The sequence below is a fragment of the Canis lupus genome, chromosome 5 (assembly GCF_003254725.2).
Source record: "Canis lupus dingo isolate Sandy chromosome 5, ASM325472v2, whole genome shotgun sequence".
In the NCBI taxonomy this organism is placed as follows: Eukaryota; Metazoa; Chordata; class Mammalia; order Carnivora; family Canidae; genus Canis; species Canis lupus.
In genome coordinates, this window is record NC_064247.1 from 79,587,246 (window position 1) to 80,163,961 (window position 576,716).

At 40.0% G+C, this 576,716-nt stretch overlaps 5 protein-coding genes, 2 long non-coding RNA genes and 2 pseudogenes across 22 annotated transcripts; 5 read left to right on the forward strand and 4 right to left on the reverse strand.

Annotated features, from left to right (window-relative positions):
- Positions 1-23,083: 23,083 nt before the first annotated feature.
- On the forward strand, positions 23,084-23,612 carry LOC112646445 (60S ribosomal protein L18a-like; annotated as a pseudogene).
- Positions 23,613-53,110: 29,498 nt separating this feature from the next.
- On the reverse strand, positions 53,111-190,172 carry LOC112646564 (uncharacterized). Of its 3 annotated transcripts, XR_007410990.1 has the most exons (8): positions 190,047-190,172; positions 189,389-189,549; positions 165,751-167,387; positions 130,479-130,673; positions 129,305-129,336; positions 109,198-109,459; positions 70,353-70,510; positions 53,111-53,348 (listed from the first exon to the last, which is right to left on the reverse strand). It is a non-coding gene; the product is annotated as an uncharacterized LOC112646564 (long non-coding RNA). The 3 variants fall into 3 exon arrangements; XR_007410989.1 differs by having other exon boundaries at positions 189,389-190,168; XR_003127687.3 differs by lacking the exons at positions 189,389-189,549; positions 190,047-190,172 and adding an exon at positions 167,417-167,788 and having other exon boundaries at positions 165,751-166,516.
- A 33-nt stretch (positions 190,173-190,205) lies between these two features.
- Positions 190,206-198,886, forward strand: PSMD7 (proteasome 26S subunit, non-ATPase 7). Its single transcript, XM_025426694.3, has 7 exons — positions 190,206-190,408; positions 192,704-192,795; positions 193,615-193,707; positions 194,410-194,507; positions 195,275-195,355; positions 197,200-197,291; positions 197,935-198,886. The coding sequence occupies exons 1-7, from the start codon at positions 190,335-190,337 to the stop codon at positions 198,377-198,379; spliced, it is 975 nt and encodes a 324-aa protein (XP_025282479.1). The 5' UTR covers positions 190,206-190,334; the 3' UTR covers positions 198,380-198,886.
- An 11,151-nt stretch (positions 198,887-210,037) lies between these two features.
- LOC112647647 (U4 spliceosomal RNA) lies at positions 210,038-210,188 on the reverse strand (annotated as a pseudogene).
- Positions 210,189-211,060: 872 nt separating this feature from the next.
- WWP2 (WW domain containing E3 ubiquitin protein ligase 2) lies at positions 211,061-356,806 on the reverse strand. Of its 5 annotated transcripts, XM_035717040.2 has the most exons (26): positions 356,687-356,755; positions 355,788-355,846; positions 331,341-331,425; positions 322,974-323,121; positions 322,506-322,627; positions 291,235-291,372; positions 289,317-289,413; positions 265,721-265,848; positions 252,865-253,075; positions 240,409-240,498; positions 232,031-232,205; positions 225,153-225,207; positions 221,547-221,628; positions 220,846-220,974; positions 220,410-220,485; positions 220,033-220,104; positions 219,719-219,807; positions 217,769-217,928; positions 216,366-216,499; positions 215,904-216,044; positions 215,164-215,284; positions 214,713-214,817; positions 213,705-213,801; positions 213,473-213,545; positions 212,966-213,025; positions 211,061-212,434 (listed from the first exon to the last, which is right to left on the reverse strand). In XM_035717040.2, the coding sequence occupies exons 3-26, from the start codon at positions 331,408-331,410 to the stop codon at positions 212,155-212,157; spliced, it is 2,853 nt and encodes a 950-aa protein (XP_035572933.1). In that variant the 5' UTR covers positions 331,411-331,425; positions 355,788-355,846; positions 356,687-356,755; the 3' UTR covers positions 211,061-212,154. The 5 variants fall into 5 exon arrangements, with proteins under 5 accessions (XP_035572933.1, XP_025282474.1, XP_048966705.1 ...); XM_025426689.3 differs by lacking the exon at positions 355,788-355,846 and having other exon boundaries at positions 356,687-356,806; XM_049110748.1 differs by lacking the exons at positions 355,788-355,846; positions 356,687-356,755 and adding an exon at positions 352,728-352,839.
- Positions 356,807-363,329: 6,523 nt separating this feature from the next.
- Positions 363,330-371,379, forward strand: NOB1 (NIN1 (RPN12) binding protein 1 homolog). Of its 3 annotated transcripts, none has more exons than XM_025426693.3 (9): positions 363,358-363,516; positions 363,638-363,770; positions 364,929-365,059; positions 366,378-366,449; positions 366,643-366,771; positions 366,866-367,069; positions 367,815-367,912; positions 369,960-370,104; positions 370,775-371,379. In XM_025426693.3, the coding sequence occupies exons 1-9, from the start codon at positions 363,454-363,456 to the stop codon at positions 371,042-371,044; spliced, it is 1,245 nt and encodes a 414-aa protein (XP_025282478.1). In that variant the 5' UTR covers positions 363,358-363,453; the 3' UTR covers positions 371,045-371,379. The 3 variants fall into 3 exon arrangements, with proteins under 3 accessions (XP_048966706.1, XP_025282478.1, XP_048966707.1); XM_049110750.1 differs by having other exon boundaries at positions 364,980-365,059; XM_049110749.1 differs by lacking the exon at positions 363,638-363,770 and having other exon boundaries at positions 363,330-363,516.
- A 13,386-nt stretch (positions 371,380-384,765) lies between these two features.
- NQO1 (NAD(P)H quinone dehydrogenase 1) lies at positions 384,766-395,580 on the forward strand. 2 transcript variants are annotated; one of them, XM_049110753.1, is made up of 7 exons: positions 384,766-384,915; positions 389,440-389,559; positions 390,702-390,866; positions 391,572-391,750; positions 392,855-392,968; positions 393,624-393,725; positions 394,651-395,580. In XM_049110753.1, exons 2-7 carry the CDS (start codon positions 389,556-389,558, stop codon positions 394,954-394,956), a joined length of 870 nt encoding a protein of 289 aa, XP_048966710.1. In that variant the 5' UTR covers positions 384,766-384,915; positions 389,440-389,555; the 3' UTR covers positions 394,957-395,580. The 2 variants fall into 2 exon arrangements, with proteins under 2 accessions (XP_048966710.1, XP_025282472.1); XM_025426687.3 differs by having other exon boundaries at positions 384,767-384,915; positions 391,620-391,750.
- A 5,016-nt stretch (positions 395,581-400,596) lies between these two features.
- On the reverse strand, positions 400,597-522,312 carry NFAT5 (nuclear factor of activated T cells 5). 6 transcript variants are annotated; one of them, XM_025426680.3, is made up of 15 exons: positions 521,938-522,312; positions 520,104-520,157; positions 472,343-472,468; positions 458,224-458,782; positions 451,073-451,265; positions 448,067-448,257; positions 446,078-446,250; positions 433,477-433,611; positions 433,299-433,351; positions 425,995-426,127; positions 420,558-420,638; positions 413,003-413,151; positions 409,793-412,292; positions 408,887-409,130; positions 400,597-408,451 (listed from the first exon to the last, which is right to left on the reverse strand). In XM_025426680.3, exons 1-14 carry the CDS (start codon positions 522,008-522,010, stop codon positions 408,895-408,897), a joined length of 4,656 nt encoding a protein of 1,551 aa, XP_025282465.1. In that variant the 5' UTR covers positions 522,011-522,312; the 3' UTR covers positions 400,597-408,451; positions 408,887-408,894. The 6 variants fall into 6 exon arrangements, with proteins under 6 accessions (XP_025282465.1, XP_025282463.1, XP_025282467.1 ...); XM_025426678.3 differs by having other exon boundaries at positions 420,558-420,641; positions 521,938-522,311; XM_025426682.3 differs by lacking the exon at positions 520,104-520,157 and having other exon boundaries at positions 521,938-522,309.
- LOC112646560 (uncharacterized) lies at positions 459,490-476,590 on the forward strand. Of its 2 annotated transcripts, none has more exons than XR_003127686.3 (3): positions 459,490-465,853; positions 467,790-468,074; positions 476,339-476,590. It is a non-coding gene; the product is annotated as an uncharacterized LOC112646560 (long non-coding RNA). The 2 variants fall into 2 exon arrangements; XR_003127685.3 differs by having other exon boundaries at positions 476,342-476,588.
- Positions 522,313-576,716: the final 54,404 nt, after the last annotated feature.

Here is a 576,716-nt window from a genome sequence, read left to right on the forward strand (position 1 = left end):
CAACCAACCATTGGTATCCAGAATTTTTATTGGAATTCAGTCACCTACATATGGTTGGCTATCCACATGGCTGATCTTTAGTCTCCAGTCCCTCTGGAAGTTGATATGCTACCACATGGTCCAAAACAATCACCATGAATCACAATGTCAAACTATCCAGTGTGGCTCAGGACTTCCAGGTAGACAAAGAATCTTATCAGCCAAGGCTCCCAGGAGCCAAGGGCAAAAGCCAGATCTCTTCTTTCAGTTCCTAAGATAAAGATTGCTCCCAAGTCAGGACTGTTGCTCCTGATGTTCCCTCTACCTAGAATGCCCTTTCCCAGATCTTCACATGGTTGACTGTTCATCAAATTAATTGCCATTCCTTAGAGAGGCCTTCCTTAACACCCTAGCAAAAGCAGTTGCAACCTGCCTCTTGATACACACACACACACACACACACACACACACACCACTATAAATGTGTACATGCACTGATTCCATGCACTACACAAGCACACACTATATATCTATATATATGTACATACTACATATACCCATGTATGTCACACAACTACATACCCACTATATACACATAAATATTCCATTACACTACATGTTTTCTTTTCTTTTTTTAAAGATTTTTATTTATTAATTCATGAAAGACACACAGAGAGAGGCAGAGACATAGGCAGAGGGAGAATCAGGCTCCCTGTGAGGAGTCTCATGCAGGAATCAATCCAAGGACCCTGGGATCACAACCTGAGCCAAAGACAGACACTCAACCACTGAGCCACACCCAGTAGATGCCCCTACTCTGTTTACTTCACAGAACTCTTTAGGACCTAAATAGTTCATTATTTGTTCATTGCCTCTCTAGTCTTTACCATAAAAAAGTTGTAAGCTTATTCACTAATCTCATTGACCAATCTTTCCCCAGTATACAAACTGGTATTTAATACCCAGTATGTGTTGAAAAAAATTGTGGATTGCCTTTGCCTGATATGAGACAAGTATAGACACACAGAATTATAACTTCCCTGAACTGGTTTCAGATCAAATGTATATCTGCATCATTAAAAATAGGTCTATTTTTCTTAGTGAGCAAGAGACTAGACATTGTATGTCTTTTATAATTAACCAAGGGAAAATGCTAATATGAATATATGAAATGTAATTAAATTAATGAGTCTTATTTTCCCATGTGGATTGTTAAATCAGTCTCATTATCTGGTATCCATAAATTAGGCTGGTGACTTAAATCTACCAGGTTATCAGTGTTAGAAAAAAAATGCCAGGCTGGACCCCGGAGAGCAAAAGGTAAGTCTCTTTTTCCTTTTCTCCCATATCAGAAAACTTGAGTTCCCTACTCAATGCTAACCAATTAAAAGCATAAGCTGATTACTCACCAATTAAAAAGAAATGAACTATCAAGCTACAAAAAAGACATGGATGAATCATAAATGCATACTGCTAAGCCAATCTGAAAAGGCTACCTACTGTATGACTCCAACTGGATGACATTCTGGAAAAGGCAAAACTATGGAAAGAGTTGTTGGGAAGGAAAATTTTTTCTCTGCACTTCAATGGTTCTTGGAGCTGGTCTAAGAATTAAAAGGACATGAGAAAGGTTATCAAAAGAAAATGAAATTTCATTCAGTACATTTAGGAATCTCACATACAGGAGAAATTCAAAGATAGAAAAGTAAAATAAAGTATATATGCCATCCTGAGCTAAGGAATGGGATAGAGGCCTGGGGCTTCAAAGGGGAAGAGGGTAAATCACAGGGCAATAAGAAGAACAGATGTTTGGTAGTTAGATGTTTATCCTGCCATACATATGGGTCATTCGGATAAAATTTATCTCTGGTAATAACTCTCATTCTGGGAAAGACTCCCAATTTAGATTCTTCCAGGTAGTTAAAAGCGAGACAAAGATTTCTCTTTGAGCCCACAGGGTTTTGATTATCTTCAATTCAGAATACCCCACAAGCCAAAGTGGCACATTTTGGAGAGACTTGTCCTGAACCCCTTCATAATAAAAAGAACAAGGATTGCCAAGGGTTTGGGGGTAGGGATGAATAGACAAAACGCAGGGCAGTGAAATTGTTCGATATAATACCATAATAGCGGACACATGTCATTCATTATACATGTGTCAAAATCCATAGAATACACAACACCAAGAGTAAAAACCCTAATGTAAATGATGAATGTTAGTTAATAATGATGTCTCAACAACTGGCTCCTCAGTTGCAATAAATTTACACACTAAGGCAAGACTTAACAGGGGAAATTGGACAGGGGAGGAAGGAGAATATGAGAGCTCTCTGTACTTTCCCTTCAATTTTTTGTAAATCCAAAGCTGCTCCCAAAAAATCCTATTAATTTTTTTAAAAAGTGCAAGCTACATTTCTTTTCATGAAAATTTGAGAGGCTATTTCCTCAACTCTAAATGCATTAAGACACACAGAGTCTTACCCATTTTTTACTTAATTATAACCTGTTTTCCCATCACACTTCCAGATTCTATGTAACAGATGGTGAAAATGTCTATTCTGAAGGCCTATAAAGTATTCCTGTTCAAGAATAGTGGCTATTATCCAACATCCCCCACACAAGAGTTGGAATATCCAGAGTAGGGTGTAAGGAAAGGGTGGGGGCGCACATGGGCAACAGGGTGGAAAACAGAAAGCAAATCCTCAGGGTGCTAACAGGAATAGAGGGTAGTCCTAGAGGAATTAAAAGTAACCCCCACCAAGAACCTAGGGAAATCATCTATGCAGAGAAAGAAATGACTTGTTTGAAATTCATTCACACTGGCAGGGTCAATAGAAAAATTTCAATGTAAATAACAGGAGACCTTAAATGTGTGTTTGCTGAATGCTGAAGCACTGGGGGTAGAAACTAAGCAGAGGTTTCTGCGGTGGCCAAATGTTTCCTCTTATCACAGCAGAACGACCATTAAAAGAGAAGCCCTGAGAATGTCTTGAATGTAGATGAAGGCCAATCAGATACCCCTTTGAGAGATTTTTAAAGATTTTTTTTTCTATCCTCCATTGTATTCCATCTGGATTGGATAAGATTTGGGGGAGTGACAATTTGCTATTATCTTAACCTCGGAATTGAAGCAAAATTTAAAGGAATTAATGTGGCTTTTTCCCTTCCCAGGAGCATCTTCACCTTTACACCCCCAACTCTTCATTCGTCATCAGTAAGCGGGGGACAGTTATTCAGAAAACAATGGCAGGGAGCTACACAGCACTGGGGGTTTAATGCTATTTCTGTCTCCATAAAATCTTCAATAATTTGTTTACGACTTCTAAAATTCAACAATAGTGTGCAAATGCAATTCCACTTATGTTAATGTGTGCCTCCTTCTCGCATATCAGATTCTGAATAAAAATTAGGCAAGTGCTCTGTTTTGAAAATATGTAAGATGTGAACTTGCAGGGAGGAAAAAAACCCTCCAAATGCACTATCCTATCAACCACATTTTTTTTAACTTAATAACTTAAGTGAACTGTTAGTGAAATTACAACCTGCTTGTGACACAATAAATTTACAACAAAATTCATTCCATAAATTATTCAATTCCGTGACTGCAGTCAAGGAGAGAAATATCACCAGGAGCAGGTGATTAGCATGTGAAAAGAAAACCCATCTCCCCACCAAAACAATCACTGTCAAAGCCTCCTATTGGAGTTTTGTAAAAATTACCATTAAGAACACACATTTAAGTCTTTGTAGTTATTTTAAAAGGGCTAAGTATTTGATTTACATTATATTCATTTGTTCTTTCTTCAACTGTCTCTTTCTCCCACAAACCATAACCGCCTCAATAAATGCTTGCTCAATCAAGTGTGCATTAAAACAAAAGAATTTAACCTCAATAAAAGTGATGAATCAGGGCCAGAAGTTAACTTTTCCTTTCTCTGTATATCTCTGGCTATCAGGTAGGCAAAGCAGAAATTTACATTTGATATTCCACAGGGCGATACTACAGGTTTCTATTGTGTCGTTGGTTATAGTAGTAGATTTTTACAGAAATCATTTGAGGCCAGGGTTGCGGGGCAAAGGAGCTTCCAATGGAACTACATTTGTGAACATCTTCTGTGGGCAATAATAGATCTATGTAAATGGGACCGTCAACTTTCCACTAACTCAATACATAAAAGATGGTGCCAGTGGACTAAAGAGTTTCAGGATCAAGACAGTTTTCCAAAATCTACGGTGCAAATACCTAGCTGTTGGTATTTCTAGCAAGCTATCGGAACATTACTTACCCTACATGGTAGCTGTTCTTCAACAAACTAGAAAGAGTAGATGCAATCATCTTTTCTTTTAAATACATCAAGAATGCGGCCATCCTCCCGTATTAATGCATACATTGCTTTCATTTCAGCACATGCTTTGGAATTTGGAATTTCTTTAGGGGTTGCTCTTTTTCTCCTAAACAGTGTGTGGCAGCGGAATAATGGCCACCCAAAGATACCTGTGTCCTATTTACCAGGACCTGTGAATATGTTACATTGTCCAGCAAAAGGAAATAATGGTTACAGATGGGATTAATGCACTCATCAGCTAATCTTAAAATAGGGAGATTAGAGATCCCTGGGTGGCACAGCGGTTTGGCGCCTGCCTTTGGCCCAGGGCGCGATCCTGGAGACCCGGGATCGAATCCCACATCGGGCCCCCGGTGCATGGAGCCTGCTTCTCTCTCTGCCTGTGTCTCTGCCTCTCTCTCTCTCTCTGTGTGACTATCATTAAAAAAAAAAAAAAAAAAAAGTAAGACCTCTTCTATGGTCAATTAAAAAAAAAAAATAGGGAGATTATACTGGGTAGTCCACAATGTAATCAATGGGGTGTTCAAATGTGGAAAAAGGCCAAAGAGTGAGTTCCAAAAGCGATATCAGAAGGACTTAACTAGATATAGCTGGCTTTGCAGAGGGAAGAAGGGATCATAAAACAAGTAATGGAGGCAGATGCTAAAAGATGAATGATCCAAGAAAACAAATTCTCCCCTTGAGCTTCCAGAAGGAATGCAGTCTCACTGACACCCTCAATCTCAGTCCAACAAGATCAATTAGAGAATTCTGACTTCCTGAATTATAAGATAATAAATCTGTGCTACTTTAAACTCTCAAGTTTGTGGTAATTAAAGCAGCAATAGGAAACTAATAGAGTATTTAAATAATACTCTTTATTCTGAAAGGCAAATGGTGTGAGAATGGAAAATAATTCTGCAAATTGTTAGCATTTGTTCATAAAGGAAATCACAAAATGAAAGGTCTCTTTTTTAAAATTACATAAGAAAGAATAATTTGGATGCTTAAATATGTTTTAATTGCTTATTACATTTTTTCCATTTATCAGAAAGATCCTTTAGTATTTATGGATTTATATTCCACTAGCATTAGAATACTTATCCCTATATAAAGCTATTCTTTTTTTCCTTGGGTAATACTTCTTTCTTACTTAACATCTGAACATCAGCTACTACCTGGAATGTAGTTTGTATTTTAATACACAAAAGCCATTTAAAAGATCACCTGGACTTGTAAGAGTAAATTATTACTAGATTGTATAAGGAAAGAAAAACTTTTCCTCAATCATCTTAGGGTACACACCTAGCTGGGCCTGAAAATTAAACTGACAAAGACAAATAAATTAATAGGATAAAAGCAGAGATACTTATTTAATGTAAGTTTCACATTATACCAGAGCCTTTGTAAGGAAATGAAAGACCAGAAGAAGCAGTTGTGCCTGACTGTTTTTATACTACGTTTGATAAAAAGTGGGAAATCATGAGAATACATGATAGGGCAAAAGCTTATAAGATAGTAACTGGTGGAAACATAGCAAAACCTGTTGGTCTGGACTCCTCTCAGTACTGTTCCATCTTAGAAGATAAGGGTGCTGGTGAGAAGGGCACCTCTCACAAGAGGGTTTTAGCTCAGGGAAGAAAGGAGAGGTCAAAGTTCCTTCACTTGCTATTTCCCAAAGTACTTCAGCTTAAAATGTGGTGCCATATTTTGGGGCAGCATGTCCTGAACCCTGTCAGTTGTCCAGTATGGAAAAAAAATAGACACAGAATCACAGAATGGAAGAGCTGAAAGAAACCTTATGTGATCTAGTTTAACCCTCCTTATTTTATGAGAAAAACAATCAAGATTCAAGCGGAATTCTCTCCAAAGATCACATAGTCTGGAGTAAAAGCAGCTTAGAATATTGGCCCAGATCTCTTTTCATAATGCACAATGCTGCCTATATGGGTCGTTCGAAATCACTCCTCGGTAATCCAACAAATATTTAAGCATCTGCCTATGTGGGGGGCATTTGCCCTGATTATGAAGTAAGGAACAAGAGAGATGACTACATAGTTACTATGTAGTTATTCATATAACAGAGTTAACTATGGTAACTATGTGCTCACTGGGTTGTTAATAATCTAAAGGGAGGAAACATAACATCAATAATAAGCAAACAATGTTGTATTGATAACTTAACAGACTTATGTAATACAAAGGACTAGGGGCCATCTCAGAGAGCTGATCAGCAAAGAACTCTTAAAATATCTGAGTGACAACGAAGAGCCAACCAGAATGGAGAAAGAATGTTCCAGACAGAGGGCACATCTTGACACTTAAACATCGGTGTCAGGTTGTGGAATAGAAACTTAATTTCGGAGGAAGGTCCTAAAAGCTAGTGAGCCAAGAACCTGGTAACGAGGGTGACAGGGTAGATGGGAGTTAGAAAGGTAGGCAAGGACCAGGTCAAGCTCTGAAATCACTTTTCATTACATGTAGCTATATTTATCTGTATTTATATTTGTGTTGATTTCCATGTTGGAATGTGAAATGTTCACAGAGACAGGTGTATTTAATACACAAACCACCTAATATTATCAAGTAAATATGAACTGAGGTCTGTCCTCTTGCTTCATGTAAAAGGGCTGGGTTCAAAAAATCAAATCAACAAATATGAGTGGATTATTGGCACTCATCAGTGACAGTGTGGAAGGTTTTATAAAGTGAAGGCTTACAAGGGCACTTCCAGATAGCGATGGCATATTCAACCAAAGTAAGTCAGATATTTCCTAGCATGAGACAAGCCAATTGGTATTTCTTGAGCACACTCTGTGTGCCAGGCAATCTAATAGGTGCTTTACCTATAATACCACAATGGCCCACTAAACAACTGAATGTCAAAAGCACTTGAATGTTAAGGAACTGGCTCAAGACTGCACTCTTAGCAGAAGAATGGCAACTATACACTGGTCTGTCTGCCTCCAAAGGCCACACAATCCCCCATTTTGCCATGTATCACTCACAGTGATCAAAAACTAGCCTGTATGAATCATATCACTTGTAAACAACTCCTTCTCTTCCTGTATGAAATGACATGTGGGACAAGATGATCTCAAAAATCGTTCTTACCTCTAACATTCTGTGATTTTGTGATTCTATTATATTGGCAGGGACTGATCACTTCCATTCTTGCAAACCTCTGCACTTAGAAATTTCCTCCTCCATAAACAGCAGTTGCCACCCATCAATGAGAAATGCTTCCTTCCACCAAGAAATAAGATTCTTGCCTATACTTTCTGAACACCAGAGAAAGCAAATCAATTTCCCCCTGCTGGTAAAGGGAGCACAATAATGGGGATTAGATCATGCTCCCTTGCTCAGCAAGGAGTCTACTTCTCCCTCTCCTTCTGCTCCTCCCTCCCCACCCCCCGCTCAGTGCTCTCTCTCTCTCTCTCTTTATCCCCCCCTTAAATAAATAAATAAATAAATAAATAAATAAATAAATAAATCTTTTTAAAAAAATAAGTAATGGGGGTCAGTATTAGTTGATAATGTTTCACTCCCATTTATTTCCTATTCACTAAATGACTATGAACCATGCGAGAGTCATTCTCAACAGTATTTGTACATTGAGACACTATGATGTGGAAATTTATAGATGAACTCTAAGTACTGCTCTCAGTGGCTCAATCTGCAAATGTCAGGATTTCCCACCCCTCTATGTCAGGCTCCTCTTCTTCAGTTCCAAGTCAAACAGCAGCAAACACAAAATTTGCTTCCAAGAGCAAAACTGTTTCTGGGGAGTAATGTTCTCTGCCTTATAGACTTCTCTACTGAAAAATAAAAGAATCAATGGCATATCTTAATTAAGTCAGTAAGTCAAGCTTCCAGATTTGGTGTGTAGCTAGCTAATCATGTCTCCTTGAATATTAAACAAGTTAGACTTATTTTAATATTCTGGAACAAAAATTAAATATTTGAGTATTAGGAATCATTATTTGTAATGTATTAAATTATCAAGAATAGCATACATCATAAAGAAAGAATCAGTTCTGGCTATTCCATAAGGCAATACTATGACTAAAAAATCCAGCATTCCTTTTGGGTACTGCTTTCCTTTATGTGTAGAGCAGATTTTCTATGCTCTGGGAAAATACTCTGAGTCTTCCAAGTCACCATTTGTGGTAAATAGTTGCTATTTTTGGCTGCTCAGCATCCTGCATGTAGGTTTTCCTTCATAAATCACTCTAGTTCAATCCTATAGGCCAGTGGTTCACATGGTTCGAGCAGATTCTACTCTCAGATTCAGAAGCAGGCATTGATACCTTGCCAATCAGCATATTCTATCCTTCTAATAACAGTGATGGGCACATAACCCAAGTCTAATCAAACTTAATACCCATTTTGTTCCTGGAGAGTTCAAGATAAAGATGCTCTCTTTCCCTGAAAATATAAGTCTGCCTGGAACTGTTGGGAACCAACCTGCCAACACAAGTTAGAGTTTACTGGAGTACAAACCAACATAGGAGAGCAGAGTAAAGGCAGAGAAAGTTTGCTAAGTGTTGGTGACCAAACCTGAACTTCTGGATCCACCTGTACCTAAGCCTACTTGAACTTTTCAGGTAGTTGAGCCATACATTTCTTTTTCACTTATGTAAGTTTGTGTTTTACAGTGTTTGCAACCAAAAAAAAAATTTTTAATATCCCGAATTATACTACAATGTTAATTTAATATCCTTCCATTGTAAAAATTTCACAATAATCACCAAGTTTGTCTATAAAACAGATAGACAAGTAAGATCATGGCAAATAGTAATCTTTTTCTATCCAAAGAAAATTTGTTTTATAGAATTACTCTAGAAGGAACTGCATAGGAGTATTTACATTCCTATCTCTAGCAGCAGAAGAAAATTATATGGTTATCTGTTCTTTAAAAAAGAAGTTCCTCTATCTCAACTGCATTTTCACTTTTAAGGTCACCAACACAGTTTCTAAGAAAGTTCCAAATTATGTATACATCATCCGATGTAAGAACAGAAAATCTTCTGACTAGACCACATATGCTTTGTCTCTAAGTAATTGTACAATGTGGCACAATCTGTTTTTCAGTCTTCTAGGAACCAGAATACTACAGACCATTGATCACCAGTAAGTTTAATGGTAAAAACAACCTGAATCTGGTGGCCTTAACAAGTGGTGAGATCACAGTTCATTTGGAGAAAGAAGGGCTGATAGAGAAATATAAAGTTAATACATAGTGCTATGAAGGCAAATCCCATGTAGCCCAACCAAAGAAATGTTTTAGGAGATAATGTAGAGAAAAGGTGGGAAAAGCAGTGGATATAAACTAATTAACATTAAAAAGGTCAAGAGATGACAATAATGACATCATGCATTTATTAAGAATGACTCATTCTCCAAAAGCCACAAAGCACGTTGCCAACTCTTAGATCAAATAATGATAGCCACCAGTAACAATGAAAGGCACAGTTGTTATTTCTCCCGTATTACACTCAGTTTTTCAAGGTTAGCCCAGTAGAGGCATGTGTTGTGGAATATCTCTGCTGAAACATTAAAAGACAACCACTGGGGATCCCTGGGTGGCACAGCGGTTTAGCGCCTGCCTTTGGCCCGGGCGCGATCCTGGAGACCCGGGATCGAATCCCACATCAGGCTCCCGGTGCATGGAGCCTGCTTCTCCCTCTGCCTGTGTCTCTGCCTCTCTCTCTCTCTCTCTCACTGTGTGACTATCATAAATAAATAAAAATTAAAAAAAAAAGACAACCACTGGAACAAAACATGACATAAAAGAAAATATCAATCCACACGAGAGGAATCTATTTTGTGCAACAATTATTATGGTGTATAAATGATGTAAAATGTTTTAATGTATTGCAATTGTATATTCTATAGTGAAGAGAAGGAACTGCCACCATTTAAGAAGTACTATTTTTATAAAGTAATATTAAAAGTTTTGGGACATTAACTTAATTAAGATCATAGTTTACTGACCTAAAAGGAAGTGCTTACTCTGGGGGAGAAAAGTAACATACAAATTAATGCAGAAAACCTCATAATGGGAAATGTAGTTAGCATAAAGGTACATATGATCAAGCTTCCATGAAACAAAGGTGAGCTACTGTGTCTACCCTGTAGTTCAGAGCAGAATAAGAATACACATAGGGCTCCTGAGAAGGAAATTGTTTACTTGAACACCAATTTTCCAGAACCATCTTGGTACCACCTTACATAGAGTAAAATGGAAAAGCTGTGTGACAAGATTGAAATGATGAAATCCTGACGTTCGTGCTATGAGATAAAATTGGAAGCAATGATCACTGAAGAAAGATGGTTTGAAATAGATATAAATGAGGTTATTAGGATGCCCAAGACGATAGCCAATGGAGAGCTGTTACCAAGAAGGATCATTAAAGGTGATTTGTGGGAACAGCCCAAGTTTGAAATAGCATGACTGTCAAATTCAGTGGGCCCAAATAGTTCAACAAAGCTTAGATTTTATTTGTTTGTCAACCAACTTATTTTTATGAAATATTTAAAAACACTACCTTAAGCATCACCTAGTAACATTTTTAAACTAATATTTTAAAATTAATTAAAAGCACTAGTCCCCATGTACTTTAGAAACCACATCACTATTTGACTACTATCTATTGTAACTTTTTAGTGACCATTTGATTAAATTTTGAAACACCAAGAAAATGTTTATCCCATTCTCACAGCCTAAACATATCCTCAAATTCTATCCTGGCTGGCTCAGTCAGTGGAGCATGTGACTCTTGATCTTAGGGTTGCAACCTTGAGCTCTACATTGGGATAGAGATTACCTAAAAATAAAATCTTTAAAAAAAATAAGGTACATAGAAAGCTACTATCTATAACTTAACTTAAAAACACATTTACAAGGGCAATGTAAACTCAGAGGAGGTACCATTGATCTCACAAAGTGAATTCTCAATTATTGGAGGATTTTAATATCATTGTTAAGGAACAGTCTAAATACTGTTGAAGAAAGAACAAGTTTACATTCTATTTTCTGGTGGCCTTGGTAGGGCATTGTTATCCCTGCAGGCCCTGAAGGGCATCATCTTCATCTTATGTACAAAGAACACAAATCCAATGTATCAGCTATGGCCCATTCAGGATTCACAGCTTAGATCCAGATCCATAGCCTCTCGTATTTGTAATTCATTTTGCTTCCCTAATTTTGAGGCCCCGGGACCAGGTATCATTCTCAGACCCAGGCACTACTCCAGTCTACAACCTTCACCCCTAAGTAATCCTGAGTTTGTCCAGGTAGTTGGACCAGCCTTCTGTCCACACTTTAAGCACTACCGTGTCTCTAGAATGCCTGTCTGAGATCCAGACATCATGACTGGTTCTCAACAGCACCTCTCCCTGATGTCTAAAACTTCCTTCCATAGTCCTAGTACTGATTCTGGTTCTTCATCAAACGAGGCAGCCTGGAATCAAAACATAAAAAGTGGCCAGGAGCATTTGAGGCAAAGAGATCAGCATGGAAGATGCTCCAACATGAAAGAGACTCAACATGCTTGAGGAACTGCAGGGAGATCACACAGTCCATTTAACAAGGTAACTTCTAAAATAATAATAGTAATAATATCCGACCTGAACCACCTATACTCATGGACCTGACATTAAGATGTTTGAAATCCCCAAGAATCCAGTGTTATTTTATGGTACAAAACACTTCCCAAAGCAAAAAATCATGAACTTATATATTTTTGTAAATGTTTTTTAAAGAACTTTCACCACAAGAATTTAAGCAAAGTGGGTTTGGCTTTTTGTTTGTTTGTTTTTTAATCAGGAAGATTCAACTCCATTTTCAAAGCATTCTAGTTAATTGTAGTTTAAAAGTATGTATGTATTGTAGTTATCTCTCACTGAATTATAATGTATCCAAAACTTAATTGCATACAACAACAATCAGAGAATTTCCAATATAAGGGAATCACTAAACATTTTAGGAAAATCAACACCACAAAATAAAAGTATCAAACAGAAGAAGAATTGATACATGAAGAAGTTGAAATCCTCTATATTGCTTGACATAGTAAAATTGTATGGCTACTCTGTAAACCTTTTTCACAAGTTGCTCAAAATGTTAAACCTAGAGTTAACATATGGTAATATGACCCAGAAACTTTTTAAAAAATATTTTTTTTATTTATTCATAGAGACACAGAGAGAGATAAAGGCAGAGACACAGGCAGAGGGAGAAGCAAGAAGCAGGCTCTATGCAGGGAGCCTGATGTGGGACTCGATCCCGGGTCTCCAGGATCACACTCCAGGTTGCAGGCAGCACTAAACCGCTGCACCACTGGGGCTGCCCTGACCCAGAAATTTTATTCCTAGATATATTCCCATGAAAACTGAAAACATGAGTCAACACAAAAACTTATAAATGTTCACAGCAATATTATTCATAATAGCCAAATGGATAAATAAAATGTAGTAAAGTCATACAATGGAACACTATTAAGCAATAAAAAGGAATGAAGTTTTACTTCATACTACAACATGGATGGAACTTGAAAATATTAACATAAAAAGTCAGTCTTTAAGATTAAATATTATACATATATACACACATATAAATATACATATATATATGACAGAACATTGCACTCACAAAATAAGAGCAGGAAACAAAGAATAAAAACAAATTGGAAAGAAAACAAATTGGAGATGAAATAAAGAAAAATTTGTGACTGAGACAAAAAGATCAATGGACTAGAATAGAGATCCTTGAAATAGACCTACATAAATATAGTCAATTGATCTTTGACAAAACAGAAAAGCCAATATCATGGAGAAAACATAGTTTCTTCAACAAAATGTGCTGAAACAAATGAATATCTACATGCAAATACATAAATCTATAACTTTCACAAAAATTAACTCAAAATAGATCACAGACCTAAATGTGCAATGCAAACTATAAAACTCCTAGAAGATAATCTAGGATAAAAATCAAGATAACCTAAGGAATGAAGGTACCTTTTTATTTTTTTTTTTTAATTTTTATTTATTTATGATAGTCACAGAGAGAGAGAGAGGCAGAGACACAGGCAGAGGGGGAAGCAGGCTCCATGCACCGGGAGCCCAACGTGGGATTTGATCCCGGGTCTCCAGGATCACGCCCTGGGCCAAAGGCAGGCGCCAAACCGCTGTGCCATCCAGGGATCCCAAGGTACATTTTTAGATACAACATGAAAGGCACAATCCATGAAAGAAATAATGGATAAGCTGAACTTTATTAAAATTTAGATCTCATGATCTGAGAAAGATGTATCAATAAAATGAGAAGACAGGCCACAGACTAGGAAAAAAATGTTTGTAAGAGAAACATTTGGGCTCCAAGCCCCTGCATTGCTCAGTCAGTTGAGCATCTGATTCTTGATTTTGACTTAAGTCATGATCTCAGGGTCGTGAGGGAGAGCCCTCCCTGCTCAGCAGGGATTCTGCTTCTCTCTCTGCTCTCTTTGTCTCTCTTTCTCTCTCTCTTTCTCCTTCTTCTTTACTTCCTCCTCCTCTCCCTCTGCCCTTTCCACTCATATTCTCTCTAAAAGACATAAATAAATCTTTAAGAAAAAAAGACACATCTTAAAAAGGACTATTATCCAAAATAAAGAACTTAAAAGCCAAAAACAGGAAGACAACCCAATTAAAAATGAGTGACCTTGACACCTCACCAAAAAAAGATATATAGATGGCATTAAGCATATGAAAAGATGCTTGTATAATATTCCATACCAATGTAAGTTATAATAAAATATCACTACACACCTGTGTAGTGGTGGCCAAAATTTAGAACACTGACAACAGTAAATGCTGGCAAGGATGCAGACCAACAAGAGCTTTCATTCATTCCTGATGAGAACACAAAATGGTATAGTCACATTGGAAGACAATTTAGAAATTTCTTATAACACTAAACATACTCTTATCACATAACCAAGCAGCCTCACTCTTTGTTATTTACCCACATAAAAATTATCTGCACACATATGTTTTAGTATCTTTATTCTTAAGTGCCAAAACTTGGAAGCAATCATGATGTCCTTCCATGGGTGTATGGATAAATAAACTGAGATACATCCATACAATACAATATTATTTAGTACTAAAAAGAAATGAGCTTTCAAGCTATGACAAGACATTAAAAAATTTAAATGCATATTACTAAGTGAAAGAAGGCAATCTGAAAAGGCTACATACTCTGATTCTAATTATATGACATTCTAGAAAAGGCAAAACTATGGAGACTATGAAAAGATCAGTGGTTGCCAGGGGTTGGAAGGTAAGGGAAAGAAAAGTAGAGAGAGTGTTAGGGTAGTGAATGTACTTTGGGTAATATCATATTACTTTACTTTAATATATTCCATATTTTGTATATTAATATAATTATATATAATTATATATAATACATACAGAATTTATTATTAAAATTACATTTATACAGTATATACTACTATAATAACATAGTAATGGATATATGTCACTATACATTTGTCCAAATCCATAAAATGTACAATACCAAGAGTGAACCTCAAAGTAAACTATGGACTTTGAGTGAGGAGGATGTGTCACTGTAGTTTCATCATTTGTAAGATGTACCTCTCTGGTGGGGGATTTGATAATAGCAGAGGCTATGCACATGATGAGGGCAGGAGTTATATGGGAAATCTCTATACCTTCCCCTCAATTTTATTGTGAACCAAAAACTGCTCTTACAAAAATAAAGTCTATTAAAAACCAGTGAAATTAAATCCTCATTATGTGATCTAATATCAAAGTAGACAAAGCTAAAAATTAAAATTGTCAACTGGAAAGTATAGCCAAACACAGCATACCACACCATAAAAGCTTCAGAAATTAAGGAAGAAACAAGAAGATTTGAAAGATCCAGAAATTCTAAATTTGTCTGACAGGAGTGAAGGAAGAACAGAAAAGAGTCACATGGGTGGGGGACAAAACACACACACACACACACACACACACACACACATAAATACATGCACACAAGTCTGGCAATTTTTCATAATGTCAAAGTTAAAATACAAATCCTAGGGGCACCTGGATGGCTCAGTCAGTCTGCCTTCGGGATCAGGTTATGATTTTGGGGTCCTGGGATCCAGGCTTCCTGCTCAGTGAGGAGTCTGCTTCTCCCTCTTCCTCTGCCCCTCCTCCCCACTCATGCTCTCTCTCTCAAACAAATATTTTATTAAGATACAAATTCTTTTTTTTTTTAAGATTTTATTTATTTATTCATGAGAGACACAGAGAGAGAGAGAGAGAGAGAGAGGCAGGGACACAGGCAGAGGGAGAAGCAGGCTCCATGCAGGGAGCCTGACGTGGGACTCGATCCTGGGTCTCCAGGATCAGGCCTTGGGCTGAAGGCGGTGCTATACCGCTGGGCCCCCCAGCCTGCCCTAAGATACAAATTCTAAAAGATTCCAGAGAAAATTCTGCTACCATACGAACATTATCTATACATGTGCCACAAAAGATGCCTTGATTTAAGAGCAGCTCTAGCAGTTCCACTCCATTTGTCCTTAGACCAACTATTCCAGAGAAGACTCTCCAAGACTCAACACACCTGGGTACCCAGAGCCATTTGGGTAAGGTTAGCACCCTGTGTTCCTTTAGCCCTAATATGCCTCTCCACATAGAGAATATGAAGAGTGCCTATCATATGCCAGGTGCTAGGCAACAATGATAGCTCTCTTCTCTATCTTCTCCTTTTCCTAAACCTCCTGGAATATAGTATACAAAGACTACATGGATCACACCTCTGGGTTGTTCCCCAGAGAGACGAAGAACCTTGAGTATTTATCTATTGACTTCCAAACCTTATTGATTGAGGGGTTCATTTTGGAAGTAACAACTATATAGAATACCCAGTCTGGTCTGCACAAAGGCTAAGAATACCATCGCACAGCTAGAGAATGTGCTTAAGCACAGAGAGGCAGGAAGCTTGCCCTATGGATAGTAACTGTCCACAAGTGACCTCTGGGACAGCTGGAGGGATTTGGGTAGATGAATGCATCATATAAAATCAGCCCAGAGGTCACACTTCTGATATAATGTAGAAACACAGGGAGCATTCTTGCTAAAATTAAGCACAAAGAAGCTCAGAGGCATCACCATATTTAACACTATCTTGGACCAGCACAAACTAGAGAGAGAAATTAGAGGCATAAGACTGAAAAGAGGCAAACCTATCTCTATTTTGAGATGATATGATTTTGTATCTGTAAACTCAATAAATCAACTAAAATACCACAACAAAATATGATATAATTCAGTAAGGTGGCAGGATGTAGAATTAGTTAAAAAGAAATCAATACATTCTATATAATAAAACACAGTTAAAAGATACAATGGAGGAAAGAACCTATTCACAGTTAGGAACAAGCTTAATAAGAAATGTGCAAACCAAATGACAGGAGGAAAAGAGACATACTACCAAAGGATAAACAATAGTATGAAAAAGAAATGCTATATTCTTGGAAAGGAAGACTTAAAGTCAATTCTCCTTTAATTAATTTAATGCAATCTAATAAAATACCAGTGGGGTTTTGTTTTTTTACCCTATAGAACTAGACAAATTGATCCTAAATTCATATAGAAAAATAAATTTTACAAGAGCCAAGAAAACTCTGATAAAAGGAAATTATGTAAGAATTGACCTACTAGCTATCAAAACACACTAATTAAAAGTGTATAATTGGTGACTGAAGAGACAGGCCAGTGAACAAAATAGAATGTTTATAGACAGGCCAAAATGAACAGGAGATTATATTATAAAGATGACATTTCGAATTACTGAGATGAAGAAGGACATTTTAATAAATGTCAGGATGGCTGAGTAGCAGTCTGGGAAAAGATAAAGTTGGTTCCCTACTTCACACTGCATGCAAAAACTGCAAAGGATTAAAGCTAAAAAATGAAATACTAAAATAAAGTGAGGAAATCCAGAAGTTAGACTGTAAAATTCAAAGACAATATAAGAATTTGATTGAATAAGAATCCAAACCTTATACATGCCCCCAAAACCACCAAGTAACCACAATACCAAAAGCAGTATAAGCAAAATTAAAAGTCCAGTGACTAATCCTGGAGGGGAAGAATTAACATTTTTATTATAAAAACTGATCTCCCTTTATGATTTATAAAGATTGTTTTTCATAAAGATCATAATTTATAAAGATTACCTAGAATTCAAGAAGAAACGATCAACAACCCAAAATAAAAATGGACAAAGGACATGCACATACTCAGTAAAAAAAAAAAAAAAACAAAAAAACATACAAATAGCCATTAAGCTTACGAAAAAGTCTCAATCTGCTCATGGTAAGATAATCAAAACTACAAGGAGATACCATTTATTACTTAACACATTGGCAAAAATTACAATTTTGACAACTCTTAATGCTGGAGTACAGAGGGTACATTGCTAATGGGCAAGTGAAATTGTATAACCCTCATGGAGAAGAATCCAGCTATCTCTACCAAAAATATAGATCCATTTATCCTTTGACCTAGAAATCCTACTTCCTGGAATCTATCCTGCAGACACATCTATACACATAAAAAATGGCATATGTATTTTGCTTAACATTATCCTCTCTAGTTCCATCCATGTTGTTGCAAATGGCAAGATTTTATTCTTTTTCATGGCTGAATAATGTTTATATATATATATATATATTATCTTCTATATTGTACACCTGAAATAATTTAACACTATAAGTCAACTATAATGGAATTTAAAATTAAAATTTATAATTATAAATTTATAATTATAAAATTAAATGTATAAAATTCACATTCAGAAACCAAAAAAATGGCATAGGTAGATTATTCATTATAGTATTATTTGAAATAGCAAAAAAGTGGAAGTGAACCAACTGTCCATTAACAGAGTATTGGTTGAAGAAACCCTATGAATATATCCATACCACTGAATAAAAGTTTGATGACTATCTCAACCTACTGATGTAGAAAGCTCTTGAAAAAAAAGCAAGATACAAAGCAAGTTACATAATTTCGTACTTTTTCTATAACAAAGAAGGGGAAACAGAAATACATGTTTGCATTTGTTTTCCTTTGAATAAAGATAGAAGGGATAACCAGGAATCTAAGAGAAATTATTATCTATACAGAGAACAGACAAGAGGGAACAGGGATAAAAGCAAGAATTCTGAGTGCAACACTATATGATTCTTGTGTGTGTGAATTAAGTAAACATATTACCCATAGTAAGAAAATTTTTTGTTAAATAAAATATTTTTTTAAAAAAGAAATTTTTAGAAAATATTCCAGAGAGAAAAAACCACATATGAACATAAAGGCCTAAAAGGAAATAAGAATCAGGGAGCCTAGGTGGCTCATGGGTTAAGCGTCTGTCTTTAGCTCAGGACACGATCCCAGTCATGCATCAGGCTCCCTGTTCAGCAAGGAATCTTCTTCTCCCTCTCCCTCTACCCCTCCCTCTTGCTAGTACTCTCTCGCATGCACGCATGCTCTTTTTTCTCTCTCAAATAAATAAATAAAATCATTTTTTAAAAGATTTTATTTATTTTTTCATGAAAGACACAGAGAGAGAAAGGCAGAGACATAGGCAGAGGGAGAAGCAGGCTCCATGCAAGGAGCCCAATGTGGGACTCGATCTCAGGACTCTGGGATATTTGCCAAGAAGATATAACATATGAACTTTTGATTATGCCTAAAAATATAGCTATCCAGAATGAGTAGATACAATAGATGGACAAAAATTAAGAATATAGAATATTTGAATAATCTAATTAACAAGTTTGATGTAATAGATATAAAATAGAACATTGAACACATTAAAGAACATTCTTCTCAAAAAGTCAGGGACACTCACAAAAGAAAATTGATCACATATTAGGTAATGAAGAAAAAAATCTCATCAACTCCCATAAAGCAGAAATCATATAAGCCATATTGATTGGACCCATGAAATAAAATTAGGTTAATCATCAAAATGATAGCCAAAAAAAAAAGCGTGGACTTAAAAACTGTAAAACTCCCTTGACAATAACTCTTATGTTTAAGAGAAAATCAATATAGAACCTATAAACTATTTAAAAATGAATGACAAGACCATTATAAAACCTGTAGGATTTAGGTAAAATGATACTTAGAAAAACTAAAATGCATCCATCAACCTTGCTCTATTTCTTGTTATTTTCCCCCAAGGAAACATTTCTACTGTGCACAGAGATATGCACAAGGTTTTTATTGCATCATAGTTAGTCATGGTTAACACTGATGGACACTTAGTTCTTTCCAGATCTTTTTAGCTCCATATTATGGAATATTATGCAACAGTTTAACAGAATAAATAGAGTTTAAGTATTGAAACAGAAAAATTTTCAAGACGTAATATTAAGTAATATTCTTTAAATCTAGACAAAAATTATAATAGTAATATACCTTTTATGTTAGAAAATCTCACAAAAATTAAAGCTAATGTATTTCTACTGGTATATATCTGTTCTACAGAGAAGAATGTCAGGAAGGATAGTGGCTGGCCAGAGGGCTACTATTAGGGAAGAGGGTAGATAAGAGGAATGATCAAGGGAACACTCAATTAACTGTACTGTTCAATTTTTTTTTTACAACATGAGAGTATTTATATAAAATTTGTATAGTAGAGAAAGAAAAGTTATCTAAGTGAATTATTCTAGAATGATCACATAGGATTCTTCTCTTACAGACAAATTTGGCAGGCACCATTTATTCAGCTTACATAATTTTTGCTCAGGCAAGTTTTGCCTACGCAAATTTTTATTGATAAAGATAGCCCTTTTTTTTTCTTTTACCATATAGAATCTGGCAAAGCATTACATGATTTTCATTGATGTGTTTAGTTAGTTATATCATATCAGACTTCTAAATTATCAGACTAAAAAACAGCTAAGCTGGGAAGGGGCAGAAGCCTTAAGTAAAGCCCAATTTTACACACCCTATTTATTAAGAATCATGAGGATATCGTCTGCAGAATAAATCGTCAAACCCTTACATTCATCAATGTTAATATATTTTAAAGTCTGCATCCCATGATCATGTTAAAATACAAGGGTTTCTTTTAAGAGAAAATTCATCATTATCATTAACAGCACAAGACAGGAACCAAAATGTAGACTACAAACATAAGAACAAAGGAAGATGTTACATAATAAAGTAAAAAGTATGTACCTTATTTCTCTAACTGTACAACAAAATATTAAAATAACTCTTAGATATACTGGTTGTTAAATAGGGTGGTGGAAGGGTGAATAAGAAAGATACTCTAATTTAAACAAAATTAATAAAGAAATGTTCTGCATGGGTTTTTTTTCCCTGTTTCTACTTCTAATCATTTATCATGCAAATGAAAGCAGTAATGGAAAATGTAAAGAAAACAAATTCTGCAATATACTGAAACCCATATCCAGCAAGAGATAAGATTGAATATCAGAAGGAAGGGGTCTGAAAATTAGCTGTCTGTACAATAACTGGGAGGGAAAACTGTTTTATTTAGCCTGGAGGGATTTTTTTGTAGCAAACTGACTAAATTAAAATCCAGTCTATTAAATCCAGTATCATACTAGAAAATGCCTTTTCCTTGCACTTTTAGATAAATTTTCATTGATCTCATTTTACGCATGATTACATTTTTAATGAGTTGTGCAATATTTCCAGGCTAATTTTAAATCCCTTCTCTCCTCTTCTCCCCCCACCCCCACTTACTGCTTGCTGGATTAACATTTCTGATAAATTGTTGGACCAGAAAGAAGGAGCATTACCAAGATGAAATAAATTACTTCCATTTTTTTGCAGCTCTAAAGCGATAATAGGAGAATACAAATGCCCACTGTCTAATTATGCCACATCTTCCAATTCATTTTACAAAAACAATTATTTTATTTTTATGTAATAGGCATGTTACCTTGTATTCATCATAAATGACCCTGAACAGTGTATGGTCTATTACAATAAAAAAATTTTCACCCTAACACTGATCAGGTAAATTCATGACCATCTTAAAAGGAGCAACTTCATGAACTAAATAATATGGAGACAATTAGAAAATCTAAACACTAAGAAATAAGTTTTTTTTTTTTAAGAATGACATTATTTAAAATCAACTTTCAAGCAGAATACAAAATAATACCATACATAAATGCTTTAAGAGACCATGAGAGTACCTTGAGTATAGTCTCACACTTTAGGAAAGTAAGGTCATTTTTCTCTATCAATATCTTCAGGCCTATCTGCAGGAAGAAAGATGATTTCATAGAAGCTACTGTAATTCCAGCCTCTACTTGAGAAAGAAAGTCAGAAAAACCACTGAAATTGGGGCCCATGACCAAGACCTTAGTAAGAGAGTTCCTAAATATCTGTGCTTCCCCCCATATTAGTTATTTTATGACTCTTTGATGCCTTGTGATGATTAGGAGCAAACTCTGTAAATAGATTAAAACTTTTAATTCAAAGAATGCAGTAACAAACAAGATAAAATTTAGTTCTAAAGTGCTTACAGAAGGGATGTCTGAGTGGCTCAGTAGTTAAGCGTCTGCCTTCAGCTCAGGGCATGATTCTGGAGCCCCAAGATCGAGTCCCACACCGGGCTCCCTGCATGGAGCCTGCTTCTCCCTCTGCCTACATCTCTGCCTCTCTTTCTCTGTGCCTCTCATGAACAAATAAAAACATCTTTAAAAAATACGTAAAAAATAAAGTGCTTACAGGAGATACACCTAAAAAAATATGAACCTTGAAATACTGAAAATAAAAATGTAGGAACAGATTTGTTATACAAATACTAACTAGAAGAAAGCTGGTAATGTAGTAATTTTAGTGATTTTTATTAATTTTGGTATCAATGTAGAAAATAAAGCAAAAAGACTTAAATGGAAAAATCATATATATGATTTACATATATATTAAAATAAGTACATTGAATATTTATAGAAAAAATATATATACTTTTGATATATATACACACAATACATGTATGCACACGTGAATACACACACACACACACACGCATAGTAAATAGCTTGTATTCTTCTAACACAATATGGCTTCAAAACATAAAAATCAAAACTGACAGAATTATAAAGGGAAAATAATAGAGAAAGATTGAACATGCTAAATGGAGACACGGAAGATATTTTAAAAAGACACAATTGGGAGCACCTGGGTGGCTCAGTTGCATCTTGATTTCAGCTCAGGTCATGATCTCAGAGTCATGAGATTGAGTCCCACATCAGGCTCCACACTCACTGGGGAGTCCGCATGAGATTCTCTCTTTCCCTTTTGTTCTGCCCTCCTCCCCACATGCACACACACTCTCTCTCTCAAAAATAAATATTTTTTAAAAATAAATAAAAAGACACAAATGAATGTATAAAGATGAAAACTACAATATGTGATGAAATTAACTGTATGAAATTAACAAGTGAATAAACAAAACAGAAAAAAAGATTAGTAAACTACAAGACAGCAATAGAAGCCATCCAAAATGAAACACAGACAGAAATAAAGACAGGAAAAAGAATTGACAAAGCATCAGTGAACGATGGGGCAAACTCATATGGCCAAATATGATGTATTTGGCATCCCTGAAAGGATGGGAAGGCAATACATATTTGAAGAAATAGTGACTGAAAATTGTCCTAGTTGGTTGAAAACCATAAATTTGTTTTGTGGGTGGCAGCAAGCATAAGGAGAGCATCATGAAGCTCTTAAGCATATTGCAAGAATATAAGATGGTGGGGTACTTCCTACCACTCCCAAATGCTACTCACTGCACTTTACCACATGCCAATCTTTGTACCTAATCGTGTCATTGCCAAGTCCTGCTTCTGGTACTTTCTGTCTCAACTGAAGGAGTCTTCAGAAAAAATGCTCTACTGTCAGCAGGTATTTAAGCAATCTCCCCTGCAGGTAAAGAACTTTGGCATCTAACTGTGCTACAACAGTAGGATCCACACATACTGGGTATATAGAGACTTGGCCACTGTGGGCACTGTCACTCAGGGTTATCATGATGTGGGGGCCCAGTACAGCACCCAGGCCCATTCAATCCAGATCATAAACCTGGAAGAGATCATGGCCAGTCAGTGGTCAAGCAGTTCCACAACTCCAAGATCAAGTTCCTACCACCCACATGGGGTCTTGAGTTGACAGCACAGACCAAGCTTCGCCACCAAAAGCCCCAGCACCTTCTTTTGGATGCACGGCCCTCCCCATCCACACATCTGACCAAGTAAACTCATAGGGACAAAAAAATCCAAGAATTCCTATGAATCCCAAGGACAAAAAGCATGAAGAAAATTAAGGCACATCATAATCAAAAAGCTTAGAGTCAGTGATAAAGAAAAAATGTGAAAAACAACCATAGGGGCAAAATAGAGACATATTACATGCAGAGGAATAAACATAAAGAGAACAACAGATTTCTAATTAAAGACAACATAAGCTACAAAATATTGTACTGAGATCTTTAAAATACTAACTGGGATAAAAAAAGGGAAAATAGACTTTTAAAAAATGAAGGTGAATAAAGACTTTCTGTAGACCTACAAAAACTGAAAAAAAATCAACTGCTAATAGACCTGCAGTACAATAAATAAAGCAAGTTCCCCAAACAGAATGAAAATTACCAGACAAAAAGTTACCAGATGGAAATTTCAATGTACACAAAGGGAGAGCACTGGAAATAGAAACTACAAAGGTAAATATAAACACTTGCTTTTTAATTTAAATCTCTTTAAAAGATTATCAGCTGGGGGATCCCTGGGTGGCTCAGCAGTTTAGCACCTGCCTTCGACCCAGGGCATAATCCTGGAGTCCTGGGATTGAGTCCCACATCAGGCTCCCTGCATGGAGCCTGCTTCTCCCTCTGCCTGTGTCTGCTTCTCTCTCTGTGTGTGTCTCTCATGAATAAATAAATAAAATCTTTAAAAGAAACAAAGATTATCAGCTGTTTGAAACAAAAATAATAGCAATGTACTGTAGGGATTTGAGCATATCTAAATATGAAATATGTTGACAATAGTTTAAAGGCCAGGAGAAAAAGAAGAAATAAAAATATATACCATTATAAAGTTCTTATACTCTAAGTGTACAGTATCACTTGAAGGTTGACTATGATATGTTAAAGCTGAACAATATACTCCCCAAAGCAACAAATAAAATAACATAACAGTTTTAACTGATAAGACAACAAAGGAGACAAAACAGAATCATAAAAATAATAAACTAATCCAAAAGAAAGCAGAAAAAGAGGATAAAGGGAACACAAAACAGAAGGAACATATAGAACACAAATAACAAGATGGTAGATTCCAATACAATCATATCAACAACCACATTAAATGTAAATGGTCTAAAAATCCAATTAAAATCTAGAGATTATCAGATTAGGAGAAAAAAGCAACATCAAACACTATGCTGCTGCAACTTTTTCTTAAAAAAGTAAAAAGGGACACCTGGGTGGGTCAATGGTTGAGTATCTGCCTTTGGCTCGGGGTGTGTTGCCAGAGTCCTGGGATTGAGTCCTGTGTCAGGTTCCCCACAGGGAGCCTGCTTCTCCTTCTGCCTATGTCTCTGCCTCTCTCTGTGTGTCTCTCATGAATAAATAAATAAAATCTTTTAAAAAAGAAGTAAAAAAGGTTGAAAATTATATTCTGTGTAACAAATTGAGAAAAAAGTAGAAGTGGCTATGTTAATATGAGACAAAGTAAATTTCAGAACAAAGACTGTCAGGATAAAAGAAAAGTTCTATCAGGGGGCCTGAGTGGCTTAGACCACTATGCAGCCAACTCTTAATTGGTCATGAACTTAATTGGTCCCTCCTCCAAGCCACACTCAAATTTTCTCTCCCTCTCTCTCTCTTTTCCTAAAATAAATAAATAAATAATAATAAATTAATTAATTAATTAAATCTTCTTTTAAAAAAAGAAAAGTCATATCATAATGATTAAGGGGTTGCTTCATCAAGAGGACATAAAAGCCATAAATATTTATGCACCTAATAATAGTGCTTCAAAAACACATGAAACAAAGTACTGCAAAGAGAATCAGACAAAGCTATGATTATACTCTACGATTTCCACCCATCTCAATAATTGATAGAACAAGTAGAAAATCAGTAAAGACATAGAAGATATGAAAAATATTATTAACCAACTTAATTTAATTAGCATTCATATAATACTCCACCCAGAGACAGCAAAATATACATTCATTTCACATGCCTATAGTCTACATAAGATAGACTATATTGGGGGTCATAAAAGAAGTCTCTAAAAAGTTAAAAAGTATTCAAGTCACAAAAAGTATATTCTCTAATCACACTGAAAATAAACTAGAAATCCACAGCAGAAAAATCTCCAGAAAAATCCCAAATATTTTGGAACTAAATAATATACCTCCATGGTATACACCATAGGCAAAGGAAAAATCAAACAGCACAAAGTATTTTGAGTTAAAAATGAAAACACAACATATCAAAATTTATTATTTTATTTCTGGACTGTACTTCTTAGAATAAAAAACTTCTAAGATAATGCAGGTAACTAGGATTCCATTTAGGAAGTCATTCAGTATTTTAGGTCTTAAATGAAGTACCAACTTCCACCTTGAATGAAAATCTTTACCTTGGCATTAAAATAAGAAGTTGGCATCATCATGACACACACCTCCCATCAACTCTTGTACTCATAGTTCAAAAAGGTGGAAGTCAGTTTTTATGGCCATTTCTAGTTCTATCTCTGTCCTCTCTGAAAAATAACAGAAAAAAAAATAAAATTATTGTATTTTTAAGCCAACACCCAAATCTGACTAATTTCTGGATATATTTGTCATTTTTTTACCCACAAAAACAGGTTTCAGGGAATTCAAGAGTTAGACTAAAAATCCATGCCTGAGACTGAACAATTTAACTATTTTTAAAGATGGTGAACAGTAAATACATGACCAGAAAGACAAAATATTAACATCAAAGTGAAATACAAAAAGGCTCAGAAAGTACTAACGGCCTAAAGGGATGTGCTAGAAAATTTAACAGACTGTAAAGTTCACAAGAGAACATGACAAGAATCTAACACTTAAAATAGTAAAAGCCAGTCTTATATTTGTTTAACCTACTGAAAAATTCTCTGCAGTCTGGACAGCCACAGTCTAAGACTTCAGCAATGAAAATGTAATTAAGATATGCTAATATTAGACAAGAAAATAGTAAGACTTAGGGATGTTAGAATTATCTTCCATGCTGGTCAGGTGGGTAGTATGTGAACATGAAAAAGAGATTTCGAGGGGTGATATGGAAAAACTGCCAAAGTCCCAAAAAATATTTCTGCTGTTAGAGAAGCCATAAATCAGAAAGGTTTGTGGGGGAGGCGGGGGAGATTTGTTAATGGATTCATCTCATAGACCTTTGTCTATCTGCATGCCGAGAACAGAAGCAACTATTTCAGGGAAATTCTGTGCACCAGATTCAGGGAAGTCAACAAGTCTAGTGCAGATGGATTTGACAGCAGTTTTAAATAGAATCATAATGGACCTAAAAAAGAACTATCATATTTCAGTACAAAAGCACAACTTTGAAATCAGAAACCTCTAAGTTTTCAAAGCTGGCTCTCCTACATTATAACCTCTGAGAACTTGGGCAAGTATCTTACTTGCTGAAAGTCTCAGTTTTTTAAACTCAAGAAAAGAGAGATAATACCTTCCTCACAGGATTGCTTTAAGGACTTGCTCATATACATAAGTAACTAAACTCAGGGCTGAGCACACAGTAAGGCCTGCCTCAACAGTACCAATTACTAAGAATAACTAGGACCACTTTTCCCAAAGGACCAGAAAATGCTGGTTGGAACTGGCAAGTAAACATAAGATGGCTCTTATTAAGAGAGCTGAAGATACATGAAAATAATCTGATTTACAAAATTAATAGTGCTAATTTATAGTGACTAATGAGGCCATGGCAGTATTCTCCCAAGACAGCTGCCATCAATTATTTCCCTCCCTGTGTGAACCAGCCACCGTCTCCATCAAGAAATGGAGTCTAGGGATCCCTGGGTGGCGCAGCGGTTTAGCGCCTGCCTTTGGCCCAGGGCGCGATCCTGGAGACCCAGGATCTAATCCCACATCAGTCTCCCGGTGCATGGAGCCTGCTTCTCCCTCTGCCTGTGTCTCTGCCTCTCTCTCTCTCTCTCTCTGTGTGACTATCATAAATAAATAAAAATTAAAAAAAAAAAAAAAGAAATGGAGTCTACTTCCCTTTCCTTGAATTTGGGTCGTAATTCAGGTGGAAGTGACACTATATTAGGCTGCAGCTGCCCCTCTTGAAGTGAGCTACAGTGTAAAAATTCTGACTAACCTAAGACCACTGTGCCATAAAGGAGGCCCAAGTCAGCCACATGAAAAGAACATGCAGAGAAGCAGCAAAGCATGAGACATCTGAGTGAAGCTTTCTTGGAACTTCTACCCCTAGACCAGATGCCAGCTAAATGCATCGAACTGAGCAATCCTAGTTGTTGACACCATATAAGGCAGAAGAACTACCCAACTAAGTAAGCCTAGTCGACCCATAGAAACATGAGGAAAAAAATATTTGTTGAAAGTTTCAGGCAATAGATACTGAAAGAGTCTAAAACTGCTATTAACTGCATTTATCTGTAGCCTCTGTCTGTTAGAGCTGCTCATCAAATTGTCTTTTCTCTCTTAACACATTTTCATCAGGGTGTCTCTATTAGGAGTTTCAGAGAATGTTAGAGATGAGCATTACCCCCCAAATTAGAAGGAGAGCTCCATTTTCAGAAAGTTTCTTTACAGGACAATGACAAATTCACTGGGCAGGGGCCACAAAAAAGGGACCCAGACAGTAAAAGCAGCAAGAGCACCTCTAGTAGAGGGATGATTCTTTCCTACCTACAGGGAAAAGAAAGTTTGAAAAAAAAAAAAAGAAAGAAAGAAAGAAGAAAGAAAGAAAGAAAGAAAGAAAGAAAGAAAGAAAGAAAGAAAGAAAGAAAGAAGAGAAAGAGAAAGAAAGAAAGAAGAGAAAGAAAGAAAGAAAGAAAGAAAGAAAGAAAGAAAGAAAGAAAGAAAGAAAGAGAAAGAAAAAGAAAGAAAGGAAGGAAGGAAGGAAGGAAGGAAGGAAGGAAGGAAGGAAGGAAGGAAGGCTCTCTAGCAAAGACCAAACATGAACAACTTGCAATTTGCATTCACTTTCAGGCAATTTTAATTTATTACCAAGAGCACGTGGCTAATATTTTTTTTCTTTCCCTACATAGAACTGATATTTAAGAACACAACCACAATCAGCCTTTTCAAATTCATAACCTCACTGGGATTTGATTTATGCCTTAAGAACCTGATAGAATCAGGTTATTTCTACCCTTTTATCCACAACAGATTACCCTAACTGGTGGTCAATGCTGCCATGCCAGAAAATAGTTCTAAAAACACACAAGAATTCAACAGACATAGAATCCTTGAAATACTTGGTCTCTCCTTTATAATTCTATTTCTGTCCTTAAAGGACAACTCTTTCTATGTCCTTCAATGACTTAACTGTCTTATCATCCTCAACTGATTAGAGAATTAAAAAAAAGTTCTCTACCTCTTCCCACAAGTTTTCTCCCTAACCTATTTCCCACACACTGTGGTAGATGGCATGACGAATAATTCTGGGCATAAAAGCTTTTCAGGCCTTTTATACTATGAACTCACCTCAATTAATTAGATGGAAATATTTCTCTGATTTGCTGACAGTGACCTTACTCTTAATGGCCTTCAATGAAGTCACCGAAGCTTTCATTCTCTGGAATTTTAAGACAGTTATTTACTCGTTTATTCCTTTTATTCTACCATTTATCTTCATAAAATAAGTTCTAAATTAAGCAAATTTTAAATAGTTTCTACCAGCAAGGGCAAGAAGATTTAACTTTTGATCTCACCATGGCCTGTTTTGACAGCCAAAGTAACATTCATTTTTACACAGATCTTCTAAAGAGAATGAAAAAAAAAAAACGTGGGATCCCTGGGTGGTGCAGCGGTTTAGCGCCTGCCTTTGGCCCAGGGCATGATCCTGGAGACCTGGGATCGAATCCCACGTCGGGCTCCCTGCATGGAGCCTGCTTCTCCCTCTGCCTATGTCTCTGCCTCTTCTCTCTCTGTGTGACTATCATAAATAAATAAAAATTAAAAAAAAAAAAAAACGTTACAAACAATTTTAAAAGACAGAAACAAAAAAGAGAAATTTTCATTAATTAAATGTTTAACATAAATCAGTTATGTGCCCATCACATCCCAAGGTACAGGAACATAAAAACAGGCCAACACCCAGGAAGTTCAGGGATGAACTGAGATGCAGACACTGGACAACAAACTATACATCATATCTTGGGAAGAGAAAATACAACAATGTGAGACAAATGAATGGCTGAGTGTGTATAGATGAAGTGGGAGGGCAAAGAGGAAAAGATTCTGAGGCAGTAAATTAGAGCAGAGCCTACACACAATTCACCAGACAGTGGGAGAGAAGCAGGACAGCATAAGGTACATTCCAGACAAAGGAAAAGGTACAGAACAGAAGTCTGGAAGCACCATGCATCTTCAAGAAATATTAAGAATGAACAGGACTGGGAAGGGAGGCTGCATTAGTTTCCTACAAGCTGCTACAACAAACTACCTGAAACTGAGCGCCTTCAAATAATAGAAATTAATCTTTTTAATTTCTGGAGGTCGGCAGTCAGTGTCAGTAGTAAGGTTTTTTGTTTTTTTTTTCCTTCTGGAGGTTCTGAAGGAAAATCTCTTTTGTCCCTCTTCTAACTTTGGGTGGCCACTGACAATCCAGCATTCCTTGGCTTATAGTAGCATACTCCAGTATCTGCCTATATTATCACATGGCTTTCTGAGAAAAATGTCATTGGACTTACGGCCTACGCTAATTCAATATAACTTCATCCTAAGTAATTACACTTGCAAAGACCCTATTTCTCTCACATTCTGAGATCCCAGGCAGTGTGAGGCAAACCTTTCAACTCAGTGCAGAAGCCATGCTGAGGAGTTTAGATGCAACAAGGCCCATGTTCCCAAACTTCAGTTGTCATATACCACAATTCACAATTTTTGTCGTACCTGTAAGCCAACCACTCTTCTATTTTTCTTTTTAAGCTTTTCATTTTAAGCTTTATTATTTTAAACTTTCCTTTTTAATTTATATATATTTATTTCAAAAGGAATCATATCACTATTATAATTGAAAATCTTGCTTGCCTTAACTGTAAGGTATCCATAAAATTTTTTAATGAAAAATCTTAACAATGAAATATCCAAAACAAATCTGATTGATTTATTAAAACCCGAAAATAGGTTCCTTGGTGATGAGAAAGGAACTCTCGATGGCAACTTATAATAAAGGATATTTGGCTCATCTTCAGTGGGTTTAGAAAGATGAAGTTCCATCAACAAGATAATTCTCTCTTCACAGCCACAAAAGATCTTTGGTATGCCCATAATTGTAGAGCCAAAGAAACTTAGCCCCCTTCACCAATATAGTTGTATACTGAGAATCAATTCCTCACCAAAATGTTAATAATCCCTTCTGCTCAACAATCTTTTGTCACCAGAAGCCATCTGTCCACAGCACCACCTCTTCCGCTTCAGCTGTTATTTCAAATATACACATTTATTTGGTAATACCAGAGAAATAATGGAAGAAAAATCCTCTTTTCATTCAGCCCTGTGTCACAACTTGAGAAAATTCCTATGAGGACTTTCTAGCAAGTCTTTCAAGTTTCACTTCAGAACATTCAAGATACTGGTGGTAAGTTCTTAAGATGGGTTCTTTAGGTGGGTTCAAAACCAGGTTTTTCAGACAAGGCTTTCAGTACCGCTAAAGGGATGAATGCAGCTGAACAAAACGATGTAAGCCCAACTGCTACCAATTGCTGAGCACTAGGGTTCTAAGCCATTGCAGGAAGCTATCAGCACTCAAGTGTTCTCCTTTTGTACTCCCAGCAACTCTGAAGGAGCTACTGCTATTATCTGCACTTGACAGCTGGGGAGAGTCGGGTTCCAAGAGGTGATGAGATTGGTTTAAGCTTACACCGAGCATGAAAAAACAGGTGAGATTATGGGGAAAGGAGTTGAAGGCATTAAATAGAAGGTGTAGGATGCTACTGGCAAAGTATACATTGCTGTCACTTTCAAAATGAGGAGACAAACTATGCCAGATATGACTAAATACCATTTCCTGCTTGAGAATGTAGGAATCAAGGCAGGGATAGTGAAGTTTCTGTAATTAAATTATATAATGGTGCTTGCCAAGGCCTGCTTGGAGAGGCAGGAATAACTGAAAAGTCTTTAAAATGGTTTAGATGTGGCCAGTCCTGCCCTAAGGGAGCCTCAGGCTAAATTCAAAAATGGGAGAGAAGTTCCCATATGCCAGTGGCTTTAACCCATTTACATGTCATTTCTCAATAACTCTTAGCACTCTCCTCTTTCCTATCACTTTGCTTTCAACCTAATGAAAACACAGCTTTAATCTAAGGGAGGAGAATTGATTGCATCTAAATTTATTCTGCTGGCTAGGAGATCCACAGGAAACTACTCATTTCCATTTTTATCACTGCTTTTTTATTGAAACATGCTCTGTCTATTGGTCCATTGTTTTAAGAAACTCCTACAGCTTGCTGGTTTTTAATCAATCTTTTCTTTTTTAATACCTGTCACTGCTCTTGAACTTCTGAAGCATTCAGCTTTGTATCTATGAAAACTTTGGGGGTAAGATTTTAATTTCCCTTCTTAGGTTTTATTTTCCCTTCTTGGCAGCTAAAGGCATCAAGGAAATTTTCACTTTGTATTTCTATGGGGCTTCTTTCAAGGTGTGCTGACAGTGAAGCTGATGGTCTGTTTGCAAATTGAAGATTTATGATTCTTTCTAAACATGTATAACTTTGACATGAACCAATACCTGAAAGTAGAGTTCTAATGTAAACATGGGTGACAGTTCCCACCTAAGATTCAGGAAGCTTCTTTCTCTTGGCAGTTTCTTTCATGAATGCATAAAATCAACTAGTTATTATTCACAAGTAAAATTTAAACATACAAATGCAAGGTCTCTACCTTCAAGGAGTTTATAGACTCTCTCCCCCAGCCCCTGCCAAGATGCCTATGGAAGCTATAGTACACATGCACACACACACACACACACACACACACACACAGCTCCTCTTACTACAAGTACCTGGGTCACTGCCTGTGGGCTTTCTCTAGTCACAGTACCATACCTACAGGGCTTAGAGAATTAATTCTCTGAGGAGCAGCCCTCAACAGATGATAAATTAAATACAGTGAAGAGATACCCCAGCCTCCATGACCCCCAGATGGAATAATTCTAGGATGTGCTCTGTACAATTTCTCAAAGATCCTTAGCAGGACTGTGTTCCAATTGCTCTCAAGAGTCACCTACTCATCAATCCACCTTGTACTGGCTTCTTCTCTCCCCTGTCTCACTTCCCTCTTCCTCTCTTAGAGTGTGCTGGGATCTCTTTCCAAATAAACTACTTACATACAGAGATGGGGACTGTTGGGGAATCGAAACAGGCTCAAAAGAACTATCACCAGATTAGAGATGGCACAGATTGCTCAAGTTGCAGAACCTAAATAACCAGACACTCTGTTCCCTGACAATGCTAATAACTTTGTGGTTTATCTTTTATGCAAAAGAGAAGAAATATAGCTTTGACTTTCATGTATAATATAAAGAAAACCATTACAGTCAGGATTCAGTCAAGGAAATACTTCATGCCAGGTGTTTCAAAAAAGGATATTTTATACCAAGAACTAGTTCTAAAGGAGATGGAAAAGCCAAAAGCCCAAAGTGAAGACAATGAGATAAGACAAATTTACAACAGAAAGAAGCCACTGCCCATTTCTTCAAAAGGCTCAATGCAGAGTTATGATACAACCTAGGCCTTCTACTACTAGGAAAATCCTGTTTTGCTCAAGAGAATTGGGAATTGCAAACCGAGAACTGATAAAAATCAACCAGTGATATATGCTACAACATGGATGAACCTCGAAGACATTATGCTAAGTGAAAGAAGCCAGTGACAAAAGGCCATATGTTGTAGAATTCCATTTGTATGAAGCTTGAATAGGTAGATCCAGAGAGACAGAAAGATTAGTAGTTGCCAGAGGCTGTGATGAGAGGAAAATGGACAGTGACCACTAACGGGTACAGAGTTTCTTCCTGGGGTGATAAAAATGTTCTAGAATTAGACAGTGGTGATGGCTGGACAAGTTTGTGAATACAGTAAAAACCAATGAATTGTACACTTTAAAAGAGTAAATTGTATGATATTTGTGTTATATTTCAATTAGAAGTAAATAAAGGAAAAAAAGAAAAGGAAAAAGAAGAAAAGGAAAGAAGAAAAAAAGGAAAGAGAAAAAGGGCAAGAGGGACAAGAGGAGAAGTTACTTTGCCAAATATCAGGAGCCAAGACCCTCCCAGAAACTGGGGCCAGTGTGGAAGGGGCTACGATGTGGAAGCTGGAACAAAGGGGAGACACAACCACTGCTAGGCACTCATCCTGAAGAAGAAGGTAACAGGAAGATATGCCCTGGGGTTTCTCCCTTCCTCCTACCCACCATTCTTTTCACATTGGCCAAACCTATATGGAAACTAGTTAGCAAGGAAACCTGAGAAACAATCTGCAGGTGCTGGCCCTAGAATAAGACAAGTGAAAGGTAAGAGCACAGAAGGAGTCCGAAAACAAATAGGCAAATACCTAACATAGAACCCTATTGCTTCAAACATGAAACTCTTCCCAGCTGAGATTATTAAATACAACCTAGCCAACCTCATGGGTAGAATTATTTGTGAAAATTTAACACAAATCTTCAATGCTTTTTTTTTTTTTTGAGATAATGGAAGAGGAAGGGGACAACTATTTCAGTAGTAGTTACATTAAAATGGAAAAACAAGTGTTAACCCTAAGCCAAACGGGCATTATCTCTTGACCTGACATTTGGTAAATAACATCGAGTACTCTAGGGACACATAATGAAACTGACTATCCTTACCCTGAAGGAGATCATTAAGGAACTCTCAGTTTACACAAGGGAAAAAATATTAACCAGGCCTAATTAATATGAATCAAACATTCAGGACCCATAACAGAATTGAAAGTGCTTATTTAATAAGTAAATTTTAATAGGACCTCCCTATCAAATACCTCTAGGAACTGAAAACCAGAAGGGCAACCTTTGGAAGGGTGCCAAAAAACCCTCCATTCTAACTGAATTTCAATCTATCCAAACATCATTACCTTGGGGCTGCAGTCTTCCTAAACTAATTCCCACACACCTATATCCAACATAATCGCTACTCACTTTGGTACACTCCAAGGAATACCTATCTAAACACACAACAGAACTTGTAGTTTAAATTTCCCAATGAGAACAATGGCAGGGGTGGGCTGGGGAGAGAGGAGAGTAAATTTAGACTGATCCAAGTTTCCATAAATACTTCAGAATATTTAAAAATCCCCAAAAAGACATGGCTCCAACCAACTCTTGACACTCAGATGGCCAGTTATTCTGACATTCGTGAGCTGTTGCAACTTGCTGTTAATTTCATCCCTAGGAATAGTATTGGCAGAGAATCGACTCTTAGAGGCATTAATATGAACTGAGGCTAGATTCCTGCTGACTATTCGAATGCCTTTAATCTAGGGTATATGTCATACCTTGAAGAAATCCTAAAAGAGAATTACTAAAGATGTCTTTCTTTTTAAAAAAAAAAAAAAAAAAGAAGCCAAGCGGTTCTTTTTTTCCCTATATATAAGCAAGTGAATCACAAAAACAAATTTCCTCTTTTTGCTTAAGGCCAAAACAATGTCAAATAAAATAAAGCAAAAGATAAACACATACCTCTGAGGCCATACTTTCCTCATTTTCACTTTATCTCCTGGATAATTCTCAGTATTAATACAGTTTGGGAGGATCAGGTCACCAGAATTGGAAAGGGACCATGGTTACAATTTAACAACAAAAAAAGCCTATGGGACTACTAACCTGTTTGGAAGCACATGCAAATGTTCCCAAGGATATAATATCTCAAAACTCCACATATAACAAAATACTGAATCACAATTATAGTAAAATCAGACTTTTCAATAGTTCACTGAAATACACCACTTATTTTGGGCGATAGCCATACATCAAAGCATAGAACAAAGACAAAATTTTTTGTTTTTCTGTATGTATTTATGTAAAGTAGAGCTGTATCAGGCAGTCAATACAGCCAATTTTGTTTTTAGATCTTGTCAGCTGTGGACACCTAAAATGAGAGTGCACTTGGCTAAAAAAGTTTAAAACTTTTTCCTTCCCAGAGCTCCAAAGGAAAATTATCAACACTAAAAGACAGATATATGCGCACGAATCAGCAAATATATTAACTTTATCGCTATATTTTAAAGAGAATATGTTGTGTTAATATATTTCATCAATATCTCCAAACCTAGCAAAGCACTACTAAACAGTTTCCCCAAAAGTGACTTTAAATACTTCCTTTAATTTGCTTAAGAAAACTGCCAATGACCAGTTTTTTTAAGTTCTTACTGAAATCATTAACAAGAAATTAAAAACTCCTTAAGTTATAGTATTCATTATCTCCTGATTATTTATACTGTGTACAGCCCAGCAGGGGGTGTTCCAAGCTAAAATAACCTCATTGACACCAAAGACTATATGAAATGCCAACGCAGAAAGAATGGTCCACTTTTCAAAGGCTTTTGTACCTATCTAATATGGAAAGAGAAACATGGGGATATTCTGGGCAGATAAGAATCATAAAGGGAAAGCTGAATGTGTTGGCTTAAGTGTTTGTGAAATTATTAAATATCAAAGATATCAGATATTCAGGGGATCCTGGGTGGCTCAGTCAATTGAGCATTCAACTCTTGATCTTGGCTCAGGTCTTCATCTCAGGATCATGAGTTCAAGACCCACTTCTAAAAAGAAGTGAACCATATCTGTGCACAACATCTGGAATTCACAGATATGTACTGTCAGTGCTTTTTATCTAGTGCCACATAACGTAGCATTTAATATGATGTCTTAGGTAATTGACTGGTATATTGATCTCATCTTGCTAACTAGATTAAATATTCCACTGGACTCCCAAACTTCTTTGCACATGTAACGAATATTCAAAAATATTTCCTGATTGATAAGCATGTTTATCTAAGTTAAAGATTTTGGACCTACAAACGCACTGGCAGACTTGCAATTCTCTGTCTTATTGTATTATTTTAATAGCCAAAAGTTGATTTTTACCTATCAGGAGAAACTTACACCCAAATATAATAATTTTCTTTCTTTAATTTCTCAGATATTTAAGCACAGCTGGAATTTTTGTCTTAACCTAGAAAACAAACTGTTGTGTACATCAATAGTGAAAGTGTAGTCTATTACTGAGAGAAAGGTTTTTTCCTTTTCTCTTTTCATTTTTATTATGGTGTATGAAATATGTGTCTAGAACATATGCTTAAAAGTAAAAGTAATAATCAAGCGACTGCCAGTAAAAATCTCTCAGGGAAAGAAACACATGGCCACTCAGAGCTCCTGTGTGCCCCACACACATCATATTACATGTTCTTCCCTGCAGGTAACCTCCACCCTAACTCTTGATTGGCTTTTTCCCTTGCTTTCTTTATAGTTTAACCACCTGTCTGTGTCTATCCAAACAGGATATTGCTTAGTTTAGCACTTTGTCCATTTATATAAATAAACACATACTGTATGCATTCTCTCAGTGGTGTGCTTCTTTTGCTCACTATGGTCCATTCTCCACGTCCATTCAAATGTGGCAGCCAAAACAATCTTATTAAACTATGCCATTGCTCAAAACCCTAAAGTGGTTGCTCAATTCATTCAATAAAAGTAATAATGCCAGTAAGATTCTCCATGATCTGAATCAATAGCTACCTTCCTAACCTAATCCCACACTCCTCTTGCCATACTACCTCCTTGCCCAGAATGTCCCTACCTATGCTTTTGCACTGGCTGTTTTTTCTGCCCCAGTGGTTGTCACCATGACTCATACCTTATCACCTTCAAGTCTTTCTCATGATGTCACATTCTTAATGAACCTTCCTATTCACTATTGTTATTTAACATAGTACTGGATGTCATGGGCTCAGCAATCAGACAACAAAAGAAATAAAAGCCATGCAAATCAGCAAGGAAGAAGTCAAACTCTCACTATTCACAGTTGACATGACACTTTATGTGGAAAACCCGAAAGACTCCACCAAAAAATTGCTAGAACTGAAACACAAATTCAGCAGAGTTACAGGATACAAAATCAATGTACAGAAATCTATTGCATTTCAATACACCAATAATGATGCAGCAGAAAGAGAAACCAATGAATCAATTCCATTTACAATTGCACCAAAAACCATAAGATACCTAGGAATAAACCTAACCAAAGAGGTAAAACATCTGTACTCTGAAAACTAGAGAACACTGATGAAAGAAATTGAAAATGACACAAAGAAATGGAAAACCAGCCCATGCCCATGGACTGGAAGAACAGATATTGTTAAAATGTCTGCACCACCCAAAGCAATCTACACATTTAATGCAATCCCTGTCAAAAAAGCACCAGCATTTTTCACAGAGCTAGAACAAACAATCCTCAAATGTGTGTGGAACCACAAAAGACCCCGAATAGCCAAAGCAACCTTGAGAAAGAAAAGCAGAGCTGGAGGCGTCACAATTCTGAACTTCAAGCTATATTACAAAGCTGTAGTCATCAAGACAGTATGGTGCTGGCGCAAAAACAGACTTCTAGGTCAACGGAACAGAAGAGAAAACCCAGAAATGGACCCACAACTATATATGGTCAGCTCATCTTCAACAAAGCAGGAAAGAATACACAATGGGAAAAAGTCTCTTCAACAAATGGTATTGGGGAAACTGGACAGCTACATGAAAAAGAACGAAACTGGAATTTAAATTAAAACTTGAAAAAAGAAAAAAGTTTATATTTGGATAAGAACTAGAAAAAAAGAAAAAGAAAAAACATCAAGGGTCTATTGGCCAAAGCCAAGAGGCCAAATAGGTCACTGAATCAATGAAGAAGTCAGTCAGGTACCAAATTCTAAAGCATGGGACCAAGATATCGAAATGGGTAGCAAAACGGCCAAGTCTAGGCAGCTGGTTCTGGGTCACCTGGGTGTTTCTAGCGCAGACACAAGTTCATGTGGCCTAAATTGTCTTTCACTGGCTTGTCCAATGCCAGGTAGAACCTGGTAGGTTTAATGAGTGAGAGACAAAGTGAAGAATACTAACTTCTCTAATAGTAGGAACTACTGAAGCACTGAACCAGTAATGGAAAATTTGACATCTCGTCCCTTGAAAAAATGCTGAACAACTGACTTTAGATGAATCCTACCCATAGGTTGGAATTCAAATAACTTATTAAAATTTATTTTGGCTTTGAGAATTACATAATTTTGTCTTTTCATATTATTAGGATATAAAAGATCAACTTCTTAGGAAGCATATATCACAAACACCCTTTTCAGTAGAAAGAGCTCTTAAACATCTGTAGAGATAACAAATGTTCCTGATCTAGAATGGATAATCTGGAGTATAGGCAGGCTCAAATTGCAATGTCTCAATTAGCACAGCAAAGAAAATATTCATTAAAGTGACAAATAGGACTTTCTTTCCCTTTTGCCTATAAGATGATGTTTGTCTAGCTACATTTAAACAGTGTGGTATACATGTGGATGTGAGAGATTCACTTCAGAGGTGACAAGTGGCAGTACCAAAGTCTGCTTTCAGTTCTGCCCAGCTTTTGATAACTCACATTTGGATGTGGTACATATGCCCACCTGCCACAGGATAGCCTTGATAAAATCACAATCCCCTTTTCTCTTGAGATACATGACCTAGCAGACATGTAGGCATCTATACTGGTCAGTGGCCAGGACAGACTTTGTAATCATGGTAGCATCCTATGAACTAAACTTTCATAAGTGGCCAAATTCCACAGGATTTTGTAAGAAGGCAACAGAAAACCAGTAAAGGATTTCAAGCAAGGGGCTCTGTTTGTTCAACAAATATTTATCAAGGGAGTAATAGTGCCAAGTATTGTGCTAAGAACTGAGGATTCGAAAGTGAAAGAGCAGACATAGTTTCTCTTGTTAAGGAACTTACAGTCTATGAAAAATGCAGAAAGAAAAACAATACAAAACAAAGTGATAGGTGCTATGATGGGAAGAATTATAAGATGGGAATATCCATGCAAGGAAAATAACATGGAATTGTACAGAAATGGTGAAGGAAGGCAACTCAGATTGTGTTAAAAATACAAGAAATCTACAGATAATTCATTAGAATTAATGAGTTTAGAAAGATAGCTGAATATAAAATCAATATACAAAAATCAATTGCATTTCTACATGCCAGTAACAAACATTCAGAAAATGAATAAAAAAGATGCTTATTTTAGCACAAAGATATGAAGCACTGAGGAATAAATCTAACAAAGATGCAAGAGCTTTATGGAAAAAATTACAAAATTTTATTGAAGGATATTAAAGAGGACCTAACCAAATAGAGAGATAAGCCATGCTTATGGATCAGAAGATTTAATATTGTAAAGATGTCACATTTCCTCTAATTGATTTTGAGTCAATGTAATTCTGTTTAGAATATATGAAGGGTTTATTTTTCTTAGAAAAATTTAATAAGCTACTTATATGGCCATGCAAGGGACCAAGAATAACCACAATATTCTTAAAGACAAAGAACAAAGTTCAGGAAATTGCTTATCAAGATCGTGACTTATGAAACTACAGTAACTGAAATAGTTTAGTGTTATTATAGGAACAGGACTATGGAAGAGTACACAGGAGCCCAGATAGAGATCCACGTTTGATGCATGATAGACGTGACACACTCAGACAGAGGAGGAGAGGATGGATTCTATGGACAATTGTGCAAGGACATCTGGGTATGGATATGGGGGGAAAAAATGAAATTGTACCCCTACCTCACACTATACACAAAAGTCATCATGAGATTTAAGACTGAATGAGTTTTTAAGCTATAGTTTTTAAAATAATAAAGCTTTTAGAAACTAATACAGGAGATTGTTTTCATGACCTTGAAGCGGGGAAGTATTTTTAAAACATGACACAAAAACCCTAAGCATAAGGGAGAAGATTGATGAATTTGTCTGTTAAAACTGAGAACTTATCAAAAATTGACCACGTTAAACATGAGAATTCATCAGAAGCTGACACAAAGAGAGTAAAATAACAACAAAATGTGACAGAGGACTGATACCCAGAAAGAGAACATCTCCCTGGCTGGAGCTGAAACATCACAAACTATGTTTCCCAGACTTCTCATCAGCTGGTTCCTGGTTAGGTTTTGGAAGTGAGAGCTCAGGATAGGAAGCTTAGGAGGAAGAGATGCAATATTTGCTTTCCTTTTTCTTGTTCCTGTCACCCTGTCTCTAGCTGTAGCACCACTACGTTCCATCTTCTTTTATCACATACAGTCATTACTGCCCTTCAAAGACTAGGTGAGAGGGTCTCTACATGGAGCCTTATGCTTTAGACAGCCCCACTCTAACTACAGTTAGACTACACTTGGACTAACTGGACTACAGTTGGACTACACTTCTGCCTATGGGGCAAGGAGTCTCTGTGGCCAAAGGGGTATGATTAATTGGAGCCTCTTCCCTACTTTTCCCTAGCTGGGTAACAGAATGCTGATGCTCCATGTGCAGAGTGCTCTGAGTCCCTCCTTCCAAGGGTGAGCCAGACCTCCAGTGTGCACATCTTGGCTTAAAAGGTGGCCATTTAGGGGCACCTGTGTGGCTCAGTTGGTTAAGCCTCTGCCTTCAGCTTAGTTCATGATCCCAGGGTCCTGGGATTGAGGGCTCCCTGCTCAGTGGGGATGCTGCTTCTCTTCTCCTTCTTCCCCTCTCCCCCACTTGTGCTCACTCACTCTCTTTCAAATAAATACATAAAATCTTTTTTAAAAAATTTTTAAGGTGACTATTCATATAAATTTTTATATATAATTGTGCACATGAGGGTGAATGGAACTTTGATGTCTCTGCTTGGGAGATCACATATATACACAAGGCCACTAATAAAGCAGGATGGAGCTGCATATAGAAAGGGCTGGCTTAGGGGTACCTAGGTGGTTCAGTTGGTTTAAGTGTCCAATTCTTGATTTCAGCTCAGGTCCTGATCTCTGGGTCATGAGATCCAGCCCTGCATTGGGCTCCACAATGAGGGTGAATCCTGCTTAATAATCTCTCTCTCCCTCTTCCTCTGCACCCCACCCCTCTACATAGTGTGCTTGCTCACACTCTCTCTCTAAAAAATAAAAAAATAAAAAAATAAAAAGAAGAAGGGCTGGCTCATGGGCCAGGGATCTGAGGCGAGAGTATGACTCTCCCCAGGGGCTGCTGCCAGCTACATTCTGGCCAGAAATTTTGAGAGATTAAGAAGTCTAAAGTATTGCTTTTCAAACTTTGGTGAAATCCTTTTTTTCTTTTTTAAATTTCAAATTCATTACAGACTAATACTTTTGTTAAATACAATAAAAAGAAATTGCAAGAGGGACACCTGGGTGGCTCAGCAGTTGAGCATCTGCCTTAAGCTCAGGGCATGATCGCAGGGTCCAAGGATCAAGTCCCGCATCAGGCTCCCCGCAGAGAGCTGGCTTCTCCCTCTGCCTATGTCTCTGCCTCTCCTTCTCTCTCTGTGTCTCTCATGAATAAATAAATAAAATCTTTTTTAAAAAATCAAATTGCAAGAAAAAATTTTTAAATTATATAGCCAATATAACATTACTGTCAAATTGCTATAAAAATTTTTAAATACTTAAATTTTTAAATACTTAATCTCGATTTATATTTTTACTATGCACGGAGCAAATGATTTGCAGACTTGTTTTGCAGGCCATATCTAGACTAACATTCACCTAAATTCACACCTGGTCTTCTAGAACATTATGAGTATATATTTGTTAAAATGTGGTAACGGTACATAATTTAACAGATTAAATGTAGACAGGATTTGGGCCTCCATCTGTACTTGCAACCCCAGTAGTATATTTGGGAGGACTTAAACTGCATTTAACATCAGTATTCCTACACTCACCTCTGAGTTGTCCAAGCAGCCACTGGGTCCAAGTATTGACCTATCTCCCCAGAACTCCAAACTTCTCTCTTCCTATGGCCATAAGCTGCTTCCTGATATTATTAATATCTAGGTTACATTGAGGAGCCCGGGTGGCCCAGTCAGTTAAACGTCCGACTCTTGGTTTTGACTCAGATTGTGATCTCAGGGTTCTAAGATTGAACCCTGCATTGCCGTTGCACTCCACACTCAGCACAGATTCTGCTGAAAATTCTCCCTCTCTCACTGCCCCTCCTTCCCATTCTCTTTCTCTCTCTCTCTCTCAAATAAATCTTTTTTAAAAAAATAGGTTACCTCAAGATTCCCTCCCCCTCCTTTTTCTGCTCAGCCTTCCAATACCTGTGTAACCATTCCCTGTATTAAATCCCATCCACTTAAAATACCTTGTGTAGTTTTGGTTTTCTTGACTGGACTTTGACTTATAAAACTTAGAAATCAATAAGGAAAAGACAACCCAATAGAAATCTCTACAAAAGTCTTAAATAGGCCCTTCAGAAAGAAGTAAAAGCCAAGAAGTGTAGCGAAAATTGTTCATCTCATTGATATTCAGGGAAATACAAAGCAAGAGCGCAGTGGGATAGCATACACACTCACCAACTTGGCAAGAATGAGCAACCTGACAATGAGTGTTGTGAAGGATGTGGAGAAATGTGAGTTCTCCTACATTCTGGTGGGTCTAGATTGACACAACCACTTTGGCAGAGAAATAGGCACTGCTAGGGGAGTTGAAATTTGCATACTTAGTATTACTACAAGTCCCCACTGAGGTGTCCACCCTTGAGAAACTCTTGAATTATCTGCACCGGGACTCATATATAAAACCATGTGTAGTAGTATTGTTTATAAGAGTCAAAAACAAAAGAACAGAAAAGGAAATAACCCAAAAGTCTTTCAACAACAGACTGGGTAACTGAGTTGTGATATTCATGCAATGGAAATGTGAAGCAAAATATAGCTCTGTGCCATCACATGCATAATCTCAGAAGCATAACGTTCATTTATTCAACAACTACTTAATGACTTCATCCTGTGTGCCAGGCACTATTCTCAATACTGGGGATACCGAATGGAGCTTTTACTCTAGTGCAGAAAGAAGATAGAGAACAATAGACATATTAAAGAGAGTGTCAAAATGATGAGTATTGTGGCAAAAGGAAAGCAGGGAATGGGAATCAGGAATTTGTGGGAGTGGGGTAGAGTGTGTTTGTGATTTTATTAATTTTCATTTTATTTTTCTTTTTATTTAAATTCTAGTTAACAGATAATGCAATACTGGTTTCAGGTGTAGGCTTTAGTGATTCAACACATACATATAACAGTCAGGGCTCATCCCAAGGTCCCTCCTTTATACCCATCATCCATTTAGCCCATTCTGCACTCACCTCCCTCCAGCAACCCTCAGTTTGTTCTCTATAGTTAAGAGTCTCTAATGCTTTGCCTTCCTCTTTGCCCTTACCCCACCATGTTCATCTGGTTGTTTTTTTTTTCTTAAATTCTACATATGAGTGAAATCATATGGTATTCGTCTTTCTCTAACTGATTAAATATGCTTAGCATAATTCTCTCTAGCTCCATCCATGCCATTGCAAATGGCAAGATGACATTCTTTTTTTAAAAAGGTTTATTTATTTGAGAGCGAGAAAACACATGAATCGGGGGAAGAATGGAGGAAGAGGGAGAGAGAATCTCAACCAGACTCCCCGCTAAGCACAGAGCCTGACTTGAGGCTTGATCTCATGACCCTGAGACCATGATCTGTGCCGAAATCAAGAGTCAGATGCCCAACCAACTGAGCCATGCAGGCACCCCAAGATTTCATTCTTTTTAATGGCCAAGTAATACTCCATTGTATGTGTGTACTGTATCTTCTTTATAATATCTTCTTCATATATATCATATATATATGTATATATACATACACACACACACACACATATATCTTCTTTATCCATTCATCTGTCGATGGACATTTGGGCTGTTTCCATAATTTGGCTGTTGTTAATAATGCTGTTAAAAACCTCAGGATGGGGAGCCCCCGTGGCACAGCGGTTTAGCGCTGCCTGCAGCCTGGGGTGTGATCCTGGAGACCCGGGATGAAGTCCCACGTCGGGCTCCCTACATGGAGCCTGCTTCTCCCTCTCCCTGTGTCTCTGCCTCTCTCTCTCTCTCTCTCTCTCTCTTTCTGTCTCCATAAATAAATAAATAAATCTTAAGAAAAAAAACCTCAGGGTGCATGTGCCCCTTCAAATCAGTATTTCTGTATCCTTTAGGAAAATATCTAGTAGCAGAATTGCTGGGTGGTAGGGTAGCTCTATTTTTAACTTTTTGAGAAACCTCCATACTGTTTTCCAGAGGGGATGCACCAGTTTGCATTCCCACCAGTAGTGTAAGAGGGTTCCCCTTTCTCTGCATCTTTAACATCTGTTGTTTCCTGGGTTGTTAATTTTTAACCATAGAGACAGGTCTGAGGTGGTATCTCATTGTGGTTTTGATTTGTTTTTGCCTGATGATGAGTGATGTTAAGCATCTTTTCAAGTGTCTGTTAGCCATCTGGATGTCTTCTTTGGAAAAATGTCTATGCATGTGTTCATTTCTTAACTGCCTTATGTGTTTTTTGGGTGTTGAGTTTGATAAGTTCATTCTAGATTGTGGATACTAGCCTTTTATCAGATAGGTCATTTCCAACTATCTTCTCCCGTTCTCTAAGTTGCCTTTTAGTTTTGTTAATTGTTTCCTTCTATATGCAGAAGCTTTTAATGTTGATGTAATCCCAATAGTTCATTTTTGCTTTTGTTTCCCTTGTCTCCAGAGATGTGTCTAGTAAGAAGTTCCTGCAGCCAATGTCAAAGAGCTTGCTGTGTTCTTCTCTAGGATTCTGATGGTTTCCTATCACGTTTAGGTCTTCATCCACTTTGAATTTACCTTTGTGTATGGTTTAAGAAAGTGATCCAGTTTCATTCCTTTTATGCAGCTGTCCAGTTTCTCCAATACCATTTGTTGAAGAGACTGTCTTTTTCCCATTGTGTATTCTTTCCTGCTTTGTTGAAGATGAGCTGACCATATATAGTTGTGGGTCCATTTCTGGGTTTTCTCTTCTGTTCCGTTGACCTAGAAGTCTGTTTTTGCGCCAGCACCATACTGTCTTGATGACTACAGCTTTGTAATATAGCTTGAAGTTCAGAATTGTGACGCCTCCAGCTCTGCTTTTCTTTCTCAAGGTTGCTTTGGCTATTCGGGGTCTTTTGTGGTTCCACACACATTTGAGGATTGTTTGTTCTAGCTCTGTGAAAAATGCTGGTGCTTTTTTGACAGGGATTGCATTAAATGTGTAGATTGCTTTGGGTGGTGCAGACATTTTAACAATATCTGTTCTTCCAGTCCATGGGCATGGGCTGGTTTTCCATTTCTTTGTGTCATTTTCAATTTCTTTCATCAGTGTTCTCTAGTTTTCAGAGTACAGATGTTTTACCTCTTTGGTTAGGTTTATTCCTAGGTATCATATGGTTTTTGGTGCAATTGTAAAATGAATTGATTCATTGGTTTCTCTTTCTGCTGCATCATTATTGGTGTATAGAAATGCAATAGATTTTGGAACACCTGGGTGGCTCAGCAGTTGAGTATCTGCCTTCGACTTGGGTCGTGATCCCAGTGTCCTAAAATCGAGTCCCACATCAGACTCCCCACAGCAAGCCTGCTTCTCCCTTTGCCTATGTCTCTATCACTCTCTATGTGTCCCTTATGAATAAATTTTTAAAACCTTATTTTATTTATTTCAGGCACCCTCTTGTTGAGGGTTTTTATCACAAATGGATGTTGTACTTTGTCATATGCCCTTTCTGCATCTATTGAAAGGATCATACAGTTCTTTTTTTTTTTTTTTTTTTTTTGGATCATACAGTTCTTATCCTTTCTTTTACTAATGTGGTATATCACACTGATTGATTTGTGAATACCAAACCACCCTTCCAGCCCAGGAGTAAATCCTACTGGTCATGGTGAATGATTCTTTAATGTACTGTTGGATTCAATTTGCTAGTATTTTGCTGAGGATTTTTGCATCCATATTCATTGGGGATATTGTCCTGTAGTTCTCTTTTCTAATGGAGTCTTCGTCTGGTTTTGGAATCAGGGTAATGCTGGCCTCATAGAATGAATTTGGAAGTTTTCCTTCCATTTCATTTTTAGGGGAATAGTTTGAGAAGAATAGGTATTAACTCTTCTTTAAATATTTGGTAGAATTCCCCCGTGAAGCCATCTGGCCCTGGACTTTTGTTGGGAGATTTCTGATTACTGATTAAATTTCTTTGTTGGTTATGGTCTGCTCAAGTTTTCTATTTCTTCCTCTTTCAGTTTTGGTAGTTTATATGTTTCTTAGAACTCATCCATTTCTTCCATGTTGCCCAATTTCTTGGTATATTTGTTTTTCTTAATATTCTCTTATAATCGCTTGCATTTCTGTGGTGTTGGTTGTTGTTCCTCCCCTCTCATTTGTGATTTTATTGATTTGGGTTCTTTCTCTTTTCTTTTTGATGTGTCTGGCAATGAGTTTATTGTTTTTTTAATTTAAACTTTGTTAGTTGGGGATCCCTGGGTGGCGCAGCGGTTTGGCGCCTGCCTTTGGCCCAGGGCGCGATCCTGGAGACCCGGGATCGAATCCCACATCGGGCTCCCGGTGCATGGAGCCTGCTTCTCCCTCTGCCTGTGTCTCTGCCTCTCTCTCTCTCACTGTGTGCCTATCATAAATAAATAAAAAATAAATAAATAAAAAATGTTAAACTTTGTTAGTTGGCATTTAGTGCAATATTGGTTTCAGGGCTTATCAATTTTATTATTATTTTTTTAAAGAACCAGCTCCTGGTTTCACTGATCTGTTCTATTGGGGTTTTTTAGTTATTGTTTCATTTACTTCCGTTCCAATCTTTATTATTTCCTTTCTTCTGCTTGCTTTACCTTTGTTTGTTGTTCTTTTTCTAGCTCCTTTAGGTGTAAGGTTAGGTTGTTTATTTGATATTTTTCTTGCACTTGAGGTGGGGCTGCATTGCTATATACTTACCTCTTAGGACTGCTTTTGCTAAAGGTTTTGGACCATCATGTTTTCATTTTCATATGTTTCTATGTATTTTTCTTTAATTTCCTGGTTGACCTATTTATTCTTTAGTAATATGTTGTTTAACCTCCGTATATTTGTGATCTGTCCACATTTTTCCTTGTGGTTGATTTCAAATGTCATAGCATTGTGGTCAGAAAATATGCATGGTACAATCTCCATCTTTTTGTACTGGTTAAGGCCCGATTTGTGACCTAGTATGTGTTCTATTCTGGAGAATGTCCCATGTGCACTTGAAAAGAATATATAAACTGCTGCTTTAGGATGAAATGTTCTGAATATATGCTAGGTCCATCTGGTCCAGTGTGTCATTCAAAGCCATCATTTCTTTATCAATTCTCTGTTTAGATGATCCATTTATTGCTGCAAGTGAGGTGTTAAAATCTCTTAATATTATTGTATAATTATGTGTATGTTCCTTTATGCTTGTTATTGTTTTATATATTTGGGTGCTCCCAAGTTGGGGGCATATTTACTATGGTTCAATCTTCTTATTCAGGAGTCCTCTTTATTACGATGTGATGCCTTTCTTCATCTCTTGTTACAGTCTTTGATTTAAAACCTACTTTGTCTCCTATAAGTATTGCTTATACTGGCTTTCTCTTGATATCCAGTTGTATAATAAATGTTTCTCCATCCCTCCCTTGCAATCTGTAGGTGTCTTTAGGTTTAAAACGAATCTCTTGTAATCAGCACATAGATGAGTCTTGTTTTTTCTTTATCCATTCTCACACCCTATGTCTTTTGATTGGAGCACTTAGTCCATCATTCAGAACAATTATTAATAGATATGAATTTAGTGCAGTTATTACTTGTTTTGTCATTTCTGGATATTTTTCTCTGTTCCTTTCTAGTCTTTGTCACTTTTGGTCTTTCCTTCAAAAGCAGACTCCCCTTTAATAAATATTTCTTGCAGGGCTGCATTAGTGGTCACAAATTCATTTAGTTTTTTGATCTGGGAAACTCTTTAGCCCTCCTTCTATTCTGAATGATAGCCTTGTTCGATAGAATATTCTTGGCTGAAAATTTTTCCCATTCAGTACGTTGAATATATCATACCACTCTTCTGGCTTGCCAGTTTCTCTGTAAAGATTGCTATGAGTCTTATGAGTCTTTCCTTGCAAGTTAGGGACTTCTTTTGTCCTGATGTTTTTAGGATTTTTTTCTTTATTACTATATTTTGCCAATTTAATTACAATATGTTTTGGTGTTGACCTGTTTTTGTTGATTTTCATGGGAGTTCTCTGTGTCTCCTGGATTAGGAAGTCTTTTTCCTTTCCCAGATTAGGGAAGTTTTCAGCCATAATTTCCTCAAATAAACTTTCTGCCCCCTTCCTCTCTCTTCTTCTAGGACTCCTATGATAGAAATGTCATTACGTTTGATGGAATCATTGAGTTCCTTAAGTCTACTCTAATGATCCAAAATTTTTCTTTTGTTCAGCCTCATTATTTTCCATAATTCCATTTTTTAAATTTTAAATTCAATTAACATATAGTGTATTATTAGTTTTAGAGGTATAGTTTAGTGATCCATCAGTTGCCTATAACAACACTCAGTGCTCATTATATCACATACCCTCCTTAATGCCCATCACCCAGGTACCCCATCCCCCTACCCATCTCCCCTCCAGTAATCCTGTTTGTTTCCTATAGGTAAGAGTCTTTAATAGTTTGTCTTCCTCTCTGATTTCATCTTATTTTCCCCTTTTTTCTCCTATGATCCTCTGTTTTGTTTCTTAAATTCCACATAAGTGAGATCATATGGTAATTGTGTTTCTCTGATTGACTTACATAACTCCATCTTCTATATCACTTACTCATTCCTCTGCTTCTTCCATCCTTGTGCTCATTACTGCCAATTGGTTTTGAACCTCAGTTACTGCATTTTTTGTTTTGGCCCGATTGTGTTTTAGCTCTTTTATCTTTTCACTAAGGGTCTCTCTCATATTTTCTATGCTTTTCTTAATCCCAGCTAGTACCTTTACAATTGTTGCTACAAATTCTGTACCAAGCATGTATCTATTTCAATTAGATCCCTAGCCATAACCTTTCCTTGTTATTTCTTTTGGGACAAATTCTTCCATCTTGGTATTCTGTCTAGGTCTGCTCTTCTCTGTGTTAGAAAAGCCTGTTATGTTTTCTGCTTCTGAGAGTAATGGCTTTATGAAGAAGGGTCATCTAATGTCCAGGGCCTGGCACTTCAGGAAGTCTCTCTGGTGTGTGCTGCATTTATTCTGCTGTTATGCTTTGGCTACTCTATCCCTCCAGTCAGTCATCTGCAGAGGCTCCGTTGCCTGCAGTAGGCAGTGTTTGGGACTTGACAGAGTGTGGCTCTGGTATGCTTGTTAAAATTGGTCTGATTTTGACAAACCATGAGAGACTCCTAACTCTGAGAAATGAACAAGGGGTAGTGGAAGGGGAGGTGGGTGGGAGGATGGGGTGACTGGGTGATGGGCACTGAGGGGGGCACTTGACAAGATGAGCATTGGGTATTCTACTATATGTTAGCAAATTGAACTCCAATAAAAAATATACAAAAAAAATAGATCTGATTTCCACTAGAACTGAAGTCTTGCAGAACTCCACGGTCAGTAGATGTGGTGCATGCAGGGTTTTGTGCTCTCCTTCTGGGGAAGGGGCCTGCTCCACCAGTAGTGGCACACTTGCCTAAGAAAAGCAGTACCAGCAGAGTGCAGTAGGGTGGAGTTGGTGTAAGCAGTTTAGTCAGACAGTGTTGGCACTGTGTTGTTTATTGAAGTTGGTTTATGCTGAGTGGTGAGGGAGGGAAATGGCACCAGTCAGCTTCTTTTTTCCTGGAGTGGAGAGTCATGGCTTACTGCTCTGAAAAGTGGAGCAAATAATTTCCCCTTGTGCATCCCAGGTGTTTTTCAGATTCCTGTTTTCACACTGTCTCCAGATTGCTTGCCTGCCTAGAGAAGGGCAAGGCACTTTGGGCTCTATCCCAGCCCAGCCTGCTGACTTCTAAAATTCCAAACTTCAGGGACCTAGTGTGGCAGGGACCTGCACTGGTCCTCTGGGAAAGGGTCTTACCACACCAGGACTGATGCAGGTTTGACCCAGAAGGCAGTTTTCCCAGAGCACAGGAGCATGGGATTTGGAGCAAACCAGGATGAACAGCCAGTGTCTGGGTTAGCTACCCTCATCAGGTGTCTCTGCACCTATGCTAAGGGGTGGGGGAGGGAAATGGCACCCACTGGTTCTTTCATCCTCAGAGAGGCAATGTCACCTCTAACAGACATAATCAAAAAAGTATATGTTTCTCCCCTTGTGCTTTAGATGATCTTCAGATCACGTAGTCTGCCCCAGGGCTGCTTGCCTGTCTTCTCGCCAGGAGGAGGGTAGAATCCTCAGGTCTTTATCCCCAGTCAAGTCTGGGAACCTCTATACTCCAGTCTTTGAGTGCCACTGGTTGCAAAACTCATGAAAACCAGCCTTTCTCAGGTTCACTGCCAATGGCTTTGGGAAAATGTTCTCCTTGTGTATATCCTGTGCACTCCACTCTCCCTCACCTTTCTCTTTCAACAGGGTTCCCTCCCTTCCGCAGCACCTGTGATCTGTTTCTCCTCCGAACCACATCTCTGCACTTCCTACCTTCCTTGACATGGCCTCTTCTCAGCCTCTAGTTGTGAAGTTTAACCTTTCAATCCTCAGATTGGTTTCTTGGGCATTCAGAATTATTTGATAGTTATAGCTGTGTTTGAGGGATGAGGAAAGCCTACAGTCCTACTATGCCACCATCTTAACTCCTCCCTCCCTTGGATTTCTGATCTACTCTTACTTTGTACATCCCTAATTTCAGCAACCCCTACACATTAGGAGTAATAGAGAATCCATCCACCAGCCATGCTCCTATGCCATCCTGCTTAGCTTTCTTTAAAACCATTATTTTCATCTTTGCCTGCTCACCCACTGCCCACCCACACAAATGACTTTACCCCACCAACCAAAGAAAGGAACTTCAATTTGTCAGATAAATCTCATTATACCATATGACTTCCACATTCTCTGATTTTTATATTAGGATAGAGTATTTGGTCATCCTTCATATACTCACATTTCTTCAAAACTGTTCTCTATAAAATGAGATAGATTATGTTGGAAACACCATTGACATTAATATATTTCTGTGGATTTTAACCATTCAAGTTGACTTAACTCAATGACAACATGTGGAGCAGCAGATCATGAACACAATAGAAACAGAAAAAATAAACTAACCTTTCTACTGATGTAAAGGGAAAGCTAGACAAATGCTTTTCTTTCAATTAAGGACAAGTCTACCTACCACAGAATAAAGTAAAAGGCTATGCAACTGCCTAGGTAAAACATATACAAACAGAGAAAAAGAAAATAAGCAACTACCAAGACCTCATTCCCTTGCCCTCACTCACAAAATTTGGAAAAATAGGAATCCAGAGAATTAACCTAAAAACAGAAACTAATTAACAAACAATTATATAGGATCCTGGAGGAAACTGTCATTTCAGACAATTTCTAGACAATTAGAGGACAGAAAAAATAACAAGTCACAAAAATCAACAGAAGGTATAAAGAAATACTTGAACTCATTAGGAAATGATTCTAAACAATAAGCAGGACTGAATGACAAGAACCAAAAAAATAGGGATCCCTGGGTGGCGCAGCGGTTTGGCACCTGCCTTTGGCCCAGGGCGTGATCCTGGAAACCCCGGATCGAATGGAGTCTGCTTCTCCCTCTGCCTATGTCTCTGCCTCTCTCTCTCTCTCTCTCTCTCTATGTGACTATCATAAATAAATAAAATTAAAAAAAATTAAAAAAAAAAAAGAACCAAAAAAATATATAAAGCATAATATAAATGTTCCGTGTCTTTTTCAATAAATGGATTTCTGTCCTTTTATTCTTTTAATGGCTTCTGTTTTCTAATCACTTGAAATTACTCATTCAAAATCCTCTTCATATGGGGTTAATAATGTTGTCCATCTGTAAGCAAAAAATTCCATACACAAATTTATTTTGGCTTTTCCTCCTGCTTTTAGTTGGATGGGTTATAGATAGATGTCATAATGCCATACTGCTGGGATCTAACACCAAGGGATATCTTTGTTCATGGACATTTTTCTTTTACATCCTTTTTAAGAAAATTGTAAAACATGTCAGATAATATGTCATTTAAGTTTGTTTGAAAAGATATGCAAAAGACAGAAATGCAAAGTTTAAAACAGGAGTTAATAAACACATCAATTGGTTTTTTTTTTATGATAAATTTATTTTTATTGGTGTTCAATTTACCAACATACAGAATAACACCCAGTGCTCATCCCGTCAAGTGCCCCCCTCAGTGCCCGTCACCCATTCACCCCCACCCCCCGCCCTCCTCCCCTTCCACCACCCCTAGTTCGTTTCCCAGAGTTAGGAGTCTTTATGTTCTGTCTCCCTTTCTGATATTTCCCACACATTTCCTCTCCTTTCCTTTATATTCCCTTTCACTATTATTTATATTCCCCAAATGAATGAGAACATATAATGTTTGTCCTTCTCCGATTGACTTACTTCACTCAGCATAATACCCTACAGTTCCATCCACGTTGAAGCAAATGGTGGGTATTTGTCGTCACATCAATTGGTTTTATAACCTACCAAGACACAAAGGTTATGCCATTTATCACTTTGTTGAAACTTGTGTTTTTAGTGTGTTGGCATTTTTAAAAATTATTGATCAAAGGCTAGTACTTGTCCTCCTTTGGTATTAATAACTCAACTTTCTCCACAGAAAACCATTGTTGGGGACACCTGGGTGGCTCAGTGGTTAAGCGTCTGCCTTTGGCTCAGGGCATGATCCTGGAGTCCTGGGATCGAGCCCCACGTCGGGCTCCCTGCATGGGTCCTGCTTCTCCCTCTGCCTGTGTCTCTGTCTCTCTCTCATGAATAAATAAATAAAATCTTTAAAAAAAAAAAAAAAACTATTGTTGAACACATGGCTCCCTGTACCCTTGCAGCATTCTGGGACTGAGATTTAGTGATACATTTGTTAAGCTGAACATGCAAGTTGCCCATCAGAGATTCAGCACTTGTTTAAACTATGCATAGCCTTCTTCCTGCAACGGCTAGCCTAAGAATCTCTAGGTTTTTGAAGTTTTTTTTTTTTTTTTTTTTTTTTTTTATTCATGATAGTCACACACAGAGAGAGAGAGAGGCAGAGACACAGGCAGAGGGAGAAGCAGGCTCCATGCAGGGAGCCCGATGTGGGACTCGATCCCGGGTCTCCAGGATCGCGCCCTGGGCCTAAAGGCAGACGCCAAACCGCTGCGCCACCCAGGGATCCCCGGTTTTTGAAGTTTTTTGTGGGTTAGGCTTTTCTTCACTTTTATTGGCTTTCTTTCTGTCAGGAAGAATTCTAGGTTCTCTTTTTTGCCTGGGTCCTACAGTAGATTCTCAAGAAGGTAAGGGAAAGGAAAGACATACCACTAATTAACTAGTAAAATGAAATCCTGCTCAAGTTCTCTCAGGAGACACTTCTTGCCCATGTCCCCAAAGGCTCCAGACATACCCTTTATCTATCCAATCTGATCATCCTTCTCCATTTATTGGGGATTTTAGTTCACTTATATATATATATGATTAGCAACATAAATGGTCTTATTTATACCATCTTACTTGTACTTTAACCTTATTTTTCTCTTTTCTAAGTTTTTTAAAAGTATAATATAGAAAAATACACAAATCCTAAGTATACACACAAACTGAACAAACCCATGTAAATAGCACCCAGACCAAGAAACACTACATTACTACTATGCCCAATCCCCTCCCCTTTATTTCCCCTTCCAACCCTTATCTTGTCTTCACAAAGGTACCAAACATCCTGACTTCTAATACCATGAACTCATTTTCCTATTTTTCAACTTTTGTTAATGGAATTGAATTACCCAATATATCACAGAATATATATTGTGCCTGACTTCTTTTGCTCAATGTTATGTTAGTAAATTTTATCCATATCCTTGCAAACAGCTGTAGATTATCCTCGCTGCCATGTTCAGGATGTGAATCTATCCATTCTATCATTGAATGTCCTTGGGTATTTTCCAGTTTAAGGCCTTAGAAATAATGCTACTAAGAGCATTCTTATACATATATTTTGATTAATGTAGGCATGCATTTCTGTTGAGAATATACTTCTACACGGACCACTAGGTTTAAGCCATGGATATATTTAATTTTAGTAAATATTGCCAATGTTCCAAAGTGGCTGGATCAATTCACATACCCACCAGCAATGTATCAGAGTTTCAAGTGCTCCATATCCTCACCAACACTTGGTGTTTTCCATCTTTTAAATTTTAGCTATTCTACCGGGTATAACGTCATATCTCAACGTGGTTTTAATGTTCATTTCCCCAATGATTGTTAAGTTTATCATCTTTTCAACTAATTACTGACCATTTGTAAACTTGTTTTGCAAAATGTCTGTTCAAGCCTTTTGCCTATTTTTTTTTTTGCCTATTTATTACTGAATTGTCTTTTACTTCCTTATTTGCAGTTCTTTATATATTGTAAATATTGGCACTTTGTCATATATGTTTTGCAAATATTGTCTGCCACTCTGTTCTTGCTCTTAATGTTGTCTTTGATGAACAGAGTTCTTGATTTTAATGGAGTTCAATGTATCATTTTTTATGGTGAATGCTTTTTCATCCTGAATCAGGAATATTTCTCTACTACAGTCACAAGATATTCTCATATGTTTCCCTTTAAAGGCTTTATCATTTCACCTTTCACATTTAAAAATTCAATAAATTGGGATGTATAAATTCAATAAATTGGAATGCATACATTGTAGAGTTCCAGATGTATTTCTCCCAATCCAGATATCCAAGTAGGCCAACAATATTAATTTAAAAGACCATATTTTCTTTGCTGCAGTATACTTCTCAAAAATCAACTTTATATGTATTGATCTATTTTTGGATTCTCTATTAGTCAGTTCTATGAATAATCAGTATAAACTCTGAATGCCTATAAGCCACAATATCTGAATTTAGCTGTAACATATTTTCATACCTAGACTATATGACCTTCAGATTTGTCATTCTTGAAGATGGCTTTGGCTATTTCTAACACTTTATATATCCATATGAATTTTAGAACCAGCTCTCATTTCCACACTCAAAAAAAACTTCTAGAAATTTTATTAGAATTATGTCAAATCTACATATATGAAGAATTAATGTTGTTTCTTTTGGGTTTTTCTATGAGGATGATTTTTTTCCAATTTCAGTTTTTTTTTAAGATTTTATTTATTCATAAGAGACAGAAAGAGAGAGAGGCGGAGACACAGGCAGAGGGAGAAGCAGACTCCACGCAGGAAGCCCGACATGGGACTCGATCCCAGGACTCCAGGATCACGCCCTGGGCCAAAGGCAGACACTCAACCGCTGAGCCACCCAGGCATCCCTCCAATTTCAGTTTTAAATTGAGATATAATTCACATACCATAAAACTCCTCTTTTAAAACATAGTATAGTTTTCAGCATATTCATAAAGTCATACAATTATCACTAACTACATAACATTTTCATCACCTCCCAAAGAAAGACTTCATATCCATTAGCAGACATCCCCATTCCCCCCAAGCCCCTGCATACACCACTTACTTTTCTGTCTCTGTGAATTTGCCTATCCTGGACAATTCATATAAAAGGAATAATAAAATATGTGGCCTTTTGTGATTGGTTTCTTTCACCTAGCATGTTTTCAAGGTTCATTCATGTTCTACTATGTATCAGTACTTCACTCCTTTTTATGGCTGAAAATTCTATTTTATTGACATATCACATTTTGTTTTATCTATTCACTGATGTACATGCAGGTTGTTTCCACCTTTTCAGCTATTATGAATCATGCTCCTATGAGCATACATGTACAAGCTTTTGTACCTATGTGTAACATATGTGTAAACATAGGTTTTCAGTTTTTCTTGGATAGATGTTTAGGAGTGGAACTGCTGAGTCACATGGTAACCCTATGTTTAACTTTTTCAGGAACTGCCAAGCTATATTCCAAAGCAGTGGCATTATTCTATATTCTATATTCTATATTCCAGCAATGTATAAGAAATTCAATTTCTCCATATACTCATCAACACTTGTTATTGTCCTTTTTTTAATTATATCCATGATAATGAAGATTAACTAGCATATCACTCTCATTATAATTTCATTTCCCTAATAACTAAAGATGTTAAACATTTTTCATGTAATTAGTGGCCATCTGTATGTCTTCTTTAGAGAAACGTCTAATCAATTTTTTTTACCCATTTTAGGTGGGTTATTTGTCTCTTTATTGTTGAGTCATAGGAACTCTTTATCTCAATATTCTAGTATATAGAATATATAATTTACCATTATTTTCATTGTGTGAGTTTTCATTTTCTTGATAGTGTCCTTTGAAGTACAAAAGTATTAAATTTTGATAAAATTCAATTCATCTGTTTTTCTTTACATATGTTTCAAAAAACATCACCCAATTCAACACTATGAAGATTTACATCTGTGTTTTTACTTAAGTGTTGCTCTCAAACTCTAACTGCTTTGGCTAGAACCTCCAAGTATAATGTTGAATGGAAGTGGTGAAAACAGCATCCTTATCTTATTCCTGAACTTTGGAAGAAAAGCTTTCAAGTCTTTCTCCATTAAGTATGATGTTGGCTGTGGGTTTGCCCTTTAACATATTTATTTAATGGACTGTTTTCTTTTTTTTTTTTTTTTTTTTAATGGACTGTTTTCTAACCAAGTCTAAAGTATGTTATAGATTTCTTTACTACTTAAGACTTCTAGGCTTACAATAGTTTGGGCAGTTGCTACAGACTAAGAAGGTGGAACTTGAATGTTGTTAAACTACTAAGAGATTTATTTATTAGTCCTTATGCATTAAGATGCAGAATTTCCCAAAATATATTATATGGAAAGATATTAGTTAGTGGCATATAACCACCACTGCCTTTTCTGTTGGGCAAGCCAGAAATCTAGGTTTTCTTCTAACATTTTCTTCTCCTTTTCCACTCATAGCCAATCCATGTACAGGTCTTGTTTACTTTAATCTTCTGAATCGGCTAACTTTTCTCAACCTACACCATCACTACTACAACCCAACTTGCTATTGTGTCTTACTTAGACACTGCCAGTCATACCTCAAAATCTTTCCCATGTTCCTTCTTGATCCCCTTCAGTCAGTGCTCTAACACGTAGCTAGAGTGGTCTTTCTGACGCACAACCTTCAATACACGTGATCTTTTTGTTCAAATCTTTTCCATGCTGTCTTGTCTGCTATGAGGATAAAGATCAAAATCCTAGGCAAACCCACAAACTCTCTCAAGTTTAACCCTGCCTGTCTTATTAATCTCCTTTAATTCTCCATACTCTAGCCTTACTGACCCCTTTTACTTCCTCAAGCTAAACAGGCTCATTCCCATCACAGAGCTTTTATATATCATGTTCTATCTGCTAGGAAAGTTCAATATACCAAGTGAAGTATACAGAAGTTCTACCAGCAACAAAATATGTATACAGAGACCTGAAACTCAATTGTTAGCTTTACTTCTTTTACTTCAATCATTCATATGAGAATGAAAATGGTATAAAGGATGACTTTCATAGATGATGTGTGTTTAACTTGGTACAGAAAAAGCTGGGGTCCATGAATTCCTAAAGCCTAAAATACTGCCATTATAGTTCCATTCCTTCAGTATAGGAATCTGAGATAAACTTTTTAAAATTCAAAAAGTATTATCTTAAGTAGTCTTCAAAAATTTTATTATACTTTTTAACAGCTGTTAAAAAGTTATCTAAAAAGACATAGAAAGATAAACATAGGACAGAAAACTTTGGATGATGGGTAGAGGAAATAAATAATCCTAGTGGGGGAGCTAAAGAAAAATATCAACTGTTTCACTATTCCATCTAAAGACTCAGTTTGGGTTGCTGTTTTTTTTTAAGATTTTATTTATTAAAATAATAAGATAGAGCACACACAGGGAGGAGAGGAAGAGGGAGAAGCAGACTCTCCACTGAGCAGGGAGCCTGATGCAGGTTCACTCTCAAGACCCCAGAATCATGACCTAAGTCATAAGCATAAGCTTAACTACTTAACTGACTAAGCCACCCAGGCATCCCTAAACACTGTCAATTTTAAAATATCTCGCAATTAGTGATTTTAAAGTATTCTATAGGATTGTCTTTTATTATTAAAAAAAAAGTGTTTTAGGTAGAATACACATTCTTTTCAAGTGCACATGGAAAAGTCACTGAGATAAACATGCTGGCTCATAAAATCAGTTTCAACGAATACCCAAAAACTGAAATAATACAGAGTATATTCTCTGAACAATTTAACAAAACACTCTAAAGAAATAAGTATCTAGAATATCCCCCAAATATCTGCAATTTGAACCACACACTTTTGAATAACCAGGAGCAAAAGAAGAAATCATACAATTAAAAAATAATAGAAGCACAACATACAAAAAAATCTAGGGATGTAGCCTAACCAGGGACTAAAGGGAAATTTTTAGCTTTAAATTCTTATATTTAAAAGAAGATGTAGGGACATCTAGGTATCTCAGTTAAGCACCCCACTCTTGGCTTTGGCTCAGGTCATGATCTCACAGCTATGAGATGGAGACCCAGGTCATGCCTCCACTCTTAGCAAAGAGTCTGCTTGGCATTGTTTCTCTTCCTCTCCCTCTGCCCCTCCCCACTACATGTGCATGCACATTCTCTTTCTAAAAAATAAAATAAAATAAAATAAATAAAATAAAATAAAATAAAATAATAAAATAAAATAATGGGGCACTTGGGTGGCTCAGCCAGTTAAGCATCTGCCTTTGGCACAGGTCATGATTTCAGGGTCATAGGATCACTTCGCTCCCACCCCCCTTCCATCAGACTCTGCTCAGTATGGAGTATGCTTCTCCTTCTCCCTCTGCCTCTCCCATCTGCTCTCTTGCTCTCCCAAATAAATAAAAATCTTTTTTAAAAAATTAAAAATAAATAAAAAATCTCCCAACAACCCAAAACTCCAGAGCCAGATGGCTTCACTGGCAAATTTTGCCAAATGTATAAAGAAGATATAACACCAACCCTATACAATCTGTTTCAGAAAATGAAAGGAACACTTCCCACTTGTCTTATAAAGCCAACACAGAAGCCTAACAAAGATACATAAGAAAATTACAGATGGGTATCCCTCATGAATATAACAACAAAAATCTTTAAGAATATATTAGCAAAAGTGAATCAAGCAATATATTAAAATATATTTCATAACAAAGTAGAGTTTAACCCTAAAATGTGAGGTTGATTTAACATTTGAAAATCAATATACTACATTTACAGAATAAGGGGAAAAAAACAAATGATCATCTTAACAGATGAAAAAAATCATTTGACAATACCCTCCTTATGATAAATTCTCAACAAATTAAAAATTTTTTAAAAACTTTCTCAAGGGCAGCCCTGGTGGCTCAGCAGTTTAGCACCGCCTTCAGCCCAGGGCCTGACCCTGGAGACCCAGGATCAAGTCCTACGTCAGGCTCCCTGCATGAAGCCTGCTTCTCCCTCTGCCTGTGCCTCTGCCTCGCTCTCTCTCTGTATCTCTCATTAATAAATTTAAAAATTTTTTAAAAATAAACTTTCTCAAACTGCTGAAAGACATCTATAAAATCCATACCTATGATCATAACTAATGGTTAAATACTAATGCTTTTTCTCTAAGAACAGGAATAATGCAAGGATGTTCACTCTTATCAATTCTTTTCAAAACCATCCTGGAGGTTCTAGCCAGTGTCCTAAGAAAAAGAAAGCATAAAGATCAGAAAGTAAGGAATTAAAATAATAAATAGTTTAAGAAATTTATAAAAATACAAATATGCAAATAACTATTTCTACCACCCAACTCCTAATGATAACCACTGTTAATATTTTGGTATTCTTTTCCTATGAATATATATGCTTTTTTCTCCAAAAGAGATGTGTTGTTGATTGCCTTCTCCACTTAATGATAGTGATCTCTTTTCCATGTCATTTAATATGCTTAATAGCATCGTTTTTCATTTTAAGTAGTATTCCACTGTATGAATGTTGAATGTTCTACTCACACTTTAATCAAATCCATGTGGTTAGACATTTATTTTTTTAATGATTTTTCCAGCTTTATTGAAGTATAATTGATAAATTACATATACTTTAAGTGTACAATGTAGCAAATTTCGATTATGTAGTACAATATTAACTATAGTCATCATGCCATACATTAGATATCCAGAGTTTATTCTTCTTATTATAACTGAAGGCTTGTATACTTTGTGTTTTTTTTAATGTAAATTCAATTGGCCAACATATAGTACATCCTTATAGTTTCAAATGTTTAGTTAGTCGAAATGCTTTCACTCTTAGTACACAATAACTAGATATTTATATATATATCCATGACTCTTTGAGCTAAATCCCTAGGAATAGAGTTTCTGGGTAATATTATAAGCACATTTTAAGATTTTGATTCTCATTGCCAGTTTCATGACCAAAAGTATATACCACTTTTTATGTCCAGAGAAATGCATGGACAGTTGATGTTTTATATGCTTTCTCCAAACCTTTTATCTGCCCCTTGATATCATCTCCAACTTCTATGCAGCATTCTCATCTCTCTTTCATTCAACCTACATGGCTTTGGTTGAAGGTAGCCCCACTACAGATCTATGAATGAAACATATAGCTCCAGCCTAAACTAAGCAATATAACTACCTGAATCCAGCTACTGGCTTAGAGATAGGCTCGTATCTCAAGTTGGGCCAATGAGATCTATAGAAAACTGAAGATTTCTATGAAACCAATGTCCTCTCCCTTCTCTCATTCACCCTGCAAGTAGATAAGGAAACAATCTCAGGAACTATTTATAATCTTAAATTGGCCTTAGGATGAAGCTGAAACTGTAGAAAGCAGAGAGTAGAGATGTAAAGAAACCAGGTTCTAAAAAAAAAAAAAAAGAAAAAAAGAAAGAAAGAAAGAAACCAGGTTCTAGATAATACTGTTGATTGCCTGAAATAAGCCAATCTTCTGAATTTCAAGCAATGAGAGCCAATAAATATCATTTATTAAGTTATTTGAATTAGGTTTTCTGTTACTTGCCACCAAATATAACCTAATAGAGGACAGTATCTGTATTATTCTTCATAATCCATGAAAATAATCTTTTAAATATATTGCTGGGGCACCTGGGTGGCTCAGTGGGATAAGCATCCAACTCCTGATTTCAGCTGAGGTCATGGTCTCAGGGTCGTGGGATCAAGCCCTGTGGGGAGGCTTGCTTAAGGTTCTCTCTCTCCCTCTCCTTTTGCCTCTCCCTATCCCTCAACCTGCTCACACTTGTGTGCATGAGCTATCTAAAAGAAAAAATACACACACACACACACACACATATATAAATATATATACATATACACATATTGATAGATTATTTTTTATTTGCACTTCTTTGACTACTAGTGAGGTTAAAATGTTTTCACAACTGTACTGGATATGTTTCTTTCTTTGGTAAATCTTTTGTTAATATCTCTTTTTTTCTATTATTGTGCTTAAATTCTTGATTGTAAGAATTTAATATATAAAATATTAGCACTTTGGCACATGTATTAAAGTTGTTTTATGAGTTCATTGCTTGGCTTTGTTTTTACATGGACAAAGCTATCAATAATTTCCTTTAGAGTTTTATCCATTAGTAACAAGTTTAGAAAGTCTATTAACATTTTAATACTACATAAATAGTAAGTACATTTATTGGAAAGACAAATAATCACTGCTGAGCCTTGAAATAATAATAATATGGAAGTTAAAATGGAAGAAACATTTCCAATCTAGAAAAAAATACAAAGAGATTAAAGTCAAGAAAGAAAAGATCAAGATTTGAGGGAATAGGTATAAATCCAAGAGTTGAGAAATATGAACTCCAGAAGGAGAAAAGTAAAGCTATGGGAAAAGACAGTAACTGAGTAATATGAGAAAATATCCCTGAGCTAAAAGCCTACAGAGGGAAAAGACTCAAATAGTTCCAGGTAAAACTGATAAGAAATATATATTCAGGCATATCCTAAAGAATTTCTGAACTCAAAGGAATAAAAGGCAATATCCATTTTCAAGGTAGAAAACGCAAACAACAGATGAAAAGAATTTAGGCTGATATCAAACATTCATCTCCAACACTAGAACATAGATGATAATGGAGTAACATTTTTAAGATTACTGAGAAGGAAAGAAATGAGCCCTAAAAATTCTGGAATCCAGCTAAAATAATCGAGAAAGACATTTGTAAAAATGCAGTGAGTAAGGGAAGATATCACTCCGTATGCCGCAAGATAAATTCTGATAATAAACTAGAATTAAGCACTAAGTTACCTTAACAAAATTTAAGAGTTGGGGCAGTGAGAATGGAAGAAGAATGAGAAGGAAGAAAACATCCTTTGTTATTCTCTGAGAATTAGGAACAAGGAGAAAGTAGAAGTGAAAGTGTTCCTAAGAATAAAATTCAATGGGAGAATAGTCTCTCTTCCAGACATGTTGTTCTAATATGAAAAGAATGATGATACTTGACATTTATGTTTAACATATACCACACACTGTTCTATGTGTATTAAATATGTTAAGTCACTAATCCTCACAAAAACTTGATGAATAAAATTAGAAGTAAATAACAAATGAAAAACTTTATATAATCATGGTGATTATGTCTTTTATCTTAAGAGATGGAAACTGTCAGTTATACATTAGAAAACAAATCTAGTCACACCATATTTAATATAAAGTTTTAAGAAAACAAACAGATGTGGACATATATTAAAGATTTGTGTTTACCTCTTTTCCATACTGCAATCTACAAAAAGCAATTTTTAAAAATTTAAAAATACACAAAAACCCTAACAAAGAGAATAGAAAGTAATGACTAACAATCGGAGGACAAACATTATATGGTCTCACTCATATGGGGAATATAAAAAATAGTGAATGGGAATAAAGGGAAAAGGAGAGAAAATGAGTGGGAAACATCAGAGAGGGTGACAGAACATGAGAGACTCCTAACTCTGGGAAACAAACAAGGGGTAGTAGAAGGGGAGATGGGCAGGGGGATGGGGTGACAGGGTGACAGGCACTGAGGGGGGCACTTGACGGGATGAGCACTGGGTGTCATACTATATGCCAACATATAGTTGGCAAATTGAACTCCAATTAAAAAAAAATACAGAAAAAAAAAAGAAAGAAAGTAGTGACTAAGAAACAGTACGAAGTATTTGAGCCTTGAAATCTGTCAGACTGCTAAACTCAGTTGATCAGAAAATATTAAACATAGGCCAGCAGCCAAATAAGGTAATTTTTAGCTCCAGAACTCCAGTAGAGCACAGCAGAGGCATCAAGTAATTCTATAGACTGCAGTTCAAGTAACTTGAAACTATGTAGAAAGAAGAATTAGGATCCATACCCTAACTCGGCAGTCATGATTTAAAGCCCAATTCTACTATTTATCACCTGTGTAATCCTGGACAAATTCCTTAACCTCTCTGAGCTGTTTCTTCACCTGGAAAATGAATATGCTAGCAAAATCTACTTCAAATTAGCCCTTCTAATGGGAAGCCATTAGAACACAGCCTGCCACATCATAAATTCTAAAAGAAGATCAAGTATTAATAAGGGCTCCAGAAAGAGAAAATGGAGAGACATAAATAGTCAAAGTAATCTTTTTAAAAGTATCTGTAACTAAAGAAGTTGAGTTTCCAGATTAAATAGGTCTACCTGTCCCCAATACAATGAATGCAAGGACAATTCCTCCAAGGTACCTCATCTGTTTTAAAAAAGAAAAGAACTCAAAACTTTTGAAATGAAAAAGGGGGAAAAAAAGAGCATTCTAAAGATTAGAAGAAAAAAAATAAATAAAGATTAGAAGTCAGAACTGCATTTGATTTCTCAACAGCAACTCTGAAAGCCAATGTTTTTCCCTCAAAAAAAAACCCAAGGAAAAATGAAATTCCAACTTAGAATTTTAGATCCAGCCAAGTAGTAGTAAAATGAGAGAGTAAAGGCATTTACATATATGCAGTATCTCAAAAAAAAAAAAAAAACCCTACCTCCTATGCATTATTTCTCAGGAAGCTAGTAGAGTACGTGATAAACAAAACAGAGGGTTTAACACAATAAAGAGGAAGACTTAGAATACAGAAAATAGAAGATCCAACACAAAGAACTGGTGACAGGATCTCACAGAATGAAGCTGAGTTAAGTCCCAGGGCAATGGCTGTGCAACAGGTTTGAAAGGCAAGCAATGCACACTGGAACACAATGTTGGGCAGTTCCAGAAGGAATACCTAATCAAGAGAATAGCACTGAGAGATCACCAGTTTTTAATCACAGCAACTTGACAAATAATGTAGGGCTGAATTAGTGATAGATATAGTTATAGAAAAATAAAATAAAAAGAAATACAAAGCAATTACAAATCCAGGAAAACAAAAGGTTAATAAACAAGCAATAATACAAACAGCATACACACAAACACAAAGATTCAGCTATTCGTGATGTTTATGTAGTCATGATGATGAAGATTCTGATTATTTAATCAAATATGACATATCTATAATGACAGGACAGAAGGAAGAAAACTGTGTTTGCCTCGGAGGAGAGATGGTATAAATAATACTAAATCTCATCAATATTATCAGGAAGTCCATTGATATCTGAAACTGGGAAAAAAATCAGTTATAGTATTTTTAATTTTAAAATATGCAAGGAGAGGTGCTTGGTGGCTCAGTTAAACATCTGACTTCATTTCAGCTCGGGTCATGATCTCAGTTCATGAGATCAAGTACCACAATGGGCTCCACACTGGGCATGGAGTCTGCTTAAGATTCTCTCTCTCCCTCCTCCGCTCCCTACTTGCACTCTCTCAATATATATATATATATATATATATATATATATATATATATATATAACATACATATACACACACACACACATATATATATGAGGAAACAACAAAAAAATATACAATTTTTTAAGTAGTTGCCACTAAGGAAAAGGCCTCAAGACTGAAGATATCTATAATAATATGTATTATAGGCTTTGCAACATTATGTAATATTGTATAATAAATATTGTGTATTAAATACAACATTGTATGTAAATATTGTGTATTAAAATAAACTGCAAATTTAAAACAATAAACCAAATGAAAGGATAGTTAAAAATATTTCAGGCAGACAGAAAAGAGTAGCAACATTAATAGCAAAAATGATGAAAAAAATTAGATATAAAATTAAAAATCCAGAATTATATGATAAAAGGTAGAATTTTCAAGATGAATTTCCAAGATGAAATTCATAAACCTGTTTGCACCAAACATACCAGAGCTAAATATATGAAGAAAATGAAAATGTGATTTTAAAATGCAAAAGTGATTATAATCCAATTATAGGGATTTCCCAAGCAAGACAGATAGCAGGAACCAGACTGTGCTGCCAGCAACAAGTAGGTAACAGTCAAAAATATATGAAAAATAGTTTTTAAGACACTGGATATTAGGCAGTGGAAAACACTGATCCCTTAAAGATGCAAAACAAGTAAGATGAACCCAAAGATTGTCCCGGCTTACTCCTTTGAGACAGTTTCTAGGTCATTGTGCAAGTAGAGGGAAAAAACACTGAGGCAGAACTCAGCGAACTTTCAGATTTGAGGAAATATGAAATCCCAAATGCAGTGAAAATATATTTGAAAACAAAGGCAAATAAAGAGTTTTTCAGATATACAAAAGCTGGAAATATTCATCACCAGCAGACCTGCTGAAATGTTAAAAGAAGCCCTTCAAACAAAAGGAAAATGACACCAGATAGAAATATGGATTTGTATAAAGGAATTAAGATAACCAGAAATAGGGGCACCTGGGTGATTCAGTTGGTTAAGTGTCTGACTCTCAATTTCAGCTCAGGTCATGACCTCAAGGTTGTGAGATCAAGCCCTACATCAGGCTCCACACTGGGGGTAAAGCCTGCTTAGGATTCTCTCCCTCTGCCCTTCCCCCTACTGCATTCTCTCAAAAATAGGCAAATCTTTAAAAAAAAAAAAAAAAAAAAAGATAACCAGAAATAAAAACAACACAAATAATACATAGCTTTTTTATTATTTAAATCTGTTTTAAAAATACTTGACTGTTTTGGGATGTGTGGGTGGCTCAATTAGTTAAGCATCTGCCTTCAGCTCAAGTCATGATCCAGAGTCCTGGGATGGTGCCCTACATTAAGCTCCCTGCTCAGCAGGGAGCCTGCTTCTCCCTCTCCCTCTGCCATTCCCCCTCTTCTCGCTCTGTCAAATAAATAAATAAAATATTTTAAAAGTTAATTAATTAATTAATTTAAAAAAATAAAAGATATTTGACTGTTTCACCAAAACGAATACAATGTAATGTGGTATTTGTAACTTATGTAAAATATGTGACAATAGTAATATAAATGTCAGGAAGGAAGGAATATAAGTGTGTTATTCTAAGGTTTTGTTTTTACTAATGATAAAATGGTATATCACTTAAAAGTAAGCTGTGATAAGTTAAATATGCATACTGTATACCTGAACAAAACTAAAAAAAATAAATAAATGAAGAGTTACAACTAGTGAACTAAAAAATGAGATAAATTAAAATCATAGGGGTGCCTGGATGGCACTGTCAGTTGGGCAACTGACTCTTGGTTTCAGCTCAGGTTGTGGTCTTAGAGTCTTGAGACTGCCCAGCGCAGTCGGCTTGGAGTTTCTCTCTCCTTCTGCCCCTCTCCACAGTGCTCTCCCTCTCTCTCTTTCTCAAATAAATAAGTAAATGTTGTTTTCTTTTTAAAACAAAATCATAAAAAGATCCAGTTGGTCCAAAAGGAAAAAAGGGGAAAAAGGTGACAATCGGACAAATATATTAAATATAAATGGTCTAAATATCCTAACTAAAAGGCAAAGATTGTCAGATTGTATATAAAAGCAAGATTTAACTATATTTTGCCTACAGAAAATATAAATTTTAAATATAAATCACAGGGCAGCCCCAGTGGCTCAGTGATTTAGCGCCACCTTCAGCCCAGGGCCTGAATCTGGAGACCTGGGATTGAGTCCCATGTCAGGTTTCCTGCATGGAGCCTGCTTCTCCCTCTGCCTGTGTCTCTGCCTCTGTGTGTGTATGTCTCCTTGAATGAATAAATAAATAAATAAATAAATAAATAAATAAATAAATAAATAAAAATCACATATGGGCTAAAAATAAAAGGATGGGAAAAGATAACCATGCTAACACTAATCAAAAGAAACCTAGAGTGGTGATACTATTCACGTTTATTAGATTTCAGAGTAAACCTATCACAGCTACATGGGGATCAATTTATTAAGACATAAGTCATCTTAAGAATACATTCACCAAATCATACACCCTGAAAGTACATAAAGCAATATGATAGAACTCCAAGAAGTAATAGGGAAATCCACAACTATAGTTAGAAATCTCAATACCCACCTCTTAATAAATAATAAAACTTATAAACAGAAAATCAGTAAGGATACATAAGATTTAAACCACATAATCAAACAATATGTACTAGTTGATTCTTTCAACAACAGAATACACATTCTTTTCAGGTGCACATAAAACATTTACCAACATACATTATATTTTGCAGCATTAATCAAATACCAAATTTAAAAGGACTCAAGTCAAACAAAATACATTCTATGATGACAATGAAAAGATATTAAAAGGAACATAGGGAAAAAAGGATGGTAGGAGTTAGCTGTAACATCAAGTTCTATGGGGATCCCTGGGTGGCTGAGCAGTTTAGCGCCTGCCTTTGGCCCGGGGCGCGATCCTCGAGTCCCGGGATCGAGTCCCACGTCAGACTCCCTGTGTGGAGCCTGCTTCTCCCTCTGCCTGTATCTCTGCCTCTCTCTCTCTCTATGTCTATCATAAATGGATAAATAAAATCTTAAAAAAAAAAATCAAGTTCTATGTAACCTAACCTGACATATGCCTCAATGTAAGTTAGAAATGAGTGCTGTGTAGTGCTCTATCTGGTACATGCACTATATCTTTATGTTTCCCTCCCTCATTCATAAAGACCGTTCTTGTCCACAGTACCCTGACACTTCAAGGTTATCACTGGGTTCTCCTCAGGGTCTACTCCTCTTAGGAAAGGAAAACATTTCTTTTACATGCTGGTTGGTTCTCCTCATAATTCTACCTTGTCTGAATATTTTGCAAGTATCTCTCCTAGTTTCTGAATGTTGTTAACACTGTATCTTATTTTTTAACACTGGCATACCTTTTTCTCTCATTTTACATTCCTTTTGGTCATTTAAATGGGAATTTAGATGGTATAGTGACATGCATATGCTCAAATCACTTCCTTTAATCATAATCCACATGTCTCTTCTAATTTATCTTTTTTTATTTCAAAGCATCCCATAAAACTTCATAGGATGCCTGGCTGGCTCAGTCACTGGAGCATGTGAATCTTGATCTTGGAGTTGTGAGTTCGAGTCTCATGTTGGGTGTAGAGATTAAAAATAAAATCTTTTAGAAAAATTTAAAAAATATAAAATATCACAAAATTTCCTTAGTCAATGAAACTGTACAATTTTTCCTCTGGATACTTACTTTCAAACATCTAAAGTAAAAGGTCTTCCCAAATATGTAAATCAGGAAAAAATATAGCCATAGAGTTAATAAACATATTCTTCCTGCATTGCCTTAATAAAAATGCAAGTGAAGCATTTTCAGAAGCTCAAGTTAAACAGTGAGACTTGAGGAAAAGGAGGGAGAAGGATGAAATTAGTGACAGACCAAATAGCTGAAGTCCTTGTTCAATCACAGCCTTAAATGTGTGCAAGCATACACACACACACACACACACACACACACATCCCACTTCTTTATTAAAATGCATAAAGCAGCCAGAAGCAGGAGCACCAATAAATTCTTCTGTATAAGCAGAATTTTTTAATGGCTCCCTGAACACTAATAACCACTGCTCTCTTATGTGTACTTGACTCTGTTTAACCTTTTTCTGGTGCTTTTTAACTTCTCCAAGTCAGGTACTAATATGGAACTAATGTGGGCTTTATTTTCCCTATAGGAATAGCAAAAAGAGCAGTGCACATTATCGTAATCACACAAGTCCTTCTAGTAACGGTAGGACTTTAGATCAAAGCTTATGCATTATAGCCCAGGAAAAGAATTTAATAACAACTGCAAGGCTAAGCAATCTTGTTTTTAAACATCAGATATTTCATTGACTCTCAGTCATGGAAAAAAACACTCCTGACTAGCCAGTGACCCAGTAGGAGGGATAATGGACATCTTTTCTGTCTTGGTTAAGTTGCTGTTGACCTCAGCAGCAAAGATATCCATGCAATGGCTGACCATCACAGCCTGACATTGATGAAGGATGGCTAGAAATATGAACCCTTTTTATCTTGGAAAGATGAATTTTTGAGATAGTTCTCACTGCTGGAAATAACAATTTAAGTGAGAGGGATAGGGACAATGTCGTGTTTCTGTTCATATCAATCACATACCTCAATATTCCAGGTTCCTTATGAGTTGCTAACTTGAAATGTATTAAAACATATCCCAGACTCAGCATTTCTGCCTGATTCATCTTCATTTAAGTTTTTTTTCTCCAGTTTTTTGGATTTTTTTAATGATTTTTGTCTCACAGGATACCTTGGAGATGCTTAAGAAAAAAGAAACATGTTCATTGTAGAAATGAACAAGATGCATCAAGATTCTTTTGCCTCCTGACTTTTAGCTGCTGGATACTTTTCAATTCTTTTATTTTTCTAATACAGAGGTCACTCCAGTATCCTGACACTATAGTAGTTGTTTTCCAGCTGCATTAATCCATTTCCTGCTGAGCTTCTGCAAAAAGAGGAATTCATTTGACACCAGCAGGGAAAGACAAGGGAAAAATTAAGGGAGAATGAGTAAATAAATAATTTAAGCAAAAAAGAATAGCAAGAAGAAAGTAAGTGACTATCTGCTGGTGTGCATGTATATATAAACAAAACATGAGTAAAAGTGGGTAGGAAGAGGGGGCCTAGAAACCAAAACATACTCCTTTAAAACACAAAAACAAAAACAAAATGAGGATCTGTTGGTGTCTAATAAAATGTAGTCCCCTTAAGGTTTTTATCTGGGTCCAATTTAAATACCATCTTGAAATAAGAACCGAGTTCATCACTTGTCTCAGCTGAATAAAAACATGACTACCAAAGAGTTCATAGAAATAAAATTAGTTGCTTCCAGGGTTAGCCCAGTATTTTCATCAAAGCTGTAGTCAGATATGTAGCTAAGCCAACATAGTTGCAAATCATTGCTCTGACACCATATATATATATGTTTGCCATACTTGGCAATGCATTATGTTTGCATTCGTAATTATTTTCAGACACAGGATCACATATGCACATAAACCTGGATAATAGCTACCTCTTATCCAAAGTCAACTGGGAACACTGAAATACCCTCAAAAATACCTATCTATAGAAAGAAGAAATTGAGACACATTTCCTACTGTTTTATTAATTACAGGAGAATTAAAATGACTAGAATAATCAAATACACCTGGTAAATAAATTCTGAAATACTCCTACAGCACTTTTGAAAATATAGTCCTAAAGAGATCATTTACATGATACCCAAGAAAACGTGTAACCACAACACTGATAAGAAGCTAATTAAAAAGATGCAAATTTCTAGCTAATTGGCCAAATGATTTTAACTTATATATCATATTTCCTTTCATTATATTTATATAATAAAAGTTTGTATCAAACCAACATATTTTATAATTTCCCTCTCATCTCCAAATATAATAACTAGTAACTATCAAAATTGGTGAATCACTTTCTATGAGCTTTCCTTTTATCCCCTCTCTAAAAGTTAATTAAGAAATATCAGTTATGCAAAAAGTATATAAATTGGTTGCTTATAACTGAATTGAGAGTGACCATTATAGTTCCAGGTCAACTTTAATTAGGAAAATTATAACATTTAGCTAGGATGATGGCCACATTTCTGAGATCATATCTATGTGCAATGCACTGGTTTCACTATGATTTTATTACCCCCAATTTATAGACAAAGAAACTGAGGCTTAGAGAGATTAATTGCTTTAAGTTACATTGCCAATAGCCAAACTTAAATGGAAGCCAGTCTTATTTCAGAGATAATCCTTTCCTCCACTATACTTATTGCCTTCCTACTACTGACACGTCCTAAGCCAAAATACAGAAGTATAGGATTCCTATTCACATATGTTCTGATATTTATATAAAACTGCATATCTTGGGCAGCCTGGGTGTCTCAGCGGTTTAGCGCTGCCTTCATCCCAGGGCATGATCCTGAAGATCCAGGATCGAGTCCCACGTCAGGCTCCTGCATGGAGCCTGCTTCTCTCTCTGCCTGTGTCTCTGCCTCTCTTTCTCTCTGTGTCTCTCATGAATAAATAAATAAATAATTTTTTAAAAACCAGCATATCTTTCTGTGTATCTTGAAGTCAGCTTCTGCTCAATCTCAACAGTCAATGCTTTACAAGTTCTAAAGAACCCTGTTTCTGGTTTGACCACAAATACCACCAAGAATTGGAATTTTTACTAACATGTTGTACCTGCAACATAAGCATGGCTAATATCATCTTCAACAACAAAGAACAGTAGCAAGAAATCTAAGTCATTTTATTTAAAATTTTTAAAAAATGTTTCTACGATAGCTGTGTAAATTTTTCAAAATATAAAACTCTCTCAACTCCTGCTATGGCAATTCCGCATTCCTTCTTAAGTGGCCAGCTTTCACAAAGGGCAGACGGGGTTTCCAGCTCCACAATGTAATAACAGTGACAATAATACCTTGCATTTCTATAGTGCCTTTTCTCCAAGGAGCTCCAAGTTATTGGATTAGCTTCACCAGTTTCCCTTGCCAACACACTTCCAAGTATAATATTACCTTTTATTACTGTGCATTGTAAGGAGAGAAAAAAGTATTTCAAGTGCAAATAGTATGCTAAAGAAACAACAAATATAGATTATCCCTTAAAGCAAACACATTTTGAGAAAAATGTACATATGTTAACACATTATTCAAGCACATTATTAGGAGAGTTCTTGATTTCTTTTCACCTTTAGCTCAATTATATTTCCATAGCTAATGGTTACCAGTAAAGTTTTAACTATTTGAATGTTTGGTTAATGCATAAGGAGATAATCAAGTTGGCATTTTTGTACCTACTTTATTGTGGAACAGAGTATCGTAAAATATTTCTGAATGTGGACAAGCTTTTTTCTCTTAATTAGATGCATCTTAAAAAATATTCTGGGGGCACCTGGGTGGCTCAGTCTGTTGAGTAGCCAACTCTTGATCTCAGTTCTGGTCATGATCTCAGTGTCCTGAGATCAACATCCATGTCATGGTCTGTGCCCAGCAGGGAGTCTGCTTCAGAATTCTTTCTCTCCCTCACCCTCTGCCCCCTCCCCTGCCCACACTCTCACTCTCTAAAATAAATAAATCTTAAAGTAAAAATAGTTTGTGAAAAGAGAAAAAACAAGTATCTATAAATCCTGAGGCAGCTGTTTTCCTGCAGAAATCCAAGAATATAACCTGTGAACTTAATTTTAAGCAAACTTATAATTAAGTTACATATCATTAAGTTTGCTTCCACCACAAGCATTCCCTTGTCATACTGAAATACTTAAATGCCTTAAGTTGCCTGCACAGAGCTGATTGAAACACAATAACTAAAAAAAAGAAACACAATAACTAAATAACTTTCACTCTCATAAGCAAAGAATCAACCAAAACACATTTTTTTTTACTTCTTAGAAAATATTGCAATTATGTGAACAATATGATGCTGACTGATCCACATGAGTTCTTTCTTTCCTTCCAGAAATATTCATGCAAGTAAGGATCTAGACAGCCAGATGTGGAGTATTTACTTTTGTGATCTCATTGTTTATGACAGTCAAGTCAAACAGAAACTTTTCTGTGAATCAACCTCAGTTTCCCAGTCACTGTATGAATGCTCCTGTGGACATTTGTTGTAAATAGTTTGACCACATTTGTCACGTGTCTGGAACTCACTTCAGAGGCAAAATGGGGATATGCAGCATATGGGCTTAGAATTCACAAAAAGTTCTCTCGTGAGGGGAAAGATTAGAATTACATGATCACAGCAGAGGAAGTTGTTAACTCAGCAATTCCAGACAGAGTGTCCTGCCAAGCACCAGACGGTGAATTGGGAGAGATGGAACAGAGTAAGAAATTAAAACATGACACCAGAAAGTCACAAATAAAAATGACAGTGACAAAGTGAATGAAAGTTAAAACAATGACTAGATAAATTATATACACATAGTTTGGTATGTCTATAAAAAAAGGTAGTACCTGGTAAGAACCTATAGTTAGAGTTAATCACAGTATTTCATTTCTTTCCCATAAAAAGAAATTTCAAAGACAAACTGATTTTATAGATATTTTTAAAACCCAAATATTTGCAATTTTTTAGGGTCCTACTATGTGCCTACTAGTGTACTGGTATCTAAATAAATATTAAGGAGAAATAATTAATTTAAAATCACCTCAAATTTCATCCTACTAATAGAAGTAAATAACAATGACTGTTCTATATTGCTAAACTTCCTTGTGACAACCAGTAGAATGTCAGCTTCATTAAATCCTACTGCAAAGTACAAATACTAGCTACATATATAAAATATGGGAAACTTAGCACAATGCCACAATACAGCTTTTCTTCTTTCTTTTGAAAACGTTATTAATGCTTACCAAGAGGAACAATAGATCTCCTGGATGTAATGGCATAACCAGTGAGTAGAGTACTAGCCAGAGGGAAGTTTTTCTTCAGTACCCAGCACACCAAAGAAAACCCATTTCTCAAAAGGGTGATTATTATCATCATCTTAAAAAGCTCTCTATTCTCTACCTGACAATAACATTATGACCAGTTGGAGGGTGATTTTTGGAGGTAGGTTGTTTCCAAAGGTGCTTGCAACCCACCTTTCGCAGTAAGACCTTGCTACTTTCTCCTGAAGAGGTAGAGTTTATTTCCCTCATTCGAAATCTGGACTGGCCCTGTGACCTACTTTGATCATGGAATCAATCCAGATGTAGTTGAAGTGACAATGTACAACATTATAAGTGGGGCCTTGAGAGACCTATAGCTATTGTCTGACATTCGGATGCCATGTGGAACCAGCTGTCATGCTGTGAGTCAAGTGCACAAAGTTCAACCCATTCTTGGAATGTGCTCTCCCTACATTATTTTTTGCTAGAGATAGTGTTAAGTAACTAGGGCCACTTGAAATCTTGAAGCAATAAACTTTAATGCCTAAAGTAATTCTTCTTAAATAAGAAATACACCAATACTCTTAAACTCCCCAAAGGATATCCATACCAAGAACCCTAACATCTTTCTATTGGGGATGGAGGCAGGAAAAAGTCCTCTGAGCTTATAAAATCTGGGTTTGAATCCCAACTCCCCCACATTATTTGGATTTCTATTTTCTTACCTCTAATTTTTCTAGTTTGTTCTAAATTTTCATTAGAACACTGATTATGAGAATTCAAGGAGGTAATATGTGGGAAAAGGCTTATCAATGGTTAAGAATTATGCAAAAGTTTTGAAAGCCATTCTTTACATAGTAACATTTTAATCCCATACACAATAGCTCTGGGTTGCTGCATGAATTTGGGTTCTGACTTTCCCAGTCCAAGTACAGGAGACTTAGCAGGCACTTGCCCTTGTGAGTTCATTCAACAAATTCGGCATTGATGATTTAGGTGGGCACTGCCTTGGCACAGAAATGCAGTATGAACAAAATGAAATCTAGGCTCTTTTAGAACTTCCATTTGCATGAACAGAGACATATTACACTAGTAAATGCTAAGAAAAGAATAAACAAATCTAGGTTAAAAGACAGACAGGAACCAAGAGGGGAAGGAACTCTTTTAGGGAAGGCCTGTCTGATAAGGTAAATTTGTGTGGAGACTTGAATGAAGAGAGTAAATCAAGCACATATGTGCAAAAAAGATATTCCAAATTGTGGGAACTGCCAGGGCAAAAGCCCTGAGGAGGTATCAAGCTCACTGTGTGTCTATGACCAGCGAGGGCCAGTGTAGCTGGGGTAGAGGCAGTGAGAAGAGTAGTAAGAGATTACAGCAAAGAGCCACAGAAGTCCAGATCAGGTGAGGTCTAGTACGTGGTGACAACAACTTTACATTTATTCCAAGGGAGAAGAGACAGCAAAAGAGGTTTTGAACAGAGGAAAAGCATGGCCTAACCTACCTTTTTAAGAGATAATTTTGCCTGAGTAGAGAATACATTGTGGAAGGCAAGCAGTAGCCTATATAGAAAGCTTTTGCACAGTCCTGCAGCTTGGACTTAGGCTATAGCTGTCATAGGGCTAGAAGGGGCTGGATCCTGCATCCATTTAAAAATCAGAACCAGTGGATTTAGAGCGGAGATAGTGGGGGGCGGGGGGAATAGGAGTCAAGAAAGACATGGATTATACTGTTTCAAAAAAAGGGGGGGAGTGAATAATTTTATGGTTAGTTTTGCTGAAAGATAACCAAAAAATTAGTCACTTTTAGTACCATGTTTTCCCTGTCCTGGCAAAAAAAAAAAAAAAGAAAAAAGTAAATGTCAGTAATTTCTTTACAAATTATTTAATTGTCATATAAATGTATTGATTTGGGGAAATATTATAAGATGCATAAAAGCAACTCAAATTCTATTTTCTTTAGTTAAAACTTTATAACCAGGCACAGCTGCAGACTGCCCAGGCATAATTATAGCTCCACCTGGCAGGCAGGCCCCTTGGTTTGAAGCATAGCATTTCATTAATAAAATGAAAGAATGTGTGAAATTGTATTTTAAACAGTTGAAATGGAAGGAGACTCATATAATGCAGGCTCTCTAGGCTAGTCCACAACCTAGTATGTTGAAATGTCATGTGAACATCACCCATCGCACTTACCATCTTAACAGGAGTGAAGCTGGCCCTACCATGGGGTGTTCAGGTAATACACTAAGTCTTCTTAATACAGACACTCATAAGTTCATAGCATTCCAGAAAAGGAAAAGGTACAACCCACAGGCATCCTTATTGCACCCACATTCTACACAAATGTCTTTGTTTTCTTGAGACTACCAGGCCACCAAGAAAGTATTAAAAGAAAATGTATACACACTTTAGGACAGGGCCCTGGGGTATGAGCATTCCCTCCAAGGGCCAAGGCTTTATCCAGCCAGGCCATGGCTAGTGCAGCCCAGACACCCTGGTTCCCAATGTAGACAATGATGCTGCACCTTGCCATGTCCACAGAGGTCAAACTTCTCCCACTGGCTCGCCAGAGCAAACCATGCCTCTTTAAAGAGAAAAGCAGCAAAAAGAATTAAAAAAAAAAAAATCCCTGACTACAGCAGAGATCTTAGCTTAGGTCTGAGAGTCTAACCTTCTGGCGTAGGATTTTTGGCAAGCTGTTTTCAGTGCATGGGAGAAATGTCCTGGGGGTTCTGTGACAGCATGTAGGCTGATTAGGAGGCTGTAGCATGCTTTCCCAAATCACACCTACTCAGTGTTAAAGAGCATCCTGTAGTCAGGTAGCCAGAGTAAGTAGTATTGGGCAAGGCCCTTGACCAGGGCAGAGTGATCTGTGTGCAAAAGGTACTAGGTCTGTGTCACTCCCCTCCACCCACAGTTGCCTGTCCTCCCACTCAGGCCATCGCAGTCTTTCCCTAGAGCTGCTCTAGTCTCCCAAAAATCTGCTTGTTACTTTTACTGTGTAAATAAAGCTTCCCAATTCAGTATCCCCTTACCCCAAAACAAAACAATGTACAACTGAAGATAATTATACTGATCACTATCCAATTTCTTATTTGCTCAACTGTTTATATTTCACCATATTATTAATTTCTTGCATATACTAACTAGCACTACAATTCCCAAAGCATGACATTTTCAACTTCTCCCGGAGCTACAAACAAAATCCAAATACTTTTTTATGAAAGTAAAAATCTGTTTGCTCTTTGTACCATCTAATCTTTGATAAAAAGAAAATTAAATCTTATATTGTTTCAACTTAACTATCTTACAAATGAGAATCAGATTTTCTACCTAGACTCCATTATTACATACTAAATAACAATGCTTCAAAAAAACTAAAGTATGTTTTCAGAAATGAAATAATTGAGGTGCCTGGTGGCTCAGTCAATTAAGTGTCTGTCTCCCACTCAGGCCCTGATCCCAGGATCTTGGGATCAAGTCCCACATAGGGCTCCCTGCTCAGTAGGGAACCTGCTTCTCCCTCTCCCTCTACCTGCCACTCCCCTTGCTGTGCTCTCACTCTAGCTCTCTGTCAAATAAAAATTTTTTAAAATTTAAATAATTATCAAACCACCATAATAGTACTTGTTTTTTAACATAGCCCCCTTAAAAACGTACAGATAAGTAAATGAAAGTAAGGTTTTAAGTAACAATTTAAGAAGTTATTATCTCCATAGAATTCTTTTCAAATGCTCATATAACATTTTTAATTAATCCAATGGTAAAATATTCTAAAAAATTATACAGCTACATTTTGTGGTTGCAAAGAAATGAAAAAAATTAACAAAAACAAAGCCAAAAACTAACCACTTAGTAATTCTTAAAATACTTTCTAAATAACTCAACATCTAAGAATAAAATCATAGACCACTAAGAAATTAACAATGATTCCCACTAGAAAGAACCTGAACTTCCTAGATGACAGATTCCAAATCTAAGACAGGAATTGTACAAGGTAAGCCTGGAATCTTGAGGAACATCTTGTTCCTCAAAACAAGAAAGATATCAAAAACTACAAGTATCACATGAACAGGACCTAGGAACCAACACAAATTCCCAGTGGCCTAGGATGGTGAGATAGTATGAACACTGAAAACTAATGACTACAGTGGATTAAAACATATCAAATATAATAAGATCTATGCACTTGTAGTAATACTTTAGAAGTTGTCATTCCAGAGGTTGTACAGCATCAATCCATTCTGAAAAATGGTAAGTAAAAGACTCAATTTATCCTACCCTTCTCTATAAAATCTATGTCAGGATAAACATTCAGTTGACATTAACAAATATTAGAATTGAAACCACTTTGTAACCCTTAATGAAATAATGTATCAGGAGAATGATCATGGATGGCTGTTGGAACCATTAGGTACAACAGAAAAGGAACCTTATAATGGATGGATCAGACTTGAAAACACTTGTGCTCAGTCATCAACCTTAATATCACAAGACAAACGATCAGACATTATGGGTCTCTTGACATTGTGTAATAGGAAGTGCACAGCTCCACCTATGAGAAATTCTTGCCAAAATCATTAAACCCAAACCTAAATCTGGTCAAGCCTTTAGTTGTAACCATTAGTTTATAGGAAATAGATGAACATGTGAAATGACACCATGAGAATAAAAATTAGCCAATTTTGGGAACATGGGTAGCTCAGATGGTTGAACATTTGACTCTTGGTTTTGGCTCAGGTCATGATCTCAGGGTTGTGGGACTGAGAGCCCCATGTCAGGCTTCACACACAGTGGGGAGTCTGCCAGAAGATTCTCTCTCTCCGCTCCCCCCCCTACCAAATCTTTCTCTCTAAAATAAATAAATCCTTTTTAAAAAATCAGCCAATTCTAAAGAACAAATGCCCATTTCTTTATCAAAAAGTAAAAACAGAACAGGAGAAGGAGAAAGGACTCATACAGACTGAGACACATATCAACCAAATGCCATGTATGGGTCTTACTTGGCTGCTGATTCAAACAAATCAAGTGTTAAAAGATATTCACAAGTGCAGAAAATTTAAACACTATCAAATTATATAAAGAATGTGTTACTCTTTTATTTAGAGATAATGTCATTTATTTAAGAGTCTAAATGGGAAAAAAAAAAAAAGTCCAAATGGGAAGCTTAGTCAGGTAAGCATCCAACTCTTGATGTTGGCTGAGGTCATGATCTTGGTGTTATGAGACTGAGCCCATATCAAGCTCCATGCTGGGCATGGAGCCCACCTGAGATTCTCTCTCCTTCTGCCTCTCCCCTCCTTTAAAAAAAAAAGAGAGAGAGAGAGAGAGAGAGACAGAGACAGAGAGTCCTAATCTGTTACAAACACAAAAGAAATGTGTATAGTATTATGTCTGGCTTTGCTTTAAAATAAATCAGAAGGTTGGGGATATATAGTATGGATAAATAAAATTAGCCATATTTGCTGAAACTGGTGGTATAAAACTAAGGACTTTATTATTTTAGTCTATTTTTGTGCATGATTAAAATTTTTCATAATAAGAAGTTCTTTAAAGGAAATGAATGACAGTAAGAAAGCACATACCAAATGTAAAATGAGGAGGGGTAACTGGGTGGTACAGTTGGTTGAGCATGGGAAGCTTGGTTTTGGCTCTGGTCATGATCTCAGCATCATGAGATCAAGCCCCATCTTGGACTCCATGCTCAGCACAGACTCTGCTTAGGACTCCCTCTCCCCTTCCCCCACTCAAATCATAAAAATAAATCTTTAAAAAATGCGAAATGAAGAGTGACATCAGTATCATAACATAAAACTTCCCTTGTTTTGTATCCCCTCCCCAATAATGTGATTCAGCATCTATCCATGGATAAAAGTGCTTTGTGGGAGCTACAGGATCCAGCACCATATAGCCAGGTACTCAAGGGAAGTCTCATCCACCCATGCACCAGGTAATAGGCATATAGACCTCAGTCCTGGCTATGGGTCTGCATGGTCTGTGAACCAGCTACAGCCCCTCTTGGCCATGATCTGGAGCCCCTGGAAAACATTGTCTTAGACAATCACCCATGGACAAGAGAGCCTTTGTATAAGTTCAGGTTCCCAAAGAAGAAGTCTAGTACACCATTGGAAACAAAAAAAATATATTAGTTTGGATGCATTAGAGAAGGTAAGAACAGTTGACTTTACCTGTACTACCCCTCTCACAAGGCAGCACAGCAATAAGAGATCTTCTTGGCCTCTGAATTCTCTCACTGTAGAAAGTGAAAGTATGCAAGTGAGCACCCAGCTTCCCCAGCTGTGTGGAACCCTGCCAAAAAGACTCATTTCTCTTTCTCCATCCAAAATACTAAATTATGAGCTGCATGACTAGGAGGCAAAATAAGGCTGGAAGAGCATGACAGGATGCTCATAAAGCAATAAAGGGACATGAATCCCATTAACTGCACTGTGAATTCCCTCAAGAAGCCTACCCATGATCCCCTGGGAAAGCATTACCTGTGGATCCCCTCTAAGTGGCCCATAGGCACTGCCAGCACTCAGTGTACCTCACCTACACACACCCCAAATATGTGGCCAGCTCCCTGTGCATTCTCTCAGTTGCAGTAGTAAGAATGAGCTTTGGAAGATGGCTAGTGAACACACAGAAAGCTGACCCAAACATGTCAGGCAGGGAGAGACCACAAACTTAAGCTTTAGCACTATCTTTTAGAAAACAAAAGGGAGGCTTGTCAGCAAACAGACTACTGCCTTTCAGAATCAAGAGAAGCTTAAGTATTTTTCCAAAAGAAAGCCAGAAGTGTGGAGCACATATATCCACAGATGATCTGAGAAAGCCTCAAAATCACTAACAGAGTTGAGAGAAGGTATTTCTCTCATAAAGGCAATTAGAAAAACTGGAAGAGGTGACTGCTACCTCAATGAGAAGAAAGTAATGCACCCTTCAAGGGACATAAGAAACAAAGGAAATATAACATCAGAAATCTTCTAGTAGCTGATCTCAAAGTTATGAAGACTTGTAATCTACCCAATAAAGAATTCAAAATGTCTATTTTAAGGAAACTCAATTAGCTGCAAGAAAACACAAAAATATAATCAGTGAAATCAGGAAAATAATATATGAGCAAATTGAGAACTTCATCAAAAATCAAAGAAGAGCCAAATAGAAATTCTAAAACTGAAAAATATAATGAATTAAGTGAAAAATACAATAGAGAGCATCAACAGTAGAATGCATCAAGCAAAACAAAGAATTTGTGAGAGAGAACATAGGAAGGGTGAAATTATGTATAATTATATCAGAAGAGAACAAAGAAAAAAATGACAGAGACCTACATGGTCTATGGGATACCATCTAAATCAGTATATGAATTTCTAAAACTCAAGAAGAGAGGGAAAAGAAAGAAGAAAGATTATTTAAAGAAATAATGAATGAGAACTTCCCAAATCAGGGGGGGGGTGGGTAATTTTGAGCTTCAATTTCATGGAGCTCATTGGTCTCCAAACATAATCAATTTAAAGAGACCCAAGGCCTCCTGGGTGGTTCAGTGCGTTAAGTGTCCAATTCTTGATTTCAGCTCAGGTCATGGACATGGGTCATTAGACAGAGTCCAGCATCATGCTCCATGCTCAGCAGAGAATCTTCTTGATTCTCTCTCTATCTCCTTCTGCCCTTCCCCCTTCTCCCACTAAAATCAATAAATAAAAACGTTTAAAACAAATACATAGGGGAGACTGGATGGCTCAGTCCATTAAGCATCTGACTTCAGCTCAGGTCATGATCTCAGGATTCTGGGACTGAGACCTGCATCAGACTCCCCACTGAGAGACATGAGTTTTTATGTGATCAAAATTTAATTGTTATCAGTATGAAATAATAAAAATATCTGAGGGATGGGGTGCCTGGTGGCTTAGTTGGTTAAGCATCCAACTGTTGGTTTTGGCCCAGGTTATGATCTCAGGGTGGTGAGATTGAGCCCCACATCTGGCTCAGCAGGAAGTCTGCTTCAGGATTCTCTCTCTCTCTCTCTGTCAAATAAAAAAATAAATCTTTAAAAAAACTTCTAGGGATATAACAATCTAATTCCCATGGTAACCACAAACCAAAAACCTACAGCAGATTCACAAAAGGTGAACAGAAAGGCATAAAAGCACACCACTTTAGGAAATCATCAATTCACAAAGGAAGGCAGCAAGAGAGGAAGAAAAGAAAAAGATAACTACAAAACAGTCAAAAAACAGTAATATGGCATCAGTAAGTCCTTAACAATCAATAATTATTTTAAGTGTAAATGGCCTAATTCTCCAATCAAAAGGCTAGATTGTGGCTGGCTAGATTAAAACAACAACAACAACAACAACAACAAAAACCACACCCAATCATAAACTGACTACAAGATACTCACTTCACAGTTTTAAGGACATACATAGGCTCAAGTAAAGTGATGGGAAAAGATATTTAATGAAAGGGAAAACCAAAAAAGAGAAAGAATAGCTATGCTTATTTAAGACATAATAGATTTTAAGCCAAAAATGATAAAAAAGAGATAAAGAAAGTCATTACATGATGATACGGGGATCAACTCACCAACAATACATAAATATTTATGAAACCAACATCAGGCTACTTGAAAATATTAAGCAAATACTCATTTCTCCATTAAAAAGGAGAAATAGTACAATAATAATAGGGACTTCAATGTCCTACTTTCAATAACAGATAGATCATCCAGAAAAAAAGTCAACATGGAAGGTTGGACATAAACAATACTTTAAACCAAATGGGATAACAAAATAAAAAGCATGCCATCCAATAGAAGCAGAAAACACATTCTTCTCACATGCACAGTAGAACATTCTCCAGGATAAATCATATGTTAAGTGACAAACAAGCCTTAGCAAATTTAAAATTGTTATCATACCAACTACCTTGTCCAACCAAAATGGTTTAACACCAGAAATAAGTAACAAAAGGAAAGCTGGCAAATTCACAAATATATGGAGATTAAGAAACATACTTCTGAACTACCAATAGGTAAAAGAAGAAATTGAAAGGGAAATTCTTTTAAAAAATGGAAATATACCAAGAGCTATGGAATACAGCAAAGCAGTTTTAAGATTAAATATTACAGCAGTAAACACCTACTTTAAAGAAAAAAGAAAAAAATCACCAACTCGATCTAACTTTACACCTCAAGAAACTAGAAAAAGAACAAACTAAGCCTAGAGTTACCAGAAGGAAGGAAAAAAACAAAGATGTGAGCCGAAATAAATGAAACAGAGATCAGAACAACAGAAAAGATCAATTCAACTAAGAGTCGTATTTTTAAAAAGATAAACTAAATTGACAGGGTATGGCTTCAAAATGGCAACATAGGAAGTTCCTGAACTCACCTCCTTCCAGACACACCAAATCTGTAGCTGCATATGGAGCAATTCTCTCTGAGAAACTAGCTGAATGACTCCTAACCTGAATGAGAAAATCTACATCAAAACAGTTAAGAGATGCTGAGATGCAATCTTGCAATAAAACCCCACCCCCAGCATAGGGACATACAACTGGGGACGAATTCATAAGTCCCAGCTTCTCTGTGAGGAGCAAAGGATTTGGACCCTACATCTTATGCCCCAACCTTTAACACTTCCATTTGAGAGATGGGCCCTCACAATATATGGCTTTGAAAGCCAATAGAGTTTGTATTCACAAGATCCACAATTCTATATTACATTAAGAAACAGCTATTAAAGGACTAATTCATGCACTCACCAGGGCTGGTGGGTTACCACCCAGGGCCCAGAGTGGAGTTAGCAGACAGAAACACCCAATCTTTCCACAACAGAGACCTATTTGCTTATCTCAAAAGCAGCTTGAGGGGCAGGTTTCTAATTTAAAAGGCATCTAGGTGCCAACTGCAATAATCTCCAAGATCATAGAAACAATCTCTGGCAACTCTATCTATGAAAATAAGAAAGCAAACCCAAATAAATACTTTAGGAATGAGAAAGAGGCCATACTCACAATATGGGAGTAATTTTAAACATAAAGTAAGTTTAAAAAAACAAAAATCTAAATTAAATATATGATTTCTAATGAAAATGACCCAAACTAATGCAAAAAAATAGATAAAACATAAACATTCTAATAACCATAAAATAAAGGGAAATGATATCTTAAGATCTAACCCTAAATAAATCATTACTTTTATTCATTTATTATTATTTTATCCATTCAAAAGTATCAGCTGAACACCTAATGTAGAAGGCATTATTCTTAATGATAGGGATTCAGCAATAAACCAAATCCAAAAAAAAAAAAAAAAACACTCCATGCCCTCATGGAGTTTACATTCTAGTGGTGGGATTGGGTGGGGGGAAGGAGGACACAGGCAAAATAGAGTAATTAAAAAATATATCACCCACCAGACAGCATGTAAGGTGAATAATGAATGCCTTCTCCCTCACCTCAAAATGTCCCAGTCCTAATCCCCTGGAACTGTGAATATCTTCATATCACAAAAGGGACTTCACAGATGTAATCAAGAATCTTAAACAGGAAAGATTATCCTCAATTATCTAGGTCGACCCAATGTAGTCCCAGAAGTCTTCATAAGAGGGAGGCAGGAGGGTTAGTAAACTTAGAGAAAGTGTTAGATTTGAATATGCTATACTGCTGAATTTTAAGATGAAGGGACCAAGAGCCAAGGAATTCAGGCAGCTCCTTGAAGTTGGAAAAGGCATGGAAACATTCCTCCTGAGACCTCTTAGAAGAAACCAGCCCTACTAACTCCTTGATTTTAGAACTGATCTCTAGAATTGTATGAAAAAAAATATATATATATATATAGTTTAATCCACTACATTTTTGCTAATTTGTTACAGCAGCAAAAGGAAACTAACACAGCTGTGGGAAAATAAAGCTGAGTAAAGACATGGATTTGCCAGAGGATGCAAATGACACAAACTGGTTAGGATGAGTCTCAATTCTAAATAAGCCTTGTTAGGTAAACTATTTCAGGACATGGAGTGGGTGGTTGGGGGCAGGGGTGGTGGTGTAATAAACTACTTCATGAATAAAATTCTAAAGAAAATATCTGGAAACTAGGAAAAATAATACCAATGGCAAATAAGCATATGAAAAGTAAAAGAAATGGAAATTAAAACAGTGAAATGATACTTGTAACAGATTGGCAAAATTGTACATCCAGCACAGATGGATGTATGGATAAAAGGCAACTTCTTATATGCTTGAAAGAACTTTAAACTTGTACAATCTTTTTAGAGGGAAATCTGGTGATTTCTTCTTTTTTTTAAAGATTTTATTTATTTATTCATGACAGACAGAGAGAGAGAGAGGCAGAGAGACACAGGCAGAGGGAAAAGCAGGCTCCATGCAGGGAACCCGACGTGGGACTGGATCCTGGGTTCCCAGGATCACACCCCAAGCTGAAGGTGGCGCTAAACCGCTGAGCCACCAGGGCTGCCCAAATCTGATGATTTCTATCAAATTTTCAAATATGTATATCTTTTACCTAGTAATACATTTCTATGAATCATCCCACAAAATGTTTGCATTCAAAAGCAAAGAACTAAATATATGGAAAGATGTTCCATGTTAAGAGATAGGAAGAAAGACTCAAAACTGTCAAGATGTCAGTTTTTCCTAACTTGATCTATAGAGTCAAGGCAAACCCAATGCATATTACTAAGCAAAAGAACAAGTTATTTTATGGATATAAACAAATTGATTCTAAAGTTTATATGGAGAGGCAAAACAAACAAACAAACAAAAGCAGAATGGACAACTGAATACTGAAAGGAAAGAACAAATTTGAAGAACTGATGTTACCTGATTTAAGGACTTACTATAAAGTAAGACATTGGTATAAGCAAAAGAAAAGGAAAATAGATCATGCAACAAAGTAAAGAGTTCCAAAATAAACTCACATAAATACAGTCAATTGATCTTTGACTTTAAAGCAGCAAAGGCAATATAAAAGATAGTATCTTCATCAAGCAGTGCTGAAACAACTGGACATCCACATGTAAAAAATGAATAAAGACAAAGACCTTAAAACCCTTTACAAAAATAAACTCAAGATGGATCATAAACTTAAATGTAAAATGCAAAACCATAAAACTCCTAGAAAATAACATTGGAGAAAACCTAGAAGACCATTGGTATGGTGATGCCTTTTTAGATACAACACCAAAAATACAATCCCTGAAAGAAATAATGAATATGCTTCATTAAAAACACCTCTATTCTGTGAAAGAGGATATCAAAAAATTAGAAGACAAGCCACAGACTGGGAAGAAATAATTGCAGACTACACATCTGATGAAGGACAATTATCCAAACATTTTCTATATACTCCTAAAAACTCAACTATAAGAAAACAAACAACCTGATTAAAAAATGGACCTAAGACCTTGACCTTCACCAAAGAAGATATACAGATGTCAAATAAACATATGCAAAGATGTTATACATCACCAGTCATCAGGGAACACAAATGAAAAATGAGATAACCACTACATGCCTCTTAGAGTAGCCAAAATCCTGAACATTGACACCACCAAATGCTGGTGAGGGCATAGAAGGGGAACTTTCATCCACTGCTGGTGAAAATGTAAAATGGCCTGGCCACTTTGGAATACAACTTAACAATTTCTTATAAAGCTAAACATACTCTTCTTACTTTACAATCTAGAAATTGTGTTCCTTGGTGTTTACCCAAAGGAGTTGAAACCTTATATCCACACAAAGATCTACACACAAATATTTATAGCAGCTTTATTCATAATTGAAAACTTGGAAATAACCAACATGTCCTTCAGTAAGTGAATGGATAAACTGTGGTACATCTAGACAAAGCAATATTATTCAGAGCCTTAAAAACAAAAGCACTACTAAGCCATGAAAAGACACAGAAGAAACTTGTGTGCATATTACTAAGTAAAATAAGCGTATCTGGAAAGGCTATATACTGTATGATTCCAATTATATGACATTCTGGAAAAGAAAAAACTATGGAGACAAAAAAAGATTAGCAGTTGCCAGAGTTAGGGAATGGTTGATGAAGAGGTGATCAGCCAGAGAATTTTTAGGGCAGTTAATATATTTTACATGATATGATAATCATGGACTTAGGTCATTATACTTTTGTCTAAACCCACAGAATGTACCAAGAGTGATCCTAAGATAAACTATGGACTCTGGGTAATTATGATGTGTCAGCTGTAGGTCCACCCTTGGTTTAACAAAAAATCACCATTCTGGAGAGTGATGTTGATAATATAGGAAGGCACAGAGAAGGGGAAGGGTAGAGGATACACAGAAAGTCTCTATATCTTCATCTCAATTTTATTATAAACATAAAACCAAAAAAATAAGTTCTTTAAAAAGTGTTTACACTAATGACAATGTGTGGTGTTCACTGCAAAAATCACAAAACCATTTAAATTTTAATCAATGAGGAACTGTTAATTATGATCTGTCTATACAAAGGACTACCATACAAAAATTAAAAAGAACATAAGATAGATCTATGGATATTAACATGGAAAGATTCACAGCACATAAGTGAAAAACGTAAGTTATGTAACTATAGGTACATGATGGTAGGCACCCTCTTATCTAGCCCCAATGATTACCATATTCACACCGTTGTATGATCCCCTTCTCCTGAATGTGGGCTGAACCTAGTGATTTACTTCTAATGAAAAGAATAGGACCAAAGTGACAAGTATCACTTCTGAGGCTATATTACACACAGTGGCTTCTCCTTACTTACTGTAATGAAAGCCAAATGCCATGTTGTGAGTGCCCTGTGGAGAAGCCCATATGGCAAAAAATGAAGAGAGGTCAACTGAGTAACTTTGGTCCTCTGGCTCAGAAAATTGAATAACCATACCCAAGAAACCTAAGGCCATATGCTGTTCCTTTCTTTTCTTTACTAACCATATATACCAATGAGCAAGTTCAATCAACAATACATATCTTGAGTCTATTTTCCTCTACTTTATTGTTACTGCTTCAACTCCAGCCACTATCATTGCTTTCCTAGACCACTGCAATACTCATCTTACTGGTAGCCCTACTCCCACATTTGCTCACCTATAAATCATTCCTCACACAGGCCAGTATGATTTTTTTCCTTTTTATTTTGCAATCATTTCTGTCTTACAAAAAAGTTGCATGACTAGAATAAGAACAGAACAAAGAGTATCTGTGTGCCTTTCCCCCAAATTCCTAAGAAGTAACATTTATCACATTTGTTCATCATTCTCTTCCCTCTTTCCAACACATCTTTTTCTGGAGCATTTGAGACATCTCACCATTTTACCCCTAAATACTTCCAGGTGTATTTCCTAAAAACAAGAACTTTCTCTTACATGAACAGAACACAAGTAGCAAAGTCAGAAAATTAGCACTGATACAATTTTATTTTCTGATCTACAGACTTTACAGACTTCAAATTTTGCCAGTTGTTCCAATAACAAAGCAACCTTTTAAAGAATAAATCAAACCATGTCATTCTCTAGCTTAAAATGCACCAACAGTTGTCTCATGCATTCTAATATCCAAATTCCTTACTTTGACCTACAAGGCCTTTCATGTTCATACTCCTGCCAACTTCTCCCTCATTTCCTTAGATTCTCCCAATTCTTCACTTTGATCAAGCCCCACAGGTCCTCTTTCTGTTCTTGAGCACACAATCTCATTTCTACTCCAGAGCCTTTGCAACTACCATTGTTTCTGTGTGGAATGTTTTTCCACACAGATCCTCAGTGGTTGACTCCTTCACATCACCCGGTCCACTGTCCCCTTCTTCTTCACTATGTTATGCTTCTTTCTCCTTGTATGATTTTTAGGAAGGGAGGTAGGGATACTTAATTCTAAGTTGTTAGCATGTTCCTACAAGAACCCTGAAAGATTGAGCTTTCTACACATTTTTGTATACTTTATTTTATTCAAATTATTGATGAATTGTCAATCAGTGTATAGTACATAGAGGATATTCAAATTAAACAATAACCCTTTTCTTAAATCTCTCCGGATTAACAACAATTTGTACCACTACAGTGTTCTTGAATATTTACCATTAAGTTGGTATCATTAAGGTAGTAATGATTTCTATCTTCAACATATTAACAGTGTAAAAGAATATGCATTAAAAACCAAATGCAAGCTTACTTATAAGTAATTCAACAATAAAATTTCTTCTTTTTTTAAGATTTTACTTATTTATTCCTGAGAGACACACAGAGAGAGAGGCAGGCTCTCTGCGGGGAGCCCACTGCAGGGCTCTATCCCAGGACCCCAGAATCACGCCCTGAGCCAAAGGCAGACGCTCAACCATTGAGCCACCAGGCGAACCCAACAATGACATTTCTCTGATTACAAGATATAATTCTAAGGACATAAATCAAATACTTTGTTTCAATAACCATATATAATCAATGTTAATGCATTCTTAAGGCATTTATGTAATAAGATGTGCCCTAAACATTGCTCAGAATCACTGCAGCCACTTAAAATCATGAAGAAAGTACCACAGGATATCATCTAAATTCTAAAAATGACATGACAGGAAGTAAAAAATGATTATTGCTATTACTTTTGGCTTTATGTCATTTCTCTATAGTGCTATCGTGTGTTATCCCTATCCAGATAGCAATCTCTCCCTTTCTCACATTCAATGACAAGGATTACATGTTTGAATAAAATGTCAACACCCCATATTATGCAGGGTAATGGGAATCCATCATCTAAATATCATTACAACTAAGGACTGTCATGTTCAAATTTTCCCTTACTATTCATAACCAAGAGAAACAACATCTTTAAGACCTTGCCTGAGTTTTCAGTTAAAATCCACTTGATTTCAAGGTGACAGAGTATATTCTTAAGAACTATTACCACCTTGGATAATTATAAAGCTAGAGAAAGGCTGCTAGAGGGAACAAAAGAAGATTAACACCTCTGTGTGTTGATGCAACATAAGTGAAGCAGAATCGCCAGTGACCCAGAACTAAGAAAGCTGCTGCAACCACTGCCAACTGGGGGGGGGGGGGGGGGGGGGGGGGGCTAGGGAATACTGAAATAAGGTGGAAGTGAGGAAACCTTCATCAACAATTAAAAACAAAGAGCTTACTTCATCTTTTTGAAAACTACAGAAATCTGTAGCTAAGAACAGAGAACTGTTAATACTGTCAAGGTCACAACTGCGAAAGTGAGTTGGCTGGCAATATTAAAAAGCACAAAGAACAAAGAGATAAAAGTAAACAAAAATATTGTTGAAATGTGAAACATAGGGCACTGGGAACAGGATTTCATATTTGGCCTTGGCACACACATAAGAACAGAGACGGCGATTACCAAAGCTCTGGGGGTATGCTATTGTTGTTTGTTGTGGTGGTCTGTAGACTCTGACTAGTTGAATTCAGTACTACTCTTTCAGGTTAGTTAAAATCAACCAATACATTCTAATTCTGTCTGAATCCTAAACTACTGATATATGGAAAAAGATGTTCAAACCGTTTATACTTATTTTTTATCTCACTCTTTTAGAAAATATAACTTGTGAGCGTCTTAACATGTATATACTATATGAGAACAACAGTACCTATAAATTACTAACTGCATAAACAAGCCTATAGTGAAGATGAGTGATAATAATTGTTTACTGATAGGTGTCCATAATTTTTTTAAAAAGATAGTGATTCTGAATCAATAGGTCTTAGCATGAGGTCCAAGTGACATTGGCATACAGTTTTTACATGTATTAGTTCATGCTAATCCATATAACAATTATACCATTAGGTTAAATAATGTACCAATGCAGGTATTATAATTATTCTCTTGTACAGATGAGAAAAACAGGCATAGAAAGGTTAAGTAATTCCCCAAGCTGACAAAGCTAGTGAGTGGAGGAAACAATTCAAATCAGGACAATCATGCCAAAGCCAGGATTCTTTAGTACTACAAAAACACAGTCTCAAGGAGTTAGGAAACTATGACTATCCTAAAGTACAGTTAAGCAGGAAAGACTGAAAAATTAAAAATCCCACATGGAAGAGATGAGTGGGCATCTAGTGGGGAGTTTCCACTAGATGTGGATTATCCACAGTATGGACAACCCCCAACACAGGGTTTCTCACTCATGAACACCAATGTGTACTCTCAAAACAAAATTTCTCACATATGTTAGTCACGTTCAATCGGTTTCATGAGATGGGACTATTCTAAAAAGACAAAGATAGGAAATAGACACAAAAATTGCTTCAATAAAATATCACCCAACCAGAGCAGCTCACTGTCATTTTTTTTTAATAGAAGCCTTTCACCGTATGGAACTAATTATCGCCATATGCCATTCCATACTTCTATTTCCTCTCTAACAGCTCATTCTTCAAAAACTCAGTAGCTTCCTCCCTTTACATTTGTAAATGCTGTTGACTATGGATAAAATCCATGTTTACTTTCTATTCAAAACCTCATAGGAAAGCTTGTTTTAATCATCCACAGATGTTTCATTCAGTTCTGCTTAGCTTGGCACGGAACTTCTGAAGGAAATAAAAGAAAAATCTTTATTTTATATTTCAATTGTAGATTGTTACAGACTAAATAAAATGCCAAATTGTTATTGGAAACAACACAGCCACTGTAATAACGATAGTCGACATCTCATTTTTACAATTATAATTTCTTCTGGCATTTGTTTAACTCAAGATGGTTTCCATATTTTACAAAGGGCTTTCTTTTCCTTCTGTGAATGAACCTACATTGAAGCCATAGAACTCTGTAATTTATTTTTAATGCAGTCTTAAACATTTAAGAAATACTAAAATTATTGCATAATATATAGTGATTAGGCTTTTAAATATCTTCCTACCCTTCTGGTGTCATGTTTTGATACATGTTATCCTTTTGAATTTCTTTAAAAACATACCTTAGCCTCCAGGACCACTTCATACACATCTAATATCTCTATAGGTCAATTCTTCCTGGCTTCCATTTTTTTTATTTCTTAACTACAAAACAATTGAATATATATAAACATTCACTATGAATTACAGTTATAATTCACAATTATGAAATGTCAGAGGGAAAGGCAGTTTTTCTGGTGGAAAGTTTATTTCTATGAATTTATGGTAGATTCTCTAACCTATCTCTAAAATCTGACACATGAGCTTAACATACATTTCTTTAAAATTCTACCTTCTTCCATCCAACCCAAAGCTTATCTGACTCACTGATATCCTTAAGTTTTCTAATGAGGTTTATTTATTTATTTATTTATTTATTTATTCATTCATTCATTCATTCATTCATTCATTCATTCATTCATGAGAGACACAGAAAGAGAGAGAGAGAGAGGGAGAAGCAAGCTCCATGCAGGGAGCCTGACGTGGGACTGATCCCAGGTCCCCAGAATCAGGCCCTGGACTGGAGGTGGCACTAAACCGCTGAGCCACTCGGGCTGCCCAAGGTATTTTCTAATTTCTTTTCACTCCACTAATGCCAAGAATCAAACTACACTCCCCAAGACCCAAGTCCAAATTTTACCAAACGTTTATCTCTTCCTGAGTCCAGCCAATCACATTGCTCATTCAGAAGCATTTTATTTATATTTACATAGCAGAATTCATCTTGAACTTTCTTTGCACTCCAATGTTCTAAAATATCATGGTATTAAGTTTTTTTGGTTTTTATTCAGCAGATGGAGTTCTAAAGATACTTCCTTAAAGCACTAGAAGGAAACACTGTACACATTTAAAAATATATATATGTATACACACACAAATAAAGATGACCCCAGTACTAGCCCAAGTGATACTTAGGAGGGCTGGTTACGGCTCTTTATAATTGTTGCAGTACAGATGTCAGAACTCTGGTTTGATCACGCTTATTCTGCTTTCTAAGAATTATATCCTATTGCTCTCCTTCGTATATCTACTTCATGTCAAAGAACTTGTGCATTATGGAGAGAAAAGTGAATATATCCGGGGTATGATCGAGACTGTATCTAAGAGATGCCACCAAAACAAATGAAGTGTTTTAAGTCAAAGTAGGGAAAGAAACAGTTATCTACATTGCCATAACTTCTTATGTATAAGTGACAGACCTTCAGAGAATAGTTCTGAAATCTGTGTTGATGGTGAAAAAGAACACTTACTTTACAAATTATCTCATCTATATACATTTATGACCTAACACCAAAGAAAAACAACAAATCTATTAAAGACCTGAGTACTTTTTGATGCCAAGGTCATACATAATATTTAGTGTAAGATTTTCTGTCTTTAATTAATGGAAGCTATTAGTGGCTATGAATAACTTAAGGTCTTTTTAAATGATTATTTCACAAATTTTTCATTTCAGAAAAGGGAGTAAGGCCAGTCATCCTTTGATATCCCAACACTATAATCAGGACAGTGGTATTCCAATGAGGCAAAGACAACAAATTATAATCTACCCCATCATAGGAATAAACAAACTTAAATTCATAAGTAACTATAGAATTTTTCCTGGTATAGATTTATGCCACAATTTACCTGGTAATGACACTCAAATCTTGTCCTCTCAACTGTGTCCCCTTTAAAGAAAAGGGCGAACTGCAAGACCAATTGTTCATGTGAGCACAATTTCTCTATGTGTATATCATGTGGGAGAATCCTTTTATTAACATAAATGCAGCTAATTGCTATGAAAATAACAGGAAGAATGAAAACAAAGTGAATGAATGGCTTTCTAAAGAGATCACGATTGGGCAGCCTGGGTGGCTCAGCGGTTTAGCGCCACCTTCAGCCCAGGGCCTGATCCTGGAGACCCGGGATTGAGTCCCACGTTGGGCTTCCTGCAAGGAGCCTGCTTCTCCCTCTGCCTGTGTCTCTGCCTCTCCCCCCACGCCCCCCGCCCCGTGTCTCTACAAATAAATAAAATCTTAAAAAAATAAAATAAAAATAAAGATATAATGATTAAAATGAAAGCAGAAAGGAAAATAAAAATACTATAAATCTACAGGAAGAGAGACATTATATTTTATACCATAGTTGAAAGTATAATTTAGTTCATTTTTTAAATTCAAATATAAGGTATTTAAACATCTTAACACAGACAAGTATCACCCTGTGGGTGGAACAATCTAGATGAGGTCAAGAAATCTCCACATACTTCTATTTAAAAACTTAGATGGTTATTAGTTTCTTAACCTGTGAAATTGCCTGTGTAATATATCTCAAGTCTAAGACACCATCAATTGTTAGACACTACTATTTTATTTACTTAGAAAATAAATCATGCCAATTAAGTTATGATAGTCTATCAACTGTAAAACACATCACAATTTTAGACATATTAAGTTGTGAAACTACCTTACAGATGTAAAGAGAAAAAGGATGGTTATGTTTCTCAAGTGTTTTTAGTGCTTTCTAGTTGATCACAAGATTTTGTTTTAATTAGCATGGTAATACATGTGCACATAGATCAAGTAAAAAACTCAGAGTCCCATTTCCACTTAGATGTTAAATGCCGTAAAAGAATATTGCTCCCATTCTAACAACAACAAAAGTCAAAGAATCTACAAAATTCTCACTGTGCTTGAGCCCATCAGAAAGTTAAAATCATAATCCAACAAATAACCTGAATTCCAAAGAGGGACAAGCACTTCCAAAGAGACATTGGACACGTAAACTGTTTAGCCTTTGGCTGAAGCAAGACAGAAATAAGTGGTCATCTTCCAAGCAAGTAAGAAAAACAAGTCAAATTTTTAATCCATTCATAAAGGGCAAGGATGGGCTAGTATACCCATTTGGAATAGTGTAGGAGGCCCAAATACAAGGAAGGTTTCCACTCAAAATTCCTGTTCTGTGCCTCTGTTGGGTACTCACACTCATGAAAAAGACTGGGTACAAGAACAGCCTCCTTCAGGGATACATTTGCTGCTGCTGCAGAAAGGTAATCCAATGGACTCTTCTCTTATAAAGCAATAGCCTTAAGACACCAAAGGAGGGACAACAAACCCTGCCACACCCAGAGTCCAGGCAAAGATCCATCACTTATAATGAAGCAACAAAAGCAAAAACCCTGTCTCTGAAGCAAGGCAGAGAATCTTTTTGTTGGGCCCAGGATTCTGGACTGTTACCAGGTAGATGTCAGCTCCTCCAAGGACAGAGACAAGAAATATTCTCCTATGTAAAACCAACCACAGACACAAGGTAGAGTTTAGCTGCCATAGGGAGCAGAGGAAGGAATGCTGAGGAAACCATCCCAAAGCCCAGGCACACAGGGCCTGCCTAAGTCTGAGGCTGGACCAACACAATAAAAAAAAAAACAAAAAAAAACTCCTGCCCCAACCAGGCGCCTAACATCATCTAATAAGCAACAGCAACCTTTCACTGGGAAAAGCAAAAACATAATGAGAGATCCCTACTGTGGCTCAAGCAGGCAGGGTAGAACAAGAACATTGAGAAAAGCCTTCCAGCACCCCAGATCTGACTCTAAGCATGAAATAACAGCAGCCACTGCTGAAGTAATTTGAAGTCTGTGGTAATAACCACAAAAACAACTAAATCCAAATCCAGGTCAACTCCTGAACAGATAGATTCAAAATCCACACTAACGGCATGAAAGAAGAAAAGGTATGCCCATTACAAGGCAAATTTACTATTTAACACAATGTCTTTGGATCTTCTACACATAATACACAGCATTTGATAAAAAGTACAAGACATACACAAAAGCAAAATAAAGCAAGCCATTGTCAAATGATTAAACCAACCAACAGGAGCAATGATTAGATGTTAAACTATCAAACAGGGATTTAAACATAACTAGGACTGGGACACGTGGGTGGCTTAGTGATTGAGCGTCTGACTTCGGCTCAGGTGTGATCTCAGGGTCCGGGATCAAGTCCCACATCGGGCTCCTTGCAGGGAGCCTGCTTCTCCCTCTGCCTGTGTCTCTGCCTCTGTGTGTGTGTGTGTGTCTCTCATGAATGAATAAATAAAATCTTTTTAAAAAAATAAAAATAAACTTAACTAGGACTAATATATCAAAGGATCTACAGGAAAAGATGGACAACACGCATGAACAGACGGGAAGGTCAGTGAAGCAATGGAAACTATAAAAAAGAGTCAAATGAAAAAACATATTAGAAATGAAGAGTTTCCTTGTTGAGCTCATTAGCAGATGGGAGCCAATGAATGTAAAGATGGATTGACAGAAGTATCCAAACAGAAACACACAGCAAAACTGAATGAAAACTAGAAATTTTAAAATTAAAAAACCAAACAGCTGTAGGAGGATACCAAATGGCTAATATATGTGTAAATGGAGTCCAAGAATGGAGAGACAGAAATATTTGAAAGTATAAATGATTAAGAATTTTCTGAGACTAGTGAAAACAACAAACCATAGATCAAAAAACCCCAGAGAATCATATGCAAAATTATTTTGAAAAAGAAAAAACCCCAAAAAGAAAAAAAAACCCCACCTAGACACAGCACCCTGGAACTGTTGAAAAAAGTTCATCCTTTTTCTCAGCTACTTGCTCCTTGCTGCTTTCAGCTTCACCTCTCTAGTCTCCAATCTGCCCTAGTCAATAGTCAGATATGAGGTTCCCTGATCCATTTCTTTGGCTCTCTGGTTCCTCCACCATCACTTTATCCCCCAGTCTATAACCTATCCTCTTTCAAGCACTACTGTATTTGTTCAGACAGGCTTCCTAGAACCTTCCTCTTAAGCTATATACTACATTCTAATTCCAGCCCCAAGAGTCAGGCTCTAGATAAGGAGTAAACTTGAAAGGTCTGAGAACAAATGTTGACATAAAGCCAAAGTAAGAAGGTGTTATAATTCTTATACTAGAATTATAATTTAAGGAAAATGAAGCAAATTTTCACATAAAAAATGTCTATGACATCAAAGAACATAATTCCAAACTTATTAGTTTAGCAGAATGTTTAAGTAAATGGAATGTTCAGCCTGCCAATTTCCCATATGAGAAGAATAATTATTTCACAAAAACTAGTACCACACTAAAGGTTAGGATTTGCCAGCATGCTCTTGAAAATAAGTGCTTCTGAGAAAACTCCAAGGATTTGAGCTTAAAAAATGAGAAACATTAAAATATCCAATCTATTTCTTTGACTGACCCAAAATATTATAATTGATTCTCATTATTCATGGTAGTTATATTCTATAAAGTTGCTGCAAATACTGAATTAGCAAACCACTGACCATAAGGGAAATATAGAGTGGGGTCTTGAGAACTTCTGGTCACATTTTCATCAACACTGTAGAACCTTGTTTTATGTCTTTCTGTTTAAGGACACCTTATTTAATATATATTCTTGAGTCATTAACATTGAACTCATGGCCAACAGCACTGTAACTCATGCCTGAATGGAGTTTATCTAACACACTTGTTTTCTCTGTAAAGCACATCATAGCCTTCTTGTGCATAAGATCACTAGACAGCACATCAGCATTATTTTGGGGGGCATTTTAAAGAGCACAGTCACCAACGAAAAGCAAAAATGTGGGAAATGTGGCCCTAAACAGACCACACACACACACACACACACACTCACACAATGACTACACTATATGCACTAAAAGACAAAGGTAGAGTATCAGCCTAATCTACCTCAGCTGAGAATGTGCATGTAGGGTAACTCAAATTCTTCATTGATCTCTGTGTGTCCACAAAAAGCTGCACAAGAACTACAAGTACTGATTTGGGAGTTTGAAATAAATTTTAGCAAATAGGCAAATTATTCACAGATTACAAATTTGTGAATGAGGATCAACTGTGTCTCCATCTCAAAAATCCCCCTTAGTGGCCCAACTTGATATATACTTTGAACCTCATCTCACCTCTCAATTTTCTTACTGTTCATCAACCTCACCTGTTTGTTTCTATGCATATTTTCATCCTCCATAATCAACACTCCAGGGTCCTTATTCTAGCATTCACAAGGACGAACGAAACTGCCTCACATACAGATACTATCAAGGGCAATATTTCCACACAGTTCATGATTTCTGCTATTTCAACAGCATTCATACAAAACTTATATTCACAGTATGTTATCAGTTTCTTCTTTGATCTGCTAGTATTTTCAGAATCTAAACCTTCCATTGAAAAAGCTTAAAGTAGAAGTTTCTGAGATAAGAATGACTAACTGGATCATTTGCTTCTAAATTACTTAGCTCATCTATAATTTTTTAAGTTTAGGAAATTCTCGATAAGTATTCCAACTCTACTTCACTTTGCTAAGAGAAATCTGATCAAATATGCCCACCCCTTGTTCTCCATAGATAAACATGAGGTCTATAGGCCTCTGTTTTTTGGTTTTTTTTTTGGTCATGGAGAAGCTGTCCATAAAAACAGATATAGATAGGAGTGCCTGGGTGGCTGAGTCCATTAAGTGTCTGCCTTCAGCTCAGGTCATGATCCCAGGGTCCTGAGATGAGCCCTGCATCCGGCTCCCTGCTGAGGGAGGGAACAACAAAAAGCACACTTCTCCCTCTCCTCTCTGCTTGTGCTCTCTCGATCACTATCTCCGTCTCTGTCTCTCAAATAAATAAGATATTTTTAAAAACTAAAAATAAATTTATTTTTAAATTTTTTAATATTTTATTTATTTATTCATGAGAGACACCCAGAGGGAGGCAGAGACAGAGGGAGAAGCAGGCTCCTCACAGGGAGCCCAATGTGGGACTCGATCCCCAGACCGGGGGTCACACCCTGAGCCAAAGGCAGATGCTCAACCACTGAACTACTCAGGCATCCCTAAAAATAAGTTTAAAAATAGATGCAGATAGAACTATGATTATTCACTGGTAAGCCAGTTTATTTTTAACTATTTGATTTAGTTCCCTCTGTAATTGAGAAGGAATAGGAAATCGGGAAAACTAAAGCACTCAAGTCTAAATACCTTGAGCTGCTTGAACAGAAGCTTACCCAAAGGTTCACAGGATATCTGCCCAACGTGGGGCTTGATCCTAGGACCCTGGGATCATGACCTGAGCTGAAGGCAGATGCTTAATTGACTGAGCCACCCAGGTGCCCCAACTCTGTTGTATTTTTTAAATGTTCTTAACCAAACATTTTTTTTGGAAGGCAGAAATCATACATTCTAAAAACACTCTGAAAATATATTTAATGAAATGAAACTGAATTTTCCCCCAATCTTCTACCTGATGCCCAAATTGCTGCACGATGGCCTCATCAAGTGATCACTGAGATCAGTCATATCCAAATGTTCATGGACCAGCTGCATGAGAAGGACCTCAGGTACTACAAAAATACAGATCCCAAACCACAACCAGACCTACTAAATCAGAACCACTGGAGTACTTTCAACAAGCCTCTCCCCCAGATTTTCTGGTGTGTGACCAGATTTGAAAGTGATAGATCTGGATTATATGCAACCACTCTAATGATTAGAAAGTTCTCTTTCAGGTTGTTTCATTTCATTTTTGCAAAGCCCTATTCAAGTATTTTTTCCTTCAAGACTATAATCTGCCTGGTTGAGATCTTCCACTTATCTACTCTTCTTATTTGGAGAGCCATATACTGGTCCCTCTTACTCATTATTATAATCACAGCTTTCATTATCTGTGCTTATTACATTATATTGGGTAGCATGTTCTGTGCCACATTTGATGTACATAACCTTACTGTAGCCTTTAAGTTTCTATCCATGCCTACCCCTCATCTTCCTTCCTTTCCCTACACCAAGCAACCATGGTACCTTCAACTTCTGTGAAGTGTTTTAATATACCTTCTAGTTTCCTCACTGTCTTTTTTCAGCAAGTGGTCACAAAGTAAACCTCTGACATTTTATTCTGCTATGAATGAGTAAAGATCTTTCTCTGAAATTAGGTTTTGGCATAAGTGGACACTATACAACATAAAAAGTCTGGAACAAGATGGAAAACAATCTCTGGCTATTTCACAGTCATACCTGACACCAGTTCTACTTGAAGGGAAATAGTGTGTCCTCTATTCAGCCAAATAAATGATCTCAAATGATCTGGAAACCATAGTTTCTACTATTTTCAATTTAGACATGTTTGACTGAAATTTAAAATTAATCCTTTCAGCTGCCATATTTCATAAGCTAAAAAAATATTTGTATAATATCTCAATGTAAAATAACATCACCTCAGGTCTGTTTAATTTTGCTTTTTTGAATATGTTCAAACATGCCTGCTAAATGCACAACTTGAAACAAGCTGGATTTGGGGTATGAAATCACCAAGTTACCTACTTTTTTTCTACAGTTCACTTGAGATTTCTTAATATTATGATTTTTACATGAAATATCATCATACTCTGCCATGAATCAGATGGACAATTTAACTATTTAAATTGCCTTAACATAACTGCCTTCAGTCCAATCTTGTAAAGGTTGATATTCTTGGGTGGGACACATTTTTTCCATAAATCTGATGTTCTTGTTAATATAGTCATAATGTGTTTTGTTAATGTGTTCATAAAATTTCTTCAATTGCCAATTTCAAAATTGGAGTGTTCTACATTTCCAGCATATTTAGCCATTGCTGCACTACACCATGAAATTGCCAATTACTGGCCAACACGGTTCAACCTAATACTAATTTATTTAATTTGGATTTTAAAATATAAAGTGGAAGTACTGTCAATTAACAAATACTTTCCTCTCAAACACTTTCCTCTCTACTATATTCTGAAGTATAATCTTGGACTATGGATAATCTTTCATGATTTTGAAAATATACACCGAAATCTTCCTTTAAGACTAACTTTTCAGGGATGCCTAGGTGGCTCAGCAGTTGAGCATCTGCCTTCTCCTCAGGGCATGACCCTGGGATCTGGGATCGAGTTCCACATCGGGCTCCTTGCAGGGAGTCTGCTTCTCTCTCTGCCTGTGTCTCTGCCTCTCTCTCTGTCTCTCATGAATAAATAAATAAAATCTTAAAAAAAAAAAAAAAAGACTAACTTTTCATCGGGGCACCTGGGTGGATCCATTGGTTGGGCACTGGACCCTTGATTTGGGTTCAGGTAATGACCTCAGGGTCATGAGGTCGAAACTTACATCAGCTCAGCACTAGGTATGGAGCCTGCTTAAGATTCTCTTTCCTGAAAAAAAAAAAAAAAAATTCTCTTTCCCGGGGATCCCTGGATGGCTCAGCGGTTTGGCGCCTGCCTTTGGCCCAGGGCGTGGTCCTGGAGTCCCGGGATTAATTAATTAATTAATTAGAAAAGAACTAACTTTTAATCATTTGACCCAGCAGTTCTTGAATGACCACCCATCCCAACTTTGAGGGAACCACAGTTTACATGTAAAGCAAAGATGATATTCAAAGACAGGATGGAAATACACATTTTGTTTTCTTCTACATATTCTTTAAATTCTACTTCAAGTGGCTGTAAGGAATTTATACAGAAAGTGCTATAATTCGCTTGCCATGTGGCACAAAGCCCTAAGGAACCCAGAAGAATTCAGCTCTTGCAAATATCAGGAACTGATAGAATAGAAAAAAATTTAAATGGTAAATAAAATCTTTCCATAAATATATTTACTTTTTGAATAACATCTAGTTATCAAGAAGATGGACAGAGATTTCAGAAAAGAGTTTTGTCAATATAAAAAATACTACCTAGAATAATTTACTATGTAATATTATTTTAGCCAATGCTCAAAGCTTACATTTCTAAGTTAGAAAGATTCCAAATGATACATGTTTATCTTTTTACTGGTTAATTCCTTCTCACACTTAACCAATATGAAATACTTCTCATTTTCCATATTGCTTGCTATTATCATTCATTTGATTCCCGTGCTGTCTGGTCTTCCTTATTTTGATATATATATAATCTCATCTACTAATTCAATACTCCTTAAGGAAAGACTATGTCTTAAATATCTTTGTTTTTCTCTCAAAGTCTTGTACATCGGATATATCTTTGCACATAGAACTTCTGTCCCTTGTTTAAATCAACTGTTTTTTCCTCTTGACCACTGTAATTGTTCCCATCTGCATCTTTCATGCTCTATCCCTGCTATTTCTAGAGAGGCAATGGCTAAACAATATACAGTGGTCTGGGTACCGGTACACAATAGTTTTATTTCCAATCTCAGGTGATACCCAGATTCAGGCACTTGAAGCAGCTGTATTCAGCAGAATCATAGAAGTATATAGGTACTACATTTTTTAGAAATTAATCAGGCATTAGCTCAAAATACCTAATGGCCAATTAAGATATCCCAGGTCTTAATTTTAATAATATAAAAATATTTAATATTGTTAATCTTTCAGAACTATATCACAATTCATTTGTGAACTGAGTCATTTTGCTAAAGAAATTCATTCTCTATGGGAAGATACATATATCTAGGAAATTTAAGTTTTGGGTTTTGTTTTTTCTATGTTTGTTTTTAGAGGGGGGAGTATGGAGCAGAGGGACAGGAAAAGAGAGAGAAGCCTAAACAGGCTCTATGCCCAGTGTGGGGCCCACCGTAGGGCTCAATCTCATGATCCTGAGCTGAAATCAAGAATCCAACACTTAACCCACTGAGCCACCAAGACACCTGGAAATTCAAGTATTTTTTATAAGATCTAAAGGAATCTCCATGAGAGATAACTTTCAAATGAGCACCCTAATAATTTCTGCCTAATTTTGATTATTACTGTCAAGTAGAACATGGACAGATTTCCAAGGCTAAAATCTAAGGTAATTGTTAGGTAAAGTTAAAAAGTATAATAATCATCTAAATAGTTGAAATTAAATATTTATTATTATTATCTAGATGTGGAATCCTGGGCTTGAGGTTCACTTCCTGTTTCTAACACTATCCTAAGCTAGGTGGACTTGGAATAGTAATTTAGTCTCTTCCAGTGTGTTTTCTCATATCTAAACTCCTACTACACATCATCTACTTGAGAGAGAGATTTTGAAAAATTACAACAGGGTTTCTCAACCTGGGCACTGACATTGTGGGCCTGATAATTTTTTGTTGCAATTCTGTGCATTGTAGGACATTCAGCAACATGTCTGGTCTCTACCCACCAGATACCAGGAGCACACACACACAAACACATACACACACACCTCACAGTTGTAACAATCATAAATGTCTCTAGACATTGTCAAATGTCCTTTCTGGGGGAGTAGGTGGCCAAAGTCACCTCCGCCCCCAGTTGAGGATGAATGAATGGTTTACATAAAAACCTCCATTTATGTCAAATATACACAGATTACTCAGAAGGTGCCAGACACTATGGCCAAGTCAAATAAAACATGATTCATGGCCTCAAATAGTTTACAGCCTAGTAGGGCAGACAGATAAACAAATCAATATTTGCAGTGATGGCAGTTTGGGAGCCTGTTGGGGAGGAGGCGCAGGGAACATAACATTTAGATATTAAAAAGTAGAAGCCACAGGAATTGGTGATTAAACAGATGTGGGGGACCAGTAAAAGGAGGAGGGGAAAAAATGTCAACAATGGTTTGTTATTTGGTACCTCAGTCAAGGAGTTTTTCCACAAAAATAGGAATATTTCCCAGAAGAAAATTCACATCACCTAAGTGTTCATAAAATAAATATTGACTTCATTGTGGCTGCTTGAATTTTAACCAGTGGGAGAATACACTTAGACAAACTATTCCATTTTTTTCTGTGCTATTTGTGCTACTATCATCAGAATTAGCAAAATCAACAGGGGTTGATTAATTCCCACTCTGTAACTGCACTATCAAGGTCCACAAAAATGGCAGCAATGTGGTAAGGAACAACATGCATCATTTATGGTTTATTTCATTCACCGAAGAACAGATCATTTTAACATTATCTAAGAGTTTTATTTGATATCAACTTTGAAAGCCCAAGTCAAATGCTTCTGCTCCAATGCCAGAAGCAAATAAAACTTAGAATAGGATAAGAAACCACCTTTCTTCACAACAATGGAGATGTGTTACTTTTCAGAATACAATCCGCACATGAGCTCTACACAGAGGCAACTCTGTTGCTCCCCCTCATCATGATACAGCAGGGCAAACAACTATCCATTTATCTCATGGTACCTTAGAGCTTGTGTGAGGATAGCATCATTTCTAGACACATAACATAGCATTCATTAGAGGAGAGCTAGTTACAGGCTGCTAATGGGACCCTTTGGCTTCTGGTCCTGCTGAGATTTTTTGAGGAGGTCCAAGTATCTAACCACATCAATTTCAGATGAAATTTTCTTTGCAAATACATGTTACCCAACACCCCCAAAATATATGAAAGCCATCTTAGTTTTTAGAGTTTACAAGCCCCCTGACAATAGAATTCTGTGTGGAAATATCTAAATTCAAGTAACAAAGACAATTTGAGAGGATCAAAAATAGAAACCATTATTGGCATATTAAAACATTTTAGTTACTTAAGAATTCGCATTTCTAAGAAAACCAGCCTTATTAAGCGACATTTGCTCAATAGGCAATTTTCCCCCATTTAATTTTCATAAATAGATCCTGTTGAAATGTATTTCCCCTAACAAAGGCTGCACATTAACAATAAATGATACATCTTCAAATTTTAATTAATGTCAAGAGCTTTATTTTGCTTCCAAGCAACTTACAGAAACATGTTATTAATATAATTTAATTTAGGGGATAGGCATTTGTTTTCTATTTTTAAAAAGGTGGTTCTGAAATTCTGGCCCTGTCAACATCATTTAAACATTCTCATTCCATGCCTCAATATAATAAATTAAATCAGCATTTTAATTGTGCCCATGCTTTGTGGTTCCTGGAAGTACAAAAAGATACTCTATGAGCACATGACATCCCCTCAAAGAAAAACCCCACTGAGTGATTAATTACTAGTCTGGAAGATATAAATATGTCTCTCAATAACGATAGTATGGACTGCTGAAAGCTCTAGCCCTATATGTCTCTGTGGGGCACCTTAAATTAGCAGATATCCTTCTAATTCAAATAAGATTCTAGCTCTAGCATTCAGGACAACTTCACCATGATATACCATTCCTCTATTGAATAGCAGATTTATTTTAACTAGCATCATTTTGTTCAGGTGCAAGTATCAGAGAGATATTGGGCTTTTATGTGTAAATATACAGAAATCACAAGGTGTGTCTGCTTAAGAAAGGAAGAACTACAAACAATGGAGAATAACCTTGAGTCTTTTTAAAGTACCATCTTTATATACAGTATTTTAGGTTACACCGTCGTATCACTCATGTTTCATTCTGAGTTAAAGGTTTGGCCAAGAGACCATTATTTGATAAACAAGACATGAACCAGCAGTCGAATTTGGCTATGCCTGAACCAAGTAGCTACCATTATCACTAAAAGGGAGAGAAGCTTAGAGAAAGGAATTATTGGCCACTTCCCCTTACCTCCAAATAGTAAACACAAGAATTGATCTAACTGCCACACTGTTTCTACAAGACCAAATAAGAGCACTTAAACGAATTTTTTAAACCAGAAATTACAAGGTTAAGTAATTTGAAAACAGAGATGAATACGAGAAATCAAGACTAGAAACTGGCTCTTCCAAATTACAGAAATATCATGTGTAGTTTTTTAGTTAATGCTTTGTATTTGTGACCATGGCATTCATTGCCCAACTAAATACCGCTCCTTCACTCTACCAGTACTTTTTTAAAAGGGAAAATCAGGGGGCAAAATTATCATAGATCACTTCAGCCAGTCTAGAAATCTAGGATTACCATTCCTCATCATTTCATTTTAACAAGATGAAAGAAAGTTAAGAAAGTTTCCCTAAAAAGCCAATACAAGTTTGGCCAAGGAAAAAAAAAAAAGTCATTCATATTCAGACTTCTACTCTATTGCTAATTGTATTTCTAGCTGACCTTATCAGAGATTTTGAGCATGATCATCACACATAATAAGGATTAAATCACTCATCAAAGAGAAGTCTCAATTGGAGCTCTGCAGTAGACTGTGAAAATGGCCACAATATTTTAGTACCTTCCATCAAGAGGCACAGTATACTTTTTGACCCCTTGAATCTGGAATGGTCTTATAGCTTAGACCCATAAAATACACAAAAATGGCTATATACTAATCCTGAGCTAGGCCTTAAAAGGCCTTGCAGCTTCTATCCTCAAACTGTATTCACTATGGGAACAGACACAAACTAGCCTATTAAAGATTGAGAGCCCATGTAGTAAACAGATCCAGTCATCCTGGCTGTTTCAAATGTGGCCATCAGGGAGAGCCCCAATGACCCAGCAGTTTGGTGCCACCTCCAGCCCAGGGCATGATCCTGGAGACCTGGGATTGAGTCCCATGTCAGGCTCCTGCATGGAGCTTGCTTCTCCCTCTGCCTGTGTCTCTGCCTCTCTCTCTCTCTCTCTCTCTCTCATGAATAAATAAATAAAATCTTAAAAAAAAAATGTGACCATCATAAACCAGTAAGCCCAGGCAATCTATCAGCTGACTATACACCATAAGCAAGCCCAGCCAGGATTAGCTAAGCTTACTCTATACCAGAAGGGTCCAGTTTAACCCAACCAACACTGTCAACCTGCAATATTGTGAACTTAAATAAATAGGTATTTTTTAAGCCATGAAGTTTTGGGGTTGTTATGCAGAAATAGATACTCATAAAGGTACTATAACCTCATAACTAAATCTTCCCAGACTCTACGCTCCATTTCAAGTTTCCCCACTATGTCTATAGCCTTTACCAGGTGCTAGGTGTTTACCTAGTTTCTTTTTTTTTTTTTGAAGATTTATTTATTTACTTGAGGGAGGGGCGCATGAGCCCAGGGAGGGGCTAAGGGAGAGAGAGAGAGAGAGAGAAGCAACTCCCCACTGAGTACAGAGCCCAGTGCAGAGCCTGATCTCACTATCCTGAGATCATGACTTGAGCTAAAATCAAGAGTTGGATACTTAAGCAACTACGCCACCCAGTTGCTTTGACCTAGTTCCTTTTAGTTTTTAAAGATTTTATTTATTTGAGAGAGAGAGAGAGAGAGAGAAACCCCAAGCAGGAGGAGGGGCAGAGGAAGAGGAGAGAAAACAATACTCCTCACTAAGCAGGAAGCCTGACCTGGGACTCAGGGACTCAAGGCTGGATCCCAGGACCTGAGCTGACAGCAGACACTTAATCAACTGAGCCAACCAAACACCCTCCGATCTCATTCCTTTTAATACCATTTTTTTCTTTAGCAAAGTTTAGTGCTTAGCTAAATAATGGCCAATATGATTTTCTAAGGTATAGCCAAGTATTTGTGATTCACATACAAGTGCCCTGAAGGCAGAAACCATGTTTTACATTTATTTTTTTATTTTCCAATACACTAAACACATAGTAGGTATTAAATAAATACTTGTTGGGTTGACTTGAAAATAGCTGAGGTTTGTAAGATCTTAAATTCCATAAACTATACTTCCCTTATTTGTAACATGTCAGTATTATTAGCCTATTTCACCACAAAAAAAGATTGAGTAATTTTTAAATTTTCACATTATCTTACAAATACAAAAAATTTCATAGAAAGAAAACAAAAACTAGATAAAGTTTACTATTTCTACAGATAGCAAAATATACAAAAACAAGACTATGACTAGAGAAAACAGTTATGATGTATTTAATCAAGAGCTAAAATCCATAGTATACAAAGAGCTCCCACAAAGCAATAGAAAAAGATGAACAACCCAAAATAAAACTGAGAAAAAGATATAAATTGGTATATTCAGAAGTACAAAGGAAAATAAACCTGTGAAAAATGCTTAATCTCAAAGATAATCAGGAAATGTAAATTAAAGAGATGCTTAACCATCAAATCATCAAAAGTTAATAATATTAAATAAGATCTAGTATCAGTGACTGTATAGGGAAATAGGCCTTCTTACACATTCTTGATAGGAGTATAAAGTGTTACAGCTTTTAAGAGTACAGTTGGGCAATATCTATCAAAATGTTAATGGGGCACATGTCTTTTGAACCAAAAATTTCACTGAAACCTTCTTTTTAGTATTAAAAAAACTTGAAAGCTAAATAATCATCAATACTCTCTAGGAAGTTTTGATTCTCCCATCTATGGAAAGTACACAAAAATTTAGGAGAACCTGACATATATCTATGCACTAACATGAAAAGATGAAGAAATTTTAAGTTTAAAAGGCAGGTTGCCAAAGAATAACATGATACCATTTTTTAAAATAATAAGTACATAAATGTATAGAAAGGTGGCTAGAATGATATACATTAAAAAGCCACAATTAGGCGTGCCTGGGTGGCTCAGTCAGTTATGCAATCTGCCTTCGGCTCAGGTAATGATCTCAGGGTCGTGGGATTGAGCCCTGCATCTGGCTCATCAGAGAGTCAGCTTCTCCCTTTCCCCTCCCCTTTGCTCATGTTCTCTCTCTCTCAAAATAAATAAATAAAATCTTAAAAAAAGGAAAGCTACAATGAGTATGGTTGTGAGAGTGAAGAAAGACAATTTACTTACTTATGCATCATTTGAACCTCCCAGAAGCACTGATTTATGTGATTGGTGTATAATGCATTTATAGTACACATACCTGAGTAGCAGAAAGGGGCAGAGTATAGGTGAAGTCACATAGGAGCCAGAGAAAGAGCTGTGCCTTCATGGAGGAAGCTTCCACTTTCACCCTGGTTCAAAGCAGTGGAGTGGTTGGCACTGCACACAGATGGGAGCAGAAACTAGCACTGGGTGTCCTCGTAACATGACTGTCTCAATGGCAGAGGAGATAATGAGCAGCTAGCTGCACTAGGGACCCTGTGTTTCGCCTCTTGGAACCACACAGAGCAACCTCCTGGAATCTGGAATTAAAAGAAACAAGATGGAACCTCTGAAAGTTAAACATGCACATCAATACAAACTGGATCAGAGGGGAGAGAAGAGAGGCCACCTGAAATACTAACAAAGTTAGCAGTTACCAATCACCAAGCAATCTCCTCTGCCAAGCAGCAAGGACTTTCACACACTGTATCTCAGTTAATCTTCACAACTCTTAGTTGGCTTTTTTTCTGTTTGGGTTTTTTTTTTTTAATATTTTATTTATTTACTTGAAAGAGAGCATATAAGTGGGGTGAGGGGCAGAGGGAGAAGCAGAGTCCCCACTGAGTAAGGAGCCCTATCTGGGGCTTAATTCCAGGACTCCAGGATCATGAGCTGAGCTGAAGGCAGACACTTAGCCAACTAAGCCGCCCAGGTGCTCCAACCCCTAGTTGTTTGTAATATATGGCAGGTAAAATGAGTTTGGAAAGGTTACCAAAATTAGCAAGGGTCACATAGTTTATATGAGGCAGTGCCAAGGATTTGAATTCAGCACTGTTTACTTAATTTAACACCTGTGTTCTTAACTTAGCTATGCTCTCTCCCATAAAGGGGCAGAAAGTCCTCTGGGTCAGCAATACTTGATTGTATCCTTGCTGTATGTATCAGTATAGCTAAGGATAAAATGTGTCAATTTAAAAAGGGATCCCTGGGTGGCGCAGTGGTTTAGCGCCTGCCTTTGGCCCAGGGCGCGATCCTGGAGACCCGGGATCGAATCCCACGTCAGGCTCCCGGTGCATGGAGCCTGCTTCTCCCTCTGCCTGTGTCTCTGCCTCTCTTTCTCTCTCTCTGTGACTATCATAAATAAATAAAAATTAAAAAAAAAAAAAAAAAAAAAAAAAATTTAAAAAGGCATTGCTGAGCCACAGAAGCAAAGAATCAAGAGTTTCAGATCAGCATAGGTGATAATGGTGCATATTCGAATACTTCCTGAGCAACAATGACTCCCATCCAAGGGATCCATTTGGTTCAAGTATCAGGCCAACCAAGCCACAAAATTTACACAAGAAATCATTTTCAACCTGTCAAGATAAAGGCCAGGGCCTGGACTGTAGATTCATCAAGGTAACATCACCACTGGAGACTTCTTAAAAAACAAACAGGTCCTCCATGGGTCCTCAGTGAGCTCTTTTTCCTCCGTATTTGGAAACCCAATGGTATATTTCTACCATCTTTTGCTGTTTTTAGGCCTGCTTTGAATTCACATAAGGCGTTGTTGAAGAATATATACCACAAATCTATTATAAACATAGGTCAACTGGATTCTCCCCACAGACCCACAGATAATACATATAAAAACTGGGGCAAGTGGAGTGAGAGAAAGAAGTTGCAGCAAAGAGTACTGTGTGCTTAAGGAATGGATTTATGAAACAACTCTGGGAGACCACACTGATAGAAAATTCATGGACACTTTTATCTGTTTTATATATTGGGGAGGTCTACATGAGATTTTTTTTTTTTTTGAAGAATGGGTCCCACTGCTTTACACACAAAAAAATCTGAACACCAGTGACATAGAAGGAAGAGATGGTAGATGTGGTTTCATGAAGTAATGTCTATTGTTTCTTTGGAAATCAATTTGCAGGCATTCATGGCTATGGTTGATTGAGATATGTTGTTGGCAATGGATCCCAAGGAGTTTTCCAGGGTGGTTCTATCCAGTATTCGCCCAAGAATGTGACTTACACTGTAGAAAAGCCCTCATATCTAAACTCCAACTTCAATCCTAAATAGATGTGCATTTTTTAGACATTATGATGGAGACAAAGGGAATGGAGAGCTTTTTGGAAATACTAAGCAATTCTTTTTGAATGGAAGCCCTTATCAGGAGGCGGTGGGAATTATCAATATGGACTCTGGAGCTGAGCCACTGAGTTCAAACCCCAGAGCTACTCCTTACTAGCTGTGTGGTCTCAGGGATTACATAACCTCTCTAAGCATCTCAATTGATATAAGTGAAATGACAATCACATGAGAGTACTGTGAGGATTAAATTTCTGTCAAGTGCTTTGTATTGAGGCTAGCACAGAGTAGTCTCCACAATTGTCAGTTTATATATTATCACAGTGGGAACAAAGATTTGAAGATGAAATAGAAAGTGGTTTGGAGAAGAGAAAGCAGTCCAACAGAGGGAAGGCATGAAGCAAGCGCAAAATAAGGAGTGTAAACAGGGGAGATAGGGGAATTAAAGGAGATTTTGTGATTTTCTTAGGTTTGGGCCTCACTCCATAGGGCTGTTTAGTAATTCACTCATGCAGAAAAATATCTGCTAAGAGCTTATTCTGTGCCAAGCACCACAGTAGTAGAATAAGAAGGTAGACAATAAGGCAGGATTCCTACCCCTAAACTAGTCCATTTGTTCAGAAACACAGACCAATAATTACAATCCTAAGAACAGGGTTACAATAGAGGTATGTAAAAGTGCTATGGGAACACAGAGGTTACAGTGATTATATTTGACAAAGAAGGGAGAGATCTTCTTGAAACTAGAAGTTTCAAGTTGGTCAGAGAGGGGATTGCCCAAAAAATGACAAGAGATATTTAGTAAATTTAAGCATTATCTCTACTCAAGTTTAGAATAGCTGAGATTCTAACCTATTTTGTTCCTCCATACATCAGGCTGAAACTAAAGCAGTGGCCCCTAAAATTCTGCTTCGTCAGACTCCATCCACAGTCTTCTTAAAAATAAGGAAAAAACATTCCCAATTACCTAGGGAGCCATCCCTGAAAGAAGTTTGCTTTCCTAAAGCTGATCACTGTTTTGACACTTAAGAGGAACTGTAGAGAAGAGGATAACTAAACTTCTCTCTCTTGTGCAGTAAGTTCATAACTGTCGCACTTGAGGATGGAGCATTCACAAATGGAAAGAAGCCAGATGAGGATTATAGGAATTTTATGCAGTATAATGTTGGAGGAGGGTAGGGTGAATAACTCCCCTCCTCAAGACGTCCATGAACCTGTGAATATGTTACCTTTCATGGTAATGGAGTTTTGACAGATGTGATTAAGTAAAAAATCTCCAGAATGAAACAGGATGATGGAAGCAGATATTGGAGTGATGTGCTTTGAAGATGGAGGAAGGGGCCGTGAGCTAAAGAACACCGAGTCTCTACAAGCTGGAAAACACAAGGAAAGAGATTCCCTTCAGAAGCCTCCAGAAGGAACACAGCCCTGCCAACACCATTAGCCCCATAAGACTCATTTCATACTTCTGACCTCCAGAACTCTAAGAACATAAATTTGTGACTTTTTTAAGCCACTAGGTTAGTAGTAATTTGTTAAAACACCAACAGGAAACTGATATGGCAGAAAGGGGTTTCCTCCAAAGACCTCAAAGCCCAAGCAAATACTTAATCTTCTCAATATCCTAGAGAAGATAAAACAGAAAAAGAGAAAAAAAAAAAAAAAAAAAAAAAAAAAAAACAGAAAAAGAGGAGTTTGAGCAGGTCATCTGAGACTAAAACCAAATCAATAGCAGAAAAGAGAAAATACCAAGTTTAATACCTGGAGGGAGACATGATCCTCCCAACTCCAAAAACACAGCTCTCTGGAGCTTCATTTGAGTGAGGGGGTTGGATCCTGCCCTTGGGGAAGCCCAGGCATTTCACTATGATGATTTCTTAAGATCATAGTAAAGAAGATGGTGGCCCACTTTGGTTATCCTCACTGGCAGCAGAATGATGTACCATAAGAACTGGTACTGACACAATGAAACCACAGCCAGGAGTGCCCCATTCCACCCCAAATAAGAAGAAAGCATTATTGATCCTAGCCACAGAAAGGAAGACAAAAAATTCTCTTACATTCCCAGAGCAGTCAAAGTTTGTGCTAATGTTTGTGGGAGAAAAAGGAGAAAGCAAAGTAGGAAAGAAAATAATCTGCATTACTCACATCCCCAAGGAGATCAACAGACTAAGAACTCTAGGGAATGCCAAATTTAGTTCTTTGCATCACACCTAATACACAGATCCCTTGCAAAGACACTTAAATGCTATTATCAATAACATCACCTTCTAAAATAAACATCTTTTCATCTATGAAATTTTCCCCATTTTGACCATGTAAAACCTGCAAATTAAACATACACCAGGAGATGAAGGCAATAAGGCAGACAATCTCCAGCTAAGAAATTTGAAAAAAAAAAAGGGGGGGGGGGGATAAAAAAAATCAACCTTTGATGAAATAATTGCTTCTGCTGTTATTTTTTTGCTATTGCTTCAGAAATGTTCTGTCTCTCTTTCTCCCTTTCTTGTCCCTATAGTGCGGTGCCCCGCTGCTGTGAAGATGAAAGGTCCAGTCTCTTTAAAATTTCATGCAGAGCTCTTCACAACATTGAAGCTTTAAAGGCCCATGGCAAATTCAACATATTGTTACACTTGATGGAAGGAGATAAAAATTACATGCAAAACATACTGTATATTCATTGTCTGGAAATACTATAAAGTTACAGCTTCCTATATTTTCTTAACCAGTATGGACATAGACATTCTGATTTCAATATTTAGGAACACAAAAGATACACATGGAGTGAGTATTGTAGCAAAAATAAGAATGAAATTCAAACCACCTAAGGTTAGATTAGGGTCCTAGGATATGTGAATAGTTTTATTCATCGTTTCCCTAAATTGTTCTAGATATGTGAAGCATATTTAAAAGACACCAAAAGATACAAAGGGCAAAAAAAAAAAAAAAAAAAAGATTTTCTAAAACTTGAGTATATCATGGGGTTCTTTGCCCTAAGTTATTCTCTATAAGAAAAATGTAGGGATAGCAGATTTATTTTTATGTAAAAATTATCACACACACACACACACACACACAAAACATTAAAGGCTAGAACTAAAGATAGTGGGATAGAAAGCATAGTAATCACAAAAGTAGGTTTAACAATCATCATTTAATTGTAATAGATGGACTTGATTTTAAAATGCATTTTAAAGTCTAAAGTTCAACATCTAAATTTTATGTCTATGTTTTGCTATAGTTGTTTTTATATGGCCCCACTGAGCCAGGCTCATATATTTGTATTCAGTCACTCTCTTTCAAACATTTATTGAACATCTACTGCATGCCAGGCACTATGCTAGGTCCGAAAAACAAAAACAAAAACAGAAAGATGTAGTCTCTCCCTAGAGAGGGATTACAATAAAGTAAAAGGAGATAAACACAGTAAGAAATAAGTGTGATAAAGTCTTAAAGGTCCTATGGCTAAAGGAAGGACTAGTTCCTACTGTAGGAAAAGAAAAAGTTGTATTCAGAAGTCAGCCTTTGAGCAGAGATTTAGACACCATTTGGGAGCTGATGACATAACCCAAGGCAGGGGTGGTGGAGTGAGGAAAGGGGAGGGATTTCAGGAAAATTAACAGTACAAAATTTACAGCACTTGGATACTGATTAGAAAGCAAGAGCATGAGAGGAGTGTAGAATGAATCCCAGATTTCTAATGTTGCCATCATTCACCTATTCATTCATTATTTCAAGAGTTATTTACTACCAAATAAGTGCCAGGTACTATTCTACATACTGGAGACAACGAACAAATCACAAAAGAATACAACTCCATAAACTTAAAGAGGATGATAAGTGGAACACCAGTCAACAAATGAGCAAGTACTATTAGGATATGTAAGTCCCATGAAGAAAATAAAACCGGGAAGGTTTAAGGAGCAAAGATAAGGTAAAGACAGCTATGGTGGGGTGATCAAGATGCAGTCTCCTGGGGATAAAGGAGTATACTTGTGATGAGCACTGGGTGTTGTATAGAAGTGTTGGATCACCAAACTGTACACCTGAAACTAATATTACACTGTACATTAACTAACTAGAATTTAAATAAAAACCTGAGGAAAAAAATTAAAAAGATGCCATCTCAGAGATAGCCATGCAGGGCCAGATTACATAGGATTTATAGGCCAGTAAAGAGTTTCATTCCATTCAATTGTAATGGGAAATTTTGCATTTTTAAAGCAGAGGAATGACCCCCCCCACCCCCCAAAAGAAAATCAACAGGAAAATAGATGAGGGAATAAAGAAATCAGAGAGGCCAGCTTGAAGGCTCTTGAAGTGATCTACACTGGAGATAATGGGGACTTGGACCACAAAGGCAGGGCAAGTGAGAAAAGATGGGCACTCAGGGTCCCTCTTACAGGTGGAGTTGATAGGTGGTGCTAAGGGGGGGCTCTGCAAGGTAATCAACTTTGACTCCTAGGCTTTGGCTTTAGAGACTGAGTGGTTCAAGCAACTGAAATGGGGAAGACTAAGAGGCAGAGGCAAAGTGGACAAGGGGAAATCAAAAACTGGGGCATGTTAGATTTGAGATGCCTCTTAAGACATTTAAGCAGACATATCAATTAAGCAGTTGCACATAGGAGACTGGAACTCACAGTAGAGGTCAGGGCTAGTTATGAATTTGGCAGTATCTCTCAGTATGTAGATGCAAAGTCAAGGAGCTGAATGAGATCACATGGCAATAGGAGGAAGTACTATCAATAGATAAAAGAGCCTTGAGACTCCCACACCCAGAGGTCAGTCAGAAAGGGAGACCAAGGTGAGCCAAAGAGAACAAGAAGCCCCAGCCACAGAGATAGAAGGGAAACCAGGAGAATATGTTGACACAAAAGCCAAAGGAAGAAACGACATTTGAGGAGGCAGTGATCAGGTATGGAAAAAGCATCTGAAAAGTCAAGGAATACGAGGGCATAGACATGAGCCCTGTATTGGAAGAAAAGATTGTTGGTGACCTTAAAACCAGAGTTTCTGTGGAGTTGAGAGGGCAAAAGACCTAGGAATGTTTTGAGAAGAGAGTAAGACATAATGAAGTAGAAAGAGCCAGTGTCAGCAACTTAAAGGATTTAAATTTTGTTGTAAAAGCCAAAAGATGGGACTATAGGTGAGTTAGGAGTGGGGACATGTGAAGTTAAGGGAAGGGTGATGTCAGAGCATGAATTTATGTGATGATAGTAACAATCCTGGAAAGAGGCAAAAAATGATGATGCAAGGAAAAGAAGCCTTAAGGCAAGAGATATGATCCAGAATCTAAGAAGTGGGGTTTCTTTGATAGGAGTAGGCATTTAATATTAAAAAAAAACTGTAAAGCACATTGCCATATTTATGAAATATGAATATAGATTATATATTAAATGACATTGGTTTTTTTGTCTATTTTTTTTATTGGAGTTCAATTTGCCAACATATAACACCCAGTGCTCATCCCTTCCAGTGCCCCCCTCCATTGTTGAATCAGTATTAATTGTCTTGGACATGAGAATGGTAATGTCATATAAGAAATGTTCTTTTCCTAGGCAATAAATCCTCAAGTATTTAAAAATGAAATAACATGACATTTCTTAGTTTCAAATGATTTTAGAAAAAAGAAATTCATAGGATAGACAGATTGACTAATTGATGGCTGAAACAAATGTGGTAAAATTAAACAATCAGTAAATCTAAGAGAAGTTTGGTTCGATGTGTGCTGTGCTATTCTTTCAACTTCTCTATTGATTTGAAGTTTTTCCAAATGACCGTTGCACAGGGAGAAATTACAGATGCTTGGGATGACTCCCTCCCCAGCAGGCCTTCTAAGTATTTTTTTTTTAAGATTTATTTATTTATTCATTCAGAGAGAGCGAGAGAGAGGCAGAGATACAGGCAGAGGGAGAAGCAGGCTCCATGCAGAAAGCCCCACATGGAACTCGATCCTGGGTCTCCAGGATCACACCCCGGGCTTTAGGTGGCGCTAAACCGCTGCGCCACCGGGGCTGCCCCCCAGCAGACCTTCTAAACAGAATCTCTCTGGAGATGGGACCCAGGAATCTGGTTTTCTTTAAAGATTTTATTTATTCATGAGAGACACAGAGAGAGACAGAGAGAGGCAGAGACACAGGCAGAGGGAGAAGCAGGCTCCACACAGGGAACCCGATGTGGGCCTTGATTCCGGGTCTCCAGGATCACCCCCTGAGTGGAAGGCGCGCTAAACCGCTGAGCCACCCAGGCTGCCCCAGGAATGTTTTTTATGAAAGCTCTTATGATGATTCTGATTAACAGCTAGATTGCAATGATCTATTGCTGCATATAAACCACTTCAAAGCTCACTGGCTTAAAACAGCCACCATTTTATTGTGGGAGAGTCTCAGGGATCTCTTATCTATTGACAGTACCCACCCACCACACAATCTCATTCAGCCCCTGACTTTGCATCCACATACTGAGAGACTCACAAATCTGTAGGCCAAGAATCTAGGTAGGACTCAGAAAAGCAGAGTCTTTGCTGGGACTGTAGGATTCAAGATTGCCTTACTCACTATCTGGACCCTGGGTGCTGACTGTTGCCTGAGGCTGCTCCATGTGGCCTTTCTCGAGCAGGATAGCCTATATTTCTTTACCTAATGTACTGGCTCCCTCTCTAGCCCTATAGAAGCTGTTAAGACTTAGGCTTGGCAGTGCAGATGACTTCCATCACATTCTATCAGTCAAAGCAGGTCACAGACTCAGCTCAGATTCAAGGAGGTAAAGGAGTCTCCATTTCTTGATGGAAGAACAACATCACATTATAACATCACATGTGGAGAATTCAAGTGTGAATCACTGCAGGCTGTTTTAATAACCTACCACAGACACCCCTAAATTAGACTACCAACCTAAATAATACAAGCCCAACTTAAATACAAGCTTGTGTTATAATGCAATTATCCTGTCCATATGTAAATGATTCTTCAAAAACTGAAAATAATTCATTTTCTTAATTTGGAATAAACTAACAATCAAATGATGTTATTAATTTGCTCCATAGATCGTAAACATTACAAAAGTAAAAATTCAGTCTCTCCCACTGATTCTCAGTCTCTGAGGCCCAGATTCAAATCACAGAGGTTCTTTTCTGGAGGTACAATCCAAGAAATTCTAGAATCAAGGAAGTTCTCACCAATCCCACAAACAAATGGGAGAGTAGAACTGGAATAAGGATGTTCTTCTTGTGCAGAGAGTAGCTCTGTTGATGACAGGGCTATAACCTACAACCTCTTCCCCTTGAGTAATTTCTCAAAGGTTCATTATTTATCATCATTTTACAGAGGTGACCAGGCCTTCAACCATGATCTTGCATGGGAGGAGGATTGTAGGGCCAGAACTTTCCAAAGCAGACTGATAGAAGATGGGAGCCCCTGTTCTAGCTCTTGTAACCATTACCAGAGCTCCCAAATAATGGATGGTTTTGATTATGTTCATTTATGAGACCTTTTAAAGCACATGTATGTCCTTCTCTAGAATGGCTCTTCACATATGATCCTTTGTCTACAAGTCTATTTGTATCAGCCATCAAAATAAAAAGGTAGGGGATCCCTGGGTGGCTCAGTGGTTTGGCACCTGCCTTTGGCCCAGGGCGCAATCCTGGAGTCCCGGGATCGAGTCCCACGTCGGGCTCCCGGCATGGAGCTTGCTTCTCCCTCCTCCTGTGTCTCTGCCTCTCTCTCTCTCTGGGTCTATCATTCATAAATAAATAAATAAATAAATCTAAAAAACAAAACAAACAAAAAAACAGAATAAAAAGGCAGCATCTGACATTATGCCTCAAAAATTATTAAGGTATAAGACTAACCCATCTTGTGCTTCTTGTTAATCTCAGCCCTATTCATGTAAACTACTTTGTAATGTACTCGCTGGAGTTGTGCAGTATGGTAGCTCTGAGTGTCAGTGCTAGATTTTAAACCCAAGTCCACCTGGCTTAAAGCTTGAGCTACTTGGACTACACAAAGCAGAGATACAATGAAAGGTATGAATCTGATTCTTCAGAAAGTCAAAAGCCTCCTTCTTGGAACCAATTAGCTAAATGAAGAGGCATTTAACTTTCTCAAGGGTTCCTGAAATTACCCACAGAGGAGGAGTGATGAGTGGAAATGCATTAGAGTTCCATGGGCTCTAGCTCTAACTGCCATGAATGAGCTGTGTGACCTTGGGCCTATCACTTCTCTTCTCTGCACTCTATATCTTCATCTGTCATGGGATGAGTTTCTATTATAGCTGCTTACTCTTAAGACCAAAACCATTTGTGTGTGCTCATACACATTCATATGAAGAGCACTTCTATCAAATGTATGCACTCTTTAAGGACAGGTAAGTATTTGTGATGAAAATGTTACCATCAATTACAACCCACTTTAAAAGTATATACTTCATAAGTTTTTACTTTGTCCTATTCTCTTCTAAATAGTAACTTCCACTTGACAGTGTATTTAGTTTAGTTTCAAATCTATTTTCTATTTTAAATTTGTATCTTTAAATCCTTAGCATCTCAAATTTAGTTTTTTTTTCATTTTCCAATACTTTCCAAGCTCACTTACATTACATAAGAAACAACAAGTGTTGGTAAGGATGTGGAGAAAAAGGAACTCACATGCACTGTTGGTGGGAATGCAAACTGATATAGCCACTGTAGAAAACAGTATGGAGGTTCCTCAAAAAAAATGAAAAATAAAACTACCCTATGACCCAGTAACCACACTACTGGGTATTTACCCAAAAAATACAAAACCACTAATTTAGAAGGATATACATGCCCTATGTTTACTGCACCATTGTTTACAATAGCCACTATATGGAAGCAGCCCAGGTGCCTTTCGATAGATGAATGGATAAAGATGTGGTATATACACAAAATGGAATATTATTCAGCTATAAAAACTAATGAAACCTTGCCATTTACAACATGGAGGAAGCTGGAGAGTATAAAATGAAATAAGTCAACCACAGAAAGACAGGTACCATATGATTTCACTCACATGTGGATGGAATTTAAGAAACAAACAAACAAAAAACGCAAGCAAAGGTAAAAACAAGAAAAGAGAGAGAGGGAGAAAGAGAAACAAACCAAGAAATGTACTCTTAGCTATAGAGAACAAACTGATGGTTACCAAAGGGGATGTGGGTCAGAGGATAGGTGAAAAAGGTGATGGGGATTAAAGAGTACACTTACCATGATAAGCACAAAGTAATGTATAAAAATGAAAAAGTACAACATCCCTTAACCCTTAACAAAATAGCTAGAATGCACACATCTCAACATAATAAAGGCCAACATAATAAAGGCCTTACATGAAAAGCCCACAGCCAACATTTCAACATACTCAATGGAGAAAAACTGAGAGCTTTTCCCTTAGGGTCAGGAACAAGACAAGGATATATACTCTCATCACTTTTATTCAACATAGTATTCTAAGTCCTAGCCACAGCAATCAGATAATAACAAGAAATAAAAGGCATCCAAACAGGTAAAGAAGAAGCAAAACTTTCACTTTTTGCAATGACATGACACTATATATAGAAAACCTGAAAGACTCCACCAAAAAACTACTAGAACTAACAAATGAGCTCAGTAAAGTCACAGGATAAAAAAATAATGTACAGAAATATTCTGCATTCCTAGGCACTAATAATGAAGAAGCAGAAAGTGAAATTAAGAAAAAAAATCCCATTTATGACTCCACCAAAACCAGTAAAATATCTAGGCATAAACCTGACCAAAGAGGTGAAAGACTTGTATTCTGAAAACTATAAAACACTGGTGAAAGAAATTCAAGATGGGATGCAAAGAAATGGAAAGACATTCCATACAAATGAGTTGGAAGAACAAATATTGTTAAAGTGTCTATACTACCCAAAGCAATCCATAAATTTAATACAATCCCTATCAAATGCCAACAGCATTTTCCACAGAATTAGAACAAACAATCCTAAAATTTGTTTGGAACCACAAAAGACCTCAAATAACCACAGTCATCTTGGAAAAAAAAACACAACTGAGGTATCACAATTCCAGATTTCAAGTTATATTGCAAAGCAATAGTAATTAAAACAGTATGGTGCTGGCATAAAAATAGACACATCAATCAATGGAATAAAACAGAAAACCCAGAAATAAACCCATAGTCATATGGTCAATTAATCTTCAACAAAGGAGGAATGGCTATCCAATGGGGAAAAGACAGTCTTTTCAACAAATTACCTTGGGAAACTTGGACAGCCATGTGCAAAATAATGAAACAGGACTACTTTTTTTCACTACACACAAAATAAATTCAAAATAGATTAGAGACTTAAATGTGAGCTCTGAAACCATAAACTTGGAAAGAGCACAGGCAGTAATCTCTCTGATTTTGGCCATGGCAACATCTTTCTAGACATGTCTCCTGAGACTAGGGAAATAAAAGCAAAATAAACTATTGGGACTACATTAAAAAAAAAAGAAGTTTCTGCATAGAGAAGAAAACAATCAACAAAATAAAAACACAACTTACAGAATGGGAGAAGATATTTGCAAATAACATATCTGATAAAGGGTTAGTATCCGAAATATATAAGGAGCTGATGGAACTCAACATCCAAAAAACAAACAATACAATTAAAAAATGGACAGAAATCATGAACAGATACTCTCCAAAAAAGACATCCAAATGGCCAACAGACACATGAAAAGATTCTCAACATCATTCAGCATGAGGGACATACAAATGAAAATAACAATGAGATATCACCTCACACGTGTCAGAATGGCTAAAATAAACAACACAGGAAACAACTGATGTTGGCAAGGATATGGAGAAAGGGGAACTCTCTTCTGCTGGTGGGAAAGGAGCCACTGTGGCAAACAGTATGGAGTTTCCTCAAAATGTTAAAAAAAAGACCCACTATGATCCAGCAATTGCACTACTAGGTATTTACCCAAAGAATACAAAAATACCAATTTGCAGGAATACAAGCACCGCAATGCTTATTGCAGCATTATTTACAAAAGCCAAACTATAGAAGCAATCCAACTGTCTGATGAGTGGGTAAAGATGTGGTATACATACACAGTGGAATATTATTCAACCATAAGAAACGATGAAATCTTACCATTTGCGACACCATTGATAGAGGTAGAGAGTACGATGCTCAGCAAAGTAAATCAGAGAAAGACAAATACTATATGATATAACTCACATATGGAATTTAAAAAACAAATAAGCAAAGGAAAAGAGAGACAAACCAAGAAACAGACTGAACAAACTAATGGTTACCAGAGGGGAAGTTGGTGGGATAATCCAAGAAATAGGAGATAGGGATTAACATACTTTACAACATACTCTATTACTTTATTATTACAACATTCTTTATTTAACATACTAAACAACATACTTAATTATGATGAAAAAATAAAATGATAACAAAGAAAAAAATTGCTAAATCACTATATTGTACACCTAAAACTAATAGAACACTGTATATTAACTATACTGGAATAAGAAAAAAGACTTTTTAAAAGTTCACTTACATTATCTATACTATAAGAGGTTTTGCCTTTTTTACTTTTTTTTTATCTCTATGCAAATTACTGGAAAAAATTATAGGAACTATCCCCAACGCCAATCAGTGTTCTTTAATAAAACAGTACAAATCATTACATATCAATATTTATAAGTATCAATATGTAAGCAGTATGTTTTACTGAAAAAAATCTATAGATGGGGTGTCTGTATGTTTACATTTGAATGTCATTTTAACATTTTCATGTTATAATAATATCAGTACTTACCACATACTAAAATGGTAACAATATGGGAAATGTTTTGTAAATTGTAAAGTACTGCTTTGAAAGTTAGATGGCTACCATATGGCTCTAGGTTTCACCTGATGGATAAATCTTTGTAATGTTAACATCCCCAGTTAAAGACAAGTGAATAAAAGACAAAATAACCTGCAGAAATAGATCAGATCTGAAAATCTGATGAATTTTCAACTGCACTAAGTAATAATAGATGCTGGCTTTAACTGGACAAGGATGAGAAGTTCCAGGCACATAACTAGAAGCTTTCCTTACATTCATCATATACACACTTTCAATTCTCACAAACAGTTTTGCCACCCTCCACTTAGCACGTACAAAAACCAACAAACCTTTGTCCCACTGCTAGAAGCCTGTAGTGACCAAGAGGATCAACTGTCTGAGAGGCACACATATTGGAAAAGTTCTGCCTAGGAAATTAGAGATTTCGCCATTTTACAGATGAGAACAACTGAGGATTAAGACATTAACCAACTTATTCAAGATCTCATAACTGATAAAGTGGCAAAGCTGACACTGATAACCAAGAAGTCACCAAACCTAGATTTTAATTGCTATGCTCCAGTGCCTGGCAGTGGAAAAATTTATCAAAAACCTTCCCATTGATTAATGAAAAATTAAAGAACAACTCCTACAATTCCCAGACTTCCCTAAAATCATGCCCTTTGAGAAAGCAAGGCAATTTATGATATTTTCTATTATTTAACTTATAAAACAGTACTACTGGCACTTCCCCAGCTCAGAAATCAGGCCAAGTTTTAAGACATGGGATTTGCCCTGAAATATCCTGTGGGGTCCTTCTCTGCTGAATTCTCCCAAATCCTTGTTTCTCTTAGTAAAATGTTAACAGCTTTGCCCCATATGAATCTAGCAACAGAAAAAATATATATAACTGATATATTCTGCAACAATAAAATTCATATGCAAAAGCTAATGCAAAATTTTAATTAAATTAGGGGCAACTGAATGGGTGTTATTTATTCAAAAGTCTCCTTTAAGTTAATCAGATACTAAAGAACAGACCCCGAAAGAATCATAGAAATAGAATGTACCCTCAAGTTATATCACAAGGAGAAAAAAAAAACCTCTCTCTGGATACAAAATTCAGGTTTATTTTATCTTAAATCAGACCAAGGGGATTTAGGTTGCTTTTTTAATCTACTTGTGCATAATGATCTCTCAGATTAATCATACTGTTTAATAGAATATTATTATTAATTAGACATGTCATTGCTTCAGGCAGAAAATTATTGGAAAGTATAAAGGCTTATATTCCAAAGGCTTATAAGAGAAAGATTTCCATTTCTCTCATCACACATCTCTTTCAGTTCCAATTCTCAGTGGAAATTCCTCAATGAATTCAGTCCTTGTAACACTAACATTTAGAAGTGTCTCCCATTTAAAAGATAGCTGAATGAGGGTTTGCCTTATAAGATATTTTGTTATTCATAAACCGATTACATTTTCTTAAAAGGGCATGTGGGTTCAGAAGAAAATCCATCAGTGTTGCCCAGATTTTTATCGCCATTCCATTACGGGTGTTAGAACTGGGGCATGGAGAAAAAACAATCACATCATTGATTTTATTCATCAGGATGCTATCCTAACAATGTTCTCATCTTCATCTGGTCATTGCTGCTTTTTCTTCATTCCCATAAGCCTAGAGTACGATATGTGCCACTTTAACCACACAGAAAAACTCTCAACCGTTCCCTGTTAGGCCAGGATTCCAGAAGGTTTTCTCAGATGCCCTTAGTAAACCTTTCTTTGGCTCCCACCCTAAGCCACTTGGAAGAAACTCCCAGAATCATGCCACTTTTCAGAGTTCCAGCATTAGATAAGGGTGCAGGCATCTTCAGTCCCCAAATTCTTCCTACCTATGATCTGGTCCGTTCATTCTCATCCTCTATCCTCCCCTTACTCTCTAGCCTCCTCACTCTGAGCATCTAAGCAAATGACTAAGCTTCCTATTACATAATGAAAAATAGAGACTTAGCAGAACCAAATTTCCTCAACTTCTGACATGTCTAACAATGAATTTTCCTAGCTGTACAATCTTCTCCTCACTGTATCCAGAATCTCATCAACATCATCTTTAGGAATCTCCCTCCATCAACTGCCTTACCTCCTCTGTGTCTTCATCCTGTCTCTTTTGACTCTTTCTTCTCCACTCAAATTATGTGGCTTATTGTTAAATATACCTGCAACATCAGCAACAAGAACTACAAACGAAACTCTCCCTTGACCCTTTTAACTCTCATCTTCCCTTCACAGCTAAGCTTCTTCAAAAAATTATGAAAAGAACATTATAGGCAAAGAGTATATGGTAGACTTTGAGATGGAAAACATCATAACCCATAAGAAAGGTAAACAAACATCTGAGTGGGTGAAGAATCATGAGCAAGTGGTAGGAAGACAGAAAATAGCTAAGTAACCTGGGGATCCCTGGTGGCTCAGCAGTTTAGTGCCTGCCTTCAGCCCAGGGCATGGTCCTGGAGTCCTGGGATGGAGTCCCATGTCGGGCTCCCTGCATGGAGCCTGCTTCTACCTCTGCCTGTGTCTCTGCCTCTCTCTCTCTCTCTCTCTCTCCCTCTCTCTGTGTGTGTGTGTGTGTGTCTCTCATGAATAAATAAATAAAATCTTAAAAAAAAAAAAGCTAAGTAACCCTGATCTTATGAGTCATGAAGGATTTTAGCCTACATCATGGATTTGAAGACTAAGACTGCATATATTACATACATGGTATATGTAAAAAATGTAGCTATTACTATTTTAAAATATATAACCCTGATTTTCTTCTAATTTCTTCTAATTCCCTAATTTCATTAGGGCACTTAATAGGCTATGACAGTGAGATATACAGAAGATATGTATAGCACAATCAACATGTACTACACATAAATACAAAAAAGAATGCAACTTGATCTGAAGCTCCTATTCTGACAAATAGAGGCTGTGTTTATACAGTGAGAAATTGGACTGCAAATTGTCAATTAAAGATAACTCCATCTCACAGGAAAACTTAATTCAAAAGCTGATCCTAGAGGCACCTGGGTGGCTCAGTCAGTTGAGCACCTGACTTTGGCCCAAGTCATGATCTCAGGTCCTGGGATCAAGCCCCATGTCAGGCTCTGTGCTCAGCAGGGAGTCTTTTTCTCTCTCCTCCCTCCCTCTGCTCCTGCTCTCTCACTGTAAGTAAATAAATAAAATCTTTTTTTAAAAAAAGTGATCCTGGACTGAATCCTAGAATGGAAAATAAAATGCTAAAAAGGACACCACTGGGAGAAATAAATGATGAAATTGAAATACGCACAGTAGAATACACAGAAGGAGTGCATCTATATTAAACTTCCCAATTTTGATAGAATTATGTCAGATATCCTTGTTCTTGAAAAATATACATAGAAAGACTGAGGTATAAAGAGGCATAGTTTGTAAAGCACACTCTCAAGTGATTCAGAAAACTGTTATCTAATATTGATAATTAGGTAACCTAATAAAACTTCTGTAAAGAAAGACAAAAAATGCTAAAGTATAAGCAGTAAATTGGTGTTTCTAAGTACACAGTATAGATGAATTCTTTGTACTATTTTTACAACATTTGGGGTTCAACAGCCAGACTTTGACTTGTCCTCTGGGCCCTCACTGCCCTGTAGCCTCCACAGGGATGCCTCCTTTTCCCTCCTGGCCCTACTCAAGTGGCTCTTGCTGAAGTCTTCAAGTCTTCCACAAGCTGGTGGAACTTGTGGTCTGTCCTGGCACTAGTGGCACCCATTGGGTTTCCCCATCTTTTCAGACTTGGCCTCATCTCAGACCTTGGTTCTTGTCTCTTGATAATACAAAAGAAGCTTTTGGGAGAAAAAATCCCTTTTCTCTCTTGACAAAGCCTGACAAGACTACAGCCTCACTCCAAATTCCCCAAAAACTTAATTTGAAGATCATAGCTGAGCCTTGAGTTGGTGGTTCTAATGTGAAACCTGTACTTCAAAGAAAAGGGGACAACCCATGCCATCCTGGTTTCCCTAACAAAATATTTTCTTAAGGATAATTCTTACCTATAGTATATCCATTTAAACAATTTAACTGCTCACAACTTTTATTTTCTACTTCCCTAGGTAGGAAAACCACAGTTAACACCGAGTATAAAACCCTGAAGATTTTGATAGTCACTGACTACAATTAAAAATGGTTATACTAAATATAAAATACAATGCTTAGGAAAAGAAACGGGTAAATTTTATATAGAGGGATTTTTGCAACTCTTTGATAAACTAAAAAATATGGCAATTCTTTATATACTTATAAAACCATAGCTAAAATTGCACCAAAGCAAAGCATAAAAAAACCATAGAGTCTTGGGATACCTAGCAGGTTCAATTGGTGGACCACGCGACTCCTGATCTTGAAGTCATGAGTTCAAGCCCGACTGTGGGTGCAGAGATTATGTTAAAAAAAATTGTACGGTTTTACAATGGGCCCTCCCTGCCTCATCTCGCAGACTCAATAATGGGATCAAGATGAAAATAATCAGGGTTGCCTGGGTAGATCAATCAGTTTAAGCGTCTGCCTTTGGCTCAGGTCATGATCCCAGAGTCCTGGGATCGAGACCACATTAGGCTCCCTGCCTAGCAAAGAATCTGCCTTTCCATCTGCCTCTCCCCCTGCTCATGCTCTCCCTCACTCTCACGCTCTCACTCTCAAATAAATAAAATCTTTTTTGAAAAAAGATGAAAATAATCATTTTCTGTATATATTAAGTAACCATGATGGTTGCAGATGTGTATGGAAATTTTCTAAAGGGTTCAACAATGATCCATAAATAGAAAGAATTTAAGGTGGTAAAATTACAAAGATACAAATAACAATGCTTGCCTATACTGGAACCATCTCCAACTTTCTCAGAGTGATGAGATATTTGTAAAGTTCTAATTTGTTTGGGTCCTGATTGGCTATGAAGCTACAAAAGGAACCTGGACAGTGGGAACCAGGGAAGCAGGAAGAGGACATCTCTTCAACACGCATAGGGTCTCTCACACCTCTGTACTCCCTCTTCTGATGATCATATACAGACCAGGATGTATTTTTTTAAGTGCCATTTTATGTTTACAAACCTCAGAGGCAAAGAGAAAACTAAGAAGGATTTAAAATCTTGCTAGTTTAGAATAACAAATTTTGGAATCATTGATTTCCCTGAAAAACAAAAACAAAAGGACCTTGCTTGATTTGTGTTAAGTATGCCATTAACATTGCTAGAAGGGGATTTATCCGTGTACAGGCTATAGAGGACTCTAGAAAAATGGAGTTAATGAAAGTATAAACTTTTACTTGTACTCCTTATTTACTTGAAACATTCCACAGCCTCTCTCTATATCCTACTTGTATGTGTAATTTTATTTAAATTTATTGAACATTTTTCTTATCAATAAAAGTAAGACCTGGATAATCTTACAGAGCAAATAAAAATTCTCTTCCTCTAAAACTAATGCCCAATATAAAGCAGTGCAACATTTTTTCATAAAGAACAAATTGTGAAAGTTTTTATTTTAAAAAACTTTTTATTATACTTTTGAGTGACTAGGAATAAAGGGCTAAAAGGAAAATTTTTTGGAGTTTTTAACATTATAATTCATCATGACTCAACAAATATATATTAAATCTATATTATACAAGAATAAGTATCTTAAATTACAAAGTAGACCCAAGCCTGTACCTTAATTAAACTTTACAGATCTACTCACATGTATTTTCTCATCTTTTTCTTTTACAAAAAAGCTCCCAGTTTTTGTACTCATACTATACCTGATCACAAGGTAACCGAAAGCACATTTGCTTTAATAACTTTTACACATTCATAAATATTTTTAAACCCCATAAATGTTTAACATTAGTATAGCATATCAAAGTACTGTTCTTTTTTCTGTAAATAAATCATTTCTAATCTAAAGAATTGAGGACTGGGGAGAGGTACACAAAGTTACAAAAATCCTTCTGGCCAGTGAATCAAAGGACATTCCCAGACATTCACTTCTCTTTCCAAATATGAAAAACATATTAAATGTATGTCTTATAATAAGATGTTTTCCTCATGCTTCCTTTGGGTAGTCTGCTTCGTACATTCTTCATCACATTGTACTATGGGATTGTTTCTCAATTTTGTCATTTTCCTCTCTACAAAAGATTGCCTGCTGGAAGGAAACCAGAACTGCTATGATATCCCTCTTCAATCAAGACTTACCTTGTTAAGTTCAGGCAAAAATTAGTTATAATCTAGAAGTGAGAAAAAATATATAAATTACACATATATATGCATGTATGCACCCATTATACTACTTCTAAAGAAAAACAGCTAACCCCCACTGTGTGTTTTGAAAAGAAGACAAGCTATGAAAATCAGACATAAGACATTCAACAGGATTGAAATGAACTGCTAAGACTGATAAATATTTTAGTTTTTCCCCCTAAACTCATGTCATCCACCTGTATTTACAATTAGGAGTGGAACGAGAGATTTTTCAAGCAAACCTTTCCTAACACTGCAAACGGCCATGGTACTTAAAGGAAGGGGTGCCAAATGACTTGTGTGTTTCTGAACAGCCATATCGCAAAAAAATAGTGCATGTGAGTGGCCATGTTGCTTATACTTGTGGCATGCAAATAGTGATACTAGTTACACTTGCATCTCACAAGTAAATCAAGCTCCCATTTACTCCTATGCCATCTTTCTCACGTCTTTTTGCCGTGTCTATCACCAAGCTATGCCAACCAATGAGGTCTGTAGCCGTCGATATTTTTTCTATATAAACATCCTCTTTTTGAATCAATCTTTTGCCACCTGCATGGCTCCACTTCACTTCCTTTTTGTCCTCTATTTCTAGAGAACAACTGCCACTGAAAACATGGTACTGAAGGAATCATTTGGCTCTATGTGCACATTTTAATTTCATGCCCTACAGGGGAGAGTCGTTATCAGCCTTAAACAAAAATTGACTCTTTAATGCTTTACTGTTTTACACAGTTTATCTTTAAAACAGTAGGGGAGGGAGTATAGGAGAGGGAGTATAGGGGCAACCCTCAAATCTGAATTTTTCAAGTATTTCCCCAACTGTATTTTTATGAAAATAAATTGAATTTGTCAGAGGTCTCCTTCACAATATAGCCTGTTGTTATCTCAATGCAGTGAGACCTACAGTGTTAAGCCAACCCTGTTACGATCTCAAGAGAAAAACATTCAGTTACTGATAACACAGATTTGGGTGACTTTTATAGCATGGTGTGTAATTTAAAGCTTGCATAACAAAAAGTACAAAAGCAGTATGGGGGGAGGGGAGAGCCAGTGGGAAGCAGTGAAGAATTAAACTTATTATCAGGAGAATATACGAATATGTATGGATGATTAGGACTGATCTTACCTATTACATGATTGTTTTCCTTTGACACAGGTTTTATTTTGTCATTAACACAAACAGTACTGAAACACTGGTCTTTTCCTTTCTCCTATACATGTATTAAAGGTCCACAATCATGAGTAAATAAAACGAGCTGGCTTGGTCACTGGTAACAGTAACTTCACAACACTTAATCCAGTAATTAAAACCTGTGATAACCTAGAGGAAAAAGGGATAAACACAGCTGAAGAGTAAGCTCCCAGAAGGTAAGAGAAACATAAAAAAATCATCCACTCATGGAAGTTTTTTAAACTGGAAAATTTTTTTATATTTTAAAAAGTGTACACAGAAGATCAAATATAACACTTCTTCCTATGAAGACTTTCATGAAAAATTAAATTTACAGCCCAGACTTTCCTGCCCCCTTGTGGAGAAATACAGAGTTCTCTATCAACATAAATATGATGGTTTTTTAAAAACCTGTAGCTAGGTTTTTCCATGGTATATGTTATTTACTGGCTTGGTTGGATTCTCTGATGTACAAAAAGCTTTACTAGTGGTTAAATATGATACCAAAATAAACAAAATCTAAGCAGCAACAAAAGAGAGCTCAATCAGGTGTTAGACTGTAATAAAACATCTAATTTGGGACAAAGTAAAAAACTGCAATGATTAGTTTTTAACATTTAGATATATAAATAAATGTTTTATTTAAGTTGAAAAAGAGAGCAGCTTTCAAAGCAGCCATCAAAAAGCTCTGACACTATTTCATCTCTTTACTCAGAGAATGGGTCATCATCAGCTCTCTGTGAGGAATGCCACTAAACACTGTCATCTGGGCAGGACCAGCCTTGCACACAGAACATATTAATCCCATTAGCAACTTCCGTAAAACCAGAATTCTCAAGTTGCTTAAGGTTGCTTTTAAAGAACTTTTTTCTAACTTGGTTTCAATAGACACAAGGAGACAGGGGCTAGAGGCTGTCAGCCCCACATTTAATGCCCACCCAGGTCCAACCAGTAGCCAAGTTAACATGGTGGTTTAAGCATAAATATCCTCTGGCCATGCGTAAGAAGATGCCAAAATTCATTGTATTTGTTGTATGTTCTATAGTTATCATGTGAGGGCACCTGAGTGGCTTAAGTCATTAGGCATCTGTCTTCAGCTCAGGTCGTGATCTCTGGGTCCTGGGATCAAGTCTCACATCCAGTTCTTTGCACATTGGAGGGTCTGCTTCTCTCTCTCCCTCTGCCCTTCTCTTTGCTTTGTACCCTCTCTCTCTCTAATAAATAAATAAATCTTTAAAAAAATAAAGTCATCATTTGGAAGGTGTTTCAGTAAAAATGAAAGGTTTTTAAAGTATTTTTATAAATTGGGGAAAGGAAAAATAATTCATTATAATAGATAAAATTATCATGGAAATGTGTCAAAATTTCTGAAAGGCAACATAATTTATCATAGATAGAACTTTTTCCCAAGTTACAGACCCTCAGATATTCACTGAGCATTCCCTAACCTGGTGCTAAGTATCAAGGCAACACAAAAGAAACATCAACCTTGATTCCCACCTTACAACACTAGATATTTCCTAAAGTACCAACCATGTAGAAGGGCTCAGTCTATTAGGGAAATGAGGTATATGCAGCAGTTGATCAACAAGGCCCCAAGAAGGCAAACCAGACAATAACAAATGGGCCAGAGAAGGGAGCTGAGCATCAGGGAATTCCTAAGGAATAAATAGGACCTAGAGAAATAGTGCCGATAGTGTAGAGGAAGAGAGAAACCTGTTCCATGCATCACAAACTAAGGATGGCTTACAGAAAGATGAAGTATGTTGGATTTAAAAACCTCCAAGTCATGGTACTCTAAGTAAAAGGTGTCTGTTGCAAAAAAGGGCTAGGCAGCTTGCACAGGTAGAATGGAACCAGAGAGCCAAATGCCTGAGTATGGATTTCATCAATGGGAAGCCATCATTGATGTTGAGGTAGGGTTTACTTATAACATTTCTGCAGATGACTGAAGTGAGTGCCTCCAGTTCCCTGAGAGTAGGGATGCTCAGGAAGAGACTCAGTCAGGCTGTTGCTAATGTGTTTCAGACTGAGCAAGAGGGTAGGCAATGAATCCACAAACTGGGTTGCTCAGCAGTTGAGTGTCTGCCTTCCGCTCAGGGCATGATCCTGGGATCCGGGATCGAGTCCCACATCGAGCTTCCTGTGGGGAGCCTGCTTCTCCTTCTGCCTGTGTCTCTGCCTCTCTCTCTTGCTCTGTGTGTGTGTGTGTCTCATGAATAAATAAATAATCTTTTTAAAATTTAATTAAGTAAGTACAGTGACTGGTTGACTCTAAGAAAAAACAAAACAAAAAAAATGCCTGAGGTTTAAATTCCACGGGGATGATAGAACATGGTACTGATGATAGAATCAAGAAATTGGGCAAATAGAAAATTCAAGTATTTTATATTCACTGCCATCTTGCAGGTAAGCTTTCAATGTTATCTAAGAGTGGCAATTTTCCCCCCAACTTTTGTTTAATCAACTTAAAGTTTTATCATAATTTGTTTTTTTTTTTCAAGTTTTTCAATCAGCCTTAAAAAAAGATTCCTTAGAGTTACAATCTTTGTTTCTATACACAAAATTTGAAAGTTTTGGGTGTCCTCAAAGTTGATCATCTATCATAATTAAATACCCACAAAATCACATTAACAATAATGCCAGTCATTTCCCAATACATCTTCATTTAAGCATTTATTGATAACCTCATTAATGCCCAGCACCATACTAAGTACTACTAGGAATTGAAAAATAAGGAGATCAGTCCCTAATCCGAAGCAATTTTTCTTCTATAACAGGAATAAGTACATAAACCATAAAATAAGGCAGAACATGATCAATGTTATCTTAAAGGGAATATGAATCAAAGAAAATCAGAGCAAATATACCATTTCAACTGGAAATCAGGCAGGAATATGTTCCAGATCAGGAAAATCAGAGAGCATGAATTTGATGATCTCCCCCAAACCTATATGCAAGATTCTCTGTGTCAATGAAGGAAAGCATACTGTAGGTTGAGGGAAAACTTGTTTTTTGTTTGTTGTGTTCTGTTTTAAGACAAGAAAGTAGGAAACCAAGAATTCTATTCAGGGTTCAAAACACTGTAGATTAATCATGAGAGATGAAACTGGAAAGGCAGGCAATGACCTTTACTGCAGTGTACTTTGATTGGCAGGTAAATGATTCCTACCTAAGTCCACAGGCAAGGACAGCCACTCCAGATTTCAAATGGAATTTTGGTATGATGGGATAGGACCTGTCGATAGCTCAGGAAATTCATGTTCTTTAGTACATTTAATCTGGCAATAATGTACTTGGGACAGGGGAAACAAACAAACGAGAAAAATGATTGCAATAGGTAAGGGGTAACAGAAAAACCATCATTGAAAGTAATCACTGTTAGAGTCATAGAACAATAATGAAAAAAAAATGAACTGGATAATCTACTGCCATGTTTCTACCAAATGCCTCCTACAATCTAGCAAATATGAGTGATGACCAGCAGAATTCCAGGAGCATTTAAATAAGTAGACACAAGCAGGATGCCTCCAGGCTACAGTTTCTCATTGGAATTCCCAATACCCAGGCTAATCTTCCAACAAAGCTGCCAAAATAAATGGATCAAACTTTATAGCAGAGTTCAAAATTGAGCTGGTGAGGCCAATCCATGAACATTTTAGTGAACTTTCAGTAGTGACTATCTCAGCCCAAACATTTTCTTTATTATCGTATTTTTTCTAAAAGAATATAAATCCTGTATATTGGTTAGAATACTACCCTTTCATGCTATTTGTCATTCTTCTCTCTTTGCAGCATTAAACCCAAACTGTGTGAGTGATCTACTTATTCCTGGTTACCCCCATGGCGGAGGCTACCCGTTTGATTCTTAATTATAACCTCGAACCAGACTCTTGCAATCATTATTAGACTCATGGGACAGTATCGATCTACAAACCCACAGTTAGTTTTTCTTTTTTTTTTTTTTTTTTCCACAGTTAGTTTTTCAAATGTAAATTTGCTGAATTATATACAGATAAAATCTCATCACAATGAACTGAACTGCAATAAAAAGATTTGGGCAAAGATCTGTATCTCAAGAAAGGGATGTTTTACCAATGCCATGATTTCCACAACTATGAAATTATTGCTAATCCTTAACATGAAACAATCCTTTCTTTTAAAAGTGGTCTATCTCCTCCCAGTAGAAAGGAAAAGAACATTTTCTTTTGGTCTTTTATTCTTCATTAGGAAATTACCCTTAAAAAATATATATTTCTAAATAAATAAAAATTTTTTTAAAAAAAGGGATCTCTGGGTGGAGCAGCAGTTTGGCGCCTGCCTTTGGCCCAGGGCGCGATCCTGGAGACCCAGGATCAAATCCCACGTCGGGCTCCCGGTGCATGGAACCTGCTTCTCCCTCTGCCTATGTCTCTGCCTCTCTCTCTCTCTCTCTGTGTGACTATCATAAATAAATAAAAATTTAAATATATATATATATTTCTATGAAATTGAGGTAGAAATTTCAGATCAGTTAAAATTAAAGAATCAGTCATTCATTTTTCCCTTATGAAATTAGCAAATATGTGTAATTTTTAGTGATAATTACTGGCTTTAGGAAAGGTGTGGAAGTATGAACTGGTACGTACTTTCTGGAGAGTCAGTTGATAATAAAGCCTAAATTGTTAAAATGTGTATCCTATTTAATTAAACAACTACAGATCTTGAAATTCATCCCAAGAATAAAGAAATAATACACGTAAAAATTTAGCTTCCAGGATGTTCACTATAATGCCATTTGTAATAACATAAAATTGAATACTACCTAAATATCAAAAATATCTAATCATTATATCCATATAATACCAGGCAATTATTGAAAATGATGCCATCATAACAATTACTGAAATCCAGGTTATAAAACAGTACAGGAGGACTCTACTTTTGTAAAATGTACATATTTTAAAACACTGAATAAAACTATAAAAAACTGAAATCATAGTGGTGGTTTTCCCTGGTGGTAGATTCATAGGTTTGTTTTGTTTTGTTTTGTTTTTAATTTTATATATATGTCCATTACTTCTAAATGCTCTTTAATGAAAAATTATTTTAATGGTAAGAAGGAAAGTACAAAAAACTACCCCTCAGCTGCCTTTTCCTCATATATCCTACCCTTACAAATAAACCCACCTAAAGACTCATGCCACCAAAAAAACCCAAAATACAAAAACAAACACAGCACAACAGAAAAGTAATCCAGTGCCACTTTCTAATTTCTCCTGCTAAATTCAGAGTACTAATTTTCATTGCTTATTCACCAAAGTCTATCTTTATAGTTTCTATTGATTAGCGTCATAATCTCTATACATGTACTATTTATGACAAATCCTAATACAGACACATACACACAAAGTAACTTGGATTGCTCATGTTTACTAAATGGAAGTGACTTAATATCTGCTTGTCAAATCTGGATAGATATGTCACTAATGAGCAAAAACAATGGTCATAATTTCATAAATTTTACTTGTCACATGAGAAATACCAAAAAATTATTTGAGACTATGAGTTTTTCTTTTAGACTTTAACCTAAAGAGCTCATCCTAATGATGCCCCTGGTGGCAGGTAACATTTAATTTTTCTCTGTGTCATTGAAAAAGAATTAGATGTAAAACTCAGGTAAGAGATTAATATTTCACACCCTGAGGCTAAATACTTCAACATGAATATTCATAAAGGCCTATTCTGAGTGAAATCTCATGTGAGTGTAGCTTTCAAATGCTTGAATATTTTACATAGTTCAGAGTCTGGGCATTCCATAGAGAAAGACAAGAATTTCACTAACTATCAGGCTATTAATTACAGGTCTAAATTTGCAACTATGACAAAATGCTTTTCTTATCGACACACACACCATATTCCTGTAGCCTCTTTCCCAAAGTCTGAACATGGCTTTCTTTTTCCTTGGTCTCTTCTTATTGGTGATGAAGGTTAAGTGTTGATGATCACTAGGATTAGAAAATCAGTTACTCCCTGGGGCTACAGATGCCTATGCGTCCTCTGTCAGTTCTAAAGGGATTGGTGGAGAGGGAATAGAAAGGCAATATGGGCAGGACCATCTTGACACTAGTTGTATTCACTTTACTGTAGCCCCCATCCCTATGGTAAAAGGTTCTAGATGAGTGTCCCATCTCATCCTCTAATGACAACACTGTTCTTGGTCCCTGGTAGTACTTTCCAATTTACAGAAAAGGAAAACAAAAGGAATTGCTCAAAGAACTCTTAAGCCTTGTGGCACAAAGCCTCAACTTAGATAGACATAAACTGAGGTAGGGAGATGGGAGGTAGCCCCCATCCCTATGGTAAAAGGTTCTAGATGAGTGTCCCATCTCATCCTCTAATGACAACACTGTTCTTGGTCCCTGGTAGTACTTTCCAATTTACAGAAAAGGAAAACAAAAGGAATTGCTCAAAGAACTCTTAAGCCTTGTGGCACAAAGCCTCAACTTAGATAGACATAAACTGAGGTAGGGAGATGGGTAGGGAGATACCAAAGACAGAACTGAAGAGATAAAGATATAAAAGTAAAAATAATGAGCTGTCTGGCCAAACAACTACTGAGTTTACTAAGAAATCATACTATCTAATAAATGCCTTAGAGGAGTAAACCAAAGAGGAAGATCATTTAGTGTGGTATCTCAATCAATGAAGTAATAGAATAAAATTTAATCAACGTAAAATGTAGGCCTAGGCTAACACATCTAGGATTTTGTAGAATGTTTCCCAGAAGGAAAGGGTTTTTCCTTCTGAATGACAACAAAAAAATGGCAGTGCAAATCAGTTGATAATATTATTTATGGAATTATTCTGCCTTGAGTCTCATCGTCATACTATATGACCAAATACATCGACTATCTGAAGATGACTCCTACATTTAAAACCTGAGATGCTGTTTCCTCCCTTCTCACATCAGACAAGTAAGCACTCAATGCACAGCTGCCCTTCCATTTGTGTTCCCATCCCTCTGCCATCTCAACTACATAAAAATTCTGTGTCACCATACATGCAAGTGTTTAGGTAAATAAATTTCAGCAAGTGGCCGACAGTCAAGTGGCAAAGCTAACATGCCTCCTCTCAGGAAAGTTCCTTGAGCCCTGAGCTCCATCTGTTTCCTGCTAATTGTGATGTCCCCATGGTACATCCCACACAGAGCAGATAGCATTGTGGTTCTGATATCATATAAGGACCTAGACACAGAATCATGAGGTAACTTAAAAACAGAGGAAAGCAGATCAAAGCACAGGACTAGGGTAAAGTAGAGGTTTACAATCATTCAGTGAACATTTACAATGTCTCTACTACAGGCCAAGTTCCAGAGGTGCAACACTGAGTATTCACCCATCATCAAATAAGAGATGATGTGAACATGTAAAGTGATTATGCTAGAATAAAAGTAAAAGCAAGGTCCAAGTGGAAGGTATAGCAGACAAAAAAAAAAAAAAAAAAGCTAAGCAAAGCAAACAAACTAGAAACTAGTGTTTCAGTTTAACTGATTTTAAAGTACGTAACAATGAGAGACTCCTAACTCTGGGAAACGAACTAGGGTTGGTAGAAACGGAGGTAGGCGGGGGGTGGGGGTGACTGGGTGACAGGCACTGAGGGGGCACTTGATGGGATGAGCACTGGGTGTTATTCTATATGTTGGCAAATTGAACACCAATAAAAGATTAATTAAGTAAGTAAGTAAAATACGTAACAATTGAGAACTATAATCCAAGATAATCTGAACACAGAAAGTGAAAGGATGGGGAAAAGTGAGAAATACACTACTTCAAAAAAACAAAGAAAGAAAAGAAATATGCTACAATTCTTATTTTGTACATAAGTAATAAATATAGAATAATTTTAGGCACTGAAGGAAAATATAAATTAAAATGTTACTATTAAAAAACACTACAGAATTGAGCTGCCGGGCTGGTGCAGGTGGTGGAATGTGCAACTCTTGATCTCAGGATCATGAGTTTGAGTCTCCTGTTGGGTGTAGAGCCCACTTAAAAAAAATAAAAATAAAAACACTATAGAATTTATATATAATCCCTAAAATATCATAAAAAGTGGAGCAGGAAAAAGTAAAAGAAAAAAGTTTAAAACTCTACAAAGGAAAAGGTAAAAATGAAACAAGGAAGCATGATAAATTGGGGGGAAAAGTTCAGGGGTGCCTGCGTAGCTCAGTTGGTTAAGTGTCTGCCTTCAGCTCAGGTCATGATCTCAGGATCCTGGGATCAAGCCCCACATTAGGCTCTCTGCTCAGTGAGAGCCTTCACCCTCTCCCTCTGCTCCTACTCCCCATTCATGCTTTCTCACTCTCAAGTAAACAAATAAAATCTTTTTTAAATAAAGTTAAGATGGCAATTAGAAGACTTGGGGCACCTGGGTGGCTCAGATCATAATCCCAGGGTCCTGGATAGAGCCAGCCCCAGGCTGGGCTCCCTGCCCAGTGGTGGAGTAGTGGGGGAGGTCTGCTTCTCCCTCTCTCTCTGCCCCTCCTCCGCCACTCATACACTCACTCTCTGGAATAAATAAATAAAATCTAAAAAAAAAAAGGCAGTTAGAAGACTAAATTTGTTTATAACTACACATATAAATAAGTTAAATGACTTCTGCTTTAAAAAATAGAAACTTTCAAGCCAGGTTAAAAATCCAGCTAGATCTAAATGAGATATACCTAAAATAAACTTTCATAAGCAGACTGGGAAAAAACAAAAATAAAAAGATACTCCAAGTGACTTAAGTAAGATAGAAGTATATTTCTTCTTCACATCATTCTCCCTGCCACAGAGCCTTCACATCTGTGGCAAAGTCTTTAGTTCTGCCTTGAGAGATTTTCCCCCAGATCTTGGCCCAACCTTCTTGTCATCCAAGACATGGATAAAATATGACACTATCCTCACCCAGGAAGGCCTTTCTGACCACTAATTCTAAAATATACAATCATCTGTATTTTATTTTCTTCGTAAACTTTGTTGTTAATTTCTTGATTTTTTTTTAATCTTATCATACTGGAACATAAGCTCCATAAGAGGAAGGACCTTTACTGTCTTCCATCTCCTTTTGGAAGAGGAAGGAAGTTCTTAATAAGCCAGTTTCGCTCATTTTTTTTCTTTAGAAAACAGAAAAACCAGTATTCAATGATTTCTACTCTTTATTTCCTTTCTTCCACTTAGTTTTAACTCTCTTTTCCTAGTTAATATGTTGAAAAGTAGAAGTTTCTTGGTAAGGACTTTGGATTGAGACTTTTCTTTTATAATATAGGCATTTAGTAACATAAATTTCCTCTAGCACTACTTTGTCACAGCAACCCATTATTTTATGCTTTCATTTCCATTTAGTGAAAAATACTTTCTAAGCTTCCTTTGATTTCTTTGACAGATGGTTTTCTCAGAAGTATATTGTTTAATTTCTGAATATTTGAGGGTTTTTCACACTTGTTAGATTTCGACATTAATTCCAATGAAGTCAGAGAACATATTTTGTATAATTTATATCCTTTTAAATTTTAGACTTGTTTTATAGACCATAAAAATGGTCTATCTTGGTAAATATTTTATATTTACCAGAGAAAATATGTATTTTTTTGTTGGGTAGAGTTTCCTATGAATGTCAACTAGGTAAAAGTCGGGTGAGGTTACCAAATCTTCTTTGTCCTTTCTTAGTTCTCCCCTTGTTCTATCAACGATTAAGAGAGGTGATGAAATCTCTATTTGTCTATTCTCCAGCATTTCTCTCAGTTTTTGCTTAATGTATGTTAAAGAGTTGTTACTAGGTATGTAAACACTTAGAATTGTTCTATCCTCTTGATTAATTGACCCCTTTATCATTTTATTTATGCAATAGTTCTTTACCCTTGGTAATCTTTTCTCAGAAAACTACTAATCATAATGATCAGGAGAAAAAGAGAGAAAATATAAATTATCAATATCAGGAATAAGAGTGATATCACTAGAGATCCTACAGAAAAGAAAAGAATAAAAAATATAAACTTTAAGGCAATAAATTCAACAACCTTGATGGACAGATTTCTTGAAAGACACTAAAGCTCACTCAAAAAGAAACAAACCTTAATAACCTATTAAGTCTATTGAGAAATTGTATATGTAATTAAAATCTTTCCCATAAAGAACACTCCAGGCTGAGATAGTTTCAATGCTGAATTCTATCAAACACTTAAAGAAACACTATGAATTCTACACAAATTCTTCAGCAAACTGAAAAAAAAGGGATCTTTCCCAACACATTTTATGAGGCTAAAATTACCAATTCCAAAATCAGACAAAATCATGACAAGAAGACAGTATAAACCAACATTCTTCCTGAGCATAGATAGGAAAAAAATATTTAATATTATAACATATCAGATATAAAAATGCATAAAATGAGTAATATAGCATGACCAAATGGATTTTAAACAGGAATGCAAGGTTGGGTTAATATTCAGATATCAATTGATATAATTCACAATGTAACGAAATAAAAAAAGGCCTGTGATTATCTCAGTAGATGGGAGAAAAAGCATTTGACAAAACTTAAACTCCATTCTTGATAAAACCTCTCAGCAAACCAGTAATAGAAGAGAATTTTCCCAGCCTGATAAAGGACATGTAAACTTTTATTTGCCAGCACAGTTAATAGTAAAAGACAGAATACATTCTCCCTAAAACCAGGAACAAAATAAAGATGCCCAACCTCACTTCCTTTTTTTATTGAAGTTTGATTCACCAACATATAGAATAACACCCAGTGCTCATCCCATCAAGTGCCCCCCTCAGTGCCCATCACCCACTTACTCCATCCTCCTACCCACCTCCCCTTCCACTACCCTTTGTTTCCCAGAGTTAGAAGTCTCTCATGTTTTGTCACCCTCTCTAAATTTTCCCACTCATCTTCCCTCCTTTCCCTTATAATCCCTTTCACTATTTCTTATATTCCCCATATAAGTGAAACCATATGATGACTGTCCTTCTCCGATTGACTTACTTCACTAGGCATGATACCCTCCAGTTCCATCCACATTGAAGCAAATGATGGATATTTGTCCTTTCTAATGGCTGAGTAATATTCCATTGTGTGTGTGTGTGTGTGTGTGTGTGTGTGTATACACACCACATCTTTATTCATTTATCCATTCATCTGTTGAAGGACTTCAAAGGCTCCTTCCACAGTTTGGCTATTGTGGAAATTGCTGCTATCAACACTAGAGTGCAGGTGTCCCGGCATTTTACTGCATCTGTATCTCTGGGGTAAATATCCAGTAGTGCAGATGCTGGGTCATAGGGTAGCTCTATTTTTAACCCTTTGAGAAACCTCCAAACTGTTTTCCAGAGTGGCTTATGCCAGTTTGCATTCCCACCAGCAAGAGTGCAAGAGGGTTCCCCTTCTCTACATCCTCTCCAACATTTTTGTTTCCTGTCTTGTTAATTTTCACCATTCTCACTGGTGTAAGGTGGTATCTCATTTACCAACCTCACCACTTCTATTCAACATTATACTAATGGGTTTTAACCAGTGAATAAAGCAAGAAAAAGAAATAAAAGGCATCCAAATAGCAAAGTGTAAGTAAAACTGTACTCAGAGACAACACTGTCACTTACGTAGGATCCTACAGATTCTACTTAATAAAAGAAAAAAAGCAACTAGAACTAATAAGTATGTTTAATATGATCATAGGATTCAAATTCAATATATAAAAGTGAGTTGTATATCTATATGCTAACAAGGGAAAATACTGGAAAATGAAATCAACAATACCAATTACAGTAACATCAAAAAGTAACACATAAATTTTAAAAACAGGGATACGATTATAGAAGAGTACATTATGAGAAAAATCAAAGGCCTAAATAAGTGAAGTGATATACCAGAAGACTCAATATTAATAGGTCAATTATCCCCAAGTTCATCTATAGATTCAACACAATCCCAATGAAAATTCCAGCAAACATTTTGAAGAAATAATACAATGAAATATAATAATGAATCTTGTTAGTGCCCAGATTATGGTAATGAAATACTATTTCCTACCAAAAGAAAACAGTGCTCCTTGGAGAAATAATTGACTCTGAGTCTTTGGCCAGAAATAAATAAAATGAGCTTGAATGTTTTGTTATTCCACACAGCAGGAAAGCTATCAAAGATTACTAGTGTCCTGCCCTGCCAAAATGACTGAGGAGCCAATTTAAAGGGCCTCCCTGTGGTCAAACCTGGAAGAACTCAAGCCTCAGTAAGGATTGAAACCTATCAAGTATATTCTAATCCATGAATTTGTGACAATTTTTTAACCACCTTCAGAAAATAAGGATTCATAATCTTAAAAAAAGATAAACAACAAATGAATTGAAAATTTATTCTATTTTTTTCAAGATTTTATTTTTAAGTAATCTCTACAGCCAATATGGGGCTTGAATTCACAACCCAGAGATAGAGAGTCTCACCCTCCATCAACTGAGCCAGTCAGGCAAGCCATGCTACCTTTCTAATTTGAAACCAACAGAATGAGGTGAGGGGTGTAGTGTCTCTTAATACATGAAAGTGTCTCCTTAAAAATGTATATCCAACTAATTAGGAGAGAAAACAAACTGGAAGAGAAATACTAAATGCTAAACCAAAGGCAAAATAAATTGAAATGAACTAAAACAATAAATGATTTCAAATAATCTATTAATATAACAAAGTATGGGCCCAGGATCCCAAAATATAGGGACAAGCTTTACAAAAAGAAACATCTTCTAAGACTGCTAGAAAAGTATGAAAGCAAAGTAATAAGGTCTGTGAAATATGTGCCACATATAGAATATGTAGTCTTACTGGGTAGTCTAATAATCCTTAAATTAGGAGAGCAACTCATACTCTAATAGAGACCATAAATCATTTACAATGAGTATAAATAAAACAGATATAAGAGGGCAGGGCTTAGTGTATACTATTGTTGACATGTTAAGCAGTTAGAACATAAAGTGTATATGGAAGGAGGATGTGGGAGTCACAAGTGAGGTACCAGAGAAATAAAAGCCTGGGGACACCTGGGTAGCTCAGTCAGCTGAGCTAAGCATTTGCCTTCAGCTCAGGTCCCAGGGTTCTGGGATCAAGCCCTATGTCTGGCTCTGTTCAGCAAGGAGTCTGTTTGTCCCTCTCCCTTGTCCCTCCCTCTACGTGTGCTCTCTCTCTCTCTAGTACTCTCTCACTCTCAAATAAATAAAATCTAAAACAGTAAAAGAGGGGATCCCTGGGTGGCTCAGCTGTTTAGCACCTGCTTTCGGCCCAGGGTGTGATCCTAGAGTCCCGGGATCAAGTCCCTGAGATCCGGGATCGAGTCCCACATTAGGCTCCCTGCATGGAGCCTGCTTTTCTCTCTGCCTGTGTCTCTGCCTCTCTCAATCTCTCTCTTTCTCTCTCTGTCTCTCTCTATGTCTCTCATGAATAAATAAAATTTTTTAAAATAATAAAAATAAATAAATGAAACAATAAAAGAAATGAAGGCCTGATAAACCACCCATGGTGAGATATCTGTACTAGACAAAAGCACTGAAGAAGGGAGCCTTGAGACAGATAATCACAACTTTACCAAACAGACTAGATGAAAGCAGGAAACTAGGACGATTGGAAATGCCAAGTAAGGAGCAGCAAAAAGCAAAATTGGTAGGCAGGATGGGCAGTGATAGAAATGGTAAGAAAAGAGAATGAGATGCCATTGTATTCATCCAACATTTGCCAAAAGCCTACCAACTATCTTCCTAGTCTCATGGATGAGTTCCTTAGAACAACAACAGCCAGTTGTTATCATCTGGGGCCACAACTCAGTGAAATGGAAGACACTGCAAACAAAGGGGAACTGGAAGAGTGACATGACATTAATGAGGGATTTTGATGTTAAAGGAATGTTCAAGGATATAAGATTGGTTTGGGTGTTTTTTGGTTTTTGGTTTTTTGTATTCTCAGTTTCTTTTAGCTCAAAAGGAGTAGCCATATTGTCAACTGTATGTTTGAATTCCATATCTATATTACTAATGATAAAGTAGCTTGCTATTTCTAACTGAAAGCTAGGGAGAATGAGGGTTATTAGTATATAGTTTTGCTACTGTTATATTTTAATATTATATTTTTAAGACCAAACAGAACAGGAAAAATAAAAACCCTTAGATGCTCCAACTTGTGATTCAGATCTTTGTGAAAGAGAAGTCCACTACCCCCACAAGCATGCCTACTAAAGTCCATCATGTCATGAGAAAAACACATTAGAAAAATACGTGAGCATTTTATTAATCATCCAAGATTTTTTGAAAATGCAGTGACAGAGGTTGTAGTCACTTTCCTTTGAACATGTGCTGACTTCTGCTGTCTGATGTTCTCATTTGTCAGGTTTCTTAACGTTCCTCTTAATACAGTGTCTTTATTTAGCTCTCCCAAAGGAATATCAGCAATTTCTGGGAGCCGGAGGAAAACTTTGTCAATTCTGCATAATGACCAAAACAGAGTGATTGAATCACTTAATTGAAGCTCTGTAGTTTGTAATGTGATGCATATTAGGGCCTGCTCACTGTGAAAAGGAAACAGTGGGTGGGTGTTCAAGTAAACAGTAAGAACAGTGAACCAAGTCTTTTTGTCTTTGTTTGCTTTATTTGTCTGAAGCTTACACAATCCACAAGGGATTCCCTCCTCAACTCTGTAATAACGGAAGGGTGACGGGAGAAAAATAGGAAGGAAAAAAAGTGTAACTAAAACAGAAGCACATAAAAGCCTTGCACGTAGATAGAGTTTTATAATCCTATAATAATTTTTATTAGCTCACAAAACTGCCACCATTCCTGACTTCCTGTTACCTGTTGGTAACACAGCAAAGCTGCAGCTGAAGAAGGTACAGACTGCAGTTAGAGGATGTGCGGTGCCAATGCCTAAGTCAGATTTTCCCGTGTGGCTAGCGACTATCCCAGCAGTCTACTAGTATGTCCTTATTTGACTGGTGTAGGAAATGTCCCAATGCTGTCTAAGCAATGTGGGTCAAGATCACAGCTTCAAGTCACCTACCCACCTAGACAGCTACCCTTGCTCTTGGCCTATGAAGAAATTACTGCGTCCTTTGGAAGAAGTGGGGGAGGGATGTGGGGAGGTGGTTTCTGACTCTGGATGCCATTCAACAATCCCTCCAAACCAAAAAGATTACACTTTATCATCTACTACAGCTTCAATCCATATTACTCAATACAATTTAAGAATCTAGCTAGGAGCAGTAATTGAAACTTAGAGGAGATATTTAATATAGTAGAAATTCTATTTAATTCAGAGTTGGTTGTTGACAGGTTAACTTTTTAAAAAATTCAATGGTTAAAGTACAATTTTTAAAACCTATAATAAACATTTTATTTCACCTTAAAATGTAAATACTCATCTAATAAAATTCGTTTAAGGATGGAAAACTATTTTTCAATGTAGCTCCTCCATGTTTACGTACCATATTGTTGACTACTTCCAGTTCAGGCTGTGATCCAATATACTGTAAAGGGGCATTTTTTTGGCCACAACATGAACAATTTTTGCCTCTGGATTTGCTTTTATCTTTTCCTTCATGTTCAGCTCCATCTTTTGTTTTGGCATGTATGACTTTTTTTTTTTAATTACTTAATGAGAGACACAGAGAGAGGCAGAGACAAAGGCAGAGGGAGAAGCAGGCTCCCAGCGGGCAGCCCAATGTGGGACTGGATCCCAGGACCCCAGGATCATGACCTGAGCCAAAGGCAGACCCTCAATCACTGAGCAAACCCAGATGTACGTATAATTTCTACATCATTCACGATTTCACTTTCCAACAAATGGTCATGCTTAATCTTCTGTTGTATACAATCTTACTTTAAAAAAAATCACTAGAACCCTTGGTTTGTTTGAAATGAACTAATAAACCAGATCCTCTGTTCTTGAACACTTGGATTTTCTGCGGGAGTTGTCAAGTTCAATCCAATTTCCTGAGATGCAGTGTAAGCTGAACTGGGAACTATTCTACTCCAATATTCTAAGTACTATCTAATATGTTGTTGACTCTTAATTTTATTGTCACTACATTTTTACCTTCAAGTGTTTTCAAAATAAAAGGTCAAAAATTTTCACTTGTCTTACTCTACATATATCTTAGAAATATTCAACCCACCACTGATTAGATCAATGATGTTACTGTATCTGCCAAGGAACAGTAAGATATTTCTATCCCCCACCTGGTCCTAAAAATTGGGATGTAAAGGACTGATAGCTAAACAAACATAGATTTTTTTTTTCAGGCACAGTTCATTGTTTTTTGTTGTTGTTGTTTTTGTTTTTTGTTTTTTAATATACAACTTCATAAAAAACAGACTCTTTGTCCAGAGTTCAGTCACATCTTATTTTGTGAGTTGTAGTAAGCCAGTAAAGACAAATAATTCATACTTCCAAATGCTCTAGGATTTGCTGGTCAATAACCTCAAGTGGTAATTTTTAAGCGCCAGGCAAAAGCCATTGCTATATTGTTTCCTTCCATCTTGATGACACAGACTCTACTTTCAGGTCATTGTTTTTATAAGCAACACCTTCCACTTTGGGACAGTTTATCAATATTGTAAAATATTCATCTGCAAATTATTTTGATAAGTGATTCACTCACCTGTAGATTACTAATCAACAAGTCATTCAATTGATATTTTCTTCCTTCTACTGCCCACTAAGTGGACATCCTGATTTTTTCTCCACCATCCAAGCCATCTATTATTTGCTATAAAATATCAACAAGGGGGCATCTTAGTGGCTCAGTTAGGTCTGACTGGTCATAATCTCAGCATCCTGGGATGGACCCCACAGCCCAGCAGGCTCTGTGCTCATTGGGGAGTCTGCTTTTCCTTTTTCCTCTCCCCCCACAACTCCCCCTGCTAGTGTTCTCCCTTTTTCTCTCTTAAAGTTTCTTAAACTAAAATTTTAATTTAAAAAATAAATACTAACAGGACTTTCTTTCAGTGTAAGTCCACCTACTGGAGTAGAAAACTCTTTTCTTGCATGAGCTGCACTTAAAATACATTGTCTATGATTTCCAGTTTGCTCAAAGCATAGCAAGAATATAGACACTTTCTCATCAGTCTAAGAACAGGATGCTTTCAGAGTTATTATATATTCTAATGTTAAACATTTAATTGGAGAGTTGTGGGTTTTTCCCCACCAGGATACCTTTGAGTTTTCCGAAAGTATTAGATGTAATTTCGAAGAAAACTTTTATATACCCATAGTTCATAAATTTACAAAATATTTAACTACATTATATATAATATCAAATATAACTCCCATAGACTCGAGAACAGACTTGACTTATGCTAAGTATATAACCCAAATAATGAGAGCAGAAGTGCCTAAGAATGAAACTTACTAGGTTTAACCACTCATGAGTGGTGAGCATTACTCAACATGTTTATGGAAGGAATTATTTCACTAGGATCAATTTTTAATACCTTAATTACTGTTAGTAACTAAACTGTTTCCTCAAATAGGATACTACCCCGAAAGTGAGCCACATGGCACCCTGAAATGACATTCTGGGGCCTAAATTAGTTTTTGGGAGCCAATTTCAAGAATTTGGAGACTAAGATACAATATCCAGGAGAACCCTGAAGTAAAACACTTATCCTGGAACTGGGCCAAGAGTGAGTTTTCAAAAGGAATGGGGTAGATCAAACATATGCATTACTTGGAATACTAGCTCCACAGCCAAAGTATTTTTGGCAAGGATGCCAGAGTTGAAATTACAACTTGAGGGAAAAATCCATACTTCACTTCTCTTGAAACATCTAGTCCTAAACTATGTAATCTTAGTATGTTAGTACACTAAAAGAACAAGTCTGAAAAGCTCCCATGCAAAGTTAGAAACTCAAAACCATATTTCTTCAGAAATTAGAGTTGCTTATACATAAATAGAAATGGGAGATACCCATCCTGCTCAGATTACTGCCTCACACTAAGTTAGCAGAGCCCTGGTATAGGCCACTCTATTTAGTACTTCATATGCATTATCTTGTTTCATCTGCATAACTACTTTACAAAGAAGGTTTTCTGGATGAGAAAATAACATTTGTCCAGGAGTACAGAGTTAGGAACAGGCTGAGATGGGGACTTGAGTACGAAAGTTATGATCTTCCTCTTGGCTAACCTGACCCTCCATCCTGCTCAAAACTTCCAGCATCACCAAGGAAATCTTAAATCACCACTGATTACAAAAATCAAAATTATCTGCTTACGTACTCCGTTTCAATTATTTTCAAATCTCAAAACCGGAAAACTTAATGAAAAGTAACTGGGTGTGTAATGGTAGGCACATATACACACAAAGGCCACAAAACATGCATATGAAAAATGTTCTGTGTTTCAAAACATATATATGTGTGTGTGTGTATGTGTTTATATATATATATATCTATATATATATATATTTGATTAAACAAAAGAAAAACATTAGGTAATTATTAGGTAATCTATCAAATGAAATTTTTAATTATTGGAGTTGGATTTCAGTACTCTATCATTAGTTTGCTATCTTATACAAAAGGTGAAAAAAAAATTATCCCTCCATTTCTTCACCCAACAAATGAAGGCAAATGTCAATTAAATCACATTTCTTGGTGCAGAGAGTTCATTTAAGAATCAACCAAGAGATCAAAATCATCTAGAAAAAAAATACATCCTTGAATTACAAAATTCGAAAATTTCATATACTGAGATACAGGTTTAAAACAATTTGTTGGGCAGCCTGGGTGGCTCAGCAGTTTAGCGCCGCCTTCAGCTCAGGGCGTGATCCTGGAGACCCGGGATGGAGTCCCACATCGGGCCTCCTGCATGGAGCCTACTTCTCCCTCTGCCTGTGTCTCTGCCTCTCTCTCTCTCTCTCTCTCTCTCTCTCTAATTGTTTCCCCCCCACCTAGAATTCAACAGAGACAACTAGAACTGATGGAAGCATGAACAATATAATGCCAATCAGATGGTTTTGCCCAAGGTACTGTAATTCAGGATGAGCTCAAGGGACTTTGACTAGAGAAGCTCATTAACATTAATAGCAACTGCAAGTTCATATCTAAATGGGAAGGTGCCTCATGGAATAAAAATACACTAATCTACAATATGGGCTACTTTGTCATATTCTCAAGATTCTAGGGCTAAGACAAACTGAGAAAGCATTAAAGGTATAAACATTACTTCCTTGTTAGCTGGACTTCATTTTCCTACTATTAACCTCTTTTATGGGGGGAGGGGATTGTTAGTGTTAAATATCCATTAAGTCTCACCCTTTATGGGAAATTACACACTGCAAGAGGTATCTTAGGTATTTTTATAGTAAAATATTTCCTCTGGAAAATAAACCCTAAAAAGTAATTTTGTTTTACCCTAAGAAAAAAAAAGTCATTCTACATTTCTGTAAAATGTAATTCATCATTATTACATTACCAGATTACATGCACAATTAAACTTATTTATTAAACAAGACATATGCCAACAACTTTGTAATAATCCTCTAAACCCATAATAGCAGATTTTCAACTTTAATAACAACATCATGCAGCTAATACTCAAAGGACTAATTTTAAAAGTAAGGGCATTTGGTAATTGAAACTGAAATTAAACAATTAAGCACTTGAGTAATTTAAACATGAACATAAATGTCCTGGCTGTGCTGCTCTTGGCTTTTAGTCAAATTTACTAGTGCTGGTTAGACTTTATCACTCTAATTATTCCTGCTCATATCAGATCTTGCTAAATAGAAATTGAGAATTATTTGAAGTATTTTTTTTATTCCTATGTCTCTTCTGCCTCAAAAATACATCACTATACGCTTCCAGTTAATGTTTCACACCGATAATCATGAATAACCCTGTGACAGTTCATCAAAACTCCACAGAAATTCAAAAACAGATATTTGTATACCTATTCCCAGAAGAGGAGCAATGAAAAAGTTTTAATAGGCACAAAGAAGAAAGTTATAGTGGGTATATATGCTTTGTGTTTTTAAATAATCACCTGCCTTGGGGCACCTGGGTGGTTCAGTCAGTTGAGCATCTGCCTTGGGCTCAGGTCATGATTTCGGGGTTCTGGAATTGAGCCCTGCTTTGGGCTCTCTGCTCAGCTGGGAGTTTGTTTCTCCTTCTCCCTCTGTGCTCTCTCAAATAAGTAAAATCTTTCAAAATAAAAATAAATAAATAATCACCTCTTTCTTTCAACCATCCCCCCTTCTTTCCATTTTCTTCACCAAATATAAAAGTCCATATTAACATCACCTCTTTACCCTTAGGAACACTCTAAAACAAAAATAGGCTCAAAAAAAAAAAAATAGGCTCTCACTTGGGGCACAGAGTGGCTCAGTTGGTTAAGCGTCTGTTTCTTGATTTCAGTTTAGGTCATAATTTGGGGTCCTGAGATTAAGCCTCACATGTGGCATGGCGCTGAACGTGGAGCCTGCTTGAGAGTTCCTTTCCCTCTGTCCCTCCCCTTACTCACATGCTTGCTGGCTCGAGCGCGCGCACTCTCTCACGCTCTCTCTCTCTCAAAAAATAAACAAACAAATTAATTAATTAAAGGGATGCCTGGACACCTCAGTGGTTGAGTGTTTGCCTTTGGCTCAGGTCATGATCCCAGAGTCCTGGGATTGAGTCCCACATTGGACTCCCTGCAGGGAGCCTGGTTCTCCCTCTGCCTCTCTCACTCTCTCTCTCTGTGTCTCTCATGAATAAATAAATAATTTTTTTAAAAAAAAGTTGTGCTTTGACAATGAACATGAGAGAACAGCCTCTAATTTGGTAGAAATCATCTTCATGGTTTTTGCTGTGTGATTAAGACTTTTGATATTATGAAATTACAGTTTATTTGGGAATATTACTTAAGTGAATTGTAAAAATCATCAAATGTTTTAAGGTAGAAGAACAGAAAACAAACATTATGAATCCCATAACAAGGCATTTGTTTTGAAACCGCTAAAGAAGCCAGGCAGACTTCCTCTGACCAATAGAGGGAATAGATATAAGGCAGGCACCAGGGAAAGATGGCTCCATCATCAAGACCATATTACCACAACCAAGTACAGAGGCACAGAACTGGGGCAAAGGACATTTCAAGTTCAAGGAACAGCACAGACAAAGGTAGAGGGATAAAAGAGCTGATAAGTTCTAGGGTATATGGCTGGGGTCTAAGGTACAATAGGAGCTATAAGTGAAGCTACACAAGTAGGCATAGTCGTATCAAATTGGTATGTTGCATACCTGAATCTAATGTAACACTGTGTGTCAACTATACTTCAGTTTAAAGAAAAAAGAGAATTATGCTGTCAATTATTAAAAATTCTAGAATTTAAAAAGAAAACAAGCAAGTATAGTCCAGATCAAAAAAAAAAAAAAACTTGAATTCCAGGCTAAGTCACTGGAATTTTTTCATGATGGCAATGGGAGTCACTATGGGAGAGGGGGAGAGGTTTAAACAGAGAATACAGGGAAGATCATTCTGGCAGCAGGGTAAACACTCAATGGAAGAAAAGAAGGACTTATTAGAGTAGTCCAGAAATAATTTTACCATATTACAGTAGTCCAGAATAGAGTTTTGCAGTATTACAGTAGTGCCATACAGCACTTTACCATGATACAATAGTTCAGGCTGCAAAGAGTGAAAGCCTGAACTAAGACACCAACAGGTGAAAAAGAGAAGGGAACAGATCTCAAGATATTCAGGAAGTAGATACTTCATTATGATGTCCAATTGAATGTGCCAGATGAAGGCAGGGAAGAGTCTATTTTCTGATTTAGAAGATTCCAGAAAAAGTGTCCCTCCTCTCACTTTGTGATACTGACTCTGTCACCAACTGCCTGCCCAGAGCCTTGCCCATCAATTACCCCTGTTCATTCCTATGACTCTCACTATAGTCTATAAGATATTCAAGCCTCTCTCATCCCAGGAAGCAAAGATGTTTTGAATGGTTAAGTGTCTGAGTCAGCTGAAGGAGGTAAGGGAATAGTGAAATCATTTATCCCAATACCCCCAATCCATCTTCAGGACTGATCAAATTACATTAGGCCCTTCCGAAAAGAAGCAATGCCAGACACCTGTATGAACATTCTATCTGGCAACAGATATGGCTTATAGCAGATGACATGTTAGTGATCCTCTGAGGCCACTACACGATGTTGAAGGTCATTGTTAAAGGTGCCTATTCAAGGAAAACCAAGGCGCTGAGTCATCTGAGCAGGATAGATGTATCATGCAATAGTCCCACTGTGTGCTCAGGGCTCATTTCTTCATTTCATTCAGTCAGCAAGTGCTTTTTATGGGCTTATCATGTAGCAGGTGTTGGCTAGACTTTGGGGAAACAATAGTGAGAGAAATACACCCAACTCCTCCCACAATGGTACTTAAAGTTTAGCTTGACATGAATATTTACAATTCTGCCATCATAAGCAAACAGCTGCTCCCCAAAGGGGCCTCCATCTGCCATTCCTTCTTCCATCAGAAGCAGGAATTTATATCTCAATAGCTCAATTCTTCCAAAGACTTACTCATTACTATCACAACTGATGACAGTAACAGGCATTATTATTTTTGTAGAAATGGGTTGATCTTGTACATGCTGTTTTGTCATCTATTTCTTATTAGCCATAAAAACAGATTTACAGTAAGCCTAAGACAACAAAGTTCAGGAAAAAAAGAAAGACAGACTGAGACGGATTCTCAGTGGCCCAAAGTTTAGGAACACTTCCAGTCAAGTCGACTATGCCTAGCACCAGGCAGACCAAAGGGGGAAGATAGACAAGTAGAGTTCAGACTCTGAAATGCCACATATTGGCATTAGGACATCTTGCATAGAGAACAGAGAGAAATAAATGGGATAGTATAAACTACAAGAGACCAAACTTACACGAAGGATATGAGAAACAAGCATGAAGACAGAACAGCCAAGAAGAGAATGTGATACCAATAAAAATATTCTTAGGGTGGAGGCAAGTCGGCCTTCAGGTAAGTAGCGGCCCCTTGTTGGCAGTAAGGAGAAAAGAGGGGCATCTGAGTTAAGCATCTGACTTCAGCTCAGGTCATGATCTCAGGGTTGTGGGATCAGCGTCATGTCACACCCCATGTTGGGCTCTGCCCAAAGTCTGCTTCCCCTTCTCCCCCTGCCCCCCCAAGATCATGCACTCTCTCTCTCTCTGAAATTAATAAATAAATTTTTAGAAAGAAAATATCCTTTACCAAATTATGCCCTTAGCCAGTCACAAGAAACCTTTTATAGGCTAGGATCATTTTTAAAACCTCAAAGGGTTTATGGGTTGCTTAAAAAAAAAAAAAAGTACAAAACAAAAATAACTGCATTTAGTCCTGTGGGGGAAGATAGCATAAATCTTAAAATTTAGATTGCTTACATTATTGAAAAGAAGAAAAACGACTGCACTTTTTAGCCACCAAACTAAACTCTAACATGTGTATAGTAGAGAAGTGGAGACACAGAGGCAGTTTCCTAGTCTTGCATTTTGCAGTGGGATTGGGAACTGCCCAGCAGGACAGAGACCTCCAGCAGCCCTAAGGTTATGGGTTGTCTCATCACTGCTCCAGCTGCTATGCTAGGCAATTTATACATGTTATCTCACTTAATCTTAGCATGATACTAAATATTGGTCCAATGAGCCACTGAGTAAGTGTGTGACAAAAGATAGAATACCTAACAGTTCTATTTGTAGTCTGTAAACACGTAATTATTCTTCCTCAGAGATTAATCGCTAGCTTATTTCAAATACCCCAATCCACCTCGCTCAGCAAATGAGCAATATCTGCTATAATTAGTGTATAAACACATAGAGTACCAGGATGTGACATTTAAAAAAAAATTCTTTGGCCATATAACTACCTTCCAAGTTTTCAGTTTAAATAAAAGAGAGTTATCCAACCAAGATGGACTACAAGCCACTCAAATTTATTACCAAGCAAAACTGCAGAATCACTTTCAGAGGTGCATTAAGAAGTTAAAGTCCTCTATGATTAAATATTCTTTCAAAAAATCTCTCCCAGGATTAACATACTGTAACATTTTCTATGTTGCAACACTAAGGAAATTAATATCTAAATGCTTGATCCTAGCTGTATGTAGAGGGGAGACCAGGGAGTTCATTTATTTTAAGAACCCAGATCTAGATCCACACAATTCGACATTCACTTCTTCATTCAAAGGTCACTAAAATGCATACGTCAGACATCTGCTGCTTTCTTTAAAGAATGCTGAATTTTAAACCCAGTAAGTCTAAATGTAGCTCTAATATAATCTACAAATGACCTTACTAAGTCTTTCTACATCCCATAAAAGTATATTAATTGTATAATTTTATTTAAGTTCCCAACTTGCTGTGATGTATTAGCATATTAAAATTAACTCTGCAGGCTCTAATCATTTCACCTTCTGAGCCAAGTTACCAGGACAAATTTGATAAAATTATAGTACCCCCTTGTGGTGTTACCTTCATACCCTACTAGGACGTTTTGTAATATTATATTTTTTTAAATCTTCTTCCACTAAGACCAGTGGATAACTAATTAACCTCTTCTAAATTCTAATAAAATCATGGGAAAATTAAAAGGGCCATCACCAGATTGTGAGAACAGCTGAGACAGTATGGCATTTCGTCATAAAGTAAGAATATCTGGAACCATATATATTATTTTTAGTAAAAGGAAAATGCTTTAAGAAATATTTTCTATGGACTGATCCATGTAGCCAAATTAAAGCACAAAATTCTGAAATTATTCACTGGATTTTACTTTACCTTGAAGCAGATTCAAATAACCAAAGGGGAAAGGAGTGTTTTTGAATGGTAAACCAATGTAACTTCTGCACAAATCAGAAAGGAAAAGGAAAATTGGTAAAATTTAAATGCAAAGATTTTCCCCTCAAAATTCATCCAACTATTAGATCCAATATAACTGTGTAGTATTATCAGTGCTTCCAAATACTCTTTTAATTTTACTGAAGTTTATAGTATCATTTAGCAATATGAGTAAAACCTTTTACTCAAAGCTTTTACAAAGCTTTTCCTAACTTCATTTTTCCTTATTTTTACTTGCTTTCCTACCCTTCCCCCAAAAAATCCCTTACCTCATCTCCTGATTTCCTAATTCACTTCCATCTTATTCTAGAATGGGCTTTTGGCAAAAAGGCAAGGAATCATGGAATGACTGAATGTTTGAATGAATGAATGAGTGAATGGATGAATGAATGAATGGGAGACACAGGAAAATAAGACTACCCACAATATTTTGGCAAGCCCTAGAATAACCTCACTTAGGTCAGAGGAATTAATAAGCAATCCTGTGATCTCACTAGAAGAAAAAGGAAAAGAACCTATGAGTTAATACATTTAGGTCCACTGTCAACAAAATGGCAATTTCAAATTCATAGAATGTCCAAGTACCTTACTAAGTAACTAAGAATAAACCAGTACGTTTTTCAGATTAGTTGCACTTTGAGTTCAGCAGTGAAGCAGTTTTACTCTGGTTCAAGCCAATAAGCAATTCTAACTGATTTACAACGAAAATATCAAGAAGCTTTGTTTCAATTTAGTTCAGGTTCAGGTTCAATAAAATAATAGTTCTAGTGCAGTTCTGGGAATGTGGAAACATATTTACTAGTTTCTGATTCACATTTCATTGGCTTCCTAATTATAATTTAAAATAAAGAACATTGAATTGTACTCATTTAGGTATTCAGGCAACATTTTTGAAGTCCTTACTATGTTTCCGGGATTGTTGTGGATGTTGGAATACAAAAACGAATACAGCAAAATTCCTGCCTTAAAGAATAACCATAGTCCAGCTAGGACAATCAAGTGAACTGGTGTGGTAACACAGAGGAAAATGCAGTACCCTAAAAGCAATAATAAGAACTTAAAGGGGGACACCTGGGTGGCTCAGCAGTTGAGCATCTGCCTTTGGCTCAGGGCATGATCCAGGGGTCCCAGGATCAAGTCCCCCATCAGGCTCTCCACAGGGAGCCTGCTTCTCCCTCTGCCTATGTCTCTGCCTATCTGTCTCTCATGAATAAATAAATAAAATCTTTTTTTTAAAGTAGGGGGGGAACGTCTGGGTGGCTCAGTGGTTGAACATCTGCCTTTGGCTCAGGGCATGATCCCAGAGTCCTGGATCGAGTCCCACATTGGGCTTCCTGCATGGAGCCTGCTTTTCCCTCTGCCTGTGCCTCTGCCTCTCTCTCTCTCTCTCATAAATAAAATCTTTTTTTAAAAAAAAGAATTTCTTAAAGGGTACCCCACTTGGTTTGGAACATGTCTTGATGAGCCCCTAAGATCATGGGTGCACCAAAAGGCAACCTAAAATAACTACAAATGGTCTCTAAATCTCCTTCTAAAGTCAGCAGGTCTTGTTTTCCCTCTTCTGGGTTGACCCCCAATATGTAGTTGAGGGACTTAAATAGCAAGCTGAATAATACACAGAAAGCTGAATTGTTCTACATAACAGAAAACAGCAACTGAGAGTTCAAGGGTGCAGACAGGTGTGTAAGAGAGAGGACTGAACTGGCCCAGGGCCCACAAATTATATTCTATGTGAATGGCACTGTACAAGCCAACAGCCTTGCAGAGGGACTGGGCAGTGCTGGGCAGTAAAAGAATCCCCAAAGGCCAAGAGGAAATTTGAGCCAAGGGCAGAAAAGTCTAGAAGGGATTTTGGTAGTTTTTTGCCTCGGAGTATGACATAAACCCTTTTTCCACCTCCTCCCCAAAATCAACTTTTTTTTCTCAAGATTTTTATAAAGTGAACTTGAATTTTTACTATTGGTTTTTGTTTCCAAATAGAAGGTGATGGTGGCAGTTATTTGGGGTTTTTTTGTAGTGATGGCTTTCAGTTTGTAAGCCCAACACAGGGCTCAACTTTGCGTCCTCTTGGGTCCAGAGTATACACTGATCCTGATGATGCTGGACCCAAAGGACAGGAGAGAAGTTGATATCAGAGTTACACAAAGTTATAATTTAAAAAGTAATAAAAGCTAAAACAGAGGTGCAGTGAGAGAATAGAGAAGGAAGCATGTGCTTTGCCTCGGGGAAACAGAAACATCACGGAGAAAGTGACTTCTGAACTGAGTCTTGAAGGATGAATAGCAGTTATCCAGAAGAAAAATGTGGAAAGGCATTCAACAGAGTCAACAATGTGAAGAAATCGGGAGCATTTGGGATCACCAGAAGCCAAGTGTGGCTGGAGAAAGGCATTCCTGTTCCATTCCATTCCATTCCATCAGCAGGTTTGTCCTGAGAGACTATGAGTGAAACCTGTCAGTTACACACCATTTAATGTTTGCAGAACACATGTCCCCATTTACCTACTACCCCATCTTTTTACTTTCTTTAACAAAACTTCTTGAGAAAGACTCGCTATCACTCTAGTGGATTGTGTTGTTTGTCCTTAGTGTTCCCTTCCCTCCCGTGGCTCTCTTGTGGATGGAGTCTAGTTCTCTATCCCATGTACTTTGGTCTTGGTCATGTGATCTGTTTCAAATGATGGATTGTAAACAGAAGGGACAGTGTGCCAGTTCTATAGCTGAGGCCTTAAGAGGAATCCTGTCTTTCTGCGCTCATTTAACCACAGGTCCCAGAATGAGGAGACACATTGATATGGGCTGAACTGTGTCTTCCCAAAAATCTTCCAAAAATATAAATCCCCAGATCTCAGGATATGACTATATTGAGATATGAGGTTTTTAAAGAGGTGATTAAGTTAAAGTGAAGCTGTTAAAGTGAGACCTAATCCAATATTACTGGTGTCCTTATAAAAAAAGAAAATCTGGACACACAAAGAGATACCAGGACTATTCCCATACATAGGTAAGACCACAGTGAGGACACAGTGAGACATGGCCATCTGCAGGCCAAGGAGAGGAGCCTCAGAAAAAATCAAACCTGCTGATACCTTGATCTTGGACTTACAGCTTTCCAGAACTGTGAGAAAATTAATTTCTGTTGCTTAGGCCAGAGTCTACAGCATTTTGTTAAGGTATCCATAGCAAATTAATACACATGTGGAATAGACCTAACTCAAGACCAAATTAATATGCATGTGGAACACACCTAACTACAAGACCTAACTTGTAGACCGAACCAGAGCCAAACCACAGATCCATGAGCAAGAAATAACGTTTATGGCAGTAAACCACTGACATCTTGGGGTTGCTTGTTATGCATTATTATTGTAGCAAAAACTGACCAATACACTTTCATTTCCTAATTCACAGTCATTTAGCTTTTGAATATGTTGTGAAGTGTTGCTGCCAAGTAACCTCATATGCTATTGGTTTGAAAGAGTTAATAAAAGAAGTAAATCGGGATCCCTGGGTGGCGCAGCGGTTTGGCGCCTGCCTTTGGCCCAGGGCGCGATCCTGGAGACCTGGGATCGAATCCCACATCGGGCTCCCGGTGCATGGAGCCTGCTTCTCCCTCTGCCTGTGTCTCTGCGCCTCTCTCTCTCTCTCTCTCTGTGACTATCATAAATAAATAAAAATTTAAAAAAATAAAAAAATAAAAGAAGTAAATCAAAATAAAGAACGTCAACAATCTAAATGTACTTCATAATCTAAATACTAAATACTAACAGAGATAAATGCTAAATCTGACAGAGATAATTCCTTTGTCCTTATTTATTCTGATTTTCCTTCTCCTTGTCCTTGGAGACCATTTCATAGAATCATTAAGATTATAAATTCTAGAATTGGATTATCTAGGTTCAAACTCTTCTGGATTTATCATTTGCTAGCTTTTCAGTCTTTGGCAAATTACTGAATCTCTCTGTACTCAATTTTCCCATCTATGAAGTAAAAATATAATAATATCTACATAAGAGTTGTTCAGAAGATTAAATGCATGAATGAAAGAGCTTAAAGCAGCATCTTATACTTAGTACACTTTCAATCATATTCACTATAAGTATCACTTGTCTGACTACACTGAGGTTTATCTGCTGGCTCATGTTCCTCTGTCACCCTCTATCCAACTCCAAAATCTCTGCCATCCCCAAAACCCCCTTCCAGGGATCTATCTGTTCCAAGACTTCTTTCTTTCATTCTGCACATTCTCCCAAGGTGATCTTGTCCATTCCCATGACTTCTGCTATACCCACTCAAATCTCTATCTTTATTCAAGATCTCTTTCTGAACTCCAAAACCACACTTTTCTACTGCCTCCCAGACATCTTCAGGCTTTACCTTCAAGACTCCTGGAGAACCCCTATATTGGCTAGAGATGACCATCAGAGAGATTATGATCCCTCTAAAGAAAAATGAGACAGAATTGAATCCAAGTAAATATATTTAGGTCTCCTATAGCTCTATAAGATAATGTGTCTTAATAAGAACCTAAAGGCATGCTAAAGTCACAAGAAGTAATAATTAATATTAACATATTATAAATTATTAAGATCCTTTCTACCCAAGTTCTTTTCTAAACATTTTACACATATCAATTCACTTAATCTACATAGAATCACTGAATGGTAGGTACCATTATTACTCCTTTAGAATAAATGAGGAAATCAAGGCACAAGAAGCTTATATAACTTGTCTTACAGTGGAAATGGTATAATCTGAAATCAGGCAGGCAATGAGACTCCAGACTCTGCCATCTTCACCACTATATTTCATTTTCTCTAAGAAATAGGGCCTGAATAACTTCTCAGACACTAAAACAAACACAACTATTATTTTTTTATAGTAATGGCTAACATTTGGGGGGCCAGATACTCTTTCAAGTGAAATGCTTTTCACATATTAATTTGTTTGATCCCATAGGATGGCTGGGTGTCTCAGTGGTTGAGCATCTGCCTTTGGCTCAGGTCACGATCCTGGGGTCTTGGGATCAAGTCCTGCATGGGGAACCTGCTTCTCCCTCTGCCTATGTCTCTGCCTCTCTGTCTCTCATGAATAAATAAATAAGATCTTCAAAATAATAATAATTTGTTTGTTCCCTCAATAACCCTATAATGCAGGCCTTGGTATTGTACCCATTCTACATGTGAAGAAACCAAGACCCAGAGGAAGAGTAAGTAATTAACAGGCAGTTACACAGTAGTAAGTGGCAGAGAGAGGACCCAACCCTGGCAGTTTCATACCACTATCCATGATCTTAATGACTCTTGCCTCAAGAGATAAGCACTAAACTGTCTCTTGAATAACTGCTATCATTCCCTCTTCTGTGCCACACACCAGATTGCAGATGCCATTGAAAGACTTCTCAGTTCCAGTTTCCATGAGGCCCCACCTTTGGGGACAGACACAGCCTCTCTCTTCATCTCTCTCTGAGACTGCATGAGTCTTGTCACTGATTCTCTCCATGCAGCTCTGCTCCATCCCCTCTACACCAGCTTCCTCTTACTTGTGGTTTCAGTTCTAACACAACTTTAGCTTTCATCTGACTTTGGCTTGCCCTGGTGCTGACTCAGGCCTCTATCCCACATCACCCTTTAGCTCAATGCACCACAGATAACTGGCTACAGTCTCTGTCTCTGAGTCAGAATCCAGAGACAGAAAATTAGATTGGTCACTGTCCAGCCAGTGGAACAGCTGACTTTGATGAGGTGTCCATCTCAATTAGCTACACTGGAGGAGAAGCTAGATTCACGTGGTGGGTGAAATCAGAAATATTCAGCTTAGAAAAAAAGGAAACTTAAAAATATCTTAAACTAGAGACAAGCTATCACAGGAACAGACTTTTTACCTCCTCCCCGATTAAAGCTTTCCTTTAATCGTCAGAGCAGCAATCTCTGTATCACTAATGTGCTGAAGCAGACATAAGGAGGAAGGCTAGGAAGAGATTTCTGCCTAGGGAAGGTAGTGGCTTTAGGTGATCTCTAAGATCCCTATGAATTTGTTGTTGTTGTTTTTTTAAGATTTTTTTTTTAAGATTTTATTTATTTATTCATGAGAGACACAGAGAGAGAGAGAGAGGTGGAGATACAAGCAGAGGGAGAAGCAGGCTCCATGCAGGGAGCCCGACTTGGGACTCGATCCCAGGTCTCCAGGATCACGCCTTGGGCCGAAGACAGGCACCAAACCACTGAGCCACCCAGGGATCCCAATCCCTATGAATTTGTGAAAAATTCAGGATTAGTTGAAAAAAGGTACCAAATGCACCTTAGATAAGCAGTTTAAATGTTCTCCAAAATACCAACTTTCACATTGTCTGTTGAATTTTCTCCACCCCATCAGGAAGTTGCACTTAGATGTGCAAAGGCATAAGAGGCAAAGGGAAACACTACATAACAGACGGAACTTCACCAACTCCACCCCTTCAGTGGTACCTGTCACACTAATGGCCGTGAGTCCTCCCCTAATAAAATAAAATAAAACTCCACCCACTAGAATTACAATTAAATAAGTTAATAGTTTCTGGACTCCTTACATGTCTCCTGTTATATGGACACTGCAATCACCAGTGACTGAATTCCAATCATTGAAGATTTATCTATTATTACCTGCCCTGCACAACAGTGTGAAGTGCTATACCTGACCATATGCAGGATACAAAGGTAAGAATCACACTGCCCCAAGTTTAGGGCCCACCATCCATGGAAGGAGGGAAACACATTCACAAATAATTCAAGAAAGAATACACAGTGGCAGTAGGACAGGAGGAAGGGAAAAGTTTATTCCACAGAAGTGTATGTAAGAATTTGGGAAACATTCTCCAAAGGTGATCTAGACCTTATAGAGTGCACAGGAGTTGGTGTAAGAGTACCCTACATGGACAGCATGAGCAAAGGAACACAGGACACTAGACACTCAGGAGGCAAGATATTAGGTGGCATATCTGGAGAACAGTGAACAGTCTGGCATGGCTAAAGGACAAGGGAATAGGGAGGAGAGACATAGAGGAGGAAAGACTACCTGCTGGGAATAGTAGAATATGTCTGAATATGTAAGCTGGGAGACGCTGACTTAAAAGATAATTCCCAATGAAAAAAGGCATCTATCGTCATCTATCAAGGCAACTGTACTAACCATCCAAGTTAAAAGGTGCTAATGAGCAATGATGTGCCCAATATTTTAACAACAGATTCTTAAAGTCAACGAGGAAGACCCTTAAAAGATCATAACCCTGCCTTCAAGAAATACCACACCTAACTCTCAAGGGAATGAAAATGAGTTATCCAGGTAAAGGCAATAGGTTGAACAAACCTTTGCTTGGCCAGAAGCAATGCCCTTGCTTGCCAGAAATGCCGCTCAAATAACTTCACCAGTCACACATGTGACCTGACCCTGAATAACGGTCTCTTTCGACACTCCCTTGCACAAGTAACAATAAAAATGTTGTCCCCATCAACTAGCACGTTTAATTCAGCGGCAGCACTTAAATCTGCCTCTCATTTTCCTACCACTTTCCTGAAATTCCAGAGGACGGGGTTATTGTTAAACAGCAGCAAGCATTATTCTCACAGCAGTGCACATTAATAATAATTCAGTGCAGTGTCATGGAAGCCTGTAGGCTCTTAACTGAATTTATTTGAAAAATAAAGTTTGTTTTTTTTTTCCCTGAAGATCTTTACTTAAGTCAGCATGGAACTCTTATAAAGATAACTACCAATAAGTCACAACTACCCAAGGAGCAGTCTTGTTATTTTTTTAATTCACTGCTCACCATGACAACATAATAAACACACCTTTAGAGGCTCATACATGCCCAACTCTTGAAAATGTCATAGTTCCTCCTTCATGGTGCTCCTAGGCATAAACTTTAACTCATTTTTCTGACTCTCTGAAATCCCACTAAAACACCAATTTTCAACGGCAAGCTACTACAAATAATTTTGTAGTAAGTTAGCAACAGAAGCCTTATTTCATAATCCATTAATAATTACTGAGCTCCTATTTTATTTAAAAAAATAGCAAACCATCAGGACAATATGGTTTCAACATCTGTTTTTTCAATTTTGTTTGGAGTTCTCTTAGATGTTCCTGTATCCTTTCATAAATGACTAATAGGAAAGATACAAGACTAATAGGAAACACAACTTTATGCAACTTCGTTGACGGTTGGTTTCAGTTAACAGCTGGTCTTTAAACTACCCAACATAAAAGCATACATTTTAGGGAAAAAAAACTGACCCCAAAACTGCTTCATAAAATAAAGCATTTCATTTTTCAAAGCTTAAGGATTATTTGAGAGGCTATAGTACTAAAAAGTCCCCAGAGTTGGTTTTTTTTTTAAGAGAGAAAGTTAAAAGTTTCCACCTTTAAATATCAGAGACTAGAGATTTTACAATACAATAAGTGTCAGAAATAAAATGCAATTCCCTTCAAAGCCATATAAAAGAGTAAGCCTCAGTAAAAAGTTTTTCCTTCCAACAGTGGAGTGTGGACCTAAAATCATAGCAAATAATTATGATGGTCTTTCTGCAATGGTGCCCAGACATCCAAATTAGCCAAAGCTTCAGGCTTCCATATGCTCAGGTTTGTAACAATGTTTTCTGTGCTACCCAACAGCTGCTCCCTTTTGGTTAAGGAAACACTATACAAGAAGCACGCCATGAATTGAAGTGTTCAATTTCCCACCATCCTCCAGACAGATGTGGTCCTTTCCCAAGTGTACATGATACAACATAAGTACATAAAAGATGCAATTCTTTATTCAAATGACTGTTTTTTGTCCCCCCTGCTCTATCCCATATCATCTGGACCGATAAATTTGTTTTGGGGGTGGGGGGCAGATAACTTCACTCTGAGAAAATGTTAGGTGGATTCAAGAAGAATGACTAATGGTCAGTATCTCTCAGAAAATAAAACACCATCTCTCACTGGAAGCTTCTGTTGGGCTCATCTCTCTCTATGAAGCCTGCCAGGTCCTCACATACCAGAGGTGGTTTGCTTTCCTTCCAACTGGGATAATGGGCTTTTCAGCACTTTTGCCAAATTACTGACAGAAGGACTTATTTCCTCTTCCAATGAAAAGAAACTGATAGTGACAGAAGCAAGAGAATAACTTTAACCACTACATTACATGTCGCAAAAAACAGACAGATAAATAGAACCCCCACATAATTCCATTCTAAATTTCTCCCCAGCTAACAGTCTGTAAGTATGCCAAACCAGTCACAAAAGAACCTAACCTGATTTTTTTCCTGGATTTTTCATGTCTTCTACCTTACTACTATCTTTTGAAAATATTATTTTTCACTAATACATGAATAAGGATCATAGTTAGTGATTGCAAAATTGGAAAATGCCAGGAGATTTTATTTGAGTGTCCCTGTCTTTTCCAGAGACTAAATTAACTACATAACCTGCTCTGTTAGGAATAGCATTCATCGGGTGGCCCCGGTGGCTCAGCGATTTGGTGCCACCTTTGGCCCAGGGCGTGATCCTGGAGACCTGGGATTGAGTCCCACATGGGCTCCCTGCATGGGGCCTGCTTCTCCCTCTGCCTGTGTCTCTGCCTCTCTGTGTGTCTCTCATGAATAAACAAATAAAATCTTAAAAAAAAAAAAAAGGAATAATATTCATGATATAACATTTGTGTTCATTTTCCCCTAAGTATAAATACTTTCACTGTCTCTGGTTCCAAATCATTGACCTTTTCCCTGATAATCTTTGTGCCTAATACATTGTCATGCACAGGTGAGTGCTTAATAAATACTATTGGATGATGGATGTACTCAATTATAAAATACTCAAAAATGCTCCTTTTTGTAAGTTTCCCAAACAGCAAAACTATTATAGCCTCTATGTCCAGCTTAGCTCAAAGTCTGATGAACTCATTTCAAAAACTCAAAAATGAAAAAAAAAAAACAAAACAAACAAAAAAAAAACTCAAAAATGTGTAATCAATGTTCAGAGACAGTTTAAAAGTGTCTCTGAGTATCACACCTGCTTGCCTAGAACGCCAAACACAAAATCGAAATCAAATACAAAGTAAATTGAAAATATGTGTACCAGAACTGTTCTGCTTTCCAGCATCAAAATTCAGATGAAGTCTTCTTTGATACAACTAGGCAACTGAGATTCAAAATCCAAATTTTTATGCTCTTTGCTAAACAAACCCCACACTATTAACATTCCCATCTACTCCCTTCTGAAATGAAAGAAAGCACACACACGTACAAAGTACTGTTCAAAGTAAACTGAGAGTTAATACTACAAATATGTTGGCAGCTAACTACTGTGTGTTGAAAGTAAATATGTAGCACCACTCACAGCCAGGTGTTCCAGGTGTATCATCAGTGTTTTCATGTTAACAATTTATCATTGAGTGTAGATGAGGTGGTACCAAGTTGCCACCAGAGAAGCCTGGCGTGCCCAAGTCTAGAGAATAGGGAACAGAGAATGTGTCTTGGTTATAGAACAAAAGAATTCGTTTTTATCACTTGCCTTTACCGCTGGAGAAAATGGCTCCTGGTGCGCTGAACTCCATGATAAATGCGCCCCCTCTAGTTCTTTATTGCCTCTGTAAATCACAGGACTGACAGCAGTTAATAAGAAAAGCTTTTGAGTGGTTTTGAAGTTTTGCTTTGTACAAATAAAGTCTCATATTAAAGATTTTGCTAGTCCTCAAGGTGTAGAAAAAGCAACACGGGTAGAACTTTTATACTTTTAACTGTTTGTCTCCTCTTTCTAATTTTCAAAACCAAAAGAAATAAAACCTTTCAGACATGAACCTTGGCAAAATAAAAGAAGATCATAGCTGAAATGGCTTCGTACACTTAGAGTTGCTGATGAGTTGCTACTGAAATTACAATCTCTTCTAGTTTTTAGAAGCTGAGTATTCAGATAAATACCAGAAAAGGTATGTGGTGGAAAGAAGGTTGTTACAGAAGATTTATTATTACGTTTCTGACCATAATTGTATGCTTTACCTCTTTTAGCCAAAGCAAATTTCAGTTCGGTGTCAAGAAAGAGAACTCTAAATTCCACTGAATCGATCAGCTGCCAGTTCAATCATAGGTCCTGGGATCCCGAAATTCTAAAATCATATTTCAGAATATAATTGACACTAAAAGGAATAACAAAGCTACCTCATTGAGTAGCCTTTTTCTCTAAGGAGCTTAAAATACTTTGCCACAACAGCCTTACAAAATCCTAAAGGGCAGGTTTTATTAGTTGTACTTTCTTGCAAAGGAAGCTAAGGCACAAAAAGCTAGAAATCCCCTTTCCTGATTATTGCTAAGTTCTCCATAGAGCTAAAACAGGACTGGCTAGAGCTGGTGTTCTTCTCATAAGACCTCACTTATTCTACAGTGCACAAAATAAGAATTTTGAATGCATTTTCCTCTGACAATATTTCCACAGTAAAGAAGGGTTAGTAATCCATATAAATTGGCTGAATGACTATCTGTAAACCAGAAACTGTCCAGTTTACAATCTGGAGTTCAACTTCACTTTGACCCAAGCAATAAGGGCAAATAAAAATTGGACTTTCACAATATTTAGTTGAGGCAGTTTGCAGCTTGGTAGGCATAAAGTTAAAAGGGGACTAGCTAATTTTAATGTATGCTTTTTAGAGCATTCTGATTAAGTACACATCTCATAGCAGTGTATATCCAGGACCCAGTTTTACCATTAGGATTTGATTTACTAACATTTTACTGAAACAAAATTGAACGAATGTTCCAGAGGTTTTATTTCCCTTCTGTGGTTTGCTTTATCCTAGTCTCTCTCTCTAGCCAATTCTTTCCAAAGTAAATTTTCTTAACCCTTTGTCCTAAGTGAATGGGAATAAAGAATCCATATTCTTCTGACTGGAGATTTCCAATCGGCAGGTCACCCTGGGTGTCATCGGGCAGTCAGCACAGAGATCTTTAATAGCTCAGATTTGGTCATCAGTCCTTGAACCACTGGAGGCAGAAAAAAGACATGTCATTACCTCTCCATTGTACATCTACTACACTGTCATCTCTCTCTTCTTCCAGAGATTATTCCAGGAGGCCCAGAACACACATGCTACAGACGTCTATGAAATACTGAGGCATTTCTCTGGAATCCAGATTCTGTCTGGATTATTATGATGAATTTCCTTGAATCTCCACTTGGGTTCACCAGTAGATATCTGGACAAAGCCCCTGAAGATAAAGGATTCATGTCAAGGAAGTCAGATTATCCAAATGTCATAGAGATGTAGTCAAATGAAAGTATCTGAGAGAGCATTCCTATCAATTTATACCACACATGACATTTAAGAAACTACTAGAATGGGCACTAACATTCATAATATTAACCAGATTTCCCAAAGTTTAGAACATTAAGACCATGCCAGGCAATTTCAGAAGGCAGTGGACCATAGTCCAAAGGGCCAAAGACTCCAGCACTGGACAGAGCTAGATACAAACCTAAGCTCAGCCACTTTCCAGCTATGTGACCTTGAAAATTAATGTATCTGAGAGTTCCTTTAAATACATTTCATAAGACTGATATGAAAAAGTTTATACTTATAAGGTGTTCCACAGAGAAGACACCCAGTGAATCACTCACTGATTTATTCAATACCTGTGTGCCAGGGAGAGAGCTTTGCATACGTTATTTCATTTAATCTCCACACAAGTGTATGCATGGCCCTTATGTAAAAGAGAGGCCATCAGAAGATCACTTTAAGATAGATTCATTTCCAAAAGGACCAGTGGATCTCAGCAGCAAGAAACTAGAGATGGACCCTGGAACGCAGCCAGAGGAAGGGCAGGTCAGCTGCAGTCTGCCATGCCCAGAGGGGGACCTCAAGAGAGTGCATCTTAAAAGTCAGTACTGAGCATCTGCCAAGCTCAGAAAACACCACCAGCAGATCAATGCAGGACTGCCAAGACTTTCTCTGTCCCTGCCCCTCCTCCTCACCCCTTCCAGCTCTCACCCTGGGAGTGAGATGGATTCAAGGGAGGAGCTCTGCTCTGAAGGAAATACAGAAGTCAACCCATCCCCACCTCCTACTGTGGGCTTCTCAACCTAAAGCAACACCACAATGGGCAAGAAGAGTGGCTTGAACTTTAATAAACATTAGAATGTTGCACTGAACTGATCATTTTTAATTACTGAAACTAGACTGTTCTTATGACCAGGAATAACCAGAGTATATTTTCTTAAATCTAAGAGTTGCTGGAAAAGCTAAAATATGTGTCCAAGATCTCATACAGATGCAGGCAAAGAACTGGCACGGAATGGGTCTGAGCAGTGGGGGAAAGAACACAGTTTATATCCTAGTGTTCTTTCCAATATACCATTGTTTTTAATATAAAATATGTTCACCTATAAGTCCTATGAAACTACAAAATGAATATAAAGGAGCATGGCCATCAGCCAAATTAAAAATTAATTCTGAAAGCACTTGTTGCTAGATTTAGAGATACACATTCCATGCTGACATGAAGTCTAAATGTATGAAGTTCTGAATAAGTCTCCGTAATCAAACGTGTCTCTATCATAGCACTGGGATTAGTTTAGTTATTCCATCTGAATATACAGAGCAAGGCCAGCCTGGGTGGCTCAGTGGTTTAGCACCACCTTCAGCCTAGGGCGTGATCCTGGAGACCCAGGATTGAGTCCCACATCAGGCTCCGTGCATGGAGCCTGCTTCTCCCTCTGCCTGTGTCTCTGCCTCTGTGTGTGTGTGTGTGTGTCTCTCATGAATAAATAAATAAAATCTTTAAAAAAAAAAAAGACTTGAATATACAGAGCAAGAGAAGTCAAGTCTACAAAGCTCAAAGTGAAGCAGAACTATAATGTGAATTAATCAGACTATTTACTATTTAAAATGATATTGATAGTCATTTAGGTTATCTAGAAATCCCACTTCCTAGCTACCAAAAAAAAAAAAAAAAAAAAAAAAGAGCTTTCCACACCATTGGAATTCACTAGACAAACATCAACTTATTCCTTCACTTCATTTTGCATAGACCAAACCAAAGAATAAGGGGGTGGTGGGACTTGAGAGACCGAGGTTTTTGTGTGCTTTTGCAACTAGGTATAAGAATATTTTTTTAAAAAATTGAAGCATTGGTAGGGTAGAAGGGAATACTTGGGGAAGAACCCATCAGGGCTTCAAAAATATTGGTAATATTTTAATATCTCAGCTAGAAGGTGGACAGATTTTATTTATTTCACTGTTCTTTATACATCACACACACATATATATAATGGCACAATAAACATTTCAAAATTTTCAAAAGCTTTTATATTTTGGAAACAGTAAAAAAAAAATCAGTGGTTAATGGGTTGACAAAGAGGGAGGGATGAAGAAATAGGTGGAACATAGAGGATTTTTAGGGCAGTGAAACTATTCTGTATGATACTGTAATGGTGGATACATGTCCTTATACATTTGTCAAACCCACAGAATGTACAACACCAAAAGTGAACACTAATGTAAATTATGGACTTTGGGTGATAACAACATGTGTCAATGTAGGTTCATCAATTTTAACAAATGTACCACTCAGATGCAGGATGTTGATAGTGGGGGAAGCTGTGCATGTGTGGGGTCAGAGGGCATATGGGAACTCTTTACTTCCTGCTCAATTCTGCTGTGAACCTAAAACTGCTCTAAAAAAAAATAAAGTTTATTTAAAAAAAAAAATTTGTATTTCTGGTCTCTCTACTTCTGAATGCTCATCTCCAACTGTTCAAAAGCTATATTAAGTGACACCTCCATAAGGCCCTCCCTGACACTTCCTCTTCCCACAGAGGAAGCCATTACTCTTCTCTATGCTGCCATAGTTCCTGACCTTTATTCCAGTCCTTCTATGGGATGTGCACTGCATGTCCACTGAGGGAAAGTAAGATCATCTTTGTGTTCTTTACATTTCAAACACCTACAAGAATGTCTTGTGTATAATAGATACTCAATATAGCTTATTTCATATTATATTTATATAATGCATAAAATACTTAATATTATATTAGAAATATTTATATTATCAGAAAAACCTGGTTTTCAGCCTCAAATATATTAAAATCTACAAAGATGTTTCCAATATCCCCAGTATACTGAAATGACACCTATCAGCATTTTAACTAGTTTTCTTTCCTTGCCAGTGAGTAACTGCCACTACTATAGATATGAGCTCATTTGAAGGAATGAAAAGAGCTATCCCAAAGATCATTTAATAGACCTATGCATAATTATCAATTTCCTCTTGAAGCTAACATTTGCTAAAAGAAAAGGAAAGATTCTATTAATGATCAAAACACTTGACTTTCTGGACCTCTTCCATTTAATGGGGAAAACTCAGTTCTCTGTTCTTGGGTTACTGCCAGGTGGTCTTTTACCGGGAATCATTCTAAACTTCTAATCACAGTTCAACAACCATCTGCCAAATCATATACAGGTATTGATATTTGCCACTCTACAGTTAAATTACATCAAATGTCAATGCAATCAACTCATTAGCAGGCTTGTATCGAGCTTCAGTGCTCACTACCCACTTCTATGCCTCTTTGATTAAGCAGTGTATAGACCACATTCCTTGTCTGTCTACTAGCTAATCAGCTCAGTAACACTGCTAATGTTAAATCAAATGAGCAAAAGAAAGAAGTGGTAAAAACTCCTGTGAACACTCTAGTTCCTTCATATGCAGAATATCAATATACTATAATCTAGCAAGAAAAGCAAATGAAATTTTAAAATTGCTTAGAGAATCATTTTAACAAAAAAATAACATGAAGTGATTAAAAGGCACTATAATGGTCCCTGGATCATATTTTGCTATCGTTCTTTCACCCTCCTTCCTACCTGAGATTTTAAATCTTGCTTGCTGACATAAAAACCATAAGCAAACCTGAAGTGTGACTGTCACAGGCAGAATGTGAATGTCAGAGGTCAGCATGGCTTACTGGTATGCTGGCCCACTGCTCCAAATTTTATATCTCTTCTGTCCCTCAGTTATTGCCTGACATGATTTAACAACTGTAATTCCTTATTTAACGATGTCAAAGGTTTTTAGGAAATTGACTGTATTTCACCAACGATATATTTCTTCTTGATTACGGAGTGGTTAAAATGATTTTAAACCAAGACAGCAAAATAAAGCAGTAATAAAATCAATAAAAGGTGCTTAAAACATTCCTTCTATTAGGTAATGGCATTTAAAATATCCGTAGCTTGTAATGGCACTTAGGATATGCCCAAAAATCAATGAGCTAAATTACTTATTGAACTAGTTAATTTGAACATTGAGTTTTTTATGTATATTGATAAAATGGGCTACAGAATACTCCTGGCAAGTAGCGATACCACGTTCATGGTCAGATGTCTCCCTCTGCTGGAAAAACAAATTAAACAATTTTCTTTAGTTACAGAACAAAAAGATCAACAAAATTAAAAGATACAACCTAAAAAAGCTCACCACAGGCATCTGAATCTTAAAAGCCTCCAAGAAATTCTTGACAATAATGTAAAATCATTAAGGGTTAAAAAAATGCATGCACCTTTTTAAAACTTTGTCATTAACTTGGACGATGGGAATTTATATTCAATATACAATAGTAGATGAGAACCAAAAAATTTAATTATTTCAAAACTCTCTTCCTAATTTTCTAACTATCGTCCTAGGGTTCTTTGGTATCTTAGAGTAAGATTCTAAAAGCCTTGAATCCTTTCGCTTTGATGTCAGAAGGAAAAGGGTTTGAATTTTAAAAGAGAAAGTATAAGTCTATGCTCAAGAAAAAGTCTACATTCTTGTAGTTTAATTTGATCAAAATCAAATTTGAACTATCTTTGCAAATGATGATTTTTGCAAACTCAAAGTATGAACCCACTAAACAACTTCACATTCCTCCCCCTGTATGAGGCAATAGGAGAGTTTCCAATACTATTATTACCATTATTTTTCCCCAAACATCTACAACTTAAAATGCTAAGTACTTTATTGAAAAGACTCTTCACTGCTTTTCAATTTCTCCCCCTGCCAGTTCAGCCCTAAGCAGGTGTTAGAGTTCTGAAGAGCTTGCCTCAGGACTTTCAACTCAAACTACAAAGGGGAACTTCAGAAATTATGATAAAAGGTGTTAAGAGAGAAATGAAGGTGAAGGGGTTATCTGACACTAACCTAAAATTGTATATAGTACCTTTCAAAAACTACTGCTACCCGGAAATATAACATTTTGGTTTGGAATTGCTTCAATAATAGTCCATATATTTCTTACTCACATTTCAACACATTTCATTTATATTTGAAACAATGGTATACATAAAATTACATGCATTGATAGGAAATGTGTAATCAGAGTTGTACTTGTTCTGCATTTGGTTTGGCTTTATGTTGCTTTGTTGTGTGTGCAGGGAGACTAAATGGGAAACTACAGAAAATATCGTGATTTTTGCATGCTGAAAGATCACTGACCAACACGTTTCAGATGCATCGTATAACATACCACCCAAGTTTTACAACATAGCTAATAAATGTCTGACTTGCTAAGGTGCGGATGCTAAAAAGATGACTAAGCTGGCCTTTACATATACCTTAGGGCAGAAGAGACACATGTCACACGAACCGTTACCATACAGCATGATGAGCACTGTATTATAAAGATGCACAAAGTGCTGTGGAGACCCAGAGGACAGAGGAACTAACGCTGCCTTATGGAAGCAAGGAAAACTCTGACAGAGATGACCTTCTGAGTGGGATCCTTGAGAAAGACCTAGAAACTCTCCTGGTTTATGTATGTGATCAAAGGCAATTCAAACAGTGGGATAAGCACAAAGAAAAGCAAAGGGCTGGAAAGAGCTGAAACAGCTAAAGACAAGAGGTCTGAGGGGTTGGTGGAGGCCAGGTTGGGTAGAGTCTTGGATATCTTCCTAAAGGTCAGATTTTTGCCCCACAGGCATTGGAAAGGTTTAGAAGAATTTTAAGGAAATAACATCACTTGGCAGGAGGCAGAGAATGAAGGGGTTTGGAGTGGAGGGATGCCAGCAATATAGAAGACAGCTTGAAGGTCCTAGATAGAGGAAAGTAAAAGTATCTGTAATAATCCTTATAAGAACCAAAATCAAGCACAGCAAATGACTACTGAGATAAGAAACAAACTGCAAAAGTCTAGACTTGAAAGGATGTCAGTGATAATGCACCATTACCACAACCCAGGTTAACACATACTTCTCTTCTGACTTCCATGTCAAAAAGAAGAAAATTTCATGCTACATGGGCAATGCACTGATTTTTTAAAAGATTTTATTTATTTATTCATGAGAGACACACACACACAGAGAGAGAGAGAGAGAGGCAGAGACACAGGCAGAGGGAGAAGCAGGCTCCATGCAGGGAGCCCGATGTGGGACTCGATCCCAGGACTCCAGGATCACACCTTGAGCCAAAGGCAGATGCTAAACCACTGAGCCACCGAGGGATTCCTGCACTGATTTTTTTTTTTTTTAAAGACTTTTTCCTGAGGCACCTGAATGCTTTAGTCAGTTGAGTACTGGACACTCCATTTCAGCTCAGGTCATGATCTCAGCGTTGTGAGATCAAGCTCGGAGTGGGACTCAGCATGGAGTCTGCTTGAGATTCTCCCTCTCCCTCTGGCCCTCCCACAACCTGTGTTCTACCTCTAAAACAAATAAATAAGATCTTTAAAAAAATAAGAAAAGACTTTCTCCCTTTTATTTTCTTACAAAAAGCAAAAATTACGGTTTACTATAGACAAGCCTTGTTCTATTCTTAAAATATAAAGTATACCAACTTCAAATTGATTTAGCTTGCTTCAAATTCCTTCTCTACAGTTTTGCAGGGGCATTAAAATTTTAACTTCAACTTGATAAAGTATGTGTGTGTGTATCCAAAACTGGAAGGTACATGCAAAACTAAAACTGATGGTATATTTGAGATTAGGATTATGGTTGATTTTTTTCTTCCACAGCAGTTACTTAATATTGTTGCCCCAGCTTTTCAAATTAAAAAAAGAAAAAATGCTCCTTTGATTTACTATCTTGAAGAAAATAAGAAAAAAAAATCTCCCTCCTTAAAAAGATGAAAAGCTTCATCTGTCTTTAAACCTTGTAACTGTTTTGATACTAAATTCATAAATCTGCATCTAAAATTTAGATAAAACTGAGAAGAAAAGAAATATTTAATATTACACAGCCATTAAGAGTGCTCTGAAAAGAAGCTGAATGGAAACAAAAGACAAAAGTGGCCTTCCAGACATTTTAAAACATTAATGAAACTAGTTGTTTGCTTATTTATGTTAATGTAATGAATTCTTTTTACTAAAGCTGACAGCATGTGTAATTGAAGGAAGAGGTAAATTCGAAATAAAGGTCTTTGAGGCTCAAACTAAAGGGCTGAATCTGGCCTCCTGGGTTTTCTTTTATAGTCAACTGTTATAAGTGTTCCTGTACCAATCTTAAAGTGTCTTGTTGTAATCACAGCAGACCCTAATACTGATCCTGAAAGAAAATTAACTCTTCAGATGGGAGATTTCCTACAGTCTATGCACTACAGTCTCTCTGGGCTTCATCCAAGATTGGTGAACTGTGCGCCATTGTGGCCTGCTTACAGGCTTTCAAAGCACAATGGAAAATCATTTTCTAACATATTTGTGCCACGTAAGGGGTCCTGCAGAGAGTTCCATTTCCTGGATATAAACTAGAAATTGCTGTAATTTTTTTAGTTCTTTTTAATTTGCAGTTAAATGAAATATGACAACAAGAGGAATAACAATCATCCAGGGCCAACACACAGTGCCATCACTCATATAAAACATAAAACAAGGAAAAAAACCTCTTTAAACTAATCAAGTCATTATGCAACAATTAGCCATTTGAAAAATCAAAATGATCAACAATACATTTAGAAATAGTAATCTTAAAAAACACATTTTCATAAACTAAAAATACCTGAGGCAACAAAAAAGGATAAAGAAATACTCAGTAACTAAGAAACATGAATTTTAACTCTTATTCTGCTGGAATATTTAAAACATAAACACCAGACAATAAAAATAAAAAGTTCTTATAATCTGTTACAAAATATAATGATGATGACTATACACTCCAATGATAATGATATCTAACATCTTTGAGTTCTTCCTATGTTCCCCAAACTGTGCTAAGCAATTTATGTCATAGGATGGACTTACTGTTTTCACCTGCCTAGCATTCATTCCCACTTCTGATTATAGCATTTCCTTTTCCTTCTCCAGTCCATGTGGTCTTGGTGAGCTGATTCATCACAAATGTCCCATGCCCAAAATGATCCCAAAGTGGACATTTAGAGAACTCTATTCTTCTGAATACAGTGGTTAGTTAGTACAGGGAAAGCTCCTAGTCTTGGAAAGGCTAATCAAATTTCATAAATAAAGGTTTTGGAGTTTGAGGTCTCCCTTCCTTTAAAGATTTAAACCTGTGACTGTCTGTAGCTATCAACATGTTTCCTTGTTACTAGTATGAAACTGTCTGAAAATGGAGACAAAACACTGAGAGATGCTAAAAGATAGAAAAATAAAAACAAAAATATCCTTTAAGCCTCTGGAAAAAAGAGCCCCTGGACTTGCCTAGTACATTTAATAATAAATTTCCCTTTGAGATTCAGCTGGTTAGAATAGGGTTACACTACTAGCAATCAAGAATGGTCTGATTAATAAAAAACAGAAAACAAAAGAATAACTTTGATCACAGGGTCATAAGCTTGATCTCCACGCTGGCCACAGAGTTTACTTTAAAAAAGAGAGAGACAAAGAAAGAATAGTCTGGTTAGTGGACATGCATATGGCTACCCCTCACAGTCACACAAGTAAACAGTGATAGCCAAGGCCCCCATAGCTACTTACACTCCCCTGTGATTGGTCCCAACCCCTGCTGCTGGCCCCAGCCCTCACCACTGAGTGTGTGTCTGCAGCAGGGCCCTGCCACACACAGGCACCTGTAGCTAGTACCCACAGCTAGGTGCATATCCCCAACTCTGGCCACCACTGCTGCTGCCCTGGTCCCAGCCACTGGAACTAGAGGCATCACTAGGACCTCAACAACCCTTACAGCCACTGCTGACCCCTCACAGCTCTCACAAGGAATCATGCAGTTGATGCAGAGGACCGCAGCTGCCCAAACCAATGAGACACCATATACCCCTGGATGCAGGGCCATCCCTCACCACCAAACTGAGTACCCTATACCACTAGAGGCAGGGCCCTCACCTACAGGTTAAGGTGTTTCCTTACTGAAGTCAGTCCATAAAGTCTAGAAGAGGTGGTTGCTTCTTTAAGTGTGCAGACACCTATCCTATGTAAGGCTTCAGAGTTCACAAAGAATTAGAGAAACATGACACCACAAATGAAACAGTAAATTACTACCATCTGACCACCCCAAAATTGAAGTGTCTGACAAAAATTCAAAATAATTGTTCTAAAGATGCTCAGAGAGCAAAAAGAGAATATATAAAAATAATTTAGCAAAATCAGGAAAACAATATAAGAACAAAATAAGAGATTCAAAAGTAGAAAACATTAAAAAAAAAACAACTTTGGAGTTTCATTCATTAATGAAGAATTTAATAGAGAGTTTTCAACAGCAGACACAACCAAACATAAGAAAGAATCAGTGACCCTGAAGACAGATCACTTGTTAATTATCCAGTCAAAGGAGCAAAAAGAAAAAAGAATGAAAAGAAATGAAGAAAGGCTAAGGGATTTACAGAAAACCATTAAAAGAAACAACCTATGTATTATGGGAGTCCCAGAAGGAAGAGAAAGAAAGGGGCAAAAAATATTTAAATAAATAATGGCTGAGAACTTCCCAAATCTAGGAGAGATTTGGGCATCCAAGTTCATGAAGATCATAGGTCCCCAAACTAATTCAACCTAAACACATCTTCTCCAAAACACGTTATAATAAACTGTCTAAAAGACAAAAAGTTAATTTTAAAGCAGAAAAAAAAATACTTCATATATAAGGGAACACCCCATAAAGCTATCAGTGGATTTCTCAGCAGAAACTTTGCAAGCCAAGGAAGAGCAGGATGCTACATGAAAAGCTACTGACCAAGAATACTTTACCCAGTAAAGATGTCCCTCAGATATGAAAGACAAGTAAAGACTTTCCCCAAAAAACAAAAGTGAGGTAATATAATAACAGTAGACCTGCCTTATAAGAAAATACTGAGAGGAGTCTTTGAATCTGAAATGAAAAGACTCCAATTAGTAACACGAAAATATAAGAAAACAGAAAACATACCTGTGAAGATGAGTATATAGTCAAATTGAGAATATTTTAATACTGGAATGTTAATAATTTAACTCTAGTATAAAGATTAAAGGATGGAACTATTATTAAAAATAACTATAGCTACAGTAACTTGTTAATGGATACACAATATAAAAAGATGTAAAGTGTAACATCAAAAACATAAAATGTTGGAGTGGGGGCATAAAAGGATAGTTTAATGCAGATGAAGTTGTAGTTACCAGCTTAAAATAGACTATTATATCTATTAAAATTTTTATGTAAGCCTCATAGTAACCACAAAGTAAAAATCTATACAAGATACACAAAAGATAAAGAGAAGGGAATCAAAGAATTGTCTGGCTAATATGGCTACATCAGTATGGTATATTATCATCCACCTTTCCAGATGAGGAAACAGAGGATGTTAAGTGGTCAGGACTGTCTGATATTAGAGGTTGCGCTATAAAACCACTATATTCTCCTGCCCTGCTAATATGACAAGATATTTCCTGTGATTTTCACAAAAATAACAATAATAATATATGACTATGGAAAAATTGAAAAACAGAATAAGAAAATGCAATATACTACTCATTGTTATTACTACTCAGAGACAACTACTGTTAACGATTTGGCGTATTTCTTTCTAAGCTTTTTTCTGAAGCATTATCTACTAATATTTCATATAATAATACTTATTCAGTGAAAACTTAAAGTAGTATTTGGTATTTCTTAGACTTACTAAATACCTCACATCACTGTTAAGTATACAGCAAAACAAAACCCACCCCTGAAAAGGTTAAATTGTAAGCAGAAGGCAATACACAAATTGAGGGACTCATCTGCAAACCAGCCTATATTGACACATACAGGTTTACTCAAAAATACCGAAACTTTAAAAACATTACGGAATCAACTGAAAGGTCAGCACAGTTTGCATAGATCTCTCAGCAATTCAAATGTTAAGTAACCTACCTTCCTGCAAAGAATCAAAAGCAAAATACAAATTAGAAGTTTCTAAAAGCCTGGCTTTGAGAATTGTACTTATTCAACAAGTACTATTGAGTGCTATTCTGGCATTAGCCTGCCTTGGGATCCAAAGAGGAATAGTACAAAATCACTGTCCTCTAGGAATCCTCATTCTACTGTGGAAGACTGAATATAAACAGACTAGATAGTGCAAGAACAGACCACATGTCACATACTTGTGTCTAACTGTCCTGAGGACCAATGTCCTCACAAAGGTTTCTGCACTGAGACCCAGAGGGAAAGACACTGCAGGCAGAGAGAAAACATGTGCAAAGGTACCAATGCATGAGTGAGCATGGCACAGTGGAGGAATCACTGCTCTAGCTAGTGATTAGGTGGTATGTAAAGAAGCTAGAAAGGTGACCAGAAAGTAATGAGCCTCTTAGGCCATTTGCAAAACTGACTACCCAGTTAGATTTCTTTGAAAGAATAGATAATCTAGGATGGACATCCAAGTTTATGACTAAGCCACTTGGAGGTGGGAGCATCTGCTAAGCTCCTACAAAAGAAGAAAATCTGGGAAGAAAAGTGTCAAGTTCAATTCTATCTTGCTCAACTTGAGATGCTATGGGACACAGAACACCTGGATGGAGAGAGACCATAGACAGAAGCTGTCCTGATCTGGAATTTCAGGAAAAAGTGAGGTATTTAGGTATTAAGGTATTTTTAATGAACTGCCTATCATCATCAATCAGATTATATATGACTAAAGAAAATTCATACAAAATTCTTAGCAGTAGGGTGGCTCATCTAAGTTTTCCATAGAAATAGACTTTTTCCCTTCCCACTCAAGATATGCCACACCTGGTTTCCACACAATGTCTTCAATAAGGACAAGGAAGCACAGAGCTTGGAGATTACAGTAGCTACTAACATGGGGGTCACAAACTTAACTCACATTTAACTCAATGCTGGAATGTGCAGGGAACCTGTACTTTTGTCTATAGCAAGCCTTCCTTCACAGGCCTCTACATGCTGGTTAACGTGCAAAAAATTAGGTTTCAAAAATTAAATGTCCAAAGTGGTTTAAGTCAAACAATCCCGTTAGAGTAGTTTCCATCACTTGCCTAAGTATTCTCTTTAGCCTCTCTTCTCTCCCTAAGAAGAATTGCTCTATATGAAAAGAGATACGGGCTGCATATGACTGTGGCAATGCAGGACAGGTTCCTTGTCCTCATGTTGGTCCTTGAATGTATGCTGGCCAGTGTCTGCTGGTCTATGACACAATGTCTCTTATAGCTCTGTCACTGAGGGCCTGGGTGACCTCCACAGTCCATTCCATGGCTGATTTACTTGGGACACTTTCTTGTGGCTGAACTGCTCTGGGAGGGCTCCCAGGCCAACTGTACCTCAAAAGTATTCCTGTGACTATGGTTAAGGCTGGCTCAGGGATCCTGAGCTGTGGGATTTAATGCACAGCAGAAATCTCTCCCATTCCATTTCCTCTTGCTACCTGGGACTCCTATATCCATGCCACACCAGAACCAATAGTAGCACAGGCAGCCAAACCTGAAAGCCTTCATTCCACTGACTTCACTGTACTATCAAATCCATGAATCAATGTAGTTGCAGCCACCTAGATGCAGGTTAATCTAAGATCTCCCTGAGTTCCCAAAAGGCACAAGACAGAAAATCTTCCTTGCCCTATCATACTCTCACTCATCCAACACACCACCTATTCTCTAAGACATTAAGACAAAACCCAAACATATCTTCCTTTTATTGCCCTTAGCAGAAAAAAGGAGTGGGATTTTTCTTTTACCTTCTTTACATTGTTTCTTCATTCTTCCTGACTCTCACTATGCCTTAATGGTAAGCAGAGCATTTCATTAAACTACCCAAGGACCTCAGTGAACTGAGATCTCCAACCCAGGCTAGAAACAAAAAAAGTAAAAAAGATTTAGAAAATTATCACTCAAGACAATGCTCTGGCTTGTAGAGCTATTAACTTATTGAATAACCCAACTGTGAAGATCAGAAGCTAAATATTACATCTTTCTCTCTGACTTACTTCTCCTTGACCCACACCCTCTCCACAGATGGAAGCCTCCTAAAACCTAGGGCAAATGTTTTACATGGAAAAGGCAAAAGAAAGAAAGGACATTAATAATTTTCCAAAGACTACCTCCATTGCACATACACAATAGCCTCCATTAGAACAGATAGACAAGTTCATTATAACATAATCACAGTCCAATGCACACAGACACACATACATACCCCTATAATGCCTTATGCCTCTGTATATATTATTTCTAAGCCTTACTTTTTCATTCCCTGTTTTCTTGTATGTCATCAACTTTGATTAATAAAGTACTAAAATTTTTAAATTATTTTCTTACTTTTATTATGAGATGACAGAAAAATCTAAAGGCCTCCTCTTAGGAAAATAGAGCAATTTTTTTTTTTCAAATGACCAATGGAGGAGACCTTGAGCTATGTGTCTAATTTGTAATAAGCAGAGAGCTATTTTTAGGCAGTATTTGTTGAACATGTAATACTATTCTATATACAGATATAATCACTGTTCATTAACCTTTGCATTCTACTTCTTGCTGGAAACCAGGACTTCACTATGTTTCTCCCACCCCAAGTATTTCTTGAGGTCCTGGGGATGTTGTATACGCACACAGTGAGGCTGCAGTTTCCTTGGTTTCATTTCCTCCTGCTCCGACCCATCTGCTGTCCATCTCCACAGCCTCCAGGCCTGCTGACACTGCTGGATACCACCATCTTTCAGAGATTCCAGTCTCCTGCTAACACCACTGATCGAATACTGATGCCTCCAGGGGCCAAAACCACAAAGTGGGTTAAAGATTCCCTCCATGTTTTAGGGTTACACTGTCAGAGAAATACTACAAGCAGTGCTACTACTTGTGCACAAATGTCTCACAGAGATTTTATGAAACAATTCTTTTAATTTTCTCATAAAACTTACCCAATACGGCTTTCTGGTCTCAGATATACATCCAAGATAAGTGAACTATTAGTCAAATCTGAGTGGCACATACATACTGTCTCAGGAATCACTGATCTTCCTCCAAAGACTAATAAGGCTTAGCATTTCAGTCAAATGGGTCTATCTGACTTTTTGACTTTTCTCTTAAGAATAGTATCACTAAAAAAAAAAAAAAAAAAAAAAAAACTGGAACAGTACCACTGAACTGGTATAGCCACTCTGGAAAACTGTGTGGAGGTTCCTCAAAGAATTAAAAATGGAACTGCCCTACGACCCAGCAATTGCACTGTTGGGGATTTACCCCAAAGATACAGATGCAGTGAAAGACTGAGACATTTGCACCCCTATGTTTATAGCAGCAATGTCCACAATAGCCAAGCTGTGGAAGGAACCTGTGTCCATCGAAAGATGAATGGATAAAGAAGATGTGGTCTATGTATACAATGGAATATTACTCAGCCATTAGAAATGACAAATACCCACCATTTGCTTCAACATGGATGGAACTGGAGGGTATTATGCTGAGTGAAGTAAGTCAATCGGAGAAGGACAAACATTATATGGTCTCATTCATTTGGGGAATATAAAAAATAGTGAAAGGGAATAAAGGGGAAAAGAGAGAAAATGAGTGGGAAATATCAGAGAGGGTGACAGAGCATGAGAGACACCTAACTCTGGAAAACGAACAAGGGGTAGTGGAAGGGGAAGTGGGCGGGAGGTTGGGGTGACTGGGTGATGAGCACTGAGGGGGGCACTTGACGGGATGAGCACTGGGGGATATGCTATATGTTGGCAAATCAAACTTCAATTTAAAAAAATTTAAAAAAAAGAAAAGAACAGTCCCAATGCAGGTTTCTCGGTGATATACGCAGAGTTCTAGTGGGCCTGCCCAGGTTTCCCAAACATTTCCAAAGATGTTTGAACACCAGCAATGAATGCAGCTTAGAATGAAGGTAGTAAGTCTGCTGTGTGTATTTTTCTTTCTTCCAAAACTAGTCAGCTGATAAATAGAGACTGTAAAGTTCAAAGTATTGCTGCCATGTTCTAAAATTAACATAAATAAAAGCTCTTTCAAAATACTAGGGTCTGTGAGAGCTATCTCTCAAAATTGAAAGACAAGATGTAAACAAGATGGCAGTATAGAAATTTCTAGCATTCATTACCTCCAAGAAACATCAATTTAAACAACTATCAAATGTACAAAATATCTTTACAAGAGGTAAAAAAATTCAAGTAAAATATTAAGCACTTGGGTAGAGTACAGAAATAAGAAAAGATGCGTTGAAGAGAATGGGAAAGACAGTTTCACATTACTCCTGTCACCTTTCCCCCAAGCCTGGGTGGCTTAAAGAAGAGATATCCTTCCTGTGGAGGAAGGAAAGTAGAGTGAGCACCCACCTTCACCATGAGCCCCAGCACCAGGCCTTCACCAAGAGTCCAAATCCCACAAACTCAGGCTCCCAACCTAGCTTAGCTTCAGTTGGCTCCCATGGCCCTAGGTAGCTCCTATGACCCCAGGCTCCCAGCAAGCCACCATGAACTCAGGTTACAAGTGGACTCCCATAAACCTACACTCCTGGCCAGACCAGCTCTGGAGGCCTCAGGCCCCCAGCCCATCTCAACACCAGTCCCCTACTGACTTTGAGCTACATTCTAGATGAAATGAACCTTACAGACATATATAGAACATTCCATCCAACATCAGCAGAACACATATTCTTCTCAAAGACATGGAACGTTCTCCAGGATGGATCATATGTTAGGTCACAAAACAAGCCTTAGCAAATGTAAGAACATTGAAAGCATACCAAGATTCTCTTCTAAACACATTAGTATAAAACTAGAAATCATTAAAAGTAGGAAAACTGAAAAATTCACAAAATTTATTTATTCATGAGAGACACAGAGGCAGAGACATAGGCAGAGGGAGAAGAGGCTCCCCACAGGAAGCCCGATACGGGACTCAATCATGGGACAGGGATCATGCCCTGAGCCAAAGGCAGATGCTAAACTGTTGAGCCATCCAGGCGTCCCTAATCACAAAATTTAAAATTAAACAACATCCTCCTGAACAACCAATAGTTCAAAGGAAAAAAATTTATATATATTATATATATACACACACACACACACACAAATGAAAGCTGAAACACAACATACCGAAATTCATGGGATGTAGCAAAATACAATTCTAAGGGAGAAGTTTATAGTGATAAATACCTACATTAAGAAAAAAGAAAGATCTCAGGGGTGCCTAGATGGCTCAGTCAGTTAAGTATCCAACTATTGATGTCAGCTCTGGTCATGATCTCAGGGTTGTGAGATGGAGCTCCATGTCAGGGTCCATGCTGAATGTGGAGCCTGCTTAAGATTTTCTCTCTCTCCCTCTTCCTCTGCCCCTCCCCAACCCTCTTTTAAAAAAGAGAAAGATCTCAACCTAACTTTAACCACCTCAAAGAATTAGAAAAAGGAAAAAGCCAAGCCTAAAATTAGCAGAAGAAAAAAAGTAACCAAGGTCTGAACATAGAGACCAGAAAAATAATAGGAAAAATCAATGAAACTAAGAGTTATTTTTTAAATGACAAACTACATTGACAAGCCATGAGCTGGACAAAGAAAAAAAAAACAAAAACAGAGAAGACTCCAATAAAATCAGAAATGAAAGAGGAGAAATTACAATTGACAACACAAAAATATAAGGCATCATAAGAGGCTACAATGAACAACTACATATTGACAAACTGGATAATCTAGAAGAAATGAATAAATTCTCAGAAACATATCAAGCCTGAATCATGGGGATGCCTGACTGATGCAGTCAGTAGAGTATGGGACTCTTAGTCTTGGGGTGGTGAGATCAAGCCCCATGTTGGGTATAGAGTTTACTTTAAAAAAAAAAAAAAGTATAAAAAGAAGAAAAGACTGAAACACGAACAAACATGAAATCTTAACAGAGTAATAACAAAAAAAGAAGATTGAAACACTAATCGAAAACCTCCCAACAAAGAAAAGTTCAAGACCAGATGGTTTCACTAAAACCATCACTGAATTTACCAAACATTTAAAGAATTAATGCCAATCTTTCTCATACTCATCCAAAAATTGAAGAGGGAACACTTCTAACTCATTTTATAAGGCCAGCATTACCCTGATACCAAAGCCAGATAAGAATAATACAAGAAAAGAGAACTACAGGCCAATAGCAAGTGAGATTCATACGAGATGCATGTTTGAACCGCAAACACAGAATAAACAAGATACACTACATTAATAGATGAAAACCGTATGATCATCTCAATAGATGCAGAAAAAGTTTGTGACAAGATTCAATATTGTTTCATGAGTAAAACTCTCAACAAATTGAGTATAGAAGGAACATACATCAATATAATAAATGCCATATACGACAAGCTCATAGCTAACATCATACTCAATGGTGAAAGGTTGAAAGCCTTTCCACTAAGATCAGGAACAAGACAAGAGTGGCCGCTCCCACCACTCCTATTTAACACAATAGTGGAAGTCCTGGTCAGAGTACTCAGGCAAGAAAAAGAAACTGTATCCAAATCAGAAAGGAAGAAATAAAACTGTTTCTATTTGAGATGATCTTATATATAGAAAATCCTAAAGACCACCAAAAAATTGTTAAAAATAAACAAATTCAGTTAAGATACAAGATACAAAATCAACATATAAAATTAGTTGGGATTCTGGGGCTCCTGGCTGGCTCAGTTGGTAGAGCATGTGACTCTTAATCTCAGGGTTGTGAGTTTAAGCCCCATGTTGGGTGTGGAGCCTACTTTATAAAATAAATTTTAAGGGCAGCCTGGGTGGCTCAGTGGTTTAGTGCTGTCTTTGGCCCAGGGCCTGATCCTGGAAACCCAGGATCGAGTCCCACATCAGGCTCCCTGCATGGAGCCTGCTTCTCCCCCTGTCTATATCTCTGACTCTTTCTCTCTGTGTCTCTCATGAACAAATAAATAACATTTTAAATAAATAAATTTTTAAAAACATGCTTATTAAAAAAATCAGTTGGAATTCTATACACTAACAACAAAAATCTGGGAAAGAAATAAAGAAAACAATCCCATTTACAACAGCATCAAAAATATAATTAGGAATAAATTTAACCAAAGATAAACGATCTGTACATAGAAAGTTATGACACTGATGAAATATTAAAAATGACATGAATAAATGGAAAGATATCCCATGCTCATGGATCAGAAGAATTAATACTGTTAAAATGTCCATACTGCCTGAGCCTGTCCATAGGTCATTGCAATCCCTACCAAAATTCCAATGACATTTCTCACAGAAATAGAAAAAAACAATCCTAGAATTTGGATGGAACTGCAAAAGACCCCCAATTAGCCAAAGCAATCCTGAGGAAAACAAACAAAGCTGAAGGTACCACATCTCCTGATTTCAAACTTTATTACAAAGCTATAGAAATCAAAAGAGTATGGTACTGGCATAAAAACAGACATACAGACCAATAGAACAGAATGTGAGAGCTCAGTCAACTAATATTTGACAAGGGACCTAAGAATACTAAAGGGGAAATAATAGTGTCTTCATTAAATGGTGCTGAGAAAACCAGAGTCACTTGCAAAAGATTGAATTTGGTCCCCTATCCTACATCATTCACAAATATTAACTTGAAATGGGTTAAAGACCTTTATGTAAGATCTGAAAATGCAAAACTCCTAGAAGAAAACATAGGATGAACAGATCCTCGACATTGGTCTTGACAATATATTGGACATGACACCAAAAGCATAAGCAGCAAAAGCATAAATAAATGAGTGTGACTGTATCAAACTAAAAACCTTCTGTACAGCAAAATAAGCAATGAATGGAAGGGGGAAAATATTTGCAAACCATGTATCTAATAAGAGGTTAATATCAAAATTATATGAAGAACTCCTACATCTCAATAGCAGCAATAATAATACAGTTTTTAAAAATGGGCAGAAGATCTGGATAGACAATTTTCAATCCATACAAGTGGCTAACAGGTACAGGAAAAGATGTTCAACATTAGACACTAAGGAAATACAAATCAAAACCACAATGAGGTATCATCTCACACCGTAATAACATGGCTATTATCAAAAAGACAAGAGATAACAAGTGCTGGCAAGGACGAGGTTATATGGGATAATATGGGATCCCCCGTGCAGTGTTGATAAGAACGTAAATTGGTACAGTCACTATGAAACAAAGTACGAAGGTGCCTCAAAAAACTAACAGAACTGCTATATGACTTAGCAACTTGCTTCTGGGTATAGATACAGAGGAAATGAAATCACTATGTAAGGTGTCTGTACCCCTGTGTCCACTGTGGCATTATTAACAATGGCAAGACTATTCTACTCTAAGTTCAACTTTTTAGATCCCACATACAAGTGAGATCATACAGTATTTTGTTATTAAAAATTTAATAGATAACAGATCAAAGATTGATTCTGAGGTTGAGAGGGTGGGAAAAACAGGGAGATGTTGGTGAAAAAGTGCAAATCTCCAATTATAAGATGGGATATAATGTATACTACGGTGACTATAGTTACCAATACTGGCTTATATACTTGAAAGTTGCTAAGAAAGTAAATCTGAAATGTTCTCAACCCCCTCCTCCAATACATACCACACACAAAAGGTTAATTATGTGAGGTGATGCAGGTATTAACTAACCTTATTATTTTGCAATAATTATTTTGTAATAACTAACCTTATTATTTTGCAATATATATATATATCACATCAACATGTTATACACGTTACACTTCCACGATGTTATGTTAATTACATCTCAATAAATATGTCTCAATACATCTGGAAAAAGAATTTAACATTAAAAAAAAAGAAAAACAACATGATTAAACATGATTAAAGGAGAGGAAAATATATTATCCTCAAGCTCTCATCAGGTCCTCTTAAAGTTAAGTCCAGAATTCAATTCACAAAAGAAAGTGGATTTCTTATACCTTATTCTGTATTCCTCTGAATGAATTCAGCCTCCAGTAGTGGCTACAATATGAAATATGATTTCAAGTCACTTCCATTTAGAAGTGGGGGGGGGCAGGTAGAAAAATACCTTTCTTATGATTTCAAGCTATCTTTTTTAAACACTTGTATTTCAGTAAAAATAAATATATAAATAAAGCTTTCTTCGGGCTCCAGTTTTTGTTTTTGTTTTTGTTTTTTTTAAGATTTTATTTATTTGAGAGAGAGAGAGAAGGAGCAGTGGGGAGGGACAGAGGGAGAGAGAAAGAGAAAAACAAACTCCTCACTGAGCAGGAAGCCCAAGTGGTGGCTCCATTCGGGACCCAGAGATCCTGCCCTGAGCCAAAGGCAGACACCCAACCGGCTGAACCACTAGGTGCCCCTAGACTCCCAATTCTTAACTCTTACTTGACACATGAGAAAAATCAAAATCAATCTTGATCTTCTGATATCTATTAAACTTTTAATAACAAAATTGGGGGAAGGGAATCCTTCCAAGCTCTTCCCCTAACAGATACATGTCTATCCTGTGTTGAAATAACATCATATAAGAGATGAAACAAGAATATCTACTTTGAATCAGGCACTAAACACCAGCAAGCATGCTTTAACACATCACATAAGGGAGGTTGAGTCAAATCTTCTTCATCTTAAACTCCTGTTATCTTAAGTAGTAGCAATCATTATTAGCCAAATCAAAATATTAAGACGAGGGGATCCCTGGGTGGCACAGCGGTTTAGCGCCTGCCTTTGTCCCAGGGCGCAATCCTGGAGACCCGGGATCGAGTCCCACGTCGGGCTCCCGGTGCATGGAGCCTGTTTCTCCCTCTGCCTGTGTCTCTGCCTCTCTCTCTCTCACTGTGTGCCTATCATAAATAAATAAAATTAAAAAATATATATATATATATTAAGACGATTAGGAAAACCCTAAGCAGTGTTCCTAAAAGTAGGAAGAGTACATATAATGAAATTGATGGGTAGGACCCAGGAAAGAATATCAAAAGCTCCCTGATTACACTGGAAGGAGACCAAAATTCAGAGCAAAAGTCTCGAGTATTCCTCTGAGCGGCCACATCCTCTGGTGCTATGGGGAAGGTAAAAGTTCTTTAAAGCCCGGGCAAACAGGGCCCCTGGGTGGCTCAGTGGTTGAGCGCCTGCCTTTGGCCCAGGTCATGATCCTGGGGTCCTGGGATCCTGATCCTGCATCAGGGTCCCCGCAGGGAGCCTGCTTCTGCTTCTGCCTGTGTCTCTGTTTCTCCCTCTGTGTCTCTCCAATAAATGAATTAAAAATCCTAAGACAAAACAAAACAAAACAAAAACAGGGCAAATAGGGGTGCCTGGGTGGCTCAGTCAGCAAAGCATCTACCTCCAGCTGAGGTCATGACCTCAGCCTCCTGGTATCCAGCCCCACATCCCCCTCAGTCTGCTCCTCTCTCTCCCTCTGCCTGTCACTCCCACCGCTCAGGCTTTCTCTCTCAAATAAATAAAATCTTTAAAAACAAAGAAAAGACAGGGCAAACAATAAGCAAATAGTTCAAGTTGCTTAAATATTGTTCTTGCTTAAAATCAGAAATATAAACGTGTATGGAGTTAAATGATTTGCCTCCTGCATTACCCCCCCTCTCCGTCTTCCTTTTATCTCTTTGCTAGCTAAACACCAAAACCTATTTCGTATTGGTTTTCACCCTGACTTCAACCCTTACCTAAACTTTCATCTGAAAATCAAGCTGGGGGCGCCTGGGTGGCTCAGTAGGTTAAGTGTCTTCCTTCCTTCAGCTCAGGTCGGGATCCCAGGGAGACCCAAATCTGCCTCTCTGCTCAGGAGGGAGCCGGCCTCTCCCTCTCCTCCCAGTTCATGCTCTATCTGCCAAATAAATAAAACCTTAAAATTAAAAAAAAAAAATGTAAAAAGGGAAAAGAAAAATCAACCTGAACGGTCTGACTCCAGGCACAAATTAATTGAATTCTTCTAGCCCTGGTTAAATGGTTAAGTAACATAAACCGGTGGGACAATATAAAGGCAGGCTGATGATCTGCCAAGTGTCCGCAGTGGTTATTAAGGGTTAATTCCCCAACAATTAAAAAAAAAAAAAAAATGATGGGATAAATCACCAGATCGGCTTCAACGACGTTCCCTAACGCTAAAGACCTGAAGTCAAGAAATTCTGCAGGAGCCTGGCTTGGAACAAAGGTGACCATTTTCTGGGTGGTTGGAAATATGAGTGAATTCCTTTTTTTTCTAGAATTTTTTTCCTCCGGTCTTCAAACGCGGTGGGGGTGGGGTGGGGGCTGCAAACTGGGAAGACCGAAAACGAGCAGCCGCTGCGGGTGCCGGTGCAGGGCCCACACCAGGAGGTCGACCTTTGTCAGTCTCCGCGGCCCCTCGAGCTTCCAAGTCCCGGGCAGCTCGCGGCGACTCGCCCGGGGCGGGGCCCGGCTTCCTCCGGCCTCCCGCCTCCTCAAGATGGCAGCAGGCGCGAAAACCCGGGGCGGCGCGCGCGGCACTCTGGGAGCGGAAGTGGGGAGGCCCCGCGGCGGCGGCCGGGCCGGAAGGGGCGGGGCCGGGCCTGGAGCGTCCGCGAGAGCCGCGGCGGCTGCCGGAGTGTGCGGGTCGCGAGGGCTGAGGCCTGGCGGGCGGGGTGCGTCGCGATGCCGGAGCTGGCGGTGCAGAAGGTGGTCGTTCACCCCCTGGTGCTGCTCAGTGTGGTGGATCACTTCAACCGGTGAGCGCGGGCGCGGGCGGCCTCCCGGGATCGCCGCTGCTGAGTCACGGGCAGGCTGGGCCGGGGTGGGCAGCGACTCGCCCGCGGCCGGGACCACTCACGGGTCGCGAAGCCTAAATCCCAGGCTCGTCCCGGCCCCGGCCCCGGCCCCGGCCCCGGCCCCGGCCCCGGCCCCGGCCCCGGCCGGCAGTCCGCAGCCCGCAGCCCGGACTGGCCGTGCCGTTTGCCCACGTCGGTGCGCCGCCGCTGTAGGGGCGCGGAGGGCGGGGCCGCGGGGGGCGCCTCCGTTTGGCCCCGGTGCCCCCGTCACCTCGTGGGCGCCTCCGTGCCGCTGGAGGCTGTCCCCGGCCTTCCGGCCTCGGCGCCCAGAACGGGCTCCCTTGGCAGGGCCGTGGCGTCTGAGCAGGACTCGCTCGCCTTTGATGGTGACCTGAAATCGACACTAGGTGCCAAGCCCCTTTTAAAAATGAGAGCGTTAGTAGGTTTGGGCATTAATGAAGAAGCTGGAACGTCCCGCGAGGGTTTCTTGCGCCTTCCCTTCCCTTGTCTTGGAGCCGTTCTTCCCGCTGGACCTGTTACACGTGTTCATAACTTTTACAAGGTAATTGCTCCGATTGGCAAGTGTAAAGACCCGCTGGGGAGCGTCTGCTGTAAAGTCGGTCGTGAAGTGCCGGTTCCCCTGCAGCTTGCCTTGGACGACCCACTCACTGAACCAGAGCTAATAAAACCGGACTCCGTGGGGTTCGGGGTCCCCAGCTTTGTAGAGCCCTCAGCCTACGGGACAGGCGTGCGTTCCCACTGTCCCGCCGGCACTCCTTCCTCCCACAGGGTACTGGACGTGCCACTGGGACAGGCTCCCTCTCACTTCTATCCAGGGGACGGAGTGCAGACACCCGCTGCTAGCTGCGGTGTCGTAATAACACATGTCGGGTTTTGTTTTGTTTTTTTTTTTTTAAGATTTTTTATTTATTTACTCATGAGAGAGAGAGAGAAAGAGGCAGAGACACAGGCAGAGGGAGAAGCAGGCCCCATCCCATGCAGGGAGGCCGATGTGGGACTTGATCCCAGGACTCCAGGATCACGCCCTGGGCCGAAGGCAGCACTAAAGTGCTGGGCCACCCTGGCTGCCCAGATGTAGGGATTGTTTTTGTTGTTGTTGTTGTTGTTGTTGTTGTTTAAACCCAGTCAGATTTTTGTAGACCAAAAGAAAAGCACGTGAGTGTGGAAGTTTCCTTTGAAGTGTGGAAATTCGGTGTATAAGATTTCCCCAAAAATCAGAACCACCAGGGATACAGAATCCTTCACTCTGACCCAAATCCCAAATTCAGTGAGCATTTATAGATTTCCCAGACCAGATGTTTAGGAAAACATTACAGTGAAACCAGTGACTGTTAAGGAACTCAGGTTCGTTTCACGGTGGCCTGTGTCTTTCGTTTGAACGTAGGGTTCTAGTGTGCTCTGTGTCTCACGTCCGCTAGTGCTTAGGGGAGAATTCTACATGACGGTCCATGAAATGAGATTGTGTAAGTGAAACACTTGGCAGCTCCTGAGGACAGAAGTCACTGAGGAGGTTTGACAAGTAGGTAGAAATTCCAAAGCAAACCCTTTCTCACTCCTCCAGCCATCCTGTCAGTGTGATCAGTCACCAGCTCACTTCTGATCCTGCCTGGTGAAGCCATTCGGAGACCACAGAGGGTACACGCCTACCTCGGCGTCAGAACCCACTTTCTGAGCCCCTAGATGGTTCAGAGAAGTAGGACTTGTGGTGGGGCTTGTCTGCGTGGAATAGATACCCCAGAGAACACCTGGCAAGCCAGCCCATGAACGTCGTCTGCTTTAGCATCTTTATCTCTGATGATATTTAAGGATACAGAAGATGGGGAAAGTTTGAAGGAGAAAAGTGCAAAAGAAAAAGTTAAAAGTGGCAGCATAACTTAAATATACTTTGCAAACACCAACCAAATAGCATTTTAAAACTCTTAAGCCCTGCGGGGGGGTGGGGGGTGTCCATTTTCTCCATTTTAAGGTTCTAGAAAGTTTGACATTTTTCCAAGCATGTGTTTCTTGGAGTCAACAGTGTAAATACTGCCGATGTACAAAGTTGGTGAGTTACCCATTGTATTTATTAGAATTTAATATTAAGGACTGACCTGACACTATTACATTGGTTTAGTGGGATTAGTTCCCAGGTAAGTGGAGTTGTATCTGTACCATTGATATTTCGTATTGAGTGTCTAATTGTTGGCTCCATGTCTCTGTGTGCCTATCAGACTGACTTTCTGCTTTCTCCTTCAGAATAGGCAAGGTTGGAAACCAGAAGCGCGTTGTCGGTGTGCTTTTGGGGTCATGGCAAAAGAAGGTACTCGACGTATCCAACAGTTTTGCAGGTACAAGACAAATCTTACATTGTTCTACACCTGGCTTAAAATGTCAATTATCTTTAAAATTAATAAAAGAGACTTTTGTGATTTCCATTTTTACTACAACCCAGAAATTCTCTGTCAGAATTGCTGAAGTATAGGAAGGAAGCTAAAAGTTACTCACTAAACTGAAGAGTAAATATTTTAAATTTGCAGGCCATATGGTCTCCATTACAAGTGCTCAGCCCTGTATTGTAGCAGCAAAACTACTATAGACAATGTGTTGACAAAAGGGTAACTGTATTCTAGCAAAAGTTTATAAAACCAGTCAGCTCTGATGTCGTTTATAAATCCCTGCACTAAACTATTAACCAGTTACGGGTTGGCAGGGGGAGATGGAGACCATTACCTTTTCCTCGGTGTCATGAACCTTTACAAAAATGTGTCCGTGTATTTTATGGTTAAAGTAAAACAAAGAACAAAATAATTGCCCTAGAGTGAACTCTAGACTAGAGGTCACAAACTCCAAAATCTGAAAGGACCAAACAGTAATGTTATTTGTCAAAGGGAAATAATTAGGAAGTGATGGGGCTGGTAGCAAACTGACGGGCGTGTGTCCATTTTAAAGGGGGAAACTTCATCTGGCTCTAGCCAGTTGTTGCCAGATCTTCAATTTCAAGAGAAGCTGGAAGTCTGGATTTTTATATGAAATCTCCCAGTTTTTAATGAGTGCAACTCAAAGATAATTTTAATACCATGCTGTACAAACCGCTTAGGTGGATCAGATGTGGCATGGCGTCTCCTATCTAGCACCCTAAACTGAATCTTATTTTTCTTTTTCTTTAGTCCCTTTTGATGAAGATGACAAAGATGATTCTGTCTGGTTTTTAGACCATGATTATTTGGAAAACATGTATGGAATGTTTAAGAAGGTCAATGGTATGTCTTGATGTTTTGTTTTTTAAGAAGGCATTGTGGCATTGATTTATTTGTGTATTTGTGTGTGTGCATGCATGCGCAGGTACATGCCCTGGTGTCTTTCCATTTCTCAGTATTCCCTTCTCTTTGTTTAATGTCAAGGGCTTTGACCTAGCTGCACTTAAGACCAGTGGCAGTAGAGGAATGAGATAGAATAAATGACAAACAAGAGTAGCAATTTAAGGCCAGCTAGACCTACTTAGGTTTTAGATCTGGCCCTCTGTAGCAGAAAAGTGAAGAACTATCAAAATCCACCTGCCTCTAAAGCTTAAGTACCATCAAGGTAAATGTATCTCTGTCACATGTGTTATTTTCATTTTATTTCATTGCTTTAGAAATGTTTATTCCCACAACAGTCACAGTTCCGATCTCTGTGACATAGACTTACATTCATTTATATGTTGCCTTGGAATTATGTTCTAGTATCGTGTGTGACTAGTCTAAACTAGTCTGAGATACCGATATCTCTGGATTTCCCTGCTTATTTTCTGAGAATTTTGTTTTTCAGTTTTAGATTTCACAAGTATGTCAGGGCTGAAAATAGATGTCTAGAATTTTGAAAAAGGTAGAGAACATAAGGATTAGAGTTCTTAACCACCCTTTTTGAGGGAATTCTATAGATCTTCATGTAACCGTTCAAATTCACTAATGTTTTCCTTCCAGCCAGAGAAAGAATAGTTGGGTGGTACCACACAGGCCCTAAACTACACAAGAATGACATCGCCATTAACGAACTCATGAAAAGATACTGCCCTAACTCAGTAAGTATACTTTATCTTTAAAACTCTTGAGTGAGGGGAATCCCTGAGTGGCTCAGCAGTTAATCATGTGCCTTTGGCCCAGGGTGTGATCCTGGAGACCCGGGATCGAGTCCCACGTCGTGCTCCCTGCATAGAGCTGGCTTCTCCCTCTGCCTTTCTCTCTCTCTCTCTCTCTCTCTCTCTCTCTCTCAAATAAATAAATAAATAATCTTTAAAAAATAATAATAATAAAAATAAAACTCTTGAGTGATATCCAACTGGCTTATATAAGCATCCTAGGAAGGATTCGAGTAGCTTATCATTTCACTGCTTTTTCTCTAAACTGCTTGTGTTAATTGGTAGTGTTATGTATAGTACACGGTGACCCAAAATATTTAGTAAATAGCAGTAAACGTTTGCTAAGTGCTTCATCCTCTCAATAGCTATATGGGGTTCGTTCTCCTCCTTACAAGGAAATGGAGGTTCAGAATTGTTAGTAAGGTCTCATACATTTTGGCGCCAGGATCAAACCGTTGGTTGTCTTGATTCTGACTTCCTCATGCTTGATAACCACACTATACTCCCTCTCAGCTTGTTAATGGATGGGGGTGAAGAGCAGAGCAGATGGTGGGATCACATGAAATGTAGACTCATTTTTGCTGAAAATTCCAGCTCTTGTCTAATTGAATGAATGAAATAGCTTCAGTAATCATGATCAGAAACACAGCTGTGATTTTCCCTTCTGTGCTTGGTATGAGGTGGTGTGGTAAGGTGTGTTTTTCTCCCAGGTACTGGTCATCATTGATGTGAAGCCAAAGGACCTGGGACTGCCCACAGAAGCATATATTTCAGTGGAAGAAGTCCATGATGTAAGTCCTCTTGCTATGAGCCAACAAGATTAGATCCGCTGCTTACTGGAGAATTTGAATATTGTGTTGTTTTTAAGTCAACAAATCTTCTCTCTCTAACAAAGAGTAGGTTGCTGATTTTTGTCAACAGTTTGATATTATGTTCCCCCCCCCCTTGGGTTTTTAAATCCTCAAATTTTAGAAATCAAGAGGACCACAGAAATCTAAAATCCTCTTTTACACATGAAATCGAGACTCAAAGTCATCATATGATTGCCCAGAGATGTTTATAGCAAAGTAAATGCAGAGCCTGGTGAGCTTAATCTAATGCACTTTCCACTGTTTAGCTCCCCTGTGCCAGCATTCCTTTCTCCTTGAAACTTTTCTTTTCCTATAGCTGAGACAGAAGTTTTCAAATAGAGTGAGTCAGAGCTGCCTGGAGCCAGATGGCAAGACCCATCTGTGTGATTTGACACCTGAGTACTCAGCTCTACAGCATCCAGTACCTGCTGTGTGCTTTGGGAGTAGACATGAAGAGGTGCCGAATTTAGCTTTTCTCTGTTTCCAGGAAAACTAATTTCAGATTCTAGGGTAGCATTTGATGTGAAAATAGATGTGTGTTTTGTTCTGACCTTAAAGTTTTGCACTTGAGCTCAGTCTTGAATTTCCAAAGTCAAAAGTCTGAGAGAGATAAAAATGAAAGTCTTTGGATTTAGATATGTAGACTTTATCCTTATATTCAGTTTTTAAATCAGGAAAAAATTTTTATGTTAACTCCTGCAAATATTGTTTGCACAGAGTTTTGTCCACCTGTTTCTTTTTGCCTTGCCACCAGGAAGCTTAGATCAAAATTTATTTCCTTGTTACAGTAAGACTTTTAATACAGTTTAATACAGTTTTTTATGTTAATTTTACCCTGCCTTTTTCAAGAAGGAATCCGAGGCTCCTGTACACACACACACACACACACACACACACATACACATAAAGCAAGATTTTAAATATGGGACAGAAGGGACATGAAGGCCACAATATAAGATGAAGCCAAGGGAAAATGAGCACCTGAAAAGGCATGCCGTGAGGACCTGACCATTCTAGCATACAACGTCAAGAGGAAAATGATATTTGCAGGATTCACACTGTCCTGGAAAAGTAATAACTGCTAACATACATACCTCTTAGTATAAGTTAACTGACTTTACCAAGGTCTCACAGCTCCCTTGTACATGGCAGAGCCAGGCTTGGAACCCAGGCGGTCTGGCTACAGCGTCTATCCTCACTGCTGTGCTGTCCTGCCTTGCAGACGTCTTATAGACATTACAGATGTGCAGCCTCTTCTAGCACAAGAGCTGAGGAAAGTTGCTCCTGAATCCCGTCGAGAAGTCACTAGGTGATATAGTGAACCGTATCCTTGGATGGACCCTTTGATTCATTCAGGCCACCAGAAAACTGGTTTTTCTGACTGTACTGTTTTGGTGCTCTGGCATCATTTGATCTAAAGGACAGTAGGTGGTTAAAAGATTATCTGACTTGAGCTTGCCTCCCATACAGGTATTCTATGTACTGCCAATTCTAGAAAGAAGTATATCCTTTAAAAATCAACCTAATCGAGACCTCAAGTGTCCATCCCCACAGTGGGCATAAGGGATTATCAGGATTTTCCTCAAACACTGAACAGGGCCACTGCAGTGGCCATTTAGAAGGCTGAGCTTTCAAAGCAAACCTTACCCGTTTCTGCTGGCACACAGGAAGCCTAGTAATTCACCATGAGGTGATTCGACTGAAAACACGGGAGCCACGCTGTTAAAGGAACATGTACCAGCGTGTTTGTAAGTAAATAACTATAATTGAGCCTCCTCTCCCAGGATGGAACGCCAACCTCAAAAACATTTGAGCATGTGACCAGTGAGATTGGAGCGGAGGAAGCCGAGGAAGTTGGAGTCGAGCACTTGTTACGGTGAGCCTTAAGATAGCATCAGGACCATAAGTGGCCCCAGAGGCTCTATCAGGAGTGGAGAGATCTGGGTGCCAGGCCTGGGTCATTTCTGGAGCGTCCTAAGTTAGAATTTGTGACCATGGGCAGTGTGGCCGGTGACAGGAATGCGTGTGGGAAGGAAATGCAGGTGCATGTCCTGTGTATGCCATTTTCACTGAAAAGAAGCTACATGTCAGGATGGGCTTTTAAGATACCATAACCCTGACTTAGTTTGAAAGGGTCACAGTTTTTCTGAGGTAAGATTCCTTCCATTCAGAAAGATAGTCCTGATTGATGTACGCTTCTCACCACACCGTATGATGCAGGTAGGGAAATGACACTCTTCTCAAGAGCAAGGAAATTGAAATAGATAGCTTTTCCTTAAATGAAAATGGTTTCGTTTTAGTTCTCTTTTTTTGAAATCTACCCTGTGATGAGAAAGATGAAATACATGCCTCCAAATAAAAACAAAACCAAGGCAGTTTATAAAATGATGAAGTAACATTCTTCTGAAAACTGGTCCCTCCCCCACAAAGCGGCAGGTTTGCCTAGCTTTTTGCAAACCTGGATGATAATCCAATACGCTGACGCTTTCTCCCACCTTTCTTCTTGTGGGTGATCACAGAGACATCAAAGACACTACGGTGGGCACTCTTTCACAGAGGATTACAAACCAGGTCCATGGTTTGAAGGGACTAAACTCCAAGCTTCTGGACATCAGGAGCTACCTGGAGAAAGTGGCCACGGGCAAGCTGCCCATCAACCATCAGATCATCTACCAGCTACAGGATGTCTTCAACCTGCTGCCGGACGTCAGCCTCCAGGAGTTTGTCAAGGCCTTTTACCTGAAGACCAATGACCAGATGGTAGTGGTGTACTTGGCTTCACTGATCCGTTCTGTGGTCGCCCTGCACAACCTCATCAACAACAAGATCGCCAACCGTGATGCAGAGAAGAAAGAAGGGCAGGAAAAAGAAGAGAGCAAAAAGGATAGAAAAGATGACAAAGAGAAGGAGAAGGAGAAGGAAAAGGGTGACAGCAAGAAAGAAGAGAAAAAGGAGAAAAAATAAAACCTGTAGCTTTTTAATTTGTAAATTAAAATCTTATAAACGAACTCAGTGTGCCACTTGAGGGTTCTTTTTATTTTAAGTGCTTGTTGAAAAGCTGTACCGCTGAGAACTCTGGCCCAGGTCCCTCTTGCTGTGGCAGAGAAGCAAGTGGACAGGGCCTGAGACCATACCTTCAGGGCCACTGAGGCTGCTGGGGTGGGGGATATGAGAGCTCAGGCTGCAGGCCCTGCGAGAAGAGTGAAGGGAATGTAAACATTATTGGTCCTCTTCACTCTTCTACCTATATAACTGGAAGTTGAATTTTCCCAATCTCACAAGACTCTTGGGGTTGGTTATTGGCAATCTGCAAAACCGCAAAAGGGAATGCATGAATTCCATAAGCCTTAGAACGCCCTGAGTTCTGAGTCATTGAACTCTGTACCCATAGCCCTGGCACCCTCAGGGCTCAGGATCCAGCTCCATTTATTGTTTACCTTTCAAGACACAATTAAATGACTTGGTTTTTAAGCCTGTGTTCTAGTCGTTTTTGATTCTGGGAGTGACAGTCGTTTTCAGAAGCAGCCAAGACTTAGTTTTTCATTGAAGCTGCCTTACAGAATTAGGCTTGGAATCTTTCGTGGAAGAGAGACTGACTCTTTCCTTTAAGAACAGCCTGATGGTGAGAAGAGCTCTCAACTGAGCCCAGAAGACCTGGGTTTGTGCCTCAGGTTTGTCATCTGTGAAATCTCTAGACTAGGTTTTCATAAAGGACACAATGCAGTAGGTCTAGGTACAACAGACCCCAAGGTTAGTTCCGAGGATGGAACAGTTTTCCCAAAATAAATGCTCAGGGCTCAGCACAAACAAATACTTAGTCATTTGACCTACAGTAGTTGCTCAGATAATTTCCTCTCTTGAGCAGATGGCACCTAAGAGTTCTCTAATGCACCAAATGGATTATCAATGTGCAAAAATTTAAGAATATAAAATGGCACTAAAACTAAGTCAGTTGAATCTCAGAAACCACTGAAGTCCTAATGTCTCAAAGTTTACCAGAAATGTCAATTTTTTTTCCAAAGAGCTAATTAGTGGAAATTGGAAACTTGACAGTATGATGTATAAATAAGCTTTTATTCTACTTAATAGAAGCATGCCAACATAAGGGCTTACTTCAAGGTCCATGAAGATTTGGACATAAAATGGGATGGTCATGGAAAAACTGGAGAACCAACTTTTACTTGTATTTCCAGTCAAAACCAGGGTTGTTGCAGCTAACTGAATAAAAGAAATGTTAACAGTCAAAGCATGAGATACATTTAAAACCACAGGAGTGCTGAAGAAGCTTTTGAGATTTGATAACATTTCAAGCATACTGATGTGAGAAAAGTAACCTGGAACATTAACTCTGCAGCAAATGGGCAGGAAAGAGCCAGGATGTGTCTGAGGCTAGTAGGGGAATGAGGAAAATGTCATCCCAAGGAGTGCGTCATTTATGTAAGGGTCAGGGGGCAATTAGAGACCACACAAGATTTAGATCCACTTTTAGTAGTATAATCTGCACTCAAAACTTTCCAGGGTCTGGTAACAACAATGCCACACACTTTTAAGTTTAACACCACTTCATAAAATGCAAAGTTTGTTAAGCATCTAAGACCATGGGAATACCCAGGTCTTGTTATATGTAATAGTTCAGGCACAAATGGGCAGAATTGACTTCTACCTTTTTTTTTTTTTAACTAATCCCCCAACATGGGACTCGAACTCACAGCCCTGAGATCAAGAGTCATGCTCTACCAACTGAGCCAGCCGAATGCCCCACACTGAATTCTACTTTTCTAACAGGATCCTCGATTTCTTAGAAAAACACTTTGTAGCCTGTAGCTTAGGCTTATTTCTAAGGCAAAATTTATACCCTCTATAAGAGCGACCTTCATAAAGTTGTTAATGAAGTCTTGCTTATACAAATAGCATCTGAGTTCACTGCAAAACCCATGACCCTCACTTGAAATAAAGCCTTGTGTTTGTATACCCTGGCAGTCTCAAGATGAGATTTCTAAACTATGTGTGTTGTTTTGAAAACACTAAAAAAGGGATGCCTGGGTGGCTCAGTGGTTGAGTGTCTGCCTTCAGCTCAGGTTGTGATCCTGAGATCCGGGATCGAGTCCCACATTAGGCTCCCTGCATGGAGCCTGCTTCTCCCTGTGCCTCTCTCTGTCTCTCTCTCTCTCTCTCGTAAATATATAAATCTTTAAAAATAAATAAATAAATAAAAAAACAGGTCCTGGAAAAAGTCTGCTCCAAAGCCTGGATCCTGTATCTGTAGCTGTAACATTACCGTCACTTCCAACACTTCAGACCACCTTGTTAGAGTCAGGCTGCTCTCCTACACACGTTACAGAGGATGGTATTTGTGCCTTACTAATTTTGTGAGAAAACTAGCATCAGAAATAACAATGAACTTTTAAGTTAGTTATCCTTAATGTAAAGATGGAAATTATCAGGAGCACCAGGGTGGCTCAGTTGGTTGAGCATCTGCCTTCGGTTCAGGTCGTGATCCTGGGGTCCTGGGATTGAGTCCCACATTAGGCTCCCTGCATGGAGCCTGCTTCTCCCTCTCCCTCTGACTCTCTCTCTCTCTGTCTGTCTCTCATGAATAAATAATAAAATCTTTTTTAAAAAAGATGGGAATTATCAAAGTGGAACAACTTTGGGCCAGCTAATTAAATGTTCTTTAATTATGCTCAGCCCTCCAATCACTAAAGAGACAAAAGAGAAGTAACTCTTAAGGAGCTACCATATTACTTCTCCAATATGCTAGATGCAGAGTAAATCTTTTCCAGCAGGAAACAGCAACCTTGGGATGGCAATCCAATTTCTGGAAGACCCTGCAGCTATGAGAACTCAGCCATATACAGTTTTTCTCACTTCAAACAAAAGACTGAATGCAGGCCTTCATAAAAGAGTGAAATTAGGGTTGTTTGTTAAACTACAACACACTAAGAAAACTACTTCATCTGCCCCTGTTCCCAGAAATGGGGAGGATCTGGGGTATGCTTCAAAGGCAAGGAAACATTTGACTTATGTGACACACAAGAGCAGATTTTTTACAGCTTTCCTAAACCAATTCATTCCAAGTTATTATACGTAATATAGGCAAGTACTGATTTGCATATATATTGCATAAGTACTTTATGCTATTCAACTCCGTATTATCAATGGTAGCCTGGGAGCTACACAGAATTCAGATCTATCAAAAAATAATATTCTTGTTGGGGGAGTAGGTAGGAAGTGACTCAAAGAGCAGGGAAATGGAAGTGGGGAAAGAATATAGAGGAAAAGAAAGGAAGAGGAGATCAGGGAAGTTCATGTTTCCAGGGTCTAAACCCAGAGAAACCGCTTTCTCCGCACTCCTCTTTGGAGCCAGTCTATTCTTCGACACTAGAGGGCGCCATTGACTAGCCTCGTCTCCCGGCCAGAGCTGCCTTGGTGGCCAGGTCAGGACAGGACTGGGAACCTGGCCCAGAGTTGCTTACCCTCATTTCTGCTTTGGGCTGCAACCATCCAGACAAGATTTTGAAAGAATCTGGAGAGTGCATGAGTGCAAAAAGATGGGGTCAGTTTGCCACACCTCCACCTCTGCTCTTCTCCACCCACCCTACTGTGTGGGCAATGAATACAGTTTTCTCAGCTCGGCAGATCGCTTATGCTTTGATTTTCCTCACTGCTGATACCACACCTGATTTCTTTAAAGACCATATTCAGTGGTGTGCTGGTAAGAGTGAAACAACTAGTTCTCCAAAAAGGGGGTGGGGGGGGGGGGGAACAGCAGGGTTTTTTAATGTGTAGCCTTGGCCAATTTCCCTGGTGTAAATACTCCCACCATGGCTTGATTGCAAGATCCTGGCATTTGTTGGGAAGATCTCAAGATGCACAGCAGCACGGCATTACAGAGTATTACCTAAATACGGATAGAATAGACAAAAATAACTTCAAGAACACACATGATAGTAAAATGTAGTAACTCGGATATGATGTATTTTGAGTATGACCTTTTTAAATTTTTTTAAGATTTTTAAATTTATTTATGATAGACAGAGAGAGGCAGAGGGAGAAGCAGGCTCCATGCCGGGAGCCCAATGCGGAACTCGATCCCGGGACTCCAGGATCGCGCCCTGGGCCAAAGGCAGGCGCTAAACCGCTGAGCCACCCAGGGATCCCGAGTATGACCTTTTTAGATATAATTTACTTCAATAAAAATTTAAACAACTTACCTACTGCATTAGACTCTAGGAATCTGTTTTTAAGATGCCCTCCGGTGGTTTCTGTACATGTGGAAGTGGGAGAACCTTTAATACAGACAAATCTATCCATTTCTTGCCTATTGTCAGCACCCCAGGGATCATGTTTAAGAAGTCCTTTCTCAGCTCTGGGGCACCTGGGTGGCTCCATTAGTTAAGCATCTGCTTCAGCTCAGGTCATGATCTCAGGGTCCTGGGATCAAGCCCCACGTGGGGCTACCTGCACAGTGAGGAGTCTGCTTGAGGATTCTCTCCCTCTGCCCCTCTCTGGGTTCTCTTTTTCCCTAAGTAAATAAATAAAATAAAAAAAAAAGTCCTTTCCCAGCTCAAGACTTCTCATACACACACGTCTATTACACTCCACAAAGTGTTTTCCTTCACAGCTTAGGACCTATGTCAACTTCTATCTATATGGTACAGCTAACATCTGATCACTAACAACATAATTACCTACTCGTTTAACCAAAGTAACCAGCTAACGTCTTTACTTCATCTCTTATCCCTTCCTTTCTTATTTTCAACCCTGTCTTTATCCCTACCTTTTACCCCTCAGGATATAAACACTCAGTTCTCTCCCATCTCCACATACACACACCCCTCCATCCTGGTTAACTTCATTCAGCAAATAGCCATCTCTGCTCCCTTATCTTCTGAGCATTTTTCAAATCTTACACAGTCCAGCTTTTGTCCCCACCGTGCCACTTTAGCCTGCACTAAAGTCACCAATAGCTTCCACTTGACCCAACCAGTTGGCCCCTGTCAGCCTGACCTCACTTGACCTCACTTGACCTGATCTCTGGAGGCTTTTCTCCCTGCACTCATCCTGCTTCTCTTGGACCCTCATGGGCCCCTTTTGCTCTAGTTTTCTCTGAAGCTTCATCCTACTTGACCTATCAGTTACATATTTTTAAAAAGTCTCAACCCATATGATGCTTCTAATTCCAAAACTTGTTCCTCCTTAGTCCATATCCTGGCTAGTCACCCACTCGCCCAGAGCTCAGAAGTCCTACTGGTCCTGCTCACCTTCAGCCTCTGCTTTCAGCCACCTGCTGGGCCTACCAACCACCTGATGGCTGCCCTTTGTATTTCCCCGCGCGGTCCAGACCTTCATCTACCTTTTCTGCTGCTAAGTTTGCCTACCTGCAATTTCTGCATACTTTCTCATCTTCCTTTTCCATATTCTATCCTCATGCCAGAGTTAGCTTGGCTAGACGGTGAATTTGGGCTGGAGAGGGTTGCATGAATCTTACTCCTCAGCTCATAGCTATCATCATCTTTTAAGGCCCCTCTCACTTGAACTATTTTTACCTTCATCCTGATTTCCACTATAGTTCCAGCCCCCCCTCACACAGACATATACACAAGTGAACAAGTGATAGAGGCTTATATGTGTTGAGTAAATGTCCTTTTTTTTTTTTTTTTTTTTTTTTTTTTTGAGTAAATGTCCTTATATATGGGATGGATTGTGGAAGAACATGCAGTCTAATTTTGTAAATATGCATTTTAAATTCCATATATGATATTTCCCTTTCAATCTCATTCTTTCCTACCCTTTTAAAATTCAAAACAATACTGGGGCACCTGGGTGGCTCAGTCAGTTGAGCGTCTGACACTTGATTTTGGCTCAGGTCATAATCTCAGGGTTGTGAGATCAGGCCCTGCATCAGGCTCCACACATGGTGAGATCCACCCTGATCTGCCAACCTCATTCACACTGTTCCTGCTTATTCTCCTCCATCAGTATTTAGCCACACCAGACTTCTACCCACTTTTAGAACATGCCAGTCTCCCAATCAGGCTACTGTACCTGACAGGCCCGACCCCGGACGTGGCTCTTTGCTTGACTGGCTCCTCCCCAGCTTTCAGGTGTCCAGGCTGAAACGCCTGTTTTGAGATGCTTTCCCTAAGGTCCTATCTAAAGTAGACTCTTGCTCCCACTTCCCCACACTATTCTCTGTCATATTTATCCAGGGTACAGCCTGGTGACTACATTTAATAATACCGTATTGTATACTTGAAAGTTGCTAAGAGAGTGGATCTTAAATGCCCTACCACAACACAGCCTTAAGTGTCCTCAACAATGAAAACAAAATGGTAATTAAATGAGGTGATGGATGTGTTAACTAACCTTATTGTGATAACCAATTTGCAATATATACGTCTATCAAATCATCATCTTGTATACCTTAAACTTACACAATACTCTGTGTCAATTATATCTCAATAAAGCTGGGGGGGGGAAGTACTTATTGAGGGGCTTCCCAGACCCCAAGGCAGACAGCTGATGCACCAGGGGTGTGTGCCCTGTTGGAGAGCAGGGACAGGATAAGAGTCCAAGTTTAATGCATGAGCTGCTTCTCCCCACCCCATACACCCTATACTTTAGCCATTATGAAGCAATGACAAGGAGTTAGCAAGCGACCATGACTATAAAATCCAAATGATCAAGGGTGAAATGAACTCCCTCACAGAAGAAACAATGCTTTCACATCCACCCAGATGCTCACGTGGAGAACCCTATAGAGGAGGAAGATGTGCCACTTGAGCCATTCTCAGCGGGAGTCCTGGAGCTGCAGAGGGCATCCTTCATGCTAGTACACTGCTGTAATGGTACCACCTATCTTGCTGCTCGCCCTGTAATTACAGAGGAAACAGACCCCAAATTGTCCTGGAGAGATTGGACATGACTCTTGCCAAGTGGGTTTGGCTGGAGGCCCAGATCAGCACTAATGGCATCCCAAGGCAGAGTGCCACAGTCACAGGCTGGGCCAGACCCAAGGCCTCTGAGACCATTGGTGCTGCTGGGCAAGTGATGTCAGGCTGTGGACTGGGGGCAGGGACTGAAATGATTCCGCCTTCACAGGATTTGCTTTCTTCTCATAAAGGAAGAAGAGCAATACTGGTACCTTTCTGCCTATGTTCCTGGTTAGTGTGAGATTTTTGATCTACACATAATCTTCATGCTCTGGCTCTTTGATTTACTGAGAATCATGGCCACATTCAGAGCCCAGAACACGGAAGAGATGCTAATCCAAGGACATTGAATCTGACCGAGGAGGGTGTATTAGTTATCTATTGCTGTGTAACAAATTGTCACAGAATTTAGTAGCTGAAACAACACACATTATGATCTCAGTTTCTGCGGATCAGGAGCCCTAGCACAGCTTGGCTGGGTTCTCTGTTCTGGGACGCTCTCAGGCTGCAATCATGGTGTCACTTGGGCTGCAGTCATCTTAAGGTTCTAAGCACATATGGTCGTTGGCAGGATTTAATTCCTCGTGGGCTGTTAGACTGAGGGCCTCAGTCCCTTGCCCCATGGGTCTCTCCAACTCGAAAGTTCATCAAAGTGCACAAGTGGAGAGGGCAATGGAGAGTCAGCTAGCAAGGAGGAGGTCAAATCCTTTGTAATTCAATCACGGAAGTGACACCCAAAACCTTGGCCTTGATCTACTGGCAAAAAGCAAATCACTAGCCCAGTACCACTCAAGGAGAGGGGATTAACCCACTAGGGTGTGAATACCAGGAAGAGGTCCTAAGGGGGACCCCTAAGAAGTCTGTCTTCCTGGGGGTGCTTGAGTGGCTCAGTCACTTAAGTGTCAGCCTTCTGCTCAGGTCATGATCCCAGGATCCTGGGATCAACCCCCACTTTAAGCCCCACATGGAGCCCCATGTCAGGCTCCCTGCTGGGGGGGGGGGGAGCCTGCTTCTCCCTCTCCCTCTGCCCCTCCCCCTGTTCATGTGTACTTGGAGCTCACTCTCTCACTCTCTCTTTAATAAATTTTTTTTAAAAAAGAAGAAATCTTCCTTCCACTGATAGGAATAAGAATCACCAGAGTAATCTGCAACAAGCTACAGGGGGTTTATTTTTTAAATTTCAGCACTTAATTGTCTTAAAATGAAGATAATGTTCATAGAAAATGCAGAAATAAAACATTTGTCCTGTTTATAAACAGGACTATCTTCTTGGCTTTGGAGATAGCAAAACAAAACAAAGCAAACCCCAAGCATTAGGAACCAAATCAGTGCTCTTAGAGAGGTAAGGCATAATGGGTTTAACTGTGGCCAAATAGCAAAAATCCCATTGTAATTGACATGTACTTATCATTGCCTCCTACCAAGACTCCATTAAAATGATAGCAAATGAATGTAAAAGGTTTCCCATTTTTCCCTGGTCATTAAGGCCCAATTTGACAGAGAGAGCACCTGAGGTAGAAAAGAGAATTCAACAAATTTCTAGAAGGAAAGCAGAAGGTGCCTGCAGCAGGGTCTCCAGCCAAGATCAGTGTGGAAGGGGTTTAGCCAAGGAGATCTAGTGAGCCAGGAAAGACTGGGACCTGAGAGAGGTTGGAATTAGTGCCAGAGAGGTAAACAGGGACAGATTAGATGACAGTCAAGTCCCCTTTGGGACCCCCGTGCAGATTGCCAGCTGCAAGCTACCCCCTCCTCTGCCCACCCTGGCAGGTCTATCAAGGGAAAGGAAGTTAATTGAGATGGCAGGTTTACCATCTCTTAGCATCCTCCAGCCTCAAAATGACAGTGAAGAAAGCTTTATAAAAGTCTTTCTGCACAAGGGCAAAGAGAAGATAAGAGGATTCAGTGATTGGGCAAGGATGTTCAACAAAGTGTTAAAAAAGTGGAAAGCAGGTGGAGAACTAAAACTTCTAGCTAAGCAGAAGTTTTAACCTAAAGCACTGCAGAGGGAGATGCAGAGACATGCAAAGTCCCCAAAGAGACTCCACACTTGGGCGCTGCAGGAGGACAGGAAGAGCACAACAGAGGTAGTTAAAAGCAGTGTCTATATGGAACGGTGGGACACCCAGGTCCCTACCCCCAGCCACAGAGCCTGGCTATCTCCCCTCTGCCAGCTGCAGGAGACCAGGCTGAGGGGAGGTGCCAGAGAGCCAGAAAAGGTCAAGTCAGGGGCCAGGGCTCTGGGAACCTAGGATCCTTCCTTCTCCTGATCCCCAGGGAACCTACAGGCAGGTGTACCATGGCTCAGGTATATCCTTGCCCTCAGGTGGGGAACAGAGCATTCCTCTCTGGAGGAAATGATCACCCCAGAGAAAAGACACTTGAGCAATGACATTTATGGCCTCCGTGAAAAGGTCCACCTGCCATCTAGTCCCCTTACAGCAAAGACCAACAGGAAAGAGACCACCCAGGAGTGCCTTCTGAAATATGGACAGCCACAAAGATTAGGAAAAGAGTTGTTTTCTCACTGTGTGTGTGCTCTTTCCTAATGGTGTTGCAGCTGTCTCCTCCTGTCCTGCTGGGGATCCATTCTACAGCCTTATCTTTTGAGTGGCAGTTTGGGCCCTGGCCTGGGATGACCTAGGAATCAAAGCCATAGCCAGGTGCACAGCAGAAGCAGTTTGGCTTTGTTGCAGTTTGCTGGTCGGCCTGCTTTTTATGAAATGGGAGGGAGCAGTGGGCTGCTGCCCAGTGCGTGTCCATACTAGAGCTTATTCAGACCCACTGACCATCACCACCACCACCCCCCCCAGCAGCTGAAGTCCCAGCTACCACGGCCAGACCTGAGTGCGGAGGCACACTTGCAGTCTTGTTCAGTGTTTTGCATTTTGTTCTATTTCTGGCCCTTGGAAATCTTTATCTTGTTTTTGAAAAAGCCTTTTGGCTTTCTCTTTTTATTTTTTTTCTTTTTTTATATTTTATGTGTCTTTATTATATGTTTGGAACAGAGAGGTTGGCCAAGTCATGAATTTGCTGTGCCATCTTAATGGGACTCCGTTTGGTTTCTAACACTACTACAAAAAGAATACAGAATAGGTGATTCTGTGTTTGGAGCCATAGAACTGAAGTTGGGAGTAGAATATCACATAGACCATCAAAAACATCCAAAAGAGTGACAAGAGTCAAGCTGAAGAGGCCAAAACTGTGACAAGCATCAATAAGAAAGTAAGGATTACAGTCACTAGAACCAGCTGAATCAGAGCTAGACCCCGAATCCGTGACGTTCAAATGGTATGGAGAAAAGTGCGCCAAAGAAGTCACCTGCCCTGATCTGACTCTCCTGATGCTTGACTCATAAACATGGACTGCAAAAAAGTGAACTAGACCGTGGCACTTCAATCAACCTCAGAATCAGGGGGACTGGATAAGTAAAAGGATATTAAAATCCTAGATTCACAAGGCAGACCAAAGGGAAACAAGCTGGGGTGATAATAACTCCGGGCACTTACTCAATTTTCTTGCTGATGCCGAGTTTGGCTCAAGAACCAAGAGAGCTTGCTCTCTGTAAGCATACCTCTAGACAGAGACACAGGTCTTCAGGGTTTTTCTGGAAGAGTGATATGAGCCCCAATATCTTTGCCCAATCACTGCATCCTCTTATCTTCTCTTTGCCCTTGTGCAGTGGGATAGCAAGCACTGAGACTCTAGATCCAGTGAGGTCCCACCTTATGTAAAGTCTTAATGACACCTGGGAGATCCATTGGAGATCTTGAATGACAAAGGAAGTCATATCAGATCTTTCCTTCCAAAATCATCTTCTATAGCTTTGCCTAATTATATCCAGAACTTATGACATCGAGTTGGGGTAGGTGGGCCTCTCTGCCTGCCTATTCCTACTTGAAACACTTCACAATAAGAAAAAGAAATTGAAGATATAATAAAAGCAAAGAGAGGTAATTAGAACCTCTGAGGGTAAAAGACTGTATGGGGAAGAAACAGTTGTATTATGTTATTTAGTTATGGAGCAAACAATATTTATATAGTCATAGTAATAGAGATGGGTTTTGTTGTTTGCCGCTTTTTGAATAAACCTTTAGAAAAAGTACAGATGATTTCATTATAATTACACAATACAATGTTAAAAAAAAACTTGATTGTATAGAAGTGAAAAGACAGCTGCCTGAAGAAAAAGGAGGGAATGCAGATGGAGAGCCAGAGGGACAGCCGGGTGCAGTACAGCTCAGATGCGGTTCAGAGTGGGATGGCAAGGGATTCTGCCCATCTGCCCATTGCTGCGGCTAGTAAAACAGGAGCCTCTCTGAGGGCCGTGGGGTAGACTGTTGGGGGTTTTAAAGTTCAAACTGGAAGGGTACAAAAGAAACCAGCAAACTGGCTTCTAGCAGGTGATCAGAGTGGCCGAGGAATAAGAGTAAGCAGCCTTCACTGTATCTTTCACTCTATCTTTGAATTTTAAGACTTTTTAAAATTTTTAAGTTAAAGTAAAGGCAGATCATCAACAACTGTACTTTCAGGACTGCCCCCTCCTGGGAGGGCAGCACTGGTGCACAAGCTGAAGCTTCACAGCCAAGAGCAAACTGCTGGACACAACTGTAATACCCCTTGGGGTAGGAGATGGGTGTATTACAGGAACCATACTTCGTAATATCACAGTCATTAAAGAATCATTCAGACCTATGTTGAGGAAGATGGAAAGGTTTCCCGAAAATTTTGTTGAATGAGACAAGTGAGTTGCTCAGTATAAGATCCTATTTTTGGTGTATTAGCAATAATCACGCCTCAGATAAACCTCATTGGCTACGATGCTGCCACTGTGCAAAGCTCCATTTTTGGTGTATTTAAAAATTCTATGTATATATGATTTGCAAGCGCACACTAAATAGAATGGAAGGGCCGCAGCAAACTTAACAGCAGCGATTTCTGGATAAGTCTAGAAGAACAGTTTCCATTTCAGCACGTCTTTTCTGAATTTATTACAGTATGTCTGCCTAATGTGTAGACTTTTTTCAATAATTTTCTCAAAGCACAGCATTGCTCTGTCAAGTAAAAAAACAAAAACAAAAACAAAAAAACAGCTTTGAAGTGGGGCCGTGAATTTATCTAATAAACTCCAGGGAGGAACCACTCTGAACATCTCTGCCTTCCCCTGAGAAGAGGCACAATCAGGACAAGGCTTGGCAAACGTCATTTCCATGTCCTGTGCATCAAGACACCATAGCATGGTGATCCATCCCATCTGAATCCTTAAGTGTTCAAAAAAAGTGGGTGGCAAGACCTTATGTGATGATTTAGCTTGAGATCATAGCATCCCTCTATCATCATGGGACTCAGTAAATGTTTCTCCAATGAACGACTGCCTAGACACTGTCCCCAGGAGCTGGCTTCCAAAACCCACCCAACCTGCAGCCACAGCTGTTCGTATTCTGGCTCCGCAGCGACAACTGTTCATAGACATAGAAAGACTGGCCTGGCGTCCAAAGGGTGCAGTGAGGAAACCCTGACCAAGAGCCACCCCAGAGATCCCTGCACAGGGACTCAGCCAGCCAGAAGTAATATGACTGTCTCAGTTACACATTCCTAAAAGCAGCAAGTCACGGAACTTCCACCCCAATGGGGGCCTGCCTGAAGGGTTTGGGGCACCCAGAGGCCTCTCATCTGAGGACAGCGATTTTGCAGACATCCACGCCAACACCACCCACAGCTGCTGATTGTTTATTGCACGAGAAACTGGCAATACCAAGGCAAGGGGGTTAAGTATCACAAAACCATCTGTCAACCAACCCAGAGCTACCAAAGGACATTCTACACGACACCTCGGTTACATACATGTATGTACACACGCACACACACACATGAACACACTCTGAACAGCCATGAGTCGCGGGTTTCCAGACCCCACACAGCAGCTGGTACCCCAACCCCCCAGTAGTGTGGAATATTGCAGGGAAGCACAGCAAATGACTCGAGGAAAAGAAAAAAGGTTGAGCTCCAGTGAGCTGAGCCACTCAAATCAGCAAATGCAACACAGTGGACACAGGCTCTCCCTCCCTCTGTGGCCCGGGGGTGGGGGGGAGTGGGGGGAAGGAAGGAAGGACCAGGATCTGGGGATGTGACACTGCCCTACAGAGGTCAGTGGGCCTGCCTAGGGTCCTAGGAGGCTCAAGCTAGTCTGTCGTCGGTGCTCAGGGCTGGAGCCCGAGGGCCCAGACTGGAGAGCTTGAGCAACCCCTCCAGCATCCCAGAGGAGCATGTTCTGCTTGCCGATCGCCGCACGCCACGGAATGCCCATGTCGGAGGCTGGTGGGAACTCCGTTCTGCTGGTCTCCAAGACCGTCACCTTCCGTGTCCAGATAAAGCCGCCCTTCCAGGCAGGATGGACATGCCCTAGGGTGGCTGGGACACACTGAATTCTCAACAGGAGACTAACGGACCTGCCTGAAGCCTTAAGGGCCACTGGGTGACAGGGTCACCCACCCCCACATGCTCCATCACTTGGGGCTGCCTAGAAACTACATCTAGCAATGGGAGTTCTCCATCAAAGGTTGGGTGACACCTGGGACCCTCCTCCCCTCTGTCAAGGCTTGGAGACTGGGCCACTGGGAGGCTGGGCTGCAGGGCAAGGCCCGCCTGAGCTCCCAGAACTGCTAAGCGGGTTCCTAAGAGGAGCAGCTGTTGGGGAAGTCCTTGGACCACTGGTGCCAGATCCCTCAAGGTCCCAGCGACACCTGGCATACCAGCTCCTGGACACAAAGGGATAGCAGCACACCGACATCAAAACACAAAGTCACCCTACACACAGAATGCTTCGAGTTGATGTGAAAGGGCAAAGAAAGTCTGAGGGGGTTTGTTGTTTCCAAGCCGCTGCCACCCTAGCAGCTGGTACAACACTTTATTTGCAGGAAAGGACAAAGGGTCCCGCACTGAGTGCAGAGATGGGCTTCGCCGCTCAGCCTCGGGGGCTGGATCCCCCTGGGACAGGGAGTGGCCGCCCAGACCCAGTGCTCTCTCCTGGTGCGGGAAGACGTCCTCTCCCTCAGACCTCCATCGTATACAGATCACTGGAAAAGTTCTATCAAAAACAGAACGTCCTTGACTGGCAAAGACCCTGGGCCTTCTGGGCCCAGAAGAGCCAGCCCGAGTGGGTGGCCGGGCTCCCTGCTGCCTCACTAGCACACGAGAACCAGGCCTCCTGCAGCAGCCCTGGGCACAGGGCGCCCCCTCACATTCTCATGCTGCCTACGGCTGGTCTGGTCTCAGGGCGGAAGGGGGAAGAGCTGACTGCGAGGGTCAGGCCTCCAGACTCTGCAGTGGGTGACGGGACCAAAGGTGACATGGGGGCTTTATTCCAGACTGCCACCGGTGGGGGGGTGGGGGGAGGCAGACAGGCCTCCTGAGGTCAGGCTCTGCTACCACCAGCCTGAGGACAGTGTGGTCCCACGCACGGCTGCCACCTGGGGCGGTGGGGGGAGCCTCCCGGGAGCTCTGTGGCCACCGGCCTCCCCGGCAGGAAGAACTCATGACTACATGTGCGCCGGGGGGTGTGGGAAGGGGCAGCCTCAGTTACTCCTGTCCAAAGCCCTCAGTCTCCTCGATGGCGTACAGCAGCTTCTCTCGCAGCTGTTCATAGCTCTTGTACGGTGGGAGATCCAGACGGTTGAAACTGTTGAGAGAGGGAAGCAGGACAGTCAGCCCAGGGAGGTCAGGGCTCCCAGCCTGGCTGCCGTGCGGGGAGGGCTCAGAGTCATTCACGTGACTGTGGCTTGACCACAGTGCCAAGGGGCTAGAAGGCAGAGTGGAGCCCTTGAGGGCCCTGTTACGTGAGGCCTTAATGCTTCCTGTCCCTGGACCTCGGGTGGTCAGGAGGCAGGGCAGTAGGAGAAAGGGGGAGGCAGCCCTCTGTTTACCGGAACAGAAACGGTGGAATATTTAATAGCTGGGAAGGCCACGAGGGTGAGGGCGAGCAACTGCTGCCGCAACTCCCAAAAAGCCTCGGGGCGCCTCTTCTCCAACCCCAGGAGGTTGCCAGAGTCCCTGAGGCCGCCCCACCCGCCGGGCTCGTCGGGGCTGTGAGGTTCTGGCCACCTCCCAGAAACACCAAAACGCTCACCACGTGTGGCTCCGGGGCAGCCAGGTTTCCTTGCCAACCTTGTCGATGCAAAACTTCTGTGGTCCGTTGCTCCCTGTATCCGAAGAGAAGCTCTTCATATACAAAGGACGGCCCCTTCGTAGGGCAGGGCCCCGGCTCCACCCACAGGAGCCTCAGGCCTCACCCACTGACTCACCCGAGCCACTGCCCTCAGGCCCACCCTAGGGCGCCAGCAAGGCAAGGGAAGACCTACCAATGAGCTCAGCAAAGCCGCCAACGGGCAGGCGGCAAGTCCCAGTGACGAACTGCAGCAGCCGGATCCTCTTCTCGTTGTCCATCTCCTTTACCACCTAGAACTCCGCCAGTCAGAGCAGAGCCAGGCTACCCACTTGACCCCAAACCTCGCCCTAACCTGTGACTCCCATCAGCCAGGACCCCTCTTTGGGGCTGAGAACACAAAGCCCGGGTTGGGGTCGGGGGCTACAGCCACCAGCCTTGGAAACCCCAAAGCTGCTCCATCTGAGAGGCTGAGTTTGTAGGACATTCCCACCAACCCATGGGACATCTCTGGGGCTCCGGGGCACCCCGAGCCAGGTATTCTTTTCCCAGCCAAGTTCTGCTTTTAAACATATAGTAAGGATGGAAGTGATTGCTTAATGGGTATGGAGTTTCTTTTGGCGGGGAGATGTAATGTTCTGGAATTAGATGGTGGTAATGAAAGACCAATGTGAAAGACCAATGAACCGTAATACCTTAAAATGCTTCACATTGTGAATCTTATGGGATGGGAATTTTGCCTTCAAAAAGAGATTTTTATATACCTTCTCTTTCTCACGTATGCTATACTTCATAAGGGAAACGACAAGATCTCACATTTGGAAGAATCAATTCATTATATCCAGGACTCCGAGCTCATTCAGTTTCTCTGGAGACCAGCACGTGCTGTCCTGTCCCTCCACCCCCAGGCTGGCAGGAAACCACACGGCCTGGTGCTTTCCTTCCCGCACACATCGGCCGACCACTAACACGTCCCGTCAGGTGCACTGGCCACAACCCAGCTGCAACAGCTCTGTTCACCCCAAGGCTGGGTTCCTCTTCTCCTCCCACCAATGGAGGAAAGTGCCAAAGATGAGGGAGGTGACCCCCCAACATGTGTCCAGGAGCCTGGGATCTAATCAGGCCTCTTTCCTGTGGCTGACCACTAAAATATCCCTTCCAAGACCCTTAGCCCAACTCGGCCGGGACGGGTCCCAGGACCTACCTGCCAGAACCACTGGATCTGCTTGCTGTTCTTGGTGTAGTGCCGATAAATAGTGTTCTTTTGCCAGTCGCTCATGTCTATCTCCTGCATGCCGCACAGCATCAGCTGCAGGGGGACAGGTGTCAGCAGCCCCAGGCCCACCCCCTCCCTACAGGTGCACAGCGCCTCACCCACTCACCAGCAGGTGGAATCGCCCCAAACATTTTCATCTATTTCTGCTGGCAGTGGGAGTAATATGGGTGATAGGAGTCTTGAGGATGGACCCCCTCAAAACCAGGACCAGGGGAGGAACAGATTTGAGAGATCAAATCACAACTATCCGCCCTGCCGCCTCCATCCAGAGGGAAGGTGAAGTTTTACTGGCGGGTTTCTGCGGAACCACGGTTTGCCAGCAACGGGCACGACTGCCCCAGAGGCAGAGGCTCAGGGTCCCGGGGACCTCAGCTCTCACCTCCAGCTCTTTCTCATCAAAGTAGCGCAACCACTCCAGGGGGGCCACCTCGTTGAAGCCGTCCAGGAAGGCTTTGGTCTGCTCTTCCACGCCCCGGGTGAAACGCCAGTCGGTCAGCAGCCTAAAACCGAAGGTGCGCTGTCAGGGGAGCCAAGGCCCACTGCTCAGGCACAGCTCGGGCCGGCCACCGGGCCACGGTCGCACAGCCGTGAGATATCAGCCCAGAGGCCGCGTGGCACACACCCAGACCCACTCCGCATCGGCCTTGGGAGCAGCCAGGGCAGTGGGAGACAGCTGAACCTCTGACATCCCACCGCCTCCTCCCCATCCCACCACTGCTGACTGAACTTCACAAACGTGGAGGTCAGGAGACTAGACCGAGAGACCTGGAGAAGGCACGTGGGTGAGTTTGCACACAGACACACATGCAAGGATGGGCTCAGACACACGGACACAGAAATCCTCTCTGCCAGAGAAAGGAAAGGGAGATATCGAAGCTTCCTGCCTCTTCAAAGCCCTGCAGTCTTGAAGCCTTGCACGTGGGGGAAAGAGAGCAAACGGCAGCTCTTCCGGGTGGCCAGGGGCTCCGGTCAGCGTGGGACAGGCCGTGGGCAGCCCTCATGTGCCGATGCCACAGGGGCGGCGGCCGTGCCCCTGGTGAAATAGGGGGGGCCTGGCTGGAGCACGCCCCAGGACCGAGGGTGGCTCTGCTCCCGCCCCCTGGCCCCCGGGATACTCACATGATGTACTCTTCCTTGTTCTCCTCTGTCACTCGGATGCTTTCCCCGCCTTCCTTTAGCTCGTGGGTTGTCACCTTGCCCAGGATCTCCATGTCCTGGATGAAGTAGAGCTCCAGACCACACTCTTCCAGGTTGTTCTCTCTGGGGGCACAAGAGACCGAAAGGGAAAACGTCTACCTTAGAAGGGTCTCCCCTCATCCCACTCTGTCAGGTGCATCAGCGCTCAGAGGATGCCAGGACCCGCAGCCTGAATCCAGACAGTGGCCTGGGACCTCCCCCTGACCACGGGGAGAATTCTGGAGCTGTCCCACAGGGAAACCGAGGAGCTGCGTATCTCCACCAGCACTTACACAGCTGGTATGCGCTCAGGGCCACTCCAGCAGAGAAAACACAGGCCAGCGATGCCTCCTCCCCAACCAGAGACCCCTGTCCTCCCAGCACGGCGCGGGGGAGAGGACTCACTTGATCCAGACAATAGAGTTGTAGAATTCGGGGTCGATCGATTCCAGGTCTTTCAGGGTTGGTCTCTTGTTGAGCATTCGCTTATAGAACGGGAGGGTGAAGCCTGTGTCGATGAACTTTCCATGGTACAGAGCCTGCGGAGGAAGAGGCACGCCAAAGGTGTTTGGTCTTCTTAGGACACTGCCCAGGCAGGCTCTTGGATGCTCCACGCCAAAGCCCAACTACCTATCCCTTCTCCCCAAGAGCAACCGTGACCTTGGGACAGACTCTCATCACACCTGCAGACAACAGGGGCAAGCAGAGCCAGCCCACTTAGGAACCCACTGCCTGCCTGGCACGCTTGCCCGCCAGCTCCCTGTTCCAGCAGAGATGTGCCCCACGCTCACAGGCAGCACAACCCCAGGTGGCAGCCCTGACTCACTGACGCTCAGAGCTGGGCGGCAGAGGCAGCCAAAAATAATGCAGACGCTGTCGACGGCAGGAGCTGGCGGGCCAGTGGTGAGTAATAGTCTAGGGTTTTACTGGTCTGTCCTGTCGGCCGCCTGGCCAGGCGGGTCTCTAGACCCGGGAAGAATGTGCCCACTTCCTGAGCCCAGCACCTTGGCCAAGAACTTCCAGACAAGGGGAAGAGACATATTTAGTCACGGCTCTTGAGTTCTCGCAGACAGAGCATTCAGGAAGTCAGGGAGAAGCAAAGGAAAGTCAGCAACGCAACATCTCAAACCACCAAATATGGCAGAAGGACTGCGGCTCCCATGGGCTTCCCTTCCTCAATCCTGGTTCTCTACCCTCCCGAGACACTCGACAGGATGCACACAGCATGACAACCCCCCATTCATGCCGCGTTCCTACTGCTAGATAAACTCCCCTCTCCCCACTCTTCACCCACTCCCTGGTGATGCCTCCTACATCCTGACCAGCTGGTCTACTAGGGCTCTGTTCTAAGCTAGTGTTGATCCCAGATCCCCTTCCAGAAGGCCTTAGTGTCTCAGCCAGACATCCCCACTCTCGCTCAAGGGCTGTGACAAGCGGTGGTACCTTGCCCAGCATCTCCCCTCCCGGCCGCAAGTAAGACCGCAAGTGGGCAGTGTTTGTCACCAACCCCCTTGGCAGGCTGCACACTCAAAGTTAAGCGACGTCCACAGCCCAGGAACCCTGGGCTATGGCTCGACAAGCCCTACACAAACCCACACAAGAAAACCCTCTCAAAGCCCCTGAGGGTGCCACTGAGAGAGCTCCGAACTATCTCCAGAACTCTCTCCAGCTCTTTGCATTTCTCGTTAGGTGTTGTATGAGGAGGAGCGTGGGGCTCGGGGGTGGGGCACGCACGGCAGGTTGCTGTGGGTACGTCTGGCCTCCTGGGCTGCCACCTGCTTTAGCGATCTCACAGCAATGCAACTTACCATAGCGATGAATCGGCCAATGAAGCGGAAGTAGGTGAGGTGGTCGGGGTTGATGGAGGAGGCAGGGTTGATCTGCAGGCAGTAATTGTTCTTCCCGGCATATTCAAATAAACAATACATGGGGTTGAGCACCTCATGAGACAGGAGGAAAAACCACTCCCTGTGAGAAAGGAGAGAGAAAGACAAGAGTAATGGATCCCGTCCTGCATACCTGCACTGGAGAGGGGACTCTCTTCTGCTGTCCTGTCAGGGCCAGTTTGGAGACATGAGGTCCTGGGAGTCAAGCCCCACTAGGATAAACACCTGGTATAACTTGTATTAACAGCTGGTCAGGGACCGGGGGTGAACCAGGATGACAACTGCACTTGTGGACAGAGCTCAGGAAAGCCTGTGTGCATGTCTCTGGGCTCCCAGGTGATGCATTCCAGGACTTTACATCCGGTATCCAGTGTGGCTGATGGCAAAGGAGCTTTTTGTACCCTGGGGCCACCATGCACAGTTGTGTCGGCTGTGCACTGTACAAGAGCACTATGTTAAAGTATCATAGATTTGCACATTGATCACAACAATTTTCCTGCATATAGCAGTCAAGCTGTGTGTTTTTTTTTTTTCTGATAAAACCAAAATATCATGACCATTTCCCAACATGGAAGTGTCTTGAGAAAGGGCATCTCTTCCTAAATCTTGCAAAGGTGCTATAGAAAACAGCCACCCTGTTTCCATCCTAAGTAGGCAGCGTGATATGAATACACAGTAACATAGTCCTAGGTCCTAAGGCATGAAAACTCTGTGATCCATGCTGCCTCTAGATTACGAACCTCACCCCCAGTAGCTATACAAAAGGCATCTTGAGTGGGCTTCCCTTGCTCTTTGCCCTCCCCTCACCCCAGACCCCATCACCATACCCTTTCCCACACTTCCACGCATTTGTCTGAACCAACACCCATGCCTTGGCATCTCTCTGTGGCCTAGGTACAAGCCTCAAGCCAGAATTCTGGATCCTTTCGGGCTTGAGCTACACCAGCAGGGGGACATCCCAAGGGGGCCAGTCCCTGGCTGCTTGTGGCCGGGCAGACGAGGAGTCCTTCGATGCAGAGGGTGCCTCGGTATCCTGTCCGTGGTTCTACCCTGTGGTAGAACAGCATGACGTAACCTACCATAGGGTAAAACCACTGGCAGGACACAGAGAGACAGACACACACGGGGTGGGAGCCACACCACCAAGCAGAGCCTGGAGAGAAGGTCACCACAGAAAAAGAGCAAGTGATCCACAGGGGCCGACACAGAGGGCAGCGCCACCAGCAAACAGAGGACCAGAAACAAGTGAACCCAACACCGAGAGAAGATGTCCCCACACCACGAGAGGTCAGTGAGCTGAGCAGTCACCACAGGCCAAGATGCTCCTTCTCCCTGCCGGGGGCCTTCAGCCCCCTGATCCAAGGCAGCGTGTTATCAGAGAGTCTGTTAACTTTTGCAGGTAGACTGGGGTGAGGGCAAGACAATGCTTTAGGCTCTCGTTATGGGTACATCAGTTATCTTAATTTTATTGGCCCTATGGCATGTGATGCGGACCTGAGCAGTGATCAAGACCCCCTGGATTGTGACACAACTTACACCTGTCAGGCACACAGGGGCACGCCAGATTGAACCTGTCCCAGCTGCCTCGAGAAGCCCGGGGTCGAGTTTAACAGAAACCACGTGACAGTGACACCAATATTTAACCACTGCCCACCGGTGCAGCCTGACTGGTTCAGGTACAGAAATAATGAGAATGTCTTAAGATCTCCCCTCGGAAGCTCACAGCCTCCCCCCGAGACCAGTAACTAAAGGGTTGCTACCTCGCCCAGAAGGCAACCCTGGGACCCTGCTCCTGCACCCACGTGTACCCACCACGAGCCCTACGGCCTGGGGAAACAGCGCGGCACAGCCTTCCAGGGGCGCTGAGCTCACCTGGCGATGCCTCCATAGTCCAGGCCCTCCTCGCCACGCATGATGATGTACAGCCGGCGGCGCAGGTCGTAAGGCTTCATGTTCATGATCTGAGGAGACAGAGCGTCATGGCCAGCCTGCCACTCTTGCTTCGGTAGCAGGCTGGGGGCAAGGGCCAGGGAATTCTATGTCCTGCCCTTCAGCAGAGACTGGTCACCCAGGCCCACACCCTGGAAACTCAACCATGTGGGCTTAACAGGCCACGTGATAGAAGATGAAGTGGTGTGAGGGGGCCTTCTGCTTGTTGGTCTTAGACACCAGGATTATCCTCTAACCTGTTGGAAAGAATCCTCGAAAAGCGTCTGCCTGGAAACGCTGATCTTCACGTGGCTAGGGAGGGCATTTGACTGAAAAACAAAGAAAGAAAAGGAAAACAGACGCTGAATCAGGAAATCAGGGGTCACTAAGCAGTCGGGCCTCCCGTCTGTACCAACAGGCTTCCCCATCTCCCGGGGCCAGTGGCAGAGGGCCTGGGACCCCAGAAATGGGAGCTGGCTTCCTGGGGACGATGTCAGATAAGTGCTGGGGGCAGGACAAGTAACTGGCCCCATCTCAGATGCAGGCATTCGAACACCCCTGCTGGGCTGGGAAATCATGCTGAAGCAACTCAAGTGACCCCAGCGTCTGGGGGAGGTCCCGTCCCAGAACTCACGTGGCAGAGGAAACGGAACTGGTGATACTTCCACCGAAAACTTCGGTCGTAGGCACCAGGGGAACCTTGCTTCGTCCTGGGAAGAGCAAAGGTATTCTAGAATCCAGGTGATTTCTCAAAAATTAGCAACGTATCTTGTTAGCCCTGAGGAAAGCTGATGCCATGTTAAAGACGAGAAAGGCAAGGCACTGAGGAAAGGAAACGACTGCCATTTCTGTAGGCAGATTTGAGGAGAAAAAGAAAAACCGGAAATAAAGCCAGAGCTCTTGCTTTTAGAGAAAGCCCACTAGGCGTTATCCCGAATAAGCAGGAGAGCCCCTTCCACTCCCCCTCCTCCCGCCACCCCCCTCTAATGTGACACCAAAGTCGGCCACCAGGGGGCAGTAGGAAGAGCAAGACAAGGATAAATGTGGACCGTCGATCGGGCAGTCCTTACCCGGACTCAAACCCTGGGCGAGGATCCTTAAAGGTGGTGGTGCGGGTATTGTGGTCTACGAAATAGCGTACGCCTTCACTGGTGTACTTCATCTCCCACCCGGGGGGCAAAGCTGGCTCCTGGATCATCCTAGAAGCACGGGTAGAGCGGAGCTAAGAGTCCATGTGGCCTTCTGCGTCTCTGTGCCTAGGAGGCTGGCACAGCTTTCACCCAGGCCCTGCAGTCCTTGAGGGGGGGCCCTGAGGAAAGGCACCCGGTACTACCCAAGTCATGAGGGCAGCTCTGTAGTGGAGAGAGGTCGTTTACTAGCCCAAGGTCAAAGAACCAGCCCTGGGTGGACGACTGTGGCCTAAGTGGCCACCAGCAATCCTGAGACACCACATGCCCCTATCCTAGAGCAGCTTCCGGAGGGAAGGGGTGGAAAGGTTCCCTTAAATCTTTCAAAATCACACTGTTAGCAGCCTGCACGACTGGCACGCAGACTAGCAACACCTGCCAGTCAGGCCACTCTCTATCCATCGGGAAGGTCCATTTAAGGAGCCACTTTCAAGTCTCATTACGTGGACACTAAACGGTAAGGGTCTTGGGGCGCTTGTGGGTGGCTTAAAAATCCCAGAATATTGGCCAGAGAAGGCCAACGCAGTCCCGGGTACTTGGCCAACACTGGAGCTGCATGGGGCCAACCCAGCCTACATCCTTACCCCTGGGTCCGCGGGTCCTCCCACTGGGTAGTGCGTGTGTTATGGTTCACGTAATACACCCGTCCATTGTCCTGTCTCTTCTCTGCCATGGGAGAAAAAAGAAAAGAGGACAATTGGCTTGAAACACCTTGAGGCCAGGCCCACTGCCCTCTGGCTCCCATCTCCTGAGTGCCAGGTCTCAGTTTCCGCCCCTGTTCCCAACCTGTTAGAGAAGTTGAACTGATGAAAGCCTGGCTCATGCACATCTGTCACTGGTAAAAAGGACAAAGAATCTTTCCCTACTGGGGAGTGGGGGAAGGATAAACACATTTCCAACTAGAGATCCAGAACTGTCTTTGGTCGGTTGATTCGTTGGAGGGAAGGGGGCAGTGTGGCAACAGGAGGGGGGGAGAGCCCAGCTGAAACCAGAGGCTAATTGCATCCAGCTGTGTGCAAAGTGGAGGCACGGCCAACCTCCCCTCAACCCTGGTCCCCACCCCAGTCCCTCATGGGTTGCTCTCCAGTCATGCAACTGCTCCATCCGAACCGGGTCATTGTGGGGTAGCTACATTCTCCTCCGTATCTTTTTGACAGCGCTCTCTCCCAGAGGGCCTACCTACCCTCCACCTTCTCTCCTTCCCCCTGCATGAAGGCAAAGCTTTGTTCCAAAACTCTCACATCCCAGTAGAACCGCTATGTTGCATGTGTGCAATGAATGCCCGGGGCTGGGGCACTTACGATGCTACCTTCTCCTTCCACTAAGTATGTGCTTCGAGCCGGGACAGTGTTTAGGGGTGCTCAGGCATCCTGTCTCTGTCCTCTGGACAATCTTTACTCTCTCCCCTCTCCTGGGGCATGGGTGCTCATAGATGGAAGTCTGGGGAGACCAACTCTAGCTGGTCTTTGGGAGGCTTTGGGAGGCGTTGAGAGGCACGCCCCATCAGCTCCAAGCAGATGACAGGCAACAGGCAAGACTAGGGGCAAGGCTGCAAACGCAAGAGAGGTCACCTTTCCTACGAAGTTCCTGAGCCTTCAAACCTGTTTCTGTCCCCTAAACGAATGATGCTAATGGCCCTCCCTCTTTTACAATGACAGGGGGAAATTAAAGAAATAAAAATAATTAGTTCCAGAAGCTACAGGGAAACCAAAAGCTAAAAAAGGCACAGAAGCGAGGTGCCCACTCCCCTTCCCTCAAGCATCAGGCTGCAATGTTCCCAGTGTCAACCCAGGATCCTGGCGTCTCTCTGCCTTACGTGGTATCCAGGACTGGACAGAAATTTTTAAAACACACACAAAAGGAAAGAAAGGAAAGAAGATGCCCAAGATTATTACAGAGCTACCGTCACCTCAGAACAGCTTATGGAAAAAAAAAAAAAAAAAAAAAGAACAGCTTATGGGACTGTCCCACAGAAGGCAGGCTACCTGAGAAGGTTCTGAGGAAAAGGAGAAGCCGCTCCCATCCCAGAAGCTTCTGCTTTGAACTAGATCCTCTGTGTCTGCCCTGCCAAGAGCCAAAGCCAAGGCTAATCATCAGGCTGGGGGATCTGTCCAGCCGGGCCCGGGGCCTGTGCACTCACAGCTGCCGGGGCGCCTCCTGGGACTGTCTCACTGCATACAAGTGCAGTCTGGGGGCTGGGGAAGTCCTGAGGGGAGCACCTTCTCTAGGAGGAAACACACTTGGAAGCATTCAGTGACGTGTCCAGGGGCAGGGCAGCTGAAGAGCTGTGGATCTAAATCCCAGGTGTCCCAAACCCTGGGTGCAGGCGACCCAGGGGGCTCCTCCTGGAGGAACAGAAAGGGACCTAGCACAGAGAGCAGGAGAGTATGGGAGATTTGATCGCAGGCTCCCACTAAAAGCAATTCTTGCTTGGCTCTGCTGCTCTTTCTGTTCTTTCTTAAGTCTCCTTGGGAAGGTGGCCCAGTCCCAGCCCTGAAAAAGCCAACACAAGGCCCAAAGGATCTGATTTGGAAGGTTCCCTGGCCCTCAGCCACATGGTCCTTTTTCTCAGTTTCATACCAATATAATCTTGTGTGTTTTCCTGATCATATGTAAACACCGTTGACTCGGACCACGGCTCCTCCTCCCATCTCAGCCATCTCACACTTGGCTTCTGGGAGCTCTTTTCTAAGCGCTAGAGCTGCTCTTACTTGGTGAACATCATGTAGCAGAACTGGTACAGAAATCAATCATTTGACTCTGTGGATGCAGGAACAATTCTGGGTCCCTGGCTCCAGGTCATAGCGTCTACTGGCTGCCAAACAACATCACAGATTCTCATTTAATCTGACGCACTTTCCCCTGCCTAGCCAGGGATCCTGTGTTCGACTCATTACATTTGACTGGATGCTGATTCCTGAGACACCAGGGATCGTGCATCAGTCCAAAGAGGCAGGTGGATGATCTGTGTCCGTACGGGATTCCCTAGCTGAAAATCCAGAACTGTCTGGAAGCCTCACTAACTGACACGTGCCCCCAGAAGGTCCACGAGGTCCTCCCAATGCTCTGAAATGCAGTGGTAATTCACTAAGTGACACCTTGTGGGCCCAAGGGGGGGCGGTGATGCAACCTGGTAAATCACTACCAGGGAGTGGTATGTCTACACCAGGGGGTTCCAGCTCAACAGCCATACTTTTCCAGTTCATGCTCATCTTATCATTCTCCACTTCTCTGTTTTTATTGGGGAGCATGCCCCCGCCCAATTTAATACCCCTTATAAACACCACCCAAATAGCATTTATTGTCTTCTACTGGCCTAACCAATACATTAAACCCAACACATGCTGATTCCTTCTAAATCTGCCCTCTTCCACCCCCAGGGACCCTTGCTGTACTGAACAAAACCCTGACCCGGCTCAGGGCTACGGAATGCACTGCGTCTCACCATCTCTCATGACCCCTTTCTGCATGGCCGCTCTTTCCCAGAATAGCCACAAAGCCCCTAACCTCTCCCAAGTCATGGATGTCCATCTCTCTAACTCATTATTGGCAAATCACACCCAGGACTGGAAATTCTCCAATGACAAGCAGAACCCAGCATGGCGCTATTAACCAGCCATGATGCGCTTCCACAGTTGCCACCCGGCGCTCAACTGTCTCATCTGCTTCCCTCTGGCCTGTTTCACAGCTGGGTCACAGATAAAAAGGTAGCTTTTCTTTAGTCAAAATTAGGCTGAAGTCCTCCAACATCTCAGCTGCAAAGAAAGGTTTGGTAAGGCGGCTCCTTCCAATCACACAGCCACAGACCTAAAACCAGTGCGCCAGGGAGTAAGTCAGCGCCAAAACGTCTTGGCCAATGACAGGATGGAGGGTTGGGGAGATGGTTCAGAATCAGGACCAAAACCCAACAGTCCCACGGGCTGCTCCTCGGGGACTCTGTCTACAGGGTCACGCTCCTTCAGCCATGGCAGGTGAACGCTATGGGGGTGCAGGGGATCTCAGCGCCCCGTCGTGGAAGCGCTCAGGCCGGGCATCCCCAGAGAGCACGCTGGAGAGAGGCCCAGGCCACTGCGGGCCAGGATGCGGGCCAGGATGCGGGCCAGGAGTGAAGACGACGCTCGGGGAGAGAGGAGGGAGCGCAGCGAGCGGAGCCTCAGCTGTGGCTGAGTCCTCAGGAGTTCGGTACTTACCCCAGCCGGGAGGGAGGGGGCCCAGCGGGTCATGGTCAGTCGAAGCACTTGAAGACTAAACACAAGAAAACACAGCAGAACACAGAAGTTAAAAAAAGCCGCTGGTTAAAAATAAATCGATCGATAAAAATAAAAATGCCAAGGCCTCATTTCCACATTTGAGCACTTTTGTACAGGCTTCAGTGGGGCCTTAGGTGACATCTGCTCCTCTGGAGAGTTTTTCTCAAAAAAGAAAAACTGAACAAGGACCCCCCATGCGGAGGGCCCCGACAGGTTCTGGAGAGGGTGAGCGAGGGGGAGGAAGCCGGTGCGAGGAAGGCGGCCGGGGCTGTGGAGGCAGAGCGGGCCCAGGCGGGCGGCAGGCCTGGAGCGGCGGCCCGCAAGCTCGGCCAGCGCCTCTGCTCGGCTCCTGCTCCGGGCGGCCAGGGCGACTGAAATCACCACCACCTCCAACTTTCTCCAAGAACCACACACGGGAGGGGAAAAAATATCGCAGGCCTTTCCAATGAAATCATTCCCACAAGCCCTGCCCACGCCCAGAGCTTCCTGGCTGGGGGCTGGGCCCTCCTCCCTCCACCTCCCTCCTGGGTGCGCTGGGAGAGGGAGCAGCGGCCGGTGTGCAAAACCAGCGCAGACTGAGGGCACATTCATGCCCCAGGCCCCTCACCTCCCCCAGGAATGTTTTGCTTCCCTTCACAAAGCACCTTTCTTCTCCTCCGGCCCGAACCTGAAGTTGCTCAGTGTTCGGTGTGTGCCTGTCTGGGGAGGTGGGGCTGGGGGCGAGGTGGCGAGAGAGCAGGAGAGACGAGCAAGAAGGGGGGAGCAAGAAGGGGGAGCGGACGCCAGGCCGTCAGGGTCACTGTTTACATTCAACACCCCCCAGCCTAATTCTGCCTGAGATCCCCGGGGCAGGGCTGCAGTGGCCCGAGAGCGCTCATATCCTGCGGGGAAGGGGGTGCTGTCAAAAACTCTTCATAGTTAAATAAAACAAGTATTGTTCTGCGCTTGCTTGCTTGGTTTTTTTCTTTTCTTTTCTTTTCTTTGCTGAAGCCTTTTTATTTCACTTAACTAAAACTTAATCGTTGCATGAAGGGATCAAGTTCTCAATGCAGACTTGGGGCTGCCCGGCCGGCTCTGTCTGGGGGCGACGCAGCCACCGCACACCGGGCAGGAGGATGAATGGAGCTCAGTCTCGGCTTGAGAAAACATTGGTGGAGCTCAACTGCCAACGGGCCTGGGCCTCCCCCACCCTCGCAGCCGGCCCTCCGCCCCGGCTGAAAGGACAGAGGAACTTTCTTTCCAAGGTGGCAGCACAAGCAACTCTTCCAAAGCAAGTCCCAACAAAGATGTTTAAGTCTTGAAACCAGAGGTTCCTTGATGGGACAGGGCCTCCTTTCAGCAAAGGGCCTCCTGCCCAGCGGTGTGGGAAGTTGGGCTGTCGCTTGATATGGGGGCGCCGTTATCGTTATCCTGGAGGACGTGCTCAGACTTGCATCCCGATGCACATGTGTCTGATGGTTACTGGCAGAGATCTAAATGTGACATCTCCCAGAGGTCACTTTGGTGAGAGTGCGGGCGGTGGGGCGGTGGGGGGTAGCATCTCATAAAACCCAAGTTTCTCCAACTGCCTTAACACAGAAGGGCAGTAGCTCTGAGCGCACTCGGGAACAGAAGGAAAGGCACTAACTTGTGAAATACGCATGCATTTCAGATAATGAAGCCAAATAGAACTCAGTGGGTAATGAGCTGTAGCAAAAGGGAAGAAGTACAGGAAAGGGCATTTTAAAGAAGTAAAAGAAGGATCCAGAACAAAACTGTTTGCTGCTTCAAGTCTTTTTTTGGAATGAGGGGATAATCCCCAAAGCACCGAGGGGCTCCAATGGGAAGTCAGCTCCCAACTGTTACCAACTGGGCTCCAGGGGACAGACCCTCATCTTGTGCGTAATTCTCACGTCAACAGATCAATCTTTACTTACAGCCTCCGTGATGTGCATTGAACTAGACACAAATATATTTATCAGCTATTGAATATTTCCTTTTCCAATGCCACGACACCTCCAGGCACATGACCTGAAGAACAGCCAATCAGATGCTCCCACTCCGGACTTGCGGGGACCGCAGGAAAGCAGGAGGTCTCCTGGAAAGGACTCGCTGCTGCAGTGCAGTCCACAGTCCGCTGGAGCCAGAGCCGTTCAATGGCAGCACAACAGGGCGATGTCCTGCACAAACTATGCCTTTGCCTTGCCTACTCCCGGTTTTTGCCAGAGCTTGGTTCTCCACCATTCGGTTAATCCTATAAACCACCCCATTCCCATTTGGTAAATTCCTTTTCTGCTTAAGTGTAACCAAGTGGATTTCTATCATTCATCAAAATCAACTAGGACTTGTATACAAAGCACGGGGAGGAGAATAAAAAAATTATCAACTCTTCTCTCTCTTTTTTTTTTTAATAGGCTCCACACCCAGCGTGGAGCCCAACAGGGGGCTTGAACTCACAACCCTGTGATCAAGACCTGAGCTGAGGTCCAGTTGGATGCTTAACTGATTGAGCCACCCATGGGCCCCAACCTTTTTCTTAATCTTTGCCTTTTTTTTTCCTTTGTTTTTTTTTTTCTTTGCCTTTTTTAAACTTCATACAGTACTGGCTCTCTTTAGTTATACTGTTGTGTTGTTGGGTTTTTTTTATTTCTTTGGCATTGTTCTCTTCTCATTCTATCAGATCCACACCCCTCAAAACGTGTGAAAAGGGGACAGAAGAGGAAGCAAGAGGGAAGGGTGAGTGACCAGGGATTGATCAGCATGAACCACACATGAGCAGGAGTCAATGAAAGCTGACACTCATTACAATCTTACCACTTGCAGTTAAAGCAAAGCATGTAACTATTCTGGACATTTTTTTCCCTAATGTACATAGTACAGCTTGAAAAATAAGAAAAGGAAGTGGACAAAAAGAAGCCAAAGAGAAACAAAACATAAGAGCTCCACATCATGGCCTGAAAACCAAAACCCCACATCTCCAGTAGGTCAACCAACTGCCACTTCTCTTCTCCCACAAGTGTTGCTTGGAGCACAGCCAAAAAAGCACAGAGAAAGGGGCATGGAGGGATGACGGTCCAAAGAACGATCCTGAGATCTGCAGGTGACTCTAAGTGACAAGACAGTTTCCTTTATGTGTAGGAACAGAAAGTAACACAGTTGAATCATTTTCCTGGTAAATGTCCCTGGGTTGGGACATCTGAGGTGCAGGCTGTGAGCCAGGCAGCTCACGTTGAGTTCAATTCCCTCAGGCACTAAGCACTAAGTTCCAGTAATATTTTAAGATACAAACTCAGAAATAAAGAATGTCTAGCAAATACAGCCGAGGGCAAGAAAGGCTCTGGGAAGGGCAGAAAGGTTACTGTATAGAAGGCAGGCTCCTTTTTTTAAGGATCCATCCTGTGGGTGCAGAACAAAACCCAGGTGTTTGAGAGTCTAAGCCAAGGGGCTCTCTGCAGAATAGCAAACGAGTTTCCAGTCTGTTTCTGGATAATGCAACTTGGCATCCACACATTAGAAACCATAGAATGATCTTTTTCAGGACACTGGCTACCTCCTTTAGTTATTAAGGGAGGACCAAAGCCGGGGTAATGGGAGTGCCACAGAAACAGCAGTAGGTACAATGCACGCGATGGGGTGGGCAGCCCCACTGGACCGCAGCAGGATCACACAAGAGAGGGCACAGCGAAACTGTGAGGGCAAAATACAAGTGTGTGCGTGATGGTCTCAAGAAACAAAGGCACACTGGGGCATCAGGAAAGGGAAGCAGATCAGAAATAAGGGAGCAAGAAGAGAAAGTGAAAAACATGTGTGATGAGGCAAATGGCAGGAAGGAACTGCGGGAGACTGCCATGTGGGCCCCCTTGACTTCCATCTTGAACTGCATTCTGTGTTCTCTCTAGAGTAAGTGAAGAAGAACGAGGTCTTGGTTTCAGCCCGGCAGGAGGAGGAGGAGGGGAAGCTGCTGGTACAGTATCAGCTCTTAAGTCTTCCGAGTCAAACCCTGGGCCAAGGCCAAACCCCAAAATAACTGTATGAAAGCAACTCTTCTTACTTGTAACCAGGACATGGCACCATAGCAAACGAGGGGCAAAGCAAATCCAAGAGAGAAGGAAACCAACAGAGCGACATTGAAAGCCGACCCAAAAAAGATTCCTAACACATTTTTCAATATGAATCTTGTTTCACAGCGAAAAGGGAACAATCACCTCCATCCAGAACCCTCCTGAACCCCCAACCAAGCTGAGAAAACCAGTTTAGAGTACTCAAAAAAATATTCTACCTTCTAAGGGACCCTCCAAGGTGAAGTCCTACCTTGGCATGCCTGGAATGACGCTGCTAAAGTGACAGAGGCGGGCAAAAAAAATGGATATTCCAAAACACCAAGTGGATGTGACCTCAAGAACCTTCCCACTCACACACCAAACATCTCAGTCAACCAACAAACATACTTGGTGCCTTGTAGAGAAAAAAAGATTCCTTTAAGAGATTTTTTTTTTTTTTAATTAGAGAAGCTGAGTAAGCAGGGAGAAAAAATCATTGTGAGACTCCTAAAATGTGTCCTTGTCTCTAAGTCAAAGGATAGAGATTCCCAAACCTTCCTAGTTTTACAGCCATGGTCACCTAGGTAAAGTTCTTCAGGGCCTAGCTCTGGAAGGACAATTTCTAAAATGCAGGGAATTATCAGATCCCATCCAATTTTGAAACATGCCAAGCATGTTTGAAAGGGGCTGTGGCATAAAAACATAGGCTGTGCTGCAGTGGGCAGATCCCCCAGGACATGGATTATAGACCGGTGTCACAGCTGACCTAGAGACAAACTAATGTGATAAACATCGTGCTTTCTGTTCATACTAAGGAAATTAAGGTTAACTCGTTATAGGATGAGCATCAGCCCCCACAGACAGGGGAGGAGACAGGCCAGCCCAGGGGAATGGCACTACGCCTCATGGGTTGATGGTGTAGCTCCCTCCTGCTTTGGGTTAGCAGAGGATAAACTGCAAAGACAAAGCTGATAATGAATGCTACTTAGTTCAACAGAATTAAAGATTTTCTGAGCCTGTAACTTGGAAAAGTATATAATTTAGAAATGGGTTGTGGGGTGAGAGTTCATTTCAAATAGAAACAATGTTGACTAAACACAGTGATTAAATGTAGTTCAGCTCAAAAAGTTTCTGGCCTCTAATCTACCACCTTTTGTAGAAATTCTCGTGCAAATCCCAAGCTTCATGTTCAAGGTGCCCTGAGAATATGCAGAGTTCCAGTTTGGGAACCCTCTCTGTCTCTGCAAAAGAAGCTGTGTGGCGGGGTTCCCCCAGCCACCACGTCACTGGTGAAGGCTCTAATGGGATGTAAGGTGAGGCTGAGATGTTTCCTGAAGGGACACAGGACAGGAAACCATTAGAAAGTTCATTTGGGACCATCGCACTCTGAATTCTCAAGTAGGATATTTATTTATTTATTCAAATATTGTATTTATTTATTTATTCATTCATTCATTCATTCATTCATTCGAGAGAACATGAGTAGAAAGGGCAGAGAGAAAGGGACAAGCAGGCTTCCTGCTTAGCAGAGAGCTGAAAGCAGGACTCACTCCCAGGACCTCGGGATCATGACCTGAGCCCAAGGCTGACGCTTAACCTACTGAGCCACCTAGGTACCCTAGAGTAGGAAATTTAAATACTATTCTGTAGGTAAGGACCACAGAAGGGTTTGACACAGTGATTAAAATGGCAGTGATAAATGTAGAGCAAAGCCTTTCCTCCTTAAACTCTTCACAATGATTTTTAAAAAGTGACCAAGTGACAGTGACATTTGAAGACTACTCTGCTAGGAACAGGCAGGCAGTAAGATTGAAGGAGAGAGCAAGGCCAACAGAGAGAACAATTCAGAGGCTGCCCTAACTGTTCTGTTGGGAGGGAGGAAGGGAGGAAAATCAAGAATCAGATAGAAGGAAGTTGAACTAGACCAAGGGTCAATAAACTTTTTCCATAAAGGACCAGACAGTAAATATTTTCAGCTTTATAGGCTATATGGTCTCTGTTTTAACTACTCAACTCTGTTGTTACAGTGTAAAAACAGCCAGAGTCAATCCCTAAACTGATGGGAGTGCTCTGTGCCAATTAAACTTTATTTACAAAACAAAGTGTGGGCCAGTTTGGCCCATGGACTATAGTTTGCAAGCCCTGATCCAGATCAATTTTAAAGGTCCCTCCACCATTGAGAATCTGTCAAAAAAGAAAGATCTAAAGAAAAACAGTAGCAACAATGAAAATAAAAGGATATAGGTGACTGTTTTGTTCTGAAAAGTTGAGGTATGGGAGATGTCACTGCTGACCTTCAGGTTTCAAATTAGAATAAATGGACTTAGAAGGAGAGACCAAAAGTGAAATCCAGTCTTGGAAGAAAGACGATAGGGATCCCTGGGTGGCGCAGCGGTTTGGCACCTGCCTTTGGCCCAGGGCGCGATCCTGGAGACCCGGGATCGAATCCCACATCAGGCTCCCGGTGCATGGAGCCTGCTTCTCCCTCTGCCTGTGTCTCTGCCTCTCTCTCTCTCTCTCTCTCTCTCTGGGACTATCATAAATAAATTAAAAAAAAAAAAAAGGAAGAAAGACGATAACTTCAATTTCAGATATGTTGAGTCCATAAACACAGAGAGGCTAGACACTGAGTTACTAAATTAGAAATAATGAAATTTAAGGAATTTCACTGTGATGTGTAAAATCTCCAGAGCACTGAAGTTTCTAGACACTGTTTCCCCTGCTCACCCAACAGGTCAACAGATAACGTGGGAGGTGGCACATTCTCCAGTGCCAGGAGGCGAGCCCCTGCCCTCTCACCTGGTAGAGGAATCTTTGGCTGAAGTGCTGCATGGCGCCCTGGAGCTGATTGCGCTGTGACTGCCACTGCTCGTAATTCCGCACGTACTCGGCTGTGGGGCGCTGCCAGGTGGTGGTCCGAGTGTTGTGATCCACATAGTAAAACCTGCCTCGGGGGTCTGTGCGTTTTTCCCAGCTGGAAACATTAAGCTCAGAATGAATATAGTGATCACCCAGTCCCACTCTCCAAATCCAGAGAAATCTCAAGGTGGCGGGCAAGGAGGAACAGAGGGAGGGTTAAGTGTGGTGTCTGGTGCAGGAGCTCGGCTGCGACAGGGAAGCTCGGCCAGGCAAGTCCCAACCACGGAGGCTTCTGGGGCTAATGTGATTATAGCAGTCATTTGTGGCTGCCTCTGCAGCAACCAATCCCTCCTCACCATTAGCTCCTGATTTCCATCTAGGAGATCCACGTTGTTCTGAGGAAACTGACTCTATGCTCAAGGGCACAGGTGAACGCTGACTGGATCAGGAGTGGGCACGTGACCTATGTTGAGCTTAATCAGGGCAAATCTCATGACTTTTGCTAGGAATTCTAGGAGAAATAGTCTTTCCTCTTTGCCAGATATGGCTGAGAAAGCATGCTGTCCTAGGAGCCATTGGCTGCCATCTTGAACTCAAATATAATAGGAAGTTGACCCAACAGATGGCAGAGTAGAAAAACAAAACACAGCCAGCTGCTTGGTGATATTGATGAGTCACTAAATCAGGCTTCACTTGAAACCAGGATCTACATCTAGACTTTTCAGTTAAATTAGCCAGTGAATTCTCTTCACTATTAAAGCCAATTTGGATCCTAGTTTGTGTTACCTGCAACAGAAATCATCCTGATATAAAGCACCAGTGAAAATATGTTGCATGATCATGAAGAGAAGAGTTGGATTCTCAGCAGTATTCTCCACATTATTTTTTAGGAGAAAGCAACCTTTCCAAAGTACTAAACTACCTAAAATACCCATGGGCAAGGCGAGGCTAGAACAGATGGTGAAAATCTTCATCTGTGCTTGGTAGGTATAACTTGATTTGCACACACTGAGGGAAAAAGTGATCAAAAGAAAGTTAAGAGAGGGAACTCTGTGGAATGATGGAAATGCTTTAACATTTTGATGGAGTGCAGGTGACAGGAATGTATGCATTTGTCAAAACTCGGCAAACTATATACCTGAGATCTGTGTATTTTATTGTATGTAAATCATACTTCCAATTTTAAAAAGTTAATTTGATTCTAATCAAGCCTCCACATCTAACTACAAGTTTACAGAAAAGACAAGGGATAGACGAGCATGTTACCCAACACCTCAAGGTCACATCGGTCATGTCCGAGAAGAAATTCTACAGAACAAATGCCAGTGATCTTCAAGAAGTAAATGGCCAGAAAAAGAATAAGAAAGGTTAAGAGACTTACAGATTAAGAGAGACTTATGAGACATATCAGCCAAAAGCAATGTGAAGATCTTGAGTTTGAGTCTGACTCAAATAAATCAACTGTGAAAACATTTTTAAGACAATCTGGAAAATAGAACACAGGTATGACATGAAGTGAGGAAATACGGTTAATTTTGTTGGGTGGATAATGGTATTTTAGTTTAGTTTTTCTTTTTCTAAAGTAATCTCTATGCCCAACGTGGGGCTCAAACTCATGACCCTGAGATTAAGAGTTGCATGCTCTACCAACTAAGCCAGTGAAGCACCCCTAGTTTTGTTTTGTTTAAACCCTTATCTGTTAGGGATGTATTTATGGTTCAAAGGATATGACATTTGGGATTTGCTTTAAAATTCATCAGTCCCCTCCCCTGAAAAGTAGGAGGTCGGATAAAACAAAGTATTATTAACTGTGAGAAACCAAGTGGTGGGTTATAAGGGATTCATTGCACTACTATCTCAGATTTGATGTACTGATTTTTCCCTTACACCTTTATAAAAGGGAGAAGGACAAAAGGGGCTTTAAAAAGATAAGAGATACCACTGAAGAAAACAACAATAAGCCAATACGAAGAAGGGAACCAATATGGATTATATTATATGTGTTGGAAAGTCTTGGTTTCCTAACTACCTTCTCATTTCATCTTCTCTGAATTCTTATCTTCTTCACATGACTATTGTACTTGGTACCTTCCTCAGTTTTCAGGGTTAGCTTCCTAACTGACTTTTTTTGGCCACCTCTTCAATGTTCTTTTACACCAAAACCTCTATAAAAATGGCTTCTCTTCAAAAAAAAAAAAAAAAAAAAAGGCTTCTCTTCAAGGAGCTCCCAGTCCCGATGGCCAGTGCCAGCACTGCGTCTGGATTCCACCTGCTAGACTGCTTTGCCTTCATGACCTGCTGTCACTTTGGCCTCAACTAAATGCCACAGCTCTCTCCCCAAACCTGAGTCTTCCCTCCTCTTCCTGCTGCTCATCCTCCTCCCAGGGGTGAAGCTACCCCATCATTCCTGACTCTTCCCTTCCTGCTGAAGTGAGTAAACCATTCAGCCTGAAGCCTTCTTCTGTTGCTGCCACCCGCCCTTGACTTTCCATTTTGGTGTCCAACTATCCCTGAACTAATCTCCCCACTCTGAGCCAACCTATAATCTGCCATCAGAAAAATCGTACCAGACGGGCCCACCTTGTGTGTGATGCTCCTACTCAAAAACTTCACCTGACTCCCCACCACCCTTGAGTCAAAACTTCAAATTAGTATTCAAGGCCCACAACAAAATGGAACTTTCCCACCTTTCTCATAAATCCTCTCAACTAGCGATTTTTTCTTTTTCTTTTTTTTTATCAAAGGAATCATGCATCTATAGTTTAAAAATGTAAACAGTACTACAGTAGGTACAATTTAAAAATATAGCATCTCAAAAAAAAAATAAGAAAAATGAAAAAAAAAGTAAAAATACAGCATCTCCTTCCCTGCCTCTCCCCATTGCTGATTTGAGCTCCTCAGAAGCAACAACGTTCAATTCCCAACTGCTTCCTCTATTTACTGCCATGTTTCTAAATAACACGCTTCTTCTATTATTTCTTGATTTCGGTCATGTTAGATGTTACTTGTGAACCTTCCATGATGAGAGCTGAGCACTTACTGCATCCTACCTTACAACATACAGTGCCCTCTCCTCCCAATTTAGAAAATCATCACTAAATCGATATTCAGAGTTTGTATGATGACTTTGTAGGATACTAGGAATATGTTTCCTTAGTTGTGCAACTTTTTCCTTTTTTCTGATGGGAAAGAACTATGCATTTCATTCTGCTTGTTTTTCAAGAACCTATCAGTACAGGACACCCAGATTCTGGCAGCACAGGTGGCCTCTTGGGGTCAGTTAGATGTGTCTTAGCCACATTTCAGACACACTTGGTCCTATATAGACACCCATCCTCAGGCCAGCTCTACATGACTGCCCTGAGTCATCCTCCCTCACCTTCCTCTTGGCAACATCTTTAGCCCCCGAATGGAGTCCCCTATGTACTGCATCTCATGACTTCTTTCTTGGCTTCCTCTCGTCTGGTGGAACAAATCATCTAGTAGCTTCTGAGAAAGAATGCACCGAAGTTCGGGATATCTGGGTGACTCAGTGGTTGAGCATCTGCCTTCGGCTCAGGGTGTGATCCTGGGGTCCCAGATCACCGAAGTTCATTTTTTGAAATGCTTGAGATGCCTTTATTTCAACCCTCACAGTGAGTTGATTTCTATTTTTTTAAAAGATTTTACTTATTTATTCGTAAGAGACAGAGAGAGAGGGAAGCAGAGACACGCAGAGTGAGAAGCAGGCTCCCCGCGGGAAGCCTGTTATGGGACTAGATCCCAGGACACTCAACCACTGAGCCACCCAGGTGCTCCTAAGAGCTAATTTCTAGACAGGAAATAATTTTCTATCAGAATGTAACAGCCAGGTCCACAGTTGGCTGTTGAAAGATGGCATTCTCGATTCCTAATCCTTGATATGTACCTTCTGGGGGGCTTCTGAGATATTCTCTTGCCATCCCAAAATTTCATTTGTATGTGCCTTGGGGTCAGTCTTTTCCTATTCTCTGGGTAGGGCATGTGGTAGGCTCCTTGAATTTGAATACTTTTACTTTCCCATTCTCTGGGTAGGGCATGTGGTAGGCTCCTTGAATTTGAATACTTTGAATTTCTCAATTCTAGCAAACTCCTTTTATTCTTTCTTTGATAATTTCCTAGCCTCTATTTCTCTGTTCTTTCTTACTAGAACTCTTCAGAGGCTGAATCTCCTAGACTCACCCTCTAATTTTCTGATCTCCAACATTATCTTTCAATCTTGTAATTTTTATTTCTGCTGTTATATATAGTTGATCCTTGAACAGCAAATGTTTGAACTGCCGGGGTCCACTCACATGTGGGTTCTTTTCAGTAAATACACTACAGTACTGTAAATGTATTTTTTCTTCCTTATGATTGTCTTAATAACACTTTCTTTTCTCTAGCTTACTTTATTGTAGGAATATAGTATATATAATACATATAACATATAAAATATCTATTAATCAACTGTAATGCTTCTGGTCAACAGTAAGCTATTTAGTAGTTAAGTTTTGGGAGAGTCAAAGTTATATCCATATTTTCAACTGTGCAGGGGGTCAGCACTCCTCTTTTTTTTTTTTTTAAGATTTTATTCATTTATTCATGAGAGACAGACAGAGAGAGAGAGAGAGAGAGAGGCAGAGACACAGGCAGAGGGAGAAGCAGGCTCCATGCAAGGAGCCCAACATGGGACTTGATCCCAAGACTCCAGGATCATGCCCCAGGCCAAAGGCAGGTGCCAAACCACTGAGCTACCCAGGGATCCCCAGCACTCCTAATACCTAGGTTGTTCAATGGTCAAACTATATATTAATTTCTAAAAGGTCTTCTTATTCCCTGCATAATCCGTCTTACGGTCTCCTTTCTTGCACAGATGCCATATTTCCTACCAAATTTTTGAGGATATGAATTATAATTTGGTTTTATCCTCCACATTATTTTCACCAAGTCCCCTATCCTCTTGTCTGCTGGTCCCAGACTATTCTTTCACATTTAAAAGTAGGTCATTAAAATGCTGAATGGACGCTCTGGGTATCCAGGCTGGGCAGGCTGACCAGTGGCTTCACTCCACTGTTTCACTAGAAGACTCCCAAATAATCACAATCTGTAGTTCTCTTCCCTTAGACTAGTCATTTTATTCAGCATAAAAACCTTCCCATCTTTAATTTGGAGACAGCATCCTCACTTAATCCCTTTTTTACTGAGTTCATCCCTGCCTTTGGCTACAGCTGTATCCTCTAGGCTGGCTGCAGGTGTGCATGTGTGTGAGAGAGGTGTACATGTGTGTATGCATGCATGTGGCAGTGGGACAGAAGTGATGGGTGACAACCTGAGAATGTAACTGCTCCCTGCACAGATTTGTAACTTAACTTCAGGTCTTTAGACTCATTACACACACATACACATATGCGCGCGCGCACACACACACACACACACACACACACACACACACACACACCCCGCACCCCAGTGTCTGATTGCTGAGGCTTTCCAGCGTTCCGTGGCTAGCCCTGGCTTCCTGGGGGATACCCACACTGTAAGTTTGGGTTTCAGCTTTCTCAGCTCTGCCATTTATCTATCAGCAATTTAACTTTGATTACCATCTTCCATATGCTGCTTCTCCTCTTGCATTCCTTTATCATTATACTTTTTCATAGTTCTATTGCCATTTTAAGGGGGTGTTTCAGGAAGGAAGGGAAATAAATACATGTTCAATCCACATGTTTAACTGCAAGTCCTCTGCACTGGTGAATTCCAAACTTCTAAGCAGCATAACCCTACCTTTGATTCCAGGTGCAATATTACAAAGATTCGCAATCTATAAAAACAGAACAATGGTTGGAGGCCCAGTTGGCCCTTTTAATCTCTCCAGTTCGAGGAGGCGTGTCCACCAAACCCAGGTGCCTTGCTAGACACACTCTGAGCATCTTTATTTCACATAACCCTTCCACTCCAGCAAAACTGCTCCATGAATCATTCCCTAGAGACACCTTTTACATTCACACTGTTCCCCAAACCTGGATCAACTTCCTCTTGTCATTCAAGTCCACCTCGAGCATTTCCCACAAACCCAAGTTTGATCGGCCTCCCTCTGCGAGACCTCCCCTGCACCATGCTCTATGGAGATCCCTCTCCATGCTCACTTCTAGTCTGAGTACCACATGTGAGCAAATTTGGCTTTGGCTCAATCTCACTCCTGGGTGACTAGGTCTGCTGAGATAATGGCTCCATCTGTGGTTTCAAGTGTGCAGTCTGCACAGTAATACTCCCGTGGGGTGAATTTCTCCCACTAGTTAGCAGTGAGAGCTGGAGCACTCTGTTCTCTCTGGGCTCCCTGTAAGAGTGCATAAGTACCTGCCAGGGGCTCAGAGGTCTGTGACTAAAACTTAGGAAGAACTAATAGGCTATGTGAGCTGAACCATCTCCCAATAAAACATTAAAACTGTCCTGAAAATAAGAAAGCTAGATATAGTGTCCCACCTCAACACTTAAAGAATCAATCCTTGGCCATCCTTAGAAGATATCATTAAATATCTTCACTTAGAGTCTATCCAAATGTTCATGAGATCAAGGCCCAGATAACTTATAGACCAGAGAGGGTAAGAGGTAGCCACCAGGACACTTCTAGAGTTAACACTGCTTTTAAATATACATGCTGTCAGCACACAAAGTACAAGTTTAAAACTCATCCTGTTAAAAATCAATAATTAATTTGCAAGATGCTGGAGAAATTTGACTGCTGACTTGGTATTCGATGACAGCAAGGAAATACTGTTAACAATATAGTGGTTTTGTTTTTAATAAGAGAACGTTTTTTAGAAATATATACCAAAATACGGATAAAATTATATGATGTCTGGGGTTTGCCTCAAAATGATCTAAGAAAGGGGGAGAGGCCGGGTGAGGATTACAGATTAGGAGTTGACAAAATTTTTTCTATAAAGGGCTAGAAAGTAAATGTTTTCGACTTGGCAGGCTATACGATCTATGTGGCAATTACTCAACTCTGCCATTGGGCATGAAAACCACCATAGACAATAAGTAAACAAATGAGTGTGTCTATGTTACAATAAAACTTTATTGACAACAGGTAGAAGCTGGATTTTGTCTACAGCCTCCTAGTGTGCCAGCCCCTGGTATAGATGAACTAAGACTAGCCATGAGTTGAGTAATTACTGAAGCCAAGGGCTGAGTATGTGGGGATTCTCTCTACTTAGTGGGTATTTGAAACTATTTATATTAATATGACAATTTCCATAATTTCCAGAGTAAAAAGTCTGATTTTTTTTCGAAGAAGTCAATATTTTACTTTGGTTAAATGTGTAAGTAAATATTCTGGACTTAAAGTAGAAAACAGAATGAGGACTAATGATGACAGATTATAGTTTCATTTCCAGAAGGGTAAGGGAAAAAAAGGAAAACAAGCATTCTACTGGAAAACTGAAACGAAAAACAGACCAACCATGGAAATTTGTAGGACCAGCAGGTGAGGTGGTGTTTGCCTGGCATATACCTGACCACTAAATCAGAGTACAAGGGTTTTTCCTGATATTCCCCACCTCTGACATCCTCTCCCTCTATGGTGAGGAGGTGTTCATATTTTCAGCAGGAGCCCTTCATAAATGCTTTACTAGGAGGTGATTCTCTCCTGAGAGCAGAATACATTCTCTTTTGAAAGCTCCCAGGACCAAAAGGCACATGTGGAAAGAACTTTCTGTCCCTGGCAAGCAGAACCAAACCCCTTCTCCTTGAACTTGGACAGTCTTCTCTCTTGGAAGCCTCATTCATCCTCTGGTTTTAGAGAACTTAGCTGCGTTCTCACAAAGCCCAGCTGAACGAGAAGCACCCCTCAGGGGCCGATTTGGCATAAGCTTCTTGTGAAACACATCAACACTCTTTCTATCCTGGCTTCCCCGTGCCCTTTTTTCCCCAGAGATGCTCTAAAAATCCTAAGATCTCCTAAGAAATGAGAGAAGAATTAAGTGAATAGGAAAAGTAGTCAAGTGACCACGGATAAATGTCCCTATGCTTTGCTAGCTCTGCAGAAAGAGACTGAGAACCTGGCCCTGATAGGGTACCCATGTAGGTGAAATAACCGAGGCCATCAAGATACCAATGGCCCAGGAAGCAGCAAAAAAAAAAAAAAAGAGAGAGAGAAGAAAGAATGTAGAAGACAATGGAAAGGGAAAAAAGATAGGGAAAGGAGCAGAGAGTAGGGGAAACTAAAAAAATGGCTATGGCAATGAATGGTAGAGAACACAGTGGGTGACTCTTGGTGCCAATTCTAGAGTCTCAGGGCTTGCCAGCTCAGGCCTTACCCTGGAGGAAGAGGCCGCTCCCAGGTGGTCGTCTTGGTATTATGGTCAACATAATAGACACGCCCATTAGGCAGCTCTCGCTGTTCCCATCTGAAAAATAAAGTCAAGAGAAGCATGAAATACATAGTTGAAAGGCATAACCCCTTGTATGAGAAGGAATCTTCACTATTGATGTGGCAACTCTGAGAGGACAAAGAGGACCTGTGAGATCAACCCAGTGGTCAAACCAGCTCCATGCTATCTCTGATGGTGGCACCCAGTAGTACTTCTTGAGAACCAAAGCTCCTCTTTATCAAGTCACTGTACTATGATATGCCATAGATCACTCCAGCTTCTCCTAAATGACCCATATGAATCTACATTCTACAGATTTTTCTAAGTCACTGTTTCATGGCCATTTCAGGATCAAAGATCCCTTTAGGAATGTGATATAAGCCAAGGATACTTGTCTTCCACAGTGCTCTTACCAACAAAAATTTGTATGTGATTTCTGGGCTTCACAGACCCTCTAACCTTTGTCACAAATTAGAAGACTATCCCTATTCTCCTAGCATCATATATATTCGTGATCACATTTCTTTTCAAAATACAAGATTCATTTACAGAGGATCTTTAACAGAGATCTGGGTGAATCAAGAAACACAGCATGGTGTTATTTATTGACTGCTCTCCTCATGTTATTCATTGACTTCTCATGAGTCTGCGTGTAAGTTAATATGAGACAGGGGTGCCAACAGTGGCAACGAGTGGATTATTTCCAAAGAAATAATCTACAAGCAAAATCACTACAAAATACAACTAAGGACCACCCACCCCAACCCCACCATGACTCCCATCCTCAACTCAGTCTGACAATAACTTCACTTACCCAGAATATAGTAATCCATATATAAAGGATGCACATTTTTAGATTTATAAAATGATCACCACTTTATAAAGGATGTTAATGATCCCATTAGCCTTTATGTTTTACATTGATTTCATTCACTTCTACTTGTGGGTACTGCCTAGGGGAAGGTGAACTTTTCCAGGAAGTTAGTACAGTCAGTTCTGCTGAAATGCTTGTTTTGAAAACATAAATCTATCCCAACATGATTGATACATGAGGGAACAATGTGAGCATAATGTGAATTTTGTGTTTGCTTATGTAGGACTTTTCCTTTTAGAAACACTAAACGCACACAGATGACTTCCCCCAGCTGAACCCAGTCACGGAGGAATACACCATATGCATCCACCAGCTGTCTCAGTTTACTACACGTTGTACTCATCCACATCTGGCGTTATAACTCCCATCTGATTTCAGGTAGCCCTTCTTGCACCACTTTGCGACAACATTCACAAGCTCAAACTCTTTGGACACCCGCTTCCACAAGCACACTTCAGGTCTTTTCATGGGAACACACACTATATTGTAGCCTTATGTATCTCAATCACTCAACGTGTGTAAAGCTGTGCTACCATCATTATTAGGTTCTTATTTTTCGTATCACTGACACTTTTATTTTTAAGATTTTATTTATTTATTTGAGACAGAATGAGAGAGATCACAGAGGAAGAGGGAGAAGCAGACTCTGCTGATGCGGGGTTCAATCCCAGGACCCTAAGATCATGACCTAAGCTGATGACAGACACTTAACCAACTGAGCCACCCAGGTGCCCCGTCACTGACACATTTTGAAGTGTTATACTCCTAACCCATTTTTTTCCTGTAAGCCCTGTGGTTTTTATTGCATATTTTTTTTGCACATGTGGTGATTTTTAATAACACATATGTAATAGCAGAGTTGACTATATACCAAAATAAATGTCTTATTTAATAAGACATTTATAAATGCCCATGTGTAAATGGACATTAGCTTTATTCAATACTGTTTCTTATTTAAACCAAAATGTCTGATCAGCAGCCTGCGTGCTCAATACCTCAGAGGCTAGTTCAGCTACTGATATACATGACGCTTGTAACACAAAGGAAGGGGGGAGGTACCATCACCCTCTCAGCATCTGCAATGAGCTACAAGCTCATGTTTTATCCAAGCAGTCCTTGCCTTCATCCTTTAAGGTTGGAAATGCCACCACCATAGAAAAAACTGAGGATCAGAGAAGCTAAGTAACTTTTACGTGTCATTCCAGCTCAGCTCTGACTCCCCAGCCATTGAGTTGTACCACAACATGCTGAAAGGAAGAAATAAGGGAAAGGAAAGTCAAGTGGAATTTATAGGAAACCTACTATCCCAAAAACAAGGTGCCAGGTGCCTTCCCGATTCCAATCTTAAAGCGAACAGCTTTCCCCAGCACTGGAATCCAGGTATGGCACTCTGTAGAATCAAGACCACTGCGGAGTAATTACAATGGGTCCACTGTATTCATGTCTAGGCTCCATTCTAATTACAGCCCTCTGCTCAGACGTGATCTACCAGGAGAGGCTCACAGCTTGCACCACTGGGAGGGTTAGCCCTGGGAACAGTGAGGTCCAGTGGGTCCACAGTCCCACCTCAAAAGGGATTAGCCTCAGGCTTGAGGACCAGAGTGCTACCTACACCGCCAACATGTGCTCGAGAACATCTCCTCTCCTGGGTAGTCTTGCTCAAGGTTCTGGTTAAAGTGGATACGGGTGACTTGACCCAGGTGCCCTGACTCCTCTTGATGCAAAAAGATCCGTACACTTCACTATTTAATCAAAAGGGAAGAATAATCTGCCAAAGGGGGCCAGATGAAAATGCACACTAGGTAAAAAGCTAAAGCTCTTCTCCCTCTAGATGCCCTTCTAATTAAAGACAAAAGAGAAACAAGTATTACCAGCTCGAGAGGCTGGTGCCATATCTACAGAGAACCTTTCTCCTGAGGACCTCTCAGCAAACAAAGCCAGGCTAACATGCTGTGGCTTCACACCAGATTCCCAAGCTCCTCCCGTCTGCTTGGTATTAGAGCAGCAAATCTGATACCCTCTTTAGTCATCTGAATTTGGAAATGAGATGGTCTTGAGAAAAAGATACGTGGCTTATGCATTAGGTACTGAAATACGGAAGCCACTCAAGAAAATGGCAGCAAACCACTCTTTTCATAACATTTGCTCCCAGGAAGGCTTACGTAGCTGAGAACCTCTCAGTGCTCCCTGAGAAGTCAGCTAGGCAACTTCTCTTCCTTGGCAGTTTCTGGCACAGCAGCACCAACAAAAACGAGTCTGCTCATTTTGTAGTCACTATTTGGAAACCCGTCCATAACATGTGGGTGAGGCTGCACCTTTTAAAAAGACAAAATATTTGTTGCAGTGATTGCAGATAAAATGTGCCAAAAACACATTTTTCTTTATTCCAAAAATTCTTTTGTTACAACTTTCATCTTCTAAGTAGTCTCTACTTTTATAATTCATTTCAGGTGAAGAGAAAAGCTTGATTTTGTTGTACTTTGGCTCATATTTAATTTGAAGATGGGATAACACTTAAAATTCCATGAGGTCAATGCCTTTAATTGACACAGTGGTATTCCCACACGCTGGCAGAAAGGAAATCGGCGTGAAGTCCTCTTCGCTTACATTCAAGAGTTACAGCAGCTCTTTCCAAGCCCGGATAAGATCTGTCCATCTCATCTTTGATCCCAGCTGATCCTAGAAATGAAAGTCTCCCTTTCAGGAGCTGTTATTGTCCAGCAAATCTCCATGTCCTTCTGTGAACCCTCAATTGGCTTAACTGGAAAAAGAGTTACCAGAGGAACGAGACCTTTCTTGCATTACCTTTTTTGATATCTACATTTTTCCTTTTAAAATTGGACTCCTGCTCAGATGAAATGTCCATGTAGGTCCTCCCTGATCCATGACCTGGCCTAACTGCTTTTCTTAGGGAACTCTCGACTCCTCCCTTACCTGCACGGCTCCTCAGAATTCACACAAACCTCTTCCCTTCATTCACTGTAGCACAGTCGGTCAATTCTAGCAACAATCAAAAGAGCCTCCCGATTCTCCTGTCTCCTCAGTAGCAGCTGACCCACATAGATGAAGCCTTCCAACTGTCTTGGTTCGGTCTCCTCATGCCAAGAAAGTGATACTGGTAGCGACCTTTCATCAGCACATCCCTGTCAGGGGTTAGGTTTCTGTCCCTTATAAGCACCTTCTTCACACTGAGATAAAAAAGCTTTTCAATCGCACTACCCATGGGTCTCAATACTGCATCCTGGTCACATGGTCATATCCTCTCCCACTGAATAGCTTTCTTTGATGCTCTCAGAAACAGTGTTCAAAGCATCAGGCTTGATTCAGGTCCCTTCCCAACACATTGCTCCTTGGCCTTCAACGAGTAACATTCAGTTCGACCGTGGACTACACAGGGTCTTTGTATTCCAAGGCACTTAAAAAGAAGTCTCCAATTTCAATTAATCGTAGGTCCTCTTTTTTTTTTTTTTTAACTTAAATTACCTTCGCTCCTATGCCTTTTATTCAGTTCTCTATCTTCCGTGCCCCTGCCCTAACCACCCACCCCCACTCCCCACCACCCCCATCTCCGCCATCACCAGCATTAAAAGGGTAAAAATCCCATTGTAAGGATGACACCCAATCGTTTCTCTCCTTTATAAACTGAAAGGAAATGGTCTGGTTCCCTAAACTACATTTCTTGTGAAAGGTTTCCTAAAAGGTCTTCGGGAAATTCTCCATTACTCTGCCACTCAATCAACCCTGAGCAACATACCCCCTGGCCAGATTTCCCTATGTTTGGCCAGAATCACATTTTCACCAAGAGTAGGATTAAGTTGGGAAGGGCTGAAAGCCAGGCAAGGAGTTCAGGTTAGTATCAGAGATGCTCTCTTTAAAAGGCACTTATGTATTTACCTATTTAACATCCTCAAAAATTCAATCTTAGTGAGGGCATTATTAACTTTCATTATTTACTAATTTGTGCACTTTTACTAATACAGGCACTAGGCCTTGGTAAAGTTGACTCTTATTCAAAATACACTGTTAGAAAACAAAGGCCAGAACCCTCGCACACCCCGAAGAAAAGATGCCTTGTTGACTATTTAAGACAAAAACTAAACTTCAGAAAAAGACACTAAAAGTATTCAAGTATTCTTAAAGCTGCATATGTGGAAGTTCAACTCCCCACGGGCTAAAACCCCATGGAATTCAGTTTCTTACTGTATGCTCTTCTAATAAGTGACTGAACCAAATCCTACTCCCCAAGCTTCGGCCACTTCCTGGGTGAACCATACAATTTATTTCCTCTGTTAAGGACATTTTTACATTTTTACAAGCCAGAAATCTAGGTGCAGTGGAAAAAAATCTCCTGCTCAATGTTTTCATGGCTTTAGTAGATCCTTTGTAAACTGGGTCGGAAATGTGCTAAACTCAGTCTTCCTCCAAGAAACTTTCTTGAGATACTGAGCTTTCCTTTCAATCTAATCACACTAACTCCTTCTTAAAAACTATCAACAACCAGTGCTTTATGCCCTTTAAGCAGAGAATGGCACTGTGTAGCAGGAGTCAAGGCTCATGCATTAAGTCTATTTTTCTTCTTCTTCAACCATCCAATTTCTTTGCATTGGAAAAGTCTCCAAAGCTCCTGTGAAAGATGGCAATATAAAAATGTATGTTTTCATATGTTTTCATGGAGAGGCAAGACAATTCCTCAAGATGGTGTACATTTAAAAAAAAAAGGAAGAAAGAAAAAAGTTTAACATTTCTGCTGATAACAGATTTTGCAGATAAATTTGGCAATGCAGAGAAGTAGTCACTTTTTAAAAAATAGCTGGTGGGAGCAAAAATGGGTATGCCCCTTCAAAAGGGCAATTTGGCAACTTGGTCAAAACCTTTCCTATGTAAATATCCTTTAACTCAGCAGCTGTGCTTCTAGGATGTATGCTGTCATACATGCGTCAAAGATTTAGCCAGAAGTGCATCTATCACAGTATGTTATGGCCTGTTACACAAAAACTAGAAACAAACTGACTGCTCCCAAATGGAGGATTAGTAAAATATATTGTTCTTTCTATAATGGGTGTACAGTCATTGAAAATAGCATAGATAATATTGTCTTGTTCAGTATTTACAATATATTGGGTGAAAAAAGTAAGTCAACAAATAACATGCACAATACAATCAAATTTTTGTTTAAAAATTATATAAAAACATTATTTTTCATTAAATTGAAAATGCCATCAATTGTATGATTTAACTTATCACTAAGAAAGAAAAAAATGCTGCCAACGAAGCTTGTAAATTACATCTTGATTTTAAAGTTCTAATGTGAAATAACAGGCATATTAAAATCAACAAAATGTGAAGAGTGTATATGTGTAAAATTTTTACAACATCAGTATAGGAAAAAATTTTAGACAAGACACAATGGCACATGAAGAAGATGTAAAAAGAGGTTCAATCTCAATGGTAATCAAGGAAATTCAAATTAAAACCACAAAGAGACACCAATCATACCCATCAAAAAAGCCAAAAGGAAAAAAAAAATCTCACAATACTAAGTTTTAGCAGGAATCCTTATGTATGCTCATGGGAGTGTGAGTTTTGGTGAGCAATTTGATCATATATACTAATATTGAAGATCTTCAACCCCTACAGTAAAGACGGTCCAGGTCCAGCACATGCCTTAGAGAAATACACAAGCAGGGGTATCTGGGTGGCTCAGTTGATTAAGCGTCTGACTCTTGGTTTCCGCTCAGGTCATGATCTTAGAGTCCTGGGATTTAGCCCTGCATCTCAAGCTCTGAACTCAGCGGGGAGTCTACTTGAGATTACCTCTCTCTCTCTTTGCCCTTCCCTCTACCCCTCTCACTGTAAAATAAATAAATAAAATCGTTTTTAAAAAAGAGAGACATGCAGACAAAAAGATATGCACAGAAAAACTTCACTGTAGCATGTTTATAATTGTGAGGAGATAATAATAGTAAAAATATAAAATATACAAACATTTACTAAGCTATTATTAAATATACAAACAAAAGGCATAATTATATATAAAAATAATTAAATATAAATGTTTATTAAAATAATATAATATAGATGCTTAAATACTTATATAAGTTTTTATATTTTATATATCTATATTTATTATAAATATAATAAATATAAATTTGAATTATACATAAAAATTTATCTATTCATACACTAGAATACCTTATAGCGGTTTAAATGAATATGCCAAGTTCCATGTATCTGTGTATACAGGGAATGGAATCAGGAAGCGGTTCACAGACACTTTCTACTGTATTTGTAATGTCTTCATCAAGAAGTTAAAAAAGGGGAAGTCCATAGCAAATACAGCATAATGCTAAAATTCGACAGAGCTGGTGAGCCCACAGGCATTTCTCATATTACTCTTCCACTCTTATAGGCATGCTCAAAACATTTTACAATAAAAAAATTAGTTTTAAAAGCACATACTGTAAGATGATCAAATTTTGGTAGAGATGTATTTATGTGTATGTATCTGTATATGTGGTCCTGGGCAAATTGCTTAAGGTTTCATCATTTGTAAAATCTGGATAAAAGCAGCTACCACACAGTGTTGTGAAGACTGCACCAAATAATCCAAGGGCAAAACTTAGCATCCCCTACACACTGTAAACACTGAACACATGTTAGCTATTACTAATAATCAGGGGAAAATACACACAATCTGGAAAGCACCAATGGTTAAATCTGGGTGTTTGTCTGTTACTGCTATTCTTCTTCACTATTTTCTTTTTCTACTTAAGAAGAATCTTTTTCAATCTTAAATGCTACTCAGAAAATTGAAATCATTTATCTGGTCATTAACAAATATTTCTCACCCCATCTCCCTCGGAGCCAGGTACTGTGCTAGGTGCTGGGGATACAAAGATGGACACAATAATCTCTGCTCTTGAGGAGTCTCAAGAAAGTGTAGTAAGAATGGAAACTCAAATTATACATACGTGTAGTAGTGTGAGAACGTCTCATGGACCAACCTTGGACGACGTAAGAATCTTTGGAAATAAGGTTTCATTCTGAGATGAGGGGGAGGAAGTCAGAAGCAAGTGCTGATATTCAGCATTACCTAAGCGGGTAATAGTCCTTGCATGGCCAAGAACTAAACCATATTCAGCAAAAAAGGCACAGAATCTCCCAGTATAATCCTTTAATCTGGTGCTACTCAAAGCATGGTCCACGGTCTAAACTGTTACTGTTTAGCAACTAGAAAAGTACAGAAGTTTCTAAGCATTAAGGAACTTTCGTACCAATTTGGTGTTGCCACAGCATCTAAATACATGATCAGTGGATAAGTAGAGAGCAAAAGTAAAGATTCCTAACAGATTGAAAATAAGAAAATAAAACAAAAACAGGGGAAAAAAGAGGTCTAGTTCTTCACAGACAGTGTAAGAAGTACTGTTTTCAAACTCCTCGGGTAAGGATCTTTTGGCGAGTGCCAAAAATGAGTTTGGAATGAAATGCAATGGCAGCGGCTGGTTTATAACTTAGCAGAGAAGCTCCAAATTCCAACGTCTCTTAAAGCTCTATACAAACAAAATATCCAAGAACTCTTAGCAGACTGTCATCCTTGATAGCGTCTCAAGGAGCATGTGGGGCAAAGGGCTTCTGGATGCCCATCACTGGGTATAGGGGTAGGGGAGATGGCAAATCCGAAAGATCTAGAAAACAGCCCTCCTCAATTAATTCTACTTTGAGGCAGGAAACACACAGGCCAGCCAATGACTGCGGGAGAAAAAGGATGGTGTGAAATGGCAGTGCTGAGGTAAGTCGGCAGTCCAAACACAACGGCCTCCCTTATGTAAGAAACCACAGCAGAGCGCAGGCTGCCAGAGGCAAATAATGTGCCTCTGTGTGCGGCGGCCGGAGTGAGCTGCAGGGCCCAGGACGCACTTGGAGTTTACCTAAGCCGTGTACACACGGTCTGTTAATGAGCATTTGGTTCCCAAAGTGGGCTTGGGACTGATAAAAAACAGATGCGGGGCCAACTGATCAAAGTGGCTTCACTCCCCACTGCCCACTGCCTGGGCCACTATCTCGCCATGTCCCCCCAGCCTTCCCGGCACCCCCTCCTTCCACGTACTTTTGCAACCTGAAAATGCCACACCCTTCCACTTGGCTTCTTTCATGCTAATTAAATTTTAAAAGTGCAGGAAGCCAATGACTTTGGAGACAGGGAAAGAGAAAGGAGCCGAGGGGTGCTCTGTCTGTGGACTTATGCACCCCAGCCTTCTGTAGTCTTTGGTCCTTAAAACATACAGATGTGTGCAAACTCTTTAAGACCAGAGTCATGGGGCGCCTGGGTGGCTCAGTGGTTGAGCATCTGCCTTTGGCTCAGATCGTGATCCTGGGGTCCCGGGATCGAGTCCCACATTGGGCTCCCCACAGGAAGCCTGCTTCTCCCTCGGCCTGTGTCTCCTCTCTCTCTCTGTCTCCTATTAATAAATAAATAAAAATCTTATAAAAAAAAAAAGTCGCAAATGCTGCATGTTTCAGAAAGGCAATGCAGTCACCAGGAAGATGGGCCCTTGGGATTCCCCAGGGAACCTTGGTCATCGCACAGTAGAGGAGACTGAAGGGGTTCAGAAGATCAAGTTGGGAAGAGATGGTCAGCCAGATGCCTTGATAAAGCAGTGTTGAGTGGCTCAGAAATGCCTTAGTCAAGAGGAGATATGCTCCGTGGGATCTCCCAGTGCACAAGGACCCAGGAGAGATGCATATTTGAACCCAAAGCCAATCAGCCCAGTGGATGACAGCTTTCTGCTCTGGCCTCTGGGAAGAAAATGCAATATTCCTGTCACAGTTGCTATCTGAGGTATCAAAGAAGCAGAACACATTCATCCAGGTGAAGAAAGAAAAAAAAAAAAGCATTTAAATTTATTCACTACAAATACATCTGGGGGGCCTACTTTGTGTCTCTCTGTCGTCCTGAGATTTACAGCTCAGCAGGGCAGAGAGACGTGAAACAAGCAAATACACATGTGAACAGAGTGTCACAGGAGGTAGGGCCGTTTGACCTGGTCTACCAAGGATCAAGGCTTCCCAGAGGAAATGCTGATTGATTAATGGAAAAAATGGTGAGGAAGTTTTCGGCAAAAGCTAGCTGCATGGTGGAGGGTCCTAAGTCCAGAGAAAAGGTGGTACATTGGTCAAACTAACCTAACTCATTAAGGCTGGAGCTTAGAGAGCAAAGCAGAATCTTCCATGGAAGGCTTGAGGGTGAAGTGAGGTCATATCACGTGGGGCTTTTTAGGGCTTGTTAAGGATTTGAGAAGTTATCCCTAAAGACAATGCGCGGCCACAGCAGCATTCCAGGTGTGAAATGTCATGCTCAGAGTTTTATTTAAAAAGGTGAAACCTGGTCTCCTGATTCGTGAAGCCGGGTACCAGGAATAAAGGAATAACCCATCTTAATCAGAGCTCCTGAACTTGCAAGTAAGCTAGTGTGTGACGGTAGGTCATTGAGGTGGCAAGGGCACTTCAGGGAGTATGTCCTCTGATTTGCCATCACACAGCAGCAAACTGAAAGCATGCCATCCTCATGCCACGCCGTCAGCAGTTCTGGTGGCGATCTCCAATCCCCAGGCCTTGAGACAGTGTGCAAAGTACTAAGCTCCCACCATCTTAGGGGTGGGCACCTTAGGGCCTTCAGATGGAACACTGGGTCTCAATACCCTTCTCTGAACCATCATACATGTTAGCAGTGGGCAGTGGCCTCCCCAGACCCACACACGAATCTCGTAACATTCTAAACGCTCTGAGGAAAAGAGACTGTTCAGGCTCTACCTCAGCAAAGGGCTTCAGCCTCTGGCAAGGATGGGGGTGGGGAATCAGCTTCCCTGGGCTGCTCCATCTGCCAAACTTAGAATAAAGAGTGTTTTCAGGGCCTGGAGTCTTCCAGCTGCCTGGAAACAGGAAGAGCCCAATCCCAGAGAACAGTAACCCTCACACACACCCCACATAAAGACATGTTGAGCCATTAGCCCTAATTGCCTGTGACTGACACAGGAGCGAAGCCGGCCTTCCAGGCATTTGCTCAGCGGAAAGAAAACAAACAGCTCACAGGGGACACAGGCGGCCATTTTCTCTCCTTTCTGCCAAAATGATTTTGCTCTGTTACCCCCAAATTACAGCATACAGATCTGAAATTATAAACCAAACAAAGGTCCTTCTAGTACCCTTTACCACATACAAAAAGAGAACATAAATCTCCGTAGAAAAGAGTTGGACACAAGCAATTGGTTATTAATCTTTTCGCAAAATCGAAAACTTCACAAAAACTTCTCAGTTACCTCTCATTACCCCATCTCTCCAGGTTCGAGGTATGAGGAACTACTTGTAATACTTTTCATCTATTCATCATACTTTATTAAAGTATATGTTAGGTAGTGGGCCAAATGCTAAGGATATGATACGTACGTGGTAAAAATCACATCTGCCTTCAGATTTACGATTTTTGTTTTTAACAAGTGAGTTTTCTAAAGAGGCTTAAGAAGACAGGGCATATTATATATACATCAAGCAAGAGACCATGCACCCTTTCCTTTCCTTTATGAATAACAAGGGTTCAGAGGACCCACTCACACGCCACTACCACCACCATCAGCCAGACCAGTGACTCTGGTGATAGAGACACCGGTTTCCTTGGTACCAAACTGATAACCAGGATGGACTTCAGGACCACAACAGGATTGGCCCTAACTGTGACTGTATTGGCCAAGATAAGACCTCAGTTCCCTTCCGTTGCGGTTCCTTCACAATCAATTCAAAAATATCATTCACCATTGGGTGAGTGCTTCCTAAATGCTCTTAACTTCCTAGGGAGGTATGCATGATTATTAACTCCCCCTTACAGAGACAGCAAGCCATTTGAGCAAGGTCACATAGGATCCAAGGGGGATTGGAAGCCAGATCTGTTTGATCCCCTGGCCCATGCTCTTAATCTCTATTCACTATACAGCCAAACTTCAACTCCCTTTTGGCTTAATGGGGCCATCTTCTTATCATCCAAGGTCTTTACCATCAGATTTAACTCTGAACTAAAGGATGGATGCCAAGAAAACTAGCAGTCCATGTTAACAGCAGCCCCTCTATTACAGGAGTAATATACAGTAATATTCAGAGCCTAATGTCCTCCATAGACTGCTAAGATAAAATTCAACAGAGAAAAGCAGTTTTCTGAGGAGGATCTAGACGAACACTCTCCAAAGACTAAGGAAGGCAAAATGAGCTCCTTGTTTCATAAAAGCCACACTCTCTTAGTCAAGTTGTTCGTTTCAAGTCATAGTATAAGGTAGCATTGATTCTGCCCCAGATGATTTAGATTCTTTTCAAGATTTATGTAGAACAAGCAGTTCTTCTACACCTCGCTCGCTCCTATGCACGGCAGCCTCCCCAGAGACTACAGGCCACTGGGCAATAAATAACCGTGTTGTTTCTCTGCTGGTGAAGGAGCCTCAGATTTGAGTGGGGGAAGCGCTGCTGTGGGCCGGAAGGCTACTCACCCAGCAGGCAGAGCATCGAGGGCCTGGGCAGCCGCCGGGCGCTGCTGTGTGCCTGAAGTGCTGGGCTCCTCTCCTTCCGCCGGTGTGGCTGGAGCGGGGAGAGACACTGCAGTGGGGTTCGGGGTCACGCTCGACACTGCAGCAGGCGAGGATGTCACACCAACAACAGAGGGTTCTTCAGGATCAGTGGCTGCAGCGGGTTCATCAGTCACTGAAAAGAGAGAAATCATACTTGAGAGATCAACTCAGACTCGTGTTCACATTTGCTACATTTTTTCCCCTTAAAGTGGTAACACGGTACCTGCAATGTTACTGTGCATGTATCCGGTGACAGCACAAAGTTTTACAAAACATAACTTTGGAAATTACAGCATGTCAGGAATGGCCTGCCTCTGCTCTCTGGCCCCCCTCCCCCCAAACTGAGAGATGGATCTGAAATAAATAGATTAAATATTACCTTTTTTGTATACCTTCATGAAATTTTTCTAAAGTATTATGATGACATATATTACAATAAAAGAGTAGCAGGAAGGAAGAGGATGACAGGGAGGTACATTGGTGCTAAATGAAACAAGGCCAATGCCACATCTATAGGGTCACATACTTTTCTTTAAACTTGTCATTTGTCTGCCGGGCATAAATAGCACCTTCCTTCAAAAAGCTCTCTATACACTAAGAAGCTAAAAACTTCCAACAATGTGCTTGCTCTTTGAAAGACTCAAGCTCAAAGTATGGAGCAAAGATTAATATCATAGATGAAAAAGATGGGCTCCAAAGATGAGGGACTTGTCTTCAAGGTAACAAAAGACAAAAAGAAGTCAAATAAGCCTGTTCCGAGTCTCCTTCTTTCTCCATTTCTTTATTTCTTTGATGATCACTGGTGTTCACAAGGACCCCAAGACAATACAATATCCTCCCACTCAAAAAGAGATCAAACAAGGTTTTTGAGGAATTCTTTGAAAATGGGTAAGCCATATGCAGAGAATTTTTCTACATATGTGATTGCATATGTGTGCACATTTAAACTAGAATTTTGTAGGAAAATCCCTTAGTTGTGATTTAGCCTCATCTTTCTAATTCAGAAATTCTTTTTGCAGTTTCAAATGTAACAAATGTACTATCTAGAGTCTTCTTAAATGCTTCTGACAAGGAACTTGCTATGGAACCATTCCATCTTTGAGCAGATGTCCTGCCAGCAAGTTTTTTCTTATGTTAAGCAGAATTCCACTATCTGGTCCCAATCCCCACCCCCACACCATATACAGTAAGTATAGGCCACCCTGTTTCTCATTCACCTTCTCTTTTCTGGTAAGAAGGCCTGTTCTTGCTTTAATATTTTTAGGTCCTTCCCTTCTTATCACCTAGCTGCTCTCTTCTAGGTATCTTTTCTACTGCCTCTCCTCAATAATGACAGGAAGAACTGAATGTCATATATCAGATACCACCAGATCAGTGGAGTCAGATTTCCAATATAAGTGGTATTAGTTAACATGCACAGAGAACATCAATGTGTGCCAGGCAAAGTGCAAAGCATTTTGAATTATTTCATATAAGCCTCACACACAATCCTACACATTAGGTACAATTAATATCCCATTTTACAACTGTGGAAACTGAGGCTCAAAGAGGTCAAATAACCTGCTGAGGTCAAGGCGCACCTAATTCTCACCCATACTGCCTGCCTTCAGAGCCTGAACTACTCACTCACTGTGCTCTACTTCTCCCTCTGTGGACATGATCCTACTGTCTAACCTGAAACCGGTGGCCAGCTGAAACCAAAATTTCTTCACATGACGTGATGCCACCCGCTCTTAAAAAATGGAAAAGACGGACGCCTGGGTGGCTCAGTGGTTGAGTGTCTGCCTCCAGCTCAGGTCGTGATCCCGGTGTCCTGGGATCGAGTCCTACATCAGGCTCTCTGCAGCAAGTCTGATTGTCCCTCTGCCTGTGTCTCTGACTCTCTGTGTCTCTCATGAATAAATAAATAAAATGTTAAAAAAAAGAAATGGAAAAGAGCTTAGAGACTACCTATGATCAATTCATTTGCTTTCTCCCCAGAGTATGAAATACTGTCTGCCACATCAACTAAATTAGTTGTTTAATAAGTAACTCCATCTTATGCAACTCGTGTTTCCCCCACACAAAGGCGATATTTCATACTTCTATTCCTATTCTAGTTCAGCAGTTAGTAAAACACAACAGATGGCAATTCTCTTTATGCAAATCTATAAATTTTATTTAATTCTAAAGAAAAAAACCATCATGATATTTTTGAGAACTAAATAAATTCATTCTAAAAGTTATAAGAAAAACTAGGTAAGCTGAAGTGGCTCAATAGGTTAAGCTTCTAACTCTTGATTTTGGCTCAAGTTATGATCTCCGGTCGGTGGCATTGAGCCCTACAACGGCTCTAAGCTCAGCACAGTCTGCCTCTTTCTCTCCCTTCCCCTCAGCCCCTCCCCTTGCTCACACTCGAGGTCTCTCTCTCTCTCTCCTTAAAATAAATAAAACGTTTTTTTTAAAAAGGTATAAGAAAAACTAAATACAGAAGAATAGCCATGAAAATTATATGACACATATGACAAAGGTGGCATTTTAAACGAGTGCAGCAAAGAGATCATTCAGTAGACAGTGCTGTGACAACTGGGTAGTACACTGGGGAAAAGAGTTATATCTACTTTATTCAGGACATGAAAATAAATTCCAGATGAATCAAAAATTTTGACATAAGAAATTAAAGAGGAACTAAAGAAAAGAGAGAATACTTTTATCTCAAAGTAGAAAAACCTTTTTGAAGTATCACATAAAATCTAGAAGATATAAAAGATGGATGAACTCAACTACATTAGAAACATTTTTTTTTTAATGGGAAAAAAATCACAAGCAAAGCAAGATAAAAAAACCCAAAAGCTGGGGAAAATTATTGCCAACTCATATTACGGCCCAACGTCTAATTTTTTTGATATGAAAAGAATCTCTACAAATCAATAAGAAAAAGACCAAAAATATGCACAGACACTTCAGAGTAAAGGAAATATAAATCACCCCTAAATTTATTAAAAGATACTCAATCTCAATTATGAGACAAGAAATGCAATTGAAGACTAGAATGAAGTACGATTTTTTAAACTATCAGATTGGTAAAAAGAAAGAAAAGAAAAGAAAAGAAAAGAAAAGAAAAGAAAAGAAAAGAAAGAAAAGAAAAGAAAAGAAAAGAAAAGAAAGAAAAGAAAAGAAAAGAGAAAAGAAAAGAAAGAAAGAAAGAAAAGAAAAGAAAAGAAAAGAAAAGAAAGAAAAGAAAAGAAAAGAAAAGAAAAAAGAAAAGAAAAGAAAAAGAATAAGAATATTCCAGGAAACCCAGGTGGCTCAGTCAATTAAGGGTCTGACTCTTGATTTTGCCTCAGGTCATGATCTCAGGGTTGTAAGATCAAGCCCTGCGTGGAGCTCTGAGCTGGGCATGGAGCCTACTTAAGATTCTCTCTCTTCCTCTCCCTCTGCCCCATCCACCCATAAAAAATTTAATCACATACTGGTAAGAATATAAGAAAACCTGGCATTTTCATACATCACTGGCAGGAGAAGAAATTATTAAAATCTCTGTGGAGAACATCTGGCAATATAAAAAATTTAAATGTAGTAATAGAGAGGCGGTGGGGGAGATGGGGATGGGTGTGGAGAACAGAGGTAGGTAGGCCTGTAGATGAAATTAGAATAGCCATGAACCAGTAATATTTAGAGCTGGGTGTAAGTTCATTATAATATTCTTTTGCTTTTATATATTCAATGTTTATGACACACACAGAGTTGCATACTTCTATCGGGAGGCACATATCATCTGGTTGTCACCCTTTTGCAACGTTAGCACTCACTGATTACTGCCTAAATCCATAAATTGGTTGGAGACTGCGAAACAGTCATATTCTAAATCTACTATGTCCTTGGCTTATCAACTACTTGGCTACCTTGAGGTTCAGTTTGCAAAGAAAAAGTAGGAGAAATGCTTGGACCTTTCCTTTCACTTATTGGTTTTCAGAAAAATGAACTGACTTCCTCACATCCTCCAAAAATGAACAATGAAATTTTAGTCTGTGTAAAAATCATTATAAGCTCTTGGATTTAAACATATTTAAAATATTTCAACCCATGGTGATTATTGGGATTTTTTTTTATACTAAAATTGTCCCTACCTCTGGTTTGGGTTGACAAGGGAGGGAAGTGGCAAAGTTCTTCAAGTTTGCTTCAAATTCTATGCCAAAATTTCTAAGATAATTATTAAGTGGGAAAGTGTGGAACAGCATGTACATTGTCCTACTGTGTGTGTGTGTGTGTGTGTGTGTGTGTGTGTGTGTTTTCAAATATACATGCATATTGCTTGTATAGACAAAGAATATCTCTGAAAGAATCATAAGAAACCAACAGTGACTGCCTCTGGGGAGGAAAGTGGAGGCCCGAGGGCTGGAACAGGAAGGAGACTTTCTTTGTACTGTTTGAGCTTTTATACTTTTAAAATTCTCATGATATACATGTACTCCCTACAAAAAATAATTATTATGAAATTGTTGACCAGGAAAAGAACAAAAGCAGAGAGCCTAATTTTCCATGGCATGCCAATGGAAAAAGACCCTCCAATCAATGCTATTTGAACCTGACTCTTCACACAGATGCAAATCTAGTTCAAAAGGACAGACTGTGTCTGTCCACAGCCCTACCCAAGAGCCCTTCATTCACCACAGGAGCTCATCTGTTTTGGAGCTTTGTGCTACACTTTGATTTGGAAATAAGAGTATGAAAGCTGGATATCCTTGCACTGACAAGCTTTCTGTGTCTGTGCTTGTATTCTATTCTCAAAAAGTGTATGTATGTGTATATACACATTCTTAGAACATGAGAGCTTGAAAGAACCTCAGAGATAAATCCACCCTATCACAGCTTATTGTCTGAAGAAACTGAAGTTCAGATGATTACATTACTGGCTTACAGTCACACTGGTAACCCAGTGACAGAGCACCATGATCAAGCCATCATGTAGCTTCAGGTACAGAAAACAACTGGATTGACAAAAACAAGGAGACAAGGAGTTACAATTTACTCATGTCTTCAAGAACAACTATATTTTACATTATAGCTCTATTCAATACAAAGAGCCAATGCTCTCTATTAACCCTAATTCTCTGATGGAGACAACTGAGCTCACCGCGAAGACTGCACCCCTTCCCTAGACCAAGGGCAAATTTGTTTCCTTCATTTTTCACTACTTGCACTCTGTCTCCAGTGTCCTTGCCTACACCTCTCTGCTCACTGTGGCCCCACTCTCTGGAGACCCTGTCCATGACTTCAGCCAGACTGATCCTCTCTGTGGATCTCACACCTGTGGTCTTGACTACTCAACCACACAGCCCCGTTGATGTCTGCTGTGTTAGTACCTAGCTGACAGTGTCTTCAGCAATTTTCTTTTAAATAGATTACAGAGCAGAGACCTTATTTTGTAAATCTTTACACCATCCACCATCCATGGTCCTTAGCAAAATGGCATTTGACAAATATTTTTTCAATACTTTTTTTTAAGATTTTATTTATTTATTCATAGAGATGCAGAGAGAGAGAGAGAGAGAGAGAGAGGCAGAGACACAGGCAGAGGGAGAAGCAGGCTCCATGCAGAGAGCCCGACGTAGGACTCGATCCAGAGTCTCCAGATCACACCCTGGGCTGCAGGCGGCGCCAAACCGCTGCGTCACCAGGGCTGCCCTATTTTTTCAATACTTGTTCAATAAACCTAATAATCTAATGAAAGGGATCTGAAACAAAAACACCTGACACTTGTGTAACACTATCAATTGCAAAGCAGTTTCTTTTCATTTTTATTTTGGAATAATTTTAAGCTTAAAGAAAAGTTGCAGGGATGCCTGGGTGGCTCAGCAGTTGAGTGTCTACCTTTGGCTCAGGGAGTGATCCCAGGATCTGGGATGGAGTCCCGCATCGGGCTCCCTATGTGAAGCCTACTTCTCCCTCTGCCTGTGTCTCTCATGAATAAATAAATAAAATATTTTTTTTAAAGTTGCAAAGATAGCAGAAAGATATTAATATTAAGGGAAAGTGGGGATCCCCGGGTGGCGCAGCGGTTTGGCACCTGCCTTTGGCCCAGGACGTGATCCTGGAGATCCGGGATCGAATCCCACGTCGGGCTCCCGGTGCATGGAGCCTGCTTCTCCCTCTGCCTATGTCTCTGCCTCTCTCTCTCTCTCTCTCTCTCTCTCTCTGTGACTATCATAAATAAATAAAAATTAAAAAAATTAAAAAAAAAATATTAAGGGAAAGTGAGTCAAGGGCATACTATCTTATATAAGCATACCACAACTATCAAAGCTAAAAAAATGAACACCAGTACATTACTATTAACCAAACTTCAGAACTTTATTTGGATTCACCAGCTTCTCCACTAATGTCCTTTTTCTGTTCCCAGATCCAATCTAGGAACCTACATTGCCTTTAGCAAATTTATTTTCATTAGTTCATTTATCTGCCCAATAGCTCCATAAGGATAATACTATCCCCATTCTATTTAAGATAAAACTGAAGCTCAAAGAGCTTCCATCCAAACAAGTGCCATGCAATTAGAAAACAGCAAAATCAGTACTCAAATCCAGGATACCATGAAGTAAAAGTAATGGTGGAGGGAGGGGAGAAGAAATGAAGATGGTTTAAATGGATTTCCTTTGTGGGAAGAAAAGCTGAGTACCAAGATGACACGGTAAATGGGGTAAGTAGGTAAAATGGTAGTTGAATGGCCTCTGGTTTCTGCAACAAGGAGTATTTCACAAGGTTCCCTCTGTGATGTTGTTAAACATTCTAACTTTATGAATCAGATATTCATTTAGGACTAAGACACACTCTAGTCACAGCCAAAAAAAAGATCAGGATTTGTAAATTCTTGTTCTTAATCCTGGACTCGCTTCCAGCTCACTGCATGTTCCAAGATCTTCAGGTGTATGTGGTGTAGTGCAGGCTCTTGGTACATACACAGGGCTTTTCAGGCCCCACACTCAGGCACAGCAAAGGCAACTGCCAAGGACAGAAACTTTTTAAACTGAATATCAGCCTGTAACATACAATGCACAGCAAAGCAGTCACTGTATCTCATCCATAAGACAAAAGCAGGGATCCCTGGGTGGCGCAGCAGTTTAGCGCCTGCCTTTGGCCCAGGGCGTGATCCTGGAGACCCAGGATCAAATCCCACATCGGGCTCCCGGTGCATGGAGCCTGCTTCTCCCTCTGCCTATGTCTCTGCCTCTCTCTCTCTCTCTCTCTCTCTCTGTGACTATCATAAATAAATTAATTAATTTTAAAAAATAATAAGACAAAAGCAATGGATTTCCAAGGCAATTAACTGCTCAGTTCTTCACAAGAGGAACCAAAACTAGAAAAATCTTTCATAATTAGCATGGCATAGAGTGGGTGAGGCTTATATATAAAGAAAAACAACTAAACTAAATGAAAAAGAAAAATTAGATGGAAAACAAGAAGAAAAACTTAGAGACAGGCAAAGCCACACCATGGGAAAGTTCAGTCCTTCTTTGACCAATAGGTACACTCACCCCACTTCCATTTATGTTCTAACATGCTTCTAGGAACCCAAAGACTGAAATTAGTTTTGAAAATGTATAAACTGCCAAAGACTATCAGGGAGAAAAAGTAATAGGGCAGAAGGAGCCCTTCAAGACATTAGAAAAACACACTACCACGTGTCAATAATCAAAATCACATGGGAATGGCCCCAAACTGGAAATAAATAAATGAAGTGAGTAAAGAGTCCAGAAATAAATTCTCACTGCATAGGAAGAACATGGTAAGTGATAAACACTAAGTAAAACCATCAGTGAGGAAAAAAAAAATTAGTATTTCTGGAGTAATAGGACCCCAATACAAAGAAAAATTAAATTTAGATTCAGACTTCATTATGTTTACATATGTATTTAGATATACTACTGTACATTCCATTACAAAACTTATTCTGTGACACGATGAAAAACAAAAGGTAAAACAGAATAAAGTATTTACTCCAGCCACAGCCAAGAGAGAATTTTTTCCACTACCAAAGCAAAAAGTAAAACTACACACATTTTTTTTAAATGCTCAGGCACAATTATTTTTAAATTTTCTATCTCCTTTTCTATAAAAGCCACAGAAAATGAGACAAAATGTAGAATAATATAGGAGGGAAACTTAAAATCATAAATTTAACAGATAAAATTTATACCTAAGTACTTTGTATACATTAAGATGGCTATTACCAAAAAACAAACAAACAAACAAACAAAAAAACAGAAAACAAGTGTTGGCAAGGATTTGGAAAAACCAGAACATTCATTCACTGCTAGAGGAAATGTAAAATGGTACAGCTGCCAGGGAAAATAGTTTGGGGGTTCCTCAAAAAGTTCCACAGAATTACCAGACATACACCCCACCAACTGTACTCCTAGGTTTATAGACAAAAGAATTGAAAGCAGTGACTCAGATAGATATACACCCACGTTCACAACAGCATTAATCAATATTATTCACAATAGCCAAAAGATGGGCGTGATCCATATGGTCCACCAACAGATGAATGGATAAATAAAATGTGATATACACATGCAGTGGAACATTACTCAGCCTTACAAGGGAATGAAATCTGATACATGCTACAACATGGATGGATCCTGAAAGCATGCTAAGTGAAATAAGCCAGAGACAAAAGGACAAATTATTCCACTTATAAGAGGTACCTAGAATACGCAAATTCTTAGAGACAGGAGAATAGGGAGAAAGACAATCATTATATGGTTTCACTCATACGGGGAATATAAAAAAAAAAAAGTGAAAGGGATTATAGGGGAAAGGAGGGAAAATGAGTGGGAAAAATCAGAGAGGGTGACCGAACATGAGAAACTCCTAACTCTGGGAAACAAACAAGGGGTAGTGGAAGGGGAGGTGGGCAGGGGGTTGGGGTGACTAGGTGATGGGCACTGAGGGGGGCACTTGGCAGGATGAGCACTGGGTGTTATGCTATATGTTGGAAAATAGAACTCCAATAAAAAAAATATACATATAAAAAAATATGAACACCAAAAAAAAGAGAGAGAGAGGAGAATAGAGGTTACCAAGGGTTGGTGCTGTGCTGGAGGATGGATGGAGAGGAGGAAGTTATTGTTTAAAGTGCGTAGAGTTTCAGTTTGAGAAGATGAGAAAGTTCTGGATGTGTGTAGTGGTAGTGATAGGTATACAACATTGAAACTAAATTACACACTTCAAATGGTTTAATGGTTATGTATATTTTGCCACAATTAAAAAAAACAACTGTACTAGAATATATAAATCTCTAAATCTCCAAATCTTAAAAAAAAAAATCAAATGCTATGAAAAAAAATCACACAAGAAGAAAGAAACAGTCAAATGAGAAACTAAATCGCTGAAAACGTGCAATTAGGTTCAACAATGAAGTGGCACCTAATGGCTGTTAGCAAAACAAGAAACCAGTATTTATACAGTTTTAGGAAAAAATAAACCTCATATACCACCTTACGGAAATTTTATGCTGCTTTGGAATGTATGATTCCAATCCCTTTGGAAGGCAATCTGGTAATAAACATTTGATCTCATTTTTTAAAAGTCATATCCTTTGATTCGAGAACTTTATGCAAGGGGGCCACCTGAGGGGCTCAGTGGTTAAGCAACTGTCTTTGGCTCAGGTCATGATCCCAGGATTGAGTCCTGCATCAGACTCTCCACAGGGAGCCTGCTTCTCCCTCTGCCTGTGTCTCTGCCTCTCTCTGTGTGTCTTTCATGAATAAATAAGTAAAATCTTAAAATTAAAAAAAAAAAACTTTTATGCAAGAAGAAGCAAAGCTGTGTACAAAGACATTAGCATTAAGATTTTGTTTTATAATAGGAAAATACAAAAGAATTAAAGAATAGTTAAATGAATTCTGACATATTAACTGTGAAGCAGTATGAGGTCACTAAAAAAAGTAAACAAGACACAGATAACATAGAAGCGTGTATAAAAAATGGAATAAAAAAAAACCCTCACATCCATGCTACATGACTATGATTGTATGAAATTATTCATAAAGACAAAAGCTAACTTTGAGGGTCTCGGGCACTCTACGTATCTTCTATAACTTATTCCTTATAACAACTTTATGAGATATATACTCCTGTCCTAATTTTATTAAAGAAAAAACTTAAGACCCAGAGAGTCATTGGGCCTTATACACATATCGTATGTGTGTGGGGGTGGGGGGTGGTGGTCAGAATCTGACCATGACCAGTGTGACTCCAGACTATATGCGCATGGAAATCACATTTAAGAGAGGAGTAAGAGATGTAATTTTCTTGGATAAAGTTTTCAATAAAAAGTTAGAAAGTAAATCACGGCACACAAGTCTCAATGAAGTGCTATACTGTTTGCCTACTTCTCGATTGCACCACTTCTAAAACTCAGTAATATTACATTTATACAGACAGGCTGCCATTCACTTTCATTTTATAAAAATGGATTCTTTACAGTTGTGACAACATGAAAAAACCACCTGGAAGTCGGCTCTGTTTTTGCCCTAAATGTCTTTTTCATGCATAACTGCAGAGCATAGCCAAAAAGGCTTGCTAAATAAATCTTGTATGTCTGTGGAAATATTTCCTGGAGGCACAGCTCGCTACCACCACCATTTTGGAACTGGTCCTCACGGCTCTAAGAGCCGCGTATTGAAAGATGAAGATGTCCCCACTCACGTCCTCAAACTCCCTTCTTGTCTTGCGCTGCCAAAGAGTACGGCTTCCCCGCAAAGGGAAGGTAAGATTTTTGTACCCCTTGGATAGACATGAAAGAGCCTACAAAGTCCAGGCTGGCTGGAAGGCAAAGGTGAACCGTCATCACGGCAGAGAGCAGAGAGACGAGACGGAGGCCAAGGCCTCGGTATTTTAACAGGCAGAAATCCCTAAAATGCAACGATTGTCCTTCACAAATGGGTTCTGGGAACAGTCTGGGCACTCAGATACACCACTATAAAACATTCCCAATGCAGTTTGGGGTTAGAGACATTTGGCTTTCTGAAGACATGGCTGGCACCTGCCTCGTCTGCTGAAACATAATGTTCCTGGAGATAAGGACAATACGCGAAGGTATCTAAAAATAAACGGGGGGAAACACAGATCTGGTCCAGTATCCAGTAAGAGTGACTCAAAGACCATCACCATATAAAGTCAATTTACCAATAGTTTTTATAAGAAAAGCAGGCATGGCTGAAGGAAACCAGCATCAAGTGACGTAGGCCCCTACAAAACAAAGTAGTTTGGTAGCCTGGCCACAGCCTCTAGAAACAAGTGGTTCCAAAAAACCAGTTCCTCTCCCCATTTGTAAATGCTAGCCCTCCTCGACAAGTGACCTCTTTTTCTAAGAGCATGTTTACCGGTGCTCATGGAGCTGTATAGGGTTTTCGTAACACAGTCCAGAACCCCCACCTCACCGCCCCTGGAAGCTGGGCCCCCCATGGCTGCTCCACCTGGACGTTCCAGGGCACGGATATGGTGGTTGGCACAGGAGCACCAGGCGCGCTCAGATGGCAGCCGCTTGTACTCCTCGTCTCCAGCTCATCCTCATCCTCAAGGCTCAGTGTGAGCTAGCTAACTCAAGTCCTGCAGGCAGGTCCCAAACTCCAGGGACAATGTTCCAGTCACCACACACGAGCCCAGAAGGACATGCCACTCTACCCTGCAGTCCATTGTACCTAATGGTCTAACTACACCGTAACTATAAGGGGGCTCTGCAACCCTCAGACAGTGCTGCCAGAACTGAAAGCCACTAGAAAGTAACCTCACTTGATTTTTTCTACTCAGTACGTTCGTCTCACAAAGGGCAGTAACAAGACCATGGACATGCTCTGTGAAGAATGAATGCGGCTCCAGATCTCCCATCTTCACACCACACCTCGGCTACCACAAGCATCTGCAGAGCTACTTCCATCCCATGTACTGATGTAAACATCTGCATTTCCCCCATCTACAGTTTACTGAAGCAAACATCCAAGTCCTTTCCCAACTCCTTCAAATTAAGACAAATTACCAAATGGCTGCCAGCCACTCAAGATATGACAATCTTCAATAGGTTTAGAAAAGTGAACCTTTTTTTTTTCCTTTTTCATTCAACACTGTCCTGACGAGACAGAAGGAAAGCATGACAAAAACTGGTTTGTTTTGAAAGAGGTCCTTCCCTTCCCACTTACAGAGAAGCAGAACCAAGGGCAGAAAAGTCTCTGGATATGGAAGGGCTACGTATTCTCAAATGGGACAAATACTCCCACTGGAACAACCATGGAACGTGCCCCCCCACAGACCCTCCCATCTCCCCACCCTCCCAAAGCCACCTGACCCTGGCTCTGCCCCTAGTCAGCATCCCAACCGACCCAACAGTGCTGCCATCTTCTCAAACTCAGCTCTGAGCAATAATACTTAGTCTTCTTTCTCCCTAGTCTGATCATTTCCTTAAATGAAGGAAATAAAAAATGTGTCATATACAAATAAGACAGCCCCCTTCCCCCAGTACTGACAAGAAATGAATTTTAAAAACCAATACTTTTTATTTTTGTGCAAAGCAATATTTTAGAAGAGTACAGTCATATGGAGAATGATCTTGGCTGAACAGAACATGCCACAGACAAAAGAAGATGGGCCAGTGGAAAGGTTGATGGATCCAAGTTCATTTTAGTATTGGAGTCTCCTCTTGCCCACCCTACATTCTGGCAGCTGGCAGAGTCCTGACTCCATATGAGCCTAGAAGCCACTGCTTTAGTCCAGCCTGGTATTTTGTGCTGTCACTCACCTGTGCCATTGGCCAAGCCACTGTGGGTTGGGTTCTTAACGGGCTGGCGGTGCCGGTTGCTAGTACCGGGGCTTTGCTCACCGGCTGCTGTGGTTGTTCTGGCTGAACCACCTGAATGTCTGTGCGTCCTGGAAATTCAAAATATAAAGCAGAAAGATATAAGTCACTGTGAAAAAGAAAGAGGGATGTCCCATCTAAGTCACTGTATTCCCTCTCTCACTATTTATTGGAAATAAGACTTTAAATAGCCCCTCTAGTCTTTGAGTCCACAGAAGCTGGCTCTAAACAGAAAGACTCAGGTAAGCCTCCTTCTTGGTAATAGCCCAGAAGGCAACATTGGGTAAACTTTTCCACTTGAAGTAAACACATCCAGAGTGAATTGCCCCCACATCTGAAATAACTGGCAAAATATCCTGTGACCATCACATTATTTTTATTGGGCTCAAATGTAATAAATAAACAAGAATCACTGGACAGGCTACAGATGACTTAATTCTCCCATTAGGTAAAAAGAGCTCAAAACTCATCCAAATCCATTTTCTCTATAGCTAGAAACATATTTCCCTTGGGAAAAGAAGTCAAGGGGCACTAGACAACTCCAGCCAATGCATATGTTGACATGTTTCATCTAGAAAAGGTGACTTGATGGTCCATTCAAATAAATGAGGAACAAAGCACAAAGGGATCTATATCACAGAAAATGGCGGCATCTATAGGAGCAGAGAATCTGACAACTTCAGAGAACAATAGGCAGTATGCATTCTCACAGTCCTTAGTAGCCTGACTTCATTCACTCAGTGGAAATGTCTAACCCTCCTTGCCCTCAGTCCAGCCATTTTGTCAAAGGAGATTATTCTCCTACTTAGTCATTAACTATTAGTTTTCAAGTTGGAGTATTTAAATATTATCCAGGAAAGAAAACAACACCTCTGTCTAGGCAGAGAAACAGAGGTCCACAATCTGTACCATGTACATGGGGCAGCAAGAAATACTATCAAAAGGAATAACAATAACAATAGAAGTATAGAACATGCACTGAGCCAGAACGCTACGTAACAGATATCCATGGCATGCAGTGCACTTTATTTGTTTTATCTCATTTAACATGTAACCCTAGAAAGAGCTTACTGTTACTATGCCTATTTTATTTTTCCTTATCTAAAGAAAAAAAGAAAATAAGCAGTGGAGCAAGCCTCAAATCCACACAATCTAAGATCAAGAGTCCATGTTCTTTGGTTGGAGACTGGGCGTGGGTAGCCTGGACTGGAACTGAATCCCTTTCCAGGCTATTCTTTTCACTGGGCACATGACCGATGGTGAGATGAAGAACCCTAATGGAAAAAGGTCTCCTGCTGGGCTAGAAGGCTCCATATCGACCAGAACACCTCTGCTGGTGAGACTCTCTTATCCAGTGTGTTGGGACAAGCCCACAATACAACAAACTCGAAGGTTCCTAGGGGAACAAGAAGTGCCCCCACCAACTACCTTCACCAGCACAAGAAACAGACTTTTTCCAACAAGATGGGCATAAGCCAAAATATTAATAGTGATTATATCTGACTTTTGTAAATATGAATTCCCTTAGCTTTTCCTTTTGTGCTCTTCTAGAGTTTTCTAGTTTTCTTTCCTGAACTTGTATACTTTCGAGTAAGGAAAAAACACAATTTTTTAAGGAGGAAAACAGTTTTTCTTAGACCACAACTATAAGAAAGGAAGGAAGGTAGGAAGGAAAGAAGAAACCTAGCAAACTGTGGAGCTCTTCATACCTAAAGACTGCATGGCAGTTAAAAATGGATACAGAGGGCACAAGTGAGCTATGGAAATACAGATTTAATTTGGACTCTCTTTTTCCATCTTATTTTTCCCTGAGCTAATTTCATAAATCAAAAGCTGTCAACCACACCTCAGTCAAGAAAAATATTTCAAAGTCCCCACTTCATGGGAAGAAATGTTAGTATTGAGCATTTTACCACAACTCCTCATCAAAAGCAGAATGAGTCCAGATTAGTTCCAAAGGGAAAGACAGTCCTCAAACACTAGTGAATGTGTGTGTACATGTTGAGGGCCGAGAGCTTGACAGAGATAAAATTGGTTAATAAAAGGTTTATTTCAGCCAAAAATACCCTTAAAAGGACAAAGAAGCCTCTCTGATTTGGTACACACAACCCACAGCCGAGGGCTGTATCACTCAAGAAGCAGCAGGCTGTGTGGGCAGCATAGAAAAGGCGACACTGGTGTACACACACACACACACACACACACACACACACACACACTCCCCAACAAGCCCATGATCACTTCCAGTCGAAGGCTCCTTATCCCTCCGAAGAGCAGCTGGACTTGACAACAGGGTGGGCCCCATTAACTCTCCTGGCTCCTCCCTCCCTTCCCCGAAAGGGCATGTGGGCAGAGTTGAGAGAGAATACTTTCAGAAATGTTTAACCACTAATGATAGCAGCTTGCCCTGAATGATGGGCTGCAGCAGGGCTGGGATTAGCCTGTAAACCAGGGGCAGCTGGGACCACTTGGCATGAATTGCTGCCTCCCTGGCCGCAGCCCACGGCCACCTCCACCCTCCCCCCAACACACACACACACACACACACACACACACACACACACACCAGATTTTCCCTTGCCCTAAATCGGGACTTTCCACCTTTTTTCACCTTGAATTACCTTTAAAATAAGACACTCAGAAAGAAGAGAAGGCCTCAACAGTTGAGGAAAATCTTATCTTCACCAGTTTCCCCTCTTGGAAGACTCACTCAACCCTTACAAGATGGGATTGTGTCGTGATTAAAAGTTGGCCCAAATGCTGAAACCGCACACCAAAATCCAAAATAGTATCAAGACAAAAGCGAGACGATGGGGTGGAGATGAGCTGGGCTCCACCACAGGCAGCCTGGCTTCGGCTCTGCCAGTGACTTCAACTTTGGCCTGATCCCGCCACCATGTTGAGGGTGGGGATGGGCAGTGGGGGTGGGAGCATGGGTGGATTATGTTGCCCCTGGGGCAGTGAGAAGAAGATGGAACAGCAAAATTCCACAACTGCTTCAAGTTATCTAGTTACAGAGATTCAGCTCTCCTTACAGCGTGCCCCTCTCAGAATGCTGGGGTGATCATCTTTACTTAAGTTCCTCTCTCAGAACCTGAGGCCTCCATAAGAAATCCAGTCAAGGCCAGGGCCCTGGAATTCTCTCTCCACACTCCCAGAAGCAGATCTGCTGCATGTGAAGTCCCCCAGACAGCGCCCTGGGCTGTCCCTTAGCATTCAAGCTTTGCCATTCACAGAGGTGGCCTCAGTCCTCAGCTGTACTCTGACAGCTTGGTTGCTTTGGGACATCTTGTGTCACACTTCACGAAAGCCACTGAATAGCATTCGATTATTTTCTAATCACTACGTCCTGTTCCAGGGCTAGCAACAAAACAGAAAGGGTCCCTGGCGCTTCCAGGTTGGTAAACACATGGAGATGTGGGTAGAGTACCATGCCTAGAGAGGGCACAGGAGCACTCCACCTTTTCCCCATACCTCACCTTATGTATCTCTTTCATCTGGCTGCTAAATCATATCCTTTATCATATCCTTTTAAAAAATAGTGAACGTTAAAAAACAAAAACAGAAAGAGTCCCTGACCTCCAGAAGTTTACATCTTCATGGAAATGCAGTGATCTGTAATCTTGCTCAGACACAAACCTGCACCACACTCTACAATGCTGACATGTGAGAGCCACTTGACCAATGAGTGAGCCTGCTGACAACCTGGCACTGTCTCTCCAGCGCAGCTTTGTTGGCCATCATCACATATGCAATAATTCATGTGCAGTAAACAAAACTCTGTTTCTTTGGTTAAAAAAGAGGCTAGCCCTAGCATTGGTAACATAAGTGAAAATAAAATGAACGTCCAAAAAACCAATGGCTCACAAGCCAGAACAAAAAATTTTTTGCCAAATTAAAAGTGGAATTCAATATTTGATAGTGGCTCAGAATTTGAGATTAAAAAGTCTATCATATTCTTCATGTGGAAATTGATTTTTAAAAGCAGTTGGTAGCTTCATCAAAATTCAAAATTCTTGCTCTTCCAAAGACACTGTCAAGAAAACAAAAAGGCAATCCAGAGACTGGGGGAAAATATTTGCAAAATAAGATATCTGATAAAGAACTGAGATACAGAAAATATAAAGAACTCTCAAAACTCAGTAACAACGAATCAATATAAAAAGTAATCAAAAGATTTTAACAAACATTTCACCAGAGACGATCCAGAAATGACAAATAAGCACAGGAAAGGGGTTCAACCTCATTAGTCAGTAGAGAAATATGAATTAAAGTCACAATGACAGGGGGCACCTGGGTGGCTCAGTGGTTAAGTGTTGGCCTTTGGCTCAGGTTGTGACCCCAGGGTCCTGGGATGGAGTCCCACATGGGGCTCCCCATAGGGAGTCTGCTTCTCCCTCTCCCAGTCTCTGCCTCTCTGTGTCTCTCAAGAATAAATAAAATATTTTTTAAAAATCACAATGGCCTACTATCACATGCCTGTTAGAATGGACACAGTAAAAACAGACAAAAGAAGCAAAAGCAGGGAGTACTGAGGAGGATGGACACAAAGCACCTGAAACTCTAGAACACTGCTGGAGGGACTGCAACGTGGTATAGCCACTTTAGAAAACAGTTAGAAAAAGAAAAGAAATGAAAATGGTTTGGCAGTTTCTCATAAAGTTAAATATGCACTTAGCATAAAAATCAGCAATCCTACTCCTAGGTTTTTACCCAAAAGAAAGGAAAACACATGTTTCCATAACCTGTAGGCAAATGTTTATAGTGACTTTGTTCATAATTTCCAAAACTGTAAACAACCCAAAGACTTTCAACTAGTGAACGAATGGACAGACTATGGTACATCCATACAAGGGAATAGTATTCAGCAAATAAAAGCAAACAAACTACTAATACATGCAACAACACAGATTCATCTCGAATGCACTATGCTGACCAGAAAGACTAAAAACTATTCATTCCAGTTTTATAAAATTGAGGAAGAAGCAAGGCAAATGTATAGAAAGAAAACAGATCAGTGTTCACCAGGGGCTGGAGGTAGAAGGAGAGGGTGCCTACAAAGAGGCACAAAGGAAATTTTCAGGGAGATAAAACTGTGTGTATCTTTTGAGTATGGCAGTAGTTACCGGACTGTATGCTATTTTGTCAAGACCCACGGAACTATACATGGCAAAGGATGAATTTTACTGTATAAAAATTACTAATTTTTAAAAATCAATTTGTATATTTCAGACACTGCAAAAGCAGTTCATCATATGAGAAAAAATAAAAGTGAGAAAGTTTTAAAAGACAAGTAACTTGTGGGAAGATGCTCGAAAAAAAAACACAGAAAACAAGAATCTTGATAAGAATGTACTTGAGGTGATATTCAAGACTCTCCAAACACTCTGTATTAATAAATGAGAGGATTCTTCAAAGGCCAGGAACACACTTCTCCCCAATGTCGAGAATTTCTGGCTGACTGGACACTGGGTGCGTGGCATAACTTTCTATCCTGGTAAAAAGAGGCCCGGGATACAAAAGGGAGATTCTCTGACCTCAGATTCAGGCCCCTTAGTATTTGAGCTCAGCACATGAGAAGTTTCAGGGTATAACAACTAACAGTGAGTTTTCCTCCATTTACAAAAACAAATCAACAACTGACACAGAGATTAAAATCACCTAATATACTTAAAACCCTTCACACATTCCAATTCAGGAAACTGATATTTGCCTGATGACTTGACCCAAGAGGGTGGCTGTCCTGCCCCTCCTCCAAGGCCTCTTACTGGGCATTGTCTTTTAATAGCAGCATGGAAACAAAACTGAGTGAGGCTGGGCCACTTTCCAGTAAGACAGAACCAGCAAAAAAACAGGCACTTAAAATAGAAGCACTGAAAGAAAAAAAGGGGGAGGGGGATTGGGAATTGGTGATGGGAAAAGAAACAGTTTCCATCATTCAGAAAGGAATCGATAAGCAAACCTGCTCCCACCTACACCCTCAATTCTTCCTCTCCATTCAAATGTGGATTCAGGGGAAACAAAAAAATAAGGGAGGGATAAAAAAGAGAGGTGAAAAGGAAAGGTGCAATTAAGAGTTAAAAATGGGACCATTCTAGTCATTCCAAGGGTAATTTATAGCTCCATTCCACACCCTACCTCTAGGTTGCCAGCCTCAGAAATGACAGGAAAGGTAAAAATAAAACTGCTGCCAAGTCCATTCTACATTTCGGAAAGACAACTGATTTACGTTTGCCCAACCTGGAGTGCAGAGCAATCCTCTCAACAGCGGCAGCTTTGGGAGACTACAAGACTCAGCTTACCGAACATACAGTACATTTTGATTCATCTAACCTGATCCCATGTTGTAGGTCAAGAATACTAGAAAAGAATGCTCAAACACCTTCCCACACATGAAAGGGAGTTGAAGTTCAGGGGAAGTATTAATTCACTTGTCATTCTACCCAGCTGCTGCAGCAGTGGATACCTGATATGTCCCATGGCCTGAGATGGCACGAGGGCACAAGATGCTCCTGTGGTAAGCACTGTGGGCCACCAACTTCCCCTGGCACAGGAGGAAGCTGTATGGGCAGACCCTGAAAGGGAGGCAGAGCCCCACCTTGAACAGGTTAAGCCAGAAGGGCGTCCCCGCCTTCTTCCTCCTGAAATCATCTCTCATTCGAGCATCCCTTGCACTACAGCCTCAGACCAACAAGGACTATAGGGGACCCTGAGGTACTGGGGTCAGTAGTACATTCGGCAGTTATTTCTGTGTTCTGACCCGGCAAATCACAAAGGCAGAAATCCAGCTCCAAAAAGAGTATAGTATGTTCCTTGGACAGTCCTCAGAGTACTTCCCTGAAGTGCTCCTGGACATAATCCACAGCCTTTGCTGATCTATTCACTTGGCATACGCTTTTCTGGATGCCCAATCCAAATCCTGATCTATATGCCTCCTTTCCCAGGCTATAGTAAATTCCTTTGCATTCTCTCACAAAGCATTCTAATTTTTCCCTTTGTGGCACTTCTACTTGCAATTATGTATTTGTTTGTGTGTTTATTTGTTTGATGTCTATCTTCAATAAGGTCCATGAGGGCAGGTACCATGTCTCTTTTGGGACTCTTTGCATAACCAGCACCCAGCATGTGCCTGGCCCCACAAGAAGGCATATAAAATTTTTTGCTGAATGAATAAAAGCAGCAGGCTGTCGAGTTCAAAAACACTCTTGGGCCTGTAATATCTAGTACCGCCTATATTCTTTGCAGTCCAGTCACTCATCACCTCCTCATCTCCCGCCATCCCTTTAGAGAATGGAATCTATGCCCGGGGATGGAATCCAGAGTCTAAGAGGTAATTGAGAAGCATCAGAGCTACCGCCTTCCCGAAAGACCAGCTCCAAGCATCATGTGAAAACATTCTCTAATATCAGGGTCTAGACATAAAAATCATTTCACTAGACTCATGCCCACACACATATACTAAAATTGTGAGACAATCTCCAAATCCAACCAAGTTTTATTTGGTGTGGGTTTTTGTTTGTTCTTGCTGTAATTTTCAAACACACTTGAAACAGGTAAAGAGTAGGCGAGTGACAAGACGTGAGACTCTAGAGAGACACCTTCTGCAGCAGATGGAGTTTCTAAAATAACCCCTCCTCCCAAAGATACCCCACCTTAATGCCTAAAACCAGTGAATTAGACAAAAGATCACACCTTTGATTATGTTATACAGCACAGGTGACCTTAAGAAATGGGAGTTCATACAAGCAGCCTGATCTAACTGCACAATCTAAAAGCACTATGCTTTCTCTAGCAGGTGTCAGAAGTAGAGAGCAAAAAAGAAAATCAGAGAGACCCAAAGCTCAAGGGGGCCCCTACATGAGAAGGAATGCAGGTGGCCTTACAGACCTGAGAGAGGCCCCAGTTAATAGTGAGTAACTACACTGGCAACTAACTAAAGTCTACCAACCACAGGATGAGCTTTGAAGCAAAGCCTTCCTTAGACTTTCCAGATTAAATGCAGCTTTGCTAACACCTTGATTTTGGCCTTGTGGGACTCTGAGTAGACGAGCCAACCAGGCAACACTGTGCTGCTACAGAACTGCGAGCTAAAAAAACATGATCATTTTAAGCCCTAATTTTGTGGTGATTTATTACACAGCAATAGAAAACTGATACAGCCTCTCAATACAAATAACCGTCAATTTCCAAGCCTTGGCCCAAATTCTGATTGCCCTATTTGACTTCAGAAGGTCTTATGCAGCAGGTGTGGTACAGCTCTGTGTGGTCAGGGCTCATCTCACAGCAACTGCATTTCTGTGGTGCAATGTCCTTTATGAGACACACTTCTAAGATTCAACAATCACTTGGGAATTTCAACTGTATATAAGTGAGGTAGTACTGTTCTTAATGGGTAAGTATCATTCTCTTCCAGGAGAATTCAGGTACAGGGACTTTATACATTCTTTTCCCCAAAAAAGACATATTTATGGGTCAACTTATGTCTGATTGCAATGTCAACCTTAAAAGTTGCAAGGATTTGAAAAGAAAACTCCACGCAAAGGGCCCAATATGGGAATATCAGCCATGAAGAAAAAACTGAACAGGAGAGACTGAGCGGCAGTGGGAACCCACCATGCTCTTGGCGGTTAGGCTCAGCCTTGGAAAGCACAAGGCAGTCCTGATAAAAAGTCTCCCCTACACCCTGGGCCCCTGAAATCATCACTTCTCAGGAGTCGTGGCGCCAAGGAATGTAAACTAGTAGCAAGACCCACCCCGAAGTTTTGGCAAATAAGGACCAAGAACATAAGACTCTTTCAACTCAACAAATATTTATTGAGCTGCTGCTACGTGCAGCAAGGCACTATTCTAGGCTCCGCTAAGGACAGAAAGATAAATAATGCACAGATGCCTTTAACATGGTATTTGGCTGCAAATCTGGCGCCACCCCCCTGCACCCTCTCCCCTTCCAAAAAGAAGTAGATGGAAGAAGTTACTCCTCAATAGCCTACAGTTCATTCTTTTCTAAGCGTAAAGCAAAACTGAGTAATAGGGCTTAAAATAAAACGTTTTTAAACCTTTTTAAAGGTAAAAATTTGAAAAAAAGAACAAAAACAACAAACAAATCTGGTCTTAACTTTCTCCTCCTCCTTCATAAAGTAATTATTTGCACTACATCCCACCCTAGGTTTTCACTAATCTCATCCTTTTAATTTTTGGTCATTTTGCCACTAAAATGCTATACTTTCAAACGCTATTTATCCACACAAAGTAAACTCAATACATTAAAAAAAAAAAAAAACCCAACACATTAGATGCGCTAAAAAGTAAAGCCAAACAAAATCTTCAGACAGGGAGCAAGTGAATAAGTTCCCATTCTCTTTACACCGCTGGATGCAGAATTTCACAGTCCATTGTCAAATAATCAGCGAGTCTAAGATGACTTCAATTCATCAAGACCAAGAAAAGGCACAGCAAACACAGGCTTAAAGTGCAAAGTCAGCCTATAGATACGAAATAAAACAAAGAAGGCAGGACAGACAGAAACTGAAAAGTCAAGAGGATGGTGAAAACAACTCCTAGGATATCAAGAATCAAAGACACATAAATGGCCTGTGGCAGTTTCAAAACAGATGCTATCATGCTGGTGTTTTAAAAATTTAGTTAAGGGATCCCTGGGTGGCTCAGCGGTTGGACGTCTGCCTTTGGCTCAGGGCGTGATCCTGGGATCCTGGGATCGAGTCCCACATCAGGCTCCCTGCATGGAGCCTGCTTCTCCCTTACCTGTGTCTCTGCCTCTCTCTCTATGTCTCTCATGAATAAATCAATAAAATCTTAAAAAAAAAAAAAAAAGAACAAACCCTATGGGGTGCCTGGGTAGCTCAGTCAGCTAAGTGTCTGACTCTTGGGATGTCTGGGTGGCTCAGTGGTTGAGTGCCTGCCTTCAGCCCAGGGCATGATCCTGGGGTTCTGGGATTGAGTCCCACATTGGGCTCCCTGCATGGACCTGCTTATCCCTCTGCCTGTGTCTCTGCTTCTCTCTGTGTCTGTCTCTTGTGAATAAATAAAAATCTTTAAAGAAAATGAAAAATATAAAAATAAAAATTCAGTTAAATGACACTGCAAGCAACCCTACCCAAAATACAAGGAGCAAAAAAGTTGAAACTAAATGGGTGGGAGGAAAATATGCCAAGCAAATACCAAACAAAAGGAAGCTAGGATAGCTATGCTAATGTCAAACCAACAGACTTTTTAAAATGATTTTTACAAATAAGGTATAATTTACATAGAGTAAAATTTACCCTTTTTAAGGGTACAGTCTAACGAGTTGTAACAAATGTATACAATCATGTAACAACCACCACAATCAAGACACAGAGCATTTCTATCACCCCCAAACATTTCTGGTGCCCTTTTAAAGTTAATCCCACCACCCACCCCATCGATTCCTAGAAACTGCTGATTGGATTTCTATCCCTATAATTTTGCCTCTTCCAGAATGTTGTATAAATGGATTCATACACAATGTAGCCTTTTGTGTCTGGCTTCTTGCACTTAGCATAATGCTTTTGAATGTCATCTACATTGTTGTAGGTTGTTCCTTGTCATCGTTCAGACCAAATCAATTTTCAGAAAAAAAGCACTAAAAAAAGAGGATTGTGAAATAAGGATATAAAGTTCAATTTGCACATAAACCATATTTCAAATTAATAGCATGGATCCAGTAAAATAATCTTGCAATGCATAAAGCTTAAGTTCATGGACACAATCCAGCCCCACCTATTGCTGCCCTCATCTCCTATTTTCCCACCACTCCCTCCACACCAGTCCAACTAGCTTCCCTACCCTTCCTCCAACTCTAAAGGCCTTGGCAGAAGCCATTCCTCTAGCCCAAATGTTCTTCCTCCCAGATATCCTCATGGCCAGCCCTCATCTTCAAATCCTTGCTGAAAGGTCATCTCCTTAATAATGCCTCTCCTGACTGCCTTATTTATTTCTGCATCTTGTTAAATAATACAGTCATATGTATATTTGCATGGGTCAGATTTATTTTTTAAATAATAAAGATCAATAAAGCCAGAAAAAAGAGGAACACTGGGATTCTGCATTATAGAAGCCAAGGCACAGGATGTTTCCAGAAAGAACTAATCTGCAAGGTTAAACCTGCAGATAGGTTAGGTGGGCCTTTGTGGCTATAATCTTGGCAGGATGAGAGAACCAGATGCCAGAATGAAGTGAACTAATACACAAGGGGAAATAAGGAAGGGAAGCCCAAGGAATATTGAGACCAGTATCTTCACTATATTTTTAAAAAGTTAAGAGTACATAATAACTTCAGAACACTGTGATACATGAAGCATAATGCTATATAAATTCTGTACTTCAGTTCTGGAACTATTTTCATCTAATACTAAACTTACATGTACAATTGTTTCAGTGTTTGAAAGGAGTCATTCTATCAAGACTACTGAGTGCACCTTTGTAAAGACAGTCACCAAACTAAACCCCAAATCTCCACCTCCACAGAACCCGGAGCTTTCATAAAGCGTCGAGTGCCAATAGAATCCGAAAGGAAAACCCTAACCTCATCACACCACACTACGCCACAAGCTGGCATAAGCAACCCCTTTCCCTGCTATCCCCATCTGTCCAAAGCATCTGCCATCAGTTCTGTTCTGCTCTTTAATCACCACAGACTCAAGCTGCCGAAGCTCCCATAACTAAAAAGTGATTTCTCCAAACCCATACTCTTTTTATTTGTGTCTCTGTAAGTCCTTTCCCTTTCAACTACAATTTTCTAGAACTGAGAAATCCCAGAATCCAGATACAGATCTGATTAAAGTAGAAACATCACCACTGTGCCCTCATTGTGGTGACCCTTATAATGGCCCCATCATTCAATGTCACAAATACATTTTGTTTTGCCCTGTATCTCTTAAAGTTTGGTTTTCATTCCTCTCCCTGTGGATATACTTTCAGAGTGTGACTGCCCCACAGCCACATGGGCTGCTCACGCCAATCCCATCTATTACAAAGGATGCCATTTTAAAATAACAGCCTCATAAGCTCCTCCCCTCCTGCATTTCTTATTTCCATGAATTACATCACAAAATGCTGAGCCCTCTCTATTCTCACTCATCCTTCACTATTTCATCAGCCAATCATCCAGTCCTGCTCAATGATTACACCTCCTAGGTATTTCTAGGTATTTCTCTTAACTTCTCTCCACTCTGCCACTGCTCAAGGCCAGTTCCTACAACCATCATCCTTTCGGTCCCTGGTTCTTATCTCAACCTCCACTGTGGTAGACATTCCTGCCGTCTTCTATTCCACGTCTCTCCCTTTCTCTCCACTCACTCAGGGGCTAGAAGACTCTCAGATTCCCTTGCAGCTAAGTTCTGGAAGTGATGCAGATTATACCAATGAGAAGCTCTTGCAGGAGATGTGGAAAGCAGAAAGAAAGCAGAGACGGTTCCTCTTGTGGTGCTGATGGCTAGCAGGGGCTCTGGTGGACTCCATTCTTCACTGCTTAGACACCAGCTTCCTGTGTGTGAGGCAGCTACAGGGGCAATAGCAGTTTCCTGACATCTGGATTACAGATGCAAAGCTGGGACCTTGAAACTAAGGATGAGGAAGGTCACACTTCCCTCCAGCCCATATAACGACTTCAGTAAACACCCTATTCCTCACATTAAATCCCTTTCTGCTCAAAATACCTAGAGTGGCTCAAAACTCAATGGTTTGCTACTTCCAAAGAATAAAATCTAAACTTCACAGTAAAGCATAATGACCCTTTATGAACTGGTCTTGCCTTCTTACCATCTCCCCTAGCAGGGATCAACAAACTGTCTACAAAGGGCCAAAGAGCCCTTTATTTTCAGGCTTTGTAGACCATCCAATGTCTGTCACAACTACTTACCTCTGCCACTGTAGCATAAAAGCAGCCACAGACAATATGTAAATATATAAGCATAGCTGTATTCAAATAAAATATTGTTTAAAAAAAAACAGGTGGTCAAGAGAATTAAGACAAGCCACAGACTTGCAAAAGAAGAAAATACTTGCAAAAGACACAGCTGATAAAGAACTGTTATCCAAAATATATGAAGAACTCTTAAAACTCAATAATTGGAAAAGAAACCACCCAAGTGAAAAATAAGCCAAAGACCTGAGCAGGCATCTCACCAAAGAAGATATACAGGTGACAAGCCTATGAAAAGATACTCCATGAAAGGGGAACGCTTTTGCACTGTTGGTGGGAATACAACTGGTGTAGCCACTCTGGAGAACAGTATGGAGTTTCCTCCAAAAGTTACAAATAGAACTACCTTACAACCCAGCAATTGTACTACTAGGTATTTACCCAAAGGATACAAAAATACAGATTTAAAGAGGCATATGCACCCCGATGTTTATAGCAACATTACCAACAATAACCAAATCTACGGAGAGAGTCCAAATGTCCATAGACTAATTATTGGAAATCTACAAAGAGAGTCCAAATGTCTATAGACTAATTAATGGATAAAGAAGATATGGGGGGGGTGTACATAACTATAAATATGTATAAAGATACAAACATGTATATATTTATAATGGAATATTACTCGGCCATCAAACAGAATGAAATCTAGCCACGTGTAATGAGACAGATGGAGACAGAGTATATTATGCTAAGCAAAATAAAGCAGAGAAAGACAAATACCATATGATTTCACTCATGTGAAATTTAAGAAATAAAACAGCTGGGATGCCTAGGTGGCTCAGCAGTTGAATGTCTGTCTTTGGCTCAGGGCATAACCCTGGAGTCCCAGGATTGAGTCCCACATCGAGCTCCCTGCATGGAGCCTGCTTCTCCCTCTGCCTGTGTCTCTGCCCCTCCCTCCCTCCCTCTTTCCCTCTCTCTCTCTCTCTCTCTCTCTCTGTCTCTCATGAATAAATAAATTAATCTTAAAAAAAAACAAAGAATAACCTGAGGGTTGATGGACATTAAGGAGGGAACTTGTTGTGATCAGCTCTGGGTGTTGTATGTAACTAATGAATCAGTAAATCCTACAAGTGAAACCTATTTTACTGTATATGTTAACTAACTAGAATTTAAATAAAAACTGAAAAAAGAATAAAAAAAAAAAGATGTTCCACATCATATGTCATCAGGAAAACACAAATTAAAACAGCAATGAGATATTACTACAAAGCTATTAGAGGGCAGGCCGGGTGGCTCAGCAGTTTAGCGCCGCCTTCAGCCCAGGGCCTGATCCTGGAGACTCGGGATCGAGTCCCACGTCGGGCTCCCTGCATGGAGCCTGCTTCTCCCTCTGCCTGTGTCTCTGCCTCTCTCTCTCTCTCTCTCTCTCTCGTCTCTCATGAGTAAATAAATTTAAAAATCTTAAAAAAAAAAAAAAAAGAGCTAGAGAGTTGACTGTGGTTGCTTTGTCCACATCTTCGCTCTCATTTCAAAAAAAAAAAAAAAGGCTATTAGAATGGCCAAAATCTAGAACGCTGACAACATCACATGCTATTGAGAATATGAAAAAACAGGAGCTCTCATTCATTGCTGGTGGGAGCGCAAAATGGCACAGCCACTTTAGAAGACAGCCTGACAGTTTCTTACAAAACTAAACATATTCTTACCATATGCTCCAGCAAGCACACTCTTTGGTATTTACCTGAAGGAGTTGAAAACATGTCCACAAAAAACCCTGCACACAGATGTTTACAGCAGCCTTCTTCATGGCTGTCAAAATGTGGTAGGAATCAAACCTGTCCTTCAGCAGGTGAATGGATGAATAAACTGTGGAACACCCAATGGAATATTACTCAGTGCTAAAAAGAAATGAGCTCTCAAGCCATCAACAGACATGGAGGAGGCCTAAATGCATATTACTAAGTGAAGGAAGCGAAGCTGAGCTACATACTTTACAATTCCAATTACAGGACATTCTAGAAAAGGCAGTTGTTTTGGAGACTATAAAGGAATCAGTGGTTGTGGGAGGGAAGGATAAACAGGTAGAGCACAGAGGATTTTTCGGGCAGTGAAACTAAGCTACACACACTATAATGGTGGATAAGTGTCACTATAAATTCATCAAAACAAAAAATAAATAAATAAATTCATCAAAACCCTTAGAATGAATGACACTGAGAGTGAACTGTAATGCAAACTATGGACTCTAGGGTTAAGGATGCATCAACCAACGTAGGTTCATCAACTGTTTAACAAATGTGCTGTGCTAGTACATGATGCTGATAGTAGGGGAGACTGTGTGCACGTGGGCACAGAGGTTTGTGGAAAATCTCTGTACCTTCTGCTTAATTTTGCAGTCACCCTAAACACTGCTCTTAAAAAAAAAAAAAAAAACAGGTGGCATCCTGGATTTGGCCTGTGAACCAGAGTTTGCTAGAACCATCACCCCAAATATCTTACATTTCAACATTAGCAAATGACTAATATTTCCTCAAATATGCTAGGTTCTCTTTACTCTGTCTTGCCTTTGCCCACGCTGTACTCTCTTCCTGGAGGGACTTCCCTTACCCTGATGCCACTGGTCTGCAATCTCCTTCCAAAGTACAGTTCACACGTGGGAGGTCTTCCCCAAATTCCCCAGGTGAATTCAGGTACACTTCCCACGATCTTGCAAGTGAACTCACCACCACCACAGGGTCCCCCGCACTACAGTATCACTTTTGTGTCCGACTCCTATTAGATGCCAGTCTGTGATCACGGGGATCAGGGCTTTCTATCTCTTGGTTACCACAGCCTACCTCAGAATCTGGCGTTCTGACATCCACATGCAGAAGAATGAAACTAGACCACTCTCTTTCACCATACACAAAGATAAACTCAAAATGGATGAAAGATCTAAATGTGAGACAAGATTCCATCAAAATCCTAGAGGAGAACACAGGCAACACCCTTTTTGAACTCGGCCATAGTAACTTCTTGCAAGATACATCCACGAAGGCAAAAGAAACAAAAGCAAAAATGAACTATTGGGACTTCATCAAGATAAGAAGCTTTTGCACAGCAAAGGATACAGTCAACAAAACTCAAAGACAACCTACAGAATGGGAGAAGATATTTGCAAATGACGTATCAGATAAAGGGCTAGTTTCCAAGATCTATACAGAACTTCTTAAACTCAACACCAAAGAAACAAACAATCCAATCATGAAATGGGCAAAAGACATGAACAGAAATCTCACAGAGGAAGACATAGACATGGCCAACATGCACATGAGAAAATGCTCTGCATCACTTGCCATCAGGGAAATACAAATCAAAACCACAATGAGATACCACCTCACACCAGTGAGAATGGGGAAAATTAACAAGGCAGGAAACAACAAATGTTGGAGAGGATGTGGAGAAAATGGAACCCTCATACACTGTTGGTGGGAATGTGAACTGGTGCAGCCACTCTGGAAAACTGTGTGGAGGTTCCTCAAACAGTTAAAAATAGACCTGCCCTACGACCCAGCAATTGCACTGCTGGGGATTTACCCCAAAGATACAAATGCAATGAAACGCCGGGACACCTGCACCCCGATGTTTATAGCAGCAATGGCCACGATAGCCAAACTGTGGAAGGAGCCTCGGTGTCCAACGAAAGATGAATGGATAAAGAAGATGTGGTTTATGTATACAATGGAATATTACTCAGCTATTAGAAATGACAAATACCCACCATTTGCTTCAACGTGGATAGAACTGGAGGGTATTATGCTGAGTGAAGTAAGCCAGTCGGAGAAGGACAAACATTATATGTTCTCATTCATTTGGGGAATATAAATAATAGTGAAAGGGAATATAAGGGAAGGGAGAAGAAATGTGTGGGCAATATCAGAAAGGGAGACAGAACGTAAAGACTCCTAACTCTGGGAAACGAACTAGGGGTGTTGGAAGGGGAGGAGGGCGGGGGGTGGGAGTGAATGGGTGACGGGCACTGGGGGTTATTCTGTATGTTAGTAAATTGAACACCAATAAAAAATAAAAATAAAATAAAATAAAAAGAATCTGGCGTTCTTGTCTGTGGAAAGAAAATTACTTTCAATTGCAGATATCTGTCTTAACCTTCTCCTAGTTCATGAAAAGTTCACAACCAGCTTTCTCTGGCACACACCACACTTTTCTAGGCTCACAGAGAAGAACTGCTTTTTTTTAAAATATTTTGCAAATTTTATTGGAATTATACTTAATTTGTTAATTAATTTGGAAGAAATGGACTTTATAAACACCTATCCAAGAACATAGTCTATTTACTCAGGTCTTTTACACATCTTTTCAGTATTCTTCAGGTAGTTCTTATAAATTTGTTTTTACTGCAGCCAAGAATACTATGTTTTTCATTATGTTTTCTAACTGATTATGCTAGTATGCTGTTCTCCTGTGCTGGTGTGTTTAAAAAAAAAAAAAAAAAAAAACACTGATTTTGTTTATCTTGTCTGCCCACCTTACCGAAATTTGTCATTAGTTCTAATTTGTGTTTGCAATTGATAATCTTGGATTTTTAAGCACAATAACTACCTATAAAATACACAGACCTGGATAGGTAAGTGTGTAATAACGTATAGTGCAGAATTTTAATTGATGCAAAATGAGTAAGTTAACGTATAAATGAATGTGTAATTAACCTCCATGATTATTTTCTGATGCCTTCCTTTGACAACACAGTGAGTCCCCTGTCTACGGCCTCAATCCTCTTCCATATAAACCAACCACCCAGAAAAGAATCCCTTGTAAGCAGGGACCGTGTCTTAGTTATTCCTAAAAGAATAAATGAATTACACTTATTTGTCTTCTTACTCCTTTCACTTCCTCAGAAATCCTGAGGCTATACCCAGATGTGAAGTAAAAGCTGTTGAGCCTGAATGAAAACCGTAAAGGTGTTCAGTTGCATTTCACGGCGACAGGGTGACATCTTTAAATAACTACAGTTTCAAGTCAAGTAGCCTTTAGTCATCTCAACTGAAGGAGAGGTAGCAGCAGCCAACAATGACTGAGAAAATGGCCCATGGCCCAAAGGCTCAACTCCCCTCCTGTCCGTCCCTCTGTCCCCATTAGCTTTGCTTCCCAAACCCTCCTGGCCCTCCCAGGGCTCCCAGCAGTGTTCCCAGCAGGCTCACGCCCGGCTGAGTTTATTTTTCTTTCCTTTCTGGGCTAGGCTGTCTCAGACACAGCTGATGAGCTATTTAGAGCTCACCAGAGACCTTGGGGCTTTGTAAGTCCCCGAGACGATAACTCTTTTAAATCTTCAGAGGTCATTAATGCCAAGGCAAGGGAATCAATAAATTTCATGTTTTCATCAAAGCAGGACAAAAAGGAAAGAGGAAAGGAGGGTGGATGAAAACTCTATCATAAGAGGTTCTGAAACTTTTACATGTGAAAGAAGCACAGGGGAACATGTTAAAATGCAGGGTCTGATCAGCGCTGGCCAGTACTCGTAGCTGACAATGGACGTGGGCAAAGTGCAGGCCTCCCTCCCTGCACACCAAACACACAGAGGCACATATATCTGTGCACAGCCACATACACTCTCACACAAAACAAAGATGTACACACACAACAAAGGAAAATTAACTGCTTTAGCTCCTTACAGCTTCTTCAATAAGATTTTTCAGGCTTCAGATCTGTTAATGAAAAAATTCAATGCATTCTTCCCTTTTTGTCTCCCTATGTCCCTATATAACTGTGGAAAATCTACCGAGATTCTTGACTGAGCAGCGAGTTAGTCAAGTCAGAAGGAATCTCAGGCTGTGCTTGGAGGAGACAGCCCTGTGGGTTTCAGGGGCAAGCTGATTTCACCCTTAATGCCCCGATTTCATTAGAATCACCAGGGAGGGAAAAAATTCACAGGTGATAGAGCATCAGCAAAGTACAGAGGGACTCAAACATCCCGACTTTCTACTCTCCAGTCTCGAATTTCACACCCATTTCTAACCCAACAGTTACTCTGAAGACAGCTGCCAGTACCAGCGCAGATCCGTCTGCTGGGTCCTTTCCCACCTCAGATGCCCCACTGGTGGCTTCTCTCGTTCACTGTTGGCTCTGTCAACTAGTCAGTCCCTGAGATACTGTACTGAACCCTTGGATAAGGGACAACAGTCTCTGCAAAGTCCCCCTCCACTTTCCCCTCGGTCTTTCCCTCCACACACAGATCTCTCTCTGAACGTCCCATAACACTCATATTTTTGCCTGTTGCATACAGGTCTCCTGTACCACGAAGTCTGGGAACTCGCCATGCAAAGTCAAGACCATGCTTCTGGCAAGCCATGTGCAATATGTGCACAGTCCCAGGCACATATCAGATCTTTAAAACCTGAATTGACTCAGGCACAGTTCCCAAAGCCAGCCCTCATTCCAGCAAAATAAAATAAATGCTGGGGGATTATTAAAGGGTGTGGTAAGTACTCCCCATGCCAACTAGCACACACCCTCCCAGGGGGCTCCATAATGCACCAGGCACTCTCCACTGCTGTGCTGGAATAAGGAACATTGGCTGAGGACACAGGGCAGGATGGCACACTCACAGAATCCTGGGTATGCCACGTAATTGCCCCCCCCCCCCTCCCCGCGCCAATCAAATGCCAAATTGTGTTAGGTCAGCCCTCTCAGGCCACCAAGACCAGTTTTGGACACATTGTCTGGCAGTGACCGCCTTTCATCTGGAACCCATTCCCCCAACTCCCAAACTAAATTCTCAAGGCTGAGATTTCGAAGTGACAGGAGCACGACCTAGGAGCCAGTGTGGAGCACTGACTTAGAATCCCTGGCTACTGTTACAGAGATAAACTGGGAAAGAAAGAAAGAAGAGAAATCAGTGATGGTTATAGAGCCCGAAGAAATCCTAAATTCTAACATCTGCCTCAATAGTAAACAACAGTCTCTCCAACCTAATACCATCGCTGTTCTCGGTTTTAACTTTATATAAATGACATCATTCTGTATTTTTTTTCCTGTGACCTGTTTCTCTTGTTCAACATTCTATCTCACCACATGGATGCAATGATCTTTCACTCATTTTTTACTATGGGACGGTATTTCATTGTAAGACTATACAACAATTTATATTTGTTTTACTCAACCAGACCCATGACTGCCTACTGATACGGTGTATCTACAAATCAATTTATGCCACATGATAAAATACCTAGGGATGTTTCACCCAATTATTCTTAAAGAGTGGGTAAGATCCCACTGAAAAATAGAGCTTGGAGGTCTTATTCTGCAAGCAAATGGTCCCTTTACTGGATGACCTTGGGTAGGTGAACCCCTAAATAAAACCCTTACATGGTTCCACTTTGATAGCTTAATAAAGCAGGGGAAGGGAGAGGAAAAGGCTGTTTGACATCTCTATCTTCACCTTTAAAAATATATATATTTTATTTATTTATTCATGAGAGACATAGAGAAAGAGGTAGAAACATAGAGGGAGAAGCAGGCTCCTCACAGAGAGCCTGATGCAGGACTCGAACTCCATACCCCAGGATTATGACCTGAGCCGAAGGCAGATGCTCAACCAACCAGATGCTCCCACAGTCTTCACCTTTGTGGACATCTCAAAGCATCTTTGATCATGGTGAGTAGCACCCAAGTCCAAGAAAAACCTACCCATCAGACAGCAAAAGCTAAATATTTAGTCTAGGAGGCAGCAGGAGGAAGCCCATCCTCTCTATCCCAGGAAACCTAGGACAGCAGAGGATTGTCCTTGAATCCTAAAGGCTTGATTCATCACCCTGCTAATTACAGTCCTTGATGCAGAAGCATCAGCCATGCCACACTTCCAGGTCCGCAGGTGAGGAAGGAGGTATGATGGAGACTCTCTAGAGCAAAGGAACCCACTGCCACTATCCCCAAGCACTCCCAGCACACACGGCCCTCAGACTGACAGAGCTCAGCTCAGTTAATTCCGACAATGACTTTGTGAGGCAGGTGATATTCCCATTTTGCTTCTGAAAAAAACTGAGGTGCTGAGAGTGACTTGACTGACATGACACGGCCTATAAATGACAGGCCAGGATTCAATCTACATTTTTGGTTTTTAAAGCCCCGTATTCTTATCCAGACAACTACTCTGCTACCACCTGCCTGCGCACACTGATCTTCTCAAGTGCAGCAGCAATGGGGAAAAGGAGTTCTCAGGGACTCAGAAGACATCGTCTTCGGGTGACCCTTTCAAAAGTGCTTCTGAAGGGCAGCAGGCTCCATGGGAACACAGAATAAACACTTAGGTGGCAGAGGCCTGTGAAAGTTCAGAGGCAATGCGTGGAAAGTGTTACAGGAGCTAAGCAGACCAGGGAGGACTCTCACACCGCTCAAAGTAACTGGAAGGCACTCTGCCCACCAACAGTTAAGTAGCAGCAGATGTCTACCATGGGTATGAGCAAAGATGCACTCAATTTTCTTTCTTTTTTTTTTTTTTTTTTTGGTAAGATTTTACTTATTTATTCATGAGACACACACAGAGAGAGAGGGAGAGAGAGAGAGGCAGAGACACAGGCAGAGGGAGAAGCAGGCTCCATGCAGGAAGCCCGATGTGGGACTCGACCCCAGGATCCCAGGATCACGCCCTGAGCCAAAAGCAGACGCTCAACCACGGAGCCACCCACATGCCCCAGACCCAATTTTCTCTTGAAGTCTGGCTGCTGCTTTATAAGATGCAATCCTTAACACAAACAATAAGGAAGGGCTACTGGGACATGTGAATTTCAAGATCTATTAACCAGAGAACTTCAGAGAGAGATAAATAGGTCAAGAACGTAATTCCAAAGTTATTAAGAGCTAGACTCTGCCTTCCAGCCCCTAAATAAGTGACATCAGTTGCATATGACACAAACTTTCCAAGTCAGCTAAAAGACCAAAATGGCAGCTGCTAGTGCCAAAGCAAAGAAGGCATCATTCTCAGAGTGAAATCCTGAGGTGTTCTTCTTCTCCACCAGCTACTCACCACCAAAGAGATTCTGTTTTCTCTAGCTCTGGGTGCCCCTCATGCCTCCGTTGACACAAAATTTGCCAATTATATCATCGGTCTTTACTCTGTGGGACTTGACTGTCCTAACTTAGAACTCATCTAGCGAATCAAGGAAAAGAGTGAATGGTCTTCAGGGTATGAGGCAGCACTGCTACAGAAGCTTGGAGAAAAGAGAACAGGCAAATGGCACTTTGGCTTCTACTGATGCTACACACAAAAGATCCAAACACGCAACCCTCTCTTGCTCCTGATATCTGCCTGGCACTGAAACCTTACAAACTCTCAAAACCACCAAATTCAGAGAAGCTGACGGCTGTCGTTAAAGGGATGTTTCAAGATGCAGCGGGTATTGGCTGAAATCTTACTGTGTTTCTCAAAGCATTATTTCCACTTCCTGGGGCTCATTCGGGAAGATTTTTTTTTAAGATTTTATTTATTTATTTGACAGAGAGAGAGAGAGAGAGAGAGAACACAAGCATGAGGGAGCAGTAGGCAGAGGGAGAGGGAAAAGCAGGCTCCCCACGGAGCAGAGAGCCTGACATGGGGCACCACCCCAGGCACCTGAGCCAAAAGCAGATGCTTAACCAACTGAGCCACATAAGCACCCCTGTTTGGGAAGATTTTTACTAGTTTTTTTTTTCACCTACTCTCTACAGATAATAACGGTTTACAAACTATACTCATATGACTCTTTCCCCTATAATTTTAATGTCTGGAGATTTTGTGCCCTGTGATTAATAATTTAAAAAATAATTTTTTAAAAGTCCCCAACTCCCTCCTCCCCATCTCTTTAATACAACTAAACCTATTCTCCTGCCTGGGAATTCAGGTGAGGTGGAAATGAGTTGGCACCATTAACACAGGTGTTAGATGGGTATGTCGATAAATAAAATTAAGTCATTCCTGATAGGTAAAATAAGTAAAATATAACTCAGACTCCAAGGGCAAGAGGTCTCAATCGATACTCCAAGGGAATTATGGATCACCCCCAGAAATAGAAAAGCACAGACAGAAAAATCTTACATACAAAGAACCACTGCATGGGACGCCTGGGGGGCTCAGTGGTTTAGCACCTGCCTTTGGCCCACAGCGTGATCCTGGGGTCCCGGGATCAAGTTCCGCATGGGGCTTCCTGCATAGGGAGCCTGCTTCTCCCTCTCCCTGTGTCTCTGCTTCTCTCTCTGTGTGTCTCTCATGAAAAAATAAATAAAATCTTAAAAAAAAAAAAAAAAAAGAACCACTGCTTAAATATTTCTATGTGTATCCTAAAAGGCTCACTGTGGTTGCTGCCCCTGAAACATCAAACACCAGGCAGGTTCTGTTTGACAATCCTTCTTATCCAAATAACCAGCTTAGCCAGTCCCAATTGCTGACAAGGAACCCCTGCACCTTCTGAGAATCCTGAATTCTGTACTCCCCTCTGGACCTCACTAACGTAGTGAGTCAGTTATAAGCCCTCTGGAAATTTCCAACAGTTTCTAACATAAATTGTTCCTTGCCACCTCCCAACGTGTTTTCAATAGCTCTGAGCACCTTCCTTGCTCCTCCTCATCCACAAGGGGGATGGGTGGGGGCGGGGTGGGTCTTACCGAGATCTCCCACCAAAGCAGTTTGTGCTGGGGGGCTGGTGCCGGTTCTCTGGAGCAACAGATGTCCCGCTGGATTCTCTCGAAGGTGGCTGGGCTCCTAAACAGGGGATCCATCACAAGAAAAGACAGAAACATTGAGAATTCAATCCTTGTTTGAGACGTGGCTCGGAAGCAAAGGTCACTCCATGTGTCCAAGTCACCCGCCACATGGGACGCTGGCAGTTAGGCAGCTGCAGCCTCCAGTGTGAATAAAAATAGGGAGAGCCAAAGGAGATTCGAGTGGGGCCCCAGAACACAGGCGCCTGCTCAAACCTGGGAAACAGCTCCTCTTCTCCAAGACCTTCAAGAACGTCGAAGGCACTTATAAGCAACTTGCCTGGTGCGTTAAATCAACTTCGGCCACGCCACATGAGACGCGGAACAGATGCTGACCATGCAAAGTGGGGGCAAGGAATTGGGGCATCTGTCCATACTGCAACCAGGAAGCTTTTTAAAAAGCCAAAGCAGATTCAATTCAAATCAAATCATGACACTCTTCTGCTAAGAACCCCCCAACAGCTTTCTGCTTCTGAGGATGAGGTCCAAAATCCTCATCAAGGCCTTCAAGGCTATGATGGTCTGAGCCAACCTGCCCTCATAGCCTCACCTGCCACCACTCTCCTGCCTGCTGTCCCCAGTCCAGCCACCCCGGCCCCTTCTGTTTCTGCTGCAGGCCAAGCCCACTCCCACCTCAGGGCCTTCGCCCAGGGCAGCCGTCTACCTCTTGCTCGGCTACCCCATCCCCACACCTACATCTTGGCCTGTCTAAACCCTTCAGCTCCAGTGGGTCTCAGCTTCCTCTAAGAAACCCCAGTTTAAGTGAGATCCCCCTAAAGGTGAGAATCTCATATCACCAAATACTCGTCCTTCATAGCTTTTCTCATGATTACAATTACATAATTATTTCTGCATTTACTTGTTTCACGTCTATCATCCCTGTCCCCACCAAGTAAATCATTGGCTCCCAGGAGAAGAGACCATATGAATTTTGCCCCTGCCATCTGGCTAGCACCTGGTCCAAGATCTAGTACATACCAGGTGCTCAATTATGGATATACGTGCAGAATGAGTGGATAACGCAGGTTTCCTCCACACACTAAAAGTACCCGAAGATCCATCCACCAGGGAGGAGTCTCAAGTCAAGGCCCATCCAATCACTGAGATTCTACCCAAATGCCCTTAAATTAGAATTCAAATTTCACTCCTCTAAAGCTACAGAAAGCCTGTTTGGGGCCTGGAAATTGCCACAGTTACATCATATTTAACGAGAAAAATTATGGAGAAACCCAACCCATCTCAGACCTCAGACTTCATGAAATAATTTCCTGCTAGATCCAAAGGTGACTAATTTCAAACTAGATCAAAAGAAACAAACTGCCCTCATTCAGGACAGAGCGGGAGATACTCCAATTTCCCTGCTTCTGCATGTATTTTGCTAGTGTGAATCTCTAAGACACACGGTCCCCTTTCCCAACCAATGCCGTCTTCTAAAAAACACCCTCAAGTTCCCCAGGAAGTTTAAGTATATTGGGAAGAAACATGGGCCCAAGTAACATCTAATAAAGACATTTTATTTTCCCGAGTCCATGTGGGATGAAAAGATATTTTCTCTGCCCTCAAAGCAAACAACACACTTAGGAAGACTCGACATTTATTTTGGTCCTTTATCAGAAGGTTGTCCTTAAGAAATCCTGTCACAGTTTTGATCATGCTCAGATGGCTAAGAGGAATCAGGGCTAGCGATGGGCCAGGACTGGCTGAGTGGTACCCAAACCCAGGTACCTGGTAGAGAACCAAGCCCTGGGCACCTCCTCTTACCCCCGCCCAGTCCTGCCCCACCCGGTCCCAGCACAGCCCTGGGGAGCAGGGCGGCACTCACCGTCTGTCACGGCGCTGCCATTAGGCACGCTTCCCAGATCAACAGTTGGCCCGTCCAGGAAAATTGTCAGCTCACCGCCTGAGACAACACCGCCTTTGTTCTCCGTCTGCAGGTTCAGGGTCAGCTGCGTGTTCTCCACTGTTGAACACGAAAAGCAACAGCAATGGACTAAAGCAAATGCACCCCAAGTTCAGATTCTGTAAATTAGAAGCCCTCATTTAACCTACTCTGGCATCCCTGGCAACATTTTTCTACAGCTTCAAATCTGTCTTGTGGCATGGAAAGAAAGAATGGGAAGGAGCAGGTCGAAATTGTCATCATTGCTGTGACAGACTGGTGGGAAAGGCTGTACTCTTGTTTTTCTAAACATTTTATATCTTTAGGTTAGCTACACAATTTCTACATGACTGATTTGTTTGCTTATACTTGCAAGACTGTGAAAATGCCCAGAGATAGGGACACCTGGGTGGCTCAGCAGTCGAGCATCTGCCTTCGGCTCAGGGCGTGATTCCAGGATCGCGTCCCACATCGGGCTCCCTGCATGGAGCCTGCTTCTCCCTCTGCCTGTGTCTCTGCCTCTCTGTGTGTCTCTCATGAATAAGTAAATTAAATCTTAAAAAGAAATAAAAGGAAAGGAAAGGAAAGGAAAGGAAAGGAAAGGAAAGGAAAGGAAAGGAAAGGAAAGGAAAGGAAAGGAAAGGAAAGGAAAGGAAAGGAAGGGAAGGGAAGGGAAGGGAAGGGAAGGGAAGGGAAGGGAAGGGAAGGGAAGGGAAGGGAAGGGAAAAAGAAAGGAAGGGAAGGGAAGGGAAGGGAAGGGAAGGGAAGGGAAGGGAAGGGAAGGGAAGGGAAGGGAAGGGAGGGAAGGGAAGGGAAGGGAAGGGAAGGGAAGGGAAGGGAAGGGAAGGGAAGGGAAGGGAAGGGAAGGGAAGGGAAGGGAAGGGAAGGGAAGGGAAGGGAAGGGAAGGGAAGGGAAGGGAAGGGAAGGGAAGGGAAGGGAAGGGAAGGAAGGGAAGGGAAGGGAAGGGAAGGGAAGGGAAGGGAAGGGAAGGGAAGGGAAGGGAAGGGAAGGGAAGGAAGGGAAGGGAAGGGAAGGGAAGGGAAGGGAAGGGAAGGGAAGGGAAGGGAAGGGAAGGGAAGGGAAAAGACAGGCCCAGAGATATTGATGGCACACGGAAGAAGCAGTTAAAAGCAGCAAACCCCCTGTCCATATAAAGAATGGTGGCAAAAAGAAGAGAAACAGGTCAGGAGAACCTGAGGAAATCAGGAGTCATCTCTAGATGAAGGATTACAGGGGCTTCTTCTCAGATTCACCATATTAAAAAATATTGTTCTCAATTGTCACTTCTGAAGATGTTTCGCTTTGAAATAAGGGGAAAGTTTTAAGCGATAACAGTTCAGTAAAGGTAAGTCAGCGCACAATAGTCACAGGGCCCTGGGTGAGTCCCAAAGGAGATCAAGTGGTCGACAAATGGCTCTGTGACAGAGGTGAGAAGGCACCTCGGAGTCACCCGGCCCCTGGAGCACCGGCAGTCAGTCCTGTGGGTGAGCAAGAAGAGTCAGGAAACCACAGCAGAAAAATAAAACAAACTGACACGAGGCAGAAGCCCTAAACCCTCCATGGGCTGGAAACTGTTGCGCACATGCCCCCAACGCCCCCACCACCAAGCCTGGCCACAGGGAACAGCTTCCACCCGGTTACTGCTCAGGAGCTAAAACCTGCAGTTCAGGGTCACTCAGTAATGACCAAGAGAGAGCAGCGTTTATGAGGATTTCCAAAAGGCATGCAGTTGTTCCATGCCTTCCCACATCTTACAAAGCCAGGCTAGCAGAGCACCACATATTCCAACCTCCCTCCCCACCCACCACCCATTAAACCACCACTTTATTCTATCTCTTAGCTGCTACTGTATTATTATAAACTACCTCAATGGTTTTCTAGAACAAGGCAGCGTATGCATAAATAAGTCTCTCTTTAAGTACCTTCTAGAAACGACCTCCCCCAACTGAAAAAGCCTGCTCCAAATTTAAGATCCAGACACCATCCTTTAAGAACTTAGGAAAAGTCTGGATCAGTTCAAGGATCTACTACAATAATGTGGAAACCAGTCATCCTTTAGGTGCTCAAGTTCTCCTGAGCATCCCTACCTTCCCTCATTTTCCCTTGCCTGTAATGGATCTCTCCAAATCCTTCTGAGTCTGTTGCTATTTTCAGCCAGTTTCACTCAAGGGCTTGGTAAGCTCCAAATATTTCTATAAAATAATGCTTGTAATCTGAAAACGAGTTCCTTCAAAAGTCTAGCAGTCAGGAAAGAACTGAGGCCTTCTGACACAGCCAGCACCTCTTGCCAGCCATGCAAATAAGGCACCTAGGAAGGAGAGCCTCTAGCCCCAGTCTAGCCTTCAGAAGACTGTGGTCCAGCCACTGTATGGACGACAACCTCATGAGAGATCCCAGGCCAGATTTCTCAGCTAAGCCACTCAGAAATCCTGACCCACTGAAACCAGGAGATAATAAATATTTATTATTATTAAAAGGAAAGTCAAGGGGTGTCTCCCTCCTGCATTATGTTGAGATCCAGGGCATAAGTCTCCAGCAGGTAGTACAGCACAGAGGTTCAGGATGGGTGCCACCCAGGAAGACTGGGTTCAAATGTCAGTTCTACTACCTGGTAGCTACAGCATTACGCAAATTACTTAGCATGAGCCTCAGTCTCCCCAACTGGAAAAAAGGAGCAGTAAGAGCATATTTTTCAGGGGGCGCTTGTAAAGAATGAAGCAGCACCCAGTGGGCTCCTAATAACCTGTCGTTTTTATTATCAGACGACAGTCTCCCTGTTGACTTTCCTGTTTTTAAGCTGAAGAGTCCTGATTTCTCTTGCACTAACTTGTTCATTGCAAGGTTGCACTTCTCTTAACCTACTGGAGCCTCTCCTGGGTTGCAGCAACAACTCCAAAAAGTCTTCTAAGGTGGGCTACCTAACTATCCCAAGGACAAATTGTCTTCTCATCTTGTTTCTAGGACATTTCCTAAAGACCCTCTGCCTTCTGGACTCAGAAATGTGCTGAGGTGAACATTCCAGAAAGGTTCCTTGATTCCATTCTCAGTGTCTCAAAGACTATTATTTTACAAATGGAGTGTGAGCATGGCTTTCCCTCCTTTCTGGAGGGAGGATAATGTTCGAGAGGAAAATTGGGGAGCCCCAGGCCTTTTGTTGCTAATTTCAAACTCTTGAGAGTCACACTGCCATGGTCCTCTGACAGAAGCCACAGGCATAACTTAAATTTTTCTCTACATGGTCTCATCTCAAGGTTCAAACCTCGCTCTTCTCTCTACCCATTAATCATGTCCAATAGAGTCATTATTGTAGTCATACCTATTGGCTCAGGAGTTACCTTGCAATGCCTTAAGATACACTGTTCCTTCAAAAAAAGCCAGCAAGGAGGAACATCTTTCCTCTTTAAACAAAACTTTTGAGACTGTAATTCCTCCATTGTTCTATTTACTAAAAAAAAGAGTCAGAGAGACCTCTGGCCATCACCATCATAACCAAGTGATCAAATGAAGCATTCCTAAGAGCAAGACAATCTGACACACTTCTTGGTGTGATGCAGCATCACACATCACACAACATCACTCTGAAAGATATTTTGGCTAAAAGCATTTAGCCTGAATCCAAGTAAGCTGCTAAATCTCCTTCCCAATTTATGTGAAACAAGGAGACAGAGAAACAAATTCAATTGGTACCACGAGGAAGCAATCAGACAAATCCAGAATATGGGACATCTATACAATAACTGTCCTGGACTCTTCAAAAAGACAATGTCATGAAATAGATTTTTTTTTCTTAAAAAGCAGGGCAAAAGGAGACTCCTCTAGATTTGAAGAAATATAACTACCAAATGCCATGCAGTATTTTACTAAACATTAGTTTGAAAAAACACTCTTGGGTGGCACAGTTGGCTGAGCATTCGACCCTTGGTTTCAGCTTGGGTTGTGATCTCAGGGTCAAGAGATGGAGCCCAGTGTTGGGTTCCATGCTCTGCACAGAGTTTGCTTAAGACTCTCTCACTCTCTTCTTCTGTCCCTCTCCATCTTTCTCTTTCTCTCTAAAATAAATAAATAAAATCTTTAAAAAATATATCCTTGGGGCAAGTGGAGAAATTTTACATCCAGATTGGATAGTAAATGTCTGAAATGACTGTTAATTTTCTTAGGTTCAATAAGAACCTATGGTTTTACATATGAATGTTCTTATTCTTGGGAGATGCAAAAAGATTATGATGATATCTACAATTATTCTCAATGGTTTTATAGGAGAAAAGGCTGAAATTTTTAGGAAGGAAATGTCACAATATCTGCAATTTACCTTCAAATGGGTCAGGAAAAGATGTACATGCCCACAAGCTCACACATACAGATAAAACAAACGCAGCAAAATGGTAACAAGTGTTGGGTGTAGGTGGAGGGCATTTGGGTGCTCATTGTATTACTCTTTCCATTCTCTTGTATGTTCGAAAATTTCATAATGAAAAGTAGGAAAATGGCTTTTTTTAAATGGCAAGGCTATTAAAAAATTAAACCTCTGAGAACAGAACACCCCATTATTCTCTCTGAAAAAAAATACCTGAGCCAGGGGAGCCCTACAATGCATAATGGGACTAAAGAAACCATTAGCTAATTGAGTGACAGACTTTAACATACAGGGGAGGCTGAAAGGAGTAAGTGTGGCTGGAAAACATACACTGGAATCTTAGCTATAAATAGCAGCATTAGCCACTTTGCCTCTGGGGCCCTCGGGTTTCACGACAGCCACGCTGACGCCTCCACAAAGGGCCTTTCTCTTGCAGCATGTCTTCCTACTGCCTTTTGGGGCATTGCTCAAACACCAAAAAACTGTTGGAAAAAAGGGCAGAGTAAGTCGATTTCCACAACCAGAGTCAGATTTCACCACAGAAGCACATCAGTTACTTTCAGCCTCGTCGCCCCCCTCCTCTACCTGTGGTCATGCCGGTCACGTATGCGCAGCAAGCACCTACTAGTCGAGTCACAGATTTAACAGCCTGTGCCTGGGTGTCTCTATTCTAGTTGGTGGAAAAAGACAATAAGCAATTATTGAAAATTGCATAATCTGTTAGAAGGTGGCAAGTGCAAGAGAAACGATTGAACCGAGGAAAGAGGATGGATGGTGAGCGCTAGAGGTGGGAGGAGGATCTGCAGAAGGTGACAACTGAGCAGAGTCTGAGAGAAGGATGGGGCAGGGGGAGGTCCTTCATGTAGGTCTTTGGAGGAAGAATATTCAAGGCAGAGAGAAGAAGAAGCATGGAGGCCCTACGTAGGACTTGCCTAGCATGTCTGAGGAATGGGAGGGAGGCTGGCATGCCTGGAATAGCTGAGCAAAGACAGGAGCAGGAGATGAGGGCAGTCATTATGTAACCAGAGCCCATAAGGAAAGCTTGGGAGCTCCTGCAAGGTCTCTGGAGTTTAGGGGGTTATGAGCAAGGAAGGGACAGGACTGGCACTGTAGTGCAATCACTCTGGCTGTGGGAGGAGCAAGGGCTGAAATGGAGGAGACCCGTAGGAAGTCAGTGCAATATTCCAGGCAGGAGCAGATGGTGGCTTGGGCCAACACGATGACAAAGTCTTCCAGAAACAGTGCTTATGGAAGAGTCTACCTTGGCCTCCTCCCTAGCATGTGTTAGGAAAGACTCATGACTCCCCAAACACACGGGTCCACCAGTCTCTCGGGATCAAAGCGCTGGGCAGATGATAGGCAGGTACTGCAAGAAGCGCCAACTTAGAACATGGCTGGAGGAAGTCTGATTCAATTACACCAAACGGAACATATATAATGAAAATATTCCACTGGCAAGAGACCTCAGCTCTCTGAGAAAGCCAAAGGCCTGAGCTCACACTAACTCCAGCAATCAGCAACTGTACTTTGGTTATGGGACTGCCCCTCTATTCTGTTCTAAATACCACCTGGTTACCCATACCTTGTAATGCCATGTTATGAAGGTCGACAGACAGCAGCTGAGCTGAATATTAGAATCTAGGGGAAGAGAATTTAGGAAATCTCAAGGACCATGCCAGGAGAACCCTTCAAAAGCTGTCATACCAAGAGAGACCAGTAGACATTTAGGTGCCTCCTGAGGCCCACACACAGCATCAAAGAGGAAAGTAAAGAACCTGATCAGCCTCTTGATCTACCTCTGAGTTTACAGGAAACACAGAGGGACAGAGGACATGTCAAAACACACTTTAGAGAAAAAAAAAAAAAAAAAAACACTTTAGGACACAAACAGCAAGATCCAAAAGATGAGAAACCATAGGACAAACTGTCCCGTTTCTGCAACAATGAACTGCAGGAGGTAAATAGAGGAAGGAGAATGTATCCGTTCAGGAAGAGTGTGTATCAGATTCGAACAAACTGATGGTAGAAACTTTGTAAGACAACTGGGGAAATGTAAAACCCGCTAAATGTTTGATGATATTTAAGTAACTACCAGTAGGCTTTTCAGGTCTGAAACTGGTATTATGGTTAGACGAGCCCTTATCTTTTAGAGCTAACTACTAAAATGTCTGTGGATAAATTTACCCAGGCTTTAAGCAAAAATAACCCAGGGAATCCCTGGGTGGCTCAGTCAGTTAAGTGTCCAACTCTTAGTTTTGGCTCAGGCCGTGATCTCTGGGTGATGAGATCGAGCCCTGCATCGGGCTCTGGTCTCAGCGGGGAGTCTGCCTGAGATTCTCTCTCCCTCACCCTCTGCCTTCCTCAGCTTGCAGGCGCTCTCTCAAAAAAAAAAAAAAAAATAATAATAATAATAATAATAATAATAGCCCAGTATTTAGGGGGGTAAAGGTAAGAAGTAAGATCAAACAGGAATGGCCTTTCACGGGTGCCTATGGAGCTGGTGACAGGCACATAGGGGCTCATGTACTATTCTTTCCACTTTCACATATGCATGACATTTTCTATACTAGTTTTTTTTTTTCCCCAGCCAGCATACCTAAGGCACAAACAGTGACCCAACCCAACTAAAAAACTTATAAGAATTCAATATTACAGATACAGTTTAAATACAAAAAGGTAGGGGATATACAATCGAGCTGCTTCAGGAATTATGCCTACTCTTATTTTTTTCCTTAATTCAAAGCCTCAGATTCACAAGTGGCTTCAGGTTAATAATTTCCTATCGGGAAGAGCAATTACTTGCAATAAAGATGAGTAATATTTTTCTAAGAGTTACTTTTTCCCTTTCTTGTCTTGGGCTTTTTAATATATTTTTTTGCATATGGTACTAATAAGTATAGATAAATAGGGCATGGAAGTTGCCTTCCTTATTCCAACAAAAGAGAAAACGATGTAAACCAGAACTGCCAAACTGTGCCACTATTAACAGGATTCAGTTATGAAATCCAGAACTCCTGCCTGGACAGCTTCACTGCAGTGTGTGAAAGAATGTTCTACTTTAGAATCTCTATCATCACTGCCTCTCCTGCTCTCACACCACGAAAATGCATCTGCGTGTACACACATCTTTTAAAAGGAAAGATCTCAGGATGCCTGGTTGGCTCAGTCAGTTAAGCGTTCAACTATTGATTTGAACTCAGGTCTTGATCTCAGGGTTGTGAGATTGACCACCGCATTGGGCTCCGTGCTAGACATGGAGCTACTTAAAAAAAAAGAGAGAGAGAGAGAGATCTTGGATTTTTCTTTTTCTTCCTCACTCAGAGCACAAATGTAAAGATTTACATGGAAACTTGAGAAAAACAAAACAGGACACAAAAGTAGGATACTTTTAAGGGAGACTAAGTACTCTTGGGTCAAGCGTCTCGGAAGCCCCAGTGAAGATGTGATTGATTTGGCCTTAGCAGAGCTGCTCAGTGGAACAAACAAACCTTCTTCCTGCCTCCCTCTGCCCTCAATCCCATAGGCCCATCAAAAGAAAGTGAAAATAAGCAGGGCATTCATTAACAGGTCAGTGTTCATTCTACACATAGCTGTGAAACACTGGTGCACAGAGGAACGGAACCAGAGGAAATTCCAGAAGGGCAGAGAGTAAATAGTCTCTTTTCCATTCCCCGGCTCTCTGTAACTCAGACACACACAGGCTGGAGTGTAACCCAGGTTTAAAGAGAACACTCTTTCACGTTCCCTTTGCAGTAAAGGAAGCCAGAGGCTTCCAGGATTTACTGTTACGATGTCTCTTTGGCTTCCAAACTTAGCCAGAGCCTAATAAGAGAAAGTCTTTTCTAGCAAGCTACCATCGGATTATAAACACTGGAATTCTTGTTGGGGTACCAGTGTTGACTCAGCTTCACCCCACCTCCCCTTGGCCCCCATCAGTGATGATTTGGCAGGGTTTTCCTACAACAGAGAGTGCAAGGAAGAGTCTACTTCGGTCTTGAAGCCTCTTCTGTATGCTGCTGCTAGGAGTCCCCCAAGGTCCCTAAATCCAAGTTTGGTCTACTGGGGTTTACATGAACTCCTCTAAAAATGAAAATAGCTTCATTTTACAAAGCCAGTTTGTAAACTTTTATTTTCCTTCTTTCTTTTTTGTTTATTCATTCAAGAAACATTTTCTGAGCATCCACTATCTCTCTGACACTGGGCAAGAGGCTGTGTTATCATGAAGAATTAAAATGGACTATGTCTCTGCATTTAGGAACCTCACAAGTCACCTGAGAGAGGCAGAACTAAATAAGCTCATGAAGAAATTTTAACATTTTAACATTTTTTCATTTTAACAGATTTCATATGAGATATCTCTGATTCCATGAGCCCTGGATAGCTGGTTTCATCAATGCATCAGAAAAAGTTTCCTAAAGAAATGATAACTCAACTGTGCTCTGAAGTGTCAGCATTTTGAAGGGTGGGGTGCAGTGTGGAGGAAGACCAATTCAGGCAGAGGAAATACCATGTGCAAAGGCCCTGTGGCACAAATGCATTCAGGAAACTGAACAGAGATGAGTGGGACCAGAATGGAATGTGATCCAAATGGGGAAGGAGATCCAGGTGGTGGCCATCCATCGCAGCGTCTTGTGGGCCTACCACGTTCAAAAGGTCCTTTCTACCCAAAAAGCAGCAACATAGTACTTAAGGGTTTTTAATCAAGGTGTGACAAGATCAGCCTTGTGATTTCAAAAATAATTTTGTCTGCAGTGTGGAAAAGACTGGAGAGAAGGAATGATAGATACAGGCAGAGCAAATAGGAGGCCAAAGGAAAAGACCAGGGCAGCAGAGGTGGAGATGAAAGAGGTGGGCAAATTTGCAAAGGTAAAAACCAAGAGAACCTGAAAATAGGTTAGCAAAGTAAATAGGCAAGAGGGGTAGAGGTAGCAAAGATGACTCCTGGGTTTCTAACTTCCTTAACTGGACAAATGGTGGATCTACACATTGAAATATGCAAAAATGGAAGAGGATCAAGTCTAGGAAAGAGGCAATGAATTCAGATTTGGACATGTTTCTGACATATCCACTAGAGACAGCAGGAAAATAGGTATGTGGGCATGGAGCTCAGAGGAGAGATCCAGACTGAAGATTCCAATCTACGGGTCACTGGCAAATAGTGGTTATGCATAAAGAGGAGGTATGGCTGAGACTGTGATCACAGAAGATGGAATGGTAGGAAACGCAGTTAACAGTCAAACAGAGGAAGATGAACTTGCAAGACAGAGAACAATCAGAGAGGCAGCAGGAAAATCAGAAAGGATTCCTGAAAGGCTGGAGAGTCCACCCTTAGATAGGAGGAAGAGGGACAGCTCCTCTCCTACCAGAGGAAAGAGGGAGGAGGGATTAGGCACACCCATCCTCATTTCAGTACATGACAGACCTGTCAATCAGGATCACCTTTATTTCTCTTGATTCAGGCCAAAGCCAAAGCCCATGCACGACCAGACATTCTTCTTGACTTACAAGGAAAAAAAAGTGCACAGGCCTACCCTTTCCAGAACTGGCTATTCATCACAGTCATCCATCGAATAAGGTACATTAGAGACAAAATCTCTTTTGAACCAACTGAAGGTCTTTTTAACACCAGATACAAAAGGCCTCATTTGTCTTGGTAAATCTCACTGTTTGTCAAGCTGTAGCATATTTTTTTAATTTCTTAAGTGATTCAGTGGGCATAGAAAGAGATCTAGGAAAGTTAGGTCTTCAGAATAAACGAGTCCATATGAGTTACTGCTGCCTTGTCATTAGAGCTCCTCATCCCCAAAGAGAAGGAAAGTCCCCATCACCCATTAACTCAATTCCTAGATTTCTAGACCAAAGCCACCTTAATAGCTCATCCATTCTCTGTGCCCTCAGGGAACCTCAGCAAGCACACCACCTCTCCAGGTGGCACAGGATCAAAGCCATGTTTATAAATAAGCAGGGGTAGGCTTTCAATGAACAAACCTCCTTTTCAATGGTCTTTAAATACAAAATGTAGAGGGCCAGCTAGAAGAGAACTTTCACAGTTAAGATTCTGCTTTTAAAAAGCTAGCAGTTACAAACTTCCAGTTATAAAGTAAATAAGGACCGGGATGTAATGCACAACATGGTGACTACAGTGAACACTGATCTATTTGAAAGTTACTAAGAGTAAACCCTAAATGGTCTCATCACAAGGAGAAAAACACATTTTTTCTTTTTAAATCTGCTTGAGGTGATGGAATGTTAACTTGTAATCATTTCACACACACACACAGACACACAAAAATCTCCTTTGTAGAAAACTGCTTTTTAAAAATTACCATTTTTAAATTGTAATTCGGGGCACCTGGGTGGCTCAGTCAGTTAAGCATCTGCCTTTGGCTCAGGTCATGGTCCCAGGGTCCTGGGATGGAGCCCACATTAGGCTCCCTGATCAGCGCAGGGAGTCTCCTTCAACTTCTCCCTCTGCCTCTGCCCCTCACTCGTGCTCTTTATTTATATTTATTCACTTTAGGGACACCTGGGTGGCTCAGCGGTTGAGTGTCTGCCTTTGGCTCAGGGCATGATCCCGGGGTCCTGGGATGGAGCCCCATAATGGGATCCCTGCATGGAGCCTGTGTCTCCCTCTGCCTCTCTCTCTGTGTCTCATGAATAAATTAATTAAATCTTTTTAAAAAGAAAATTTCAATAATAGCTTTCTTTATATTGATTATCTATTAAAATAATAATATTTGGGATATTAGACTAAAAATATATTTTTAGAATTTCACCTGTTTTTGTTTTTACTTTTTTTTATAATGTGGCTACTAGAAAAATTTAAATTACAGGGGATCCCTGGGTGGCTTAGCAGTTTAACACCTGCCTTTGGCCCGGGGCACGATCCTGAAGTCCCGGGATCGAATCCCAGGATCCAGCCCCATGTCGGGCTCCCTGCATGGAGCCTGCTTCTCCCTCTGCCTATGTCTCTGCCTCTCTCTCTATGTCTATCATGAATAAATAAATAAAATCTTTTAAAAAAATTAAAAATTACATATGTGGCTCACATTAGATTTCTATTGGCCAGTGCTGCTCCAGTGCCTCCTCCCTGCCATTTTTTTTTTTTTTTTTTTTTTTGGTCATAATCTTGAGCAGCTGCCAGTCACCAGGCCTGGCTGGCCTCAAGGGCCATCTCTGTGTGACCTGACTTCCTCAAAGCTTCCACCTCATTCCCTCACCCTGGAAGGCTTTTCTCTTGCTGGCCTAGGCATCCCTTCTCATCCAAGTCCTGGAGTCACCTCCCCAGGGAAGCATTCCTTGACACCCCCAACCTCAGGATAGGTGAACTCCCCAAACAGTCCCAGCACATCCGGCCATCATGTCTGTCACCACTGGACTAGTGTGCATCACTGACCTGCTTAACGTCTGTCCACTTTCTCTCTAGATCTTAAATTCCAAGACAGTGCCTTGCTCACAGCTGCGCCTCTAGCATCCAGCCCAGAGCTGAAGGTAAAACTTTACTATGTGACCTCTTCCTACCCCTGCTCCAGGCAGGTCTCACAATCCTAAGAAAATGTCCTCGAGGGCAGATTTCCCCTCATACAACGTTTCGAGGGGTAGAACCACTCCTTGCTCAATACATGCTCCCAGGAGGTGAGTGACTTCCAAAACCGATAGGCTGTATGGAACACTCCAGAGGCAGCAGTGAACCCGGGCTACGCTGAGGCGGCCACGTACCGGGGAAGGGATTCCTGACAGAAAGCTTTTCTTCTTTCTTCAAGTGAGGTTTCACAAGGCAACCTCTCTGCTGGTGACACAGAGAGCAGGTCTGTTTTAACATTCATTGCAGGGGCCTGTGTGTTTACTTTTGAGACTTCTGGCTAAAAGGACCTTTTCTTTCGAACAGCTCTCCACTGACACCAAAGCCACGAACTGGGCCCCGGCTGTAACTTTGAGAAGCTGGGGACGTGGGGTTGGGGGAGGGCTCGCTTTTGGCTTCTTCGGGAATTCCTTGAGGTTCTGGCTTGGCCATATCTGCCTGAGGTGCAGATGATGGAAAGCAACACACAGAGCGCTTTTCAGAGACTATTAAAGACGGTTTTAAAGCCCAATGCCTGGCATCTGGTGCCAATCAAGAAAACAGTAGTCACTGATGTAACTGCAAGCAGGCCGGGGCAAAATGAAACAAAGGCTTGCATTTGGAGGCTGGGGGTGGTTTCGGCCTGATGCCCCCCCAGAGCAGGTGCCCAGTACTACCCCGGCCCTACCGCTGCCTCGGAGGTGAGCCACACGCTGGATGCAGAAGATGTGCGTCCTCACTAATCTAATTAAGTGTACATGATATGTTATATCTATTTTATACATAAGTATTAGCATCATGTGTTCTAGGCACAGGGGTGAGGGGATGCCCAAGAGTGAACAAAAATCAAACAATGCCTGCCCCGTGAAAGGTACATTCCAGTTGTGAAGGGTAAGGAGATGAACAAAATATATCCTATTATGTGAGGATACCATTAAAAAGAAAAGAAAGAGAAAGGAACAGGGAATGTTGGGTAGGAAGGAATTGCAATTAAGACCATTTGATCTAGGCCACTTATTATTTGATTCCGTTTGTTTTCTTGTTTTTAAAAATTTTATTAATTTGACAGGAGGGGGATCCCAAGCAGGAGGAGCTGCAATGTGAGAGGGAAAAGCAGGCTCCCCACTGAGCAGGGAGCCCAATGCGGGGCTTGATCCTAGGACCCTGGGATCATGACCTGAGCCTAAGGCAGCTGCTCAACTGACTGAGCCACTCAGGTGCCCATATATGATTCCATTTGATCTAGACATTCCAAATGTCCAGAAAAGGCAAATTTATAGACACAGAAGGTAGATTTGTGGTTGCCAAAAGCTGGGGGTGGAAACAAGTTAACAGTAAATGGGCATAAGAGATCTTATTGGGGTGATGGAAAAGTTCATGGTAACATTGCACAAATTGGTAAAATTTTAAAAATCACTGAATTGTGCACTTCTGAAATAGAAAGAATGGTCACAAAAGCCTCATTGGGGTGACATCTGAGTAGATGAGAAGGGGTGAGGGAGCATAGCCATGAGGACACATGAGGAAAAATAGGAAGAAGGTAAGACCAATGCCAAGGCCCTGAGGCAGGAACAGCAGTGGGTCAGAAGACCAGCAAGGAGGCTTGGGGGCCAAGCCAGGGCTTACAGAGAGGGAGAACAGTTGAGATAACAAAAGAGTGATAGGATGACCGTCCCCAGCTTCTCTTTTAGGCCATTACGGAACGATTTTAGTTTTAGTCTTAGTGCAATGGGCAACCACCATGGGCATGATATGATTGCGCTCACAGGTTGGATCATTCTGGCTACTAGGCACAGAGGGTTTGAAAGTGCACTGTAGGGAAACAAAGACAGATGCAGAGAGACCGGCAAACAAAGACAGATGCAGAGAGACCGGCAAAGGCCCCCTAACAGCTGAAAAGAGGGATGTGGACATGGGTGATGGCAGCAGTGACGGTGAGAAATGGTCAGCTCCTCGAACACCTCCAGGGTAACGCAGGACATGCTGACTGGACGTGGGTTGTAACAGAAAGAAAGAGTGGCACCAGGGCAGACACGTTCTCAGCCTGAGCAAGACTGAATCACTGTTGCCTGAGATGGAGGAAACTGTGGAAAGCAGGTAGCTTGGCTTTTAACATGTTCATTTGAAGATGTTCATTAGACACCCGGAAACACACAGTCTTTGGTTGTTACAAGAGAGGCCCGGGGTGCAAATCACACAGTCCAGACCAAATTTAAAGCTATGAGGCTAGGTGAGATCATGAAAGGCGGGGGGTATAGATGAACAAGTGGACACAGGACTAAGCCAAGCTGGAGTATCCCAATGTTTCCAGACTGGCGGGGAGTAAACCAACAAAAACGACTTAAACAGGAGTGGCTAGAAAGACAGAAAACCAGTCAGGTTGGTGTCCTGAAAACCCAGTGGAAACAGAAGGTCGAGAAGGTTGCTCATCGCAACCAATAAGGCCAGTTCACTGAGGGTGAGAATGAACCACTGGATTTCCAATAGAGCGGGTAGTGAAGCAAGTGAAGCTGGGCAGCGAGGACAAAACCTCCCCGGATGTTTCCCAAGAAGAGTACAGTAGACAACACAAAATAGGTGCAATTTAAAATAACAAAGAGTAATGGTTTTTCACTTCACAGAGGTTAAAAGGTTGACAGCACCACAGATGAGAAGTGGGCAACAGGTCCGGGTGTAGACACTCAGCTGAACTGGCCAGGGCTTTGCAGCAGACCCAGGCACCTAAAACCCTGAAACACGCCTGCCCTTGGACTCAACAACTGCATGCCTAGGAATAGACTACCTTGAGTGAAAAAAATGGAGCACAGTCATCTTTACAAGAACTGACCAAAAAAGTGCTGCTTATCACAGTAAGAGAGTAGAAATGGCCAACAATAGGAGATTGGTTAAATCATGGTGCATTCGGGGATCCCTGGGTGGCTCAGCGGTTTAACGCCTGCCTTCAGCCCAGGGCGTGATTCTGGAGTCCCGGGATCAAGTCCCACGTCGGGCTCCCTGCATGGAGCCTGCTTCTCCCTCTGCCATTCTCTCTCTCTTTCTCTCTCTCTCTGTCTCATGAATAAATAAAATCTTGAAAAATAAAGAAAAATAAAATAAAATAAATCATGGTGCATTCATTCAAAAAAACCACTACTGCAGTCATTAAAAATGGCCTAGTTTCACAGAGGTTAAAAAAACAACAACAAAAAACTGGGTGAAAAAAAATCAAATTACAAAGCAACCTGCATCATGAGTCCCCATTTTGGAAAAAAAATTTATATACACACATACATATATGATTTACATACCAACCCAAAGAGCTTAATGGATATGTAACAAAGAGTCTATGGGGTTGCCTCTGAACTATAAAATTTTAAGACATTTTAACCTTCTCCCTCATTGGAAGGCAGTAAATGCAGAGAGGCTCCCAGACCAAGAGGCCTAGATTAAATCCCAGTCCTGCCACCACCTACTGTGTGGCCTTGGGAAAGTACATAACAGGGACACCTGGGTGGCTCAGCGGTTGAGCGTCTGCCTTTGACTCAGGTCATGATCCCAGGGGTCCTGGGATCGAGTCCCATATCAGACTCTTCACAGGGAGCCTGCTTCTCCCTTGGCCTGTCTCTCCCTCTCTCTCTCTCTGTGTGTGTGTGTGTGTGTGTGTGTGTGTCTCATGAATAAATAAATAAAAATCTTTTAAAAAGAAAAAAAAGAAAGTTACATAATAACATCTACCTATTTCCTCATCTAAGGGGATGGCAATACAATCTCTATCACAAGTACACAGGAGGATTAAATAAGTTTTAATATATGTATTTCAAGAATTCAAAACAATGCCTGATATACACAAAAGCAATTCAGAAGAGTTTTTGTCTTTTCCCCCCCCCAAAAAAATGAAAATAAGAAAAATAACATTTTCAGTTTTAGAGGCACATATAATTTTTATCATCAGAAAAAAATAATAATATTTTCTATTTGGGGATCAAGACAAAACTTCTCAGAAATTTTCTCTTAGCATTCCACAAAACTGCAAAAACTAGGTCTCGTTTGTTTACCAGGCTTAAAAATAACCGGCTAAGCGGGACTGCTTAGGCCACTTCTACCATCAGGCCTCTTCAAGACACTGGGGTTTGTCGCCATGTCCTAAGTAAGATCTCCCTGGCAGCTTACAGGCCTCTCACATACTGCCCTTTGCTTTTTTGTCCTTTGTCACTTCCTCCTCAGTTTAAGTAGTTGTGAACAACCTGCCAAATTTAAATGTAAAATGTTTCTGCTTTTTTGCCTCCACTGCTGCCATGGCCCCTGTGATAAAGCATGTGGGGGGGGGGGCGCAAAAAAGAAGCAAGTTCCTAAGTTTACCCTTGCCTGCACCCACCCTACTACAGAAGATGGAATCATGGGGGTGCCTGGCTGGCTCAGTCTGAAGGACGAGCGACTCTTGATCTCATGGTTGTGTGTACGAGCCCCATGTTGGGTGTAGAGAGTACACACGTACATACACAGGTACGTACGTACATACATATATACACAGAAGGTGGAATTATGGATGCTGCCAATTTTGAGCAGTTTCTTCAAGAGAGAATCAAAGTGAATGGCAAAGCTGGGATTCTCAGTGGAGGGATTGTAACTGCTGAATCGAACAAGAGCAAGATGACTAACTTCTGTAGTGCCTTTTCTCAAAAGGTATTTGAAATATCTTACCAAAAAATAATTGAGAAGGAATCATCTCTGTGACTGGTTGCACGGAGCTGCTAAAAGCAAAGAGTTATGAATTGCATTACTTCCAGATTAACCAGGATGAAGAAGAGGAGGAAGAGGAGGATTAGAATTCATTCATCTGGAATATTTTGTATGAGTTCTAGAATAAAACTGAGGGACCAAAAAAATTAATTCATTTTAAAAATAAATGTAAAATTGTTTTTAACTGTAGAGCAAATTTTTTTTTCATTTTCTCTCTTCTCCCTCCGATTCAAGTTCTAAGGATTAGTAGTTTTATTTATCTTTCAGTTGAAAAACTGGAAAAACAGCACTGTGTTTACTTTAAAATAAATGCATGCACTGTCTGTCAGGCATGTCTCCTTGAGACGCACAGCCCACCCACCAGAACCCTCCATCGTTATGGAAGAGTGAGGGAGGTAGTGCACCCCTCATGACTAGCCTATCTGTTCTCAAAATGTAAAGTGCCGAAACAACCCTCCACTTATAAGATGCTTAAATAAATAGCGAGCTGTTTGCTTTCTTTCCTTTTTTTTTTTTTTTAAGACACACATGGGCAAAGAAGAGAGCAAGCATAGAAAATGAAGAACACAAGCAAAGAGCTTTTCAAGGTCTATTTCACTTTTCACAGTGGTATGGGTATAGCAATTCTCAAACCACCTTGTGTGCATTCTAGAATAGAGGTAATGAGTATATGGATGATGCTGAGAGCCAGAGTTCTCATATGGAAAGGAAGAAAGGAAGAACCCTGTGGGGCTGAACTAGAAATGGAGGTTTCATTATGAACATGGTGTTTAATACATAGGCACAGAAATATATTTACACGTGTGTGTGTATGCGATGTGTGTGTATACAGGGGCACAGATAGCTAGCTATATAGCTAGACAGATATAATAGTCTGTCAGAAAAAATGAACACTCAAGAGCCAAGAAAGTTTTGAAGAAGAGCACTGAGAAATGTCCAACCTGATTCTGACACTCCCTCCAAAGAAAACAGTGAGAATGTGTAAAACCCATTAGGAAAAAATACAACTAGACCCCTATCTCACATCATTTATCAAAATAAACTCTAGATTGACTAAAGGGTTAAATATTTTAAAAACTAAATAAAGAAAATTGTCACGGGGCTCCTGGCTGGCTCAGTTGGTAGAGCATGTGGCTCTTGATCTTGGGGTTGTAAATTTGAGCCCCATGCTGGGTGTAGAGATTACTTAAAAATAAAATCCTCCAAAAAAAAAAAAGAAAAGAAATGAAATGAAATGAAAAGAAAAGAAAAGAGAGAAAGAAAGAAAGAAAACTATCCAAGTATCAGCATAAGAAAGGTATCTAGTTTTATCTTATCCCAAGCACTTAGCTTTGTGGTTCTCAGACTTGAATGTACATCAGAATTCCCAGAAAATCTGTTAAAATAGATTACTGGGTCCCAGAGTTTCTGATTCTGCAGATTTGGGATAGGGCCTTAGAATTTACTTTATTTTTTTTTTTTTAAGATTTTATTATTTGACAGAGAGAGAAAGTATGAGACAGAAGGAGAGAGAGAAGCAGGCTCCCTGCTAAGTAAGAAGCCTGACTTGGGGGCTCAATCCCAGGATACTGAGATCATGACCTGGGTGGAAGATAGACATTTAACTGACTGAGCCACCCAGGAACCCAAGAATTTACATTTCTTTTCCTTTTTTTTTTTTTTTTTTTTGAGAGAGAGAGAGAGAGCACAAGCAGGGAGGGGGTAGAAAGAGAGGGAGAGGCAGGCTCCCCACTGTGCAGCAAGATCAATGCGCAGCTTGATCCCAGGATCCTGAGATCACAACTTGAGCCACAGGCAGCTGCTTAACCAACTAAGCCACCCAGGTGTCTCCAGAATTTACATTTCTAACATGTTTCCGAGTGATACCCACGTTGCTCCCCTGGAGACCACACTTTGAAAACCACTTGGTTAGGTGATGGTCCTAACGCCGTTTGTTCACCTTTTCTGATTCTCAGCGCCACCTTTATCATATAGTAAATTCTATCTATATTGGATCTTATTTAGAAAATATATGATGGAGGACATATCAAAAGGATACAGGAGCAGGTTGAAGAGGCACTCACTGATTAAACCAGAGATAATGTGAGCATCAAAATAATGACAGGAATAAATTATAACCCAACAAATGAAATAAGAATCCATGAGTTGAGACTGATAATACATACCTACATGCCTAAAAGAAAAGGAAACCGGGCAGCCCGGGTGGCTCAGCGGTTTAGCGCTGCCTTCAGCCCAGGATGTGATCCTGGAGACCCGGGATTGAGTCCTACGTCGGGCTCCCTGCATGGAGCCTGCTTCTCCCTCTCCCTGTGTCTCTGTCTCTCTTTCTCTCTCTCTCATGAATAAATAAATAAAATATTAAAAAAAAAAGAAAAGGAAACATTCTTCTTTGCAATAGTATAGCAACTAACAAATGACCAAGGAATAATAAAACTGGGAGGGAAATTTGCAAACATCACAGTAAAAATTGACTCAGAAAAAAAACCATTAAAGAATGCAAAAACAAGTTGGTTAAGGTGTGACAAGGAACAGTTATTTACATAGTCACAAAGTATTACATCTCCCCCAAAATTACTTTTTAGTTATAAAAAGAAAATAGTAACTTTACAGTTGAAAACCTGGCAGACATCACTTTAACCAAATGATCAAAGTTAACGCCATTAACAATTAAACAAGCTGAGACATGTGCCTCCTGATATGATGCACTGAGAAGGACATAATATTTCTAGAGTGTTCCTGCCAAAAATACATACCCCGAATCTAATCCTGAGGAAAAACCAGACAGAACCAAATTGAGAGGATTCTACAAAAAGACTGGCCTGAACTCTTCAACAATGATGGTGTCGTGAAAGACAAAAATAGGCTGAGGAACTAATCCCAGATTTAAAGAGACAGGACAACCAAATGCAATACATCACTTTGCATGAGATCCTGGATCACAGGGAATTCACCTGAAGTGAATTTTTACTACAACTAGAAAATATGAATTAAGTAACAATATTGCAAAAATGTTAGATTTCTTGATTTAATCGTATACTGGTTAGGTAAGAAAACATCCTTCTTAAAAATTGACACTTAAGTCGATTTCTTATACAAAGATGTATAAGGTTCCCCCAAAGTTTATAGCAGCATTGTCCATAATACCCAAACTATGTAAAGAGCCCAGAGGTCCATCAACAGGTGAATGAATAAAGATGTGGTGTTTGTATACATATATTTTGTTGTTGTTGTTGGTTGAGTAACATTCCATTATATATATGTATATTATATGTATGTGGATGTATATACATGTATATATATACACACAGATATATATACACACTCACACATAATATACATATATATAATGGAATGTTACTCAACCAACAACAACAAAAAGATATCTTATCACTTGCAACAACGTGGATAGAACTAGAGGATATTATGCTAAGCAAAATAGATCAATCAAAAAAAATAGATCAATCAGAGAAAGACAATTGTATGATTTCACTCATATGTGGAATTTAAGAAAAGAACAGAGAATCATAGAGGAAGAGAGGAAAAAATAAAACAAGAAAAAGTAGAGAGGAAGCCAAACCATAAAAGACTCTTAACTATAGGAAACAAACTAAAAAAAAAAAAAAAAAAAAAAAAAAAAAGGAAACAAAACTGAGGGTTGTTGGAGGAGAAGAGGAGGGTGGGGAGACAGCATAACTAGGTGATGGGCATTAAAGAGGACATATGATGTAATGGGCACTGGTGTCATATGCAACTGATGAATCACTGAACTCTACTTCTGAAACTAAGAATACAAAATAAAAAAATTTTTTAAAGAATGATATACATACAGAATATAATAACAGCAATATTAAAAAATGGCATAATAATTTGTATTGAGCATTCAAAAATAAGTATAAGGTTCATAATTTATAATGATTCAGAAAAGAATTATAGATGTATATAAAGATAGGGACAATGTTAAAGCAAATGTATTAAAATATTAACAGTTGGGTGCAGAGTATGGGGGACTTTCTTGTCCCATTCTTGTAACTTGTCTCTGAATTTGAAATTATTTTTTTAAGATTATTTTTATTTTTTTTTTAAAGATTTTATTCATTTATTCATGAGAGACACACAGAGAGAGAGAGAGAGAGAGAGAGAGGCAGGGACACAGGCAGAGGGAGAAGCAGGCTCCATGCAAGGAGCCTGAGGTAGGACTCGATCCCAGGACTCCAGGATCACACCCTGCGCCAAAGGCAGGCCCCAAACCTCTGAGCCACCCAGAGATCCCAGGAATTATTTTAAAATAGGGAAGTTTTGGGACACCTGGGTGGCTCAGTGGTTGAGCATCTGCCTCTGGCTCAGGGCATGATCCCGGGATCTGGGATTGAGTCCCACATCGGGCTCCCTGCATGGGGCCTGCTTCTCCCTCTGCCTGTGTCTCTGCCTCTCTCTCTCTCTTTCTCTCTCTCTGTGTCTCTCATAAATAAATAAATAAAACATTTTAAAAAATAGGGAAGTTTTTGAAAAAAAATCTACTTCAAGCTACATCTCCCTCCTTGAAAGGACAATCTGGTAGTACCAAGATCTGCAGTGTTAATAAGGCTAGCTACAAGAGAAAATTGAGTCTTACATCCTACCTGCTACCAATTTAGAAAGAAATTAAAATCACCCAGGGGTCAGGTACAGATGAAACATATGCTAATAACTATCAAAGCTGGGCAATGGGGATTCTGTTTGAAAATTCCAATAAAAACGTTTTTAAGAATCAATATTCAAGGGGTGCCTGGGTGGCTCAGTTGGTTAAGCGTCTGCCTCCAGCTCAGGTCATGATTCCAGGGTCCTGGGATGGAGCCCCACATCAGGCTCCCTGCTCAATGGGAAGCCTGCTTCTCCCTTTCCCTCTACCCTTCCCCCCCTGCTTGTGCTTGAGCTCTCTGTCAAATAAATAAATAAATAAAATCTTTAAAAAAATTAATATTCAACCTCAACATCTGGCTTCCACATAGAGATGACTAGAGCCATCCTTAAGAGCCAAACCAGTACTCTGAGTCAAGTACTTCTTGCAGCCACAGCCAGGTCAATATCCTTGCAGAAAGTCAGCCGAGGCTCACCCTTACACAACAGCAGGACTCTAGTAAAGCCCTCCGCCACAGCTACCTTCTGCCAGAGGGAGGCATAAAACACCAGCTGGGTTTCCCAGTCAGCTTTCAAGTCCACCCAGGGGACAACAAGGCTGTGAATGAAGGAAGGAATTGTGTCATGTGGGATAAAAAAACACCAGGCAGGACAAGCACTACCCATCAGGCCTTCTCCCAGGAAAAGCTGTTCTGGGAAGACCAGGCCACAGTGAGAGAAGTCACCTAACATACTATGACCTACTACCCTACGTAACCATATTCATACTTACACACCACCCTGGACACACTTCCAGCCTAGCAGCTCCCCAACGAATGCAGGAGCCAAGACCCTAGTGCTGAAATACATCATGTTAATGACAGCCTCTCCAGTCCACACACCCAGAGCTTTTGCATTTATCCAGTCTTAGAACTCTCCCTTGGAAAAACCTCAGGACTGCCTCCCATTTAGGCAAGGAGGTCCTACATCAAGAAATAGGGTCTCTGGGGATCCCTGGGTGGCGCAGCAGTTTGGCGCCTGCCTTTGGCCCAGGGCGCGATCCTGGAGGCCCGGGATCGAATCCCACATCGGGCTCCCGGTGCATGGAGCCTGCTTCTCCCTCTGCCTGTGTCTCTGCCTCTCTCTCTCTCTCTCTCTCTCTCTCTCTCTCTCTGTGACTATCGTAAATAAATAAAAATTTTAAAAAAATAGGATGCCTTCTAGTTCTCATATTTTATCACTCTAAATGTAAGATAGAAAATGAAGGGCCGCCCTGGTGGCTCGGTGGTTTAGCACCGCGTTCGGCCCACGGCCTGATCCTGGAGACCCTGGATGGAGTCCCACATCAGGCTCCCTGCATGGAACCTGCTTCTCCCTCTGCCTGTGTCTCTGCCTCTCTCTCTCTCTCTCTCTCTCTCTCTCTGTGACTATCATAAATAAATAAAAATAAAAATAAAAAAAAGAAATAGGGTCTCTGCCACCATCTTGAGGATTTGAACCTCTTCATCTTTGGGAAGAAAAGAAATCAGAGGAAGCAGAATTACTACTACTACTACCACTGCTACTACTTATATAGTAGTCTCAAGTAGCAGGTACTATTTTTAGCTCATATAATCTCAAAATCATGTTTTACAGATCAGGAAACAGAAGCACAGAGAAGTTACGTGACTGTCCAACATCACAAAGCTGGTGGAATCAGGATTCAAACCCATGTAGTCGGACTCCAGAGTCTAAATGTTCTTAACCACTTCTCTATGCAACAGATTTGTAATGACCAGAAACAGCCTTGCTCTAAACAAAAGGCTTTATGAAACATGGCCGGAATGTTATATATCTCGTTTATGCCATTGTCACCCTTGATTTGTTTTTCTAACAAAAAACAACCCACTAAAAAAAAAAAAAAACAACCCACTGCCCTATTACAACCCACATTTTCCATCAGATTTGGATCTGATGTGCCTCACTGCTCCACCCAGCCACACACTCAAAGTGCTATGGCTGGTGCTGGCTAGCATGTATAAATCTTCCAAAATACATGTATAAGAATGTGCATAACAGCTTTGCTCTTGATGGCCCCAAACTGGAAAACAGCCCAGATGTCCACCAATGGGAGAATAAGTAAATAAACTGTGGTATAGTCATATAATAGGAACCTTTACCCCTATAAGAAAACAACCTAGTATTACATGCAAAAGCATGATGACACTCACAGATACAATGATGAGCCAGGACAAGAAAATGTACTGTATGATTTCACTTATAGAAATTCAAGAATAGTGACAGAAGTCAGAATAGTGATTATCTCAGAATGGGCAAAGGGGTATTGACTAACAGGGATGTGGGAATCTTCTGGGACCCTACAAATATTCTATATCTTGATCTGAGTAGGGATTACACATATATAAACACTCACTGAACTCTATCACTTAAGGTTTGTGCACTTTTCTTTAAAAGAAAAAAATGTGAACATCTAGGGGAAAAAATCAAAGCCAAGTTTAAAGTATGAATGTTTTCATCATTAAACAAGACAAAAATAAATGCACTATAAGCTTTCAACTCAAAAAGCTAAAATGATCAACTGACTGGATTAAGAAGAAACATATCTTAAAAAAAAAAAACAGATCTAGGGCAAATAGTTGAAAAAGTTAAAGTTAAAAATGGAAATATTAGAAACTATGGTATAAATGATTAACCCAAGTAGTCTTGTGACAAATAAATTAAAAAGCAAAAAAAAGTTAAAATAAAAATGCTCACATTAGTCAAGAAAAAAATTGGGAACAAATATCAAATATTTTAAGTGAGAAAAAAATGAAAAACAGTTTTCAAATAAGAATGCAATTTCAAATCTTCATACTAATAAACTTGAAAAATCTCATGAAACAATTTTTCTCAGAAAATATGAATTAACAAAATTGATGCAAGATGAATCAGAAAAGCTGAACAAACCAATCATTATGGGGTAAAAAGCTGAAAAAGTCATCAAAGAATTATTTCAGAGAAAGCAGCCAGACCCAGTTGGTTTTACGGGTGAGCTCTTTCCTGCACTCATGGAACAGATAATTCCCATGTTATAGAGTCTGTTCCCAAAGTTGGAAAGAGCTTCAATTTACTTTATAACAGTAGCTAAGCCTCGATTCCAAAGCTGACAAAAATAGTACAAAACTACAGACAAATGCCACTTATGAATATAGATAGAAAACCCTCAAATAAAATATTAACAAGCCATTTTAACAAAATTTTCAAGGAATTATCCAACATGAGCAATTCGGTATATTCTAGAGATTTTAAGATTGTTACTATTAAGAAATCAATATAAGAAATAGAAGAAAAATCATTTAATTATCCTGATAGTTACCATTTTGGGGGGTAAGATTTATCTATTTATTTATTTGAGAGAGAGAGAGAGCATAAGCAGGAGGAGCAGAGAGAGAGACCCTCAAGCTGAGCCCATAGCCAACTCAGTACTCAATCTCACAGCCCTGAGATCACAACCTAAGCAGAACCGACTGCTGCCACCCAGACACTGCCCTCACCTCCAGTTACGTAAAAGATATTTGACAAAAACTCGATGCCCCTCTTGATTTAAAAAAAAAAAAAAAAAAAAAATGAAGGATGCCTGGGTGGCTCAGCAGTTTAGCACCTCCCTTCAGCCCAGGGTGTGATCCTGGAGTCCTGGGATCAAGTCTCACATCGGGCTCCCTGCATGGAGCCTGCTTCTCCCTCTGCCTGTGTCTCTGCCTCTCTCTGTCTCTCAATAAATAAATAAATAAATAAATAAAATCTTTTTTTAAAATGATTATAATAAACCAAGGGGAAAAAAATAAGAAAAGGTTACTAACACCCAACTATACTCCCAGAGAAGAGTCATTAGAAGCATGGTTACTAGACAGGGCAGGATGCCCATTCCATCACCACTAAAACAGGGAGTTGTATGTAAAGCAACTAACAAGGAAAAGAACTATAATTATCTCCTAATGTGATCAAAATTATCAATCTTAGAAATCACATGTCTACAAAGAAAACCCAAAAGAAACTATTGAAAACCTATATTAATTATTCAGTAATTCACTGATTAAAAAACAAACAAAAAACCATGTAGAAACTAATAGTCATATACCAACAACACTAAGTTAGGAGACCTAATAGGAAAAAATCTCACTAAAAATAAGATCATAAGTATTTTTACAATTTAAGTCTATCTAAAGATAACTTCAAAATGATTTGAATGACTTTAGAGACACTCCATGTTCCTAGGTAGGAAGAATTAGTATAGATATTCTCCATAAAGGAACTTTACACGAGATAGAATTTCTATGAAATCCAAAGGGATTTGGGGGGAAGAGAGGAGGAAGAGGGGAAGAACCTGACAAAATAAAGTTCAAGTGGTATTGTCATATACACAAAGTAAAGAAGTAGGAAGCTTTTGAAAAGGAGAGAAACAGTGTGACATTAAAACGTGGTAACATTACAACAGCTAAGACGGAGCAATTTTAAAAGTCTAATAAAACAACGACAAAATGGAAAATCCCCATGCAGGCCCACATATATGTGTGTGTGCATATATTTTATATATGTGTATGTGTATATATGTATGTATGAATGTATACATATATATGTATATGTATTTTTTTTCAGCATAGGCTGAAGGTAACAACTCAAATCAGGGATGATACAAATGGATTATTCAATACATAGTGTAAAGCAATCAGTGAACTACTTGGGAAAATTTAAATTAGATTCCTACTCACAATATACACAAAAATAAACTCATTTAAAGATTTAAATGTGGGGGCACCTGGATGGCTCAGTTGGTTAATCATCTGCCTTCGACTTAGGTCATGATCCTCGATCCCAGGATTGAGCCCCACATTGGGCTCCCTATGCAGCGGGGAGTCTGCTTTACCCTCTCCCTGCACTCCTCCCTCCTGCTTGTGCTCTCTCGCTCTCACACTCTCACAAAGAAATACATAAATCAAAAAAAAAAAAAAAAAAGAAATACATAAATCTTTAAAAATAATAATAATAATTAAATGTAAAAAGATAAAGTCAGGGATGCCTAGGTGGCTCACCAGTTGAGCATCTGCTTTCGGCAGAATCCAGGATCAGGTCCCACATCGGGCTCCTTGTGGGGAGCCTGCTTCTCCCTCTGCCTAAGTCTCTGCCTCTTTCTCTCTCTCTCTCTCTCACTTTCTCTCTCATGAAGAAATAAATATTTTTAAAAAAAAAAGAAAAGTCACAATGCACAGGAAAAATCAGAGGTGACTATTTACCTGATCTCAGGATGGGGAAAGCCATAAAGAAAAAGACTACAAATACAAATACAAAGAGTAACAGAGTCAACTACAAGCTTAAAATATCTGTTCGAAAAGTAGAAGAAAAAAAAAACCTTCAAAATTAAAATGAAAAACTGGAAAATATTTACAAAACAAGACAAAGAGAAATCGCCTTAACATATAAAGAACTCTTTAAAAACTAAAAGAGAAAAATGCACACTTTGATATAAAAATGAGCAAAAAACATTAATAAGCCAGTAGACACACTCTGAAAACATTTGATCTCCTTAAATAAATCACAGCAGCAAAAGGCAAAGTGAAGCTGGGGGAACTTGAGAGACATAACAACTGAATTCAATGAGTAGACCTCGTCTGAATTCAGGTTCAAGCAAACCACTTGAAACAATACTTTGGGACAATGGTGAAATTGAACAGAATTGAACAGGAACTGAGTATTAGGTGGTAATAAGGAATTCACGTTAATATTGCTAGGTGCGAAATGGAATAGTAATTATATAAGATAATATCCTTTCTGCTTCCTCTCTGAGCTCAGGTCTAGTTTGTGCTGACATAGCTAAACGCACCAAAATCAGAATCGTTGGTAAATGTGAGACCCATCATGGTGCCTCGCACAGGAAAATGGTGAAAAAGACTGAAATAAGCCAGCATGCCAAGCACACTTGCTCCGTCTGTGGCAAAACCATGATGAAAAGACGAGCTGTAGGGATCTGGGATTATGGTTCTGCACGAAAACAGTGCCTGGTGGGGCTCAGACCTAGAGCACTGCTTCCGCAGTCACAGTAAAGTCAGCAGCCATCAGAAGCTTGAAGGACTTGAAAGATCAGAGGAAGCTCCACCATCTGAAACATTACTGGCCTATAATAAACAGGTTAATTTAGGTAACAAAATAAAATTTAAAAAATATATATCCTTTTTCTTTATAAGAACATGCTGAAGAATCTAAAATACTGAAACACCTGTAATTTGCTTAGAAAGACTACAATCAAAAAAACAGATGAAGCAAATCTGGCATAATGTCAATTATCAAATAGGTGTGTGTGTGTATATATATATATATATACACACACACATATACACACTTATATATACATATATATGTATATATGTATATACACACACACATTTTTTTTTAATAAATGAATCCAATAAAGACCAAGAAGCAATAGAAACCAGCAATCTTGACCACTGCTGATGGGAGGGTAAATTGGAAGAACCTTTCTGGACAGTAATCTTGCAATATGTGTCCAATGCCACAAACACATGAAAAATGCTTATATCCAGCAAACCCATCGTGAATAATTTATCAGAACTATCGAAATAGACATAAAGATTTATAAGTGTATGTTTACCATAGCATTATTTATGACTATAAAATACTAAAAACTACCCCATGTAAATCACACAACCATCTGAAAGACTACTACCAGGCAGTCATCAAAAACTACACTTTGGAAGATAATTAAAGCTATTTCAACATATTGTGGGGGTTGCCTGGGTGGCTCAGTCAGTTAAGCATCCAACTCTTGGTTTTAGCTCAGGTGTGATCTCAGGGTTGTGAGATCAAGCCCCACATTGGGCTCCACACTCAGCATGGAGTCTATATGTAAGACCGTCTCTCCATCTCCCTCTGCCCCTCCCACTCATGTTCTCTCTCTGAAATAAATAAACCTTTTTTTAAAAAAGCTATTTCAAGGGGATCCCTGGGTGGGATCCCTGGGTGGGGATCCCTGTGTCTCTGCTTCTCTGTTTGTGTCTCTCATGAGTAAATAAAATCTTTAAAAAAAAAAAAAAAAAAAAAAGCTATTTCAATATATTTTATGGTGTAGCAGCTAGGGAAAACAGTATAGTAGTTCCTCAAAAAAATTAAACATAGTTTTACCATATGATCCAGGAATTCTGCTTCTGGCTATTCAACCCAAAAGAACTAAAAGCAGGGACTCGAACACGTGTTTGTACACTCGCATTCATAACAGCATTATTCACGATAGGCAAATGGTGCAAGCAACCCAAGCATCCCTGGACAGATGAATGGATAAAGAAAATGTGTATGTACAGAAAAGGGTACATTATTTGGCCTTAAAAAGAAAGAGATTCTGATCCTGCCACAATGTGGAGGTGCCCTATGGACATAATGCTGAGTAAAACAAGCCAAGTATAAAAGGGAGTCAGACCTAGAGCCTGCTTGAGATTCTCTCTCTCCTTCTTCTCTGCCGCTCCCCGCAGGGAGGGAAAGGCAGAGATACAGGCAGAGGGAGAAGCAGGCTCCATGCAGGGAGCCCGACGCGGGACTCGATTCCAGGTCTCCAGGATCACACCCTGGGCTGAAGGCAGGCGCTAAACCGCTGCCAGGCTACCCCTCTCTTTCTAAATAAATAATTAAAATCCTTTTAAAAGGGGGCAAATATTTTATGATTCTATCTAAATGAGGTACCTACTCAGATGCATAGAGATAAAACATAATGATAGAAGGTGGAGGGAAGAAACTGAATGAGTGATTTGATGGGTAAATGATTTGAGGCGTGCCTGAGTGGCTCAGTTGGTTGAGTGTCTGCCTTCAGCTCAGGTCATGATCCCACGGTCCTGGGATCGAGTCCTGCATCGGGCTCCCTGTTCTGTGGGGGCCCTGCCTCTCCCTTTGCCTCCCTCTCTCTCTGTCTCTCATGAATAAATAAATAAAATCTTTAAAAAATAAAAGAATTTGAGTCTAAAGTTCTGGAGACGCATGGTGGCAATGGTGGCACAACAATGTGAATGTACTTAATTGCCACTACACTGTACACTTAAAAATGGTTAAGATGGGAAATTTTATGTTAAGTGCATTTTATCACAATTAGAAATAAGTAAATAAAGATATATTTAGGGGCGCCTGGCTGGCTCAGTCAGAAGAGTGGGTGACTCTTGATTTAGGGGTCATAGGTTTGAGTTCCAAGATCCCCATGTAGAGATTACTAAAAAAACAATAAACACACTGTAAAAAGAAGATATATTAATACATTTCAAAAGGAAGCATGTTGCAAAATAATATGTTTGTGTATAGTCTCAATTTTGTTTCATTGATATCCTAAATATTCATATTTGCACACAGGGAAAAGAAGTTCAGAAAAATACATATCAAAATGTTAATAATTGTCCCTAAGTACTGTGGTTTACAGGAGAATTTCATTTTCTTTGTGTGTCTGTGTTATTCTGTGTAATTTCCGGGTTTTCTACAATTATTTTTATAATCAAAAGCAAAGGTATGATGACAGAACAAATAAAGGAGAAAAAAAAAGACAGTCATACTAGTTGCTGATCTTAATGTGAGAATGTCCACAAGTGTATTTCCAAATGACATAATAAATGTAATCTTCCTTGATAATCAAATTATAAAAGGCATATTAGAGGAGGAGATAAACCATCAAGGACTTCCTTACAGAATTAAAATAGAGGCATATTCCTGATTTTAAACAATTCCTGAAGCTGGAGTGGGTTTGCCACAGCTCTGTGTGCCCAGCAGAAGGACCAGAGGAGCCCCCAAATACCACTTGAGTGGCCTGTCAGAAAGGACAGGCTCATGGGGCACCTGGGTGGCTCAGTGGTTGAGCATCTGCCTTTGGCTCAGGGAATGATCCTGGGGTCCCAGGATCGAGTCCCACATCAGGCTCCCTGCATGGAGCCTACTTCTCCCTCTGTCTCTGCTTCTCTCTCTGTGTGTGTCTCTCATGAATAAATGAATAAAATCGAAAGAAAGAAAGAAAGAAAAAAAGAAAGAAAGAAAGAAAGAAAGAAAGAAAGAAAGAAAGAAAGAGAGAGAGAGAGAGAGAGAGAGAGAAAGAAAGAAAGAAAGAAAGAAAGAAAGAAAGAAAGAAAGAACGAACGAACAGACTCAGAAAGAAAAGACTCTTGAATCAAGGCGGCACTCACCCTGGGACCCAATGCTCCCCACCCCCACACCTCTCAAGTTAAATCCACTTTCAGAAAATATTTTCTAGACAGCAGACATCAAGAGAAAAAGGAGCCTTTCTTTCCGTGGCATTCCCTCACCACATATGGTACTGCTCTCAATAGAGGCTTTATGAGGGAGGGTCCAGATACCACAGCCACGGGTTATGCTACTGACCACAAGCACCATAAAGAGACGTCAGGATTTACATTTCCATGCAGCAGAGGCACCCTGAATAATTAAGACAGAGCTTCCATCACATTCCAATATCCAGTAAACATTTACGGAGTGCCTACTAAGCACAAGGCACTATTTGTAACACCATCCCCCCCTACACACACACACACACACACGACACACACACACACACACACACACACACAGCTTCTTTCTTCTGCTCGAGGACTCAGACTAGGAATGATTTAGGCTGGAGGCATCGGACAGTGTGATTCCACATGTCACATGCCTCCTGGATTAGGAAAAGAGGAGCAGAGGCAGAGGGACACATCAGAAAGGATCAAGGGGACTTATCACTGCATCCCATCAGTAGGCCGGGGGACAAAGGAGGCTGAATGCCGCAGTGCAGACCTAGAGGAGCTCTTGCCTTCCTAAAAGGGGAACAGTCCCTGTGGCCCCTGTGGCCCCTGGGCCTGGAGGAAACTGCATCACCAGGTCTATCCATGCTGTGTTAGAGAAATCCAAGCCTTCCAATTCTTCTCCCCACCCCCACAAACGAATCGCATCCGCCACCCCTTCATCATACGTACTTTTGCCTCCATTGTTCTTCAGGACATTAGAGAGGTTGACAGAGGCTGTGCCTAGCAGTTCATTTCTCAAAGTATGGCAGCTCCAGACCTTCAAATCTAAATGACTCTGGGCCGTGACATTCCTGGAAAACAGATACTTGATTGATCAAATCCGAGCATACTGGTCTCTCACAACTTAGGAGAAAACAGATAAACCTACTGCTGACATCTTGGAGGGAGGCAGAAGCCTCCAACAGGAAGACACTCACGTGTGTACTCTTTCCCCCACCAAGCTGACCCTGTAACCATCTAGCTAATAATGAATGCTCTGTGAGCTCAATGATGTAAAAACACCTGAAGAGAGGTCCCTTGGGTACCAAAGGCAGAAGAGTTAGGGGCGTCACAGGAAACCTGTATCCCCCGCAACCCTCTTGGAACACCTTCTCTCTTTCCCCCGTGTTACTGCAAAGAGAAAGGACTTTCTCTTACAAGATGATGATCTCATTCCAGAGAAGCTCGGAGCTCCCGATTCGCTTCCCAGTCTTCTTGGTCTCACTGGGGAGTCCATCCACTGCCACCTCCACAAATGAGTTTATTCGAGGTTGACGATTATGCACCTTGGGCTTTGCTGACACCACTGGACAGGAAAGGAAGGAAAAGTCAAAAATGAGTCCCAGGGCTCCCTGTTGCCCCCCTGTGGCAGAGGTTCTCACTCTTTTTTGTTGTTTCTTCTAAAAAATAAGTTTTGGAATTTTTCTGATCCTAAAAAAATTACTTTTTTAAAAATGTGAGGATATCTTAAAAATATGAAGCATAAGAAAAAAAAAGCACTCCACACCTGAAAATACTGGGATAATTATCATTAAGATGTTGGCAAATCCAGACTTTCCAGACTCTCATCTTTTATGCCCCCAATTCTTTAAGAATCTTCTCCTCCCAAAAATAAATTTGAAATGGCTGCAATATGAGCCAATAGGCGTGCCATAATTTAGTTAACTATTCTTTCAGTGCTGAATAATTGCTTCCAACTTTTCACTCTGGGAAAATCATCATGAATATATACATTTGCATGCAGTCGTGAGTATTCCTCCCAATGATATGAATGTTCTTTTAAAGTTCTTCAAACTGCTTAATTCCTTTGCAAAAAAAGATAAACCCATGTAGATGCCAATATATCCATTTCACCCCCACCGTGCAGAGTATAACATTTTTTCACTATTTGCAATCAAAGAGGTAAAAAAAGAAATCATACAAATTAAGTAAGATTTAAAGAGCACTTATGACACTAGGCTATGCACGCATTATCTAATGACATCCTTAAAACAAATCCATGAAGCAAGGAATATACCATCACCCTCATTTCATCCAAGAGGAAGCAGGCTTAGGGAAGTTAAGTCATTGCCTCAGGTGACAGAGTTAGGAAGCTTCAAACCAGGATGTGCACCCAGGCAACCCGACTCCACACCACGCTATAGGTCATTATCAGGTTTTGCTTATTCTATTGTCGTTCTTCCATTACTAGTGAATCTGAATATGTTTTCCATGTGCTTGTCAGCCATCTGCATTTCCTGTTCTATTTGTATCCTTCATGTGGCAGCATTTCTGATGTTTATTTGGTACCGGCAAACCGAGCTCACCAAGCATGCACCCAGGGGCAGGTAATCATCTCTTATAGCATGCATTAGCCATGGTAGAAACTCCAGGTCTCTGGGATGGAATACACCTAAGACAGCCTCCAACCCATGCCCCAAATGAGAGCATGTGACTGGCATTTATTACCCATGAAGCAAAACTGAGCAAACCTCTCCCTCCCAGGCCCTTCTGAAAGGTGAGAGTCCCGTAAGGGTTAACAACTTGACAAAGGACAAACCTACCTCTGGATTCTTTTAGCAATACCTGTCTTTTCCCGGCTCAAAAGAACAGTAGAGAGCAAGTCAAAGAACAGTAGCAGCAAAGGTTGTGGCTAAGATTCAAAACCAATAAGGGACGGTACTAGGAGAAACAGGTTGTGGTGGTGCAAAATGTGGTCCAGAGTAGAAAACTGAAATACCTTTCACAGAGACCAAGGTTAACTGAGGCCACCTGGTGGTGTGGGAATAGCTCTGCACACAGACTCTTAAAAAGGGTCGGAGTGTGGGGGCTGACTAGTTATAATTATAGCCCTATCATTTCCATAGACAGTTTCTTTGAAATCAACAAGTTTCTAAGGAGTGCATGTGATGTGATGAGCACTGGGTATTATATAAGACTGATGAATCACTGAACTCTACCTCTGAAACTAATAATAACTATATGTTAATTAATTGAATTTAAATTTAAAAAAAAAAAAAAAAAAAAAACAGGGGATCCCTGGGTAGCTCAGTGGTTTGGCGCCTGCCTTTGGCCCAGGGCGCGATCCTGGAGTCCCGGGATCGAGTTCCGCGTTGGGCTCCTGGCATGGAGCCTGCTTCTCCCTCCTCCTGTGTCTCTGCCTCTCTCTCTCTCTCTATGTCTATCATAAATAATAAATAAATAAATATTTTTTAAAAATAATAAATAACAAATAAATAAATTTTTTTTAATTAAAAAAAAAGAAATCAACAAGTTCAAACCCTTCATTTAATAGTTGGGCCCATTAAAGACCAGAGAGGTGAAATAACATACCCCAAATCAGGGAGCTCTCAGGCCAATTCTTGGAACTCTATCATGTTTCCTTTGTTCTTCTAGCTTTTTCCAAGGTTTTTTCGTTTGCTTAGGGGTTTGATTTTTTTCTAGTATTTTTACTTTCTTTTTTATTTTTACATAATTTCAGATGTTTAGAAAAGTTGCAACAAAAATAGAAAGAATTCCTATAAGCTCTTCACCTAAGGGTCACCAAATATTAACTTGCTACTATATTTGCTTTCCTATTCTCTTTCTCTCTCTCATACACCTACACACTTGTTCCTGAAACTTTGAGAGTTTTAGATTCTGTGCCCCTTTTCTTCTAAATACTTCAGTGTATATTTCTAAGAACAAAGACATTTTCTGTAATACCATAGTATAATCATTAGCATGGAGAAATTTAACATCCTTTAAAACGGTGATCTAATGTACAGACCTTATTTAAAAGTTTGTTAAATGTGCTATTAATGTCCATTATAGCAAAAGTGAAAAGAAAGGTCCAGAACCCAATCTAGGATTACACATCACACTTGATAGTTTTATTTTGAAGTTTCCAATCTACAGAAAAGGTTAAAGAATAAGACAATAAATAACTGTATACTCTGCAGCAACTATCATTTTGCCACATTTGCTTTAAAAAAAAAAAAAGACTTTTTTTTCTTTCTTAAATAGGTTCTTTCTTTCTTTCTTTCTTTCTTTCTTTCTTTCTTTCTTTCTTTTTTTCTTTCTTTCTTTCTTTCAAGTTATCTCTATGCCCAATGTGGGGCTTAAACTCACAACCCCAAGATTAAGAGTCATGTGCTCTCTACTGACCAGGCCAGCTAGGCACCTCACCACATTTGTTTTGTTGGGGTTTGTTTTTTTTTTTTTTTTCCTATGTGTATGTCAGTATCATTGCTATTTAATAGAGAACTTCAGTGATAAGGAAGAGTTCTATGCCAGTGTAGTCCAATGCATTGCCATGATATATGTGGCTACTGAACCCGTGGAATATGACTAGTATGACTGAGGATTTAAATTTCAAATTTAATCTAATTTTAATCTTAACATAAATAGTTTTGTGTGGCTATAGTGGCTATCTTAATGGATAGCGCAGGATACAGATATATGGTATCTATGTCTATATATGTGCATAGTCATGCACATACCTGCAAACTTTTTTTGGTTATTTATTTGAAGGTTGTAGACACTGTGACCAATGAACATTAAATACTTCCAGAATACAACCCTTAAGAATAAGGACATTCTATACATTGTACACTTGAAACTAACATAACACTGTATGTTAATTACACTTCAATTAAAAAAAAAAAAAAATAAGGAGCGGTTCCCAGCTGGCTCAGTTGTAGAGCATGCAACTCTTCATCTCGTAGTTGTGAGTTTGAGCCCCAAGCTGGGCATAGAGTTTACTTGAAAAAGAAAAGAAAAAAAAAAAAAAAAAGAAAGAAAAGAAAAGAAGGAAAAAAAGAAAGGAAAGAAAGAGAAAGAGAGAACTTAATCTCAAGTTCATGTGAGCTCAAGGCCCAAGTTACTTTCCACATTGGGCATGGAGTCTATTTTAAAAAAGAAAAGAAGAGACACTCTCCCACCTAACCACACCACTACCTGAAAAAAATTTAGTCACTACCTCTTATCATTTGATATTCATTACATATTAAAATTTCCCCAATTGTTTCAAATATATTTGTTAAGAGCTGCTTTCCTTGAACTCAGGATCCAATCAAGACGAGCAAATTGCATTTGGCTGCTGGCTCCTTAATCTTTTAAAATCTAGAATGCTCTCCCTTCTTTTTCCTTGACAGTGACTTTTAAAGACTTCCACCAGCTGTCTCACAGAATGCACCAAATTCTGTATTTTTCTGATATTTTGAAAGTTTCTTGTTCTTAAAACACAAGCCAAAATAAACGCCTCAACATACAAGCAGGTTTTTCTGGAAAGTTTATTTACTGTTTGATGAAATATAAATGCCAATTTCATATCTTCACATATAATTTAGCTTTTAAAGTTAATAAATAAGGCAAAAAAAAAAATCACACATGGCCAAAGTTATACCCTTGAAAAGCTCTTAGGAAGGCACAGAATAGAATCTGATATACTGTCTTTCAATAGGTTCCCACCAGTTTTTGCTTTATTGGGCTGCTTTTCAGTGATGAGTTTCTCAGTGCTTCTTGAGTTAAGTATCAGATAAAAGAACTCACTTATGTTTAAGGGCCTTGCTGTATTTTAAAAGTGTATTTTAAGGCAACCAAGTGGCTCAGTCAGTTAAGCCTCTGCTTTTAGCTCAAGTCATGATCCCAGACTCCTAGGATTGAGCCCCGGGTCAGGCTCCCTGCTCCATGGGGAGCCTGCTTCTCCCTCTGTATCTGCCTCCCTCTCTCTTTGTCTCTCATGAATAAATAAATAAAATATTTTTAAAAAATAAGTAAAAGTGTATTTTAAAACTCTAGGAGTGCATTACAGAGAGGTAGAAGGAAATTGAGGCAAAGAAAGGGAGCAGCATGGTCACATCTCCCAAAATACACGACAGGCTCTCTCAGTGAAACACGTGAGAGGAACCAGCCACACCATTTATTTTGTTATTTCTCTTTCCCTCTATCCCTACTATTTTCTTCAATGGTATGAAAGGATCTCTCTAGGTTAAACGTCTATGTAATCAGAGGCACCTATATTATCAAGTTAGCTCTTTCCACACTAGTAAAAATTCACATTGAGGAAAGGCAAACAGAGAAATCTTTACAAGTCAAATGTGTTCCTGAACACTATGGCCCCAAACAGGGACTTCATTATGTCACTAGATTCTATGGACAGGCTTCTGTTTTATCCTAGACTTGCTAATTATTAGGCAAGTAGTAAAACCTAAAGTCCCAAATTCAAAACCCTATCAAGTTCACTCTAATACTTCTCCCTCGTCAAGAGGACTAGAGCAACATGAGACATGAACAAAGATGATTAAAATGTATCAACACCATTTTTTTAAAAGTCAGTAAGAGGGACGCCTGAGTGGCTCAGCGGTTGAGCATTTGCCTTCAGCTCAGGGCATGATCCTGGGTCCGGAGATCAAGTCCCACATCTGGCTCCCTGGGGGGAGCCTGCTTCTCCGTCTGCCTCTCTCTTTGTGTCTCTCATGAATAAATAAATAAAATCTTTAAAATAAATAAATAAAAGTCAGTAAGAAACCAGCAGAGAATATGAACACACAATTCACAGAAAAGGAAATCCAAATTTCCCTTAAACATAGGATGTTAAACATAATTTATAATTAAAGAAATATGAAATAAAACTGCTGAAAAAAGTTATTTTTACCAATCAGACTGGCAAAGATAATAAATAGATAGATAGATAGATAGATAGATAGATAGATAGATAGATAGATAGATAAATGTCTGACAATACACTGTGTTGGTAAAGATGTGGGGAAACAGGCACTCTCCTGCACCGCTAGAAGGGTATTCCTTCCAAGGGAAGCAACCTGGCTTTCAAGATTACACAATCATATCCCCTTTGATGTACTTAGAAGGGACACACAAGAAACTGATATATTGGGGATCCCTGGGTGGCTCAGTGGTTTAGAGCCTGCCTTTGGCCCAGCGTGTGATCCTGAAGTCCCGAATCAAGTCCCATGTTGGGCTCCCTGCATGGAGCTTGCTTCTCCCTCTGCCTGTGTCTCTGCCTCTTTCTCTTTCTGTGTGTCTCTCATGAATAAATAAATAAAATCTTTAAAAAAAAAAAAAAAAAGAAAAGAAAGAAAGAAAAGAAACTGGTATATTAGTTTCCTCCAAGGACGAGCACTGAGGAGCTGGAGGGAAGGAAACAATCTTAAGGCTGATAAACAGATAAAAGAAATGAGTAACATTTATATTTCAGAAATCATAATTTAAAAAATGATGAGACACAAAGGGTTGCAGAAGGGGAAGCAGGCAGGGGGTTGGGGTGACTGGGTGACGGGGACTGAGGAGAGCACTTGATGGGATGAGCACTGGTTGTTATACTATACGTTGACAAATCAAACTTCAATAAAAACAAATAATTTTTTTTAAAAAAACAACTAAAAATAAAATAAATTAAATTAAATTAAAAAATAATGAGACAATTTTGCCTCCAAATGACCGTGTATCTGAGCTCTGATACTCAGCACTGTTCCCCAAGCATCTCTCAGTTCCATGACTCCACTAAGGAGTCAGTTCCATGACTCCAGAGCTAAGGCCACCAAAGCAACCTGTCATTCAAGGAATATTCACTGACAGCCCACTATGTATCCAGTACTATTCTGTGTCACTGGGTTTTCAAAAGTAACGAAAATAGAGAAAAATTCCTATTTTTGTGTTTACATTCTACTGAAGGAGACAGTCAATAAAGGAAATACATAAAAATATGTACTGTGTTGGGACGCCTGGGTGGCTCAGTCACTAGAGCCTCCAACTCCTGATTTTTGGCTCAGATTGTGCTTTCAGGGTCATGAAGTTGAGCCCCTAGTAGGGCTCTGCATTGGGCTCAGTCTGCTCGTCCCTCTCTCTGCTCCTTCCCCAACTTGTGCAGTTTCTCTCTCTCTCTCTCTCTCTCAAATAATCTTAAAAAATACATATGTGTGCTGTGTTAAATGGTGACAAGCCTAAGAAGACAAATATAAAGTAGTGAAGGGGATAGACATGAGGAAGTGGGGTGTGGGGGAGGCTACAGAGGGATCAGGGAGGCCTGGCTGAAGAGGGTGACTTTTGAGTAAAGACCTAAAGAGAGTAAGGAAGCAAACCAGGTAATCGTCTGGCCCCAAAGCATTCCACTCGAAGGGAACAGCAAGTGCAAAGGCTCAGAGGTGGGAGTGTGCCCAGTATAGTCCCTGAAGAGCAAAGAGGCCATGTGGCTACAGCAGGGTCTAGGTAGAAGAGTAACAGGAAATGAGAAATGGGAGTGATGGGTGGGGTCCCATCATGTGGGACCTTTAGCTTTTATTGGGTGAGATGGAGAGCCAGTTGTCAACATGTTTAAGCCCTTGACATGCCTGCTATGTGACCCACAGAATGAAGTAGGGCAAAGGACAGAAGCAGGGAGACTACTGCCTTCATCAAGGGTAGAGATGAAGGCAGCTCATGGGATGGTGGGGGTGGTGAGAAGAGGTTGAACGACAGTTGCATTCCGAAGACAGACAGACATGGCCAGGTTCACAGCTGGCTGAGCGTAGGATATGATAAAGGAAAACCAGGAGCTTACATGGCTACTAAACATTCAAGTGGAATGACAAGTGGGCTACTAGAGATACAAAATCTGGAAATCTATCAATGGAAAGGCCCAGGCTAGAGACATAATTTTGGCAGTAGTGACCTTATTATTGGTGGCATTTAAAGCCATGAGGTTGGGGGGCACCTGCATGGTGTGGCCAGTTAAGTATCTGACTCTGGATTTCAGCTCAGGTCCTGAGATCAGGTAGCTGGGCTTCTGCTAAGCACGAGCCTGTCAAAGTTTCTCTCTCCCTCTGCCCTTCCCCACTGTGTGTGCTCACTCTCTCAAATAAATAAATAAAGTCATGAGGTTGGATGAGATTAACCTAGGGAATGAGTATCGATAGGAAAGGGTTCTGGGGCATCACAGAATCACCATTTTCAACAATTTTTGCCAAAAGTTCCTTTTATCGTTCTTCTTTAAGAATTCTAGCTATAGGGGATCGCTGGGTGGCTCAGCAGTTTGGCGCCTGCCTTTGGCCCAGGGCGCGATCCTGCAGTCCCGGGATTGAGTCCCGCATCAGGCTCCTGGCATGGAGCCTGTTTCTCCCTCCTGTGTCTCTGCCTCTCTCTCTATCATAAATAAATAAATAAATCTTTAAAAAAAAAAAAAAAAAGGAATTCTAGCTATAGGGCAGCCCTGGTGGCCCAGCAGTTTAGTGCCACCGTCAGCCCGGGGTGTGATCCTGGAGACCCAGGATCGAGTCCCATGTCAGGCTCCCTTCATGGAGCCTGCTTCTCCCTCTGCCTGTGTCTCTGCCTCTCTCTCTCTCTCTGTGTCTCTCATGAATAAATAAATAAAATATTTTTTAAAAAGGAAGAAAGAAAGAAAAAATAGAATTCTAGTTACAACATGGTCACCCTATGAGAATAAATAGTTCACATTCCTAAGCTGTTTCACAGTGTTTGGCTCTCACACCCAGGTGGGCATACCCCTGCCTTTTCCTCAAAGATTGGGCTGGGCCTCAAATAGTAAACATTTCACATGTTGCCACTCACCTTTCAAAGTCAGCTGAGACTTCTCAAAAGGCAGGGCCACTCCTGGCCGGCTGGAGCTAGCAGATGCCATGTCATCACCAGAAAACTGCAAGATGAGCAACAGTAGGTTTAGAGGATACCTGGAAAGAAATTAAAGAACTGCACCCAACTTTCATATTTGAGTTGAAAGAGATGAACCAAGAAAATATAAACATCCAAGCAACTTCTGTCAGGGTGGAGGCTGTCTGTCTTATAATGACTCCTGAGCCTAGATGGGTCTCTGCTCAACTAGGAAGGGCGCACGATGTCACCATTTACAGGAGAGAGCCTAATATAACACTCTCAAAAAGAAAGTCACAGTTCAACAGTTAAAAAAAAAAAAAATCCAGTTTCATAAATCAACAAAGGATATACACAGAGGGGTGCCTGGGTGGCTCAGTTGAGTAAGCAACAGACTCTAGACTTAGGCTCAGGTCATGATCTCAGGGTTGTGAGATCAAGCCCTGAGTCGGGCTCCACACTGAGTATAGAAACCTGCTTGGGATCCTCTCTCTCTCCCTCTCCCTCTGCCCCCCCCCCACTATTGTGTGCATACTCTCTCTGTACAATAAATAAAAAGAAATAAATAAGTAAATAATAAATAAAAAGATATACAAATGGCCAATGAGCCTATTCTTGACATCATTAGCCATCAGGCATCCAGGTCACTCGTCTTGGCCAGAAGCCTTGCGTTTTGAATAGATCTTTTACTCATATAACAATTTTGTGACATTATCCTTTGTCATCTGAAAAATATTGGTTCACTGAGCTATGCAGATACTCCAAATGTTGACATTTCATTATACACTATCAAAAAAAAGCACATTTGTGAATGTCACCACTGATCTTCTCAAACAGATCTTTAAGCATTGGGAAACTGTCAAGTTCTTAGTGGCAGATATAAGCGTTCCAAAATTCTTTTTTTTTTTTCCAAAATTCTGATTTTCACTTTAAAAACTCATATTTTATCATTGGCAACAAATACTGTCAGTTGTTTTCCTTCAAGTGACAGGCTCACTTCATTCATCTTGAAGAGTGTCTGCCAAATACCCAAATCTAGTAACTTCAGTTTGTTCGTGTTTTTTTTTTTTTAAGCAAAAAGATTATTTCATAAAAAAGCAATTCAGCTCTCAATTCAAAACTCACACAAGTGCTTTTTCTCAAGACAATCATTATTTCAGTATGCAGAAGTGCCTGCCCTAGGCATATTTCCCATTTCATCACAAAGAATATTTAAAAAGACATGTACAAGAGTCAAGGCTTAATAAAATTAATCATTTTCACTGTTTCATCTAGCACATTCTTAAGTGAAACTGGCTTTTTGTTCTCTTTTTACTGAGTGTGCTGTGGTGAGGAATACAATGACAACAGCTCAGATTTGTGGCACTGCCCTGAATCAAACTATGGCAACAACGGTTTTACTCACCTTTGCTTTTGCATCACCAGGGCAAATATGATCACAGGGAAAAAGGCAAATAAATTATTACAAAAATAGTTTTGATTTTCAAGTCTCAAGAGGCCACTAGAGGTCAAAGGATCCCATCTGAGAACTGATATTCTAAAAACACTAAGAAAGGGCAGCTTGAGTGGCTCAGTGGTTTAGCACCGCTTTCAGCTCAGGGTGTGATCCTGGAGACCCGGGATCGAGTCCCATGTCGGGCTCCTTGCATGGAGCCTGCTTCTCCCTCTGTCTGTGTCTCTGCCTCTCTCTCTCTCTCTCTCTCTCTGTCTCATGAATAAATAAAATATTTTTAAAAAATAAAAATAAAAACACTAAGTCCTACTCTATTCACCATCATTAATACTTTCTTTCACTCTACTTAATTTCTGATCTCTCCTCCAACTTCCTATTCTGAAGAGTTGTTCATCCTTAAAACATGGTTAAGTCCCCACATGACTCTAAGGATGGAAGCCCTTTACAGGAGGATGAAACATAGCTACCATGAAGTCACACTGATTTTAACATTTTCCATAGCTAAAGTCAAATAATTTCATACTACAAGATTTTAGCCAAAACAAAAGTGTGCCTTATTTAGAAGGCATATCCAGTCTAAAAAAAAATTGTAACTGGGGCAGCCCGGGTGGCTCAGCGGTTTAGCACCACCTTCGGCCCAGGGCCTGATCCTAGAGACCCAGGATAGAGTCCTCTGTCGGGCTCCCTGCATGGAGCCTGCTTCTCCCTCTGCCTGTGTCTCTGCCTCTCTCTGTGTGTCTCTCATGAATAAATAAATAAAATATTTTTTAAAAACTTGTAGGGGATCCCCGGGTGGTTCAGCAGTTTGGCGACTGCCTTTGGCCCAGGGCGCGATCCTGGAGTCCCGGGATCAAGTCCAACGTCAGGCTCCCAGCATGGAGCCTGCTTCTCCCTCTTCCTGTGTCTGCCTTTCTCTCTCTCTATGTCTATCATAAATAAATAAATCTTGAAAAAAAATAAAAATAAAAAAATAAGAAAAATTGTAAGTGACTAGTTTTTTCTTAACTAGTCTTGAACAGGCATTTTACTTCAATCTTACATCTGGAGCAACAGGGAAACCTCTGAAAAGTTCTAGCAAACATATAGGAACACGATACTGAAACGAACATTATTCAAGTTCTTAAGACCAGACCTCTGTGTTATTAAATCCAATAGTGAATCCTCAGTCCTTGTCTTACATAACCTCTGAAAGCATCTGACATGACGATTGATTGCTCTCTTCCTTGAAATGCTTTCTTCCGTTGGCTTCCAGGACATCACACCTGCCTGATGTTCCCCCTGCCTCTCAGGCTGCTCCTTCTCAGCTTCTTCGCAGGCTCCCTCTCCCTTCTTCAACCTCTAACCATCAAAGTGTCCTACAACTTAGACTTTGCATATCTTCTGGTTATTTCATCCGGCCACATGGCTTCAAATACCATCCATTTGCTGACAATCCCAAATTGGTGTATCCAGTACAAACTTCACCCTTGAACCTCAGACCTTCTTTGTCTATTGACAAAATTGATCTGATATTCCTTTTTTTTTTTTTTTTTGATCTGATATTCCCATTCAAAAATGCTCCTTAGCCTTCAGCATCTTGGTTAATGACAACTCTTTCTAACCAGTGGCTCAGGCCAAAATTCTGGGGCTCAACCCTGCTTCTCCTTTCCCTCCATACCCCACATACAATCTGTCAATAAATCCTGTTGGTTGGGGGCACCTGGGTGGCTCAGTCATTTGAACTCTTGATTTTGGCTCAGGTCATGATTTCCAGGTAGTAAGATCAAGCCTATGTTGGGCGCCCTGCTCAGCAGGTAGCCTATTTGAGATTCTTTCCCTCTCCCACTACCATTCCCCACCATGCTCTCTCTCTCCAAAATAAAACAAATAAATCTTTAATGTATATATATAGGATATAAATAAATAATATTTTAAATTTAAATATTTTATATTTATTTATTTATTCATGAGAGACACAAAGAGAGAGAGAGAGGCAGAGACACAGGCAGAGGGAGAAGCAGGCTCCATGCAGGGAACCTGATGTGGGACTCCATCCTAGGACTCCAGGATTGCACCCTGGGGCTGAAGGCAGGCACTCAACCGCTGAGCTGAGCCACCCAGGCGTCCCTATATATTTATTACACACACACACACACACACACACACACACACACATACACTCTTTTGGCTCTACATTTAAAATATTCCTGAGTTCAAACATTTCTCTCCATCTCTATTGTCACTGTCTTGGTCTGAAGCCCTGTGATCTCTTACCCAGATTCTCATTTCTTCTGCTCAGACCCCTCTGCCCCTTCAATCTAATCTCTACACTCAGCAGACTGATTTCTTTAAATATGTATGTCAGATTATAACACACTGCTATTCAAAACCATTCAGTGGCTTCCAGTCTACCTCAGAATAAAAGGCAAAGTCCTTAAAATGGACATCTTGTGTGATACAGTCCACACTCCTCTCTGACCTCACTTTTTTTCTCCCCATTTACTCCCTCCCCTGAAGCTACACAAGCCTTCATTCCGTTGAACATGCCAGACATGCTCCTCTATTAGACTTCTACCCTTTCCATCTAGAATGATCTTTCCTCAGTTAACCATATATATGGTTTATTCCCTCACTATCTCAGGCATTTACTCAAATGTCACTTTCTTTTTTTTTAAAGCTTTTTTTTATTTATTGGTAAGAGACAGAGAGAGGCACAGAGAGAAGCAGGCTCCATGCGGGGAGCCCGACGTGGGACTCGATCCTGGGTCTCCAGGATCATGCCCTGGGCTGAAGGTGGCGCTAAACTGCTGCGCCACCGGGGCTGCCCTCAAATGTCACTTTCTTAAGAGGTGTTCCTGGACCACCTTATTACCCTTTCCACATACATTTGGACCCATCCTTCCTTTCACTTTTCCTCCCTAGTATTTATCGCTTACATGACTTATATTGGTTTATTTATTTATCGTCTCTCTCCTTCCCGTGGAATGTAAGATTCACAAGGGCTGAGATGTGTGTCCCATCTGTTAGCCCTGTAGCCCTGCTGTCTAAAACGATGCCTGGCTCTTTATAAGACCTCCATAAATGAGTGAATGATGAATGAATGAATTTGAACATCATTTCCTGAAACTTAAAATGATGATGTTTTGACTCTCTAGACTAAAAGTTTTACAATAGACTAAATGTAAAACAATAAAAAGATCAACTCTCTCTTTCTACCCAGCAGATAAGCAGGAGATTAGAAGTCTGACCAAAAAAGTGTTGGTGAGTAGCTTTATACACTTCTGGGGACAAATCAGACAGTACCTGACAATCTCTGGAGAGTTAAAGATGCATACACTGCACCTGCCAGGAGTCCACTCCTAGGTATTCGCCAAGGGAAACATCTTCCAACACAGGCTAAAGAAGCCATGGTCAAAGATGTTCATCAAGACAATGTTTATAATAGCAAAAATTTGTAAACAACCCAAATGTCCATCAATGGAGGAATGTATAAACCGTGATATTTTTATAAAATGGGATGCTATATAATAGTTGAAATATATAAATTCGATCTCCAAGTATAAATCCCAAGTTATAATGCTAAAAGAAAAAAAAGAGCAAGTGAAAACCTAAAAGCACTGACACCATCCACGTATGCTTAAACTTACACAGAATTGTATGTGTATTGTATATATACATAATTGTATATATATTATATTGCATATAATATATTGTAATATTGCTGTGGTTGTATATATTTGTATATACAATTGCTGTATATATTGCTGTGGCCAAACGTCAATGGAATAAAAGTATAAGTGGCTGAGAAGTAACCACACCAAGGTGAGAACAGGAGCTACCTCTGAGGTAGCACAGAAGAGAACAGAGGAAATAGAGTAAGGAGAGAGGCCAAGGGAACTTCAATGTAACTAAAACATTTTGTCTTTTAAAGAAAAAGTTCTGAAGCAAATATGGCAAAATGTTAATATTCATTAAACCCAGATGGTGGTTTTTATGACTGTTTGTTATCTTATTCTCTGAACTATTTTACATGTTTGATCTTTCTCATAATTTAACAATACTGTTAAGGGGGGAGAAAGATCGCATCTTGAATAATGAAGGAAAAATTAATGATTATAAATTAAGCCTCAGAGCTTTCTGTAACAGAGGGAGGTTAAAGCACTACAAGCAAGAAATACATCATTTATAGACTTTAAAAATAAAAGAGTATTTTAAAAATCTTTACATCTATTGGGAATCTCTTTCCTAAGGCAACTCAACTGAGGGTAGTTTTTTTGTTTTGTTTTGTTTTTTAAAGATATTTATTCATGAGAGACACAGAGAGGCAGAGACACAGGCAGAGGGAGAAATAGACTCCATGCAGGGAGCCTGATGTGGGGACTCGATCCCGGGTCCTCAAGATCACGCCCTGATCCAAAGGCAGACGCTTAACCACTGAGCCACCCAGGCGTCCCAGTCCATAGTTATTTTAAATTCTCTGTGCACATCTGTGTCATCTCTGAGACTGGTTCTGAGGCTTGCTTTGTTTCTTCACATTGCTTTTCTTTTAGCATGATTTTTTAAAAATGTTATATAATTGTTTATTCTACAGAGAGAGAGAAAGCACACACGTGAGGAGTGGGGAGGGACAGAGGGAAAGGGAGAGACAGAGTCCAAAGCAGACTCACTGCTGGGTGCAGTGCCCTATATGGGGCTTGATCGCATGACCGTGGGATCATGACATGAGCTGAAACCAAGAGTCAGACATTCAACCGACTGAGCCACCCAGGCACCTGTTAGCATTACTTATAATTTGTTATTGAAAGCCAGAAATGATGTATTGGGTAATAGGAACTGAGGTGAACAGGCCTTTAGCATGGGGTTTTATGTTAATCTGGCTAGGAATTGATTTGTGTTTAACAATTGCTCTAACAGTTGGGGCACTTGGGTAGCTCAGTTGGTTAAGCATCTGACTCTTAATTTCAGCTCAGGTCTTGATCTGAGGGTTGTGAGTTCAAGCCCCATGCTGGGCTCCATACTGGGTATAGAGCGTACTTAAAACAAGACCAAACAAAACAATTACTGTAAGTACCAGACACTTCAAATTTGTCTAGAGTCCTTGTTTTGGTCTCCCTGTTATCTCTGGTCTTCTCTAAGAACCCCTTCTCAAATAGAGTATGCACCTTTCAGCTCTTCCAGCTGAATAATATAATCCAGTGTTATACTGGACCCATGATATGGTGGGAAAGTATAGGGGAGGGAGAGCATGTTGTGGTCTTATCATTAAATCTCAATCTTTTAGGGGTGCCTGGGTGGCACTTCTAGTTAAGTTTCTGACTCTTGGTTTTGGCTCAGGTCGTGATTTCATGGTCGTGAGATTGAGCTCTGTCTGTGTCAGGCTCCATGCTCAGCATTTCTCCTCTCTCTGTGCCTCCCTCTATAATGAATAAATAAATCTCAAAACGCCAAAACCCTGGGGGTGTCTGAGTGGCTCAGGTCATGATCCTGGGGTCCTGGGATCAAGCCCCACTCAATGGGCAGGCTGCTTCTCCCTCTCCACTGCTTGGGCTCTCTTGTGCATTCTCTCTTCCTCATATAAATAAATAAAATCTCACCAAAAAATCTCAGTCTCTTAATGGGTCTGTGTCCATGAGTTATGACCTTCACAAGTGTTTATTAACTGTTTTTTCCCCCTTAGGTGAGACAGGAAGACTAGAAGGGCCCCATTCAGGGAAATTTTCTCCCTCTAGTTAGGATAAAGCACTGGCTAAAGTCTTTTTCCCTAGAGAGTAGGCCCTTGTTGTGGAAAACATTCAGCATATTTTATGGTGGTTACTTTTTCTGTTTCCATGCCAGAACCAGGAGGGAATCTTTCTTGGCTCTTCACCAGGACAACCTTGCTAGTCAGGAGTTTTGTTTTTGTTTTTGTTTTTGTTTCTTTCCTGATTTACTCACTGATATATATCACTAGCACCAAAAATAGTACACAGTATATAATAGCTGCTCAGTAAATATTTGTTGAATGACTTAATGAATACCTTTTATCCAGGCCCATGAGATTATTTTATGTTGGTGTGGGAAAATTTCTCAGACCTAAAATGATAATAAACTAATGACATTTCTCTGAATAGTTTGTCCTCAAATCTATTATTGACTTATTGGGTTTTGTGGTGTTTGTTAATGTCTCTCTAATCTGAAACCCTACCTAAATTGGGATGTTGTAGAAGAGTTCTCTCGCTTTTTTGAGTGCAACCTTTAGTAAAAAATGTCTTTTATATCATGATCCAGTATACCTGTATATAGAAATGTCCATTTATCTGAACAGACTTTTCATGAAATAATACTTTCCTTTATGTATGACATACTCTTATACTTTCTGTGTTATATTTTCTTTAAAAAAATGCTTTTCAGGATTTATATAGAGGATAGGTTCAGAGGACAATATGTTTTTAGTGTTGTCTCTTTTTTTTTTTTTTTTTTTACAGAAATTTGGGTGAATCTATTAGAGTTAGTTTTGGTTTCCCCTTTCCCTTCTAATAAATCCATTATTCCCTTCAATAATGAAATTCTTTGTGTGTCTATAACCTTTGGTGATATATTTTTTTAATATTTTATTTATTCATTTGAGAGTATGAGAGAAAGAGACAGCAGAGAAGGGGAGAGGGAGAAGCAGACTCCCCCTGAACAGGGAACTTGATGTGGGGCTCAATCATGGATCATGACCTAAGCCGAAGATAGACACTTAAACGACTGAGCCACCCAGACACCCCTATTATCTTTGGTGATATTTTTTTTTAAAGATTTTACTTATTTATTCATGAGAGACACAGGCAGAGGGAGAGAGAAGCAGAGACACAGGCCAAGGGAGAGAGAAGCAGAGACACAGGCAGAGGGAGAAGCAGGCTCCATGCAGGGAGCCTGACATGGGACTCGATCCCGGGTCTCCGGGATCAGGCCCTGGGCTGAAGGCGGTGCTAAACCGCTGAGCCACCCGGGCTGCCCCTGGTGATATTTTAAACTTTTTTCCCTTTCCTTCTCCTTCCTTCCCCAAGTTTATGTTCACTCCGTTTTTTGGAAGTGATTTGGATGCAAACCTTTCCCATTGCTCTTAGCAAGGGAAAGAATTACCTGAGTGCCTACAATGTTGCTGAGACAGGTACAGAGTAAATTCTGGGCTTCAGTTTTCATGACCTTCTTGTAATGGGTAGAGGGGACTTGAGCCTCATGCCCATTAGGGACCATGTCTCATATGGGATCCTGATACAGAAGCTAATAGGTTAAACATACTTTGGGATGGGATCTGACTTCTCTGGTAATGGTTATCTTTTTTTTTTTTTTTTTAAATACATGGTTGGAAAGGTTTACAGTTCAAAATACCTTCCTTGTAATATCAAGGTGGTATTATCCTAATTGGACCTGGAAAGACAGGTAAAGCCCCATATAATAACACCAGTTATTGTGAATCAACAATGGACCATAATCATGAAAGACAATGGAGAAAGAAAACATTATCTCCTCTGTTGCTCCTGCTTTCCCATTGGCTTTCTTCCTTCTGAGTCTTCTTTAGAATTTATGTGACTGATTGATTTTGTTTTGGGGCCATGAAGTATATTGATCAAGAAGTTTGGTCTTTCTCTCATTTACCAGGCCATGTGGGAGGTTCTGGTTTCATTCTCTCAAATTCTCTTGAGTTTAGGCTACAGGCTAAAAACAGCTAAAGCTCAGGGAAGACGTGCTAGTTTAAAACTGTCCTCATCGGGATCCCTGGGTGGCGCAGCAGTTTGGCGCCTGCCTTTGGCCCAGGGCGCGATCCTGGAGACCCGGGATCGAATCCCACGCCTGCTTCTCCCTCTGCCTGTGTCTCTGCCTCTCTCTCTCTGTGACTATCATAAATAAATAAAAATATAAAATATATATACATATATATTAAAAAAAAAAAAACTGCCCTCAGTTGAGGGACACCTGCCTGGCTGGCTCAGCAGTTGAGTGTCTGCCTTCAGCTCAGGCCATGATCCTGGGATCTGGGATCGAGTCCCGCATCAGGCTCCCTGCAAGGAGCCTGCTTCTCCCTCTGCCTATGTCTCTGCCTCTATGTCTCTGCCTCTCTCTGTGTGTCTCTCATGAATAAATAAATAAATCTTAAAAAAAAAATGTGGAAACTCTAAGAAAGAAAGAAGAAAATGCTAGAAATCCAAAATAGTGTAAGAGAAAGGTAGAATATGCCTTGATGGGCTCATCAGTAGACAACATGGTCCTAGAATCAGAGAGCTTGAAAGTATGTCAATAGAAACTTCCTCAATGAAAATGCAAAATGAGGGATGCCTGGGTGGCTCAAGTGGTTGAGCATCTTGGCTCAGAGCATGATCCTGGGGTCCCGGGATTGAGTCCCACCCTGGGCTCCCTGCATGGAGCCTGCTTCTCCCCCTGCCTGTGTCTCTGCCTCTCTCTGTGTGTATGTCTCTCATGAATAAATAAATAAAATCTTAAAAAAAAAAAGGAAATGCAAAACAAAAGAATGTTTTTAAAAGTCCAAGGACTATGGGGGAAATTTTAAATGTGCAAAATATGCATAACTGGAATACCAGAAGAGAGAACAGAGCAAAAGAAATGTCCTAAGTAATAATGGCCAAGAATTTACCAAAATTAACAACCTGTAGCAAGCCCCAAATCCCGGAAGCTTAAAGAACAGGATAAATACCCAAACAAGAACAAAACCAATACACAACCAGGTATGCAATATTACCATATTCAATCTAGAGAAAGCCAAAAACAAAGAGAAAATCTTGAAAGAAGCCAAAGGGGGGAAAAATTGCTAAGCTGTACAAGAATAACGATAATAATTATAGCAGGCTTTTTACCAGAATCCATACAAGCAAGAAGAGACCAGGGTAAAATATTTAAAGTATTGAAAGAAAAACACACTGACCTAAAGTTTTGTGTCCAATGGAGTTATCCTTCAAAAGTGAAGGAGTAAACAAAAGACTTCCTCAAACAAAAACATACCGAGAGAAACATTTAAAAGTAGTCCTTCCAAACATTATATGGTCTCATTCATTTGGGGAATATAAAAAACAGTGAAAGGGATTATAGGGGAAAGGAGAGAAAATGAGTGAGAAATATCAGAGAGGGTGACAGAGCATGAGAGACTCCTAACTCTGGGAAGCAAACAAGGGGCAGTGGAAGGGGAGGTGGGTGGGGGGATGGGGTGACTGGGTGATGGGCACTGAGGGGGGCACTTGACGGGATGAGCACTGGGTGTTATGCTATTGTTGGTAAATTGAACTCCAATTAAAAATATACAAAAAATAAACAAACAAATAAAATAAAAATAGTCCTTCCAGAGGGGAAATGATACAAGTCAGAAACACAACTACCCACAGAAAAGAAGAACATGGGGCAGCCCGGGTGGCTCAGCAGTTTAGCGCCATCTTCAGCCCAGGGTGTGATCCTGGAGACCCGGGATCGAGTCCCACGTCGAGCTCCCTGCATGGAGCCTGCTTCTCCCTCTGCCTGTGTCTCTGCCTCTCTCTCTCTCTCTCTCTCTCATGAATAAATAAATATTTTTTAAAAAGAAAAGAAAAGAAGAACATGGCAGAAGGAATAAATGAGGCTCCATCCACGGGCTTCTTTAAACACTAAAAGGCTGATAACATAGGGAAAGGACGTGTGCCAAGAGGGATGCCAGAAAGCAAATGAGGGAACTGTAGAGGGGACAAGTGATTCCGATAAAAACAAAGCAGTGAAGGAGGACAGGAATTTAAGACAGTGGTCACAAGTCGAAAAAGTTGTGGATAAGGAAAGTCTCATGGAAAAGGTGGCTTCTGGGCAAAGATCTGAAGATGGTGAAAGACAGAACTGAGACTATCCATGGAAGAACATTCCAGGCAGATCAAAGAGCAAGAGCAAAAGCTCTCAAGATGGTAGGAAGTCTCGGGAGCGTAAAAACAACACAGGGGCCAGTTGTCTCAAGAGCAGTGAAGGAGGAAGAGAATGGCAACAAGAGATTCAGTGGGATTTACCCATGTAAGTAAAATCATTCTTAATGAAATATGAAATGCATCGGAGCAGTGGTTCTCCAGTCTTTCTGCACAAACAAACCAGCCAACAATGACAGCCAAACCCAACCTCAGGGATTCCCATTGGACTGGTCTGGAGTAAGAGACAGTTATGTGATTTAAAAATTCCCCAGGTGAGGGGCGCCTGCCTCAGTCAGTTAGGCATCTGCCTTCAACTAAGGTCATGATCCCAGAGTCCTGGGATCGAGCCCCACGTCAGGCTCCTTGTACAGCAGGGAGTCTGCTTCTCCCTCTCCCTCTGCCTGCCGCTCCCCCTACTCGTTCTTTCTCTTTGTTTCTCTCTCTGCCAAATAAAATCTTTAAAAATAATAATAATAAAAATAAATAAAAATTCCCCGGGTGATCCTAATATAAAGTTGGGATGAGAACTGCTGGTTTAGTGTTACTGAACTGGTTGACTGCACTAAGAGTAGGACTTTAGCAGAATGTTTAAGGCTAAACTAAAATTATGCAGAAAAAGTGCACAGAATAATACACAGATGAAAAAAATGGAGCAATATAAAACTCTGGCAAGAGAATACAGTGAAAGAGCTCTGTGCCAGGAGTGGTTCCAAGGAGACTAAGCATTACACCACCTTCTCTGATACCAACTTTTCCCTTAGAGAGCTTTCCAAGAGCACTCAATAAAACATGACAGACTGAACACATATACTCATCTCTGCTCCCTTATCAAATCCTATCAAAATGACAGAAAAGAAATACCAAAATAAAAAAACCCACTGAAAACGAATGGAAAAGGAAACCACAGATATAGAGGGCTGCAACATTCTAGAAAGTGGCAGGTGAGTTCAAAGTGAAACCTAACTGGCTGTGATGGGAGGAGTGGACAAGAGGCAGGCTGACAGCACTGGCGATTCACAAAAAGGGTAAGTGCTGGCGCTAGGTACTTCTGAAAGTGAGAGCATAAGTGGGCCTAAAAGCAGGAGAGACTAAAAAAAAAAGAAAAAAAAAAAAAAAAAAGAAACAGGAGAGACTAGTAAAAGCCTGTAGAAAAAACAGACTTTCCAGACTCCCCTCCCCAACAATTCAGCTAGGCAGTCATCCCCTCCCTAATCTCAAACAGGAGAGTTAATTTTTAGACTCTAGATAAACTAGACCTGAGGATTTCACGCATAGCTGAGGGTGGTGGTAAGGCATGATACTGATCCAGATAGATAAGTGGAAGTCTACATCCTGAACTATGAGAAGTCACTGCCTCCAACCCCACTCACCTTCCCTCATTGGAGTCCTACCACACGGCTCGGCCTGTTGACTCTTAGCACATAAGGGAACACAACTATTTGAGGAAACCCTCACCCAGAAAAGCCAGACACTAAAACATACAAAGAGAAAACTATAACTGATTTGATAAAGCCCATTCTAGGATTCGTAAAGAAAAGCAAGGGACCCAGAATAGCCAAAACCAGCTTGAAAAAGAACAAAGTCAGAGGATTCATATTACTTAATTTCAAAATTTCAGCTCAGGTCATGCCCTCAGGGATGGACCCTCCAAGTTGGGCTTCCTGCTCAGCAAGGAGCCTGCTTCTCCCTCTCCCTCTGCCCCTCGCCACACACCCACATCCCACCTCCCCGCTTGTGCATGCTCTCTCTCAAATAAATAAGTAAATAAATAAAATAGTTTTTAAAAAGCAAATTAAGAGACCAGATACAAACCGATACACTTATATCCAAGTGATTTTAGACAAGGGTGCCAAGACAATACAATGGAAAAAGAATAATAGTCTTTTCAACAAATGGGGCTGGGATAACTGAATATCCATGTGAAAATGGATGAAATTGGACTTTTACCTCACATCTTATACAAAAATGAATTTTAAAATGCACCAAAATCTAAAATATAAGAGCAAAAACTACAAAATTTAGAAAAATCATACATATAAATCTTCATGGCTTTCTTTTTTAAGATTTTATTTAATTATTCATGAGAGATACAAAGGGGGGGAGGGCAGAGACATAGGCAGAGGGAGAAGCCGGATCCATGCAGGGAGCCTGATGTGGGACTCGATCCTGAATCCCAGGATCACGCACTGAGCCAAAGGCAGATGCCCAACTGCCAAGCCACCCAGGCATCCCATCTTCATGGCTTTAAGTCAAGAAATGGTCTCTTAGATATGATAAGTACAAGCAATAAATAAAAACAAGATAAATTTGACTTCATCAAAATTAAAATTTTCTATGCTTTGGAAGATACCATCAAGAAAGACGACCAAAAGAATGAGAGAAAATATTTGCAGATCATGTATCTGATAAGACTCGTATCTATGATATAAAGAACTTTTATAACTCAATAATAAAAAAATATACAATAGAATATTATTTGGTCATAAAAAGGAATGAAGTGGGGATCCCTGGGTGGCGCAGCAGTTTAGTGCCTGCCTTTGGCTCAGGGCGCGATCCTGGAGACCCGAGATTAAATCCCACGTCGGGCTCCCGGTGCATGGAGCCTGCTTCTCCCTCTGCCTGTGTCTCTGCCTCTCTCTCTCTCTCTCTCTGTGATTATCGTAAATAAATAAAAATTAAAAAAAAAAAAAAGGAATGAAGTGCTGTTTCACACTGCAATATGGATGAACTTGGAAAACATGCTACGTGAATGAAATAAACAAAAGCCAGGCAAAAAGACCCAACTATTACATGATTTCATTTACATGAAATATCTAGAATAGGCAAACATGTGGAAAGAGAATGTAAATCCGTGGTTGCCAAGGGCTGAGACAGGATTGGAGTGACTGTTAACAGACACAAAATTTCTCTTGAGGGGAAAATATTCTAGAATTAGACAGTGCTGAGTGATGGCTGTACAACTTTGTGAAAAGGTTAACATCACAGAATTTAATACCTCAAAATGGTGAATTTTAAGATATATGAAGTATATCTGAAATTTATAAAAAGCTTATAGTTAAATAAAACAGAGATCAAAGAAAACCTCAAAACAATTTAAACAGATAAAATATTGCACCCATGAAAGAAGAACAGAATGTAATTTTAAAAGAAGGCAGGCAGACAAGAAAGTAAGTTGGTTGGTTGGTTGGTTGGTTGCTTCAGAGGATAACAAATTGCTCTTAGAACAGTTCGATAGAAGAAACAAAGCTGATAGGGGAATCCGGGTGGCTCAGTGGTTGAGCATCTGCCTTCAGCTTGGGTCATGATCCCAGGATCAAGTCCCGCATCGGGCTCCCTGCATGGAGCCTGCTTCTGCCTCTGCCTGTGTCTCTGCCTCTGTCTCCGGGTCTCTCATGAATAAATAAATAAAATCTTTAAAAAAAAATGTCCAATGTTCAGGGGTGCCTGGGTGGCTCAGTCAGTTGAGCGTCCAACTCTTGGTTTCAGCTCAGATCAAGATCTCAGGGTTGTAAAATCTAGCCCCACAATTAACCCCACATCAAGAACCAGGCTCAACTCCAAGTAAGCTTCAGATTCTCTCCTCTGCCTCTGTCCCTCTCACTCATGCTCCCTCTCCCTAAAATAAATAAATAAATCTTTAGCAAGTCCAGAAAGAGAAGGGAAAAAAATAAAAATAAAAAAAAAATTACAGAAGATTTTTCTTATGCTGAAGGATAAACAGTTTTAGACAGAAAGGACCCAACTGACTGTCCAGAACAATGGATGGGAAAAAAAAAATTCTAACGCACAATGCCATGAAAGTTCAGGACATGAGAACAAAGGGTATACAATCTTCCAGGCATATTTACAAACAAAAGGAATCAGAATGGCATCAGACTTCTCAACAGTACCACCGAATGCAAGAAGACAAAGCAATGCTTTCAAATTTGAGATAAAATGATTTTTCAGGCTAGAATTCTACAATCAAGAAAACCATCAATCAAGTATGGTTGGAAAACCATGGGATTTTCTGATTTGTAAAGTCTCAAAAAAAATTTTCTCAAAAAAAAAAAAAAAAAAAATTCTCCCCAAGCTACTTTTCTCAGGAAGAGGAGTTCCAGGGGAATAAAGGAGAAAGATGGAGGCTGGTGGAGATTCACATGGGAGAGACAAAAGGAATTCCAAGATTAACAATGAAAAATTCCAAGGTATTACAGTACAAGAGCCCAGGGACTAAACAGTCCAGATTAGAGAGTTTATAAGAAATGTCACCTCTAGAGGAAAGAAAGAAAAAGAAATAGAATTTGAGAAGAAACAGATTACATGCGTCTGACAGCACTGAAGAAAGTAGCACTTTTAACTCTATCACAATGTTCAGTGCGGAATTAGTGACAGGAACACAGAGCATTATGCAAATGAAAAAATCAGGAAATATGGAACTTGTAACAACAAAAGTTGTATGACAAGACATGTAATCCTAATACACTATGTGGCTCAGCTGTGAATTATCTTTATAATAGCATAATCAAAACTTGTGATGTGAGAGTAATTAGAAGATGGAGGTAGAAGTGTGTGTTTGTGGAGACTGGCCAGAAAGAGGGCTAAATACTCACCTTCAATAGTTAAAAGACAGTAGACAAAACTGACAGGCTAAGAAAGAGCAGTATAAAAATGTCATTCAGAAATGCATAAGTTGGGGCCCCTGGCTGGCTCAGTTGGTAGGTAAAGCATGCACTTTTAATCTCAGGGTCATGAGTTCAAGCCTCATATTGGGCATGGAGCCCACTTTAAAAAAAGAAAGAAAAAAAAGTAAAAGAAATGCACAAGTCAACACAAGAAGAAAACTAAGAGTTGAAAGTCACTGACTCCACAGAGCAAGCCAATCAAGAACAAAAAGAGGTGAAGCTAGGAACTGCTGTCGCATTGTAAGTCTTGTAACACTATTTGGATCTTTAAACTATGTGCATGTATTACTTTGGTCACAAATAAAATTTAGATTCAGAAAAGGAAAAGGCTTCTCTTCAAATCAGGTCACAGGATGCCGTCCTTATTTAATTTTAATAACAACATCTCATCTACATTCAATTAGAGTAGTGGGTTGAACTGTGGACCTGAAAAGGTTTTCTCTAAGCACTAACCCCTTGGAACTTGTTAATATGACCTTATTTGGAAACAGGGTCTTTGCAGGGGCAATTAAGTTAAACATCTGAAAATAAGATCACCTTGAAGTTAGAGTGGGCGCCGCATCATCATAGGAAATAGAGAGAAGACATAGATATGGGGCAGGAGGCCACTCGAAGATGAGCCGAAAACGGAGTCCTACAATACAAGCCAACAGATGCCTCAAGCCACTGAAAGAGGCAAAGAAACAAAGGCTTTACAGGAGGTAGATTTCAGTGACCATCAGGCTGAAACTTGAAGTCCTCTTCCCACAATACATCTTTGGAGGCCCAAATCCCAGGCCCATGGTAACTTCTGGAAAGAAATAAGCTCTGCAGTCACAGGGGGTGTGGCCTTGCTCAGACTGTGTTTCTTCACTGTGATTCCAGATACAAAAGAGAATCCTAGAGGTATCATTATGCTTTATATTTCACTATTTTAAAAAAAAAAAAAAAAACGAGTATCTTTCATACTCTATTTCAAAACAATTTTTTGATGCCACTACAGACTGACACAACAACTGATTTGCTTTAGAGAATTTGAGAGTAAGGTAGCTATTTCAATGAAAAGTGAAGGGATGGGGATCCCTGGGTGGTGCAGCAGTTTAGCACCTGCCTTTGGCCCAGGGCGCCATCCTGGAGACCCGGGATCGAATCCCACGTTGGGCTCCCGGTGCATGGAGCCTGCTTCTCCCTCTGCCTATGTCTCTGCCTCTGTCTCTCTCTCTTTCTCTGTGACTATCATAAATAAATAAAAATAAAAATAAAAAAAGTGAAGGGATGAAGCAAGGAGGGCTATCAGGAGGGCTATCTCATATTCTCGGGAGAGCTTCATAATCTTCCTCCTCCTTCCCACTTCCCTTTCCTTCTCTGTTTCGATAGGCCTCTCTTCCCCTCCAATTTCTTCCTTTTTCCTCCTGAGACACGGGCAGACCCCAGGCCTGTAGGGCTCACAACCAAAAGGCAGCTGGCCCCCGGCTCAGTTAGACTGTGTACAAAATGAGCTACCAGCTGAGTGAAGTAAGTCAATTGGAGAAGGACAAACATTATATGTTCTCATTCATTTGGGGAATATAAATAATAGTGAAAGGGAAAATAAGGGAAGGGAGAAGAAATGTGTGGGAAATATCAGAAAGGGAGACAGAACATAAAGACTGCTAACTCTGGGAAACGAACTAGGGGTGGTAGAAGGGGAGGAGGGCAGGGGGTGGGAGTGAATGGGTGACGGGCACTGGGTGTTATTCTGTATGTTAGTAAATTGAACACCAATAAAAAAAAAATAAATAAAAAAAAAAAAAACAAAATGAGCTACCAGCTTGCAGGCATTTATCAGCTCCACCCTGAAAATAACTATTAACGCCCTTGTACCTTTTATTTTAAATAAGAAACTTTAAATAAATACATGGATAGAAAGGGGTGCCTGGCTGGCTCCGTCAATGGAGCGTGAGACTCTTGATCTGGGGGTTGGAAGTACAAGCCTCATACTGGGTGTAAAGATTACTTAAAAATAAAATCTTTAAAAAGTAAAGACGGGGATCCCTGGGTGGTGCAGCGGTTTGGCGCCTGCCTTTGGCCCATGACGCGATACTGGAGACCCCGGATTGAATCCCACATCGGGCTCCTGGTGCATGGAGCCTGCTTCTCCCTCTGCCTGTGTCTCTGCCTCTCTCTCTCTCTCTCTGTGACTATCATAAATAAAAATTAAAAAAATATATTTAAAAAAAAATAAATAAATAAATAAAAATAAAATAAAAAAATAAAAAAATAAAAAGTAAAGGCACATAACAAGTAGATAGGTAAATAAAAAGCGAGGTTTTTTGCCTATAATCCACAGACTGTTAAAGACAAGAAACTGTGGGGATCCCTGGGTGGCGCAGCGGTTTGGCGCCTGCCTTTGGCCCAGGGCGCGATCCTGGAGACCCGGGATCGAATCCCACGTCGGGCTCCCGGTGCATGGAGCCTGCTTCTCCCTCTGCCTGTGTCTCTGCCCCTCTCTCTCTCTCTGTGTGACTATCATAAATAAATAAAAATTAAAAAAAAAAAAAAAAAAAAAAAAAAAAAAGACAAGAAACTGTGGGCTAGGGCAGTAATTCCTGAGTTCTTCTCATTGGCAAAATTAAACAAGTCAAGGGTCGGCGGACTGGTTCAGTTTCCAGAGACATCTAGAAAGACAACAAAGATCTATCACAGTCCTTTTTGGTTAAAATACTTGAAATAGGGACTCCTGGGTGGCTCAGCAGTTGAGCATCTGCCTTCAACTCAGAGCATGATCCTGGAGTCTCAGGGTCAAGTCCCACGTCGGGGCTCCCTGCATGGAGCCTGTTTCTCCCTCTGCCTGTGTCTCTGCCTCTTTCTGTGTGTCTCTCATGAATAAATAAATAAATAAAATCTTTTAAAAATACTTGAAATATCTGAGATCAAAAAAGCAGGGAGAACACGTCCATGTATTCCCCTGGGAACACGAAAGGAAGCTGAATACTGGGTGGTGCCCGGGCACCACAACACGAAGGATAATGGCTGCTGTCACCTGTACAAAAATCTTGATTTGATCTCCACAGAACACAGAGAATACGTACATTCAAAACAGAACTGGTTGACTCTTTATTTTTATTATTGTTGAAATACAATTCATATACTATAAATTCAGTGAGTTTTAGTATATTCACAGAGTAGCGCAACCACCACCACCATCTAATTCCGTAACATTTTCATAACCCCAAAAAAAACATACTCATTAGCAGTCACCCTTCATTCCTCCCTGTACCCCAGCCTCTAGCAACCACTAATCTACTTTCTGTCTCTTTGGATCTGTCTATTCTGGACATTTCAAGCCCATGGAATCACACGCCATGTGGATATGTAACATCTTGTTTACCCATTCGTCAGCTGATGGACAACTAAACGTTTGGGTTGATTCTTTTTTTTTTTTCTTTTTTTTTGGGGGGGGGGGAAGGGAGAGGAGGGGAAGGGGGGCCAGGCCCTCCGGGGCCAGAGATCCGTTTGGGTTGATTCTTGAAGTCAGGGCCCTATAATGGTCAAGGGCACCTTCCCCAGGAAGGCACCCAGCCTTCTGACTGACCCTTTTATTCACCCTGCCCAGTCCAGAGCCTGGGTCCATCTTTCAGTAATGCTTCTAGACCCCATTCTGTGCCAGGCCCTGGAAATACAAAGGTGAATGTCACGGGATCCCTGACCTCTGGGACCTCAGTTCTCTTGCTCTGAGGGATCCTGTTAAAGAAATCTTCAAAGAGCTTTTGGCACAAGAAAGCAACCACACACCGAATGTAGCAAGTGATAGCTCTTGCAATGCCCGAAGCACCCGATCCTTTTTCGCATCCAACTTTGACAAGAATTTTCAGACCAGTCCATCTTTTAGAGGTAAATACATTTGGTCCTTAGCCTTTGAGTGATACTGGACAAGTTACTCACCCTCTCTAAATCTCAATTCTTCATCTGTGAAATGAACCCAACAATATTACTCAACTTCTAAACTTACTGTAGGGATTCAATGAGTTCAATCAAGTAGAGCAGTCAGCACACAATAAGTGCTCTTCAAGTATTAACTACAAGCTAAAATAGTTCTTCTTGACGCTAAAAGTCTAGGCTCTGCAATTCCTCAAATTCTTGACGTAGCTTTGAGTCAAGAAACCACTGAACACTGATCTCAAGATGAAAGGACCTGTGTAGCTGATGAGCTGGGGAAGAGCAAAAACTGCTCACCAAGACCAAGATTTTAATTTTAATTAACCAGTTGAAGAGAGCTTCTTATTTATAAGTATAAATCCACTCTAGATTCACATCTTTAAAAATGTGGAAAAGAAGGGCAGCCCAGGTGGCTCAGGGGTTTAGCGCCACCTTCAGTCCAGGGCGTGATCCTGGGGACCCAGAATTGAGTCCCACGTCGGGCTCCCTGCTGGAGCCTGCTTCTCCCTCTGCCTGTGTCTCTGCCTCTCTCTCTGTGTGTCTCTCATGAATAAATAAATAAAATCTTATTTTTTTAAATGTGGAAAAGAAGAGTCTGTTCAAATATTCCTCCTTTCCTTCATTACTCTCATGCTTTCCCAGTTCTTTCCAACACTCATTCTTCTCTCTTGGCCTCTTTTCTCTAGCCAGCATTGAGTTACCTTCCATTTTCCAAAGGCCCATATTGAAAAACAATCAAACAGAACTCAGTTTTGCCAAATGACATCCATACAAAGGCCAAGCACATAAAAAGAGAGGAGGAGGGGCAGGGAGGTCGTATCTTTGGAAGCGCAGCGGAGTTACAGGCTAATAACAAAAGAGAATGGAAAGCAGATCTCACAACAAAACAGGAAGCAGAAGGCACGGGTGACACAGAGGAAGGGGACCTGCCCTAGGTCAGGCCTGCCAAGCCTTAGTATTTGGTATTTTCCTGGAAGTAGTTATTAACACTTGACTTAAATCACTGAGTGTTTGTTCGCAAGCTTGGGAAGAGCAGAGTGGCCTGCAACCTTCTAAAGATTCAGTTAGTTCAAAAAAAAAAAAAAAAAAAGATTCAGTTAGTTCGTTTTAAAGGAAACAAGATCTTCCCTTTTGTTCCTTTTCTCTCAGAAATTCCAGAATCTGTAACAGTCCACAGTGACTCGAATCATTCAAAAGCAGCTCGCTGATTTGATTCTGGCAGGAGTTTATGTTCATATATCCACTACCATATATCTTACGGACGCATGAGATCTAGACTCAGAAGACCAAGATTTAAACCCCAGCTCTTCTGTGTCATAGCTACATGACCTCATGCACATCATTTCACTTCAGTGAAGTTGTTTGTTTTAAAACTATAAAAGAACAGAATACCTGACAAATGATATGCATTCAGTACACATCCAATAAAACCAAAATTTAAACATGATGAACTCATTACCCATCCTTCCAGGCTGTGTCTTTCCCATCATTCTTGGAGGTCTTTAAACTTGATTCCTTGCTTCTAGCTTTGCACCTCTATACTCTCTGTCCACACAGCAACCAGAGTGAGCCTGTTAAAAGGTAGGTTGGGAGGTAGGTATGCTTGGGTGGCTCAGTCAGTTAGGCATCTGCCTTCAGCTCAGATCATGATCTCAGGGTCCTGGGATCGAGCCCAGCATCGGGCTCCCTGCTCAACGAGGAGCCTGCTTCTCCTCCCTCTGCCACTCCCCCTGCTTTTGTTCTCTCTCTCAAATAAATTTTTTTTTAGTCTTAAAAAAAAAAAAAGAAAAAGAAAAAGAAAAAACAGGGTGGGTTGTTTCTACACCACTGCCCAAAACCCTCCAACGACCCCAACTCACTCTGATTAAAAATCATCATCCTTACAATGGGCTGCGAGGCCCTCCGTGATCTGCCCATTTCTCCCCTTGCCCCCAACACCTCTTTGACCTCATCCTACTACTCTCCCTTGCTCACACCCCTCCAGCCACCCTAGCCTCCTAGCTGGCCCACGAACCTGCCAGGGGTGCTCCTAATCTTAGGGGTAGTGAACCTGTTGTCCCTTCTGCCTTCACTACAACATCTCCACTCACAAGCTTCTTGCCCTCACCTGCGTCAGATCATCACTCACCAGTCCCCTTCTCAGGAAGGCTTCTCTCTAAAGACCCTATGCAAGATTGCAAGCCCAGCCAACACTCCACATTCCACTTCCCTCCTTTATTACAATATGCACTTTACTAGGTTATTTTATTGTTTTTTACCACTAAATTTAAGATCCACAAAGGCAGAGATTTTTGTTTTTCCTGTGTACTATATTCCCAGTGTTTAGAATAGCACTGTCCAGGGGGATTCCTGAGTTGCTCAGCAGTTTAGCACCTGCCGTTGACCCTGGGCATGGCCCCAGGGTCCCAGGATTGAGTCCCCTGCCGGGCTTCCTGAATGGAGCCTGCTTCTCCCTCTCCCTGTGTCTCTGCCTCTCTGTGTGTGTCTCTCATGAATAAATAAATAAAATCTTAAAAAAAAAAAAAATAGCACTGTCCAATATAATCTTTCATTTTCTAGGAAACACACTTTAAAAACCAAAAAGAAACAGGTGAGATTAACTTCAATTATAGTGCATTTAACTCAATAAACTTAAAATGTTATGATATATAGCATACAGTAATATATTAATATTATACTTGTTATAACATTTTTAAAAATCGATGACATAGTTTACTGTTTTTTTCAAACTAACTCTTCAAACTCTGGTGTATATTTTGTAGTCGATAGCATATCTCCAGTACTCAACAACAGCGGAGAGTACAACTCTAGAACAGTGCCTGGCTTGGACTAGCACTTACATAGTCATTGAATGAAAGAATGTTCTCCCAGGAAGAGGCATCTACCATATACTACATAGGTTTTTTACACTTCAATTGCATTCCATATTGACAATTTTTGGTGTCATAGATATACTATTTTTTTCTTTAAAATGTCATACTTTTGGGATCCCTGGGTGGCACAGCGGTTTAGCGCCTGCCTTTGGCCCAGGGCACCATCCTGGAGACCCGGGATCGAATCCCACGTCGGGCTCCCAGTGCATGGAGCCTGCTTCTCCCTCTGCCTGTGTCTCTGCCTCTCTCTCTCTCTCTCTCTGTGTGACTATCATAAATAAATAAATTTAAAAAAAATTAAAATGTCATACTTTTTATACTTCAAAAAATGCTTTAAAATAAAACTTTTGGGGATACCTGGGTGGCTCAGCGGTTGAGTGTCTGCCTTTGGCCCGGGGGGGGGGGGGGATCCTGGAGACCCGGGATCGAGTCTCATATCGGGCTCCCCAGAGGGACCTGCTTCTCCCTCTGCCTGTGTCTCTGCCTCTCTCTCTCTCTTTGTGTCTCTCATGAATAAATAAATAAAATCTTTAAAAATAAAATAAAATAAAACTTATTGCCTCTATAAATGGGAGAGAACGAGTCTCAGGCTAAAAGGCGTGGGCCTGAATCCCAGCTCAGTCATTCACTAGCTCTGGAATCTAAAGCCTCAGTTTCTTCATCCAGGGAATAGAATCAACCCTGACCTTCCCAGGATCATGGTGACAATTAAATGAGATGTTGGTGAAAGCTCTTTGTAACCGAGAAAGTCCTCATGAAACAAAAGAGACTAAGAAGCTAACCCAAGCCCATCGTTTGCATATGGATCAATAACAAAAAACGGGAAGGTAGGGCTCCCTGGGTGGCTCAGCGCTTTAGCGCCGCCTTCAGCCCAAGGCCTGATCCTGGAGATCTGGAATTGAATCCCACGTCGGGCTCCCTACATGGAGCCTGCTTCTCCCTCTGCCTGTGTCTCTGCCTCTCTCTCTCTCTCTGTGGGTCTCTCATGAATAAATAAATAAAATCTTAAAAAAAAAAATGAGAAAGTAGTCTGACAAGAGAAGAGCTAGGTCTTGGGTTCAAATCTCCCGTCCTCCGCGTATAGCTATGTGACCTTTAGAAAGTTATTTATTCAGCAAATATTTACCAAGTGCCCACAACATGCCAGCCACTAAGGCAGTAGCCAAATAAGATATGAGCCCTGCCTTTGAAGGATGTGCAGTCTGGGGGAAAGAAAGAGAGCAGTAAACAAGGAAGTAATACTTTGTTTAAAAAAAAATAAAGTCGCTCTCTCTTAGGTCTGTTTGTTCACTGTGAAATGGGAATAATACCTTCCCAGCCTAACTCAAAGGCCACTACAGAAATTAATTTCTACACGTTTGTCAAATACGCTAAAAACTTTAACTTCTTAATATGTCAGCAAAGTCATTTTTGTCCCTACTTGTAATCCCACACGACTCTGGCTCCTGTGAATGTCCCATTCGAACATTTACTCCAGTTAAGACCACACATCCATGAGATTCATTTCATTTCTGCAAAGTTTAGTAAACGTGAAAGAAAAAAAAAAAAAAAGAGGGTAAGCATCTTTAACACAGGTATTGAATATCAAGATCAAGATTCAGGTCGCGAATGCTAAGGAGCACACAGAGACCGCCCAGTCACCCTACCTAAGTTCCAGTTTGTCTTGATAAGCAGTCACATGGTAGAGGAAACTGAATAATTTAAACTAAAAAAAAAAAAAAGTAAAAGTCAGAAAGCAGTACAGACACTCTGCCCAAGATTCCTGCAGTCCTGCTGCCGAGGTGTGCTGGGCGAGGTCGTGGTCTACAGCTGGGGCTAAGAGCCCTTTTACGGCCAGAGTCTTTTTTTTTTTCTCAAGTTGATGCGATCTGGGAAAATCTCAAAGAAAGATGATGCGAAGGGCTAGGCTCCCAAGAAGTGCAACCCTACCCACCAGAACCCTACCCAAACTGGGTGGGCGTGACGAAAGCAACACGACCGAGACTCTGTGGTCCTTCCTCAAGTTTAAAAACTGATTGGGACCGACATCAAAGCCTCGGCTAACAACCCCGTCCAACGAGGAAGGAAGGCAGGGGCTCCCGGCGGGGCTCACACAGCACCTCCTTCCAACTTCGCCTCCCCCTCCACGCGCATCTCAGGCCGCCCCTGCAGCTCGCCCCCAAGTCGCCCCTTCCCCGGTCCCGGTCCCGGTCCCTCCACGAAGGTCACGCCTCCTCGTCCCCGCCCCGCGGGCGGCTCCCCCTCCCGGCGGGGCTCCGGCCGCCGCGGCCGCCGGCCCCGCGCCCACCTACGAGCGCCCCCCGCGCGGGCCGCCGCCGCACGCCCACCGCGCTCGGGCGGGAGCGGGACACCCCTCCTCGGAGGCCGGAACCGCCGCGCCAGGCCCCTCCCACAGGAAGCCGCCGCCCCCCGGCGCCCCGGCCGCGCCGCGCCGGCCCGCCGCGCGCCGCCCGCCGCCCCCCGCCCCCCGCCCCCCGCCCGCCCCGCACCCCCCGCCCCGCCAGCCCGCCGCGCCCCCCGCGCCCGTCGCGCCGGCGCTCGCTACCTGCCGCGGCCACAGAAGCGGCGCCCAGCCCCGCTCCCACTTCCGCCTTCCACCGCCCGCACTCGGGCCGGGTCACGTGACCTCGCGCGGTCACCTGACCCGGAAGAGGCTGGCCGGCCCCGCAGGTGTGGGCCACCTAGGCCGGCCTCGGGCGCCCCTGCGGGGAGCCGAGCTTCGTATCCTTCCCGCGTTTGGAAGTGGAAGGGGTTCCCGCCCGCCACGCGGCCCCGGAGCGAGGAAACAAGCTGAAGGCTCACCGTGTGCCGGGCGCTTGCGTCCCTCCCATCAACCCCGGAGGCGGGTCTATCATTAGCCCCATTTTACAGGTGAGGGGAGGCCAATCAAGTCCGCAAATATCATTGAGCTCCTTGAGGTTACCCAGTAAATACAGACACGCAGTTAAATTTGAATTTCAAATGATCGACTATGCAATACGTAGATGTGCCCTAACTACTGCGTGGTAGTACTACACATGGGAGAACGTCTCTGTACACGGACTACAGATTCGCATCTATGATTAAAAAAAAGTATTTGGGGGATCCCTGGGTGGCTCAGCGGTTTAGCGCCTGCCTTCGGCCCAGGGCTGATCCTGGAGTCCCGGGATCGAGTCCCACGTCAGGCTCCCTGCATGGAGCCTGCTTCTCCCTCTGCCTGTGTCTCTTTCTCTCTCTCTCTCTCTCTCTCTCTCTCTCTCTCTGTCTATCATAAATAAATAAATCTTTAAAAAAAGAAAAAAGTATTTGTTGTTAAGTGGAAAACTTGGGCATTCTGTGTTTTTACTTGCTGTATCAGGCAGCCCTATGCTTAGGTACCAGGCACCATACTAGGCTCTAGAAACACAGAAGCCTTTATGGAGCAGACGTTTTTGTGACATGAAGCTCGGGTAGGAAAGCGTCAGAACCCCTGGTTGGGTTCATACAATGCCCCACCACACCGAACTAATCCCTGTTCCCTTAATCTACAAAGCAGAAATTTATTAATTACAAAGTACATTTTAAATTAACATTCTGTACTAATAGTATAGACCTTCAGCTTTGACAAGTTGAATGAAGACTCAATTTTTTTTCGCTCCTCACCATTAACTAAAATTAATACTAATGACTTAATTAGCCTTAAGCACTGTGAATTAATTATTCTGTTATTTTTGGATTTTTGAATTTAGAGGGAACCTATCATGCATGCAAATTAAATTGGTTGAGCGCTTGGTCTCTACTTTTCCTATTCCCATTCCAAATCCAGGAGCCAGGAGTTGGCATTTCAAGGAGATGCAGGCCTCTCTTAATACCTTAAACTCTACGTTAATTCCATTTATGAAACTTAAAATTTCTTTAGTTCCACTGAAGGGAGTTTTACTAATTCTATTCCAGAGGAATTAGGAAAGGATCCCTTGATTTGGTGACGTTTGAGTAGATGTTCACCAAAAGAAAGGACTAGGCAAACATGCTCACAATCGTGCTTTAAGGGATTAAACATTAAGACCTAAGGCATATATGGGGACCTATGGGGACCTATGAGGACCTCCACGATCCTTACCCACACCTCATCTCCAGTTACTCTTCCCTCAGTACTCTGCTTTAGCCACTCTGGCCTCAGGGCCTTTGGACTTCCTTTTCCTTTTGCCTGGAAAGCTCTTTCTCCAGGTAGTCAGATGGCTGACCCCCTCATCTCTCACCAGATGTTTGCCCAATTATCACAGGAAAGCCTTTCTTGATCACCCTATTTTTTTTTAAGATTTTATTTATTTATTCATGAGAGACAGAGAGAGAGAGAGAGAGAGGCAGAAACACAGGCAGAGGGAGAAGCAGGCTCCATCCAGGGAGCCCGATGTGGGACTCCATCCCAGGACTCCAGGATCATGCCCTGAGCCAATGGCAGGTGCTAAACCACTGAGCCACCCAGGGATCCCCTGATCACCCTATTTAAACATGCAACAACAACAACAACAAAAAAAAACAGGACGCCTGGGTGGCTCAGCAGTTTAGCGTCTGCCTTTGGCTCAGGGCATGATCCCAGATTACCGGGATCAAGTCCCACATCTGGCTCCCCAAGAGGGGCCTGCCTCTCTCTCTCTCTCTCTCTCTCTCTGTCTCTCATGAATAAATAAATAAAATCTTTAAAAATAAATAAATGAACATGCAACCCATCTCTTACTTCTACTAGCCCCCCTTCCTGCTTTATTTTTTTCTTCATATTTCCTCATATTTATCACTGAGTCATATATGAATATATGCATGTGTGTATATGTAATCTGTTTCCCACTACAAGAATTAGGAAGACAGGAGTCATATCCCAGCTCCTAAAGCAGTGTCTAGCCCACAGGAGGTGTCTTTAAGTAAACTGCTAAATGAATAGATTTCATCAACACTTATTGAGCATTGAACACATTGCTGTAGATCCTACAGCTTGGAAGAATTTTTTTAAAAGACATACCAAAGAATTTGAAGTATATTTTCATAAAAATGTCCCCCAAAAGTTAAAAAGCAGACTGAAATGATCATTTGAAGAAAAAGACCCCTAAAACAACAGTCCCTGATTTCCAAACTACTTAAAGAAGACACACAATTAATTACAATGCAAAGAAGAAATAATAACTGCTCACTGAACAACAAAACTAAAAACGTCTTAAAAGTGATGAGAAAGAAAAGTTCAAATCTGTCCTTGGAGGAAAATCTGATTTGAGTTATCAGAGACTGGTTTACAGAGGATACACTGATCTGCTTCTTGGAGACTAAGTAGTGATTGGCCAGGACAATTTTCTGGAAGAAGAAGAAACAGGCAAGGACAGAGACAAAAAGTATGGGACACTCCCAAGAATGTTCAAAGGAATTCTAGGGATACATTGATTTCACATGGTATTTCTTCTTCATCAAGTTTTTCTCTTCCCTAGCCCACTGTTAAGTGAAAAGTTTTGTAGCCTCCAGGCCTGGAAATGAACTCAAATCTTTACTGGCACACAAGACCCTTCTCTTTCATAAAGGGTTTGCATGTAAAAGTTGACGTTATCTCCAATAGTTAAATGTTGAATCATTCTACCTGTGTTTCAAAGTGTTGATTTATTCATGTAAACTGTGTAAAGTGACCGTAATTTTTGTAACCATGTTTTAGATCTCTTTACCTTATGAAAAACCATAAACTTCAAAAAATTGAACTGTTTCAAGGCTCACTTCACTCACCTCTGAGAGATCCTGTCTTCAGGTATCCTCAGTTACCACACACACTACACACATACCTTCAATTTCCTGAACACCACCTGGACTTTCATAACTCAGTGCCTTTGCCCTACTTGTCCTTAAAGAACTGGCTCCCAGGTCACAAACTCTGAGGGTGCCCTTTCACACTACATTAAATATCATTTTATTACATCACCCAACCCATGGTGATATAAATTAGCTCTCAATACATATTTTTTGAATAAATTAGTTTCCTTCTAAGTCTTTAGGGGACTTGGAGACTCATGTTACAGGAAAACAGAAAAGGGATTAAAATACCATTAAAAATGACAGATACAAGGTGTCAAGATACCTTCTATATTAATAGATATTCTCAATGTTTACGGGAAAATGAATGGCCTAAAGCCCAATCTTTCTTTTCCTGACTATTCGCCTAAATCTGTGGTTCTCAAGTATGTCCTCAGGTCAGCAGCAGCAGCATCACCAAAAATTTGTTAGAAATGCAAATTCTGGGATCCCTGGTTGCCTCCGCGGTTTAGCCCCTGCCTTCGATCCTGGAGTCCTGGGATAGGTCCCATGTGGGGCTCCCTGAATGGAGCCTGCTTCTCCCTCTGCCTGTGTCTCTGCCTCTCTCTCTCTCTCTCTCTCATGAATAAATAAATAAAATCTTAAAAAAGAAAAATTCTCAGGCACTGTCCATATCTACAAATCAGAATCTTTTTTAAAAGAAGATTTATTTATTGGGGCGCCTGGGTAGCTCAGTGGTTGAGCGTCTGCCTCTGGCTCAGGTCACGATCCCAGGGTCCAGGGATTGAGTCCCACATCAGGCTCCTTGCAGGGAGCCTCCCTCTGCCTGTGTCTCTGCCTCTCTCTGTGTGTCTCATGAATAAATAAATAAAATCTTAAAAAAAAAAAATCCCAGGACTGTGGGATCACGACCCGAGTCAAAGGCAGATAGATGTTCAACCACTGAGCCACCCAGGTGCCCTTACATATCAGAATCTGAAAATGAGGCCTAAACATCCATTTCTGTGAGGTTTTTTTAAAGATTTTATTTATAAGTAACCTCTACACTCAATGTGGGGCTCAAACTCAGGACCCTAAGATGAAGAGTTGCATGCTCCACAGACTGAGCCAGCCATCCCTATCCATCTGTTTTTATAAGATCTCTAGGTGATTCTGATGCCCGCTCAAGTTTGAGAACCACTGATCTAGATCATTCTTCCTAGGGTTTACAGAACTATTACTATCAACTTTAATAAACCTCTTCTATTATGGAGTCCAGTTCCCACATCCTCCCTCCCTTTTTAGGCAACAGGAGAAATCAATTAAAGAAGGAGAGACAAGAACACTAGTGTTGAGTGTATTATATTTTTTAGGCATGAGATTAAAACTTATCTAGAGTAAAGGAATAAATGTAGAGGAGTCACAGACATCCCAAATATTTCAGAAGTGGCATCAAGGGGAGTATGGGTTAAAAAAGAAGGCGTGGGTGAGGACGGGGAGCCTGAGTGGCTCAGTCAAGCATTCCAACTCTTGATTTCCGCTCAGGTGGTAGGACTGAGTGTCCTGGGATTGAGCCTGGTGTAAGGCTCCACAATCAGTGGGGAGTCTGTTTGGGATTCTCTCTTTCCTTCTTCCTCTGCCCCTCACCCCCACTCATGCTCTTTCTCTCTTTCTCAAATAAAATCTTTTTTTAAAAAAGAACGTAGGAATTCAGATGACTCAGAGATTCTTACCTTGAGTGCCTTTGTTGGAAATGCCATTAGTAAAAAAATAACTCTAATGACTAAAAAAAGTTAAGAGATAATTACATCAATTTTAATTGACAAGCGAAGATGCCTAAAATTTTTAGATGGATGTTTCCAGAAGGCTAGATCGGGGGAATAAATAGAGATAGGACCTAAAGATTTGGGAGGCATTCCTATAATGTAATAAATGAAGCTTTGAGGATAGATAATATTGCTAAAGGAGAGCACTTAAAGGACAAAGAAGGCAAGGCAGAGGTGCGCTGTGTGCAAGGCAGAACAGAATCCAGTGAAGGAGCACGAGAAGCCAGCAGAGAGGCAGGGGGACCAGATCCTTAAATATTACCAAAGTCAGGGGAGGAGAGACAGCCCAGAAAGGGGAGGTGGTCAGCAATATCAAATTATGCAGAGAGGGAATCCCTGGGTGGCGCAGCGGTTTGGTGCCTGCCTTTGGCCCAGGGCGCGATTCTGGAGACCCGGGATCGAATCCCACGTCGGGCTCCTGGTGCATGGAGCCTGCTTCTGTTTCTGCCTGTGTCTCTGCCTCTCTCTCTCTCTGTGTGTGTGAGTATCATTAAAAAATAAAAAATAAATAAAAAATTATGCAGAGAAATAGAAAGCTGGAAAAAAATTGATATGATGAACTAGCGCATTAGAAAACAGCCTTCCACCGTGCTCTTTCAGGCAGGGCAGGTAGGACAGGAGCCACTGGCCCTGGAGATGAAAGAGAAAAAACGTTAAGAAAAGTTGAGACAGATGTCTGGGGAAAGAAGGAACTTGGGCAACTGCGGAAGGGGATGCCTAGGGCACTGAGGGACTTTCGGGGGCAGGATGGATAAATTATAATCGAGGGATACGATTGGGGACTTGACAAAGGAGGCTTGGAATAACTCGGCGTCGCTGAAGATGAATGACAGAAAACCCACGTCATCATTCTCCTGAAATTCTCCAGCATGAATTTTAACAGGCCAGATCTCATAATTATAGAATATCAGAGTTGAAAAGGAATTGAGAAATCTAAGAAAGAATCTAAAATTCTTTCAGGGCAGCCCGGGTGGCTCAGGGGTTTAGCGCCTGCCTTGAGCCCAAGGCATGACCCTGGAGACCCGGGATCGAGCCCCACCTCGGGCTCCCTGCGTGGAGCCTGCTTCTCCCTCTGCCTGGGTCTCTGCCCCTCTCTCTGCGTCTCTCACGAATAAATAAATAAAATCTTTAAAAATAAAACGCCCTTCAGTTCCATCCAGCAAAGAATTATTTGCTAGCAAATGATGTGCCTTGCTTAGAAAAGTGGGTGAGGATGTCAAAGACCCTCAAAATGAAGCGGTCAGCAGAGCATAGGGGACGAGAAAGTGGCTGGGGGTCGGTTTGTCGGGTTTTGTTTTGTACGCAGGCCGCACCCACGATCCGAGGGCAACAGTCGCCCCGGGGCTGACCTTAAACCAAGTGCCGCGCATGTTGGCGAACCTCGCTGTCCCGAGTAGCTTCCCTGACCCGTAGAACACGGCCCGTCTCCTGACTTGTGATCTTTAAATGCTCTGCAGTTTCTCTCTATTGCCCGAGCCGTAACGAGACTTCTACAGGTTTTGCATTTGAAGGTAAAGGAGGCGCTAAGGGAGGGACGCCGAGGCCCCTCCCCTCAGGGGTCGCCCAGAGTTTGGCCCCGCCCACACCTGGCCGGGCGGCGGGCGACGTGGCGCCGGCGCGCAGGTAGCCTTGAGCCGGGACATGCCCATCCGGCCGCCAGGAGGCGCCGCTAAGTCACAGCGGGACGTCGCGGCTCCCAGAGGCCCGGATGTGAGGGGCGGGGCCAGCCCGGTGCGCAGGCGCCCTGAGCGCGCGTTCGGCCAAGATGGCGGCGGTGGAGCACGTTGTGGCCGATGCCGGGGCGTTTCTGCGAGATGCGGCTCTGCAGGTACGGAGAGCCCCGGCCGAGAGGGGCAGCGTCTGGGCTGGCGGCCCCTGACGTAGGGCGGGAGGTCGGGCGGCGCACTGCGTGGCGTGGATGCGCGTGAGCTGGGCGGGCGTCCCCGCAGGACATCGGGAAGAACATCTACACCGTCCGGGATGTGGTGAGCGAGATTCGGGACAAGGCCACTCGGCGGCGGCTCGCCGTCCTGCCCTACGAGCTGCGTTTCAAGGAGCCCTGCCCAGAATACGTGCGCCTGGGTGAGTGCCCCTGCCCCGGGGCTGGCGGCGAAGCGGCGCCCCCGGCCACCCCCTCGGGGCGCGTGGCCTCCGGGAGGTCACGGGGCCAGGGACTCCCCGGGTCAGGAACCCGCCGGGCCCGGCCGGCTACTGACCGCAGGCAGGTCACTTCACCCCCCCGCGGAAGAGCTGATGGTGTTTGCTAGGATTTGGTTGGAGGATGAAATGGAAAAGGCTGTTAGTGCCAGAGCTGCTGGTGCACGGTGAGCGCCCTGTACACTGTAGCCCTGTCTAGAGCCGCTTTTTAGGAAAGGTGAGTGCTACTGTTACAAAGCAGAGTCGTTGCAGAGCCTCCAATAATTTTGTTTCATCGTAGACTACAAGTTATTGACTGAATTTTTCATCCTACTTTGGAATCTGAATATGCTATTAATCCAGATGGTTATTCTAAGAATCAAAGAATTTTAGAGCTGAGAAGAGACCTTCTATTCCGACATAATGAGGAATTCATGAACTCATCAGTTGCAAACATGCTCTCAGTGACTTTTTTTTAAGGATAAATACAGTTTTTTAAAAAATTTAATACATTTATTCATGAGACACAGAGAGAGAGGCCGAGACACAGGCAGAGGGAGAAGCAGGCTCCATGCAGGGAGCCCGAGGTGGGACTCGATCCCGGGACTCCAGGATCATGTGTAACCAAAGGCAGGCACACAACCACTGAGCCACCCAGGTGTCCCTTTCAGTGACTTTCTAGTAATCTGTGCTAGATAAAGATGTCATAGTCAACCTAACTAGAGTGAATTTTAATGATAGAGAATACAAATGTCTCAACAGTGAGTAGAAAAGCATAAGGACATGGACGAAAGTTTTTTTTTGTTTGTTTTTGTTTTTTTTTTTATTTATGATAGTCACACAGAGAGAGAGAGCGAGGCAGAGACATAGGCAGAGGGAGAAGCAGACTCCATGCACCGGGAGCCCAACGTGGGATTTGATCCCGGGTCTCCAGGATCGCGCCCTGGGCCAAAGGCAGGCGCCAAACCGCTGCGCCACCCAGGGATCCCTGGACGAAAGTATTAAGAGGATTTCTGGGATATTGATCCTGAGTTCTTTTCAGTCTCTTTGGTTATCTATGGTTATAAGTCTTGTTTCTAATGCGATTTGGGACCCTCTTTACAGTGACTGAGTTTTCAAAGAAAACTGGAGATTATCCCAGCCTTTCTGCCACAGATATCCAAGTGCTGGCACTCACCTATCAATTAGAAGCAGAGTTTGTTGGGGTGTCACACCTAAAACGAGAACCAGAAAAGGTAAGTCAGGAAGATTATTGGTTTTCTTCCAACTTTATTTCAGAAACTATCAGATACACAGAAGTGGAGGGAATAAATAGTATGATGGACCCCGTGTTCCCATTACTATGTCTCCACACTTATGTCATGATCTGTCAGGTTTCATTTCTACTGACCCCAGCCCTGAGTATTTTGAACTCAGACACTGTATTTCTTTCTTTCTTTTTTTTTTTTTTTTTTTTTAAGATTTATTTATTTATTCATGGGAGACACACAGAGGCAGAGACACAGGCAGAGGGAGAAGCAGGCTTCCCACAGGGAACCCGAAGCAGGACTCCATCTTGGATCCCGGGATCATGCCCTAAGCCCAAGGCAGACACTTAACCACTGAGCCACCCAGGTGTCCCTTTTTTTTTTTTTTTTTTTTTTCTTTTAAGTAAGTTCTTTGTGGGGCTTAAACTCACACCCTGAGATAAGAGTCTCATGCTTTACTCACTTTGCCAGCCAGGTGCCCCAGGAGTTAGATATTTTGTATCAGAAGCTTTAAAACATCTATCTTTATTTTATTTTTTTTTTTTTAATTTTTTTTTTTTTTTTAATTTTTATTTATTTATGATAGTCACAGAGAGAGAAAGAGAGGCAGAGACACAGGCAGAGAGAAGCAGGCTCCATGTACCGGGAGCCCGATGTGGGAATCGATCCTGGGTCTCCAGGATCGTGCCCTAGGCCAAAGGCAGGCACCAAACCGCTGCGCCACCCAGGGATCCCAAAACATCTATCTTTAAAGAATAATACTGTATCTTTTGATCCAGCAGTTTTACTCTTAGGCATTGATCCTAAGTATAAAACTTAGGTGGAAGAAGAACCAGAAGAACCCGATATATGCAAGTTTAGAAATAATGGGGCAGCCTGGGTGGCTCAGCGGTTTAGCGCCACCTTCAGCCCAGGGTGTGATCCTGGACACCCGGGACCAAGTCCCACGTCGGGCTCCGCGCATGAAGCCTGCTTCTCCCTCTGCCTATGTCTTTGCCCCTCTCTCTCTCTCTCTCTCTCTCTCTCTCTCTCTCTCTGTGTGTGTGTCTCTCATGAATAAATAAAATCTTTAAAAAATAATAATAATGTGTTCATCAGAGCTTTATTTATGAAGACAAAAAAAAAGAAATGTTTTAAAGTGCTTATTTGGCACTAGTGGAATCACTGAATAATTATTTTTGTTTCCCAATTTTCAGTAACCATTGGGAAAGTGTTTTTTCTGTTTATTTTACTTACTCTTCCATACTGAATTTTCAAACCGTATTTTTCTGCTTAGGGTTGGCACTTTTTTCTTTTCTTTTTAAAGGTTAAAGTGAGCTCATCAAGTCAGCACCCAGAAACTCCTCTATACATTTCTGGTTTCCATCTGCCTTCAAAGGTAATGCCTTAGACAGGCCATGCTCTCATGCCCTCTTCTGCTACATGTCCCATCTCCACAAATTCTTTACAGTGAGCTATATTTATCCAGGCTAATTTCTAGTTAGTCCAGCCCTGTCTGATCCAACTTCTCTGTCATTGCATCTATAATGCTCTCAATCAAAAGAATAAAATTATTATTCTTTTAACCTCAGCCTAAACCCCCACGAGAAACAGTACAATGTGGACATCCAGCTGCTGAGCCTGAGAACCTAGAATTCAGTTCCTTCATGTTCTGGAGAAACCCTTTGCCTAATATTGATCGTGAACTGCAGGAGCTGCTGGTAAGGCCTTGATTTATGATCTCCTGGTGACAACATGCCAGTGTCTTCCTGCTGTTCCTGTGGGGCTAGGAATTTGAGAATTCTGTTGTTTCAGCTTGACAAAGGTGATGATGTTCCAAGTGAGGAAGATGAGGAAGGAGAGAATGGATTTGAAGAAAGTAAAGACGAGGATAGTGATGATGACGGGGGTGGATGGATAACACCCAGCAACATCAAGCAGATCCAGCGGGAGTTGGAGCAGTGTGCCGTCCCGAAGGGTGTGCGGGTTGGCTGTGTGACTACAGACTTTGCCATGCAGGTGGGTGGATGGGCGTTGGCTGGCCCTAGGCTCTATTTTATAACTTCTCGTGGGCAGGGATCCCTCTGAGGTTTGGGGATATGTACAGCTCTACCTTGTGATACTACTTTTCCTGGTTCTAGAAACTTTACCTGTGCTCTTTAATTATTTGTAGTTTAGGTTGGAGAGTAGAGAATCAAGGTAGTGACAAAATATCATGTGTTAAGTTTCTAATGTTTACCATTCATGGTCTCTGGATGGTTTTCCGTACCTTCCATGCTTAGGAACTTAGAAAAAGTAGAGGTTTCCAGCTCTGAAAAGAGTGTATTTGCCTTTGACAAGATAAATGTCTTTGTTAAGAGCCCTGGGGCAGCCCTGGTGGTGGTTTGGCGCCACCTTCAGCCTGGGGTGTGATCCTGGAGACCCTGGATCGAGTCCCGCGTCAGGCTTCCTGTATGGCACCTGCTTCTCCCTCTGCCTGTGTCTCTGCCTCTCTGTGTGTATCTGTTATGAATAAATAAATAAATAATTTTTTAAAAACGAGAGGGGGCCCTGGCGGAAGACCTGGACCCTTGAAAGACCAGAGAAAACTAGGTCTTCGTCCTTGTTACCTGTCTTGAGAGGCACCCTCAGCTCACTTTCCCTTAGCAGAAGTCCTTTATGAAGCAAACCAGCCTTTGTGAAGCCCTTTAACAGTGACTATACAGATGTCAAAAGAGAATTTGGTCTTGCTGACTTTATTTGTGCTTTAACTTGTTGGTTGCAGAATGTTCTGCTTCAGATGGGGCTGCACGTGCTGGCGGTGAATGGCATGCTGATCCGTGAGGCCCGGAGCTACATCCTGCGCTGCCACGGCTGTTTCAAGTACGTAGCTGATCATCTGGACCCACTGCCTCTCTGTTGAACTCTTGTCTTTCTGTCCCGTCTGTCAATTTTCTGAAGGAGAACCTTGTTTGTGGGTTTTCCTCTGCCTTGTCTTTCAGAGGCAGCTAGGTTCTGTCCCCACCAGAGCGCTAAAACCTCTGGACAGAGGTCACCTGATCGCCTATCTTATCTTAGTCGTAGGATTAAAGGTGTGGGTTATGAGCAAAGAACCCCCATCATTTAACCTATGTACTAAAATGTTTATGGATGAAATGATGCCTGGGATTTGCTCTGAGATAATACTCAGGTGGGAAGAGTAGGTTGTGGTAGAGATGGAACAGGGTGGCCATCAACTGATGGTTGTTGAAGTGGAGTGAGGGGCCCATGGGGGTTCATTGTGCTCTTTGGTTTTTGTTTTGTTTTTTTTTTTTTAAATGGGATGGATTCAGATCGTACAGGGTCAGATCCAGATTTTGTCTCGCAGTAGCTTTTCAGAAGTTGGTGAACTTCTTAGTGCTTCAGATTTTTCTTAGGTAAATTGAAAAAGCTGATAGTTTATAGGAGTGTGTATCTGGAACATAGGAAGTTGTCCGCTCAGGTGAACTGTTAGTTCATGGATCATGCCCTTCTCTTCCATTTCTCTTCTGGCTCTTGAGTTGGTTCTTGTAGTGGGGGCTGGTGTTCAGCGGGCAGGCCCCAGGGTCCTGGAGACCTACTTGGAGCAGAAGACCCTGTACTGCAGTCTTGCTGGTGGAGCATGGCCCTGTGATCTTAACGCTATGGTGGCTTACAACCTTTCCGTAGCTTCGGTCTAGATTTCGTAGCCATCATGTCAATCATCTTGCGGAACCTTTCAGTGCAGAGGCCCGCATGGAAGTTTCTGAAGCAGCAAGGTGCCTCCTTAGGTCCCTAAGGGCTTTCCCACTGAGGGTAAAGTTGCCTAAATGGACCATTGCTCCCCTGTCGGCTTCAAAACAACCAGTCACTCATGGCACGGGGGCCCTGCCCCAGCACCAGCCTCTGTACGCCTGCTTCCGGAAACCCCATTTCCTCCAATGCCCTTTGTTACAAAACGCCAAGTTCCCCCAAATGGACACTCACTCTTAGCAGCTCTTAGAAATGTTCTCCATTCTTGTGAGATGAGCCCCAGTGACTGGACGGTTTCTTACACAGGATAATTAGTTCCTAGTGTCTGTCGAGAGGCGCTTGGTTTACTCTCAGAGACTTGCCGGTAAAGGATTCGGCTCCTCAGGAGATTCACAGCTCATCTCCTGACCACGGGGAATTGAGGGAGAATTCCTCAAGGACAGGTATCAACCCTGCCACTTAGTCCTTGGCAGTGGCAGATTTTCCTGTCCAAGATCCCCTGTTGGGGCTCAAGTGGGTAGGAGAGAGGGGAGGCCTCAGGGCCAGCCCTCCACACCCACACCCACCCAACGAGCCGCTGGTCAGTGTTTCCTGTGTGACTCATTAGGACATCCTGGGTACTTCTGGAGCCACCTCCTGGCTCAATACCCTGGCTGACATTGCAGCGCACGATGTGGGAAGTGAGTAACAATGCCCCTTGGCTAGGTATGGTGATGTTAAGAGCATTGGTTGTGAACCCAGGTTCCTTGGGCTTGCATTTACCAAATACTGGCTCTGTGACCTTGAGCAAGCTACCTTACCTGCCTCAGCTTCCCCGTCTATAGGATGGACATAATGGCAGCTCCATAGGATTGCTTTGATGTCAAACTTGTGGAATAATGCCTAACAGTTCAGTAAGTCTTCATTACCAGTGTAACGACATTCTGCTCAGTTTTCACGTGCGCTGATTTGCTGCCTGCGTCATTTCATGTGCCGTTTCCCGTGGAGCATGTGGCGGCAGCTTGCTTGTAGCAGCAGCGTGAGGCCGAGCGGCCGTGGTCTCTGGCGTGTTAGGGGGCTCCTGGGCCTTCCCCATTCTCTTGTTGTCCTCCTCCTCTGACACCCTGACTCACCTTGTACTCTGGGGACGGGGCTTGCCGCCTGTGGCCTCAGTGCAGAGCTTTGCCTTTTGTGTCTCCAGGACAACATCTGACATGAGCCGAGTGTTCTGTTCCCATTGTGGAAACAAGACCCTGAAGAAGGTGTCTGTGACTGTCAGCGATGATGGAAGCCTCCACATGCACTTCTCCCGCAACCCGAAGGTGCTCAACCCGCGGGGCCTCCGGGTGAGTCGCAGATCTCCCCGTCCCCTGGCAGCCGTGGGGGAGATCAGCCGTGGGGGAGATCAGAGATAAGCTTGGCATTTAAACATCCCGGTTGTTCCTTGAACATGGTCTTACTTTCTGGCTCTCTGCTCTTCTAATGCTGTCCCTGCCCTGGCATCAGCCACTTCTCTCTGGAGCTCTCATTCCATAGGGAAAATGGTTTTTTGAAGCAAAGAGCTGAGCACAGGGTGGGCGGGTGGGCTCATTGCCCTAGGGAGTCAGAGATTTCTCAGCCCACAGCGGACAGAGTTTGTAAGTGTAAGCGAACATACATAAATATGCACGGGAGTATCTTCTATTACGTGTCTGAGTCTTAAAATGAGTTAAGTTCCATCTCAACCGAGCAAAGTTCATCCTACCCCTCCCTTTTATCTTTACACCACTTTCCATGATTACTTGCTCAGTCCTACAGTACCTGTTTCAGAATAACTAAACCCCCACCACTGAAAATGGCACCTGCTTGCCAGAGTTCTGTGTCTGGAGGTAACTCCGTTGTCGGCCGAGGGTGTGTAGTGACTCCGTGATGTTCTCTGCCTGCATCCAGAACCATCAGGGTGCTTGACGTTAACAGGATTGGGCTTGTTTGGATAGGGTGCCCCATCCTCATGGCCTTTCCTCATCTTGTTTGCAGTATTCCCTTCCCACTCCCAAAGGGGGCAAATACGCCATCAACCCCCATCTGACCGAGGACCAGCGCTTCCCTCAGCTGAGACTCTCCCGAAAGGCCAGACAGAAAACAGACGTGTTTGCCCCTGACTACATCGCGGGGGTGTCTCCCTTTGCCGAGAATGACATCTCCAGCCGGTCAGCCACCCTGCAGATCCGAGACAACGCCTTGGGAGCGGGCAGGAGGCGGTTAAATCCTAATGCTTCCAGAAAGAAGTTTGTAAAGAAAAGGTGAATTGCAAGCTCCATGGGCAGACAGGATTGCCGCTGCAGCTGCTGGCACCTCAGGTGCCTCATTTCTCCAGCTGTTGGACTCCAGGGCCGTCTGGTGGAAACAGTAGGCCTGGCTTAGGCAGTGCTGCTTCCTGACACCTGGGGTGGGCCGGGTGGGGTCCCAGGTGGAACGGGGCCATCCCTTGGCCTCTGAGCATCCAGAGACTGGGATTCCTGCCGTATTGAGGGGAGCTTGATGAAAGCAGACAGAAAGGTGCCATAGAGCATATCTTCAGCATTCAAAGAAAGGAACTTCCAGCTGGTGATATTTTTCTAATAAATGTGGTTATAAGCTTCTGTGCCTTTGTATCAAGTTGGCAAACGTCTGCTTCGTAATTTGAAGGCTAACACGTAAGCTCTATACTCAAGTATGAAGCATTTATATTTTCATTTTTTTTACAGGAAGATACACTAAATTTGTTATAATAAAACTAGGAAGTGCTATTTTTTCTTTTTTTAAAACCAGTTAAGGGGTGCCTGGGTGGCTCAGTTGGTTACATGTCTGTCTTTGGCTCAGGTCATAAGCCCAGGGTCCTGGGATCGAGCCCCACATCAGGCTCCCTGCTCAGCAGGGAGTCTGCTTCTCCCTCTGCCCACTGTTCCCCTGCTTATGTATGCATGCACACATGCTTTCTCTCTCTGTTAAGTAAATAAAATCTTTTTTAAAAAACATTTTGGCAGCCCTGGTGGCTCAGCGGTTTAGCGCTGCCTTTAGCCCGGAGTCTGATCCTGGAGACATGGGATCGAGTCCTGCGTCGGGTTCCCTGCATGGAGCCCGCTTCTCCCTCTGCCTGTGTCTCTGCCTCTCTCTCTCTCTCTCTCATGAATAAATAAAATAAGTAAATAAACTTGGGCAGCCTGGGTAGCTCAGCAGTTTAGTGCCACCTTCAGCCCAGGGTGTGATCCTGAAGACCCGGGATCGGGTCCCAGGTCAGGTTCCCTGCATGGGGCCTGCTTCTCCCTCTGCCTGTGTCTCTGCCTCTCTCTCTGTGTGTGTCTCTCTCATAAATAAATAAAAATCTTTAAAAGAAAAAAACTTAAGCATTTCAGTCATTCAAGAAAGTTCAGTATAGTAAACTACAGACTTTGACCTAGATTCACTCTTATTAAGATTTTATTTATTCATGAGAGACACAGAGAGAGAGAGGCAGAGACACAGGCAGAGGGAGAAGCAGGCTCCATGCAGGGAGCCAGACATGGGACTCCATCCCTGGTCTCTAGGATCACACCCTGGGCCACAGGCAGCACTAAACCGCTGCGCCACTAGGGCTGCCCTCCCAGTTCTGAACACCGTTTTTTAAAGATGTGAGCCACCTGAGTGGTTCAGTCATTTTAAACATCTATCTTTGGCTCAGGTCATGATCCCAGGGTCTTGGGATCAAGGCCCGTGTCGGCAGGGAGTCTCCTTTCTCCCTCTACCCCTGCACCCCGCTCATGCTCTCTCTCTCACTCTCTCACTGTTTCTCAAATAAAAACCTTTATAAATAAATAAAATGTCCCTCCATTTGGGTTTGACAGATTACATAACCCCAAGAAATTTCAGAGGAAACGCTTTGGGCAGGAATGTTACATGAGTGATAGGTTGACCCGGTGTCCTGCTAAGTGTTAACTTTGATTACTTGGGATATGAACCTGAGCACAAGATTTTTTTCCAAGTTCTTCATATTGACAATATAAACACAAAGTACAAAGAGTTTGTGTGTGTGTGTGTGCATGTGTGTATGTATGTGTGTATATATAGTAATCTTCAGAAGCTCCTTAATTAGGTTTTTTTTCTTACATGATTAATCCATTTCTCATATAGTTAAATTGAACTTAAAACAAAAACATTGGAACCCCTGGGTGGCTCAGTGGTTGAGCGTCTGCCTTCAGCTCAGGGTGATCCCGGGGTCCTGGGATTGAGTCTCACATCAGGCTCCCTGCATGGAGCCTGCGTCTCCCTCTGCCTGTGTCTCTGCCTCTCTCTCTGTGTCTCTCATGAATAAATAAATAAAATCTTTAAAAAAATAAAAATAAAAAGATTCTGTTTTTATTTTTTTTTTGAAAGATTTATTTATTTATTCATGAGAGACACAGAGAGAGGCAGAGACACAGGCAGAGGGAGAAGCATGCTCCATGCAGGGAGCCTGATGTGGGACTCGATCCCGGGACTCCAGGATCACACCCCGGGCCAAAGGCAGGCGCCAAACCGCTGAGCCACCCAGGGATCCCCAAGATTCTGTTTTTAAGTAATCTCTACGCTCAGTGTGGGACTTGAATTCACAACCCTGAAATCAAGAGTTTCATGTCCCACTGACCAAGCAGCCAGGTGCCCAAACTTTTCTGACACTAAGTAGTAGGGTGTTTAGCTGGCTCAGTAGAGCATGTGACTTGATCTTGGGGTTGTTGGTTTGAGCCCCACTGGAAATCACTCCCCATCCATTCATAGAGATCTTCCTTATTCTTTATCACTCCATGATGGAAGCTACCCATTCGCACTTCATCATGTTAGAGGCTCTGGGTTGAGTATATAATCCGTGTTCATCTATTTACTGGGTAGGACATTGCTACGAGGTGTGGGTGCTGTGAACCCCAGCACTCATCCTCTACATGAGATTAAATGCCTTCAAGTCACATACCTTGCGAGTGTCTAGGCCAAGGTTTCAGCTTAGTCCATCTTTTATGCAACAAATGGACCAGTGGAGACCACAGGAAACAGGGTGAACGCTGGCTCCCCTGCCCTCCACCTCTGTGAGACTCACTGGGGTTGCCAGCTGATTGGCTGTGGACACAGCTCCAGTCCAGGGTGCTGGGGGAGAGGGGGGGTCAGGGCGAGAGCCTGTGAGAATCCCTTTCTCTTTCTCCTCATACTATCAGACTTACAGAAAAGTAGGGGATACTGTAACACCCTGTGTCCAATGCAGAGGCCGATTTTAGGCAACCAACTTGAACAATGGAAGCCTGAGTCAGGTAGAAGGACCCATAGGGACCCTTCGACACCCCCACTGCTACGTAGAAGCAGGCCCATCAGACAACCCACCTCAAAATATCCCTAAGTCCTAGCTGACCAAGGAGTTACTTACACCTGGTACCAAACAAAGGAAGTTCTTTACGTTCCCATACCTCCTCACCTCCCTCCAACCACAGCCCCCACCGACGCCTCTTGGCACACCGTCCCTTGGCTTGCTCTTCCGCCTGCCGCTCCCTGTGGTAGATTCCGTGAACTATCTCCTTTGTTCTGCCTTGGGTGGATTCCTTCTCCGCCCCTGCTGCGGGCCTCCACCCATCTGGTCACCCCACATTTGGTGGCTTCCCATCCAATTGGGAGACCCCCACACCCAATACCTAGGCTTGTCAACTTTTCGCTTTTCACCACGTTTACTTCAAATCAAGAAAAAACATTCCAGAGAACAAAAACTTCGATTTGTAAAGAAGAAAAAGCTCACCTTTGTTGCAACTCTAGGGCAGCATGGAGTATTAAGGTGAGGCGCTCTGGAGATGGCAGTGGGCCCTGCTGAGTCAGCGAAGCACTGGTCCACACATCCTGTGAACAGCTTCCTGAGGCAAGGAAGAAAATTTCCAGAAAAAATTTCACCAGCCAGAACTAGTCCTATGGCCTCACCCAACCAAACAGGACCAAGAAATGCAATCCCAATCAATGGCCGGAAGGTAGGATGTTCAAAATACTTGGTGAACAGCATTAGTGACAACCACATATTGTAGAGATGCATACAAGTGGCTTTGGAATAAACTCGTGAGCAAGAACAATATGAGAGATTGTAAGTACGCGCATAGCAAGTTAATTCCAGCATTTAGGTCCTGAGGACTTGAAGCTTAATTAAAGATTGTATTCATTTATTCATGAAAGACACAGAGAGAGAGAGAGAGAGAGGCAGAGACAAAGGCAGAAGCAGGCTCCATGCAGGGAGCCCGATATGGGACTCGATCCCAGAACCTCGGGATCACACACTGAGCCAAAGGCAGACGCTCAATTGCTGAGCCACCCAGGCGTCCCAGACTTGAGGTTTTAAAAGCTTAAGAACTCTTATGTTATCCTTGAGAAAGTTTTGATTGCTAGTTCACGACTCTTGAAATTCATATTTAATCCAAATCCTACTGGCAATCTTGAGTAACATTTCAATAAGGTGATAATTCTGAGACAGGGAAACTGAAGGACTTCATAAAAATCTGCTTTTTGCTCCTTTTCCTGCTTCCGTTCTCACCAGGACCTGCACCTCCAACCCGCTTTACACATGCCTCAGGATGTCCTCCTTGTAAGGCACGAGGGGTTCATGATTTCTTTGGAATAGATAACACGTAAGGAAGGGCCGGGCGAGGAGGACTCGAGGACACCCTCATATGCGTATTCCAGACCACTGGAGCTACACATCTCGATGCCAAGACCCTGTGGCTCCAACTGAGCCCTCGTCTTTGTGCAAACAGGTTCCTGGATGCCTGAGGGGACTTGTATACCAGACCACACTCCTCCATAAAAACCTCCAGACCCCAAAGATGAGACTTGTGCTCCTTTCCTTTCTGAGTCTGCTACACACTCGGTCTGTATCTGTTCTTCCTAGGTCTTCAATAAGCTCTGCTGCCTCACATTTGATTTCTATCCTGCATGAAGCCAAGGGCCCTCTTGGCTAGTTCTGCAGGACCCCCTAGGGGCCCCCAGATCAAGTGTGCCGGCATCAGTTCTCTACTGCTCTCTTCCTTAATACAAGATACAGTCAACAGCAGTGTTTGTGACATTTCCAAATCACCCCCCAGGGAAGAGTACCACTGTCCCAGGGTAGAGTCCCACCCCCGGGGTAGAGTACCACTGTAATCCACCATCAAGCATCAAATGCAAAACTGAGACATTTGGAAGAATAGCTCCCCAAATTTACTATTTTCACCCCGATACGTGTGAACAGGGAGATAGCTAGGGTGGAAATAATTTCCCTGTCGGGATCACTGTATGTTCAGATGTTTGAAGGTCAATGCTCATTAATGCAACCTTTCTGCATTATTAACACCACAATGAGGCTGTAATTCTGTGACCCATGATGACACAGAGGTGTGGTGTACGTTTACTGTAGTGTAGAAATGAGTTGTTCACATGTCTGCAAACTTGGGAAGGGGTGGGGCTTATCTTTCTACACCTTTCGTGAAGCTCATTGCCTGGATCTTGAATGATGTTTTAATAAATGCTTGTAGAACTGAATGCGTGACTCACACTAGTCTGGACAAAATAATCAAGAGACAGGGAATGCTTTTCCCTAACTTCTGTTTTCTTTTAAGATTTTATTTATCTATTCATGAGAGACACAGAGAGAGAGGCAGAGAAACGGGCAGAGGGAGAAGCAGGTTCCTGCAGGGAGCCCGTCGTGGGACTCGATCCCGGGACTCCAGGACCACGACCTGGGCCAAGGCAGCCGCTCAACCCCTGAGCCCCCCGGGCGCCCTACTTTCCCCTAACTTTTCTTGTAGTTTGCTCTCGGAAATTTCCTGATCTCTGACGGCATTTGTGCAAGAGCTCAGGAATTACCAGTGGGGGTGGAACAGGAAGGATCAAGCATTGAAAACGGGGTCCCTTCTAGACGTTGAACTCTGTGACCGGACACCAGAACTCAATTTGCTGTATCAGCTAAAATCGCTCACAACACACGCGGGCCAGGTCCAGAGAAATTTCAGTTCCAGCGGGCCGGGCCGAAGCCCCAGAGAGAACGGCCTCGTCTGCCAAAGGTCCCGGGGAGCACGCAGACGTCTAGCAGGACGGTGGGGGCCCGGGCACCGGCGATCGCCGCAGTGGGACAGCGCGGAGGAGGCCCCCGTCCGGTCAGTAATCCCCTAATAGCAAAGACCTGTGCCCTCCCTGCAGGGATCCTGGGCTGGTAGCCACGGAACGGCGGAAGACAACAGGTGCCCAAGTCCCCACGCAGGCCCCTGGGGCCCTGAGCTACTGTACGAGCCGTCACCCACAGCAAGGGGGATTTAGGGACTCCTTATGCAAAACAGGAGGCACCCTGTGGAGGCAGTGCCTTAGTAGGTGACTAATGAGGCTGTTTGTGTTCTTTCATCAGGAGGATGGGGGACCCCTGAGGTTTCTCCTACTTCTGCATTTTATTTTTAGATAATGAAGACCATCCACAAGCTTTCTGCAGCTCCAGGGTGCTGGCCGCTCCCTGGTGCTGTGGGGGAGACCTTGAGGACGTGGTTTTCTCTCGACACACAATGCCTGGTACACACATACACTAGGGACAGGCCTGCTCCCAGAACCCCATGGGAACTGTACAGTTTTCAAACTGACAGCAAATTAAAGCTGGAGGGACTTTTAAGGCAACGCAGCTGAAACCGATTTTGTTACAGATGCGAACAGAGCTCCAAGAGAAGGGCATTTGCAGCTGATCTGGAGCTGGGGTCCAGAATTCTGACTCTGGGGCGCCTGGGTGGCTCAGGGGCCAAGCATTTGTCTTTAGCTCAGGGTCCTGGGATCAAGTCCCACATCGGGCTCCCGACATGGGGCCTGCTTCTCCCTCTGTCTGTGTCTCTGTCTCTCTCTGTGTGTCTCTCATGAATGAATAAATAAAATATTTTAAATAAATAAATAAATAAATAAATAAATAAATAAATAAATAAATAATAAAACCATTAAAAAAATTCTCACCCTAACTCTGAAAGCAGGTGGGGGTTGGAAGCTGCCTCTGCAGTCTGAGGGCCTGAGTTCAAATTCTAAACCCCACCACTGACTAGCTGTCGAGCCAAGGACAAGCCGTATTACCACTTGGTTCATCAGTTTCACTATCTCTCAAATGGGGGTTTTATTCCCTACCTCACATCATACACAAAAATTACTGCAAAGTAGGTCACAGACCTAAACATGAGAGCTAAAACTATAAAACTCACAGAAAAAAAAAAACCTTGTAAGTATACATCTTGGGTTAGGCAATGATTTCTTAGATATGACACCAAAGCAGAAATGATAAAAGAATCATAAGTTATGAAGTTAGACTTCATCAAAATTTAAAACTTATAGGGTGGCTCAGTTGGTTAAGTGTCTGCCTTCGGTTTGGGTCACGATCTCAGGGTCCTGGGATAGAGACCCCACACGGGGCTCCTTGCTCAGCAGAGTCAGCTTCTCCTTCTGCCTCTGCCGCTCTCCCCGCCCCTTCCTTTGCTTGTGCTCTCTGCCCTCTCTCTCAAATAAATACGATCTTTTAAAAAATTAATAACTTACATGATTTAAAAGACACCATTGAGAAAATTAAAAAGCAACCGAAAGAATGGGAGAAAGTATTTGCAAGTCATGTATCTAATAAGGAACTTCTATAAAGGAGGTTGGTAAAGTTGGTAAACTTTAGTTGGTAGAGTGCATGACTCTTGATCTGGGGGTTGTGAGTTCAAGTCCCATGCTGAGTATAAGAGCTAAAAAAAAAAGGAAATTTGCATAAAGAACCCTTACAACTCTGAAGGGCATTTGCAGCTGATATGGAGCTGAACATTCGTCTTTAGCTCAGGGTGTGATCCCAGGGTCCTGGGATCGAGTCCCACATCGGGCTCCCTTCGGGGAACCTGGTTCTCCTTCTGCCTGTGTCTCTGCCTCTTTCTGTGTGTCTCGTGAATAAATAAAATCTTAAAAAAAAAGAAACCTTAAAACTCAATAATCAAAAAGACAACCCAATTTTTTAAATGTGGACAGAAACAGAATAAACATTTTCCCAAAGAAGATATGTACATGTCCAAGAATTACATGAAAAGATATTCTGTATCACTAGTCATTAGGAAAATGCAATTCAGAACCCCAGTGAGCTAGCACCTCACACACACACTAGGATAGCTATAATACACGAGACAGGGGATAGCATGTGGTGGTGAGAAGAAATTATAACACTCATGCTTTGCTGGCAGGAATGTAAAATACTGCAGCTACTTGGAAAACAGTTTAGCGGTTTCTCAGATGTTAAACACAGTGTGTAACCAGCAATTCTCTTCCTTGATACCCACCCAAGAGAAATGAAAACCCATGTCCATGCAAAAACTTATACACAGTAGATTATTCATAATAACCAAAGGTGGTAACAACCCAAATGCCCATCAACTGATGGTGGGTAAACAAAACATGGTTCATCCATACAATGGAATATTATTCGGTCATAAAAAGAAATGGAGTATTGATATTTGCTCCTACATGGATGAACCTTGAAAACACTATGTTAAGTGAAAAAAGATAGTTACAAAAGACTATCTAATGTACACTGTTTCCATGAGGTGCCTGGGCTGGGCAAATCCATAGAAACAGAATGCAGGTTAGTGGTTACCTAGGGCCAAAGGGTGGAGGACAGGCAGGAGAAACGGAGAGTGGATTGCTAATGGGTTTCTTTGGGGATTAATGAAAATGTTCTAAAATCAGATTACTGTGACCATTGCAAAACAATACATATATTAAAAGCTGTTATACTGTCCCTTTTAAATAGGTGAGTTTCATATCTTGTATATCTCAAACCTATTTTTATTTATTATTTTAAAAAATATTTTATTAATTTGACAGAGAGAGAGAGAGAACATGCAAGCAGGGGAGCAGCAGGCAGAGGGAGAAACAGGCTCCCCATGGAGTAGGGAGCCCGATGCGGGGCTCAATCCCAGCACCCTGGGGTCATGACCCAAGCTGAAGGTAGCCACTTAACCCACTGAGCCACCCAGGTGCCCCATCCAGTTTTTTTTTAAAATGAGAATTATAATAGCACTTCCCTCAAAGTGCAGTGTGCAGGATTAGCATGAGTTAATACATGTAAGTGTATTCAGAACAGGTCTTCAGTAAATTAGCGATCATTACTTCCTATTCTGTGGGGGAAAAGGAATAAATTCTGTTGACTTTTCTTACACGAAGGGATAATAAAGTTAGAAGAATCGTCCACTGTCAAGTATAGCGTAACATATTCTGATGATTTAGAAAAGCATGAATTAATACAATGTGGTTTCCGCAGTAGTACCTAACTTCAGGTAAAAGTACAGAATAAGGTCATATTGGCGTTATCCTTGCAATATTCATCTAGATAAAATGTCACAACACTGGGAATAAAAACACCTCGGGTACTTACAGGGAAAAAGGCAGGTCCCATTCAAGTGGATATCAGATTCTCCAGCAGAGCCATAAAATCCTACACCCCACCAAGCAGTCAGATATGCAATGTATCCAAAAAAACTACCTTCCTTTTATCCTTTCTTAGCAAACCAGCAGAGAATGCGATCTGGGAGGTGGGTGGCGAGAGAGTAAAGCAAAGAGGAATACGTGGACTCCAACACAAAAGGGCGGTGAGAAAGAAGCCCGGGAAGATGGCTTTGCAGCCAACCTCAGAGTGTGATCAGTCCAGAGTGAAATAGAGGACTGCCAGGACTTTTCCCAGAAGAACACAAGTGGTAAACCTGAGGAGTCTGACCAAGTGAAAAACAGCACTTATGGGGTGCTTATTTGTGTTTTGCAATTTTTAAAAGATTTTATTTTATTTTTAAAGATTTTAACATTTATTTTATAGAACGAGCATGCATGGAGGGAGGGGCAGAGGGAGAGAGGAAGCAGAGTCTCCACTGAATAGCCTGACACCAGGTTCAATCCCATGACACCAAGATCATCACCTGAGCCAAAATCAAGAGTCAGATGCTTAACCAACTGAGCCACCCAGGTGCCCCAAGATTTTATTTTTAAGTAATCTCTACACTCAACGTGGGGCTCAAACTCACAACCCCAAGATCAAGAGCTGTACTCTCCACCAACTGAGCCAAACAGGCACCTCTGCTTTTCACAATTTCGGTGGAAGGTTTGAGAACAAGTATAGTGCTTATGGTGTAGAAAACTAATGAGGAAAAAGAGGCAATTATTAACTCTAGGAAAATAAGTTGTAGAAGAAAATAAAATCCTAATTCACTACTTGGCTCATTGTCATAATGGCATAAACCCTAAATATTGAGTTAGCCAAAAATTTTTTGTATTTTACTTTTTTTAAAGATTTAATTTATTTATTTGAGAAAAAGAGAGAGTGGGATCAGGGGGAGAGGCAGAGAGAGAGGGAGAAGCAGACTCCCCACTGGGCAGGGAGTCTACGTACAGCTCCGTCCTAGAACCTGGGATCACAGCCTGAGCCGAGGACAGACACTTAAGCAACGGGGAGACTGGAAGGAGCAAAGGTGGCAGACAATATCAAAGTGCTAGTCCTCCTCTTTATATCAAGCCAACAGACAAAGTCTTAAAAGAATCCTAAAACAGGACACTACTAAGAAATATGGCATACCACAAAGCATCAGCAAAAATAGTTTGGGAGGGACGCCTGGGTGGTTCAGTTGTTGAGCATCTGCCTGTGGCCTGGGTCATGGTCCCAGGATCCTGGGATCCAGTCCTGCATCAGGCGGAGCCTGCTTCTCCCTCTGCCTATGTCTCTGCCTCTCTGGATCGCTCATGAATACATACATACAAACATACATACATAAAATCGCTAAATAAAAATACTTTGGGAAAGAGGACTCAAGTTAGGAAGCATAGAATGGGGGACTACTGTTTATCATAAGCTATTTAACTTTTTAAATTCTATTCCATATTATACTCCATACCAGAAAGTTCCATTTTGTTGGTCACTGTTGGCTCCTGTTAACGTGCCAGTGAGGTAGAGGAGGAGCAGCTCCGTCATTAAGGGGCATCTGGGAAGCCAAGGCCACAACAGTGACGGGCACAGGCTGAGCTCTGAGAGGCTCCTGGAGCACCCAGCAGGTGACCATCGGAAGCCTGCGCTTAGGTTAGGCTGGTCTTGGAATGAATTAGACTGACTCGAGGTCCCCCATCAACCTTGAGGACATTTCCTTGTGACAACAGACACCGCAGAACCTACAAAATCCCCAACCCTGAGAGAAGCTAAATGATGGATATTCATTAAGTATCTAGATCATTTCCAAATAAGACAAACTCTGGAGGGGCGCCTGGGGGGTCAGGGGGTTAAGGATCGGACTCTTGGTTTCTGCTCAGGTCCCGAACTCAGGGGCATCAGATCCGGCCCAGCGTCCAGCTCCACGCTCAGCACAGAGTCTGTTTGTCCCTGTCCCTCTGCTCACCCCCACCTTTAATAAATAAATAAGGTAAAATATGGAAACATTAATTACTGAATGTAAGTCCATACACTTTTGGCTCCCTTTTACAGATGAACCAAAGGTATGTAGGCCTGTTAGTAGGTAACATCTTGTTGCCACACTGAAAACTTTACTGTGAGGGAGACTATACCTCTAGAAATTGTAAAACGTATTCGTGCTTGGGTGGCTCGGTGAGTTGGGCATCTGCCTCCAGCTGGGGTCATGGTCTCGGGGTCCTAGGGTCCAACCTCACATTGGGCTCCTCTCCCTCTCCCTCTGTCCCTCCCTCCCCGTCCCCCACTCATGCACACTCTTTCTCTCAAAAAATAAAATAAATAAATACTTTTTAAACGTGTTCATAAATCTACCAGTCCACAGAATGCTAGTGTAACCAACAGTCCACGGTTGCTTCCTTCTTGGTTTTCCTTAGAAATAAAGGATTCTAGGGGCGCCTGGGTGGCTCAGTCATGATCCCGGCGTCCTGGGATCGAGTCTCGCATCAGGCTCCCCATGGGGAGTCTGCTTCTCCCTCTGCCTGTGTCTCTGCCTCTCTCTGTCTCTCTCATGAATAAATAAATAAAATCTTTATTAAAAAAAAGAGAAAGGATTCTAACTGATTTATGTAATTAAAACTTATTACAGCTGTTATGGCAATTTTTTGAGTGATTCCTCAAAAAATTAGAAATGGAACCACCACCTGACCCGGCAACCCCACTTCTATCTGAAGGAACTGAAGTCAGCACCTCAAAGGGACCCCTGCACACCAGGCTCAGGGCCGCCTTCTTCACAGTAGCCGCGCTATGGAAACAACGTGTCTGTCAACAGGTGGGTGGATAAAGAAGACACATGCACAAAGGGTATTAACCAGACGTGAGAAAGGAGATCCTGCCAGTTTTGACAAGATGGATGGATCCTAAAGGCATTATGCTAGACAGACTGAGGCCGAGAGACAGAAGGACAAGTCCTATATGGTATCACTTACGTGTGGAGTCTTTAAAAAAAGAAAAAATTGACCTTGTGAGCACCAGAGTAGAATGGTGGTTAGCAGGGGGTGGGGGGAGGGGGCTGGGGAGCTGTTCCTTAAGGTACAGACTTATAACCAGGAGATCAACAGGTTCTGGATCTAATGGCAACAGGGTGGCTGAAGTCAACAATATCACATTACAGAGTAATAAGTTACTAAGATACTAAATCTTAGCTGCTCCCAACACAAAAAGGAAATGATAAAAAAAAAAAAAAAGAAATGATAAATGTGCGACTTGGGAAAGAAGTCGGCTAATGCAACAATCATATTGTGAAATCAATATGTAACAATCATATTGTGATACAGAAATGTACCAAACCAACGGACACTGTAAACTTACACAGTGATATGTGTCAATTATATCTCAATTTAAAAAAAAAACATTTGGGGCACCTGGCTGGCTCAGCCACTGGTGCAGGTGACTCTTGATCTCGGGGTCATGGTTTCAAGCCCCACATAGGGTTTGCAGATAACTTAAAAAATAAAATCTTAAAAAAAAAAAAAAAAAACAGCCTTAAAAATATTTATTTTGATTACTGAGTTTTTTTGGTGCCCCCTAAGTTTTGGAAACCCTACCCAGAAGGGTGTAGTTCCCAGCTCCTTTCCCTCTGAATTTTCTTAGTTATTATCTCTAATTTTTCTGATGTTTGCACTTTGAAGTTCTTTTTTTCCTTCCCCCTCAAAGATATTACAGGTTGAGTTGCAAACAACTGCCATACAGCAAGTCATATGAATTTTTTGGTTTCCTGATGCATATACAAATTGTTTACCCCACACTTGTCTATTAAGTGTGCAATAGCATTATGTCCAACAATTACGTACCTGAATGTAAAGATACTTCAATGTTAAAAAAAAACCTCATCATCTGAGTTTTCAGTGAGTTATAATCACTGATCACTGTACCAAATACAATGAAAAGGTTTGAAATACTGCAAGAATTACCAAAATCTGACAGACACAAAACGAGCAGATGCGGCTGGAACCCGGGTGCCCGTGGATGTGTTCAATGCAGGGTTGCCACAAACTTTCAATTTATTAAAAAAAAAAAAAAAGCCGTACTTGCAAAGCACGATCAAAGGAGCCCAGTGAAAGCCATAGGAGGAAGGCGTCGCCGCAGTTTCCCCCCAGGAGACCCGACCCCGGGGTGCGGTGGTCTCGGCCTTCCCACGGGCGCCCCTGCCCCGGGCTGCTCCCCCGGCGCCCCCTCCGAGAGCAGGCCGGGCTGGGGACGGGCACCCGCGGGGCCCAGGGTGCCGCCGAGCAGGACGCGGTTCCCGGATCCCCGTCCCGAGCCGAGACCTCAGGCCCAGGCCGCGGCCCCGAGTCACCGTGACTCAGCGAGTCCGAGGCTCCCCCCCCGCCCGCCCATCTCGTGCGAAGGCCCTTCCCGGCGGAGACACCGACACCCGGGCGCGGCCGCCGCTCCCCGCCTCTTCCTGGAGGCCCGGGCGCCCCGCACCGCCGGGTGGCCCCCCCGCGCCCCCGCGCCCCCGGCCCCCTTCTCACACATCGGGGCCCCCCAGCCCGCGGTCCCCGCACGCCCCGCCCTGCGCCCCGGGCTCCGGGGCCGGCTCCGCCCGGCAGGGCCGCCCCCGTGGGCCGGGCGCCCGGGGCCCATAAAGCGGCGGCGGCTGCGAGCGGCACCCCGAGCCCCGCCCTGCCCCGACGCCGCGGCCCCACCCCCGCGGCCCCGACAGCCAGCACCCAGCGGCCGCGCGCCACCGGAGCCCTGGCGGGTGAGTGCCGCGCCGCTCCGGACAGGGGCGCCCCCGCAGCAGGTGCCCCGCAGCAGGGGAGCCCCCGGAGCACGGTGCGCCGGAGCAGGGGAGCCCCCGCAGCAGCGTGCCCCGAAGCAGGGGAGCCCCCGCAGCAGCGTGCCCCGAAGCAGGGGAGCCCCCGGAGCAGGGTGCCCCGCAGCACGGGTGCTCCGGAGCAGGGGAGCCCCTGGAGCACGGTGCGCCGGAGCAGGGGAGTCCCCGGAGCAGGGGAGCCCCTGTAGCAGGGTGCCCCACAGCACGGGTGCTCCGGAGCAGGGTGCCTCTGCAGCAGGGTGCCCCGGAGCAGGGGAGCCCCTGGAGCAGCGTGCCCCGAAGCAGAGGCGGCCCCGCAGCAGGGGAGCCCCTGGAGCAGGGTGCGCCGGAGCAGGGGAGTCCCTGGAGCACGGTGCGCCGGAGCAGGGGAGCCCCCGGAGCAGCGTGCCCCGAAGCAGAGGCGGCCCCGCAGCAGGGGTGTCCCCGAGCAGAGCGCCCCGCAGCAGGGGTGCCCCGGAGCAGGGTGCCTCTGCAGCAGGGTGCCCCTGGAGCAGGGTGCCCCGCAGCAGGGAGCCCCCGGAGCAGGGTGCCCCGAAGCAGGGGTGCCTCGGAGCAGAGGTGGCCCCGGAGCAGGGGCGCCCCCGAACAGAGGCGCCCCCGGAGCAGAGGCGGCCCCGGAGCAGAGGTGGCCCCAGAGTAGGGTGCCCTGGGAGCAGAGGGCTCCCACAGGGCTCCCACAGCCCTCATTTGTCTGCAGGGATCCCCAGGGGCTTAGGTCTCAATTTTCCTCCATGACTCAAACTGCATCCCGGGGTGAGCCCTCCCCACACACGGGAGGGAAGGGGAGCTCCTGTTTCCACCCCATCTCCACAACCTTGGGTGGGCGTTTGAGACGGACTTGACCTCAGAAGCAAAAAATTCCCTCCAGAACAGGTCAGGCACCGGTGGTTAGAGGCCCAATCTGGCCACTTTGTTTGGCCTTAGAATTTAAAATACTTCGGTGTAAGTTGTAGGTTTACAATACCTATAGGTGATTTCATTTGTTTATCTTTTTTTTTTTTTTTTTTTTTTAATAGATTATTTATCTAGGGCAGCGCGGGTGGCTCAGCGGTTTAGCGCCGCCTTCCGCCCAGGGCGTGATCCTGGAGACCCGGGATCGAGTCCCACGTTGGACTCCCTGCATGGAGCCTGCTTCTCCCTCTGCTGTGTCTGCCTCCCTGTGTCTCATGAATTAAAAAAAAAAATATATATATATATCTATATCTATATCTATATCTATATCTATATCTATATCTGTGTGTGTGTATATATATCCAGCTACTGAACTTTGCTGGTTGTATTTCTTGCAAATACATCCTTCCTGTTTGGGCCTCGTCTTATATTTCTTAGTTTAAGATTTTATTTTTTCATGAGACACACAGAGGCAGAGACACAGGCAGAGGGAGAAGCAGGCCCCATGTATGGAGCCCTACGTGGGACTCGATCCCGAGTCCCCAGGACCACGCCCTGAGCAAAGGGCAGACACCCAAGCCCTGGGCCGCCCAGGTGCCCCTTATATTGCTTTTTTTTTTTTTTTTTTTAATTTTTTTCTTTTTATTTATTCATGATAGTTACAGAGAGAGAGAGAGGCAGAGACACAGGCAGAGGGAGAAGCAGGCTCCATGCACCGGGAGCCCGATGTGGGATTCGATCCCGGGTCTCCAGGATCGCGCCCTGGGCCAAAGGCAGGCGCCAAACCGCTGCGCCACCCAGGGATCCCTATATTGCTTATTTTTGAAGGTGGTAGGCATCCCCCGAAGCTAGTAGGTGGTGAGCTCCTTGAAAGCTAGGGATAAATATCCCGATTTCTCATCTTATGTCAAGTGACTTTATATTTTACCACTTAGGAAACGCTTGTTAATACTAAGTAAAAAAGAATCTTTATATGTAGGTAAGAAGCCAAGAGATAAAACCTGACAAAGCAGAGTTCAGTAAATATTGATATAACTAACGCAAAGGTAAGTCGCAGAGAACATGCTTGTCAGAACTTCATATACTCACATTTCTCCCAAGAGTGTTAAGTCCTGGAGTTGATTAAAAAGGGGGGGGGGGGGGGTAGGAGTTTGTTGAGGAAGCCTCCGGAGCCTCTTTCCCTTTTCCCTTTTCCTGATTCAAAGCAGATGAATCATGTCCTTAAATCCCTCAGCCCGAGATGCCCACGCAGGCTGGGCGCGGCCCTCGGGGCCCCGGTCCTTCAGCCCGAAGCAGCTGCTCCCATGGGGCCCCACCGGGGGTACAGCCGTGAGGAGTTAGTAAGAAATGAGGTAGTGGGGTGCACCTGGGGGACCCAGCGGCTGAGCCCCGGGCGTGACCCCGGGGGCCCGGGATCGAGTCCCGCGTCCGGCTCCCCGCGGAGCCTGTTTCTCCCTCAGCCTGTGTGGCTGCCTCTGTGTCTCTCGAATGAAAAGAAAAGAAAAGAAAAGAAAAAAAAAGAAAAGAAAAGAAAAGAAAAGAAAAGAAAAGAAAAGAAAAGAAAAGAAAAGAAAGAAGAGAAAAGAGAAAGAAAGGAAAAAAAGAAAAAAGAAAAGAAAAGAAGAAGGAGGGCGGGAGGAAGGAAGGAAGGAAGGAAGAGGAAAAAAAAAAGAAAGAAAGAAATGAGACTGTGATGCCAGTTGCTAGGAGCAGGGGTGGTGATCTATTCCGTCCTCTGGTACCTCCCCTGCTGCCCAGCACATGGTTGCATGGATTTATCTAGGTCTCTCTCTATATATATATTTAAGTTGTTGTTTCTTTGTTTTGTTTTTGTGATCTGTACACCCAGTGTGGGACTTGAACTCACAACTATGAGCTCAAGAGCCCCATGCTCCTCCGACCGAGCCAGCCAGATGCCCCATGTCTATATAAAGTATTAGAGTTTCACCACTTAGCTATGTAAACTTGGGAAACTTGCTTTTCTGTCCCTCACTGTTCTCATCCATAATATGGGGATAGTAAATTTTATATATATACACACACACACATATCTCAGCGTTGCCATGACAACTGCAGAAGAATGCCAAGCACTCAGAGCAGTGCCCAGCACATAGTAAGCTCTCATTAATGCTGTTAGGGCAGAGCAAGGCCAATAGTACCTGATTTCACTTGTATGGAATCTAAAAACCCAAACAATGAACAAACAAAAAGACACAGACCCTTAAATACAAAAAACAAAGCAACTTTGCCAGAGGGGAGTGGGATGGGCAGAGGGGCACCAAATGAGTGAAGGGGAGTGGGAGGTCTGGGCTTCCAGCTACAGAATGAATAATCACGGGGTAAAAGGTCCGACAGGGGATGTAGTCGACGGTATTGTGATAGTGTCGTAGGGTGTGACAGGTGGTAGCTACCGTGCGGGGAGCATAGCCTAGTACACGGACGAGGACTCACTGTGTCAGTCACCTGAAACTAACGTAACATTGTCGAATATACTTCAGTTAAAATAAGGAAGAATGAAGGGCACCTGGCTGGCTCAGTCGGAAGAGTGTGGGGCTCTTGGTGTCAGGGTTGTGAGTTTGAGTCCCACGTTGGGTGAGATTGTTTAAAAATTAACAAAACTTTAAAAAGATGCACGCTGTTCTCGTGAGCGTATAGCCTGCTTGTTCTGGCAACTTTATGAATACAGGCCCAAGGAAAAAAGGTCCAAGAAAAAAAAGTAAATCTTTCCCTTCTGTCTCTACCTCCTTGCCGTCTCGTACTCAGCTAAGAAAACCATTAATAGTTTCATGTGATCCTTGCACATCTCTTCTTCCCTCATACCTAGAGGCCGCAAATCTACGCACACATATGTGTAGTTTCTTTGTCTTTTTTTTTTTTTTCTTTAAGTAATGGCTATACCCAACGTGAGGCTCTAACTCACAACTCCAAGGTCTAGAGTTGCGGGCTCCAACCGAGCCAGCCAGATGCCCCTCTTCGTCTTTCATAAGAATGGATTCACTTTACTTCATTTTATCAGCAACCATCTATGGTGGCTGTCGTTCTGGGAGACGATAGCGTCAGCTCGGCAAGAGCCTACTGGTCTCTTCTGTGTGTCCTGGAGTCAGACTCCCCATCAATACACGGGCAGGTTGTGTGCAGTGCTTGCCAATGCAAGAATACAGTAAACCTCCTTGTGTCCCGATGCTAGTCTGTAGAACAGATCCCCCCAAAGTCAGACAGCGAGATCAAAGACTTCTTGTTTTTTGTTTTTTGTTTTGTTTTTGAGAGAGAGCGAGAGAGCGAGCAGGAACAAGGTTGGGGGTGGGAGGGAGAAAGAGAGAGAATCCTAAGCAGGCTCCATGCCCAGTGCGGGCTCAGTCTTGCGACCCTGAGCTCATGCCAGTCAGCCCCCCAGGTGCGCCAAAGATTCGTGTGTCTTTAAAATTTTAAGAAATTTGGCCTGATTACTTGGCAATTCATAGTCCCACTGACAAGGTGCCAGTTTTCCTGCAATTTCAATAGCCCTCAGTTGCTTGTTTGAATTGTTTTGCTAATCTTTTTTTTTTTTTCATTTTAAAGATTTTATTTTTAAGTAATCTCTACATCCAACGTGGGGCCCGAACTCCCAGCTCCAAGATCAAGAGTTGCACGCTCCCCTGACTGAGCCAGCCAGACGCTCCTGTTTCGCCAGTCCAATGGGTAAATACTGATAGCTCATTTTAATTTGTTTTTCGTGACAGGCCAGGCAGGGCACTCCTTCTGTTTTGGTTTTTGATCTGCATTTCTTCCTCTGTGAATAGTGTGCCCATGACCTTGCATTGTTGCTACTGCATTGTCTTGTCCTGTTTGTAGGCATTCCTTGGGATTTGAACACTTTGTGCTAAGAGTTACAGATGTCTTTCCCTTGCTGATTGTCTTTTGACTTTGTTTATGGTGCTTTCTGGAACACACACAGTTTTAATTTTTATTTGTCTTTATCTGGCAAGCTTTTCCTTCATGGTTTCTGAATCTCTAGTCTTTCTTAAAAAGTACTCTCTATCTTTAGGTTATATAAATTCTCCCTTTAGATCTTTACTCTCTGCCAGGAATTTTTTGCTCTATGTGGTCTGTCTGTGGGATAGTGAAAAAAAAACACACAACAAAATACATATTGAACACAATAGACACTCTGAAAAGTGCACAAATTCGAAGTGACTTTTCATAGACTTGTGTGGTCAGCACCCAGATCAAGAAACAGAGCATGGGCAGCACCCCAAGAGCCCCTTCTGTGCCTTTCCAGTTGCTACCCCTCCACAAGGGGAACCACTATCCTAACTCCTAACACGTCAGTTTTCTAGGGGATAATTCCATTTTCATGCAGATGGCCACTTAAGTATGCCAACAAAATTAGCCACTGAGTTAAAATGCCTCCTTTATTCATTGGTATTTAAAAAAAAATTATTTACTTATTCATGAGAGACACAGAGAGAGGCAGAGGCAGAAGCAGGCTCCATGCAGGAGCCGATGCGGAACTCGAACCCAGGACCCCAGGATCACACCCTGGGCTGCAGGCGGCTGCACCTGAGCCACCCGGGCGCCCCTCGCTGGTACTTGTAAGGAGTAACTGTGTTTCTGGCCGCAGGGGGTGGACTGTATCACCCAAGGCCTAACAAAGTCAACTCTTCCCCCTTTTCTTAAAGTTTGGTTATTTATTTACTAATCTCCATGCCCAATGTGGAGCTAGAAGTCACGACCCCCAGAGCAAGAGTCGCGGGCTTTTCGGGCTGAGCCCCCCAAGCCCCAGACCCGGAGTGCGCACCCCGAGGTGGGCGCTGCCTCCCTCCTGCCTCGTGTGCCCGCAGCCAGGAAGGCGCTGATCGTCCTGGCCCACGCAGAGAAGGCCTCCTTCAACCACGCCATGAAGGAGGCTGCGGTGGAGGCCCTGGAGGCCGCAGGGTGGGAGGTCACCGTGTCGGACCTGTACGCCATGAACTTCAACCCTGTCATCTCCAGGCGGGATGTGACAGGTAGGCGAGCCCCTGCTCCGGGAGGGCCCGGCCGGCTCCCCGCGGCCCCCCATCACCTGTCCCCCCCCGCAGGGATGCCCAAGGATGCGGCCCCCCATCACCTGCCCCCCCCCGCAGGGACGCCCAAGGACGCGGCCCCCCATCACCTGTCCCCCCCTGCAGGGACGCCCAAGGACGTGTCCCCCCATCACCTGTCCCCCCCTGCAGGGACGCCCAGGGACGTGTCCCCCCATCACCTGTCCCCCCCGCAGGGACTCCCAAGGATGCAGCCCCCCATCACCTGTCCCCCCCTGCAGGGACGCCCAAGGACGCGGCCCCCCATCACCTGTCCCCCCCCTGCAGGGACGCCCAAAGACGCAGCCCCCCATCACCTGTACTCCCCCCTGCAGGGACGCCCAAGGACGTGTCCCCCCATCACCTGTCCCCCCCTGCAGGGACGCCCAAGGACGTGTCCCCCCATCACCTGTCCCCCCCGCAGGGACGCCCAAGGACGCAGCCCCCCATCACCTGTCCCCCCCGCCGCAGGGATGCCCAAGGACGTGTCCCCCCATCACCTGCCCTCCCCCCGCAGGGATGCCCAAGGACGCGGCCCCCCATCACCTGTCCCCCCTGCAGGGACGCCCAAGGACGCAGCCCCCCATCACCTGTACCCCTCCGCAGGGATGCCCAAGGACGTGTCCCCCCATCACCTGTCCCCCCCCGCAGGGATGCCCAAGGACGCGGCCCCCCATCACCTGTCCCCCCCCCCCGCAGGGACGCCCAAGGACCCCGGGAACTTTCAGTACCCCGCGGAGGCCGCTCTAGCCTATAAGGAGGGCCGCCTGAGCCCCGACATCGTGGCCGAGCAGAAGAAGCTGGAAGCCGCAGACCTGGTGATCTTCCAGGTGGGAGCCGGGCGCGCTCCCAGGCCGGCGCTCAGGGGGCCACGGCCCAAGCGGGAGCCCGCGCCTCCCCGGGGTTGGCGCCGCCGGGGCCCTTGGGTGCGCAGCCCCGCTCTCGGCTCTGCCGCGGGCCGCCTGTGCTCCAGCTGCCGAGCGGGGCGCCCTCTGGGGTCCTTGTTCTTTTATCGGGACAAGAGGCCCAACAAGCCTTTCTCACGGGAGTTCTCTGGTAGACCTTAGCCCCCGGCCCTTTGGCCTCCTGGGTGAGTGCACACTCCGGCTGTTTGTGCTCGGTGACAGGATTGTACACCTGCGAACACTAGGTGCAGGTTTCATAGTGTTGCCACGGCTCCTACTAAAATGAGCTCTTGGGAAAATGTGGATTTAGGCATCACACATTGAAGCAAACTTTGCGATCCCTGCTGTTTAGACTTTGCTGATAAATGTGATTTCAGAGAAACAAATCTTTTATAATTTCTTAAGATTTATTTCTTTGAGAGAGAGAGTTGGGGGAGGGGCAGAGGGAGAGAGAGAATCTCAAGCGGAGCCCTGCTGAGGGTGGAGCCTGCTGCGGGGCTCGATCTCTCTACCCCGAGATCATGACCTGAGCTGAAGTCAAGTTGGATGCTTAACTGACTGAACCACCCAGACGCCGCTCATGGAAACAAATCTTAAGCGCATGTGGCTTTCTGCAGACCTGCCCGTATTTGGTTCTTTGGGCAGAAATAGGAGTGTCAGGCCAACAGACCAAGGACAATAATTTTCTTTAATGTCCTTGCTTCTCCAGAAGAAATGAGAAGGGCCCCAAGAAGGGTCTGCCCTTCCTGACATCACAGGCAGCAGCTGCACAGCTGCGCCGCCTCTGCGCTGGTGATTCCTTTTTTTTTTTTTTTTTTTAAGATTTTATTTATTTATTCACAACAGATAGAGAGAGGCAGAGACCCAGGCAGAGGGAGAAGCAGGCCCTATGCAGGGAGCCCGGCGTGGGGCTCGATCCCAGGACTCCAGGCTCACGCCCTGGGCGGAAGGCAGTGCTAACCGCTGGGCCATAGGGGCTGCCCTGCGCTGGCGGTTCCTGATCTGACCTCTGTGTCCTTCGCCCCACAGTTCCCACTGCAGTGGTTTGGAGTCCCTGCCATCCTGAAAGGCTGGTTCGAGCGAGTGCTCATCGGAGAGTTTGCTTACACGTACGCGGCCATGTATGACAAGGGACCTTTCCGGGTACGTGGATGCTTCTGCTCCAGCAGCGGGATTCTCCCTCAGGCAGGGTCTGGGACACCACTAGATACTACGGTCAGGCTCCTGGGAGAGATGGATGATAAAATTTTTATGGATATTTAGACGTGACTTTAGGACTTGCTTTAAAATACCCCAGGAACATGAGGGGCAAGGATATTAGCTAAGACGGGGAGGGCCAAGTATGGAGACTTGGAGCTGAGTGGCAGAAGTGTCCTTATGCTTTCTTCTCTATGTATGTTGGACATTTTCCATAATAAGAGTTAAACAGAGAGTCTATCTCAGTTTTCTAGACACCCAAATACTACACAAGACACATTCTGAGGCCTCCTGGATTCCATGCCTGGGTATGTGGGTAGCACCGCGAGGGGACAGAGTTCCACCAGGCATCCACACTGATCTTATAGTTTCCTGATTTGCTAACAACCCCCCCCCCCGCCCCCGCCCGGAGCAAATCGAGACTCCTGGGCTTGCCCTGGAGTGTGACTTCTGGAGTCCACCCGGGTGGCTGGCTCAGAGGAGCCAATGTGAGAAGTGACGTGAATAGCAGGTGGGTGGACCTGTGTGTTCTTTCCCCTGGGGTTGTCATTAACTTCCTGTCGCCATGGAGATGTGGAGGGTGACGACTTTGCTTTTACAGAATAAGAAGACGGTGCTCTCCATCACCACGGGCGGTAGCGGCTCCATGTACTCTCTGCAGGGTATCCACGGAGACATGAATATCATTCTCTGGCCAATTCAGGTTACTCGTTTTCAATGAACCTTCTGGGGGATTAATCAATCGAGCTTTCTGTGGGGTCCAGAGCCTCAAGAGAGCAGCTGAAAACAGACCCGAGGTGTCGAGGTGTGAGGACGAAAGCAACGTAGTAACTCAGAACTCCAGGGCGCTCCCTCCCCTGCCTTCCTGGTCTTCCCAGGCCCCTGTACTAAAAGAAGAACACGAGTATGGCACGTCCAAACACTACTGCCTCCTAACCGAGGACTAGTGCAGATAACCCCCAGACTTGTAGAGCCAGGTAATGATTCTCTCCCGAGGACCGACACCTCTCCAATCTTCCTGGCCTTTGCCAAGTTGTTGCTACGGCCCCACAAACTATTAGAAAATTGTAAGAAATAATTTAGTCCAGCTAACAAGAGTGAAGTCAGAGGTAGGCTTTTTGGGGGTGGGTCACTGGAGTATCAAGATAATCCCCTCTAGAGAAGAGGATTGGAGAGAACAAATATGGTGGCCCCCTATAATAGCGGGCAGTTGGTACTGGAGAAGAAGTTATAGGAATCATTTATTGAGACTCCTCTAGTTACACAGAGAGGCAGAGAAAGGCAAATTGGCATGCCTTGGCACGAGTTGGCTGCCAAGAAGCTGAAACTCCCTTATGTAATAGAACTTCCGGCATTTTTGGCAGAGGATCCCAGGCTGGCAGTGTTTCAAGGTTTTATTCATTTAAAGAAGAGTTCAGCTGACTAGGCTAAATAAAATAGGTAACAGCTAGGAATAGAGAGCAGGTGAGAGAAAGAAAACAGATATGAATTGCTTCTCCAGGGGGCCTCAGGCCCCTACATTGGATCCTCTTACTGGAAAACCTAGATTGACTTTCGCTGTTTGTATATGGTTCAAGCTGTGTAGGGTTTGTTGTGTGACTCATCTTTGTGCTTTGGTGTATCCCCAGAGTGGCACTCTGCATTTCTGTGGCTTCCAAGTCCTGGAACCTCAACTGACCTATAGCATTGGGCACACTCCTATGGATGTCCGAATTCAGATCTTGGAAGGATGGAAGAAACGCCTGGAGAATATCTGGAATGAGACTCCACTGTATTTTGCTCCAAGTAGCCTCTTTGACTTAAACTTTCAGGCAGGATTCTTAATGAAAAAGGAAGTGCAAGATAAGCAGAAAAACGAGAAATTTGGCCTTTCTGTGGGCCATCATTTGGGCAAGTCCATCCCAACTGACAACCAGATCAAAGCCAGAAAATGAAACTCACAAGGCTTTATTTCCTTCTAAAATGTAGCCAAATCGAGGTTTCTTTTTTGGACTTCTTTGACTTGCTTTAGTCTTTGAGATTTGTGTGTTTTTCTTTTTCCACAAGGAATGACTAGGAGACAGAATAGACTGTATTCCTATATTTTTGGATAGTTGTAGTAAATATAACTGATTCTTATGATTGCGATCATGGCAAAATCTGATTAGGCTCAAGAGGCCACTCAGGATATACAGCAGGGAAAGATGGAGAAAAGATGCCAGACAATATTCTTTAAGGTCCTCTATACAATTTAATTCTTTTTAAGTATGAATTTTTAGGGCTGAATCTGCGAGACAGCATCCAGCCCTTTAATGACATACTTTTCTTTTAGTTTCCTCTCTGTGGCTTATGGCAGAAGGGAATTGGTCAGAGAAAAAAAATGACTGGGTGCTGACCCAAGGGACTGGTTTAGTAGTTACTAATCTATGCTTGTTTACCATAGATACTGGCTTTAATTACTGCGCCGTGACTAGTATGCCTAATGTGAGAGTTCCTCTTGCTTCAACTTTTGTAGTTTGTATACAGTACCTAGAGATACTTTCAAGTGAAAAGATAATAAAGGTCTCTTCTTTGTCTCAGTCTTCTAATTTAATATCTGCAGAAATAAACCAACACATCCATACAGTACATCTGCTACAATGACCAAACAAGAAATAGTTACTTAACAAAAGCCTCCTACAAATAGTACTTTATTTTTGAGCTTAGAACACCCTGGAGGTTTTCTTCTCCACTGCTAAACTGATGACTTTCCTTTTGGATGTGGTTTGGTCCCACCATTTTGGGGATGAAATTGTAATCCTAGAGTTTCGTTAACTTTGAACAATTTTGGTATACTGTTCCAATTTCCAGTTTAGATTACAGCAGTGCAGCTCGCTGTCGGTATAATTCCAGTAGAGTATGATGAAAGGCTGCCCTCTTGTGGTGCACTGAAAGGAAACGAGAGAGGAGGCTAAACAAGGTTGCTGGACACTGGGAACAGGTCCTGGACCGGCCAAGAAAAGGAGGGCAGCAGGCAGGAGCCTCACGTGTCAGATGCTGACAGGCATTTGGGTATTTCCCCCTACAATGGCAGATGGCTAGGTGCTTCAGTTTGAAAGATGTTTTCTTGTTGCCTTCATTCTCACTGCAATTTTTGTAAATTTCTGAAAGCTCCAGATGAAATAAAAACCATTTCTACAAAATGGATGCACACTCATTGGTTTCAGTGAAGCTAGTGATGGAGGCATACAGGCAAAAGTGGAACCTACTAGGGAAGATGGGATCAGTCTGCAACAATAAATTACGGCCAGGGTGCCTGGAGGCCAACTTGGTAGAGCATCCAACTCTTGATCTTGGGAGTTGTGAGTTCCGGCCCCTTAAAAATAAAATCTTAAAATCTTAAAAAAAAAAAATTATGGCCAGAAGCTTATAAGACTGGAGAGCTCTCCCAACAGGGCTGCTTCATATTGAATTGGTAAAGAAACAACCTATTAAGACCCTCGCCGGGAATCTACGGGACATTTACAGAGATCCAGGAAAAACATTCTAGAAATCAAGAAAAACCTAGAATTCAGTAAACAAATGCCAAGGGGCAGTATTTACTGTGATTTGCCTGATTTATTCTGATTTATCCAGTCAATGGGCTAGATACTCTTCTAGGCAGTGGGAGTTGGCAACGATTGACAAAAACCAAGTACCTAATGCAAGGAAGAAAGAGCAGGGTAAGAGAGAGATGGGATAGGAGTTTTGTTTTATACAAGGTAATCAAGAAAGACCTGCCCGATAAGGCTACATGTTTGCGAAGTCCTGACAAAGTGAGAGAGTGAGGTGTAGGCAGATGCGTGAAGGAAGGCGCTCCGGGCAGTAGTGATCTCAGCGTGCAAATACCTGAGGCAGGAACGTGCGCGGTGTGAAGAAGAAATAAGAAGTTAGTGTAACCAAAGCAGAGAAAAAAACAGAAGGCTATGTCAGATATATAGCCGGGATCGGATCATATAGAGCCTTACAAGTGCTGTAAGAATATAAAGATAGGAAGTCACTGGAGAGTTTTGGGCAGAAGTATAATATCATATGACCCATGTTTAATTCTGGCTGGTAGGGGAGGAATCAAGTATAAGGCAATCATGGAAGCACAGCGAATTGTGGGACAGTGTGACAATCTAGCCAATAAACATTTTGAGCAAGAGGTGTCAAGAAGTGGATTTTAAAAGGCTGTATATTTCATTTTTAAAAAAAGATTTTATTTATTCATGAGTGACACAGAGGGAGAGAGGCAGAGACACAGGCAGAGAGAAGCAGGCTCCATGCAGGGAGCCTGATGCAGGAATCGATCCGGGGACCCCAGGATCACGCCCTCAGCTGAAGGCAGGCGCTCAACCATTGAGCCACCCAGGCGTCCCAGGTTGTATGTATTTCAAAGGTTGTGTTAACAGTATTTGGTAAAGGACTGGATCTAGGTCAGATAAAAAACTCAAAACATATTTTGGCTTACACAACTGGAAGAACGGAGATTGCATTTGCTGGGATGAGCAAGAATTTGGAAAGCATATTGGGGGCAGAAGTTGGGGTCGGGAAGGGTGGAATCAAAATTTGACTTCAGACATTTTATGTTTGAAATGGGTGTCTAGTAAGGATAATAGGGACATGCAGTTACGGGGTGCCTGGGTTGCTCAGTTAAGCATCTGCCTTCGGCTTAGGTCATGATCCAGGGTCCCTGGGATGGAGCCCCACAATGGGCTCCTTGCTCAATGGGGAGTCTGCTTCTTTCTCTTCCTCTGCCTCTCCCCCAGTTCATGCTCTCTAGCATGCTCTCTCTCTCTCAAATAAGTAAATAAAATCTTAAAAAGAAGAAAAAAAAAAGGAACCTGGAGTTAGGGGAGAAGTTACATTTTTCTCCTAATGCACAAAGACATGTATGTTTTACTCATGTTTCATTTCAAATACCACCAGTGTATGTTATGTTATATATACGTTTTGGTGAACACTACGACTGGAGGCATACACTTGAAAATCTTCAACAGAGAGATAGTATATAAAGCAATGTCACGGATGAGATTACCTAGGAAATAAATTACGAAAAGAGATCCGATGATTGACCCCTCTAGGGCTCTCTGGTGTTAAAGAGGTCAAGAAGATGAGAATTTAAAAAGGTGGCCAGCAGAGCAGGCTTGTTGAATGTGGGGTCTGAAAGCTAACCGTGTTTCAAAGAGGAAGTGATCAAGTGTGTCCAATACTACTCGTAAGCCAAGTAAGATAGGTCTGAGAATGGACTTGCATATAGCTATGTGGACGCCACTGGTGATTTGGACAAGAGGCATTTCAGGAGTGGTTTGGAATGCGTTCAAGAAAGAATGGAAGGGGGCAGCCCGGTGGCTCAGCGGTTTAGCGCCGCCTTCAGGCCAGGGTGTGATCCTGGAGACCGGGGATTGAGTCCTGCGTCGGGCTCCCTGCGTGGAGCCTGCTTCTCCCTCTGCCTGTGTCTCTGCCTCTCTCTCTCTCTGTGTCTCTCATGAATAAATAAATAAAATCTTAAAAAAAAAAAAAAGAATGTAAGGGGAGGAAGTGGAAACTTTGTGTACACAGTTGTATGGGCAAACAAAGTTATTTGACTTTTTAAAAGATAAGGGACATCATAGCAAATTTACATGCCAGTAGGAATGACTCAGAGAGAAAGGTTTTGATGCTGGAGAAAGAAGGCAATGAAAGGAACAGGTCTTTGGAAAAAAACAAAAGGAGATACACACACACACACACACACGCACAAAACAAAACAAAAGGAGATGGGATCTAGTGCACAAAGAACAGAAGAGCTAAGTAGTATCAGGACTAGTAATACGAAAACAAGGTTAACACTGATTAGGCACTTACTGTGTGCCAGGAACTATGTAATTTTACATGGATTAATTTACTTAGTTCTGCAATAACCCTAAGAAAAGGGTTTTATTTTTGTTTGTACTTTATAAGTAAGGAGATGAAAGAATGAAGTTAAATCGTATGTGCAGGAGCCAGAACTCCACTCAGGTGGGCAAACTCAAGATCTTAGGCTTTTTTTTTTTTAATTGAAGTTTGATTTGCCAACATATAACACTCAGTGCTCATCCCATCAAGTGCCCTCCTCTGTCCCCAGTTACCCCATCCCCCCACCCATCTCCCCTTCCACAACCCTTTGTTCATTTCCCAGAGTTCCCATCTCCCTTTCCAAAACCCTTTGTTCATTTCCCAGAGTCTCTCATGGTTTGTCACCCGATCTTAGGCTTTTAAATACTACAGTATATTGCCTTAGTAGAAGCAAGGATGATGGCACCATGAAAGAGAGCACAAGAGTAGCAATCCATACCTCTTCTGGAGAGCGAGACCATTAACTGTTGGTGTTGAGAAATTGTAGCTACTTTTATACTTCCAGAAGTCCCTGTTGGGTCCTGAGCAGGCATGAATGATGTTCCAATTCTCATATAGGCCTGATACACGGCTGTCAAGACTGTGTTCGCTCCTTATGATAGGACAGAGTAGTACTCTTAGGAGCTTGAAGTAAAGCAAGGACAACTACCTCCCTTGTTCTGGACACTGTAACTTGAATTATGTAACCCAGGATTGCATCAGCTTTTCTGGCAGCCACTTAACAGTCTCCACTTCAGATCAATCTATTGCCCACACAACAGGCTGTTTTTCCGATCCAAGGTTTTTGTTTTTGTTTTTTTTAACCCTTTTATTATTTTTACTTTTTAATTTTTTTTAAATTTATATTTTAGGTCGTTAACACAGTGGAGTTAGAATTTTGGGAGAATTCAGTGATTCCTCACTTACATACAATGTCCAGTGCTCGTTATAATAAGTGCCTTCCTTAATCACCCATCTAGCCCATTCCCCACCCTTTTTGATATTTATACTTACTGAATTTCACTTCATTATCACTTCTTTCCAGTGCTGATGAAGTCAATAAATGCCAAAAGACAACCTTTAAACACATTTGCAACAATGGCAGCATTGTTAAAATAATATAAAGCCTCCAAAATGGACAACTCACGTGTGTATACATTTGGGTAGGCTAAAATTCAGTCACTTTCATAGAATCAACACAGTCTATATTGATAAGAGGTATAAGCATACTGTTTAAAGCAGTGCTTCTGAAGTTTCAGTTACTTATATAGATGATGTCCATATATCATCTATATTTGTTTTTAAGTATCACATTTCCCCAGAGTCTAGTAGGTAGATGTACATTTTTTTCCTAATGCACAAAGACATGTATGTTTTACTCATGTTTCATTTCAAATACCACCAGTGTATGTTATATATACGTTTTGGCGAACATCAATTTATATATGTGGAAGTAACTGATAGCACAACAAAAAGAGATTGCCTCTGGATGTGGGACTGAAGGCTGGGGAGATTTGGTTTTTGGCAAAAGCACCTCTCTGATACATGGTTTGCTACCACACTGTCACTTTGTACACTGCCTGACAAAATAGACACAGAGTGTTCAAAAACAGATCTATATTTCATACCTTTTCCTACTGATTTTATCATTTCAGCCACATACTCATGTTGCTCAAAACTGACATTCATGGATGTTAATTCAAAAGTTTGAGGAAAAAAGACAGTTACCCACTGCAAAATGAAAACTTTCAATGTTTTATTTTTGACTGCAGCTGTTTACAGAAATATAGTTGCGAGTATACAAATGTTCCAATAGAAGCAAAATATCTTTTTAATATTTAACAAGTTATCACAGATAGCTAAAAACATAGATGCAAATGAAATTCCCCCACAGAACAAACTGAAAATATCTGGTGTCAGTGCTCTGAAATCCCAACTATGAAAGCCATATACACAAAAATGTAATCCTTATATCATTGCAGGACAATGGAAGAAGGCAGTTCAGTGGTTGACCAATGTGCTCAAGCAAAATACAATTAAAAAACTTAAATGGCAGAATGGTAGCTAAAGCACTCGAGAAAAGGTTAATGAAATATCTGCAGTATGTTAATTAAAAGACTAAGTAAAAGAAGTAAATAAAACTCAGTAAAAGTTGACCGAAAAAAGTAGGAATTACTTGGAGCTTACCAATTAGAAGGGAACAAGGTGAGCAGATACATTCATTAGCTCAAAAGAAATTAGCTCAATGTCACTGGAATCAGCTTGTAGCTACTAAAGGCATAAACACTTTAGTGCAAGACAGTTCTTAATTGGACACATTAGGCTGATTCCAAAGCCAATCTCAAACATCTGAGATGGTGTGTATGTGTGTGTTGTCCTGAGGTTCATTAGCTAAAATAATAAGCAACCCTATATAAACTATTTCAAACTATTTCAAATTACTTCTGGGGAAAAAAAGAGAGCAAGGATGATATGGTTAAACACGGGGCTTTTAAAAGAAAAGAAACACTCTAAGTTGGAGTCAAATAGAATTGTGGTAGAATTCTTTGGATACAGGAATATATTACGCAATAAAGTGGGGAAGAGGTGGGAAGGGAACAAGAAAGGAGGAATGTACCTAGAGCATCTCCCCACAGTTTGCCTATGTACTGCCAGCACCAAGGTTTGTAGAGTAAGCCACTTATATTTCCACTGCTAGTATTAAGCAAAGACAGCAGTGGTGACTTTTATAAAATTTTATTTTATTTTTATTTTGAATGTGCATTTTTCTTCCATGAGTTGATTAATTGGGTGATTTGTAAACAGTGGAAGGAAGATTACAGCAATTATGGAGGTGCTGAATTACACATGGAGACTAAAATGAATGGATAAATCTACTTATCTTGTTAGTTTATATTTACCATGAAGCATACGATTGAGAAGGGAGAAATGCCCAGATTATATAATGCACTATCTTGTCCAATATTTATTTTAGTAAATAATGCTTGTCTGAAGTATAAGTTCTGAGAACAGCTATATCTCTACTGCATCAGTTCTCATACAAACCAAGCTACTTTTAAATAAGTTTTATCTATTTAAAAAAAGAAATTAAATAAATAAGGTGCTTTGTGACCTGGCTAGCCATCTTGTTTAATATCTCAGATACAAATCTAAATACAAGGAATGATGTTCTGAAAGTTGGTCTAGCCAGACCAAAATTGTGGTCTGCTGGTAAAGTAAGAGGCAATGAAAAGAAAGCTTGTATTATCACTGCCCACAATGTACCCATTTCATGGATAAACAGGAGACTTTAGCACCCGTCAATTGTTTTAGCTATTTAAATATCTTAACAATTTAAAGAAATATAGAAGATTGCACCTATGTATTTAAATCAGTCATTTAATGTAAACTTTTTTAGTAAATGGTAGGAAAATGCCAAACTAAGTTAACTGAATTATCAATAACTAAATTATTTATGTACACAAAACATATTATATTTCTACAGGCAGTACTAAGAATAAATTAACATTGCCAATAAATGATTATGGATAACCGGGTTAAGCTGAATTTACATAAAGAACAATATATATAACTATTTGTATGAATTGGGGGAAAACCTTTCTAGATTTTACTGTATAACATTTATACCAGTGGTTTTCAAATTGAGCATACATCAGAATCACCTGGAGGGCTTGTTAAAACACAAGATTGCTAGGCCCCATGCCAGAGTTTCTAATTCAGTATGTCTATGATAGGGCCCAAAATGTGCATTTCTAACTAGATCCCAAGTGATACAGATGTTGGCTGGTGGGCTGAGGACCATACTTTGAAAACCACTGGTTTACACTATTTATGTAGAAACTATATACTACAACGTTTTTATAAACATGACATAAAAAAATACTGGAAGAAAGCTGGTTTTAATTAAGTCTCAAACATATAGATTAGCAAGCTGAACATTTAATATTTCTAAAATGATTTGCTGAAGTGTAATCATTTCTTCACATAGTCAAAGTCTTAAGTCCTACTATAGTCCTACTATATATAGTCCTACTATAGTCATTTTAGAAAATATTCATATAACACATTTGGATAGCTGGCTATCCAAAATAAAAAGGGACATAAATAGTTAAAATGTATTTATTAAGAAGGAATCATCACTATACAGCATTCTTGACTTCTTTGGAATGATTAAAGTGCATAATATCATTAGGGTATTAAGAATATTGCATAAAAGGTTTGCAGTCTTCAGAGCCACTAAGTAAAAGAAATACATAGGGAAAACAGCTCTATGCCAAAGCTACTGCTCTCCTGCCCTCTTGTTAGGCACCCACCACTGCAGTAAGGAACTAGAACTAGAATGGAGGCAAAATTGACAAAAACCAGAGGGACACTTAATCCAACTGTATCTTGTTGGAAGGAATCATTATCTTAGTCCTAGAGGGATTCCAATATAACTACTTTATTTCCTTGGACACTATTTTTCATAAAGATTACGAAGGTTCTGACAGACAAGAGGAGCACTACAATGAATTACATGGCCTTGTCTAGTTAGAAAAGTTGACATTACCAGGTTTTACCTAAACTATGTTAGTGATTTTCATCCGTCTAGTAAGATCAGAGAAGATGCTTTAAATACTTCCTTCCTGAAATTTAACTACAAACATTTGTGTACATGGAGTCTCACAGATAATAAAATTTTCATTAGCATTCAGATAGGACCTATCATTACTTGGTCAAGATGAAGACATATGTAGATAATTTATATAAAGCCCAAACAGTGTAATTCTATAATCTATTACCCTCCCTCAGAGGAACAATTCTAGCAATGTAACTTCTCTGTTACTCTAAGCCAAAGGGAGAATCCTAGGGAAGTTACTTTCTATGATGAATGAAAAATAGAGAAAAGAATGGACTAAATGAAAAAATTGAAGTTGGGGCCTAGCGAAATCATTTGTGTATTTGTTTTTGGCAACAGTGTAAAATGAAATTACAAGAAAGGGGCACTCTCATGGTAAAAAGGCACTTTTCCATAAGCATTTGATCTAGATATAAAATATTATTTAAAAAAAACTTCCTGAAAGAGAAAGTGGAATAAAGATACAATTTTATTAATGAAGGAGGCTAGAATGGCATGAAATCAAGGGGGATTAAATACGTGATTAGAGCACTGGGACAATTCACACAAGTGACATTGTAGATGTTACTCTGATATTTACTGCATTATGAATACAAATTATGTCCATGACTTAGTTCTAGTGACACAAATAAGCAGAAGAGAAAACTTCTTTTTAGTATGTAACAAGATTCTACTAACCTAACTTACTAGGGCTATGTACTCTGAGTTATTTTTCTAATAAAGCTGATCTATACAGTCTCCCCACTGAGTCCCTCCTTATAACCAAATGTGTGCATATACAACATGGCTGCACTGGGTAGGGATGAAGCCTGTGGTCACGAAGTAAAGCTAACAGGCCTCACATAATTTTCAATGAATTAGAAAAAAATTCAATTAGGAACCAGGTATTAGAACAGAAATTTTCATCAGAACAATGAAAAATTCTCAAATTACTCCTAGTATTTATAAGCCATGTTTAATTTGAGGCTTTGATTATTATAGCATTTAACTCTAGTCTTTAATTACTGATCTGTCTAAAACATTTAACTTTTCCAAAACCACTGTCCAAAACAGTTTAAATGGTCAAAAGGAATCATTATCTTAGTCCTAGAGGGACTCTGATACAAATTCTTTCTCATTTCCTTTGACACTATTTTTCTAGGCAGATTAGCTGAAGTTCTGATGGACAAAAAATGCACTATAATGAACTTCTCAACTATAGCATATACAGTATTACCAAAAAAGAAAAAAGAAAGGGAGGTCCTTCATTAATTCTGCTCTTATAATAAATAGTTCTTTAAAAACCTGTTCTAGGGAGAATGGCAAAAATAGATTTGCACTGACTAAATAACAGCATGATACTCTAATTACAAAGGTAATATGATAAAGCTCAGTAGCAAATATGACTTCTAGTTATCTTCTCCCACGTTGGTGTGGATTTATAATGGAATGACAATAAAGAGTAACACACACATACACACACACAGAGTAAGTTAGAGAGAGACAGATAAGCTCCAAGCATTAAGGTGAGTTGCTAAAAGAAAGAGCAATTGAATGTAACAATATAAAGGAATAAAAGAGGTTCATAGTTTATTTAGGTCCTTCTGCCATAAATAAATTTAATAAATTGTTGCTTCCAAGGCCTTTGCTGGCTCATGGAGTCTATCCCATATAATTTGTAACAGTAATCTGGAAGTTGTATTATTATTAGCACAAGTATCAACCACTGACCACTGAGCTAACTCTTCAATAAGAAGACAAATGTTTTTTGTAACCAAATATTCAGAATGCTGTACTTAACATTGACCTTTAGGGGTAAGGAACATTTAACAATGGTAAAAAAAAAAAAAAAGAAAAAATCATTATCAAATAAGAATATGGTAGCATAGCACAGCCCTTGTATAAATAACCACAAAATTTATGAAAATAAAAATTGGGTTTTCTGCTCCATCCAATCAAGCCACTACAGTTCAGGTGTATGTTCTGTTCTAAACTTAGATGCCATAAAACAGAAAATTGGTCCCTGGTGACTTGGCATTGGCAATCAGCATTTTACAATGATAAGCCTCTGGCTAAACAACAGAACAGAAGTCAGCACACAAGCCAGTCTTCTTGCCACCACTTCATCCACAGAGCAGTGTTAACAAACATTCTAATTGGAACCTGGTGAACAAACAGACTTCCTGAGTCTCCTGTGTAATCTCTTAGAAAAAAAGTCAGAAAACTCAGAAATAAATGTATTTTATTTCTACTTCCTATTTTTATACCTGCTGGGTAAGCTACCTCTTTATACCTCTGCAGTTAGAGTTTTACATTTTAAAACTGAAGCACTGGATTGTGTGGCTGGTCCTTCTTATAACCTGAACTATATTGGGTAATTTTTCCTGATGGGTGGGGAGAGATGACGTATTGAGGAAAATGCTTTTGGTTCAGAGAATTTATAAAGTAGCTCTGGATATTACAAGATGGGGAAAATGTTATTAAAATTACAAACATGGGTATTTTTTTAGTGTCATTATAAATAAAAGGCATAGAATACAGAAAGCCAATTAATAATAACAATAACAACAATAAAATATTAAATATATAGTGAGCAAGGACTGAATGGCTCATTCTCGTGAAACACCATTTGACACAACTGCCTAGGTGGGTTTCCTTACTCTGACATCTTGCCGAGCGAAGACCCAGCAAACACACAGTAAGCTGCCTCTAGCCCACTGATAGCATCAAGGAACTGCCCGATGGAATGGCCACAGATGAACAGGTCATTTGTTTCAAAAGATACTTAAATACTCAATAAAGACATAACAAACCCCCCCTCACTGTTATCAGACGCCACGTTGTGGTAGAACATCAGACAAACTCACAAATTTACCACAAAAATGTGTGGCAAAAAAAGAATAGTTTATATATATGTATATATATAAATTTCTATATTTATGCCAATGTACTCACTCAGTACAAATAGCAAAATAGTATACCATTTCCTAAATACAAAATATAGCTTTCCAAAAAAATGAAACACACATTAGATATAAACCATCCAAAACTTGAACGATTGAAAACTGTATTCAAAAGTAAATGACCCAGAGTAGGTCTCTTTCTGAAAAGTTCCCTTCATATCGGCAAGAAGCCTGTACTACTGAAAACGTAATTCAATGCCTCTCAATCAGAGAGAGAAAGAAAGAAAGGGTTGGGGTGGAGGGAAGAATATAGAAGAACAAATCAGAAGAAGAGCACATCTGAAGAACCAAGGAAGACCACAAAAAGGGGGAAAAATCTGGCTGTATAAACAAAACCAACACCACAATTCCACAAAGTTCAACTAAATGTATAGGATAGAAAAAAATTAAAAAACAAACAAACAAAAGTAGCCTTTGACAAACAATTAACAGGCTATTTTTTTGTACACTTAAAAAAAATAAATGAAACGGACATGAATACCAAAACATCTTATCTACAGATAGAAGCCACACACAATTTGGCCTTAAACTGTATTAACAGCTTTCTACATGCCAAAAGGAAAATAAGACATAAGCATGTGTCCAGACAATAGGTTGTAGTGAGAAGCAGGCATCCCATGGGTGGCAAGAACACCCAAAACTGTATAACTAATGCTACAACTGCAAATTCTGGAGTGTGTAATTTTGCTCTCTATAGATGTAACACAAGTTAATTCTTCATTTTAAGTCAATGACATGACCCTGTAAAGCCTAAGGCTTGTGGGAACCATCAGGTAAGTGACCACTTCAAACTGTAAAGCACTGAGGTGACAAGTGAATTACACTCTCTGCAGTTCAGGGAGAAGTGATGTTTCAAGAAATTTGTTTGCCTTTTTATTTTTTTTTTTAAATGTAAATGTATACTGCTTTCTATTAGAGGGGAAAATTTGAAGACTTCAGAACAGCACCGTTCATGGAAAAAAATGCATTGTTTCTTGTTTCTCAGGAATCAGCTCCCCTCATTCCTGAGAGGGTGGCCCCCGCCCCGCCTGTGCTGCAGGAGTTGCTGGGTTACCCCAGACCAAAGTGGCCTTTTCCTTTAAGTTGCTACAGGGTCACAAAGCTAGTATATTACTCATTGTCTAAAATAAAGTGAGAAGAGGAGAATAATATAAATGATGATAAAAAGGGAACATCGGTCCACTACGGGGATCAGAAGAAAACACTCAAATTGCTGTGTCAGTTCAGTTTTAACTGCTGAAGGAGGATATCAGAACATAATTTACCACATATTATCCCCTTCATTTTTTGATAGAGCAAGATAATTTTTTTTTGCACATTTATGGCTAAACCCCTTAAGAGAAATGCAGAAAATTAGCAACTCTCGGAAAAAATAAAATCAATAGCATTTCAGCTCTTCCTAGTTTGTGTGCTGTCTGCCTTTTGTGATAAAGATGCCTCTTAACTGTGCAGAGCTCTTAATACAGCTACTTGTTAGAATGTTACCCCTTCAGTTTCTCCATAAAAACTGACAAAAGATTCCTTCACTTTGGCCAATAGCCGTGCTTCTTATATGGAAGAATCACAGCCTTAGTTTTAGTTACTATGTGACCTTTCCTTTTTCAAAAGCCATTACTTCACTAAAACGACGCAGGAAAGAAAATATGAATGAAGAACAAAAGTAAACATGACATTCTGAATTACTCTCTAATAGCAATAATAACTGAGCAGTCCAGCTTTCGGATTTAAACTGTACTTTTAGAGAAATAGCGCCTAGGAAAATAGCAACAATTAATTCTGTCAGCTGGAAACTCAAATAGATTCTCAGTCATTACTGTTATTAGGAATATAAAATATGAAGATGTTAACAATGGTGGCTAATTACTGCAACAGGCAGCATAGGTGTGCTCTTTTGCAGTAAAAGTAAAATCTATCCATTTACTCAATCACAGTTTTTCATACTCTTGTTTTGTTTTTAAAGTAACAGTTCAAAAATCCTCATGGAATCACATGATCTCAGGACATCTTGGAATCAGAATTTTCTTCATGGAATTTCTAAAAAAGAAGGAGAAGTTGAATATAACTCACTAGGGAGGGAAGCATTTAGAAATTTCCCATTACCTTGAATGACCCCAAAGTATATTACAATACCATAAATGATACCTCATCATATTTATATTTCCACAGACTTTTCTGACTCAGTATTTCTGGAGGAAGGGAGAAATGAGATGTAACTGTATCTAACATATAGTATGTTCCTTGGATGTTCCATCATTCCATGGCAAAGAAACTTGGATTGCCTGGTATTAACAACAGGACTACGAGCTATCATTTGAGTAATTTATGCAGATCGAAAAAATACTACCTTGTGAGAAAGCTATATTTCAAAAGAGTAGGGTTTAAAGAGTGGTATTACTTAAGCCCAAATCTGGTAAGAATAATACAATTTATTGATGCTTCTCAATAAAAAAGCCAAAATGTTGTACTTACTCATCCAGTTAAAAGGTGCCAGTCAAGCTGTTCCCTTGGTTTTGCAATGAAACAAGCAAATCAATCTTTTCAATGTTCTGGTTGGCATTTATAGAGGATGCTAGTGAAGAATTCTCTGGCATTTGCTGAGAAAGAAGTGTTGTCACAGGAGGCTGACCCTCATTCTGGGGTTGGCCTGGCTGACTTATGGCCATCAACTGATCTGGCAATGTAGCTGGTCCAGAAGTTAAAAGCTGACTACAGTCTGCAGAGACATTTAAAATAGAGAAGCTACCTGATTAGTTACTTTCCATTAATATTTATAAGAAGATATTTATTAGTTGCTGGGGGAAACTGATTATTGTGCCTACCCAATATAGAACTAGAAGGAAGGCACCTGACAGCCCCATAAAAAGGTTCTCACCGAACAGTACTGGACTTCATCCCAGGTCTCCTCTAAGTGGTATACAACTACAACTTTGCTTCGTTAATCCTAAGTAAGTCCTACACATTTTCTTCGGTATATAAACATTAAAGATGAGTTTTTACCTCCTTGGAAACTACTTATTTTAATTGGCAGAGATATTTTCTGTCATTCTTACTTCATTTTCCTTTCAAGTTTATAGCTTAAAATGGCAAACACCTTCATTTACATTCATGACCACATTTAGTCCTCCCATTATCCTTTTTTGAGTAAGTAGATAATATTACCACCATTTAAGATGTGGAAATTGAAGCTTTTGTAGGTCATGTAACTTGTCCATGATCTCACAGTATATAAGTAGTATAGTTGGAACTTGAACTCAGTTCTAAGTACACTCTGTGCTCTTAAGACCCCTGTGTTTTGCTTCCTTTTAGTAAAAATAATAATCTGACCATTTCAATCAATAACATTTAAGAAATAAGAAATCAGAAAGAGTTTCTTACTATTTTGAATGCCAAATAAGAACATTCCAGAAGTCTGTTGAGATGAGCCAGGAGAATTCTGTAGTTGGTTCATTGTGCCTCCAGTAGTGTTATGAAATAAAGCAGCCTGTGGTTGAGGTGAAGATGTGGCTCCTTGGATTCCAGGCATGTTGTTCTGAGGAGAATAAAGAGGAGACTGCTGCATGTCTTGTTGGTTCATACTGGTCTGCAAAGCAGACATGGATGCTGGAGAGAGGAACAGTGTTACTTGCTGCTCTTGCGAACTGGGTGACCCTTGGACCAACTGAATCTGAGGAGAACTATGGAACAAGGAGGTCTGTGGTGACTCAGACTGGGTAGGGCCTGGGTTCTGAAGAGAGGAAACTGTAGGCTGGTTCTGAAATTGCATGGGCTGCTGCTCTTGATTCATTGGGGCCATATTATTTTGTTGGTGAAAGATGGATTGGTTCTGTTGCTCCTGATTAGCCATTGGATTTTGACTTGGGTTGAACATCATGTTTGGTGGTGGCTGCTTCTGAGATGTCATTGTGGCCATGGTATTCTGATTACTGAACAAAATGCTCTGCTGCTGCTGTTGCTGCTGTTGCTGCTGCTGCTGCTGTTGCTGCTGCTGCTGCTCCTGGGATGGAGAGTTACTCTGGATAGCGACTATTGAGTGCTGTGACTGGAAGATCGGTCCTTGTTGGTTCTGAGGCATTGGATTAGGAGGCAGGGAGCCCAGGGACACCTGAGGCTGGAACATACCTTGCTGGGAGGGTTGTGCCTGTTCCTGAGAAAGCATAGGGGTCTGGATGTGTGATATTGGAGCCTGCTGTTGGAAAGCAGCTTGCTGCTCAGTGTTAGATGTTGACTGAAGTGGAGAAATTGAGTTTTGAGCTGCAAAAAATGAAATCTGTTCTTCTTGGGCTACTGTGTTACTTTGAAGATTATTCATTGGAGTCTGGGAAAGAAATAGGTTGGCTGACTGCTGGTCTTGAGGAACAGAAGAGCCCTGCAGCACAGCCATGGAACTCTGAGAGTGAAACATTGGAGGCTGCAATTGTTCAGAGGATGTTGTAGAAGTCTGACTGTGGACAATAGGACTTGGACTGTGAAAAATAGAACCTTGAGTTTCCTGGGAAAGGTTCTGAGCATCAGCAATAGGATTCTGAGGATGAAAAAGTGGAGCCTGTGAATGAGAAGACTGTTGCAAAAAATTCCCAGATTGGAGGGACATCATCTCATTACCTTGCTGGAATAAACCATTACCTTGTTGCTGAGTACCATTATTCTGCACACTCATCATACTTTTCGTAGATGAAAAAAGGTTAACTTGAGGTTGACTGTCCCCACTATGTTGCATTTGGACCATGGTCTGAAAGACACTGTTCTGAATCTGCTTTGCTTGTGCTCCAGTTTCTTCTCCATCTCCTGAACTTGATGTCTGAAACATGGTAGTGCCAGGGGTTGCAACCTGCTGTGTGGTGGTTGTAGTAGTTTCATTTCCAGAAACTGCAGGTGGAGAAGAAAACAATTCACACTGCATTTGCATGTCTTCATTGGTAGATAATGCACTCATCATGTGAGAAGTCTGCTGGTAAACTGGAGATTGCTGAAGGTTCCCATTTGCTGACGCAGGTGAAGGAAATAACTCGGACTGGATCTGGGCAGCTGCCTGGCAGATACTCTGCTGCATCTCCATCACCATCGCAGCTGATGATTCCATTACTTGTTGCTGCTGTTGTTGCTGCTGTTGACTGGATAATGTGTTCTCAGTCGGTGGGTGAACACTTTCGGCTCTTCCAGCGATTAAATTATCTGGTCTAGTATGGACTGCTGGCTCCGTTGAGGAAAATATTCCAGGGCTTACACTATTTTGAATTTGACTGACTTGTTGAAAAATGTCTGCACTAAGCTGTTCTTGAACATTCTCATTACCATCTGGAGCAGAAAATAAAACTGAAGATAACTGTTGTTGTGCCTCTAAAACTTGTTGGACCAAGTCAACATTTCCACTGCTGCCACTAGCAGTACTGCCTGTAAAACTTCCGGCTTGCAAATGCTGAATTGTATTCTGTAGCTGACTCACGCTATTTGGTGATGGGAAAATATTGGATGAAATCTGCTGCTGTAAAGTCTGCGCTTGTTCTTGTAGTGGTGACTGCTGCTGTTGCTGGGATGACTCAGTCAGGTGTGACAAATTAACCACTGTACCATCTGATTGCAGTACTTCTCTAGTTGGAGTTTCTCTGGTCTGAAACTGGGTAGCCTGCTGCAGTAGTGCATCACTGTTGGGCAGCTGATTAGAAGCAGAAACTGCTGGAAAGGTACCAGGCTGTGAAATGTCCTGTGTTTGGATAGTTGTCAGGGTCTCTGGGTTGTATGTCTTGGGTTGAATCTGCTGCTGCTTTTCATTTTCAGAAGGTAAGTGGGAAGATGATGATGATGAAAAAGACCCATTTCCTGCTATGTTAGAGATATTTTCTAATGTTTGTTGAGTTGATCCAACTGTCTTTGTAGTCTAAAAAATAAAAATCCCCAAATAATATGTATATATAAACATCAAATTAGCTCATTTGATACTTCAAAAATTATTACTCTGAATACATATGTATATGCAGGACCAATTTTCCACTCTACATTGTTTTTTCATAAAATGTGTAAGACTAGGATTCTTGGTGACACCATATCTGTCATTATGATATTTCTTTAATAAATATTGTAAGCAAAGACAGTCAAAAAACTAGAATAATCAGTTAGTTATTGATGTGCTAAGGACAGGAAGAACACATTAATTCTACAGTTCATGAATTAATAGTAAATTCAAAAATATCTCCATCTTGTGGATCATTGGTAACATTATAGGAGGGAAAGGAGTTAAGTGAAAAAGGGAAAGGGGGTTATAGAAAAAAACTGGGGAAAAAAAGAAAATAAAAATGTCTCCAATTCTGAAACTATTAAACTTGTACTTTCATGAATACCCCACATCCCATAGATCTAGCTAACATTAATCAATTCCTCCCTTATCAAGATATATTGGAAGTCACTTTGCAGGCTATTTTATTGGCATGTTAAAGCATTTATTCTGAAAACCAAAACTCATTAACTGCATCCAAAAAGAAACACATGTGAAAAAAAAAGTAAAAATAAAAGCACAAACATGGGGAAAAGAAATCAAATTAGCAATTTTTATAACTGAGAAGATGTGGGGCACTAGTCAATGCAGCTTACCTTAAAAATAGGGGAAGATCTTTTTTCTGCTGTTACTTCCATTGGAGTAACATCTTCACTCTTAATCATACTGCTTGATATGAGTGGAGTGATCAGAGCATTAGGAAGAATATTTACCTTATCTAAGTTACAACCAGTAGTTTTCATTGCTGTACACACACACACACAAAAAAAAAAAAAAAAAAAAAGAAAGAAAACTTTAAAATCACTAACATCATTAATTATTTCATTCTATAATATGGTGATTCTTAGTCATGATTTAAATATGTCTATTTTTTGATGCTATGCTGGCAGCATAGGATATAAAAACTGATGTATCAAAATGTGTCTTCCGGGCACCTGGATGGCTCAGTTGCTTGAGTGTCTGGCTTTGGCTTCAGGTCATGCTCCTGGGGTCCTGGGATTGAGCCTGCCTCTCCCTCTGCCTCCCTTTCTCTCATGAATAAATAAATAAAATCTGGGACGCCTGGGTGGCTCAGCGGTTGAGTGTCTGCCTTCGGCTCAGGGCGTGATCCCGGGTCTGGGGATCGAGTCCCGCACTGGGCTGCCTGTGAGGAGCCTGCTTCTCTCTCTGTCTTCCAGGAATAAATAAATAAATAAAATCTTAAAAATAAATAAATAGATAAATAAATAAATAAAATCTAAAAAAAAAAAGTGTCTTCCCTTTTTTGAAGTAATAGTGGCTTGAGGACTCCTGATAGGAACCTGAGACTGGGTTGAATTCAACAAGGTTACTCAGTTCAATTATCAAGCTATATCCCTCAGGGCCCTTTCAAAGTACCATGAGTTACACTAATCAACATGATCACATATATTATAGCGTACAGCTTAGAAATCTCCAAATTAAAGCTACTCAATTACAACTCTCCTCTTAGAGCATGTGATTAGTTGCCTGGCAGCATAAAATCAAAACATTTACCAATTAAACTTCCAAAGCAAAACCATCAAGTATTTTCCACTTTCTTTACTCTAGTTTGCAGGAATAGTTACAGATTTATGCTAGGGAGAGTTAATACATAGCAGATAAGGTAGGTTCAACCATTTCATTCTATTTTTTCTCCTTGATCCCTTTTCTTCGACTTCTTTTTTGCCTCAAGTCTGTGTTACTGGCACTTAGTGGAGCCTACTGATACCACTAATGATAGTCTTCTGAACTGAATACCTAGCCAAATTCTGCACCCAGAGTATACCACTACTTTGAAACCCTGTGGAGAGAAATACAAAATCCCCAGAAGCATAGCTAATTAAACTTCTTAATGTGATACGGAGAAGAAATACTGGCTACAAAGAGGACTTTAAAATGGCATATGGTATATATGAATAGGATAGCTATCTTTGTAATAATTTGATTTAAAAATATTTGAAATTTTCTGGTCTTACTTCAACTTGTCTCACAACTAACTGGCTAGAAACAACTCCTATGGAAACTGATTATCTTGAGGGAGGGAAAAGTGCTCATTTAACTTTTGATATTTTATACTTTATTACTTTGAAAACTGGATCATTTACTCATGAGTTCTCAGACCTCTTTTCACCTAGATTCTAACAATACCAATACAATGCAACTCACAGTCCAAGTTTGACTAAGACAGAACTTCGGATCATGTACAAGGCAGGCATTTGAAAGTATTCTAGACCCATCTCACACGACAATTTGAAAGACCACTGGTAGTGTCCCAAGTTGATCCTGTAATACTCAGTTCCTATTCTTGCTTTTGAACTCTATTAGAAAGTGAACTCTGTGAAGGCAGATTTTGTTGTTGTTGCCTGGTGCATAATGGATAACCAATAAATATTTGCTGAATTAATGAAGAAATTAATAAATGAATCTACTTTACCTTTGTCATAGTCAATTTAGTTCGCTGTGGATTATTTGGTTAATCTTACAGTACAGTGTTGCATATTTTCATTCTAGTATTTCTGACTTAAAAAGTTCAATATCTAAAGATAAACTTATATTACAGTTCAATGAGAAACTGTATATAAACATCCACTGACAAATAAATGCATTACCTACACAGTTACTGTTTAACATGTCTATATACAATTTTGCCCAAATTTACTTAGAGGATAATTCTTATTATCATAGTTTTTTTCCCCCTTCTGGAAAATGAGAACAGGTAGAACAAGTTGAGCAAGGGTCTTTAACATCTCCTAAGGAGACTGCTGACAAACAGGTAGGTCTACTAGTGTTGACTAACAAGAAAAGGACATTTTGTCTAATGCCCACGCAAAGATACAAGTCTATCTATAGCCATATGCACAAAATCTTTCTATGGCCAATAATAATTGAGGTTTCTGACAATCTGGTCTGTTTGTTGTTCTAGTTCTATATGAGCAGTAGCTGGAAACCTGTTGGTGTTACCCATAAGAATGGAAAGCCTTCCCTGAACTCCCTGGTGTGGGTGGCAAGGGATGCTGAACCTACAGAAAAGAAAACATTTTTCCTGGTATTTTCTCTAGTCTGCTGATACTATTGGGCTTCCCATTCTATTTCTGCTAGTGCTGCTAGAGGTGGGAAAGCACTTACATGGGCTACTTCTGCCCTGTGGTTGCTCAAGAACTTCGAGGTTAAGGTGGACTCCTTGTCACTGGGTGAAGATTTGGGAGACCCTGAGTCTGGTTCACCTTCTGACAATGGGTTGCCTTCTGTCACTGGGTAGATGACTGGGAGACACTTGGCCTGGATCTTCTACCCTTAGGGGGAGGGCCAGGAGCTGTTGGGCCTGGGTCTTGCTTTGCTGCTGAGGGAAGGGCAAGGAGATGCAGGGCCTGCTGATGCCACCAGCACAGGTGGAAGGGCCTGTGTGCTACTGCCTGATATGAGGGAGGGGATGGGTTGGATCCCTGGGTTCTGCTGTTCCCACCCAGACAGACCGACCTGCTGCTTCTGGCTTATGTGAAGCCTGTATTCGGGACCTCTTTGGTTCTACTGTTAGTATATTGGGCCCACTGCTACTTGGCAGATGTGGTGTATGGGGTGAGTTAACCATATAGCTGTTGCTATTACAAATTTGAGTGGGGGATGTGCTAGTCCCCACATTTTGTTCGTGGATCAGCTGCTGTCATTAGATATGAGTCATCCCACTAAGACTCTGCTAGGCTTTGCCTTTCCTAGTCTTTGAGAGCAGGCTATTCATGCTTATTTATTGATTTATTCTTTCTGTCTGTGTAGGTTGCCAGTTCTGAGTTGCAGACTTCTCTGGTACCTAATTCAGATAAAATGGTAGATAAAAGAAAAACTAGGAAACTCACTTGGTGTCAATTATTTCCAAGGTATATTTAGAAAGGAGGGACAGGGAAAAATAAGTGTATACTATTATGTCCCAGAACCCACAAATATATCTTTAATGGACCTGTAAACAATATTAAATGGCTTGAGAGATGTCACCCTACTTTGCCTTCCTACATTCTCATTATATATTTATGATCCTTTACAAAATTTCAGGCACTGTTCCAGGTTCCAGTGATGACTAAGATGGATAAAGCCCTACTGCCTCGAAATTACATTTTAGTGAAGGGAGGGAAAAATCAAACATATGAAGTCTGTGTATTATGTAAGGGCTAGGGGAGAACTTTTAAGCCAATTCAGAAAACCCACAAAGTAAATAAGACAAACATATTTAACCATCCAAATATCAATGTGAATTTGTAAAGAATAATGGCATTGACAGTTTATGCCAACTTTTGAACTGTTCTCTCCATCTATGCCGAATAATCTTTGAAATTCAGAATAATTTTTATGGAAGTTTGTTATCAGCAAGCAGTATTTAGGTGGAGTACAAATATGTTTGTATAAATTAAGATTTATAGGGGAAGAAATAATAGAGTAAGAAAATACTCTATTGATTGAGTTGTTGATTAGAGTTGTGGAAGAAAATACTCTATTGATTGAGTGTTGATTAGAGTTGTGGAAGACATCTAAGTCACAAGCTCTATCAGTTACTAGCTGTGTGACCCTGAGGCAAATCACTTAACTTCTCTGAGCCTTGGTTTATTCACCTGTGAAATGGATTGAGATATGGTTCCTCCAAGCTTCTAAACCTTTGCATGTAGTTAAAACCAGTGAGAAAAGTATATGCTCTCAACTATTTTTCACTCATCCAGTGAAGCACTCCTTACAAAGCCGAAACTAAGAGAATGCACATCAATACAAGTTGACCCTTGAACAACATGGGGGGTTGAAGCAATGACCCTGCCATACTAGTTGAACATCCATATAGAACTTGACTCCCTCAAAACTTAACTGATAGCCAACTTTGACCAGATGCCTAACTGATAACATAAATAGTTGATTAACACATATTTTATGTATGTATTACACACGGTTTTCTTACAATAAAGTTAGAGAAAAGAATGCTATTAACAAAATCATAAGGAAACATGCTATATTGAAAAAATCTACATATAAGTGGACCTGCGCAGTTGAAACTTGTATTATTCGAGGGTCAATTAAACTTATCCCTGGGTCCTAATAAACCTGTATCACAGTCTTTGAGCCATCTTTCTAGAGTGTCTCCTCATGTCTACCTGTACCTACAGAGATACTTTCTGGAAATATGTTCTAGAAACCGTTAATAGTAGCTTACACTGCACACTTTATATTATTTAATTAGTTGTTTTTTGAAGATTTTATTTATTTGACAGAGGAGAAAGCACAAGCAAGGGGAGTAGCAGGCAGAGGCAGAAGGAGGCAGAAGCAGACTCTCCACTGAGCAGGGAGCCCAATGCGGGACTTGATTCCAGAATGCTGGGATCATGATCTGAGCCGAAGGCAGGTACTTAAATGACTGAGCCACCCAGGCACTCCTATATAATTTTTATTACTTTTGTGTAAAGGATACATACACAGTTGACTAAAACCAAAAATGAATCATGATACCTTGGCTCTAGATTTAATATCTCACTGAGTGAGCTGTGCAGTCATCCTCCTTACTCCCTACACACTTCCCCCAAACCCTAAGAAATTAGAAACTTATTTTAAAGCAAAAGTTTTCAATATCTTTCAATAATATACTTGGTATCAAGTTCTAAAGCTCAATGTAATTGATGGCTATTTATAAGAACGTTACTTAGAAGATTCCTGCCAGAACACAAATTTAAGTCATTTATGTTGCTCAGTCTTCATTATTAAAAAATCTCTCAGCAACTTGGCATTACACTAATGCTCTGATTTCAAGAAATCATAAAAATAAGCCATATGTCAAAGAAAACTGTTGGTTCTGAAAGCTACTATTTTTATGTCGTTGTTCAGGAAATCTCCAAATAATGATATAAAATTTAAAATGACAAGTAAAAAATTTAAATCAATGTTTAGTATTCAATTTTCTATCTTTAAAAAAATTTTACCATGATTTGATAAAACTGTCAAAATCAGGTCTAAATTGTGAAAAACTAATAACATGTGTATGTGTTTGTTTCTTATCCGGTTTTTTAGCCTTTTAAGATTTTGATCAACTAAATCATTTATTACTAAGAATTAAGCATGACATTTACAACCTTTCAACCTTCAACTCATAATCTTATATTAGAAATTTCATGTTAAACTGGATTAGTGTCCCATTAGTATGATACACTATGAAAGTACCACCAAAAAATTCTGGAGAGGGATGCCTGGGTGGCTCAGCGTTTGAGCATCTGCCTTCAGCTCCGGGTGTGATCCCGGAGTCTAGGATCAAGTTCTGCATCAGGCTCCCCATGGGCAGACTGCTTCTCCCTCTCTGTCTCTCATGAATAAATAAAATCTTTAAAAAAAATTTTTTTTGGATAAAAGCATGGATGGCAAAGTTGGCCAAAAAAAAAAAAAAAAGATCACAAATATCCCTGACTTTCTATACTGATTAATTAATTACGGTATTATTCATCTAATAAGCATGGTTTATCTTTTTATTTTTTAAAGATTTTATTTATTTATTCATGAGAATACACACACACACACACACACACACACACACACACACACACACACAGAGGCAGAGACACAGGCAGAGGGAGAAGCAGGCTCCATGCAGGAAACCTGATGTGGGACTCGATCCTGGGTCTCCAGGATCATACCCCGGGCCAAAGGTGGCGCTAAACCGCTGACTTACCAAGGCTGCCCAATAAGCATGGTTTAAATAATTTTTGCTTAGATGTGTTACCTTACACACTAGAGCTCAACCTATCCTTCTGTTATTACTGGCTAAGTGACCTAGAGCACATTTTTAACCTTGGTTTCTTCACCTGTGAAATGAGAATAATAAATTACCTACTTCATAAAGTTTGGAAGATTAAATGAGATAGTGCCAGTAAAAAGTACGGCATATTGCCTAGCACTTAATATACATTTGATAAATGTGAGCTATGGTTATCCATTATATAGATTTGTAAATTTTCCTGTAGTTGAATCAGATAAACTTGGCTGTTTACTTACTATTGCAAAATCCCTCACTAATCTACTCTGGATGTGTTCATAGTCAGAAATTAAAATGGTAAGTTATGTACATGAATGCTGGATTTTGCTACTGATGATATTTAAAAACACATCATATTTGATTAAATATTTTTAATTTTAAGATTGGTTTTAACTCATGAATTTCATGGCAGAAAAATATAAATAATGGCTAGGAATTATAAAAATAAATCAATGGGGATTATGTAATTGACATCTCCATCTATAACGGCAAAAAAGCATCACCACTGAGTATCTAGTTGTGTTAGAAATCCCTTAAGAAAAAAAAAAAATCTTGATTTTGGCCCCTCTGACGTCCCAGGTATTACAGGCTGGGCACAGAATCAAGTCTGCAAGCTGGAAAAAAAAAAAAAGAGAATGAAAGAAAAAGAAATTTACTCTGTGTTACATTATAACATCCTGAAGGTATCTTCATTGTTTCTTGGGGTTGGCAGGAGTAAATATGATGTCAGAAGGAAGGATGATAACAAGAAATCTTTTTTTTTTATTTAAGATTTTGTTTATTTATTCATAGAGACACAGAGAGAGAGAGAGGCAGAGGAACAGGCAGAGGGAGAAGCAGGCCCCCTATAGGAAGCCCGACATGAAAAAAAAAAAAAAAAAAAAAAAAAGGAAGCCCGACATGGGACTCGATCCCGGGTCTCCACGATCACACCCCGGGCTGCAGGCGGCGCTGAACCGCCGCGCCACCAGGGCTGCCTGATAACAAGAAATCTAAGTAAACTTTTTCAAAATAGTTCAAATTTCAGTTTCAAAATTTCAATGTCCAATATTAATTTTGGTAGCAAGAAGCTTTACAGACCCTATTTTACATAAATTATTGTATTTTATACTTTAACATTAGGGAATAAAAAACATCAGAAAAATCTCCTCTCCTCCAACATACGCTTTAAAAGAGTTTGTTCATATGGTGAATAACGGGAAATATCAAGTTGGGAAATAAGTCTCTGCATTCAGTAAAGTTAAACAAATGTTTATTTTGTGACATGGAGGGTACCCTGTTAAGTGTTCTAAGCACATAAGAAAAAACAAAATAGTAAGATTTGCCAGACAAAATAAATAGGATCACCTTTTTATAATTTTTGGAAAGAATGGACTTGGTACCTTTCATGGCCTCTTCAAAAGAGCAAGGTCTTGAAGGACTAGATATTTCTTTCTTCACATTTACATTCAAAGCACCAGCTGCTGCTATAAAAGCAAAACAAAAAGATTGATGTATTTATTTAAACTTTCCCTAAGAAAAAGGTGTATCCTAAAAATCTTTAATTGGAATATTTCCTATAAAATATTATTAAATTATTTTTTTAGCAGAAAATCTAAGCAGAGATGAGTTTTTATAATCACCAATCTATGCCCTAAAAACTCACCAACCAAATGGGCAGTAACATGCTCATGTATCAAAACAAGAAACAACAGCAACTTAAAATCCTTTTTGTAACAGTATTCACATTGACAATATGTGATGAGTAGAAGACTGATGTGAAACCTTTTTTTCTTCCCCTTTTTTCCCCCCCTTCATGCTGGGCGTGGAGCCCAATGCAGGGCTTGAATTCACAATCTTTAGATCAAGACCTGAGCTGAGATCAAGAGTTGGATGCTGCACCCAGGTGCCCCAAGATGGATATAAAACTTTTAAAATGTATCAAATATATATTAACACCAGAATGAAAAAAATTCACCATTCATCTACATAAATGATTTATTAAAATAATACTGATTGAGAAATGTTAATCAATCAGTTGAACTAAATTAAAAATGTGATAAATATTTTTTATTTTTATCTGAACCTGGGTGGCTCAGCGGTTTGGCGTCTGCCTTTGGCCCAGGGCGCAATCCTGGAGACCCGGGATCGAGTCCTGTGTTGGGCTCCTGGCATGGAGCCTGCTTCTTCCACCTCCTGTGTCTCTGCCTCGCTCTCTATGTTTATCATAAATAAGTAAATAAATAAATAAATAAATAAATAAATAAATCTTTTTAAAAAAGTGATAAACAGAACCTATAACATTATGATTATTCCTTTTGTAAAGCCTTGGAAAAAATAATCTTTGTATATTATTAATAGAGAATTTCTAGACTATTACATCTAGTCATAGCAACTACAGCTACCATGGCAACTTTATTTTTTATTTTTTTTTTTTAAATTTTTATTTATTTATGATAGTCACACAGAGAGAGAGAGAGGGGGGCAGAGACACAGGCAGAGGGAGAAGCAGGCCCCATGCCAGGAGCCTGACGTGGGATTCGATCCCAGGTCTCCAGGATCACGCCCTGGGCCAAAGGCAGGCGCCAAACCGCTGCGCCACCCAGGGATCCCCATGGCAACTTTAAATTTAATGGACCTGAGAGTAGGGTTCAGTTCTAAAATGATAAATAGGGACACGCCTGGGTGGCTTAGAAGTTGAGTGTCTGCCTTCAGCCGAGGGTGTGATCCTGGGATCCAGGATCGAGTCCCACATTGGGCTCCCTGTGAGGAGACTGCTTCTCCCTTTGCCTATGTCTCTGCCTCTCTCTCTCTGTCTCTCATGAATAAATAAATAAATCTTTTTAAAAAATCTTTGACTTACTCAGAATGGGAACAGAATCACCTTATTTTCAATTTCTTTTAAATTTTTATCTTTATTTATTTTTAAGTAAAGTGTATACCCAATGTGGGGCTTGAACTAACAACCCTGAGATCAAGCATGGTGCTCTACTGACTGAGCCAGCCAAGAGCTCCACCTTATTTTCAATTTCTTATTTTTGATAGGACAATGTGAAATGATACTTATGAAGAGACTATAAAGAGCTAGTTAGTTGTGAATAAAAAGACAAAATGAACACATCTAAGAATGAAGTTAAATAACTTAGTGTGCTACACAGGAAGTCCAATGAATGACATATAGGGAACTGAATGGAAAAGAAATCCATAGACAGTTTTAAAGCATAACAATAATTCTAACAATTACAGACTTACCTATCATCCATCCATCTATCAATCTATCAATCTACCAATCTAGAGCTTGAGTGTGTGAGCAGGGTAGGGAATAGGAGAGGGAGAGAGAGAATCTTAAGAAGGCTCCACACCCAATGCAGAACCTGATGCAGGGCTTGACCTCATGACCCTGAGATTATAACCTGAGCAGAAAACAAAAGTTGGATGCCTAATCAATTGAGCCACCCAGGTACCCCAGCAACCACAGATTTAAAAATAGAAATCTTTGAAAACATTTAAATTTCAACTTTTAAAATCAAGTTTTAGTCAATTGTTGTTAGAGAAAAAAAAAAAAGTAATTATTATATCCCTCATTTCTTACAGAAATACCACTGCTGCGTCACTGCAAAAAATACCTGATGTGATTTATGTGTCTTCATAGAATGAAGTGAAAACTTTGGTGACTAACTGGCAAAGTTTTATGACCCTGCAAACTAAAAGCTTGGGAACATGCACATGAAGTATATTTTTTAGCTCTAGACTCAGAGCACTGTAGAGGAGCTTTATCTGGCAAAGCATGCAGAACCAGTTTATGTTCAATTGAACCCTTGCCCCAATCACATGTACCAAATATCCATGATCCCCGAATTTTCTGCATAACTATGTTAGACTATGAGTACAGTCTCAGATTTCCAGAGCAGACAGAGCTTGGAAGCACTGGTTGGTGCACAAAGGCCCTCTAGGTATAGAATGAAGCTAAGAAAGAAAAGAAGGCTACCAGACTGGGGAATCCTCCTTCCTTGTGTTGCCATATCTGACTTGGAACTCCCAAGCATTCTGATAATCCTAAATTCAACTCTCCTCTTTCAGGTTGGTATGAAGTACCTTGGTCAAATCAGGAGGATAGGACATATTAATTTGCTAGTTTAATTATAACTTTTAAATATTTAGGCAAGTAGTATAATAGTCATCATTTCTACAATACTGGGGTAGTCCTAGTTTTTGCTGTTATAATTATACACCACTGAATACTCAAATGTTTAACCACAGTCCCCAGATGAATCACAACAGCAATTGGTTTATCATGAGATAGTGCAAATTTTCTATAACCAAGTTTTCCTGAAAATCATATTCTCTCTCATGTATATCTGAAAAGATTATATTTCAGAAAACACAAAAAGTGAAATTATAGCAAAGTTCTTTTTAAAAAATATTTTATTTATTTATTCATGAGAGAGATAGAGGCAGAGACACAGGCAGAGGGAGAAGCAGGCTCCATGTAGGGAGCCCGACATGAGACTCAATCCCGGGACTCCAGGACCACACCCCGGACTGAAGGCAGGCGTTAAACCGCTGAGCCACCCGGGGATCCCCAGGAAAATTCTTTAATTAACTATATCATAAAGGCAGAAACTGAAGCATTAGGTCTTATTACAAAGTTTGCATAGTATGTATTTATTTGATTAAGAGATTCTGAGTGTAACTATTATCTATTGAAGACAAAATATGAAAGGAAAAACTTAAAAGAATAAACATGTTAATGATTGCCTAAATGTGGCCAAAGATAGCCAATTAGTGTATGCTGTTAAGCAGAAGACTTAAAAGCTGTTTTATTTGCCAATTTTTCAAAGGGAAATTTCTTTTTTTTTTTTAAAGATTTATTTATTTATTCATGATAGACATAAAGAGAGAGAGAGAGAGAGAGGCAGAGGGAGAAGCAGGCTCCATGCCGGGAGCCCGATGCGGGACTCGATCCCGGGACTCCAGGATCGCGCCCTGGACCAAAGGCAGGCGCCAAACCGCTGAGCCACCCAGGGATCCCCTCAAAGGGAAATTTCTAATCATCAATATGTATCAGTAAGAAAGGACAGTATTCTTAGTGCTGACACTAAACACTTCAAAATCCAAAATGTTCTTCATAATTAATCAATAAAAACCAACAACCATAAAACCTCAGTATTTTCAACACTGCAAAATCTTTGAGGCTATTCCCTGACTAGATACCTACACTTCCCTCTTCCCTTTCCACACAAATGATACAGCTCATTAGTTCTGTATCAATTATGCCAGCTTTCTCCTCACGAGTAAGCTCCTCTTAACAAAAAATATTAAATGCCACTATTTAAGTAATTTAGCAATTACTACAATGCTTTAGCTACCATTAGTTTTAAGTCAAACTTTCTTGGATTTTTGAAACCTTTCTAGAAAGAAAACAATAAAATATTTGGTCTCTTTGAGTATCTTCTCTTTTATTTATTTTTTTTGAAACCAGTATATTATTTCTAAACTTTGCCTTTTCCTGCCTGAAAATTTTACTGCTGATCTTTTATTCTGAGACAAATATTAATTTCATTAATGCTATGTAATATAGCATACTTTTACAGCAAACTGGTGGATAATAATAAGCAATGCTGTGAAATTTAGACATGATTTATTTTATTTTTATTTTTTAATAAATATTATTTTATTTTAAGATTTTATTTGTTTATTCATGAGAGACAGAGAGAAAGAGAGGCAGAGACACAAGCAGAGGGAGAAGCAGGCTCCATGCAGGGAGCCTAATATGGGACTCGATTCCGGGACTCTGCGATCATGCCCTGAGCCAAAGGCAGGCGCTCAACCATTGTGCCACCCAGGTGTCCCTAGACATGATTTTTTAAAAAGGGGAGAGATTCATTAAATGATAGAAAGTAATTATCAAGATAAGATTAACTCAGGTCTAGTTACGGTTTCCATTGCTTTTGCTTTTTCTTGCCTGGGCTTTTTCCCCTCTGCCACCTTTAGTCACCTTGTACCTCAATGAATCCTGAACTATATGGGAATAACATAAACAATAAACTTAAAATATGGAAGAAATGCTAATTCTGAAGTATGCTTGAGACTGGAATGAACTGAACCAATGGTAAACATAGCAGAAATCAAGCCTAGGTAAATGGAACATGTATAGAGTTTCATTTTCTAAAATGTTCCCCCTACTTTTGCCAGGAAAAGACTTCTCTTCTTTAAGCAACTAAATGTGTAGGGAAGAAATTCTTAAGAGACTTCCTACCCAGAGATCTTCTAAACTTATGAACATTTCAATTGTTTTTATTGTTCTGGTTTCTAAAGGAACTACTTTACCTAAATGCTTGAAATTGTATTTGAAATATTAACCAAATTAATATTTTTGACTACAAATTAGAAAATGTTACATGCATATAACTATACTTGTGATTTTATCATTTATCAATCCAAGCTCATCTCTCCCTCTCCCAAAATGCATCCTATAGGCCAGATACAGACTAAACTATTAAGTTTTTCAAAGTCGTCACTTTTACCTTTCTGTATATAAGAGGTACTAAATGAATGATAACTCTTACCAAGTAATATGGATGATATAATTCTGTAGAGTAAACTTCAGTGCATTCCTAGCTTTTCTTTTTACTATTGGAGCATAAGCAGAAATAATAAATATCCTTGACATAAGAGTAAAAACAGTATGTGGTGGCCATCTTCTTAGGAAATCATGCCCTTAGAAATCAATTCATCCTAGCACACAACTTTTTCTTTTTGGTTGACTGGTTTTCATATGCTTCCAAAAAATTAGAAATTAGTGATTGATTTTAGTTCAGAATTTTTATTTTGACATACCTGGGTCAGGAGTGTAAGTGAATGGCTGAACATCATGAGATCTTCCAGCATTGGTCACTACATATATTCCCACTGATACTGGCAACGTTATATGTTGGTCATGATATGGGGGAACCTTCACAATAAGATGATTCTAAATTTAAAGGAAATAACAAGAGTCAAAAAAGAAGCAATATTTAAATTAAAAATTTGAAATAATTATAGTTAAGTACATTTCCTGTTAGCTGTAAAGTATAAAAAGTCTGACTAGGAAAAAAAAAGCATTTTAAAGCTCAGGTTTACAGGCATCATGACATTAAACTTAAAACTGCTTTTAATTTATTTTTATTTTTTTAGGATTTTACTTATTCATGAGAGACACAGAGAAAGAGAGAGAAACAGAGATACAGGCAGAGGGAGAAGCAGGCCTCCCACAAGGAGCCCTAATGTGGGACTCCATCCGGGGATCACACCCTGAGCTGAAGGCAGATGCTCAACCACTAAGCCACTCAAGTATCCCTGCTTTTAATGTTTTACAACGGCTTACAAGGTGCTTCTCCCGCCAACTATCTCTCTTTTCCATTCTCCCTGAGCTTGTTACATTCTGGCCATGCCAACCTTCTCAGTCCAGTCTTTTAACACATTAAATTCATTTTTGTTTTTACCTCACAGCTATTATAACTTGCTTGTCTCTCCCACTGAAATATTCTTTGTTCACCTCTTCAAATGGCTAGTTCTTAACCCATTTTCAGGTCTTACTCAAAATGTTACCTCCACATAGAGGCTGGCCTTCTATGACCATACTACTTGAAGTAGTAACCCTTCCCAACCGGGTCACATAATCTTATTTCTAAAATAGCATTTATCACCACTTTAAATTACTGTGATTGTTTTTTCACTCTCCAATCACAAGAATTTAAGCTCTGTAAGAACCTAGGATGTTCTGTTCTTCATTCTATAACCACTGTTAAACACCTTATACAATATAGATCAAATGTATTTGTTGAATTAAAAAATGAATAAATTTTGAGGAAAAAAATATGCCCACCAAGCACAATGTCAATTATATGTTTTGTACAACATTAATTGTGAAGTGCCTTTCGCAATGCAGTTCACAACTGCTTCCTAACCACTTTCTCATTAAAGTCAGATAGAGTTCAGTGTACCCAACCCTACCAAATCAAAGTTATTTTTCTGTCAGATAGTGGCAGAAGCATCCTCATAAGAAAAAAGTGTATAGTGCTTCATCAGCACTCACTCAAAGAAGACTTCATCTTCTTGAACCATATTTGAGTTTTGCAACTTCTTCCCTAGTATATTATAGTAATGGGAAGGAGTATTAAGGGCTAGCGATTATGTTTTTCTACTGAGGATGTGATATGCAGGAGGCTAACGATGGCAAATGAGGATGATGTGAGTTTTTTTTAATTTATTTATTCATGTGAGACACAGAGAGAGGCAGAGACACAAGCAGAGGAGAAGCAGGCTCCCCATGGGGAGCCTGATGCCGGACTCCACCCCAGGACCCCGAGATCACACCCTGAGCCGAAGGCAGACGCTCAGCCACTGAGCCACCCAGGCATCCTTCTTATTTAGCTAGACTACAGTTGATTGACTCAGTTCATAGAACTAAGTGACAAGTGACAAGTGGGGCCAAGATCAAGGTTTCAATTTTTGAGCAATTAGTTCGTTTCTAAGCCATTTTTAAAAAAGATTTATTTATTTATTTTTGATAGACATAGAGAGAGAGAGAGAGGCAGAGACACAGGAGGAGGGAGAAGCAGGCTCCATGCCGGGAGCCTGACATGGGACTCGATCCCGGGTCTCCAGGATTGCGCCCTGGGCCAAAGGCAGGCGCTAAACCGCTGAGCCACCCAGGGATTCCCCGTTTCTTTTCTTTTCTTCTTCTTTTTTTTTTTTTTTTTAAAGATTTTATTCATTTATTCATGAGAGACACAGAAAGAGAGGTAGAGACTGAAGCAGGCTCCATGCAGGAAGCCCAATGTGGGACTTGATCCTGGGACCCCAGGATCATACCCCGGGCTGAAGGCAGATGCTTAACCACTAAGCCACCCAGGCACCCCTGGATTCCCCGTTTCTAAGCCATCTTAAAACACTCTCTGAAACAGTCATGTTAGAAGTAAAGAAATAACTTCTGATTTATGGCACTATGCCTCCTAAGCCCAGTTAGCCATCCTCCCTCAAATCAATCAATCAATCACTTTTTAAGCTAGGTGAAAACACATGTATACATGAGTGTATGTCTACAGATATTTGGACATACTGAAAACACATACTCAAATACACATAAGCTCATCAAAAAATGTATCTGCACTGATCTAACTTCTAATAAACAGTTTTAAAATTCTGCTTACTCTTAACGTTACTCTTTTGTTTGAACACTCTATGTCACAAAGCAGTCCTACCTGAAGAGATGTTTGAATGGATGGGCTTATGAGGTTATCCTCTCCTTCTTAAAATTATTTGGCAAATTTTGCAACTGAAATTATTCTTCTGAATAAAATCTTAGTTCTTGGTAATCAGTAACAGAATTAGTATTTAAAAGTTGGATGCATATGTTATTTAAAAGCTTTTACTCCATTTGCTTTGAGAGTATATTTAAACAAATCTAATTTGAAACCTTTAAAAAACCAAATGAACCTATTTTTATACTATTCTTTCATACTCTCTCAATTTTTTTTTCAATTTGAATCTAGAAATTCTACAAGTGATTTGAATTAAAAACTAGGTAAATTATGAAGTGATAGAAAGTTGTTTTTAAACAACTTTTTTTTTATTTTAGTAAATTAAGAGCAATTAGCTACCATTAAGTTAGGAGCACAATACAGATAAAATACACAAAGGGTTGGGAGGCCTTTGGAGCAAGTCAATATTCTCTAGCATAAAAATAGAAGCATATCTTAATTTTAATTTCTTAGAAAAAATCTGCCTGGGTTCAAAATAACAATTTTCTTCTCAGTAGATAATTTTTTTTTTTAAATTTATAAGCTATGGTGCTAGATATTTTCCATTCTCCTAAATGACAATTTATCATTGCCACGTTCATTTTGCAGTTAGGGTATGTCTACATATGTAGACATAGATTAGAAACACTAACAAAATTCCTAATAAAATAATTTGAAAATATGTGACCTCTAAGCCTTTGTTTAGTCTAGATGTTCCCCAAAATTCTGAGGATCTCTTTTGGCATTTCTTTCAATAACTTTCCATATTTAAACTGATAATTCCATCTTTTCCAAAACTCCTAAGCTTCTCTTTATTTTTTATTGTTTCCCTCTAAAGAGTGCAATAGAAAGACCTCAGAAGACTAAAAATTAATAACAATCTATACAACTTTGTATTTTTTGATACACTAATGCCTGTTTCATGTTTTATAATACAAGCTATTCTTTTTGTTTTGTTTTTTTTTTGAAGATTTTATTTATTTATTTATGAGAGACACATAGAGAAAGGCAGAGACACAGGCAGAGGGAGAAGCAGGCTCCATGCAGGGAGCCTGACGTGGGACTCGATCCTAGGTCCCAGGATCATATCCTGGGCTGAAGGCAGAGCCAAACTGCTGGGCCATTGGGGCTGCCCTAAAACAAGCTATTCTTTTTTTTTTTTTTTTTTTAAACAAGCTATTCTTAAATTGAATTATATACTTCTTAGTTTCTAATATAACCATTCTTAGTTTCTAGATCCCTTTTTAAAATCATCTCCATATTTCAAGCTGTGAAACTCTTGCTTTCTTTCAAAACCAACTTATGTTTAAGACTATGTATATATACATATACATAGAGATTATATAATCTAACTATATGTGAAAGATCAATCTTAAGCGATTGATCTTTAAGATATATATCTTTTGTATATATTTAATAGGCAGAATTTATCTGAAATTGTTAAGCTGGGAGTAGATATAATGACCATGTGCCTATCACATTTGGTATATATGTGCACAAGATATTATTGCTTTGAATAGAAGAGCCAGATATTAAACAAAGAACTGTTTTTCCCAGACTTCATTAATCTCAATTTATTTAAGTCTATTTTTAAAGTATTATTCATTCTTACTCTCTACTCAACATGGGGCTCAAACTCACAATCCTGAGGTCAGGAGTCATATGCACCTTCAACTGAACCAGCCAGGACCTCTCAACTTTTAAACTTATATTATTTTTAATTTATTATTTTTTAAATTTCTAAATAATAAAAAAGCTTAACGACTGATGAGTTAATTTTTGGGGTTGCAAACGAAGTTATCACAATTACTCATAACTGCAACTTGCAAAGTTATCTTTAAATGGTCTTTTCTACTATACCATCTTTTGTTCATTTTTTAATACTACAGAGGTCCTTTCAGCTTTTCTGTATAGACTAAAATTTCTTTTCTCTTGTTTTCTGAGTACTCTTTCCTCTAAATGTTTATTTTTTCAAACAGATTTTTTTTTAAAAGTAATCTCTACACAGAAGCTCAAACCCACAACCCCCAGATAGAGTCACATGCTCCACCAACTGAGCCAGCCAGGCACCCCTAAATGTTTTGGGGTTTTTTCTTTTTCTTTAATATAATCTGTTGGATCAATTCTTTATATCTCCATTGTGATCCAATTCTAAAACACTTCCCAGAAAGTCTCTTAGGAAAAAAAAGACAGAAAGCTCTCTGAAAAAGATAAAAATTTAAAAATGAAAAGAACCATAGAATTAATGAAAGATCATATTATGTTTTAGTTTGTTATACATACTTGCTTGAAAAAACCCCAGGACCTCTAGATAAAGTCACCAAATAAGGACATTAATTCCTTTCCATTCCACCATGTCTTATTTTTATGATTATTCTTCTTTAATCTATTGTAGCTGGTATAACTACCCTGAAAAAAAGTGTTTTAAGAATATTAACTACCCCATGCCTCAAAGGTAAAGAAGTAAAAAAAGGAAGGACGGAAAGAAGGAAGGAAGAGGAAGAGGGAGAGGAGTTAGAGGAAGAAGAGGGGGAGAAGAAGAGGAAGGTGAAAGATGAGGAAGAGGAGGAGGAGGAGAAAAGACTTCACAAAAGACTTAACTTCTTAACACTTCTTAAGTTCTATATGAATCAGCAAGTTAAGACTATAATTTGTTGCAGCTATCTTAATATTTTGTACAATTTATAGGGCAAGTTTCTCAGTCTCCAGAACTAGTTTTCTTATCTATAAACTATATCATAAGGTAAGGAAGAGAAATTATAATAGAATATTATTAGAAAGGAATTTACATTAATCTAACCAACTCATCAAAAAACAAAATGTTTATAGAACACATAGAAGTACTGCACAGATAAGTTAAGCTTTAGTCAGGACCAAAACTACAGGCATGTAAGAGCCTGGTTGAAATCAGGGTTTTAAGTCCCCTCAGAAAAAATAAGGAACCTCAGACCCCAGGGTCCTCATTTTCTTCAAAGTGAATAAAATGAACTGACAGGTTTTTTTTTTTTTATATGTTAAGTGCTTAATATTATGAGGAACACAGAAGACTCAAAATATATTGTTCCTAACCTCTGGGAGTCCTTGAAAGGAAGCCACTGTAGTTCATGGGGAGTGTGAATGGTCTGATCATATAAGTTATATAAGAAATCATAAAATGTCAGAGTTAGAAGGAATCTCTCATATAATCTAGTAAAAATTTACGTATTAGTGATAAAGTAAGTGCTAGAACTTCAGTTAAGACATATTGCCCAAAGGTATATGTGACAAACAAATGACTGTTAAGTCCCACTATCTCTTTTTGACAGCATGTAGTAGTAGCATAAAGCCAGAGGAAAACTTTCTACATAGCATTTATCTAGGTGTATAAGAAGCTCCACTTATTATAGGATACTATTTTGTGAAGAATTAACTCAACCCAAAGTAAGATTTAGTTTTTGCCCTTGGCTACTGAAAAGTAATCTCTAAGACCTTTAATTTCTGCTTGATAGGGGTATCTCTGATTTGGGACTTTTGCCACTGGATTAACACATCCAACAATGTGATTTACGAAGGGGACTTTGGAATATGTCATATTAGTTTCAAGCTCTGATGCAACTGAACACTAAAGGTTAGCTGCATGGGCAATATGTGACTGAGCCCTAACAAAAACTCTGGGTACAATGGCTTGGATGAGCTTCCTGATTGATAATACTCTGTGTATTGTCACACATGGATGTGCTGAGAGTGTAAGGCATCCTGAGGACAACAGAGGCTTCACCTTCGGGACCTTCCCAGATCTTGCTCTATGGGTCTTTACCCTCTGGCTGGTTCTGATTTGTGTCCTTTTGCTTTAATAAAACTGAAATTAAATATAGTGCTTCCTGAATTTTGTGAGTTATTCTAGCAAATCTGAGTAGGGAGTGGGAACCTCTAAATCTGAAGCCTACTGTTCAAAAATGAAAGTGGTCAGGAGACTCCTGAACTTGTGCCTAGTATCTGAAGTGAGGGCAGTATCAGAGAACACTGTGCCCTTAGCTTTGAGTTTGGCAATGTATTATAGTGGATATATATTTTAGATTTTATTAAAAAAAATACAAAGCAATAAAAAAAACTTTAAAAGTTACAAACTTTTTTGCTAAATTAGCCAATCTCTAATTTTTTCCTCTTCCATCTCTCCTATTTGCTTTCATGTGCTATTTTCTACTCCTTTTCTTCTCCTCTGGTAAATTTTAGGCTTTGGGTATTTTACATGTAAGTTTGTTCCTCTCTTCATGACCTATACGTATATGTGTTATTCTGCATATGCCTTCTATCTGATTTGTTCATTAATTTGTCCTTCTCTTCTGATAGTCTCAACTTCTGTAAGTGTAATACTATTTGTTCCACATTCTAATTCATAAGCCAGTTTTTTACCCTGTTTTCAAGCTCTTTTTACTTGTCATTTAGAAAATAACGTATGGTGAGGTCCTACAGACCCTTTAAGTGTAACAAACAGTGCCTCTGTGAAAAAGTAACTAACAAACATAGAACACCTACACATAGCAGGTACTCGATAAATAAGTTTTCCTTTGATTTAACTAAATAGTAAATCTGGATAATCCAAATCCTCAGAACAAACAAATACCAGGAAAGAAAGGTTTCATTTATTAACAATGATAATTTATTAATGCTTCTAACTTTTAAAAATAGGTAACTGTCATTTTTAGCATCAGTGGAATAATTCCATTTCAGTTAGAGAAATTCTCAAGAAAGAAACTTTTATATGATTTGTATGAATTCTACATAAAGAAGAAATTTAATCTGTTGATCAGGAAAATTTCAGAACAAAACTAAATTTCTCAAAGAGTAAATAATTAAACTACAAAAAGGGTTAAATTATACCTGATGAAATAATTCCATGTCAATTTCAGCTTCTGACTTCCAAGAGTTTTCATCTGATTGAAATAAAAACAGTAATTTACTAAAATTCTGAAACTCTTTTTACTTTGTAGCTATTATTGTATCTTTATAACAAAGTAGAACATGCGACATTTTCCATACCAGTATTATGCCTACTTACCAGAAACATTTTCTTGGAAAATAACTTTAGTTCCTTTCAGAAAGTTCTTGCCGATTAAAAATACTTCTTCCTCTCCTTTCACTGAACAGCTATGCAAGCTTTTCTTTAAGATTTCTGGCACTCCTGCTGGCTGAGCTGTGGGTACACATAAGCATTCCATAAAAAGAACCACCAACACTTATTTCTTTTCTAAAATCGACTCAATTATCCAGTTCTAGAAGTTGTCTTTGTGGACCTCTGAATTGGACTTCCTTTACCCTGCAGCTTAACTTTCACCCTAACAAGAAAAACCCAGGAATTAGTTTTTAATAATTCTGTATTTTTATTAATGTATTAATGTATTAATTTTTAATAATTCTGATGAGATTTTGTAGGGATAGATTAATGTCTAAGATGGGGTTTTATTATATGTCATCTTTGTTTTATCATTATGTGATTGATGAATAGGTTTTAAAATATGCACTTAGTTGGGCAGCCCCGGTGGCTCAGTGGTTTAGCGCCGCTTGCAGCCCGGGGTGTGATCCTATCCTGGAGATCCGGGATTGAGTCCCATGTCAGGCTTCCTGCATGGAGCCTGCTTCTCCCTCTGCCTGTGTCTCTGCCTCTCTCTCTCTCTCTCTCTCTCTCTCTCTCTCTCTCTGTGTCTCTATGAATAATCTTAAAAAAATGCACTTAATTGTATTTGTCGTAATATTTTTTAAGAATTCTATTTAAAAACAAGCTTGTCAAAAAAAAATAAAATAAAATAAAAAAAAATAAAAACAAGCTTGTCCCACAGTCCTAACCTCAAAAATGCCAGCTATGCTTTTGCCATTACGAGACTTCTGAAGCAATATGTGCCTCTGGGTGGTGGTGAGGGCTACTTTCAGAATCTACACCCAGGACTCAGAGGCCCCACACCAAAAGAACACCTAAAAACAGACCGACTCCAAATCTGAATAGTTTTTTCTACAAGGGGATCTCCCTGAACTAGGATGACCTGAGCTCAAAAAATAAAATGCACTAGTTTTCCAATTACAAGACAAAGTAACCACTACTAAAATAAACAAAGAAGCTGTAAAGTACTGAGGGCACAAATCTAATGAATATATTATAATCAGCCTACCAACTTTTCTCATGCCAGGATTTCCTTAAGAAAATCTAATAAGTATTCCTTAGCAAAACAGGTTTCTAAGTCAAGTAAATCTGAGAAATACTGGGTTAAAGCAAAGCTAAATAAACAAAAGGATTTCTCTAAGTATTTAATATGCTGATAAACAGTATAAATATTCAAGAAGTGAATATAGTATACAAGTTCCATGCACATATCAGGACTGGCCATGTGACTTGTTTGTATAATGAAATGTGAACTGAAATAATGTGCCAGTTCCAAGGAAAAGGCTTTTAGAACCTCACATGGTTTCACTATTTCCTTCTTCCGCTCTACTACAAAAATGGCAATGTCCCAGATAAGAGCAGCTTCTTCAGCCTGAATCCTAAAGTGAAGGGAATGGACCTGCTTCAAAACCACAGCCAATACGATCATAAAATGAGGGAGAAATAGAACTGTTGTTGAATGCCACTGAGTTTTGTTGTTGTTGTTACTGCATCATTTAGCCTTATTTTCTGATACTAACAAGTATCCTGTCCTTATTTAATATTTATTTATTTATTCATGAGACACACACAGAAAGAGGCAGAGACAGGGGGAGAAACACGCTCTCTCCTGCGGGGAGCCTGATGCCAGACTCAATCCCAGGACTCCGGGATCACAATCTGAGCCAAAGGCAGACATTCAACCACTGAGCCACCCAGGTACTTTCATTAAATATTCAAACAGAAAATGACACTTGCAGCAACGTCTAAGAGTTTAAAAGAAAGTGTGAATGTATAACCATATACACTGGTTAAAACCCAGAGGGTTAATGTATGAAGAAAACACAAACAGTTATTGGCCAAATACTAGCAATTATATGCTTAAGATTTTATTTATTTATTCATGAGATACAGAGAGAGGCAGAGACATACGCAGAGGGAGAAGCAGGCTCCTTGCAGGGAACCCGATATGGGACTTGATCCCAGGATTCCGGGATCATGCCACTGAGCCACCCAGGCATCCCCTATATGCCCTTTTTAAATGAAGAATTAACTTTTTTTTTTTTTTAAGATTTTATTTATTTATTCATGAGAGACACAGAGAGAAGGAGAGGCAGAGACACAGGTAGAGGGAGAAGCTGGCCCCATGCAGGGAGCCCAACGCGGGACTCAGTCCTGGGACTCCAGGATCACTCCCTGGGCCAAAGGCAGGCACTAAACCTCTGAACCACCCAGGGATCCCCATGAAGAATTAAATTAACTAATTTATAGCTTTTTAGAGTAACACTGGAACTAGATATTTGTTTTAAAAGGACATTCAATGGGATGCCTGGGTGGCTCAGTGGTTGAGCGTCTGCCTTTGGCTCAGGGTGTGATCCTGGAGTCCCAAGATTGAGTCCCACATCAGGCTCCCTGCATGGGGCCTGCTTCTCCCTCTGCCTCTCTCTCTCTGTGTCTCTCATGAATAAATAAATAAAATCTTTAAAAAAAAAATTAAAGGACATTCAAGAAAAACAGTAAATTTTTTAAAGATTTTTTTATTTTTAAGTAATCTCTATACACAACATGGGCCTTGAACACACAACCTTGAATCAAGAGTCATTATTCTCCAAGGTCTGAGCCAACCATGTACCCCAGGAAATATTATTTTGATTAGAAAACAATAAGAGGCGAAAATTTATATGAATATATTATATTCAAATGAATGGAAAGTATGTATATAACCTTTCTCCCCATTTTCAAATACTATGTGGAAATTCCACTTCACTGATGCTTATCAAAACTTATTTTTTTCCTATCTCATTTTTTTCCTTTTATGTATTAAGGGTATATAATGGCCAAATGAGGCCCTTCTGAAAGGTACACTGTGTATATATCTTCTATATATTTGTATTTACTTATACAAAGAACTAGTCTGTTACTGTTCAAGATAATTTAACTTTTAACTTTTGATCTTAAAAGGTCTTTTCTATTAAAAAGTTTAATGGTTACCGAAGAGCTAGACACCATACCAAACAGAACTAAAGTCACTATAAGCATTAACTATTTTATTTTTATCTTTAAGTAATTAGTAAGCCAGCTCTTGAAAGTGATCACATTGCTTAAAAAATTGTAACACAAAAAAAGCAGCCACTTTTCTGGTATTATAAAAACAATGTGCTTCTAGATGCTTTTCAAATACTAGCTTCAAAAATAAAGCTGAAAAAAATTAATGAATGTCTGAATACTGAAAAATAACAGAGCAAATATTTCATTGTGCCAAAAGAATTAGTAAGCTTTTTAAAAATGTCTGTGAAGAGAAGGAAAGTTTACTCAATGTTACGATCCTTTTCCTAAAGTTGTGGGATACACAGAAATAACGGAGTTAGAAACTTGTTAAATTCAGTCCGATTTAATCCAATACACGTTATGGTGAAGAAAGCTAAAATTAATTTTGCTATATTTTTAAAAATTAGCATAGAAGGGTAGATACTAAAAAATATGAAAATTGGTATTTTTAATTTGCTATAGTATCACCAAATAATATAAACAATATAAAAGGGAATAATTCTTTCATCCCCTTAAAAACAAACAAAAACAGAGAATAGGTCCAGTAGTCATTGTTAAACAAGTAAAAGCAGGACTTCTTTTTTCAATGTCACAAAGCACATAAATACTGGCAATAGGCCTTCTTTCCATGGAGTGTCTCTAGCTCGAAGATCAAGTGTCTGTTTCCTCTCCTCCCTTCTACCTCTATCACCCTTTTGGCCCCTCTTCCTCTTTTACCTCCTCTCATCTTCCTGTTTCCTTTTATCTCCCATTCCAATTCTAACCCTTCTTACTAACCTATTTCCTTTTCACCTCTCTCTCTATTCCAATTGCTCAAACATGTCAAAAAGGTTATATTCATGGAAATAAACATAAACCAGGAACCTGTAATGAAACATTCTTATTATTAATTTTTTAAATAAAAAGACTTTGGAGGCCCTTTGCTTCACTGTGTCTTATTTATATGTTTACTTTTCCTTTTCCCTCATATCCCTACTCCAAAGGCTAAGTGCAACCCTCAGGCTCCCTAAAGTAGTCAGGTTAAAATTCAAATTATTTAGCTCAACACACATGTCTCTATAAAACAGATCTTGCCAGGCTCTAGTAGCTTCAAATCTTACCACTTCTTCATAGTATCTTTTTCTTTCTTTCTTTCTTTCTTTTTTTTTTTTTTTTTTGAGAGGCAGAGAAAGAATCTTAAGTAGGCTTCATGCCCAGCGCCAAGCCTGACTAGGGGCTCAATCTCACGACCCTGAAATCATAACCTGAGCTGAAATCAAGAGTTGGACACTTAACTAACTAAGCTACCCAGGCACCCCTCAACCTCTTTTTAATTCCCTTGAAAGAAGCATATGCTTTCATTGAGTGTATTTATACACCCTTACCTTTGCCTACAATGACCTTCATCTAAACCCTGTTCTGCCTGGTTTGCTTCTATTTGTCCTTCAACACACAGCACAAGTTTTACCATCTCCAAAACAAGATGTTCTTTTTTTCTAATGTTTCTCCTGTACCCTATTCACACATCTGCTATAGTCTTTATATCATTTTATAATAGGAAACTTACTTATCTGTTTTTTTTTTTCTCTAGCCTGCTAGAGTAAGTTCCTTAAGCTATCACATCTTTATTTCCAGAATTGGGTATGTTTTAACTATCCCTTTAATTAGCTATGAAGTTTTCCCCAAACCTTTGGAGATTCTGATTTAAATAAGTGTTTGTTTGTTTGTTTGTTTTTAATTTTAAATGCACCACAGAAGACTCTAACAGCCAAGGTTGAGAAGCAACACATTTATATTGAATAAAATGACTGACTGAATGGAAATAAGGCAGTATTTTGTTAGAATACAGTACTGTTTCTATGGAGTAAATTGTAACCCCAATAAGAACAACTTTGACTCAGGGCGTGATCCCAGGGTCCAGGACTGAGTCCCACATTGGGCTCTCTGTGAGGAGCCTGCTTCTCCCTCTGCTTGTGTCTCTGCCTCTCTCTCCGTGTCTCTCATGAATAAATAAAATCTTAAAAAAAGAAAAATTAGTCAAAATTACTGGGGAACAGAGATAAAATGATGATAAAATCCAGGGAGTTCAGTTCCTTTTGATATTTTCAGAAAAATGTTAAAACAGGGAGTAGCAGTACAGAGAAATTTTTTTTTTAAACCGTATCCTGTGAGTCATAAATGGATTTCAAAGAAATGTTAAACAAGAAACTGTCTACTATATGATCCAGGAATTCTACCTACTCCAAGGTATATACTCAAGAGAAATGAAACTACATACCCACACAAAAACCTGTACATATATGTTCACAGAAGCGTTATTCATAACCAAAAGTTGGTAACAACCCCTATGCCCATGAGTGGATGAATGGATAGACAAATTGTGGTATATCCAATAATGGAATACCATTCAGCCATAAAAAGGAATGAAGTACCTGGTATGTGCTACATTATCAATGAACCTTGAAAACATGCTAAGAGAAAGAAACCAGATAAAAAGGCCACATACTGGATGATCCCATTTATATGAAATGTTCAGAATAAGTGAATCCATAGAGACAGAATGTAGAAGAGTGGTTTCCAGGGTCTAGGGTAACAGGGGAATGGTGAGTGACTCCTAAGAAGTATAGGAGGTTTCTTTTTGGTGGTGATAAAAATGTTCTAAAAGGGTGCCTGGGTGGCTCAGTCAGCTAACCATCTGTCTTTGACTCCGGTCAAGAGCCTGGAGTCCTAGAATCAGGCCCTGCATTGGGTACTTTGCTCAGTGGGGAACCTACTTCTCCCTCTCCCTCTGCCTGCCGCTCCCCCTGCTTATACTCTCTCTCCTTCTTTCTCTGTTAAATAAATAAATAAATAAATAAATAAATAAATAAATAAATAAATAAAATCTTTTTAAAAAGTTCTAAAATTAGGTAATGGTGATGGTCATACAACTTTGTGAATATGATTAAACTGTACACATTAAAAGGCTTAACTGTGGGCAGCCTGCGTGGCTCAGTGGTTTAGTGCCGCCTTCAGCCCGGGGCCTGATCCTGGAGACCCAGGATCGAGTTCCGTGTCAGGCTCCCTGCATGGAGCCTGCTTTTCCCTCTGCCTGTCTTCTGTCTCTCTGTTTCTCATGAATAAATAAAAAAATTTTTCTTTAAAAAAATAAATAAATAAATAAAAGGCTTAACTGCATGGTATGTAAATTATATCTCAGTAAGCCATTATAAAAGAAAAAAGAAACTGTCTACTCTGGGACAGAAAGCATGAACCTAAATTGTATGTAAATTTAAGATATAAATGCCATATGCCAATACCCTAATTATAATCTATACAATTTAAGGGATCCCTGGGTGGCGCAGTGGTTTAGCGCCTGCCTTTGGCCCAGGGCGGGATCCTGGAGACCTGGGATCGAATCCCACGTCAGGCTCCCGGTGCATGGAGCCTGCTTCTCCCTCTGCCTATGTCTCTGCCTCTCTCTCTCTCTCTGTGTGACTATCAATAAATAAAAAAAAAATAAAATAAAAAAAAAATAATCTATACAATTTAAGAAGTATATCCACTATTACGTTACGGTTGATTAAAATAAAATCTTTCTGGGCAGCCCCAGTGGCGCAGCGGTTTGGCGCCGCCTGCAGCCTGGGGTGTGATCCTGCAGACCTGGGATGGAGTCCCATGTCGGGCTCCCTGCATGGAGCCTGCTTCTGCCTCTGCCTGTGTCTCAGTCTCTCTCTCTGAATAAAATAAATAAATCTTAAAAAAAAAAAAAAAACATACTTCTAAAAAAAAATCAAATAAATAAAATCTTTCCTATATTCTATAGTAGGTATCAGCCCAAAACAACCAACTACAAAAACATCAGATTATCTCTTACCTACCATTTCCTACACTGAACAGTTTTGTCCCTATTACATAAAAAGTGAAACTAATCACTTCTATTTTATTAATAACACAGAATTTTGTCAAGATCAAATGGGATAACATAGTACTACTATTAATAGGAAACTCCATTAGATTAATACCAGAGGGCAGCTTGGGTGGCTCAGCAGTTTAGTGTCGCCTTCAGCCCAGGGCATGATCCTGGAGACCTGGGATCGAGTCCCACATCAGGCTCCCTGCATGGGGCCTGCTTTTCCCTCTGCCTGTGTCTCTGCCTCTCTCTCTCTCTCTCTCTCTCTCTCTCACAAATAAATACATAAAATCTTAAAAAAAAAAAAAAGATTAATACTAGAGAGGAGGAATTTTTTAACTACAGAGAAGTGGGAACCAGCACTTGGGCATGGTTAGCCTAGTCTTCTTGCCTACCTCTTCTGCAACTGCCTACATGCATAAAACATACATTTTAGATGGTCTGTGCCAGTTGATAAGAGGCCTCCAATTGTGGAAGGTTGCTCTCGCTGGGTTGATAGATATATCCTACCATGCAATGAAAAAGTCCTTTTGCAAACAGTTTTATTAGTAAGTCAAGTTAGTATTATCATCTCAATTTCTCTAACTCCTATGTGTCTAATTCTAAATACAAGGGAAACATGTATTTATTAACTTTCTAAGTAAGACCTCAGCATACATGAAAGTGCTTTATAAACCATACAGTATAACAAGGATAAAAAAATACTATAAAAAGTAATATTGAAGTTAATACCTTTTCCTGTATATCTATTATTTTAATAAAAATAATTAAAAAGTAATAAAAAAATTTAAAATATTTCATTTTGTTGTCAGTTTAAAAAGACTGACCAATCTACACACTGCTGGGCAACATATTTAATGAAAACTTGGGACACCTGGGTGGCTCAGTGGTTGAGCATGTGCCTTTGGCTCAGGGCGTGATCCCAGATCCTGGGATTGAGTCACGGATGAGGCTCCCTGCATGGAGCCTGCTTCTCCTCCCTCTGCCTATGTCTCTGCCTCTCTCTGTGTGTCTCTCATGAATAAATTAATAAAATCTTAAAAAAAAAAAAAAGAAAGAAAACCCATGAAGATCAAGTAAAATTATATTCTGAACATAGAATGATGACATTCATTACATAAGATGATAGGTCTTCAAAAAAAAAACAAGTCACTGAACCATTAGGAATGTACAGATCAGGAGGCTAAGGGGTATCTGTCTGGCTCTGTTAGAAGAGCATGAGACTCTTGATTTCAGGTCGTAACTTCAAGCCCCAAGTTGGGGGTAGAAATACTTAAAAAAATTTTAAAAAAGGAGGCTTAGAGGGGATCCCTGGGTGGCGCAGCGGTTTGGCGCCTGCCTTTGGCCCATGGCGCAATCCTGGAGACCCGGGATCGAATCCCACGTCGGGCTCCCGGTGCATGGAGCCTGCTTCTCCCTCTGCCTGTGTCTCTGCCTCTCTCTCTCTCTCTCTCTCTCTCTCTCTGTGTGACTATCATAAATAAAAAAAAAAATTAAAAAGAAAAAGGAGGCTTAGACTCTTGCCCTAAGATTAGCTCTAATTGATATTCATAGAAATTACTATTAGAAATATTTTAAGCTAGTTATATAGTTTAAGAAAAAAAACCCTGTTTGCATGAAATTCAGTGAACATTAATAAATATGAAAACTATCACGTAAACATACGTGATAGTATGTTTATAGCAAATTAAAAGTATGTTCTTCTTGCAAGTGATTTTTTAATTTAAATATTAATTGACATATATTCAATGTTACATTAGTTTGTGTACAATATAATGATTTAACAACTCTTTACCTTATGCTATGCTCACCATGAGTATAGCTACTATCTGTCATCATGCAACACTATTATAACACTACTGACTATATTCCCCTATGCTGTATCTTTTATTTGATTTCATTCTGTAACTGAAATCCTGGATCTTCCCCTCCCTTTTATCCATCTTGCTCATCCCCCAGCCACCTGGCTACCACATCAATTTGTTCTCTGTATTTATAGGTCTTATTCTTTTTGTTTATTCACATGTTTTGTTTTTAGATGCTACATGTAAGTGAAATCATATGGTACTTTCTCTGACTTTTTTAACTCAGCATAATACCCTGTAGATTCATCTATGTTGTCACAAATGGCAAGACTATATCCTTTTAGGTACTCCTTTCTTTCAAAAAAAGTACTGCTCATGTTTATCTAATCTAGTCTCTCTAAGCAAAAAGAAAGTGACAAATAGTCAACTAAAGGAATAAAAAAATATCCAATACCTCCGTAATAAATGACTTCTACAAAAAAAAAAGGAAGGGACAATATAGGTAATTCAAGTAAAATCCCGCAATATGAACTCAGATCTCTTTTCTTAATTCATAAGAAGTCTAAATTACATAATATAAACCTCCTAGGTAGAGGAAACAGTTCACTAACATAATCTCTTTCTGTAACCATCCAGAGGCGATGGCTAGGATGAAATGAATTTTTTAAACTTGGCATCAGCACTGCAATTTTAATTGATTATAACGGCAATGTAGCATAGTGGTTAAAAGCAAAGGCTCTAAATCCTGGTCTTAAGATTTACTAGCTATGTGACCTTGAGGGAGTTATTTAATCTCTTTAAATATCAGTTTCATCAACTGTAGAATGAAATCCATATCTGGTAACAGAGAGGACTGAATGATACAATGCTTATAAAGTGTTTAACAAAATCCCAGCATATAGTCAGAGCTCAAAACATGCTAACTTTTATCACTGGTGTATATCCTTTCCACTGTGTGGTGCTGCTTCTTAGGGCCATTAAATCCACCCCACACATCACCTCCCAGAGAGATATACTTCTTTGCCTTGTGGACAATATTATCATTAATAGTGATAATTAAGAAATGATAATAATTGCAGGTGAAATAGTTCAGAAAATTATGTTTTCTAGTTCTTTTGTATTTTCTACAATCTTTAGCCAGTTATATTTATACTTCAATAATACCTTAATGAAAAATAAAATGAAGAAATGATTAACACACTAACGAAAGAACAAATAATTAAAGTTGGCAACGATTTCTCGGTTTCTGCTGAAGCAGTATAATCTGAATTATCTAGCCATCTCCTGGCTCTGGGCTTCAGAGAGTGGCTACAGTCATGCTCAAAGTATTAGATCACTTTAAAAAAGAAGTGCAAATATACCACTAAAATTGGAAATTCATCCTAGTAAGATTCAAGCTGGGACATATTGTGAATTATAGTAAATCCAGAATTGGAGCACCCCAATTAGAAAAGCTTTAGGGACGTTTGGGTGGCTCAGTGGCTGAGCATCTGCCTTTAGCTCAGGGCATGATCCGGGGTCCGAGAATAGAGTTCTTCAATGGGCTCCCTTAGGGGAGTCGGTTTCTCCCTCCACCTCTGTCTCTGCCTCTCTCGGTGTCTCTCATGAATAAATAAGTAAAATCTTAAAAAAAGGAAAAAAAAGCTTTAGAATTCAATAAACCATCTACAGATTATTTATTTTGTGCCTATCTAAATGCAACAGAATGGAAATGGAATCTACGATCTCTAAAAGCAGTCTATTTATAACTGTACATCACACGGAAATGGCCCAAGGAAATACCAGTATCAACAGAAATTTGTCATAATAATGAAAAATAGAGAAATCCAACTGAACTTTTTTTTTAAAGAATTTTTTTTTTTTAAGATTTTATTTATTCATGATAGTCACAGAGAGAGAGAGAGAGAGGCAAAGACACAGGCAGAGTGAGAAGCAGGCTCCATGCAGGGAGCCCGACGTGGGATTCGATCCTGGGTCTCCAGGATCGCGCCCTGGGCCAAAGACAGGCACCAGACAGGCACCAAACAGCTGCGCCACCCAGGGATCCCCCAACTGAACTCTCTTGAGATGAGAAAGATACATTAGTACTTAAAAAAAATTCGGTGTTTGATAAGCTTAAAGTACGGTTATATAGTCATTTCTGAGATGAATTAAAAGAAAGGGAAAAATAAGAATTACAAAGGATAAAACAATTCGACAAAACTAAAATACATTAACAAAGGTTTTGTATCTGTCCTAGGAGTAGTGGTTGTAATATCCAAAACAACCCAAAGGAGAGTCAACTGAATGGATGGATCTGAGTCTCTTCTGCTCTTCTGAATTCAGGTATAAATTATAAAAACACAATGCCCAAGAAAATTACAATCAATGAAAATTTTCTTTTTTTAAAATATATTTTATTTATTTATTCATGAGAGACAGAGAGAGAGAGAGAGACAGAGACAGAGACACAGGCAGAGAGAGAAGCAGGCTCCATGCAGGGAGCCCCATGTGGGACCCCATCCCAGGACTCCAGGATCGTGCCCTGGGTTGAAGGCGAGACTAAACCACTGAGCCACCCGGGGTTCCCCCAATGAAAATTTTCTGAAGTGATACTTAAGGGAAAATTTTTCCTATTTATTATTTGTAATAATATTCCTTATAGGGAAACTAGAATATATGATTGAATCTAAACACACAAACACACACACACACACACACACGTCATTCATTTACTTTCCATGCCAAGATTAGCAAAATAAGAATTTCATTTCTCACTTCCCAACACTATAATTTAATGCTATAATTTGTAATCAGAACTCCGACTGCTATATATTCTCAAAGTTCTGCTTATCTTAGTATTTCTTACATTCTAATAGAAAACAGACTTAGGATTAAAGCAACTTATCAATTCTTTGGCTTTCCAATTTACTTCATAAATCATTCAGGGTACTTTTTCTTTTCTTTAAGAAGGCTCCATGCCCAGCATGGAGCCCAATGGCAGGACTTTGACTCATGAACCTGAAATCAAGACCTGAGCTGATACCAAGTTGGAAGCTTAACCAAGGGCCACCCAGGTGCCCCTAAAGTACATTTTTTTAAAGATTTTATTTATTTATTAATGAGAGACACACAGAGAGAAAGGTAGAGACACAGGCAGAGGGAGAAGCAGGCCCCAGGCAGGGAGCCCGATGTAGGACTCAATCCTGGGTCTCCAGGATCATGCCCTGGGCTGAAGGCGGCGCTAAACTGCTGAGCCACCCAGGCTGTCCTAAAGTACATTTTTTTTAATAAAAAAAAAATTTTAAACTAGGCTACACACCTAATTTGGGGGGTTTGAATTCACAACTCTGAGATCAAGAGTCGCATGCTCTAGTGACTGAGCCAGCCAGGCGTCACCTCAAATTACTTTTAAAATCAGTTCAGGATGATAATAGGGAACTACAAAATGTTACCACCTTTAGAATTTTATTTATCCACCTTTAGACTAAAAAATCTGACTATAGCTTTTAAAATGTTTCAAGTTTTGGGATCCCTGGGTGGCTCAGTGGTTTAGCACCTGCCTTCACCCCAGGGAGTCCCGAGATCGAGTCACACATCAGGCTCCCTGCATGGAGCCTGCTTCTCTGCCCCCCCCACCTCTCTGTGTGTCTCTCATAAATAAATAAATAAATAAATAAATAAATAAATAAATAAATAAATAAATAAATAAATAAAATCTTTAAAAATAATAAAATGTTTCAAGTTTTGCATGATCACAAATTTAGAGATGTCTGAAAATTAACAGAAAATGAAAAAAATCAATATATATTTTCTTACTTACTACATAAAATCGGAGAAGAGGGTGTTTGCAGTGTCAAAGTGGAGCCATCTTTCCTTGTGATGTTAACTCTAAAAACCAATCTGGCACGAGTGCTTTTTTTCTTGGAACCAGCAATTCCTATTCTGGCTTCAACATCAGCATTCCTCAATTTCAATATTCCTACACAGTCCACCCTAGCACAGAAAAAAAGACATTAACTGATATTTTCTGTTGTATAAATAGTACAATATTCTTAACCAAATAATTTTTTTTTTTTTTTTAAGAGGGGGAACAACAGAGGAAGAGAGAATCTTAAGCAGGTTCTACACCCAGTGGGTAGCCTGACAGGGGCTCAATCTCACAACCCTGAGATCATGACCTGAGCTGAAATCAAGAGTCAGATGTTTAACTGACTGAGCCACCCAGGTGCCCCCCAAAATAAGTTTCTTTAAAAAAAATTGCTAATTATTAGTTTTTTGAATATGTAATACAATCATAAGTTTCCAAATTTAAAAAGTACAGAAGGGTGAATTCTGAATATTCATAATTCTTAATCTTGTCAACTTTTCATTTATAATGCTAATGGAAAAAATAGTAAAGTAAAATCACTATTTCAAAACCTGAACACAAGTAATGGTTTACAAGAAATACTTCCGCCGTTTTTAAATTTTAATTTTTTTTAAAGTATGCTCTACACAGAATGTGGGGCTCAAATTCACGACCCTGAGATCAAGAGCTAGTCAGGCACCCCAACAGCCATTTAAAAAAAATAAATGTATCCTCTCTGCAGCTAATTCAGATATTAAAATAGAGGGAAAGAATTTTACCTAAAAACAAGCAAACAAAACTAGCAACTATCCCCAAAAAGAACAGAACAAAAAAAAAAAAAAAAAAAAAGAACAGAACACTATACAGCCATTAAATTATATGCTTTTAAAGTAATACTTACTATATGGAAAATGCTGATGGTAAGTGAAAGTAAGGTTACAAAACAGTGGGTACAGTATTATTTCAATGTTATCCAAAAAAAAAAAAAAAAAAAGGATGGAAAGACACATATCAAAATAGTGGTTATTTCTGGGACGTTGGCGTTTGGTATGTTTTTAGCTTTTTATTATTATTCATTTTTCTTTTTGTTTTTTATTTTTCTGTATTTTCAACTTATAATGAATAAGCACTATTTTTGTAATAAATAACTTTTCCTTTCTTCCTCTATATACACTTATTTTTATAATTTTCAAAAGTTAAAAAATAAGCCTTTATTAAATATTCTTCAAAATTTCCCTTTCTAATTAACCTCTTACTAACCTATTCAAAATGGCTTTCAAAAGGGAATTGAAAATAGAGAAATGTCTTAGCTATCCAATACAAATAATTACAACATAAGTTTACCCCTTTTCAATATATTTGCTGTTTTTATGGTTCAACTTTAGGATTAAAGGACCTTAATAAAAGCCTTAAGGGGAAAAAGTTTTTAATTTAAATCATTAACACTTCCAATAGGTTTTAGGCAATGAAAAGCCATAAGATGAAAAAGCCCCAGAACATTCCTTTTTAAAAAAGGAAAATAAAAACAGAAGGTGAATTTAGAACAGCAATATGCTTTTTCACATCAAGATGGGTCAAGGTACCATGAATGGTCTCTGTCAAAGAGTTTCTAATATAAACACTATGAGCACAATTTAGGAAAGCAAATCTAATCGTCTGTCATTTTTATTTTTTAATGTTACTTTTATTAACCCAAGTAAGTCCATATTATTTTCAAAAAAGCTAGCATTCCACCTGGCTTTTATTTCCTTGCCTTTCATCACGGGAATTCCAATGCAAAGGGCAAAAAGAGTTCATTTTAACCCATTACCATTCTGTAATAATCTATTTTTGTACTTGTAATGTTTAAAATATTTTAATAAAATACTCAAAATCTTCCTTTTTTACATTAGAAACTAAAATTTTTTTGATGCCACTGTAAAGGTGTAATATATACTGAAAAACTGTTTCCTAAGTACTTACGCCAGTGTCATGTTGTTGCTTGGATCAAGACCAACTTCTATAACGGTAGTGCCTTCAATGTCCACTTCTTTACAGGGAGTTGTATTTCGCCCAGTTACCCTACAGGCCTGATAAAATCCATGTGGTTTCACTCGACCAGAGTCATTGCCCACAAACACCTGCAACACTACTGGCTCATTATGGCCTTCCAGCTGGAATGAGATAACATGGAATATAAACACTAATTAGCCTTTCAAATAATCTAATTGTCAAATCAAACACTTAAGACCAAGTTCTATATTTATAACTAGACAACAATAAATAATTTAAATCCTTAAGAAGAATAAAAGTACATTATTTTCATAAAAAAGGAGAATTGGGGGATCCCTGGGTGGCGCAGCGGTTTGGCGCCTGCCTTTGGCCCAGGGCGCCATCCTGGAGACCCGGGATCGAATCCCACGTCGGGCTCCCGGTGCATGGAGCCTGCTTCTCTCTCTGCCTGTGTCTCTCCCTCTCTCTCTCTCTCTGTGACTATCATAAATAAATTAAAAAAAAAAAAAAAAAAAAAAAGGAGAGTTGGCTAAGTTTCTGCAGGAAATCATAAGTTTTAATTCTGTAATAATCATACTTTGATTAAAATTTATGTTTAATGATAAATTATCATTTATAATTAACTTGTACAACCAGATGCAAATGAATACACAGTCCTTTAGGTATTTATAAATTTATAGACTGCCAAAGCATGCAGGTTTCTCAAAATATACCACCACCACTGGTGGAAAATTCACTAAACTGTGTTAGTGGCATCGCTAGCATCATCATCAAAAGAGTACATATACTGAATTTTTCTCTTTTAAAGCTATTTAAATAGAAAAATGTTTGAAGTGCAACTGTTTAAATAATAGGGAAATGGAGTATACGCATACATAACATCATGAAATACTGGACCAAAACATAATGGTCTGAAAAACTGTTAGTTCAACCCAGGATCTGTGGGTCCTAACAGGTCTCTAACAAGCCTTCATAAATTTTAATTTGTATGCTGAAGAATAAATAAATATTTAAAACAGCATTTGGGAATAAACAATTCCAATGCAGATTTTTGTTCAGGTTTACAGTTAAACACTGAAGCTTCTAATATAAAATGCCTGAAATCACAAAATAACTTGTACAATGTACACCAAAGTGCATTAAAAAATTCATACATCTTTTCTAAATACTAACCAGTACAGCTAATCTAATCTTTTCTAATACTAACCCAGTATAGCTGTATCTCTGTGAAAAGATATCAAAATGAGGGAAGCAGGGGCAGCCCCGGTGGCTTAGTGGTTTAGTGCCACCTTCAGCCCAGGGCGTGATCCTGAAGACCTGGGATCGAGTTCTGCGTCAGGCTCCCTGCATGGAGCCTGCTTCTCCCTCTGCCTCTCTCTCTCTCTCTCTCTCTCTCTAATAAATAAATAAAATCTTAAAAAAAATGAGGGAAATAAGCAGACAAATAACCAATCTACCCAAACTATTAGCAGTATTTGGAACAGTGTCTGGCACATAAAGGGATGCATACTTGTTGAATGAATGAATAAATAAACTTCTGAGATCTGTCAATTCACTCCCTATCACAGGCAATTAATCTAATAATATTTCTGACCAGAGAGTACTTAAACAAAGCATAACTTAAAGTCAGAACTGGGTTAAAAATATTGCCCAAACTATCAATCCATCTGGTTAGACAAATATTTACAAAAAGCACAACTGAAATTTCTTATTTACCTATTATTTGTCCTGAATTTGGGGGATTGAAGATGAACTGGTATGGTAAGTAGCAGAGGGATAGGAATGATGTTGTACACGAGGCTATTAACCCAACCTTAGAAATAGCCATGGATAGGTTTCCTGATCCTAAGATTCTACCATTATTTCATTAAAATTTAAAATGAAAGGCAGTCCAACTGAATACTGTTCAACTAACACATTTTCATAAACTGTATTTTTTTTTTATGATAGTCACAGAGAGAGAGAGAGAGAGAGAGAGAGAGAGAGAGAGAGGCAGAGACATAGGCAGAGGGAGAAGCAGGCTCCATGCACCGGGAGCCCGACGTGGGATTCGATCCCGGGTCTCCAGGATCGCGCCTTGGGCCAAAGGCAGGCGCCAAACCGCTGCGCCACCCAGGGATCCCCATAAACTGTATTTTACAAGAATTTACCACAGACTAGCCAAAAGTCATCATGTTTAATGTTTTATAAGGGGTAGGAACACTTACTAAACATCTCCCATCCACTCTTTTTTGGTTTGTCTTCAAAGAGAAATATTCTTTCTAACAAAGTTTCCCAGATGCTGAAATTTAAGCCCCCTTTTCCCTTCTAAATTCTGAAAAAATGAAGTTTCAGTTGATATCCTATTTCTTAAAGTGAAGACTTAAACTATTTATCAACCAATTCTTTTCTGAGATGAATAGTTGTGATTCCTTTAGCCATCTCAAAAATCTTATTTTCCAAGTTCATAATAATTTCTACAATATTTTTTGAATTCACTTTATTTTTTTTTTATGGTTTTGTTTATTTATTCATGAGAGACACACAGAGAGAGAGGCAGAGACACAGGCAGAGGGAGAAGCAGGCTCCATGCAGGGAGCCGATGTGGGATTCAATCCTGAGACTCCAGGATCACGATCTGAGCCAAGGCAGATGTTCAACTGCTGAGCCACTCAGGCATCCCTTGAATTCACTTTAAAATTTCTTCTTAAATATTAAATTTGGGAAGAATTAAGTATCAGGTTGATACCAATGTCAAATATAAGGGGAACATAATTCATGGTTTCCAGATATTTATCAGAATACTCTCTCACTTCCTCTTTCATCTAAGCTAAAATTTAAATGATATCAAAGTAACAATATAGGCTTCAGTTAGACTTTTGCCTTAATTTCTACTATATATAGCTAGTAATTCTATCATTCTATTGTAGGCAGCTTTTGCTCGTTAAAAACAAAACTGGAGAAAATTCTTTGTATATTGCTAAATAAAATCAGTACCTTTACTGTAGGAAAGCCTTGTTGTGTCCTGTCCTTTACTGAGCCACGGCTACCCTCAGTCAGGTACCGAGCTCGGTGCTGGGTTTCAGGCTGTACAACTATCTTCAGTTCCTTTCCCTCACTTTTAACAGGATACTGTCCACACAACATAGGGCTCTTCTTTACTCCACTTCCTTTTTGGTTTTCCAATGTTCTGGAAAGTCAAAGCACAACATGGAAAAAGTATCAAAAAAGGTTTTTTTTCTACAAAAGTCATCTAAGATGAAGAAACAATAGGCAGTAACATTAAAAACCAATGATTATCTTATTGACAATTTACAGCCTAAGGGAAGATACATTTCATAAGTAAAGTATCTCTTAAAATTCCATAATAAAACTTAACTATACAATGCAAAAATAAAAAATGCATATGAGTGGTAGAAAGAAGGGAGGACAGACTGAATGTAGTAAGCCAGGAATAACAGGTAAGAGAATAGCTGATGTCATTATAACCTTTCACAATGTACTGTAGTCAAAACAAATTTTAAGGCTACAAGATTAATTACTGTCATTTTCTAATCAGACTTCCAAAGCAAAAGAAAAGTGGGGGTAGCAAAAAGAAACAAGCAAAAGACCTTAATAAAACATCTAAAGTACAAGAGGCATACATATTCTTTTGGATATCTTTCTCAGTATAAGATTTTTTTTTTGAAAAAGTAATAAAAAATCAGTGCCCCAATTTTTATTGGAAGTTTAGATTTATTCTAAATAATCTTTCTTAGAAGTGTAATTTTTCATTGTATTTTTATTTGTGATTAAGTAACTAAAATCCTTAGCATATAAAATCTTTATAATCTGGGCTTTACACACAGGCAATCTATTTTTTAAAATTGTATTTCTAGGGGCACCTGGGTGGCTCAGTGGTTGAGCGTCTGCCTTTGGCCCACGGTGTGATCCCGGAGTCCCAGGATCGAATCCCATGTCGGGCTCCCTGTATGGAGCCAGCTTCTCCCTGTGCCTATGTCTCTGCCTCTCTCTCGTCTTTTATGAATAAATAAAATCTTTAATAAAAAACATTGTGTTTCTAATGTTTATAACGCATTTGCTATGTGGAGCATCCAAAGAAAAATATTTCAAATGGTCGTTAGGACTTTAGGCCAACATATTTAACCTGAAGCACTGCAAATATGTGATAAAATAAATATAAAACAATACTACTAGTTTTAACAGATTTAAAATTATCCACGCACAGGGATCCCTGGGTGGCGCAGCGGTTTGGCGCCTGCCTTTGGCCCAGGGCACGATCCTGGAGACCCGGGATCGAATCCCACGTTGGGCTCCTGGTGCATGGAGCCTGCTTCTCCCTCAGCCTATGTCTCTACCCCTCTCTCTCTCTCTCTCTCTCTCTCTCTCTCTCTCTCTCTCTGTGACTATCATAAATAAATAAAAATTAAAAAATAAAATAAAATAAAATTATCCACGCACATAAATTTTTTAAAAGATTTTTGTTCATTTGAGACCATGAGTGAGAGAGAACATAAGCAGGGGGAGGGACAGAGAGAGAGGGAGAAGCAGACTCCCCGCTGACCTGGGAGTGGGGAGCCTGATGCACAGTTCGATCCCAGGACCCCGGGATCATGACCTGAGCTAAAAGCAGGTAATCAACTGAGCCATCCAGTACGTTTTAGAAAAGAGTCAGGTGCTCCTGGGTAGCTTAGTTGGTTAAGCACTGGGCTCTTGGTTTTTGGCTCAGGTTATGATCTCAGGGTCATGAGACTGAGCTCTGCGCTGGGTTCTGGGCTCAGTGGGGAATCTGCCTGAGATTCTCTCCTTCTCCCCCTCCCCTTCCCCCACTTAAATGAATAGATTAAATCATAAAAATACAATAAATAAAAGTCATGCCCTATAATGCTTTTTGTAGAACTCACACTGAAAATATAGGAGACAATAGAGGACTATGGACAAAAAACTCCAAAAGCAAACAGGTCCCAGGAGGAACATTATGACTTCAAACAAAGAAGAGCAATGGTGACTCAACACCAAAGAAACAAACAATCCAATCATGAAATGGGCAAAAGACATGAACAGAAATCTCACAGAGGAAGACATAGACATGGCCAACACGCACATGAGAAAATGCTCTGCATCACTTGCCATCAGGGAAATACAAATCAAAACCACAATGAGATACCACCTCACACCAGTGAGAATGGGGAAAATTAACAAGGCAGGAAACAACAAATGTTGGAGAGCATGCGGAGAAAAGGGAACCCTCTTACACTGTTGGTGGGAATGTGAACTGGTGCAGCCACTCTGGAAAACTGTGTGGAGGTTCCTCAAACAGTTAAAAATAGACCTGCCCTACGACCCAGCAATTGCACTGTTGGGGATTTACCCCAAAGATACAAATGCAATGAAACGCCGGGACACCTGCACCCCGATGTTTATAGCAGCAATGGCCACGATAGCCAAACTGTGGAAGGAGCCTCGGTGTCCAACGAAAGATGAATGGATAAAGAAGATGTGGTTTATGTATACAATGGAATATTACTCAGCTATTAGAAATGACAAATACCCACCATTTGCTTCAACGTGGATGGAACTGGAGGGTATTATGCTGAGTGAAGTCAGTCAGTCGGTGAAGGACAAACATTATATGTTCTCATTCATTTGGGGAATATAAATAATAGTGAAAGGGAATATAAGGGAAGGGAGAAGAAATGTGTGGGAAATATCAGAAAGGGAGACAGAACGTAAAGACTGCTAACTCTGGGAACCGAACTAGGGGTGGTGGAAGGGGAGAAGGGCGGGGGGTGGGAGTGAATGGGTGACGGGCACTGGGGGTTATTCTGTATGTTAGTAAATTGAACACCAATAAAAAATAAATTAAAAAAAAAAAAAAAAAAAGAAGAGCAATGGTGGCTAAGAAGCCTTAAATCTGGCCCTACTGTTTAACCCTCCATCTCTAACCAAGTTGTTGTCTCTATTACCAAAACAAAACGAGGAAATGCTATATGCTCAATGGAACCAGGGACTAGGATGAACCTCATGGCTAGGAAAGGGACAGAAGAATGGAGAAATGAAGGAATGCCAAGGAATGCAGTAAGACTGACAAGGTAAGTGGGGGAGTTCTGAGACCTAACGATGTGCCCTACATCTTCATATTCCCAAAACCTAGCACAATTCCTGAAACCACAGGTGCTGAGAAATTAGTCATTATTTGAAGGCAAATAGAAAAGAGAAAGGAACAAAGAAAGGAAAGAGACGAAAAAAAGAACACCTATAACAGTAAGATGAGAAAGACTGGATCCTAACTGGCCAAGGAATGCCATTCATGTAAGTTTGACATACGTAAGTCAACGATTACCTGTTTAAGTCATTTAAAAGGCCCTAGAAGAATAAATTCTATGAATCAAAGAGTTGAAACTGGAACAACAGGCAATAAATCCTATTTTCCCTTTCATCATTCTGGGTAGAAATTCAAACATCTCCTTTCAATACAACGTGCTCTCCAAAAATTTGCTCTTACTTATGAAAACCTACAATTTTATCATTTGTAACTTATTTTAAAATCAAAACAAAAATATTCACTTCACAGAAACTATGTAAAAACACCTCCCCCCAAATATTCATTGAAAAGAAAATTCAGCAAAATGCTAACAGTACTTGTACTGAGTGACTAGATTATGGATTATTTATTTTCCTCTATTTTTCTGCATTTTTCCAAATGTTTGTAATTAGTATCTATTAATTTTATAATAGAAAAGGCAACAGTTTGAAATATAAGGAAAGTTTAGCATATATCAATGAATTTGGCAAGATACAGTTTTTGTATTCACTTATGCTAGCCAAGCTAATATTTATGAGGATAAACAGATGAACACTATTTTCAGTAAAACAAGATATCTCATTCAGGACGAAGACTGCTGAGTGAGTTGACAAGTATACACATTCTTAAAGAAGAATAGTTCAATGTAACTAAACAACTTCTGAAATGATACTTTTATAAGCCCCAGAACTATCTTTATTCTCTAAGGCTTAAATGTAAACATCTATACATATATATTTAGATCTTTAGACACGTAAAACACATAAAACAAAGAAAATGTCAACTAATTTTAGAAAAGTAGTCAATGAAATTACTAATTTTTCAAGGCATGATGGCTTAAGAACAAACAAGAGAGTAGCAGTTAACTGTATGGGATTTTACTTTTAAATGACATCTAAAAGGTAAATCCACTGTTTTAGCATACTCTATTCAGAAGTCTTTTTGTTGTTGTTTTTTAAAGATCTTTACTTATTCATGAGAGACACAGAGAGAGAGGTAGAGACATAGGCAGAGGGAGAAGCAGGCTCCTCTGGGGAGCCTGATGTGGGACTCAATCCCAGGACCCCGGGATCATGACCTGAGCCAAAGGCAGACACTCAACCACTGAGCCACCCAGGAGTTAAATATCCTTCTGGTTGTCTATGTCACAAAAAATAATTTTCACAACAAAATGCCTAAAAAAGGTTTCATATCAGATGACATCATATCTTAATTTCAAGGAATATCTAGAAGAGATTTAGGGCTACTGATTCTCAGAACATTTAGTTGAATTTAAAAATGACATGGTGAGAAATGTTTAAACACTGAGTAGTTGTTTTTTTTCTTTTAAAGATTTCATTTATTTATTCATGAGAGACACACACAGAGAGAGGCAGAGACACAGGCAGAGGGGGAAGCAGGCTCCATGCAGGGAGCCCGATGTGGGACTCGCTGCCAGGACTCCAGGATCACGCCCTGAGCGGAAGACAGACACTTAACCGCTGAGCCACCCAGGCATCCCAGGACTGAGTAGTTCCTTTTCAAATGATTTTGTTTTCTTAATAAGCTCTTTTATATAACATTTAATTATACAAAAATGCTATTTCCATCTTGAAGATCAATATGCAACATATTTGAGAGTATATTTCCTATAATTTAGCATTTGTAAATTATAAATTTATGACCTAATAGATCTAAGACTATATATATCCTCTCTCTCAAAAGATTTCTAAATTTCTTTCTATTTAAAAAGATTTTATTTATTTGAGAGACAGAGAAAGTACAAGCAGAGGGAGCAGCAGGCAGAGGGAGAGGGAGAAGCAGGCTCCCCACTGAGCAGGGAGCCCAACATGGAGTTTGATCCCAAGACCTTAGGATCATGACCTGAAGACAGACGCTTAACCCACTGAGCCACATAAGTGCCCTTCTTTCATGTTTCTAATACCTTTCTTGTTGAAGAATACAGCACTTTGGCTTGAGATCTTCTTAATTAACTGCTTTGAAAAGCCTATTTTTCTAAATATTTACGAGATTTTATCCTCTCCTCGATATAGTTTCTATAAATTCAAAATTAAAACTTCTTCCATCATTTCTATTTGCTAGTGTCAAATATTTTTCCATTACCTAAGAAGCTGGACATTTCTTCTGCTGCTTGATGAGTTTCTGTTCCATGAATTATTTCATGAGAGATTTTTGTCTTGACAAATGTTATTATACTTTCCCTGGGTAACCTCAAATCATTTCTAAGATATATCTATCATACAAAAGCAGAAGCAGAAAAGATGTAGGTCAAGATACCTCTTTAATAGGAACTGCAAATCATATGTGTTGACTAATCCTATGTCAAAATTTTATTTGTTCTTCATTTGGACCTTTAACATTTATTTCAGTATAAAAATGAAAATCTCTCTTCCGGAACTTAAAAAAATTTTTTTTGCATTGAAGCCCAAATAAACACATACTTATATACACAAGTCTTTTAAATCAGTGCTATCATGTTTCAGAGCATTATTCTCTAGGTACTACTTCTACAAATATGTTCTAGAATTGACTTTGCTAATAGCAAGAATTTACGAAAGGGTGTATCTTACTGTTTTTTTTTTTTTTTTTAAAGATAATTTCCTAATCTGGACTTTCTAAAAAGAAAAAAAAAAAAACATTTAAATGTGTATTTTTATTTAACTACATCACCCCAAAGGAGTTCTAATTGAGAGAAGAAAAGAAAAACAGTATAGAATAATTATGCCTAAATGATAGATATTACTTTAAAAATGTAATATGGGGAGAATATTTAAGAACAAGCTTAATATACATTAAAAATATTCTCTAGAATGTTCAACCAAATTTCTAACTTAAAAGAAATGAATGATGTCATCGAGTAGTAAACCAACCAAAAGCTTCTCCAACAGCCTTTGTAACAACCTGAAATTGTAGGAGGTTCTGGGTCAACTAAAGGACCATAATCTGCCACCCAAAAAAAAAACTCTCAAAATCCAATGAGTTACATTTTATCAAGTTATGTTGAATGCACTACAGAAAAATCTAATTTAAAAAGCAATTAAATATAATAAAAGTACTAAAGGAATTACAAAATTAAAAATAATTCATAGTATTCTGTATTATAGCAATAAATATTCTCTCCTATAGCCATGGAGATATATTTATTTACAGATATGTTTACAGTAAGTGCTGTGAACTGGCGGAGATGAATGAAAATTCAAATGTGTACCATGGTCGTGTTCTATCATCTTCCAATACATTAACCCAGAATCACAGATAAAAAAATTAGTGATATATTTATTCTTCTTTAATGTCAGCACAATGTATCAAAGAAAAAGCTTAAAAAGTACATGAATAAATGATGAGAATCAAACCGTCAATTTAGTTTTTTCTTGTTTTCAATCAAAAGCAAAAAGAAAAAGTCTAAAATCCTCATAGAAATGGAAATGGGTTGATCTATATGGGGAGACAACATGAAAGAACACAAACTAGCCCTTTTCGAACGTTTTGAGTTAACTATAGCCATTACATTGTAGTTATTTCTCTGAGTAAAAATATTTTTAAATCCTTTTAAAATACAAATCCATTTGTAATTTAAAAGTCATTTCAAAACAGATTATTTTCTACTACTGAATCATACCCATAATAAAATACCTATTGCTAAAATCTATTAATAATATGTTTTTCTCTAGTGAAACTTGGTAATTTTAAGTTAGAACTTTCATGTATTTCTATGATAAATTCAGTATCTTTGCTTTATATGCACACTTGAGCTGAGCAATTACAAAAACTGGGGAATGATTTATTTATTTTTTGTTTTGTTTTGCATAATGGTGATAGAACTTTAAAAAATGTGAATACCAACCCATTTCCTGCTTTTGAGTTGCCTTTGTTGTCCGTGGTAAGCTGAGAAAGCACATAGTGAGGTGCTTTGGCACTGTCGGCATCAAATATATCCATATTAGATTCTTCACAATCTCGTCGTTTGACCCCCGGCCTCTGCTTTGGATTTCGTTTTCGTGATTTACGAGGTACCTCAGTGTTATCATTGTAGGAACTGGTGCTCATGTTACTGAAGTTGGAGGGGGAATCCTCCATCCACATACTGCAGCTCTGCTCTGATTCCAATCCACACCCCTCATCCTGGCAGGACATCCGACTGTTATCCAGCAAGTCCTCAGGTGGTGGTGAGATGTACAAGACTGTGTGCCTCTTCGGTGTTGATGGATGCTGCTGAACTGTGTTACTGGTTAACTGCTTTTCACTTACCCCTCTGTTACTTACCCCCAAGGCTGAGGAGCAGCTCTCCACTTGCATAGCCTTGCTGTCGGTGACTGAGGTAGAATAAATGGTAGGGCTGGAAGAGGTGGTAAAGGAGCTGCAAGCACCGCCCATGGAGGAAGAGGAGGGAGCTGAAGAAGCATCTGCGGTGTACAATTTAAGAGTAAATACACTATACATGTTTTCACCTATGCTGGCTAGCAGTCCCATTGAAAATGTGATTCGTGAACTGATTGTTTTTCCCCAAAATGAATAGTTGGAATTTGGTTAAGTTTTAGAATATAAATGCTTCAAGCAATATAAGGCCTAAAAAACGCAATTTTAAAAAATGCCCAAACAGCAATATTTTACTTGTTATAATTGATAGATTTTTAAAAATCTAATTTAATGTTTTAAGCTGTAAAGCAAGAATAAAGCTTTTATTGCCTCAGCTGGATGTTCTGTTGAATTTTAATCATTTAAGATAATAAAACCCCAATATGAAATATATGCTTGTGGTCCACATTCAATGCCAATTAAATAATCCATTATAGAATTTGAAAAGTGGGACTGTGCTTAGCCACAAAATATTAAAATAAGTTTCTAACCTATGAAGCAGAGAACTACAGGTCATTTTTAATGCAGACACTCCCTGCTTCAGAGGCAAATCCTGGAATAAAAATATGAGAAAATAAATGAGAAAAGAGCTGCTGATTATTCCAGATATCAATTATAAAATGAGAAATAAATAGAAAAAATATATAATCAACTGAATTGGAGGCAAAATGGAACTGGTACCGTCACTATGATTGTTGTAAAATCTAGAATAAAAGTGATAAAGTTCGATTTGGAATATGCTAGGCTGTGGAAGATAAGGAAGTTAACCACAGAGGGTATCCAGAAGTTAGAAATAGCAGTTCAAAACTATAATCTCTAGAGTAAATAAATCCATCCTTTATGGCAGAATGAAAGCTGGGTTAAGACTGATTATTGGATGGATTTCTCTTACAAAGTACTTGATTACACACTCAGCAATTGGTTACCACTATCTATTTCCTCTCTCTTTAATGAGCCTACTTGATTTTAAGGGAATTTCTTAATATAAGTAATAGTAACTTTTATTGACTGAAGTCTAACAAAAAAGAGTTAAATAAAAAATTCTAGTGCTGGGGAAGCACTAGAATTAGTTTCTATAAAAAGGTCTTTTATAAGGCCATTTAGTTATTATACCTAGCAAGAAAGATTTAAGTGTATCTTTCAAAACATGTGGCAACCAGCAGAACAGCTTGTTGAAAAATAATACTACTTTAACCATTAAACAGCACGAACTCAGAGGCACACTAATAATGCTAAGGTTGGAAGTTGTCAGTTCTAAAATTTTAGAAATGCCATTTGATCTTGTATAAGATATGGAGAGACTCATAATCCCATACACCAAACTTAAAAATTGGTAACGTGACAGAGATAAAAGATATGTTTAAATCTAAAATTAGTTTTTATCTATAGCCAAGTGTGCCACTGTGTTAAAGTGGTAGGATAAAACTTAAAAATGTAATGTGCAGTCATTGGAATTGCAACATTCTTATCAACTCTAATGTAAAGAGTGAAATGTAAGAATGTCAATGTTCAGATAATCAAAAGCCAAGTGCCAAAGATCTATTTTTAAATTAAAAACATACCAGAACACTTAAATCAATTAAAAGAGCTAAATTCACCCATAATTTTTCATCACTGCTGTCAAAGCTGAAGAGCATAGTAATTATATTAGCCATTAATGATGTGATCTACATAATGCCATGTGGAAATATTTTCCCCAACTATCATAAGTCAAAGAACCTAGAGCAATTAAGATGATACCAGTTCCATTTTCCACTTTGTGTCCTTGTCAAATGCAGTAGCTGAAATTGGAAAATTCAGTCACTTTAAACTGCATTCCAATTTAAAGAAAAATTTATCAATTTCGTATCATGCATTAATGCAATGTTTTCTTAGTAAATAAATATTTTAAAAGATTTGTAAAAACTACAAAATCTAGATGCTAATGTCAGTGACAGTTTAGGAGCTGATTTGTAGCCACTTTGGGTTTAAATAACAAGTTTTTTCCTCTTTTTTTTTTAAATACTATAAAAATCATTTTTAAAAAATAGAAAACTTATTATAACATTCCTCCATCTGTTCCAACTATTGGCAAAATGAAACTAAATTTTTGTGTGTGTATAAGCCTATGTTCTTCATCTTCAGAGAAATAAAAGTATGCAGCATGCAGTATTTGCAGTGGAACACACAAAACATGCAGCATGAATGCTGTGTGAATGTGTATTTCTATGAAGCGGCTTTCCCCCACCCATTCTTTCTGAATCTAAATATCATGCAAATGAGAATGCAGAATATGAACATCTCAGGGATCCCTGTCCATGACAGATGGAAAGTACTGGTGGAAAGCGATCATGAACTCAAAAGCAAGTTACTTGATATTTATGAATTTAATATGCAAGACATAGCCTGGTATTGCTCTTACAGGTATATATGATTTTATCTTGCAAATCTTACCAAAGTAATCATGTTATAAAACCCAATTGATATAATCATACATAAATGTCTGTTCTGGGACAGGTATGCCAAACTGTGATCTCATACCCTACATAAATTAAAATATTCTATACATTTTCCTTGGACACCTAACATACAATTTTTATATTTTACCTGCAGTTTCCTGGATATACTTATTAAATAAAAAAGTTCATTAGCACAAAACTATGAAACTGAAAACATAAACTCTGTCAGAAGACAGCAGTAAGCATCCTTTAATTAAAAAGTATTACTTTTTAAAGCCTATCTCAGTTTGAGCCTAAATTACAAAAGATTCTATTCATTTTAAGACTATAATAAGACAATTTTTTAAATTATAAAACTCTTTACAACAATATTATTTTTACGTTGATAATGACAATAATAGTGTATAAAATCCTTTGCATAAAGATGTTACATTCTGGTTAGCAAGACATCATCTAAGTGTAATAATAATGCCAAATGAGGTGGTGAAGAACTATGGGCCCCTTTTTAGATCTTTCTTAGACCCTCTCAACATCTAATACAGTACCTTGCATATAGTAAAAATTTTAATTTTTTATTAAACTGATTTATTGGAAGCCAATATTTGATATATATGTTGAATTATATTAAAGTTATATTGACCAATAAATGTAACAATGTGCCCATGATGAACATGTCAGGTATAAAAAAAGGATTTACTACTCCAAGTGCTTAAAATATGTATGACTATAATAGCATTATCTGATACAGGGAAGGGTTTAGAAGTACCTTAAGAGTTTAGAGGTAACTACTTGCTATTTCTACAGAGTATACTAATAACTTCCTTTCTTGAAATATATATAAGCCATATTATCTATTTGTGTATTAATCCATAAATTTACTAAGAATAAAACATTATTTATTAAAAATGCATTAAATTATATGAAAAACATTTTTGATTTCTAAATACAAATTTCTCATTCCCAAGCAATCCCAGAAAAGCATAAAGAACATTACTGGGAATATTATAAATGCACTTAAAATATCTACAAAAACCTTTCAGTGACTATATCATTAATATCAAGAAACAGCTTTAAATGACTTTCTATAGAACTAAAATGCTAATGTAATCCTGCCTCATCTATATATTCTTTTTTATTTTTAAGTTGTTATGAACAAAATATGCTAACCCCCTTTTTTGGTTTTAAGTCCCCACTTTTATCCATTAGGAATGTACAGATTACATTTTATTGCTGCATATTAAAAGTACACAAACTCCAAATAAAAATGTTCTAATAACTGCTTTTATTTTCTTCTCACTAAGCAGAATAGTTGCAATGTTATTTCTATTTCATACCTTTATAATTTGTTCTTTTAAATCCCATACCAATGCTCTGTAAAGTTTTAAATTTTTCTTAAAATTTTCTTAAAATTCTCTTACATAAGTAACACATGAATAAATTTTTCATTTTTTTCTTTTATGAAAAAATTATCTTTGAACCTAAAGGAATTCTATTTTTCCGTAACACTTTTGTGACTAGAGAGCATGGCGAACCAAAGGGAAAACCATTTCTACATTTACTAATGAAGACTTATAATTTCAAAAGAATAGATAATTCTAAAATATGTAAGTGAAAGGAAGTATCATATTTATAGTGTTCTATGTCTAAGCCTAACAATTCTATTATTAGCAGTAGCCAATTACTAGACTGCCAGTAATGATAGCGAACATAAGTTGTATATTATATTCTTTTAAGAACTGATGGAATCATTAAAGTTCACTATAAATATTCAAAGTAGTGGTGATAGAGTGGCAGATATTGCCTACATGGATATCCTAGAATTTCTAAGTATTATTAAGTATTATTATTTGAATTTAAAACATTCTTTAAGTCCCTAAAAGAAACAAAAACCTATCACTAATTTAAAATGTGTGGCAAAATAGCATTTAACTGAGCTTCTATGATAAAATTGTGATTTCTAGCATTTAAATAAGCACATATATTTTAAAACTTTCAACATCAGTGCAAAATCATTTAAGCTTCCTAACAAAGTCATTAAAACAAAGCCATAAAATTTTGCAGGTGTGCTTAAGTGAACCAATAGTGGAACGGAGAAGGAGTAAACCATTGACTGTTCAGAAAATAATCTTAAAAACCAATCCAGGTATTTGGAAACATTTCCATTCTAAAACACTTATTGTTCAACCTCAGTTATCCTTTTAAAGCATTTCATTTTCTTTCTGGTAACAATGACTTCAAATCTAAACATCTTGCCTGATAAAAGTCACCAGATACAAGGACATCATTTTAGATCAAAGAAGAAAGATATTGAGAGAAAAAAATTGTAAGGCCAACATTCATGTTGCTAAGGGATTGAAAAATCTAGAACACACAAAGTGGCTGCAAACCTGCTTTGTCAACACCTTACATGCCAACCTTCATTTTCTACTTTTCTTCTTCTTCTTCTCATAGTATTAATGTAAAGTTTAAAACTTTACAAAAAGTTTTTAGTTTCAATCAGTATCAATCCACTATTTAGAAACAAAAAAAGAAAGGAAGGAAGGAAGAAAGAAAGAAAGAAAAAAAAGACTTATGAAGAAGTCTGAAAACGAGACCGACCTATACCCTGGGTGAGATTGGATGGGTTAAGTGTCTCTGGCACTATTTGTCTTCACTATTGACAGACACTGTCACACAACCCACCACACGATGCCTGTCTCTGAATGGCGAAGCTAGAATGCAAGTTAAGTGTATTAATAGAAAAAACAACTAGCATCCCAGCATATAAAATAAGCAATCCAGATTACTTTACCAAGAACAAAAAAAAAAAAAAAAAAAAAAATTGTAGGATTGATCATTTAATTTACACGTTTAACAATTTCAATTTCCATTTGTACTTTCCCCACCCACATAAGTTAACATGCCACAATAAGCAATGTTTGAAAACAAACTTTAAAAAATTAAATTATCAACATCCAAATAAATGCATGTGGAAAAATTTCTTATCCAAACTTTTTGTTAACTCATATTCACCAATTTGTTCTCCTGTTTACTAATGCAATCTAATCCATAAGCCAGAATGGTCTCTCTCAGGTGTTTTTTAGGCTGTACTTTTACCCAAATTCCCTTGAAGTAAAAGGGAAACCAAAACACTCAAGAAGTAAGAAATACCTGTATTTTAGCAGCAAAAGAATCTTTTCATTTCTCAGGCCTACTTCCTCATACTCCTCAAAAAAGTAGCAATTTTCACTTTTAAATTAGATATGCTATTGTACATAAAACGTTTGATCTAGAGGCTCTATTTTAAAAAATAATTAGCACTGTTGCTGAAGCTGAAAGGTTACTGATTTATTGGAAGCCATCTTTTTCTTCCCCAGTCCATCAAATTGCCAATCAGAGTTCTAATACTACACAATAATTATTCTCCCATTTTTAATCTAAATTCTCCTAAAATAATTATTTTTTACCTTGTCAGAATGCAGGAAGGAGGAGAGGGAGAAAGAGAAAACCTTAAGGGCAGGCTCCACACCCAGCGCAGAGCCCAATATGGGGCTCAATCTCACAACTCTTGAGGATTATGACCTGAGCTGAATCAAGAGTCAGATGCTTAACCGACTGAGCCACCCAGGTGCCCCTATTCACAGAGTATTCATTAAAGAATGTTTCCTGAAAAATAAAATGCTTACAAAATTTGTTAAGTGTCCTGACATTTATAGCAATGTTTAAACGTATCTTCTGTCCCATTCAACCCTAAATATCTAAGCACAGTGTAAAATACATACTAGGTATATATTATGCAATTTGGTTTTAAATCCTTTCCTGTTGGAAAAGAAAGATGCTTTTTTACCATCCGGTGATTTAAGTACTACTGGATAACATCACTGGTCAATACTGAGTGAAGAGACTAAAGCCTAAAAAGAATCCTTTACCTCAAAAAGATTAAACTAAAAGGGAATAATTATACTAGCTGATACTATATTTATTACACTGTCAAAGACCCCAAGAAGTACAGGCTAAAAAAAAAAAAAAAAAAACCAAACAACTATTCAACTATTTTACTATTTGAAAGGGAATATTATGTGAAGACAAAAACAGAGATTGTCACTATATTAATTTAGGTAAGAATTAGAGAAAAACAGTTCTGAAGGATGCTATTTGAAGGTCACCTCGATGCATTATCACATAATACACTTTAACATATTTAGATTAAATAATAAAGGTACTCCTGCCAACTCTAAGTCCAATGTCTTCATTTTTTTTTCTTTTTTTTAGAGGAGACCAAAAAGGGGGAAGAAAGTATTTGTATTGTTAAAATCTGTAATTTAATTAATCAGGTTTTACACCTGGGTCTGGGTTAGAGTGGATATTAGATCCACAAGCAAAAGTGTCTATGCAAAAAACATAAGGTAAATTATACATTGTTCTATTAGAAATTCTGACAGCTGATCACACAAATGTATCAGTTCATTTAAAAAAGGTGGGAAGAGAATTCTAGGAACTAGAATCCCTAATAGTCACCTTTTAGAATCTCCCTTTGAGAAATGTCTGTTCTCCCTATGACTCATCATCTTCTATCAATGTCTCTTTTATATACAAGGGTTCATATTGAGAGAGTGTCAACATGAAAGAATAAGTCAGAATGTAAATACCATGGCCCATGAGTGGCTCTATCTCGACTAACAGGCAAAATTTCAAAATAAGGTATAAAAAGAGACTGGGTGAGAATGGAAAGAAAGAAGCAAAATAAGGTTAAAAACTTATTTTTATAAGATTAAGATCTATTTGTTTAAACTTTACAAATGAAAGGAGAAACGTAGGAGGAAAGTCAATGTTTACTGAATGATCATTAATTCTCTGGTAATGTTAAGTGTTTTACATATTTATCTTTGTAATAACCATAAGAAGCTGGTATTAACTGTGTAGTGATAGGGGCAATATTACAAATTTTTTAACTTCTACAAAATTATGTCTGTATGATAGAAATGATATGATAGCAATAAGATGCAAATTAGATCCTAATGATTCCAAAACCCGTATTAATTTTATTATTTTTCATGTGTGGGAGAAATAAATAAATAGAAGTAAAACTATAACGTGTGTGTGTGTGTGTGTGTGTGTGTGTGTGTGTGTGCGTGTTATTATCTAGATTATGCCTGTACAGGCCTGGCACTTTGAGGTGCTTTCTCAGTTATTTTCTATTTAATTTAATTGACAATAACAACTTTTCATGAAGGGATGATGCAGGAAATGAATTTTAGCTCAGTGGGCTAAATAAATACCACTGGATGGATATCTACTTGCATTTATTGATAAAAAGGTAATGTACTCTCACGCCAAAAATAATCAAGGATCTAACATATCTCATACCTTTATTACTTTTTAACAGCATAGTTCACTGAATATTTTGACTTATTTTAATCATCTACTACATGGTGTTTTTTAAATCATGAAATATTCAAAACTAATACTGTTTCCTCTGCTCATATTTTAACAAATACTACATGATTTTATTTTTAAGAGAAAATAATTAACAGAAACAGCTGAAATCTTTTGTTGTGCCCTACCCTAATCCATTCTCCTTACTCCTGCCCAGCTGGAGTACTATTTATACAACTTTATTGATATTATATATACAACTGTTATAAAACAATTACTTACGGCAATTGGCATGGTGACACCTTTTACTTATGATATTATCAATCTTATTGATGATGTAAGAAAGTAAGCCCACTTCTATTAACTTATTAATATTAAATTGTATAAAATACATTAAAATAGATCTGCCTATTTTTTGCATGTATTTTGTCTATTGAAGGTTGAAATCATTGAGCAGTTTTAAAATGCTACTCTAAAAAAAATAAAAATAAAAAAAATGCTACTCTACACACTCAGGTAATTTAAAAATATGCTTTTTCTATCAGAAACAGAATAAATCACAGTATTTATAGAGTTGTTGCTAAAAATTATCAAGAGGTAAAGATAAGCATTAAAAGGATAAATCAACAGGCTATATGTACTTTTTGTCAATGAAAATTTATAAAACAGCCTCCAGAATTCTTGTTTCTGAATTCACCATTATGTCCCAAGTTTGCTTATGCTTTTCATTTTAGTAATGCAGATGTTAACATAAATCTAAATGTATACATTTATACATATAGAAATATAGAAATGTATACTTTAGATTTACAATATAATTTCAGTTAAAAGACAATGAGGAATAGAGTTTTTACACCTACTTGCAACATATTTGTAACTAAGATCTGATTTCCTTCTGGAAGTGCTCTAACTTTCTAGAAAAAGTTGAAATGGCCATATAGAATAACCAAGATCAAATAACATTTTAGCTCACAACATCAATATATAGGTGAATCACCATTCCTGCTAATGAGCTTTGGGTATAAATTTTTGGAATAGTATACTACATAAATGGCCAAAATTCTGAAATATGTTTACCAAGTTAACTTAGGACAGCAATCAAAGGCAAATTTGCTCCTCAAAATTTATTCAGCTGAAGAAAATACAAATTACATAACTGTAAGTAAGTTACAATAAATTCAATCAAATGCATAATTCTGTTGCTGTGAATCACTGTTATTAAAACTTAATATTCTTCTAGAAATCATATTCTCATTTGTAGATCCTGAAACTTGCAGAAATAAGGGGCGTATGGCTTTTACAACTCAATATCCTACACGCTGCTTAGTCCAGGAACTGCAGTTATCTAAGTAAAATAGAGGCACACAATTCCCTGAAGTAAAATGGCAAGAAGAAAAGAACTGAGACCTCATCGGGAAAGAAGAGAAGTATCTTGTACCTAGGACTGAAATATGATGATATGCAAATTGCCTAGCACAATTCCTATAGTAGGAACTAAAAATGGCAACTTACATTTTCTTCAACTCATATTTTGTATTGCTGTTATGTATGTTTAGAAATTCCTATTTTATTAGATGATTAAGATATCTAAAATTAAAGTATAGCTGCTCTTTGATTATAGGACATTAATTTAGCTCTCTAGCATCCTCTCCTCTAATATAAATAGCACTCAATTATGCTATTTCAGTATAGAAGGTATCTGTTAAGTACTTGGCGATTATTAACTGCTGTAGCATTTGTAAAATTCAAAGCGCTATTTAATAAGTCTCTTCCTTCTAACAAAAAAGCATATTATATAGATCACCTTATATAAAGTCATTAACTAAAATTACAACCTTTAAAAACCTCTGATGACCTAACTAGTGGAGATATTCAACAGGTATTTCTATTACACATGCTTAATCTGTGTGTACACCTATACAAATTAAAAAGTGCTACAAAGTATTAGTATCCTGAAACTGTATTATTTATTTAAAAAGTATTAATATATAATTATTGAAAGTAAATTAATAATTTTATGAAAACAAATAACAAAGAATCACTAGTTATTCTTAAGATTCTCTGGCTGAATTATAAAACTTATGGTTTGATTAATTCATTGTTTACCTCAAGAATTAGAATAAAAATTTTAAAGAAAATGAAATAGTTACTTTAGCAAAGTCATATTTTGATATAAACTAACAACATAATGCCATATCCCATATGAAGACAAAGAGTTTAGAATGGAATAAGAAAATAAACTGACTTTTTAAAATGAGGATTAAGTGTACTGTTCACTTCTAATGGAAAACTTCCTATTTTAGTTAAATTAAGTAAATCTAAGAATTAAAAACTAAACATATGAAGAGATTAAAAAATACTTGATTGATATAGGAGTTATTTACCAATAAAGCTGTTATTTAAGAAAAATGGCTGCCATAAGTCTTTGCAAAAACTCCCCACAGTCTGGTACAACTGTTTTAGTTCTAAATAATACCTGCATTTTAGTTCTTTAAAACCTATAGTACAGGATTCCACCCCCACAAAAACAAACAAAAATAATTCTTTCACAGTTTTCTATTTTTATTTTATTTTTAAAAAATATTTTATTTATTTATTTGTGAGAGAGACAGAGGCAGAGACACAGGCAGAGGGAGAAGCAGGCTCCATGCAGGGAGCCCGACGTGGGACTCGATCCCGGGTCTCCAGGATCATGCCCTGGGCCGAAGGCGGCACTAAACCGCTGAACCACCAGGGCTGCCCCACAGTTTGCATTTCTTGAGCAATTCCTTATCTTGCCGAAAATGCTATTAATTCATCTGGATGACTATTTTGTGTCAGGAAAACGGCCCCTGTCTTAACTGCTGAGAACCTACAATACTGTTCAGAAAATCTGTATTTCTACAACTTATTCACATATTGAACCTCAAACTTACTACCTCTTTCTTAACCCTCAAACTCTTAATTACCTTTCTAATGGGACAAAAGCAGAGATTTTACAAAAGTGAGGAGTACAGTGCTTGCTTTGGCAGCACGATACTAAAAAATGAGGAGTACAAATTTCAGACTGTTGATTCTCAGCTAGATTCCCAGATTTTGACACTTGACACATGGAGAGAGGAGGAGTTGTGTAGAAGTAAGCCCTTTTTCTCCCAGCCTCAGCCCTGGAACTTACCCAATAAAAAGATGTTACTGATGGGAATGAAAGTGTGAATAGTGTAGAGGCAGAGAAGGTTTGAGAGATACTCTTTTACCCAATATTCTGGATTGTGGATTAGCAGCATTATGTTTACTCATTCCCTCAATAATAAGTAAAGGGAAAAAAATCTAGATTGGCGAATCTGAGAAACACATTTTCAATAATTAAGTAATAAAGAATGTACATGAATACCTATATGCCCAGCCTCTTAATTTCAAAATTTAAATTGATTTAGAACTTGTGAAACACAAACCTTTATAGCAGAACTAGAAGTCTGTTCCCACCAGGCCCTCATACCTGATAGCAGCCAATCCGGCTCCTTCAAAACTCTGAAGAATTAACTACATCAAGAATCATCATTTTTATGCATTTCATATTTAAACAGCAAATTAAAAATAAAACTCAAAGAAGTCTAAATTAATGTGTCTTTCCTTAGACATCAAATCTTTTGGCCAGGAAACACTGAGTAAACTGGTAATCTACTCCAAATCTTTCTCTTTGACAGTTATGTCACTAAAGATATTCATGTCAAATAAAAAAGCAACTCCATAATGACATATACTAACTGATTTCCCTACAATTATTCTGTAATTTAAACTCTCTTACCTATAATGTTATATAACGAAGATTATTCTACCAATAAGACAGAATCCTTGAATAAGATTATATTGGTTACTAAAAGTAAATTTATGTAAAAAAAAATTACAAATGACTTGGTTTTAGACCATAGAAACTTTCTGTATGTGAATATAAGAAAACAGTCCATGTTATCTCCTCATTCTCTTTTCACCTTCTTTACAATATCAATAACTTCTCCCTCTAGTAAGAATTTATTACTTCAGAATATTTCCTTTGGTTAACTCTTATTTTCATGATTTTTCAACTCATGTCTTTCAATCTAATTTATCTAGAGAAGATTTTCTCAACTATATAGGGGGAAGGAGGGAGGATCAACATTTTATGAGGGACTCAAATTCAAGAACTTTTAATACCTATATATAAAAACTTGTAATTGACTTTGGTATTATTTAAAAGGAAGTGTTCTTTTCCAAACCTGACATTTTTTCAGCTTTTAAAAGGAACTGGATCTACTGTCAACAGATGTTAAAAAGCACAGAAGAAACAGACTTTTAGTTCTATATAGATTCAACAAGTCTATAAAAAATAATCTCAAAAGATACAAAAGAAATCAGTTAGTCAATTTCTACTTGTGGATTTAAAGTGAAATATTTCATTACAATTTTTTTCAAAAATATTTTATCATCTGATACAATTTTTAAGCAATATGTAAAATTTTAAATTCCAGAAAAAATAATCAAGGACATTTTAGAATCCAGTGGATATAAAGTAAAACCAGGTCATCTTACCAATTGGATAACTAAAAAGTTCACAATTAAATCCACAGAATCTGTTAGAAAATGTCTGGCAACACATGAACAGTGAGCAGGGCTGATAAGTTTCTTTGCTATGTTTAAGTTTTCCTGCCCTCAACCAGGAAGGCTGCGCACTGCAGTATATAGCTTAGGGAAAAGATTTGTACACAAGGTTAATGGTACACTGGTTAATGCATACAAGAAAAATATATCAAGTTCTATTACAGTACCAAATCCTTATTTAAACCATAACCTTCCGCTTCACTGTTCTTTTAGAAATGAAATGAATTTACTGAAAACAGTGCTGTGATGGATTTTAAGTACCACTTAAAAGATGCGAGGTATCATTGGATAAGAAACCTCTACTTAGAAGGATAAAATTTCAGAGTCTGTGTGTGTGTGTGTGTGTGTACACACACACACACACACACATATATATAATTTTTCCCTTTTTTTTTTTCCCCTTTTTTTTTTTAAACCAAACACACTTAGCAGTCTATAAAACCCAACTAAAAAAAGAAATACAGTTGGGCAATCTAATATTATTAAAAGCACTCATTAATTTATCAATAATCAAGGTTTTTTTCTATTGGCTTGTCCATCAATCCTTTATTCTGGTTCATTAAAAAATGGAACCAATTTTATATAAAGTGTATGATTTGAGAGCTGAATAAAAATAAACTTGATACATTTAAAACATTATTTTCTATACTTTTTAATTGACATTACAAAATGGCCTTATATAAATAATACATTCAAATCTTCCATTACTTTCAACTGAATTTAAAACAAGTCTGAAGTGACGTTTTCAAATATAGGGAAAAAGTTACAGTAACATTCTATAAACGGAAAAGAGACTTGAGTGCTTGAGTCTTTTTTCAGATTATACAAAATAAAGTATTTTTCTCTTTCAGCAAATTTTTAAAAAGAATTTTTAAATTGAGATTCAAATGCTAATTTTCTATTCATAGCTTGGCATGTAATTTTTTTATGTGTAGTCAATAAAAGAGCTTGTTGTTTCCATAGCTGAAGGTAAGCTCCTAGAAAAGAAATGGCACTGACACATGTGCCAATATGAAATTTTAAGAAATAAGAATTGTATCAAGAAATGTATATTGAAATATTTTAAGGTTAAAAGTATTTTTAAACCTTCTAAAACAAACCCTCAAATCACACTCTTTTTGATATGAACTTTGCCAGCACTGTTCATGTTGGCCAGATAATACACTAGTTTTCTTTAATAAAGTAAAATGAAATGCATACCAGCAGCAACTACAGCTGGAGGAGGCGAGCCTGCCTCACCACCACTTGTCTGACTCATTGATGCTACAGATGTTTCTCTAGATGGAGGTAACTGTAACTCCTTTGGGAGAAGATCATAGACAGATTCTGTTGGAGAAAGAAGAAAAAATTTTTATTTTATTTTTTAATTTTAAAGATGTTATTTATTTATTCATGAGAGAGAGAGACAGGCAAAGGGAGAAGCAGTTTCTATGCAGGGAGCCTGACGAGGGACTAGATCCCAGGTCTCCAGGATCAGACCCTGGGCTGAAGGCAGCGCTAAACCACTGAGCCACCCAGGCTGCTCAAGAAAAAAGTTTTATTTTTATTTTTTTTTATTTTTATATTTTAAGAAAAAAGTTTTAAAAGAATATAAGTCAATAACCTAATATATGAGCATGAAATTAATAAGTACTTTCACGTAGGAGGAGAACTATATTATGCACACACTCACACAAAAACTCCATATAATTACTGTGGTAATGAATTATTAGCAAATATTTTTCTTTTATTATGCAATTTTACTGAACTGAAGAATGAATTCTCCATTAATTTTGTCCCCTCTTTTCTTCTTGGCTTTATCCTTTATATTTAAGATGGTCTCTAAAGTTACTAAATTTTAGAACTGGATAAAATTAGAAAAAATGTAAGAAATGTCAAATAACAAAATGGTCCAATATCTTCCTTTGTAATAATGAGTGCAATTTACTATATCTTATCAGGTTTATTTGGCTTCTCCAATGAAACCATTAGTCTAGCCCTGCTCTTCTAACCAACACCTTTTAGTGAATATTTTAATTCATTATCATAATGTATTTTTCCCCTCCCAAAAAAGCTAAACAAGGAGTGCTAGTCATAGCTCAAGGAAATATTGTTCTTTTATTCTGAGCTAACTCCAAACTCTAGAAAGTCACAAGTATAGGATACTCTTAAATCAGAAAGGATAAAAGCCTAACTAAACTATGATTACTTTTGTATCTCAGACTAAAGAATACTTTTCTTTTTAATGTACTTTATAATCACTGTCCATAAAATTGCATTTATCTCTACTAATTTAAAATTCTTTTATAGTTATTAATGTATGGTTTGGGGCACAAATAATTCTCAAAACATCCTGTAGGGGTAGTAGAATCAATGTTGGAAGAAACTTCAAAAGACCACTTAGAATCATATGCTCATTTTCAAAAGAAGTGAGACACAAGGTTTAAGAGACTTGCCTAGTATTCCAAGAAACTCAACATTCCAACAAATAAAAAAGATTATTAATTATTTGCATGAGATTAAAAAAACAAAGGTAGCACTATAAGATATTTTATTCTTGATAAAAACAATATTTTTAGTTACTGATTACTGAATGCATAAATTGATCTTTCCAATTAAAGTCTGAATTAGGTACACCAATTTTAATGTGGGCAGGGATAAGGAAGAGTGTCCTGAAGGAAAGATAAAATTAGAAGTTTTATCATTAAATGATCTCCATTCATAGTACAGAACCAACTGAAAGTTTTCTTTTGAAAAACTCTACTACCTAACACTTGGAGAACTTAATTAAAACAGAAATGCCAGTAACATCTAATATTGATTTTAAAACAATTGTATTTCTTCCTTATACATAAGAGAAGCACACTCAAGTCCTTTTGTCCAAACAAACCAAAAGGAAATATGAAAATAAAAATAGCTTAGATGAAAAGTGAAAGGATCTACCAAAATACATTTATGTCAAGGAAAAAAAATGTCCTAGTAATAGGCCATCATTAATAGCACTTCACTAGTTCTCCTTCTCTACTTCTTTAATTATTAAAATAAATACATCAAAACAAAACAAACCCTGTGGGCTGAAACACTCTACCTTTCCCAAAGTATATAAAATTTAATCTATACTAGAAGTATAAAAGCAATGTTAATAAAAATACATTGGAAAGTAACTAAATAGGGGGATCCCTGGGTGGCTCAGTGGTTGAGCATCTGCCTTGGGCCCAGGGCCTGATCCTGGAATCCCGGGATCAAGCCCCATGTTGGGCTCCCTGCGTGGAGCCTGCTTCTCCCTCTGCCTGTGTCTCTGCCTCTCTCTCTCTCTCTCTCTCTCTCTCTCTCTCTGTGTCTCTCATGAATAAATAGATAAAATCTTAAAAAAAAAAAAAGTGTGCAAAAGAGGTATTGACTCACAAATAAAAATATCTTAGGTATTTAAAAAAAAAAAAGAACGTAACTAAATATAGAACTTAAATCTTAACCGTCCCCACAGCCTACCCCCCCAAAACAAACTAACATGCAAGGTCAAGTAGAAGGTGTAGGAATAGGAAGCATGGACTCATTCCTTCATCAAAGGTATTTTCTGATTAACTGACTCAAGCGTTTGGAAATCAAAGATGTCAGAAGTTTTATCATATCTACCCAAGCGAAGAAGCAGTTAATATAGTCATTACCATCATAGGCTCTGATTTCAGACATAACTGGGTTGGCTCTGCTACTTCAAACAATCCAAGACTTAAATCCTCATTAAAATTTTTCTTTTACCCATTATCTCAAAGAAACTCTTCTCAAGCTATAACTGTAGGACCCAATCACATATACTGGCCTTATTCTTAAATCTGCTTCCCTTAAGACATTAAAAAGATTAAAGGAAAAAAAAAGATTAAAGAAATATAAAGAAATATAAATTATGTTGTTAATACTATTCTAATTTACTCCTAAATTCAATCCAAATTACGGTTTTACAGTATCTACTGCCCAATGAAAGAACTTCTGAACAAGATCGTAGGTAATTTAAAATCCATGAAATTGAAAAATAGAAGAAAAAAAAAAGTCCTAAGCTTGTACTAATCACCTCATGTTAAGATATATCTATTTTTCTTGTGTTATCTTTTAAACCAATTAGATAGATAAGGAAGGAATGAAATTCCAGGTTTATAAACAAGGAATATGAAGGAGACCAGGAAATCCATAATGGAAAGGCAGTTTCTTAAGGAAAGACTTCATTAGAAAACAAAAGTAAAATCACTTCTAAATTTTTTTTTTTAAAGGGAGAGGGAATGGTCACTAGTTTTCTTTTTGGGATGGTAAAACGATCCAAAATTGGATTATGGTAATGATTACACAACTCTGTAAATAAACTAACTACTGAATCTGTACACTTTAAATGGGTGAATTTTATGATATGTAAATTTATATCAGTAAAGCTGTTTTCTAAAAAAAGAAAAAAAAAGGATGAGAACAAGTACAAATGAAAATGTACAAGAGCAAAGTACATCTCTCATTGTTCCTAATAAACCTTATGGATAAAAATCTCTCTTTATATAGCTTCTATTTATGAAAAGTGAAATTATGAAGGCCAAGATGCACACTAATTTACTTTTTAAGGGTCTTCTATCGGAGGGCCAGGAAAATGCCAACAGGTATAGTTATCCTACATTCAGTAAAATTCTGAGGAAAATCTTTAAAAGTTCTCATAACCTAGAAGAAATGCAGACTTTATAAAACAGGTAACTAAAGCAACAGCACCCAAAAAAGTATGGGTTCAACCTGGAAAGAGGGACATCTGGATGGCTCAGCAGTTGAGCATCTGCCTTTGGCTCAGGGCATGATCCTGGGGTCGGGATCCAGTCCTGCATTGGGCTCCTTGCTGGGAGCCTGCTTCCCGCTCTGTCAGTGTCTCTGCCTCTCTGTGTCTATCATGAATAAATAAATAAAATCTTAAAAAAAAAACAACAAACCTGGAGGGAGGTGGTTACTACATCAGTATCTTAAAGATATTGCAAATGTCATAGGCTTAAGAAGGATATATTATGTGTTGTAATTCATAACAGATCATGCAAGGCTGGAATATCTGCCCAGAGGAATAAAGTGAAATTTAGTTAGGATTAATGTAACAGCTGATAAAAATTGTTCTTGTACAATGTAATGAAAGGCACTCTCTTTTTTTTTAAATTGAGAAATAATTTTACTTTTCTATTTTATTTTTATTTTTATTATTTTAAGTAGGCTCCACGCCCAGTGCAGAACCCAACTTGGGGCTTGAACTCATAACTGTGAGATCAAGATCTGAACCAAGATCAAGAGTTGGATAATCGGGATCCCTGGGTGGCTCAGCAGTTTAGCGCCTGCCTTCAGCCCAGGGCGTGATCCTGGAGACCCGGGACTGAGTCCCACATCTGTCTCCCCGCATGGAGCCTGCCTCTCCCTCTGCCTGTCTCTTTGTGTCTCTCATGAATAACTAAATAAAATCTTTAAAAAAAAAAAAAGAGTTGGATAATCAATCAACGGAGCCACTCAGGCACACACCCCCTTTATTTTAAAGAACCTCTATACCTAACATGGAGCTTGAACTCACAACCCCAAGATCAAGAGTCACATGCTCCACCAACTAAGCCAGCCAGGCACTGTTTTCTAAGGAAATCTTTAAAATTCTAGTTTTCTAAGGAATTCTTTCCCTGGTCAGCCAGGATTGAAGTGACTGCTGTCTTACCTATTTTTTCTATTAACACTGCTAATAATTTATGTAGTAATGTTTAATCAACTCACTTGCTGGTTCATTATGCATTTTAGTTGACCAAAATCCCAAGCAAGTGTACTGCTTAAATATCCCTGTAGTAGAATTAGGGCAGGTGTGATATAATAAATGTTAACAGAAATTATTAACATAAGTATATGAAAAAGGATATTAGGCAGAAAGGGAAACAAGCTCAGATGATCAAGAATTTATCTTCTGTTGGTGCCATACTGTAGAGCCTAGGGCCATTAGGGGGAAGGAAGAAATGGAGTAATGAAATTATTTTCAGATACTGAAAGCAAACCAATACTTCCCAATTTGGGTGGGAAGGTGAACAATGTAAAAATGGGCTAACTGGCTGGTTTGTTTGTTTGGTCATTCAGAGTAAACTCTAATTGATCCATTTATGTCACTGATTATTTTCTGGGTCAATGTAGTTTTATTCTTCAACAGTGGTTACGAGGAGTTTTCCTATACTGCGTCAAACTCAAAGTAGACAGAAATCCTAGAGTACAATGCAGTGAAAGAAAAGGCAAAAATTGGTAACTTAATAGTGCAGCTTATTTTTTTTCCTCTCAATTGCGAACTCTGTTCCCAAACCACTGATAATCCAAACCTCATTCTCTATTGCTTCATTGTGTAAGTTGCTCAGTCCCAAGGAAAGGTAAAAAGACTTCAAACCCCCATACTCTCTCACTTTCCCCTAGAAGGGTCCAGGGTGATAAAATATAGGAAATAGCTGAGAAAAGGCATGTTCAGCAAAATAAGATTAATACAACTACCATTTACCAAGCATTTGGGGATGGGTCAGGCACTATGCAAAGGCACTGTATAGATTTTTAACTTAATTTCAAAACAATCCTGGGAGGCAGGTTTTACCAATAAAGAATCTGAAGACTGGGGCATCTGGGTGGCTGCGTCAGTTAAGCTTCAGCCTTTGGCACAAGTCATGATCCCAGGGTCCTGGGATGGAGCCCCACATTGGGGCCCTGCTTCTCCTACTCTCTCTCTGCCCCTTCCCCCCTGCTCATGCACTCACTCACTTTCTCTCTCAAATAAAATCTTAAAAAAAAAAAAAGAATTTGAAGACTGTGCAATAGTAAAAAATGAAAAATGTGATACAAAAGAAAGCAATGATAAATATAAAGTTTATTAGGACAATGGGTTCCTTTGATGGGGAGAAAGGAGACAGGACAAAGGAGGAACAGAAATAAGTTGGGCTAGACAGTGAGCTCACAGATGTTATTTTCCTAAAATATATAAGAAAACAATAAATACAAAAAAATTAAGATTATGCATGGATAGTGTCTAGCCTCACAGAATTGCTATAAGGCTTAAATAAGATGATCTGCTAAAAACAATTATGTAAGTCATCATTCTTTTGTTGGAATTTGTATCCTTACCTCACCCTTTTGACCTGATAGCTAATATTCAATGTTCAATTGATTTAGGGTCAAAAAGTAAAGACCAAACTTGTCAGCCCACTTACTTTATGACTTTTCTGAAGACTTTATTTACTTTCAGGTAATGAAATAGAAAAAAATACACAATCAATACTACAGATTTAACTGCATGCAGAGATGAATGATAAAAATATGGGAGGAAAGCTCTGGAAATAAGATGTTTCTATTTAACTGTCAAACAAGCAACTATAACTGGAAATATGTGTGGTAAAAAGGATGATACTGGGACGCCTGGGTGGCTCAGCAGTTGTGCCGCCTGCCTTGGGCCCCGGACGTGATCCTGGAGTCCCGGGATCAAGTCCCACATTGGGCTCCCTGCATGGAGCCCGCTTCTCCCTTTGCCTGTGTCTCTGCTCCCCCCCTCTGTGTTTCTCATGAATATATAAACAGAAACAAAATCTTAAAAAAAAAGGATAATACTTTGTTCTGGGAATGCTTTAAAATTTAACAAAAAGTAAACTAATAATACAGCACAGACACCAGTTATTCAAATAATGAATGCTCCCTGATATCAGATGCAAACACTAGAATACTGAAAAATCCACTTAAAAATCAAGTTTTACTTATTATTTTACACTCTAAATATGAAGCTAGCATAGCACCTGAAATAGTTAAAAGACTTTCAAAAAATCCTTGCAAATGGTTTGGGAACTAATTGCTTTACTCTTCCATCTCTCTATTAACTGTCTCAATAAGCCAGTCAATCCCAAGGCTATGGTTTCATGTCAGACATTCTAAAACAAAATGCCTGGCACCTCCACAGTGCCAACATAGTTCTGCATTCAAGAGAGACAGCATTCATTCTGTTAAAAACACTTCAGGCTTGACAGTCATCATACTTGGCATCTCCACTGGAAAAATGTACTGGCTGCAGGTCTACTGGATATTTGGTTTCTAAAAGATTATGAAGTCCAAGAATTAACTAGTAGGTGATATTCTTTTTTAACAAATTTTTGTCATCTAAGTCAATTAGTAGTTTTCTATCACATATTTACTTAATCATATCACTTCTTCCTGAGTATATTTTTTTATTGTTTTCCTAAAACAATCTAGTGTTCTAAGATATTTTAAGTAATATAGAGCAGCATAAATAGTAACAATTTGGGAAATAAGAAAACTAATTTGAATTCCATAACCATTTTAATATAATACATGATTTATTTTTTCTAGTAGGTATTACTTTTCACCTAAAACAATAAATAATAAATATATTTTAAAAATAAAAAATAATTTTACAATTATTTCAAATTAACTTACAAACATTTATGAAATATAGAATGGAATATACTATTCGACTAACCTTCCTGGTTACCTAACATTCTGAATTTACTTGTATTATTTTCTGAATATTACTTAAGTCTGTCCTAGAAGGAGACTTTCAATGTCATATCTTTCTTTTTTTTTTTAAAGATTTTATTTATTTATTCATGAGAGACACAGAGAGAAAGAGAGAAAGAGGCAGAGACAGAGGCAGAGGGAGAAGCAGGCTCCACGCAGGGAGCCTGATACAGGACTCAATCCTGGGACTCCAGGATCATGCCCTGGGCAGAAGGCAGGCACTAAACCGCTGAGCCACCCAGGCGTCCCTCAATGCCATATCTATGACATAAACTATTGAGTAAAATATTTATTTGTTTGCAATTTCAAAGATCTTATAAGAATATTTTTTTCATTAGAGCTTTAAGAACCGTGGAGTTTAGACAGAGTCAAAGAAAGGTATGAGCAGGACCCAGGGCTGAGTGTCAGAAGCCTAGTGGGGTGAGGAAGGTATCTATTGAGACAGTGGAGGAAGTGGGTAGGACAGGGTTTCAGAGCCCAAACAGAGTGAAGAAAACATTAATAGAGAGGCGAAAAGAGAGAAGAGATATCCAGATGCAGAATCCAAGGAACGTAAAGAAATTATCTGCAGCCTAGTGGGTGCTTATCAGAGCCATACACTGTAATGTACATACCTTAAAATTTAGCTGAATGTTCACAAGCCAATACTGAATGAAGATCTCTTCCACTGTCTGACAATTAACCATATTATATAACATATTTTATAGTCATTCCTTTTTTAAGCTAAAATAACCATGCACTCATCAACATATATAATAATCTATCATTGAAAAGTAGAATATATATCTATATTGTTTTTAATCTTGAAAAGACAGTTAATAAATAAATGATTTGTTCATTCATTCATGTATTAAACGCAGTATTTTCTTTTTTAAGCACAGTTCTGAAGTGCCAATTATGTGCCAGGCACAATAACACAAGAGTTCTTAACTTCAGTGTTCCTTTTTTTTTTTTAAGATTTTATTTATTTATTTGAGAGACAGAATGAGCAGTGGGAGGGGCAGAGGGAGAAGCAGACTCTCCACTGAGTAGGGAGACCATTCTGGGCTTGATCCCAGGACCAGAGCAGAAGACAGACACTCAACCCAACTGAGCCACCCAGGAGCCCCTAACTTCAGTGTTATTTCTAATTGGATAGACCTTGCATTACAAGGTAGTTCAGAAGTTTCTTTTCTAAAAGAGAAACCTAATTTTGTCACCATTAATCCATTTTGTGTTTACAGGTGCGGACATTAAAGTGACCTGTATCTCTGTTTTCAAACAGCTTACCATCCAGTGAGGTAGACTGCAAGTACATGAATAACCAATCGAATCAGTACCAAGACATAGATGTTATGTGTGGAAAAAAAAAAGAAAAAAGAGATTAAAGGTAAAGAGGGCTAGCCAAGGGAAATCCCTGGGTGGCTCAGCGGTTTAGCTCCTGCCTTCAGCCCAGGGTGTGATCCTGGATTCCCGGGATCGAGTCCCATGTCTGGCTCCCTGCATGGAGCCTGCTTCTCTCTCTCTTTGTGTCTATCATGAATAAATAAAATATTAAAAAAAAAAAAAGAGGGCTAGCCAAGAATGATATGAATGTAGTTTTATGAGATTAACCAAAAATTCACATAAAAAAGCATAGAATTTTAGAGGTAGAAGCAGTGAAAGTATTCAGCATAACTTTTTTTTTTACAGAAAAGAAATTATATTCCTATTAAGTTATGACTTTATTAGCATAGCCAAGACTGGTTGAAGCTGGATCCTGAATAGGAGAATAGCTGGCTGAAAGATAAATTCTTTTCCCAGTATTCCTGTGTATACAATTAGAATGAACAAATGAATATTGTGAATCATAAGCAAATCATCTATCTTGATTGATTCTACCCAATTATAAAATATTAAATCTTGTTTCCATCCTCATAATCTCAATGAGCAAAAACAAAACAAACAAAATCTATCTTATTTTCCTTGTTATCACTACCAGGATGTTCTAATACTTTAATGTCATTTTTCTGCAGTATTTTCTACTCCGAACTATTTCCCCATATTCCATCTTCTGGCTTCCACTCTATCATCACCTAAACTACCATTTTCTTTTTTTTTTTTTAAGATTTTATTTATTTATTCATGATAGACATAGAGAGAGAGAGAGAGAGAGAGAGGCGCAGAGACACAGGCAGAAGGAGAAGCAGGCTCCATGCAGAGAGCCTGATGTGGGACTCGATCCCGGGACACCAGGATCACGTCCTGGGCCAAAGGCAGGCGCTAAACCACTGAGCCACCCAGGGATCCCTAAACTACCATTTTCTTAATGAACAAACAAAAATTACTTTTCATATTTTAGGGTCTTCATTTTCAGTGATATAAAAAACTAATTTCCTATCAAATTTGTTCTTTTCTGTTCATGTAACATGAATTTTTTTTCTTCCCTCAAGCCAATACTAAATAAATCAACAAGCTCACTTTTTTCTCTCTTCTCCACACACAGATTATCAACAAACAGAATATGCAAACCTCAAAACTTTTAGAAGTAAGCTGACTATTTAGAGATCAAAAATATTTATCTACCATTAGTGGAAATAAACGAGCAAGTTCATTACTTCTGCCTCTTAATTTAAGAAGTGGTAATCAACAATGCATATCAGAATTGCATTTGAAATATGTATTTTCTTTCCCTGAATGAAGATGCCCTGGGATTCCACCACAGACCTACTGAATAAGGGTTTACAATAGGCAGGATCACAGAATGCATATTTTTTATAGAATTCCATAATGGTTCTGGCAAAGAGTCATTACTTTTAAGCATGAAATTTAGCCTCAAATGTTCAGGCATGAGTTTTGCCATTTCCCCCTCCCCCTAAACAGTAGAAAGGAACAGTAACAAAGAGCTGAACCAGGGGATCCCTGGGTGGCTCAGCGGTTTAGCGCTGCCTTCAGCCCAGGGCCTGATCCTGGAGCCCTGGGATCAAGTCCCATGTCGGGCTCCCTGCATGGGGCCTGCTTCTCCCTCTGCCTGTGTCTCTGCCTCTCTCTCTCTCTCTCTCTCTCTCTCTCTGTGTGTCCCTCGTGAATGAATAAATAAAAATCTTAAAAAAAAAAAAAGAACCATTCTCTGCAGATTAAATTTCAAACTTGTGAAGAGGAAACAATTACATTTACATATCAAAAAGGAGTGTTGTCTGTCATTCCTGACTAAAATGACAATTGCTATTTCACATCGCAGTAGATAATTTTAGATATTTGATACATGAAGACTTGGACAATACCTACAATAATAAAGCGAATTAGCACAGTTCCTGTTATTTTAAACCTGAGAGATATTATTTAGAATTATCTCTTATGGGCAAAACCCAAAGATTCTCAATGAGTAAAATTTTGACAGCACACAGTCCTCTTCTAGATCATCTACTTCCTGGATTCTCTAAATACAAGTAACATTTATTATAACATGAAAGTTTAATACTTTGTTTCTTGCAAAAAAAAAAAAGAATAGCTTGATTTTGATGTAGTAACTAAATGTCACTTTACTGATCAACAAAGCCATTATTTTTATTAATTCTGATAACGATTTTCTTTTTTAAGATTTTATTTATTTATTCATGAGAATACACAGAAAGGGGAGAGAGAGAGAGAGAGAGAGAGAGAGAGAGAGAGAGAGAGAGGCAGAGATACAGGCAGAGGGAGAAGCAGGCTCCATGCAGGGAGCCGGACGTGGGACTCAATCCCAGGTCTCCAGGATCACACCCTGGGCTGAAGGTGGCGCTAAACCGCTGAGCCACTGGGGCTGCCCTGAAAATGATTTTCAGTTGTCATTTTACAACAGCAAATGAAAGGGTAAGCTTATGCATTATTTTATGCCACGATGTGGTCCATAAACAGAAACAAGTAGAGAAATAGCTCTAGAATATTGTTCTAAAAATAAATTATGTCTGAAAGGGATACCTGGCAGCTCAGTTGGTTAAGCACCTGCCTGAAGCTCAGGTCATGGTCCTGGGGTCCTGGGATCTGGTCCTGCGCCAGGCTCCTGCTCACCAGGGAAGTCTGCTTCTCCTTCTGTCCTCCCCCTGCCTTCTGCTCTCTCTCTCAAATAAATAAATAAAATCTTTAAAAAATTATGTCTGATAACATTACAATTTAGAATTTACAGGGCAGCCCAGGTGGCTCAGCGGTTTGGAGCCACTTTTGACCCAGGGCGTGATCCTGGAGACCCAGGATTGAGTCCCACATTGGGTTCCCTGCATGGCGCCTGCTTCTCCCTCTGCCTGTGTCTCTGCTTCTCTCTCTGTGTGTCTCTCATGAATAAATAAATAAAATCTTTAGAATTTATAAAGTACTTTTATGTTTATAATCACAGTACTGATATATGTGAAAAGTGCTTTGACTGTAAAGTATACATAAATAAAACAAGTTAATTATTACTGCCTCATAGGTTTTAATTTCAGAATAGATTGTTTTTCAGTGTTTTAACTTTTTATTAAAGCATAATATACACTTACAGTGAAGTATACATAACTTATGTCTTGAGATTGAAGAATTTAAAGAAGTGAACACACACACATAATAATTACCACCCAGTTGATTAAGCATCCTTTATGCTTCTTCTCAGGTACCAGCCCAAGAACTAACAAATCTTCTAACTTCTATCACCATAGATTATAGTTTTGCCCATTTTTGAACTTTATATAATAAAAGAATCATATAGGATATATCCTTTTGTGCCTAGCTTCGTTCACTCAGCATTGTCTGTTCAGTTTATTGACACTGCTATAGCAGTTCATCTATATATTTTTCTGTCTTTTGAATATTCTACAATTAATCTATTCTGGTGTTAAACAATGGAGCTGTTTATAGTTTCTACCTATTATAAAAATACTGCCATCAATATTCTCACATGCACATATATGTACTTCCCTTGGATACAGAGATAAAACTGCTGAGTCAAAAGGTGTATTTATACTGAACTTTAGTAGATACTGCTAGTTTCCCCAGAAGGTTGCATTAATACATTCTCATCATCCATGTATGAAGTTCTGGCTACGCCACAAATTCAGTCATAATAAAAATGTTTTTATAATTTTTTATAAGCCATCTCACAGAGATGGAGTGATATCACACTGGTTTTAATTTGGTAACTAAGTTTTTGAACAACTTTATAAATGCTTATCTTCTTTTGCTGTTCAAGCCCAAGTCTTTTACTCATATTTTAATTGGGTTATTCTTGTTTTTCTTTTTTGTTTTGGGGGGGGTCTTTTTGAGAGAGAGAGAGAGAGAGAGAGATGAAGCCCAAGCACGAATGGGGTGGGGCTGATAGAAATTCAAGCAGACTCCTTGCTGAACACAACACAACTCAATCCTATGACCCTGAGGATCATGACCTTAGCTGAAATCAAGAATCAGAAGCCTGAAAAAATAAATAAATAAAATAGATTAAAAAAAAAAAAGAATTAGACTCCTGACTAAGCCACCCAGGCTCCCTGAGGTTGCCCTTTTGTAAAAATATTAATTTGCACAAGTTTGTTACATATTCTAGATACAAATCTTATGTCAAATATACATATTGTAAATATCTTGTCCCATATGTGCCTTGCCTTTCCACCCTCTTAATAGTATCTTTAATGAACAGAAGTTCTTAATTTTAATGAAGTTCAGTCTATCAATTTTTTCATTTACGGTTAATGATTTTTATATTCTATTTAAGAAATCCTTGCATACCCCAAGGACATAAAGATATTCTACTGTGTTTTCTTCCAGAAGTCTTTTTGCTTTACCTTTCATATTTATACCCAGCGGGAATTGGTTTTATTGCATTACGAGTCTGAAGTAAAAGTTCATTGTTTTCCATATGCATATCCAATTGATTCAGCAAGGAATGTTGTTTTCACTCCAAAAATAAAAGTCTCAGAGACATTCTCTATTGGAAAGATAGAGTAGACACAGTTTTCCCTATACCTGCAAGTTCAGCTAAAAATCTTAGATTTTACATACATTTTTAAAAGAACACATAAAAAAGACTGAAAAGTGGAAGAAAGAAGGCAGATCAGCTCTGGATCATGGGACCCAGGTTAGCAGTGGATTACTGGGTTTTCTTTTTACCTCGTGGGTGTTAAGCCAATAACCTGGAAATGTCAATGAATGCAAACAACAGAAGCCACTAGTCATTTCTGAATCAGTTTTGACTTACTGATTTTTCTATGTATTACAATTTTTTGCTTCTTTCCATGACTAGTGATTTTTGATAGAATAACATAAACTTTTAGAGTACATGGTGATTTTTTTTTTTTTTTAAGATTTTAGTTATTTATTCATGAGACACACACAGAGAGAGGCAGAGACACAGGCAGAGGGAGAAGCAGGCTCCATGCAGGGAGCCCGATGTGGGACTCATTGTTGGGTCTCCAGGATCACGCCCTGAGCTGAAGGCAGGCACTAAACCGCTGAACCACCTGGGCTGCCCCTACATGGTGATTTCTGATTGGAAGCCAGACTCTGAGAACTTTACCTTGCTGTGTGCTGAATGTTTTTACATTCCTATAAATATTCTTAAGCTTTGGGGATATGATTAAGCCACCTGGAAACAGTTTGATCCTTTCAGTTCTTTCTTTTTTAAGCTTTGTCAGGCATGACCAGAGCATGTTTAGTCCAGGGTTCAGTTTTCTTTACTACTAAAGACCTTTCTTAACACTAATGTCCCCTGAATTAAGAGGTTTTTCTACTCTCACTGGTACAAATGGGCATTATATCTAGCACTCTGTCAGTGCTGAGCACTGTTCTTTCTTTCTAATCCTTTCACTTTTTTCCTCAGTCTTAGGTAGTTTTCATCCATGCATGTAATGATCATTACTCAAATGAATACTTAAAGGAGATCCTCTCCTGATCTTCAGAATTCCATGTGCATTTCCCTCCTTTCCAGTACTCTGCTCTGAGAACTGTAGCTATCTGCGTTTTCCCAGACTCCTAGCTTTACCTCCTCAATTCAGGGAGACCACTGGGCTCTATCTGGATTGCCCCTTTCTGCACCACCACAGCCTAGAAACTATCTTCACAGAGTAAGTCAGGGGACTCACAGGGCTCATCTCATTTGCCCTCCACTCCCCCCTTTCCTGTCACTGTCTTTCACGGTCTGATGTTAGATATAAAGAAAACCCGTGTTTCATATATTTTCTCTCTCTTTTAGATGCTTCAGGCAGGAGGTTAAGTCTAATCCGTATTACTCTATCCTCACTAAAAGAAGTTATGCTATTTTATTTTAACCCATATCAGTATGTTCTTTGCTTAGAAAGGAAGAACTAATATATCACCATGTTCTACTTGACAACCTTCAACAAATTTGAATATGTTTCAGGTTACTTAAGTAAATATTTGAAAAGTGTATGTGCCTCATGTAAAAGACATTGAGTTAAGCCCTTTAAGGTTAAAAAAAATGAGTGTTAATCTTGTAAGCATATAAACTCTGCATATACAGACATATATAAATAGACTCTTTGTGCTCTAACACAAAGATGTAAAAGAAATTAGACACAGTATTCTATGCCCTCAAAGACCTGAAAATCTAGTTAGAATAAAGCCACATATATTAAACATTTAGAGATTAAGAATAGATTACACATTAATGACAATGATTATAACTTAAAATCCGAGACAGAAGGCCAAAATCTTGAATAATCAATAAAAAAAAAAGTCTTGGAACATTCTAAGTCAGATCTAGTAATATAACCAGTACAAACCCATGATAACACCAGTCTATAACTGTAATCAATTATCACAGACTCAGCCTCTAAAACCTAGTTATGATTGTTCATAGCAGCAGGAGTGAAAACTAGGGTTTTAAAATGAATACTTATGTTGTGGTGCCTGGTTGGCTCAGTTGGTGAAGCATACAGCTTTTGATATTGGAGTCGTAAATTCAAGCCTCATGTTAGGTTTAGAGATTACTTAAAGATAAAATCTTTTTTGAAAATGTATACTTATGTGAAAGTACGGTTAAAAGTAACACACAGAGCACCAACTATTTATGGAATGAATATTAATGAGTGCCTACTTTATAACCCTTCAACCTTATCCCCTCCCCATTCTCCTCTTTCCCTCTACACTCTCAAGATACAATGATTTTCAATTCTTTAGCCAAACACTCCCTTACTTTTATTTCTTTGCAAATGCTATTGCTTCTGCCCGAAACCCTGACCTCCCAAAGACTCTTTCAACTGTTACTTCTTCCCAAAAAGCTCTTCCTGACCTCTCTAGTCTCAGCTAAGTATCCCTCCTATGAATTTCCTTTACCAAAAAATTTATTATACACTGTTCCACAACAGTGGAACAGTTAATCTACATGTATTTCCTATTAGACTATTCACATCTTGAGGACAGTGGCTGTGTCAGTCCTCACTCTCAGCAACAGCACAGTGCCTGGCACAAACAGGCATCATTTGATGAGTGCATGAATGAGCAAGAAAACAGAAGCTGTGGCAATGTATAAGATAACTGACAGACTATATAAACAATAAAAGGCAGAAGGATCAGAATAAGAAAAGAAGCCAGGCAAGAAGTTACAGTCAGAGGAGAGCCTGAACAGTACAGTGTCAAAAAAAGGAACAGTCTTGGGAGTGGACAGCCAAAAATGAAAATGCCTCATTCAGTTCAAGTAAGGAAAAATTTGGAAGAATGTATTTATTTAATGTGGCAAAAGGAATTTCTTGATACTTTTGCCAAAGAAATATCAAGGGAGTAATGGTGAGAGAAGCCAGAAGGCAAAAGAATTGAAGACCAAATGGAAGTGAGGAAGTAAATGCAGTGTAAGCAGAAATATAGACTACTATTTCACAAAGTCTTTCCAAAGAGAAGGGAAAATACTTACAGATACAGGACCAAATAAAGGCTTTATTTTATTTTGTGTGGAAGAAGAAATTGTGTATGTTGGATGGCATAAGGGAAATAGCCAGGAATAATGAAAGGCTTGAAGATCCAAAAGAGGACATATAGAAGAGACTTAATTTAAAAAATGCCATTAGGAAAAAAAAATTTTAATAAAATAATAGTTAAATAAAAATTTAAAATGCCATTAGGTTTGACAACTGTGAAATATAACTGAATTTCCTAGAGAATGCTTCCATGCTAACAAAGGGTTAAGGAACAACTGGACGGTGAAAATGCTTAAATTAATACAACAATAACTAAATAATGGGACTCTTGTGTGGTTCAGCAGCTGAGTGTCTGCCTTCAGCTCAGGGCGTGATCCTGGTCCCGGGACTAAGTCCTGCATCAGGCTCCCTGCAAGGAGCCTGCTTCTCCCTCTGTCTATGTCTCCGCCTCTCTCTATGTCTCTCATGAATAAATAAATAAAATCTTAAAAAAACAAAACAAAAAAAAAAAAACAGTAACTAAATAAAACTTTTTTCCAGGGCATTTTTATAGGATTACACTACCGTAAGGACATTTATTTTCTTTAGTAAGTACAATTTTTTTAAAAGATTTTATTTATTCATGAGAGATCCAGAGAGAGAGAGAGAGAGAGAGAGAGGCAGAGGGAGAAATCAGATGGTTGACAGCAACTACAGGGTTGCAATAAATATGAACACTGAAAATTAAAATCTGTGAGGAAGAATTAAAAGATGATATTATAAAGCTTTCAGTTACAAAGTTGTTGTGTTTTTAAGATTTTATTTATTTATTCATGAGAGACAGAGAGAGAGAGAGGCAGAGACACAGGCAGAGGGAGAAGCAGGTTCCATGCAGGAAGCCCAATGTGGGACTTGATCCTCAGACTCTTGGATTACGCCCTGAGCCACCCAGACGTCCCAGTTACAAAGTTCTAATACAGGGGATCCCTGGGTGGCTCAGTGGTTTAGCGCCTGCCTTCGGCCCAAGGCATGATCCTGGAGTCCTGGGATCGAGCCCCACATCGGGCTCCCTGAATGGAGCCTGCTTCTCCCTCTGCCTGTGTCTCTGCCTCTCTCTCTGTCTCTCATGATAAATAAACAAAATTTAAAAAAAAATTTTTTTTCTAATACATGGTGATTCTTATTTTAACATTTTCATGGTTTTGTTTTTTAAAGATTTTATTTGAGAGAGAAAATAAAGTCACTTCAAATCTCAATTTTCAGAGATCACCATTCTAACATTTTAGTTAATTTCCTACTAGTCTTATTGTTTTTAAATAAAACTGGGATCATTATTTTATGTCTTCTTTCCTTTTTAATTTATTATCCATCATGGGCATTTTCTTCTAGTATTAACTATTCTTTGAGTACATGATTTATAATAATAGCATAAATTTCATTAATGAACACTTATTAAACAAAAGATGATAACCAAGATTTCTCTACATTTCCTTAACTTAGAAAAGGAAAATAACATTAAACTGCACCCTAAAGGATTTTAATTAGTTTAAAATTTTTTAAAATAAATTTTATTTCATCTTAGCTTAAAAATCCTCTTAGTGAAAAAAATGGGTCTTAGGCCTATGTCTTTTTTTTTTTTTAAGATTTTATTTATTTATTCATGAGAGACACAGAAAGAGAAGCAGCTCCCTGCGGGGACATTGGGATCATGCCCTGAGCCAAAGGCAGACAGACACTCAACCACTGAGCCACCCCCAGGTGTCCCAGGAACTATGTCTTTCGTTTAAAAAACTGAAAGCTGAAATTTAGAGACCTATAACCAAAGTAAACAGCAGAGCAAGGATTTTTGAATCTAAATCTGCTGTGGCTCCAAAGCCTAAGCACTTAATCGCAACACTATATATTTGAGTGTGGTCTTACCCAATTATATACAGGTGTTTTTATTTAGTTACTACATTCTCAAGATCCAACTAAAAGATGCAAATCTGAAGGATTCACCTTGAAATTTAACAGCAAAAGAAATTTAGAAATGTAAGACAAATTTAAGTGCTATTTATTAATAGCACTTAATAGTAATTTAACACTACTCACCATAGAGAAAATTTAACACTACTAAATAGTAATTTCACTAAATAGTAATTTAACACTACTCACCATAGAGAAAATACTACATAAGTGTTAGTTGTTACTACTCACAGGAAATATCCATAATAGTACAGAAAAAAAAAGTATGCACTGTGTTCATCACAGCGATGTTTGTAACAGGTAAAAAATAAAATAGTGGCCCACGATCAAAGGATTGGCTAATTTACATATATTTTGTTATTTCAACCATGGAATATTCTGCAATAATAGCAAAACAGATCTATATTTAATATTATCTGTAAGCAGATAAGAAAACAGGATATACTATAATCCCATTTATGCAGAAATCTATTAATAAATAGATATGTACACAAAGAGAGATGTCTGAAATAATCACCAACATATTAATAACTATATCTAGACACAGCAAGCTTTCATGTGATTTGTCCTTATTTTGTACTTTTGCACATTTAAAATTCAACGTGTGTGCGTGTGTATTTTAACAGATTAAACATAAGGCAGTGTGTTAGCAGGTTTTCCCTGTACAAAATGAAAAAGAAAAAGCCCAATGGGGTACAACTTCAGGGAAAACATAAGATTGTGTCTTGAAGAAAACTTCCTGCACCCTGTCCTCAGGGTTTTCTATCATACTGATCCTAACCATTCATCTTCAACATTCCTGAACCATAGCTTCTAAGTTTTGATGGAAAAAATGAAAACACATGGACCAGTACCACTATGAACTCATGATCTTCCTCAACGTAGCTCAGGGAAACTTTTTTCCCCTTAGTATTCCTTCTCCGTTTTCCCCTCCATTCCTCATAATTATTCTTTTAAAGCCACTACCCTATTTTCTATCATTCCTGGCAAACGACTATTTCTCCAGAGAGAAAACAGGCTACAGGACATGAACTTCCCATATTTCCTCTTCCAGTTACAAATTATCCTTACTTCTGTCCCTTAAGGCTCAAGAGAAACAACACTGTATATTAGATCCCCTTTTCTTCTTTGTTCCTCCAAAACTTTCTATTAATAATTTTATCTTCAATTTCTTCACTCCACAGGATTCCTATTCCTATTCATCTCTTTGAAGCTTCCACCTCCCCTTCTCTTCACGATCACACTTAGCACAACACAAGCTGTCTTCATTAGCTGTCCCTATTTTCACTACTCACGTTAATCAGCTACTTATATTTGGCTGCTGTCCCCACTACTCCAGTAAAACTTCTCTGTTATCGGGGATCCCTGGGTGGCTCAGCGGTTTCACGCCTGCCTTTGGCCCAGGGCGCGATCCTGGAGTCCCGGGATCGAGTCCTGCATCGGGCTCCGGGCATGGAGCCTGCTTCTCCCTGTGTCTCTGCCCCTCTCTCTCTCATAAATAAATAAATTAATTAATTAAAAAAAAAAACTTCTGTTATCAAAAAACTCCTGACTTAACTTCTGACACTAATGACTGCCTCTGCTTTCTGGAAATTCCTCTCTCCACTATCTTCTGTTCCTTTTCTTCCCTCATTTACTCCTCTGTAGTACACTCCTTTTTTCATGCCCCTTAAATGTTTTGTTTTGTTTTGTTTTCGCTGGGAAATGAACCCTCAGCATTCTTCTTTCTTACTCTAATTATTAATTCCAACTTCAACAATAACTCCAATGATTCCCATAACGTGGTGACTATCAATGTTTGCCTCCAGTTTAAGACTTAACATCTCCATTTGGACACTTACAAGACTCTTTATCCTTAATTTACCTAAAACCAATCTCATGACTTACTTTCTCTCACCTACTCATCCACTAGAGTCTTTGCATCTCATTAAATGAGAACTCCATTCTTCTAGTTGCTCGGTTATAAAATTCTGGTATCATCTTTCACTCATCTTTTTCTCTCACACTTCACACCCAATGTAGACACAAATCTTGTTTGCTCTTTCTGTGAAATACATCTACAATTCTACCACTTCTTGCTACCTCTTCTACTACCATCTTGGTCTAACTGTCTCACCTAGACTAATGCAACTGCCTCTCAACTCATTTCCTATTTATTTTACTCAGCTTATTATCTATACCATAGCCTGAATAATCTATTTAAAACCTAATTCAGGAAGTGCCTGGGTAGCTGAGTAGGTTGTGCATCTGACTCTTGGTTTTGGCTTGGGTCATGGTCTCAAGGTTGTGGGATTGGCTACGATCAACTCTATGTCCAGCAGACAGCCTGCTTAAGATTCTCTCTCCCTCTCTTTCTGCCCCTCCTTCTGTCCTTCTACTCCTTCTCTTAAAAAAAAAAAAAAAAAGAATATGTTAAAGGAAGATTAACCTAGACACACCAAAGTAGGGAAGCCAGGCTAGAAATGGTAGCAAAAGAATATGACAGCAAAAGCTGATCTTTCAGAGTTCACCAGTGAATAGTGCAAAGTTATGTTTCCAACTGTTAAGATTATGTGCCCTTTACCGTACAAAGACAAGACATACGTAATAACCGTATATAATACTGCCTGACTACAATATTTCTATCACATTTATTCAGGTTTTCATGATACTGGTGATACTCTTCCCTACATCCCTGGTGCTACTAAATTCAGAATGTTATCACAGCCAGCCTTGGTTTACCACATCTTTCACAGCTATACCTCCCCCCCCCCCCCTTAACATTCCCTTCTCCAATCTCTAAGTTTTGCTTTTTTTTTTTTTTTTAAGATTTTATTTATTTACTCTGAGAGACAGAGAGAGAGAGAAGCAGAGGCACAGGCAGAGAGAGAAGCAGGCTCCATGCAAGGAGCCCGATGTGGGACTCGATCCTGGGTCTCCAGGATCAGGCCCTGGGCTGAAGGCAGGCACTAACCCGCTGAGCCACGCGGGCTGCCATCCAATCTCTAACTATAAGACCCAACCATACTGAATTTCCTTCAATTATATGACATATGAATCTTCCACCATCATACTCTCCCCCTACCTGGAACAATTTCCTCCAACACATCCCCTTCACCTTTACCTTACTGATTTTTATGATTTCAATACTGAGTCTGGATATCACCTTCAATCAAAAGCCCTTCCTGGGGATCCCTGGGTGGCTCAGCGGTTTAGAGCCTGCCTTTGGTCCAGGGCATGATCCTGGAGTCCCGGGATCGAGTCCCGTGTCGGGCTCCCTGCATGGAGCTTGCTTCTCCCTCTGCCTGTGTCTCTGCCCCCGCCATCATGAATGAATGAATAAAATCTAAAAAAAAAAAAAAAAAAAAAAAGCCCTTCCTGATTAATTCCCTGGCATATCAGCACCTTCCCAAGCCCCACCTCATCAATCTGTACTTCCCTTTTTTTTAATTCATAGACACACACAGAGAGAGAGAGAGAGGAAGAGACACAGGGAGAGGGGGAAGCAGGCTCCATGCAGGGAGCCCAATGTGGGACTTGATCCTGGGTCTCCAGGATCACACCCCAGGCTGCAGGCGGCACCAAACCGCTGCGCCACCAGGGCTGCCCTGTACTTCCCTTTTCAGAGCACTCAGAAATCTACTTTTTTTTAAGATTTTATTTATTCATTCATGAGACACACACACAGAGAGAGGCAGAGATGCAGGCAGAGAGGGAAGCAGGCTCCATGAAGAGAGCCCGATGTGAGACTCGATCCCCTGGTCTCCAGGATCAGGCCCTGGGCTGAAGGTGGCGCTAAACCGTTGAGCCACCTGGGCTGCCCAGAATTTCTCTTTTTTTAAAGATTTATTTATTTATTTGAGAGAGAAAGGGAGAGTACACACACATGTACACACACGCCAGTTGGGGCAGAGGGAGGAATCCCAAGCAAACTCCCTGCTAAGCACAGAGTCCGATCTCCCCACCATACCACACCCCCTCTTCATGACCCCAGCCAAAACCAAGAGTCAGATGCTCCAACTGAGCCACCCAGGCGCCTCCCAGAATGTTATTTTTAATTAAGTATTTATTAGTTGGTCTTCCCAACTAGAAGATAACCCCAATCAGGATGGGAATCACATTTTGTCTTTTATCATTGTTTCTGTAGTAAGTAAATAAATGGTCATGGCTGAGGTTACAGAAAAAAGGAATAGAACAGAAGTCAGAATGCTTTTTGTTTTAACCTAGCTCTTCTAATGATGAACAGTGTCTTAGGCAAGTCTCTGTCATTTGGGGTTTTGGTTTTATTTTATATTTTTAAAGATTTTATTTTTAAGAGATCTCTACACTCAATGTGAGGCTAAAATTAACCCCAAGATCAAGAGTTCCATACCCCACCAACCGACCCAGCCAAGTAACCCCTGGGTTTTATTATACACAAGACAGGGATAACAATACCTTCCAGTTGTCAAAAAGATTAAATGAAATTCTGTGTATCAAAGTGCTCTACAAAGCTACATGCAAAGTATAATACAACACTGGCATAAGCCATCCACCTGACCACTCTTTTACAATGTAAATAATCCTCTTGTTATTTATTATGACATTAGTCAGTCTATTAAAGTTAAACTTTTCTCAAAACAAAATCAAAATTGGGGGATCCCTGGGTGGCTCAGTGGTTTAGCGCCTGCCTTTGGCCCAGGGTGCAATCCTGGAGTCCCGGGATCAAGTCCCACATCGGCCTCCGGCATGGAGCCTGCTTCTCCCTCTGCCTGTGTCTCTGCCTCTCTCTCTCTCTCTTTCTCTCTATGTCTATCATGAATAAATAAAATCTTTAAAAAAATCAAAATTGGAAGATATACTAGAAGCAGAAAAGTTCCAACTGCAAATCTTAACCATTTCGACTAAAGAGTAGCAGATTTTCCTGAATCTATTAAAGTAGTCAAGTGCTAACAGATTAATGAACTAGGAGATATCTTCAGCCCACTAACAGTTACAGCTGAAAATAGTATCCGGAAAAAAGTTCTAACATGAAAACAGGTTAAAATACAAGTTTTTGTGATTAAAAAAAATCTGATAATCTTATACGCTAATACTGTACAAAAAATGACATCTTTTTTTATACTAATAAACTTAAAAATTGAATTTACCATTTCCTTCCTTTATTCACTTTCCTTACTCACCCTATTCTACATATCCACCAGTTTGGGGATTACACCTTTTTTATCTAAATTCTCAAAACCACTTTGTTAAAAATGCCACTGTGCTATAGTACTAGAGGTGAATTAAAATTATTTCAATGGGAAATGCCATTGCCAATTTGCTTCTTAGATGTTTCACTATAACATCTTCTAGAAAGATAAAAGAACTCAGTAAAATTCACATTTTATAAACTTGTACAGTTAAAATAAAATTCTAAGACTCTGATGTTTAATTCATTTATTTATATTTAGTAATAGAATATTACAGGTCTACAGTATTTAAAACACAATGGAAACCTCAAACTAGTTGTTACAAAACAATTCACCTTTGAGGCAATGAGAGACTCAATGTCTTTTTACCCTTAGCTCAAAGATAGCCATCAACATAAAAAATATGTTTAACAAAATGAAAAAAACAATTATATGGGACAAACCTTATCCTGTCAGGCTAAGAGGGAAAGAAAAGCCAGAAAAATATATAGATACAGAACACAAGTTACAGAACATTAAATTATAAATTTGTTAAACCACTTAGAATTTATTTTCTCCTTATAATTTTCTTTTTTTTAAAGATTTTATTTATCTATTCACAACAGATACAGAGAGAGAGAGAAAGAAAGGCAGAGACACAGGCAAAGAGAGAAGCAGGCTCCATGCAGGGAGCCCCAATGTGGGACTCGATCCCGGGTCTCCAGGATCACGTCCCCAGCTGAAGGCGGCACTAAACCGCTGGGCCACCGGGCTGCCCTCTATATAATTTTCTAACCTGAGACTGAAACTATGAATGAACATTTTCCAAAATTTAATTTTGAAATTCAACTGAATTTTAACAATACAAAGAAGAAATAGTATTGTTCTGTATTGTGAAATACCTCTCCCTGAAAAATCCTGAACTTTTCCTAACACGTTTTTTTAAATAAATGCTCAAATCTAAACTTATTAGGAGGGACGCCTGGGTGGCTCAGCAGTTGAGTTTCTGCCTTTGGCTAAAGGCGGAATCCTGGGCTCCAGGATGGAGTCCCTCATGGGGATCCTTGCAGGGAGCCTTGCTCCTCCCTCTGCCTGGGTCTCTGCCTCTCTGTGTCTGAAACTATTTTGTTTCCTTTGTATACTATAGCCTAACTGCCTAAAACAAGACTCATCAATTTATTGGTTGATTCAGAATCGTCATAATTAATCACCTAACACTTAGCACTCATTTAAATCTGTACTTAGTAGATGTACAAAAGCCCAAGAAGGATCTTTTTAGATACCTGGAGTGTCCAAGAATCACTTGCGATGGAAGACAAAATATACAGAGAACAGATAAAGTAACAAAACAAATTATCAAGGAAAATAACTTACTGCTGCGAGAAAGAAAGAGAGAGAGACTTCTCTTTTAATTCCTAGAAATGGAGAATTCAAGAGCCTTACTCTAAAGACTCAAAGAAGTGATCTGAAGCATCCTGATACAGACTCTGCAACCTGCACTTCTATGCACTTTTAAATCCCAAAATTAGGGATATTGCTTTTTATGGTCTATTCCTAGCTATTTTAACTGATAAAACCTATTTTACTCTTATTTTTTCAACAATTTATTCATTTGAGAGATAGCGTGCTAGTGGAGGGAGAGGCAGAGGGAGAGAATCTTCAAGCACACTCTCTGCTGAGTGCAGAGTCTGCCACAGGGCTCAATCCCACGACCCGTGAGATCATGACCAGGGCAGAAACAAAAAGTCAGACACTCAACCAACTGAGCCGCACAGGCACCCCTTTTTTAACTCTGACTTTTATTAAATGTCATCCTCTGAATTTCTCAATTGATTGTTTAAGGATTTCAACGATCCAGATGTGGATGTGCCACTTGGACAAGATAAAGCACATCCACATTTGGATCATGAATATGGTATTTTTCTCACAGGATACACCATCCAGTCCCTTTATAAAGAGCTATGTTTACTACAATCCATTATCTCTGCAAAATATAATCAATAGGGATCCCTGGGTGGCGCAGCGGTTTAGCGCCTGCCTTTGGCCCAGGGCGCGATCCTGGAGACCCGGCATCGAATCCCACGTCAGGCTCCCGGTGCATGGAGCCTGCTTCTCCCTCTGCCTGTGTCTCTGCCTCTCTCTCTCTCTCTCTCTGTGTGACTATCATAAATAAATGAAAAAAAAAATAAAGATTTAAAAATATATATATATAATCAATAATCAAGTAGATGAACATCATCCTACTAAAAAGGAAATAGGAAAAGGAGAGGTCAAACACAATGAAAAGGACCTTCCATATAATGCTCTGGTCTATCTTTGTTCAAGAACTAGATAGTGGAGGGACACCTGGGTGGCTCAGTGGTTGAGCATCTGCCTTCGGCTCACTGAATCAGGGTCTGGGGATTGAGATCCACATCAGGCTCCCTACGAAGAGCCTGCTTCTCCCTCTGTGTCTCTGCCTCTCTCTGTGTTTCTCATGAATAAATAAATCAAATCTTGAAAGAAAAAAAAAAAAAGAACTAGATAGTGGTGAATATTCAAATAATTCTTAACGGAAGAAGGCCTAGTATTTTTTCTCTGCCAATTTTCCTCTAATGTGGCATTTCCAAATGGATAGGTTTTCTCTTGTGAGCAATATTATAGGGTCCACCCTAAAATGATATTTCCAAAAGAGTTTACTTCTCATAGTTCACTTTTTCTATTTCATTTTGCTCATATAATAAAGGACTGCTAAATTTCACTTCTAAGTCTATTTGATAAGGGATATTCCAAAATACAATTGGCTTTCATGCTGGTTGGAGTTGTTATTTCTGCAAAAGACTTCCTAGTATAAATGTATAAGAGAACAAAACACATCTAAATTTAAGGAAAAACACACTTTTGGATTTACACACAAACAAGTATAGTAAAAACACAATTACTCAGTAGCTATCTTTCAGTTCTAGTTTACCTTTCTATTTTTAGAATTTGACACCATCTCCCTCTGGAAGCTTGCCACCACAAGCAGTCCATTATAATTCGATCAAATGAATATAGGCAACCTGGATTACAAATCTAATCTTAAATTTTCTTCAGAGTAAATTACTTTCTGTAACTAGGGGAAATATAAGCCTATAGGTCAGTCAGTGTATCCATCAAGAAGTTCCTGCTAGTAAAAGGACCATTTTACAAAAATTATTATGAATTACCAAAGTGACAAATTTATACCTAAAACATTCTTTATTCATAAAATCAACTTGTGCACATATACATTTATCAGTAAACACAATATACATTTATCAGTAAACACAAATACCGGCCAAGATTAACTTACTTAATTGAATGATGTTCATATTCTCTCATTTATTCTTAAATTAAAACTTGAACTATGGCAATAATCTAAGAAAACATCTTCAAATAGAAAGTATCTTCATAGTTACGAACTAATAATAAACCAAATTAAAGAAAAGGAAATTAAGTATTTTAATGTTCATACAAAATAAATACTAAACTACCCAACAAATGCCTCTTACCCAGGCCTCCGACAAATACAATTATACCTATATTTAATCTAGCAGTTATCTAGGGTCCTCATTAACCTCTACTAAAGTCTAATTAATAGTACAAATACAAAGAGAATACCTTTTTGAGACTTAGTAGGGTTTATAGTTTCCATAGCTACAGAAGTGTGTCTCACTTCACTAATGCAGCTTTTCTTCTTCCTGGCTCTCTGCCACAATTCTGTGACATTTATTGGAAAACTGCAATCCACTTGCTACTATTAAATATAAACATTTGCTTTCCAGAAATCAACAAAATGAATCAACCATGCATATTAATAGTAAAAAAATTTTTTCAATCTAAATTATTTTGTCTACTTCATGAATTTTTCAGTCATCTGTGGTCTAGACTGGCTCATCAAAATTTTGTTTTTGGTCATTCAAGATGTAGCACAATCAGTGAGGTCCAGGTCATTCCATTCACATTTAAAGCTAAAGATTTTGGGTCTTGGGACACCTGGGTGGCTCAAGGGTTAAGCACATCCGCCTTTGGCTCAGGTCGTAATCCTGGAGTATCAAGTCCCACATCGGGCTCCCTGCATGGAGCCTGTTTCTCCCTCTGCCTGTGTCTCTGATTCTCTCTTTCTGTGTCTCTCATGAATAAATAAATAAAATCTTAAAAAAAAAAAAAAAGATTTTGGGTCCCCTACAGAATGCAAGAAAAATTCACATTTTATGAAAACAGAAGTACAAAAACCATAAATGATTTAAACAACTAAAATATATTCTGTTAAATGGGAAAAACAGTCTCTCTTTCATGTGCCATCACACAATTACCTATCTCAGTAACTGCATCAAAAAAGTATATCTCAGACTCTTAAAATTACTTTTTTCTGCTTTTTAATATATATATATTTATCTTTGTGGTAAAATATATGTAACATAAAATCTACCACATCATTTTTTAAAAGAATTATTTACTTTAGACAGAGAAACAGAGACAGAGAATCCACATGGCTGCCAGCAGTGGGGAGAGATAGATGGAGAGGGAGATGAAGAGAAGCAGCAGACTCCTCACTATGTGTGGAGTCCAATTCAGGGCTTGATCCCATGATGAAGACCATGACCTGAGCCAAAATTAAAAGTCAGACATTCAACTGACTGAGCCACTCAGGGGATCCTTACCACCGCATTTTTTAGTATACAATTCAATGGCATTAAGTTCATTCACAATTTTCTACAACTATCACTACTACTCATTTCCAGAACTTCATCATATCAAATATAAACTGTATACCCATTAAACAATAACTCTCCATTAGCCTCTTACCATAGCCCTTAGTGAGCACAATTTACCTTCTGTCTCTATTCTAGATACTTCATGAAATCATACAATATTTGTCCTTTTGTATCTGGCTTATTTCACTTAACACATGTTTTTGAAGTTCATTCATGTTGTAAGATGTATCAAATTTCATTTCTTTTTAAGGGTGAATAATATTCTATTATCTGTACAATACCACACTTTATCCATTCATCTCTTGATGCACAGTTTTTAGTATATTCAAAAAGTTGTACAACCGTCACCACAATTTTTTTTACCACAATCAATTTTAGAACATTTTTATCACCATTCCAAAAAACACCCCAAACTCTTATCATTCCCTATGCTCAAATCCCACCCCTAGGAACCACTAATCTACCTTCTGTCCCTATAGATCTATGTATGCTGTATATTTTATATAAATGGAATCATACAGTATGTGATGTTTTGTGATTGGCTTCTTTCACTTAGCACATTTTCAAAATTCTTCCATGTTATAGCATGTATCAGTAATGCATTCCTTTTTATGCCGAATATTATTCCATTAAATGGATATATACTTTCTTTATCCATCCATCTATCAGTTGATGAACATCTGGGTTGTTTCCACATTTTGGTTATTAAGAATTATGCTCCTATGGACATTTATGTACAAGTCTCTGTGTGTACAGATGGTTTCATTTCTGTTGAAATGAAACCTCATTTAGAAATGAGACTGCTGGATTATACGGTAACTCTACTTTTAATTTTTTAAGGAATTGCCAGATTATTTTCTAAAGTGGCCACACCACTTTACATTTCCACCAGTAGTATATGAGGTGATTTGTCCACATCCTTCCCACACCTGCTATTATCTTTTGATTATAGCCATCCTAGTGGGAATAAAGTAGTATCTCATCGTGGTTTAAATTTGCATTTCCTGGGATCCCTGGGTGGCGCAGCGGTTTGGCGCCTGCCTTTGGCCCAGGGCACGATCCTGGAGACCCGGGATCGAATCCCACGTCGGGCTCCTGGAGCATGGAGCCTGCTTCTCCCTCTGCCTATGTCTCTGCCTCTCTCTCTCTCTCTCTCTCTGTGACTACCATAAATAAATAAAAAATATTTAAAAAAATAAAAAAATAAAAAAAATAAATTTGCATTTCCTGGGATCCCTGGGTGGCGCAGTGGTTTGGCGCCTGCCTTTGGCCCAGGGCACGATCCTGGAGACCCGGGATCGAATCCCACATCGGGCTCCCGGTGCATGGAGCCTGCTTCTCCCTCTGCCTATGTCTCTGCCTCTCTCTCTCTCTCTGTCTCTCTGTGACTATCATAAATAAATAAAAATTAAAAAAATAAATAAATAAATTTGCATTTCCTTAATGACTAATGATGCTGAAAATCTATTCATGTTTTTACTGAAATTGTATACATTTTATTCTATCTGTGCTTTTATAGTAAAACATTTATACATTTAGCAGTATTTACAGAAGAGCTATTAAAGTCAGTATGTTAAGTAAAATTTAAATATGTTTAATAGCACAAGCAGTATTCTGCTATTAAAGTAAATATAAATAATTGTTCCAATCAATAAAATGGAGTAGACTCTCTTCATACTGTGTTTGTCTATAGCCAATCATCTAAGTGTTTCTCTCATTTAAAGAACACATTTTTATTTAAATAGAATAAATTTCTGTGCTCAAAAATGTCAATCAGGTGCATCCATAATGCAAAGCAGTACACAGGTTCCTCAAAAAATTAAAATAGATGGGACACCTGGGTGGCTCAGTGGTTGAGCATCTAACTTTGGCTCAGGGCATGATCCTGGGATCTGGGATCAAGTCCCACATCGGGCTCCTTGCAGGGAAACTGCTTCTCTCTGTCTCTCATCAATAAATAAATAAAATCTTTTTTAAAAGAAAATTAAAACAGGGACGCCTGGGTGGCTCAGCAGTTAAGCATCTGCCTTGGGCCCAGGGTATGATCCTGCAGTCCCTGGACTGGGTCCCGCATCGGGCTCCCTGCGTGGAGCCTGCTTCTCCCTCTGCCTGTGTCTCTGCCTCTCTCTATGTCTCTCATGAATAAATAAATAAAATCTTAAAAAAAAAAGAAAAGAAAATTAAAATAGAAATACCATGTGATCCAGCAATTTCATTTCTGGATATTTATCTAAAGAAAATGAAATCATTACCTTGAAAAGATGCCTGCACCCCCATGTTCACTGAAACATTATATATATTAAGTCAAGACTAGAAACAACTTAAATGTTCATTGATGGATAAGTGGGTAAAGAAAATGTGACACACACATGCACACATGCATGTGAACAGGGATATTACCCAGCCATAAAAAAGGAAATCTTGCCATATGTGACATGACTAGAGCTTGAGAACAAAAGCATCGTTGAGAACATTACACTAAATGAAGACAGAGAAAGACAAATACTGTATGATCTCACTTAAACATATTATTTAAAACAAAAGAAAATAATATAAAACAAAAACCCCGAACTCAGAGATACAGAGAACTACAGAAAACAGACTGACAGTTGCCAGAAGTTGCAGGTGGTGGGTGGAACAGGTGAAGGTGGTCAATGGTACAAAATTTCAGTTTAACCAAAAAAACAAAAAAATAAAAAAACAAACAAAAAAACAAAATTTCAGTTTATAAGATAAATAAGTTCTAGGGATATGACGTATAGTATAGTGACTATGGTTACCAACACTGTATTGTCATTTGAAAGTTGCTAAGAGTGGAGCCTGGGTGGCTCAGTTGGTTAAACATCTGCCTTCAGCTCAGGTCATGCTCACTGGATCCTAGGATCAAGCCCCTCATTGGGCTCCCTGCTCAGTAGGGAGCCTGCTTCTCCCTATCCTTCTGCCCGTTGCTTCCCTTGCTTGTGCTCTCTCAAATAAATAAATACAATCTTAAAAAAAAAAAAACTTAAAAAAATTTTTTTAAGCTGCTAAGAGAGTAAGATTAAAAGTTGTCATCACAAGAAAAAAGGTAACTGTGTGGTGATGGATGTTAAATAAACTTATTGTCATATAATCATTCCCAATACACACATATATCAAATCATTTTGCTATACACCTAAAATTAATACAATGTTATATGTCAATTATATGTCAATTTAAAAAAAAAGGGAGTATCATAGGAGTGAAATGAAAAAAAAACAACCAAATAAACAAAACAACTCTTCTGGATTTAAGAATTCTATAATGCACTGATTAATACCTAGCAGGGGGAAAAAATGTTTAAAAAGCATCCTTTACACAACTATTCCAAAAGTAGTGGTATTACACCAACGAAATCAATAATACAAGTATGGTAGTCCCAAATCAGTGTTTTAGATGCTACATCACTCCTAGGACCCTGCAGAAATTAAAGGCTAAAAAAATTTCTAAGCAATGTTTCTGCACATAAAAGATATACACATAATGTGTTTTAAAATCTGTCTATAGGGGCAGCCTGGGTGGCTCAGCGGTTTAGCGCCACCTTCAGTCCAAGGTGTGATCCTGGGGTCTCGGGATCAAGTCCCATGTTGGGTTTCCTGCATGGAGCCTGTTTCTCCCTCTGCCTGTGTCTCTGCCTCTCTCTCTCCCTCTGTCTCTCATGAATAAATAATAAAAATAAAATCTTAAAAAAAAAAATAAAATAAAATCTGTCTATAAATAATATTGTCTTATTTCTCATTCACTTATATTTAAAGTGAAGTTTGCTCCTAGTACATGACAGTTAAAAATTACAAGATTAATTAAATAGTTGTTGGGGACCAAGGTTTGACAGAAGTGATCTCACATATGCCTATATACATAATCCACTTCACTCTACTAAAATCCCAGGAAAACTAGGGCGCCTGGGAGGCTCACTTGGTTGAGTGTCCCTCTCTTACTTTCAGCAGCTCAGGACATGATCTCATGTCTGTGGGATGGAGCCTCACATCAGGCTCCATGGTCAGTACAGAGTTGGCTTCGGCTTCAGATTCTTTATCCCTACCCCTCGACCCCTCCCCACTCATATTCTCTCTCTCTAAAATAAATAAATGAAATCTTTTTTAAAAAAATCCCGGGAAACCTATTCCAATACGAGTTGAAAAAGCTACGTTATGTAGAGCTGAGGTCTACTTCCAGTTCTATAAAATCACTTCGTATTAACTGGTTATTCTGTTCTGTGGGGCACAAAATTTTAGAAACTTTTTTTTTTTTTATTAAAACTCACCACCCAAAAAATAACCCAAACGTAGAGAAAAAAAAAGCATTGTTGAGAAAAACTGTATTTTCTGATAAAAGCACCACACAGTTTCTTTGCCATAAAATTAAGATCCCATCTCTAGCTTTCTCAATTATCCATGATGGCCATCCTAATTATCTATTAATTTAACTAACCATTCTAGATTCTTTTTTTTTTTTTTCAGTTGTAACATTGTAAAAGTTCCCCTAAGAAAACTTTTACTCACTATACTACATAGTCCTACATTTTGTCCTAAAGGTGTTCCAGTCAAGCTTCAAGAGAACTTTCTTATTTGAGTATTCTGGGTTTAAAAAACAAATTTACCTCCATTTTCATCTTTATTATCTAAGATTTTGTCTTTACAGATTCAATAGCTCCAATTCTATAAAGGCCTAGTTTTCTATCTGTTGTAATTCTAATGCAATTGTTATTACAATTGAAGTTTTCAACATGGTTGTATATGACTAGAACACAATCCTCTCAGACATCATGATTTGGGTTTTTTGGAATACATATATAATCTAGTATTTCAATATTAAAGGTCTCCTAGTTTTAAGAGACCATTCCTCAAATCATTTTCATAATTTTACTAACACTTAAAAATAATGAGTAAAAGAATACTTAAAAATAAATGTTTAAAAGATGTGTAAAATTTATACTCCAAAAAGTACAAAACACTGTTGAAAAAAAGTAAAGAGGGATCCCTGGGTGGCGCAGCGGTTTGGCGCCTGCCTTTGGCCCAGGGCGCGATCCTGGAGACCCGGGATCGAGTCCCACGTCGGGCTCCCGGTGCATGGAGCCTGCTTCTCCCTCTGCCTGTGTCTCTGCCTCTCTCTCTCTCTCTGTAACTATCATAAATAAATAAAAAATTTTAAAAAAAAAAAAAAAGAAAAGAAAAAAAGTAAAGATCTAAATAAAAGGAAAAATATCCCATGTTCATAGACAAGTAGGTTTAATATTATTAAGATGGCAATATTTCACAAACAATACTCCTCAAAATAGATACAATGCAATCCCTATTAAAATCACAGTTCATTCTTTTGCAGAAGTTGAGATGCTAATCTTAAAATTCGAATGGAAAAAAATAAAAAATAAAAAAAATAAAATTCGAATGGAAATTTGAGGGACTCTGAATAGTCAAAATAATCTCATAAAAGAACAAAATTGGAAGACTCACCCGTCTCAATTTTAAAATTTATTTCAAAGTTACAGTATCCAAGACAGTATGGTGCTGACATAAGGAGAGAAAGATGAATGGAAAAGAACTGAGACTCCAGAAATAAATTAACTCAAAATGGATCAAAAATCAAAATGTAAGACCCAATACTATCACACTCTCAGGAAAAAATATAGGTGCAAATCTGTGTAACTTTAAGTTGGACAAAAGTTTCTTAAATATGACACAAACCATGAGTAGAACGGATAAAGTAGACTTAAAATTTAATAAAATGTTTGTGCATCAAAAGACATTATCCAGCAAGTAAAAAGACAACCCACAGAATGGGAAAAAACTTCTGCGAATCACATGACAAGGGACTTGTATACAGAATATATAAAGAACTCTTTTTTAAGATTTTATTTATTTGAGAAAATAAACAAAAAAAGAGAGATAAAGGGTATGGAGGGGTGGGTGCAGGGAGGAGCAGAGGAGGGAGCCTGACACCGGGCTCGATCCAGCCTGACTTCAGGACCATGACCTGAGCCAAAGGCAGATGCTTAACGGACTGAGCCACCAGTCACCCCTATATAAAGAACTCTTACGGGATCCCTGGGTGGCACAGTGGTTTGGCGCCTGCCTTTGGCCCAGGGCGCGATCCTGGAGACCCGGGATCGAATCCCACGTCGGGCTCCCGGTGCATGGAGCCTGCTTCTCCCTCTGCCTATGTCTCCGCCTCTCTCTCTCTCTGTGACTATCATAAATAAATAAAAATTAAAAATAAATAAAGAACTCTTACAACTCAACAATAAGAAGACAAATAATTCAATTGAAAAATGAGCAAAAGCTCTGTGTAGACATTTCTCCAAAGAAGAAATACTAATGGTTAATAAACACATGAAAAGATGCTCAACGATATTAGTCATGAGAGAAATTAAATCAAAACCATAAGGGACTTCATACCCATTAGGACATCTATAATCAAAAAGAGATAATAACAAGTGTTGATAAGGATATTGATAAGGATATGAAGAAATAAGAACCCTTACACATTGCTGCTGAAAATGTAAAACGATGCAGTCACTGTGAAAAGCAGTTTGGCAATTCCTCAAAAATTTTTAAATAGAATTAATGTATGATCTAGCAATTCCACTCCTGGGTATATGCTCCAAGAAAAAAAATCTGGGGGCACCTGGTGGCTCCGTGGTTGAGCATCTGCCTTTGGTGCAGGTCGTGTGGTTGAGCATCTGCCTTTGGTGCAGGTCGTGACCCCGGGGTCCTGGGATGGAGTCCCGCACTAGGTTCCTTGCAGGGGGCCTGCTTCTCCCTCTGCCTATGTCTCTGCCTCTCTCTCTGGGTCTCTCATGAATAAATAAATACAATTTTTAAAAAAAGAAAAAAATCTGTACACATAAAAACTTGTACACAATGTTCATAGCAACACTGTTCATAATAGCTAAAAAAAAACCCACATGTCCGTGAACAAATGAATGGATGAAGAGTCAAAAATAGGGGCACCTGTATAGCTCAGTAGTTGAGCATCTGCCTTTGGCTCGTCATGATCCCGGGTCCTGGGATCAAGTCCCACAACAGGGTCCCTGGAGGGAGCCCGCTTCTCCCTCTGCCTATGTCTCTGTCTATCTCTCTCATGAATAAATAAACTCTTAAAAAAAAAAAAAGTCAGAAATATTCTTCCATAAAAAGGAATGAATTACTAATAGATGCTATAAAATGGATGAACCTTGAAAACATTATGCTAAGTGACACAAAGAAGTCACCAAAGACCATATATGATTTCTTTTATAGGAAATGTCTAGAATAGGCAAAAGTAGAAGAGGGCTGCTTTTAGGGTAGGTTGAACTGAGGAGTGACTGGCTAAGTAAATAAAGGGTTTCTTTTCAAGAGGGTAAAAATGTTCCAGAATTATATACTGGTGCTGGTTGCACAATATCTTGAATGCACTAAACTCACTGAATTATATACACTTTAAAATGGTTAATGTAACAAATTATCTCAATTTAAAAAAAAAAAAAGATAATCAGGAGCCAGGTCTTTAAGAATTTTGTTATCTTTATTAAAGGATTTTAAAGCAAGCAATATGATTAAATTTATATATTTAAATTCTGTACCACACTGTGCTATGAATACCTAAACCTTAGTATATAAATTTAGCAACATCTGATTTGGGTGTTCAGAAGCTTATGCTAATAAACTCCTGGTTCCTTGTTACATTTTGGGTAAATATGTTTGTCAAGTAATTTATTTATAGATATGAATTTTTACTTTATTTGTTTAACAAATACTTATATAGTGCTTACCGTGTGCCAAGTACTATTCCAAGTACTTTAGATATAACTCATCTAATCTTCATAATAAATCTATGAATCTATTTTCCCCAATTTATAGAACTCAGTCACTGAAAGGTTAAGTAACTTGCCTAAAATCAGACAGCTATTAAGTAATGCATGCTTTTGAAATTGGGTTTTTATTAACAAGACTGATAAATACGTAGAACTCTGATTTTTCTAATCATTATCTTTACCATTTTTAAAATCCCAAGAAAAGCACTTCTTCATATGCAACTTCAACTCTTCTGTTCATTTGTTCTCAATTAAGTATGTACTGAATTTCTTCTGGGCAGAATTTTTCATATTGATTCTATCCATTCTTATTAAGTTCATTGAAAAATGTTTTCAGGAAAGCTATTTTTTAGTTTTTACTTAGTTTTACTTTTATACTATAAATGTACCATTTGTGTTTACTATAATAGATTAGTAAGTTAGCTAACCAGTGACATTCTGTTCTTCAACTACTTCATTACCCAGTTTAAAAACAAAAAAGCGGGTAGCCCGGGTGGCTGAGTGGTTTAGCGCCGCCTTTGGCCCAGGGTATGATCCTGGAGACCCAGCATCGAGTCCCACATTGGGCTCCCTGCATGGAGCCTGCTTCTCCCCCTGCCTGTGTCTCTGCCTCTCTCTCTCTCTCTCTCTCTCTCTCTCTGTCTGTCTCTCATGAATAAATAAATATTTAAAAACAAAAAAGCAAATGAGCTTATTAAAGGAATTAAGTAGGGGCACCTGGGTTGCTCAGTGGTTGAGCATCTGCCTTTGGCTCAGGTCATGATTCCGGGGTCCTGGGATTGAGTCCCACATTGGGCTCCCAGTAGGGAGGCTGTTTCTTCCTCTGCCTGTATCTCTGCCTCTCTGTTCCTCTCGTGAATAAATAAATAAAATCTTTAAAAAAAAAATAAAGGAATTAAGTAGTCATTTTATCCAAAGCATCTGTTATTCAGGTAAAAATAAACTAAGAAGGGGGATCCCTGGGTGGCTCAGCGGTTTAGCACCTGCCTTTGGCCCAGGGCGCGATCCTGGAGTCCCAGGATCAAGTCCCACATCAGGCTCCTATCATGGAGCCTGCTTCTCCCTCATCTTGTGTCTCTGTCTCTGTCTCTCTGTCTCTCTATCATGAATAAATAAATAAATCTTTAAAAAATAAAAATAAACTAAGAAAATGAAATGTTATTAAAAAATAATTATAAAATTCAAGCTCTATGTTTATATTTTCCCTTCATTTACTCTAGCCTAATACTCTAAAGAATATGATTTAACAGTTAAAAAAAAAAGTTGGGAGTTCAAAATACAATTTTAAAAAAACAAGTAAATTTTTAATTTATAGTATTTCTAAAATCCTTATAACTGGGGATCCCTGGGTGGCGCAGCGGTTTGGCGCCTGCCTTTGGCCCAGGGCGCGGTCCTGGAGACCCGGGATCGAATCCCACGTCGGGCTCCCGGTGCATGGAGCCTGCTTCTCCCTCTGCCTGTGTCTCTGCCTCTCTCTCTCTCTCTGTGTGACTATCATAAAAAAATAAAAATAAAAAAATAAAAATAAAATCTAAAAAAAAAAATCCTTATAACTGCTTATCACCTAGTTGCTTATAAACTGAATGATTACACTTGTGAACATTAATTTATTATCGTTAATTCCATTTTACAGTGATATTTTTTCAAGTAAAATCTTCATTTCAGACTGAAAACCCAACAAGTTGGTATTTAAAACTGGAAAAAAAGAGATAGTACACGATCTTTAAGACTTCTAATTACAACTTTAGCGTGAAGAATAGCTACTTGTTAGCTTAAACCTATGTTTGGGTGCTTCATTGCTGTTATACACTTTAAACACAAGGCATTTTAGCAACTTACTTCAACAAATGTAATGAAAACTTTAATTCAAACAAATATTTAAGGTTGTATAATGAGGCCCCCTTCAACAAAGATTTAATTGTTCCATTATGTTGCCAACAAAAATATTTTAATGTATAAGGTCCAAACTAGCAGTATGGTACATAATATAAATGATTACTGGGCAGACTTAAATTTTATTCAAAATTAGTGCTTACAATATAGTTAAGAACAAGATAGTACTCACATGTGACAGAAAGCTCATATTCTGTTTTGACCTATGCACTTAACCTATAATCAGAGAAAATAAAGTACATACCCCCCCTATGTACTTCAACTGTATAACCCTCTCAAGACTTAAACTACTTTTTACAAAGAAATTTTGAAGTTCTAAACTTCAATTTACAATTGTCAAGTACAGAGGCAAACTATATGCTCTGGTACAACGTGCACAAAAGTATTTTCCTATTAGCAAATAAAAGTTAAAAGTCAACCATATTAATTTCATTCTCTAATCTAGATTGAATTGTGAAACTCTTTAAAACACTGTTATCATTGTTTATTCACATATAATCTCTTCTACTGAGCTATAAACTATAGGTGTCCAGGATCCACATGTAAATTCATTTTGAGTTAATGAATAAATATAAATATTATGACTAAGCAACCTATACTTACATATAAACATGAAAAGTCATCCCTAGAAAACTACACTTGGCTACATTATAGAATATAGGAATGTATACATAAAAAGTCTATTACTTGTATGACCTTTAAAAAAATAATTTTGTTTTAGAATGTTATGGTGGTTGAACAAACAAAAGCTAAAGAAAAAAGGGTATATAACGTATAAATCCATGTATACGAAATTCTTAAAAAGACAAAACTCATCCATTATAAAGAAAAACAGAGGAGTAGTTGCCTGAGGGGCTGCAGTGGGCGAACTGCCAAGAGAGCAAGAGGTAGCTTGATAGGGTGACTGAAATGTTCTGTATTATTATCTGTGATTATACAAATGTATACACTTGTTAAATATTCATGGAATACTCAAAATTGGTGAACCTCTGTACCTCTATTTAAAGATGGTTTGTTATTTTTAAAAAAGAAGGGAAAGAAGGGATACAAATAATAACCGTAAAACTAACAAGCAAAATGTACAAAGTACCATGAGAAAATGGAGACAAGAGTAAAAGACTTTTTCAAAAAGGACAGTAAAAAATAAAATAAAAAAAATAAAAAGAGACAGTACAAAGAACCAAAGTAAATTAATAGAGCCTTACACAAAATATCACTACTCATACATTTTATAGTTTGGTCCTCTTTGTGTCAGTTGTTCTTCCTCTTAACTCTTAGGTAAGCAAACTGCTATTAATGCCTCTACTGAAGAAAAGGAATGCTTGTATGATTTTCCACAGGGTCTCAAAACCAAACTAGAATTAAAATCCATATTTTCTAATGCCTAACACAGACTTTTCAGGAAGTTCATGAACAATGACCCATCATAGCAAGCACAGGACTCTTGAGGCTCTATTACACTGTTTTTTCTGTTATTCATCTCCATTCAAATTTAGTTAGGTTCTGAAATATTTCAGCAGAAAAAAAAACAAGAAATATTTCAGCAGAAAGAAGGTGCAACGATTCCATGCTTCCATAAAACTACTGCCAAAGAAATTACGAGTCACACGGCATCCTCTATTTCTCAAGTAATTCTCCTTAAGTAATGCTCTACTTACCCTTTCCCTACTTCTCACTTCTGAGTACCATCATCTGTCAAAACAGGGGTGGTTCGACCTTAACAGTCCCAAAACCAGGCAATGATTTGCTAGTTTTGAGCGTTAAAGTATTCCCTCAAAGGGTCATCATTATAGTCTTCACGGATTTTTATGTGTGGCTTATAGAAATTTCTCTCTTACTCTCTCAACTAAAGCTGTTTAGTTGAAGAATCCTACACAAAGCACTCTTTTTACACCATCCGAACAGTGGTGTAATTTTAGTAGGGACCAAAGTGTAAATACCAATTATCAAATGTTTATACTAAAGAGAGTCAGGATAAGTAAAATAGTGAAGTTTCAAATCCCAGCCTTCTGGATTAGCTATGCGACCTTGGGAAAATCAGTGAATCCCTCTGTACCTCAGTTTGCTCATTTATGAAATACAGATACTGATACTATCTCATAAAATTTTTCTGAGGACTGTGAAAAATATCTGTAAAATTCTGGCACACATAAATCGCTCAAAAAATGTTTTCAGGGAAGCCCGGGTGGCTCAGTGGTTTAGCGCCACCTTCAGCCCAGGGCGTGATCCTGGAGACCCGGGATCAAGTCCCACGTCCGGCTCCCTCAATGGAGCCTGCTTCTCCCTCTGCCTGTGTCTCTGCCTCTCTCTCTCTGTGTGTCTCTCATGAATAAATAAATAAAATTCAAAAAAATGTTTTCAATTACTACTAGCACCAAACGTATTATTTTTTCTTTATCAACACTGTTTCTTTTAACATGTCCCACAAATATTACTGTAAGTAGATTTCTTAAAACTAAAACACCACACTGAACTAAATTTATAAAGATAAGAGAATCAACAACTTAGGTCACTCTTAGAAACTTTTCTGTTCTTGTCTGACCTTCAATACACCCCCCTAAAAAACAACCAATACCAAATTTACTAAAAGACTAACATTTCTGAATGGGAAAGACATAGATGAATATTTATGGCTGGCCAACAGTAATTATCATCACCTATTTGTCAAATAAATATTAAAAAGAAAAGAGATGGATGCCCAGATGGCTCAGTGGTTGAGTGCCTGCCTTTGGCTCAGGGGATGATCTTGGAGTCCCAGAATCGAGTCCTGCATCGGGCTCCCAGTGTGGAGCCTGCTTCTCTCTCTGCCTCTCTCTTTCTCTCTCTCTCTCTCCCCGTCTCTCATGAATAAATAAAATAAATAAAAAGAGAAAAAATTTTATATTTCAATAGTTAAGAATAAGTAAAAATAACTAAAAATTTCCACACAGCACATCTTTAGTTCAAATCATCAAAAATACAGATCATTAAAAAATATATATATATATACAGATCATTTATCACAACACCTGGTTTTATTTATATTTGGAAGCTAAAATCATTATCTGTAGTTTGTCCATAAAGAAAATTTCTACCTTTTCACTTAGGGACATGTTTGTAATTAGTATATTATATACTTTGTTATTTTAACCTTAATTTTTATTAAGACAATAGCAAATAAAAGACACATAAATCTCTTCTATGGAATTTGAAATAAAATCCTTGCAATAAGACAATAACATAAGTTAACAAGCAACATTTCTATTGGAGAATGTCTTATACCTTAGGACTAACAGGACTGCCTTCTCTTACTACACAATCAGGTCCAAATGATGTCTCAGAGTAATCTGATCTTCTATTTTTCTCTAATTACCTATTATTCTTTGTGAACAATATAACAAGTCAATTTTTTCTAATAAAAAGTAACCACTTTTTAAATATATATTATTAATTATATGTATTTATATATATTATTAATTACAGTAAGATGTTTTTCTGTACTATTACTTTCAAGTTTTAGGAGACTCCTGGAATAATTATGGTACAGTCAAGAGTGTGTTAAGAGCAGCCAAGAACCATCTGATTAAATATGAATTTCTATCCTCTTACTGTAATAAGCAACAGAATGCTAATACTGATGAATATAACAAAAACAGAGTTTAGAAAGAGACACAAAAACAAATGGTAGGAAATCAGAGAGATGGATTCTAGTACCAAGAAGTGAAGATGAACTCAGTATGTATGACTTTTATAATGTTTGAACTTCACTTCCATAATTATTCCCATAATGATATTTTTAGTTTACGAGATAAAGATCTATAGAGATTAATAGACACTAAACAATTGGGATCCCTGGGTGGCTCAGCGGTTTAGCGCCTGCCTTTGGCCCAAGGCGCAATCCTGGAGTCCGGGGATCGAGTCCCGCGTCGGGCTTCCCTGCATGGAGTCCCTCTGTGTCTCTGCCTCTCTCTCTCTCTCTATCATGAATAAATAAATTAAATAAATCTTTAAAACAAAATTGACACTAAACAAGAAAAGAATCCAACAGATTATTTTTAACGTTAAATATTTTCAAAAAATCCTTTCCATCAAGATAACTATTCACACATTTCATCATTTAAGAGTTAATGGTTTAACTACCTTACTAACATCAGCCCTAGGAAGAGAAATAAATCAGGCTTAATGGCAATTCAGAAATACTCCAGAAAGTCAGGAAAATACTGCTACTCTGTTAGGATTTTCATTTTGTAAACTATAAAGTATAATTATGCAAAAGTAACATATCAAATAGTTTGACAGCAATAAGAAAAAAAAGAAGTAGTTTATTGTCCCTAAGTCATTGTATTACTTCATACTTTCTTTTAAAAATCTTCCAGTTTGAAATATTTAATTCATATTAAGACTACCTCACATTGGTAGTTAGCTCTTATTTAACCAATTTGGTCCATCATGTAATCTCTTAACTCTTGCTTTTAAAACATTTTAAAATTTAATCCATGGTTTTTATTACTCTATTTTTTCCAATTTATGTTTTTTTCCTGTTTTACCTGATTTTCTACATTCGTATATCTACATTTTCAGAATGCCCTCTTACTTGTACTCATTTACTTAGTTTAATTTTTATCAGTTTTCAAAAAAAATTTTTTTACCAGTTTTCTACATGGAAAACCATACATGCCAAAATCAACATTTTTCAATGCAGAAAATATAAGAAACAACAACTTTTCCTCCATATTTGAATTTTTCCTTGAGGCACTCCAAAGATTCCTAGCCTTCAAGTTTTTGAACACACTAGCCATAAACAATTTTATTTTTTTAAATCTATATAAAATATCTTCTTTAAAGAAGGCAGAAAAAAAAAAAAAAAAAAAAGAAGGCAGGGAAAATGCAAAAAAAGAATCAGGGACGCCTGGGTGGCTCAGCGGTTGAGCGTCTGCTTTTGGCCCAGGGCGTGATCCTGGAGTCCCAGGATCGAGTCCCACGTCCAGCTCCCTGCGTGGCGCCTGCTTCTCCCTCTGCCTGTGTCTCTGCCTCTCTCTCTCTCATGAATAAATAAATAAAATCTTAAAAAAAAAAAAAAAAAAGAATCAAAAGTAAAATCTTATAGTATATACATCTGTACAGGACTTTTTCTATGTGAGTTATTTTTAGCATAATTCCAACAGTATCTCTTTTATTTACTTATTTCATTAAGAGTTTCACGTGTAATTATGGGGTCATCAGAAACATTATTTTATGGCTATGTATTACTGCATTAAACACCTTGACCCTGGGATCCCTGGGTGGCTCAGCGGTTTAGGGCCTGCCTTTGGCCCAGGGCGTGATCCTGGAGACCTGGGATCGAGTCCCGCATCAGGCTCCCTGCATGGAGCCTGCTTCTCCCTCTGCCTGTGTCTCTGCCTCTCTTTCTCTCTGAGTCTCTCATGAATAAATAAGTAAAATCTTAAAAAAAAAAAAAAAAAATACCTTGGCCCTTTTTCCATTGTCAGACAATCACCATGATAAATAAAAAGGTAGTAGCAGGGGCAGCCCCAGTGGCCCAGTGGTTTAGTGCCCGCCTTTGGCCCAGGGTGTGATCCTGGAGACCCAGGATCGAGTCCCACATCAGGCTCCCTGCATGGAGCCTGCTTCTCCCTCTGCCTGTGTCTCTGCCTCTCTCTCTCTCTCTGCCTCTCATGAATAAATAAAGTCTTAAAAAAAAAAAAAAACTTAAAAAAAAAGGTAGTAGCAGAACTACATATGGTGACAGATGTTAATTAGACTTATTGTGGTGGTCACTTTCCAATATACACATATAATGAATCATTACACTCTGAAACTGTAATGTTTTACATCAACTATGCCGCAATTAAAAAAATGAATTTGCTATTTTTAATAATATATATACATACATATACACATACATTTACATATATATATACACACACACACACACACACACATAGTAACAGGAAGAACCAGATTGATATGTAGGAAAAAAGCAAATTCAATTGAAGAGATTTTGAGATTTTGAATCTACTTTTAATTTTTTTTAAGATTTTATTTATTTGAGAGAGTGAGAACAAGAGAGATCACAGATGGGGACTGAGAGGGAGAGGGAGAGAGAAAGGGAGAAGCAGACTCTCCGCTCTGCAGAGCAACTGATGCAGGGCTGGATCCCAGAATTGAGAGATTATGACCTAAGCCAAAGGCAGATGCTTAAATGACTGAGCCACCCAGGTATCCCTTGAATCTATTTTTAAAGGTCAATAACACTAAACTGCAAGTTTTCCAACCTGGTTTTCCTAAAGAGAGAATTTAAAATTGGAAAAAATATATTCTATAAAAATTTGACAAATTATAGGATAGTAATTAAATTGTCCTTACTCAGGGTTGGATTTACTAGTCAATGGAAATCTAGACTACTGACAGAAAGTATGCATATATATGATTAGAAAATACTTACATAACACAGGAAGTCCGTATAGTATAATAGTTAGGAGCAGAGACTACAGTGAGAATACCGGTGTTGAAATCTCGGCTACAATTTACCAGCTGTGTGACTCTGGGTGAGTTACTGAACCTTCTCATGCCTTAGCACCCTCATCTGTAAAACTGGATAATAATAACCATCTTGAAGAGTTAAGAGAATTCAGTGAGTTCATATTTATAAAGTTCTTGACACACAGTAAATGCCAAGTAAGTGGTTGTTGTTTAGAATTATTTAGCTAATATTTATTGAACACTATGTGCTAGGTTAAATGCTTACACATGAATTTGCCTCAAATACTCTTCACAGCAACCCATGATGAAGATAATACGATTGCCTTCATTTAAAGATGAGAAAATTGAAGCACAAAAGATAAGTGAGTAAGCCAAGGTCAAGCACAAATGCTGAAACAAGGATTTGAACCCAAGTTTGATGTATGACCTACAATTTTCACACAGATTACAAGGTACATTATAACTAGAAGCAGTAGCCTCCAGCAGAAGTGTATCTTAAAAAGAGGTTAGGAAGAGGAGACTACTGAAATAAATCAGAATATGTATTTCCTGGATTAAATGCTGTATTTTTTTTTTTTTTTTTTTTAGATTTTATTTAGTTATTTGAGAGAGAGTGCACATGAGCATGGGGGGAAGGAAAGATGGAGGAGAATTAGACTCCCTGCTGAGCAGAACCTGACATGTGGCTCGGTCCCAGGACCCTGAGATTGTGACCCAAGCAGAAGGCAGACACTTAACTGACTGAGCCACCCAGGCACCTCTAAATTACGGTATTTTGGGATCCCTAGGTGGCGCAGCGGTTTGGCGCCTGCCTTTGGCCTAGGGCGCGATCCTGGAGACCCGGGATCGAATCCCACATCGGGCTCCCGGTGCATGGAGCCTGCTTCTCCCTCTGCCTGTGTCTCTGCCTCTCTCTCTCTCTCTCAATCTCTGTGACTATCATAAATAAATAAAAATTTAAAAAAAAAATGTTTAAAAAAAATAAAAAAATAAAAATAAATTACGGTATTTTTTTTTTTAAGATTTTATTTATTTATTCATGAGAGACACAGAGAGGCACAGACACAGGCAGAGGAAGAAGCAGTTTCCCTACAGAGAGCCTGATGCAAGACTCTATCTCAGGACCCCAGGATCACGACCGGAGCCAAAGGCAGATGCTCAACCATGAGCCACTCAGGTTCCTGGGATCCTGCATGGGGATCCCCGCGGGGAGAATGCTTCTCTCTCTGCCTGTGTCTCTGCCTCTCTCTCAGTGTCTCTTATGAATAAATAAATAATATCTTTTAAAAACAAGTAATAAGGAAGTATCACTACAATATAAAAGTATGTATATATGAAATGACTTGATGTCTGAGATTTGTTTTAAAATAATACAGCATGGGGCACCTGGGTGGCTCAGTCAGTTAAGCCTCTGCTTGGGCTCAGGTCACGATCCCATCGTCCTGGGATCTAGCCCCATGGGCTCCCTGCTCAGTGGGGAGTCTGCATCTCCCTCTCCCTCTGTGTGCCCACTCACACTCTCTCTCTTAGATATATAAATAAATAAATCTTAAAAAATAAAATAATACTGCTTGGGGAAAGGGAGAGTATAAAAGAAACAAGATTAGGCATGCACTGAGAATTGTTAAAAACTTGGTGATAGGCATATGAGGGCTCATTATTTCATTCTCTACTATTGTATGTTCTTTAAAATGTCCATAATAAAAGATTAAAACAGAAGTAGACTGCATATATTAAATACTTTCATTACACAAACTTTCTTATGACTCTCTGTATCAAAGACAGAAAATGATAGCTGATATTGATACATTTCACAACATATATAACCTATGAAAGGATGGTATCGCTTCAAAAAAATTATCCTCTCATCCAAAATAAAAATTTAATAATTAAAGTATTGAAGCACATACATGTAAATAAACATATTAAATGGCTGTCTGCATTTCCCCTGACTTGTTAAAAATATTTCCAGATATAATTAACACTTTTTCCCCCCTTTCTCCTCCCTGATAATCTCTACGATTATGATACTCTCTGGTCTGCTGCCCAGAAAATGGATGGCTTTGTAGAGACAAATATAAATCTACAGCACAGTCACAAATGGAACAATATGAATAAAAAACGGAAATCTGCTTCACCAAGAAACATAAAATTTCTTGCCTCAAATTGTAGTTGATTTTTATACTAATATCTGTCAATGGGCTTCTGATAAGTATAAATACAATCAATAGTTAGAAAACATTTTATATGTTCTATATTATAGTTAAAACAAGTTAGCTGATAACTAAAGGAAAAGACCAACATTTATTAAGCCAGACACTACACTAGGCATTTTCATACATATTACCTCACTAAATTTAAGAAATTATATACATTTTTATAGAAAGAATATTAAAGTTTAGAGAGGTGAAATCACCTGCCCAAGGCCACAGAGTTTATTAATAACTAAATTAGTATTCAAACTCAAGCTCAATTACAAAACCAACTCTTCCCCAGCACTATGTCAGACTACCATATGGAAGGCAAGCATCTAAAATCAAACTTAAATATTTAGAGCTTTTTTTAAGTGGACCACAAAATGTTTAAGTTACTGGTTACATATATATTTTACAGTGACAGCTTGGCTCTGGATATAGAATTCCAGCTAAAACACAAAAAGCATTATTTCTGCTATCGTGTGACTTTTATTAATTTCAGCCTCAGGTTACTCATCTCTATAATGGGAAAATAAATTCCTTGCTGTCCAACTGCAGGATTACAAAATTCAAAGAGGATATATGTAAAACCACCTCAAAAACCTCAAAGCACAGGGACACCCCCACCCCACCCCACCCCACCCCCAGCTGGCTCAGTCAGAAAAGCATGCAACTCTTGATCCAAGGAGTGGTGAGTCTGAACCCCACACTGGGTGTAGAGATTACTTAAAAAATAAATAAATAAATAAATAAATAAACTAAAAAAATTTATTTTAAAAACCCTATGAAAATACAAAAAAAAGGTATTTTTTGTCTTAAAATGCTAAAAACAACAAAGTTTTCCCATTTTTTCCAATATAACGTTTTCTAAAGTAATTATGAGCTGTTTAAATTCTACACCTTCTATTAACATTTCCAGAACTTTCTCAAACTCTCTTTTTCTAAGCATAGTTCAGGCATCATCTCTGTCACTTGGCTTTTCTTATCCTTAAAAATAATTCAACAATAATAACATCGCTTTTGTAATAAATAATTAACATGCTGTTTTGAAATGCTCAATATATAAAAATCCTAAATTCTGAATTTTCAAACTAAGTATGTGTTTGGTGTCACTCTTTCAGTTGTATTCATGATCATAATATTTGAGCCTTTTCATATTCAGTTTATAAAAAGCTAGAATTAAGATCTGGAATTCCAAAGTAGAACACCCAACACATAATTTTTAATGATTTTGTGGGGTGGGGCGGGGTTCAAAGCTTCTCAAAGCAGATACAATAAGCTAACAAGCACATCAAACACAGCAACAAAATCCACTGAAACATTCAGCTGCTCTAAAAGAAGGATCAGGCTCTTTAGGAGAAAATTACATTGTATGAGTTTGCAAAGTTTCACACTTTCTCACTTAAACTCCATTTCAGAGAAAGCCTTTGCATACTCACACAATATGCTTTAAAATGGTACTTTGCTGACCTTCCAATAGTCCAGCTCTATGAAAATTCTGTGATGGGTGTAACTTCAGAGAATCTGAAAAACACAAAAAGCATTAAGTACTTTTTATGCTGAATGACTTGAAAAAGAAAAAAGGCAAGGGTAGCATACATCTCTTACATAACTGCCATGTATTTTTAAGAGCTAAAGCTCCTATCTGTGAATATACTCTCCAAAAGAAGGCTGAATTGCCTCTACATTGGTCTCTATGCTAAACTTAGATTTTTCATAAAGCATTTGTTTCATGGAAAATTATCTGATGATTACTGCACAAATGGTGTTAATGTCTTGCCTATTTTTAGCACCCAATTGTAATACCACATTAGCCCTCTTCTAAGAATCATCGCTTGATAGCATCTTTTTCTTCTGACGCTCTAAACTACAATATTTCCAAACTACTTCAGGTACGCTGCCTGAAAAACATCCTACGGGATTTGTGACTGCCAACTAAAGTCATCAGAGCAACAGACAATGGCCACGGTTACTAAGTAGGACTCTCTGTACAAACCCAATCGTCAGTCTGTAAAGTCCAGTACCTTCCAGGGTGAACCATCTCACTCCGATTCACTTAAACAATTTACGTTTACTGACGTGACGCTCAAGTAAGTACCCCCGGGGGGGCGGGGGGGGGGGGGAGTCAGCGGATGGATACATCACACCAAAACCGAAGAAATGCTGGATTTCTCAGGAAGGAGGTTCACAACGGCACACATATATATTTTTTAATATGGTGAAATGAATAGCTAATAACCCAGTTTTGTCTTTTGCCCCTCCCGGTGGTTTAAAAAAAAAAAAAGTGGTGAAGAGTGCAGCGGGAGCATTTTGGTTTGGTGCCCCTTGCAACGGGGGAAACCTGTTCTAACACATTCTTGCGGTGCCCAGCATAGGAATTTAAACCCCGTAGAGATCGACTCGAGTGCTAATATCGTGGATCCCGGGAATCCCCTTTAGGCCTTCGCCGAAAGAGTTTATAGAAAATGTGAAATCTCCTGTTAAGGGTGCCCCATTCCTGCAACGAGCCCTGGAACACGGCAACCAAAGAGAAAATTCTCAAAGGACAGCGTCAGTGCCCGAGCCGGTACCCCTGGGACAGGAGAGGAATAAAACTAGATCCAGAGAGAGAGAGAGAGAGCGAGAGCGAGCGAGCACCCCTATCTTTTGTAAAAGACAGAGGTGTAAGTCATGAGAAGGCCACAGAGGTAGGAAGGGAAAAAAAAAAAAAAAAAAAAAAAAAAAAACAGAAAACAGAAAATTCGGGCCCTTTCCAGCAAGAAGATGACGAGGAAAGGGAGAACGCCTGGTCGAGGGGGGCCGTCCCAACACCGGGAGGGAGTGGACTAGGCCCGAGGGAGCGGGGGGTAGGACGCCGCCGCGCAAACAACCCGGAGGGGGGGGGAATGGTGCCCCTGCCCTCGGAACCGGCCTCGGGCCGCGCCGCGCGTGCGGGGGCAACTTTGCGGCGCCGGAGGGTCCTGGCGAGAGGGGCCGCGGCCCGGGGGGGAGCGGGGGGGTCCCCGAGCGGGGGGGGGGGGCCGGGCCGGCAGCTCCGACTGTGTGGCGGGGCCGGGCCCGCGGGCGGCGGGCGGCGGGCGGCGGGCGGCGGGGGGGCTCGGAGCGGCGCGTGCCGCAGAGACCCGGGGCCGGCCGGCTCCGCGGGGGAGGGGCCGCCACTCCGCCACCGCCCGACCCGCCGGCCTCTCCCCGCCCCCCCCGCAGGCCCCGAGCCGCCCGGGGCCCCCCGCCCCCGCCGGGGACCCCCCGGGCTCCGCGGGCCGCGCCTCCCCGCCCCCACGCCCCAGCCCCCAGCCTGACTCACCTCGCGAGTACAGGGACTTGGGCGATTCCAGGTCTAGGTCCGCGCTGAGCAAGGAGATGAAGTCCGAGGGCATCGCAGCTCGACCCAGCCCGGCCCGAGGGCAGCGGGAGGGCGGGGGAGCGGCGGTGGCGGCGGCACCTCCTCTCCGGGACCGCGGGCACCGATCCGGGGGCGGCGACGCGAGGGCGGCTGCGGCTGCCTCCTCCTCGAGGGCAGGGACTTCCACCGGGCCGAGGACCGAGGAAACGGCAGCGAGGCGGAGGGGAAAACTCCACGGGGGCTGGTTCCCGGCGAGCCAGGAGGGGGGCTCAGGGCGGGGACAGGGAGGGGGGGAGAGCCAACGGGTCCGTTTCGTGCTTCTCCTCAGCGAAAACTGACGGTCGCCGCCACCCGCCGCCGCCGCTGACAGGAATCCGAGCCCCGCCCCCCGCGGGGCACTGCGCAGGCGCGGAGGGGGGCGCCCCGCAGCCTGGAAGAGCGAGGGCGGCCGCCGGAGGGCGGGGAGACGCGCCACGGAACAGCATCAACAAGGGCTTCGCTTCCTGCCGCCGCGGCCGCGGCTGCTGTTTCCCAGCCGGGAAAGGGCCCCGCCAGCAGGGAGGGAGGCAGGGAGGTGTCCGCGCCTGGGGCCCCGGGGAGGGAAGAGGTATTTGCGCCGACCTGGTGGCGGCCGGCCCAGCGCCGAGCTGAGCGCCGGAGGAGGCGGCCCCCCGGGAGCCGCGAGGGCTGCGGGGAGAAGACGGGGACCCCAGGGCCGGCCGGCGGGGCGCGCTGGCTCGGGGGCTCGCTGGGGGCGGAGTCGCGCGCCCGGGACGGCCTCCGGCCCCGCGCGGCTCTCCCTGGACGGCCTCCTCGAGTGGGCCGGAGGACGACCAAATTCGCTTCTTGATTAGGAAATGACAGACCGCATCTAAAATCCTCGAGTTATTGCTTGTTTTTAATTAAAGTACCTTCTCCGTCCTTCGCCCTCCCCCTTGTTTGCCTCCCCTCCCCCATCCTGTCGAGGCTGCAAATGCAAAACAAAACAAAAACACAACTTTCTGATTGTGCTGGGTGGCCGAGTTTCATCGGGGTAGGAGATAAGAGGCTATTTAAAAATTGGATCGTATGAATCCACCTGGCTGTTCTAGAGGAAAAACGAAAAAATTAAAAAAAATAAAAAAAAAGCAAACCTAAACATCACTCTTCCAGACCAGTTTCATTTTTTTTACCTTTGGATTAGGCAAGGATGGAGGAAAAACACATTTAATTGAGTTTTTGCTATTCTGTTCATGGGGCCAAAAGTTTCCGTTGCAAAAACTGAAAATCCTCACCTACACCGCAGACCGTTTCCTGACTCTAATAGACTTCTGAGAAAATTTTAATCAAGTTATTAAAATATCAATTGCAGGGTATGCATCTTGGGAAATAATTTTAATCTTGTGTGGAATACTGATGCCAGCAATCACTGGGCAACGTTTTAAAGTTATTAGATTTGGTTTGGGTTTTGTTATTTTATCTACAAAAATAGTTACAAATCATAAAAATTACTCTTTTGTGTGTGTGTTTGTGTGTGTGTGTTTGTGTGACATACATATATACACAATTTTTAGAGCCTTTTCCACAGGGATTTGGGTAATTCATCTGGACTCCTGGAGATGGGGGAAAACTCTCAGCAAAGGAGGGCCCAGTGCAGGTGTCTCTGGGGTGGGGCTCTTTGCAAAGCTTTACCTGCAGACCTAGAATTTAAACTTGTGTCATCAGTCTCCTATCTTTCCATCTGAACATCTGATTCAGGTTGCCCAATTATCTTCATTGCATTCTGTGCAGTAATGAATCAACACTGTGAACATTTTCTTCCTGTCAGAGGTAAGAATGATTTTCAGAGCCACCCCAATATGGCAAAGCAGAACAGGAAACTACTGTCAAATCTCCATTGCCACTGTCTGCTGTTGCAACAAGTCCCAAGGGAAGTCCCTTCATAAGTGGTAAGAACCCCACTCATTTGAGAGAGGAAGATTCAAACCCAAATTGCCCAACAGGCTAAGGCCTGGGCCAAAGCATTTGAATTGGAGCAAACACCTATTGGAGACCTTTCCCACTCCTCCATTAGTCAATAGAAGATGTGAGGAGAGGAAATTGTAATTTACCATGCAGAACCCCAATACTGAAGAGTTGGATATATCACTCTGAACATATCCCTTTTCCCCAGACCTATGAAATCATTCAACAAACTTAGGGTATAGGAAATCCCCAGTACTGTTCTGACCCTCATTAGCAAGTCAAGAATTGGCAAGGCCTCTTCCTTCCCCTTTCCCTCAACACTTTTCTGCCCTTTTCCCCCAGTATGAGTGCTTTGTTGTTTATGTTAATCAGATTTCCCCTGATTTGGTAAATGGAGTTAAGAGGGGGAGCCCCCCCAAGTGTGAATTGACCTAGACTGTGAATTCTCCTAGATGGATTCTTTGGGCTCAAATCCCCCCACCCCCATCGTTTGATTGCATCAACCAGTAATTATATCTCATGGATATTTGAAAAGTCAGTGTCCTTCTCATTTCCTTTTACAGAAATGCATTTTTTTGAAAAACTTTATTTTTTTTAAGATCTTACTTGTTTATTCATGAAAGACACAAAGAGAGAGGCAGACACATAGGCAGAGGGAGAAGCAGGCTTCCTGCTTCTGGGATTCGTTACCAGGACCCTGGGATCATGACCTGTGCTGAAGGCAGATCCTCAACCACTGAGCCACCGAGGCATCCCTGAAAAACTGTTTAGATGGATGGTTTTCATCTTTGCAACAGCAGAGACCTAGATTTCATATTATCCTTAAAATTGCAGTGACTAAAAACAAACATGTTTGCTCTGCTCTAATCACAAAATATGATATAACCCGCATGATATTTGGGGTTACCAAAAATAACTATCTGATTATGTCTTTAGTAAATTATAAGTTACCGCCAGTCCCAAGGATATTTCCCTCTGTAGTCATTAGTGTCTCTGTGCTTCCCCTTTTATTCAATGGTTGAAAGACTCTCTTGTTATATTTCAAAAGCCACCCATCACCCAAGTATACACCTTCATAAAACTTCGTGCACAATAAAAGGTAAAGCTTTAAGCATGTAAAATTTGGAAATTTCCTCTCATTAAAAATTACAATAGGATTATGGGGCAAAACGTAAAGCAGATTTAGTAGTTTGTAGAATTCCTTTATATTGCTTCCCAATCATCATATCACATTCCCAAGTTACTTGATTAAAATTTCACAAGAACCCAGATTCAACTACAAGGTTGTATAGATTATGCAATAGAATGTCAGTTTTTATATTGGTAGTGTGTTCTTTAACCCCTCCTGGACCTGTTTAGGCACTTAGTGAATTGTGTTGCTGGATCTACTCTAAATGAAAGAGGTTCAAATATCAACCACTGAAAAGGAATTAAATAAACTCATACAGAACAGAGGAATGTGTTGTCACAAGATAATCTTTGTCATTGTAATACAATTAAGGCTGTTAAAATAATTTTGGTCACATGTATACTGTAAAGAACCTGCTAAACAAACACAAAATCTGAAAGGAAAATTTCCAGAGCAATTCAAGTCATGGACCAAAAGAAAAAAAGGCTTAGACTGAAAATTTTCTTTGCTCCACCTTGGGAGCACTCCTTAATAATAATGGAGAATTGATAGGGGTGGGAAATGGCAATGACTACATTTGTGCTGAAATTGTAAACAAAGCCTTATTTGATTATGATTATGTGTCAATTTTCACCCTTAGAACATGTTCTAGCAAATATTTCTGAAGGCGAAATTAGTTTTTTTAGTTTTGCCATTGGATTTAGAACATTCTCACTCCTTACATCTTTCACTGCCGAAATCTGATAATCAGTCATCTAATTCACTTTTTTTTTTCATCTAATTCACTTTGATGAAATACTTCTGTACTTTATGACTGGGTCTGAGTCAGAGATGTCATCTGAAATCTTACAGAGACCAGTTCAGTCTCTCAAGATCTAGAATAATTGCAAGTCCTGAGAGAGAGAACAATCATCTTGAACTGGGAGAACCTGGTGAACAGTGGCAAAAAGAGATAAATGCCAGAGAAAAATCAAAGGATAGATGAGGTAGGAGAAATCTTAATGGGAAGATAGAAACCCCTGAGCCCATTAAACCAAGAAAGGAAAGAAAATATCTCGAGGTCATCCCAACAGTAAGCAGACTGGATTTATGCAAACTGCATTCAAGTCCTCATCCATATTGGCTTTGACACTATCACATTTGCTAAGATACTCTTTCCACACCTAATCATAATATGAATAATCTAGTAGCCCACCTCAGCTGTGATATTAGTTTGTCCACGAGTATGAATGGTTTTTACAGGGGCACCTAGGTAGCTCGGCTAAGCATCCAATCTGACTCTTGGTTTTGGCTTAGGTTGTGATCTAGGGTCATTGGATCCAGCCCTGTGCCAGGATCTGTGCTCAGCAGGGAGTCTGCTTGAGGTCCTCTCTCTCCCTCTCCCTCTGCCCCTCACTCCGTGCTCTCACTCTCTTAAATAAATAAATAAATCCTTTTTTAAAGATCTTATTTATTTGAGAGAGGGAGAGAGTAGGGGGAAGAGCAGAGAGAGACGGACAAGCAGACTCCACACTGGGCACAGAGCCTGATGCAGGGCTCAGTCTTAGCACCCTAAAATCATGACCTGAGACAAAATCAAGAGTTGGAGCTTAACCAACTGAACCACCCAGGCACCCTGCATGAGACTCTTGATATCGGGGTTGTGAGTTTGAGCCCTAGTTGGGTGTAGAGATTACTAAAAAATAATATCTTAAAAAAAATTATTTCAAAAACTACATAGGATGAAAGTCTTTAACCTTTGTAAGATTTCTGAGCAAAACAAAAACAAAATCCACAACACAGAGAAGATGAAAAAGCATTCCTCTATGTGAAGCAAATCCATTCTTCCCTCTTTCCACAAAAGGGCTCTAGGAACTAAGGTAGGTGCAGGAAATACAAAGATTTTGCAAAGATGAATATAAGAAGCCAACTCTCGGCCTGATGTGGGAGATGACCTTTAAACAAACACACACACTGTGATGGATGCTATGCTAGAGTTTTGTACAGGTACAAGAAATCAGTTATTTTTGCTTTATTAGTAAGCTGATAGAGGGGAAGAGGAAGGAATGCCATCTAACACACATCACTTTCTTCTCCGCCCACTATCCCCCCACAGCTGATTTCTCTTCACTCCAACCACAATTTCCTACAGTGGTTAAGAGAGGCTAGACAGTTGCAGGGCAAAGTCCTGACATACAAATGTTTACATTGTGAAACATCACAGTTATTATGTGTTGATACAAATATTCCAAGAAATACCTGGGCTTCATTGGACTTTGTCAGTGGATAGTCAAAGAAACATTGAGTGTCTTTTTTCAGCTTTGCTGAGGATAATGGCTAAATACTTAGGTTAAGGACGTAATGATAAAATAGTTGAATTGGTCATCCACAACTAAGCCCAGAACTGAAGGGCTAAGTAGAAGTTATTGGATAAACTAGACTGACTTTAGAAATAACATGTTCCACCTGAGAAGAATTTGTTTCAGCTGAATAAGGAAATGAGGACTGCTCCAAACATGGGAAGAGGCATGCAAGGGCTCTACCCACATCTGTTAGAACCTAATTATAAAACATGAGGCTTAGAAACAATATTCATTTATGTATTCATTCAGCTTCTCTACCCACAAAAATCCTGTTTATCTTTCAGAGTCCAGCTCAGATTTTACATCTGTGAATTCATCCTGAACCCTTCCAAGAGCATTTCATCCAAAATGTTGGTAGAAGGATCAAAACAATGAATTCCAGTTCATGGATCTCTCTCTAATATATTATGAACACTAAGTTGTATAGTCTCTGACAAGGTCAAAAACACAAACAAACAAACAAACAAACACATCCTTGCCTTAAATAACATAACTGACTTTGAGCACATTACTTTAGCACCCACACAGAATGAAACAAACTCTCTAATATGCCATTTGTTGATATTATACTAGGAATTTGACATCTGGTATGGAGATTAATAGAATGAAAGAAGAAACTGGAAAGTTAAGACAAGGATAGAGGGGCTCCTGGGTGGCTCAGTGGTTGAGCATCTGCCTTTGGCTCAGGTTGTGATCCCAGAGTCCTGGGATCCAGTCCTCCATCAGGGAACTTGCTTCTCTCCCTCTGCCTATGTCTCTGCCTCTCTCTGTGTGTCTCTCATGAATAAATAAATAAAACCTTTAAAGAAAAAAGACAAGGATAGAGGTGAGGGGCCACAAATAAAGATTTTGTTCTTTATCCTATAAGCACTGGGGAGCTATTGAAGGTTTTGAAGGAGGGAGATGACCTGACCAGAGCTGTATTTTAAGAAAGTAACAGAGATAGCAGAGTGGAGAATAAATTGGCAGCTGAAAGCCTAGAAAGAGAGCCCATGAGCCTAGAAAAGGGAGGCCAATGAGGCCCTGAAGTGTCAAGGCTGAAAAGTTGTATGTGCAAGACATTATGGAAGTAGAAGCCAAAGAACTCAGAAATTGCTTAAATGTTGAGAGTGAGAGAGAAAAATATGAAAATACTAAAAAAAAAAAAAAAAAAGGAGATAGTGAGAGAAGTTTGAAACATCCGCCAACAGATTCTTCATTGTTGGAGTCCAACTGCTTAACGTGCTAAAAAAAAAAAAAAAAAAAACACTTAACAGAGAAGCAAACACCATTTAAACATGAAACACCGAAGAGACTTTATACTTTGTTACGTGGAGCAGCAAAAACTCTAACCAGAAAAGAAATTATCCTAGATTTAGTGTTTACCAGTAGAAAATCCAAGTAAACATAACATGCTGAAACTCAGGGAAAGAGTAAATTGATAAGAAACAAATCTACATGAGCAAGCGTTCATGGTATTCACTCCAAATATACTTGAGCATTAATATATAATCCTTTAAATGCTTATTTTCATAGTAACTGCATATGGAAGAATTTCAGGAATCCTAAAGGCCAACAATTCTTCCAAAAAAGAAAAAAAAGGCTTGTAGAATTAAAAAGCAGTCATAATGTCTTTAAAGAGGATCAATTTGCAAACCTTCCATTCATGGAAGTCTTGGGTAATAAGGGACCTGAGGTTGATTCTGTAAGGCCTGGACTGAGGACCAAAGCATTTAAAAACCAGGTACAAAATTGACAGAGGGAACTCTGAACTCATCCCTGACCATCTGAACTAGAATCACATGGAACAAGTAGCTGGTCTGCCCATTATAGTTAGTTATTTTAGTTTATTTATTTAAGTAATCTCTACACTTAAAGTGGGGCTCAAACTCACCACCCCGAGATCAAGAGCTGCATGTTCTCCCAGCTGATCCAGCCAAGCACCCCTGCCCTTTGCAGTTATTAAATCAGTACCTTCTTTGGGTGCAGGAGGAATATGATAAAGGGAAATTCAGAAAGAAACATTCAGCAAGAGAAAAACACGAGAAAAGAGCCTATGCAGAGCTGCTCTAGTCGGCTTCTGTCCAGAAACAAAGAGGAAAATGTAATCTGTATCACAGTTCATGAGCAGGTCATCCCAAGCCCCAAATCCAACTTGGTCTACAGGGCTAAGGGCCATCTCTGAATGTGATGCCCAGAGACGCCCGGGTGGTGCAGCGGGTTAAGCGTGTACCTTCAGCTCAGGTCATATCCCAGGATCCTGGGCCCAAGCCCCGGGTCGGCTCCCTGCTCAGTGGGGAGTCTGCTTCTTCCTCTCCCTCTGCTTCTCCACCCTGCTCACGCTCTCTCACTCTTGCTCTCACTCTTTAAAATCTTTAAAAAATTAAAAAAAAAAAAATGACACCCAGTAAATTCTTATTTCTTCTGGATAGATGGGGTATTTTCTCTACAGTATTTACATACCTTGCTGGTCAACAGCTACCAAAGGAGTATATAATCATGTACATGATCCAAGGAAATCTCTGTTTTTCTCATGGACGTTGCATCTACCTATTTATGTTGAATCAGAGGCTACTTGGTGAAGTAGGAAGTGAAGTGACCTGGAAACAGGAATCCTAAGTCCTAGATCTAGGCACTGAGGCAACTAGGATGTTCAATTCTGGAATGCTCAGCAGGTAGTCCTACTCTTCTTTTTTTTTTTTTTTAAGATTCTTCCCTGGACACCTGGGTGGCTCAGTGGTTGAGTGTCTGCCTTCGGCTCAGGGCGTGATCCTGAAGACCCGGGATCGAGTCCCACGTCAGGCTCCCTGCATGGAGCCTGCTTCTCCCTCTGCCTGTGTCTCTGCTTCTTTCTCTATGTCTCTCATGGATAAATAAATCTTAACAATAAAAAATAAATAAAAGATTCCACTCATTTATTTGACAGAGAGAGAGAGCACAAGCAGGGGGAGCAGCAGATAGAGGGAGACAGAGAATCGGGCTCCCCACTTAACAGAGCCTGACTCAACTCAGAGCTCAATCCCAGGATATTGGGACCATGACCACAGCTGAAGGCAGACGCCTAACTGACCGAGCAACCCAGGTTACCCAGGTAGTCCTACCTGAAAACTGTGACTTTCCTTTAGGGAATAGTTCTTTCTTTCCCTCTGAACTTAATCCTGGGTGAGATAAGGCTTCCCCTTGTCACAAAGAGGATAAGAGCCTATGTGGAGTGGAGGGAGCAGAGGAGGCATTGCCAAAAGATGGAGAGAAAGAAAACCCAGAATCTAAAAAAAAAAAATCATCCGAGTCTCTGGAGGAGGCCACCTGACTTCAATGATCTGAAATGATTTTTCTTTTTTTCTTGTTTAAGAGGTTTGGGACTGGGGGTCCTGGGTGGCTCAGTCCATTAAGCACCTGCCTTTGGCTCAGGTCATGATCTCAGAGTCTTGGGATCAAGCCCGGCATTGAGCTTCCTGCTCAGTGGGGAGTGTGCTTCTCCTTCTCCCTCTACCCCCCTCCCCTTGCTCGTGCTCTCTCTCTCTCTTTCTCTCTAATAAATAAAATCTTAAAAAGAAAGAAAGAGGTTTGGGATTGGGTTTTCGGTTCCTTCAAAGTAAGAAAATCTAAACTTGATACAACCTGCCCAGGTTTATGGAACTTTCTTGAACCTTTGTCTCCTCTCTGTGAAATAAGTGGGTTAGATTATATATCAGGCAGGCATTGTATTCGGCTGCTAGCAACAAACACCAGTGGCTTAGAGGTTTTATTTTTCTCATACAGAAGCCTGGATTAGGCAATCCAGGCTAATCTCACAGTCCCACAATGCCATCAGGCACACAGGCTTTCAAGACAGCCCTCGTTCTCATACTTAGGAGATGTCACATCTAAGCATCCTGTTTGTATTTTAGGTTGAGAGGAAGAACGAAGGGAAAAGGGGTACCTAGGTGGCTCAGTCAGTTGGGCATCTGCCTTCTGCTCAGGTCATGATCTCAGGGTCCTGGGATTGAGCCCCATGTTGGGCTTCCTGCTCAACGGGGGGTCTGCTTCTTCCTCTTCCTCTGTCCCTCCCCCTGCTTGTGCTCTCTCTGTCTCTCAAATAAATAAAATATTTTAGAAGAAAAAGAAGGGAAGAAGAGGAAAGCACAAAAGGGTCAACTCTGGCCCCTGGAAGATCCTCACAAAGGCTTCTATTTACATGTCATTGGCCAGGACTCTGTCACATGGTCACTCCATCTGAAAGGCTGGGAAATGTGTGGGGTTTTTAATATGTGTACATTGATGCTCTGAACCCAACTGGGCATCAGTTGGCAAGGAACAAGGGGAGAAGAGATGTTGGGTAGACAATTACAGTATCTACTGCAGACTACATAATAGCAAAAGGTAACTTCCCTCTCTGAAATTTTGTAATTCTAATCATTTTGTTTTACCTAATCCTTTCTTTTTTTTTAAAGATTTATTTTATTTATTTATTTATTCATGAGAGACACAGTGAGGGGCAGAGACACAGGCAGAGGGAGAAGCAGGCTCTACACAGGGAGCCCAATGTGGGACTTGATCCCAGGTCTCCAGGATCATGCCCTGGGCCAAAGGCAGGTGCTAAACCGCTGAGCCACTGGCTGCCCCTACCTAATCCTTTCTTAATGGAAAAGAGCTAAATGTTTTCTGGAAAGGAAGCACATTTTTTAAATCTCCCATTTTAAATTATTTATTTATTTATTTATTTATTTATTTATTTATTTATTTATTTATTTTAGTCACCCAGAGAGAGAGAGAGAGAGAGGCAGAGACACAGGCAGAGGGAGAAGCAGGCTCCATGCAGCGAGCCTGACGTGGGATTCGACCCCAGGTCTCCAGGATCGTGCCCTGGGCCAAAGGCAGGTGCCAAACCGCTGCGCCACCCAGGGATCCCAAATCTCCCATTTTAAAGAAGTGACATGACAATGAAGACATGAAATGACAATACATACATATGGGATATCAGGTTATTAATCAAAAGCGCTTCACATTTACTATTTCATCCCTGAAACTTTCTTAAACTTGCAAATTCCAATCTTCAGGAAGCCTCTTCTCACTAATCCCAACTATTCTTTAATGGAACTAAAGTTGCCTGTTTTTTTCTTTCTCATTTCCAGTGCTTCTTGGATGATTTCATATCCTCATCTTTTCTCTCTCCAAGTAAATTGTAAACTAGTAAAGAGCAGAGTTGGACACTTAGCACAATGCTGGCTGTGTAGTCAACAGTCGAGAATGGTTGAACAATTGAACGAATGAATGAACAATTGAAATCTGAATTTCTATTTATTTTCTCTCTTCAGAACTCTATCCTCAAAAAAAAAAAAAAAAAAAAAAAAAAGAACTCTATCCTCAGTGCATGCTTGCTAAGTGACTGCATCCCAGAGTTATGGCCAAGGCAATTTGTACCCTAGGAAGCCAGGTTTAGAAAGCCTTTTATTTTCTGCCTCTAAATCCACTCCACCCTTGCATATTCAGCTCTCTGCAGGAGTCAGCGCCTGACCACCTCCCTTCACTTAACTGTTTCGCCGAGGCCCCTTCTCCTTTTAACTCATTAAAGATCTTACCTTCAGGAAATTCTTATTTGAATTAAATTCGGTACAAGCCATTTCCTCTTCCTTTGCTCTCCAGGTTGACAGAACACAGCAAGTAACATGTTTGTCAGTGTTTATAAAGGCCTGAGTGAGTTTTCTTTTTTAATAAAATTTATCTGGGGGTTTTATACTGCAAAAGCGATGTGTTCATTATAAACACTAAAAATAATAGCTGAAAATATAAATAAGAGGATAGTGAATAAGAACTATTCAAAAACTGATAAAACACCACATGGAAAAGATCATTTAGTATCTATCCTTTGGGAATTTTTTTAAATGTATATTTATCTTACATATAAAAAATTGGCTACACTGTGTATATTGTTATCCTGTGTTGTTGATGTAACTGTGAACAACAATACACATCAGTAAATGTTTTTTTAAAAGATTTACTTCTTTGAGAGAGAGAGAGAGAGAGCGCGCACGCATGAGGTGGGGAGAGGGGCAGAGGGAGAAGGAAAGTAGGTTCCTCACTGAGCAGGGAGCTGGACCTAGGGATTGATCCCACGACCCTGAGATCAGCACCTGAGCCAAATCAGTCACCCCCACATTAGCAAATACTCGTAATAATGTTTGCTGGCAGGGGTGCTTGGGTGGCTCAATGGTTGAGCATCTGCCTTTGGCTGGGGCATGATCCCGGGGTCCTGGGATTGAGTCCTGCATGGGGCTCCCCTTGGAGGGCCTGCTTCTCCCTCTGCCTATGTCTCTGCCTGTCTCTCATCAATCAATCAATCAATCTTAAAAGAAAATAATAATGTGTGATGGCAGAGGGGCATTCCACTATAAAATACATCTTAGCTTACTAGTCAGTGAACTATTTTTGACATTTAGTTTATTTCCTTTTTTGAAAACTTTTGTAAATACCACTGAGTTGAACATCCTTGTAGCTAATCTGTGTTTATAGCCTTTTCTTAATTATTTCCTCTCAATGTACCCCTTAGGAAATTTTACTTTTGATGAGCAGTAAGGAGAAAAGATGAATGAAATGGAAGAGAGTGATGCAAGGCCATAGTGGCTCTTTAGCCTCGTTTTGGGACCGAAAATGTGTTTTGCTTGCAGGTTCCAGGGCTTACTCAGCATAACATAATGCAACGATTTTAAAATATATTCCAGTGGCACAACACCTGGGAATCTGAGGTCTCTACAGAACATTGCAGAAATGCCAGTAGGGAAACGTAAAAGCACAAGACATATAACTTCATGCTACATCAGATACCATCCTATTGCAGCATCTAGTACAAAGAGGCATGAGGCAGCCTTTAAAGAAAAATATATCACAGAAAAATTTAATTGAGAAAATTTGGCACCGTAATTAATGATTTTTCTATCTACACTGGTAGAGGGCTGGCATTATCTGATTTGGTGGAGCTCAAAATGTACCAATGCAAGTGAAAAAAGCAGAATATTTTATTCTGAATCTCCTCTCTGCCACTTAATAAATGAATAAATCTAATCACTCTGAAACCTCAACCTCTTCCTCTGCAAAATGGCTTTATAATAGTGCCTTTGTCATTCACAGAGGTATATCTGTGAATAGCAATGATATACCTCTTTGGTGTATCTTAGAGAGAAAATGAGCTAAATTGTGAGAAATTGCTTTGTAAAGTGTAACATTGTAAAACAAATGTTGCTGGTAATTGTTACCATAATTGACGGAGCTTTACTTTATAGATTTGCTTTAAAAATTTTCCCTATTCATAATAAATCACTTCAAATAAATGTTTTAATGTATAAAGAATAAGTAGGCTTTCTTCTTTGTCTTACTTTTTCTTTTTCTTTTTTTAAAGTTTATAATTGCATGGGCAAATCAATTTAAAGAAATTCATCCCAAGGCAAAAGCACTTAGGGTTCTTTCTGTGTCTCTTAATCAGTTTATTCTCATTCAGCTTTCAAAAATATTTATAATTAGGTAAAACATCTAATCTATGTTTTAGAAGAATAAAATCAATCTTCCTTTCATGGATAGAAACAAATCATAGGAGGGGTTCCTAGCTGGCTCAGTTGACAGAGCATGCAACTCTTGAACTCAGGGTCATGAGTTTGAACCCCACATTGGGTGTGGAGCCTATTTAAAATAAAAAGTTAAAAAAAAAGAAACAAATCACAAGATAAAGAAATGTTATAGACGAAGAGAAAGAACCTTGTATAAGAGAAAGATTATGGTTATCTCAATCAGTCATGTTATTGTTTAAGCTATCTAGAACATATACCATTAACAGAAAATAATAGGAAAAGGAAAGGGCAGAGCATTCTCCTTCCCTTTAGACATCGACCACCACCTCTAGGAGCACCTCTGGGCTCAGTGCCTGATTCCTGGTTTTGGCTCAAATCATAATCTCAGGGTCAGGAGATCAAGCCCCATGCTGGGCTCTATGCTCAGTGTGGAGTCTGATTGGGTTTCTCTTGCACTCTCTCTCTGTTCCTCCTTCCCACTTGCTCTCTCTCTCAAATAAATAAGTAATTCTTAAAAAAAAAAAAAAAAAAGACATGGACCACCTCTAATTATGTCTTAGTAGCCAAAGCTTAAAAACAACCCTATCTCCTAACTGCAAGGGATCCTGAGAAATGTAGTATGCAGCTATATGGTCAACTACAAATCTGAGGTTCTATTACAGTAAGAAGAATAGGACAGTTAATGGGAGGCAGCTATCCACCAAAAACTGACAGCAAATCCACAACAAGCATCATAGTTAATGGTGAAAAAAATAAAAATAGAAGCATTTTAAAACAAGAAACAAGACAAGGATGCTTTCCTCTGCATGCTGCTATTAAACATTACCCTAGAGATCCGAGCCAATGCAATTAGAAAAAATAAATAAGAGGGATAAGGATTGGAAAATAAGAGAGAAAATTTTTTTTACTTGCAGTTGAAATGGTTGTCTACATAATAAGTCCAAGGAAAACATTAAAATAGTTGAGCAACTCACTGGTAAAGACAACATCCAAAAATTAACAGTGTTGTTAATAATAAAAAATGCAATTAGGAAAGCAACAAAAACTGAGACAGCTATGAATAAACAGACAAAAGATGGACAAGACTCTCAAGGAGAAATTAAGAAAACATTACTGAAGGATATAAAAGGCCACTTACATAAATGGAAACTATACTATGTTCGTGGATAGAAAGACTCAAAATCTGTAGTTGGTCTATAATTGGTCTATAAATTCATTATTCTATGTCAGTTAATCTATAAACACATTGTAATCCCAATAAAAATTCCAAAGAACATTGTATTGGTCTTCATAAACTGATCCTAAATTTCATACGAAAGAACAAATAGCCCCAAAATAACAAAGATTATTTTGCAGAAAAAATAAGGAGGACCTACCAGGTCTGACTTGACCTACCAGGTTAGTTAAGAAAAATTAATCATAAATCCATATTTTTAAAAACAATTCAACATTTGTATAGAAGTACACAAAAGATTAAAGGAAAAGATAGCACAGAAACAGCTTAACTACATATGGAAACTTGACATAAAATAGAAATTGCATTATAAATCAGTGGAAAAGTGGGAAAATTTAATCAATGGTGTTGGAACATTTAGCTACTTATACAAAAAATTAAAATAAATTAGTTCTTCACCTTATACCAGATAAAAAATAAATTCAGAGTGGATTATAAATTTTAAAGGTAAAAAGTAATGTGGAAAGTTGTTAGAAGAAAACAGAATAGTTTTATGACAGAATAGGGAAAGATTTTCTAAACAAGACTCAGAAGTATGAGGAGTAAAGAAAAGCATTTGATTACATTAAAATTGAAGAATATCTGCCAGACCAAATTAATATCATATAATAATATACTATAGAAAATATCAAAGGATACCTACATATTAAGGATGTTTATAACTCAACACAACAAAAAGATTACTAGGTAACCCAGCCGAAGACTAATATACTGCATATAAATAAATTCTGACAAATCATTTTTTAAAACCACAATTTTTAAGAAGATCCCTGGGTGGCACAGCGGTTTGGCGCCTGCCTTTGGCTCAGGGCGGGATCCTGGAGTCCCGAGATGGAGTCCCACGTCAGGCTCCCGGCATGGAGCCTGCTTCTCCCTCCTCCTGTGTCTCTGCCTCTCTCTCTCTCTCTCTCTCTCTCTACGTCTATCATAAATAAATAAATAAATAAATAAATAAATAAATAAATCTTAAAAAAAATAAAAACCACAATTTTATTTATTTATTTATTTATTTTTTAAAAACCACAATTTTTAAAATAAGCAAAGGTGGACAAGAAATTCATCAAAGAGAATTCTGGAAGGTTAATAAACATGAAAAAATGCTCAACCTCACCAGTAATTGGGGTAATGAAAATTAAAACAACAAGGAGATACCATTAGGAGTAGAAAAAAATTTAATAGAGTTTATATTTTAGAAAAGTTTCAGATTTACAGAAAATTTGAGAAAAGAATATCATTTCCATATACCTCATGCCCAGGTCCCCTGAATATTAATGACTTATATCAGTGCAGTATATATTTTTAAAAGATTTTATTTATTTGAGATAGAGAGATAGAGTGAAAGAGCACAAGAGGGAGGAGGTAGGCAGAGGGAGAAGCAGGCTCCCCACTGAGCAGGGAGCCCGATGTGGGGTTTGATTCCAGAACTCTGGGATCATGACCTGAGCAGAAGGCAGATGCTTAAAAGACTGAGCCACCCACGTGCTCCCTGGTACATTTGTTACAATTAATGTACAAATACTGATACATCATTATTAATTAAAGTCCACAATTTATCCAGGTTTCCTTAGCTTACCTAATACCCTTTTTATATTCCAGGATCCCATCTGGGATACTACTTTACGTTTCGTCATATGTGCTCCTTAGGCTCCTCTTGGCTGTAACAGTTTCTCAGACCGTCCTTAGTTTTGATGGCCTTGACAGTTTTGAGGATACTGGATAGTTACATTATAAGATACACTTCTAATAGATTTGTCTGATTTTTTGTTGTTGTTGTTGTTGCTAGTTTGTTTTGTTTTTGTTTTTTCATTTTTGCAACTAGACTGGGGCAATAGGATTTTGGGAGGAAGATCATAAAGTGTCATTTTTATCACATCATATCAAGAGCCCATACTATCAAGATGATTTATGACTGTTAATGACCTTGATCACCTGGCTGAAGAGTAGAAAAATTTTAAGATCTTAAAACTCTAAGTGTAATAAGAACAAAAGGAAAGGAAATGAGAACTTTCATACGCTGCTGGTGCTTATGGAAGTATAAAGTGACAAAACAAAAAACAAAACAAAATTTTAAAAACCCTCACTTTGAGTAGAAATTTGGCAATATCTGGTGAAGTTGGAAGTGTCTATACTCTTGACCTAGCAATTCCACTTCTAGATTTGAAAACCTCTCAGTCACATATATAAGCATGCGATGACATGTTTATTGCAACATTAGGTGTAATACTGAATAACTAGAATGTGGGAATCCTTGGAGATCCTGGATCCATTGTTACCTGAAGCCTGACCAGCTCCCATGCAACCAAGAGCTCTTCAATGACCAAGTGATATTCTATGTTAAGCCTGGTTGAGATGATTTTTCAGTTATTTATAACCTTACTGAGTTCTAACTGATACACCAAGATATTAATGTCAAGTTCATCTAAATCCATGCCCAAGTTTGTTTTTTTTTCTAAAGGAAAAGTCAACCTCTATTAAGCAAAGTCTAAAAGCCTAGACTCTAGGCCCTAGGGAATAATTAAGGTACAGTGACCAACATCTCTAAGCTTTGTAATATACAAACTATTCCAGGCAGTCTTGATCAAAACACAAAATCAATAAATGAAATAAACACAGTACTTGAAATTAATGAAAAGAATTTCATAAAGTGATATCTTACAAAATTTTACATTCACATAAGTCAGTTCAAGGTGAAGTTTTTTCTTTTATCTTAAAATAGGAAACATTTCAAAAATATGGGAAATAGATGCCATATATCCATCACCCAAAGAACACATTCAACACTTCCGTGTGTTTTTTCATGTTTTTTAGAAAGATATATACATAGTACTGAAGTCTCATTAACCATCCTTTCTCCCTTTTTCCCTTCCCATAGTAACCATTGTCCTGAAGTCGGAGAGCATCATCCCTTGCTTGTTTTTACACTTGTACTACATACATGTGTATCACTGCTTAGATTTGCATTTTCCTGTTACTAGCAAGTTTGAACACCTTTTCAGATATTTATTGGCCATTCAAGTGTCTCTTCTGTTCATTTCCTTTGGCCACTTTTTCATTTGGGTTGTTTGTCTTGTGTTAGTCTTTCATATATCCTGGATACAAATCCGTTGTTGTTTATACGTGCTGCAAATATCTCCTCCCTATCAATCGCTTGTCATTGCCTTGGCTTATGGTGTTTGGCATACAGAACCCCCAAGGACAGTTGAAAGAAATGGTGATTTGTGAGTTAATGGTGAGAATATGGGTGTTTGGCTGTTGTTATTCTTTGTACTTTTCTGTATTTTGAAACTTCTCACACTAGAAAAGGATTTCTAAAGAAAAAAATGGGAAGAAAAGTAATAGTGATGCATCCTTTTATTCTTCCTTCTACTTTTCTATAATTTCCAAAGTTTTTGTAATAAGCAAATCTATAAGGGAGGGGAAACCACCAAATCATTTTTTGTTTAAAGTTTTGTTTTTAGCAAACTTAATCCTAATGGGGCAGATGTTAGTGTCACTTTAGAATCTACACAGCTATATTATGCATTTTTATATATATTCTTATTTATTTTTAAATTATTTATTAATGAGAGACACAGAGAGGCAGAAACATAGGTGGAGGGAGAAGCAGGCTCCACAGAGGGAGCCCAATGTGGAACTCAATCCTGGAACCCCGGGATCACGACCTGAGCTGAACACAGATTCTTAACCGCTGAGCCACCCAGGCAGCCTATATATATTCTTATTAACCTACTCCCTACTATCAAGTATCTACAAACTAAATAGGTGATGGAAAAGCCCATATTGACATAAAAAAATTCCCCACTCAGATAAGTGGCTTAAATCCCTCTCATGAGCTTGGAATCATGCAGACATGAGTCAGGGACAAGATGTCAGTAGTATTGTTTCTGTAATTTCAAAGGGCTAGAATATATATGTGCCTGCATGTGCATGTATTCTGATATCCTGAATTGTGGTTACTGCTCAGAGACAATAGACACATTGAAAATTAGTAGAAATGAGGTATTTACTGAGATTAGAGTGGGTTCCTCTTACGATCTGTTTTATCACTCATTGCATTGATATTAACAATTGGGTAACAGCAGGTGTGAGTGGGTAAAATGACTCTAAATCACAATCACATGGGGGAAGTTAGAAAAATTGTGCATAGCATGGAAACCTTTTTACTTTTGTAGCTATCTGAGCAAGCAAAGCTTGAGTTTCCAAATCTAGTGACAGATTTATTTTAATGTAATTGAATAATCGGAGTTTTCCACTGTCAGAAACTTTTATCCACTTCATTACTTAGAGGATTAAAAGAAAATTTGATCTGGTGTTTTATGGAGCTTTCTCTTCCCAGGGACCCAGAGAGAGAACAACTGGGAACATATGACCCTGGATATTACCTGTTTCCGCTGCATCTGACTGAGCACAGTATATACCAGATCACTGCCAAAAATGTGAAGTCTGCCTCTCACTCTGTTGGCTCAGAATGATTAGGTTCTAGAGCTGGGAGAGAAAAACCTCAGAAATCACTGAATCCCTCTCATTTTTACAGGTGAGAAAACTGGGGCATAATTTTAGCAGGAAGTAATAAAATTTTGCAAACACTGTGACCCAGCAATTCCGTTCTTGAGAGCTACAAAGGAGAGGCCTGAGGAGACATTCAAAGATGTTCATTGCAGCATTGTTTGTAACAGAAAAAAGGAAGAAAGAAAGAAACGATTAATAGGAAAATGGCTAATAAAACATAAAATAGTCATACCATGAGGCACTATGCTACTAGTAGATAAAAGGACTGAGCTAGATCTAAGTGGATAGAGGTAAAAAAAAAAAAACCAGAGTGACTCAAAGGGCCAAGTTGCAGAAATGTGTGAAAAATATATTTATATAAAAATCCATCTAACAGGGGATCTCTGGGTGGCTCAGAGGTTTAGTGCCTGCCTTCAGCCCCAGGGCGTGATCCTGGAGTCCCGGAATCGAATCCCACATCAGGCTCCCTGCGTGGAGCCTGCTTCTCCCTCTGCCTGTGTCTCTGCCTCTTTCTTTTTTTTTTTTCTGCCTCTTTCTCTCTCTCTCTCTCTCTCTCTCTCTCTCTGTGTCTCTCATGAATAAATAAATAAAATATTTTTTAAAAAATCCATTTAACAATACTGTCTTTATGTGGGTACAGAATATATGATCTATGATATGATACTGAATATAAAAATCATCTAGAATGTTTAAATCTGTGTCATCCAATACAGTAGCTAGTAGGCACATGTAGCTATTGAAATTTTTTTTTTAAGATTTTTATTTATTTATTCATGAGAGACACACAGAAAGAGGCAGAGACTTAGGCAGAGGGACAAGCAGGCTCCATGCAGGAAGCCTGATTTGGGACCCAATCCCAGGACCTGGGGATCACGACCTGAGCTGAAGGCCAACAGACACTCAACCACTAAGCCACTCAGATACCCCACTTTTGAAATTTAAATTAAGTAAAATAACAGTAGCCACATTTCAAGGGTTCAGTAGCCACATGTGGCTAGTGGCTACTGTCCTGAACTGCACAGATATGTATAATTTCCATAAGTGCAGAAGTTCTACTGGATAATGCTGGTCTAAAAAAAAGATAAATGCCAAATTCATAAAATTACATAGCTGGGTAATAGTATAACCAAAACAGATGTCAAAAGACCACTGCTGAAGTGTCCCTGGCATGAGGGCTCATTTGGGTCATTCAGGAATAGATGAATGGATGGATAGATGGATGGATAAATTCATTCATTCATAGTAATTTAATCACTACATATTAAGCCTTGGGTTCAGCCGTTGGGAAACAAAGTTCAACTGGATGCTATCCCAGCCCCAGAGGACAGACTAGATAAGTGTCAGTCATCAATTGTCCACTGAATGGCTTTTTTATGGCAGACCCTGTGTGAGGTCTACAGCTGGTGGTGAACAAAACAAAGTACCTGTCCTCATGGAACTCGTAATCCACAGCAGGGTTCTCAACACTATGGACATTTTGATGCCTAATTCTTTGTTGTGGGAGCTCTTTTGTGTATCACAGGATTTTTAACAGCCTCCTGGCCTCTGCATACTAAAGACCAGCAGTACCCATCCTCCAGTGTGGAAACCAAAAATGTCTTCAGACATTGCCAAATGTCCACAGAGGAACAAAATTGCCCCCCTTGAGCACCACAGGGAAAGAGACACATTAATCAAAATATAACAAATTATTTAAATTATAGTAAGTGTGCTGACTGCTGTGCTGGGGACAGGTGGGCTGCTTTGAAAGTATTTACCAGGAGCCTGACCTAAACTTTAAGGGGCAGATGAGGAGTGCTTCCCTGGGATGTGACAGTATTGTCTGCTCTGTTAGCCAAACATGGACAGAACTTGGCTGCTATGGACACGGTCTGAATAAATAAACCTATGCCAATGGTCTGGGACAAAAGAAGTCAGATATTCAAGTCCAGAGATGTCAGGTTTCTCTAGGAGAGGTAAGATAAGCTGGGTTTTGATGCATAATTATCCATTTCAGCACCTACTGACTAAAGTTCACTCAACTGGCACAGCTTGGGCAGGTTGCCATGAACTTAAGACTAAACCAGCTGGTAAAAAAAAAAAAAAAGTGGAGATCAGCTACAGGTCCTGTCTTCTTCATCAGAGATCTGGAAGTGCCTAAGTAATAAAGCAAAATGAGAATCAGGATTTATGTTTCTCTTTGTCCAAGAATTTTGACAAAATCTCCCTCTGCTCTACTCCATTACAACAAAAATGAATCCTAGTAGAGAGAAATGGAAAAGACTTGTAAGATGACCAAATACCTCCCTCCCCCTGGGAGGAGGGAGTAGTTGGGAGTCCCCCGTTGGAAGATGTAATCAGGTCTTTAATCATTCCTTTCCTTAATGAGGCCGAAAGGGACTCCTTGGAGCTAAGGAATCTATTTTAATATTTTGAGAATTGTGTTTACTTTAACTTCTTCATTTTTTTTCTCATCTAGAAAAGAGTGGGCCTGGACTGTGAGAGGGGACTTAGCAATCACTTACCCAACCTGTCCATTTTATAGATAAGAAAACTAAGGCCTACCGGGGAAAGTGTCTGGCTCAAAGTTAAACAGATATTCATTGCCAGTATTCTCAAATCTCTTAATCTCCTCTTTCCCTTACATTCAGGAACAACAAAAGAATATATAATTGAATGTGTTATGGGGACTCCCGGGTGACTCAGTGGTTGAGTGTTTGCCTTTGGCTCAGGGCGTGATCCTGGGGTCCCAGGATTGAGTCCCGGATCGGGCTCCCTACATGGAGGCTGCTTCTCCTCCCTCTGCCTGTGTCTCTGCCTCTCTCTGTGTGTCTCTCATGAATAAATAAACAAAATATTAAATATATATATAATATAATATGTATTGTGATATATGATATATAAAAATATATAATAGGGATGCCTGGGTGGCTCAGCAGTTGAGCATCTGCCTTCAGCTCAGGGCGTGATCCCAGAGTCCTGGGATCAAGTCCCACATCAGGCTCCCTGCATGGAGCCTGCTTCTCCCTCTGCCTATGTCTCTGCCTCTCTCTCTGTGAGATAAATAAAATAAAAAAATTTTTTTGAAATAAAAATATATAATAATATAATATGTATAGTCTTTTGCTATTTTCAAATACATAGGGAAATATATATTTATTATGTAAGTATATAAATATATATAAATTCAAAAGTGATAGAAGTAAATGCAAAGGGGGTGCAGGATCCCAAAATGGAAAAAGGATATTAGTGGAAAAACCTGTGAAGTCTGAATAAAATCCACAGTAATAGTAGTAATGTGCTAATATAGGTTTCTTAGTTCTGACAAATGTTCCGTGATCATACAAGATGTTAACAAGAGGGGAAACTGGGTAAGGAATATAAGTACATCTCTGTACTATTCTTGCGTCTCTTCTCTAAATCGTAAATCATCCCCAAATACTATTGTTATTTATAAAGTAATAAAGCAATAAATAGGGGCACCCGGCTGGCTCAGTCGGTTAAGCGTCCAACTCTTGATCTCAGCTCAGGTCTTGATCTCAGGGTTGTGATTTTAAGCCCTGTGTTGCCCAGCATGGAGCTGACTTGAAAAAATAATAAATAAATAAATAAATAAATAAATAAATAGCAACATCAACAAAAAGAGGGGTCTTGTAATTCTGCCCCTAAATTCGAACCACTTTTTTTTTTTTTTTTTTTTTTTATGATAGGCACACAGTGAGAGAGAGAGAGGCAGAGACACAGGCAGAGGGAGAAGCAGGCTCCATGCACCGGGAGCCCGACGTGGGATTCGATCCCGGGTCTCCAGGATCGCGCCCTGGGCCAAAGGCAGGCGCCAAACCGCTGCGCCACCCAGGGATCCCAAATTCAAACCACTTTTAATAGCTCAGTGTCTCTCCAGGCATTTCCTTTTATGTTTATTTAAACATACATAGTTTTAAAATATCCTAGCTCATTTAACCCTTCAAATAATCATATGAAATTGGCATTATGGTCAAATGAGAAAACAGAGGCTCAGAGGGGGTAAGTAATTGGCTCAGGGTCCCTGGTAAATGTCTTGGACTAGAGATGAAGCAGACCACGTACCTCCCAACTCCACGCTGTTCGCAGAGTCCGCAAGGCTGTGCCCTGCAGGACATGCAGCTTGGGAGGAGAGTCCAGGCCTGCTCTGTGCTGCCAGGCACACGATCTGACAAGGCCTTGCGTCTGGCTGGAGCGTGGAGACCCCTTTACCTGGCAGTGGGCTCCATATGGCCTAGCACCGGCCTCGTCTTTCCCTCTCTCCTATGCCAGCAGGATGGTGATGCTGGTCATGGCCGCGAATGTTGTAGGATATAGTGAGTGTAATTTGGGGTGTGTTTTGCATTGCCTGTGGTGAAGGATGGGAAAAGGGGTGTATTCTGAAATATCAGGCAACACATGGGCAGGGCATTTCAGAATTTGTTAGAGTGAACCCGTAGTCTGCAGATGATGGCACATATTTTGGGTCCTCAGATGTGAACCAATAGCAGGATTCAAAACACAAAATATGTTCAGCTCCCTTCCCCAAAGCAATGTGCTTCACTTGCCAGGAATGGAATTTTCACACATTTAAGGTCAAAGTGAAATTTCTGGGAGGGATCTCGGTGAATCATAAAGCTAGTCACCACGTGCCGGGGCTCTGAATAGGAGGAAACTGAATAACAATATGCTCAGTTTTTCAACACTGGCCTGTGGGTAGTTCAGGATTCTGAGCCCTGGGTGACCTCCCCAACCGAAAACTCACCTCTGGTTACATTAGCAAAGCAGCGTTTTTTAATAAGTCCCTGGCAAAACAAACCATGGTACCCCTTAGAAAGGCGGAAACTACGCTGAGTATCAGCCCTTCCCTGTGTCAAGGCCTATAGCACTTGGCCGCTCTCACTTCCTCCTCTCATCTCTCTGCAAGGGATGCGCTCCCATCGTCCCCATTTCACAGGTGAAGAAACAGAGGCCCAACGGGGAGAGGTGGCTTGACCGAATGTCACACAACCACAAAGCAGCTGACAAAAGATTCTTCTTTTTTTTTTGACAAAATATTCTAATCCAGATGTCTTTGCCTCTGAAACAGATGCTTTTTTTAATGTTTCAAAGTAACTTTGCAAACAAATTATATATATTTTAATCTCTTAAACTTGGAAAAAAATATCACTTCTACAGCATATGCTATCCCCACGCTGTGGTTTATATTCTGAGACCAGATGGTAAAATAAAAACCAACAGTCCTTTCCAGCACTCACTCAAATTCTGGCCATATTTTCCTACACTCAAGGAAGAGCTGAATACATTTGCGGTGGCACCCAAGGAACAGACTCCACACCTCCAGCTTGGTATAATGGGTCTACGTTGGACCTGACTTTCCCTGAGGTTTGCTCTCTCTTTAGTAAACAATTGTAATAACGACTGACTTTTATTTATAAAGTTGTCTTTCCTAGCACCTTATCATAAAAACCTTCAAACATGTACACAAGTTGAAAGGATTTCATAGGGAACTCATATACCTACCACTTAGGTTCTACTATTAACATTTTACTATATTGGGGCAGGGGGGGGACACCTGGGTGGCTGTCATTTAAGCATCTGCCTTCAGCTCAGGTCATGATCCCAGGGTCCTGGGATCGAGCTCCACCTGGAGCTCCCTGCTCAGCAGGGAACCTCCTTCTTCCTCTGAAGCACCCTTGCTCGTGCTCTCTCTCTCAAAAATAAATAAATCGGTTAAAAAAAATTTTACTATACCCTTTTTAAATTGTTTTTAATAGGTGCCAAGAACTCTGCATGCATTATCTTGCTTAATCCATGAAAAACTCTCTGAAGCTCCTACCATTATTACTCCCATTTAACGGAGGAGGAAATTAAGACTCAAAAGTTAAGATGAGGGATCCCTGGGTGGCGCAGCGGTTTGGCGCCTGCCTTTGGCCCAGGGCGCAATCCTGGAGACCCAGGATCGAATCCCACGTCAGGCTCCCGGTGCATGGAGCCTGCTTCTCCCTCTGCTTCTCCCTCTGCCTATGTCTCTGCCTCTCTCTCTCTCTCTCTCTCTCTCTGTGACTACCATGAATAAATAAAAAAAATTAAAAAAAAAAAGTTAAGATGACATACAAGTTTGTCTATAAAACCATGACTCCAGTGGCTCACCAGTTTAGCGCCACCTTCGGCCCAGGGTGTGATTCTGGAGATCCAGGATCGAGTCCCACGTCAGGCTCCCTGCATGGAGCCTGCTTCTCCCTCTGCCTGTGTCTCTGCCTCTCTCTCTCTCTCTCTCTCTCTCTCTGTCTCTCATGAATAAACAAATAAAATTAATAAAATAAAACCACGACTCTATAGTCACAAAGATGGAAGCCAAACAGAGCTGAATTTAATGGAATTTTATTAGTTCAGTTAATGTTGGCGATTTGTTTTCTGAAACGGAGAACGGGTTTCCAGATGTAAAACTCAACAAAAGGAGTCTGTGTGCTGAATAGGAAGGGATTTGTTCTTTTGTATTTTGCAGTTGGAGTATTGATTTTTTTTAATTTAAAAAAATGTAAAGCAGAGATATAGACCCAAAGATGTTCACTATGGTGTTATTTAAAATGAGAAAATTTGGAGACAATATAAATGTCCCCAATTAGAAAAACAGCTGACAATGGTATGCTTAAAAGATGGCATCTGATGCATGTGTTAAAAATTGTTTATTTGCCTCCTAGAAATATTTGTCAGTCTAGCATCGGGCATATGGGCACAATCCAAGTGTAATATGATAGTCAGGAACATAAATCCTAAGAATGCATATCATTCTCTCTGGCATAAGAAAATAACAGACTGAATATCAGAATCAGAAAGGCATAGAATTCCAGGAGAAAAGGATTTGTAAAGGGTACGATCATGTGGGACATGTATTAGGTGCATTTAGCTCAGTCCCGAAAAGCCTAATATAGTGTACCACACGATAAAATATCACCAGCATCCTTTATCACACACACATTTGTTGAGTGCCTACTAGATACAGATACTGGAGACTCATTGTGGGAGAGAAAGGATTCCTCTCTTTGTGAGGATGGCAGGCTGTGTGGGAAGTGATTGCCTCATCTGTATTCCGGGTTATACCCAATGACTGGTTTAGGAAAGACTCTTCCATCTGTTAATACTTAGAGCAATGGTTCTCAAACAGGGGTCATATTCATGCCCCCTCACCCCCAAGGACAACTGGAAATGTCTGCAAACACTTTTGGTTGTCACCACTGGCAGTGGTGGTGGTGGCAGTGCCAATGGCATCTGTGGGCAAAGGTCAGGAATGCCCCTAAACACCCAAAAGGCACAGAGTAGCCCCCACCCCACCTGCCCTGGGTCAGTAGTGCTGAGGACAAGACGCAGACTTATAGAGACTCTCAGGATTCTTTCTTAGAAGCTACAGAGAAGAAGAAATTTGGTGGGGGAAGGATGTCCCACAAGAAGGTGGCAGCTCCATGGGCATCCCATCCAAGGGGAAGAGGACGTGCCTGGGTGATTATGGAGGTTATTAGGCAAACCCCTGTGTAGAGATGGTTCCAGTTTACTGAGGATTCTACTCCAAAAGTTAATTTGTAAATTGCTTCTTTGGCATGTCTTGGGTCCCCTGCCTGTCTCCCTGCAGAAGGAGTCCATATGGTGAAATGAAAGGCTCTGGAGATGAAATCAGAAGATCTGGATTAAATTCCAACTTTGCAATACTGAAAATCACTTTAGTTTGCTGAGCCCCCATTTCCACTTTTGAGAACTGAGGATGGAAATACTCCCCGTCCCACGACAGAGATGAGAGCAGGTGTCTGAACATGCCTGGCTCCCTGCAGAGGCTCAAAGGTGACGCTGTCGTTTTCACTGTTTGTATGTTCACAATGTATCATGAAGTGAAAAGAGTGGTTTATAAAACAGAACATATTGTATGCGTCCAATTTTTGCTCAATCTGAATATCTGCCGAGAAAACAGTCTAGAAGTAATTATATCAGATGGCTAACATAGATTGTCCCTGAGTGAGGAGACACAAAACAAAAACAAAACAGAAATAAAGATATTACCTTTGGAATTAGGTAGTAAATACATGTTATTCCAACCCTTAAATGTTATTTTTGTCAAAAGGTATTTGATGAAAAAAAAAAAGATGTTTTATGATGTGAGGAAATACCTAGGATACAATTTATTTTTGTAAATATTTTATTTATTTGAGAAACAGCAAGAGAGATCACAGAGGGGGGGGGGGAATGAGAAGCAGACTCACCCTCTGACCAGGGAGCCTGACGCAGGGCTCAACCCCAGGACCCCAGGATCACAACGTGACCTGAACCGAAGGCAGATGCTTAACCAACTGACCCACCCAGGTGCCCCCTTAGGGTATAATTTAAACAAGAACAAAATTAAGGTGGAAATTGTATAGAACTGTGCTGTCTAGGACAGTAACCAGTAGCCCCATGTGGCTAGTCTGAATTGAGACACGCTAGAGTGCAGAAAAAGAAAGATTTCAAAGACTTAAAGAGATTTTAAAGTATCTCATTAATAATTTTAGTAGTGAAGGATGCCTGGCTGGCTCAATCCATGGAGCGTGCACCTCTTGATCTCAGGGTCACAAGTTCCAGCCCCACATTGGGTGTAGAGGTTACCAAAAATAATTAACTTAAAAAATAATTTCAATAGTGAGCATATGAGGAAACGATTATAGTTTGGGTCTACGGTGTGAAATAAAATATAATGTTAAAAGTCATTTTACCTCTTTGTGTTCGTGTTCCCTTTAAGGAGGCTACCAAAACATTTAAGATGACTTGTGTGGCTCACATTTGTGATTCACATATTTCTCTTCGATAGTGCTGATATAAACAATATAAACTTGACTGTATGATGAAAAAAAAATGCAGAGAAAAAAAAGACAGAATGGAAAAATACCAAACTCATGGCTACGACTGAATCTAAATGGCAGGATTATGGGTGACTTTCTCAGCTTCCTTACACTCTTCTGTGTGTCCCTAATGTTCTACGGGGCGCAGATATCCCTGTGATAATCTAGGAAAGGGCAAAATGAGTCTAGAGTCTCTCCTGTATTCTAGGGCAAAAACTGTTCTTTCTCAAAATCCATCGTATTTTGTAAGACGGAAAAGGATTTTCTAGCCGGCCGCCCTCTCCCTGGGTCCTGGGTGGACGGGGAAGGTCTGATGCCCTGCTTCCCACTCTCCATGGGGCCAGGGCCATCTTCTCTGGGCCTTCCCCGCAAAAAGGGAACAGAGGGTGTGCGGAGTGTGAGGAGCGGCTCGGTGGATGCTCAGAACATCCCTGGGCAAGGAAGTGAGTCATCCAGTGAGTCAGCCCCACCACCCTGCTTTCATTCTCGGTATTGTTCCACGTCGCTGCTCCCGTGTCTGTCACCCTTTCCCCTGCACCGCGCGCGTGGCCTTGGGTTGGCCCTGGCAGGCCTGGCGAGGAGGGTGCCTGGGTGCTAAGGCGCCCAAGGTGCGTCTCTCACGGTGGACACACCTGTGAGGGACACATCATCTCCTTTCACCTGCATAGCCACCCCTTCAACACAGGTGGCATTAGTATTCTCACTTCCAAAATGAGGAAACTGAGGCACAGAAGGGTTCCACACTTGGCCAAGGGCTCACAGCCGGGTAGACAGCGAGATGAGCTTTCAGTTCAAGCTGGACTCCCAAGCTGGGCCTCTGAAGCGCAGCGGGCTCCCAGGGCTTGGTCTTTTCCTAGAGTTCTCACCTCGGTCTGCTCCGGACAGGACTGACAAGTATTTAACTGGTGTCTTCCCACTGCCCATATTTCAGGTGCCCCAGGGCCTCGGAGTGGGCCGCACACCCCAAATAGAGGGGGTCTGGTGGCCTTCCAAAACCTGTGTCTGGGAAAGAGTGGGAGTCTGATAGCAGACGTTCACACCCAAGTATGACTTCAGGCCTATCCCGACACCTTCAGGGAGCAACTCTAGCAAATCTTCGGGATTTCCAACTCTTGGAAATCCTACTCCACAGGGAGGGTTGAAAGCCTACAAGGCATTTAAGCCAGTGGGAGGCACACAGGGAGAGGAGAAGGAGGGTGTTCACAGTTCTGCTCCCTCCTGAGAACAGGAGCCCACCTACTCAAGGAGCCAAGTCTTGCCTCGGGTGTATTAGCAGGGCAGGTGGGGCAAGGCCAAGTAAGCAATGCGCCTGCGCTGCCGCAGAACGCCACCCCCTCACAGATTCCACCAGGGGAGAGTCATGCCTAGGCAGCAGGCATTCTGTGTCTTGTAAATCTTTCTGATTTTTTAAAAAATAATTTAATGTTTCTATGCGTAATACATTCACATGGCTCAAAAATTATATAATGGTTATAATCAACATTATATATAATATTATTATATAATTTTTGAACCATGTGAATGTATTACACACACACAGAGAAGTTATTTTTAAGTCTTCCTCCTACGGGGTCCCCGTCTGCCCAGCTCCTACCGCACCCCCATAGTTACTGCTGTTCTTAGTTTCTCGTGTATCTTTTCAGAGTTTCTTTCTATATTTACAAATAAATACAAATACACGCAGACACACACCCCGCCGCCCTTCTTTCTCTACAAAAGTTGCAGGCTTTTTTCCCAAAAGTAAAAATGCTGGAGAGAACACATTGCTACCAAAACTTCAGGGAAAAGGAATTCATAGATATTTTCTTCCCAGGAAGAACTGATGACTTGCACACTTTTCTTTGTTTTCACATGTTTTTTTTTTTTTTTCTTTTTTTAAATCAGCTTTCAGGAGACATAACTTACATACAGTAAAATTCGCCCTTTTTAGTGGATGGCTCTGTGACTTTTGACAAATGCATGCAATCCTGTAGCCACTACCATAACCAAGGTACAGAACAAATTCTCTCATGCCCCCCTCTAGCCATCCTCTACCCCCACCTCCCGCCCCTTGCAACCCCATCTGCCCCCTGGCCCCAGCCCCTAGATACCACTGATATGTTCCCCGTCCTAATAGTTTTGCCTTTTCCAGAATGTCATGTAAATGGATTGGGCAATCTATAATTTTTGTGTGTGTCTAACTTCTTTCACTGAGCAGACTCGTATCCCACTGTATGGATATACCACAGTTGGCTTATCCATTCATCAGCTGAAGGACATTCTGGTTGTTAGCACTTTGGGACAAGTATCCATAGAATTTCTATAGAAATTCGTATACAGGTTTTCTTGTGAACATATATTTTCATTTCTCATTGATCAATATGTAGGAGTGGGACTATGGGATCATATGGAGAGTGTGCATCATCTCATTTTTAATCCTTACAATAGTGGGACGTCTGGGGGGGCTTAGTGGTTGGGCGTCTGCCTTTGGCTCAGGGCACGACCCCCGTTCCAGGATTGAGTCTGCTTCCTGCTTGGAACCTGGTTCTCCCTCTGCCTGTGTCTCTGCCTCTCTCCCCGTATCTCTCATGAATACATAAATAAAATCTTAAAAAAAAAAATCCTTACAATAGCCCCGCAGCCTGATCTTGCCAGCTCATTCTCAGAGGGGAAATCTGAGGGCCTGATTGTTTCAGTAACCTGTCTCCTAGGTTACCCATCAGATAAATGGCAGAGACGGGATTTGAACTCAGATCTTATAAACTTCCAACTTTGGTGTAATGCTGGCTTTCTGCCACTCTGTTAAAAGGGGTCAGAGACATCTAGGTGCAAGGGCTAAAGCCACAAAGAAAATACAAACCTCGCTTTCTTTCTAATTTTGGCTCCCTTCCAAGAATTCAGTCTTCTGGTTGAGAGGAAATCCTAGTGGGGCCCCCTCTAGGCTGGTAGTACAGTCTGTTGCCTCAAGAAGATTAGCTTTCCCAAAGGGAATGATTCCTAATGTTTATGAGTAGGTATGGAATGTGCTCTTAAAAGTTTATAGTTCACTTAACATGCATCATCTCATCAGAGAACGATTTCATGAGGGGGTGGACCTCTCTCTCCTTGTAACCCACCCACAGAGCCACTCACACCTGGTGAACATCATGCAGAGGGAGCCTATTACTGACCCTTATTATTTCACTCTATTCTGAGCTGTACACCCCTCCCTTTGTGCAATGACAACCTGGCAATTCCAAACGCCCTCCTGGCACGCCTGGATTGGCAGGGTGGTGGCCTGGAAAGGGCACGGGCCTGGGACTCCAGTCCTTCCCTCGGGATTTGGTTGGACATTAGGAAGGCTGCTGCATGCCCAGCATGGGTCCCAGCCCCGGGGAGGCAGTCAGCAAATGTTGGCCCTTCCCTTTCCCCAAGCTAGCAAGCAAGAGGCCAGAGGTGTGTGAGTCTCGACCACCAATGCGCTGTGTGCTTCAGGCGAGTCCCCTCCCTAGCCCGTGCCTTCGGTCTCCATGTTCATAAGAGCAGACCGGGTCTAAGTTCACTGTATGGAATGTAATTGGAAACGTAGCCTTCCAGCCGAAGGAAGAGGGATTAAGGGAAAAAACCCTTAAACTCCTGGCTGCCTAGAAGGGCCTGCCCTCTCCAAGCAGAGATGAGAGTTTGTTCTTAAGATTTTATTTATTTACCTGAGACAGAGAGAGAGAACGAGGTGGGAGTTGAATGACAGAGGAGTTGGTAAAGCAGGTTCCCCCCCATCGAGCAGGGAGCCAGACTCGGGGCCCAATCCCAGGACTCCGGGACTATGACCCGAGCCTAAGGCAGTTGCTTAACCAACTGAGCCACTCGGGCACCACCACCCCTTTTTTTTTAAAGACAGAGATGAGATTTTACAGCCATGGAGGGGCTGCCGGACGTCACAAGGAGAAGCCTGAATTTTATTGATCACGTAAGGCCAGGCCCACACAGGGAGCTGAGGGAAGGTTCCATTGGGCCATAGAAGAGATGGACTCTGCCTCACACTCACTGTAGGGGCTTGCAAATCTCTTCAAAGTGGGCTGTGGGGATGGGGATCTGGGGCACATATGTTCCCTGCTCAGCCACCTCCTGGATTGTTTGCAGGTGAAGCGCGAGGGTGCAAGCCAGAAATCTCACGTGAGTTCCTTCTGGCCTACACATAGGGCGACCAACTTGTCCCGATTTGTAATAGACGTTCCACATCCCAGAAAACTCCTTAGTCCTAGGCACGCCCGGATAGTTGGTCACCCTACCTACACACCCATTTTTTAAAAAATCAAATTCACAGCCAATGCTCAAAGTTTAGAATTTCACATTAAACATTCCAAATGCCTAGAATCCCTTAAAACCTATAGAATAGGACAGTTCTATGCCCACATCTGCACATAAAAACAATTGGCTGGGGCCGAGTGGTAGCAACTTCTCTCAGAGGGGCCAAGCGCTCGCCACTTTGCCACAATCCCCATCACTGCATCTGGTCTTACACACACCCATCCACCTCACTCATGGATAGTAACTATAGAACTGGAGTCTGCAAACCTTGGTGCAAATTCACTCTAACCTCTAGGAGCTTAAAAATTTATGATGAATATTTAAAAAGTTGCCCCTAGGGGTGCCTGGGTGGTTCAGTTGGTCAAGTATCTGATCTTGGCTCAGATCATTTCTCAGGGTCCTGGGATCAAGCCCTGTATTGGGCTCCCTGCTCAGCGGGAAGCCTGCTTCTCCCTCTCCCTCTGCCCCTCCCCTGCCTGTGCATGCTCTCTCTTGCTCTCAAATAAATAGATAAAATCATAAATAAATAAATAGTTACCCCTAGGTTGCTCCTTTTCAAATGGTCCAAGATAAAAATCTTTTTTTTAATATTTTATTTATTTATTCATGAGAGACACACAGAGAGCGGTAGAGACAGAGGCAGAGGGAGAAGCAGGCTCCCTGCAGGGAGCCAGATGTGGGACTCGATCCTAGGACCCCAGGATCACAACCTGAGCCAAAGGCAGACACTCAACCACTGAGTCATCTAAGTGTCCCAAGAACCTTTTTTAAAGATTTTATTTACTTATTTGATAGAGACAGAGAGGGAGAGAGAGGGGGAGGGAGAAGCAGACTCCCCACTGAGCACAGAGCCCAATGAAAGACTCCACATGGGGCTTGATACCAGAACCCTGAGGTTATGACCTGAGCTGAAGGCAGACGCTTAACTGACTGGGCCACCCAGGTACCCCCCAAGATAGGAACCTTTAATGGCTATAAAGCACCATCAATTTTCTCATTGATATTCTTTTTTTTTCCCTTAAGATTTTATTTATTTGAGAGAGAGAAAGAGTGAGCATGAGAGAGAATAAGCGAGGAGGAGGGACAGAGGGAAAGGGGGAAGGAGACTCCCCGCTGAGTAGGGAGCCCGCCGTAGGACTTGATCCCAAGACCCTGAGATCATGATTTGAGCTGAAGGTAGACACTTAACTGACTGAGCCACCCAGGCGCCCCTCACTGATGCTCTTTATTTAAAAACAAAGTAATGTAGACTAAGGATCTACATTATTTTGACATAAATCTTAAAGGATTGTCTTTTTTTTAATGTAAAAAGAAAATATTTTCTGGGATGCCTGGGTGGCTCAGTGGTTGGGCATTTACCTTCAGCTCTGGTGATCCTGGGATCCTGGGATCAAGTCCTGCATCAGGCTCCCTGTGGGAAGTCTGCTCCTCTCTCTGCCTATGTCTCTGTCTCTGTCTCATGAATAAATAAATAAAATCTTAAAAAACAAAAAAAGATATTTCTCTCCTGAATTGACCCTCAAGCAGAAATTCTAGTTGCAAGTAACAGAAATGTAATCAAAAGCAGTTTAAGGAGGAAGACAGAATGGGAGAGGGTGAAGGGGGAGTGGTGGGATGAGTGAGAGAGAGAGAGAGAGAGAGAACAGACTGATTTAAAGGGTTCTGTAATCTAATGCAGACTGGTTGGAATGGATGCCTGGATCCAGGGTCAACTGGATTCAGAAGCTTGGGCTCTGCCCCAGCCAGGACTTTGTTCCAGCTTCTCTTTGCAAATCAGCTTTATTCTCTCAGGCCAGCTCCTGCACATGAAGGAAAGAAGGAGCAAAAGCAGCTCTGGGCTCACATTTTTACTATTTGAACCCCAAAAGAGGGGAAAAGGGTGGGTGGTGACTAGTGGTGGTATTCTCTTTTCTACCGGTTGGGAGATCCAGTTAGAAAAATCCTAGGGAAGAATTCTGATTGGCCTGGCTTAGTTTCTTTTTCTTTTTTTTTTTTTAAGGTTTTATTTATTTATTCATGAGAGACACACAGAGAGAGAGAGAGAGAGAGAGAGAGGCAGAGACATAGGCAGAGGGAGAAGCAGGCCCCATGCAGGGAGCCCAACGTGGGACTCATCCCAGGATCATGCCCTGGGCTGAAGGCAGCGCTAAACCTCCGAGCCACCAGGGGCTGCCCCCTGGCTTAGTTTCTATGGCTGTTCCTAGACCAATCAGGGATCTGTTTCCAGAAAAAAGGAGGGATGGGTGTCAGGCAGGGCCAAGTCATAGCCACCGAGAGGTGGGTTATGCGGTTTGCAATGAGCTCCGGGGCCCTCCAGGCTGGAAAGCTCTTCTCTGCAGTTTAGATTTTTGGAACCAATTACAGCAATCATGATTGTTTGCAATGTGCCAGGCACTGTTTTAATTGCTTTGCAGATAGTATCTCATGGAATCTTCTCATCGACCCTCTAAGAGAGTTTATTATCCCTGTTCTACAAATGAGGAAACTGAGACAAGTAGTTAGGCAACCTGTCACGTGGCCGACCTACGCTGACGGCAGGTGGTCTGGCCAGAAATCCTATGGATCACTTGGATGGCTGCCTACCTGAGAGAGCCACACGCTGGACTATAAAAGATCTGTCACAGAGGCCTGTGTGCTGGCAGTGCTCAGAGGTGTGACCGCTAATGGTGCGGCTTTCCATCTGTGAGCATGGGTGGGGGACTGGGTGAGAGGTCCCCCAGATTCCTGCCATGCTTGCTGCCTGTGCTGGGGAAGCCGGCTTTGATCTGCCTCTGAGCCACTGGGCACAGAGCTATCTGTTCATCTGGCCTCTGCCAGGCGGCTTGGCCCAGGCTCCGGCTGCATTTCTGCTTCTCACCAAGCCTGCATTCAGTGACCCGAGTCCGGCATCAGGAATCAGAAAAATCATATTTTGATTTTTTTGTTTGGTCTTGTGTTGCTGGTCCTGGCTCTGTCTCCAACAGAGTACAAATAGCAGCATATTCGGGTGTCTGTCTGGGTTTTAGAAGAATTCAATTCATTCTGACAAACGTGTAGTGAATTTCTTCTCTAACAATGAGGACAGGGTTATAGCAATAAATGAGAAGCAGACTCTGCCCTAAAAGAAAAAGTTCAGGTTACTTTTTTTTTTAATCCTTATCTCGAAACTGCTCCATTCCAGATCTGGCAATAGGTTTCTTGTTTTCTCTCTCTCTCTCTCTCTTTTCTTTTCTTTTCTTCCTTGCAGTAGGCTCCATACCAAGCACAGAGCCCAATGTGGGGCTTGCACTCCCAACCGTGAGATCAAGGCCAGCGCTGAGACTACTAAAGTTGGACGCTTTACTGACTGAGCCACCCAGGTGTCCCCGGGCAAAAGTTTTCTTGATGCTCTGAGTCCCTTCAGTTTCTGACTTTTCCAGTTCCTCCTATGGGCTACAGCCAGTCTAACTGCTTTAAAATACTGCTTTCCTCCTCAGCTGGGAAGTCTTTTTTTCCCCCCAGGACTAAATCAGACCTTTAAATCAGGTTCTGCTTGGGGCACCTAAGTGGCTCAGTCCTTAAGCGTCTGCATTTGGCTCAGGTCATGATCCCAGGGCCCTGGGATCGAGCCCCACGTCGGCTCCCAGCTCACGGGGAGCCTGCTTCTCCCTCTCTTTCTCTCTCAAATAAATAAGATCTTAAAAAGAAAAAACGTCAGGCTCTGTTTATGTCTGATAGCCTTCTCCCTCTACCACTCCCACTGGATGAATTCATCTGCTCCCCACATTGTTAACCAGCAGGAGTTAGGCTTGTCTATCAGTACCCCCACCAGTCCGTACTCCTATTTTGGAATTGTCATTTATCTGCAGTTCTTGGTACATGATGCGCCTTCCGACCACAGCTGATTGTTTCTGAGTGATCACCTGACCCACGAGTTCCCATCCATAAGCTGGCCTCTGCCAATCAGTTTCTGGTTCCTCAATATTCTGACCTAATCAGCTCAGGGAGCAGAGGAAGATGGCCCCAGAGCAGGAGGGTGTTGTGGGGTTAGGGTGTCAAACTTACACCAGGTAAAATTCTAGTAAGAGAGGGAAGCAGGAGAATGTAACTTACGTAAAGGGACAGAGGTGGGAAACCATCCATGAGGCAATGCCGAGGGAGACGGGAAGGGAGGAGAACCCGCCCTGTCCACCAGGGTGAGCCCCCTCCTGTCCCTGCTGAGGTCCACCTTCTAGCCTGGATGTCTAATCTACCTTTTAACAGAGTCCCAGTTGCATTGAGCAAGACTGACATGGCCTGAATTTCTTGCAACCAAACTGTGACTAGAATGTCCAAATATTTCATCCATTCCATGACTGTCGGGGTTAAAATAATGGTGCAGACATTCCTCCTCTCCCAACAGATGGAAGACCTTTCAGTTCACCTTTATATCCATACTACTTTCCCTTGCCCAGCAAACGGTCCACGCTCAGTAGAAGCTTGATGAAGGAATGAAGGACTATTCATCTGTGAATTTCTCAGCCTGGTTCTCCAGCCGCCCCCATCCGGCCCCATACCTAACCTCATTTCCCACTACTCCCCACTACACACCCTTTGCTGTGGTTAAACCAGTCTCACTGAGACATCCGACCATTTCTCTGAGCCTTTCCTCATGCTGGAATGCCCTCCTCCCTCTTCACCTAGTTATCCTTAATGGCATCCCCCTCCCCCTGCATTCATTCCTCAAATATCTACTGAATGCCCACTCTGTGTCTGTAGTAGGCATTATGCTAAGTGCCAGGCTACAGCCGAGAACGAAACACGTAGGCCTTCTGTCGCCAAGTTGCTCACTGTCTTAGGAACTTGCTCCAAGAGCCCCCCACCCAACTCCCACTCATCTCCCTCCTCTCTTCCCTCTTGTAAGATTGATTCTCACTACCTCACGCTGCTGTTAGTTAGCAGCTTCTCTTGAATTTGGCCCGTCAGGCCTCCTCCTGTAAGCTGGATTTTGTATTCCTTGAGGGCTGGAGATGGAATTCTGTCCTTTTTCTATTTATATTCAGGTGGCTCTGCAGTGGGGACACAGTGGACACCTAAAAAATAATTCTTCACTGCCCGCCTGCCTGATTCAAAGTGTCTCCTGCCCTCTTGGCCTGGAAAATGGAAGGACAGAGACGTATTTGTCTCCCTTTGCAGTCCTGGGAATAAACATCAGCCTGGGTTTCAGCTGATCCCAATAACCCTGGCCATAAAGCACCATCTAAATCCAGGGTAGAGATGAACAAATAGAGGTTTTATTTGTTCTGTTTAATCCCGGGTACTCTGGGGGAGGGCTTCACAGACCTCCTTGCCACAAACCTATGCTAACAAACAAGAAGCCACTTCTTTGGCCTCCTGTACGGTGTCCTCTTACCTACAAGTCAGCCCCCTTGTCTCCAGGCCCTTCTGAAAGACACCTTTCAGCTCTGCATCTTTACTGGGTGGGAGGGAAAAAAAAATAGGGGCACTAGATTTCATTCTCTCCCCCAGACATAAGCAAAGGTGGTTCATCCCACACTGAGCCCAGCAAGCCCTCACCACAGAATTTTTCTGCATAAAGAAAGTGCCTTTTGAAACACAAAGTTACTCTTTCAACTCAGGAAGGGAAAAAATAATCCACCAACCAACCCCAAAACCTGCACTTGGCCAAAATCCTGAGTTCGATGACAGGAGCAGAGTGAATCACTTCTCTCTGCTCTGATTGCATCAGCGACGGGCAGCTGGGAGCTGTTTGGTACCCCCAGCAGCGGCCTTTTGCCATATTTGTGCCTAATCCTGATCCCCATTTTTGCTTGTAAGCTGCGCCATCTTCACTAACCTAGGACAGGAATTAGGTCCAACCCCTCCTGTTGAGTCCAGGGACTGAGCATTCTGAGAGAGAATCTGTTGCAACACGAAGGGCTGTTCCTCTTGTACCTAAATCTCAAACCCAACTCTTTCCACTTCTCTGTTGCCTGAGACACTCTACAATGCCCCTGACATCAAGTCTTAGCTCTTAGGTACTCTAAACTCTACACAATAAGTAGCACTTTTTGAACAAAGTCTTCCTAAGTACCCTGCCCTTGCTAAACATTATTTATATGTTATTTCATTAGATTCCAAAACAACCCAAACAATCCTATGAGGAAGAAGCAATAATAATCTCTTAGGTATAGAAACTGAGACCCAGAGAAGAATCTCTGTATTTCAGACATAGAAACTGGGACCCAGAGGAGTAGACTAGTTTGTCTGTACCTAGTAAGTGACTGAGCTAGGATTTGGACCCAAGCCAGCTGACTCCCAAACCAGTGCTCTTTAGCACTATGCCCATAGTTCTCTCTTTGTTCTCATCTTCCTGAAGACTACCCATTCTCCAAAGATGGAAGGAAATTCCATCCCCTTCCAGATATCTGCAGCCCTCTCTGGCCTTCTCTAATCTGACTTAATTCCTCTTACCTGTTAGCACCTCTCAGGCCGTTCTGAAATAGTCATTCATTCATGCAAGAAATATTAAACACCTCAAAAAATAAATAAATAAACACCTCTATATGCCAGGACTGTTCTAGGAGACTCGGCAGTGAACAAAACAGATAAAAATCCTGCCTTCATGGACTCTACATATTAATGGAGAGAAGGAGGACAGATACTAAAGAATATAGAGATCACCTGGCTGGCTCAGTTGGTAGAACAAGTGACTCTTGATCTTGGGGTCATGTGTTCGAGCCCCATATTGGGCACAGAGCTTACTCTAAAAAAAAAAAGGATATAAATATATGAAACTATATATACAGTAGGTGACAGTACGTGTAAAAAAGAGAAATAAGACAGAGAAAGGAGATCGAGAATTTCTGAAGAAGTTTACAAGTTTAGGCAGGGTGGTAAGGGAGGCCTTACTGAGAGAATAGAACCAGGTTTAAGATCTAGAGATGTGAGTGAGCCGTGTGAGGAAAGGGCATTTGAAATGGAAGGGTAACCGTAAAGGCACAGAGGCAGGAGTGTGCCTGGTTTGTTCAAGGAATGACTCGGAAGCCAATGTGGTTGGAATAGAACAAGTGGGGGAAGAGCAGTTATACATGAGGTGAGAGAGGCAAGGAGAAGAGGCTGGACCCCAGAGCCTTGCGGGTCATTGTCAGGGTGTTGGCGCTCATTGTGAGTGAAATGGGGGGCCACCAGAGGGTTTTGAGCAGACTTGGCATTTTAATAGTGCCTCTCTGGTGGTCGTGTTGAGAGTAGGCTAATGGGGCTAAGGTTCAGGGGCTATTAATAAGCCAAGTGAGAAATGATGGAGGCTTGGATGGAGGGCAGTGGTGACAGCAGTAGATTCTGGATGTATTTTGAAGTTACACCAGTAGGACTTCCTGACACATTGAAGATGGGAAGTGAGAGAAAGAGAGGAGTCAGGAGTGACACCCAAGCTTTTGGCCTGAGCCTCTGAAGAGGGAAGATTTATTGAGATAAGGGTGGAGGGACAGGTTTGAAGGAGGGATATCAGGAGCTCAGTATTGGATATGATAAGTTTGAGATGCCTAATTCAAGATCTAAGCGAGTAGGTGGCTAAACAAACATTTGTGGAGTTCAGGGGAGCGATCTAGCTGGAAACACAAATATAGAAGTCATTAGGGTGTGGATGGTATTTATTAAGCCCCAACATTGAGTGAAATTACCCAGAGAGTCAAGTAGCTAAAGAGGTGAGGTCTAAGGACCATGCCCGGGGCACTCTAACATTTAGAGGTCAAAAAAATGAGGAGGGTGGCGCCTGGGTGGCTCAGTCTGTTGAACTCTTGATTTTAGCTCAGGTCAAGATCTCAGGGTCCTGGGATCGAGTCTTGAGTTAGGCTCCCTGCTCAGCAGGGAATCTGCTTCTCTCCCCCTCCCCCAGCTCTCTCTCTCTCATAAATAAATAAATATATCTTTAAAAAAAATAAGATGAGGAGGAACCAACTGGAAACTAAGAAGGAACAGATAAGGAGGTGAGAAGCAACCCATAAGTGTTTCAAGGAAGAGAGATCAGTTGTGTCAGATGCTTCTGATTGGTCAAGCACCAAGACTGAAAAATCAACCCATTCATTTTTCCCCAAAAAATCAATCAAAAAAAAAAAAAAGAAAGAAATGCTTAATTAAATAGTTCGCTTGTTTTGTTTAGATGTGTATTCATCCAGATTTCTTAACCGATGGCAAGGTTAGGAACAAGGATTGGTTTCCAGTGTTGTTCTGCACGCTGTCCACCCTGCCCTCCAGCCTCTCCCTCCCCACCCCCACCCCCCACCCCCGACCACCACACCTCTACACCCGACTTTGCTGGAGTCCGGGGCTTGACTTACCCGCCAAAGGAACCTTGGTCCTGAGCAGAAGCACCAGAACAATCTCCAAGGCAAGTCATGCTTCCCAGATCTGGCAAAGGGAGTTCAGTTGCCACTAGCACTTTCAAGAGAAGAGGACGGAAGGGATAAACAAGGTGGTAGAGGGGAAGATGCAGACACCAAGGTAGAGGGAAAACAAATTTTGCTCTTAAACACTGCCTGCAGCAATTGTTGTCAGGAAGCAAAGGAATTTATCTTAGGGCTGCGGGGCTGCGTGGCTCCTTGATTTAGATAAAATCAGTCATCAGTGAGCCTTTTCCAGTTGGCTCCATCCTGGAGCCCAGAGTAGGGAAGGGGTTGAGAACGAAATTCCTCTGCACTGAGTTTTTCTCTGGCAGGTAAGGAAGACAGGCATGTCAGAGCCTGGGAAATAGAAGAGAGATGGGAGGAAGATGCCTGGCACAGGATTCCCAGAGGTGAGGCTAGGCCGAGGAACGGGTTTTAAGAGCGGTGAGCTCTAACACTAACATCTCTGAACTTTTTCTTGAAGTAATAATAGATACAGGGGGAGATGTGCACCACAGGGGGACTTCTCACACACCCACAATAGCCACACTCAAGTCAGGCACCCGGGAGCCCCCGTCCTGTTCCCTTCCGATCAGGACTCCACCCCAGGCCAATTACTATCCTGACTCCGAACAGCATGGACTAGTTTTGCCTGTTTTTGTACATTCTACAAACCAGCTGTGCCTTTTAGCATCTGACTTCGTTCATTTCCCACTGTGTTTGTGAGGGTCTGCATACAGTCGTCCAGCTTATAGCTCATTGCTGTAGACTATTCTATTATAGGATGATAATGCTATTGATTTATCCCTTCTGCTCTTTTTTTTTTTAAAGATTTTATTTATTTATTCATGAGAAAGAAGCAGAGACATAAGCTCCTCACAGGGAGCTCAATGTGGGACTTGATCCTAGGACCCCAGGATGATGCCCTGAGCCACAGGCAAACGTTCAACCACTGAGCCACCCAGGCGTCCCCCTTCTGCTCTTGATAGGCATAGAAGTTGTTTCCATTTGGGGGCCATTACAAATAGAGCTGCTACAGACGTATTGGGACACGTTTGCCTCCCAATAAATATATCAATTTATATTCTAAATTACTTATTCTAATTAGAATATAAATTTATATTCTAATTTATACAATATATTCTATATTTTACTAAAAACTTTAATATTGTACTATACGTATTTTATCAGTATCCATTGCTTTACCCATCGATAAAGCCATCTTTTTCCTCCCCCTTTGATGCATTTCAGCGTAGGGTGCACTTTCATTACATTTCACCCCAAAACATTTCAGTATACCTGTCACTGACCAAAACTTAACTCTTTATTCTCTGAGGGAAAGTTGATACAAAGTGAAATGCATTCATGTCAACAGCATTATTCAATGAGTTTCTGAAATGTATATGTCTGTATAACCCAAACCTCTATCGAAGTATAAAATATTATTATCATCCAGAAGTTTCCCTGGTGCCCCTTCAGTCAATCTCCCCGCTGCAACCACAATATTCTTTTTTTTTTTTTTTCACCATTGACAAGTTCTGCTTGCTTTAGGACTTCATGTAAATGTAATCATATAGTATGTACTCTTTTGTCTAAGGCTTCTTTCACTCGGCATAATATTTTTAAAGTTCATTCATGGTGTTGCATGAATAAGTAGTTTTTTCCCATTCATTGCATGAATATACCACAATTTGTTTATACCTCCTCCCGTTGACTGACATCTGGGATGTTTCTAGTTTGGGACTTTATACAGAAAAATGCTATCACCATTCTCATACTAGACTTTTGCAGACATATGCCATATGCCTTCATTTCTCTTGGGTAAATACCTAAAACCAAAATTGCTGGGTCACAGGGGTGTGTTTAGTTTCGTACGAAACTGCGAGACCTTTATTTCAAAGTGGTAATGTGATTTTTACACTCCCACTAAAAAAATAGGAAAGTTAATATTGTTCACTGCCCTTGCTAACATTTGGTGTTGTCAGTCTTTTTAATTTTAGGTTATTCTGGTGGGGATGGAAGCAGGACCTTGTTTTAATTTGGTTTTAATTTGCATTTTTTTCTGATAATTAATGATAGTGAGCATGTTTTCAAGGGCTCATTGGCCATTCATCTATCTTCCTTTGTGAAGCATCTGTTCAAATTTTAGCCATTTCTTATTGGGTTGTTTGTTTCTTTTGCTCTTGAAAGAATTGGTTCTAAGTCCTAAATGTTAATCCTTTGTCAGATAAATGCTTTCTTTACAAATAATGTCTCCCAGTCTTATGGCCTGCCTATTTTTTTTACTGAATGTCTAAAAATAAAAAATCTTTATCATCAAGTCATGAAGATGTTGTTCTAGGTTTTCTTGTAGAAGTTTTATAATTTTAGTTTCTACACTTAGCTGTATCATCCATCTCATATAATTTTTGTATATAGTACAAGATAACAGTTGAAGTTGTTTGTGTGGTTTTTTTCTTCTTCTTGTGGATCCAGCATCCAGTTGTTTCAGCATCATTTGCTGCAAAGACTCTCCCTTTTTAGATTGTTTGGGTACGACTGTCAAAAATTAAATGACCATTGAAGTGAATTTCTGAACTCTATTCTGTTCCATTAACCTTTGAGCCTTATGATAGAATCCCACTGTCTTGATTTTTGTAGCTTTACCATAAACTTGAAGTAACATGAGTCCTAAACATTCTTTTTTTTTTTTTTTTTTTTTTTTTCCTTTCAGAATTGCTTTGGATACTCCAGGTCCTCCACATAAACTCTAGAATCAATTTGTCATTTAAAAAAGAAGTTGGCAAAAACAAAACAAAACAAATAATAAAAAATAAAAAAGAAGTTGGCTGGGGTGCCTGGGTGGCTCAGTCAGTTAAGCTTGGTTTCCCTCAGATCATGATCTTGGGGTCGTGGGATCTAGCCCCTTTTTGGGCTTCCCAGTCAGCAAGGAGTCTGCTTCCTCTTTCCATCTGCCCTTCCCCTTGCTCATCCTCTCTCTCTCTCTCGAAGAAATAAATCTTACAGAAAAAGAAGAAGAAGAAGTCATAGTTGGCTAGGATTATGGAGACTTTGTTGACTCTTCATATCAATATGGGTGGAATTGACAAACTAACACTACTGAGTCTTCCAAGCTATGCCATGGTACATTTCCCCATTAAGCAGGTCTTCTTGAATTTCTTTCAGCAATGATTGGCAGTTTTCAGTATACAGGACATGTCTTTTGTTAAACTCATCCCTGAGCATTTTATGTTTTTTGATAGCATAGTAAGTGGAATTGGTTGTTTTTTTTTTTAATTTCATTTTTCCAATTGTTTGCTGCTGGCATACAAAATTACAATTGATTTTTAAAATAATAACCCTGCATCCTGTAAAGTTGCTGATTCCGTTTATTAGTTCTGTTGTAGATATCTTAGTATTTCTTTTTTTTTAAGATTTTATCTTTTTAAAGTAATTTCTATACCCAAAGTGGACCTCAAACTTACAACCAACCCTAAGATCAAGAGTTGTATGCTCTACCAACTGAGCCAACCAGGCGCCCTTCTTAGTATTTCTATATAAACAATCATGTCATCCTCAAATAGAAGTTTTACTTCTTACTTTCCAATTTTTTTTTATGTCTTGTGTTATTGCACTGACTAGGATTTGCAATACAATGCTGAATACAAAACATGAGAGTATATTTGCCTTGTTCATAAGCTTAAGGGGAAAGTATTCATTATTTCACCATTATATATGATGTTAGCTCTAGAATTTCACAGATAACCTTTTTTCACATTAAGGAAGTTCTTTTCTATTCCTAATTTGCTGAGGATTTTTGTCATGAATAGATGTCAAAAAATGAAAACAAAACAAAACAAAAAAATGATGTCAGAAAGTGTCTTGTTTTCTTCTACCTGAGATTATCCTTTTTTTTTCCTTTTTCTGTTAATATGGTACATTACAATGATTTTCCAATGTTAAACCAGCTTTGCATTCCTGAGATAAACCCCACAGGTGATGATGAGTTATCCTTTTTATATTTTGCCAGATTTTACGTGCTAACATTTTGTTAGGAATTTTTGTATCTGTGTTCATGAGATACTGGTTTTTAACTTCCTTCCTTCCTCCCTCCCTTCCCACCTCCCTCTCTCTTTCTTTTTTCCTTGATTTTTTTTTTTTTAGATTTTATTTATTTATTCATGAGAGACACAGAGAGAGACAGAGACATGGGCAGAGAGAAAAGCAGGCTCCCTGCAGGGAGTCCAATGCAAGACTCGATCCCAGGATCACGACCTGAGCCAAAGGTGGATGCTCAACCACTGAGCCACCCAGGTGCCCCTCTTTTTTCCTTGTTAATGCCTTTCAAGTTTTGGGATCAGGGACCCCGGCCTCAAAAACACAAAATGGAAGGCATTCCTCTCTTCTCTATTTTCTGAAAGAGTTTTTGTATCATTGGTAATATTTTTCTTAAATATTTGATTGACTTTGCCAGTAGGTCTGCTGAATCCTGAGTTTCCTTTGCAGGAAGGTTTTGTTTGTTTGTTTGTTTGTTTTCTGAATTTTTATTTATGATAGTCACACAGAGAGAGAGAGAAAGAGGCAGAGACATAGGCAGAGGGAGAAGCAGGCTCCATGCACCGGGAGCCCGATATGGGATTCGATCCCGGGTCTCCAGGATTGCGCCCTGGGTCAAAGGCAGGCGCTAAACCGCTGCACCACCCAGGGATCCCTTCAGGAAGGTTCTTGATAATGGATTCAATTTACTTGCTAGCAAAAGGGACATTCAGATTTTCTATTTTATCTTACGTCAGTTTTGGTACGATGTGGTTTTCAATGTGTCCATTTCATCTACATTGTCTAATTTATTGGCATAAAGTTGTTTATGACATTCGTTTGATAGCCTTTTTAGGGGCACCTGGGTGGCTCAGTGGTTAGGGTTAATTAATTTTACCTTTTCAAATAACCAACTTTTGGCTTTGTTAAATTTATTGTTTATCTGCCTTCTATTTTATAATTTCTGTTCTACTCTTTATTATATCCTTCCTATCATTTACATTGGGTTTACTTTGCTCTTCTTTTTCTAGCTTCTGAAAGTGAAAATGGGCTTTTTCTTCCAATATGAGGTTTTATGGCTATAAATACGTCTCTAAGAACTACTTAGTTTTATCTTGCAAAGTTTGGTATGTTTTATTTTTATAATCACTCAGTTCAACATATTTCCTAATATTCTCTGAGATTTCTTAGACTACTTGTTATGTAGAACTGTGCTGTTTAATTTCCAAGCATTCAGGGTTTTCTACATATGGAGTTCTTGATGTGTAACTTAACTCCATGGTGGTCAGGTAATATACTCTGATTTTAGCCCTTTTAAACTTACTGGGATTTGTTTTATCACCCAGAATATGAACTATGTTGGAGAATATATCAGGGGCACTTGAATTTGAAAGTAATGTGTATTCTGGTGGATTCTGTAAATATTAACTAGACAAGGTGGTTGAAAGTGTTGTTCAAATCTTTTATGTCTTTATTGATTTTTTGTGTCTAGCTGTTGAGAGAGTGGTTTAAAATGTCCAACTATAATAGTGAATTTGTGTATTTCTCCCTTTAATTCTGTCATTCTGTTTTTATTCAATTCTTTCCTTTATGTTTCTATTGTGTATGCTTATTATACCCTCCTGGTGATATTTATTATTATAAGGTTTCTTTTTTGTTTTTTATCGCTAAGGATAGTCTCCATCTTAAAATCTACTTCATTTGATATGAATTTAGCTACTTCAACTTTGTTATATTTACTGTCTGTATGCTACAGTGTGCATGCGGAGTATCTTTTCCCATCTACTTCCTATCAATCTCTCTTGTGTGTCTCTCATAGGCCATACTGTTAGGCCATGGATTTTTATCTATTCTGAGAGACTCTGCTTTTTTATTTTTAAAGATTATATATACACATATATTTTTTTAACATTTTATTTATTTATTTTGAGAGCGAGAGAGCACAAGCAGGGGGAGCAGCAGAGGGAGAGGGAGAAGCCAATGCAATGGGGGCTCAATCCCCAGGACCCTGGGATGCTGACCTGAGTAGAAGGCAGATGTTTAACCAAATGAGCCACACAGGCGCTCCCAGATTCTGCTTTTTAATTGAAGTGTTTCAGATTAATAACCTTTACTGTAATCACTGATATGATTGAATGTTGGCCTACCATTTTACTTTTTTTCTTTATCCCCTGTTTTTTTGTTCCTCTGTTCCTCCTCTCTTGCCTTCTTTTTGGGTTAATTGAATTTTTTAGAATCTAGTCTAACCTATCAATTAGCTTTTTTGTTATATTTCTTTGCATTTTTAAGAAATAGTCACTGTAGAAATTATATATATATCCTTAATATTTCACAGTCTATTTGGAATTAATATTTATGCCACTTCATGCAAAATATGTATTAAGTGTTACATGTACATAAGTTATAAACCTCACAATACAATGTTAAAATGTTTGCTTTAGACATTCATAAGTATCTTAAGAAATGGAGAGGAAAGTGGTATTTTTTAAAAATATTTTATTTATTTAGTCATGAGAGACACAGAGAGAGGCAGAGACACAGGCAGAGGGAGGAGCAGGCTCCACACAGGGAGCCGATGCAGGACTTGATCCCAGGACCCCAGGATCACGCCCTGGGCCGAAGGCAGGTGCTTAACCGCTGAGCCACTCAGGCATCCCATGGGAATTTCTTATGTTTATTCTTATATATACTATTTCTGGTGCTCTTCTTTCTGCCTGAAGATCCAAATTTCTACCTGGTATCATTTCCTTTTGCTTTAAAAAAACTTCCTTTAGCATTTCTTATAGTGCAGATCCATTGTCTATGAGTTCTCTTCGATCTTGTTTATCCATAACTGTCTTTATTTAATTTTAAATGGTTTCCTGTCCAGGACTATGCTGTAGTGCCCCTCTCTGTCTCCCACAAGAGTTCAGGAGAAGTCAACTTCACCAAAAGCCTAGTTACTGGTGCCTTGGGGAGCACAGATAGAAAAGTGTTTGTCAGGGCAAAAAGCTTCCCCCAGAGAGGATCCCAGCTAGAGGGCAAGAAGTCCGGCAGAGATAGAAAATCACAGCAGCAGAAATTGAGAACAGAGATGATGCAAACTATCCCCCTCTCAATGTGGGAGCACCCCAAAGTTTATGCAATGATGCACATGCCTCCAAAGATTCTCATTTAGATGTCAGAGGAAAAGGAACCTCAGAAACATGGAGCATTTGAGGACGTTACACAAAAGACAAGTTTAACTCAACTTGACAAGTATTATTAAGTGTGTAATGTGTACTTTCAGTCCTCTGGGCCTTCATTAGGACTTTTCAGAAATCTTACTTTTCAGCTGGAGAATGTACAAACTCAGCAGAAAGGTTCCCTTCCCATTGGTCTGTGGGGTCAGCTGACTCCAGGACTCCACCTGGGAAGTTGCTCACCAGCCGGAGGCTGCCAGATATGCCCCATAAACAGGTTAACGTGTCAAAACAGAGAGGGTTGATAAAAGCTTCCTCTCACTACCAGTGATACTTGGGAAAGAACTTTTCCTGAGACCTGTGTTGCTCGGCTAACCAAAGTCAGGCATTTCTGGGGCACATGGTATGGGAACTTCTTTCCAGCTTTCCCTGGGAAAGATCTGTGCCCCTGTGCAGGGCTAGGGCTGGGGCCAGCCAGGAGGGGCACTCACTTCAAGTGTAAGATTGAAGAAGGCGCCAAAAATCTCAGAAATCAAAATAAATAATATTTGATTGCAATATTTTTCTTAAAAAAATAACGTGAGAAAACTCTCTGATAAAATACTGAAATTTTAAATAAGACGGTGTGACTCCACTCTTGTGTAATTCACAACACTTGCCATCTCCTGCCTGTTCCCACCCACGCTGGGCCCTGCCTTTACTTCAAATGTCGGTGTTTTGTTCATCATGGACCTTCTTGCATTCATCTTGATTTTAAAATATATTCCATTAAAATGGTTTCTCTTGATTACTGTGGTTTTTAGCGCTCCCTTAAATTTTGTACTCGCCTTACCCTAGTACCAGTCCTGAACATCCTTCAGAACCCCTTTGAATCTCCCCTGCCACTCCTCCAGCCCATCAAAAGAAATCCCCCTACATACTTGATGATGAGAAGGCATTTTTTCGATATATAAATGTAAAAAGCTTACCGACAACACTAATAACAGCCAAAGGAGGGATTTGTGTAAACTCCTGGCACAGTTCATTCAGCAGTTTCATAAGCAGGAGTTCTAACAGATTTCTAGATCCCGGGATAAAAATTCATCAGTTAAAATGATCTTAAATTTCTTCACTTGAACATAAGAGACTAAGAATTAAGGCTGAAAAATATAAGAATTTGAGTATATTTTGTTAAATGGTTATAATGCACGTTAATGTATTATGTATTCATGGCAGCTCTGATACTTATTGGTGGAGTGTGGTCAGCATGGGTGCCATTCATAAAATACTGAATCCCTTTTACTCTGTCCCATTGCATGTCAGGAGAGGCAACATAGAATAACAGTGAGAACTCTAGATTGTGAATCCCAGGTATGACATGTATTACCCATAGCGATTTGAGCAAGTCATAAAATGTCCCTGAGGGGCAGCTGGGGGGCTCAGTGGTTGAGCATCCGCCTTTGGCTCACGTTGTGATCCCAGGGTCCTGGGATTGAGTCCCCGCAGGGAGCCCGCTTCTCTATCTATGTCTTTGCCTCTCTCTCTCTCTCTCTGAGTCTCTCATGAATAAATAAATAAAAATCTTAAAAAAAAAAGAAAAGTTCCTGGGTCTCACTTTCCTCATCTGTAAAAAGGTGCTACAAATTTAGCTTAAATATCATGTCATTTAAAATATCTTAATTGCTTGCTCCTTTGTTTTTTTAAGATTTTTTTTTTCTTATTTAAGAGAGACAGCACTTAAAAAAAAATGTTCAGAATAGCCATTCTGGACTAAAACATCAGTGATCTGGGTTGATTAAAAAAAAAAAATGGGCTGAACATCTCAGCTAAATTTCCAGCAGGTGGAGGAGGAACCTGCACTTGACAATGGTTGACTGTCATTTTTCAAGGGTGGAAACATCACATTCCCACCGGGACTTAATGAAGAAATTCAGGTTCTATTATTAATTTCCTCCCCGAAGTCTAATCTTGTCAGGATTATAATTCGTAATTCTGACTATCTGGCACTTGGAAGTTTAGAATTATTCTTTATTTTAGCAGACCATCTCCTTTGTTCCTCCTTTTCAGTTCCAACTGTTCTTTCCCACCTTCTAGCCAGGTGAGTCTCTCAGGACCTTTCCCAAGAACCCAGTAAAGAGACACTAATATCTTAGAACAGGAACAAAACTCCTCTGAAGTCCCCTTTAGAGTCTGTCTCTTTATCATTTTGTCACAGCTTTGTTGAGCTATAATTCACATACCATACAACCCACCCATTTAAAGTGTGCAATTCAATGGCTCTGAGTATATTCAGAGTTGTGCGACCATCACCACAATCAATTTTAGAACATTTTCTTCACCCCAAAAAGATATCTTGTACCCATTAACAGTTACCTCTCAACCACCAATTGACTCTCCAGCTCCATAGATTTGCCTAATGTGAACATTTCATATAAACTAATCCTTACATGGTCTTTTGTGAGCAGCTTCTTTCACTTAGCCTGATGTTTTGAAGGTTGATCCATGTTGTAGCATGTATCCCTACTTCATTCCTTTTTATGGCTGAATAATATTCCATTGTGTAGATATACATTTACATGTATCCATTCATCAGATGATGAACAGTTGGGTTCCTTCCACTATTTGGCTATTGTGAATAATGCTGCAGTGAACACGGGGCACAAGTTTCTGTTGGATATATGTTTTCAGTTCTCTTGGGCATATATCTAGAAACGGAATTGCTGGGTCATATGCACCTTAATAGCTTTCAATGGAATGATGTGACAATTATCTATTCCTGCATGGAAAATTACCCCAAAGCTCCAGGACTTAAAATAACACTCATTGTTTACTATCTCTCACAGTTGCTGTGGGTCTGGAATTTGGGAGTAACTTGAATAAGAGCATCTGGCTCCAGGTGTTTCATGAGGTTGCAGTCGGATGCTGGTCAATGTGGAAGTCCTCTCAAGACTTGGCTGCAGCTGGGGGATCCATTTCTAGGATGTCTCACTCACAGCTGGCAAGTTAGTGCTGGCTATTGGCTGGGCCTCAGTCTCTCTCCACACGCGCTTCTCCACGGGAATGCCTGAGTATCCTCAAAGTAGCCTCTAAGACAAGCTAACCAAGAGAACAAGGCTGAAGCTGCATTATCTTTTACGATTTAGCCTCAGAAGTCAGGCACTGTCACTTTCACCAAATTCTATGGTTCACGTGGGCCAGCCCTGATTCATGCAGGTGGGTGGGGATAAGCAAGGGGGACCAGGGGAAGACACCAGAGGAGGGAGGCTGGAGACACCTTGGAGGCTGGCTACTGCAAACAGCTTGACTTCAAAGCTCTATCCCCTGTTGTTCCTGCGGAGATGATCCAAAGTTACAAATCCTAGGCAAGAGGTCAAAAAGTATAGGTCATAGTTTGGAGGACCGTGACAGCACCGTGTCTCACTCCCTCCACTGGGTGAGTTTGATAACTCTCCTGCTGGGGAATGTGAGGAGAAGGGGAAGCTAAGCGCACTATGTAATAGAAAGATGAAGAACTCCCAGCCTGCCTGCTGTCCTTGCATTATTGCCCCTGGTATTCACCTCTGGAAGAGCCAACCTTTTGTCTCCCAATTCTGCATCAGCAAAATCCTCCCGGAATGTTATTTGGGTTATTTGATCCAGTCGTCAAATCCACATTCCCTCCTGGCAAATTGGCAGGTACCTATTAAGCATCTACTGTGTACCCAAGAGCAAATCCTAGCATCATTTGAGACTAGTGTAGATGGATACGCCAAAAATGGCCAGGCATGACCAAAATAGATTGTTGTCAAACCCACCTGTCTTGAGGCTTCAATAGCAAGAACTGAAAAGGACTTTTTTTTTTTTTTAATTTTTAAGCTAGCATTTAGAGAAAGTACTGCCTAAAGAATGCTCTTAGGCTGATTTTCATTTAGAAAATTCCAGAGGACATGAAACATAAAGAAAGATTAAGGAACAAATCTAGAGACTTTTAGTCACCTGACAGCCAAAGGTAATGCTTATCCTGTGTTAGATCCTAAATGGGGGGGAAAATGGTTGGAAAATACATTACTGGAAATTGGTGAAATTGGAATACAAATTGTAAATTAGATAATAGTATTGAATCGATACTATGTTCATGATTCGATTCTGATTTTTATAATTATATTGTGGTTATGCAATAAAACATATTTGCTCTTAGGAAATACACATTGAAGTATTATGGGGTAAATTTGTCCACAACTTAGTTTCCAGTGCTTCAGAAAAATATCCTGCATATACATATGTGCACACACACACACACACACACACACACACCAAGCACATGCAGGAAAATGTGAACAGTAAATCTGAGTGAAGGGTATACTATGTTTGCAACTTTTCTGTGAAATTGAAATTATTTTGAAATAAGAAAGTTTTAAAGAGAAAAAGGAAACTTCTGAGAGCCTTCTGTAAAGGACTCTGGTGTCATAGCTCCTTCACGGAATGGTTAATGGAAGGAGTCAAGGTCAGCCAGGTGCTTATTACCCACATGACCAAGCCAATGCTGTGTGCCAAGTGCTGGAGGTGACAACTGTCTCAGTTGACAACATCTCCTGGCAGTTAATAAAAACTCCAGGGGCGTCTGGCTGCCTGACTCAGTGGAGCATTCAACTCTTGATCTCAGGGTTGTGAGTTGGAGCCCTATACTGAGTGTAGAGATTACTTAAAAAGAAAATCTTCAAAAACAACAACAACAAAAACTCCAACATTACTAAACCTGTATAATTGTACTGTGACCCCACAGCCAGTCCCCGAAAGCGATAGTTTCAGCTCACTACCCCCCCCACACACACCCCTTGTCCGCCAGCCACTTCAACAGCTCCTCTAAGGGCCCGGCTGGGCAAGGGCTCACATGCCCTCTTGCTCTCCTAGGCTGAGAGCATCCTTCTGCTCATTTGGGCTCTGGGCTGGAAGACAAAAACCTCTTGTTTCCTCCACATCAGGGGCAGTGGCCAGAAAGCCATGATACAAAATCCCCCAAGTTTCCAAGAACATACCAGAGCCACAGATTGGCCACATGTCTCTGAACTGGTCCCTAGTCAGAAACCTCCATGTGACATGGCTCAGGCTCAGATGTCAAGATGTGTGTTCCAATTCCTGTTCCACTAGATGAGTAGGAGGCAGCCAGGAGCTCCCCTGACTTAGAAGAAACAGATCCGATCGGAGCCCAGAGGATGCCCAAGTGGGCCTTTGGCCTTCAGAGTTCACTAAATATGAACATATGAACTCTACAAATTAGTTTCAATGCCAGCCAAGCCTGGGTATCACCATCTGCCTGCCAGACCCAACTGCCTGACTTTCAATTAGCAGTGAGAGGAAGTAGAAAGGCCACCAGCCCTGGGGGCTTCAAAGAGGAGGAGGTCGGGGAGATCCCTGACAAGAGAGTCAATCACAGAGCCCTGATGAGAACGACCTGAGAAGAAGGTCTTTCTAGTCCCCATGAAAGTAGTTACCAGACTGTGATGCTCCGGCAAGTCTACAGCCCAGCCACCACCTGCTGGGGACAAAGATCTTTCTCCTCCAGCTCAGACTCTCTGATGTGCATGTGGGAAAGACCAGCCTCCCACTGTTTGCCTTTCACAGAGGATGTTTTTGGCTTTCCTGATTACCTGAGACCAGGCAAATGAAACACAGGCCCAGTTCTCATGAATAGCAAACACTGGGGCACCTGGGTGCTTGGTGGGGTAAGCATCTGCCTTCAGCTCAGGTCATAATCTTGGGGTCCTGGGATTGAACCCCATGTCAGGCTCCCTGCTCAGTGAGGAGCCTGCTTCTCCCTTTTCTCCTTGCTCTTGCTCCCTCTCGCTATTTCAGTCTCTCTCTCTCAAATAAATAAATAAAATATTTTTAAAAAAATGAATAGCAAACACTTTCATGGCACTCACCAAGTGCCAGGCACTGTCCCAGGTGCTTTACAGATAACTCATGTGACCCCCCACCACACCCCTCAGTAACCCTATGAGGGTAGTACTCCTATTATCCACATTTGGCAGGTGGGAAAACAGGCAAGAGAAATATAGAAACATGCCTAAAGTCACTGACCTAGTAAATAATGAAGCACTTGCATCTGTGCTTTTAACCACTTTTTTTTTTTTTTTTTTTAAGATTTTATTTATTTCTTCATGAGAGACACAGAGAGAGAGAGAGGCAGAGGGAGAAGCAGGCTCCACCCAGGGACCCTGATGCAGGACTCAATCCCAGGACTCCAGGATCATGCCCTGGGCCAAAGGCAGAAGCCCAACTGCTGAGCAACCCAGGCGTCCCTGTAACCACTTTCTATGCAAGGCTTCCTAGCATGCTTTATGTGCTCGTTCTGAAAACCCATAATTGAGGAAATAAACGTTCACATTTCAAAAACCATATATGGACGGGGGGAGATGGGTAAGGGGGTCTGCATAGCAGGCTGATGGACAAGTGGAGTGGGTCTCACGGCCACCTGGCCTGCTTCTGATCTGTACCATAGCATCCATTCACTGGTTCATCTTCTCACAATTAGAATTTAGGGCCTACTAGGGGGTAGAACGGGAGAAAATAGAGCAGCACTACTTAGATAATGAACTGAAACTGAACACACAGTGAAAGAGGCAGAGAAGGAGGGTCGGGCTGAATGAGTAGAGCCCACATCAGGAGCAGGGTGGAGGGCCACAGCTCCCAGCAGCATTCCCTGGCCACACCCCCACCATAGGTCGGGGCTCCTCCTGCACCCGACACATAGCATCCTTATTATGGCATTTCCCACACTGGATTGCAGTTTCCTACTTGCTTCCATCTGCTGGGAATTTCTGTATTCCCAGTGCTGGGCACGGATTAGTCATTCAGTGTTTGTTGAGTGACTTTCTGAGTGAAAAAGCCCTGAGAGAAAAGAGCTCAGATACACTAGGGGAGAAGAGCAGCAGGCTCACCTAAGCAGGGCGGGCTAGATCAGGGTTTCTCCAACTATGGGAAACAGGAGAAGCACACAGAGATCTGTGAAAATGCAAATCAGGATCAGCAGGCATGGGGTGTGGCCTGAGCTCTTCTATTCCCAAAGTTAGCCGGTGACACCCGGGCTCCTGCTTTCTGGATCCTACCTGGAATGCTGAGGTCCTTGATCCTTGACCCTTCTCAGCCCCAAAGGAGCCCCATTCCACACTAGGGCTCCCTTCCCCTACCTCTGCGCTCCCTCTGCGGTCCCTCACACACCCTTAGCCACTGATCCCCTTCGTCTTCCCGCCCAGATCCAGATTTGAAGACCACCAAATCCCTGCACTTCCCACAGCTGGCCCACTGGTCCTAGGCTGGGCCTGGTGAGGGGGCTCCTTCCCAGGTCACCTCCCCCAGGTGATCACAGGATCATTGCTCACTGTAGTCCCATCATGTGAGGCTCCCAGCAGTCCCCCCATGACAAAGGTTTGCTCAGGAGCTGAAGGGAGGCCTGGGTGGGGGAGAGACTTAATGCCCCATAATCCTCCTCAGCACCA

What these genes read in the sequence shown, in the direction of transcription:
- NFAT5 (XM_025426678.3), bottom strand. Translation starts at nt 522,010, where the DNA reads ATGCCCTCGGACTTCATCTCCTTGCTCAGCGCGGACCTAGACCTGGAA. An exon ending in CAAGTCCCTGTACTCGCGAG is followed by an intron (nt 520,158 to 521,937) that starts GTGAGTCAGGCT and finishes TGTGTTTTTCAG; the next exon opens with ATTCTCTGAAGTTACACCCA. An exon ending in CTTATTTGGCATTCAAAATA is followed by an intron (nt 409,131 to 409,792) that starts GTAAGAAACTCT and finishes ATGTCTCTGCAG; the next exon opens with ACTGTAGTCAGCTTTTAACT.
- NOB1 (XM_025426693.3), top strand. Translation starts at nt 363,454, where the DNA reads ATGGCGGCGGTGGAGCACGTTGTGGCCGATGCCGGGGCGTTTCTGCGA. An exon ending in TGCGAGATGCGGCTCTGCAG is followed by an intron (nt 363,517 to 363,637) that starts GTACGGAGAGCC and finishes GCGTCCCCGCAG; the next exon opens with GACATCGGGAAGAACATCTA. An exon ending in CCCAGAATACGTGCGCCTGG is followed by an intron (nt 363,771 to 364,928) that starts GTGAGTGCCCCT and finishes CCCTCTTTACAG; the next exon opens with TGACTGAGTTTTCAAAGAAA.
- NQO1 (XM_049110753.1), top strand. An exon ending in CAGACCTGGTGATCTTCCAG is followed by an intron (nt 391,751 to 392,854) that starts GTGGGAGCCGGG and finishes TTCGCCCCACAG; the next exon opens with TTCCCACTGCAGTGGTTTGG. An exon ending in TCATTCTCTGGCCAATTCAG is followed by an intron (nt 393,726 to 394,650) that starts GTTACTCGTTTT and finishes GTGTATCCCCAG; the next exon opens with AGTGGCACTCTGCATTTCTG.
- WWP2 (XM_025426689.3), bottom strand. Translation starts at nt 331,410, where the DNA reads ATGGCATCTGCTAGCTCCAGCCGGCCAGGAGTGGCCCTGCCTTTTGAG. An exon ending in GACTATGGAGGCATCGCCAG is followed by an intron (nt 217,929 to 219,718) that starts GTGAGCTCAGCG and finishes CCTTTCTCACAG; the next exon opens with GGAGTGGTTTTTCCTCCTGT. An exon ending in AACAAGGAAGAGTACATCAT is followed by an intron (nt 215,285 to 215,903) that starts GTGAGTATCCCG and finishes CTTCGGTTTTAG; the next exon opens with GCTGCTGACCGACTGGCGTT.
- PSMD7 (XM_025426694.3), top strand. Translation starts at nt 190,335, where the DNA reads ATGCCGGAGCTGGCGGTGCAGAAGGTGGTCGTTCACCCCCTGGTGCTG. An exon ending in CGTATCCAACAGTTTTGCAG is followed by an intron (nt 192,796 to 193,614) that starts GTACAAGACAAA and finishes CTTTTTCTTTAG; the next exon opens with TCCCTTTTGATGAAGATGAC. An exon ending in AAAGATACTGCCCTAACTCA is followed by an intron (nt 194,508 to 195,274) that starts GTAAGTATACTT and finishes TTTTTCTCCCAG; the next exon opens with GTACTGGTCATCATTGATGT.